General features: G+C 45.5%; 10 protein-coding genes, 4 long non-coding RNA genes and 1 other non-coding gene across 57 annotated transcripts; 7 read left to right on the forward strand and 8 right to left on the reverse strand.

The window, feature by feature from the left end:
* Positions 1–7,214: 7,214 nt before the first annotated feature.
* Positions 7,215–9,513, reverse strand: LOC113593048 (uncharacterized). Of its 2 annotated transcripts, none has more exons than XR_003413093.2 (2): positions 8,179–9,513; positions 7,215–7,426 (listed from the first exon to the last, which is right to left on the reverse strand). It is a non-coding gene; the product is annotated as an uncharacterized LOC113593048 (long non-coding RNA). The 2 variants fall into 2 exon arrangements; XR_008300237.1 differs by having other exon boundaries at positions 8,000–9,513.
* Positions 9,375–156,352, forward strand: SPATS2 (spermatogenesis associated serine rich 2). Of its 3 annotated transcripts, none has more exons than XM_027036046.2 (13): positions 9,375–9,520; positions 80,141–80,406; positions 113,547–113,626; positions 117,922–118,030; positions 119,171–119,220; positions 128,336–128,597; positions 130,293–130,472; positions 132,849–132,984; positions 145,977–146,035; positions 149,576–149,685; positions 152,612–152,714; positions 154,001–154,215; positions 155,279–156,352. In XM_027036046.2, exons 2-13 carry the CDS (start codon positions 80,382–80,384, stop codon positions 155,588–155,590), a joined length of 1,641 nt encoding a protein of 546 aa, XP_026891847.1. In that variant the 5' UTR covers positions 9,375–9,520; positions 80,141–80,381; the 3' UTR covers positions 155,591–156,352. The 3 variants fall into 3 exon arrangements, with proteins under 3 accessions (XP_026891847.1, XP_026891848.1, XP_026891849.1); XM_027036047.2 differs by lacking the exon at positions 9,375–9,520 and adding an exon at positions 10,279–10,358; XM_027036048.2 differs by lacking the exons at positions 9,375–9,520; positions 80,141–80,406 and adding an exon at positions 111,424–111,485.
* Positions 88,868–88,974, reverse strand: LOC113593117 (U6 spliceosomal RNA). Its single transcript, XR_003413176.1, has one exon. It is a non-coding gene; the product is annotated as a U6 spliceosomal RNA (small nuclear RNA).
* Positions 156,353–165,213: 8,861 nt separating the features above from the next.
* Positions 165,214–182,857, forward strand: KCNH3 (potassium voltage-gated channel subfamily H member 3). Of its 5 annotated transcripts, XR_003413094.2 has the most exons (16): positions 165,214–165,913; positions 167,390–167,623; positions 168,109–168,243; positions 169,016–169,149; positions 169,590–169,833; positions 170,223–170,380; positions 170,466–170,673; positions 174,571–174,852; positions 175,148–175,347; positions 175,797–176,046; positions 179,293–179,510; positions 180,274–180,605; positions 180,982–181,088; positions 181,325–181,458; positions 181,721–181,797; positions 181,919–181,971. XR_003413094.2 is itself a non-coding variant. In XM_027036049.2 (15 exons), the coding sequence occupies exons 1-15, from the start codon at positions 165,838–165,840 to the stop codon at positions 182,513–182,515; spliced, it is 3,252 nt and encodes a 1,083-aa protein (XP_026891850.1). In that variant the 5' UTR covers positions 165,221–165,837; the 3' UTR covers positions 182,516–182,857. The 5 variants fall into 5 exon arrangements, 3 of the variants coding, with proteins under 3 accessions (XP_026891850.1, XP_053082169.1, XP_053082170.1); XR_008300236.1 differs by having other exon boundaries at positions 181,325–181,797; positions 181,919–181,991; XM_027036049.2 differs by lacking the exon at positions 181,325–181,458 and having other exon boundaries at positions 165,221–165,913; positions 181,919–182,857.
* A 13-nt stretch (positions 182,858–182,870) lies between these two features.
* On the reverse strand, positions 182,871–192,155 carry MCRS1 (microspherule protein 1). Of its 6 annotated transcripts, none has more exons than XM_053226198.1 (16): positions 191,974–192,038; positions 191,074–191,288; positions 190,614–190,807; positions 190,029–190,167; positions 189,523–189,661; positions 188,754–188,912; positions 188,493–188,602; positions 187,545–187,653; positions 187,145–187,283; positions 184,884–184,959; positions 184,495–184,523; positions 184,286–184,378; positions 184,031–184,113; positions 183,786–183,873; positions 183,425–183,552; positions 182,871–183,307 (listed from the first exon to the last, which is right to left on the reverse strand). In XM_053226198.1, the coding sequence occupies exons 4-16, from the start codon at positions 190,136–190,138 to the stop codon at positions 183,221–183,223; spliced, it is 1,350 nt and encodes a 449-aa protein (XP_053082173.1). In that variant the 5' UTR covers positions 190,139–190,167; positions 190,614–190,807; positions 191,074–191,288; positions 191,974–192,038; the 3' UTR covers positions 182,871–183,220. The 6 variants fall into 6 exon arrangements, with proteins under 6 accessions (XP_053082173.1, XP_053082172.1, XP_026891853.1 ...); XM_053226197.1 differs by having other exon boundaries at positions 190,688–190,807; positions 191,974–191,993; XM_027036052.2 differs by lacking the exon at positions 191,074–191,288 and having other exon boundaries at positions 190,688–190,807; positions 191,974–192,129.
* An 11,886-nt stretch (positions 192,156–204,041) lies between these two features.
* FAM186B (family with sequence similarity 186 member B) lies at positions 204,042–233,739 on the reverse strand. Of its 5 annotated transcripts, XM_027036058.2 has the most exons (9): positions 233,497–233,739; positions 227,737–227,898; positions 224,491–224,716; positions 220,051–220,233; positions 215,960–217,634; positions 215,252–215,444; positions 213,428–213,606; positions 212,540–212,725; positions 208,266–209,825 (listed from the first exon to the last, which is right to left on the reverse strand). In XM_027036058.2, the coding sequence occupies exons 3-9, from the start codon at positions 224,606–224,608 to the stop codon at positions 209,657–209,659; spliced, it is 2,703 nt and encodes a 900-aa protein (XP_026891859.1). In that variant the 5' UTR covers positions 224,609–224,716; positions 227,737–227,898; positions 233,497–233,739; the 3' UTR covers positions 208,266–209,656. The 5 variants fall into 5 exon arrangements, with proteins under 5 accessions (XP_026891857.1, XP_053082181.1, XP_026891859.1 ...); XM_027036056.2 differs by lacking the exons at positions 208,266–209,825; positions 227,737–227,898; positions 233,497–233,739 and adding exons at positions 204,042–204,198; positions 225,550–225,814; XM_027036055.2 differs by lacking the exons at positions 227,737–227,898; positions 233,497–233,739 and adding an exon at positions 225,550–225,813 and having other exon boundaries at positions 208,267–209,825.
* Positions 233,740–233,849: 110 nt separating this feature from the next.
* PRPF40B (pre-mRNA processing factor 40 homolog B) lies at positions 233,850–454,976 on the forward strand. Of its 6 annotated transcripts, none has more exons than XM_053226207.1 (26): positions 233,850–234,030; positions 240,515–240,595; positions 241,384–241,527; positions 241,839–241,904; positions 242,584–242,611; positions 242,840–242,865; positions 243,002–243,112; positions 243,400–243,520; positions 243,602–243,626; positions 243,847–244,029; positions 244,265–244,394; positions 244,477–244,541; positions 245,057–245,221; positions 245,323–245,431; positions 245,809–245,959; positions 246,598–246,731; positions 247,402–247,516; positions 247,665–247,756; positions 252,168–252,284; positions 252,513–252,650; positions 252,859–252,954; positions 253,213–253,299; positions 253,515–253,692; positions 253,955–254,016; positions 254,130–254,273; positions 454,920–454,976. In XM_053226207.1, the coding sequence occupies exons 1-26, from the start codon at positions 234,028–234,030 to the stop codon at positions 454,959–454,961; spliced, it is 2,613 nt and encodes an 870-aa protein (XP_053082182.1). In that variant the 5' UTR covers positions 233,850–234,027; the 3' UTR covers positions 454,962–454,976. The 6 variants fall into 6 exon arrangements, with proteins under 6 accessions (XP_053082182.1, XP_026891869.1, XP_026891871.1 ...); XM_027036068.2 differs by lacking the exon at positions 454,920–454,976 and adding an exon at positions 254,374–254,926 and having other exon boundaries at positions 233,851–234,030; XM_027036070.2 differs by lacking the exon at positions 454,920–454,976 and adding an exon at positions 254,374–254,926 and having other exon boundaries at positions 233,851–234,030; positions 243,400–243,472.
* On the reverse strand, positions 255,205–309,296 carry FMNL3 (formin like 3). Of its 7 annotated transcripts, none has more exons than XM_053226203.1 (27): positions 308,848–309,295; positions 277,759–277,842; positions 275,689–275,769; positions 275,332–275,408; positions 272,087–272,170; positions 268,947–269,099; positions 267,619–267,727; positions 267,323–267,399; positions 266,883–266,976; positions 265,468–265,542; positions 264,576–264,686; positions 264,112–264,258; positions 263,608–263,709; positions 262,012–262,291; positions 261,479–261,547; positions 261,265–261,389; positions 260,863–261,065; positions 259,881–260,115; positions 259,649–259,717; positions 259,464–259,544; positions 259,245–259,374; positions 258,419–258,579; positions 257,966–258,067; positions 257,557–257,649; positions 257,147–257,270; positions 256,899–257,015; positions 255,205–256,193 (listed from the first exon to the last, which is right to left on the reverse strand). In XM_053226203.1, exons 1-26 carry the CDS (start codon positions 308,971–308,973, stop codon positions 256,924–256,926), a joined length of 3,084 nt encoding a protein of 1,027 aa, XP_053082178.1. In that variant the 5' UTR covers positions 308,974–309,295; the 3' UTR covers positions 255,205–256,193; positions 256,899–256,923. The 7 variants fall into 7 exon arrangements, with proteins under 7 accessions (XP_053082178.1, XP_026891865.1, XP_053082179.1 ...); XM_027036064.2 differs by having other exon boundaries at positions 264,112–264,261; XM_053226204.1 differs by lacking the exon at positions 308,848–309,295 and adding an exon at positions 285,038–286,648 and having other exon boundaries at positions 264,112–264,261.
* LOC128316396 (uncharacterized) lies at positions 317,717–320,706 on the forward strand. 2 transcript variants are annotated; one of them, XR_008300243.1, is made up of 3 exons: positions 317,717–317,925; positions 318,415–319,910; positions 320,354–320,706. It is a non-coding gene; the product is annotated as an uncharacterized LOC128316396 (long non-coding RNA). The 2 variants fall into 2 exon arrangements; XR_008300242.1 differs by lacking the exon at positions 320,354–320,706 and having other exon boundaries at positions 318,415–318,686; positions 319,598–320,291.
* Positions 324,712–344,804, forward strand: TMBIM6 (transmembrane BAX inhibitor motif containing 6). Of its 2 annotated transcripts, none has more exons than XM_027036077.2 (10): positions 324,712–324,859; positions 334,209–334,296; positions 335,175–335,283; positions 338,206–338,326; positions 339,721–339,769; positions 339,876–339,973; positions 340,178–340,257; positions 340,556–340,656; positions 341,492–341,567; positions 342,779–344,804. In XM_027036077.2, exons 2-10 carry the CDS (start codon positions 334,241–334,243, stop codon positions 342,800–342,802), a joined length of 714 nt encoding a protein of 237 aa, XP_026891878.1. In that variant the 5' UTR covers positions 324,712–324,859; positions 334,209–334,240; the 3' UTR covers positions 342,803–344,804. The 2 variants fall into 2 exon arrangements, with proteins under 2 accessions (XP_026891878.1, XP_026891879.1); XM_027036078.2 differs by lacking the exon at positions 324,712–324,859 and adding an exon at positions 325,470–325,610.
* Positions 362,297–394,579, reverse strand: NCKAP5L (NCK associated protein 5 like). Of its 10 annotated transcripts, none has more exons than XM_027036080.2 (14): positions 394,454–394,579; positions 378,343–378,465; positions 375,688–375,747; positions 374,445–374,605; positions 373,523–373,591; positions 373,360–373,398; positions 372,513–372,632; positions 369,730–369,843; positions 365,796–368,416; positions 364,731–364,893; positions 364,441–364,522; positions 363,787–364,095; positions 363,566–363,708; positions 362,297–363,198 (listed from the first exon to the last, which is right to left on the reverse strand). In XM_027036080.2, exons 2-14 carry the CDS (start codon positions 378,419–378,421, stop codon positions 362,986–362,988), a joined length of 4,173 nt encoding a protein of 1,390 aa, XP_026891881.2. In that variant the 5' UTR covers positions 378,422–378,465; positions 394,454–394,579; the 3' UTR covers positions 362,297–362,985. The 10 variants fall into 10 exon arrangements, with proteins under 10 accessions (XP_026891881.2, XP_026891886.2, XP_026891885.2 ...); XM_027036085.2 differs by lacking the exon at positions 394,454–394,579 and adding an exon at positions 377,668–378,080 and having other exon boundaries at positions 374,445–374,573; positions 378,343–379,750; XM_027036084.2 differs by lacking the exon at positions 394,454–394,579 and adding an exon at positions 377,668–378,080 and having other exon boundaries at positions 378,343–379,750.
* On the forward strand, positions 390,229–415,028 carry LOC113593049 (uncharacterized). Of its 2 annotated transcripts, none has more exons than XR_008300238.1 (4): positions 390,229–390,394; positions 411,876–412,094; positions 412,807–412,871; positions 413,288–415,028. It is a non-coding gene; the product is annotated as an uncharacterized LOC113593049 (long non-coding RNA). The 2 variants fall into 2 exon arrangements; XR_003413095.2 differs by lacking the exon at positions 390,229–390,394 and adding an exon at positions 394,657–394,797.
* BCDIN3D (BCDIN3 domain containing RNA methyltransferase) lies at positions 410,984–415,296 on the reverse strand. Its single transcript, XM_027036087.2, has 2 exons — positions 415,023–415,296; positions 410,984–412,469 (listed from the first exon to the last, which is right to left on the reverse strand). The coding sequence occupies exons 1-2, from the start codon at positions 415,254–415,256 to the stop codon at positions 411,825–411,827; spliced, it is 879 nt and encodes a 292-aa protein (XP_026891888.1). The 5' UTR covers positions 415,257–415,296; the 3' UTR covers positions 410,984–411,824.
* Positions 437,865–468,806, reverse strand: FAIM2 (Fas apoptotic inhibitory molecule 2). Of its 2 annotated transcripts, XM_027036088.2 has the most exons (12): positions 468,507–468,806; positions 464,725–464,920; positions 461,969–462,069; positions 461,454–461,518; positions 460,976–461,029; positions 455,207–455,257; positions 454,830–454,869; positions 454,267–454,304; positions 453,700–453,787; positions 453,328–453,423; positions 451,600–451,653; positions 437,865–438,044 (listed from the first exon to the last, which is right to left on the reverse strand). In XM_027036088.2, the coding sequence occupies exons 1-12, from the start codon at positions 468,519–468,521 to the stop codon at positions 437,895–437,897; spliced, it is 948 nt and encodes a 315-aa protein (XP_026891889.1). In that variant the 5' UTR covers positions 468,522–468,806; the 3' UTR covers positions 437,865–437,894. The 2 variants fall into 2 exon arrangements, with proteins under 2 accessions (XP_026891889.1, XP_026891890.1); XM_027036089.2 differs by lacking the exons at positions 464,725–464,920; positions 468,507–468,806 and adding an exon at positions 463,746–463,878.
* LOC113593050 (uncharacterized) lies at positions 458,267–473,741 on the forward strand. 3 transcript variants are annotated; one of them, XR_008300240.1, is made up of 3 exons: positions 463,932–464,093; positions 471,951–473,196; positions 473,494–473,741. It is a non-coding gene; the product is annotated as an uncharacterized LOC113593050 (long non-coding RNA). The 3 variants fall into 3 exon arrangements; XR_008300241.1 differs by lacking the exon at positions 463,932–464,093 and adding an exon at positions 458,267–458,420 and having other exon boundaries at positions 471,951–473,741; XR_008300239.1 differs by having other exon boundaries at positions 471,951–473,741.
* The last annotated feature ends 42,307 nt before the right edge of the window (positions 473,742–516,048 follow it).

Raw genomic sequence — 516,048 nt, forward strand, 5'->3', positions numbered from 1 at the left:
CAAAAAAATAAATTATCACCTACCTGTCTTTGTGAAATCTATTTTGTTGGTATCCTCGCTTGTAAGGAACCTTAACTCTTTGTTGTATGTGTTGTAGATATTTTCCCCCAGTCTATGGCTTGTCTTTCAACTTTAAGCATGAGTTTTAGAATCAGAAGGATTAGGATTAGGATTTTAACGTGGTTCCATGATTTTCTAGCTGTGTGATCCTAGGTTTCTTTAGTCTCTGAGAGCCTTAGTTTCCCCTAAAATTGAGATAATAGTATGTACTCTTAAAGGGTTTCTGGGATAAGGAAACTAGCATATGTAGAGTGAGCAAATATAACTTTAATATAACCCTTTCCCCCTTTCAGCCATGTAAGGAAACAAGGCTTGGGTGTCTAGGGGAGTTAATTGGTATGGAATGAAGGTTCTATGTGTAAGGCTGAATTTTCCTAGAGTGTATTAGTGTATTTTCTATTAAAAAAATTCCTTTTGGTTTCTTGCAAATCACCGTATGAATGCTTACAAATAAGGATTAGAAAGTAGTAAATAGAAATGATGGATTGTGTTGTGGTGGTAGAGTATAAATGGTCCCTCTTCCTCACCTCCTCTTTCCTAGACTCTCTCTCTCTCTTGTTTTATAATTAAGAAAAATTCCAGGGGTACCTGGTTGGCTCAGTCAGTTAACTGACTCTTGATTTTTGGCTCAGGTCATGATTGCATGGTTCATAGGATCAAGACCCATGTCAGGCTCTGCACGGACAGCAAGGAGTCTGCTTGGGATTCTCTCTCTCCCTCCCTCTCTCCCTGCCCTTCCTTGGTCACACTCTCAGTCTCTCTGTCTGTCTCTCCCTTTCTCAAAATAAATAAATCAACTTAAAAGGAAAAATTCCAGCCTTTTTTTAGCTGTTCATGGGAAACCAGGGAAGTGGTTTGTGTTTGGCTGTTCTTAGGCTGTAGTTTTAAAATGGGTCAGAGCTCATCTGGGCCAGTTGGGATAGCAGAAGTCCTCAGAATGAGACAACTCTGAGGGTAAGATGAATCTCATGGGAAGGAGCTCACTGCTTGTAAGATGGCCCTTTTCACTTGCAGATTGTCTTTGCAGAACTCTCTTGTCACACTTTGGCAGATTCATTTCAATTAGGGAGGCTATTCCCTGACATCTGGAGTCTCAGTCCTTCTTTGCAGGACAGAGAGGTATTTCTACTTTCTGAGATGCTATGGCATGGTGATCTGCCGTCCACCTCTTAGCCACATTAGTTACTTTAGTGTGGATTAGTTTAAAACTTTGCACAGGAGAAATTTTTGTAGGTATGGGCTGAGGCACATGGTAAGAAGTGAGAAAGATGTTATAGAATGTTACCTCTTAGTAGGAAAGACTCATTAAGACTCATATTTGGATTTCATCTTCCTTCTTGCCCTGGCCTGTGAATGGGTTCTGAAATTGAGTCCTTACCAGGATTAGACTACCTACACTCCTTCCCCACTCCTTCCAGGGACATCTGTTCGTATATCTCATAGTCAGTGGTATAGCCCAGCCATTTTTTGAAAGGAAAAAAATGGCACAAAATTATGGGAATTGAGAACTTCTGGAAGGGAATTCTGCTTTGCTAACAACCCTGGGACATTATTATCACGAAGAGACTTTTCTGGGGATGTGATTCCCAAAGCACCTGATATAGCGAAAATCAGCTATAAGTAGAAATTCACCATAAAATAATTCTATATTTATATAAACCAAGATATTAGCAAGTGTGAGGTCTTCCTTATTCTCCAACCAAGAAGATTTCATGAAATCCAATGATTTCATATTCTCCCACTCCCACAAATAAAAAATGTATAGGGCCTTTTAAAGAGTTGGAAGGGAAGTGAGAAGGCCTCTATGCCAAGTGCTCACTCAGTGCAGGACCTGAAGAATAGCTTTCCTCAAAGATTTCCATTTTGGCATTGGCTTCAGTTGGAAATCTGCTACCTGTTTCACCTTTTGGACACCCTTAATCGTTAAGTTCTTCTATCGGACTAAAATTTGCTTCCCTGTAATTTCTAGATATTCCATCTCTTGTTACAAAGAACAAAACCCAACAACAACAGCAACAAAAACCCTTCCTTGATAAGCAGCTGCCCTCATCTCATATCCTTCGAAATCTTCTCTTTTTTAGATTAAACATTGCCTTGTTTAAGGAAGCACTGTAGTTTGGTAGGAAGAGACGGATGGAGAAATGTGGACATAGGCTTCTACCTCCACCGCTTGGGGGACCAGCCTGCCGTTTTACCACTCTGGGCTGCAGTCTGTCCCTTGTAATACGAGGAAGTTGGACTTACATGCCCTTGGAGATTGCTTTCCACACTGAATGCTGGGTTCTTAACTTTTCAGCTGAGGCTTGTGCTAAATGATTCTGTTTGTCATCTTCTGTCTGCCCTCTGGTGGACACTGTCTTGGGAAGAAAAGAAAATATTAAATTGCTCGAAGAACAATATAATGGCTACCCACCCACCCCCCAAATAAAAAAAAAATCACCTACATTCACCTTGCTGTTTCCACCTATTCATTTTCCCTTTTAGTCCTCATCTGTAAACGTACATAATTAAATTTTACACGATTGTCTCATATCAAGGACACAATTTTGTACTGCTTTTTCCCCCCTCACTGAATCGTAAGCATTTTATATATTATTATGAAGATGTATATATATGTGTATATATTTCTATGAAGACATACATGTATTTAATTGATATGTAATTCACATGCCATAAAATTCATCCTTGTATACAGTTTAATGATTTTTAGTATATTCATAAGGTTGTGCAACTATCACCACTAGCTAATTTCAGACGTTTTTGCCTTCCCTAAAACAAACCCCATACCCATTAGCAATCACTCTCCGCTCTCCCCTCCCCCAGCCCTTGGCAACCACTAATCTACTTTCTGTCTCTATAGATTTTCCTATCCTGGACATGTTATATAAATGGAATCATACAATGTCTCCTTTTGTGTCTGGCTTTTTTCACTTAGCATAATGTTTTCAAGATTCATCCATGTTGTAGCATGCATTATCATTCTATGTTTTTTATTTTAACTTTTCAAATAGCATATCATTATATTTTAATGCTGCATAATATTCCCCTTTTGGGGAGACATTTAGGCTATTAATGTATATATTTTTTTGTTATAAAGAATGCTGCATCGATATCTTCATGTTTCTAATTCATCTATTCTCTTGAATTATTTCAGAATAAATTCCCATGGGTGGGATTACTGGGTCAAAGGGTATGAACATTTTTATGGCTCTTGTCAATATTGCTCTTAAATTGTGCCCAGAACTAAATGCAATTCTCAGATGTGTTCAGACAGAACGGGGTACTGTGGGGCTATTAAGTTCTCAAGGTCTGGACAATATATCATCCTTGAAATCAAGCAGTCTAAGAATTTATTAGCTTTTTTGGTTGCTCATTGAGCTTATAGCCAACGAAGGCCCTTAGATCTTTTCCTGGGTACTGTGTCTTAAAGCTATGCTTGCATCTACTCTAGGACCCAGGAGGTTTTTGAGGACTCCCTGACTTGAATTTAGTATTTCTTTGTTTTCTCTTTTCTTTACCAGTAGGTGGTCCTAACAAGCCAGCAGGAGCTTTGGGTTTATTGCAGTCTTAGCTAAGAACTGCAGATGGCGCCTTAAGGCTGTCGCAAGGGTCAAATATGTCCCTTCACATTTTTTTTTTGGATCTGGTAGTGATACCTCCTTAGTAGGTTTATTACTAGAGTTCAGTCCTCCTCTTTTATTGGGAAAGAGAGAGCAACTGTGAAGTTGGATCTGGGTGTTATTCAGGGCAATCTCTAAATGAAATGTGTTTCCTAGATGTCATTTGATCTCCTGGGGGACTCTGAGGCAGTCTGTCTCATGTGAGAGCTTTGCTTGAACACACGTTTCATGCCACTGCTTTGGCTTTTGATGTTCACACCCTGAGAAGCTGATTTTCTGGTTTCTCTTCATGTTCCTTGCCATCTTTCTCTTGGTCACCGTAAAAGATTGAAATATGTTCAACTACCTGGTTTTATTCATTTGTTTTGTTAAGGTGGGTTTTGAGCAACAAAAGAGAAAAATTTATGTAGCATTCTGCTGCATGAGATTTCATTTCAATAATTTGTTGCTCAAATTTTTTAATGTTTTATTTACTTTTGAGAGAGAGAATGGGTGCACCTGCGAGTGAGGGAGGGGCAGAGAGTGAGGGAGACAGGATCCAAAGCAGGTTCTGCTCTGATAGCAGTGAGCCTGATGCGGGGCTTGAACTCACAAACTGTGAGATCATGACCTGAGCTGAAGTCGGTCGTTCAACCGACTGAGCCACGCAGGTGCCCCAATTTGTTTCTTTATTCTCATTTTTCTTTTCTTCCCAATTATTTTCCTTCTCCCCACCTGTCATCCACCCTTTCCATTAGCCCATCTGCTTATTTGCAAACTATTATAACTTTAAGTATGACCTTCAATTTTCTTTGTTTAAACCTCACTGACAAGTCTCAACAGTTCCCGGTATGGGAAAGTTGGAATCGTTTTAAATCCATTCTGTGCCATACCTTAGTCCCATTTCTGGACTGGGAAATGTTGTGGGGAACATTGATCGTCTGCTGGGCAGTGACTGACTTAGCATGAGAGTCTGGCTTTGTGAGCACCACCTGAAGGGGCATTTTTCCTAGCATCAATAGGTCATTCACCTTTCAGATGAATTAGTATAAAGAAAGGAACAGGAAGGATATGGGGGAAATATACCCATAACCACCAGTTTGGACTTGGCTTCTGTTGATACTTTCTCCTTTTCACTCCTGGGGTCCATGGCAGAGAGTGTAAATTTACTGCTTTTGGATTGGAAAGCAAATAGCTGTTCCATATGGGCACATGGTGTCATATTATTTATATTCAGTGACTGGAAACCCATGGCCTCTCAGCAGTTGACTTTTCTTGCACAGCCAAAAGGCTGATCATTTTAGACCCATCTCCCTTCCAACTCTAATTCTTTTCCATCAGTGTGTTTCCTGTTCTCATGTTCATGCCTTTGCTGATGTCACTCTTCTTTCCTATAATTCTTTTTCCTCTCTGCTAATCCAAATCTCTACTCTTCTTTTACGATCCAGCTTAAGGTTTATCCCTAAATGATACCTTCACTGATTAATTCCATCTCCAGTAATCTTTCCCCCTTGAATTCCTTCAGTATTCTTGTGAAGTTTGGACTATTCTATCAAGTATTTTCCTGCATACTGCTACATAATCATTCTCTATCTCATGTTTGTAAGTCTTGTCTCTTTAACTATACCAAAGCCCCTTGAGGGCAGTGACTGGCTTCTCCCCATGCAAATAACAGGATATTTAACAATGCAAACAACAGACATGTTACTTAACAATTTAAAGCCTCAGTTTTCTCATTTGTTACATGGGAATAATGATGCCTGCATCACAGGGATGTTGAGACAATCAAATGAGACCATGTGTTGAGAGCGCTTTATAAACAATAAAACATTTTGCAGAGGTTAGTCATTATTAATTTTAAAAAATGGTGACAGACTGGGATACCTGGGTGGCTCAGTCAGTTAAGCATCTGACTTCAGCTCAGGTCATGATCTCACAGTCCGTGAATTTGAGCCCTACATTGGGTTCTGCACTGACAGTGTGGAGCCTTCTTGGGATTCCCTCTCCCTCTTCCTCTCCCTCTCTCTCAAAATAAATAAATAAACTTAAAAAAATGGCGACACGCTGTATAAATGAAAGAGCATGCTGAAATTCCATTAATAAACTTATAGTAAAGCAGTATTAGTTATTGGTTGGTCTTACGTATAGAAACAAAGTCACTAAAGGGCAAATTCACGGCACCTGGCTGGCTTAGTTCCTAATGGATGCCACTCTTTTTTTTTTTTTTTTTTAAATGTTTATTCATTTTTGAGACAAAGCATGAACGGGGGAGGGGCAGAGAGAGAGGGAGACACAGAATCGGAAGCAGGCTCCAGGCTCTGAGCCATCAGCCCAGAGCCTGATGCGGGGCTCGAACTCACGGACCGTGAGATCGTGACCTGGCTGAAGTCGGACGCTTAACCGACTGCGCCACCCAGGCGCCCCTGGTTTGTAATTTCAACTTTAGTTAGCAGAAACTTCTAAGAAAATCATGTTAATTACAGTCATTAATTATCAAGTCTCCAAGATAATGAGGAAAATTTTTGTTTCTCAGACTAAATTCAGCCTCTTTTTTTTCCTAATAAAAATATGGAATCTGACAATCAATCACTTCAGATACAAAATATCAACTCAAACAAACATAAGAAAAATTTTGATTTCCAGGATCTATTTGAAAACATGTCAAATTAGGTCTTTTTAACATCTGCAAAATATATCTGTCAAGATGAAGATTATGTCATGACTTATCCTTAGTTCTAATTTTGCCACTTGATCATTAGGTAACCTGGGATAAATTAATTCCCTTAAGGCTGAACTGAGACATATGGATGTTGTTTCAAAATGATCTTTTGCAATCCTTAGCAGTCACTTTAATCATTTCAGAAATTTGGTTGTTTTTGTGTTTTCTTCAGAGTATGTCACAAGTATTATATGTCGAATTTATTACAGCATTTCTTGTCCTCCAGTACCTCCAGTATAATTTACAGATGGACTTTAAACAATTTGCAATTCTTTCCTTTTTTAAAAAGTTTGTTTTTAGACAGAGGGAGAGAGTCCCAAGCAGGCTCTGCACTGACAGCATGGAGTTTTGCAATTATTTCAAAGCAGTCGATGATCATTTTGTTTTATTATGCACACACAATAGAAAACATATATGTAAAGAACCAAGATAAAATTAATCTTTATAATTCAGGTCCCAAAGATATTTTTGAAACATTTATTCAATGTCTTTTTGGAGAGATAGAATGTGGCATGGAGAAAGGGTGAAAGTGGGACATGAGTTACAGTACCCCTCTTGCAAACTCCACTTAGCAAGTTGTATGCTCTATGTGACCCACACTTTCAACCACACTTTAAACTACACTCAGAACTCTCAGAGATCTGTTAAATATGATATTCTTCACATTGTTAGGTTTCCAGTGATGCTTTGACAGCTCTCATAGATTGGGCCTATGCATGCTCCTTAACTCACCTCCCTTCTATATATCTACATATGGAATATCCGCATATAAAAACTGTCTCCCATTAGACCACTGGCTATCTTAGGAGAGGCATCAGATGTCTTTCCTAACACTGTGAGATTTCCAAAAGTAGACTTTATTTTCCTCCCAAAGAAACAATATTGGTTCTGCAGCAACAAGGGGCCCTATAATGAAGAGTTTTCTAGGCAACTTTTGGTAGGTGAAATCTGTCATTATGGAAGGGATCTTGGATTCTCTTGGTCAGGTACCATTCTTCAGCAGCATGAAGTTTCCCGTTAAGCAAGGTCATAGCATTCCATTTCTACTCTGTATGGGAAGGAAGGGACATTGTGGAAGAATTAGTCACTCATTCCTGTGTTCCTACACTTTGCACTTTTTGTTTCGACACTTTTCACATGCTATTACAGTTAATTATTTAATAGCTTTTATCCTCCTTTACAATAGGATACTCTCCTGGGGATAATCTTGCTTTTATTCTTCTTTGTAAGTGACCCAAAACCTAGAACAATGCTTACCACTCATTGGGTACTTATTTCAATTTAGTGAATGAAAAAAAAGCAGATATTTGGAAAGTTTGCTTGTATTTGAATATTTTGAGAAAAGATGCAATAGTAAGCAACCTATGTATAATGCCTTTGCTAGCTGGGTGACCTAGTCTTTTGCTTATTTAGATCTGTAAGTGATACGATTGGATTAGACCAGGCTTTATTAGCCAGGGGTCAGTGGGCTGCGGGGTATTTTTGATCCTCCAACCTCGCGCAAAGTTAAACACAAAGGACGAGATAACTTCTGGGTATCTGAGATCTGGCTGAGATCTATTACATACACTACTTCATTGCAGGTACTGCGACTGCAGTAACGAACATCTGGAAAACAAACCTGTGCCTGTGGTGTCTAGCTATACATACTCATATACAGTTCCAGGTTTGTCGCTGATGCCTGTCCAGAGTTCCTTAAGCTTTGGCCTCAAAAGCTAACAACATGGGGACAGATCCTGATTAATCTTTTCAATGCTGTCTAAATCCCCAGCCTCTGGCCGCTCCTAATCGACCACTGACCAGTTGACGGTGGGGTGAGTACTTCACACTTTCAGGACACTGGGTAGAAGGTTGCACAAATACTACAGACGATTCTGGCCCTGGGGAGGTTGGGAATCTGATCATGAAGTCAGAAGGATATTTAACAGAAAGATTCACTGGCGGCCTGACCACAGCCGCACGGAGGAATGTAGACGGCTGAGCAAACCAGAGATCCGACTCAGAAATGGGCTTGGGCAGCGTCTGGCATACGTGGTAGAGAACCTTCAAGTCCAGAGGTTATCCTGCCCTCCTGCCCTCGATCCCGCACCGGCCTCTACGGACTCCCAGGAAGCTGAGCGGCCACGAAGTCCGGACGTCCGGGAGTTGCCTGAGGTCAGGGACTCTGAAACGGCCTTTTGGAGTCAAACTTGAGTCGGGAAGCAGGCAAAGGAGAAGGCGCTGGAAGGCCATGGGGCGGAGTCGGGAGCAGCGAAAGGCAACGCGGCCTGAGAGCGCGCGTCCCCGCGGGAACCTAGATATTATAAAGCCCCTCGCACGGTTCCTCTCGATGCGCCCGCCTTCGGCAATCTCCGGGGGAGTTTCGGCTCTTTTCGGCAGTTCCAGCTCCGGTCCTTCACTCCCAGAGCGCGCTGTTACCCCCCTCCCCACGCCGCCCGGCTCTTTGTGGGCCTGGGCTGTTCTGCACGTGGGCACGTGCTCTAGTACTACCCGTCCCCACTTTCATCTAGTTTGTTGCCGACCCACTCCTCCAATCCCTACCCTTCCTCGTTATTCCCAGTTCCCGGCGACGCCCGAGCACCCTCAACTGAGGCGCGCGACCCGGCGGGCGGTGCGAGGCGCGAGGGGCTGGGTCTCGAGAGGGGCGGTAACCCGACGGACTGGAGCCCGCCTCCCGCCCGGCGCCTCTCCACTCGCAGATCCCTGGCGCGCGGGCCGCCTCCCGCCCGGCCTTCGCGCGCCGGGTGGCTGCAACGGCCTCGAGCTCGGCGCGTCGGGTTCGCGCCGGCGCGAGCACGCGCCTGTGCGCTGGCTGGCTGGCGCGCACGCGCCCGAGCGGGCTCCGGGGCGGGGCGAACAGCGCGAGCCCCGGCGAGGTCGGTGTGGATCCGCTGGCACTTCGGCCCCCAGCCGCGGCTGCGAACCCCAGCCCGCCGCCCGGCCGAAGCCGGGAAAGGGGCGGTGGGGGCGGGGCGGCGTCCGGCTCTGGGAGAGCTGGGGGAGGAGCGAGGCGGCGACGGCGGCCGCTCTAGAAGAGGAGGAGAAGGAGGCGGAGGAGCTCCTTTCCTCTTCTCAGACCTCGGAGCGCCCGGGACGCAGAGCCCGGAACTGGGGGGGGACGCGGCGTCTGCGGGGTCCCCGGGTAGGTGAGGCTGAGGGTGCTGGGTGGAGGGGTTGGTGGGGTGTAAAGGGGGGCACAGAAGTGCAGAGAGCGGGCTCGAGGGAGGGCACGGCGGAGGGGGTGGTTGTTGGGGGTTGGGGTATGGACAGGAGGGGGACGTGAGCCCTTTGGGACCCGGAGTGCCCAGACGGTGAAAGCCTTCTGGGGTCAGTGGGGCAGGCCGAAGCACACGGGTCCGAGTTGGGGGGTTTCCAGAGCACAGGCCAGGGAAACAATGGAGTAAGGGGGGACTCTGGTGTGAGCGTGTGTGGGGTATTGGATTTTAAGAAACAACGAGGGATCGAAAAGAATGAAAGAATGGGTCGTTTGGGTTGAGAAGTACAATGAATTGGGAATGCGGTGGGTATGCGTAAGGTCATCTGCGTGGGTGTCCGAGGTCCTCAGGATTTGGGGGCAAAGTGGGATTTGAAAAAAGATAGAAAGGAATGGGGGGGGCGGAATGGAAAATAAGGCAAAGGGTGGCAGAGAAATAAAATAGATGTGGTTTGGGCTTGATTTAAAGTGGAAGGGTAGATCTTGTTTGAGAGTACAGGGTAGGTGGACTAGAGTGGCATCTTTCTCCTAATTCATCCAGGATGATTGAGTTCTTTTGGAAGGTGGGTCTTTCTCAGGCATGTCCCTCTGCTGAGTACAAGCTATTCTTTTAATAATTTGGTTATTTATGGTCCATTTCATCGATGAACCATCCCTGTAATATTTATTTCTCTTATGTTCATCAGGTTACTGTGTGTAATTTACCTGTGGTTAATGAAGCAGAGGAGAACATATCACCAAAAATAAGCATCTTGCTTTGAATTAGGTCAGTGATAATGCAGAGTTCAGGGTGTTTGGGGGAAAGAGAACCAAGAGTTTGTTTTCATTTAGACCCAAAGGTGATGAATAGCATTCATAAAATCGAAGTTATCTATACTTTGTTAGAATTGCAGTTTCTCACTGAGAAATGTTCATATACCATCTGCTACTGGATTTATGCTCTTGGGAGAGTTTGGGTTCTGCCTCGAGAAATTCTTGATGCTGATTTCAAATTATCAGGCTGCCTTTTACCTTCCAGTTTGAATTAAGGTGATTTGAAAATACTGTGGGAAAGTATTTCTGGGTCATAATCTTGGCATTTCCTTAATACTTGGATTTCCAGACCAAATATTGAATGGTTCTAGATACAAGATTGCCGATTTTGAAATTGTATTACCATTATGTGTTCATAAATAGTTGATGTTAATCTTTTTATTTGTTGGGTATTAAGTTTTGCTGACTCACCTAAGATTTCTGGGAATTTATCCATTTATATTTCTCAGCTAGGTCTTGGATAGTAGCATTAGACTAGTTTATAAAGGTCCAAAATAATGACCTCAGTTGTCACTTTTCTTATATCTTACAAAAACTGAATAAAGCAAGGAGTGTCTTCATTAGTGATAATGTGGCTTTTTATTGACCTCTTACAGTAGATGAGGCAAGGTGCTAAGTTTGTTTTGCATGCATTATCTCATTTAATTGAATCCTCACAGTTATTTCCTGTGTTATAATTAAGAGGTTAAATAACTTGCTATGGTCACAGAGGTAGTAAATAAAGCTGCATTCACACTGGGCTCTGTTGGATGCCTTCTTTAAATCTTTGCTGTCTGGTTCTACTTGCCTGTCTTCCTCCTCCTAATCTTGGTTGTAGTACAAGCAGCATGAATTGGTTGAATCTTGGGTTTGATATGATAATGGTGATTTAGATGAAGATTGGGTTAGTGGGCTATATCTGTAGACTTTATAAGTGCTTATTGCTCTTGTGAATTAACAAGTCTTCTGGGGTCCTGTTAAAGCTAATCTTGCTAAGGGTTTGACCTGTGAACAGGCTTATTATTTTGTTTAGTCTAGTGTACTGCTGAAGTACTGTGCCTAGGTGGCGCTCTTCCTTGTAGAAGTCAACACAACCAGTTGTGGAGTCAGAACCAATTAACTTTGGAAAACAATTGAAAATTGTGGAGAGCTCAAGTGCCCTCCCAAGCACCTGTTGAGTCCACAGTTGGTACTGGCATTATCTCTAAATATAGACAGGATCCTCTTAGAAACCAGGAGTGAAACAAGTAGAACTGAGAGAAACAGCTGGGTCCTGAGGGAGGAGCCGTAGGTTGCTGGCCAAAAACATCAGCATAGCCCCTGGGGACTGATCCAGGAGTGGCAAAGGGCTACAGATACTAGTGAATGGCAGGAGGGGAGGGTTGAACATATATGTATTCTTGGCACTGAACTCAGTGTTTTATGTATATTACTTCATAAGATCTTCAAACAACCCTTATAAGGCAGATGTAAACATTATCCCTGTTTTTGAGATGAGGCTCAGAAGGGTTAGTGTACAAAGTCACTTAATAAAAGCAGTAAAGGAAGTTATTATCATTATCATCATCATCATCATCATTGCTGCTTGCTGTTTCCTATTGTAGTGGTTCCAAAATTAAACTTGGGAATTAAAGTCACTCTTTAGGATCTGCTGTGCTTCTTGTTAAGAGTGCAACTGATTATTTCAGTCTTGTTACTTCCACTGGAGACTAGAAGGAAGAGGTTGATTTTTTTCTGATTTAATTGTTGGGAAGGAGAGCCCACTCATTATTTAGTAAACGATCTCCTGTAGAATATAATTCAGCTTCCTCAGCTGCTTAGTGTAAATCTGTAGCAACATGAAAATGGTGTGTCCATCCCTCCTATTCCGAGGTTTTGACTTTCAGGTAAGTTATCTAGGCTGTGGAGGATGACAGGGAAGCATGCTTGTTACAGACTCTTACCACTTTTCTTGATGTTTTTGACACAAAACTGTGACCATCATTCTTAGTTACTTTAAAAAGTTGTGGTAAAATATGGATTATGTAAGATTTACACTTAAACCATTTAAAGTGTATGGGTCAGTGGCATAAAGTACACTTACATTGTTATGCAGCCGTCACAACCATCCATCTTCAGAACATTTTCATCTTCCCAAACTGAAACTTTGTACCTATCAAACAACTCCCATTCCTCTCTTCCCTCAGCCATTCCCCTTTCTGTCTCTATGAATAGGACTACTCTAGGGGTCTCATACAAGTGGAAGTAGTAGAATAATAGTGTTTGTCCATCTATGTCTGGCTTATTTCACTCAGCACGATGTCTTCAAGTTTCATCAACGTTTGAGCTTGTGTCAGAATTTCATGCCTTTTTAGGACTGAATAATATTCCATTGTATGTGTGTACCACATTTTGTTTATCCGTTTAGACACTTAGGTCATTTCCACCTTTTGGCTATTACAAAAAGTGCCGCTAGGAACATTAGTGTGCAAGTATCTGTTCTGGTCCTTGCTTTCAGTTCTTTTGGGTATATGCTAGAAGTGGGATTTCTGGGTCGTATGGTAATTCTGTTTCATTTTTTGAGGAAGTGTTATTACTTAAAAATTTTTTTTTTCAACATTTATTTTTGGGACAGAGAGAGACAGAGCATGAACGGGGGAGGGGCAGAGAGAGAGGGAGACACAGAATCGGAAACAGGCTCCAGTCTCTGAGCCATCAGCCCAGAGCCCCACGCGGGGCTCGAACTCACAGACCGCGAGATCGTGACCTGGCTGAAGTCGGACGCTTAACCGACTGCGCCACCCAGGCGCCCCCAGGAAGTGTTATTACTTTTAAGTGGTGATTTTATTTGTGTTCACCCGAAGGTAGCACTTGACCTTATGTTTGAAGGATGATGTTTTCTCTATTGACTTTTTCTATACTGTTTGTAGGACACTTGTACTGGAAATGATTCAAAAGGAAATGATTTACCTAGTTGTCACGGCTCTCTCTTAGCTTCTGCCTATTTATGTTTATGTATCATGACATCTGGCAAGCACATTCAAATACATTTCAACTTAGCAATAAAAGTACTTTTGAAAATCTTTCAGACAGTTCAGCTGATGAGGAAAATGGGAATATCTGTTGTAAAGTGTGAAATATATCCAATGTGGAAGGACCCATTTGTTATATATATATAGATCTTTCCAGTCATACCTGTAAATGTAGATAATCGCTTAAAAACATCATCTGTGGGGCGTGTGGGTGGCTCAGTCAGTTAAGCATCCTACTCTTGATTTCGGCTCAAGTCATCTCTCAATGAGATTGAGCCCCGTGCTGTTAGCATGGAGCCTGCCTGGGATTCTCACTCTTCCTCTCTCTCTGCCCTTCCCCCATATTCTCGCTCTCAAAATAAATAAATAAACTTTAAAAATGTTTAAAAAACCCATTATCTATACGTGTGTTTGAAAAATGGGTCAGTAGTATAGAGCATTTTCAGTTCTCTTCGCTGCCTTTGAAATCCAGGGTGCTTTTTTCATCTAAAGATGTTTTACATGCTGCTGGTTACTGTTTAACTTGTTCATCCCTTCATTCATTGAAAAAAGTTTGAGTGCCTGCTATATGCTTTAAATATTTCAAGAAGGTAGCTGTAATGTAGGAAGTAAAATTGGCTCAAGTCATTTTTTTTCTCCATCTCTCTCTCTCTCTCTCTCTTTGAGTTCTCACATAGTACCAAATATAGTTGAAATAGCTGCGGACTGATAGTGAACTCTCTCTTAGGGATGGGTCTAGCCTCCCATTTCATTTTTTCTAAATGTCACAAGGGGGTTAATTATCCCTGCGTCTTGCTTCTTGAGATTATTGTTTACAAAGGGACTTTAGGCTCCTATGCCATTTTCTGGGAGCTTCACAAAAGAGCCCACACTTACTTAGAAGTGGTCTGTTGTGGGGCACCCGGGTGGCTCAGTTGGTTAAGTGTCTGACTTCGGCCAGGTCATGATCTTGAGTTCGAGCCCTGCGACGGGCTCTGTGCTGACAGTTCAGAGCATGGAGCCTGCTTCAGATTCTGTGTCTCCCTCTCTCTCTGCCCCTCCCCCCCCCTCAAAAAAATGAATAAACATAAAAAAAAATTAAAAAAATAAAAAGAAGCGGTCTGTTGGTTCTGAAATACAGTTGACCCTTGAACAATGTAGGAGGAGTTAGGGGCACTGACCCCTGTGCAGTGGAAAATTTCTATATAACTTTGGACTTCCCAGACACTTAACTATGTATTATATATTGTATTCTTATGGTAAAGTAGCTAGAGAAAAGAAAATATTAAGACCATAAGGAAGAAAAAATATTCTTTCAGTACTGTACCGTATCAAAAAAAATCCATGTATAAGTGGACACATGTAGTTCAAACCTGTGTTGTTCAAGGGTCACCTGTATTTCTAAAAATTTAAAGTTGTTGGGGCGCCTGGGTGGCGCAGTCAGTTAAGGGTCCGACTTCAGCCAGGTCACGATCTCGCGGTCCGTGAGTTCGAGCCCCGCGTGGGGCTCTGGGCTGATGGCTCAGAGCCTGGAGCCTGTTTCCGATTCTGTGTCTCCCTCTCTCTCTGCTCCTCCCCTGTTCATGCTCTGTCTCTCTCTGTCCCCCCCCCAAAAAAAAATAAATAAATAAACGTTGAAAAAAAATAAAGTTGTAAACACCTTATCTTTAGGTTACTGGATATTAAGTTTTGGTTAGAAGCCAGCATTTTGTTCGCCATGTTCAAATCTACCGTGGTGGTACACAGATTCTGCAGGATTTGAGGATATAGCCATTAGCTTAAAGGCAACTTCTACAGTCATTGTCCTATGACTAATTTGTGGCTAGGGGTTACATTGTGATTCTTACTAGTTCAAACCCTACGTAACAACCTTGGATTGCTGATAAGAAGGAGGATTTTTTTTTATATGACTTAATTAGCAAAATAACAAACATGATTACTAGTGTGGAATGTGTGTGTGTTCTTTAAAATTGGCTAAAGGATATTGGGCCTGAGGAGAAGGAAATTTGTGATGAGGACATTTTATAATTTATTTGGGGAGTAAATAGAGAATCTCAATCAGGCTCTGCACTATCAGCGTGGAGCCCAGTGCAGGGCTCGAACCACAAACCGTGAGACTATGACCTGAACCAAAGTCAGGAGTCAGATGCCCAACTGACCAAGCCACCCAGGCACCCCCGTTATATGATTTAGAGGAGTCATGGTAGGTAAGTGAAGATGCTGCCCAATGATATTACTTCCCGTTGACCTGTAAAAGACTAGAAAGACCAATGTGTACAAGTTGCAGTCTTGAGGATCCTCTCTTGGGTACATGTGATATGTCCAGGAGTAAATTATTTGCTGTTGTTTCAAGGCTGCCATCAGTAGTAGAGCAATACTTGTCTTTAAATTACCCATTTTGTCTCTGATTACATGTCAGTGTGGTCAGCCCATTGCTGGCCCTTCCTGGTTATCTTCTGTTACGTTGATTTGAAATGTGCATTAATGTGTCGTGGTAGTGACTCTTCTGCTTATTTTGTTTGGTCATCCTCTTGGTCGTTAGAGTAAATTGCCTTCATTGCCTACCTGCATATCCTGCACACGCCTTCAGTATAAACATCTCATCATGAGAAGCTCCCTCACATTTGATGAAAACAGTCAAATACATCTATAAGTAAGATGAAATTGCAGGAAACTAAAGTATTGTACTTGAATGGCAGATGATACAGAACCACCACAGACTAAATTAGCCATAGCTTAGATGCAAGCTTGATGTTTTGTTGAATCTTACTGGTCAGTACACACTAGGTTTCTTGAGATGGTTATCTAATTCCTGGTTGACAGTGCTGTAAACAAGGCTTAGTTGGGTAATCTTTTTCATCTCTGTCACTACACAAATGTTGTATTTTATGTTGGTTTTTAAAAAGTTGATATTTGACGTTTGTCATTGTCTGCCTGCCCGTTATGTTATGATCCTGTAAGTTAGACTACGAGATATTATTGTGTGATGTTACTGTAATATGGGAGCATAGGAAACAGCGCAACATTAGTGGTTACTAAATCTGTTTAGGCATGTAACCTGAAGTGGTAGAAAAAGCTCCTAAAATGGAGTGTATTTGGTATCTTCATGGTGATTACTTGTTGCCTGAAATCTTAACATTTAAGTAAGATTAGAATTATGTTCAGTTTTTATGTGATTACATTTTTGATTTGGCAGTAAAGCTGAGAACACATGATCCTTTCACACTCTACTGGCTAATTATTTCTGTTATGAAATAGCCCCAAGCATATTATTTTAAAAAATATTTTTATTTATTTTTTGAGAGAGAGAGTAGAGTGTAAGTAGGGGAGGGGCAGAGAGAGAGGGACAGAGGATCTGAAGCAGGCTCTGTGCTGACAGGCTGACAGCAGAGAGCCTGATGTGGGGCTTGAACTCATGAACCGTGAGATCATGACCTAAGCCAAAGTCAGACACTCAGCCCACTGAGCCACCCAGGTGCCCCAGCCTCAAGTATATTATTAAACTTCTTGGCAACTTTAGTTTTTGATGCCTGAAATGTGGATCTACTGAGTGGTGTTAGTTATAATCTAATCAGGCTAATACTGATAATCATAATCAGTATTATAATCAGGCTAATACTGATAATATATTTATAATATTTCTGTGCTGTATTATTTTTCTTCTAATTTTTTAATTAAAATCGGGAAGCTGTTAGAGTACAAACCTCTTGTATCACATAGAAGTTGCTAATATATTGGATTATAGATAGCTGGGCATAAAATTATATTTTGGGGGAGAGGGGCTTCATTCTGTCAACATCAGAAAAAGAAATCACAAGTCTGGTGCGCAAATCCACTTTGAATCTCTGTTCCTGTACCTACTGCTTCTGTGGACTTGGTCATCTTTTAATTTCTCTGAGCCTGTGTTTCTGAATTTGCAAAATTGGTGAAGTAGTAATTCCTACCACAGAGTTGTCATGACTATTAAATTTTTTTTAGGTGAAATTCACATAACATAAAATTAACGCTGTAAAGTGTACAGCTCAATGGTATTTAGTAGATTCACAGTTTTGTACAACCATCACTCTATCTAGTTCCAGAACTTTTACATCACCCCCAAAGGAGATCTCATACCCATTAAGCAGTCACTCTTCATTCTCCCCTTGATATATCTATTGGTAACCACCAATTGGCTTTCTGTCTCTATGAATTTACCTATTCTGGGTATTTCAAATAAGTGGAATACTGTAATATATGACCTTTTGTGTTTGACTTCTTTACTTAGCATGATGTTTTTGAGTTTTATCCATGTTGTAGCATGTATCAGTACTTCGCTCCTTTTTATAGCTGAATACAGTTCCATTGTATGGATGTATCATGTTTTGTTTATCCTTTTTTTTTTTTAAATTTTTTTTTAACGTTTTATTTATTTTTGAGACAGAGAGAGACAGAGCATGAACGGGGGAGGGGCAGAGAGAGAGGGAGACACAGAATCGGAAGCAGGCTCCAGGCTCTGAGCCATCAGCCCAGAGCCTGATGCGGGGCTGGAACTCATGGACCGCGAGATCGTGACCTGAGCTGAAGTCAGACGCTTAACCGACTGAGCCACCCAGGCGCCCCTGTTTTGTTTATCCTTTTATCTGTTGATGGACAGTTGTGTCATTCTCACTTTTTGGCTGTTGTGAATAATGCTGTTATGAACATCCATACACCAGTGTTTGCATATCTGTCTTCAGTTGTTTTGGGTTTGTAGTGGAGAATGGAATTGCTGGGTCACAGAGAATTTTTATGATTAACTTTTTGAGGAACTGCCATACAGGCCCAACTTTTTGAGGTACAGCCCAGTGGCTGCACCATTTTACATTCCTAGCAGCAGTGTTTGAGGGATCCAGTTCTCTGCATCTTTGTCAACAGTTGCAATCTTCCTTTCTTTCTTTTTTTCTTTCTTTTCTTTTCTTTTCTTTTCTTTTTTTTTATCGTAGCCATCTTAGCTGTGAAAGGATACCTTATTATGAATTTTATTTGAATTTCCTTAGTGACTACTGATGTTGAACATCCTTTCATTTGCTTGTTGATCATTTGTGTATCTTTTGGAGAACTGTCTGTTAAGTCCTTTGCCCCGTTTTTCATTGGATTGTCTTTTTATTGAGTTCTGATCATTGAATTTTAATGGGCATGAAACAGTTCAGTGAGTGCACATAGTATTCACCTCAGTAAATATTTTTAGCTAATAATATAGTTACAAGTATTTTTGCTACTTGGGGCCTTAATTGGAAGGGGACTTTGCCTAGCTTTTGCAATAGGACTGCAGAGGCAACAAAACCTTTGTTGTCAATAAAGTTTTGACTATGTCAGTGTCGATACTTTTCTTTTAATTGATGTCCCCAAATTAAGATTAGAAACACTTATGTAAAAATCAGTTTGTCTTTGGCAAGAATCAGAGTATCATCAATGTTTAATTTATTCCTAAGAACTATAAAGTAGTAGTGCCATTTAGTTATATCTGGGATTTAGATCATCTTTCTTCATTCTTCCCTATTATGAGACATTTGTTGTAAATGCTGCAATCAAAACTTTTTGAAAACTGGGTCAGGGAAACCTTCTTTTTATATTTACTGGTATGGGTTTCCCCAGGTATCTGAAAGTAGAGCTATGAAACTTTTTGTAAGTCTAAATGGCATAAAGTGAAGAAATGTTTACCATTAATTTATATGGACAATTTTTTGAGCATTCCCAGACCCAAAAAATAACCTCTTAGGCTTTTCTGCTACCTTAGGACACGTCTTGCTATTGGATGCACAAAATAAATTGAGATAAAGCACAGATGCTCACAGACACAGTTCAAAGCTGTGGCAACTTTGATGTTGAGATGCTGAGCGTAGTTCCCAGGGAGGGAGCTTGGGGGCACCACTCAGTGTGTGGGGTGTACGTAGCTTCTATAAGAGCTTGCTGCAAAATAAATACTGAAAGCTATTTTCGCTTTTTGCCTTTTTTAGAAGTTTATTTATTTAAGTAATCTCTGCACCACCCAATGTGGGGCTCGAGCTCATGACCCCCGAGATCAAGAGTTGCATGCTCTTTTGACTGAGCCAGCCAGGTGCCCCTTGCCTTTTTTGTGAAAGTGAAAATCCTCTTTGGATTTCCTTCAGTTAGTGGAAACAGGTACTAATGTAGATCTTTTGTAAAAGTGAAGTGGTGTAAGGTGAACTTTTGGAAAGCAAGGGATACCTGTATGTGGTTGATTTATTATCATTATTTTTGTGTTTATTGTAACATGGCTTTATGGGCTGGTCAAAAGAAGATAGGTGAGAATAGGAGATCAAAGTAATTAGTTTAGAATTACCCTCCTGGCAGGATTGTACCATCTTGAACTGATGAATATACTCTGACAGGTTTGGAGTATTTCATTTCACTATGTCATGATTTGGAGAGGGGCAGTAGTTTTAAGCAGAATATACTGAAAGCTGTCTGCAAGTCTAAATTTGGTTATTTTCTTGGGAAAGGTAACAAAGGGAAGTGTAGGCTTTCAGGGACCGGTGATTATTCAGATCCCTCCTAAGTCACTCTCCCCCTGTACTCCCAAGCTTTATGTTCTATATGCTTCAGCTCTGAACCCTCCTGCCTTTTGTGATGTTTCTGTGCCTTTGCCCATTCCATAAACTCTGCCTGGAATGCCTTCTAAATCCATTGGTGACTCTCCTTCCTGCAGTCTCTCAGGCAGACTAAACACCCCTCCTTTTGAGCTTTGAAATCTGTTACATACTTTCATAATAGCACTTGTCATAGTGTACTTTAAAAAAATGCACATGAAAATTTTAAAGCTTTGTTAAATTTTAAACAAAATTAAACAGTACAGAAGTAAAACAAGCGTAGGGAAGGGGCAGACACACACACACACACACACACACACACACAGAGAGAGAGAGAGAGAGAGAGAGAGAGAGAGAGAGAGAGATTCCCAAGCAGGCTCTGCACTGTCAGCTTGGAGCCCCACATGGGTCTCAAACTCAGGAACCGCAAGATCATGCCCTAAGCTGAAATTAAGAGTCAGACGCTTAACTGACTGAGCCACCCAGGCACCCCTGTAACTTACTCTTCTTAATATATCTTGGAGATTTTTTTTCACATTGTTATGTGCAGATCCATTTTATTCTTCATGGTGTTTATTCCATAATATGCATATGCCATTTTATGTAATCATTTCTCAATTGATGGATATATATACGTGTTATGTGTGTGTATATGTATGTGTATCCCTTGCAATTTTCTAACAATGCTTCAGTGAACACTTTTTTATAAAATTCTTTCTGGACCTATGTGAGTGTTTCTCTGGATTGCTAGAAGTGAAATGCTGGGTAAAAGGGTATAAAAGGGTATATTCTTCTAAAAGTTCTGGTGAATTATGCCAACTGCTTTAAAAAAAAACCTTTTTAGTTTGAAATAATTTTAGGTTTGCAGAAGAGTAAAGATAGTACAGAGAGTTCTCATATACTCTTCCCCCAGCTTTCCCTAATGTTAACATCTTTCATAACCACAGTACATTTATCAACGCTAAGAAATTAACATTGGTACAATAGTATTAAATTATATAACTATTTGGATCTCCCCGGTTTTTCCACTAATGTCCTAAAAAGTTCCAGGATCCAACCCAAGATCCCGTGTTACAGTTAGCCAGCGTGTGTCTTTAGAGTCTTGCAATCTGTGACAGTTTCTGTTTTTTTCTTGTCTTTTTCACTGTCTTGACTCTTTGAAGAGTACTGGTCAGATATTTTTTAGAACATCCCTAAATATAGGTTTGTCTGATTTTTTTTTTAAGTTTACTTATTTATTTTGAGAGAGAGAGGGAGAGAGAGAGAATCCCAAGCAGGCTCTGCACCAGCAACACAGAGCCTGACAAGGGGCATGAACTGTAAGATCATGACCTGAGCAGAAATCAAGAGCTATATGCTTAACTGACTGAGCCACTCAGGCACCCCTAAGTTTATTTACTTATTTTTAAGAAGGGGGAGGGGCAGAGAGAGAGAATCCCAAGCAGGCTCTGTGGCTCGATCTCATGAACCACGAAATCATGACCTGAACCACAATCAAGAGTCAGACACTCAACAGAGTGGAGCCTGGAGCCTGCTTCAGATTCTGTGTCTTCTTCTCTCTCTGACTCTCCCCCATTCATGCTATGTCTCTCTCTGTCTCAAAAATAAATAAAACATTAAAAAAAAAATAAAAGTTCCACTTATTAATTTTAGCATTCCTATACCAGTTATTATTGTGGCATTCTAATGGTTATTTTCTATTTCTCTCATTATTCCTACATTTATTAATTAGAAATTTTCTGTAAGGAGACTTGTACTTTATTCCCCATTTATTTATTTAATTTATTTGCATCATTATGGACTCATGGAATTTATTCTTTGGATTATAGCATTTTTTACTTTTTCGCTCACTAAATTACTTTCAGTTTTTTTCATGTCTATTTATTTTTGAGAGAGAGAGAGAGAGAGAGACAATGCAAGTGGGGGAGTGGCAGAGAGAAAGGGAGACTATGGGCTCCACTCCAGACTCTGAGCTGTCAGCACAGAGCCTGATGTGGGGCTCCAACTCACAAACTGTGAGATCATGACCTGAGCTGAAGTCAGACGCTTAACTAACTGAGCCACCCAGGTGTCCCTGCTCACTAAATTACTTTAAAATAAGAGTTTCCAGTTTATATTCCCACCAAAAGTACATAATGAGCTTATGCACATACACCATTGGCTGTTACCTGATGAATTAAAGCATTTTTTCCCCTGATTAAACATAAGGCTGAATATGTTGTATATCTTCATTGACTATATTTCTTTTTTTTAAACAATTTTTAGAATGTTTATTTATTTTGAGAGAGAGAGAGACAGCGGGGGGAGGAACAGAAAGAGAGGGAGAGAGAGAGAATCCGAAGCAGGCTCTGCACTGTCAGTGCAGAGCCCAACGTGGGGCTTGAACCCACAAACTGTGAGATCATGACCAGAGCCAAAACCAAGAGTCTGACACTGAACTGACTGAGCCACTCGGGTGTCCCCATTGACTATATTTCTTTGTCAATTGCCTTTTTATATACTTTGTCCATTTTTAAATTGTTTTTCTTTTGTTTTATGGAAGTTTTTTACACTGGGTATTAATCCTCTGTAAAATATATATATTTTTTCCTTTTGGGAAGAAAATGTTTTCCTTCTCTTCTTCTTTAAATTACAAAAGTAATATGCCTGTTGTAAAACATGTAAAGTGAACAGCAAAAGTCTCTTCGCTGCCTCTTCAGTCTCATTCCCCATACATATTACCTTTTTTACTTCACAGGCTAACAGTTTGGTATTTTTCCTTCCAGAATTTTTTCTGTAGAGCAGAAACATATATGTATCTGCTGTGTGTATGTGCAAGTATGTATGTACATATAAAAGCATACACTTTTGATAAAAATGGAATCATAGAATATTCTTCAGTTTTGCTTTTATCACAGATTTAACAAATTATAGAATCTTAATGTGTTGAAATGTATGTCTCATTCTTTCTCTCACTAGATTGATTACAGGCTCCTTTGTACAGAGACTGTGATTCTTCCCACCCTAAAGGTATTCTTTTTCTGTGTAGATGACATCATCATTTATCCATTTGCTCATGCCAGAGACATTTCATTTCTTTAACAAAATTTTATTGAGTGTCTACTCTCTGATACACAAGAGTGAATTAAGCTTAAAAATCCTTGCCTGCGTGTAGCTTATATATTAGTAGGGGAAGGCAGATGTTAAGCAAAGAAGTAGAATGTTTAGTATTTCAGTTGTTGATGATTGGTATTAAAAAAAACCCACCCAAATAAAAAACAAGGAAGGAGATAGGGACACTTTATGAACATGTGACTGTGTGTGTTTGTGTGTGTGTGTGTGTGTGTGTGAGAGAGAGAGAGACAGACAGACAGACACTGAAGGGTGGTTAGGGAGGGCCTTGTTGAGAAAGTAATATTTGAGCAAAGACTTAGAAGTCATCTTTGATTTTCTCTTCCTTGTACCTCACATCAGATCTGTATCCAAATCTTATTGATTTCATCTTCAAAATATATCTCAGACCTGTCCATCAAGTAGGTGGATTGATTTGGTGGTAGATGTTTGTGGAAGTTTTCTTCTGATTGTTTTAATATTCTCAATGAATTGGGAATCAAGTACTCAGCTGAGAGGATATGGAGGAAATGATGGAGGTTTGTGGAGGGGGGAAGGTGTGAAATGTTCAGGCGAGTGGGAGAATGGCCGGCCACAGCAGGGAAATAGTGTAAGATTTTCAGGTGGCATTAAGGGCCCCTTGAGGTTTGTGGTCGTGAATTTAAAATGAGATTAGTCAGTATGTTTTTGTTCTTGCAGCCACATTGAGCTGCAGGGGTTTATGTTTGGAGTGAATTTAACCAGGGATGGGTTTTTATCAAGATAGTGGAATAAAACATGAGAGGCTCAAGGGAATAGAGCATAGGTGCAAGGGGGTGGTTATGATAATATACTGGTTTAAATTACAGAATTTAAACCAGGTGAGGAGGAAAGGAGGCCATGAAGTGGCTAAAAGATGGTGAAAAGATGATATAATCAATGAATTGAAGGTCTCGTTGAGATCAAAAGATGTTGGAATTTGGGTATGTGAGAGAGCTATAAAAATAGTAGGTCGTGGTCAGACAGTAGGATATAAAAATTGAGATCATGGGGGTGTTATCATGCCTGGGCTGCATGGGTGAAGGACAAAATCCTTGGAATCAAGGGATTCAGAGATGTGAAATAGGAATTCAGAGAGATGGAGTATTAGATCATCTGTGTGAAATCACTGAGACTTAAGATAGGATCTGTGTTGTGGAGAGTCACAGTGTTAGGGTTCTCCAGAGAAAAAGAACCTGTAGGATCTTTCTTTTTCTCATCTATATCTATATATCTACATTTGTATCTGTATATATCTAGAATCAGATTTATTATAAGGATTGGCTCACATAATTATGGGAGCTGAGAAGTCCCATGATCTGAGGTCTGTAAGCTGGAGACCCAGGAAAGTTGGTGGTGTAAATTCCAGTACAAGATTAAAGGCCTGAGAACCAGGAACACCTTGGTGTAAGTTCCAGTCCAAGGGCAGAAGACTGATAGATAGTTCAGCTCAGTAGTCCAACTCAGTAGTCAGGCAGAGACAGAGAATGAATTCTCTCTTCCTCTACCATTTTTATTCATACCCATCCACATTGGGGAGGGCCGTCTGCTTAACTCAGTCTGCCACTTCGTATGCTATTCTCATCCAAAACACCCTCACTGACACATCCAGGTATGGTCTTTACCCCAGATATCTGGGTACTTCATGATCCAGTTGAGTTGACACATAAAATTAACCATGACAGCCAGGTAATGAGTAATAGAGTTTTCACATGATATTCAAAGTGGAGGTAGGGAAGAGAGGAGACTGATTTGGAAGCATCAGTGAGGAGCAAGGAGGGCAATTTCCTTACTCCTAGGTCCAGTGGTATGAAAGGTGTGGGAAGGAGAACTTTCACCACTTAAGGGGTGCAAAGGGAGTATGGCCTCAGAGGAGAACTAGTTTTTAATTAGAATAAGAAGTTGAGGGAAATGTTGAGTAGAAGTTGAAAATATAGGGCACAGTGGAAGAGTTTCAGAATTTGTAGAGAGGTGTGTGGCACATGGGGACAGAGCAGGGGATGTGTACAACTGTGTGGGGATTAGAATATGGGAGGTGAGAGGTCTGAAAGTCTGGGGCTTCTTTTGATGGACAGCATAAACAGAGATAAAGTACCTGAACAGGTTAGGGCTGATAAACAGCAGGCAGATTCTGGAGGTGAGGGTGTGAGTGTTGGGAGGGAAGGAAGGGGAAGGAGTTCTGGATCCTAGGGAAGATCATGCTGATTTAAAATTTTTAATTCATTTTAAAAATAAAAATTGTGTACATTTAAGGTGTTCATCATGATTTTTTAAATTTCTACATTTCTTTTTTTTTTTTAATGTTTATTTTTGAGAGAGAAAGAGAGGCGGAAAGAGAGGGAACAGAGAATCCCAAGTAGGCTCTGCACTGTCAGCTCAGAGCCTGATGCAGGCCTTGAACCCACGAACTGTGAGATTGTGACCTGAGCTGTAATCCAGAGTTGGGCACTTAACTGACTGAGCCATCCAGGCGCCCCCATCATGATGTTTTGATATACATATAGACAGTGAAATGATTACCATAGTCACTAACATATTTTCTCACATAATTACCTTGTGTGTGTGTGTGTGTGTGTGTGCGTGTGTTGTGTGTGTGTGTGTGTGTGTGTGTTGTGTGTGTGTGTGTGTGTGTGTGTGTGTGTGTGTGTGTGTGTGATGTGAGTACCTGGAATCTCTCTTAGCAAATTTCTGGTATTCAGTATGGTGTTATTGACTCTAATCATCATGCTGTACATTAAATCTCTGAGCTTATTCATTCTGTATTACTGCAACTTTGTACCCTTTGACTAACATTTGTCCCATTTCCCCCACTTTTCTGCTTCTGGTAACCACCTTCTATTTTCTGGTTCTATGTATTTTTTTTAAGTTAATTTATTTATTTTGAGAGAAAGTACAAGTTAGAGGGACAGAGAAAGAGAGAGAGAGAGAGAGAGAGAGAGAGAGAGAGAGAGAGAGAGAGAGAGAATATTCCAAACAGGCTCCACACTGTCAGTGTGGAGCCCAATGTGGGGCTCAAACCCACAGCCTCTGAGATCATGACCTGAGCCAAAATTGGATGCTTAACTGACTGAGCCACCCAGGTGTCCCTGCTTCTATGTATTTGACTTCTTTAGATTCCATGTATAAGTAAGATCATGCAGGGTTTTGTTTGTTTCTGGCTTATTTCACTTAGCATAATGTCCTCTAAGTTCATCCATGTTGTGGGAAATGGCAGGATCTCAGGAAGGACATTTTTGTTCCAAATACTTGGACCCACTTTTTATTATTATTTTTGTTATTATTTTTTAAAGTTTGTTTATTTTTGAGAGCGTTTGAGGGGGGGCCAGAGAGAATGAGAGAGAGAATCCCAACAGGCTCCACACTGTCAGCACAGAGGGGGGGCCAGAGAGAATGAGAGAGAGAATCCCAACAGGCTCCATCCACACTGTCAGCACAGAGCCCAATGCAGGGCTCAAACTCATGAACCAAGATCATGACCTGAGCTGAAATTAAGAGTCAGATGCCCAACCGACTGAGCCACCCAGGCGCCCTGGACCCACTTTTAAAATATCTGTGCATGGCAGGGAGAGATTTCTTACTCCAGAAATAAGGGGTTTTCTTGTGATGAATCCTGTGGGCTCTCTCCTGAAGACTGTGGTTAATGAGTTTTGCTTCTTTAAATCTTATTGTGTCTGATATTAATATTAATAATATTGAGATTTCTTTAGATTAATATTTGTGTAGCATATATTTTAATTTTCCTTTTAATTTTCTGATTTTCTGGCTCACTTTAAGCATGTGTTGGTAACCTATACATAGTTGGATTTAAAAAGAAAACAATTTGATAGTCTATCTTTTGATAAGTTTCATCTTATTTAGTATGATTACTGATACTTTTAGACTTAGGTATGCCATTTTAGTTTATACTTTTTTTAAACTTTTCATCTTATTTGCCTTGTTACATATATATAGAGAGATCCTGTTTTTCTTTTATTTATTTTCAAGTTGAACATTGTATTTCTCTTTAGCAATTAATCCTTCAATTTTTAACATGTATACACAGTGATCTCTGCCTTCCTGTGCAATACAAGAACCTTAGAATGCTTTAAATCACATTCCTTCTCTCCACCCCACTCTGTTTTTATTGTTTGGTATTTTAGTTTTACTTTATATCTTGCTTCCTGTGAAGTATTTCAAATGCACAGATTAAAAATAGAGAATAATATAGAAACATCTGTGTGCTCACCTCAGTGCTTTGTCTCATCTTAATTATTGCAGTTTGCTTAATATCTTTTTTTCAAACTGACTTTTTTATTATGGAAATTTTCAACATTACACGTGTGGAAAGAATATAATGAACTCCCATGTATCCTCATCTAGCTTCAGCAATTAATATTTTTTCCATTCTTGCCAACATCTATCCTTCCTCTCCCTTTTGATCAGTGGCTTTGGGTTCTGTCAACATGATCCATCTTTTTCTAAAAGTTTTCCATGAGCCTTTTATCTAATGGTTTTTGCAGCCACTGATGATTTTTGCCTAGATCCATTCTTTGATTAAGGCTTGCAAAATAGTGATTTTCTGATGCTATTATTATTCTGTATTTGTGAGCTGGAATCCTTCTATAATGAAGAATTTTCCTTTGTTAACTCTTTGATTACTCTGAAATGTGGTTTATACAGAAAAGGTGAAATAAATGCTTTGGTTCTTTTTCTTCATCAGTATTTAGAGTAATGAAATATGAATTAGTGCCCTACTAATGTCCAAAAGTGACCAATGACTTTTTTGTTTTAGAGTATGATTATGAGTCAGTGGATTTTAATGTATTTAATGTGTTGCAGGCACTATAGACATTATTCTTACTGGTGTTCACATTGTCCTATTTTGGTGTACCGGGACCCATTTAAGTCGGCTCTGTGTTCTTTTAGTAAGTCTCCAATAGTTGTTTATAGGTTTCTTGCTTTTAGACACAAGAAAATATCCCAGGTTCATCTGTTTATTTCCTTCTATAAACCTACAATCAGCCATTTCTCTAAGGAGCCCTGATTTCTTTTATTGAGAAGTGGTATTTAAAGACCACAATTTAGACATCTGAGTTTTTATTTTTAAGAAAACATGGAAATTACGTTGCCCTCCTTCCTTCCCCAGCGGTAGCCACTGTAACATATTCAGTGACAATTAATCCCTTGCATGCTTTTAAAATTTTCACTATGGGGGCGCCTGGGTGGCTCAGTCGGTTAAGCGTCCGACTTCGGCTCAGGTCACGATCTCGCAGTATGTGAGTTCGAGCCCCGTGTCAGCCTCTGTGCTGACTGCTCAGAGCCTGGAGCCTGTTTCAGATTCTGTGTCTCCCTCTCTCTCTGACCCTCCCCCGTTCATGCTCTGTCTCTCTCTGTCTCAAAAATAAATAAATGTTAAAAAAATTTTTTTCACTATGTATATGTACACAAACTGTACAGAAGAGTATTTCATTGGTTCTAAGATGCATATTTCTCCAGCACCCCATTTAATCTTTGCATTTGTGATGTGTTTTTACAACCGATTATAGTTTAACTGGCAGAGCTTTTTCTTAGTGGTTTGTCAGATGACAATGTGTCTTATCTGTGGCTTCTTAGAAAACAGTATTAAATTATAAAACAGTATTTTATAAATAGAAAACAGTATTTTAATTTTTAAACTTTATAAATGCAGCATCATATTGTGCTTATCTTCGGGCAATTTGTTTTTCTTGCTCAGGATGGTTTTTGATTCTTGTTCCTTATTGTAGCCTTAATTTAAGTTTTCTGTGTTTGGTTATATGGCTGTACATTAAAAAAATTTTTTTACCTGTTAATAACATTTAGGTTGCCAATAATTTTTACCCTTTTTATCAATTTTTAACCATTACAAATAATGTAGTGTATACTTTCTATATGTTTTCTTATGCTAATGAGTGAGAGTAGAGTTTCTGGTCTTAAGGTTTTTGCAGGTTCAGCTTTCTAGGTATCATCAAAATGTTTTCCAAAGAAGTTGTTTCAGTTTATACACCCCTCAGTAGTATATAAGAATTCATTTTGCTCTATGCCAATCCTGGATTTTATTGAGTCTTTGTAACTTTTGCTGAACTTATGAGTGTCATACTGTTTTATGTTTTAATTTGCATTTCCTCCATTGTTATGAGTTTGAGCATATTTCAGTTTGTTTATTGTCTCATAAGTTTCCTCTCCTGTATTATTTGTTAATTGCTATGGCTTATTTTTCAATTGAGTTGTTTGTTTTTGCTTTTGTTTTTGTTTTAAACTGACTGATAGGTATTTTTAATACATTTGGATACTAATCCTTTGTGATTGTATACAGTGCCAACTGTTCTAATCTTTGGCTCTCTCTGCCTTGTTTTTTATAAATGAACTTTATAACAATAGGTGTTATGTTTGAAGTGTAATCAACATAGAATAAACTAATGCATTTACAGTAGTTTTGACACGTGCTGTGAAATTATCACCAGAGTCAAGATAATGAACATACCTATCACTCCACAAGTTTTCTTGTTTCCTTTGTCATGCTCTCTCCTCCACTTTCCTTTCCTCCAGACAATCACTAATTTCCTATCACTAGTTCAGTTTGTATTTTGTATTTTAAAGTTTTTAATCTTAATTTTTTTTTTTTGAGAGAGAGAGAGAATGTGAGCATGAGCAGGGGAGAGGCAGAGAGGGGGAGAGAGAATCCCAAGCAGGCTCTGCACTTTCAGTGCAGAAACTGACGCAAGGCTTGAACTTATGAACTGTGAGATCATGACCAAAGCCAAAATCAAGAGTCGGATGCTTAACTGACTGAGCCACCCAGGTGCCCCCTAAATTTTTTTTTTTTTAAGTTCCTTTCCTCCTTTATATCCTTTTCCTCAGAGGCACTTTTAGCTTTTTTAGTTAACACTTTTTTTGTATTTATGTACAGAGTATTACATATTCTGTAAATAATATGCTTGTATTGCTGTTTTGGTACTATCAGTTGTATGATGCACCACTATTTTATGTACTACTGAATAAAGGAAATAGGCCCAAGATGGGTAGTTTGTAAGAGACTCCACATAAAGCTGGGAAACTACATGAGAATGTAAATGAGAAATAAACCCACCACACAGCAAGTGACAGAAGGCATGTCTCAACCCTGGCATTGTATAGGAGGGGTAAAACCTTTCTTGGGGGTTTGAACCCCCCAGACTGGTTCTCAGTCTGAACTCCACTAGATACTCAAGTGGTACAAAAACTCAAGCAGTAGGGCACCTGTGTGGCTCAGTCGGTTAAGCATCTGACTCTTGATTTCTGCTCAGGTCATGATTTCAGGGATCATGATTTCATGGATCAGAGCCTGCATTGGGCTCTGCACTGACAGTGAAGAGCCTGCTTGGGATTCTCTCTCCTTCTCTCTCTCTTTCTCTCCTTCAAAATAAGTAAACATTAAAAAAAAAAAAACAAGCAGAGATTTTAACTAAAGAGTGTTTTGATTTGGTAGTGTCATAGGTACTTGGAAGAAACATAACAACTGAAAGATATCATTAGTTGTGTCTGGATTTCAGAGATGTTAAAATATGCGGGCAAAGGCATTTTTGAATCAGTGAAATATGGTACCATGTGCTAGACACTGTTCTTTCGTGGTGTTAGAGAGGTAACTGTGAACAAAACAAACGTCTCTATTCTCATTGAGCAGATGTTTTGGAGAGGGTAACGTTTAGACAAAATAAGACTATGTGTGATGTGCCCAATATTGCAGATATGTAAATAAGATGAAGACTAAACATTGACCATTGCGTTTAGAAATTTGCATGTTGTTGCTAATCTTGGCAGGAGAGGGTTTGGTGAAATAATCAGGGACCATAAGCCCATTGGCTTTCAGTTTGTTTATTGTCTCCCTCCCATGAAAAAGAGGAAAGGAATTTGGAGATAGTGAGCATAGACAGCTTCTTCTAGGAGTTTTGCTGTCATGGAGAGCAGAGAAATGGATACATAGCTGGAGGGGAAATTGGAGTTAAAGAGTTGTCTTTTAAAATGAGAGAAATAATTGCACACCTGAAAGAATATAATGTCATGTGTCAATTATGGTTCAATAAAAAAATAAAAATAAAATAGAAATAAGAGTGTATTTATATAATGTTGATGGAGAGGATCCATAGAGAAGGAAACAGTGCTGATGCAGAGGTGGGAATGGGGAATGGCTGGGCAATGGGGAATGGGCTTGGAATCTGGTATCCAAGTGGAGGCATTGGCCTTAGACAGGAGCAGTCAGCTCTGCCACAGTAAATGACAGGGAAGACAAGGCAAATGGGAACCGATGCGGGTAGCGCTAGTGAGTGCTTCCTATTTCACTGGGAAATTGAAGGAAGGGCAGCAGCCAGGAGTGAAGATGGAGAGGAGGTGTTGGTGACTTGAGAGAGGAAATAACATGAAATGGGCCTGTAGGGGAGTGGGAGAACGAATGGATAAGGCAAAAGTCATAGGATTGTCACGTTGAGCCAACAGACCATTTGAAGTTAGTGATTGTGAATGTTTAAGTGAGATTGTTTGGTATGGTTATGTGGGTGTGTGTTTTTGTTCTTTTCATTTCAAAGCCATGTTTAGCAGCATTAGTATAGACACAGATTAGTGAGACAGTTGTATTTTTGTTTTTAATATGTTATTAGGGAAAACTTTAAATACACAAAGTAGAGCTCTCATGTACTCAGATGTACATCTCATGTACACAGTTTCAACAGATATTAACTAGTAGCCAATCTTGTTTTATCTGTACACTTACCTACTTCCACTCTTCCATATTATTTTGAAGCAATCCCAGACATCATATTTTATGCATAAATATTTCATATTTTATGTCTAAGAGATATGGACACTTGCAAAAAATATTATTACCATGTAAAAAAAATTAATAATTCTTTAATATCCAGTTTCCTGGCAGTTTCCAAATTTCTAGTTGTCTTTTGAGTGTCCTAAAGTGTTTAGCTGTTTGATAAGGAGTTGTATTTAATAGGGGTGGGTGTTCTTGCCAGGGAAATATGAAGTGAGGGAGGGGTCAGGACTCTTGAGGTGCATGCAAGGAAATGGACCTCAATCTAAGCTATAATGGACTTTGAACTCTAAGCTAAGGTGGGAGATGAAGACATGAGAGGGGAGTGGGATCAATGACTTATAAGTCCTGGTGAGGTAAAGTATTGTTGGAGTTGGGGTGCTAGAGGGAGCAACCTGAAAAGATAGGAAATAGTGATTGGAGGGTGGGTGCAGATGAAGTAGAGATTATGGAGGGACTGTAGTTACTGTGTTGGCAAGTTCTAGGACAGGGTATTGACTGAGGGAGTGAGTGGCCATGGTAGGGTAAAGGGTGGGGTTGTTGCATGTGAGGAGATCAAGGAGATGAAAGGGCCAAATAACACAGCAGTCATCTAGGTGAGCATTTAAATCATTTGCAATTATGACAGTCCAGTGAGATAGGAACTAAAATTTCGGAGGCTTAAGAAGTGGCTCAGGCATATCCAGATGAATGCAGCGGTGGGGTGGGAGGTGGTGGCATGGTCTGACAGGAGGCTTTTTTTAGGAAGGAAGAAAGAGGAATAATCTGGATGCAGAAGTGAGGGACAAGGTGAATACCTAACTCTTCTGCTCAGGCCCCAGTAGTATAAGGAGTGTGGGAGAGGAGGAACCACGGATAAGACTGTAGAAAGAGCAATGGCCTCAGCAATTTGATTTCAGCTAGAGCAGGAATTGAGGAAGGATGGGAGAGAGGGGGAGCAGTTCACAAAAGGGGATGTACCTAGCCATATGGGGATGAGAGGTTAGGGGATTTGGCATGACATCAGAGTCCTCGAATTCTTGTGGTAAGTGGCATAAAGAGATTAGTAATGAGATTAGTCTTGATGTCTCAGGTAAACTGTAGGATAAGCACATGAGGGATAGGAGTATGGGAAGAAGCTCTAGAGTAAAGGGTCTCTTCATTTCTGCCTGTGCTGGTAGAGAGGCTGGGGAAGTGGCAGAAAGAGCTGCAGCTCTATTACTTGCTCTCCACTCCTGGGACCAAGGTGTTTTACAGTAAGAAGCTGTTAATGCAGTTAGTCAAAAGTTAGAATTTCCTGTTCTATTCTCTGTTGTTTACCTTCCCTGCCTCTATTTTCTCCCCTTTCTTACTGAGAACTTAGAGTGAAACATCAAAATGTTTTCAGTGCCCTATTAAATACCCTAGCTATTCTGGAAACTGGTAAATGATGTTGTTTCTAGCTTGCTGGAGGAACGTCAGCAAGATTACAAGAAGGAATTGGGGAGGCTCACCATTAGGGTTGGAAAGAGAAAAGAGGGAAGAGGTTTCAGGGAGAGTTAACTTGAGATTCCTTAAATCTGGCCAAGGAAACAGGAGTTTTAAGAGAGAAAGAGTTTGACCTATGTCCTGGTTGGGGAGAGTAAAGTACTGCCTGGAAGGAGTGAACCTGCCTTAGGATCTGTGTTTTCACAGGTTCCTGAAAAAGCTGTGGCTGGATGGGGAGACTCAGCTATTGTTTGATTTGTTCATTTCAGTGGATATTAACTAACACTTACTATGTGCCAGGCCCTGGTCTAGATGCTCAGGATATCACGTTGAGTATGTAGAAAGGTTCCCACTTACGTGGATTTACAATCTAGCAGGAAAGACTATTAAACAAGAAATTCCAATTTAATGTGAATGTTTTGTAGTAGGATTCTTTGGAATCCTGTAGTAAAAGCATCAGGGGGCACCTGGGTGGCTCAGTTGGTTAAGTGTCCAACTTCTGCTCAGGTCATGATCTCACGGTTCATGAGTTTGAGCCCCGCATCGGGCTCTCTGCTATCAGCACAGAACCTGCTTTGGATCCTCTTTCCCCTTCTCTCTCTGTTTCTGTCTCTCTCTCAAAAATGAATAAACATTAAAAAAAAAAAGGGTAAAGCATCAGATTAGTCTCAGGGATAGGAAGGGGGAAGAGTGCAGGTTCTGGAGTTAGTGATGTGGGAACAGAGACCTGAAAGATGAGCTGCAGTTAGCTAGGCAAAGAGAATAGAGAGGAGAGTTACATAGCTGGTTTATCTGTGTCTCTCCAACTTCCAAACCTTATCTTACCCAGGGAACAGAATCATATGTTCTGATCACCATATTCACCGCCAATATTCTTGTATGTGTGAGGTTGGCAGACTACTGCTCATAGGTCACCTGTGGCCTGCTACCCGTTTTTGAATGACTGTCAAGTTAAGAATGATAAGCATTTCAAACTGTGAACCAATAATGGTGGCAAAATTCAAACCCAGGTACCTTAATTCAGAGTCTGTTCATTCCACTGATCACATTGTGTTATAATTGTTTATATTTCCATCCCTCAGGAAGAGACTTGAACTTGAATGACAGTTTGCTTTTTCTTACATCCATCATTTCCAGCACAGGGTGAATCCAAAGTAAATGTTTATTAAATGACTTTTATGTATGTAATTTCATTTGATCCCTTGTAACAAATCCTGTGAGAATAACGCATACATGAAATTTTCAAATAATTAACACTTTTACATACCATTTCTTCATTTTTGAATTTTTTAAAAAGTTTATTTATTTATTTAAGTAATCTCCACACCCTGTGTGGGGCTTGAACTCCTGACCCTACCAAGATCAAGAGTGGCATGCTTTTCCAACTGAGCCAGTCAGGTGCCCCTTTTTTTTTCTTTTAAGATTTTATTTATTTATTTATTTATTTATTTATTTATTTATTTATTTACTTACTTACTTATTTACTTACTTTTTTTTTTAATGTTTTTATTTTATTTTTTGAGAGACAGAGTGCTAGTTGGGGAGGGGCAGAGAGAGAGGGAGACACAGAATCTGAAGCAGGCTCCAGGCGCTGAGCTGTCAGCACAGAGCCCGACGCGGGGCTCAAACCCACGAACTGTGAGATCATGACCTGAGCTGAAGTTGGACACCTAACCAATTGAGCCACCCAGGTGACCCAAGATTTTATTTTATTTTTTAGTAGTCTCTACACCCAATGTGGGGCTCGAACCCACAACCCTGAGATTGAGAGTCACATGCTCTACTGAGCCAGCTAGGTGCCCCACCATTTCTTCCATTTATAATAGTAATATTTTAAAAATGTATGATGTGATTGAAAAATTAATTTCACTAAATGTAACAAAAGATAATTAGAAATATTTTGTGCTGTAACAAAAGGCCTTCAGGGACTACTGACTTACTGACATTTATGTACAGCTGTTTGTTCCTATAGCAAATAATTTCAGAATGCTAGATATTTCTAGTTTTGTAATTTCTATTTCTTTGTCATCTCTGTTACAGCTGCTTCCCCCCTACTTTAAATTTGCTGCTTCTATCTTTTATGAATTCAGAACCTAGAAATTTAATCTTACTAGAACTGTGTGTAAACTAGGGGTAGATAGTCTTGAGGATAATACTTGTGAGTCAAGTGAAAGTGTGGTGTTTTTGTTCTTAAGGACTTTGTAACCACTTGGAGAGATCAAACATACTGGGAACAATCATAACACAAAAGTATGTTAACTTCAAACTTATATACCCTATTGCCTGCTTAACATCTCTACATGGATGTCTAACATGCATCTCAAACCTAATGTTTCCCCCAGGCTTCATCCCACAGTCATCCTCATATCAAGATATAGAGACTATCCTTCCAGTTACTCGAGCCTCAAACATGGGAATCATCCTTGATGCCTGTCTGTAACATCTCATATCTGATGGTGTTTTACCTTCAGAATACATACTGAATCTGATCACCATCTCTCCTGCTACCACCAAGAGTCAAACTGCCATTCTCTCTTTCTTGGATTATTACATTTAGCTTTTTGACTGATTCCGTGCTTCTGCCCTTGTCTATGTATAGTCTGTTCTCAACAGACCTCCAGAATGGTCCTCTAAAAAGTAAGTCAAGTTAGATTGTCACTCCTTTGCTCAAAACCTTCCAGTGACTTTCCATCTCAGAGTAAAAGACAAAGTTCTGACAGTGGCCTGAAAAACTGTAGAGTCTGTTCTCAGTTTACCTCTCTGGCCTAATTACCTATGACCTCTGCTCATGTCCTTTCAGCCTCAGTGACTGTTTTTCTAAGATGCCAAGTTGTTCCTTCTTTAAAGCCCTTATACTTGCTATTACCTCTCCTTGAAATGCTTTTCCTATGTTGGTAGCGTGGCTTTTCCTCTTTCTTTAGGTGTAAGGCTCGTATGTCACCATATCAGTGAGGCTCTGGCTCTCTTTATCTCCTTTACCCTGCTTTATTTTTCTCCATAGCATTTATCAGTATGTGATAGGCTGCATGCATTTGCGTGTGTAAATAATTAATTTTAATTTTAAAAAGTGTTTATTTTGAGAGAGAGAGTGTGTGTTCGTGTGCACATACAAGCCCGGGAGGGGCAGAGAGAGGCAGAGAGAGAATCCCAAGCAGGCTTCACACTCAGTGAGGAGCCTGATGTGGGCTCGATCTTACAACTGTGAAATCATGACCTAAGCCAAAATCAGAGGTGGTCACTCAACTGACTGAGCCGCCCAGGTGTCTCTTAACATTAATTTTTAAAATTTGTTTCACTACTGTCTCCCCATAGGTGTGGTATAGAGGTTGGTAAGCCAAAAACAGCCTGCTCCCTGTTTTTGTATGTGGACTTGAATTAGAACACAGTCATGCTCATATATTAGTGTGTCTTCTGTGGCTGCTTTCACGCTCCAGTAGCAGAGTTGAGTATTGTGATAGAGACCATATGGCCTGTAAAGCCTAAATATTTGCTGCCTGGCCCTTTATAGAAAAAATTTGCTGGCTGTTGGGCTAGAACAATATCTGGCACATAATAGTTGATTTAATGAACATAAAGTAAATGCTAATTGTCTGGGTACAAACTGTAAATTGCTAGTGAGGATATGGGTTAATATTTCAAAAGTTATTTTTTAGACTTTAATAATGAGGATAATTTGGGAATATGCCAACCATAATTATTTATTCAAGCTGAAGTTCTTGAATTTATTGCAGTCATTACTACCTGATAGCAGAGTTGAGCCAACTTTTTGAAGGATACACCTAAATTGGAGATGATAGTGTTCCAAAGGCGTAAGATCCTTTTAAATATTAGCTTTTAGGGGTGCCTGGGTGGCTCAGTTGGTTGAGCATCCATCTCCAGTTCAGGTCATGATCTCCTGGTTTATGAGTTCAAGCCCCACATGGGGCTTGCTGCTGTCAGCGCAGAGCCTGCTTTGGATCCTCTCTTCCCCTCTCTGTCTCTGCCCCTCCCCAGCTCATGCATGCGTGCTCACTTTCTCTCTCTCTCTCTCTCTCTCTCAAAAATCAATAAAATTAAAATTAAAAAATTTAAATATTAACTTTTATATAGTGCTACAGAAAGAACTCCAAATAATGAGTTGCTGATAGTTGGTTGCATTCTATGAAAAAGATGAACCTGACTAAATGTATATAGCTCTCAATTGCTTATGCTGAAGGATGGGCATATAGAATAATAATACATTTGTGTTTGTGGAATACATTTTTGGATTTAAAATGGATTAACCTTATTATTCCAGGTACTTCTAATAATGTTTTTAAGTAGCACAATTAGATTAAACTGCAAAAGCCAGCTCAGAAGAATCTGGAAAATTGCATTGCTTCTGGCATCCTGTCTTTATTCAAATCTTACTTTATTTACTTATTTATTATATATATATTTTTAAAATATTTATTTTTGACAGAGAGAGAGAGAGACAGAGACAGAGACAGAGCATGAGTGGGGGAGGGCAGAGAAAGAGGGAGACACAGAATGGGAAGCAGGCTCCAGGCTCCGAGCTGTCAGCACAGAGCCTGACGTGGGGCTCGAACTCACAGACTGCAAGATCATGACCTGAGCTGAAGTTGGACGCTCAACCGACTGAGCCACCCAGGTGCCCCTATTTATTATATTTTTTAATGTTTGTTTATTTTTGAGAGAGAGAGAGAGTGGGGGAGGGGCAGAGAGAGAGAGGGAGACACAGAATCTGAAGCAGGCTCCAGGCTCTGGGCTGTCAGCACAGAGTCTGATGCGGGGCTTGAACTCACAAACCACGAGATCATGACCTGAGCTGAAGTTGGATGCTTAACCAACTGAGCCACCCAGGTGCCTCCAGATCTTACTTTTTTAAAAGCTGCATCCAGGGGATAAATAATTTCAGTCAGGCAAAGCACCATGTGGCAAGGTGGAGAAGATTTTAGAAGTATTCTAGTTTTAAAAGGCCTTCACTGGTAATGAGTATAGAGAAGGAATCTTAAATCTGTTGGACTATATACTATATGCTTAGAAAACAAATCTAAGCAAATGAATAAAGAATTCTGGAATCAGAGCCAGAAGAAACTTCATTCAATATATATTTGAATGTACTATAGCCACTTTATTAGATACTGGGTTACAGAGGTGAATAAGACGGAGTTGTTGTCCTCCTGAGGCTTACTGTCTAATCCTCCTCAGTCTTCACCTCACCTCATTTTATGTTGTGCAGTATATTGGAATCTAAAGCTTGAGAGAGCAAATACTTTTCCAGGGTTGTGTAGCTTGTTACTGGTAGAGTGGAACTGAAATGCAAGTTTCTTATAAGGGAGATAAAAGCAAAATATTTATTCATTTATGTAAAGTGTTTAGTGCTCACTAATGTGTTTATTATCCCTGTAGTAGGTACTGGGAGATACAATGGTAAGTAGAAGGCCACCTTTTTTTGATGTAGAGCTTAAAAGGCATTTTTGGGGGGGGAATCCAGAATTTTTTCCACTATGTTGCATTGTACTGTTCATAATCTTTTATCTCATGGGAGGGTTAGGGGCTCTCAAATATTCATTCTTAAGTGTTCAATGAATTTAGTGTTTTTCAGTACCTTCTGACAGTGAAAGACAGTTTTACTGAAGAACGGGGACTTTTGCATGAGGTAGGAAGAATTAAGTAGTTATGGATTCTCTTTGGGAAGTGACCTTTATTTATTTCACAATTTGTATAGGGCCCAAGCTTTTGCCTATGAGTAAGAAAGAAACTTTTTCTTTCAAATGACTCTGCTATCAGGACCCAGAATCCAGGCTGATAATTAAAATCAGCCATGTTGTGTGGGTTAAATAGACTTTTGCATACTGACCTTCTCTTTCCTTTTAGTTAGTCAAACTTTGTGTGTATTCAATACTCAGTGGCCAAAGAATCACAAAAAATATGCAGGATGCTTATTTTTTTCAAATTTCTTCTCAAACTGATTGTGATTATATTTGACTTTTTCTTCTCAGTGCTTGCTTACTAAAAAAATCAAACATTTGACAGTCTAGGAAAGAGTGAGAAAAGGTTAATTAAACTGCTAAATAATTTAGGATGTTTTAGTTATTTGGTAGCTATAGACAATTAAGGCTTTTTTCCTTAAAATGTCTCTTTGGGAATGCTTATACAATGGAGAATTTTAAGAGTAAGTTATCTTCACCTCAGGCCTCCTTGCTCTTCCTGTTCCAGAGTAACTTCTTCCGTTCGCTAGAGCCAGTTAGTTCTTGGCTCAGTTGTTTTAGTTTCTCAGTGGAATATGAGCTTAACCATGTTTATAATCTGTGAACATCAAATTCCATTTTTTCTTCTAAGAGCTAGAACATTAAATTCCCTGCCAGTGATCTAAAACACATTGAATTGTACATATTCAAATGCAGATGATTTATTTTCTCTGAACTTACATCATAGCATTTAAAAATAAAGAGACCTTAGAAATAGTGGTTATTATATATTAGTGATAATTATTCTAGTTCTGTTGCAGGTATAACCACATCTTAAGACACTATAAATTAGTGTTAAGTTACGGAGGAGGTCGTATGACTACCATTACTTGATCATTTCAAAAGTATTTGTAAAATAACTAAAATAATATGCTAGTAAGAAGCATGGACTATGTGTGTAAATATAGGTGGTTTCAAGTAACACTTAAAGTTAGATTGGCATACAATTTGAAACATAATTATCACATTGTAATTGTGTGTATTAAGTCATAAAATATTTTTTTACCAGGGTCAAATCAAATATTTCAGTGGGTCTGGGGGAGGGGGAAGAAGGAGGAGGAGTTGGATGAGCTAAAGATGTTGTCTGAGGTCATTTGGTTGGTATATATAGAAAGGCAGGCTAAGTTTGACCTTCCAACATGCAGGCTAGGGTCTCCAGGCATGCTGTTGCAGTTATCTGTTGCTAAGGAACAAAATGACTACAAACATGGCATAAAAGTGTCAAGGTTCTGGGTGTTGACTAGGCTGATCTAAGTGATTCTTGCACAAGTTCTTTCATGTATTTGTAGTGTGATGGGTCTTGTGTTATCTCAGAGGCTTCCTTCTAGACTCACATGTCTGGCACTTGGGTGGGAAAGTCCAAATAGCTAGGAGCTGAAATAGCTCCTCAGACATCTCTGTCTCTATATTTCTGTGTAGTCTCAGCCTAGGGGCTTCATAGTAGCCAGACTTTTTACATAGAAGCATAAGCCTCCAAAAGCACTTGTTCTAAATAAGAGAGCCAGAAGGGAGCCGTATTGTTTTTTATGACCTAAATTCAGAATCAGTGTCCTTTCTACTGCATTTTATTTGTTAGAAGCGAGTCACTAAGGCCAACCCATATTCAGAGGGAAGGGAATTAGATCCCACCTCTTTCTGGGAAGAGTGTCAAGAAAATGCAGACATATTTCAAAGCACCTCAGTCCTTCTGGCCACAACTTACTTACATTCCTCCCAAGTGCAAAACACACTTACTGCTTCTCAAGGGGGTCTTATCTAGGACAGCATCAGGCTCTGGCTTGAGGTCTAGGATCCTGTCATCTAAATCAGATCCAGGTTCAGATAAGGCTGTTTGGATACAGCTCCTTGGGTATGGTTCCCTGAGTACCATTGCTTTCATTTTGAAGGCCTGCAAACTAAAGAGGTATGTTATCTCTCCCCATATCTAGCCCACCCAATAAGAAACAGTGGACGGCATAAGATAACCACTGTGGACGTTCCTTTTCAAAAATAAAGAAAAATGTAAGGAACACAGTAGTTACTAATCCACAGCAATTCTGAAATCCAGCCAGGCCAATATTATCATTTCTGTGATTAGGGCTCAGCTTTATTGTCTAGGAATCATCCTCTATACTCTTGGTTTTGCCCTCTGAATTCTCCTTCCTTTTTTATAAAATGTATCCTTTGTTTGCAGTTCAGTCATTTCCTAAACCATAGTGATTTGAGCATGAAGTGGGTGTGTGTCCCAAAAACCTCTTTTCATTTTGTACTGTCTTTTTTATTTTATTTTTAATGTTTGTTTATTTTTGAGAGAGAGAGAGCGAGCGAGCAGGGGAGGGACAGAGGGAGAGGGAGACACAGAATTTGAAACAGGCTCCAGGCTCCAAGCTGTCAGCACAGAGCCTGACGTGGGGTTCAAACTCATGGACCCTGAGATCATGACCTGAGCTGAAGTCAGACGCTTAACTGACTGAGCCACCCAGGCGCCCCTGTACTGTCTGTCTGTCTTTTTTAGTCCAAATGACATTGTTTCTGAATTTTAAATTCTCTAGGAATCTTTTTGAGGGGTTCACTCTGTTAGACAAAAGCCATAGTTACACACTGACATTAATCTTTCTCTACCTTAGGCTCTGTAGAAGAGGAAAAAGGTTTCCTTGACCCTTTTAAGAACCCTGGCTGGATCTGAAAATTAAACTGACAAAGACAGGGGCACCTGGGTGGCTCAGATTGGTTAAGCGTCCGACTTCGGCTCAGGTCATGATCTCACGGCTCCTGAGTTCGAGCTCCACGTCGGGCTCTGTGCTGACAGCTCAGCGCCTGGAGCCTGTTTCAGATTCTGTGTCTCCCTCTCTCTGACCCTCCCCCGTTCATGCTCTGTCTCTCTCTGTCTCAAAAGTAAATAAACGTTAAAAAAAAAAACAAAACTGACAAAGACAGATTAAAAGGAGAAAAGCATACACATTTACTTAATATAAGTTTTATGTGACCCGGAAGCCTTTATAACAAAATGAAGACCTGAAGAAATGTTTATTTTTTAAGTTTAAATTTAAATTCTAGTTAGTTTACACACAGTGTAATATTAGTTTCAGGTGTACCATTTAGTGATTGAACACTTCTATACAGCACCTGGTCCTCTTTGCAACAAATACCCTTCTTAATCCCCATCACCTTTTTAATCCATCCCTCCCACCCATCTCACCTCTGGTAACTATCAGTTTGTTCTCTATAGTTAAGAGTCTGTTTCTTGCTTTGCCTCCCTCTCCCCCCCCCCCCCCCACCCTGTGCTTATTTGTTTCGTTTCTTAAATTCTACATATGAGTGAAATCATATGGTATTTCTCTCCTCTCCTGACTTCTGACCTATTTTATTTAGCATAATACTCTCTAGCTCATTCACTTTGTTGCAAATGGCAAAATTTCATTCTTTTTTATGGCTGAGTGATATTCCCTTGTGTGTGTGTATGTATATATACATGTATGTATGTATATATGTGTGTATATATGTGTATATACATATGTATGTATATACATATGTATGTATACACACAAACTATATTTTCTGTCTTCTTTATTTGTTCATCAGTTGATGGACACAGGCTAGTTCCATAGTTTGGCTATTGTAGATAATGCTGCTATAAATAAACGTTGGGATGCATGTATCCCTTTGAATTAGTACATTTGTATTCTTTAGATAAGTACTTAGTATGTAATTGCTGGATTGTAGGGTAGTTCTATTTTTAACCTAAAGAAAGATTTAAACCTGAGTATTTTTATGCTAGGTTTGATGAAGATTGGGCAGTTGTGGAGAAATGTGATAGGACAAAGAGTATGAGGTAAGTGTAGTTAACTGGAGGAAATTTAGCAAGGCTTATTCGTTAGGATTCTTTTCTATGTCCCTTTGTCTTCAGAGATAGGAGTGCTCTCTTCTTCCAGGTATAGGGAGGCTACCTCTCATGAGCATTTTATGATCTATTCAAGGGGAGAATTGCAGAGGAAAGGTCAGGGTGACCTTCCTGTTTCTGCCATTTGCTCCAGCTTCTTCATCTTAAAATATTCAATATGCAGAGGTACCTTATTTTGGGGTAGCATGTCCTGAATCAGCTCCATTTAAGGTTTTTGTGGGACAGAACCTTTAAGATTCTTAGAAGGCCTTTTGTTTGAAAGGAATTGTAAGGCAACACCTTAAATCTCTTGGGAGTCCACACTAGGGTTGGTAAACTATTGCCAGTGAGCTAAGATTTGTTTTTACCTTTTTAAAGGTTGTGAAAAAAAAAAGAAGAATGTTCAACAGAGACTGTATATGGCCCTCAAAGCCTAAAATATTTATCTTTCCCTTTACAGAAAAAAAGTTTGCCAACCCTTGGTCCAAACAAAAGTTTAATCTTTAGTCTGTGTTTCCCTGACACTGCCTTGGATTTGATCTTTGTTCAGAGGGCATTTCTTAACTGGAGAAATGTTTGCTATATGGAAGTAAGAAACCGTTTTATTTTGTGGGTGCCTGGGTGGCTCAGTTGGTTAAGTGTCCACCTTTGGCCCAGGTCATGATTTCACAGTTCATGAGTTCAAGCCCACCATTGGGTTCTCTGCTGTTAGCACAAAGCCCACTTCAGATCCTCTGTCTCCCTCTCTCTCTGCCCCTCCCCTACTCACACTAGGTGGGCTCTCTTTCTCTCTCAAAAATAAATAAACACTCAAAAAGAAGAAACAGTTTTATTTTTGGACCTAGGAAGACCTGACTCCTTTATATTTCCTCTATATTCTTATTGAAAATTATATAATTCCTTCTTTTTCTCACTTTTCTCTACCTGTACTTTATGATACTTAGCTGAAAAAAACTAGTTGACAATTAATATTCTGCCTGGAAATCTCCTTATCCATACTTATCAATTCATTGGTTATATTTTCTATTTTCTATTTTTTTTTAATTTGCATCCAAGTTAGTTAGCATATAGTGCAATAATGATTCAGGAGTAGAATCCAGTGATTCATCCCCTACTTTTAACACCCAGTGCTCATCCCAGCAAGTGCTCTCCTTAATGGCCCTTGCTCATTTAATCCATCCCTCCACCCACAACCCTTCCAGCAACCCTCAATTTGTTCTCTATATTTAAGTCTCTTATGTTTTGTCCCCCTCCCTGTTTTTATATTATTTTTGCTTCCCTTCCCTTATGTTCATCTGTTTTGTATCTTAAATTCCACTTATGAGGGAAGTCATATGATATTTATCTTTCTTTGACTAATTTCACTTAGCATAGTACACTCCAGTTCCATCCATGTAGTTGCAAATGGCAAGATTTCATTCGTGAGTAATACTCCATTGTATGTATATATATGTATGTGTGTATGTATGTATGAAGAAATTCTTCAATTTCTTTCATAAGCTTTTTAGTTTTCAGTGTATAGATTTTTCACCTCTTTGGTTATGTTTATTCCTAGGTATTTTATGGTTTTTGGTGCACTTGTAATTGGGATCAATTCCTTGATTTCTCTTTCTGCTGCTTCATTATTGGTGTATAGAAATGAAATAAATTTACATACATTGATTAAAACAATTTTTTTTAAGTTTGTTTATTTTGAGAGAGACAGAGATAGTGCAAGTGAGGGAGGGACAGAGAGTGGGAGACAGAGAATCCCAAGCAGGCTCCGCACTGCCGGCCCAGAGCCCAATATAGGGCTCAAACCCATGAAACTGTGAGATCATGACCTGAGCTGAAACCAAGAGTTGGATGCTTAACCGACTGAGCCACCCAGGTGCCCTGTCTGTGCATTGATTTTACATCTTGGAACTTTGCTGAATCCATGGATCAGTTCTAGCTGTTTTTTGGTGGAATCTTTTCCACTATGGTGGGTTTTCCATATTTGTATATCATGTCGTCTGCAAAGAGTGAAAGTTTGACTTCCTCCAAGCTGATTTGGATGCCTTTTCTTTCTTTCTTTCTTTCTTTCTTTCTTTCTTTCTTTCTTTCTTTCTTTCTTTCTTTCTTCTTTCTTTCTTTCTTCTTTTTTTAATGTTTATTTATTTTTGAGAGAGAACAGAGACAGAGCGTGAGCAGGGGATGGGCAGAGACAGAGGGAGGCACAGGATCTGAAGCAGGCTCCAGGCTCTGAGCTGTCAGCACAGAGCCCGATGCGGGGCTCAAACCCACAAACCATGAGATCATGACCTGAGCTGAAGTCAGTCGCTTAACTGACTAAGCCTCCCAGGCGCCCTCCCCCGCCTTTACTTTTAGCGCTTGAAAAGTGGGTAGGTGATAGAAATAATTTTAAACTTGAGGACTCCAGAGCAGATGGTAAATCAGGTTATAAAAGACTTATTATTTTTTTAAATGTTTGTTTATTTTTGAGGGGGCATGGAAGGGACAGGGAGAGGGAGACACAGAATCTGAAACAGGCTCCAGGCTCTGAGCTGTCAGCACAGAGCCTGACACAAGGCTCAAACCCCCAGACTGTGAGATCATGACCTGAGCTGAAGCTGGATGTTTAACCAACTGAGCCACCCAGGCGCCCCTGTTATAAAAGACTTTGAATAGTATTAAGGAATGGTCTCTAGAACTGCTGTACTGCCTGACCCCATCTGAAAAGATTTTTCTCGCCTTGCATAGTGATCTTGCTATGGAGGTAAAATAGAAAAGTTGAGGTATTTTATGATATGTGTTATTGTCTTGTTTTTTTCCCTTTTTTCATTAGATGAAAGGAGCATAGCAGTGAATATGTTTTGCTGTATTTATGATTGAACAGGCAGTGTGAACATTACATTTTTGTATTTTTTCCATTCTGTTTTCTTTTTCTTCCCCTTTTACATCTTTCTTTACCTTTCTGTCTGGATTTGTACATTATGAGAGATTCACCCAAATTCTCTGATGATCTGAAAGAAGAAGATAGCTTAGTGAATAGGAAGTTATATAGAATTAGCTGCCTTCCCACTTCTGGAGAAGAAATGCCTGTACTTAATCATTTACCTGTTTTATATTTCTTGGTTTCCAGATTTATATGCATTGTTGAATTGGGGTAGAGGGGAAAAGCTTTTATTTTAAATGACTCAGTTATTTTTTTTACTTGGTATTTGAAAGATACTTTTACAAAGCTTTAATAGACTCCTATAAACACATGCTAATTGGTGGCAGTAGAAGAACCTTCAGAAGAGTCAGAACAAAAAGTTTTGGAATGAGTTACATCCCTAAGAAGGAGGACAATACATATCTATCTTTTTTTTAAGTTTATCTATTTATTTTGAGAGAGAGAGAGAGAGAGAGAGAGAGAGAGAGAGAATCCCAAGAGAGCCTGGACACATAGGGTCAATCCCATGAACAGTGAGATCATGACTTGAGCTGAAACCAAGGGTTGGACACTCAACCGCCTGAGCCACCCAGGCGCCCCAATACGTACCTATCTTGAACTCCTGAAAATGGTGAAGACTTCTTATAGCCCTTTAAGTTAGGTTGAAACTTGGAAAAGGCAACATCTCCTTTTGGGATTAGCCTTCTATAACTCTTTCACTTGTTTGCGTTCTCTTTTTTTCCCAGTTGACACACATTACTACCTGAAAGGTTCCTGTTGGTTTGGAAACAGAGGTGAGGAGAAGAAAAAGTTAACTTTTCATGCTTTTAAATCTGATAGTATTACCTAACTAATTTCAACTAGATGAAAACTTTTAAAATATTTAATGCATGATATGCTGTATGCATTATGCATTAATTTTAGGAATTATAATACAGTAGTGTGGATTTATGAATGACATGGACAGCAAATTATTTCCAACCTAAATTGCCCTGTTCGTTTTTGGATAAAATAATTACTTGCTAGAGCAATATTTTTCTGGCATGTTATAAGCCAAGAGACAAGTTTGGAAGGATCTGAATGAATGCTGAGTATAAAGATTTTGGTACAAGTTGATTTTATTCTTTCTTTCCTCAGAGTGTCAGCAATTAGTTTGATCCTGAGTGAGGAAAAAAGCTGCTTTGTGAAATCAGTAATTCCACTGAGGCTAGTAGTAGTAAAGATATTTTTAATTTGGGTCTTAGAAAGCCAGATCTGAGCATTGATAGACCTTTTCCTAATGTACAAGTTTAATGAGTTTAAAACATGTTGCAGATTTAATGTTTAGTTTGGATATTGATTTCTGGTTTTATCTTTTTAAGCTGTATATATGTGTGTGTGTGTGTGTGTGTGTGTGTGTGTGTGTGTGTGTGTGTGTGTATTCAAGTTAAATTAGTTTTTATTTAATCATTCTGTCTTTTAATGCTACACACACCAATAGAAGACAATTATTATTTTGAAAACAACACAGATGTAGTTAATATTCTTATGATTATACAGATGTTGACTGGCAGAAAATCTTTTGGATTAGAAAAAGCATTTGTCAAATGTAGATTTTTAGTTCAGTATGAAAATGCACCATCTATTTTATTGGTGACTATAATTAACAAAAGTAGTTCAGACAAAAGATTCTAAGCATTTCTGAAATAATGAAGTTTCTTTTCTTGAGACAGTGCTACATTGACACTGTGCATTAGGGGAAAAAGGCAGTTGAGAATATCATTCAAATAATTTTTTTGTCAGTTATGGGCTCTTTCAAGAATGGCCAACTTTAACAATGACTGGTTCCTAGAGTCTTAAAATTTCAGAACTGAAAAGAGACCAGGTATGTTTTATCTGGCCTTAAATATATATATACAGGAGTAGAAAAGGACGTTTCCCTTCCTTAAGCTTTTGCAGTAAAATTTCCATTTATCATTGTATCTACTGCATATTTTATGAAATTCCTTATTAAAGGATTAAAAATTAAGCAAATCATGATTTTCACATGAGTATAAAATGCACACATGTAAAAGTTTTCATTTAATTAAATTAATTGGAGAACCTGTAAGATGTTAAAAGTGGTTTAGAGGAGAATTCAGGTACTATACATACATATGTATGTATGTATATGATCAAGAATGCTGAAATGGGGGCACCTGGTGGCTCAATCTGTTAAGTGTCTGATTCTTGATTTTGGCTCTAGTCATGATCTCACAGTTCGTTGAGTTTGAGCCCCGCATTGGGGCTGCTTGGGATTCTCTCTCTCTCTGTTCCTCCCCCAACTGTGTGCACTCTCTCTCTCTCTCACTCAAAATAAAAAATGTAAAAACATTAAAAAAAATGCTGAAGTGAATTTACAAATTGATGTAAAACTGGCTTTTTTTTACAGGGACATAAGGGAAATCATTCCTCCTTCCACTGGACAGAATTTTTTTGCATGTATATGGACAAGAATCCTTTGCATTGCTATCAGTTATCTACAACTTACATTTATAAAATAACTCAAAGATCATGGAAGATGCAAATGCTATAGGCTCAGATATTTAGGAAAGGCGTACATTACACAATGCCTAGTTTTCCATTGAAGATCCCTGGTGATCTTTTTGATCCATTTTAGTCTTTTGCAGTTTGTCATAAAAAGACAAGAATAAGTGGGCCTATATTCTGGTTTTTGACAACAGTTTTATGTCTGTTAGTGTTAGGCCTTACTCTTATTCCTTGTAACTAAAATCAGTTTTCAAAATGAAAGGAAAGTTATTCTTAGGCTGGCATTTTCTGATATTTTGATCAACATGAGAACACTTCCTTAGGTTAGTGTTGAATTTTGGACTTTTTAAAAATTGAGAGATAATTGACATATTATATTAGTTTCAAGTGTACAACATAATGATTTGATATTGATATTTATATACACCACAAAATGTCACCACAATAAGTCTAGTTCCCCACTATTACCATACACAATAAAAAATGTTTTTCCTTTGAGGAGAACTTTTAAGATTTACTGTCTTCGCAAATGTCAAATATGTGCTACAATATTTTGACTATAATGATACTGGCAAATATCATTCATAAATTGTAGCTTCAAGTGGTTAGGTAGCAAGTCCTATAAGACTACCCAGTGCCTAATATTTTGTAGGTAATAAATAAAGAACAATAAGAATTTGAAGGAAACTAGAACTCGCCTGCCCTATTTTAGTTCTTAAAAGTACATATTAGGGAACCTGGCTGGTTCAGTCAGTAGAGCATGCAGCTCTTAATCTTGGGGTTGTAAGTTTGAGCCCTGCTCAAACCTGGGTATAGAGATTACTTAAAATAAAGGAAAAAAATCGTTGGGAAAAAAGCACATATTTATTACAACTTTAGCAACTTCCCATTCTAAATACTTTTTACTTGGGTAGTTGAACCCATGGAGGGAAGGGCATGGAATTGGCATTATTCATGCTAATTATAACTGGACCTTTGCAGCCTCATGATCCTTTTATTCCCTTGCACATTCCTGATTTTGAAGCAGCATTGTGGTGTAGTGGAAAGAAACAGCATTTGTAGTCTTGTAGACCTGGGTTTGAATCACCACCCTACCACTTGCCAGCTGTTAGATCTTGGGACACTCTCACAATCTCAAATTCTTCAATTAAATGAATACTAAATACTAAACAGGATTATATGGAATTTATATGTAAAGATGTAACAGTGCCTGACACATGGTAGGCAGTAAATGTTAGTGCTCTGGTCTATTCCCGTCAAGCCCTCCTTCTTTCTCTTCTCCTGTTTCCATTACTGAAATTATTAGAGTCATTTGGTATGACCTCTCTCATCTTCCTTCCATCTCTGTATTTCTTTTTGTCTTTTTTTGTTTGTTTCAGAAGTTTATCTATCTTACAAGGTTGTCGTGAGGATTAAAGAAGATAACGTGTATGAAATTGCTTAGTGTATTTCCTAGCACGTATTAGGCATTAAATAGATTAATTGCATCTGAACGTAAGGTTGATTTTACTTCTGATATTTTTTACTTGTACAAGTATTACCCTTCTCCCTAGTATGTGTGATCGTCTCGTCTTTCAGAAAGTATTCCCTATTTTGGGGGGGAAAACCTCTTTTGCCTGGCCTTGCTAGAACTCTGGCTAATACCTTATTTCTTTCATTCCTTTATTTTCAAACTTCACATTTGAATAGATACAGGATTTGGCCTCCACTTTTTTACCACCTGCTCTCACATTAAACCCCTGCATTCTGATATTCCATAATTTTCTCCTGCATCTGAAACAGCACCCTCCCACTCAAGCTCCCACAAGGCTTAAATGTAGGAGGCCTTCAATGAATATTTGTTGAATAATGAATGCAATGAGAAGCTTTAGAGTACTATCACTGAGAGCTCTCTAATAGTTTAAATCAATAGGTTTTTAAGGAAATCTGGTAAGAAACTATTGTACCTAAATTCATTCTAACTGGATGCCTGTGTATGATGTGCATTTTGTTGTTTTTCTGAGAAAAACCCATGGTTTGTATCAGATTTGGAAATAAATTTTAATTTTTTTTAATGTTTGTTTATTTTTGACAGAGGCAGAGCATGAGCGGGGGAGGGGCAGAGAGAGAGAGGGAGACACAGAATCCGAAGCAGGCTCCAGGCTCTGAGCTGTCAGCACAGAGCCTGATGCCACGCTCAAACTCACAGACCATGAGATCATGACCTGAGCCAAAGTTGGTCGCTCAACCGACTGAGCCACCCAGGCGCCCCTGGAAAGAAATTTTAAATACTGTGCTGTAGAGAAAGTTTAGGCCTGTCAAAAGTTCATAAAAAACTGTAAAATTGGTAATAATTAGTAAAAATTTACTGTGCACACTCCAAAAAAGACAGTTTGCAAACTCATACCGAAACATGGAATTGAAGCTCAGAGATCTATTATTACAAAGCAGCTCACATAGTATGAAGGCAATGAGTATTCTTTATTGTGATTGGTTACAGTATTAGAATTTTTTCAAATGAAAGGGAATTGGTTAGTGGTTACTTCATACTGATTTTGGGGAACTATTTAACTTTTGCTTTTGATTTGCAGAGGCACTACCAAGAAGGGGTCAAGTTAACTTTGCTTGTCTTTGCAAAATAAGCTAACTTAAGCTTCGCTTGTGTGACTGGCTGGTTTTGTCTGCTCAGGAAATCAAGTCTGGTCCCCATTTGTGTTTGATTTTGACAGTTCTACCCTCTTTGGTTACTCTCTCAGCAGGTTGAGAGCATGACCAGCCAGTAGTGTTACTGTCAGTTACCAGCGATGATGTAGTCAGGCCAGAGAGTCACATATTCACTGTTTCCATTAAATGAGTTGTCAGGCTGGAGGGCCATGTAGTCACCGTCTTCATCATTTATATTGTTCTTGTTTTCATCCAGTTGCTTGATCCTTTTGGATACTAATTTGGTGTACAAGTGGCTGCTGACAGGCATTTGAACTGGAGGCATTTGCAACACACTAGGGAGGTTAATATGATGACTGTAAGGAGGAAAATAGTCAAGGATTGAAAAATTTCCAGGATCCAAGGTTTTTTTTTGTTTTTGTTTTTGTTTTCCCCCAGAGAGAGAGAGGAGAGGGCTCATGTGCATGAGTCAGGGAGAGGGGAAGAGGGAGAGAGAGAGAATCTTAAGCAGGCTCCATGCTCAGCACAGAACCTGACATGGGGCTCTATCCTATGACCCTGGGATCATGATCTGAGCCAAAATCAGGAGTCGAACGCTCAACTGACTGGGCCACCCAGTGCCCCCTGGAGCCAAGGTTTAACAAAAGAACAGATCTGTGGAAGAGGTGTCACTTATTTGATGAAAAATTTTTATCAGGTATTTAAGATCCTTTAGATTTTGGATAATAATTCCTGATTGGTCAACATAGAAACAACATTTTTTTTTTTACCCAGTTGTAGCACAGGCAACTCCTTGTTGAGCAGTCAAGGCATCAAGGCCTATTCCATTTTGCAGTACCACTGGAGATAAACCATTTATTTAATAGTTTTTTATTTTTTAAATAGTTGGAGAAATACATGATTTTTCTAATTCATTAACTCATTTGAGGAAAAACCACTCTAACAAATATGAAAACCAGAGCTTTTTTTGTTTATTTGGGTTTTTTAATAATTATGTTAGAGAGTACAAGTGGGGGAGAGGCAGAGAGAAGGACAGAGGATCTGAAGCAGGCTCTGTGCTGTGAGCATAGAGACTGACGCAGGGCTCCATCTCACAAACTCTGAGATCATGACCCGAGCCAAAGTCGGAAGCCTAACCAACTGAGCCACCCAGGCACCCCAACCAGAGCTTTTTTTGAATAATAAAATGTGGAAGTTCATGGGAAGCTAACTTATGAGGAGTTACTTTATGTACAAACAATCCTAAGTTTATATAATTCAAAGAGTCCTTTTTAGTCATTTGGGGTATAAAATATGGTAAACCATACCATCCAGACCATTTGGGTGGGAAGCCTCTGTATACTGTGTTATTACCACAGAGGATGAATTACTCAGTATTATTAAGAGAGAGTTAGGGTGGATCCCATGACCCACCAGTCAGGGGTAACGTGGACATCATGGTTATTCTTTGCCATGTAGGCATCAGCACACTACCATCTTGAATGGCTGTAGCTTAAATTTAGATAGGAACAAAAAACATTCCTATGAATTTGGTTGGCTTAGCAGTCCATATGTCATGTTATTGTTGATAAACAATTGATTTCCTATCCAGTGGTGCCTTGAATATTTGTCTATCCAGTAAGTGAAACTGTTATTTACTTTATATAGTAGGGTTATGGAGGCATTCCATTTGCGTACCAATTTTTCACTGAACCAGGGTACAGCTTCATTAATTTCTTTGGTAATATAATTAAAGGTATCATCATTCTCTAATTTTAAATCTGGGTCATTATATTTAGGAGTCTAATCTCCTTCATCTGAGTCAAACCAGAGGGTTTGATTACAGAGTGAGTCTGGAACATGCCCCAAATCAAGTCCAGTATCAATAAGGTTCTCTATGCATAGGCACGGGTTACCAGCAATGAAGTTTACAGTGGTTATGGGCCATTCCTTGGCCTTTAAGGCTTCTTCCCAGTGTCAGATTAATGGCCATAAATATTAGTTGAATGGCCAAGGGAAGGATATCAGACCTTTTCATAAAGCCATTTCCTGAATTAATCATTCAAGCATTTATAGAAGCTGGTTCTAATATTAATTGGAGTCTTCCTGAGCATTTAAATGGTAACATAATCAGTGACCATTTTGAGTAGTAAAAGAAAGTATTTGTTGGATGGTGGACCTTAGTGGGTGTTACTGTGGGTGGAGGAAATTTCCAATGCAAAGAGAAACCTAAGTTTAAATATTTACAATTAATTTTCAAGATAGTAATACACAACAATTGTTATAAATCAAGTCCTAGAAGTGAATGAGGAATTCTGCTGAATGTTCTGTGATTTGGGGCAGAAACTATCTATACCATACTGTTGTTTGCTGCAGGGGAAGACTTTTTCTTGGAAATCTTTCATTTTTAGGCAGCTGTAGGTTTACAAGTTCCAGTGTCTGGGGGAACTCTATTTAGTTGAGAGTCATGGACCCATGTTCAATACCCTGTAATTTAACTGCTGTAGGAGAAGTTTCCATTGAGGTTCAGTTGCTATTTTTCATTGATATCTCTTCCAAAACACCCATTGTCCAAGTTCCAAAGTATGGAGTACAAAGTCCTCTCATGTGGAGGGTGTTTAAGAGCTTCCTTGACCTCTTGAAAGTAAGGTTTTTCTTTCTTTCTTTTGTGTGTATGTGTGTGTGTTTTAAAATGTTTATTTGGTTGTGAGAGACGCGAGTGGGGGAGGGGCAGAGAGGGAGGGAGACACAGAATCCGAAGCAGGCTGCAGGCTCTGTGCTGTCAGCACAGAGCCCCACATAAGGGCTTGAACTCATAAGCCGTGAAGTTTTACCTGGAATTCCCCATAATGGAAAACATTTTCTAATGATTTCTTTCCTCCTGTAGTGGCATGAGCTTTCCAACAATGGAAAGCTTTGACCCATCTAGAAAATAGACATGTCATGACAGGTACATATTGATAACCCATAGAAGGAGGCAATTGAATGAAGTCCAGTTGTAGATGTTCTGATGGTCTGGATGGTGGGAGAGCAATTCCCCAAAGCTACTTTAATAGTTTTAATAGGGTTATATGACTGACAGGTTAAACACAGATTATAAACCTGTTGTGCCGATTTAGAACAGTCACCTCACCAATAGTTTTCATAATTTGGGTCATTTTGTCAATTCCACGGTGGGTAGTCATGTGCAGTGCTCATAAGAGTGGCTGTTTGAGAGATTCAAGAAGCACTGGACAGCCGTTTGGGCCTTCCCAGGGTATTCTTTTTTCATGGAACTTGCATCCTTTGTGGTGCCACTTTTGTTTTCTATTATCTGACACAATTTTTTGTCTGTTACACAAATTGTCATGAATAATGTGATTTGGATCTTTTTAGAACATTTATTTAAATTATAGAGTTTTGGTACATTAGGTACATTTGAATTAACAGCTTTAGCATGAAAGTTAGCCATAACATTTCTCTGATATTCAGGGTCTGATTACTGGGTACGAGCCTCAGTTTTGATAATGCGATTTGTGAGGGTAATAACAGTGTCAAGAGAAAATCAGCAACCTGAGGTTCGTGTTTTTATAGGTGTGTCATTTGATGTTAAAAATCCTGTTTTCAGAGCATGCTAAATAAAATCTTGGGCTCCTCCAAAAGCGTATCTCCTATCATTGTAAATATTTGCAGTTTTTCTTTTTGCTAGTTTACATGCTCATTTGAGGACAAATAATTCTGCAGGTTGGGCTGAGTTAAATTGAGGAAAGACTCCTCTTTCTTTTTTTTTTAAGTATGCTTCACACCCAGTGTGGAGTGCAGTGCAGGGCTTAAATTCATGACCCTGAGATCAAGAGTTGGACACTTAATCCACTGAGCCACCCAGGCACCCCAAGGACTTCTCTTCCTAATAATTCATATTGAGCAGTTGCAGTATATCCAGCTTCATATTTCCCTTCAGAATTTTTGGCATAAGAGCCATCAATGTTAAGAGTACTAAATCTGGACTGGTTAATGGAGTTTCTTGTAAATTTAATCTAGGAGTCAGATTTTGAGAGACCAGTTTGGTGCAATTATGAGTTTTCTTCTTTTTTGGGTAAGGGTAGAAGGGTAGCAAGATTTAAGGAGTTGCAAGGAAGAATGCACAGATTTGAAGGAGACAGGAATAGAATCTCATGTTAGTCTACTAGCTAAGAAATGCTGGGTTCGCTCAGTTAAAATTTGTATATTAGGAGGAACTTGCGGATTTAAAATACTTCTTTGAACAAGTTCTGAAGAGGATTCTACAATTTTAGCAGCTGCAGCAACTGCCTGTGACCAATTTGAATGTGCCCTGGCTGCTGGGTCCAATTGTAAACTATAATTTGCAGGTCTATTTTTTTCTTCCATGTTCTTGTGTAAGGACTCCCAGTGTCAACGTTCATGAACAGCGTAAAATGTTTGGTATATAGTCAGGGAACCTAGTGCAGAAGGATTTTGTAAGGCTTGTTTGATTTTAGTAAAGGCTTCCTCATATTTTGTTTCCTAAGGAAGTGGTTCCTGAGAGTTCCTTTTAGTCAGTTCATAGAGTGGAGAGGCCAATAAGGAAAAACTAAAGGACCCAGGATTGACAGTATCCTGCAAGTCCAAGGAGGCCTCTAAGTTGTCTCTTTGTTATAGATCTGAAGAAATTTTGGATGGTACTTACTCTTTCTGTAAACAGAAAGATTCCTTTGCTGATAAGTCAGGACCAAGGTAATGTACTTTTTCTTATGAAAACTGAAGTTTATCTCAGGAGGCCTTATGGCCTTTTAAGCTAGCTGTTGCAGTAGATATTGAGTCAATTTCAGTTTTGTGTGGATGAAGAGCAAAGAAGTAAATCATCTACATATTGAATCAGGATAGAATTTTTTGGAAATGATAATGTACTTAAATCCTGATGTAGAACTTGTGGGAAATGTGAAGGGTCCTCAGTGGTTCCTGGAGGCATAACTATCTTAAGTATATTGTTGATTTTTCCAAACAAATACTGACTTTCCTTATCTACTGGGATGCTAAAGAAGGCAGATCTACAACCATAAACGATTCAAAATTGGTTGGAATGTCTGACAATAGAGCGTTTAGTTGGGTACTACAGGAAGCCTTGGAATGACAGTTTTATTTATAGCTCTAAGATCTTGTACAGATCTCCATCCTTGGCTGTGGGGCTTTTTTTGGGGGTAGGATAGGAGTGTTGGAAAGACTGGTACCAGGGAATAAGTAGTCCTTGATTTATTAAATCTTCTGTTATGGGGGTGAGCCCTTGTATGGCTTAGGGTTTTAAGGAATATTGGGGGCAATTTTGGAATTTTTCCCAGATCTGTGGAAGAAGAGGTCCATAGGATATTAAAAGCTTCAGAGAGGTCTACAGTATTTGCTTCATCATGGAGTTTGGCCTCTTCAGGACAATTATTTTGGGCTTATAGAACACATAATGTTTTGGAGTCTGTTGAGTCTGGAAATTCCAAGGTTATTTCTCCAGAGACAAAATATATTTGGTCTCCTAATTACTTCGAGGAAGTTCTTGATGTATCATGGTGGAGGTTTAAAGTGGAAGGAGTCTACTGGCACAGTACATTTTTCTCCATTTATTTCAGGTTTCATTTTACTCTAATGATTTATAGGAATTACTGGGAGTAGCTTACTGGGCAGTACCTTAAAACCTCATCAGTGTTGATTATTATCTGGAGATCTGAATGGAGGTTGAGAGTTCTCTCTTCTTAGATAATTGTCCTTTCTGTTTACAGTATTGACAGATATGCTTGTCAACAGGGGCAAAGTTAATTCTAAAGTTAGTTCTATAGTTGTTATAATCATGGGCCATGAGTTTATTTGCTTGATAACACTTTTTGTGTTCTAAAACTCTTTCAAAATGCTCAGCAGAATGTTGGGGCTCAGAAAGGAGAGGGATCTTCCCTTCTAATTTATGTTTCCTTAATAAATCATTAAGCTCAAGGGTGAAGCCCATTAATAAAATGAGCAGACAGGTGAAGTTAGCGTCAGGGTCTCTAAGACCAGGATGCTGTCTAAATATTTCTTCTAAAAGAATTCCAGTGTTTGCAAGTAATTTATTCCTTTTCTAGTGACAGGATTGTATTAAGGCTCAATCATTTCTCACAGGAAAAACCCGGGGTATAGCTTTAAGAAGCAGTTGACCTAATTTTCTCTCTCTTTTTTATTCCATCTTTTGAGGCATACATGGTGGGATCGTCTAAGTTTTTAGAAGGATCTTTCCAACCTATTGCATGGAGCCACCTTTGGGTGTCTCCTTAACTTAGCACCATGTGAATGAATTGGTACAAATCCATGAGCCCAGGTCATAAGCTCCAAGAATTATCTTAAAATTTCCTATAAATTTAGTTTGATTCTTCTTTGGGTCTGGAAAATGGTTTATAATGGCTTGCAGCTCAGCTTCAAACCAGGGTTTAAATTCTGCTTTGGATTGGACCACTGGTTCATGGTAAGATTTTACTCTCAAGACCATTAGGAGCCTAGGAGGTTTGAGGGAAAGGGTGAAAGATCAAATAGATTGTGAGAATCAAGATAGGCACAGAGGGGTTAATTGGAAGGTCATTCAAATCTTTAGACTCAGCGCTTTTGTCATAAGTTTTCATTGACTTGTTGTAATGAATCTTTTAGACTATTTTAGAGTCATTCTGTCTTCTGGAGCCCTCTGCAAACCAAGGAATGCATTTCCTTGTTTTTGAGAGATTTGAGATTCTCTTTTATTTATTTTTAAAGCTTACTTATTTTTGAGAGGGAGAGAGAGAGCAGGAGAGGGGTAGAGAAAGATAAAGAGAGAGAATCCCAAGCAGATCCCACAAACTGTGAGATCATGACTGGAGGTAAAATCAAGAGTCAGACATTTAACCAGCTGAGACACCCAGGTGTCCCTGGGATCCTCTCTTTTAAAGGGCACCCTTAAGAGGGATCATCTTTTTTAAAAATAGCTCCCCAAAGTGGCCATTGCAATTCGAAATTATCCTTTGTAAATAAAGTCCAACCATTTTTCCAGAAGGACACAAGATTCTGTTCTATAGTGGGTATACATGTAAGAGGGAGGGAGAAGAAAAAGAAGATTTAGACAAGTTGGAACCCTTTAGAATATCTGAAACAAATAACCTACGGGAGCCTGCTAGGTTTATCATTGTCTAAAACCCAAGGAATCATGCGTTTTTTTTTTCCCTTAAAGGGTATCTTACTAAGAAGCTTCAACAGAGACAGAAAGCAAGTGTGCACAGTAAACTTGGAGAGCTCAGAATGCAAAGAGTAGAGCTCAGATCGTAGAAAGACTTACCCAAGAGCTCTGTAGTCTGCAAAAAAGCAGTGAGTGCACAGTGCTCTGTGGGTACTGGCATGTGGTTTGCTCACCGGTTACAGGGAGTCATTGGCTAAAGATCCCACTGCTGACCCCATTAACTGTCAAAAGTTCATAAAAAACAAGTAAAAGCAACAAATCACGGAGTAGTAATTAGTAAAAGTTTATTGTGCACATACCAAAAAAACAACTTGTAAACTGGGAGCACTCAGATCAAAACATGGAATGAGGCTCAGAGGCATATTGTTTGTTACAAAGCAGCTTATATAGTGTGAAGGCAGTAAATGTTTATTATTTACAGTGATTGGTTGCAATATTAGAATTTTCTCCAAGGGAGTTGGTTAGTGGCTACATCATATCAATTTTGGGAAACAGTTTTAAGTTTTGCTTAAGATTTTCAGGGGCACAACCAAGAAGTGATCCAGGTTAAGTTAACCTTGCTTGTCTTACAAAAAAAAATTAAGATCTGCTTATATGACTGACTGGTTTTGTCTGCTCAGGGAATTTTCAAGTCTGATTTTTGTGTTTTATTTTAACAACTTTGAAGGCAAGTTTTAACAAAAGCATCTTACCTATTTCTCCTATCAAGAGAACTCAGAACATTGTTTTCCAGTTCAGTAATACTCAGACCTTGATTCTTGGGCCCCTGGTGGTCTTTTCAGCAGCCATTTTCTTCTAAGACTTCCATTATATTAACCATGCTGGCCTTTTGATTAATGATAATAGCTAATATAGCAGCAGAGGCATATTTTAAAAACAGTAGTCCCAGCTTTGGTCAATTAGATTTTTCTTTTTGCCATTTTATTTTTTCTTTTCAACGTTTATTTATTTTTGGGACAGAGAGAGACAGAGCATGAACGGGGGAGGGGCAGAGAGAGAGGGAGACACAGAATCGGAAACAGGCTCCAGGCTCTGAGCCATCAGCCCAGAGCCTGATGGCGGGGCTCGAACTCACGGACCGTGAGATCGTGACCTGGCTGAAGTCGGACGCTCAACCGACTGCACCACCCAGGCGCCCCTCTTTTTGCCATTTTAATAAGTAGACTTGTTGATAGTTAATATTTTTGCTTTATGTAATAATAGGTAGTAGTAGTAGTTTGCCCAAAGTTATCTGTGCACTTTTTTTTTTATTATAGAAGTCCTCTTATCCATCACTATCTGATCTTCTATAGTGTACTGTTATTTGAAAAAGTTGGTTAAAGCAGGAAATAAAAATGATACATACATATCCTAAGCATTTTATTTTAGCTTAAAACAAACAAATGTACACCAGTTTTTTGATGTGTTAAGTATCAGTCTGCTGATAAGAGTTCTTCATCCTTTTGACATTAATGACACCTTGTGATGCATTGCTTGCAGCTTCCAGTTACAGTTTTTCTATGTGAAGTGAGAATTCTTAAGAGATTTGAAGCAATGAGTATAGGCTTCTCCTAGATTTTTAATTTTTCTCCAAGCTTATTTATATGTCTCATCCACACTTAATTTGATAGTTTTTCTTTTTTTTTCTTTTTTTTTTAACGTTTTATTTATTTTTGAGACAGAGACAGAGCATGAACAGGGGAGGGTCAGCGAGAGGGAGACACAGAATCTGAAACAGGCTCCAGGCTCTGAGCTGTCAGCACAGGGCCCGACGCGGGGCTCGAACTCACGGACCACGAGATCATGACCTGAGCTGAAGTCGGCCGCTTAACCAACTGAGCCACCCAGGCGCCCCAATTTGATAGTTTTTCAAACGATTTATATCAGTCTTCCAGAACCTTCAATTTAGTTTTCACAGCAACTTTTTCAATATTCATAGTTTGTTAATGTATTTAATATTTCATTATAATTATGTAATTGTAGTTATGGCAAAACTGACATTAAGTAGGTTTGGAAACAAATAGATCAGATTTGGTGTGGTATAGTGGGAGCAGAGATGTACCAGTGTTCAACCAGGGGTATTAGTACATTGTAAAGGAGATGGGGAGTATCAGTTGCCTTGTCACGTTAAGAGGTAAAAGGATGCCTTTTTTTCTTTTCTTTTTGTTAAACTTCTATGTGTAATATAAAGCAAACTGCAAAGTCTTTAAGGGTATAACTTAAATTTTTACACAGTGAACACACCCATATAACCATTACTCAGATCATGATGATAAAACAGTACCAGTTTCTTTCCCACTACTATTTCTTTCCTATCACTCTTCTGACCTCTGTCACTATATTAGAAGTTTTGCTCATTTATGAACTTTATATAAATGGAATCCTAGAGCATGTACTCTTTTGTATCTGACTTTTTTTTGCTTAGCATGGCTTTGGAAATTGATCCATGTTATATCAGTAGCTTGTTCTTTTTCATTGTGGTATATAGTGTTCTACTTTGTGACTACATTACAGTTTATCCATTCTCTCATTGATGTGTGTCATTGATGTATGTTTAGGTTTGTTTCTGGTTTGGGTCTGTTACAAATAATGCTGCTTTAAACATTTTTGTACATGTCTTTGGTGCATTTATACATGCATTTTTTTGTTGAGCATACATTTATGAGTGGGACATCTAGTCATAGGGTATGCTCATGTTTAGCCTTGGTAGATTTTACAAAATGGATTTTTATACTTTAACAATATGTGAGAATCAGTGGCTTCATTTCCCCAGTGGCCTTTTAAATTAAGAAACTTTATTAGTATTTATTTGTATCATTTTGTTTATGTGTGTATTTGGTTATTGAAAATATTGTAGGGGCACCTGGGTGGCTTGGTCAGTTGAGCTCTAACTCTTGACTTTGGCTCAGGTCATGATCTCATGGTTCATGGGTTGGAGCCCCACTTCGGACTCCGTGCTGATAGTGTGGGCCTACTTGGGATCCTCTCTCTCTCTCTCCCTCCCTTTCTCTGCCTCTCCCCCATTCCCTCTCTCTCTCTAAGTAAATAAATAACTTAAAAAAAAAACCCCACCATTTAACCTAAGAAGTTTAACATTGAATGTTCATAATATTGTACATGTTCTTCTTTCTGATGTCCTCTTGCTTTTCAAGGTAAATACTGTTCTAATTTTTTTGTTTTTTTACTCTTTGTGCTATCTTTGCAGTCATTTTATCAGATATATGTGTGTCTTAATAATATATTGTCTCGTGTTGATTATATTTGAATTTTTAAAAAAAAGATCATGCTGTGTATAATCTGGGAATTGATTTTCTTTAAAAAAATTTTAATGTCCATATTGTTGCATAGTTTTAATTGACTTGCTTCATTTAGCGAATACATCAAAATTTATTCACTCTTCCATTGATGACATGTAGGCTGTTTCTATTTCTTACTGTTGTGAATTCCACATGTTTACTGGTGTATCATGAGCAAGAATTTCTCTTGGTACTTTGGAATGTAATTTCTGGATCATAGGGTTGATAAATGTTTTACTTTACAAAATAATGCCTGTATTTCAAAGAAGTTATACCAGTTTACACTCCTACCAGCAGTGGATGAGAGATGAGATTTTTTTCCGTATGAGAGTATTTTAAATTAGGATCTCAATACTTTGAGTTATAGGACTATTTAGATTTTCTGTTTTTTGCATGTATCTGTCTGGTTTTCAAGAAATTTGTTACCTGGGACGCCAGTCTGGCTCAGTCGGTAGAACATGCAGCTCTTGGTCCTTGGGGTCATGATTTCAAGCCCCATGTTGGGTGTAGAGATTACTCAAAAACCTTAAAAAAAATTTGTTACCTGAATTTTCAAATGTATTCACATGAGATTGTATGTATTTTTGCCTTACATTTTTAATGTTTGTGAGATCTATACTGATTCTTTTTTTAAATTCCTAATGGTATTTGTACTTTAGTTTTTTTTCCTTTACCAGTATTTCTAGAGATTATTGGCTGGGTCAAGAAACCAATTTTTTCTCTGATAATATTTTTTCTTATTGCACTAAAATTTTAAAAACTTATGGTAAAATACATATAACATAAAATTGGCCATATTAACCATTTTAAAATGTATATTTCAGTGACATTAAGGACATTCACATTGTTGTGCAACCCTCATCACCATCCATCTCCAGAACTTTATCATCTCCGACTGAAACTGTACCCATTAAGCACTAATTCCCCATTATACTCACCCCACAACTATCATTCTTCTTTCTGTGAATTTGACTGATCTAAGTATTTTATGTTATATAAGTAGAATCACACAATATTTGTTTCTTTGTGCTGACTTATTTCACTTACTGTAATGCAAGGCTTATGCATGTTGTAGCATGTGTCAAATTTCCTTCCTTTTTAAGGATGAATAATAGTCCATCTTTTTTTTTTTTAACATTTATTTTTGAGAGAGACAGAGCATGAGTGGGGGGGGGGGGCAGAGAGAGAGAAGGAGACACAAAATCTGAAGCAGGCTGCAGGCTCTGAGCAAGCTGTCAGCACAGAGCCCGATGCGGGCTCGAACCCACAAACTGAGATCATGACCTGAGCTGAAGTCGGATGCTCAACCGACTGAGCCACCCAGGCACCGCAGTCTGTCTTTTTTTGTTGTTTATGGTTTTTTTTTTTAATTTTTTTATGTTTGAGAGAGAGAGAAAGAGAGACAGAGCATGAGCAGGGGAGGGGCAGAGAGAGAGGGAGACACAGAATCTGAAGCAGGCTTCAGGCTCTGAGCTGTCAGCACAGAGCCTGATGTGGGCCTCAAACCCACAAACTGTGAGATCATAACCTGAGCTGAAGTCGGATGCTTAACTGACTGATCCACCCAGGTGCCCCAGTAGTCCATCTTTCATAATTTTTATCTCAAGTATGGGCACATAATAATTCACGTTAAATACTTATTAATTGATCAGTTAATATAGTTTTTAAGTTGGGGTATTAGAAATCCCTGTTTCTATACGCATGGAATCTCCTTTTAAGGATTAAAATCAGTGAATAAAGTTGCTCTTAATTGCCTTGTTTTGTTTTTGCCTAATAGTTGCCTCCATTCCCTTGAGCTGCTTGCACATCTGTGCTTTGGGGAGACGGAAGGAATGGAATTTCCGTGTGTAGGGGGGTGAGGATGAAGTGATCAGTATTGTTTAAAACTATTATTGAAGAATTTACACAGCTGAGGATAATTTGGCTTGATTGGGTTTGGGTTACAGCCATCTGCATGAGGAAAAGGGTACAGACAACTCTAACCACCTAGCCAGCAGTGAAATGGGAAGAGATAAACACATATGTATTCCTACTCTGCTCCTTTTGAGTTCCCTCTACTCCCACACTTACAGCTGCCACTGATGACTAATGTTAAGCAATTTGGAGGGTCCTGTGTCTTTTAATAGTAGTAAAGAAAAGTTGTGGTATCACATGGTTTCTGATTTTCCACTTAGAATGCATTTTATTTTATTTTAAATTTATTTTTAATGTTTATTTATTTTTGACAGAGAGAGACACACACAGAACACGAGCAGGGGAGGGGCAGAGAGAGAGGGAGACACAGAATCTGAATCAGGCTCCAGGCTCTGAGCTATCAGCACAGAGCCCTATGTGGGGCTCAAACTCACAAACTGTGAGATCATGACCTGAGCCGAAGTTGGATGCCTAACCGACTGAGCCACCCAGGCGCCCCTAGAATGCATTTTAAATTTCCAGAAATTTGGGGTGCCTGGCTGGCTCAGTTGGAAGAGCATGTGACTCTTGATCTCGGAGTTGTGAGTTCAAGCCCCACATTGGGTGTAGGGATTACTTAAATAAATAAACTTAAAATAAATTTCCAGAAATCCTGTTTTGTTCCAATATCCAATTCTGTGTTGTTCCAAATCGAGATATTTATTTGTTTGTTTGTTTATTTATTTATTTATTATTTTGGTGTTTGTTTATTTTTGAGACAGAGAGCATGAGCGGGGGAAGGGCAGAGAGAGAGAGAGAGAGAGGGAGAGGGAGACACAATCTGAAGCAGACAGAGCTGTCAGCACAGAGCCTGACGCAGGGCTCTAACTCAAAAACCATGAGATCATGACCTGAGCTGAAGTCAGACACTTAACCGACTGAGTCACCCAGACACCCCTATTTATTTATTTATTTTTAAGAATTTACTGATTTTGAGACGCCTGGGTGGCTCAGTCGGTTAAGCGTCTGACTTCAGCTCAGGTCATGACCTCACGGTTTCTGAGTCAAGCCCACTTCAGGCTCTGTACTGACAGCTGAGAGCCTGGGGCCTGCTTTGGATTCTGTGTCTCCCTCTCTGCCCCTCCTCCTCTCTCACTCCGTCTGTCTCTCTCTCTCAAAAATAAATAAACGTTAAAAAATTTTTAAAAAAGAATTTACTGTTTTTCTTGGGGCACCTTGGTGACTCAGTTTATTAAGCGTCTGACTTTGGCTCAGGTCATGATCTTACAGTTTGGGTTCAAGACCCTCCTTGGGCTCTGTGCTGACAGCTCAGAGCCTAGAGTCTGCTTCTGATTGTGTCTCCCTCTCTCTCTGCCCCCCCCCCCCCACTCTCTCTCTCTCTCTCTCTCTCTCTCAAAAATAAATAAACATTAAAAAAATTGCTTTTCATAATTTACTGGTTTTTGTAAATGAAAATTTCATTTTCCAAAAGAAAACTTATGGTGGTTAGGCCTTATAATAATGGGAAAGTTTTTAATTAGAGTGGCGTATTGATTAGAAAGTGCCAATGAGTAAAGACATTTATTAAGAAAACAGATTTGGGGGCACCTGGACAGTTCAGTCGGTTAAGTGTCTGACTTCAGCTCAGGTCACGATCTCGCGGTTTGTGGGTTCGAGCCCTGTGTAGGGCTCTGTGCTGACAGCTTAGAGCCTGGAGCCTGCTTCGGATTCTGTGTCTCCCTCTCTGTGCCCCTCCCCTGCTCATGCTCTGTCTCTCTCTCTCTCTCTCTCTCTCTCTCTCTCTCTCTCTCTCTCTCTCTCTCAAAAGTGAATAAACATTAAAAAAAATTTAAAAAAAAGACTTATACTCACCTTCACTTTTTAAAAATAATTTATTTTACCATTTTATTTATTTTTTAAATTTACATCCAAGTTAGTTAGCATATAGTGCAACAATGATTTCAGGAGTAGATTCCTTAATGCCCCTTACCCATTTAGCCCATCCCCCCTCCCATGACCCCTCCAGCAACCCTCTGTTTGTTCTCCATATTTAAGAGTCTCTTATGTTTTGTGCCTGTCCCTGTTTTTATATTATTTTTGCTTCCCTTCCCTTATGTTCATCTGTTTTGTATCTTTTAATTTTTTTTAATGTTTATTTATTTTTGACAGAGAGAGAGAGAGAGAGAGAGAGAGACAGAGCATGAGTGGGGGAAGGGCAGAGAGAGAGAGAGAGACAGAATCTGAAGCAGGCTCCAGGCTCTGAGCTGTCAGCACAGGGCCCGACGCGGGGCTCGAACTCACGGACCGCGAGATCACGACCTGAGCCGAAGTCAGACGCTCAACCGACTGAGCCACCCAGGCGCCCCCATCTGTTTTGTATCTTAAAGTCCACATATGAGTGAAATCATACGATACTTGTCTTCCTCTGATTTCACTTAGCACAATACCCTTTAGTTCCATCCACATAATTGCAAATGGCAAGATTTCATTCTTTTTGATTGCCGAGTAATACTCCTTTGTGTGTAGGTGTGTGTGTGTGTGTGTATACACACACACACACACACACACACACACCTACACACACAAACCACATCTTCTTTATCCATTCATCTGTCAGTGGACATTTGGGCTCTTTCAGTACTTTGGCTATTGTTGATAGTTCTGCTATAAACATTGGGGTGCATGTGCCCCTTCAAAACAGCATCCTTGTATCCCTCGGATAAATACCTAGTAGTGCAATTGCTGGATTGTAGGGTAGTTCTATTTTTAAGTTTTCGAGGAACCTCCATACTGTTTTCCAGAGTGGCTGCACTAGTTTGCATTCCCACCAGCAGTGCAACAGAGATCCTCTTTCTTTGCATCCTTGCCAACATCTGTTGTTGCCTGAGTAGTTAATGTTAGCCATTCTGACAGGTGTGAGGTGGTATCTCATTGTGTTGATTTGTATTTCCCTGATGATGAGTGATGTTGAGCATTTTTAATATGTCAGTTGGCCATCTGGATGTCTTCTTTGGAGAAGTGTCTATTCATGTCTTTTGCCCATTTCTTCACTGGATTATTTGTTTTTTGGGTGTTGAGTTTGATAAGTTCTTTATAGATTTTGGATATTAACCTTTTATCTGATATATCGTTTGCAGATACCTTCTCCCATTCCATTGGTTGCCTTTTAGTTTTGTTGATTGTTTCCTTCACTGTGCAGAAGGTTTTTATTTTGATGAGGACCCAGTAGTTCATTTTTGCTTTTGTTTCTCTTGCCTCCAGAGACATTTTGAGTAAGAAGTTGCTGTGGCCAAGGTCAAAGAGGTTTTTGCCTGCTTTCTCGTCAAGGATTTTGATGGCTTCCTGTCTTACATTTAGGTCTTTCATCCATTTTGAATTTATTTTTGTGTACAGTGTAAGAAAGTGGTCCAGGTTCATTTTTCTTCATGTTGCTGCCCAGTTTTCCCAGCACCATGTGCTGAAGAGACTGTCTTATTCCATTGGATAGTCTTTCCTGCTTTGTCAAAGTTGGCCATACGTTTGTGGGTTCATTTCTGGGTACTCTATTCTGTTCTGTTGATCTGAGTGTCTGTTTTTCTGCCATCACCTTCACTTTTTTGACATCATTAAGTATATCATCTTTGTTCCTAATTGTTTTTTAGAATATATCAGCGCATTAATATGCATCTCTCTCCTTTTTCATATTCATTTATAAACCTAATGAGAATGATATTTATTGGCAAACTGATGATATTGTGGAATAAAAACTCTTGGTTACTTTCTTGCAGTCCTTTAAAAATCAGGAAAAAAGTTTTTGTTTGGAACTTCCCATTTTCTTGTTTTTGGTTATTACTCTGCAGGTCTAGACAGTTAGTGTCTGTAGGTCCTTATTGATACATTTCTTGAACCTATTGATTGGGTTACTGAGTTGTAATAAATATTATTTAGATTCAATTGAGGGTTTTCGGCTTTGATTTAATTTACTGGAAAGGAGTCTTTTTTTTTTTTAATTTTTTTTTTTTTCAACGTTTATTTTTGGGACAGAGAGAGACAGAGCATGAACGGGGGAGGGGCAGAGAGAGAGGGAGACACAGAATCGGAAACAGGCTCCAGGCTCTGAGCCATCCGCCCAGAGCCCGACGCGGGGCTCGAACTCACGGACTGCGAGATCGTGACCTGGCTGAAGTCGGACGCTTAACCGACTGCGCCACCCAGGCGCCCCTGGAAAGGAGTCTTTTAAAAAAAGTATTGGGGCGCCTGCGTGGCTCAGTCCGTTGAGCGGCCGACTTCGGCTCAGGTCACGATCTCACGGTCTGTGAGTTCGAGCCCCGCGTCGGGCTCTGTGCTGACAGCTCGGAGCCTGGAGCCTGTTTCGGATTCTGTGTCTCCCTCTCTCTGACCCTCCCCCGTTCATGCTCTGTCTCAAAAATAAATAAACGTTAAAAAAAATAAATAAAAATAAATAAATAAATAAAAAATAAAAAAAGTATTGAAAATTTTCAAGCAGATGTTTATGTAGTTACATTGTCAAAATATTAAAAGGTAGATTGAAAAGTCTTTCTTATCCTAGTTTGCTTTCTTTTTCTTTTCTTTTTAGAGAGAGAGACTGAAGCACAAGAGCAGGGGAGAGGGGCAGAGGGAGAGAGAGGGAGAGAATCCCAAGCAGGCTCCATTCCCAGTGTGGAACCTGATTTGGGGCTTAATCCCACAACCCTGGGATTGTGACCTGAGCTGAAATGATGTGTTGGAAGCTCAACTGATTGAACTACCCACCCAGCATCCTCTGCTGTCTTTTTCAGTTTCCATTACTCAATGGATTTGTCACCATTGAAAGTTTCTTGTTTATCGATAACTTCCAGATATATAGTATTTATGTACAGTATAAATATAATCTTCTTCATCACATTCATTTAACAACTTATTTTACTATGTCAGTATGTTTTATTCATAAACATTTGCATAGTGTCTCATTGTATGGGTGAACCATAATTCATGAAACTAGTGTCCTATTTTTGGACAATTAGATTGTCTCCAATATCTTGCTATCATAAATAATATTGCATTGGATAACCTTGATTATCACATCAGTTCACACATTTGCAAATATGCTTGTAGGGTAAATTCCTAGAAATTGTCTTGCTGGGTCAAATTGTGTATGCATTTTTAATTTTGGTAATTACTGTCTTGTTTTCTGTAGGTATTGTGTAAATTTACCTTCTTAGACATGAAGGGGCCTGTTTTTTATGGCTTTACTACCAGTATATATAATCGTTTTGGGTATTTGCTGGTCTGAGGGTAAAAATTGGTGTTTCAGTAGTTTTAATTTGTGTAATATAGGTTATGGGAGAGAAAAAAACAGGTTAAAATATTTTTTAATCTAAATATATACACACATGATATTAAAAAGTCAAATAATATCACAAAGTTTATAATAATAATTAAAAAAAAAAAAACAGTCCCTACCTCTCCCTGCAGCCCATTTCCAATTCTGGCTTTCCATGGATAGTCATTAGCATTTCTTCTGGTATTAACTTCCATATTTCTGAATAATATGGTTATGCTAACTTTTCAGTCTTTTGGGGGCAATCCTATTATGGAAGATGAGGATTTAGTTTTTTTATATTTTCTTCCCTCCTTACCTGTCCTTCCCTTTCCCCCTGGTTTTGTTTGTGGATAGATTTTGTAACAATTTGTATTTTAAATTTAAACTAACTATATAAATACCTTCATGTATAGTCCAGTTAATCCTTTGTTAGTCCTTGTGATGCTTGCCAGTGTGAGAAGTTATGTACCCCAAGACTTGAAAATTATACCCACTCTATCTTTAGAATGCTTCAGATCATTCCAGTTTCCTAATTGCACATCATCCAAATTTAATGGAGTTACCATTCTGAGGCTCTGACTATACCTGTAATTATGACCTGGTGCTAGTAACCCATGATATTAGTAAAGTTCCCACTTGCTTGTTAAGTAACTTGTATAAGCCATGATTCGTGGAATCTTTTAGTTTTAGGGGACACATCTTTTGTTGCAGTGAATATCCGCCAATGTTTATTGAGTGGTTTTCAGTTAAGTATTAGGCATTGTTTTAGTGCTACATGTGTCTGAACTCATTTACACCATATAACAGCCCTGTGAGGAAGATGCTAGCATTATTTGCATCTTACAGATGAAGAAAGTGAGACATAAAGAAAGTAAGTAGCTTGCTTGAAGTCATTCAGCTAGGAAGTGGTGGAGCTAGGTTAGAAACCCAGGCAGTCTGGCTTTAGAGACTTCACTTACCCACTGCTACACTGCTGTGTTAATGATATACTCCATCTCATTAGTAGAGCATGTACTTTGGTTTGGTTTTCCACTAGTGGTGATCAATTATGCTAAGCCACATGTTTAACATTTCTCATCTGTCTTTTTCCAAATCACTATATTTCTGAAATTTTTGAAAAATTTTATTTTTAATTATAAAGAAATAATATAGAATTTACCATCTTTTCTTTAAGTTTATTTATTTGAGAGAGAGCGCACACACACACACACACACACACACACACACACACACACACAAAGTGGGGAGGGGCAGAAAGGGAGAGAATCCCAAGCAGGCTCTGTGCTGTCAGTGCTGAACCCAGCGTTGGGCTTGATCCCACCAACCATGAGATCATGACCTGAGCCAAGATCGAGAGTTGGAGGCCCAACCGACTGAGCCACCCAGGCACCCCTAAAATTTAACTATCTTAACCATTTTTAGTTACTATTATTTTTAATGTTTGTTTATTTTTGAGAGAGAGAGAGACAGAGTATGAGTGGGGGAGAGGCAGAGAGAGAGGGAGACACAGAATCTGAAGCAGGCTCCAGGCTCTGAGCCGTCAGCACAAAGCCCAATGTGAGGCTTGAACTCACGAACTGCAAGATCATGGCTTAAGCCACGGTTGGACGCTTAACCAACTGAGCCACCCAGGTGCCCCCATCTTAACCATTTTTACAACTTTATTTTTTTATTTCTAAATTTTTAAAAAATTAAAAAAAATTTTAACATTTATTTATTTTTGAGAGAGAGAGAGACAGAGCACAAGCAGGGGAGGGGCAGAGAGAGAAAGAGACAGACAGACAGACAGACACAGAATCTGAAGCAATCTCCAGGCTCTGAACTGTCAGCACAGAGCCTGATGCAGGACTCGAACCCACAAACCATGAGATCATGACCTGAGCCAGTCAGACACTAAACCAACTGAGCCACCCAGGCGCCCCTTCACCATTTTTAAATATACAGAATAGTACTGTTAAGTGTACTTTCATAGTTGTGCAACATATCTCCAGAAATTTTTCATCTTGCAAAACTGAAACTATACCTACTAAACAACAATATCTCATTTGCCTTTCTTTCTTTCCCTTGGCAACCACCATTCTGTTTTCTGTTTCTATGAATTTGACTACTTTAGATACCTTGTATAAGTGGAATCATACAATATTTGTCTTTTTTTGTGACTGACATTTAGCATAATGTCCTCAGTCATCCATGTTGTGGCATATGACAGGATTTCCTTCTCTTTAAAGGCTGAGTAATAATGCATTGTGTGCATATGCCCCATTTTGTTTATTCATTCATTGATGGACATCTGGATTGCTTCCACCTCTTGGCTATTCTGAATAGTGCTGTAATGAACATGGGTGTGCAAATATCTCTTTGATACCCTGCTTTCAGTCCTTTTGGATGTATACCCAGAGGTGGGATTGCTGGATGATAATGATAGTTGTTTTTATTTTTTTTTAATTAAAAAACTTTTTAAAAAATGTTTACTCATTTTTGAGAGAGAGAGAGAGAGAGAGAGATAGAGCATGAGCTGGGGAGGGGCAGAGAGAGAGGGATACACAGTATCTGAAGCAGTCTCCAGGCTCTGAGCCATCAGCACAGAGCCTGACGCGGGGGTCGAACCCACGAACTGTGAGATCATGACCTGACCCAAGGTTGGACACTTAATCAATTGAGCCACCCAGGCGTCTCTGTTTTTAACTTTTTGAGGAACCTCCATTCTGTTTCTATAGTGACTGCACCATTTTACATTCACACCAATAGTGAACAAGTGTTCCAGTTTCTCCACATCTTTGCCAACACTGATTTTCTCGTTTGTTTTATTTGTTTTGGTAGCAGCCATTCTACTGGTGTGAGATGATATTGTGGTTTTGATTTGTATTTCTCTAATGATGAGTGATGTTAAGTATCTTTTCATATCCTTGTTGGCCATTTGTTTATTCTTTGGAGAAATGTCTGTTCAAGTCCTTTGCCCATTTTTAAATTGGGTTACTTGTTTTTTGTTCTTGTTGTAGGAGTTTTTAAAATATATCCTGTGGGCACCTTAGTTGAACATTTGATTCTTGATTTCAGCTCAGGTCATGATCACACGGTCATGGGATCAAGCCCCACGTTGGGCTCTGTGCTGAGCATGGAGCCTGCTGTAGATTCTTTCTCTCCCTCTGCCCCTCGCTCCCATGGTGTGTGCATGTGCTTTTTCTCTAAAAATAAATCTTAAAAAAAATTCTGGAAATTAACTGCTTATCAAATATATGATTTGCAAATGTTTTCTCCCATTCCTTAGGTTGCCTTTTAACTCTGTTGATTATTTACTTTGACATACAGTTTTTAAGTTTGATGTAGTTCCATTTGTCTGTTTTTGCTTTTGTGTGTGTGTGTGTGTGTGCTTTGGATGTCATATACAGAAAATCATTGCCAAATCCAATATCATGAAGTTTTTCCTCTGTTTTTTAAAAAATTTTTTCTAATGTTTTTTTATTTTTGAGAGACAGAGTGCGAGCAGGGGAGGAGCAGAGAGAGAGAGAGAGAGAGAGAGAGAGAGAGAGAGAGAGAAAGAAAGAAAGAGAGAAAGAGAGAAAGAGAAAGAGAATCTGAAGCAGGCTCCAGGCTCTGAGCTGTCAGCACAGAGACCAACGTGAGGCTCAAACTCATGAGCTGTGAGAACATGACCTGAGCTGAAGTTGGATCCTCAACCGACTGAGCCACCCAGGTGCCCCTCCTCTGTGTTTTTTTTCTTCCAGGAGTTGAGGTCTTATGTTTAACTCTTTAATGCATCTGAGTTAATTTTGTTAATATGTTGTATAGTAAGGGCTCAATTTCACTCTTTTGTATGCAGATATCCAGTTTTCCCATCACTATTTGTTGAAGAGGGTGTCCTTTCCCCAGTGAATGATTTTAGTACCTTGTTACAAATCATTTGACCATATATAAGAGAGTTTATTTCTGGGCTTTCTATTCAGTTCCTTTGGTCTAAGTGTCTTTTTGCCAATGCTACTTTTTAAGAATGTTTTATTTATTTATTTTGAGAGAGGGAGGGAGAGAGAGAATCCTAAGCAAGTTCCACGCTGCCAGTGCAGAGCCTGACTTGGGCTGGAACTTACGAACCATGAGATCATGACCTGAGCCAAAATCAAAAGACGGATGCTTAACTGACTAAGCCACCCAGGAGCGCCCCCCCCCCCTTACTACTGTTTTGAATACCATAGCTTTGTAATATGTTTTGAAGTCAGGAAGTTATTGTTTTTCTTTTTCAAGATGTTTTGGCTGTTTAAAGTCTATTTCTAAAATTAGAAATATTTTAACCACTCATAAGTGTGCAAGTCAGTGGCATTAAATTCATTTACAGTGTTGTGTAACTATCACCACTATCCGCAAACCATTTCATCATCCCTTATAAAAACTTTGTACCCATTAAACAATAACTCTTCTTTTTCTTCTTCCCCTTAGTTTTTGGTAACCTCTATGGTACTTTCTTTTTCTTTTTCTTTTTCTTTTTCTCATCTCTTTTTTTAACCCATGTTCCCAGTCTGATAAATATGAAAACCTTATGCTCTGTTTTGTTGTGCTTTGAAATGAAAAATAAATATAACAGTTAACAATAAGTCAAAGTAATAGGTTCTAAAACTGTACATGTCCATTCTCGTCCTTTGTCTCCACCTTGAGAAGTCACTGAACTGTACAGAATGCCTACAAACCAGTAGTATATGCTTGTGTAGCTGGTACTAGGGGTGTGGTCTGTGACAACGTACTTCTTTAAGATCAAAGCTAACTGAATATGAAATCTGGTTCATTGCTTTTCTTAGCTTTAAGCTATAGCTCACAAAGATAACTAATCCAAGACTGACCATTTTGAATTTTTTTTTAATGTTTATTTTTGAGAGAGAGAGAGAGTGTGAGTTGGGGAGGAACAGAGAGAGAGGGAGACACAGAATCTGAAGCAGGCTCCAGGCTCTGAGCTGTTAGCACAGAGCCTGACACAGGGCTTGAACTCATGACCAGCGAGATTCATGACCTGAGCCAAAATCAGTCGCTTAACCGACTGAGCCACCCAAGCTCCCCAAGACTGACCATTTTGAATTTGCTTTACTATCTGATAAGAAGTAACAAATTAATATAAACATCCAGATTTAATATTTAAAAATTTTCTTTACTAGTTTCTCCACATTTCAAACTTTAATTAATATAATATGGTATTCCAGGGCGCCTGGGTGGCTCAGTCGGTTTTTTCTTTGGCTTTTTTCTTCTAGTTTTTATAGAAGAGAAATTTTAGATTCTTGAGTTTCATGTATGGTAAAATACACAAATCTTAAGAGTAAATAAAGCTCGATGAATTTTTACATATGTATGCACCCATGTGAAGACAACCTGGATCAAGATCTAGAACATTTGCCCTCTCAGAAAGTTCCCTCATGTTTGTTCTCAAAGGGACACCCTCCCTCCAGAAGTAACCATTATTCTGATTGCTATCACCAGATAGTTTTTGCCTGTTCTTGTGCTCATTTGCTTCACTTTTATTTTTTTATTTTTAAATTTTGAGAGAGAGGGAGAGGGTGTAAGCATGCACACAAGTTGGGGAGGGGCGGAGAGAGGCAGGTCCAGCCTCTGAGCTATCAGCTCAGAGCCCTACTCAGGGCTCGAACCCACAAACTGTGAGATCATGACCTGACCTGAAGTCAGACACTTAACACTTAACTGACTGAGCCACCCAAGGCACCCCTTCCCACCTTCACTTTATTTTATTTAATTTATTTATTTATTTATTTATTTATTTATTTATTTAAAATCCAAGTTAACATATAGTGTAATAATGATTTCAGGAATAGAATTTAGTGATTCATCACTTACATGTAACAACCAGTGCTCATCTCAACAAGTGTCATTCTTAATGCCCATCACCCATTTAGCCCATCCCCCCACCCAACACCTCGCCAGCAACCCTCAGTTTGTTCTTTGCATTTAGGAGTCTCTTATGGTTTGTCTCCTCTCTGTTTTTATCTAATTTTTGCTTCCCTTCCCCTATATTTATCTATTTTGTTTCTTAAATTCCCTATATGAGTGAAATCATATGATTTGTCTTTCTCTGACTTATTTTGCTTTAGCATAATAAATACACTCTAGTTCCATGCATGTTGTTGTAAATGGCAAGATTTCATTCTTCTTGATTGCCCACCTTTACTTTTAAAAGATGGTTTTGCTAGATATAGAATTATTGCTTGACAGTTTTTTCTTTCAGCATTTTGAATATGTCATTTCACTCACTGTCTTCTGACTTTCCTTGTTTCTGATGAGAAATCAGCAACTAGTTATATTGTTGTTTCCTGGTAAATGATGAGTTTGTTTTTTCTTGCTTCTTTCAAGATTTTCTGTTTTGGGCTTTCATCAGTTTTACTATATATCTAGGTATGGAACTCTGTGTTTATTGTAGTTGTAGTTCATTGAGCTTCTTAAGTCTGTAGATTAATTTTTAAAAATATATCAGTTTGCATTGTTTTTGGTCCTTATTTCTGTCCTTTCTCTCCAATTCTGGAACTCCTAAGTTGTGTATATTATACTCGATGTTGTTCCATAGGTCTCTGGGCTTTGATTTTCTTTATTCTTTTCTTTTCAGATTAGATATCAAGTTTTCTGATTTTTTTTTCCCCCCTTATACTCCAGTGTTCATCTCTAGAGTTTCTATTTGTCTCTTTTTTATGATTCAATCTTTTTATTGATATTTCCTGTTTGTTTGGGACATTGTCTTCATATTTTTCTTTAGTTCTTTAAAGTAGTTGGAAGATTTTGTTTAGTTTGCATTTGGTCCTACTTAGGGACATTTTCAGTTCCATGAGAGGTTTTATTTCCCTCTTCAGTTTGGGTCATACTTTCCTGCATCTTTACATGTCTCATAAATTTTTGTTGAAACTAGACATTTTACATAATATATTGTAGCAACTTTGGATTCTGGTTTGTTTTTTCCTTTGAGAGTTTTTTTTTTTTGTTTTATCGTCAGGACTAAATCTGTGGAATGTTTCTTCCCAGTGTGTGGCTGGTAATACCTGCTCGGGTTGTTTTTGTTTTGTTTTGTTTTTATTTTTTTTAAGAGTGTTTTCCTGGAATCACACCTATATCCATATGGCTTAGTGGTCAGTTAACCATTTGTCAAAGATTGTGCTAAACACATGTGAGCTAGTAGGGCTACCACTCTGTGCCAGTAGATCTTTGTGTGTGTTGGGGAGCTCCTTTTAAAATCTGCTCAGACTTTTACTTTCCACTGAGCCCTCTCCTGTTTCTTCTTCCTGTGTGTACAGGCTCCTAGTAGGTCCTCTCTTGTCTCTCTAGTGTGGCTATGTGAGCACTTATCCTTTATAGTCTTGTTTCCAGATTTCCCTTTTAAATTCTGTCTAGTCTGCTGGCCCATTGCTTGTACCAACCAAGACAGCATCCTTCGGCCCTTTGCCACCAAGAATACACATTGTTACTGACAATGCTGATGGGCGTGGAGTTCTGTGCTTTGACTCAAATCGAGTCAGCCCTCTCTGTGAGTGAAGCTGCTAGTTTTTATGGCTTTCCCCACCTTGGTAGAACTACTTTCCCACTGATGTGGGGGTAATGGGAACAGCCTTAGGCAGTAATGCCATGGACTCTCGCTTTTCTTACCCCAAGTTCAGTAGGTTTTCATGAATAACCACAGAGAAGGTAGCATTTGAGAAAAGACCTGAAGGAGGTGAGGAACTATTTCATGTAGATAGGTATCTAGGGATGAACATTCCTGACACAGGGAGAACCTCAAGGGCCTGAAGGTGAGAACATATCTAGGATATAAAAGGGGCAACAAAGAGGCCAGTATGGCTAGATGGAGTACTGGAGGGAGAGAATAGTAGGAAATTATGTCAGAGAGATAAAGAGAGGATTGGGACAGGGTACTAGAGCAGATAAGACCTTTTAGGCTACTCACTGTAAGGACTCTGATTTTTACTTTGAATGAAATGGGGAGCAGCTGGAGGGCTTTGAGCAGCAGATTTGAGACACAGTTTGTCTTAAATTTTAAAAGCAGCTAAAGTGAAATGGAAGCTGGAGAGTGGCATGATAGAAGACTCGGGATGCCAGTTAAGAGACTGTTACAGTCCTGATGATAGCAATGTAGGGGAGAAATGATTGTGGCTTAGATGAGGCTATAGCAGGAGAGGTAGTGAGAAATGGTTCAATTCTGGTGTATTTTATTTTTAAATTTAACTATTTGAGAGAGAGAGTGAGCCTGATCAGGGGAGGGGCAGAGAGAAAGGAAGAGAGAGAGAATCCCAAGCAGGCTCCATGCTATCAGCACAGAGCCCAACGTGGGGCTTGAACTCACAAACCATGAGGTCATGAGCCGAAATCAAGAGTCGGATGTTTAACTGACTGAGCACACAGGTGCTCCAATTGTGATGTATTTTAAAGGTAGAAAAGATGGGATTTCTTCTGGTAGATTGGAGGTGGAGAGTGAACAGATTCAGATCCCTTATTTCAATGGAATTTTCTTGCATATTATCTGTAAATGCTTTTTTGTTTCCTTTATTGAGTTCTTTATTTTCTGAGTCCCTGTATTGATCCTAATTATCCTTAGATTGGGTCATTTTAGTGCTCTAATATTCTTTTCTTTTTTTTTTTTTAATTTTTAAATATTTATTTATTTTTGAGAGAGAGAGAGAGAGAGACAGAGACAGAGCATGAGTGGAGGAGGGTCAGAGAGAGAGGAAGACACAAAATCTGAAGCAGGCTCCAGGCTCTGAACTGTCAGCAGAGAGCCCGACACAGGGCTCAAACTCGTGAACCATGAGATCATGACCTGCCTGAGCTGAAGTCGGATGCTTAACCAACTGAGCCACCCAGGAGCCCCTCTAACATTGTTTTCTAGTTGCAATCTCTTTTTTCTTCTTAAGGCTTTGCTCCATTCCATTTTTTCTATTTTCAACTGTACTTTTGGAAGTTTTATTTAAGGAATCCCTGTAGCCAACATGGGGCTCAAACTCATGACCCTGAGATCAGGAGTCACATGTTCTTGTGACTAAACCAGCCAGGCGCCCCGATTTTCATCTGTACTATTCTGTTTCTTGCTATTTCTGACTTCTTACTGGATCTATAATGGTGTTGTTTTGATTTTTAGTTTTTCTTTAGTTTTGCAATCTACTTTCTTTCATTCTTTTTTTTTTTTTAATTTGTTTTCAATGTTTATTTATTTTTGAGAGACAGAGCATGAGCAGGGGAGGGGCAGAGAGACAGCGAGACACAGAATCCAAAGCAGGCTCCAGACTGACCCGTCAGCACAGAGCCTGACGTGGGGCTCGAACCCGTGAACGGTGAAATCATGACCTGAGCCAAAGTCGGACACTTAACCGACTGAGCCATCCAGGCACCCCTCATTCTATTTTTATCATTTATTTTCTAGCTCTTATTTTATTGAATCCCATTTCTTGAAGTATTCAACTTAGTATTCAAGGGAGAATCCGCTTTTGGTTTTGGGGGGTTATATTGTTTCCCTGATTTGTTTCTTCCTCTGCTGCATGGTAATTTCCTCTCTCTTGTTATCTCTTTTGTTATAGATTTTATAGTTACTATGTTTGTTTTTTTTTATCTTCTTTATGTTTTATGTGGACAGCTGTGTTCACAATTTTCGTTTGTAATTACAGAGTACGGATGAAAATATCTTTGATATGTTTCCCACCTTATTTGGGACCTATCCCCACCAAACCCTGCTCATCAGCTACAGTTAGTTGTTGACTTTTGCTTTCATCCTCTTTTCTTTAGGCTGAGGACATGAGGGTAAAGAAGAGCTTGCCATTGAAGAGTTTAATCCTTTGCAGTAGATCTAAATTCTGTTCTTTCTTCTAAAATCTCATAAAATGTTTTCTCTCAGGCCCGCTCTATCCAGTGGTAAATTCCACATACTTTCACAGGCTTTGACTGATTCTCCCAATTTGACTCAATTCTCTGAAAGATAGTAAGCTCCTGAGGTTCACCCAGTCTTTCCTCAAGTCCTATAGTGGTTTGTAGAGAATCTTACTCTTGGGATGTAAGTGACATGACATACTAGTTGTAGGTGTACAGTCTAATAACGCAGTACTTATATATATTGCAAATTGATCACCACAATTAGTCCAGTTAATATCTGTCACTGTACGAAAATTTTCTTCTTGTGATAAGAACTTTCAAGATCCACTCTTCTAGCTACTTTCAAATATGGAATATGGTATGAACTAGTCATCTTGCTGTATGTTACTTCCCCGTGACTTATTCATCTTTTAACTAGAAATTTGTACCTTTTGACCCCCTTCACACATTTTCCCACCCCCTCTGCTGCAGGTAACCACTAATCTGTTCTCTGTGTCCACAGAGGCTCTTACTTTTGGTGGATTTTTTTAAACTTTACCACAGCTGTCTACTTATTCCTTCCTTCTCCTCCTTCCACATTGGAGAGTATTTCACAGAGGGTTGCTCTCATTTCCTTCTTGGGTTGCATTATGTAAAATGTTTTTCCTATCATGTGTCTAGGTGTAAGAGTTCTTTGATCCTCATCATGCTTTCTTTACCCCGAAATCTTAGGCATGTATTTTTTAAAGTTAAGTAATACAGAAGAAAATAGCATTTTGTATCTTTACAACTTATAGAAGTTTCTTGCACTATGGAATAATCCAAATTTTGATGTTTCAGTTTTTATTAAAATTGCTTTGTTCTTTCCCCATTCACCCACCCCCTTCCCCAGTTTTCTTGCAGCTGTATTTGAGCTGGGATGCCTGAAGAGAAGTTAGATAGAGGAAATCCTAGAGGCAGAAAAAGATCCTTGATTTGGGCAGGAAGAGCAGGTGATAAGAAAGGTCTTAGGGAGTGACAAGAGATAATATTTTAGTTTGTGAAGCAGAGATGAGGATAAGACTTTTGAGATAGATACAAAAGATAAGAGTAAGACAACTTTTTTTCCTGAACTAAGGAGATGTTCTGATTCTAAGATTAAAGTTTCTTTTTCTTTAATTCCAGTATAGTTAACATACAGTGTTGTATTAGTTTCAGGTGTACAATATAGTGATTCAACAATTCCATACATCATCCAGTGCTCATGACAAGCGCGCTCCTTAATCCCCACCCCCTATTTCACCTATCCATGCCCACCTCCCCTCTGGTAACCATCAGTTTGTTTTCTATAGTTAAGAGTCTGTTTTTTGGTTGTCTCTTTCTCCAAGATTAAAGTTTCTCACAGACTAAAATATTGCTTTTTATGGCTACATTCTTTCTAGAGTACTATTTTTTTTTTTTTAATGTTTATTTTTGAGAGAACGAGTAGAAAGTGAGCAGGGTTAAGGGCAAAGTGAGAGGGAGACAGAATCCCAAGCAGGCTCCACGATTTCAGCACAGAGCCTGATGCGGGGCTTGAACTCATGAACTGTGAGATCATGAACTGAGCTGAAACCAAGAGTCAGATGCTTTACCAACTGAGCCATCTAAGCGCTCCTAGAGTACTTTTAATAGCCAGTTTTCTTTAGAAAAAATACAAACTAAATTCTGTGGTATCGGTTAGAAATTTTGTACAGATGGCTGTTACTGTAACAGTGAATGTGTTTGTGTTTTCCCTCCAGAATCTCCCTGGAAAAAAAGACATGAATGTCTGCGATGATATTTCCTGACAAGTTGATAGAAGAGAAGGAAAGGAGATCAACAGCTAGTGAGCAGAATTTCAGATAACCAGGATTTAGTATTTATCATCTCCAACTACAGACTTCCATTGCCTACTTTTAAATCAGAGAGAACTACAGTCAGAACCCAGACAAGGCAAAAGGATATTTTTCATCTGTATTTTTTGAGATCAAAGAAATCACAATGTCTAGGAAACAAAACCAGAAGGGTAAGATTGCATGTGGGCATAAATTGTTAAAAGCATAGTTATGAAATAATGGTATATATATTTTTAAAAGGTTCTCTTAATGTGTTTTGAATGGTCATGTTTTCCCTCACTCAATGCAATACTACTGATAGGTATAACTTATCTCCTTGTCTTGACTGCCATTAATTTTAGAAGAGTATACAACATTCACAACTTAATCTGTTGTCTCTTTAAGTATTTGTAGATATTAGAGTATAGTTTTGTGTGTTACTAGTTTGGGAATTAACTCATATAACAATTGCTTTTCTACTTTTATATTAAATTGGGATACATTTGCCAGAAAGCCAACTGCGTCTAGGAAATGCACTCTCTGGAGTATGAACACATGTTAGGGGGCATGGTGGGAGATAACTTACTGCAGGATATTCTATATCTGATGAGTTGATTCTTTCATTGGAGACAGGAAATGAAGCAAGAGTAAGTGCTTCCAGGCACTTACTTTTAGATTCCTTCGTTAGCTTTCCTTCCAGGATTACTACTCTAGCTTCTTGTCTAAAGTAAAATATAAGATCCAGAGAATCAAGAAATACCAAGAATAGTTATGAGAAGGGGAAAGACAATAGAGACTCCATAAAATCACTTTTTCAACTTTTTTAGAAGAGCTGGAAAAATGCAAAGGAACAAATTTAACAATAGCACTAGAACTATTTATTATACATAACTGGAATATATTTGTTAAAAGAATGACCGTAGCTATCCTGGCTTTTTTCCGCCTCATTCAATTTAATTTTAAATTTATTTATTTATTAAAAAAAATTTTTTTTTTACTGTTTATTTTTTATTTTTGAGACAGAGACAGAGCATGAACAGGAGAGGGGCAGAGAGAGAGAGGGAGACACAGAATCTGAAACAGGCTCCAGGCTCCGAGCTGTCAGAACAGAGCCTGATGTGGGGCTCGAACCCACGAACTGTGAGATCATGACCTGAGCTGAAGTCGGATGCTTAACCAACTGGGCCATCCAAGCGCCCCAATTTTAAATTTAATGTTCTTTAATTCAAAACAAAGCTATAGATTCAAGTGTCATGTGTTGAATATGAAGGAAATGCTTTTATTTTTTAATTTTATTTATTTTAATGGGTTTATTTATTTTTGAGAGACAGAGCAGGGGAAGGGCAGAGAGAGAGGGAGACACAGAATCCGAAGTAGGTTCCAGCTCTGAGTTGTCAGCACAGAGCCTGACATGGGGCTTGAACCTACGAACTGTGAGATTGTGACTTAAGCCGAAGTCAGATGCTTAACCGACTGACTGAGCCACCCAGGCACCCCTATGAAGGAAATGCTTTTAAACTTAATTTTGACCTGGTAGTTCAAAAACCTAATTCTAAGAAAATAATGTACCAGAGTTGCTTGTGTTTGTGAAAGCTGTAGTTTCATTGTATAGTAAATCTATATAAAGGAAATTTGAGTTCTAAGGAATGGTTAGATTACTAAAGAAACTGAGCTGTTTTACGCAGTGAGATTATCCACTGAAAAGTTTTTATAATCAAAGTTTGTTTCTTCTTAATCATCATGATTCAGTTTGCTTTCTTCCTAGTTATGCTGGAAACATGGAGTATCTGTTTTCCTCCGACAAATGAGAAATACAATAGTAAAAATAGGACTCTAGACTTTAAAATAAAACAATTTCTTCTAAAAAGTTTAGCATTTAATTTTTCCTTAAAAAGTTAACTTCAGCAGATTGCTTTGACCTTGTTAAAACTAGAGTCTTTGTTTAATTCATGTCTGTGTTTTTCCAGAACTGGAAGAAAGATTCATTACTTTTTTGTAATTGCTATCTAATTACTATAAAATGAATTTAGATTTTTGACCATATCATAGGTATTAAGTGCTAACAAATTTTGATTGAACATAGCCTGAATTAAAACTTAGTTGGAAACAAAAGAAAGCTTATTTGTTGTTAGGACTTTCTCTGAAGTAAATCTGTATGTATAATCTATTTGAATAAAAAAAGTACAAAATATTTATATAATTTTATTTCATGTATTCATTTATATATTTAAAATTTGATTGTTGTGGGCTTTGTTAGTCCAAATAATTATACTGACTCTATAAACTTAGCTTTTAAAACATCAAAAAGAGAGCTAATATGGTAGTTTTTGTTTTCTAGTGATACTCATTTACAAAGAGTCATTTTATTTATTATTTTTTAAAGTGTATTTATTCTTGGTGGGGGGAGGGACAGAGGGGGCATAAGAGAGAGAATCCCAAGCAAGCTCTGCACTGTCAGTGCAGAGCTTGACACAGGGCTCAAATTCATGAACGGTAAGATCATGACCTGAGCTGAAATCAAGAGTCAGACACTTAACCGACTGAGCCACCCAGGTGCTCCACAAAGTGTCATTTTATAATGAGTTATGGAAACATGGTCTATTGTGGAATGAAAACATTTTCCTTTTGTCAGTGATACATGTAAATTTCTTATTTAATGAAATATTTAGTGGAGTTAAACTTGGAATGGCTTAAATTAAATTAAGGTCAATTTCACTTACAACTATTGATTGTTCCTTTTAGCCATCCTGGCAGAAATCAGTTAGATCAGTGCTTCTCAGAGTACGGACTGATATCTCTCTGTGCATTGGAGAAATATTTAGAAATGGAGAGTGTCTAGAAACTTACGATGATTTGACAGTCTGCAACATCCAAGCCCTTATCAAAACAGTTTTATTGAGGTATAATTTAAATACCATAAAAATCACCTTTTATAAATGTGCAATTTGATTATTTTTCAGTAAATTTATGCAGCTTTGCAGCTATCACTACAATCCTGTTGTAAAATATTTTTCTAACCCCAGAAAGTTCTTTATTACCTGCTTACAATCAGTTCTTGCTCCCAACCCCAGTTCCAGGCAAACACTGATCTTTGTCTCTTGAGTTTTACTTTTTCTATAGATTTCATATAAACAAATTAATACAATATAGTTTTGTGTCTGCCTTCTTTTACCTGGTGTAGTGTTTTTGAGTTTCATCAGTTGTTGCCTATATCAGTAGTTTGTTCCTTTTTACTACTAAGTAATATTAAAGTTATGAAAAGGAAAAACTTTTTTCTTTTACAGTCTGCTACTCATAACACTTTTGTAACCAGATGATGGGTGTTTTTCCCACACTGACCAATTCTCTGATACTAGCAGATGTCCTACAATTCGATTAAGTTCTGGTACCACCTACCAGGAGTTAGTGTTTGATCCCACAGGTTAAGGCCTCAGTCCCACAAGATTCCCTTACTTCAGATGCCAATGGCAAGAAGGTCCCCACGTGACTGACACTTTGGTCCAACCTGGCTGCAAATGAGCAGTTTTCACGACTCCTCAGGTTCAGTAGCTCACAGAATCCAGGAAACACTTATATTCACTGGTTTATTAGATGGCAGAGGATGTGATAAAAGATACAGATGAACAGCCAGATGAAAAGCCAGGTGAAGAGCTATGTAGGTGGGGTCTGGAAAGTTCCCAAACACAGGAGTTTTTCTGTCCCTGTGAAGTTGGGGTGTGCCCCTCTCCCGGCACATGGATGTGTTCCCCAACCCAGAAGCTCCTGAAATCACCATACTTTAGGGATTTTAATGGAGGCTTTATCACCTGTGCATGATTATTAACTCTAGCTCTAGCTCTGCTTCGCTCCTGGAGTAAAGTGTGTGAGGCTGAAAGTTCCAAGCTTCTAATCATGGTTTGATCTTTCTGGTGACCAGTCCCATACTGAAGCTATTCAGGAACCTACCAAAGTTGCTTCATTAAAGTAAAAGATGTCCCTGGGGCGCCTGGATGGCTCAGTCAGTTGAGCGTCCGACTCTTGGTTTTGGCTCAGGTTATGATCCCAGGGTCGTGGGATTGGGCCCTGCATTGGGCTCTGAGCCAGGTGTGGAGCCTGCTTGGGATTCTCTCTGTCTTTCATTCTCCCTCTGCTCCTCTGCCCTGCTCGCATGTGTGCTCTCCCCTTCTAAAAATAAAAAATTAAAAACAAAAACGTAAAAAACCCAGAACAATTCTCTTTAAAAAAAATATAATAAAAACAGAATAAAAGACGCTTCTATCACCCAGGAAATTCCAAGGGAATTAGGAGTTCTGTGTCAGGAGTTGAAGTCAAAGACCAAATATTAGAACAAAAGATGGTCCTAGCACCTTTATTGCCTAGGAAATTACAAAGGTTTTAGGAGCTCTAGCCACGAGCTGGGGATGAAGATAAAAATATTTATTTCCGATTATATTACAATATCACAGATTATATCACATTTTGTTTATCCATTCAGCCGTTGATTATTCATTTGGATTATTTCTGGTTTTAGCTATTATAAATAATTATAAATTTGAACATTTTGCTCACAAGTCTTTATATAGGCATATGTTTACATTTCTCATGGAGACGTACCTAAGAGTAAAAATGTGTAATTTTCAAAGATAAGTGCCCAAACTGTTTTCCGAAATGGCTCATACCATTTACGGTCCCACCAAAAATATATATGGATTTCAGATGTGCCATATCCTTGCCAACACTTGGTATGGTCAGTCTTTTTTATTATAGCTATTTTACTGGGTGTGGAATGGTATCTCGTTACGGTTTTGATTTGGGTTTCCTTAGTGATTAATGATGTTGACTATCATTTCATGTGATTATTAGCTATTGTGTTATCTTTCTGGTGAAATGTCTGTCCAAATTCATTACTCACTTTTTCGTTGAGTTGTTGGTCTTACTATTATTGTGTTGTAAGAGTTATATATTATGGATACAAGTTCTTTATCAGGTACGTGATTTTTGAATATATTCTCCCAGCCTGTGGTCTTGTCTTTCTGTTTTCCTAATAATCTCTTTTAAAGAGTAAAATTTTTTTTTTAATGTTTATTTCTGAGAGAGAGAGAGAGAGAGAGAGAGAGAGAGAAAGAGAGAATGTGGGAGAGGGGCAGAGAGAGAGGGGGACAGAGGGTCCGAAGTGGGCTCCGTGCTGACAGCAGAGCCTGATGTGGGGCTTGAACTCACGAACTGTGAGATCATGACCTGAGCCAAAGTTGGTCGCTTAACCAATGGAGTCCACCCAGGTGCCCCTCTTTTAGCCTTTTTTTTTTAATGTTTATTTACTTTTTTTTTTTTTGAGAGAGAGAGAGAGCTAGCCAGCGTGAGTGGGGGAGGGACAGAGAGAGAGGGAGACACAGAATGCAAAGCAGGCTCCGGGCTCTGAGGTGTCAGCGCAGAGTCCAATGCAAGGCTTGAACTCACAAACTGTGAGATCATGATCTGACCTGAAGCTGGACGCTCAACCAACTGAGCCACTCACATGCCCCTTAGCTTTTTTTTTTTTTTTTTTTTTTAAGTGGATAGTTAAGGTAATGTATTAACTCTGGATTCTTTATATTCTTGAGGGTATTTTAAAAATAATTAGCTTGGACATAAATTGAGGCATCTACCTCTCTGCCTGTCCCATGTGTACAGTCACAAATGTATCTGCACATTTTTTTTAATTCTAATTTTATTTTTTATATTTAAATAAATATATATAAATTTATATATTAAAATATATTTATATATTTATAAAATATATTTATATATTTTAATATATAAAATATATAAATATTTTATATATTTATATAGGGGTTGTCCCTGCATCTGCAGTGTTTATTGGTCAGCCAGTGATTTGGAATGAGGTTTTGCTAAACATCTCAAATGCATAAGCTCTGATCCTCTGCTGACTGAACCATATGGGTTGAGGAGGATGTTCAAAGTTCAGGCAGTTCTTAAGTTTGTTTTCACTTTTACTTTCCACTGGCCTCCTGGGTTTCCCTGTGCATGTGCGTAGTTTCTCATTTAGCTAGGAATGTGTAAAGAGCTAATCTAGCTTTTCTGTGTTTTTTTCCAGGATTTCCCTGTTAACTATCCTACTTATTTACCACTCACTCAACCAAGACTCCAGCTTTAGGCTAACAAAGCAATGAGTTATTTTTATTCATTTCCAGCTGAGTTCTCTACTTGAGCTTGACAGAGCTGTGGAGTTTTGCCTTCCTCTCTAGTTAGCCTTCTTTGGCAATAAAACTGCAGATTTTTATGGCCAGCCCTGCCCTGGTAAAGCCGTTGTTCTCCACAAAGCTGGAGATAGGTGAATGGGATCAGTCCTAGGCAAGAAGCATACAGACTTCATTGTTCTTACTTAAGGCTCTAGCAATTTCTCAATTTGTCGTGTGCCTTTGGTTGAATTCTAGGGCACTGAAATGGTTGTTGTTGACAGTCCTGTTCAGTTTAATACTTGTGTTTTCAGGAGAGGACTTGCCAATCTCTTCACACCACTCTCAAGCGCAGTTTTATTGTTTTATAAAAGCATTGGTCCTCAAAGATTAGAGATTAACAAAATAAAAACAACTAGTTCTTTATCCCTGATGGTTTGAATAGCTCTGAATTAAATAGTGGCAACAGTGGGCAGGTCTTTAGACCCTAAGTGGCCTACTAGTTCATGTGGCCTACTAGTTAATTAGGTAAAAAATGCTTCTGCCAAAAATCTCTTGTGGGCCTTACCCTTGGATTTCTTGAACTGTTTGTTGGGCAACCAAATGTTGAAAATCATGAGCTAAATAAAAGAACTTTTGGGTAGAACCCATAGCAAATATTTGAGAACCTGTTAGGTTCATAATATGAAGTTATAGTGAGATAAATAAGCATAGTTTTTACCTTTACATCTCACTGATGTCTGAATCCAGCACTAGATAAAAGAAAGCCAACTCTGGGGTAATCCAAGGTTGGGAGTAGGTTTAGTTCTGAATCCCACAGATTACTTACGATCCTAATTTTCTCTCTAAATAGCTTTCAGAGACTAAAGAAGGATAAGACAGAATGATTATAATAACTTGAGTGTATCTCAGAATCATTCTGGAAATTAAAAAAAATTTTTTTTGAATCACTATCTCTGGGGATGGTACATTAGACTCTTTTAAACAATCACATTTGCTAATATTTTTCTAGACCTAAAAATCATGTTTGCCTGTCCATGTGTGACTGTATTTATCAAGTTACAGTGATAAGAGCAGATTCACAAGTATTGTACTTTTTTTGACTTCATTTCACACTTAACTTTGCTTCTCTCTCTTCCTCTTTTCCCACTTGTAAAACTATTCAGCTACAAAACACCTTCACATTTGATAGTTAAACCTCTGAAACAGTAAAATAGCTGACTTGAATTTCATAGTTGATCATGCATGAACAATTAATTTCTCTATCCCAGTACTATAATATTGCTTAATTGCTTCACTACTTACAAAAAGTTTTTTTAAGGTTTGTTTATTTTTGAGAGAGAGAGAGAGCACGTACACACCCGTGAACAGGGGAGGGGCAGAGAGAGAGAGACAGAGGCACAGACTCCGAAGCAGGCTCCAGGCTCTAAGTGGTCAGGACAGAGCCTGATGCAGGGCTTGAACCCACAAATCATGAGATCATGACCTGGGCCGAAGTCAAACACTTAACCAACTGAGCCACCTAGGTGCCTCGCTTTACTACTTTTTGTTTTATACAGAACTGCCTAAATGTCTCTCTCTTTCCTCTTCCCTCCCCAACTGTTTTTCATTTCATAAAACTGAAACCCTGTATCCATTAAACAATAACTCCCTACTCTCCTTATCCTAGTCCCTGGAAACCACCATCCTACTTTCTGCTTTCTGTCTCTGTGAATTTGACTACTCTTGATAACTCATACAAATGGAATCACATAGTATTTGTCCTTTTATGACTGGCTTATTTCACTAAGGATAATGTCAGAGTTAATCCATGTTGTAACGTGTCAGAATTTCCTTCCTTTTTAAAGCTGAATAATATTCCATTGTATGTATGTATTATATTTTGTTTGCTTATCTGTAGATGGGCACTTGGGTTGTTTCCACTTTCTGACTATTGTAAATAATGCTGCTGTGAACTTGGGTGTACAGATATCTTTTGAAATCCCTGATCTCACTTCTTTTGGGTATATAGCCAGAAGGGAATTGCTGGATTTACAGTAATTCTGTGATTTGGGGAGGAACTGCCATTTTGTTTTCTGTAGCAGATGTACCAGTTTACATTCCCATCAGCGGTGCACAAGGGTTCTGGTTTACCTACATCTTCTCCAACACATGTTGTGTTCTGTTTGCTTTTTAAATAGCTTCCCTGATGGATGTGAGGACTTCGTTTTCAAGAGAAGATCTACAGGGGCACCTGCGTGGCTCAGTCATTTAAGCGACTGACTCTTGGTTTTAGCTCAGGTCATGATCTCACAGTTTTTGGGCTCAAGCCCCACATGGGGCTCTGTGCTGTCACAGTGTGGAGCCTGCTTGGGATTCTCTCCCTCTCTCTCTGCCCTCCTGTGTGCGCTTTCTCTCTCAAAATAAATAAACTCAAAAAAGAGAAAAAAAGAGAAGAGGTAAAAACTGCTTTTATTTTTTATCTTTAAATTTTTATTATATATTTTTAACATTTTTTTTTTTTATGGACCACTTCATGGATTTGCATGTCTTACTTGTGTGGAGGCCACACTAATCTTCTCTGTAACATTCCAGTCTTAGTATATGTGCTGTCAATGTGAGTACTACAAACTATAAAGTCATAGAATTTTTATTTTTATTTTTTTTTTAATTAAAACTATATTTCTGAGAGAGAGAGAGACAGGATTCTAAGTGGGCTCTGCACTGACAGCAGCTAATCCGATGAGGGGGTTGAACTCACGAACCATGAGATCAGGACCTGAGCCGAAGTCCGACGCTTAACCAACTGAGCCACCCAGGTACCCCTGAAGTCATAATAACTATTGGAACTGACTTCTTTATTCTTTCTGCCTCCCACTTCATCTGCTATACCTATAAACATTCACTGTATGCCTGTCTTCTGTTAGACTCTGAGCCTGTTGGGATAATAACTGGGTTTTATTCTTGTTTGTCTTTCCGACACCTGGCTCAGTACCTTGGTACACTGTCGACTATCTAGAAACAAATTTTGTTAAAATTTTAAAAATATTTCAGATTTTTTTCTTTTTTAAATAAATTATTTCTTAAAATTTTTAATTACGAATTTTTTATTGAATTATAGTTGACACTCATTATTATGTTGGTTTTAGGTGTATAACATGGTGATTTGAAATTATACAGCTCTGTGCTCACCACAGGTGTAACTACCATCTGTCACCCTGCAACACTGTTAACAATACTATTGTCTATATTCTCTGTGCTATATCTTTCATTCCCATGACGTATATATTTCATATCTGGAAGTAATTTATAATGTTAATTAACTACAGAGCTAGGAACCTATGGTAGGCTGAATAATTCTTCTTCCCCTGTTCCCAAGATACCCATATCCTAAATGCTGTGGGTGTTACCTGTATGGATGGCCAAGACTTGGCAGATGTGATTAAAGATCTTCAGATGGAGAGCTTATCCTGGATCATCCAAGCAAGGCCTAAATGCAATCACAAGTATCCTTATAAGAGGGAGACAGAAGGAGATTTCAGATAGAAGGGAAGGCATTATAACTATGAGGGTAGAGATTGGAGTGATAATGGCCATAAGCCAAGGAATGCCTATATACCCACCAGCAGTTGGAAAAGGCAAGGAACAGATTCTTCTCTAAAGCCTTCAGAGGAGTGTGCCCTTGCCGTTACTTTGATTTCAGTCCAGTGAAACTGATTTTGGGCTTGTGGGCTTCAGAACTATGAAAGAGTAAATTTCCATTGTTTGAGCCACCAAGTTTGTGGTAATTTGTTATAGCAGCCATGGGAAACTAATACAGAACCGAAGCACGTCTTTGGGTCTTTTAGTTCATTGGGTTCAACCACAGTTCTTTTTTTTTTTTTTTTTAATTTATTATTATTTTTTAAACTTTTTTTCTTTAATGTTTATTTTTGAGAGAGAGAGAGAGAGTACAAGCAGGGGAGGAGCAGAGAGAGAGAGGGAGAGACAGAATCTGAAGCAGGCTCCAGGCTTTCAGCACTGAGTCTGACTCAGGGCTCGAGCTCACGAACTGTGAGATCATGACCTGAGCCAAAGGTGAATGCCTAACTGACTGAGCCACCCAGGCGCCCCAACACAGTTCTTTTTGTTGAAAGTCATTTACTCACTCTTAATATACTTTTCTAATGTCATCTCTTTTTAGAAATTCAATAAAGAGGACATTTTATTTTAGGCTCTAGCTGACTGTTCTACAAAAGGTATCTGGAAATAATTGGCCATGTATTTCTTTTTCCCTTCCTTTTAGGAGTAAAATATCTAATATATCTAAAATATCTAATAATAACGTGGGAAAGAAGTAAGTAAATGTGGTTTGTCTTTCTACCCTCGGCAATTAAAAAAATAGGTTATTCTTAGAATCAATTTAAGTTTTTTCTTACACTTCTCAGTTATATGCTTCCTACAAAAAAAAAAATCTTCCCAAGTTTTTCTAATGTATCATTTTCAAAATTAGTCCAAGAGAGTTGGTTTGGTGCATGCAAGAATCCATTAGACTAAAGAAAGGGAAGATAAACATTTTGAAGGGAGAGTAACAGGCAATTACCTGGGTGATGCAAAGAGGATAGAGCAGTTGAGAAGCCAATGGTGACAAACTCCTGGAGCAAAGAGGACAGTGATTGATGTTAAGGGCCTTCTGGATTGTAAGCGGGGACTTGTGACCCCCCACCCTTTGCTCTGGCATAGGACCCCAAGAGACTGAGTCCTAGTAGTAAAAATGAGTGGAAATAGACTCACCTTTGTAGGAATTGCAACTTAGTTGCAAATTATTTCAGTACCTGAAATTGGTTTGAGGTAACTGGGTGCCTTGGTACAAAGCAAACAGATCCTCTCTCGAAATCCTCACAGATTATTTTCACTATCAGGTTTTTAAATAGATTATTTAGTACACACACAAAAAAAATAGTTAGAACATAAGAGGATGAAACAATAAATACGGAATAAGAAACATTAGACAATAGAACAAATTCACAGGAGATCCAAATATTGTAGTTACCAGATTTAAAATAACTATTCTTGGGGAGCCTGGGTGGCCCAGTTGGTTGAGCATCTGACCTTGATTTTGGCTCAAGTGATGATCCCAGGGTGGTGAGATAGAGCCCTGTGTTGGGCTACACACTAGTGTGGAGCCTGCTTAAGATATTCTCTCTCCCTCTCCCTCTCCCTCCCTCCTTCCCTTTCCCCCACTTGTGCTCACTCTCTCTTTCTAAAATAAACAAAATAACTGTTCTTAAAAAAAAATTCTTAAAATGTTCAAGGAAATAAAGACAACTTGGAGAAGTTCAGCAGCCAACTGGAAAACTATTTTGTAATGCATATTTTAGAGCTGGGAAATGTAGTAATTGAAACTAAGAACTCAATGTATGGTTTTAAAAACAGATTGATAGTATCTGAGAAGAGTCAGTGAATTAATTGCAGGATAAGTTAGAAGAAACTAAATGATATGGAAATTCAAAAGATTAGGAAATACAGAAGAGGAAGTAAAAAACATAGAGGCTACAGGGATAGGTATGCCATACGTGTAATGGGAACCCCAGAAGAAAGAGAATAATGTAGAGTATTTGAGGAGATACTGTTGATAACGTTCCAAAATTCATGAAAACCATCAAGTCACAGATTCAAGAAGTGCTAGAAATCACTAGCAGAATAAATATAATAAAGAAATCCACCTAGGAACATCATAATAAAATTTTGAGGGAGCAAAGACAGAGAATCTTAAAACCAGCTAGAGAAAAACTATGCAATTTTGAAATGATCACAGTCAGACCTAGAGCTAACTTCTCAACAGAAAGAAGTCAGGAGAGTGGGATGATATCTTTAAAGATCTGAATAAAAATAACTGCCAGTCTGCAACTCTACACACCTCATATACAGTGAAAATATCCTTCTAGAATAAAGTGGAAATACACAGTTTTAAAAAGCAACAAAACAAACAAAACCAAAAGTCCTCACCCCACTGAAAAAAATTTAAAGGTACTCTGAGATAGAAGACCAATTGGAAAGTTGGAGATGCAAGAAGGCATGAATAGCAATGCAGACCACAAATACATGGTCAAGTCTGAAGATTGATGTATAAAAGACTAAGAATGTTTTATTAGGATTTAAAAATACATAGAGAATTAGCATGCATAGTAGCCATGGCCTATAAATTGGGAGGTGCATAAGCTCCCTTGCTTTTTCAAAGAAGAGGGTAAAACTGCCAATTAGTGTTAGAATTTTGCAAGTCAAAAATTGATGTTATAATCTCCAGGGAAGCTATTAAATTAAAATAGTCACTACATACTGCAATGTGGATGAACATTAAAAACATGGAGTGTCTGGGTGGCTTAGTCAGTTAAGCAGCCAATTCCTGATTTTGACTCAGGTCATGATCTCATGGTTGGGAGATCGAGCCCTGAATCTGCCTCAGTGTTGAGAGCCTGCTTGGGATTCTCTTTCTCCCTCTCTGTCTCTCCCCCATTCACTCTCTCTCTCTTTTTCAAAATAAACTTTAAAATAAAAGGACATTATGCTAAGTGAAATAAGCTAGTCATAAAAATGTAAATATTACATGATTCCACTTATAGAAGGTATCATCAATAGTCAAAGTCACAGAAACAGTAGAATGGTAGTTATTAGGAGTTGGGCTTATGGGGAATTAAGGGACATGGGGAGTTGTTATTTAATAGATACAGAGTTTTAGTTTTGTAAGGTGAAAAAGTTCTAGAGATTAGTTGTACAATAATGTGAATATACTTAACACTACTGAACTGTATACACTAAGAAATGGTTAAGAAGAAATAGTTAAGAAAGAACATGTAAGTTTTATGCTATGCCTTTTTTTTTTACCAGAATAAAAAAAAAAAAGAATTAGAGACTAACAAAAGAAAACTGTTCTGAATGTTTATGTATTAATATTCAGCCAATGTAGACTTCAAAGCAAAAAAGCATGATTAGAGATAAAGGAGGGACACTTCATAATGATAAAGCATTTGATTTAACAGAAAAAATAATCTAATAGGTTTTAAAAAAATTGACAGAATTAAAAGGAGAAATACACAATTATAGTAGGATATTTTAACACAGATTTCTTAGTAAATGATAAAACAATCAGGTGAGGGATTAATAAGGATATAAAATATTTGATATAACTAGCACATGTGACATAATTATCATAATTAGAACAAACTGTATCCAACAGCTTAGTATATATATGTTTATTATTTTATAAGTGCATTTAGAACATTTTCAAAAATTCTACTGGCCATAAAGCAAATTGCCACAATTTTTAGAGAAAATCATACAGCTTGTTTTTTTACTACAGTGCATTTAAGCTAGTCATCCAAAAGTTAGAAAATCTTCAAATATTTGAGTATTAAGAAATATACTCCTAAATAACAGTTGGATCAAAACAGAAATCAAAATGAAATTAGAAAATGCTTTAAACAGAGCAATAATAGAAATTTGTATACAAAAACCTGTAACATGCAGCTAAAATCATGCTTAGAGGGAATTTTAATTTTTTTTAGCTTTAAATGTATATATTAGAAAGGAAGATAGGCTACAAATCAGTGAGCTAAGTTCTAAGGAAGTCAGGAAAAGAACAGAAAATTAAATCCCCTCCAAAATGTAGAAGAAACTAAATAAAATGATCCATGAATAATGGGATTCCAGTATTTATGATATTTGTCCCTTTTTCCTGCTTTGTTGTAGTTATTAGACCTCCAGTTGTCTAGAAGTAATGAAGCAGAAGAGTTAACTATGTGAGGTGATGAATGTGTTAATTGTTTTGATCTTGGTCACTATTCCAACAGTACACATGTATATCAGCTCATCACGTTGTATACTTTATATATAATCATATTTGTCAATTATTTCTCTGTGAGGTTGGAAGGAAAAAAAGTAACAAAGCAAGCATTTTTGTTTTGTTTTCTGGTCTCAAAGGAAAAGGTCTTAGTATTCACCATTATGTTGATGATTGCTCTATGTTTTTTGTAGATACCCTATGTAGAAAGCCCACAAGAGCTTAAACTACTAGAATTAGTGATTTGAACAGTGTTGCTGGGTATAAAATCATCCCACAAAAATCGATCACACCTGTTTATACCAGCAATAAATCATTAGAAAGTGAAATTTAAAAACAGATGCGATTACACTTGTATCAAAAGTATAACATGGAAATAAATTTAATAAAGGATGTATAAGAACACTATTAAAAAATGATAAAGCATTGGGGCACCTGGGTGGTTCAGTCAGTTAAGTGTCCGACTTTGGCTCAGGTCATGATCTCACGGTTTGTGGGTTTGAGCTCTGCGCCAGGTTCTGTGCTGACAGCTCAGAGCCTGGAGCCTGCTTTGGATTCTGTGTTTCCCTCTCCCTCTGTCCCTCCCCTGCTTGCATTCTGTTTCTCTGTCTCTCTAAAATAAACATTTTTAAAAAATGATAAAGCATCACTGGAAGAAATGAAAGAACACTTAAATAGAAGGGTATACCATATTTATGGATTGGAAGCCTCAATATTTTGAAGATAACTGTCCTTCAAAATGGATTCACAGATTTAATGCAATCCTTATAAAGGCCCCAACATTATTTTTATTGAGTTTACTTTTTTTCTTAATCTCTATATCCAGTGTGGAGCTTGAACTCACAACCCCAAGATCAAGAGTTGCATGCTCTTCCAACTGAACCAGCCAGATGCCCCTCCCCCAACATTATTTTTTATGCAGCTTGACAAAGTGATTCTGAAATTTATATGATAATACAAAGGGCCAAGAATAGCTGAAGAATTCTTAACAGCAAGATCAGAGAACTCACTGAATCCAATTAAGACTTACTGTAAAGCTACAGTAATTAAGACAGTATGGTTTTCAGAGTACAGATCTTTTACCTCTTTAGTTAGGTTTTTTCCTAGATATCTTTTTTTTTTTTTGTACAGTTGTAAATGGGATTAATTCCTTGATTTCTTTTTTCTGCTCCTTCATTATTGGTGTTTAGAAATGCAACAGATATCTGCATGTTGATTTTATATCCTGCAACTTTGCTGGGTTCATGTATTAGTTGTAACGATTTTTTGGTGGAGTCTTTTGGGTTTTCTACATAGAGTATCATGTCATCTGCAAATAGTGAAAGTTTGATTTCTTCCTTGCCAATTTGTATGCCCTTTATTTCTTTTTGTTGTCTGATTGTTGAGGCTAAGACTTCAGTACTGTTAAATAGTAATGGTGAGAGTGGGCATCCTTATCTTGTTCCTCACTGTAGGGAAAGGCCCTTAGTTTGTCTCCATTGAGGATGATATTAGCTGTGGGCCTTTCTTATATGGCCTTTATGATGTTGAGTTATGTCCCATATATCCCTACTTTGTTGAGAGTTTTTATCAAGAATGTATGCTGTATTTTGCCACATGTTTTTACTGCATCTTTTGACAGGATCATACGATTCTTACCCATTTTTTAAATTTATGTGGTGTATCATGTTGATTGATTTGTGGATATTGAACCAGCCCTGCAGCCCAGGAATAAATCCCACTTGATCATGGTGAATAATTCTTTTAATGTACTGTTGAATTTGATTTGTTAGTGTCTTGTTGAGAATTTTTACATACAGGTTTATCAGGGAATATTGGCCTGTAATTCTCCTTTTTAGTGGGGTCTTTGTCTGGTTTTGGAATCAAGGTAACACTGGCCTCATGGAATGCATTTGGAAGTTTTCCTTACGTTTCTAGTTTTTTGGAACAGTTTGAGAGGAATAGGTATTAACTCTTCTTTAAATGTCCGGTAGAATTCCCTTGGGAAGCCATCCGGCCCAGGATTCTTGTTTGTTGGGAGATTTTTCATTACTGATTCAATTTCTTTGCTGGTCTTAGGTCTGTTCAACTTTTCTCTTTCTTCTTGTTTCAGTTTTGGTAGTGTGTGAGTTTCTAGGAATTTGTCTATTTTTTAAAATGTTTGTTTATTTTTGAGAGAGAGAAAGAGACTGTGTGCAAGTAGGATGGGTCAGAGAGAGAGGGAGACACAGAATCCTAAGCGGGCTACAGGCTTTGAGCTGTCAGTATAGAGCCCAGCACAGGCTTGAACCTTAAGAACTGTGTGATCATGACCTCAGCTGAAGTCGGAAGGTTCCCCCAAGCACTGGGTATTGTATGTAAGTGATGAATCACTGAATTCTACTCCTGAAACCAATATTGCACTGTATGTTAACTAACTAAAATTTGAAATTAAAAAAAAAAAAAGACAATATGGTATTACCAGTAAGATGGAAATATGGACAAATGAAACAGAGAGCCCAGAAACAGAGCTATTCATATATGGAGATTTTATTTGAAAAGTAGTACTGTAGGCCTTGAGGAAAAGATGATCTTGTTTCAATTAGATCTGAGACATTTGGAAATCCATATGGAAAAAATACAACTCTGTTCCTTACTTACTTCATGCCTGTAAATCAATTCCAGGGTTTAGATTATAGATCTAAATGTGAAAGGTAAAACAATAAAGCTTATAAATGTAATTTAGAAGAGTATCTTCATGGGCTCAGAAAAGGAAGGACTCTTTCCTTTTTAAACTTTTTTCCTCAATAGTGTTTTTTAAATGTTTTAATAGATTATGTGTTTTAGAGAAGGTTTAGGTTTACAGCAAAGTTAGCAGAAGGTACAGATTTCCCCTATACCTCCTACCTCCACACATACCCTCCCCCATTATCCATATCCTCCACCACAGTGACACATATGTTACAGTTGGTAAACTTACATAGACACATCATTGTCACCTAAAGTCTGTAGTTTACATTAGGATTCTCTCTTGGTGTAGTATATTCTTTGGATTTGGACAAATGAATAATGACCTGTATCCACTATTACAGGGTCATATAGAGTAGTTTCACTGCTCTAAAAATCCTGTGTGCTCTGCTTTTTAATCTTTCATTCCACTTAACCCCTGACAACTACTGATCCTTTTACTGTCACTCTAGTTTTGCCTTTTCCAGAATGTCATATTGCTGTAATCATACAGGATGTAGCCTTTTCACATTGACTTATTTCATTTAGTAATATGCATTTAAGGTTGTTTCATGTCTTTTCATGACTTGTTAGGTAATTTCTTTTTAGCACTGAATAATATTCTTTTGTCTGAATCTATCATAGTTTATCCATTCACCATCATAGTTTATCCAAGGACCTCTTGGAATTTTGGGCAATTTTGAATAGAGTTGCTATAAACATCCATATACAGGTTTTTATGTGGGCATGTTTTCAGCTCCTTTGAGTAAATACCAAAAAGATTGATTGCTGGATTGCATGGTAAGTTTTTAAAGAAACTGCCAAACTGTTTTCCAAAGTGCCTGTACCATTTTGCATTTTTACCAGCAATGAATGGGAGTTCCTGTTGTTCCACATCCTTGCCAGCATTTGGTGTTGTCAGTGTTCTGGATTTGGACCATTCTAAGAGATTTGTAGTAGCATCTTGTTTTAATCTATATTTCCTTCATGACCTGTGATGAGGAGCATCTTTGCCATCTGGCTTGTTTGCCATCTGTATATCTTTTTTGGTGAGGTGTCTCTTAAGGCCTTGGCCCATGTTTAAATTGTATTGTTTCTTATTGTTGAGTTTTAAGAGTTCTTTGTATATTTTGAGTAACAGCACTTTATCAGATGTCTTCTGCAAATATTTTCTCCCAGTCTGTGGCTTGTCTTTTCATTCTCTTGACAATGTCTTCTGGAGATCAGAAAGTTTTAATTTTAATGAAGTCCAGCTTATCAACTATTCCTTTCATGGATTGTGCCTTTGGTGTTGCAACTAAAAAGTCACTGTAAAACCCAAGGTTATCTAGACTTTCTCTTATATTATCTTCTAGTTTTATAGTATTACAGTTAACACTTAGGTCTGTGATCCATTTGGTGTTAATATTTGTAAAGAATGTAAAGTGTGTCTAGATTTTTTTTTTTTTTTTTTTTTTGCATGTGGATGTCTGGTTGTTCTAGCACCATGTTGAAAAGACTTCCTTAAGGTCCAATGTATTGCCTTTGCTCCCTTGTCAAAAATCTATGTTGGTCTATTTCTGGCTCTCTATATTCTGTTCCATTGTTTGTTTGTTTGTCTGTTTTCTTTCACCAATACTATACTGCTTTGATTACTGTAGCTTTGTTTTTTTAATGTTTATTTTTGAGAGAGAGCATGAGTGGGGGAGGGGCAGAAAGAGAGAGGGACAGAGGATCCCAAGCAGCCTCTGTACTGACAGCAGGGAGCCCGATTTGGGGTTCGAACTCACAAACCATGAGATAATGACCTGAGCTGAAGTCAGACACTTAACTGACTGAGTCACCCAGGCTCCCTGATTATTGTAGCTTTATAATATGTTTTGAATTTATGTAGTGTCATATCTTCAGCATTATTCTCCTTCAATATTGTGTTGACTATTCTGTGTCTTTTGCCTCTCCATATAAACTTTAGAATCATTTTATCAATATCCACAAAATAAATTGCTGGCATTTTGATTGGGGTTGTATATAATCTATAGACCAAGTTGGAAGGAACTGACATCTTGTCAGTGTTGAGTCTTCCTATCTACAAAGATAGAATAGCTCTCCTTTTATTTAGTTCTTTCTTTTTTTTCCTCAGGATTTTATTGTTTTCCTCATATATGTCTTATGCATACTTTGTTAGTTTTATATGTAAGTATTTTACTTTGGGGGGTGGTAACATAAATGGTATTGTGTTTTTAATTTCACATTCAAAAAACTTGTTTATTGCTTTTATATGAGAAAGCAGTTGACTTTTGTATATTGACCTTGTATCCTGCAACCTTGCTATAATCACTTAAAAGTTTCAGGACTTTTTAATAACATTTATTTTCTTTTAATTTGTTTTTGAAATTTTTAAGCTTATAAAAGTAGACTAATACAGTGAACTCCCAAATACTCATGACTCAGGTACAGTAATTAACACATGGCCAATCTTTTTTGTCTGTACTTCCACCCACCCTCAGTGGATTTTTTTTTATGTTTATTTATTTTTGGGAGACAGAGTGCAAGCAGGGGAGGGGCAGATAGAGAGGGAGACACAGAATCCGAAGCAGGCTCCAGGCTCTGAGCTGTCAGCACAGAGCCTGAAGTGGGGCCCGAACCCACAAAGCGTGGGATCATGAGCTGGGTTGAAGTTGGACCCCCAACCGAGTGAGCCACCCAGATGCCCCCTCAGTGGATTATTTTGAAGCAAGTCTCAAACATTATCTCAGGGAAAGAGTTTTTAAATAGACCTGAAAAGCACTAATCATAACTGGCATAAAAACAGACACATAAATCAATGAAACAGAATAGAAAACCCAGAAATGGACCCACAAATGTATGGCCAACTAATCTTTGACAGAGCAGAAAAGAATATCCAATACTGGAAAAAAATAACAGTCTTATCAGCAAATGGTGTTGGGAAAACTGGATGGCAACATGCAGAAGAATGAACCTGGACCACTTTCTTACTCCATACACAAAAATAAACTCAAAATGGATGAAAGACCTAAAGGTAAGACAGGAAACTATCAAAATCCTACAGGAGAAAAGAGACAGCAACCTCTATGACCTCGGCTGCAGCAACTTCTTACCAGACATGTCTCCAGAGACAAGAGAAACAAAAGCAAAAATGAAGTATTAAGACCTCACCAAGGTAAAAAGCTTCTGCACAGCGAAGGAAAAAGTGAACCAAACTAAAAGGCAACTGATGGAATGAGAGAAGATATTTGCAAATGACATATCAAATAAAGGGTTAGTATACAAAATCTGTAAAGAACTTATCAAACTCAGCAGCCAAAAAACAATCCAATGAAGAAATGGGCAAAAAACATGAACAGACAGTTTTCCAAAGACGACATCCAGATGGCTAACATACATGAAAAACTGCTTAACATCACTCATCATCAGGGAGATACAAATCAAAACCACAGTGAATGAGATGCCACCTCACACGTGTCAGAGTTGCTAAAATGAACAACTCAGGAAACGACAGATGTTGACGAGGATGCAGAGAAAGGGGAGCCTTTTTGCCCTGTGGGTGGGAATGCAAACTGGTGCTGCCACTCTAGGAAACAGTATGGGGGTTCCTCAAAAAAATTAGAGCTACCCTGTGACCCAGCAATTGCACCACTAGGTATTTATCCAAAGGATACAAAAATACAGATTTGAAGGGGCACATGCACCCCATTCTTTATAGCAGCACTTTCAACAATGGCCAAATTATGGAAAGAGCCCCAGATGTACATCGACTGATGAATGGATAAAGATTTGGTATAAATATACAATGGAATATTACTCAGTGATCAAAGAGAAGGAAATCTTGCCATTTGCAACAATGTGGATAGAGCTAGAATGTATTATGCTAAGTTAAATAAATCAGTAAGAGAAAGATATCATATGATTTCAATCATATGTGGAATTTAAGAAACAAAACAGATGAGGGGCACCTGGGTAGCTCAGTCGGTTAAGCGTCCGACTTTGGCTCAGGTCATGATCTCATTGTTTATGAGTTCAAGCCCCACATAAGGCTCTGTTGGACAGCCTAGAGCCTGCTTCAGATTCCACGTCTCCCTTTCACTTTGCCCCTTCCCTGCTTGCATTCTGTGTGTATCCCTCCCTCTCTCAAAAATAAACATTAAAAAAGAAAAAAGAAACAAAATAGATGAACATAAGGGAAGGAAAGGAAGAATAAGATAAAAAGAGAGAAGGAGGCAAACCATAAGAGACTCTTACATACAGAGAATAAACTGAGGGTTGCTGGAAGGGTGTTGGTGGAGGAATGGGCTAACTGGGTACTAAGGAGGGCATTTGTTGGGATGAGCACTGGGTGTTATATATAAGGGATGAATCACTAAATTCTCCTGAAATCAGAAAAATAAAAATAAATAAATGAGTGGTGCCTGGGTGGCTCAGTCAGTTAAGCGTCCGACTTCGGCTCAGGTCATGATCTTGCGGTCCGTGGGTTCGAGCCCCGCGTCAGGCTCTGCGCTGACAGCTCAGAGCCTGGAGCCTGTTTCGGATTCTGTGTCTCCCTCTTTCTCTGACCCTCCCCTGTTCATGCTGTCTCTCTCTCTCTGTCTCAAAAATAAATGTTAAAAAAATTTTTTAAAATAAATAAATAAATCAATGAAACAATCATAAAGGGAAAGAATGTCAATGCATTATTACATTAAAATTAAGAACTATTCATTGAAAGGGGCATTTAGGAGAGCTAACAGGCAAGACACAGAATGGGAGAAGAAATTTGTATCATGTTTAAATCATTTAAACATGATACAGAGAAAAAGACCATTCTTCCTCCAAATACAGGGCATTAGTAGGCATTGTCAGGAGAGAGAATAACAAAATGGCTAATAACATATGTGAGGGCACTCATTCTTTTTAGAAATAAGTGAGGGGCACCTGGGTGGCTCAGTTGGTTAAGCATCTGACTTCAGCTCAGGTCATGATCTCATGGTTTGTGGGTTCAGGCACTGCATCAGGCTCTGTGCTGTCAGCACAGAGCCTGTCTTGGATCCCCTGTCCCCTCTCTTCCCCTCCCCTGCTCGCCCTATCTCCCTCCTTCCCTCCTTCCCCCCCCATCTCTTTCTCCTGTCAAAAATAAATAAACATTAAAAAATATTAAAAACAAAAAAAGATGGGGCGCCTGGGTGTCTCAGTCAGTTAAATGTCTGACTTCGGCTCAGGTCATGATCTCACAGTTTGTGAGTTCGAGCCCCACATCGGGCTCTGTGCTGACAGCATGGAGCCTGGAACCTGCCTCAGATTCTGTGTCTCCCTCTCTTTCTCTGCTCCTCCCCCACTCGTACTTTGTCTCTCTCTCAAAAATAAATAAACATAAAAGAAATAAAAATAAAGTAAAAAGAAATGAAATGAAAATTGAAACAAGATACTACTTCTCTTTGTACTGGAATGGCTACAATTAAAAAAAAGATTAACAATACCAAGAATGTGAGTCTGTGGAGTAATAGAAACTTTCAAAAACTGCTAGTGGAAGTTTAAATTGGTACAGCTACTTTGAGAAGCTGTTTGACATATATACTAGAATTGAAGATGTGCATACCTTATGACTTAGTTCTGTTTTTGAGTATTCAACAGCAATTCATTCCCAGGTCCCCAGGAGGTTTGTACAAGAATATTCAAAACAGCATTATTTGTATTGGCCAAAAACTAGCAGCAAGCCAATTGTCTATCATTTGTCTAGTAAACAGCTGAACTGTTCACCATTTTGTCCATCAGTTGTTTAGCGGAATAGATAAATCAACAATGGCATAATCATACAATGAAATAAATATTCAAGGAAAATGAACAAACTACATTTGTTTGCAAAAACATGCATGAATCTTACAAACACAGTGTTGAGCGAAACAACCCGCGGCACCAAAAATAAAATACACACAGAATTATTCCTTTTATAGATAAAACTATACAATAATACTTAGGTGTGTCTTCTTCAGTGATACCAACTATGAAGAAAAGTTTGGAGAATCATGCCTTTGGTGAATGGTGAGAGACCATAATGGAAGGATACATAAGGAAAACTTCTGGGGTACTGGCAGTTTTATTTCTCTAACCTGGGTAGTAGTATTTGAGTGTTTGTGATAAATTATCAAGCTGTGATACTTCATGTGTGTGTGTGTGCACTGTAAATGTGTTATATTTCGCAATAAAGTATTTTTTAAAGATGTTTTATTAGGACAGAATGGGCCTAAACAAGCGTGTTATGTAGGTAATGTGTGTCTTAAACCTTCACAAGTATAACACTTAAAAGCTAGTGTCTACCTTGTGGTAATTATAACAATTATGTGGATATAGAAATATTTATAATCAAAGTAGATAATTGATTCATAATTTTTGCGGTTTAGGAAAGAAGAAACATTTAATTCTTATTTGCATAAAGGTTAATGAGTAAAGAGTGACAGATTTGCAGTGCTGTGGTTTTAGGAGAAAGGATATTGTTTTGTTGGAGACAGAGCATGAAATTAGGGTTACTTGTTCATTTCTGTACCTTGAAGCACAGGGGATGGGCTGCGCTGGAAAGGGAAGATATTCATTGTTCTACAGTGCTAGAAGGAACATCCAAAGCAAAGTCTTTTACAGTGACAAAAGAATATCTCTCAGATCTAAACTGAAATTAGAGGGGCGCCAGGGTGGCTGAGTTGATTAAACATCTGACTTCGGCTTAGGTCACGATCTCATGGTTTGTGGGTTCAAACCCGGGTTGGGCTCTGTGCTGACAGCTCAGAGCCTGGAGTCTGTGTTGCCCCTCTCTCTCTGCCCCTCTGCCACTTGTGCGTGCGCTCTCTTTGTCGCTCTCAAGAATAAACATGAATTTAAAAAAAAATTTTTTTAGACTGAAATTAGGGGTGCCTGATTGGCTCACTTGGTTAAGTATCTGGCCCTTGATTTGGGCTCATGTCATGATCTCATGGTTTGTGACATCAAGCCCCACATCAGGCTCTGCCTCACAGCATGGAGCCTGCTTAGGATTCTCTCTTTCCCTCTTTCTCTGCCCCTCCCCAGCTTGTGCGTATGTGCATTCTCTCAAAATAAATAAAAAAAAAAATAAACTTTAGTTCTATATATGAAATGAAACACACAGTTTAAAAAAAATTTCCTTCTCACTCTCCTTCAGATTCAGCAATTCTACCAGCTAGTCTGTACTGAGCTTAGTAATTGAAGATTTCTTTGACTTTTAAATATCATAGTTCTTAAATGTTTTGATTTCATTGACTTACTGGAATTGAGTTTCTTTCCTGAGGTAGCTGGTAGAATTCTTGAGAATCTGAAGAACAGTGAGGAGTAGGAACTAATTTTTTTAAAAAAATAGTGCGTTCAGGGGCGCCTGGGTGGCTCAGTCAGTTAAGCATCCAACTCTTGATTTCAGCTCAGGTCATGATCTTGAGGTTGATAGGAACAGGCTGTGCATTGGGCTCTGCGTTGGCAGTGTGGAGCCTACTTAGGACTCTCTCTCTGTCTCTCTCTCTCTCTTTCTCTCTCTCTCTGTCCCTCTCACACTTAAAATAAGTAAATAAATAAACATTAAAAAAAATAGTGCACTGGGTGTCTCAGTCGACTAAGCATCTGACTCTTGATTTCAGCTCAGGTCATGATCTCGCAGTTTGTGAGTTTGAGCCCCGCATCCAGCTCTGTGCTAACAGTGCAAAGCCTGCTTGGGATTCCCTTTCTCTGCCCTACCCTCCCCTGCCCCCCCCCCCCAAATAAATAAAAAAAATAGTGCATTCAGTTCATCCAATCTACCTTAAACCCAGAACTATGGCATATATTGTATAACAACTAGGAGTTAATAATCTTATTAGAGAAATTTTATTGAAATCTACAAATGAGGGTTTGACTTGTAAGAGAGACTGAAAATACACCCTTAGTAGCTAAAACTATGTTTTTCTTCAGACTTAAGTGAACAACTCACACAGAGGCATTTTATACAACTTGATTCATTTGCAAACTGATTTTCTGGTTTTTAGATTATCCAGATTCCTTGATTTCTCTTTTTTCCCCTGTTTTTACTGGCTATCCATCTTTTAGCCACATCACAATTTATTTTTCCCTTTCCCCAAAGGCAAGGAGAGATTAGCCAATAGAAACATAAAACTCATGACAGTTTTTCTCACTACTTAGAAGTAAAGATTTAACTAAGTATTTAATTTTTATTCTATTTTAGTGTCCCATTCCATTGAAAAGCTTGAAAGTTGGCTGTAAGATGTCATAGTAGTCATCATGTGGCTTCATAATTTTCTAAGTAACTGAATTCATGTAAACCTTGGAACTACATACAAGATTTTGTGAATAAGACATTAGCTCAGAGATGATCTAGAATCAGCAAAGAATGTATAGTTGATCTTAGTAATCGAAGATTTGTGTCTTTTATTTTTAATTTTTTTTAAATATTTTTTTTTTTAGAGCGAGTGGAGGAGAGGGGCAGAAGGAGAGAGAGAGAATCCCAAGCAGGCTCCGTGCTCAGCACACTGCCTAATATGGGGCTTGGTGCCACAACCCTAGGATCATGACCTGAGCCAAAATCAAGAGTCAGACACTTAACCAACTGAGCCATTCAGGCGCCCCTGTTTGTGTTCTTTTAAAAAAAAAAATCACAGTTCTCAAATGCTTTATTCTTTTAATTTATGAAATTGAGGGTTTTTTCCTGGAAAAGCTGTAGAATTCCTCAGACTCTGTAGGGCGGTAATGAGTAGGAAAGAACTTTTTTTAAAGCTATGCATTTCATTTCATATGTGGGAGAACTAATTCCAAACTAATGAAAGGTGGCATTGAGACAGAAGAGGTGGGGCATTAAAATAAATATCATTGCCTCCTGGCTATTCTCTAGGGTATATTACTAAGAAGGTTTTGGAAAGGTGGACAGAATTTCCTATTCAATCACAATTCATAGAGAAATTGACAGAATTATTATTAGAACCAGTAAACCTCTTAAATAATGAGAACCTCAAGAATCCTTGTTAACTTAAAAAATAGAAGTTTATTCTAGGGGCGCCTGGGTAGCTTATTTGGTTAAGCATCCAATTCTTGACTTTGGCTCTGGTTATGATCTCATTGTGAGTTCGAGCCCTGTGTCGGGCTTTGTGCTGACAGCAGGGAGCCTGCTTGGTGTGTGCGCTCCCTCTCTCTAAAAATTTTTTTTTTTTACATTTATTTATTTTTGAGAGACAGAGAGAGACAGAGCACAAGCAGGGGAGGGGCAGAGAGGGAGGGAGACACAGAATCCAAAGCAGGCTCAGGCTCTGAGCTGTCTGCACAGAGCCCGACATGGGGCTCAAACCCACGAACCGTGAGTTCATGACCTGAGCTGAAGTGGGACGCTTAACGGATTAAGCCACCCAGGCGCCCCCGCTCCCTCTCTCTGAATGAATGAATGAATGAATGAATGAATGAATGAAGCTTGTTCTGTTGCACTTGATGGAAACCTAGGAAAATCTAGTGGTAAGAATAAGGTAGGATTTAATTGTTCATTTGTGTCGTTAATAAAAACTCTGATTTTCTAGCAAGCTTTACCTGGAAAAATCAAAACTAATTCTAGAAGTTTGTAAATTTCCCAGTGTAATTTCTTTGTCTTGTAAGAAGCAGCACAATATCCTTCAGAATGTAGTTGAAGAAGCACTCAAAGGAACAAAGTAAAAAAATTTAAACAGTCGTTAAGACTATATGATAAATGAAGGAGAAATAGGGAAATATAAGGCTGCTTTTTTCCATTGAAGACCCACTTAGCAGATTGACTGGTAGTTGAAGTGTGGATTTTTCAGAACCTGTAAACCATAGCAGTAGTCATCTGAGATGCCTGGAAAGGCCAGTTGATGAGACTGTAAGTCTATATCCTTGCAACCTACTGTGTTCAGGTTGCAAAGATTTTTGTATTTGGCCACTGACAACCGAGATGGAAGTTTCTTAAATAACTTTTAAAGAACTAAATATAAAAAAGTGTTAGCATTCCAGAAGGCTATAACAGTACTCCATAGTAGAATTACTTAAAGCAGACTAGACATCTTTAAAAATGGCATTTTGACATAGTTGTTTTTCTAAATTTCCCATTTAGGATTTGCTCCTCTTCCAAGCTTGATTTTTCATCACTTACACATTCTCTTTATCTTTTTTTTTTTTCTTAATGTTTATTTATTTTTGAGAGAGAGACAGAGTGCAAGCAGGGCAGGGCCAGAGAGAGAGAAAGAGAGAGCGAGAGAGAGAGAGTGAGAGACAGAGTCCAAAGCAGGCTCCAGGCTCTGAGCTGTCAACACAGAGCCTGATGTGGGGCTCAAACTCACAGACTGCGAGAACATGACCTGAGCCGAAGTCAGACGCTTAACTGACTGAGCCACCCAGGCGCCCCATCTTTATCTTTTATATATGCCTTTTTTCTTACCAAAACAGTCATAATTCTTCCAAGCTTAGGTGGTAAATTGGCAGAAGAGAAAATTCACCTAGGAAATTGAAGTTGGTGGCCTCTTCAGTTTTGAGGTTGTGAATATACCCTAGGCTTCATAGCTAGTCATGTCTGTGACAATTACTTTCTTTTATTTGCAGTCACATTTATATAATATAATTCCTGTTCCCATATTTGTAATTAGTGCACAAGAAGAAACTGAACTCTATCTGCCATTTTATTGGTGATTTATACGTGGACTATTTTCAAAATTGGCATGAGAAAAAAATTTCAAGACACTGGTTGTTTTCTTTTAGGTGATTGAATGTAGGCTGTGTTCAGGCTAAAGGAGAACTTTAGGTTATTTAACTGTTCGTGAGATACACTTCTGTAAGAATTCACACTTAAACTCTTGAGTCTACCTTTAAATTTTTTTAATTTTTGATTTTTTTTTTTTTTTTTTAGAGAGTATGTGTGTGATCATGCAAGCAGGAGAGGGGACAGTGGAGGGGAGAGAGAGAGAATCCCAAACAGGCTTCATGCTCAGTGTGGAGCCTGATGCAGGGCTTAATCCCATGACCCTGGGATCATGCATGACCTGAGCCGGAATCAAGAGTCAGACATTCAACCCAACCGAGTCACCTAGGCGCCCCTACTTTTCAATTTTTAAGAGGAAGCTGATTTAGTTCGAGAAAATATGACAAGTGATCATCACCCTTGTTAGGTAATCTGTGCATCCAGGCTTTCTTCCTGTGGGCTTATCTGCATTTAATCGGAAGATCTTACCTCTGTGGCCTCTCTTTGATTGTGGTGAAATATGAATAATTTTGTTATCCCCTTTGTTTTATGCATGTGTAAGGAATATCAGTGAGTAATAACAAGAATCTGAGATCCATAGAAGAAAGGTGATGTACTAAGGTACTGTTAAAATAATGGCAACTTGAGAACTAGTGTGTGGTGAGTTACAACACTAATGTATAGCATTAAGTTTGGAGTCTGTCCTTGATTCTGCTGTAGGTTTCTCATTGTGTGAGTTTGGGTGAGAAATGATACCATGACTGATTTTCTTATCATTGTAAAATTAAAGTATTCTGGGAGGTATTATAATTCCCTCCCAGATGTTTCTCTTCACTTGTCAGAAGGGATAATAGAGTAATTTACCATCATCTATATTCATGGAAAAACATAATCTAAAATCATAAGTTTTTGTTGAATTCAAAGATACAAATTCGGTAGTTTCTGTAAGAATCCTTAGACTTATTCCATACCTGGCTTTGAGCCCCGTCTATGCTTCTCTCTACACACACACACACACACACACACACACACACACACAGAGGAATATTATTCAGTATTAAAAACAAAGGAGGGCGCCTGGGTGGCTCAGTTGGTTAAACATCCGACTTCAGTTCATGTCATGATCTTGAGGTTCATGAGTTTGAGCCCTACATTGAACCCCACATCAAGCCCCACATCGGACTCCACGCTGACCGTGCAAAGCCTGCTTGGGATTCTTTCTGCTTCTCCCCCACTTGTGCTGTCTCTCTCTCAAAATAAATCCACTTCAAAAAAGGAAGGAAATTCTGACAGGGGAATATCATTTAGCCATAAAAAGAAGTAAATCTTGCCATTTGTGACAATGTGGATTGAGGGTATTATGCCAAGTGAATAAGTCAGAGAAAGAAAATATCGTATGATCTCACTTATATGTGATATCTTAAAAAGAAAAAAGAAAAAAAAAGAAACCAAGCTTGTAGATAAAGAGAACAGATTGATGGTTATGGGGAGGGGATTTGGGATGGGGAGTGAAATGGGTAAAGGGGGTCAAAAAGTACAGACATCCAATTATAAAAAAATCCTAGGGATATAATGTACAGCATGGTAACTCTAGTTAATAGTCTTGCATATTTGTAGGTTGCTAAGAGAGTTAATCATAAGAGTTCTTGTCACAAATATTTTGTAGGTATGGTGACAAATGTTAACTAGATTTATTGTGGTGATCATTTCAAAATATATATAAATAGCGACCCATTACATTGTACACCTGAAACTAATATAGTATTTTATATATATGTCAATTATACCTCAATTTAAGAAAACTTGTTCAAGTTTGGTATGATGCATGGTATAATCAGACTCAGATATTTCTGTGTAATCCTCAGTGCTTAAAATGACTTTTGCCTGATTTTTGAAGCCAGCAAAAACAATAATAGCAAAGCCTGCATTATTTACAAATATGTCAGTGACCCTGTAAATAACATACTTTATCCAAAATGTTCCTAAATATATGCTATTTGAAATAATTCCAAGAAACTTCAAAGGTGGTCCCTGATAGAGTGAAATAAATGGTAAGAAAGCTTAGTCTTAAGAATTCCATGTATCCTTTATGAGTCTTATGTGAGACTTACGAGTCTTGTGCATTTTCTTTAAAAATTTATTTCTTGCAGAGTATACATACACACTTTGCTATCAAAGAATAGATAGCAAAGGATGAGATCCTGCCTGATTTCCTACCGGTGGAATTAAGTAAATCTTAAGCTTTCTTTGCATGAAAAAATAAGAGAATTGTTAAATATTGTTGATGGGAACTAAAAATGACTTTATCTATAATGCTGAGGGGCACTTAAGCTCCAGTTCATGGAGGCAGGGTTTTGAGTGTACTTGAGTTGTTGGTTGTTAAAAGAGGCAATATTAGCTGATGAGTAGGCAAGTTAAGATGTTAAATTATTGCTTTTTAGTTTTGGTGAACTTATGATTTAGAATGTAAATATGAACTTGGCATTTATAACTTGGGAGACTGCCTGTATGGTGCACTACCGCAACAGCTCTCTTGCCCTCCGGCTTCTAGTTGGGTTAGATCAGTAGGCAACATACGCGGGCGATCAGAGGCAGGGAGATCAGTGAGGTAGTGGTATTTATTTCCCAATCTTTTCCTGAGGGGGTTACTATGGGCTTACCTTGTCTTTTGACCAAAGATCTTGGCTATAGTCCTCTGGCCCTCTCCATACCAGATGAAACAAAGATGAAAGAGCCTTGTGTCTCTGGCTTCCAGTAATTGCTTTCTCCTTACACCTCTTTATTTATTTATTTTTTAATGTTTATTTCTGAGACAGAGAGAGAGCATGAGTGGGAGAGGGGCATAGAGAGAGGGAGACACAGAATCCGAAGCAGGCTCCAGGCTCTGAGCTGTCAGCACAGAGCCTGATGCGGGGCTTGAACTCACAGACCTCGAGATCATGACCTGAGCCGAAGTCGGTCGCTCAACCGACTGAGCCACCCAGGCGCCCCTCCTTAAACCTCTTTAAAACCTCAGAGTAACAGTGTAGATTATTGTTATTAGCCAAGGGTACTGCACTGTATCTTTTGGTTTCCCCATTCCTTACTGGCACCTTTGAAAACAGTCCCTTTATTAAACTCTCCTCAGATTCCCCAATTTGAGTGTGCCATTTGTTTCCTCTTGGGATCCTGGCTGCTTTATGTATTTTTAATCATTATCCTAACTGGTATGTATGCCAGACAAACCCTAATAATACTTATGCTAATTGGTGGGGAGGGGCAATAGCTGAAGGTGTTTACAGAAATAATCTTTATTTGCCTGGTACTTTGTCTCATCTAATGTGTTGTTAAAGGAAAAAAATCCCTATTTTGCACCTGGGTGGCCCAGTCGGTTTGGTTAAGTGTCTGACTCTTGATATCAACTCAGATCCTGATCTTGATCAAGCCTGCATTGGGCTTCATTCTGAGCGTGGAGACTTCTTGGGATTTTCTCTCCCTCTCTCTCTCTGCCCCTCCCTCACACCCGAGAGCACATTCTCTTTCTCAGAATAAATAAGTAATCGTTAAAAAAAAAAGGAAAAAATGAAGTGTTAGATAATGTATAAGAAGCTAGTAATACTAATAGTTCATTTAAATATAGGCCCCAAAATGCTGTTTTTCATTCACTCTACCCTCATTTTCTTAAAAGAAGTTGATGGTGTGATTCTTTAATAAGAGTATCGATGTCCTTTGTATCATCTCATTGCTTATTAATATGTCTTTGGAGGAGAGTATTTATAACCTCCAAGTTAAATCATTTGACTAACCTATAGCAGTTGAGTAAGTTGCTGGGATAGTATTTTGACCGTATAGGATTTTCATCTTTATATACTGTGTTTCTTTTCAGTTAATAAAGATAATTGAGAATTAACCATATTATGTAGTCATCTAGAAAACTCAGGCTTACACACTGAGTTTGTGGTAAGTGCAACCTAATTTTTAACTTAAGTAATAGTTTCAAAACTGCCAGTATTACAGAAGTTAAATCTAAATTAATTCATGGTTTTATTGGTAATTGGCAAGCATAGTTTTTCTTGGAATGACATTGACTCTATTCATATCCTCTTTTCCACTTCTGGTACCAAAATGCTGTTATCATTCTACCTTATGAATTACCAGTCTTCCATAGGAATTAGGAAGTATTTGAAAACCAGGATTAAGCTGTAAAAGAGTTTATTCATTTTTTTATTTGAAGTATATCAGACACACAGTGTTTGTTACATTAGTTTCAGGTGTACAGCATAGCGATTTGACAAGTCTATATATGATGCTGTGCTCACCACAAGTGTGGCTGCCATCTGTCACCATGCAATGCTATTACAGTACCATTGACTATATGCTTTACCTTTTATCCCTGAAAAGAGGCTTTAATTAAAACACATCTATAATCATAGCAAAAGAATTTGGAAAGTGTACTAAAATATTACTGTATTTTTTATACTCCATCTTAATTCTGTTTGGGCTGCTGTGATAGACTGGGTAGCTTATAAACAACAGAAATTTACTTCTTACGGTTTGGGAAGCTGGAAGTGTGAGATTAGAGTGCCAGCATGGTTGAGTGAGGGCCCTCTTCTGGGTCATAGACTACTTCTCATTGTGTCCTCCTATGGTGGCAGGGGCTGGAAAGCTCTGTGGGGTCTCTTCTACAAGAGCACTAATCCCATCATGAGAGTCCACTCTCGTGACCTATTCATCTCTCAAAGGCCCCACCTGCTAACACCATAACACCATTATATAACACTAACACTTTAGGAATTCAACGTATGAATTTAGCGCTATGTGTTGGTGGGGCGGGGGGTGCGGTGAGTAGCAGCAGGAGAGATGCATACAAACATTTAGACCATAGCAGCCTCTTTTCTCAAAATTTCTCCTTTTACTTGCTTTGTTGAAATTCTAACTCCCAAGCTACTCCCAAGTATGGTGCATGGATCAGCAATGTTGATACTACCTTAGAGTATAAATCTCAGGTGACAAGCCAAACTAGTGAATCAGAACCTGCATTTTTAAAAATTTATTTACTTTGAGAGAGAGCACACACACTCGAGTGGGGGAGGGGCAGAGAAACAGGGAGAAAGAGAATGTCAAGCAGACTCCGTGCTGTCATCACAGAGCCAGTGTGGGGCTTGCAAACCGTGAGATTGTGACCTGAGTCGAAATCAAGAGTCGGATGCTTAACCAGCTGAGCCACCCAGGCACCCTAGAACCTGCATTTGAACCTAAGTTTCCCCAGATAAGTATCCACATCAGAATTTGGGAAGCATTCTAACCATATCCTGCCATTGCATCTCATTATAAAACCAGGTTGTCAAGTGTTAAGGCTGAGGTAATTCATTGATTACGTAGTCACTGGTAAAGAAACTGACTAAATTTGCAGATCACCTTTTCTTTATAAGCACAGGGAAGCCAAACTCTTTTCTGTAATCAATCAATTTGCACTGAATTTTCCCGTATTGTGCTGGTAGTGTAAACTCAGGTACGTTGCTTCATCAAGCACTGTGTTGGGGATACAAACATGAATGTACATTCAGGGATTTGTAGTCTAAGAACATGATATGTGTAGTGCAGTCTAGAAGATGGAAATTAGTTTCATGTATTGTTATTAATAGTGGTACAGAAGCTCTCAGGCTCACTCACAGTTTCAGATTCATTAGTGTCAAATTTTACCGTGGGGAACTATTTGCTTGCCACAGTTTAAAAGGGCCTTTTAAATTAAGATAGGATAGTTAAAGATATCAAGGATTACTGGACAGTCTAATATAGTTGATGTATTTAGTGTTTTTCTCAAGCTCTTGGCAGTTTCAGTTAAATCAGATTTTATAATTTTAACCCAAATGAAGTCATTTGCAAATAGAATTTGCAAAATAACAAAACTAAGTTGTTGTTAATTGTTTATGGGAGGAAATCAGCTGGTATGGTTTGGGGATGGATCACATATTAGTTTTGGATCATGTTGAATATATTTTTTCCTTCTTATTCTTTCAGATACATCAGGATTCATTTTTGATTTGCAGTCCAATACTGTACTGGCCCAAGGAGGAGCTTTTGAGAACATGAAAGAGAAGGTATGACTACTTACTGTGGATAGTAAGCTTGAATATCACAGTAAAATTTAGGTACTAATACAATCAGTGGCTACATAAACTCATTTAGAAAGTGAAATATGATTTTCTTTGCATAACTAATATCACAAATATTAGTTAATATTATAACAAATAATACTTATGGCTAAATGTGTATCTCATTTGGCAACATTCTTCAAGGAACAACTTGAATAGAATCTTTCATTTGGAGAGGATTTTTTTTAAAAATTTTTTTTTAACGTTTATTTGTGTGTGTGTGTGTGTGTGTGAGTGAGAGAGTGAATGAGCAGGGGAAGGGCAGAGAGGGAGGAAGACACAGAATCTGAAGCAGGCTCCAGATCTTCATGCTGTCAGTACACAGGTCTCAAGCTCACGAACTTTTGAGATCATGACCTGGGCCAAAGTCAGAAACTTAACCAACTGAGCCACCCAGGTGCCCCTGATCTGGAGAGGATTCTTAACTCCAGGAGAATTCAGTGCAAGAAGATAAATAGCTCTTCCAAGTAATATTCCTATGGAAGAAAACCAAGTGTTTTTAGTAATATAACCCTTAATGAGTTTTATTGAGAAAAACTTAAGATAAAAGCTTTATTGCTTTCTCTGTCTTATTAAGAAAAGTATATTGTTGATTATAGAGTCATAAATATACTGTATTGGTTGAATAATATAAACACTTTCATATTTTAGGTTATCAGAATCTTACCTTATCATTGTATCTAAGTTTTGCCTACAGTTCATTTTATAGTGATCAGTACTAAGTATTTTGCTCATCTCAAAAATGTATATTACAAATTAGCCCTCTTTGGATTACACATTATATACCTTCCCATTTCTATGGTTTTAAACCTTATCATTGTTCAGTAAGCCTGAAACAAACAAAAAAAAAAGGGTAGAATGATATGAAAACAAGTGTACTAAAAAGACTTAGGTTGTAATACAGACTCTGCTTATTAGACAAGACACTTTACTTCTCTTCATATATAAAAGTACTTCCTTTTCAAGCAATATGGTTGACTGAAGAACCTGAAAACATTCCTGTTATAAAATACCTAGAAATACAGAATGAAAAGTAACATACATGATTTAAAAATGCATAGCATAGGGGCACCTGGGTGGCTTAGTTGGTTAAGCATCCAACTTCAGCTCAGGTCATGATCTTGCGGTTCATGGTTTTGAGCCCCACATTGGGTTCTGTGCTGACAGCTCAGAGCCTGGAGCCTGCTTCAGATTCTATGACTCCCTCTCTCTCTGCCCCTACTCTGCTCATGCTCTGTCTTTCAAAAATAAATTAAAACATAAATACATACATACATACATACATACATACATACATAAACAAATACAAATTTAAAAAATGCATAGCCCAACACAAAAAAGTTAAGGAAATCCCTGGGGGCCAAAAATATAGAGGGCATTAAAAACCAGCGTGTTAAGCCTGAGCTAGGTAACTGTGAAACATTTTGCCAGTGTCAGTAACAAATGGGTTTTACCACTCAGGGCCCCAAGGCTTGTCCTAGGTTAGGAATTGGAGCTAAGATCTTACATGAAATTGAGATCCTAAAAATATTTCACCTTTAGGGAAAGGGTGAACTAGAACAAATCTTCCCACTGACTTCTGAACACAATATTCTTACTATGCATGTTTAAGAGGGATATTTCAAAAAACAAAGAGGGACGTCTGCGTGGCTAAGTGAGTTAAGCATCTGACTCGATTTTGGCTTAGGTCACGATATCACAGTTCACTAGTTTGAGCTTGGGGTTGGGCTGTGCACTGACAACACGTGCACAGAGCCTGCTTGGAATTCTGTCTCCTTTCTCTGCCCCTCCCCTGCTTGTGCTCTCTCTCAAAAATAAACAGACTTTTAAAAATATACAAAAGGATTGAAAACAAATCTTAAATTGTGTGTTTTATCATTATTAACATTATATTGTAGTTTATTAATATTATTTTTCAATATTATAGAATAAAGCAAATTAGTAAATAATTTAATGTTTTTAGGACCTGAAACAGCATACAGAGAAGAGAGATATGTTTAAAATTATATAAGAAAAAGCCTTTTAATGTTATGTTTGAATTGAAAGTATTATTTTGAATTCAAGTTGTAAAAAATGAAATCTCCTAACTCTATCCACTGAAAAAAATCTAGAAATAATGACTCCCCAGTAACAATAAACATACCTAGCTCTTAGATACTGGTTTCTAACTACTGCTGCCTACCAAAAAGAGCCAGGTCTTCTTGGAGAAATAGCCAATTTCACATTTTGCAGTGAGACAAGAAATGAAAATTAGAAGGATTGGAAAGAAAGAAAAAAATGGTTGTTATTTGTAGACCATACTATTATTTTCTATGTACATACACAAGCTAAGAAAGTTAGAAATTATAATAATTCATCAAATCCTTTTAATTCATTTAATTGCTGGGTATTAAATTGATATACCAAAAGGAAAACAGAATAGCAGTTGTAAATAGTATATTTTTTATCTCCAATCTCCCAGAGTGGAGGTGGGTGGGAGGAGAATGGATGAAATAGATAAAGGGGATTAAGAGTACGCTTATCTTGATAAGCATTAAGAAATGTATAGAATCATCGAATCATTATGTTCTATACCTGAAACTAATATAACACTGTATGTTAATTATACTTGAATTAAAAAAAAAATCCTTAGGAATAAGTCTGACAAAATTGGCATATCTATTTCTTTTTTAGTTTATTTGTTTATTTTGAGAGAGAGAGAGGAAGAGGGAGGGAGAGAGAGAGACAGAGAGGAGGGAGAGAGGGAGGGAGGGAATCCCAAGCAGGCTCCTTAGTGTCCACGCAGAGCCCAGTGTGGGGCTCAGACTCACAAACCATGAGATCGTGACCTGAGCTGAAACCAAGAGTTGGACGGTTAAGTGACTGAGTCACCCAGACACTCCGGCATATCTGTTTTAAAGAACATTTTGGCATTATGTCATGAATTTGTAGATGCTCTGATATTCAGGAATTCTAGTGGTTTTACACAATAGAGACCTTCTCTCATTGTTCCAAGAAGATATGATTTTTTTTCTTTTTTTTAATTGCTTACAATGTGATAAACATTGTTTTAGGCACTGAAGAATCAGCAGCAAATTAGCATAGGAATATTCATTCCAGCATTTTTCATAACAGCCAAATATTGGAAACAATGTAAGTGCCCATCAACAGAATGAATAAATTGGCTATATTCATACAATGGAAATGCTGTGTAACGGTTCAAATAAATAAAAGATGCATTTATCAACACACACAAAAATCTAAAAAAACAATGTTATATGAAAAAAGCGAATTGCATATACACATGTATTGTATGATAATATTTATGTAAGGCAAACAATAGTATATATTACCTATGATATATACATACATCATAAAAGTGCGAAAACATGTATCAGAATAAAACCAAATTCAAGGCAGAAAATCTCTGTGAAGAGGAGGGAGATGGGATTCATGAGGGACTTCATGGGGGCCTCAGTTGCCATCTATTTTATTTTATTAAGCTGATTATCATGTAGTGAATGTCCATTATGTTTTGTATGCCCGAAACAGTTTATAATAAATTATCCTTATAGTGTTATTATATAATTAAATGATATGAAGTAAAAATGTTTTTGAGGGGTGCCTGGGTGGCTTAGTTGGTTAAATGTCGACTTTGGCTCAGGTCATGATCTCGCAGTTTGTGAGTTCGAGCCCCGTGTCAGACTCTGTGCTGACAGCGCAGAGCCTGGAGCCTACTTTGGATTCTGTATCTGTCTGTCTGTCTGTCTCTCTCTCTGCCCCTCCCCCGCTTGCGCTTCTTCTCTGTCTCAAAAATAAATAAAGACATTAAAAAAATAAATTCTGAATTATTAAAAAAAAGTTTTTGAAAAATGCTACTGAAAAATCTAAGTTGTTACTGTTGGTGGCTCGTTAAACTATTTACCTTTCTCCACAGTATGCTGAGATGAGGAAATGTTGATGCTAAATTAATACCTGATACCTAATTAAACCACCCTTTCTTGAAATAAAATCTGGCACATACCTTCCATTTCTAGAAATGTTCTCCTTTTCTAAGTTTTGAAATTAATTTTCTGTGTGCTCTTATCGTTCATCTGTTAATCATTTTCAGTGAGATGGTTGTATGTACTCTCACTGTCACTAAAGAGTGATACATACTGTTAAACATGAAACATCACTTTTTCTGTTATTTTCTATAATAGGCATCAGTTGCCAATTGACGAACTGATGTTAGAATTAAATAACCCTGTCATCTTTTCCAGATAAATGCAGTGCGTGCAATAGTTCCCAATAAGAGCAACAATGAAATCATCCTGGTTTTGCAGCACTTTGATAATTGTGTGGACAAAACAGTACAAGCGTTCATGGAAGGTAATCCTAACTCCGTTTTTTAATAAGTTTGTATTTGTTCAAATAGACGTTGCTTCAAACTTCTGTTAACATTCTTTCAGCAATCTGATGTTTTATAGATGATATAGCGAACCCCAGGATAACATAATGTACCATGCCATTTTTTTTAAAGATATCTCTTAAAGATACCTCTTTCAGCCCTAGAAGTATCATTCATAAGCTATGTGATATCTTAGAATAAAAGACAAGCTGAGAAAATGCCATCATTTTACTCAAAATGTTCTCTGTTGGTTTTAAGAACAAATAGTATGGCTAGTGGTATAAGGTACTTGATTGGAATTGGGTTGAATAAGAATTTAAGAACCTCTTAGTGACAAAGCAGTGATCCAGCAGCCCAGCAACAGATGTCAAATTCAAGGACTCCACATTCTCTTCCAGGTTGCTATGCTATTTAGTGTGGTTCCTGCAAGTGATTCAAATGTAAGGGTTTGAGTTTCCTTGTCTGACATATGGAAGATTGGTGGGGTTAGCCAAGGCTTCAGTTTATAGAGTTGAGGAGTGTTTTATAAACTTCTTTCCACATAATTTGTTTTGAGAAAAACTTTGCTTGAAGCTGTTGCTTCGTTAAATATCAACGTCAGATTAGGTCTCCCTGTTTCTATTGTCCTGAATTTCTCAGTGTAGAATAAACAGACCCAAATACTGTAAGGTTTTTCTTTATCATCATCTGTTTTCTTTATAATGTTAGTATTTGGGTCTAGAATAGTGTATAGCTCTCTCTTAAGCAACATAGCCAAATGGTATTTGATCTTCTAGAGGGGAGAGGATAGCATATTTGGGCTAAAACCAGTTATCTTTGTATACTGTCTAAGCTTTATAAATAAAAGAATCTTCCAAATGGTCAGGCTGCGTTTCTCTCTTCTTAGAAGAACTTACAAAGGAAATTACATGGAGAAGGGGGGGGGGGGCTAAATGGACAGATATTCCAAAAGGTAAATATGATAGGATTATCTCATCATATTAGCACTTAGACTTGAACCTTAACCTTTCCTATTAGGAACTTTGGAAATTCTCCAGCAATTACAAAATGCAGGGACACTAATTACCTTGTTGACCATGGATGTGGTAGGAGAGAAAATCTGTAGTTGGTTTCTTTTACAGGTAGCGCCAGTGAAGTACTCAAAGAATGGACAGTAACAGGCAAGAAAAAGGTAAAAATGAATTAAATTTACAAGCATGGTATTGGCATTTTTATCATTAAAAAATTTAGGCCCTGGGGTGCCTGGGTGGCTCAGTCAGTTAAGCTTCCGACTTCAGCTCAGGTCACGATCTCATGGCTCGTGAGTTTGAGCCCCACGTCAGGCTCTGTGCTGACAACTCAGATTCTATGTCTCCCTCTCTCTCTGACCCTCCCCTGCCCGTGCGTGTGCGTTCTCTCTCTCTCTCTCTCTCTCTCTCTCTCTCTCAAAAATAAATATTAAAAAAATGTTTTTGTAAATTTTAGGCCCTGCAAACATAATTGAAAGAAAAGATTTACATAGAAAAGATTTACATATGCCACTTTACTTCATGTGGTTAAAAAAAGTCTTCTGTGACATTAAAACACAGCTGTGTACATAGAGTACCACACAGTCTCTTCCGTGTGATTTAAGGCAGGAAACAGAATGACTTTGCCAGGGTGTAGTTGCTGAGGTAATATTACGGATGAAATGAGAACATGTCGAGGATAGCAGAGCTCCTCTAAAGAAAGCGATCTAGTCCAGGGGTTTTCAGTATCATTCATATTGTACATCAGTTAAAATAGCTTAAGATTTTTAGGTCAGACAACTGTGTTATATATAGTCTCTGATATTAATGAGCTTTGACTTAAAGCCTTAAAAGGGGCTTTGTACTATTAGCTATGCAGAGGGGGCTTATGTTTCAGTTTAGGGAGGTAGAAGTCACTTGGGCTGTGGAGTTAATCAAAACTGGATTTATATCCTGTTCTACTACTTAACTGGCTTTGTAACATTGGAGTATTGTTAACTTTTGTATGCCTTAGTTTGTTCATCTCTAAAATAGGAAAATAATACTCAGCAAATATAAGTACCTGATACAATATCTAACATGCTCATTCCCTGCTCCTTATCCACTTAAAACTAGAATGCTTTTGGGGTGCCTGGGTGGCTCAGTCGATTAAAGTCTGACTTTGGCTCATATCGTGATCTCATGGCTCATGGATTCGAGCCCGCAGCAGGCTCTGTGCTGACAGCTCGGAGCCTGGAGCCTGTTTCGGATTCTGTGTCTCCCTCTCTCTCTGTCCCTACCTCACTCATGCTCTGTCTCTGTCTCTGTCTGTCTGTCTGTCTGTCTCTCTCTCTCTCAAAATAAATAAACATTGAAAACAAAATTAAAAAAAAACACTAGAATGCTTTCCCTAAAGGATGCTGGCTCATCTCAAAATGCTCCCCACAGCTCTTTACTGTAAATGTAGCTCCTTTAGGGGCACCTGGGTGGCTCATTCCATTAAGCGTCTGGCTTTCGGTTTTGACTCGGGTCAAGATATCACGGTTTATGAGATTGAGCCCCGCATCGGGCTCTGCACTGACAGCACGATACCTGCTTGGGATTCTCTCTCTCCCTCTCCCTCCTTCTCTCTTTCTCTCTCTCAAAATCCATAAATAAGTATTTAAAGATAAATAAATAAATCTAGCTCCTTTAGAAAATGTTTAAAGTACAGATTTTAATCAGGTATCTCTGGGAATAATAGTCTCTTTGGGATGCTCCTTTCCTGTATTCAGTTAGTGCTGCAGTTCTGGAATCCTTTCTTGATGACTCTAAATCACTTCATTAGGAGTTCTGTTAGGTCTTGACCAAACCAGGTTTGGCCCTAATGACTCTTGAAATGTTTTCCAAGTGGAACCTAGTACTTCTACTGATTCCCCTGAAGCTCTCTCCATACCTGTAATTTTGAGTATTTGCTTAACTTCTTCCCATTTTTTTCACCCAATATAAATAGCTATGTGTGCTATGAAGAACAGCAGTGTATTAATTTATTGCCCCAGGATAATAAGTTATTAGTGATATAAGATATACTTGAAGCTGGAAAAGCATATGTTGGAGACAAATAAATTTCTTAAAATTTAAAGAAAGAAAAATGGCTTCAGTTTGACCATCCCAAATGCCCAAATCCAGTCTGGTTAACTGTTGGGATTAATTCAATAGGATGTGACCATGAGCAGTTACTAAGATAGTTATCATATATGCGGAGCAGTGATGTGAAAACTTAGTTCACATGGAGGAAAGTAGTTAAGAGAAAGAAATGAAAGCTGTGGGGAGGAGACAATTATATCTAGAATACCTTCAGTGCTTCTGTTAGGGCCATCGAAAACGTTTGGGGGGATAAAAGGGATTGGGGAAAAATTGATTCAGTAATGTCAGTCTAGTTTTTTTTTTTTTTTTAATGTTTTTATTCACTTCTGAGACAGAGAGAGACAGAGCATGAGCAGGGGAGGGGCAGAGAGAGAGGGAGGCACAGGATCTGAAGCAGGCTCCACGCTCTAAGCTGTCAGCACAGAGACCAACATGGGGCTTGAACTCACAGGCTGTGAGACCATGACCCGAGCTGAAGTCGGACGCTCAACTGACTCAGCCACCCAGGGGCCCCTAGTCTTACAAGTAGAATTAAGATTGCTACTAGAGCTGTTGTTTGTCAAGGTAAAAGGCAAAGGAGTTTTTGTTTAATTTTTCTATTTTCATAGGTAATATATTCATGTGGCTCAAAATTCAAAGCTATAAAAGATAATACACTGAAACATCTTTATCCCTTCCCTATTCCCCAGCCATTTGGCTTCCCACCCCAGAGGTAAACAGTATTGCCAATTTCTTATGTATTATCTGGGATACTTTATGCATATATAAGCAAACATGAATATATATTCTTCTCTTTGCCTGCTCTTTTTTTCGTGTAATATATTTTAGAGTGTATTCCATGTCAACATATAAAGAATTGTCTTGTTCTTTTTAAGGATGTAAAGTCATTCTGCTGCTTGGATGCACCATAATTTATTTAACCAGTCCTTTATTGATCAACATTTGGGTCATTGCCAATGTTTTGTTACTATTAACAGTATTTCAGTGAATAACCTTATATATAATTTTGTACATGTGTCAGTATCGCCTAGGATAAATTCCTAGAAGTGGAATTGCTGGATCAAAGGATATGTGCATTTGTAATTTTGATAAATACTACCATACCAGATGACCATAGAGAGTACCACTTTGCATTCCCACAAAGTAGTATAGGAGAATGTTTGTTTCTCCATATTCTCAACCCTGTCAACTCTTTTTGACCTTTGCTAGTCCAAAATGAAAAATGATACTATAGTACATCAATTTTTGGAAATTTTTGAAAATTGTTATTAGTTCTTCTGTGTTTGGTGGAATTCACCAGTGAAGCCATTGCATCCAGGGCTTTTCTTTGTTGGGAGATTTTTTTTTTAAGTTTATTTATTTTGAGAGAGAGAAAGCATGAGTGGGGGAGGAGCAGAGAGAGAGAATCCCAAGCAGGCCTCACTCTGTCAGTGCAGAGCCCAGTGCGGGGCTCGAACTTGTGAACCATGAGATCATGACCTAAGCTGAAGTTGGATGCTTAACTGACTAAGCCACCAGGTGCTCCTGTTGGGAGATTTTCGATGACTGATTCAGTCTCTTTACTAGTTATAGGTCTGTTCATATTTCCTACATTTCTTCATGATTTAGTTTTGGTAGGTTTTGTGTTTCTTTGTTGGCATGCAGTTATTCAAAGTGTTCTCTTGTAATCCTTTTTATTTTTGTAGAATCTATAGTAATATCGCCACTTTCATTTTTGATTTTAGTAATTTGGGTCTTCTCTCTTTTTTTTTTCTTAGCCTTTCTAACTAAAGGTTTGTCAGTTGTGTTGATCTTTTCAGAGATTCAGCTTTTGGTTTCATTGATTTTTCTCTATTGCTTTTCTGTTCTTTATTTCATTTATCTCTGCTCTGATCTTTATTATTTCCTTCCTTCTACTAGCTTTGGGTTTTAGTTTGTTCTTTTCTAGTTCCTTAACTGCAAAGTTAAGTTGCTAATTTGAGATTATATGTAAGATATATATATATAATATATATAAATACTTTCTAATGTCAGCATTTACAGTTAGCAGTTTCCCCTTTAGCATCACTTTTGCTGTACTCTTTGAGTTTTGGTATGTGATATTTTCATTTTCATTCATCTCTAAGTATTTTCTAATTCCCCTTGTTATTTCTTCTTTGATCCATTTGTTCTTTAAAAATGTGCTAATTTCCAGGGGCGCCTGGGTGTCTCAGTCAGTGAAGCATCCGACTCTTGGTTTCAGCTCAGGTCATGATCTCATGGTTTGTGAGTTCAAGCCCCTCATCAGGCTCTGTGCTGACACTGTGGAGTCTGCTTGGAATTCTCTCTTTCCCTTTTCTCTGTCCCTCCTCCATTCACATTCTGTCTCTCCTTCTCTCCTTTCTCTCTCTCTCTCTCTCTCTCTCTCTCTCTCTCTCTTTCTCTAAAAATAAACATTTTTTAAAGAGACATAAATTTTAAAAATGTGCTAATTTCCATAATATGAATTTTCCAATTTTCCTTTTGTTGATGTCTCACTTTATCCCATTTTGGTCGGAGAAGACACTTTGTATGATACATATCTTTTTAAAATATCTGTTGAAACTTCATTTGTATCCTTATGTATGGTCTATCCTGAAAAATGTACCATGTACATTCAAGAAGAGCATACGTGCTGTGCTGCTCTTGTTGGGTAGAGTGTTCTGTTTATGTCTGTTAGATCTAGTTGGTCTGTCATGTTGTTGGTTTTTTTTTTAATTTTTTTTTTTAACATTTATTTATTTTTGAGACAGAGAGAGAGAGCATGAACAGGGGAGGGTCAGAGGAAGAGGGAGACATAGAATCTGAAACAGGCTCCAGGCTCTGAGCTGTCAGCACAGAGCCCGACGCGGGGCTCGAAGCCACAGACCGCGAGATCGTGACCTGAGCCGATGTCGGACGCTTAACCGACTGAAGCCACCCAGGCACCCCTGTCACGTTGTTTAAATCCTCTGTTTCTTTACTTATCTTCTGTCTGGTTGTTCTGTCCATTGTTGTGAGTAGGATATTGAAGTCTCCAAGTATTATTGTACAACCGTTTTTCCCTTTAATTCTGCTGGGTTTTGCTTCACGTATTTTGATAGTCTGTCATTAGGTGTACACATGTTTATAATTGTTATATCTTCTTGTTGTATTAAGCCTTTTATTAATACATAATGTGTTTCTTTGTCTCTTATAACCTTTTTTAATTTAAAGTCTATAGGCTTTATTTAAAGTCTAAAGGCTATATTAATAGCCCCAGCTCTCTTTTGGTTACTATTTGCATGGAATACATTTTTCCATCCTTCCACTTTCAGTCTATTTGTGTCTTTGAATCTAAAGTGAGTCTCTTGTAAACAGCATATAGTTGGATCATGTGTATTTATCCATTTTGTCAATCTCTGTCTTTTGATTGTAGAGTTTTATCAGTTTACCTTTAAAGTAATTACTGATAAGGAAGGACTTCTGTCATTGTGCTATTTGTTTTCCATTTGTTTTTAACTTTTTTTCTATCCCTCATTTTTTGCATTACTGTCTTCTTTTGAGTTTAATCTGTTATTTATACTGAAATGTTTGAGTTCTTTTCTCATTTCCTTTTGTATATTTTATAGCTATTTTCATTGTGGTTACTATGGAGATTACATTTAATATCCTAAAGTTTTAACACTAATTTGAAATTATACCAGTTTATATTCAATAACATACAAAAACTCTGTTCCTTTACAGCTCCATCCCCACTTCTTTTGGATGTTGATGTCACAGAATTATATCTTAATACATTGTGTTCCCCAAAGCATAAACTAATAATTCTTTTATTTTTATTTACTTATATTTTTTTATTATTTTTATTTTCTTAATGTTTATTTTTGAGAGACAGAGAGAGTAATAGTGTGGGAGGGGCAGAAAGAGAGGGAGACAGAGGATCCAAAGTGGGCTCTGCACTGACTGCTGTGAGCCGGATGCAGGGTTTGAACTCATGAACCTCAAAATCATGACCTGAGTTGAAGTCTGATGCTTAACCGAGTCTCCCAGGTGCCCCAAACTAATAATTCTTTTAAATGCATTAGTCTCATGGGGCGCCTGGGTGGCTCAGTCGGTTGAGCGTCCGACTTTGGCTCAGGTCATGATCTCACAGTTCCTGGGTTCGAGCCACGCCTTGGGCTCTGTACTGACAGCTCGGAGCCTAGAGCCTGCTTTGGATTCTGTGTCTCCCTCTCTCTCTGGCCCTTCCCCTCTCGAGTTCTGTCTCTCTCTCTCTCTCAAAAATAAAACATTAAAAAAATTTTAAATGCATTAGTCTCTTAAATTATGTACAAATAAGATCTGGAGTTACAAACCAAAGTAGATTTTAGATTAATAGTTTTTTTTTAACCTATTAGTCTCTTAAATTATGCAGAAAACCAAATATATAGTTACAAACCATTATAATAATGCTGGCCTTTATAATTGCTCATGTACTTACCTTTACTGAGATTTTTATTTTTTCATATGGCTTAAAATTACTGACTAGTGTCCTTTCATTTTATGTTGCAGGACTCCTTTGAACATTTCTTACAGGGCAGATCTGGTGGTCATGAACTTCCTCAGCTTTTATTTATCTAGGAATATCTTAATTTCTCCTTTACTTAAAAAAATTTTTTTTAAAAATTTTTTGAGAGGAAGTGAAAGTACATGAGCAGGGAGGATTAAAGGGAGAGGGACAGAGAATCTCAAGCAGGCTCCATGACCAGCACGAAGTCTGACATGCGGGGCTCAGTCTCATAGACTGTGAGATCATGACCAGAGCCAAAATCAAGAGTGAGACACTTAACCAACTGAGGCACGCAGGCACCCCTCTCCTTCACTTTTGAAGGATAGTCTTGCCAGTTATAGGATTCTTGGTTGACCATACTTTTCTATTTCAGCGCTTTGAGTATATCCACATACTGCCTTCTGACCTTCATGTTTCTGATGAGAAATCTGATGAAATCTGATGATTTTATTGAAGATTCCTTGTATGTGATGAGTGACTTCTCTCTTGCTGCTTTCGAGATTCTGTCTTTTGAAAGTTTGATTATAATGTGTCTCAGTGTGAGTCTCCTTGAGTTCATCTTACTTAGAGTTAATTAGGCTTCTTGGGTGTTTATATTCATGTTTTTCATTAAATTTGGGAAGTTTTCAGCCAGTATTTCTTTTTCAGATATCATCAGATATTATTTCTGTCCCTTTATCTTCTTTTCAGACTTTCATGATGTGTATATTGGTCTACTTTTTGGTGTCCCACAGGTCCCTTAGATTCTATTCACTTTTCTTCAATTTTTTTTTTTCTTTCCTCTTCCTCAGACTTTACAATTTGCATTCTCCAATCTTCAAGTTCACAGATTTTTTTTCTTCTGCTGCTGAAATCTGCCTTTGAATCTTTCTAGTGAATTTTAAAATTTCAGTTATTCTATTTTTTAACTCCAGTATTTCCTAATTAATTTCTTATTTTTTAATGTTTTTTTATAAGTGAAATCACTTGTTTGTTTTTGTTTTGAACGCTTATTTATTTTTGAGAGAAACAGAGACAGTGTGAGCAGGGGAAGGGCAGAAAGAGAGGGAGACACAGAATCTGAAGCAGGCTCCAGGCTCCAAGCTGTCAGCACAGAGCCCGATGTGGAGCTTGAACTCATGAACCACGAGATCATGACCTGAGCTGAAGTCGGATGCTCAACCTATGGAGCCACCCAGGCGCCCCTTATGGATTTTTTTAATGTATTTTTTGAGAGAGAGTGCAAACAGGGTGGTGGGGGGAGGGGCATTCAGAGAGAGAGGGTGACACAGAATCTAAAGCAGGCTGCAGGCTCTCAGCTCTAACTCACAAACCCTGAGGTTATAACCTGAGCCGAAGTCGGACACTTAACCAACTGAGCCACCTAGGCACCCCTCTTAACTAATTTCTTTTAGGTTTTCTATCTCTTTATTGACATTTACATTTTGTTCATACTTTGTTTTCTTGGCTTTGTCCAGATCTTCTTTTAATTTTTTGAGTATCTTTAAGACAGTTGTTTTGTTTTTTTTAAATTCCAGTTAACATACAGCATAATATTAGTTTCAGATGTACAATATAGTGATTCAACACTTCCGTATATCATCCAGTGCACTCTTTAATCTTCATCACCTACTTAACCCATCCCCCTATCTACCTCCCTTCTGGTTACCAAAGGCAGTTACTGTTGATTTTTTCCCTTTAAGTAAATCATACTTGTTTTTTGTAGTTGTGATTTTATGTTGAAAAACTGGACATTTGAATCTAATAATGTGATAACTTTGGAAATCAGATTCTGCCCCTTCCTCAGGATTTGCTGTTTTTTTATTATTGTTTGCTTTCTGGGGGCACTGCTCTTTTTATTTCCCTGGAAGTCACTCAGCCAAAGCTGGCAGGGCTTACAACAATGGGAGAAGGTGCAATAACAATGGATGCCTGACTCTTTGTCTACACTCCTGTGATCAAAAAAAACAGCAGGGACCAGAGTGCTGATCCCCAAAATTTGGAGGACAGGGTCCTTTTTGTCTGCCCTGGCTCCCACAATGTGTGCGAGCTGCTCCAAGAACAGGTGCACAGCTGCCTGCACCCTAAGGTAACTGCTTCTATGAGAGGAGCTGATACTGACTGAGATTAACCACGATTTACTGTCCAGGTCTTCACCTGCAAATTTTAAGTCTTCAGTAGACTCCAGAGTTCCAAAATAGTTACATTACACAGATTCTGCCAGTGTAATTATTGTCTAGTGAGGCAGATTACTAGTGCTTCCTCCTCTGTCATTGTCCCAGAATCCTCTGCAGTGCAGTTTTAATTTATGTCTCTTATTAGACTGAGGTTGCACTTCATTCCATGTGTTTGTATCCTACACCATTTTTTTCTATTGGGCTGTTGTTTTGTTTGTTTTTTGTTAGAGCTCTGTATAAATTTAACTTTTTGTATATAAGTTGGACGTATTTCACATTTTGTAATTTATCTTTTGATTTGGTGGGTTTTTCCATGCATACATTTTTTATATTTATGTGTTTGAGTTTATCCAAAGTATTTTACCTACTTATTTTAGTCAGTAGTTCAAAATATACAAGAATGTGTTCAATTTTGGGGAGGGCATACGAGAAATTAATAACATTGATTGCCTTTGGGTAGCTAGAGTTACTTCTCTGGGTTGTGGGGTCTTCTTTTTCTTTTCTTTTTTTCAAATCTTGAATAACCATTAGAACAAAAAGAAGAAAAGCAAACCAAAGCCTACAGCAGAAGCAAGTAACAGTATCCCAGATTCCAGTAAATCGGTTTCCATTCAAGAGGAACAGACTGTGCCTTCTTCAGAGAAAGGTGGTATTAATGGTTACCATGTCAACGGTGCCATCAATGATACTGAGTCTGTGGACTCACTCAGTGAGGGTATGGAGACACTTTCAATAGATGCCAGAGAATTGGAAGATCCTGAGTCTACTACACCAGATGTGCTGGATAGAACAGGTGAGTTTATTAACAGGTCTTTGAAAAGTTGTTTTCTGTTGAAAAATATAGGGGCTTCCTGGTTGAAAAAGCAATCAATAAATTGAATTTAGTTAGTCTTTTATTTTTTAGTTTTTGTTGCCTTTTATATGAAAGAGTCAAATTTTGTACAGTTGATTCTTGAACAACGCAGTGTGGACTATGCAGGTCCACTTATTTGTGGATTTTTTTCCCCGAAAAAATATAATACAGTACTGCAAATATATTTTCTCTTCCTAATGGTTTTTTTTCCCAATGGTTTTCTTAATAACATTTTCTTTTCTCTAGCTTACTTTATTGTAAGAATATTGGATATAATACATATAAAATACAAAACATGTTTATTGACTGTATGTTATTGGTAAAGCTTCTGATCAACAGTAGGCTTAAGTTTTGGAAGAGTCAAAGTTATATACAGATTTTCAACTGCAAGGGAGGGGGTCAGTGCCCTTAACCCCCACATTGTTCAAGGGTCAACTGTAGTTACCAAAGGCCTAGAAAATATAGTTGTTATTCCATTGTCTTATATTTTAATTTTAGTTTAAGTCAGTCTTGTGGAAATCTTTTAACATAATAATCCCTCAGTAGTTAGAGATTATAGAAGGTGACCTTAAGACTTTTTAAATTGCTTATTATTAAGGACAATGATGATGATGAATTGATGTTGATGTTACTATTTTAGGGTCCCACACAGTGAGGAATATATAATAGTAACTGTAATCCCATGGCTTTCATGAGAAGTAGACTGTTGGTTTTTATTGTCCCACATTTGTTTTCTAGTAAAGAATTAAGATTAATGTTGTCAATTCAAATATCTTGCACATTTTTTGTTTTATTAACCATTTTGATGAATGTTGGGAAGATACTGGGAATATATGTCTTTTAAAATTGGCTTTTTAATTACTTGGTTGTTAATCCATTTCCACTTGCTCTGTTGCTGCTAGAGTTATTATGTAATGACAATTTAAAAGTTCTGTACTTCTCAGATGTTCTTTTATTGATTAGCTTGCACACACAAAAAGACTTAGAGAAAAATATAGCACCTATGCTATAACCTCAAATAAACCAAAGACAGTCAGTGGCTTCCTTTTTTTTTTTTTTTTTTTTTTTTTTCCTGAGCTAGCTCTTCTTTGATATCCTAACTCTTTGTGCTTTCCCTAAAGCTTTTAAAACTCTTGGGGTACCTGGCTGGCTCCATTGGTGGAGCATGCAACTCCTGATTTGAATATTGTGAGTTCGATCCCCACGTTGGGTGTAGAGATAACTTTTTTAAAAAACTTAATAAATAAATAGATTAATAATAAAACTCTTCCTTCCCTGGAACAGTGTAAAACTCTTTTTTCCTCAATATAACTTACAGAAGCTATAAGAAATTAGTGCTTCCTTGTGCCCAGAGCTACCAAGGTACAGGGAACAAGCTAGCTTATCTTGAGATGGGTTAACACAGACTCATCCTTTTCATTCAGGATGAAGTTTAGGGCTGAGCCAGATGCTCCTGATAGTCTCGTCCAACTGATTCTGCTCTTTGTTCTATTTTGTCAGTTGTTTTTGTTCATAACCTTTCAGAGGCGTAGTTTTACCTGAAACATTTTTACCTTTTTTATTTGTTTATACTTAAGACTGCTTGATTGATTTCCTCCTAACTTTTACTCTAAAATACTGGCCTTTCTTTGACAGGGTCCATGCTGGAGAATGGCATCTCTGATTTTGAGCCTAAGTCTTTGACTATGCAGTCTACTCAGAATTCTCAACAAAATAGGAATGCTGCAAAATCTCTCTCAAGACCTACCACAGCACCTCAGTTTTCAAATCTGGGGATGGAAGATTTTCCACTCTCTTCCACCAACAAAAAGCTAGGTAAATCAGAAGGCTACCTTTGAGAGAAAACAAAAAAAAAATTGTGCTTTTGGCTAGAGAGGGCAAATTTTCTCCTTGTTCCTCAGATAAGATCTCAGAGGTTAGCAGGTAATACTTTTTCTGTTTTTGAGGCAGCAACTACCCTTCCCTAACTCCCTGTACACAGTTGGAGTCTGATAGTATTTTAGATGCTGTACAGTCTTGTTACAATGACAGGGATCCTTTTAGTGAATGAAAGTCAAACTCTACTGGCCAGAACGACTTTTCTACTAACAGTAACTTGTTTCTTTTATTTGCTTTACTACAACATTTTTGTACTGTTTCCTTCATTTTTATCTCCTGGTTGATTTAATAGTAAAAAGCTCTGCCAACTCTGACATGAGGTTTTAAAGAAATCTTTTCATTTCTCTTCACAACTTCATGCGCTTACTAATATCTGTCAGACTGTAGCTTTAAACAAGATCGTTTCCTCTTAAGTAAGTGTGCAGTATCGACTGGTGGTAGTTATTTGCTTTTTTTTTTTTTCACTATACTCATCATTTAAATAATCAGCCAGTAATTAAACAGGTAGAGATGATAGCCTCTCTGAGTGTCATACATCTAAAGCATCGTGGTCCACTCCACTAAATGTACGAAACAGAAATGTAAAAGACACTTGTAACCTGTAGCTCTTTATTGAATTATTTATTCCACATAAGCTAAATTTAATTAGTGAAGCTTTCCTTTTAAATCTAACATGACCCTCAGCTTGGTGCAGAAAGCACATCAAAAATACTCAGTCAAGCAAAAAGAAAAGCACAAGGCTTGAAAGCTTTTTAGATTTGGAAAGAAATCAAGTTACGATGAGGAAGAATTTAAATAAAAAATTGGAAATCTATATCTTGGCACATTAAACTTCTTAGATCTATGATTTCACCTATAAATTGTATATATAACTTTGACATTGGTGAATATAGAAAGGATGGTAGAACTTTTGGAAACTGATTAGAATATGTTAGGTGGTAAATATATTTCATCTTTACCTATAAAGTTGGCTTATCCACATACGATGTTTCGAACTACTACACAGAGAATTTTATTAATTTTGTAATGCCTGCATGGTGAATTATAGTCCAAACCCTGTCATTTAGAGAGTTTTGAAACACTGGTACCTATTCAAATACTTTACTTCATTTTGGATAGTTTCTGAAGTTGCTGTTGTCAAATTCATTAATCTTTTTTTTTAACAGTTTCTAATCTGCTGTTAATCCTATCCAGTGAAATTGTCATCTCAGACATTGTCTTTTTTCACCTCTAGAGGTTCAGCTGGGTTTTTTAAAGTATCGACCATGTCTCTCCTTAACATGTTTATGCTTTTCTCTGCCTTCTTGAACTTATGGTATCTGATTGTATCAGCTGTTTTGAGGTCTTTATTTACTTGACTCTACATCTATGACATTTCTGCATCTGTTTCTGTTAGTTGATTTTTCATTATGGATCGTGTTTGTCTGCCTCTTTGTATGCCTAGTAATTTTTTATTGGGTGCCAGACATTGTGAATTTTGCTTTGTCGATTGCTAGATAGTTTTTGTGTTTTATTTAAGTACTGTTATGATTTGTTCTGGGACTATTTGGTAACAGTTTGAGGCTTGTTTTTAAGCTTTGTTAGGTGGAACTAGAGTAGCCCTGAGAGCTAATTTTGCCTCATTACTGAGGGAGTACCCTTCCAAGTGTTCTACCTGGTGCCCTATTCTGGCTGGTGTGAACATGAACTATTTGTGGGCTGGGTGAGGTCTGAGGCTTGTTCTGCGTATTCCTTTCCAGTGGTTCTTTTTCCTGTCTCAGGTAGTTTCCTCACACCGATGCATTCAGAATCCCCTGCAGATCTCTGTACAATTTTCTCATCTTTGTGTAGCTCTTTCCTCTCTAGTATTCTGCCCTTAGAATTCTAACCACCTTGGCCTCCCCAAGTTCTTAGCTCTGTCCTCTCAATTCAGGATTAGGATTTCTCCTCCTTGCACTGCAGCCTGGAAACTCTTTCATGGCAGTAAGTTGAGGCAATTGTAGGCCTCACTTCGTTTGTGTCTTTTCTCAGGGAAAAAGTACTGTCTATCGTCTATTGTCTGAAAACCAGGTTTCATATGTTTTGTCTGTGTGTGTGTTTAGTTGTGTAAGACAGGAGGGTGAATCCAACTCCTAGTACTCCATCTTAGCCAGGATACTTAGTTAAAAACAAAAATCTATGAAAACATCAATTTTTTGGTGAGGAGGGTGGCCATTAAGGAAACATTTTTAGTCCACATGACATTTGTTACTTTACATGCTTAGGTGTTCATATCTAACTTTCAGGTTACTTGTGCTCCTTTTTTTATATTAATCCTTGGGTTTTCTTCCCAAGGTTCCAATATTGAAAAATCTGTGAAAGACCTCCAGCGCTGTACAGTGTCTCTCGCACGGTATCGAGTTGTAGTTAAAGAAGAGATGGATGCTTCCATTAAGAAAATGAAACAAGCTTTTGCTGAATTGCAGAGCTGGTAAGTTAAGTTGCATTTGATCACATGGCACAAAGATGATCATTTATAAACATGGTCTGCCATTCACCAGGTCCTTTAATTTCTGACTCTTAACTGCTCTATGTAGTGGGAAGAAACTTAAAAATCCTGAGGTATATTTAGCTTTCTGCTTCGTTCAACTCCTTTTGGTCACATGGCCATTTTGCAAATGGGTGGTACAGAGAGCTCTTTGTGTTCTAGGAATGGGCTTGAGTTTGATATTGTTCAGAAAAGGACAAATAATTATAGAATGGACCATACATCTTTACTTTAGGGTCTGTCTTTTAAACCAGGAACCTGCAACAAATGGCATGATGTTTTTGAACAAAATTATGAAGTAGAAAAGACCTGTCTTTGCTTTCCCACCTCCTGTCATCCTTCCTAATGCACTCTGCCCTAAACGTATCTTTGGTGCCTTATTATTAATCGATTTGTTTTAATTTTGTGTTTTTCAAACTGTGTTCTAAAAAAAATACTCTTAACTAGGGGCACCTGGATGGCTCAGTCTGTTAAGTGTCCAAATCTTGATTTCAGCTCAGGTTATGATCTCACAGTTTTGTGGGATTGAGCCCTGCATCAGGCTCTGGAGTGACAGTGCACAGTCTGCTTGGGATTCTCTCTCTCTCTCTCTCTCTCTCTCTCTCTCTTTCTCTGTCCCTTCCCCACTTGCATGCTCACTGTCTCTCTCTCTCTCTCTCTCTCTCTCTCTCTCAAAACTTTAAAAATAAAAACTTAAAATTTAAAAAATTTAAAAATAAAAATAAAACAATAAAAAATACTCACATCTTAAAATATATTAATATGTGTTCTGTAGGGGAAATAGGGTTTGGTAGTTAAAGACGTTTGAAAATACTTTTTTAAAAATTTTACCACTGGACTTAAGTGCTTTTTCAATGCTAATGTGCACTGTGAATCTACAAGAGGGAGCTATACTATGCTGTTTCTCAAGCATATTTGACTATAGAATCTTTTGCGGGGAGAAATATATTCTAATGTTTTTTAAAATTACTGAAGCTAGTTTTAATCATTATATATTGAGGTGGTAACTAATACTGAAGCCATAACTCCTTTCTGGGGAGGTATTTGCATTTTTATAAGGGACTTGTTTGCAATGGAAAAGCCCCGAGGACCAAATTCAGTAAAGTGATGGAAAGACCAGCAGCTAGGTTGATGTTTGGAGGTGTTAAGACTGTCTACTTTCCTTCCCTGTAAGACTTGCCTAGATCTGAAATATGAGAGGAAGCATTCATGAATAGAGGAAACCTACCCCACTCTTCCTCCCAACCATCCATTTTCTTGCCTATTTGTGGTCGTATTCAACCACGTCTCTGTTCATCAGCTTAGTATGGTTACTTCATGCCACAAGAAACAAGAGACAAGGGAGTGTAGGCAGCCTCCGTCCTGTGGAATTGAAGAGGGCATGAATTAATGAAGATGTAGAATAAAGCCTCCAAAAAGTTGCTGACACATACTTTTATCATTTGCAAAGTGTAGAATGGTCCACTAAATCATCATAACCAAAAGTACATATATGTTTGTGTATATAGTTTTAAGTTTATTTATTTACTTTGAGAAAGAGAGGGCAGGCACATGCATGGGGTAGGGGGCAGACAGAGAGAGAGAGAGTGAGGAAGAGAGAGAATCCTAAGCAGGCTCTTTGTCCTGAATCCTGAGTTTTCCCTTTCAGGTTTTATAGCTAGAAATTTAATGTCATATCTTCTGTCTTTCTTACATACATGTTTGCTTCAGCCAGAAGACTTAACATTCACATTTCCTCTTCTATATACTTGTTGATGCCACTTTTCTATCCTAATATGTTCTTCTATATCTTTATACTTCTCTAACTCCAAGCAGTCTTCCCAAACTCACCTTAAATTAAGCTCTAACTTACACGAATATTTCTAAGTAACTGGTTTCTACTCTTTATGAAACTTTTGGGAGAAAGTACCATGCCCTTCGCCCTGGATTACTATCATATCAGGTATTATTGACTCATTTGGAAAAGAATAAAGAGCTAAGAGTAGATCATCCCAACTTTGCTTTGATAAGCCTCTGGTTTCCATGACTGTTTAGCTTACTGATTACTTAGCCACAGGATCTGATTGTATTCAGAACCAGCCTAAACCAGGAAATGCAGTTCCGGGAGAGAGATTTGTGAGTTCCTGTTGACTTGGAACCCAGCCAAGGAGAGCCTCCTTCGATAAATGACAAATGAAATGGTTTCCTGCCTGGGAACTGTGTATTTAGGATTGATTAGCAGACGTGACAACCGGGTCAATTTAACTTGAGGAAAGAGATTTACCTGCCCTTTCCTGCTGGTGCCCTTCTCTCTGGCTGACTGGGTTTTTATACTACCTTATTTCAATGCCCCTTGTAGTTGCTACTTCAAGACATAATTGGCAGGTAAGCTGACTCCATTTGGCACTGAACCAGAGCTTAGAGTTAATGTCACTCAGGAAGCCATTTTTTGTGTTGGTTATAGTATAAAAGAAAAGAAAAGGGTTTAACAAATTTGCAACAGTAAGATTACATTGATGGGGCACTAGGGGAATTATACAGATAACTGCTTTCATTTTGGGGCCAAATGAAAGCAGACACATACCTGTGGGAAGGTAAAATCAGAGGCTTTTCCAGTATGTAAAACTCAAAATCTGTTGGTGATCCAGTAATAATCATCTCTAGACCCAAGTTTACTTTTCTTGTCCATTCATAAAATTTGTCTGACTTACATTGTTGGAGCTATTAGTTGACTTAAGTTTAAAGTTATTAAAGAGCAGGATATGGAATGGAACATGAAGCCAAAGTAGATAAATCATTTTGGACAGTTGTCATATAATATGTTGGTGAAAATGCCAACAGGAAATACACTCAACTTGCCTTTGTAAAGCAACTCAACTCCTTGTTAAAGGAGAAAATGGAGAGGCATCTCTTAAACACACTCAACTCTTTGTTAAAGGAGAAAATGGAGGGGTGTCTGGGTGGCTCAGTTGGTTAAGCATTTGACTTTGGCTCAGGTCATGATCTCATGGCTTGTGGGTTTGAGCCCTGCATCAGGTTCTGTGCTGACAGCTCAGAGCCTGGAACCTGCTTTGGATTCTGTCTCTCTCTCTCTCTCTCTCTCTCTCTCTCTCTCTCTCTCCTCCCCTGTCTCCCCTGTTCACGCTGTCTCTGTCTCTCTCTCTCTCTCTCTCAAAAATAAACGTTTTAAAATAATTTTTTAAGGATAAAATGGATAAGAAATTTGAAATTCTAAACATATAAAGTCAATGTAAGTCTTTGCTTATGACTGAAATTTTTCATAGCTGATTCCTCATTCACCTTAGAAAAGTTACTTCTTGACACAAAAGCAGACACTGAGATCAATGGAACAGAATAGAGAACCCAGAAATGGACCCACAAACGAATGGCCAGCTTATCTTTGACAAAGCAGGAAAGAATATCCAGTGGAAGACAGTCTCTTCAAGTGGTGCTGAGAAGACTGGATAGCGACATGCAGAAAAATGAACCTGGACCACTTTCTTACACGTACACAAAAATAAACTCAAAATGGATGAAAGACCTAAATGTAAGACAGGAAGCCATCAAAATCCTCAAGGAGAAGGCAGGCAAAAACCTCTTTGAACTTGGCACAGGCAACTTTTTACTCAATACGTCTCTGGAGGCAAGGGAAACAAAAGCAAAAATGAACTATTGGGACCTCTTCAAAATAAAAAGCTTCTGCACAGTGAAGGAAACAATCAACAAAATTAAAAAGGCAACCGATGGAATGGGAGTAGATATTTCCAAATGATATATCAGATAAACGGTTAGTATCCAAAATCTATAAAGAACTTATCAAACTCAACACCCAAAAAACAATCCAGTGAAGAAATGGGCAAAAGACATGAATAGACACTTCTCCAAAGAAGACATCCAGATGGCCAACCAACACACGAACAAATGCTCAACATTACTCATCATCAGGGAAATACAAATCAAAACCACAATGAGATACCACCTCACACCTGTCAGAATGGCTAACATTAACAACTCAGGCAACAACAGATGTTGGTGAGGATGCAGAGAAAGAGGATCTCTTTTGCACAGCCGGTGGGAATGCAAACTGGTGCAGCCACTCTGGAAAACAGTATGGAGGTTCCTTGAAAAATTAAAAATAGAACTACCTTATGACCCAGCAATTGCACTACTAGGTATTTATCCAAAGGATACAGGTATACTATTTCAGAGGGACATATGCACCCCAGTGTTTATAGCAGCACTATCAACATTAGCCAAAGTATTAAAAGAGCCCAAATGTCCATTGATGGATGAATGGATAAAGAAGATGTAGTATATACATATATACCTTCTTTTTGATTACTCAGCAATCAAAAAGAATGAAATCTTGCCATTTGCAACTACATGGATGGAACTGGAGGGTATTATGCTAAGTGAAATTGGTCAGAGAAAGACAAATGTCATATGACTTCACTCATATGAGGAGTTTAAGATAGGAAACAGATGAACATAAGGGAAGGGAAGCAAAATTAATATAAAAACAGGAAGGGAGACAAAACATAAGAGACTCTTAAATATGGAGAACAGAGGGTTGCTGGAGGGGTTGTGGGAGGAGGGGATGGGCTAGATGGGTAAGGGGCATTAAGGAATCTGCTCCTGAAATCGTTGCATTATATACCAACTAACTTGGATGTAAATTAAAAAAATAAATTAAACAGCAAAAAAAGTTACTTCCTTTTAGTTGAGTTTCTCTTTTAGAGAAGATGTTAAGCTACAGGTAGTCTAACCGAAGGCTTTTAGATCCTTAAAGTCCATATAAACTTTATATGGTGAAAACTTACATATCATTTTAAGAACCAAAGCACTTTCAAAAATGTCTATTTTAGAAATAAAGGAATGGGCTAATGTAATAATGTGTTATCAAAAATCTCCATAGCACTCTATACCTTTAAATTATTCTTCAGTTGTTGCATATTTAGTACATTGATACCTTATTTCTACTAGTAGTTGGCCTTCTTGGTTTTTGATATCCTTTAATTTAAATTTTTCACTTTTTTTTTTTTTTTTTTTTTTGAGAGAGAGAGAGTGTATGCATCCAAGCGGGGGAGAGGGAGAGAGAGAATCTTTAGCAGGCTCCATGCCCAACAAGGAGCCTGATACAGGGCTTGACCTCATGACTGAGATCATGACTTGAGCCAAAACCAAGAATCAGACACTTGACCAACTGAGCCAACCAGGCGCTCCTAAAATTTTAACTCTTTAACCATCTGTGAAAATATCTAGTAACATGATAATTATCAAACAGTTTACCAAACACTCAGTCATATTATCTGACTTATTTATCTGGATTTCTATCCTGCTAAGTAGGAATTTTAAATTCAACTTTACCGTTTAAAAGGGATTTGAGTCTTAAGCGATTTGCCTAACATAACATCATAAATTGCAGACTCAATATTTGAATCTCTGTATTCTGATTCCCGGTAACCTATGATTTTCATCCCATCTCTCACTGATGGCTCACTTCTCACTAAAGCTTAGGAAGAATGCTAGAGACTTGGTACTTGTCATATATATTATTTCCTTCTCAGTTTAAAGGCTATATAACAGAGGAAATTTAGGGACTAAGAAAGTTTGTCATTATGGAACAGAGTTAGATTGAGCAGGACCAAAATTTTGAGTGAGCCTATGAAAGCCTTTATAAGGATCCTTTTAAAATAAAACTTTAAGAAGGAATATTCCATCCAAATATTGCTTTGTAATTCAGAAGCCTTAAATCACACCTTAGAATGATTTGTGATTCACCTATCCTTCAAGTCAGATCCTAGTTGTGGAGAAAGTATGAAGATTAAGGGAAAGGTAACTAGGGAGTGGGGTCAATTAGAAAAGATTTCTTAAAATAAATGAATCATTATTAAGATTTGAAGGACAGGAATTTACATTGGCAGAAAGGATGGGGCTAGAATACTGCCATTAGGAGATCTGATCTAAGCAAAGGCATAGAAGGGACATGTAGGGGCTCCACCTGGTATAGCTATAGCTAAGGGGGCAGTAGTTGAAAGTAATATGGGAGGAAGTCAGAGACCAAGGTAAAATGAGCGCATAACAGCAGTTCTTTAAAGCAGAAGTAAAAGTCATGTAACTCTACCAACTTAACTTTCTGTGTCCTCTTGTGTCCCCCATCTGTATGCACATATAATCTTAATAGTTGTAATCATAGTGAGTGTACTTTTGTGGTATATTCTTTTCATTTAAAGTTTTCTTTGATTCACCTCTCTGTAACTGCTTACACTGTGCTAATATGTGTATGTGTTCATTTAAGAATTTCTAGACAATGGATCTGGTATATATAATGATTTACCAAAGTTAATATGAACATATTTTACTAAATGGATATTCTGCTGGAACTGAGAAGTCAAGATGAACACAGATATTTGAATAATAATTTCTGCTGCTATTTATTGAGCCATTATTGCATGTCAGAAGCTTTTATGCACATGTTTCTAATCTGTATAACTATTATACCCAATTTATAGATAAGAAAAGATGGGCACAGTAAAAACTAATTTGCCCAAACATACTTGATATTAAGTGACACTTTTCTACTATACCCTGCTTTCTTTTTCATTGTCTTATCAGGTATCTCTGTTTGCCTTTATTTTTTTAGTCTTTGCCTTTCTAGTCTATATATGTCGCCCTTTAGACATTACTGTCATAATTTGAGAGAGAGGATAAAAAAACACAGTTTTAAGTGAGGATGTAGCCAGCTACTCTCTAGATGGCTTAACACTAACAATTTTTCCTTACCAACTTGAAACTTGAACAATAAACTCCTTGGTAATCTAGATTGCTACTGGTTCTTTTTTTCCTAAACATATTGTAAAATATCATCGAGTCATATGGTCTATAATATTACTTCAGAACTGAGATGCTTTTGACCACTGGAAAAGAACAGTCCCAAAGGAACAGCTTATATTCACATCCTAATTTCTTAAAAGCTACTTCAGACTCTTAAAATATGAAATCGCATGTCTACATGCTTTGTGAGGACTCCTGATTTGATAAGATCCAAACATGATTTAATAAGCTAGTTCTTTCAGTTAACTTTACCACTGTTGTTCAACTCTGTGTGATGACCTGACTTACTGGTCTTTTTTGTTTCTGTTTTGAGCCTATGCACGTGTACCATACTCTAATAAGGCCAAGTGCTGGGAGTATGGAGTTCTACAAAGCATATGAAGCATTATTAATTTTCTGCTAATAAAAACTACTGACTGTTCCCTCTTTTGATTGTTTTTTTTTTATTTTTTTTAACGTTTATTTAATTTTGAGACAGAGAAAGACAGAATATGAGCAGGGGAGGGGCAGAGAGAGAGGGAGACACAGAATCTGAAGCAGGCTCCAGGCTCTGAGCTGTCAGCACAGAGCCCGATGTGGGGCTCGAACTCACGGACCGCGAAATCATGACCTGAGCTGAAGTCGGCCGCCCAACCGACTGAGCCACCCAGGCGCTCCTCTTTTGATTGTTTTTATGAGAAGAGGGAAATGTCTTCAGAGAAGTAAAGGTGTTTGCTTTGGCTTTGCTTGGATTTCTCCTTTGATTGGCTAGAGGTGTTAGAATGAATAAGTTTTAGGTTTTCAGCAAATATAATCAGGTACAAATATTTTCTAACATTAGTGAGTGGTTTAGAGTATTATCCCTTGAAATAGTTGGCTGTGGAATTGCCAGAGATGTGTTTCCATTATAACATTATTTTCTTTAAAAAAAATTTTTTTTTTTAATGTTTATTTGTTTATCTTGAGAGAGAGAGCTCACGAGCAGGGAAGGGGCAGAGAGAAAGGGAGAGAGAGAATTCCAAGCAGGCTCCCAGCGCAGAGCCCGATGTGGGGCTTGAACTCAAAAACCGTGAGATCATGACCAGAGCTGATGAAGTCAAGAATCGGATGCTTAACCGACTTGAGCCACCTACGCACCCCATAACATTGTCTTCTAATGCAGAAACCATAAACAAATGATAGTTAACATTTTTTTGGTACCAAGGAATACTGAAGGCAATAGCTAGAATCAATAATCTTCATGTTAAATGCGTTAATTAAAGGGCTTGCTTCAAATGATGGACATGTAAGATATCTTAGAGATATGAATAGTACTACAGGCAAAACTATTCTGAGCAACTAAATAAATTACATAGAAGCTTTAGAATAAATTAAACAAATGTGAAGATAGTAAAAAGTCCTAGTAAGGAAGGAAGGCAATACAGAACGTTCAGACATTTACCAGTCTTTTCCCTTAGTGGCAGTGACAAGTCATCTAAAACCATCTTTCATGACTGAAGAAATGATGTGGAAATTCTCTACACTGTTATAAGGCACAGGCTTAATAAGACCTAGTATCTAAGTCCCCACAATATTTAGCTGAATTTCATTAGCAGTTTCAGAATCCAGTGTATCAGATGCTGATTATGGTGTATTTCCATTCAGGAAAACCTTGAGACAACAACTGCAAGCTCAGTGTCCTTGTGTATTGGCACGAGCAAGGTAACAGAAAGTCTAACTGTCTGAATGAGCTTTTCATCACTCTCTGAGAGGACTCATTGCTTGCAGTTATGGCCTCTAAAAACTGTTACCTCAAACCACAGGTACTTTTGAATCTCTTGGCCACAGATCTATATGAAGACCATCGTTTAGCTGAGGAGCAGATGAAAAACTTGAGCTTAAGTTTCCGCATTGTTAGAAAGCATTATTACGATAAACTCTTGTTTTTAATCGTAAAAAGAAAAAGCCTCTGCTATTTATCTTTATGATTACCCTACTGTCCACTTTTGAACTCTTCCCACCTTTTCTATTTGTGATGCACTTATTTCAACTTTTTATTGTGAAAACTTTCAAAGAGACAAAAGACACGGAAGGATGGTACAGAGTGTGTGTGTGTGATGTGTTGTGGTGGAACCATTTGAAAGCTGCAGGCATTATGACATGCCACCTCTAAAATGCTTTAGCATTGATGACCTAAAGATATGGTCATTCTACACAGTTGCAGTACATTATGTGATGTATTTTTAGGAGGCAAGTTATTATTATATTGCTTTGGTCAGTCTCGGCCTATCTATGGCGATGCTCTCAGCTACAAACGCCTGGGGGGCATTCGCCTGGGCTGCATATTACTTGTAATGAGGCCATATTTGAGCTAGCATTGTGGCTGGATCAGCCCTGGTGGTTCTTAGGATTGTAAGACACCTCAACAACTGCCATCAGGGATCTTGGAAAAAAAACAAGCTTTTATTACTTACATGTCCTAGAGGGGACATGGCACGTCCAGTGCCATACAGCACAGGGTGCTTAAATAGAGCCCAGACTGGGGTTATGCCTTTATTGCAGGTGATGGTGGGTTCCCTAAGGTTTTGTGGGTTCATTATTTATTGGTGAATTTAAAACATAAGAGCAGGAATTAAAGCGTGGGAAGGGAAAGTAGGGTCACTCAAGTTATATGGGTCACTCAGGGCTTTCTAAAAGAGGAACTTCCTGTGTGGGGTAGCCTGACTTTTTATTGTGCAGCTGGCAGTCTGTTTATCTGAGTTGTCTTTGAAATGGAGGTCTGGACAATCAAAGCTTAGTGTCAGGCACTTACCATTACAATGACAAAAGCTAACTATCAGGCATTTATATTTTAGCATTTATTCGTTTTTGTGCTTTTCTTTAAACTTTTTACTTTTTTCTTTTTTAACATTTATTCATTTTTGAAAGAGAGGTGCAGAGAGACAGGAAGACCCAGAACTGGAAGCAGGCTCCAGGCTCTGAGCTGTCAGCACAGAGCCTGACGCGGGCTCGAACTCACTAGCTGTGAGATCAAGACCAGAGCTGAAGTCGGACGCTTAACCGACTGAGCCACCCAGGCGCCCCATATTCATTTTTGTGTTTTAAAGACTTGTGAAAATCTTCAGGAAAATTGCAAATGTTCATCAGGCTTTTCTCTGAGAAAATATCCCAACAGCCTCGGTTAACCAGTAGATTGCTCTATTTAATACTTGGCCGACGACATAAGACCTTTTGTAGGTGTTATCAATAGATGGCAAGACAACAAACAAGAAATAGAAGCACTTACTGCTTTTTATAGTGGGGTTTTTGGCACGAAAATATGCACTTTTTTTAATGGCATGGGCAGATGGTTGTCCATACACTGCCTCTGAATTTCTTACGATCACCAGTGAGTCAATCAAAAAACAAACTTTATTTAAATAGATTCCAGTCAGGGCGCCTGGGTGGCTCAGTCGGTTGAGCGGCCGGCTTCGGCTCAGGTCATGATCTCACGGTCCGTGAGTTTGAGCCCCGCGTCGGGCTCTGTGCTGATGGCTCAGAGCCTGGAGCCTGTTTCAGATTCTGTGTCTCCCTCTCTCTCTGACCCTCCCCCGTTCATGCTCTGTCTCTCTCTGTCTCAAAAAATAAATAAACGTTAAATAAATAAATAAATAAATAAATAAAAATAAATAGATTCCAGTCATCCCTACAGGGGGAAAAAAATCCAACACAGTGTACTTCGTAGCTCCTACTGCCACAGAAAAGTCTGACTGTGATGACGCAGAATTTTTTTTCTTGCTAACCGTGTCATGTGACATTCTACTTTTTCATAATAAAGATTGTAAGCTGCAAAAAGCTTACTTGTTTGCGGAAGTCTTAATAAATATTTTACAAGCTTTGCCAGAGACAAATTTGTCATCTGGTGGACACAGCGTCTGCATCTTAAGGTGATTCAGCAACAGAAAGGAGGTAGGGTCAAAATTGAGGCCTGGCAGCTCCTGTCTCAGTTGTGCTTTTGTTTTGCTTTTAGGTATTCCAAATGCTGCTAGAGTTCTCGGAGCAAAATATTGCCAAGGTTTGGAGAATGCTTTCTTAGCAGAGTATTGCTACCCTACAATAGTTGGATCTTCTCTCTTGTCTGGTGCTTCTGGATTAATATGCCATCCAAATTTGTTTCATTACAAGTCTGTTTATTAACATCATGCATAATGATGTTTTTTTGTTGTTGTTGTTTTTTAGAGAGCATGAGTGTGCACGTGCACGCAGGGGAGGGGCAGAGAGAGAGGGAGAGAGAGAGAGAGAGAGAGAAACACCAAGCGGGTTCTGCTCTGTTAGTATGGAGCCCAGGGTGGGGCTCAAACTCAGTGAACTGTGAAATCATGACCTGAACTGAAACCAAGAGTCAGATACTTAACTAACTGAGCCACCCAGGTGCCCCACATCATACATAATTCTTATCAAACCTGTGTTCTCTGGTACTTCATATAAAGGAATATGCTCCTTGAGAAAATGACCCTGCCTTATCTTTTTTTGTATACCTCACACTATAGTCCCTGTATTAACTACTTTCTGCTAACATCACTAAATATTGAGCTAAATTGAATCAGCATTCATATATATGTATACGTATATGTTTATGTGTGTGTGTATATATGATTAGTTTTACAATCAGAAACAAGAGTAGAACTTTTATTAACCTTGTAGATCTATTCCTTTGCAAAAGGGGAAATCAGAATGAATAGAAAATTCAAAGAGAGTTGGAACATTTCATGTCTGGGCAAGTATCAAAATTTTAGATTTTTATTTCACCACTGAGTAAAACTGATACGGTAAGGAAAATTACTTGTATCCAGAGGTTGCAGACTAGGGCAAACTACTGTCTTGCTATATGTTGAAGGTAGTGGGCTCTTTTACAAGAACATAGAAAGCTTTACGTGCCATTTACATTTGCAGTGGAGAAAATTCTCAGTACCCATTTGATGTTCATTTTCTGTAGAAAGCCTATCAGAAACCTTTGATTTCATTTTTTCTGGATTATTAAATGTTTACCTGAAACCAGCACAATGTATATATGTCTTTTAACTACTCTGCCTCCTTAAGACTAAAGTGCCACAAACAAAAACAAATGAGCAAAGGGAAAAAAGAGAGAGAGAGTGACAAACCAAGAAACGGACTCAACTACAGAGAACAAACTGATGGTTACCAGAGGGGAGGGATGGGCTGACCAGGTGATGGGGATTAAGGGGGACCCCTCTTGTGATGAGCACTGGGTGATGTACAGAATTGTTGAATCAAGGGGCGCCTGGGTGGCTCAGTCAGTTAAGTGTCCAACTTTGGCTCAGGTGATGATCTCCAGGTTGGGTACTTCGAGCCCTGTGTTGGGCTCTGTGCTGACAGCTCAGAGCCTGGAGCCTGCTTTGCAGTCTGTGTCTCCCTCTCTCTCTCTGCCCCTCCCCTGCTTGTGCTCTCTCGGAAAAATAAAAATAAATAAATAAACAAATAATAAATAAACATTAAAAAAATAAGAATTGTTGAATCAAAAAAGAAAAAAAAAGAATTGTTGAATCACTGTATTGTACTCCCAAAACTACTGTTACGCCGTATGTTAACTAACTGGAGTTTAAATAAAAACTTTGACAAAATAGACTAAAGTGCCAGTGGACTTGGTGCAACTGTGGTAAAGTGTTGAGAATATACAAAATCCTAATGGTGGATAAATTTACCATGCCCTAGTACGGATATTGCCTGGTAAAATGTATTAGAAGCAAAGCTGTCTGATTTTATAGACCAAAATATAAAATAAAAAATATGTGACTTTGTATGTGGAAGTACGCAACTTCCAGAACTTTTGCTTTAGCACAGTTTAGCTAGAAGTGTTCTGTAGCTCGCTACTGCCACCTACTGGTTCTCCATTCTTGGACTTCTAGCTACTGGTTTACTGTAATACACAGAAATAAAAGGGAATTAAAGAAAAAAAAGAAATAAAAGGGAATCAGGTCTATTTATTGGAATCATTAAAATATCCTTTGCTGAGGGTAAGACAATTTTTATGTGGTCCACACAGGGTTTACTTTGTAGTATACTTTCAGTGAACCAACTCATAAGTCTGTCTCCTCTGTTAACAATGTGCTATTTCTGTTTGAGTTTCTGATCAAACCTTTTTTCCCTTTGTCATCTTTTCCTAGTTTAATGGATCGAGAAGTGGCATTGCTTGCTGAAATGGACAAAGTGAAAGCTGAAGCAAGTAAGACTGATCTGTAGTTAAAGCTATTACCAATTAGTAGGTATCTGCCTTTCAACCCTCATAACAAAAGCTCAATATAAATGTCACTGTAGGAGTTTATATATTTATTTGAAGAATCTTGAGAAGCTGTACTGCCCTGGCATATGAATCCTGTCAGGTGAAACAACTTTACAAGAATCTGGTTTTTAATATTTTTGAATGTTAATATTTTGAATGTTCAATGCCTGAGGGACTGCATCATGGTATTTGCCACCACAACATCATCTTAGGAAAATAAAGTATCCTTGCCAGGTGCCTGGGTTTTGTCTTATTTTGGGTTTTACTTCCAGTGATTGAATAATTCCATTGGGTTTTTTTTTTCTACTTGGAAAAAAAAATGTTTGGCATAATCAGAGTTAACTTCACCAGCTTGCCCACAATTTAGTGTATGCATCACTGTCATTACCTATCTGAGAACTTTCTTGGTTTTCTCAGTTTGTAGAACAGTCTTCACTCAGTGTCTGTTATCATTAGATAGAGGAAGTCAATGAAATGAGGGTTTAGGATACCATGACCAGGATTCCTTGAAAGCTTACTAAAATAGATTCTGGAGGAATAGAGTCTAACTTGGGTAATTTGTGGGGTTTTGTAACCAAAGAACAAGATACCTGTTTTTTGTCATTCCTGTTGAGGGTTAGGTACAAGATACACAGCTGTATGGAAAGAAGGGAGTATCTGTTACAGCTTCTACAATGGCATTGATGTGGGCTTTTCAGCAGCAGGTTTGACCTTCATGCTTTGAATGCTAGATTTGTAATTTGGAGGGTTGTTTCTTTTAACCTGCTCTCAGACTGGTACGAATGGCAATAGGTCGAGGTGATGACTCACAATTAAACCATTTGTGTTTATGCTCATGGGCCAGAGGAGGCACTGAGCTGAGTTCTCTTTTGATCTGTTTTGACCTGAAATGTTGAACAGGTGCTGTCCACTGTTTTTCAGAGGTGAGATTCATTTAAATTGAGTGGTATATCCTGAAATTTCTAAATGTGACCATTTCGGTCCATTCGTGTACTGTGTGTTCTATTTTGAGCATAAAGTTTCAAATAAAGCTAGTAAGAAGACATAGTCCTCACTTTTGAGAAGAAGGTGCTTTTTAAAAATATATCTTTTATAGAAAATGCCAAACATTTCAAAATGGCTGATATAATTAACTGCTACCGTCCAGCTTCAACCAATTATCAATTCATGGCAAATCTTATTTTATCAAATTAAGAGCTACAGTTTTACTTAATTTTGTCAGTTGTATATCTGTATCTCCTTTCTCTCATGCTAAAATCCTGGATCTCAGTGTTAGTAAATGTAATTATTCATTTACCAATACTATCAAGAAGGTGCTTCTTTTTTTCTTACACGTTTAATAGTTTTATTAATTTATATGTTCATAGTACTTCACAGTTCAGAGTTTTTTAATTCATTTCTCTATGATCTTCATATTACCCTTATGAGGTAATTAGGTTTTCCTTTTTTTTTTTTTAAATAAATGAAGAAATGAGTCCTTTGGAGAAAATGTGGCTTGTCCAAAGTTATGTAATTGGGTCCACTGATTTGTGTGGAGGTCTTGACGTGACACATTTCCTCCATGATGGGATCTGTAGTTTTGTCTTAGAATCCTAGAATGCAGATTCCTGAGAGCAAATGGATTTGACACAAAATGGCAGACAGGTTTTATCTTGGGAGCCAGACCAGTAGATCATTTGTAACTATTGGGCCTTAGTGTCAAGAAACTTTTGTAGGCATATCCCTCACTTACTGGGAAAGTGTGTTCTTATTAATTAAGCTCATGTGGGGAGGGCAGCCCATGGGTGGCATATCCGTGACAATCAGGCTAATAAGTAAACTTTTTAAAGGCATTCAACTCTCTGGAATACCTGATGTAGCTCTTGGAAAATTCTAGTTGTTTTCTAACATAAATTTGGCTGATTTCTAAGTGGGTTACAGGATTCTATGTATAACAGTTAGGAATTGAGTTTGACTGCATGCAACAGAGTGGCCTAAATAAATGTGAGTTTATTTCTTTCTCTCATGAAATGAAAAATCCAGAGGTAAGTGATCAGGCTGGCAGGGCGTCTCCAAAATGACATGAGGGACCCGGGCTTCTCTGTCTTTGTACTCAGCCATCCTTAGAGTGTACCTATGGTCAAAAGATCCCTGCTAAGGCTCCAGTTGAGGAGAGGCAATATGTTACATGCTGGCTAGGACTCCTGTAAACCTCGCCCTGTGAGTTCTGCTTAGATCTCAGTGACTAAACCATATCACATGACTGTCTTATCTAGCAAAGCCAGGAAATGTAGATTTTTACCTAAGCAGATTGGTACCCAAAACACTGGACTTCCGATAGGAAAGAGAGGAGAATGGATATGCAGTTGCTAACAGTCTTTTTGCTACTGTCCACCCCTCAGCTACCCGATATCCTCTTTTTTAAAAAATGAGAACACACTCCCCTCCTCCTCAATGACAACACCTCCAAAGTCTCATCTAGTTAGTATATTTAGCTGAAAGTCCAGGGCTTCGGGGTCATTTCAGATCTTTCAATAGATCTGGATATGGCATGTTGTGGTCTGGGGTCCCATGAACTAAAGGAAAAGTTAAATGCCCCTTCCTCCAATATTATATAAAGAAGAGTATAATTAGAGTAAAAAATTCCCACCTGGAAAAGCAATGATCAAATTGTACTGGGCAGGAGTAGCAGAATCCCTGGCCTTGTGGCAGAGAAAACTCCTTCGTTCATATGGCAGCACCTAGTTCTGCTTCCTTGGAGGATTTCTTTGGCTCACATCCTCTGTAACCCCTGGTTCTCTGCTCTGAGAGATTTTTTTTTTTTCATATTGTCTGTTATCCTCTGTGGCCATATCTGAGTTATACATCTGGGAGCATGCCAAAGATTATACTTCTTAAAAGGCTGTCAACAACCTAAGTATCCACCGTTAGGGGACTTAGTAAATAATTGTAGTATACCTAAGTAGTAGAAAACCATGTGGCTGTTAAACAGTGAAGGAGAGCCAGCGTATTAATAGGCAATGAACTTCAAGTATGTCAAGTAAAAATAGCTTAGGTAAAGGAAAGGACCACGTATATGATATACTCCTATCTGTAAGGAGGGGAAAGAAGGGAGAGAGATATTTGCTGTCAGAAGTAGGGGAATGCTTTTACTTTTCATTTTATACCCATTTATTCTAGGTGAATTTTTTTTACCCTGGGTACCTATTTCTGTTTTCATTTATATATTTCTTGATTAAAAAAATTTTTTTTTGACTGGAAAGAGAAGAAAGAGAAATGACAAATGATTTATGAGTCTTTATGATTCATAAAAAGTGTTTACCATTTAACTGCCTTCAGAGTCCCTCAAGAAGCTGGAAACTGGACCTTTGGTATTTTCATTTTCTGGATGGGTGGGCAGCTAAGCCTTTGGCTGTTCAAATATGTACTGCAAGGCCCATATTTCCAATTCTCCTTTATCCTATTTAGCAGAAGATAAGAGTCCTACTCTCTTTTCCTCCACAGTGGAAATTTTGCTCAGCCGACAAAAGAAAGCCGAACTTCTAAAGAAGATGACTGATGTGGCTGTTCGAATGTCAGAGGAGCAATTGGTTGAGCTCAGAGCTGATATCAAGGTAAAACTTCTTTCTCTTTTCTGCCTTTCTTCTTACCCTCAGGGACTGAAGCAGCAAATCTCCATAATTCATCGCCATATCTAATATATTGAACTCATGATCTTCCCTTCTCAAAGCTAACCGTCTTCCATGTTCCCTTTCTCTGTAAATGGTACTGTCATCTATCCAGGTGTCCAACCTGGAAGCCTTAGGAATTTCTCCTTTCCCATATTAAATCTGTCAGCAGACCCTGTCTGTTTGACCTCCTCCCAAATCTCAGATCTGACCTTTTCTCTTCAATCTTCACCACCACCATCGTGATCCAGCTACTGTTGTCTCTTACTTGCTTCTGTAATGGCCTCTTAACTGATTCCACCCGTCTATTCTGCCACTGCCCTGCCCTCCGAGCTCTCCATATCTGTTCTCACACCACATTAAACTGCTTCAAACCTCCCACTGCTTTTAGGATAAAGACTGTAATCCTTAACACGGCCTCTAAGGGCTCTGCAGGGTCCAACTCTACCACCATCTCATTTCACACCATACTCCCCTTGTTCTCTGGCCATCTTTGCTTCTCCTTCCCACAAACATAGTCTCTTCCCTCCTGCTGGAGGGCTGTATGTATGCTTTTCGATCTGTACAAAACGCCCCACCCAACCAGTCCCAGCACACAGATAACTGACCTGCTCGTCCTTTTAACTTTCATGTCATGCCCCCTATCTTGTATGTTCATAGCATAGTTATCATTTTATATGCATTTGACTGATCTGTCTTCCCAACTAGATTGTGAACTTTACAGTGGCAGGAACCAGTGTGCCTCCAGTGTCTAGCATAGTGCCTTGGCATGTAGTAGGGATTCAGTAAATATTGAAATGGTTGGTTGGTTGATTCTGATTTTAGAAGAGAAAAATTAGCAACTTGAGATACTGATTGTATTGTATCTGTTTGTGAAGATTACTTAGGTTCGACATTCATGTATTTTAAATTGTTAAAAAAAATTTTTTTTTTAATGTTTATTTCTTTTTTGAGTGGGAGAGGGGGAGAGAGAGACAGACAGACAGAGCACAAGAGCAGAGAGAGAGAGGGAGACACAGAATCTGAAGCAGTCTCCAGGCTCCGAGCTGTCAGCACAGAGCCCAACAGCAGAGCTCAAACTCTCAAATCGTACCGTGAGATCATGATCTGAGCCAAAGTCAGACGCTTAACCAACTGAGCCACCTAGGCACCCCTCATACATTTAAAATTCTTATATAAAGAACAATGTTTCTGAGACTAAGCATGGAGACCTGAGAGACGTTGGGATATTTGTGGGTAGTTGTGGACACTGGAATTCTAAATAATTGTTTATAAACCGTTAGCTGTGTGAAGAAGAGTTGGCTGTTCCTACTCCTGAGCCCTAACCTCTGCTCTTTCTGAACACATGAGACTTCTTGCCATACTTAACAGGAACACTTGCTGCACAGGCTATATAACAGCCTTTGTAAAATAAAAACCTAGATGGGAAATCATCTAAGACCTTCCAGGTATCCTTATCATCCTGACCCAGTCTTTCACACTCAGTCTTTCACTTCTCCCCTTAGACGCTATTGGGGTGAAATAACAAAACGATGCCAGTATGAAATTACCATTTCTGGTTAACTAGAACTATAATACTAAAAATTATAGAAAGTCTTCTTCACTGACATGAAGATGCCAGTCAGTCTTGTTCAACTATCTGGGAGAAGCCGGAAACCCCTTTGGAATTAGATGAGAATCCTGGCTCTCACAGGCTTCATCTGTTCTCCTTCCCACGTGGTTGAAAAGCTGCTAGAAATATTTCTGCAGGCTGACTAAGGATCTGTTTCTCTCCACATATTCAGTGTACTGAAGTGGGTGCTGTGCAATTTAAATGTCTTATTTCCAGATCATGTTATTTCCGTCATTCTTGTTATGTCTCTGGCTCAACAAACCCTAGAATTTGTTTCAGAATTACTCTCAGACTGATATTACATGTCTGAAGCCTCTATGTTACAGAGGTTCATGTGCTTTCCTGAGCCACAGTGTACTCTCAGGACTTCAGGGTTCACAGGGAATTTTGATTTCTCCTTTACCATCTACTGCTTCTAGATCCATCCCAAGGATTCTGATGTTTTTGATTATACCCCTTGAAAATCCAAAGTGGAATTAGACCACCTGCTAGAAGACTGTTCTGAGGAGTTTGATTCTTGTAAATGATATGTAGGCCTTTAACTTTTCCTTTTTGCCTCCTTTTCATCTGGGGGTAAAAAAAAAAAAAAAGATTCCAGGCTACTTTGGAAATTGTTTATTGAAAGACACCCCCAGAAGCACTTTATTCCTGACATGATAGTTAGTTTTGACCCAAGGGGTTGGTTATGTCTCAGCTCAGTCTGCTTAAAAGGATTAAATTACTTGCAGCATAAACCCTTCTCATTTGCAAGGTTGGATTTTCACATGAATGATTTTCCATCTCAAGAAGTTGTCCCCACTTCAAGGACTAACAAATCCTACTTTATAAAGGGATGAAGTGGGTTACCTAAGGAGGTTCCTATTAAAGAACACCAAGCCCTCTATTTACATGGAATCATTGTTGTAACGTACGAGCATTTTTGCTGCCTCTGCTTCTGTATAAAATGGAACAATGTGGAGAGTAGCCAACAGTGGAAAGATGGCCCTCTACTGGAAACTTTTTCTTCTTTCTTTACAATTTCTCTTCATCATCTCTGATGGGCTTTGGCCATAAAGCTCCCCAACAGACTTACCTTTGAACCTTAGGAAAATGGCTGAATTCCATCAGTCACCTGGCATAGGCAATATGATGGCCATTTAGTAAAATTTGAAGCAACAAAAAGACAATGGAAAATAGTTTTTTTCACCTGTTTATAAGAAGCCATGGATTCCATGTATACCACCTGTCTCACCTGGAGGCTTTTCTTTGTCCTTTCTCCAGCACTTTGTTAGTGAGCGTAAATACGATGAGGACCTGGGACGAGTAGCTCGGTTCACCTGTGATGTAGAGACGCTGAAGAAGGACATTGAGTCATTTGGACAAGGTAGGATGGCGAGAGATTCTGGGCGCTGGAGATGGTGAGGAGGGGACTCCGTCTCCTGATCCGAGACTAAAGTTTTGGCTTGGCTTCTCCACTGATTCTGCTTTAATGCCTCTTGTGTTTTTGTTTGCTTTTGTGAAAAGCAGTTCTGAGATACTTAAGAAGTCACAGGATGCAGATTCTTTGAGCTTAGAAGATGGGCATTTTCTGGCTCCCTAAATTTGCAATGTTATTTTTTCATCCTTTTCTGCTGGGTTGAGTTGTGTGTGATACATAGTGTAAAGAGCGGGAGCTCTGAGTCAGACCGAGCTGGAATCCTTGCCTTTACATTAACCTCTCAGAACTTTATTTTATTCCTCTCCCAAATGGAGATAATAACACCTACCTTTCCTGGTGCATAATAGGTGCTTAAATAATAGCTTTAAGGCCGGGGGGGGGGGGGGGGGGGCGTGGTCCTTAAGGTGAGAGCTTATAGGGGCACACCAGTCAGACCCTGAGCTCAGCTCCTTTGTTCTTTCTTTGTCAGTATAAAAGTGAAAGGTCGGACCTAGAGCTGTGATTGTGAACTCAATATTAGACCAGACTTAAAACCAAAAAAAAAAAAAAAAAGTAAGGGGTAGTTTTAAGCCATTGAATTCTGACAAAATTTGAAGTGAATATATTACTATTTTTCAGATATTTTGAGTTGAGGATTATTTTTGCAGAAAGAACCTTGGGAAGATACATGTTTATTATAAAGACTAGTTCTGTTCATATTTAATCCTGATTATTTATACCTTGCATCATTCAAATTTTTAAAAAGGGATTTAGCTTTCTATTTACCTTTTTCTTTCTTTGTGAAGTCTGTACTTCAGAATGTTCCTTCATAGGAAACTGAACATATGGCCCATACTATTGTTCCTAGGCTTAGTCAGCTGCTGGAGCCGCAGCCAGGAGTTTAGTAGGAAATGCCGAGAAGTCATGAGTTGGTGGGGGAATGACTACTCCGATCTTACACTGTTCTCCTGTCTCTAAGAGTTCCTTTACAAAGCAGTGGGGGATTCACTAACTGGAATTTAAATACAAACTTGAAAGGAAAAAAAGAAAAAAGCAATAGGGATTTGGAAGGAGTGGAGGAAGAGGGCAGAAGGGAGATTTTGCTTCCTGTTGCTTTTTTATAAGCTTATCTTTACAACAACTCCAGTAGACAGTTCTTTGTCCCAAATTGCTTATCGTGAAGTGGAGAAATAGGGAAAACCTTATCGTGCTCTTCTGTCCTATGACAACCTATTTCTCCTATTTCCGTCCAGTGTCCCATCCAAAGAACAGCTACTCAACCAGATCCCGATGCAACACAGTTCCGTCTATGTCCTTGAGTAGTCCGTGTGATGCCTCTGCCGCTTCCTCTTCCACCTGTGCCTCTGCTCCCAGCCTTACAAGTGCTAACAAGAAAAACTCGGCACCAGGAGAGACTCCTGCACCCATAGCAAACTCCAGTGGCCGGCCCTACCAGCCTCATCGAGAGGTAACCTAGCTTCCACACCAAGCCACTTATAGAGAAAAGTTACCAGACTGTCACAGTTTAATTGCTGACAGCTCAGTACATTACCTTCCTCTCTTTATGGCCATTCCACACCTATTTTGAATCCCTCCAGCCCCAGTTAGTTCCAGAGAAAGCATTTGGTACTTCTGTTCCAAACCACCAGCTAGCTTAGACTTCCTGTTGCCAAGACTGCTGACTTTCTGATGTTGGCGGGAGTCCTAGCTATTGTAGGTAGTATCGCCTGGTAATTAGTCACTGTGGGAGTCATGCACCCATCTCGAGGTAGATGAGTACACAGTGGCAGGTTCACCAGAGTGCATCTGAAGCAGCAGCTCCCTAGGAGCACCGCGTCGAATATATCCGGGAGAGAGAGTGAACCTGGTGGGGTGGAGGGCAAACACCAGAGAGTTGAAGCATAATCCAGAGGTTCTTTTCTTGGTTTGAAGAAGATGCACAAGAGCAATCCAAGGCAGCGCTGTTAGCAATCCTGCAGAACTGGTATTACATTGGAAGTGGAGGACAAAAATAAAACCACATGCCATAAGCTTTCTGGGTTGTAATGTGAGAGATGTCCTAAATGTCACAGCAGCATGATTTAATCTGTGCTTCATAATGTATAGCCAAGCAGACTATAAAGACGTTTATTTTATTATTCCAGGTGTTCATTATCTTTACAAATGGCTTACAGTCCTCAGAGTTCAGGCATGTGATAAGATACTTGCCCAGTCAAGGGCTTGTAACAGCCCAAGAGTGTTCTTTCTTCCTCCTTAGCTTTCTTTTTGTGTCCAGGTAAAGAAAAGTGAAGTCCTCTTCAGTGGAGAGCCTAGGGATGAAAGCTGGGGTAAAATAGTGGAAGATACATTAATTCTGGTGTAGTGGCTAAGTTAGATTGGCTGACAGAATTCTGGGAGTCTCGAGAGAGAGCTGAGTCCCAACTATGGGATACCACAATTTAGGCTTTAAGAATACTCCTGTAAGCTGAACTGGAACAGACAGAGTGCCATAATGCCAGAGTTCTTTGAACCTTGTATTCTTTTATCCTCAGGTATTGCCGGGGAACAGACGAGGAGGACAGAGCTACAGGCCACAAGGCCAAAAGTCAAATGACCCCATGAACCAAGGGCGACATGACAGTGTGGGTCGTTACAGAAATAGCTCATGGTATTCATCTAGTTCCAGGTATCAGAATGCTCCATCCCAGGCATCAGGAAACATTAGTGAACGGGGCCAGGCCCACTCTGCAGGGACCAATGGAACTGGAGCCAGCATGGAGCCCATCCCCCCCAAGCCCTCATTCAAAAAGGGGCTCCCCCAGCGCAAACCTAGGACCTCTCAGCTTGAAGCTGTGAACTCTTGAAGGCAGCTCCAACTGGCCTCTCTCCTCTATCCCACACAATTCAACTTGGTAACTGGACTTTAGGAAACTTATAGTTAGATGTAATAACAAAAAGAAGTTTACACATACCACTTTTTATGCCATTCTGAATATTTTGGGATTCTTCTCTCCTCATTTCCTCTTTACCATTTTTGGAGGGGAAGCTGTTTTTTCCCTTGACCTTTCCCAATGGTACGGATTGAGTCTGATTGGTCACTTCCACCAGGAACCACAGGCAACCGATGCCAGGTTTCCCAAGGGTAAGCGATGTTCTTCCCAGTGCACCCGACCTTTCAGTTCCCGGAAGAGGCCTTCCTCAGCAACTCCCTACTGTTGAGGCTCTCAGGAGGAGATGGATCAGAACTAGTCCAGTTGCCTTTGCAGCCTAAGCAGAAGCGATACGTTCCTGGCAGGTTCCCTCTACACAACAGTATAACCGGGAAAGGCAGAGAGGGGATTGTGTACTACACTGAATTAGCCAGAGAAGCGGAAATTTAATTGGTAAAAAGGAAGGAACGCTGGGAAACATTTGAGAATCTGCCTCTGCTCCCAGAACATGCCTAAGATTGACACAGTCAGGTCAGGGTTTTAGTCTCCTGCTTGGCGCTATAGCTTAATCTGCAGTCTCTTCAGAATGCCCAAAGCCTCGTTTCCTATGGCCTTAGACTGCAAACCAGTCTAGGGAAGTCTGTGGGAAAGAAGCATTTAATTAAAGGAAAAAAAAGTGTTTCTTTGTTTCAAGAATGTTTGAAGATTTTTGTTGTTATTCTCCCTTGTTCCTGAATCCTATTCTTATCCTCAACCAAATTTATAGCAATATAATTGGTGTTAATCTAAGGTGTTACCCATCAACAAATTGCCAGTCTTTATAGTTGGAAAAATAAAAACAACTGCATAATGTTCCCACATTTGTTTCACGGCAGCAAATGACTTCATTTCATTCTCTGGTTTCCTTTGGGCTTCATGGGGTAGAAGTCACCCGGACAGCTTGTTCGGGGCTTAAATGAGGATGTCAGAGACCTAAGTCATTTGTCCACTGCTTAGCTTCGGAACCAGAGGAAAATGCGGAAGCCAGCATGAGCAAATGCAGCTGTTCCTTGTGGGAAAAGATTCCTAGTGTAGGGAACGGTGACTTTCCAAAGGAAGCTTGCCGGTTGAGAAAAACCACAGCTGCCAGCAGCTCTCCCGAGCAACCCCTCTCCTCCACTGCCTGTCCCTTGACAGGAGTAGTGAGTGTAACGGTATAATTGAGCTCCTGCATGTAGCAGGTGGCAGTGGGGCCAGACCCCCTCACCCAGCCCCCACCCCCAGCATCTATGATTTAGCAACAGCAGAGCTTTTTCTTTCTCCAGCATTTGTTCTCCCGAGTCTGAAGCCCAGACTGTAAGTGGCAGTGGTGCAGAACTTAGCTGCCTCAGGGCTTCCCTTGGCTCTTTGGCTGAAGCTGAGCTGCCAGGGTTCAGGTTGGTTGAACAGATTGAAAGAGGGAGAGAGAGAGAGAGTGAGTGTGTGTGTGTGTGTGTGTCTTTCAGTAAAGAAAACAGTAGTCCAGGAATACTAGGAAACCATTTTAAAGGGCTGATCCCCTCATTTTGGGGAATTTGTCCAACACCATCAACCTGCTGGGTATCCAGGAAAAGCCCTGCTTTTCTGATTAATTGCTTCCCTATACTTTATAGAAAGTCCAGAGATTGAAGTGATCTTGAAGGGTCATGTGGTCTATCCCTGTATCCAGGCAAACCAACCTTCTAAGATGGGAGGCTGCATGTTTGTCAAAACCACCTTGAAGTTGAGGAGCACCTTGCTGGCTCGGTCCATAGAGCATATGACTCTTGATCTCCAGGTCATTGAGTTCAAGCCCCATCCTAAGTGTAGAGATTACTAAAAAAAAAAATGAAACATTTTCATGTTAAAATTAAAACCTCATTATAGAAGAATATTTGAAGATGTTTTGGTATGATCATAAAAAGTTTAAAAATTACACTTTTTTTTTACATTTTGTTTTTAATGACAGAAGTAGTGTTTAAAATGTTTAAATGTTTAAAATGCGCTGACAGCTTAGAGCCTGGAGCCTGCTTTGGATTCTGTGTCTCCCTCTCTCACTGCCCCTCTCCCGTTCACACTCTCTTTCTTTCAAAAATAAATAAATGTTAAAGTTTTTTTTTAAGTCAAATAATAGCAATTATAAAAGAAAAAAATTAAAGTTTTCCACCCTCCCTTTCTATTCCTCAGGGGTAATTACTCAATAATTTGGGATATATCCTTATAGACCTTTTTCAGAACATATATATACGTATACACATGCATATATAGGCTTTTAACTTTTTGTTTTGTCTTTATAAAACAAGGATACTATATGCATTCAATAGTTCTTTTTGAAAATAATATGTCTAAGCCATAATTCATTTAGGATTTCATGTTTCAGATATTCTCCTAAATTTGTCAGTTGGACCTTCTTCCAGTGAAGAGAGGTTAGGCTTATCTTTTTTTTTTTTTTAAGACAATTTTTAAGCTTATTTATTTACTTTGAGCGAGACAGAATGGAGCAGGATGGGGCAGGGAGAGAGTGAGGGAGAATCTCAAGCAGGCTCTGCACTGTCAGTGTGGAGCCCGATGTGGGGCTCAAACTCACTAAACCGTGAGATCACTCAACTGTGAACTCACTAAACTGTGACCTGAGCCGAAATCAAGAGTCAGACGCTTAACTGACTGAGCCACCCAGGCACCCTGAGGTTAGGCTTATCTTAAGTTTGAATTGTACAGCCCATCTCTTGCTCCCTGTAGTAGCTCTGGGCTTCCCAAAAGAAGGGAGGCTCTGTGCCCACTGTGTTCAGAGGTGCCCTGCCTAATTGTCATTTCCCTTCCTTTCCCCTTCCTCTTAAAGATCAGTGTCTTGCCCTTTTCGCAGCCTAAACATAGGACTGAAACTTCAGGTGGTTTAGCACTGTCAGTTGTATACCACTTGAGAGAGAAAATTTAAATTAGCGTGGCTTCATTAGGAACACCAAATACTTCCTAGGCCCCTTATTTATGGCAATTTTTAAAATTCATTTTTTGAAAAAGTTGTATGGTTTTTTCTTTTTAACCTTTAAAAAGGATACATGATGGAAATTAAAAAATCCTCCCCTACCTGGTCTCACTCCTGAGAAGAAATCACTGATAAGTTTCTTATATATCTTTCCACAAATTTTCCAAATCCAAACATGCAAATATGTATTTTTCTTTCATTTACATAAATGGGAATCATATTATGCATACTCCTCTATAGCTTGCTTTTTTCACTTGTCCTCTTTTTATAGCTAGTATTTGTTTTAAGAAAATCAATATATGTAAATGGTAAAAAGGAAAAAAATCTATAAGCAGTTCAAAAGGTTATATGGTAAAAAATAAGCCTCCACCCCACTCTAGATTATTTGTCCCTTCCCCAGAGGCAGCCACTGTTAAGTTTCTTGTGGACCCTTCTGGAGATCTTCTATATTAGCACACATACCTCATAAGAATATACACCACTTAGATCTCTTTCCATGTCAGTACTCATAAAGATACCTTGTTCTTTCTGTGGTTGCACAGTATCCCATTGTATAAACTCATCATAATTAGTTTCACCAGTCTTTAATGATAGTTTTCAGTTTTTAAGTATTGCTGAAATGAGCATCTTATACATATATCATTTCTTACTTGTGAGAGTATTTCTATTGGGCAGATTCCTAGGATGGAATTGCTGGGCCATATGGTTATTGGTAAGTTCTCTTAAAGATGCTTGGATTTATACTCTCACCAACTGTGCTTTGTACAGTTGCTGAGCTGGAAGCTAAGGAGAGGTAAAGATAAGTAAAATACAGCCCTTCATGGGCTGATAAACTAGTTGGGGCAACTGACGCATTGAGTAAAACAATACTAGGTAGTGTTGCATGAAAGAGCCATCCTGTCTGGTATGAGTAAAACGGAAGAAGCGCTATGCTAAGGCCTGGGTCCTCGGCTTACAGTAGGACTATACCAAGGGGTGGTCAGGCCTTTTGTTCAGTGGTTTATAGGTAGGGTGACCTCATATTTCAGAATCCCAACCCAGGGTACAGTCATATGATGATGTATGTGTTGGGAAGAGCAAGATAAACTGTTTTAGGTTGGAGGTGACCTGGAAAACCCAGCATGCATGGTTAATCAGTCTGTGAACTGACCTATGCTTCTTGGTTATCAGTGAAATCATGACTTGTTACCCACGGGAAATTCTGCCATTTGACCTAACAAAATGAAGATTTGTCTTGCCTACTTTACAGGATTCATCCCACCTTCTTGTCCCACCTAGTAGGGGTTGTATCCATGAGGTAGCATACTTCATGGAAGAAAAAGTCGTTCAAATCAGCACATATTGTGAGGTCGCCAACCAAGGAGCCGTTTCATCACTGTTTCAGCCAATTCAGAGTACCAGACCATAATCCTGGTAGCCAGAAGAAGGGAACTTTTAAATCAATCAAGTTTGACTTCGGTTGCATGAGCCACCCGAGCACGTTGTTTCCTTCGAACATTGAGGCACCTACTGTGTGCTGGGAACTATGCTGAGTTCTGAGGCATAGACAAATGATTCCAGCTCTTTCTTCAGCCACTTGGCAGGTGAAGGAAACAGAGCTCTCAGCTCTTCCTTAAACTCTTGGAAGCCATGCATGGTGGCTACACAGTATGGTAAGGTGGAAAGACCCTGGACTTTTGAGACATACACTTGGATTTTTTTTTTCAACGTTTTTTATTTATTTTTGGGACAGAGAGAGACAGAGCATGAACGGGGGAGGGGCGGAGAGAGAGAGACACACACAATCGGAAACAGGCTCCAGGCTCCGAGCCATAAGCCCAGAGCCCGACGCGGGGCTCGAACTCACGGACCGCGAGATCGTGACCTGGTTGAAGTCGGACGCTTAACCGACTGCGCCACCCAGGCACCCCACATATACTTGGATTTTAATTCTGGCTTCAGTTAGGTAGCTCTGTATCCGACTGACCTTGGGCAAATAACATTTTTGAACCGCTTCCTGAACTGTAAAGTGGACACAGTGGCAACTACTCCATGGATGGGTGAGAGGAGGTATCTAGCCAGGTGCTGCACAACAGTACCCTGGTTGCCTAAGCTAACCTGTGACAAGTTGAACTTACCATAATTCTTGTGCTTTTCTGTCTCTCCTGCCCCGTTAAAAAGTGTATAAAAGACTTCCCCTATTTCCAGCCAGACAGACTTATTAACCAAAAAAATAATAATGGCTCAGTTATCCTATTCCTTCTGTAGGTTTTCTCCTGAGCGCGTATCCCTCCAGCATGGTGAGCTCTGTGCCCTCTTGTCTGTCTGCCATACATGTCGGAAAAGCACACCCTCATCCCCAGTTTCTGAGCTCCTGGGCGGGGTAGGCCAGAGGCTGATGGCGTTCACACAGGTAAACAGTCACCCTTGCAGCAGTGTGCAGGAGTGAGGCTGAAGCTGAGGTTTCCCAGGGGAGAGTCAGGGAGCATTATTTCCACCCAGGTGCTGAGGCAGCTTTGTCACCTACTTTGCTCCTTAACCAAGGGGGAAACATTATCTGAAGATCTTTCTGGGTGAGGAAACTCACCCACCGTCACTACCACCAGCGCAACTGTTCTCCAGCCCACCCGCCCCTTCACTGCCGTCAAAACAGCAGGAACAAATACCACCCACTCTGATTCCTCAGGGAAAAGTCAGGTCTCCTTTTTATGTCTCTCTTCAACTTAACCCAGTTAGGCTTTCCCTGTAACTGGATTTCAAACAAATCCGTTTTCTGGTGTTGCTAGAACACGCAGATTGAGATTGAGATTTCTCATACTCACTCCCCTGCCTGCCACAGGCAGGACTGCAGTGGGTTCCCCTCCCCGCAGGGCTGATGGGGCTCCCCGCGGTTCGTGGTTCCTGGTTCGAGGTCCGGGTTGCCAGGCACTGTGGGCACTCGCTACAGGTCACTATCTGACCTCCCGTCAAAATGACCATACCGTCCCCTTTGAAAAGGCTGTTTACCAAAGGACAGGACAAAGCACCCCAGCAAGATGGCACAGTGACAAACTCCTGTCGACCTAGTCAAATCATGATTCGCATCTGGTTCCTCCACTTCCTAGCCATATGATCGACAACAGTTTGCAGATCTGTAAGTAAAACCATGTATCTTCCAGGATTTCCTTGTTGGAAAATGTATTGTGGTTTACTCAACAACAGCTAGGATCCTCCACTGACAGAAAAGGAATGACCTAGAATGACACAGCCAAGGAGTGGCCAAGTAGTGGAGGCCTTGAAGTTTTCCAGAATGTTTGTTCTGAGATGGCGAACCTTCAGTGAGGCTTCATCCTGCGCTCATTTCTGCATTCCCAGGGCAAGCACTTAGGAGGACTTTGATAACAATCCCAACCACTTAGTTCATCTCACTCAACAATCCTTTAAGGAAAGATCATTTCACAAATGAAGGAACTGATGCTCTTGGAGATTAACACCCACCCCCACCCCACTCCTATTTCCACCCAAGGTCATCAGTGGAAGAGCTAGAATTCAAGTCCAGACTGGTCTGACTTGAAAGGCTAAGATTCCCATCGCTCACCACAGCCTTAGAAGCAGAACCTGCCCCATTGGCTGAGAGAGCAAGGCTGGAAACAGACCTGGGGACCTCCAGAAAGGAGGAAGAGAGTGGGAAGAGGGGAGGAGAAGGGAGAGGCCCCTGGGCTCTGTTCCTCGACAGCCACCTGCTCTCACCCCCTGCACACGGTGACTCTGCCTGCGCTCTGGGGGGTAGGGTGCTTTTTCCATCTTTTGTGTCTTGAGCGGTTTTTCCCTTGCTTCACTCTTCTCTCTCTCTTAGTTCCTTTTGTAGATAATACTCCCACAGGCCTCCCACGGCAGCTCCAAAATGCAGGCTCCCGAGTTTCTTCTTTTTGACAATGGCTTTGAGCTGTCTCTGAACAGGGCTCCCCCTCAACCTTCCCCTCCCTGTGACTTCCCACCGTGGCCCAATAATGGGTCAAGAGTTGGGGGAATGAGAGAGGAAAGGGGCTTACGGTGCTCCCTGACCTCCCAGTACCCTGTTCACTTCTCAGCTCCTCCCCAACCCCCATTCTCTGGTCTCCTAAATGTGAGTCCCTGCCCCTCAGATAATAAACATTTACATGATGCAAATGTCACACACTGTTCTGTATTGGGGCAGGGGGAGTGAGGGAGGTGTGGAAGGAGGAGGCATGGAATTTGTTAGTGTTAGCTGAGAGGAAGACCTGAGGGACAAGGTGAAGTGAAAGAGGGAAGAGAGCGGGAGGCTCTATGCCTGAAAATTTGCCTCTGGGCTGAAGGGGCATCTTAAACCCCGTCAGTTCAGAGGAAGGACTTGGGCAGTGGCTGCAACCACCACCCCATATTCACATTCCCACAAATTCTTTGAAGGGCAGTGGGGAAAGGAATTTAAAGACCAAAACATTATTGTTTCATTCTGGGATAAGAAGAGTGATCATAACATTCAATAAAGGTTAGTATATTTTCTAGTATTGGGGGGACTAGGGCGCCAAAATAGGCTGGAGTTGCAGGAGGAGGCGGTGCATCTTAGAAATGTAGCTCCTCTGCCTCCGCACGGTGCTTGGCACCCAATGCTCAATAAATGTAAACTACTAATTCTTTGGGGGCACCCCCACATGCCATCTACTGCCTGCTCACACTGACCCAAGGTGTCTGGTTTGGGTTTGTCTTAATGTCCAAACCACTGTCTTTAATAACCAAGACCAGCCCAGGCTGAAAAGCTGGAAGCCCGAAAGCCTAAACACCTGGCACTTACACCGGCGGACTGGAAGGCCACCTGGATCTGATTTACAACCCAGATAACCGGTCCCCAGCTAACCTTAAGCTCTTTCTGGGTCCTGGGGGGGGGGGGGGGGGACGGCTGTGCTGCAGTGAGGCAGACTCTGGACCTGGGTTTGGAAGATTGTCATGGTTGGAACCTTAGTTCTGCCAGTTACCAGCTCGGTTACTGTGAGCAAACCTCTCTCCCTCTCCCATTCTTTCTCTGTCTCTCTTCCTCTGTTTCATTTGTGAGTGGAGTGTAAGTAGCATCTACCTTACTTCATAGGGGTTCTATGAGATTCAAAATCAGATAATAAACATTTACATGATGCAAATGTCACACACTGTTCTAAGTCCTTTACTCATTTAATCTTCCTAACAACCCTCTGAAGTCGTTATTATTTATTATCTCCATTTCACAAAGGAGAAAATTGGGTCCCGAATGAAAATCACGCAGCAAGTGGCAGGACTATAGTCAAACCCAAGTTGTGTGCTTTCAACCACCTCCTGGTCTGGTCTCCAAGCGAGCAGACTCCTACCAAACAGCACCCTCTCCTAGCAGAATGCTTGAACTTGGCGTGGAGGGTGTGATGATGGGCTGGAGGAGGGCTGACTGCTTGTGGAGGTGGGCGTGGGGAACAGGTTGGTTCCTTGGGGTCTTTCTTCCTGGGAGCGGGATTCCAGGATTCAGAGGACCTGGGGAGGAGGACGCTTCCTCTCTTTCCTCCTAAAGCACCAGCTCATTTAACTACAGGTGCCTGGGGCTTTGGCCCGTGTCGCTGACGAGGGGTGGGTGGAGCGGGCGACACTCCTTTCTTTCCGAGGCTGGTGGCTGTGGATGTGTTTCTTTGAGGGGCGGGGGTGCTGGGCCTCCCGCTTCACCCGTTGGGGAACAAATTGCTGCTTTGGCCCCGGCGGCTCCTCTGGGCGCGGGCGGTAGCCGCGCTCGCTGGCAAATCGTGGGAGGGAGGAGGAGCGGCGCTGGCAGAGCGAGCCGGGGGGACCGACGCAGCGCGGAGACAAGCTACAGACTGCCGCCCCGGCCCCGCTCCGCTAGGCCCCGCCCGGCCCCTCCTCCCACCCTCTCTCGGGAGGGGGTCCCTGCAGCCACCGCTCCCCCCGCAGCGCAGAGCCCGCTACTCTGGGACTCGAGGAGTTGGGGCAGCGTTGGCCGGGTCCTTCTCACTCCCCGCTCGCTCGCTCGCCAGGGATCCGCACGCACGAGGCTAAGAAGTTCTCCCAGTGTCTGACGTCCTACCCGTCCGCTGTATTTGCAACCTGACCCTCGGGAGCTGCCTGAGAGGCAAAAGGTGACAAAGAGTAGAAATATCCCACACCCTTTCCGTACACACACCCACCACTACCACCGGCACTCACCGAGAGCGTCTCAACCTTACTTCCAGGGCTACCCACCCTCCGGTTTCCTGATAGCTCCTGTCTGCAGCTGCACCTTCCAGTGACGAGGGTCAAGTTGAGGCTGACAAAGGCTTGGATGCCCAGAAGCTGCGTTTAGACACCCTCCAGCCCATCTCCTTTTAGACTTTCCCGTACAGTTGGGGTCCCTCTGCCTGCCTTCCCCACCTCCCACCACCGCCCAGCCCCCTTTCCCTTTACATTTTTTCCTCGGGGAAAGCGTCTTCTAAAACACAGAGCCCCCCCCTCCCCGCGCACCCCCCCGCCGGAGTTCTCCTCTGGTCGCTCCGGGGGAGGAGAGTCTGCGAAGCTCTGTGCGAACCCCCATGCTGCAGAGAAAGACGCCTCGCCCCTGCGCTGAGTCAGCCCGAGCGGGACCAGGCGCTCGCCGGTCTTCTCCGAGGGGCGGGCGGGGCGGCTTGGGGCGGCTCGGGCAGCAGGCTCGGCGGGGGTAGGGGGGGCCGCCGCCTCCCCTGCCCCCACCGAGGTCCCAAGGGGAGGGGATCCCTAGGCGGGAGGCCTGTCCCTTTAAGGAGGCGGCCCTGCCTGGGTGTGCCCGTCTCCATGGTTACCCCGGTGCAGGCGGCGGGCGCCGGAGGAAGGGAGGGAGGCTGCCTCCTCTCCCCGACAGACCGAGGGAGCTGCGGGGACCCGGCGCCGAGCGGAGCCCGAGCGGGAGCCGACCCGCAGCCGAAACGGGAGCCGCTGCCGCTGCTGCCGCCGCCGCGAGCGGAAGGTGCGGAGAGCGCGGCGAGCGCGGAGTCTGGAGCCCGGCATTCGTGGGCGGCCAGGACGCGAGAGGCCGCGCGCCATGCTCCGGGCCCCGACGGCGGGGACGCCCCCTCGCGCACCGGCTGCTGGCCGGGCCTGCGAACCCGGGGTGGGTTTCAGCCTCCGACGGCTGCGCTAGGGGGCGCGGGGCCCGGTGGGGGGCGGCCGAGCTGGGCGCCCTCCCCCGGCGCTGAGCCCCCGCGCCCCGGAGGGATGGGGCAGGCGGCCACGGCCGCCTAAGATGCCGGCCATGCGGGGACTCCTGGCGCCGCAGAACACCTTCCTGGACACCATCGCCACGCGCTTCGACGGCACGCGTGAGTCTGACCTTCACTCCACTGGCTCCCAGAGAAGCCGTTCCCTGCCAGGGTTCCCGCAGGTCCCGCACCCCGACATCTCAGCCTGGCTCCTTCCTGTTCTCACCCTCTGTCCCCAACGCCCTGATTGTAGCCGGGACCACCATCTCCTTCCAGACGCCGTTTCCCAAAAGGTCCAGGGTCAACTTTACACGAGGCTGGGCAAGACGGCCAGAAGTCTCAGGGTTTGGGGCCCCGGATGCTATTTGTTTGCTAGAGATCGATCCCCTACCTAGTGAATCTAACCCACCCTGTTCCTGAGTCTGGCGCTGTCTCCCCCCCCCCCCCCCCCCCGACTAACATAGAAGTGGAGGGGCGGGGTGGGGGGCGAGGGAGAGGAGCGGTGCTCAGGGACAGCCCGAGGGTTCAAAAATCAGATTTAGGAAAAAGGTTTGCAAAGGAGATAGAGTAGGCGGGATTTAGGAGCACACTGTTTGTCCAAGCTCACCTCACCGCCTAAACTCACCAGCCTAAACCCACAGGACCCCTCTAGACCCCCAAAGATAGGTTCAGGTATTCCTACCAAGATTGGGGAAGTTTGGAGTAGGCGACCAGAGCTTCTGGATCCTGGGTTTCCAGGGCTCTGAGCACAGGGAAAGTCGTGAAAACCCCCTCCCTCCTTCTCCTGCTCCCTCACACTCACCCCCAGTGGGGCTTCCCAGCTCTCTGCTTGGCACACTTCATGGTCTTGCAGTTCCTGATAGGTGGTGGGAGCCCATCACTGAGCAGCCCCCCAATACACACACACACACACACACACACACACACACACACACACTGGCTTCTCCATCCTGCAGCCTGCTGATTCAGTGCCCCCCACTCCCCAATACATTGCTGGCTTCAGGCAGTGCTGTGCAGCTACCATGCTTACACCCCCATTTTTGATCACATTCACTAATTCCTGAGCCCCATCAGGCAGCTGGGGTTCAAAAAAGTGCAGCCTGAATGGTGGCCTGGACCGCCTCCCATCCAGGTGGGTTCCAGTGAGAGGAGCCAGACAGCCATGAATGGACCTGGCAGAGGTATGAGTGGGGCTGTGGCTGCCTAGAGCTGGTTGTACAGCCCTCTTTGGGCATCCCAGCCCTACCCTATACCCCAAGCTGCTCAGGACTCGGTCCAGAGGGCACAGTTCCCACACAGGGCCCCATTCACCAACCTCGGTGTTGATTCCTGAATATACACATACACACATGGCTAGGAGTGGACCCTTGCAGGGCACTGGTACACAGGTGACACACTGATTTCTGTTTATAGACTGCACCTGCCTGCCCTAACCCCCAGCCACACACACACACACACACACACACACACACACACACACACAGAATTCTTGGGTTTTGTGACACCCACCCTTTGGTTGCAGGCATTTAGGAAAGAGGGGTGGTAGACCCTGTGCCCCTCCACCCCATGCCCCCTCTGAGAGGTGCTCTCTTGCAGACAGTAACTTCGTGCTGGGCAATGCCCAGGTGGCGGGGCTCTTCCCCGTGGTCTACTGCTCTGATGGCTTCTGCGACCTCACGGGTTTCTCCCGGGCCGAGGTCATGCAGCGGGGCTGCGCCTGCTCCTTCCTCTATGGGCCAGACACCAGTGAGCTTGTCCGCCAACAGATCCGCAAGGCGCTGGATGAGCACAAGGAGTTCAAGGCTGAGCTGATCCTGTACCGGAAGAGCGGTGAGGGGCCACCTGGCCAGCCCACCTCACTTTTGAGGCCTCACCCAGCCTGGCACCCACTCCATCCACTGCCCCTGTGTTCCATCCCCATCTTCTCCATCTCCCCATCCCATCCTGTCTTCCCACATCCCCTTACTTTCCCCGCCCCATCCACTGTCCCTTGGCTTCTCTCTTCCATCCCCACCTCAGCCTCAGTCTCCACTCAATTTCCAATCTTGAGTTTCCCACCTCAGCGGAAAAATATCCCGGTCTCAGTAGGACAGGTCTATGAACACACATGTCTGATGGTCATTTCTGCTCTCCTTTGCCTTCCCTCACCCTCTCTGTTCCATCAAGCCCTGTCCTATATGGAGCCAGGCCGCCGCTCCACTCCCAGAAAAGCCCCCATCCTGCTTGTGTCTTGGGGGGGGGGGTGGCAGTGGAACCTCTGTCACCTCGGGCAAGGTGGAGAACAGGAGCTAGGCTAAGTCTGTCTTTGTGCCCAGGGCTCCCATTCTGGTGTCTCCTCGATGTGATACCCATAAAGAATGAGAAAGGGGAGGTGGCCCTCTTCCTGGTCTCTCACAAGGATATCAGTGACACCAAGAACCGAGGGGGCCCTGACAATTGGAAGGAAACAGGTGGGTGCCCGTGGGGCTGTTGATTTTAGCTGCTGTGGGTGGGGCCTTGGCACCCAGCTTGGGCTCACGGGTCCCCCCACCCTCTTGCACTCATTGAGTCCCACTTTGCTGGGTGAGAGGCCTGTGCTGCTCTCATCTCCACATGCCCAGATATGGAAAGCTTGTTTCCAAAGAGACCAGTTGAGACAAAGTTGGAGTTTTGAAGTCAACTTTACTAAGAAACAGAAAGCAAACAAACTCCGCTAGTGCCCGCGAAGTACCATTTTCGGACCAATTAGTGGGGCCCAGTGCAGACCCACTTGGTACCTTTCCCTCACACAGAGCTGACTGGGAGCCCCATCCAAAGCCCTCTTTTAGTCCCTGGGACCTTTCCCCTCTTGTATCCTCCAAGGACTGGGGAGGCCTTATGGCCAGCTCACAAGGCTGTCACTGGGGGCAGCTGGGGATGCTAGGGGTACTCTCCATCCCCCCTACCCACCCCCCAGCCCTGGGAACCACCTCCCCACTCCTGTCTCAGGCCTTTTCCTATGGAGATCCTCTCCTGCCTTTGCCTTAATCCAGACCTCCTTCTCCTGCAAGTTGGCATGGGGAAGAGTGTCTATAAGTGCCCCTGGAAGTGAGGATGCTGGAGCCCCCAACTCTAAACAGACTAACCAGTCAATGAGTCAGACTGGCCCAGGTCATGGGCCAGCAACTGGTGTCCTCCACACAAGACCCTAGCTAGGGGGTGTGGGCACTCCCCCCACCATCCTCACGGGCCGCTCTTTTGCAGGTGGTGGCCGGCGCCGATATGGCCGGGCAGGAGCCAAAGGCTTCAATGCCAACCGGCGGCGGAGCCGGGCTGTGCTCTACCACCTGTCTGGGCACCTGCAGAAGCAGCCCAAGGGCAAGCACAAGCTCAATAAGGTGGATTGCGCATAAGGGTGTGTGTTTGGGGGGCAGGGCACCGTAGGGGCAGGCTGAGGAGATGGAGGAGGGGAACTAAGCCCAGCACAGAGAGGATGTCCAGGGGACCACCCAGGCCCCACCAGCACTTTGGGGTTGTGACTGAGGGAGGGAATGTCAGATGCCTGATCCATCAAAGATAGAGTCTTGGCCCTGGAGTCAGATGGGACTTGGATCAATGTCGGCTCTTCCCCTAAATGGCTGTGTGCCCTCAGCTAAGTCAGTGGGCTCTCTGATCCTCAGTCTTTGATCTGTAACATGAGGGCTCTAATGCCCGTGTCAGAGGTTGCTTTGAGTATACAGGGAGAGAAAGGAGGTGGCTGCCTGTCCCAGACCCTATCCAACTCAGCTTCTATAAATTTCCTGTCCTCCCTGGCTGGACCTGCCCTGCCCCCCCTCAGGGGGTGTTTGGGGAGAAGCCAAACTTGCCTGAGTACAAAGTAGCAGCCATCCGAAAGTCACCCTTCATCCTGCTGCACTGTGGGGCACTGAGGGCCACTTGGGACGGCTTCATCCTGCTTGCCACCCTCTACGTGGCTGTCACCGTGCCCTACAGCGTGTGTGTGAGCACAGCCCGGGAGCCCAGCGCCGCCCGCAGTGCCCCCAGCGTCTGTGATCTGGCTGTGGAGGTCCTCTTCATTCTTGGTACGTGTGCCCTGTGCCTCCCACCCCACCCCATGCCGGGCACCCCTCGGGCTTTGATGGGGATAGTCTGCATGGCTTCCTGTGCCTGCTGACAAGTATCCCCCATGCCCTCCCCCTGTTTGTGACCTGTGGGCTTTGAAATCAAACCTAGGTTCCAAACATACCTCTACTGCTAACGGGTTATATGACCCTGAGCTGATGATAGCCTCTCCAAGTCTCAGTTTCTCCCTCCATCAAATGGGCATAACAGTATCCACCCTTTAGAGTTCTGTATGAACTACGATGGTAGGGGGCCCCAGGCCATGTCAGATACCCAGTAAAGTGTCAATGCCCAGTAAGGTGTGGCCCCTCCGCTACCCCATGCTGAGTCCCACCCCGACTTCTTGCAGACATCGTGCTGAATTTCCGCACCACGTTTGTGTCCAAGTCAGGCCAGGTGGTATTTGCCCCAAAGTCCATTTGCCTCCACTACGTCACCACTTGGTTCCTGCTGGATGTCATCGCGGCGCTGCCCTTTGACCTGCTACATGCCTTCAAGGTCAACGTGGTCAGTGTGGCTGGATTGGGTGGGCTTTGGGGCAGGGCTGGCGGGGCCGGCCCTGGGGTGACCTCCCTGTCTCCCCCCACCTCAGTACTTTGGGGCCCACCTGCTGAAGACGGTGCGGCTGCTGCGGCTGCTGCGGCTGCTCCCGCGGCTGGACCGCTACTCGCAGTACAGTGCTGTGGTGCTCACCCTGCTCATGGCTGTGTTCGCCCTGCTCGCCCACTGGGTGGCCTGCGTCTGGTTCTACATCGGCCAGCTGGAGATCGAGAGCAGTGCCTCGGAGCTGCCAGAGATCGGTACCAGAGGCTTCCGGCGAGGGGTGGCGGGGGAGGGGAGAGTGTGTGTGTACATATGTAACAGAGGAATATGTCTGCTCGAGTGTGTGTGTGTCAGGGAAATGTGAGTCCACGGGTGTGTTTGTGAGCTGATATGGGGGGGTCAGGGATGTGTGCAAGTCTGCATGTGTATCTGGGGCATACATGCAAGTAGGTGTGTGTTTGTGAGAAGAATGTGGGGGCTGGTGTGTGTGTGTGTGTGTGTGCGCGCGCGTGTGTGCATGTGTGCGCACGTGCACACAGGTGTGACTGTGACAGAGCCACTACCTTGAGGTAGGCCTGTTCTTCAGCAGCCAGGCATAGTGGAGAAAGCCTGGTGGGCCCGGGGGAGTCCTACTCACCCATCATGCCCTCCTTGTGGCCTTAGCCTTTGTCACATTCTTCAGGCCTCTGCCCAGCTGAGAATCAACCCTTCTCAGGAGAAGGCCGTGCAGGGAGCCACTGCCCTGGGTACTTCTGGTGCCTCGTGCTTTTGCACCACCCTCTCGGAATCCCGCCCCCCACACCTTGCCCTCTAAGGCCTTTCCCCACTCTTGTTATATGCAGGCCCATCCCTCTCAGCTGCTTCTCTGCCCTCCCCCAGGCCTAAAACGCAGCCTTTCTCTCTGCTCCGCTGGTGTACTCACTCTCCTTCACTTCACCTCTACTTCCACTCCTCCCTCTGCTCGCCTCCCACTCACATCTTAACTCCTGCCAGGAAGGCTCCCACCCCCACCTCTCCACCCAAAATGGTACCCAGCAGGTTGCAGTGACCTCCTAGGGCCAAACCCGCATCCCCTTGAAGTCCCTGTGGCACCTGACTCTGCTAACCACACCCCTTTGAACTGCTCTACCCCTCTGCCCTGAGCAATGAGGCCGTCCATCAGCCTCCTCCGCCCTGGCCCTGTCTCCTCCCCTCACCTTGTCCCCTGTCATTCCATGGTGCTACTACACCAGCTCAACCTCCATCCTTCCTCTAACTCTGAACCATTCTGTTCCAGCCAGTTCTAACTCTTCATACCCTGAGGCTCCAAAACCGAACACACCTTCTCCCTCCCTTGCCTTCCAGCCCTCTGGTGGCTTCCCAGGAACTGGCCTGTACGCTTGTTCCAGTCCATGGGCAGCAGGCCAGCTGCTCAGATGGCCTTGCATGACCATCTGCTCCTTGGTGGGGTCACCAGGAGTCCAGCTGGGCCTTAGAAACGTGCTCCGATCAGTTCCCAGGGCCAAGGAGGCTCTTGCAAATCCTCTCTCCCTTGCCAAGCCCGCGGAGACTGGTGTGTGGCCCAGAGGCCCACTTGGATATTCCCCAAAGCTCTAGTTGCCGAGCACACGGAATCGGGCTGCTGCAGGCAGTGTCAGCTCCTTGGCACCTGCCCTTCCCAGAGGGAGGCTGTGATGGAGGCGGACACGGCGACACGGTCAGTGGGCCGGGAGATAGATAATAGTGATGCAAAGCCCTGATCCCAAAGTGGGCTGAGACACCATATCCCCAGGTCAGTTTGTGCCCAAGTAGGGCCACTCTTGAGTCTCCGGTTCCTGTGGCTCCTTTGTTCTGACCACCTCACAGAGGCTGCTCAGCTGATGGGAAGAATATCTTTGGCTCTTGGAGGGGCTCTGAGTCCCGCCATGGAGAACATGGGCAAGTGGGGGGCTGGCTGTTTTGCAGATATTCATATTAATTCTTGCACCCTAAGTTCTGGAGTAATTTCATTCTGTTTTGGGCTGGTACTAGCTCACATTAGGGGAGTTTCCAAGTCCTTCTTCACATCATCTTCCCCTTCTTGTTTCTCCAGGGAAGCGACTCCCCAGCTGGGTCAGAGCCACACCCAGACCTCCCAGAGTCCAGCCCCAGAAGGGATTTCTGGAGGGGAAGTGGCGCCCCCTCCTGGTCTGGCTCTGGTCTGGCTCTGGGAGGTCCCTGCCCCCGGCTTCCCTGCCTGGGTTCTGCCTTGCTGTGGGTGGTGTCGACACAGAGTTCCTTCCCCCTATTCCCGTTAGCCCCATAGAGATGGGCTGCATTTTCAAAAGATTGTACTAAATGCTGAGGGAGATCATTCGGGGCATTTCTCAACGAAAGCCACTGGCCTCCGGAACAGCTTCCCCGCACCACCAGCTCCAGGAGCTGCCAATGCCCCATGGCCAAGACAGAGAGGACAGGCCCCTCTGGAACCTTCCCCTCATCTTCCTGCTTCTCACCCCTTGCTGCCCACTCTCCTTACCTGGAACTGGCTTCAACTCGGGCCCAGCTGAAGAGCAACTGACAAGCTTGGCACACTCCCGCGAATCCTTGCAGCACACGTCGAGTCACAGGAGAGCAAGTCCTCACCTTGGCTCAGGCCTTGACACATCTCCTCAAATTCCTTAGCAGGGAATTTGATGCCCCCAGTAGGAACCGTACACTCCAGCTAAGCTGAGCAACTGCTTGCACGTGTCACCATCCCTAGGGATGGCCCAATATGGTCCTTCCCTAAATCGGGAACAACCTTCTCTCAGTTTCTCTGAGTCAAAACTCTAGCCATCCTTGGAGACCAAACACCAATGTCCTCTCTTCTAGGGAGCCCTCTAGCCCTAACCCATAGCATGTCCGTTTGAGCCCCATCACATGGCCCTCGGGTGTTGTGCATGAGGCACATGGTTGTGAGATTGCTGAATAAACAGGTCTGGGGGTGAGGAGGGGCGTAGAGATGGCAGGGAGAGTGTGTATAAGGCGTTCGGGAGAGTGTGGAGCAGAGACGCTGGGTGTGTCAAGGTGGGAGGGGCAGAGCGCATGTGGAGAGGTGAGTTCCATTGCAGCCACAGACCCTGAGCCCCCTCTCTGCACCCGCCCTCTGTGTCTCCACCCTAGATCAGCCCTCTCTCCCTTGCTCCCCGTGACTCCCGGTTCTGCCAGGATCCCAGGGACCCCAGGAACCCCCATCCAACACCCTAGAGTTCCCACAAGCTTCCAGCTGGGCTCAGAATGACTGTGGGTAGCCAGAGCTCCTGAGAGAGCCCAGTACTCAGCTCCACCTCCTGCCAAGTCCAAGCCAGAGAGTGTGGGATTGATGGGGGGACTGGGGCACTCTCAGCTTCTGCCCAGTGTCCCAGGCTGACCCATGTCTGCATGTGTGCTCAGGAGCCTCTGTGTGTGCACAGGTGCCTGCCTGTTTGTGGCCTTTGAGTGTGCTTACCTGTGTGCTCGTGTTCGCCTCGCCTACCTGGGTGTCTGAGTGCAAGCACCTGTGTGCCCTTGTCTCTCTCCCAAGTGCGCTCAGGCTTTTCCTGTGTGAGTGGCTGTGGCTGTGCACCTGTGAATGTGCTCATACATGTGTGTCCTCATTCTCTCAACTGCAGAGCACGTCTGTGGCCTTGATGGTGCATATGCACGCATCCACGCTGTGCTTGAGAATGTGAACATGGGGTTGGGTGGTTTGTGTGGTTGTGGAAGGGGTGAGGGGGAAGCAGCCTTTGGGAGCAGGTGAGCCCAGAGAAAGAGCAAGAGGAGTCTGGGTGGACAGGGCAGAGGAGGTGGCCTCACCTCTCCGTCCCTGGGAACAAGACTGGCCGGTGCGGGTCCTGTGCCCCTCCAGCCGGGCCCGTTGGCTGGGATCAGCGGCAGCCACGGGAGAGAGGGTGCAATGCGCCTTGCTCCCTTCTCAGCACCAGCAGACGCCGGCTGGAGAGACGACAGCCTCGTCCTCACGTGCTTGTCTTGGTCAGGGTTGAGGGGGTGGACAGGGTGTGCTGGACCGGCAGAGGAGGCAAGTGGTGGGAAGACATGGTGGGGGGTGATCTGCATCCACATGGCCCCCGCCTCGGGGGAAACAGTGGGCACACGTGCGCCTGTGGTGTGGCAGTGCCGTCCGCTTGCTTAGGTGTGCCCTGTCCCCTCCCCAGGCTGGCTGCAGGAGCTGGCCCGCCGACTCGAGACCCCCTACTACCTGGTGGGCCGCAGCCCTGTGGCAGGGAACAGCTCCGGCCAGAACGACAACTGTAGCAGCGTCAGCGGGGAGGCCAACAGGACGGGGCTGGAGCTCCTGGGCGGCCCCTCGCTACGCAGCGCCTACATCACCTCCCTCTACTTCGCGCTCAGCAGCCTCACCAGCGTGGGCTTTGGCAACGTGTCCGCCAACACGGACACCGAGAAGATCTTCTCCATCTGCACCATGCTCATTGGCGGTGAGGCCTGCTGCTCTCCCTGTCCTGGGCCCACTCTCAGACTTGTGGCTCCAGGTGGCCCCAACACCCCGCCTCCCCCCAGGGCCCCAAGGTCCTTCTCAGAGGTTCTTCTGCTTTTGGGGACTGAAGGAACACAGAACCAGGGCCAGGGGAGTCCCATGTGGCTGCAGGACTCCCTGCCACACAGCGGCCCGTGTCTTGCCTAGGAGACTTGGATGGTGGGAGGGAGGACAGATGTGTCCAGCGTGGTGTCAGGCTGGGCCTGGAGGTGACCCCCTCTCGCCACCCTCCCCAGCCCTGATGCACGCGGTGGTGTTTGGGAACGTGACGGCCATCATCCAGCGCATGTACGCCCGCCGCTTTCTGTACCACAGTCGCACCCGTGACCTCCGAGACTACATCCGCATCCACCGCATCCCCAAGCCCCTCAAGCAGCGCATGCTCGAGTACTTCCAGGCGACGTGGGCTGTGAACAACGGTATCGACACCACTGAGGTGCGCAGGCCTCCAGGGCTGGCCCTTCCAGCCTTTGCTCCTTCCAGGAGTATGCGTTTGGCCTAAAATTCCCAGGAGTGGGCTGGGGGGCAAGGAACACAAAATCCTGGCTTCTGCTCCCCAGGAGTGGGCAGTAGCATGGGGCAGAGGGCAGTCAAAAAGCCTTGAAGGCCTTTCTCCACCCTTGTTAGGCCTGGAGGCTCTGCTCACCGACATCCGGCTCTGGGCCTGGAGGAGGAAAGCCAAGCAGCTCACGGTGGGCTAAAGTGATGGGAGGGGGGCAGAGGCAGCCTCCCGCACTGCCGGTACAGGCTACAGGCACGGAGCCTCAGGTGCCTCCCACACTTCCCCTTGCTCCTAAGGCCTGTGGGATGGATGTAAAGAGGGCTGGCTGGAGGCTGCCTTGCATTCTGCCACCACTAACCTCCCCACCTGCTTCCCCCCTGCAGCTGCTGCAGAGCCTCCCAGACGAGCTTCGAGCAGACATCGCCATGCACTTGCACAAGGAAGTTCTGCAGCTGCCTCTGTTTGAGGCCGCGAGCCGTGGCTGCCTGCGGGCACTGTCCCTGGCCCTGCGTCCCGCCTTCTGCACACCTGGCGAGTACCTCATCCACCAAGGGGACGCTCTCCAGGCCCTCTACTTTGTCTGCTCCGGCTCCATGGAGGTGCTCAAGGGCGGCACCGTACTTGCCATCCTAGGTTTGTGAGGGCAGGAGAGGAAGCGGGGGTTTTGGGGGAGGTGGGTGGAACCAGGGCCCCATCAGCAGAAACGTGGACAGGGGGCACAGGCAAGGCCACCCGCGGAGAAACAGCCAGGATGGAGTCAGGAGAAGCCATGGCGCAAAGCTCCAAGCAAAGCTCAAAGCGGACCCAGTGACCACCGGGTGGCAACACAAGGAGGTGTTCAAGGCTCCCTGAGTGAGTGGAGGACCACCAGCCTGCAGCCTATGAGGGGATGGGGGGCATCAGCAGTTCCTGCCAAGGAGAAAAATCAAATGCTAGGGATGGCAGTGTTGGAGAGAGTGCTTAGGCAGGGCTGCAAGAAGGGAATGAGAGCTGTTCTTGTGGGGCCCCTCCACCAGGTCAGGGGAGAGGGGGGTTGTGCTTTCCTAGGGCTGGTCACAGAGCAGGCCCAGGGCCCCAGCGGGCAACAGCAGGGCTCGGACTCTGCCTATATACTTCCCTTCTTGGCAAAAGAAAGAGGTGGAAATGGGTCGAGTCCCTGGACAAGGAAGAAGAGATTGCAGTTGTGGGATGGATGTCAGAATAATGCTGATCCCAAGGGTCTCACTGCAGGGCTGGCCCTTAGGTGTTTCAGCTCACACAAACCTCACAAAACCCCTGGCAGAGGCACTGGTGTCGTGCCTGTTCTGCACGGAAGGAGCAGGAGGCTTGGAGAGGTTCATGAATTGGCTGGTGGGGTTAGAACCTAGTCTGCCAACCCTAAGGCTTCAAACACTGTGCTTTCAGGAGCTCTGATCAAGGGAGCGCCGTGTCCCCAAGGAAGGGCACAATTTCAGGATGGCAGGCTGTACACACCGGGCTTTAGGAAGGCACACGCAAAGCACTCCTGGAAACACAGAGCTGAGGGTGTCCGTGGCTGTGGGAGGCTCCCAGCAGCGACCCCAGCAGGCAGGAACTCTGTGACCTGTTTGGGTAATGGAGGGCCTCACAACAGGGGATGGAAGGGAGGTGAAACCTCGGCCAAGTGCTTGTAGACTCACCGTGGGGGTGGCTGACGCCTGGAGGGGCTGAGGTTTGTCACCAACCTGGAGAATTAAGAAGACTAGATGCCCAGAAGCTACTGTGCGTCCCTCCCCGCTTCCCTGAGGAGGATGATCTACCAACAGGAAAAAGAAATACCATCAAGGGGGTCTTGGAGGTAAGAGACGGGAGAGGCTGCCACACCTTTCACCTTGAGTCTTCTGGGAGTTTGGCTTCCCGACCTACATGCCTTTTATGCCAGGACTCCCAGGAAACGGAATTATGGCCCCCCACATATAGCTGGCAGTCCTTGAGAAATGCTGGAGAACTGGAGAGATTCGGAAGGGCAAACAGACAGATTTTGACAATTGCAGACTGGTCAAGACTGACGAGCGGATTATTAAACAGATGGTTTTCATCTCGGAGCCAAGGAAGCAGTGTGGCTGGGAGCTGGCATTGGTCCTGTAAGAACATCTCCTCACTGCTGCCACGCACCAGGTTGCAGAATAATCCTGTTCACTATTAAGACGAGCCTCAAGAATGTCCACCACCTTCACCTCACTGCCTGCGTCCCCAGCACTGGAGCTTTTGCCACCTTTGATCCATCCTGTGCCTGCACACACGTTCAGGAGGAATTGTTTCCTCTGTTGACTTGATGGCTCCGGGTGCCCCGATGTATGCCCGGCTCCCCACAACCTGGTTTTCTGCTTTGCCTTCACTCCTGCCCCCACCTGCCTCCTTCGCTGGACATCCAGGGGCCTCCTGCCTGCTGCTGGCCGCTGAGGCTCACCGTGCAGCTCGTGGCGTCAATTCTGGCCCCTACCTCTGCATATGAGCTAACAGCTAAGCACACACAGTCGGTTGTGGGGGAAGGAGGCAAGAGAAGAGAAGTGGGCTGGGTGACAGTACCAGGAAGACCTGAGGGGGCTGGAACGCTGAGCTGGAGGTTCCGGCTGCAATGCCGGCCTGGAGGGCAGTCTCTGGTCTGAGACTGATGGCATGGAGGCTCTGTCATTGGTCTTGTCCTATTTCTCGATTCTATCTCACCTCTTGGATGAAGACAAAAAATACACACTTCTCTTACTTCCAGATGACACACAGGAGAGAGAGCTCATTCATCAGATGAGCACATTGAGATCCAAACAGCTCTCAGAAGGAACCAGAAGGATGGCCCGAAACCAAGAAAATACAATTTAACAGCAATGCTTTCTACACTTAAGTTTGAGCAAAAGTCCGTGAACATTTACAGGAGCTGCTAAGCTCAGTCCTGCTGGCAGCACGAGCCAGCCCACGGTGGAGGGTGGCAGCGATCCATCTTCTTCCTTGAGGGTAAGGAAACGCTTTCCAATCTTGCGAACTCCGGCAGTGGGCTGAGCTGCCTTGTGAAGGCGGCGAGTGCTCTGCCTATGGCAGGCCGTCTCTGTTGGGAACGATCTACAGGGGACTCTTGTCCAGAGGGAGAGAAAGGAAACGAACTTTGATCGTCTCTGTGTCAGTCACTTTACCTACACTAACTCGCTTACTCCTCACATGTCCGTGATTGGAGGCACCCTAGTTCATTGATTGTAAGATGCACATTTTCCCCCTATAATTTAACATCTCTGAGATTGGGATACGGACTCTAATTGATGCCATTTTACAATTGCTGTCAGCCAGGTGGCAGCCCCAGCTGGGTGGTGGGAAAATCCTACATTGACACCTTCTGGTAAGATCAAGAAAGCACCAGGACCCAGTTCAGTACAAAATCCGTCCCGCAAGAACCAGGGTTCAGGGAGATGAAGAAGCGTGGCTGCCTGACCTCTTCACTGTGCCGCGCTGGGCACTAACCTGCTGGCTCCTGGATGAGCCCCACCTGAATCACGTGTGAGGCTTGAAAGATACCGGATTGTGGGGTCTCCTGCAGACGTTATAGGTAGAGATGGGGCCCGGGTTCCCATCTACAGACAGCCTCGGAACCACCAGAATTGTTGACCGCTCAGTTAATCTCAGAGCTAAACTTCAGGAGTGTTTCAGGACAGTGGCTTCCATCCCGGAAGTGCTTGAGCTCCTGGGCCTCAGTGCTTTTCACTCCAAGTCTGTCTGAGGAGCCTGGGGTCGGCCGTAGCCTGGGCCCCTCTGCCCGTCTGGCTCTTGGCTCCGAAGGCCCCACTCACCTCACAAGGGAAGCTCAGCTGCCTCCGCTTGACCCTCTGTGCGTGGGCTGAGGGGCAGGGCTTGCTGACCTCTACTTCCGCTTCCCAGGGAAGGGTGATCTGATTGGCTGTGAGCTGCCCCGGCGGGAACAGGTGGTCAAGGCCAATGCTGATGTAAAGGGGCTGACCTACTGCGTCCTGCAGTGTCTCCAGCTGACTGGGCTGCACGAGAGCCTCGCACTGTACCCCGAGTTTGCCCCACGCTTCAGCCGGGGCCTCCGAGGGGAGCTCAGCTACAACCTGGGTGCCGGCGGAGGCCCCGCAGAGGTGAGGGCACCGGGAATGTGTGCGGAGGGGGCTGGGGGGGTGGCTGGTGAAGTGGGCAGAGGCTGGGGTTTGGGGAGGAGCCGTGTGAGCACCTGGCCTGGTGTTAACACCCCCACACGTTGTGGGGGATCTACACTCTCCCGTCTCCTGCCCCTTCATACCCACGCTGTCCTTTAGAGCCCAGCCCAGCCGTGCTCCGCCAGCCCTGCCGGCTCTCCCCGGCCCGCCCGAGACGGCCTGGCCTGGTCCACAGCGGAGTCTTAAGGGATGGAGGCTGAGGCCACACGTGAGGGATGGGGCCCCTGGGCAGGGCTGGGCACTAGTCCTCCAGGCTGCCTCCGAAGAGAGCCCTGCGGCTCTCCCTGCTTCCTCACCATGAGAGACAACTGCTCTGAAGGGCTTCGAATTTTCCTGGCTTCTACCACTAGTTCTAAACCAGTCTTTAGCACTGTGTTCCCCCGGACAGTTCGGTTAGCCTGAGGGACCAGGTAGAGGGGTGATGTATCCATATTTGCCTAGAATTTTGAAGGGCAGCAAATTCCTCCAGGGCTTGGTGGCTTTGTGGTGGCAGCAGAAGAGCAGTCCCCCACCCACCTCCTTTCACCGCCACGAGTAACAGCCTCTGCCTCCGAGGGTGGGAGATCTTGGGCATCCAGTTTAACAAAGATGGCTCCTTCTAGGGAGATGAGGTCACGGGGGGGGCAGGTGACTGGGACACGGTAGGGGCTATCCAGGCTGGTTCCCTGTGCCCCACTGTCCCCAGGCAGACACCAGCTCCTTGAGTGGTGACAACACCCTTATGTCCACACTGGAGGAGAAGGAGACGGATGGGGAGCAGGGCCCCGCGGCCTCACCGGCCCCAGCGGACGAGCCTTCCAGCCCCCTGCTGTCCCCCGGCTGCACATCCTCCTCTTCCGCTGCTAAGTTGCTATCCCCACGGCGAACCGCGCCCCGGCCCAGGCTAAGGAGCAGAGGACGGCCGGGCAGGGCAGGGGCTTCACAGGCTGAGGCCGGCCCCTCTGTTCACCCTCGAAGCCTAGAGGGTTTGCAGTTGCCCTCTGTACCGTGGAATGTACCCCCGGATCTGAGCCCCAGGTAAGCAGGCCCTGGGCCCCTGTGATCTGGCAAAGATGGTGGCGATAGCCCTGGGGTCCAGCCAGGCACATTCCTCCCCTGGGTGTCCATCCTTCCATCCTAACTGGTCCCAGCCTCCTCCACGAAGCCTTCCTGGACTCCACCTTCCTGCGGCCCCTCCCTAACCGTTTGGTCCATGGCCATTTACTGCTCAGAATTCCCGCTGTGTTCTGTTGCTCAAGCTTGGACCCCCCGGCAAAACTGCAAGCTCCTAGGAAAGGGACCACGTGTTACCTTTCCTGGGCCCCGAACTCCAGGGGGCTCCTGTGTGTGGACACTAGGGCACCACAGTGGTTGCCCGTGGATTGATTTGTTGTCCTGGCACCCGTGTCCATAGGGTAGTAGATGGCATTGAGGATGGCTGTGGCTCTGACCAGCCCAAGTTCTCTTTCCGTGTGGGGCAGCCTGGCCTGGAATGCAGCAGCAGCCCCTCCCCTGGACCAGGTACTGAGGCCTGCTCCGAGGTTGGGGGGTGGGGGGCGGCGGCAGGTGGGCAGGGCTGCCTCTCTGCCCTGTGCACCCCTGAGAAACCGGCGGGGTAAAGACTTCTTGCCTCTTGTCCTTCCCAGCCTGCATGGTTTGGGCATTTTGGTGGTTAAGACCAGCACTTTGGTGGTCGGGAAGGGGTTTGGATCCCTGCGGTCAGCTCTCCAGCAGCAAGATCTCGGTTCTCGCTCCAGCTTCTGGTCTGCAGTACGGTTGTCGTGCATGTTAAAGAAGATAATGTTGCTAAGACCCTGGGGAGGATAGAGGGCTAAGGGGGAAGCAGAATTGAAAGTGGTCCCCAGGCCACGCAGCCCCGAGAGCGGACCAGGTAATGAGCTCCTGGGAGCGGTCGTGTGTCTGGAGGACAGACGCAGAGGGCAGCGTCCTGAGGGGGAAAGTGTGGGGCAGCGTGCCCAAGGGCTCCTTGCGGTTTGGGCAGAATTCGGCAACTGGGGCAAGGCTGGAAGTGGCGGTGGCTGGCACCAGGCCCCGCCAGGCCAGTGTGGTCTGTGCTAACTGGGGCAGAGGCCTGGACCCCATGCCTGGCCTCTTCCTGGTGCTGGCTGGTAACCCTAGTCTACTCTTTGCAGAAAATGGCCTGCTCACTGTCCCCCTCGGGCCCAGTGAGGCAAGGAACACAGACACACTGGACAAGCTGCGGCAGGCGGTGGGTGAGGGGCAAAGTGGAGGTGGGGAGGGGAGCCGAGGGGAGGGGGGCGGGCGCTGCCGTTGTGTGAGGTCCAGACTCCTCTCTAACCTCGCCCTCTTTCCTGCCTCGCTCCCTAAAGGTGACAGAGCTGTCTGAGCAGGTGCTGCAGATGCGGGAGGGTCTGCAGTCACTTCGCCAGGCTGTGCAGCAAGTCCTGGCGCCCCACGGGGAGGGTCCTTGCCTTCGGGCATCGGGAGAGGGGCCGTGCCTAGCCGGCACCTCTGGGCTCCTGCAGCCTCTGTGTGTGGACACTGGGACATCCTCGTACTGCCTGCAGCCCCCAGCTGCCTCTGTCTTGAGTGGGACCTGGCCCCACCCTCGTCCAGGGCCCCCTCCCCTCGTAGCACCCTGGCCCTGGGGCCCCCCGGCCTCTCAGAGCTCCCCTTGGCCTCGAGCCACAGCTTTCTGGACCCCCACCTCTGACTCAGAGCCCCCGGCCTCAGCAGAGCTCTGCCCCGAGCCCAGTACCCCTGGCTCACCGGCCCCCGAGGAAGGGGCTAGGACTGGGCCCCCGGAACCCACTAACCAGGCCGAGGCTGCGAGTACTGGAGAGCCCCCGCCAGGGTCAGGGGGCCTGGCCTTGCCCTGGGAACCCCATAGCCTGGAGATGGTGCTTATCGGCTGCCACGGCTCTGGCACAGTCCAGTGGACCCAGGAAGAAGGCACGGGGGTCTGACTGCCAGCCCCAGAACCCAGTGTTGCCAGACACACTGCCGTCTGCTGCTCTACCCGAACTCGGGGCGGCAGAGAGAGTGGCAGCCGCTCCCCAGGACTCTGTGCTGGTCCCCGGCTCAGGGCAGGGAGCCTGAGACTTAAAGAGGGCCCGGCCCCTGACTCTCAGAGTGGGCTGGAGCTTCAGGGGCAGGCCCCAGGCTGGGAATCTTGGTGCCCCACCTCAGCCTGCTCTCTGACCTGTCTCTGCAGGATGGAGGACAGGCCTGAGGCCGAGGGATTCTGCCATCCCCTGCATGTGTCCCTGCCTCACCAGTCCCATTTTTTATATTAAAAAATATATATATAATAAAAAGAACTACTTTGGAACTCGGTGCTTTTTATTTACAAAAGAAAAATAATAAAGGAAAAGTCTGAAGCCAATCAGCTGGAGACAAAGGGAAAAGGTGGGAATCTGAGGGGCAGAGGAGGGTGGTCTGCAGAGAGAGAAGGGGAGGGGCTCTGGCTCTAAGGAAGCCGGAGGGTTCCAGCCTCGAGGAGCTTCCCAAGGACCAGCCCTGCCCTCCCACAGAGGCTCAGATCAATGGGCCAGTTGGGTCTCCTCCTGCCCACCATGGTTTTTCCAGGAGCCTGAGTTCCTAGCTCCTAGGGGCTGGAATGGCAGGGGAACCGGAGGCCAGAGAGAGCACACGGGTCCCGCCACCACTCCTCACTGTGGCGTTATCTTGGCGGCCTCGGCCCGAATAAGGGCAATGAGGTCTTGGTTGATGAGGAAGACGAATCTCAGGCTGGCGATCTGTGGGCAAGAGAGAAAAGCGGCTGAGGACAGAGGTGGGACTGGGGGCCAGGCCCACACACCGGCCTCCCACGCCCCGGGTCTCATCATGACCTCTTCACCTCCCTCCCAGCTCACCTCCACGACGGAGTTGTTGCTGAGGCGCCATTTGGAGCCACACAGCACAGGCCGTCCATCGATGTAAATGGGCCGCCGACCCTCATTGGCAATGAAGAAATCACCATTATTTTTCAGCTTGATGACACCTGTGGGGATGGAGAGGCGAAAGGGATGAGAAGACGGGAGGCCAGAAGAGGGCCTGCAGTCCCCACACACACTGCTTCCCGGGAACAGGCTAGAAGGCACCCATGACTCCCAAGTTAGAGCTCTTGAAATGCCAGCTGCTCAACCCTAGCGGGTTCCCATGGAGACCAAGCTGCAGGGCCGGAGGGCAGCGAGAGGCTGGGAGGGACACCCCCACACTGCCGCCTGCCGGTACCTTGCTTCCGGGAGATCTTCCAGGCCGGACCCTCCAGAGACAGGTCCACATCAATCTGGTTATCCTTGGTTGCTCTGCCCAGGGTGATCTGGGGAAACGGGGTAGGTGAGGGCTGGGACCTGAGGAATGGGTCTACACAGGTCACGGAAAGACGAGAGATCAGGGGCCAGACACAGAAGAGGTCAGCGAGGACAAGACTGGTGGAGGAGGGAAACCCGGAGAAGCAGGGGCCGGGCCCGCCTTACCTCTCGGGAGCGCATCAGGTACCGCACCATGCGGCCCCGCAGCACCGCCAGAGTCTGGTTGTCGAAGTCAGGAGAGCTCATGCCTGCGAGGGGGAGCAGCTGGTGTCACGCAGAGCCCGCCTGAGGGCCGCGGGGTGGAAGGCAGGGAGCCGGGGCGTGGGAAATGAGGGCACAGCCAGCCAGGCAAGCACAGGGGCTCTGGGTGGGGCAGAGGGAGCTGGAGCAGGCCCCCCCCCGGGTCCCCCGCCGCCTCACCTGTGATGCTGTCTACCAGCACCTGCCACTTATGCAGCTCCTGTTCCAGCTGTCGAATCTCTCGTTTCTGGCGCCGGTCGGCCACCGTCAGCTCTGGGGTGAGGCAGGGTGGTAAGCGGGGATGCTCTGAGGTCATCAGCACCTCGTACCGATGCTTTGTGCTGGCAGGGGCTTCCACCCCCTAACGGTCCCCACCAGGGTACACTTACCATGTTCTAGGACCTCATCCCGCATGTCCCTGTGGGAAGAAGGAGGAAGGAGGAGGAATCAGGATCACCTGCTATTACCATCAGGTGCTACTTGGCTCATTAGGGTGTTCCTCAGTCTCTCAGCTGAACAACCCAGGAGGCTGCTCCTCTGACCTTGGACTAGCCTCCTTCCCGGGGGTGGGGGGTGGGGTGCTGAAGGGATGGGGCTCAACAAAGAGACCAGGTGCCAAGAGCGGCAAGCGGTGCACAAGGCTGGGTGTGGGCTGGGCCCGATTCTCAGCAGCAGGAGGCCAGGTTGGGCAGTGCTGCCCAGGGAGCTCTGGCCCACCCCAAGGGGGTGGGGGGGGCACACTCCACTCTGTACCCTGTCTGTGGCCCCAGCCACTCACTTGAGCTTACTGTCATCAATCAGGTCTTCTGCGTCGGAGAAGTTCAGCACTTGGTCCCCCTTGGGCAGCGGCTGCACTGAACAAAGGACGGGGGGACGGTCAGCGCCGCCGCTCCTACTCCACCCTAAGCTGCCGAGCAGCAACTGAACTAAGGGGACAAACTGTGAAGACAACCTGTGGCAACAGTTTTGTGCTGCAATCAATAGGCAACAGAGCACAGACCAGATTAGACACCCTCTTTTGGCACAAAGAATTCCTGACATTAGCTAAGGGCAGAGGTGGTTCTAGAAGGAAAAGGGAATTAAGGCTGACTTTTTGTGTGTGCTTTTCAGTGTGCGAGGGTTCTCACACAGCCTTGAACTAAGGAGGGAAGGCATCGCTGTCAGCTCCCCTGTGCACACGAGGGGACAGACACAGGAAGCAGGGTTAAGCCATGTGACTCAGGGTTAGGACAGAGGCAGGACCCAAGCTCTATTTTTCTGACTCCAAATCCAAAATGCTCCTCTGACACATCATACGCTCCCAAATATTCTCTGCCACACTCAGCAGGGGGCAGAGAGAGGCACATGCCGGTCAAGTGCTCCTCAGGATGTGCCAGAAGTGAGCTGCCCCCACCGTAAGCCAGTATTTTTCAAACTGCGGGTCATGAGGTATTGACAGTCATGAAATTAGTTTCATTTCTTCCTCCGCCCCCCCCCCCCAAAAGAAAAAGAAACGGGATAGAATAATATCAGAGTCCATTAGATGTGTTGAGAATAAATAGTTTCGTGGAAGTTTTTCCATTTTTTTTCTCTGACCACATTGCAAAAGGGGATGGGGGCCCACAAACTCTGAGAACTTCTGCCTTAAGCCCAGCTGTTCCCAGGACTGCAGTGTCGCTCAGTAGTTAGTGGCTGTGAAACCGTCGGCTGGGGAGTTTGTCAACACCCGGGGTGTGGTCACTGTCTGGCTGGGGAAGTGAGGGGGGCTGCACAGGAGCCACAAGTTCTCCACACCCTCAACCCCCTTAGGTCAGATTGTGTGGGAAACAAGGGACTGGGACAGTCATCCCCCCCCCCCCCACTGCTCCCCCACTGCAGCTGCCTGAAATCCCACCAATTTAATACTCAACCAACTTGAGAGCCAAGCAGTGTATCTACCCAGTTCCTAGGACCTTCCAGCACTAGACAGCGAAGGAGAAATCAAATACCCACAGAAAAGACTCTTGGAGAGAAAAATTAAACCTCTGAGTTAACAGAGACGTTTACACAAGATAACTTTCAAAGAAGCCAGCTACAGCAGCATAAATCAACTTTATCTGGTGTCCACTCTCTGTGGGAATTCAGGGACGTCGGAGTCTGAGGCAGAAGCAGAGCTGTGGAAGCTGCAGGAATAAAGAGGGCTGCCCACTAACTGCAGAGACCCTCAGGAAGGAAAGACAGGGCATCCCTGACACGATCTCCTCAAATCCTCTTGCAGGAGTATCTTTTGATAACCAGGAGCAGTAAGACCCAGGGAGTAGGCGGAGCGCACAGGCAAAGCCTCATTTCCAGAACAGTGTGGACAACTATGGAGACGCTGATGGGCAATACCATCCAGGAAGGGAGGGCAGTGTGTGTCTACACTACACTGCACCACGAAAGCCTGATCCCAAATCCCAAGTCAAATTGAAGAGCCTCCCGCACTTTAGTCAGCTGACTTTCCCCGAATTTGTCATCAGGAGTGAGAACTTGCTGGTGAGGAAGAGGTGGGCAGAGAGTGTTCTGGCCCCTGGGAAAGGAGGAAGGCAGGGGGCCTGGGTGTGAAGGCCCAATGGGAATTTCCGCATGGCTCCAAGGCAGCGAGAAGGAAAGTGGAGAGAGGGAAGGGGCAGAAAGACAGAGACCCTACCACCTCTGGGGGGGAAATGGGGAAAGATAAAGCAGTGCAGGGGACTTTCACCTTTTATTCACTTTCAACGTTATTCACGAAGACTACGTTAGCGTATTGTTTACATAATAGCAAAATATGTTAAAAACGACAACAAAAACAGGAAGTGGGAGACAACACTGCCATTTAGACTTTTTGCTCAGGATTGCAGACGGTTTGGGCTACCCTTACCATGCTGCTGAGTGTCATTCCAGCCACTTTCCTTCCTCCTGGAAGGAAGTTTTGCTGCCAAGAGATGCAAGACACTGGGGGCCACTGAGGGATCCGTTACTGGGCACCTGAGGGCAACTGTGCCCAGACAGCTTCACACTTACACGCACACACCCACTCCGCCAGCTCCTGGAGCCAGTTACCTGTCTGGTCCTCCAGTAGGTAATACTGCTTCATGAGCTGCCAGTGGGCCTGCAGAGCCTTGGCAGTACGGGCCAGGTAGAAGGCATCAGGGTGTCTGTGCAGCAGGTCCTGGAAGGTCTCCAAGGTGGGCTGGCTGGTCTGGAGGGCAAGAAGCGTGTTCTCGGCATTTGGGTTTTCTCATTCCTGTCTCGACCTCGTCATCCCCACCCCGTCCCCACCAGGAGCTGGGAGAAGTGAGAGGGAGCCGGTCTTGGCTCTTCCTAAGGACCCCATCCACAAAGGCCCCTGCCAATATACAAGACCTGCCAGGCATGTTTCCGGGCAGTGGGGCCTCCCCACATCCGTAGTTTTCCCAGTGGTTAGGTCCCCACCCTGCCCTTCTCTGCTCCTCAGCCTTACCGATCCCACTTTGCTCAGCAGCTGCTCCTCAGCCTTGCTAAACAAGGCCTTGCTCTGGATGGCGGCAATGGCTTCTGGGTGCAATTGTCTCATGGCCTGGCAAGCCAGCCTGAGGGGGTAGAGGGAGAAAGAGGGCAGGGTTGAAGGGAGGGGGTCAAGCAATCCGGGGTTCCTATAGGCCTCTGAGATCCAGAACTAGAGGCCAGGCCCTCAGCAGGACCAGCCGAAGGCTTAGCACTGCACCTGTGGCCTCATGCGTTTGTTGAAAGCGTAACAGGCAACTCAACAAACCGAGTTTCCAGTGTTCACCTCCTCGAAGACACTCAAGGCACAGCCCCCAGAGACCAGTCCTGAGGGAGATCCCAAGACCACCCACTGCCCACCACATCCTCTCTCCAAAGCTGAGCCCTGCCCCCTTCCTGTCAGGGCCATGGCTACAGCTTAAATGGTGTTAGAGACCGTGGAACAGAAGACGGGTGGTAAGCATCCCGCCAGCAATGACAATGTTAAACGAAGTGGCTGAGGAGGAAGTGTGCACTGCATATGCACACAGGCTTACTTGAAACTTGGACTGTTAGGGGCCTTGGTGTTCTTTTGTTCCAACTCCTTTTTGTGGAGGTCAGTGGGGAAAGGATGGAAAGTGACCTGCCCAAGACCACCCGGGTGGAACCAGGGCTCCTGGCGCTCATTCGGATATTTTTTGCAGGCTGTTTCTGCAGCTTCCAGATCCCCTGCTTCTGGCATCAAGCCAGGACTAGCCGGGTTGGCAGCAGGAAGAAGCTTCCCTCCCAAGCCTGCCTGGTTTCAATATCATCCCAGAGGATGCAAGGCCCCATGAGTCCTGCCTCCCAGGCCCCTCCCTTGGGCCCTTGTATAGTTCTCTCTGTTCCAGGAGCCAAATTCTAGTGTTCCTCGTCCCTCCATGCTGCCAGAGCTGGTCCCACTCACTTGGAGATGACCGGATCGTAGAGCAGGGCGTACCAGCGCTCCTGGACTTCCCGAAGGGTGAAGCGGCAGCTGAACTTCACGCCCAGGTGGACAGATGTCAGGTCGTTGGTCTGCAAGGCCCCAGATGGGTTGGTCCCAGCCCTAGAGCTGGGAAGGACCCTTCCCCTGCCACCCCCAGGGTGTTGCTGGGCTAGTGCAGGGGCTGGGAACCGCAGGCTGGGGGTAGAGGGGGGACGTGAAGACTGCAGTGGGAAGCACTACCTGCAGCACAGCATTGATGAGCAGGAGGTCATCCGCTGGCTTCCAGCGGCCCAAATCCTTGGTCACCTGAAGTGGCTGTTTGCTCTTCTTCACGCGCTTGGTGAGTCCAGGGGTTGGGGCTGGGCTGGGCGGCACGGGAGTGCTAGGGGCCTTGGACACCTGAGCAGAGGACAGGAAGAGCTCAAAGCCGGCATCAGGGCAGATGGGGCTTTGGACCCTGAACTTCACACACTGTGTGGTGGCCCTGGTCCCACCCAACCATAAGCAACACAGGCAGGAGCTCGGCTTTCTAGTCCCCCCCCCCCCCCCCCCACCAAAGTACTTCTACATAATCCTTGAACATATGGGGTCTTCTCTTTGCTGGTGGCACCCTCAACCCCAGAGTGGAGGGTGGGTGGGGAGGATACCAGGAAACCACTCTTATTGGTACGGTGTCTAGGGCCAGAGCAATGCCACCTGGGGGTTATTTTTACACCCAGCAATGCTGGGAACAGGCTGTCTGCTCCCAGAATAGATGCACGCTCCATGCCTCCCACACAGAATGTGATACAGGACGCATTGACAGGGTGTGTGTGTGTGTGGGGGGGGGGGGTGCAGCAAGAAAGGGGGAGTAGGGAGCGATGGGCTCTCAGGAGGGAGGCATCTGAGGTTGGGGCTGAGGCCACCCGATTTTCTCACAAGTCTCCTTTGCCAGGGCCCCTATCAGCTGGCAAAGGTGGTGGGGAAAAACAAAATCTGGCCCTGGCCCCCACATCTCCCAATCCCTCACCTTCTTCTTCTCACTGGAGGAAGGTTCACTCCCCGAACAGCGCCCTGGTTCCACCCCACTGGCTCCCTTCGCCCGGGTAGAGGACTTAGCCAGGCTGCTCTCCACTAGCTCATCATCAAACTTCTTCCTCTTGATGAACCTGTGGAGAGTCCTACCCAGTGAGCATCCCTTGCCGCTTCCCTAGGACCCACCTGCACACACTCAGCCTCTGAAACAGAGCAGGTTCCCGGCTGGGCGCTAACTGCTCCGGCTCAGCGGATGGGGCATGGAACTGCTATGCTCCATCCCTCTGAGATGACAGGGTATTGCACCACAAAGATTCCATGTCAAAGACCTCAGATCACCCTCCCTTGGCCCATATCCCACAAGAGGGATTTGGTAGGAAAAGCACAAGGCTCTGCCAGTACTTAGGCTCCAGAGGGGCTCGGGTAGCCACTGCAACAGTGGTGAAGACATGTAGCACCTAATGCCCTTGCCCAGTTCCTGGCCCTTCAAACCCTTACTACCTGGAGGAGCTTCTCCGTTTAGGGATGGTGCCCAAGGCCTGGGAGGAAGCCCGCTTCTGCCCTGCCAGCGACTCCTCATCCTCTGAGCGGCTGGCAGTGCCTGATGCCATCAGAGATGAATCTAGCAGCCCCTGAGAATCTAGAAAAAGAAAAGCAGTGAACTCAAGTCTCCTAAGTGCCTAGTAGAGCCTTGAGCCTCTGAACATGGGACCCCTCCTCTGCTCCTCCTCCCCCTGCCAGCCCTCCTGGCCCTTCCCCTGCTTCCTTGACATTTGAGGTTTTAATGTGGGAGTTCCTTGGCCATCCAGATCCCATCTGGGCTCAGACCTGGCCCAGACCTTCCACGCTGGGCAGTTCTCCCGGTGCCACGTGTCATGTCGTGCAGCACATGGTGCTCAGGTCAGACTGGTGATGCCGACACACCGGGCTCTGGGCATAACTGCTCCCTCTGCCATCAAAATGCAGCCGTGCCAAAGAGCGGCAGCTCAACAGCAAGTCAGTCAATTGTGGCCTCTGCCGAGAGGTACGTGGGTGGTGCTGGCCCAGGGGGAGGTGGCAATGCCCAGTCAGGACGAAAAGACATACGTGCCAGGCACGGGGTGGAATCAGCAGATGCTTGGCGCCTGAGCGTTTGGGGAGCTGGCCTGGCCTCATACTACCTTTGTCCATCCTCTTACAGTCCCAAAGCCACTGGTTCCAAACCACAGGGCTAGGAGGAAGGGTCCCACAGGCTCATCCAAGGATTCTGACCAGGTGAGCTTAGAGGCTGAGAGGAGATTCTGCAAAGGAGAAATAAGGCTCCCTGAGGCACAGGTTTCCAATGGGCCAGCCCCACCTTCTACTGGAACAGCTCCCCCAGGATCCCATAAACTAGGGAAGACATAAGGAGAAGAAACACAAGGCTCTATTCTGCCATGACCCTGATAAACCAACAGCTTTCTAAAGGTCACCGACATCTTTTAGAATATAAAAGCTATGGACTCCAGGAAAATGTACAAACACATAGCATTTTAGGGGGTCCACAGACCTCTATGATTCTACTCACAGTCGCTAGGAAGGGCCTCGACTATAAACCAGCAGGAAACAAGGGATTAGTGGCTCACTTTTTCTTATCTTCGCTGCCCACTCAGTTCAGCAGCACCACCCTTGCCCTTCCAAGCCAAAGCAGGGAAATGGAGATCGAACTCTGATCCGTCCATCTAATTTTTATTTTCATTTTCAGCTTTGGCTGAAGATTTAGCGGGTGGGACTGCGTGGAACCTAAAAAAACGCGGTTTGGTAACTGAGCGAATTTCTACCGCCCTGGGGCGCCTGCTCCTAAACCCAGAGAACTCAGGTACTGGGGACTCTCTGGGCGTGCCGTTGCGGGCCCCGCCCCTTCAGACCAGGGCGGCTCTCCGCACAGTTTTCTGGCCCTGCCCCAGGTGCTCTAGTCGCTCGGCTCCGTAGGATACAGCTGGGAATCTTGACACTTGGGGGTCAGGTGAAGGGTAGCCTGAGGCTAAGTCTGGGCCCCCTTCCTTCCCTGGCCCTCGTTCTCCGAGTGCACACCCGCGGTGGGGGAATAGTGCCGGTCTGTTTCTGGAGCTCGGAATAAGAGTGGTGAAGTCAGCCCTGAAACTCAAAAGCAAAGCACCGAGTGCACCCAGATGTCCTCGCTGCCTTGGGTTAAGCCCCACGAACTGGTGGCGAGGGACAGGAGACTAACTCCCAGGTCAAGTCTCACCCCACCTTCGCCTTGCCCACCTTTGCGCATGCGTAACATCTCGGACCAGATTCTGGCCCGGTCCGGCCCACGCATGCGCAGATTTTCGGGGCGCTACCGGGGCGGGGCCCCAAACATTGTGGGGGGGGGGGGGAGGGTCTTCCCCAGAGGCACTCTGGAAAACTCCATTTCGCCCCAAACTCTGCTCAGAACCCTCAGAAGCGAACCGCGAGGTCTCACCATTCCTAGGCTGCCAGCTCCAACAATTTCTCCGCGGCGACGGCAGCAGCCGCAGGGCCAAACCCGGCTTCCGTGAGACACATCTACTTCCGGGTCTGCGAACTAGGGGAGGCGCGATCTCTTCCGGTTCGCCCCGGGAATGTGATGAAGGGGGCGTGGTTACGGCAGGGAATGGGCCGACTTTTTGCTAATAGTCGAAATAAAAGGTTTTCACAATTGGGACAACATAGGGGGAAACATGAGGGATTATAGTCCCCAGAAAGATTACTCGCTTGAAGAGAGTGATTAATGGAAAGGCGAGACTTGGCGTAAGATAGACTTGAGAGGCGGGCTGGAGGTAGGGTGGGCGGGGGACCCCAGTTCGGCTTTCGAATTCCCACGGGATATAGGAGCCTTTGATGGTCTCCCAGGGGCAACGATGTATTGTTTGATTCTCCCAGCGGTTTTAAAGAAACTGCTGTGTGTCGGGCCCTGTGCTAGGCACAACACGGGGAGATGATGTGGCGTTCGCTCCAGCTGGAGAGGTGTGGCGTACAGAAGGCGGGGAGGTTGATGTCTAAGGAACGGATGGAGGGTCGTGGGCCTGAGGTAGAGGTCCTGAGGAAAGAGCAATGCCCAGTGGCAGCCCGATCCCATCAGGACTGCTGGAAGCAGTTGTGGACCTCGGTAGGTAAGAGAGAAGTCCAGAGGAGAGTGCCCTGGAGGGAAGCTTGGGATGGGAGAACAAGGCACCGGGCAAGTTTGGCCCTGAGAATCCAAACTGACCACTAAAAGAGGGTTTCTGTTTGTTTTATGTTTCCTGAGAGGGGCACGAAAGAGTAGTAACTGCAGAGAATCATATCACAGCTCAGATTAAGGAAAGTCCCAATTCCAAAGCTGTCCAGCATTGGGTAATCCTTTCAATGGAGATGTCAACCACATGTCACCTGGACATTGTCAGGGGATGTCAGGTGGGAGGCTAGCCCTTCTGGCCCTGACAGTGTATGATAGCCCACTGCTTCAAAAGCCCTCAACTCATTTACTGTCCTGTGATCTTACTTAATAAGTATTAACCTATTTTTCTCCCCTGAAAGACTGTGAGTTTTCTGATACAAGGTGTGTGGATTTTATGAGGTCTAGTATAGTATCTATGCTAGGTGAGAGTTATCAGGGAGGTTTCTAAGGAGAGGACAGGTGAACTGAGATTTGACAGTTGATAGAAGCCAGTCATGAAAAGAGCTGGTGTATGATGACCTAGATAGAGGGGACAGCTCAGCTCCAAAGCAGAAATGAATTTGGTGAGTTTGGGGAACAGGAAGGAGCCCAGGAGAAGGATGATCAAGAAAAAGAGGGATGGAGATGTGGATAGAGGTCATCAGGGGCAGATCACATTAGCCTTTGCAGTTCTTGCTGGATTTGGGCCTTTATTCTTAATGCTTTGGAAAGCTCTTAAAGGATTACAAGTGAAGGCATCCTTGCTGTGATATGATTTAATTTTTAAGATGATGCCTCCAGCTGTTTGTGGGGAAGGATTGTAAAAGAGGAAACAGATCAGATTAAGAGGTTACCTTGCAGCAATCCAGGTGAGAGGTAAATTCGGGTGGTTTAGTTGGGTTGTGGGGCAGTGAAAACGGACAGAAACAGTGACTTTGATGTATATTTTGGAGCTAGAACTACAAGGATTTGCTGATGGATTGCATATGGGATATGAGGGAAAGGGAAGAATCAAAGATAAGACCTAGGTTTTTGGCTTGAGAAATTGGGTGGATGCTGGAGCACCCTTTAGAATATATCCAGAATCTGGCCCTATCCAAGTCACCTTGATGCAGGCCGGCTGGGCCTGAGGACCCAGAAGGGATCCTGCAAGACCAGCCAAGAAAATCCTTGGCTTTGTGCAGGGTAGAAATCAAACACAGCTAAGGGGCACCTCGGTAGCTCAGTCAGTTAAGCATTGTACTCTTTATTTTGGCTCAGGTCATGATTTCACAGTGTGTGAGATTGAGTCCCTCATCAGGCTCTGTGCTGAGCGTGGCACTGCTAGGGATTCTCTCTCCCTCTCTTTTTGCCCCTCCTGTGCTCATGCTTTCTTTCTCTCTCTCAAAAATAAATAAATAAACATTAAAAAAAAGAAACACAGCTGAGAGGAAGTGAGACCAGTTTGTTAAAGACATAAAAAGAGTGTAGATACTGGCATAGAGTCTGAGAGACTCAGAAAGGAAAAAAGAATGAATCTCGTCTTTGCTTGGGGCCTGGAGTTCCTGCATCCAGGAACAAACGCAAGTGTTTACGTGTCTTCCACAAGTTACTTATGCCCTGGAGCCAGAGGTCTTGATGAGTCAGTGGTCTTGGAAAATATTCATGGTGACCCTGCCCAGTCACTCTTTAGATGTTCACTATTGTGCTGAAAGACTGCAAAGAAATCTAAATTCTTGACCTTTACTAGGAGTGGTTTTTCTCCGATGATGGGGACCTCTGATGATGGGGGTCTCCTAATGTGGAAGAACCCAATCACAACCCAATCAGATGGACCTGGAAGCTGCGGGCAGGTGGGGAGGGGGACATGGAAGGATTCACTCCACACAGAACAAAAGAGGTAACAGTTTATTGAATACACTGTAAAGGAGTGGCAAGCAGGACAGCAAAGCAGAGATTGTCTGCAAGGAAGCAGTGGGTGGGGACTATTTAAAGGAGGCAGGTGAGCACTGTTGTTTAACATAGTGTTGGGAGCCCTAGCCTCAGCAGACAACAAATCTAAATAAAAGGCATCCAAATTGTCAAAGAAGAAGTCAAACTTTCACTCTTTGCAGATGACATGATACTCTACATACCCAAAAGACTCCACCAAAAAACTGCTAGAGCTGACACAGGAATTCAGCAAAGTTGCAGGATATAAAATCAATGTACAGAAATTGGTTGCATTTCTATATACCAATAATGAAGCAACAGAAAGAGATATCAGGGAATCATTTCCATTTACGATTGCATCAAAGCCACAAAATACCTAGCAATAAACCTAACCAAAGAGGTAAAAGGTCTGTATGCTAAAAACTACATAAAGCTTATGAAAGAAATTGAAGAAGACACAAAGAAATGAGGAACATTCCGTGCTCATGGATTGGAAGAACAAATATTGTTAAAATGTCGATATTACCCAAAGCAATATACATGTTAAATGTACTCTCAATCAAAACAACACCAGCATTCTTCACAGAGCTGAAACAACCCTAAAATTTGTATGCAACCCCAAAATACCCCAAGTAGCCAAAGTAATGTTGAAAAAGAAAACCAAAGCTGGAGGCATCACAATCCTGGACTTCAGGCTGTATTACAAAGCTGTCATCATCAAAACAGTATGATATTGGCACAAAAACAGACACATACATAGATCAATGGGATAGAATAGAGAACCCAGAAATGGACCCACAAAAGTATGGCCAACTAATCGACAATGCAGGAAAGAGTATCCAATGAAAAAAAGATAGTCTCATTAGCAAATGGTGCTGGAAGAACTGGACAGCAACATGCAGAAGAATGAACCTGGACCACTTTCTTATACCATACGCAAAAATAAATTCAAAATGGATGAAAGACCTAAATGTGAGACAGGAAGCCATCAAAATCCTACGGGAGAAAACAGGCAGCAACCTCTTTGACCTCGGCCACAGCAGCTTCTTACTTGACATGTCTCTGAAGGCAAAGGAAGTAAAACTTTTTTAATGTCTATTTTTGAGAGAGAGAGAGCCAGAGTGCGAGTGGGGGAGGAACAGAGAGAAAGGGAGACATAGGATCTGAAGCAGACTCCACGTTCCGAGTTGTCAGCACAGAGCCCGGAGTGGGGCTCTAACTCACAGATCGCGAGATCTGACCTGAGACGAAGTCAGACCCTTAACTGACTGAGCCACCCAGGCACCCCAAGGGAAATAAAAGCAAAAATGAACTATTGGGACCTCATCAAGATAAAAAGCTTCTGCACAGCGAAGGCAACGATCAACAAAACTAAAAGGCAACCAACAGTATGGGAGAAGATATTTGCAAATGATATATAAAGGGTTAGTATCAAAAATTTATAAAGAACTTATCAAAGTCAACACCCAAAAAACAAATAATCCAGTGAAGAAATGGGCAGAAGACGTGAATAGACACTTTTCCAAAGAAGACATCCAGATGGCAAACACATGAGAAGATGCTCAACGTTGCTCATCATCAGGGAAATACAGATCAAAACCACGTTGAGATACCACCTCACACCAGTCAGAATAGCTAAAATTAACAACTCAGGAAACAACAGATGTTGGTGAGGATGTGGAGAAAGGGGAACCCTCTTGCACTGTTGGTGGAAATGCAAACTGATGCAGCCAGTCTGGAAAACAGTGTGGAGGTTCCTCAAAAAAAATTGAAAATAGAATTACCCTATGACTCAGCAATTGCACTACTAGGAATTTATACAAAGGATTCAGGAGTGCTGATTCAAAGGGGCACATGCATCCCAATGTCTATAGCAGCGCTATCAACAATAGCCAAATTATGGAAAGAGCCCAAATGTTCATCAACTGATGAATGGATTAAGAAGGATGTGGTGTGTGTATGTATGTATGTATGTGTGTGTATAATACTCTGCTTTGAAAAAGGATGAAGTCTTGCCATTTGCAACAATGTGGATGGAACTGGAGGGTATAATGCTAAGCAAAACAAGTCAGTCAGAGAAAGGCAGATATCACATGATTTCACTCATGTGGAATTTGAGAAACTTCACCGATGATCATAGGGGAAGGGAAGGAAAAATAAGATAAAAACAGAAGGAGGGGCAAACTGTAAGAGAGTCTTAACTACAGAGAACAAACTGAGGGTTGATGGGAGTGGGGAAAATGGGTGGTGGGCATTAAGGAGGGCACTTGCTGGGATGAGCACTGGGTGTTATATGTAAGTGATGAATCCCTGGATTCTACTCCTGAAGCCAAGACTGTATGTTAGCTAACTTGAAAATAAATAAGATCAATAAATAAAATTTTAAAACTAAACTAAAATAATAAATAAATAAATAGGGCAGGTGAGTAGTAATGGGGACATATGGAATTTTCCCTTTTTTGGTAACTTGCCTGGTTGTAAGTAGCCCATTGGTTAGTTAAGGCCTGTGGATATTTTGAAGTGGGTCACCTGATATTCAGCCAAGGGGTTGCTGTGAGTGTTTTTACATTCCATTGCTCAAGCCCGTTGCCTAAAAGTGGCCTCTAAGAGGGCATACATTATCTGTTCTATATGCATGTGTAAGGGAGAGGTGCAGGTCCTAGCAAGAATAGAAGCAGGAAAAGGAGCGATAAAAGCAGTTTTTCATGGGCTCCCTTTAGTTTTCCTGTCTCACTCTAAGTCCATCATCTCTCATCTGGACTATTGCAAGAGCTGCCTCACTGGTCTCCCCACTTTCATCTTCCTGCCCCTCCCCTGATTTCTTCACAGAAGCTAGGGCATGCCCATTAAAATGGAAATCCACTCATGTCAAGCCTCTGTTCAAAATCCTCCATCTTCTTTGAGTACACCAAATGGTCCAGGCCTTGTTACCCTGACCTCATCTCCTGCTCCTCCCCCTTGCCCTTTCTAACATCTCCATCTCCATCCCTTGCACCCTCTGCCCTTTCCCTGCTTTGTTTTTCTTCTTAGCCCTTATCTTTTAATGCATGACATACTTTGCTTTTCCCCCTTTTATTTTATTTTTTAAAAACTTTTTTTAAATTTATTTATTCATTTTGAGAAAGAGAGACAGTGTAAGTGGGGGAAGAGAAGAGAAAAAGGGAAATAGAGAATCCCGAGCAGGCTCTGCATTGTCAGGGCAGAGCCCAATGCAGGGCTCAAACCCATGAACCAAACTGTGAGATCATGACCTGAGCTGAAACCAAGAGTCAGTCAACTGACTGACCCACCCAGGCAGCCCTCTCCCATTTATTGTATGTCCTCCCAACAGTAGAATGTAAACTCTATTAGGGCAGGGGCTTTGTCCATTTTGTTCACTGCTATAGTAGGTGCTTAACAAATATGTGTTAAGTGTGTTTTTTTTTTAAATTTAATGTTTATTTATTATTGAGAGACCGAGAAAGACAGAGCATGAGCATGGGAGGGGCAGAGAGAGGAGGAGACACAGAATCCGAAGCAGGCTCCAGGCTCTGAGCTGTCAGCACAGAGCCCAACATGGGGCTCGAACTCTAACCGTGAGATCATGACCTGAGCCGAAGTCGAACACTCCACCAACTGAGCCACCCAGGAGCCCCACGTTGAGCAAGTGTGTTAAATAAACTCACTGAAAAGGAGAATTCTGTGGGAGGAGGAGGAGGTTCGTGTAGGGGTAGACAAGAAGGGTTCTGTTCAGACATGTTAAGTTTGAGATGCCTGGGAGGTATTTGGGTGGAAGTGTTGAGAGGAGAGGTGGACACACTAGTCCAGTCAGGCAAGAAGTCCTACCCTGGAGCTACACACAAAGGAAACATTATCATGAAGATGTAGATGCCAGTGTCTAGGGAAGAGTATAGACAGAGAGTGAGGAAGGTCCAAAGCCAGTGCCTGGGGCACTCCAATGTTTAAGGTTAGGTAGAGGAGGAGCCAGAAAAGGGGACAAAAAGAAAGAAGAGTGTGGATAAAAGGAAAAGCTAGCAATGGCACCAATCATCCTGCTTCAGTTAACCATCCTGGCTCCAGAATAGTCTTTCACAGTGTGGCCCTCTTTCCCTGGGATGGGTGTGGTTTACAATGGAGACCATACTCATGATTTCTCCTAGATCTGTGTTCAGCTGCTCAGGGCTCCAGGCTGCTCCTCCTGGGAATTAGACTATGGTGGTTAAGAACATAGGCTCTGGAGCCGAACAGCCTGATTTTAAACCTTAGCTGTATCACCTACTGACCTGTAACCTTGAGCAAGTTACATTTCTTTGCCTCAGTTTCATCATCTTTTGAGAAATAATAGTACCCACTTTGTAGGATGGTTCTGAGGAGTAAATCACTCACTATTTAAACAAGTAGCAAGTGTTCAAAAATGTTAGCTGTTGGTACTGTTCTTAGGGCCTGGGTCTTAGTGTCACCTGCCAGGTTATCAGAGTGTAGGGCCCAAACTGATAGCATAGCCCATCCCCACCCTTGTCCACTAGAGAAGTTTCCCTCTCACCTAAGGCTGTTACCTCTGGGCGCTCAGCCAGAAGACGCAGGATCTATCTGCCATTGGCTCAACTATACCATCTTAGGAAGTCAAGTTTAATAAAGCTGTTGACCACTACAAAGTTATCTTTGGGTTCACAATGCATTTTAAGTTAACATATACTTGATATCTGTACATGTTTTTTTCTCCAAGGGAGGAGAAACTGTCTGCAGAGGAAGAGCCTTACACACAGCCTGGAGCCTCCCGAAACAGCAGTCTTCAGGATGGAGAACCACAGAAAAATGATGAAACACCCAACTTCACAAACGTGACAAAGTTTACACATTGCCATCCAAAAGCCAGAGTCACAATTAATCAGGAAACCTAAATTAGTCTCATTAAAGTTAGGTATTCCATAAGGATGGCCCCTGTGACTATTTTTCTTTTAGTATTGCTTTGGAAGTACTAGCCTACTTAATTGCAGAAGAGAAAGGAATAAGGTTGATCAACTGGAAAAGAGGTAAAATTATCATTATTTATTTATGAAATGATAGCCTGGGAAAATCAAGGACATCAACTGCAAAACTAATACAAATGAGACATTTTGGCAAAGTGGGCACAAGTTAATATACAAAAAGCCAGTGAACAACAGCCAGTTAGAAAATATAGGGGAATAAAATATATCATTTACAATAGCAACAACAAAGTAAACTAACCAAGAGTAATCTTAACGAATGTACTAGGTCCAGGCGCTCAATACTAAAATGCTATCAAATAACACAAAAGGAGGCTTGAAAAAATGAGAAGTCATATTCTATTTTTGGGTAGAAAGACTCACTATCATAAAGATGTCAGCTCTCCATAAATTAATCTATAAATTTCACACAACCTAATAAAAATACCAACAGACGACATAATCTGAATATAAAGTTCACATGGAAATTTCTGCATCAAGAATAGCCATGAACATTCTGAGAAAGAAGGTTAGTGAGAGAAATAGTTCTACCAGATATAAAACCATTAAATGCTACAATAATTAAAGTAATGAAACCCAGGGGACACTAGCACATACACAGGCAACTTGATCAAGAGAACCAAATAGCGAATCCAGAAATAGACTCAACATTTAAAATGTTAGTGTGCGATGAAGGTAGCATCATCTATCAGTAGGGAAAAATGGATTATACAATAAGTGGTATTAAGACAATTGTGTAACTGCCTGAAAAAAAATAATATGGTATCTCTGGCTTGTTCTTTACCCTAAAAATAAATCCATGTGAATCAATTGTGTTTAAATAAATGTAAAAGGATACAACCATAAATGTATAATGTCACAGTGGAGAAAGCATTTGTCAGAAGAGCACAAAATTTCCCAAAGCATAAAAAAAGGACAAGTTCAGTCAACAAGAAAATCTATAATTTCTACAGAGCAAAAACCCACCATGAACAAACACAAATGGTACCCAGAGGGAAATATTTGCAACTCATCTCACAGACAAAGGGACTAATGTGCTTAATATATACAAAATCCCCTCAAATCAATATAAAAAAATACAAAAATCCAATAAGAAAATGGGACGAGCAACATAAAAGGAAAGATAAATGGCTCTTGGACACATGAAAAAATACTCAAGCTTACTCACAAGAAAGTTGAAACTACACTTAGATATTATTTTTGGCAAACAATCCAAACATTTGACTGTATACCCTTGGCACGATTGTGGAAAAATAGGCCCTCTTATATGTTACTGGAGGAACTGTAAATTGTTGATATTTGTCAAAGTTAAAAATGCATATGATTTCAGATCCAACATACTTGCACACAGGCAAGATAAAGTGTATACAAAGTTATTAACTATAGCATTGTTTATAGTAGCAAAAATTTGCAAACAACTCAAACATCTGTCACTAGAAGACTAGTTAAAGAAGTTGTGGTCCATCCATACAATGGACTACCATACAGCTAGGCTGAAGAGCTGTCACAAAAATCTTTACAGGCCATGATTAAACTCATGAAGAGCCATTAAAGAGTTTTTATGCAGGGGGTATGGTATGAGATCTGGATTTGAGAAAGATCTCTCTGGCCTAGTATGGAACATAAATTGAAACAGTAAAACTACAGACAGGGAGGTCAGTCAATGGCTAAATTAGGGTGGTCATCTAAGACACACAAAATGTAGACTGGATACAGCTTGGGGATAAATTGGGTGTAGAGGTGCAAGAGATGAGGCGTGGATCCCTGGTCTCCAGCTTTGGCAGTAGAAGGAGAATGATGATTATACTTTGAGACAGGGAGTGCAAGTGGAGAAGTTGGTTTGAGTGAGAAGGAAAGATGAGTTTTATTTGGATGAATTGAGCTAGAGGTGCCAGTGGGCAACCAGTTGACACATTCAGATGGGTGTCTGGATATACAGCTCTATGACTCAGGAGAGAAGGGGATTAGGGATAAATTTGGGAGTCATTATCATATAGCTGATGTTCAAAGCCATAGGGGAGGATGAAGTCATTTGGGGACATCATACGGCACGAAGAGAGGAGAGAGTCCAGGCACTGGTGCAACCCACAGAATACACTGGCTGAAGATAATGAACTTCTTGAGGAGCCAAAAGAGTACAGGGAACATAGGAGGGAAACCAAATATCACATGACAGAAGTCAAGGAAAGAATGTAATAGCATTTTTTTTTAATTCCTGGGTTTTTAAAATTATTATTTTAAGAGAGTGTGTGTGCAAGTGGGGGAAGGGGGGAAGAGAGAGTGGGAGAGAGAAAATCCCAAGTGGGCTCTGTGCTGTTAGTGCAGAGCCCAATATGGGGCTCAATCCCATGAACTGTGAGATGATGACCTGAGCCAATATCAAGAGTTGGACACTTAATGGACGGAGCCACCCAGGTACCCCACTGCAGTAGACTTTTAGTGGCCTGTGTCTCTCACTTGATTATCATATCCTTGAGGAAATAAAACTGGGTTTTATTTTTCTTTCTTTCCTCCCTGTCTGCTCCATCCCTATCTTCAATCAATACAAGGTTTTGTACATAATTGTTTGTGAACAAACAAGGGCATGAATATATAAATTCAATCAAAGCTGGTTCCTTTTTTTTTTTTAATGTTTATTTTGAGAGAGAGAGAGTTCGAGCAAGGGAGAAGGGGCAGAGCAAGAGGGAGAGAGAGAATCCCAAGCAGGCTCTGTGCCTGACAGGGCTTGAACTCACAACGGTGAGATCATGACCTGAGCCAAAATCAAGAGTGCGATGTTTAACTGACTGAGCCACCCAGGTGCCCCAAAGCTGGTTCTTTATACTACTTTGGTTCAAGCCTTCATTGTTGCTCCTCGAATTGATTTCATTCTCTAATGTCTCTGCATTGCCACAACTGCCTCTCTAAAGCAAGATCTAGAACTACCACTCCTTTTCTTGAAAATCATCAGCTTGGCCTTCAAGCCCATCCAAACCCAATTCCAGTCCAGCTCAGCTCCTACAACACCTGGCTCTACCCAATGAACCACAACCACAGGGACCACTTTCTGGCCCATAAACAGGGTCTAAGCTCATAGTGTTGTATTCCTTTGGATTCCTCTGATTCCACTCCTTCCACCTATGATAGTTCTACCCATCCTTCAACATTCTATTGAAAACCCACTTAGCCCAGAAGGCCTTTCCAGACCCTCACTGCAAAGAACATCTCCTTCCCCTGTTCTCCATTTTACTTTGTACCTATACGACATCACTTACCCTGAACTGTGTTTGTTGCATATGCCAGCTCCCCACTATTTGCTGTTTCCACACCAGAGTGTGAGGAGGGATTGTGTCTCAATGCCATCATCACACATCCAGTGTAATGCACATTGCACTCAGTGCACTCAGTAAGTAACTGCTAAGTGAGTGATAGACGGATGAGTGGATGGGGAGTCCTTGGTGCAGTACAAGGACGTAGTTGTATTTATTTTAGCACTGTGCTTTGCATATGGCCTTTACTCTGTGTTTGCAGTAAGATCCTTGGAAGCTTGTTTTATTCACTTTTATACCCTCACTGCCTAGTGCAGAACACAGCCCCACAGTAGGTGTTCAATAAATGTTTAAGGACTCAATAAGTACTCATTTAATTTGCTCTCAAAAGCCTCCAGAGAAGCCAATGGCTTTGGCAAACAATATTTCGTATGTGCTTTCGGCCAGCTTTGAGAGCCTGCCTTTGCAGGGCAGTGACAAGGGTGGCGTGTAAACATGGCACGACTGAGGGACTGTGAAGGTGGCCGACAGACAGAATTAGGGCTGTTATAGTGGTAAAGTGTTTCATACAGAGAGATGTGGCTCTCCAGGCAGAAATACAGCCCAGAAGAAGCTTCTGAGGCAAGAGCAGGCAGCTCAACTAATGAGGGATGGGATAACTCCTTCCTTAGGGAAAGTCTGACTTGGTTTCTGTGTGTACAGCACTCTGTGCCGGGAGAAGCTACAGCTGTCAAAGCAACTGGACATCTGCTCCTAAAGAGTCTGAGGTCTAGGGGGGCTGAGGACAGGCCCAGCACTAATCCTAGAACAAAGGCAAGGTTGGCCAAGGCTGGGCGATGCATGAACAGAGGGTGGAGAAAGGTCCCAAGAGAAGGGGGGATCTTAGGGAAGATTGGGGGGGACTTCACTGGGGGAGGGCATTTGAGCTCCCTTACTAACCTTTCCTGAATGGGATGGAAATTGTTAATAGCTTCCAACTGGTCTCCCTGCCTCCCCCTCCCAGCCTTCAGTCTGTTCTCATCACTGCAGCCAGAGCGATGCTCTTTTCTTTTTTCCAGTTTTTTTTTAAGTTTATTTATTTTTGAGAGAGACAGAGTGCAAACAGGGTGGGGCAGAGAGAGAGGGGAACAGGGGATCCCAAGCTGGCTCCATGCTGACAGCAAAAAGCCCAATGCAGGGCTCAAACTCACGAACCTCAAGATCATGACCTGAGCTGAAGTCAGACGCTTAACCAACAGAGACACCCGGGTGCCCTTCCAGTTTGTTTTAATTGAAGTACAGTTGACACATAATATTACGTTTCAGGTGTCCCAGAGCAATGCTCTTGAGGTGTCCCTCAGATTATGTCCTTCATCTTCTCAAAATTCTGCAATGGTTTCCATTTTCATTCAAAGTAAACATGGCTCCTATTCAACCGGAGTAAAAGGGAAGTCCTTACTGTGGCCTGCAAGGCACTGATCTGTCCCCTGGTCACCTCTCCCTCATCATTCCTTCTCTTCTCCCACTTACTCACCTGGTGCCAGACACACTGGAGACTTGCTGCTTCTGGAGTTTGCCAGGCATGCTCCTACCTCAGCTGTTCCCTTGCCCGGTATGCTCTTACCCCATGGCTCACTTCTCACCTCCTCAAGACTACTCAAATGTCAACTCAGGGAGGCCTGATATGACATATTTTATTTTTTTAAGTTTATTTTTTGAGAGAGACAGAGATAGCATGAGTGGGGAAGGGGTAGAGAGAGAGAGGGAGAGAGAAATGGAGACAGAGAATCCCAAGCAGGCTCCGCACTGTCAGTGCGGAGCCCAACATAGGGCTCGAACTCATGAAACTCTGAGATCATGACCTGAGCCAAAATCAAGAGTTGGACACTCAACTGACTGAGCCACCCAGGCGCCCCGACGTGACCTATTTTAAATTGTAACCCCTGTATTCTGGTACCTTACCCTCTTCTGAAATTTGTGTCTCTCCATGGCATCTTTTACCATCTAACATTTGTTGTATTTTAGTTCTAATTTCTTATCTGGTTTCCTCCAAAAGAATGTAAGCTCCAGAAAGCACTTTAAAAAATCTATTTTCTTCAGTACTGTATCCCTAATGCCTAGAATCGTGCCCAGTATTAGGTGCCCAATAGATATTTGTTGAATGAATGAATGAATGAATGAGGACATAATGCATGTTTGAGGAAGTCTCAAGTAGGGCCTCCTGGCAGAGTTCCTAAAAACCAGTTGCCTGAAGAATCATTTGCAAAGACAGCACTCTGAACTGCAGAGCTGAGGCCCCTGCTGGGGTGGTCAAGGGAGGATGAAGTAGCCCTGACTGAGGGAGAGAGGACCCTGGCAACCAGGAATTGTCTGCAGGATCCAGATGTCCAAGGAGGAGTCAGGAATCTCTTGTCTCTTTCCCCTACCTTTGCCATACTTGCTTTCCACACTCAGCCGAGTACTGTCTCAGGGAAAGCCCACCAGTTTCAGCTGTGTCCATCTTTCATCAGTGCCCAGATTTTAAATTCAACCCCTCTGATTCTCCAGGCCAGCTGAGGCCCTGAAACAAGCTCTTTGCTGCCTCCTTGTGGCTCCTGCAGCAAAGGAACTCTTCTGGAAAGTGAGGCCACACAGAAGCCAACACAGGGACTCTCTGAACATGGGTCGTGGGGGAGGAAACCTGAATCTTCTTGACCACATGGCAACTCTGAATTATGGCAACTGGCTGCCTCTCACAGACTTTGCCACCAATGGCAATGACCATCCACTCAGCAAAGTCCTGACAGGTGTCCCAACTGGACTCAGGCTTTGATTGTTCCAGGCTGGTCACGCTTGGGGAAAGGCTTTGGAGCAACATTCGGATCCCAGAGCCTACCACGATGGGCGTCGAGGCCAGTCTACTAGTGTGTCTAGCCTCTACCTACTCTACCTCCTTCCAACTCACAGCCAATAAATAGTATTTGAGGGGTGATGTGGCCACAGCCAGTTCAGGGTGGGGTGTGTGTAGAGAAAGGGGCTGGGTGTGGCATGGGGTGGTGGTGGTGGGGCTACAGGTGGTGAACTGGAGAGCCAGTGCCCTGCAGGCTGCTGCTTAGCTGAGCCACTGCTCGGCTGCACCCCATTGTTGTTTTTGCAGGTAACAGAAATCTGCCCAAGCTCATATCAGCCCCCCAGATGGGAGAATATTCTGGAATGTTACTGGGTTTATCTTGTGGACCTATATGGCAGGGATAGAGCTGGGCCTCAGGAACCATCTGGTTGAGTTTATTTTTTCTTTCTTTTCTTTGTTAATTAATTTATTTTGAGAGAGAAAGAGAGTGTGGGAGGGGCAGAGAGAAAGAGAATCCTAAGCAGGCTCTGCACTGTCAGCGTAAAGCCCAACTCAGGGCTTGAACCCATGAACTGCGACACCATGACCTGAGCTAAAACCAAGAGTCAGACACCTGACTGAGCTACCCAGGCACCCTGCTGAGTTTCTAAGAAGACTGCTTCTTGCTTCTTTATGTAATTTTTTCTTCTTTCTGGCTACTTTCAGGATGTTCTTTTATCTTTGGTTTCAACAGTTGGGACTATGCTATGCTTAGGTGTGTTTTTCTTCCCATTTATCTTGTATGGGGTCCTCTGAGCTTCTTGGATCTGTGGTTTTTGTCTTTCGTGAATTTGGGAGATTCTGAGTGATTATCTCTTCAAATATTTCTTCTGCCCCATTCTGTCTCCCCTCTTCTTCTGAGACTTCCATTACATACGTGTTAGATCATTTGTCATTGTGCCATATGTCTCGGTGCTTAGTTTTGGGTTTGCTTAATTGTTTGCTTTTACTTTTGTGATACAGTTTGGTTCATTTTTACTGAGCTAGCTCCAAGTTCACAGGTTTGTTTTTTTTTTTTTTCTCTGCTTTTGTCCAGTTTATTGATAAACCTGTTGAAGGAATTCCTCATCTCTGATATTAAGATTTTCACTTCTAGCATTTCCATTTTTCCATTCATTTTTACAATTTCCTACTCTCTACTCAAATTCCCCAACTGTTACACATATTGTCCACCTTTTCCACTAGACTAGTTTCTTTATGGTAAATATAGCTATTTCAAAGTCCTCATTGATAGTTACATGTTAGCCATGCTCTACTGTATTTATTTTTACTTTTTTTTTTGAAGATGACTCCTCCAATCATGGAGTCAGTCATGCTCATCCTTTTTCTGGCTTACTAAGTTGGCCTCCCCTGTACATGGAAGACAAGACCCTGCATGGCTTTTCCCTCCCTAGCTCTTTGGCTGGGTTGTCTTCAAAAGGTTTTTGTCCTTTCCACTTTACCCACACCTCCTTGAAGGTCACACTTAAGGCTTAAAGTAAACCCTTTCCTCATGTCCCCTTCTCCACATTAGTGTTGGTTCATCATCTTTGAGGTCCCCAAGGCCATGACCATGCAAGCAGAGCTATGGCCAACCCTAAATCTGACTCGAAGAAATATGCCAAGAAGTATTCCTTCCCATGCCTTGGGTTCCTGGAGATTTTTTTGGGGTGGAGGCAATATCTTATTTGACTAAGTACATCAACTTTGCTCTGAAAAAAAAAAAAACGAGACTCATGTAATATCAAAAACCTCATCCCTGGAAAGCCACCATATATAGTGCTTTAAATAATTTGAAAGGATTTATATAACTCTGCCTTGAAAATAACTGGCCATGAGTTTTTTTTAACGTGTCTTTGACTATGACTTCTCAACAATCATCATGCATAGGGCATGCCTGGGTGGCTCAGTCAGTTAAGTGTCCAACTCTTGATTTCAGCTCAGGTCATGATTTCATGGTTTGTGATATCATATATCATAATAAAGAGACATAGATAGGAATATATCTCCTTGGTGTCCAAATCTCTTGGCTTCACAGATTGGGACAATCCAGGCCCTCTTTGTCCTCAAGGGGATGACACCATTGACAAAGCAGAAGAATCAGTCAGACACTTTGCTTGCTTGCCAGAGAGCTTGCTAGAGGATGTCCGGAAAGTCAAAGTCCTTCATCACTAGAGCAGGTATAGCCACTAGGCCCCTTAAGCACAATGCCAAGAGCCTATGAAAATGTACAAAACCTTTAAGATATCATTGCCATCCAAATACAAAAATGTAAAAAAATTAATATGTAGTTGTTTACAAAACGTAACATTGTCAGTTTCATTACACTGTCAAACTTAATATTAAAATATTTTCATTACATTTACAAAATTTGTTAGATTTCATCTCTATGCATGATGATGTTTTATAAATGTTTATTTATTTACTTGGAGAGAGAGAGAATCCCAAGCAGGCCCTGCTGTCAGCATTCAGCCCAACACAGGGCTCGATTTCACAAACCATGAGATCATGACCTGAGCTGAAATCAAGAGTCAGACACTTAACTGACTGAGCCACCCAGGCACCTCATATGCATGACGATCGTTGAGAAGTCATAGTCAAAGACGTGTTTTAAAAAAAACTCAAAAGATTAAAAAAAAATTTAAGAAAAAGGGGCGCCTGGGTGGCTCAGTTGGTTGTGTCCAACTTCGGCTCAGGTCATGATCTCATGGTTCATGGGTTCGAGCCCCTCGTCGGGCTCTGTGCTGACAGCTTGGAGCCTGAAGCCTGCTTCAGATTCTGTGTCTCCCTTTGTCTCTGTTCCTCCCCTGCTCTCATTCTGTCTCTCTCTCTCTCTCTCTCAAAAATAATAAAAGATTAAAAAAAAACCCTCATGGCCAGTTATTTCCAAGGTAGAGTTACATAAATCCTTTCAAATTATTTAAAGTGTTGTATTTAGTGTGAGGGCATTTTATTATGTAGGATACAATTTGGGTGAGGCCTCCAAAGAAAGAATAAGCTCGAGACCTGAAAGGCCAGGAGTGGCTGTTGGCTGTCACAGTTGTCCTGTGTTAAGACCTGCAGCAGGAATGTCTCTCCCCTTCCTCCCCAACCAGGCATCCTAGCCCTATGTTAAGCCGTGGCTCAGCAGTCATTTCTACTCTCCCATCATCTAAAGGCCAGCTTTTCACATCCCACATCTTCCTCTTCTTTTCCGAGTCTTCACCTTGGAGGGAAGCACACATGGGCACCAATCCTGATAAACAGAATCACTGGGTTGCGGGTTCTCTGAGGACAAGGTCACTTCCTAGACAATGTCCCCAGGCCAGGTGTGTCTGGGCCAGTGGAAGAAAGTGGGAGGCTGAAGGCCAAGTGGTAGATGAGGCAGATGGCTGTGTGCTAGAGGGGAGTAGGGTGGACAGCGGTGCTCATGAGCTGAATCAATTCACGAAAGCAGTGTTGTAACTGCTTGAAGAGTTGCCAGAGATGGCCTCCTTAGACCACACCATCTAGAGGTGGAACCTCTGTGTCTTCATTTCTTCCACCCTTGTCCTCACTCCTCAGAGACATATCTGCTTTTGCCTCCTACCCAGTGACACCTGGCTCTGACTGGTACTTGATACTTCCTTTTGGTCTTATCTTCTGAGCCTTCCTGCTAATCATCAGCACATCAGTTACTTATTTGTCCATGTCTCTGATGAATTGAAAAATTACTGGTGCCTACTGCGTGCCGGGCACTAATCGTGGCCGCCCTGGCTTGCTGGCTCCCAAAGGGCAGAGGTGACACTTGGGGAATCCTCCCTGATTGGCGTCCAGATCAGGGGCCAGATGGTCATAGATCTTGTTCCAAAACTGAGTTCAGTGTGGGTTTCAGCAACAACACAAAAAGTTTTAAAAAGAAACACACCTCTATTTTATTAAAAATGTACAGTTTGGGGACTGAAGGAGGGAAGTGGTGTTTCTCAAAGTTCTAGGACTATTTAGCAATGCCCAGGATGTTTGTTTAAAAACACCAGCTGGGAACCTGCATTTGAAACAAGTTCCCATGTGATTTTCACTCACCCTGAAGTTTGAGAATCACTGACTAATGGATGGAGTGGGGACTGAGACTGTCTTGATCCTTCTGGCTTTATGGTTCCAGGGAAAGACTCATTTGACTTTTTACAAACAAGCTCAGCTGACTCATCTGGGGCTTCCCGGGATTCGTTTCTTTTGGTCGCCAAGACACTGAAAGAGTTAATTCAGTTATGGGTTGGAGAGCAGCTGAGACAAGGCCCCAGGATGTGTGTGCCCACCTGGCCCACCCAAGAGCTTCCCTAGTCAGCTCTGGGAGACAGTCCAGAGCTGCGTCCGGACTTGACCTGGATGCGGAACTGCTTAACATAACCTCCCTGCCACATCCCAGGGGCTCTGCTTCTCTTCTTGTGACCTGCCTCTTGTCTCATATCACAGAAAATTTCCTCTTCCCTCCCTTCATTCTTCCCTGCTCCTTCCTCTCCATGTTCCTTCCTCTCCACTCCCGTCTAATCTCCTTCCCAGAAACCAAGTTTTAATAAGCCCTCTCCTCTGTCTGCAGCATGTTGGAGATCTGTGCGAGTCTGTGCTCACTGCATCTTGGCCATGCATGTGAACCACCATGTATGTTAGCTGTGCAGGAATAGGCCGTGAGCAACAGAGGGCAGGGCAGTTAGAGTCAGGATTAAGATCCTTCTCCAACTGCAGACAGTGTTTGGTATATGCAGGCACACAGCTGTCTTACCTGTCAGAGCCCAGAGGAGATGCTTGTAAGACAAAGCAGAGAAAGCTCTTGCAGAAGGGGGTCTGCTGGCTTTTGAGGGACATGGCCTTTCTAGTGTCCCAAACCATAGAGAGAAGATGAATAGCCCTTCCCCATATTCTGAGAGGCCACCCAGCGGCCTATAGATGAGACAGGCTGTCCATTCCAGGCAGGCAGCATGTAGTTGGTCCTAGTTAGGAAACCAGATGGTGGTGGGACCTGGGCCAGGGGAGCTGGTGAGGCTGGCAGGATCACAAAGAAGTGAGTGACCTGAGACCACACAGCAGGTGGATGTGAGCATCTGTGATGAGGCAGGGGCAGGCGGTCAAAGAGAAGGTACACTCTGGGAATGGAAACAGAGTGTGTCTCCAGAGGCCACATGCACGGAGCACTCACAAAGAGAGCAGGATGGCCACCATCCCTGAGGCAGCAGGAGCCTGGACAGCGGCAGAGAACTTTCATCAGAGAGTGGCAGATTCCCATGTTATGATAACAGGGTCCCAAGACAACATGGCGAGCTCCCACACGGAACCATCCAGGACCAGCCTGACACGCAGGTAGGCAGTGCCAACCTGGGATGCGGATCAAGAAGACAGATGAAGCAGGGCTTTGTCTCTACACCTGATAGTATGATAAACTGAATGAACTTGTATGGAGTTAAAAAAAAAAAAAGCGGGGGGCGGGGCGGGGGGGGAAGAAAATTGTATTCACCTAAATTCCTCTAGAAAGGGGAAGCTGTCTTTGTTGGGAACAATATTTTGATAAGTGCTTAAGCCTGAAGCTGAGATCCCAGTGGAGGCCTGGGTGTGGGTGGAACAGCTCTGCATGAGACAGGAAGGAGTTTTTGAGTTTTGCATGTTACACCAGAGAGAGAGGGGAAGAAAGACGCTGTTGTTTGGTGCTTTTCATTCTGAATCCCTTTCCCCAACATCCTCTTAAATTTTCAAAAAGATACTAATATCATGAAAGGCTTGGGGTTAAGTGGAGTGCGTATTCTCGATATTTATGTACGCATATTATGTGTGGGGAAGAACAAAAGGGTTGGGGCCTCAGATTCAAACAGATGCCAAGCAAAGCCCAGGCACTAGCTGGGATGCAGAGAGAGGAGGAGCTCGGGGACGAGAGATCTACTGTAGGGGACCTTGGGCAAGTTTAGCCAAATCTTAGTGGGGCGGGGCCCCAGTTGACCTCTGGTTACTGAGTTCTGCCGCAGTGTTGTTTTGGTTGCTCTCAATCAATTTTGTTTGCTTTATCCAGCTCAACACCACACACACATACACACACACAAATGCACACACACCTCTTAGCAATTCTCCAGGAACTGAAAACCAGGTACTATGTACCGGCTGGGACTCTCAGACCCACTTCAGAGCAGAAGCAGAGCCAAGGACCAGCCTTCTTTGATGCTACCATGCCACCCTGTCTCACCTAAGTCACTGTCTGGAGGACGGGGCAGCACCAGCATCTTACAGCCTTAATTCTGGTTAGATCTAGACTGGCAGCCATCAGTACCCTCTCCCTGTCAGAGATCTTTAATTGGGGCAGGGCCAGGGCCATAAGAGGCAGCAGGGATTGCTGCAAAAATCTAAAAACGCTCCTCGAAAGAGCCTTAAGTCTTCAACAGAACTTTCCTAACTGGAATAGCCTCTTGTTGGCCTACTGAGTCCTGCCTCTTCCTCTCAGCTGCTGTTCCTGCGAACTATTCTCCAAGGCAGTAAAGAAATGAGAATGCCAAACACAGGCCCAGGCCTGAGTCTCAGGTTCATCACGTGATTCTTGGTCTCCTTCATCTCTCCATTCCTCTACCTGGTTCTCCTTGAGAACAACCTTCAGGCCTAGGACAAGATTCACATCCTGAGCAACTCACATGCAGCTCAAAAAACAACAAACTCACATGCAGCTCAAAAAACTTGTGTAGCGATCTTCTGAGACACTACATAAAGTCCTCTGAGAAAATCAGAATGGTGGCATGGGGACCCAAGCTGATGGCCAATGAGGCAGGTAAGCATCTCTCTGTCTGATGTGGTACAATAAATGAGGTTGTTATGAATGTCTGGAAAGAGATCTCTTGGGTGGTTGGACAGAGTCAGTGTGTACTCTGGCCCCTGACCTTGGTGGGAAGGTTTCTCCAAATCCAGATTAACTATCCAACCTTGTACCTTACCGGGCCTTGAGGGACCTCAAGCTTTTGTGGTAGGAGGAATGCACATCCAAGGTCAATAGGCGGGGAATGTCTGGGCACCCCCCTAGCTGGTCCCAGGGCAGGCCGGGGGGAGTCTTCTTTTCTATTGGGTGACTGGAGGAGGCCACATCAGTCTTCCAGATGGCTTCTATCTGGTTATCCTGTTGTCTGGGGTGTGGAGGTTGAAAGTGTAGAAAGAGATAAAGGGTTAGACACACAGAGGGAGACTGAGAAACAACAAGCTCTCCAAAGCCATAAGGCCCAAAACGTCAGGACTTGTTTTCTTTCCCTCTCAAATAGTTGTTATCACCATCCTGTCACCTCTCCTCCCCTTAACTCTAAGCCTCACCTCCCTGGGGCTCCTTTGGCTGAGGAGCTGCTGAAGGGGTGCTGGGATAGCCTCTGTTCTTCTAGGCACATGCCTCGGGGCTGCTCTGCACTGGGCCATACTAGGTGAGGATGTGGGTCTTCTTGACTGCCCAGAGGCTCATGGTATCTCTTTCTGAGCCTGGGTGGTGGGGCCACACGGTGGGAAGGATCAGGCTTATTTATATGGACAGGCTAATGGCAGGTGCTGGACCAACAATGTTCAGGGCAGAAATGGTTGTAGGCTCTCAGATGTGGGTCCTCAGAGTCTTTCAGTTGCAATGTGAAACCTATCTGGATCGGGCTGGCTCCTGAGCCCACCCATCTGGGCCAATGGCTAGAACTGAGCAAGGCAGCTGAGAAGGCAGGCATCTTACAACTCACGAGGTGAACTCTGCCTGCCTATGCCTTCACCAAGCTCCCAGTCTCCCCAGTCTGGCCACCCCAGCTTGCTCCATCTCCCCACCCATCCAGCTGGCTGCCTACCCGCTTCCCTGCACCTACCGAGCCATGCACAGGGGCTCACATTCCCAGTGCTTGCATGGAAAGTGCCCAGGAGGCTGCCTGCAGGAGAGGCCACATGAGTGCGTGTGCCGGAGAGAGGATGTGGGTGGCTTGTTTTTCCTCGGCTTTGTGGAGGTGACCACAGGGATGTGCAGACGAACGTTCCACTCCAGCTGGAGCTAGGGACACCAGCAGAGAGGCATCAAGGAGACAGGAATTTATCCCCTCTCTAGAGCAGAAGGAGGCATAGCCTGACTCAGGGCTAAGAAGAGAAGGTAAGGCCCAGGGAATGCCTCCAATCAGAGAGCCCTAGAACCCCCAAGTATCAAATTCCCTAAAAATTCCTTGAATTATTATTTGCTAGGTTAGTTCCTGTTTTCTCCTTTGTTGTGGAGAATCTGGACAATGAGCAAAACAGCAAGAAAAAAACTAAGGAAGCCAGAGCAGCTGGAACTCGAGAGAGCACTCAGGATTCACAACATGAGGCCAAATTGTGCCTAGGATGCTCTGGGTATTTTTGTATCCAGCCTCTGCCCTGGCACTGGGTAAGGAGCTGGGGAAATCCTTCTAGCCACCCAAAGAATTGTCATATAGTCCGTTGTTAACAAGTCAAGACACCTACAACTTAACAAGTGAAGATACCTACAGGAGATGATTGGGACTAGTACAAAGTGATAGGAAACTGAGTTGGGAGATGGCCCCATGACCAAGGCTTCTCCAACTGCCTGACACAGGCACTTACACTAAGTCCCTCAGCACACGGCTTCCCCCAGACTTGGGGGGGATTCCCCATGGGTTCTGAGCCAATGCTATGATTTTCTAATTCCCTGGGAGGTCAGCTAGTCCTCTGTGGACCATGTCAGCACTTGCTACTTCTCTGACCCTGCTAGCAGGGGAAACTGCATCTAGCCCTCAGAGAGTAAAAACAGTGCAGACCCACAGATCAGGCCTCAGAGTGACTTTGTACTGTCAACAGCAACACCAAAACCCAGAAGGCAATGAGAAGTGCTGTCAAAAATGAGAGGGAAAATGCATTCTAACCTTGACTTCCATATCCAGTCCAACTGTCAATTAAGAAGGTACTAGGGGCACCTAGGTGGCTCAGTTGGTTAAGCATCTGACTTCAGCTCAGGTCATGATCTCGTGGTTCATGGGTTCGAGGCTCTGTGCTGACAGCCCAGAGTCTGGGGCCTGCTTCAGATTCTGTGTCTCCCTTTCTCTCTGACCCCTCTCCCACTCATGTGCATATGTTCTCTCTCCCTCTCTCGCTCTCAAAAATAAAAAAATAAACATAAAAGAAAGAAAGAGTGAAGGTACTACGTAAAGACGTTTTCAGACAACCAGGGTTTCACTGATTTTACCTGGCAGGAACCTTGGTCAGGAAGTGATCAGAGGAGACCTGGCATCTAGAAAGCAAAGGAACCATCCACAGGGAGAGGCAAAGTGAGATCCCAGCATGTGGGTAAAAAGGACAGCTGTGACTAAGTCAGTAGAGGAACCAGAACACACAGGAACAGGGCAGAGGGTCCCGTGGGGGAGGGAGAACTTGAGCATAAAGTTGGGACTACAGGATCCAGCTGCCTTCTCTCTCCAGAAGACTCTTTCTTCTACAGTTCTGTTTGAGGGCCCCTCTCTCTCCCACTCTCCCCATATAAAAAATCAGAAAGCTGCCCTTCCTTATGCTTGAGCCTCCAGCCTTTGCCTCTTCCTGGCTCAGAGTCTCTAACCTGCCCTCTTATTTCCTGTCCGCTACCCTGCCCCCAGTTACACCCCACCAGCTCACATCCCTTCCAGCTGTGCTGACCCCCAATGAGGGAGGCCCACCTTGGGGAACATGGTCACCATGCTGCTCAGGCACTCTTGGTGCTTCTCCTCCAGGTCCTTCTGCTTGTCTGTCCAGGCCTGCAGCCAGAGATTCTGCAGGCGGTCAATGTTTTCCAGGTAGATGTAGAGGTTCTGGGTCTTGTAGGTAGTCTCAGTTTCTTGCATAACTTGTATGTGGTTGGTCACTTCTTGTCTGGGAAATGGGGTAAGGGAGTTAGTGGGTGAAAGGGCCTGCTCCCCAAGTCTCGTAACCAATGTTGACTCTGCGTTTGTAATTCCTGACAGCAAGGAGGGAAACAGAGGTTGCTGAGAGTCAGGAAAGCAGGGAGCAGAGAGGTGGGAGGTGGTGGCAGGTGAGGAGCCTTGGGGCCAGGCTGGAAACAGAAAGAGAGAATAAGGCCAGCAGGGGAACATATCAGGTGCATTAGGGACAGTGCAATAGGAAGAGAGGAAGAAATAAGGAAGTGGCCTCAGAGGAAAAACCCACTAGGGAAAGAGCAATGTGTATGTGTAAATGCCCGACCTCCCACACCTCCAGGGTCACCCCAGGCCCAAGGTCAGACATCCTTTGCCAGCCCCCTCCCTCAGGGGACCTTGTCCAGGTCTGGGGTGACTCTCCATTCCCATTTGCTGCGTGCTCCTCCTCTCCCTTTGGGTTTTGTCTCTGCCCACACACTGCAGTTGGCGTGGGTGTCAGGGAGTACCTACCGGAGGCTCTGGAAGTATCTGTAGCGGATGTACTTATGGCACAGACACTGCAGCCGAAGCACGTTCAGCTCCATGGTGGTGGTGGTGAGATCCAGCGCCTTGGTGCGTAGGTAGTGGGGCAGCCCCAGGTCAGCCTCCTCGCTCAGGAGCTGCAGATTCTTCCTCTGTGCCTCCACATCCATGTGGTATACTTTCCCCTTGAGAGTTACTGAGGGGATATGCAAAGGAGGCCGGGACACCTTTTGGATGGATGTCCCCGTGACAGGAAAGGAGGCCGATTTCTTGGGCTTCGTGGGAACCTGGCAGGTCCACGGTTTCTGCGTAGACTTGGCTGAACTCGTGTTCCTCTGGTTTCTGGGGGCAGGCTGCCGGGTATTAGGGGACCTGGGAAAGTGCTTCCTGCCTTGGTGAGCAGACTGGGCCCGGCTTGAGGGAGGTGCCAGCGATGCCTTCTCCAAGTCCCTCCACTGCCTGGTGGTCATGAAGAGCACCCTGTCTGTGCCCTCCCCTGGAGGCTCTGGCTCCCTCCATGGGCCCCCTTGCTCCTTTTCTTGCTGGCCCGACCTCTGCCACTGCTCCCTCGCCGCCTCCTCCACCTTCCACTGTTGCAGCTTCTCCCGGTGTTCCTGCTCCAGCAGGGCCCACTTCTTCTGACGCTGCAGCCACATCTCCTCCTCCTCCAGCCACTGCTGCCTCTGCCTCTCCCAGCGGAGCTCTTCTTCCCAGTGCTCCGCCTTGCTCTCCAAGGCCACCTTCCTGGAACTCTCTGGGGACAGCTGCATCCTCAAGTGGGGCTTAATTTGGAGTCCTTCCTTCTCCTGGGATGCTTCCTGGACATCCTTTTGGTCTTTCACTTGGTGAAAGAAGTGGCCTGGGCTTTCTGCCACCAGTCTTTCCCATATCTTAGGAGACCTGTGATCCACCGAGGACAGCATCATGGGCTGAAGATGTTCGGTGTCCTTGGTGCTGTACACATCCGCAATCCTCGAATACATGGTCATGGTGGAGAGTGGCTGAGATGTTGAAGGCCTGGCACCGCTGTCCCAGGCTGTGGCCATGGGACCTGGGGAGAGTGGTGAAAACAACTGCTCCTTCTTGGGTTCCTGCTGAGTTTCCTTCATGACTGTTTCTTTCTCTGGGAGGGTCTCTTTCTCAGGGGGCCCCAGGGAGTCAACCAAGATCTTGGTTGGTTCTTCTGCTTGATCTCTAGCAGACTGAGCCTTCTCTAGCTGGAACTCTAAGGCATGCTTTATCAGGAGAAGGTCATGGTATTTCCCCCCTAGAATTTCCACTTGCTTTAGCAGGGCATCCCTCTTGCTCTGGAGAACTTGGAGGGAATTCTGGAAGTATAGCCTCTGGGTGCTAAGTTCTTTGGTCATCTCTATTTTCAGGTTCCTGTATTTGGTCTCCAGGCTTCTGTTCTCTTTGTGCTGGAGGGTCAAGGCCTTATTGAGGTTCTCTACCATGGCAGACATGTACCTGATGGCTCTGACCTCCCTCTGGTTGAACATGGTGGAGTCCAGGAGCTCCTGCAGCATGGACTTCACCTCAGAGACCTTCGTGCAGGTAGCATGACTGTCCTGGAGCATCTGTTCTGGGCTCAGTGGCTGAGGGTAGGATGCAGATTTTGGGGGTCTCTGTTCCCACCAGCCTTGCCAGAAGGTGTGTTTGGATACTAGGAGAGACAGAAAAAAGGCAACAAGCTCCTGTGAGCCCCAACAATTATACTGATTCTGCACACCCTGCCTGGCCAAATTCCCATCCAACTCTCTTACGCCTTTGGCAAGAATAAGGAGCTGAGGCAACAGGTGAGGCCAGGGGAGATGTTGTCAGGAGAGATCTCTGCCAGGCTCAGAGCTTGCTCAGAGCTTACCTGTCAGGGTGAGCCAGCTCCATAGCACCTGCAGGGCCCATGGGCCTGAAACTATTCAATTCAGTTCAGTTCAATTCAGTGTACCTCTTTTTTTTAAATATTAAAAAAAAATTATTGTTTATTTATTTTTGAGAGAGAGAGAGAAACAGAGTGCAAGCAAGGGAGAGACAGAGAGAGAGGGAGACACAGAATCTGAAGCAAACTCCAGGCTCCGAGCTGTCAGCACAGAGCCCAACGTAGGGCTCGAACTCACGGACTGCGAGATCATGACCTGAGCCGAAGTCGGACACTTGACCGACTGAGCCACCCAGGTGCCCCTAATTCAGTGTACTTCTGATCTCATGTATTTCCCTGGAGTAAAGTCACTTTTCTAATCATGCTACTTCCCAGACTCAATATCCATGTTTGGCTATCTATTGCCAACTATCCAAACTCTGGAAACCTACCTGGCACTTAGACTCCAGGTCACCTGAGAAGTTTTGTTTCCCTTTCCTGTTACCATTATACTGTGTAGAGAATTTATCACATGGTTCTGCAACTGTTCATATGTTGGGTTTTTAAATGACTAATGTCATTTCCCATTTTGGGGGTCATGAACTCCTTTGGTAATTCGATGAAAGCAGGGGACCTTCTCCCCAGAAAAATGCACATAAACACAGACTGTGCACTATGTTCAAACCCGTTCATAGACCTCAGCTCCTCAGGGCTGGATCACGATTACAGTTGTATCCCCTTGATCTACCATATGTAGAGCTGCTGGAGTGATTATCTTGGACCATCCATTCATCTGCCCATTCAGTGAACATCACTAACAGAAAAAACACTGGCTACCTTTGGGTGAGGAGCTAAAGGGATATGGAAATTAAATGGCATTGAAGTCAAACTAGCATTTAGCTAATATTGTCAGAGAGGTCATATGGTTCAGAGCTTGAATTCTGGAATCAGATAACTTAGACTTGAATCCCATCCTTACCACTTGCTTTAGGCAAGTTTCCTAACTTCTTAGTGCCTCTGTTTCTAAAAAATGGGGATAACCAACCAAAGCATCTACTTGTAAGATTTCACTAGATTATGCATGTTTAGCGGCAAGCACAGTCCCAGGTATCTAGTAAGTGCTCAATAACTAATCCCTAAAAAGAAGCTAATAAGACATAGTCTTTGCCATCCAGGAGTTTATAATATAGCTATGAAATATATACAAATTACTATACTTCAAGATATAACATGGTAAGGATTGTAGGAGAGATTATCTCCTTATCCACCTTTCCCTGCTTCATCCCTCCCCCAACTATCAATCTTGCTTGATTGATAAGGAGTCTGGCCATGAGAGTCAATGGTGAAACACAAAAGTGACATATTGTTTATTAAGCTCTGAGCATGTTCTAAGCATGGTGCCAGATGACTTACACCCAGTGGAACCCTGCAAGTGGGCGGGTGCTCCTCATTTTGTATATGAGGAAAGTGAGGTTCAGAAAGATCAAGTAACTTGTCCAAAGTCACACAGTCAGAAATTGGCACATGGGATTCAACCTCAGGTCCATCTGACTGTGAAGCCCATATTCTTCAGTAAGATTAAAAAGCCAGAAAACCTAAGCGTGGGGTCTGGTTTTGCCACAGATTTTTGCTTTGTTTTGTTTTGTTTTGTTTTGTTTTGTTTTGTAGTCCTTTCTCTTCTCTGAGATTTAATGTTCTCATCTACAAAGCGTAGGAGGAGTTAGATAATCTCAGGTTCCTTCTAGTGTTGACAGGAGTAAAATTTCAAGGTTGAACTATGTTGTTGACTGACCATTCCTGGAGCAGCCACAATTAAGAAGATCCTGGAAGGGCATCTGGCTGAGTCTCGCCAGACTTCTAGGCTCTCCAGCTGGATTTGGAGTAAGGAAAAGATGTTCTTTGGGCTGTAGCTACAAATTCCAGCCTTTTTGGCCTACTAGCCTTGATTCTCAGGACCTGCATGAGGCTACAGCTCCAGAGAGTACCAACAGGGACCTGTCTCCCCATTACCCCTCCCTCTAGCCCCAAGGGATTGCTTAGAACTGCTCAGTGCTCAGCTTGGGTTAAACACCCCAACCCCTCGCTATTGCCTCTCCATCTCAGATAAGGCTTTTGTTATGGAGGAGAGTCAGAAAGACCCCACAGGTGCTGGCATGTGACCTCTTTTCCTGAGATGGTATCCACCCCATTCAACCCCCCCCTCCCAGGTGTTCCTGGAACCTACTTTGTGTCCTTTGCTTTTGTCCTTCAATGAGAGTGGAACAAAGGGAAGTGAGAGATTCGATGCCTCCTTTGGTGGCAATGAGAGAGAGAGGTAATACCTTCTCCATCACCTCAATCCATTCATCCAGGGCTTCCTCTTCCTCCTTACACTTCCTGTTCCTGAGCTCATAGGTCAGACTGTCACCTAGAGAGGGAGTGGGAGATGCAGACTGAGTGCAATCTGTTCTCTAGGGAGCCCCAACTAGTCCTATAGCACAGGGGTTCCAGCAGGAGGCTTTGAGGTTGGATTAGTTTCACCTCTTAATAACTGTATGATGTTGGGTAAATCACTTACTTCTCTGAGCCTCAGCATCCATGCCTGTAAAAGGGTTGCGTAGGGATTAAATGAGATAATGCATGTGAAATGATTAACGTGAAGCCTGCTGTGTCGAAAACGTACAATAGACATTAAACAGTATTGTTGTTTAACTATAAGGCTAGGGATGTGTCTGCCTTGTTATTGCTCTATCCCCATTGCCTAGTTCGGTATCTGGACAATTAAATGAATTAACTGGAGTGAAAAGCCTACTTAGTTCTTGGGGGCAGCTGAAGGATCATAGAACTATGAGCTCCTTGGAGGCAGGGCAGGATGAAGGGGGTAGGGCACATCCTGTACCATCTCACTCCAACACTGCGGTGTCCACCCAACCCCATAGCAACCTAAGGTCTCATGATGGAGCAACAGTGATGTTAACAGGGACAGCACCTGGTCCAGGACTGGGTATAGTTGGTCCACACTCAAATGGCTATACCAGTTGTTTACAGCTGGCATCAGGGCTGTTTGGCCCATGCAGTAAGGGTCATTAAGTACTATGAATATCACCCATGGATTCTTCTATAAAACACCCGGTGTGGTCCATCAAAAAACTGTTAGAGCTAATAAACAAATTCAGTAAAGTTGCAGGATACAAAATCAACATACAAAAATCAGTTGCATTTCTATAAACTAACAATAAACTATCTGAAAAAGAAAGAAAACAGTCCCATTTACAACAGCATCAAAAACAATAACATACTTAGCAATAAATTTAACCAGGGAAGGATCTCTACACTGGAAGCTATAAGACATTGATGGAAGAAACTGAAGACACATATAAATGGAAAGATATTCCACCTTCATGGATTGGAAGAATCAATATTGTTTAAAATGTCCATACTACCATTTAGAGCCATGTACAGATTCAATGAAATCTCTATCAAAATCCCAATGGCATTTTTCACAGAAAAAAAAAAAAACAACAGAAAAAAAATCCTAAAATTCATATAGAACCACAAAAGGCCCCAAATAGCCAGAGCAATCTTGAGACAAAGAACAAAGCTGGAGGCCTCATACTACCCAATTTCAAACTATATTACATAGCTATAATAATCAAAACAATATGATATCGGCATAAAAACAGATACATAGACAAATGGAGCAGAATCGAGAACCCAGAAATAAACCTATGCATATATGGACAATTAGTATTTGACAAGGGAGCCAAGAATACACAGTGGGTAAAGGATGGCTCTTCACAGTGATGTTGGTCAACCTGGACATACACATGCAAAAGAATGAAATAGGACCCCTATCTCACACCACTCACAAAAATTAACTCAAAATGGATTAAAGACTTAAATGTAAGACCTGAAACCATAAAACTCCTAGGAGAAGACATAGGGAAAAAGCTTCTTGACATTGGTCTTGGCAATGATTTTTGGGTATGACACTAAAAGCAAAGGTAACAGAAGCACACATGAACCAGTGGGACTATATCAAACTAAATAGTTTCTGCACAGTAAAAGAAAGGATCAATAAAATGAAAAGGCAATCTACAGAATGGGAGAAAATATTTGCAAACTGTATACCTGATAAAGGGTTAATATCCAAAATAAGAAGTTCATACAACTCAATAGCAAATGAAACAAAACAAAACAAATAATCCAATTTAAAAAATGGGCAGGGGCACCTGGGTGGCTCAGTCGGTTAAGTGTCCGACTTCAGCTCAGGTCACGATTTCGCGGTCCGTGAGTTCGAGCCCCGCGTCGGGCTCTGGGCTGATGGCTCAGAGCCTGGAGCCTGCTTCCGATTCTGTGTCTCCCTCTCTCTCTGTCCCTCCCCCGTTCATGCTCTGTCTCTCTCTGTCTCAAAAATAAATAAACGTTAAAAAAAATTTTTTTTAAATGGGCAAAGGCCACACAAGATGTGATAAAGACAAAAGGAAGCTGGCCTGGTCTCAGAGATCTTTTCCTTCTTGATGCAAGTACACAGCTTCCAGAAAGTGGTCCCATGACAAGTGACAGCAATTTAACTGTCTAATTGTAGCTACTTTGTAGCTAGTTGTAACTGTGCAAGAGTCATATCCACATCCCTTTGATCAAATTTACTGTGCTAGCTATGACACATTTTGAACTGGTTTAAATGTACACGGCACAGAATCAGTTATCAGACAGCCTATCGGCCTGGGGAGAAACCTATGTATAGGTGCAAATCTCAGCATCGCCCTGGAGTTTAGGAAAGCAGGCAAATGTGTGTCCCCCACTGTGCTGATAAATGTGTCCATGGTCGCTGCACTTTTCCAAACACCTGTCAGTGTGGGCCTGGCTGGGGCAGGACCAACTCCCCAGTGATGAGGAAAGGACAGCCCAGAAAAATTAAATGATTTGCCTGAGTTTACGCATCTACTAAATGGTGGAGACAGACACCTCTCCTCCATAGCCAGTAATTTTAACCACAAGGGTGTGGTGTCTCCTGAAGTTGGAAAGGAAGTTCAGTCAATGTGACAACGGTCAGTGGCACTGAAGAGAGTGAGAGCAGGAGGCAGGGGCCGACAACACCAGACAAATACTAAAACAAATATCCTGAGATGTTTTGAGGGCACACTAACATTAGAGATGATGAATTTAAAATGACACCAATTTGGAAGCACTTATTTTGTTATTTTTAATTTTCTCATTTGTAATATTAAGGATGTTAAGCCAGATTATATTTACAATTCCTTTCAACACTGTGATTAAATACGTATGTGCAAAAAAAAAAAAAAAGACAAAGGATCTGTTTTTTAAAGAAGACGTACAAATAGCCAACAGGTAATGGAGATCAACATCACTAATTGTCAGGGAAACACAAATTAAAACCACAATGAGATATTACCTTATTCCTGATAGGATGGCTATTATGAAAAAGACAAGAGATAAAAAGTGTTGATGAGAACACGGAGTAAAGGGGACCCCTGTGCACTTCTGGTGGGAATATAAATTGGTACAACCATTTTGGAAAACAGTATGAAGGTTCTTCTAAAAATTAAAAATACAATTGTGATATGATACAGCAGTCCCACTTCTGGGTATATATCCAGAGGGAATGGAATCACTGTCTCCAAGAGATATCTACATGGCCATGTTCATTGGAGCATCATTCACAAAAGCCAAGATGTGGAAACACGCTAAGTGTCAGTGTGGAGGAATGGTTAAAGAAAATGTGGTATGTACAATGAAATATTAGTAAATCATAATAAAGAAGGAAATCCTGCCATTTGTGACCAAGAGGTTATACCTTGAGGGTATTATGCCAAGTGGAATAAGTCAGATGCAGAAAAACAAACACTGTATGATCTCACTTTTATGTGGAATCTAAAAAGCTGAACACACAGACACACAGACACACACACACACACACACACACACACACACACAAAGTTGAATTCACAGAAACAGAGAGTACAGTGGTTGCCAAGGGCTGGGGGGGGCAGTAAGGGAAATGGGGAGCTATTGGCCAAAGGGTACAAAGTTTCAGTTATAAAATTAAAATGTTCTGGGGATCTAATACACAATGTGGTGTCTATACTAACAATACTGTATTGTATACTTGGAATTTGCTAAGAGAGTAGATCTTAAATGTCTTCACCAGAAAAAAAAAGGGGGGGGGGTAACTTGTAAGGTGACAGATGTGTTAATTAACCTTATTGTGATAATCATTTCATAACATATACATGCATCAAATCATCACATTGTATACTCTAAAGTTACACAATGTTATTTGTCAATTACATCTCAATAAGTATGGAAAATTTAAAAATATAGCTAGCATGGATTTGAATTTAGTTTCCACCCTGCTGATAGATGAGATGTCAGAATGGACCTATGACAGGCTTCATCACACATGCAGCTAATGTCACAATCTACTAGGTTTTGGACTATTACATGTTTGCCCCTCTGGTGGGTGGAGATGATTGCCGTGACAGAAGCAAGGGAATATCTCACTGGAGTGTGTCTTTTGCTCCCTTGGCAACCCACCAACTGCCCTGCTTTTTCCTCCCAGTGAGAGTTGACCTGGGGTGGGGAAAGGAGGAGCCAAGAGCCAGTGTGGGACCAAGTCAGTGGGGAAGCGGCCCGCCCTCAGGCAGCCAGTCTGCAAACTCACCCCAGTCACCCAGCCAGCGGAGAATTTCATACAAGTGCTTCTCTTTAGTATTAGCATCTTCAGAGAAGGAGGCAATTTTCTCCAGTAAGATGAATCTGTTCTTGCCCTTTTGCTCCATCTGGTCAGGTTTTGCCTTTTCTTTTAAATCATATCCTAATTCTTCCTGGAAGCTGTTGATGACACAGTTGACGTTGTCCAAGATGTCTGAGAGCTGGGAAGAAATATCCTATATGGGAGGCAGCAGATTGTAGTGTTTAAGGGTGTGAACTCTAAAGCCAGATACCAGGCTCTGGTAGTGTGATCTCAGACAAGTCAGTTCACCTATTGGGGCTCTAGCGTTCTTACTTCTAAAGTGGGGATCATTATATATCAATGTCACAGAGTTTCTTCTAAAGATTAAATGAACTAATATTTGTAAAGCACTTAAGACAGTGCCTGGCACATAAAATAAGTGTTAGCTCTTATTAATGTCACTTTGATGATTAAGACCAAGTCAGGAAGGGAAAGAATACCAAATATCCAGGGCAAACAATTCCTTCAGAATTTCAAAATTTTCTAGGGACTTCTGGACATCTCACAAGGATCCAGAGGCAACAGACTGGAAAAATGAGGCCCTAAGAAACCTTTAGGATCAAAGGTACTAGAGGCTCATGGGCAGGGTGATTTCAGCCTCTGGCTATTTCTCTATAAGCTTCTAGGGCTTAGCTTGAAGGATTCTGACAGGTTGCCCTGAACAGACCTCAATCAAGAACTCTGGGCCCTTCCTCTTGCCCTGCTAAGACATACCACATAGTGGTAGGACCATCCTAGGGCTTCCTTATGGGCTGTTCCCTTCCTGTGCCCAGCCCTGCCTCAGAGGGCTGGTTCGATTCCAGCCGGCCCTGCAGAGGCCAAGTCAAAGAGTTGGAATTTTGAATTAATCTGTTTGCAAATCCAGCCTGTTGAAGATGCCAGGAACCCTGAGGGCCCAGAGCTGGAATCTTGTCCCAATCTGGGATCAGTTCTCAGTCTCCACATCAGATCCCAATAGAAGGGTGACCCCCTTATCTCAGGTGTTACCTCCTGAGCCCGTGTTAGCTGGGCAGCCTCAATCCTTGAGATGATGGCTTTGACTGACGCAGGGGTCACCAACTGTAGGGGCCTGTTTTTCTCCATTTTGGATCACCCTGTCAGTCACAAAGATGTCCTGTGTCTCTGGTACACAGACCTGGACACGTGATACTGGCTGCTTTGGGGTTAAGGGCTCCAGGGCAGTTCCTGAGTACCCTGCCTAGCCACAGCTCCCTGTAACTGCCAGACATCAGGTTCCAACTGACCTTATCTCCGGTGACATCATCAGTTAGATTAGAAGAATGGCTCCTTGTCATCTATCTGCTTGGCTATCTAGCTTTTTATCCATCGCTAATATACATTAAGTTGACCTGTTGCTTTAAGTAATTAAATGTTCTTCTACCAAACTAAATATTAATGGCTAAAAATAAGAAAAAGCAATTAGAAAATGTTCTTTTCCCAAAGAGAAGTTTTTAAAAATTAAAGCCAGTCAATAACTAACGATAATACGTTTGCATTTGCACCAGGGGTCAAGGGTCAATCTGCACTTTTACTTACCGAAGGTGACCATTATTGCAAGATGGCTTTTAAAAACAAACGTTTAAAATGGACATTGCTATATGCCCAGGACCTAGAACCAAGCCTGGCACACAGTAGGCACTTAATAAACACTTGCTGAATGAACGCATATGTAAGAACAGGTACGTATACTGCAAATTATTCTTCCATGCTATTTAAAAGTATTCCCATTTAGGGGCGCTTGGGTGGCTCAGTTGGTTGAGCATCCAACTTTGGCTCAGGTCATGATCTCATGGTTCATGAGTTCAAGCCCTGTGTCAAACTCTCTGCTGACAGCTCAGAGCCTGGAGCCTGCTTCAGATTCTGTGTCTCCCTTTCTCTCTGTCCCTCCCTTGCTCTCTCTCTCTCTCTCTCTCAAAAAATAACCATTAAAAAAAATTTTTTTTAATTATCCCCATTTAACAGATAAGGAATTAAATATTGTAAGTTCAGTTCTTAGCAGTGCCATGGCCACTTAATAACTTGTCACCTGACACCCATCTTTCATATACCATCATTCATTCATATATTTAAAGTTAATTCTTTTATTGCCTCTTTCACTCAACAAACACTTATTGGTAACATTCTACATGCCAAGCCTGGTCCTAGATACTAGAAATACATAAATGAATGAGATCTAGTTCTTTGAGGCACTCATACCCTGGTTTACGGATACCTTTCTATCTATACATCTTGAACTGGATAGCCCTTTAATCCTTTATGATTTCAGAGCATGTTGTAATTTATAAACAACTTATTCATGTATGAGCCAGCTAAGGCTCAGAGGACTTAAAAGATTTACCTAAAGTTACAGAGCTGAGAAGTAAGAGTCAGGACTTTACTCTGATTTCCTGATTCCCAATCTGAGGTCCTTTCTTTTTTTTCCCCTTTCTTCTTCTTTCTTTTAAACCCAATCATACTGATAATTTGATTACATATAAATGACCCAAACAAGCCAATTAAAAGATAGAGATTATAAGGTTCAATTAAGAAAACCCCAAGACTCAATTATGTGCTAACTATAGGAAACACACTTTAGGGGCACTGGGGTGGCTCAGTTGGTTAGGTGTTGGACCCTTGATTTGGGCTCAGGTCATGATCTCACCATTCATGAGTTCAGCCCTGCATCCGGCTCCTTGCTGGCAGTGCGGAGCCTGCTTGGGATTCTCTTGCTCTCCCTCTCTCTCTGCCCCTCCCCTGCTCATGCACACGTCCTCTCTCTCTCTCTCTCAAAATAAACTCAAAAAAAAAAAAGGAAGGAAACTGGGGCACCTGGGTGGCTCAGTAGGTTGAGTGTTCAACTTCGGCTCAGGTCATGATCTCACAGTTGGTGAGTTTGAGCCCCATGTTAGGCTCTGAGCTGTTGGCTCAGAGCCTGAAGCCTGCTTTGGATTCTGTGTCTCCCTCTCTCTCTCTCTCTCTCTCTCTCTCTCTCTCTGCCCCTCCCCTGCTCACATTCTGTCTCTCTCTCAAAAATAAATAAATGTTTAAAAAAAAAACATGCTTTAAATAAAAAAACACACATAGGTTAAAAGTAAAAGGATGGAAAGAGGTAAACCATGCTAATACTAATCAAAAAGAAAGTTGGAGTGGCTATATTAATATCAGAGTTTAGAATAAGAAATATTAGTGGGGCACCTGCGTGGCTCAGACGGTTAAGCATCCGACTTTGGCTCAGGTCATGATCTTGTGGTTCGTGAGTTCCAGCCCCACACTGGGCTCTCTGCTGTCAGCACAAAGCCTGCTTTAGATCCTCTGTCTCCCTCTCTCTCTACCTCTCCTTCACTCTGTTCATTCTCCCTCAAAAACAAACATAAAAAAAGAAATATTAGCAAAGATAAAAAGGGAGGGACATTCCATAGTGATAAAGGTGACAATTAATAAAGGGGGATATAATCCTAGATGTACATGCATCTAATGACAGAGTTTCAAAATATATGAAGCAAAAAAATAGAAGTGAAAGGAGAAATGGACAAATCTACAATTATAGTTAGAGATTTCAACATTTCTCTTGTAGGAACTGGTAGAAGTAGAAAACAATAAATAAAGATAGAGAGGTTTTGAAAAATGCTATCAACCAACTTGACTAAATTGACATTTATAGAACACACCATCCAACAACAGCAGGACACATGTTATTTCCAAATGCATATGAAACAATAACCTGGGCCTTAAAACAAGTATCAATAAATTTATAAAAATTAGAATCATACAAAATATATTTTCTGACCACAATGGAATTAAACTATAAATCAGTAATTGAGAAAATTCCCAAATGTTTGTAAATTAAACAACATGAGTAAAAAAGAAATCACAAGGAAAATTATGAAATATTGTGAACTGAGTGAAAATGACATGACGAAATTTGGTAAATCAAAATCAAAATCAAAATTTGTGAGATGCTGCTAAAGCAGTGCTTAGAGGGAGAAACTAGAAAAGGAAGAAAAGAGAAACCCAAAATAAGTGGAAGGAGATAATAAGGATAAGAGTAAAAATCAATAAAATGGAAAACAAACAAAAACGGAGAAAAATCAATGCAACCAAAACTTGGCTCTTTGAAATATTAATAAAACAGATAAAACGCTAACCAGATTGTACCAGGAAAAAGAAAAGGACACCAGTTACCAATAACAGGAATAAGAGAGGGGACATCACCACAGACTCTACGTGGGAATAATGAGTATTATGAAAGAACTTCATGGAAAGGAAGTTGGTAAGTTGAATGAAATGGACAAATCCTTGTAAGATGTAACCTATCAAAGTTCATAAAAGAATAAAAAACCTGAAAAACCCTGTATCTACCAAAGAAATTGGATTTGTAATTAAAGACCTTTCCCTTGCAGAAAAATCCAGCCCCGGATGGCTTAATTTTTGCCAAGGGGAAAAAAAATACAATTTTATAAAAATGCTTCCAGAAAACTGAACAGTAGGGAACACTTCTCAAATCATTTTTTTTTTTTTTTAGTTTATTTATTTATCAAGAGGGAGAGTGAGAGCATGCACACTCATTGGGGAGGGGCAGAGAGAAAGGGAAAGAGAGAAAATCCCAAGCAGGCTCCTTGCTGTCAGTGCAGAGACCGAGGCAGGGCTCGAACCCACGAACCGTGAGATCATGACCTGAGCTGAAATCTAGAGTTGAATATTTAACCCACTGAGCCACCCAGGAGCCCTTCAAATCATTTTTTTGAGGTTAGCATTATATTGCTACCAAAACCAGACAAAAATGTTACAAGAAAAATATCCAATATACACCACACACATGGACGTAAGAGAAAATAAAATGGAAGCCACTGACTAGAAAACAAATTATTTATGCAAAACATATATTTGATAAAAGACTTGTACCCAGGATATATAAAAAAATCACTACAACTCAATAATTACAAGAAGAAGAACATGCCAGTTTTTAAAACAGGTAGAAGATTTAAGTAGACATGTCACTAGCTAAGATGTACAATGGTGTTACAAATATGAGAAGATTCTCAATATCATCAGTTGTTAGGGAAATGCAAGTTAAAACCAGAACCAGATGTAAAATCTGAGAAGGATGAGCCAGATAATAAAAAGTATGACGATACCAGGTGTTGAGGAGGATGTTGAGAAAATGAAACCCTTGTATATTGCTGGTGAAAAATGAAAAATGGTACAGCCTCTTTGGAAAACAGTTTGGCAGTTATTTAAAAAGTTAAATACACATTACCATACAATCCACCAATCCCACTCCTAAGTATTTACCCAAGAGAAGTAAAAACATATGTCCACAAAGACCCATACACAAATATTCATAAGCAGCTCTATTTGTTAAAGCATAAACCTGCAAACAACCTAAATGGCTACCAACTTGTGAAAGGACAAATTGTAGTCTGCCTATGCAGTGAAATATACTAGTTCACATTGAAAAGGAATGAATTACTGATAGAGGCAGCCACATGGATGATCACAGAAGCACTGTATTAAGTGAAAAGAGGCAGACACAAACTACTACAAACTGTGATTGTATTTATATGAAATTCTAGAAAGACAAAACTATAGTGACAAATACCAGATCAGGAGAGGCCAGGAGCCAGACAAGGGGGAAGAGATTGACTGCAAAGGGGCACAAAGAAAGTTTCTGAGTGAAGGAAATGTTTTATGTTGGGATTATGGTGGTGGTTACATGACTGTGTACGTGTGTGAAAATTTACTGTATTGTACACTTCAAATTGGTGAGTTTTGTTATATGTAAATTATACCTCATAAAGCTGATTTTTTAAAATGTCATGTTTTCTAATGCCCAATATTGTGGAGGGACTGTAGGCAGACAGTAGTAAAAAGGGCTAGAAGTTAGTCAGGAGGGAACTGGAGGGTGTGAGGAAATAAATCTTCCTCTTCTCTCAGATGATGAGTCTTCCCTACTTTCATTCCCACTAGGATGCCCCCTCTTCCAAGTTCCTCTCCCGTGCAGCTCTGTAGCCAGCAGCAACACCTTCACCATAGTTTAAGAGCCACACTTAGGTGATCACTAGTCCAGGAAAGATGTTTGCAAACTTTTTTTATTTTAAAAAGCAGCCAACTGGGGCACCTGGGTGGCTCAGTCTGTTAAGCGTCTGACTCTTGATTTCAGCTCAGGTCATGATCTGGCAGCTCATGAGTTGGAGCCCTGCATCGGGCTCTGTGCTGACAGTGTGGAGCCTGCTTGAGATTCTCTCTCACCCCTCTCTCTTTGACCCTACCCCGCTTGCGCTCTCAAAATAAATAAACTTCAAAAAAAAATTTTTTTTTTAAATCAACGTCCTTTTCCAAACAAAGCCTTTTGTAGAACCTCACTGTCTAAAACAGATAAAAGCAAATCTTACTACAGTACATCTATAGATTCAATTTCATGATATCTCGGTGTTATAAAATCATTCAAGTTCAAGGCTGTTTTGATGAACTCCAAAATTTAACACGTAGGACATTTGAGTGTATATATTTTTAAACTGTTTTAAGAACAGATAAAATATATTTAAAGTTTAAAGACAAGGCCAAGAAGATGACAGAGGAGATGCCAGGTTGCCCACTGTGTAGCAAGGGTTGATGATAAACACTCAGATTGGAGTAGGTCAGAAGACTCTGCAGAGATATCTTCAAGAAGATGAAGCTGATAGAATTTCTGCTGTGTTTACATAGTCTGAGAAGAGATTTAGGCAACTAGGTGAGGATTTGGGGGCAGAGTTTGTGATAAATACATAGAAAACATAAATAAATGAGTGGTGCCTGGGTGGCCCAGGCAGTTGAGCAACTGACTCTTGATTTCAGCTCAGGTCATGATCTCATAGTTGTGGGATCAAGCCCCACATTGGTCTCCACCCTGAGTGTGGAGTCTGCTGGGGATTCTCCCTCTCTCTCTCTCTTTCTCTCTCCCCCTCTCCCCTGCTCACATGTTCTCTCTCTCTCTCTCTCTCTCAAAAAAAAAAAAAAAAGAAAAGAAAACATAAACAAATGAAAAAAACAAGATAATTATTAATCCCAGGAAAAATCAAAAGTTGTTCAATAGAGGAAGAGTAATCAAAGTGTTTTACATGGCTCAACTCTAAGTAGCATACGAAGTCAGTATGGTGAAAACTGAACTAACAAAAATTATTGAATTAAATTTGACAGATGGGAGAGGAGAATGAGGTGTCAGTGGGCAGGGGAGGAGATCTGAAGGGAAAAGAGTTAAATCCTCCAATCTGCCTCTATTATTTGCGGGAGCTGGGACAAGAGTACAAATGGGAAAATTACTCAAATATTTTAATGTTACATATTAAGCTAACAAACTGTTAAATAAAATACCTTCTAGGGGGCACCTGGGTGGCTCAGTCAGTTAAGTGTTCAACTTCGGATCAGGTCATGATCTCACGGTTTCTGGGTTCGAGCCCTGCATCAGGCTCTGTGCTGACAGCTCAGAGCCTAGAGCCTGCTTCAGATTCTGTGTCTCCCTCTCTCTGTGCCACCCCAACCTCCAGCTTGTGCTCACGCTCTCTCTCTCCCAAAAAGTAAATAAACATTAAAACAATTTTTTTTAAATGCCTAACTTTACCAATGTACTTTCATAAGGACCTGGAAAGACATGTTCTAAATTAGAATTTTTGGAATTCTCAGAGTTCCAGTCTAAAAAACAGCAGCCCCCAGCCCCTAGCTCTTGCCTCACTCTTTTCCTCTGCCCTTGCCTCTGTCCTACATTGAGAGAGCCTCACACAGGATCCCGTAGAGACCTCAGCTTGTGCTCATGCCTCTCTTGCTTCTTGCTCAAGTAACTGACCCTTGGCTACCCTTCAGGACTAAGGATGCCTACATCATCAGCAAGGAAGTAAGCTGGGCAGGGAAATCCAGGGTTCCAGATATTCAGAATATGGCCTATAAGGGGGTAAGTGGGCTTTGGATAGGCATGTCCCCTTGGACTCCTCACCCTGGGGGGGATGCAGCTGAAGGAGGGCCAGGGTAATGAAGGTAATGCCAAAAGAAACAGCTTAAAAGAGCTAAAAATGGCTGCCTCCGGGCAGAGAGAGATGATGGAGGCAGGGCTCTGCAGTTTTTATGAACAAATCTCATACAATTATTTGATCCTTTAAAATAGATGCCTACGTATTCTAAGAAATACCTAATTTAAAAAAAAGAAAAAAAATTAAAATAAAATGTGATTGATAAGTTTATGGAAACTCTGACCACTTCTGCCATGCACAGAGGTCTTAGTAATAAAGTTTGAAAACCACAGGACTAGGCCCCCAATGAAGTTCCTCTCTACAATGCCCCCCCCTCCCCCGCCATGAATCCTTCCTTTCCTCCTATTTGTCTCCTTTAATTTAGGAATTCTGCTTCCTGTTGGTAGTGTATTCTACCTCTCCCCGGTAGACTCTAAGCCCCTTGCAAGCAGGGACCCGGCTCAGAGTTTTGAATCACCAGCACCTAGCACAGCACCAAGTACAGAGCACAGGCTCAGCAAAGTGTTGACAAATAAAGGAAAATGGAAGCATCTCTATCTAGGCTTTGGAGAGAAGGTGCATCTCCCTTTCGGGCAGGAGCCCTGTCAGTAGCCCTGAGACCTTCTGCATATTCACTAAATAGCTTTGGGTTGTAACTCCCTTATCCGCGTGGGCAACACAGTATTTAGCTCACATCTGTAACGCCTATAAATGATTGCCCCCCTCTCCTTTCATCGCTCGGTGGGAACCAAATCTTTAAAAGTTCAGGCTCACGTGAGAAGCACGTACGAGGGCAGGAATTTCAGCGGATCTGTTTGCTTTTTTTTTTTTTAACTGCCATTTGCCCAGTGCCCAGAACAGTTCCTGGCACATAACAGATGCTCAACAAATACCCAACGAATGAATTTAAAAGTGCTAAACACAAGTACTCAACGAATAAAAAAAACTTTTTTGTGAGGTGCAAAGATACCCCTACAGTCAGAATGAATACGTCGGTCCAGCCCCCCGGTCCTGGGAGCGAGCGCACGGGATCCAGCCGCTCCGAGCGCCCGTGCGGGACGGACGCGCCAGCCGAACGGCTAACGCCGGGAAGCGACGCGCCCAGGTCTGGAGGCGGCCGGGCGGGAAGGGCAAGAAGGCAGGAGAGTTGCCGGCGCGCGCGGAGCTGGCCCGGGACGCGCGCTCTGGCCTCCGGAGCAGCCGAACTTGGGCAGCTGGAGCCGCCAGTCAGAGCCCGGAGCAGGCGCGCCCCGCGCCCCGCCCCCCGTGGGCGGCCCCCGGACCTGGCGGCGCGGGGGCGGGGCCAGGCTCTCCGCGCCGGGGGCGGGGCCGGGCCGGGCGCTCCGGGCCGGTGCAGGGCCGGCTGGTCCGCGGGCGCGACCGGAGCCCCGGCCACCAAGGGGTGCGACCCCCCATTGGCCCCGCCTTCCCGGCTGCGGCCCGACCAATCAGAGCGGCTTTTACTGGCGGGTGGGCCGAGCCGGCCCAGCTGCTCGGAGGCTCTGGCATGGTAACGTCCCCGCGCGGGGGTGGAGGGGGCCCGGGGCGGTCCCACAGCGCCCCCGGCGGCTCGGGCCAGGGCCGGGGGGGCGGGGAGGCCGCCGGGGGTACCCGGGACCCCGGGGGAGGGCGAGGGGCATGAGGGGTTAGGAAAGGGAGCCCGGGAGGGGGAGGGGAGTAGGGATTTGGGGGAGAAGGGGCGGGGAGGCCATGATGGAGGATGGCGGGGTGAGGGGAGAGGGGGGTTGAGTGAAACGTGAGTTGCGGTACTGGGTGAGGAGGGGGAAGGGAAGAAGTGAAGGGTGGGTTTCTGGAGAAAGGTCGGAGAGGGGGTGGGAATGTGGGAACCGAGGAATAAGGGGAAAGCTGGGGCCACACTTTCCCCTCCTGGGATATTTGGCGTGCCACACGCCCCTCCCCAGACCCAGTGCTTGTTTCCTCTGGAGGCCAGGATACCCCGTAAGACCACTTGGAGATCCCCCTCTCTTTCGTTTCCCCCTCATTGTCTCCTGAGGTGAGGAGGGGGCATTGTCTCCTGAGGAAAGAGAGGCTTCCGCCCCCATCCAGTGCTGGATAGTCCAAGAAACGAGAAAGCAGAGGACCCTTGGTCCCAACCCTGACTCTGCCATCAACAAACTGTGTAACAACTCTGTGTGACCTTGGGCAAGTCACTACCTTTCTTTGGGCCTCAGATTTCCCATCGGTTTTTAAAAAAGCAACAAGGAAGATGCATGAGAATGGTACCCCAGATCTTTTCCAGCTTCAAAATGGGGTGGTTCTTGAGGGAAGAGTTCAGGAGAACGAGTTCTAGGATGTGGGGAAGCAAGGGAAAGAAGGCTGAAGATGGAGGCGAGGCCTTCAGCTCGGGCTGCAGAAAATCCCCTGGGATGTGGGGGGATGGTAGGCACAAAGCGTGCAGGGCTGGAGCAGGCTAGGCAGCGCCTCTGGAATCCTATTGGAGAGACGGAAGAACTCTGGAAGTCACAGAGGAGGTTGGGACCTAACCCAAGAAAATGAAGACCAGAATGAGGTCTTCATCCTGAGGGGATGGCAGATCAGAGAGAAGCAGTGGAAGGTGTTTTCTAGTGAGACAGCCAGTCTCTTTGGGGAGTAGGAATGCTAAGGCTGGTATAGAGGAGTGGGGACTAGGATGGTCTTGAAAACAGGGAGGGGCCCGTGCTGTTTGGGGCAGCTGAGGCAGGTAGACTGCGGGGTAGTCAGCTGGTCTCAGCCTCCATGGCATTTTTCTTTTTGATGATAGCTACTCTTTCTGAGAGGTGTGCCTTCCAGCTTTCGTTTTCCAACACAAATCCCGTTAGGGAGTGAGTCAGACCAGGCCAACCTTCAGGATTGTGTGTGAACTGGGGTGAAAAGAAAACAGGAGAATCCGTTTGTAAGAAATAGCTGTGGCACCACCATCCTTGCTGGGAGGCAGCTCGGTGGAGTAGTTGAAAGCACAGGCTTTGGGGTCAGACTGCTTGGATTCCAAACCTGCCTCTGCCACTTAATCTCTTAGAACCTCGGTCAAGTTACTTAATCTCTCTGAACCTCAGTTTCTTTATTTATAAAATGGGGATAATAATAACCTCTTAGATGGTTGCAAGGATTAAATGAGTATTTGGCATGGTATCTGGCTCGTAATAAGCACTCAATAAATATTAGTTGTTAGATGATATTAATCCCTCTTTCCATGCTCTTCCTTCTGTCTCTCCATTCTTGCTCTTTTCTCTTTTTATTCTTTCTTCTGAATCTTTAGTTCTGAGATGCCCCTTAGATGTGAAGTCTGAGAATTGATTGCACCTTGAGGTGGGAGGGGGGGGTGGATTCCACTGGCCCAGGTGAACATATGATGATCAGATGATCAATTGTCTCTTCATCATATCTCTCCAGCCCACAAATCTGTTTTTGTTCCAGGAAGACACAGGATCTCGATCTCTTAGCCCCATTTCCTATATCCCTCTCTCACACGAGTTACTTCAGAGTCTCACCCCAAAGTGTAATAAGACCCAAAGTTGTACAGGCACTGAGTGAGATAGGGGCAGGGGTGTTTCAGGAAAGAAAGTGTACACATTGCACAGGGGAAGCTGAAGAAAGGGAGGGCTTTGGAATTTCCATGGTAATTTATGTTCATTCCATTGCTCTGTCCTCTGCGGGAACTGTCCAAAACAGTCCAGCATCTGGATCCCGGCCAGGGGTCTCCATTCCAAGTTAAAGATGGTCAGTGCTCGCTTCGGCAGCACATCTACCAAGTTAAAGATGGTCATATACAGTTCATTTTTCTATTATTTAGATTTTCCCATGCTAGTATTTGATTCCAGTTCCCTTTCCCCAGCCATATAGACAGCCTCTGCCAGCCTCTGTCCCTCTCATCACAGGCTGCCTTTACCCAGAGAATTTATACAAATGTACCTGAGCATATGCACACACATGCACACATTTGCCTGTTTAGGATGTTCCAGTATGCAAAAATCTAATAAGGTGAAGGATGAGCCTGCATTTGATCACAGTACTTTGTATGCAGGGCCCTGACTAGACACTCAAGAGGAGGCTTAAAAGGAGAAAACATAATCCCTGAATATAGAGAAATCTCCTGAATAGGGAGATGGGCAGTCCCGTAGGAAACACCCAGCAAACGTCCACAGAGTAGCAGGTCATTGGTGCCAAGTAGTGCAGCATTTATCCTGAGGGGACGCAAGTAGGTAGGAGTGTGTATATGTGTGGAGGATAATCATAAAGGTAATCTGAAGGGGGTGAGGATTGGATCATCTTGAATAGAGACCGTGGAATAAGAGGAACACATGGCGTAACCTAACAATTGCTGTGCAAAGAGGAGGGCAGCCATGGAGTCAGGCTGAACCAAGAAGAGTGGAAGAGCGTTGTTGAAAGGCTTTGAATGTTAGGTAGGATTCTGTGGGGTGAGCAATAGGGAGTCATCACTAGTCCTCAAGGGAACGTTGGATCCTTGCTGATTTAACCACAGGGGGAGTGGGGAATATGCTAGAGTGAAAAAAACAGACCTGTTTCCTGTGGCAAGGGCTGTGCCTGGAAGATAGGACTGGAGGGCAGGTTGGATCCAGTCCTGGCTCTGTCCCTGACAGGCGGGGTATGGGACTGATAATTCCCCCTTAGTTTTCTCATCTGAGAAAGGAGACTACCTTGGGTGGTTGCCAGAATACCCTCCAGATCTGCCATTCTGTGTTCCTGAGTAACTACCATGCCTTACCAGTGGCTGTGTTTTGTGGGACCTGCCAAGACCATTCAGTCATTAAGTCAACAAACATAAACACCTACTGTGTGCCAGTCAGGGACAGTGAGGAAAATACAGTGGGGATAGGATATCAGAGTGAGCAAAAACAGGCAAAGTCCCTGCCCCTTAAAGTTTAAGGTCTAGTGGAGGCAGCAGATAATTTCATTGATTCTGAGACTCACATTTTAACATTTCTTGTCAAAATACATCTTTTTTATTAATTTTTTTTTGAGAGACTACGTGTGTGCCTGCGTATGGGAGGGGCAGAGGGAGAGGGAGAGAGAGAGAGAGTCTTAACCTTAAGCGGGCTCCACACCCAGTGCCGAATCCAACATGGGGCTTGATCTCCTGCCATGTGATCATGACCTGAGCCAAAATCAAGAGTCGGACCCTTAACTGACTGAGGCACCCAGGCACCCCACAGATAACAATTTAAAATCGATGAAGTGTCATAATTTAAGTGTCAGCATTTGGATTTTATTAGTGCCACCTAAAATAATCCTACAATCAGCATTGTGCAAAAAACTGTAAAATTCCAGTGGGTAATTGCTAAAGGGGGAGGGTACATGGTACATGAACATGTAAAAGAGGGCTCTGACTAGCCTGGTCCACTGGGTTGGGAGGGAGCCTTTCCTGAGGAGGCGGTGATTGACGGATGTGAGACCTGTAGGCTAGGTGTATGGGGCTGGCAGGAAGTTGTGCCTGGCAAAGATGCATGCCTGACATGGGAGAACTGAGAGGAGGTGAGGGTGGCCAGATGGAGCACAAACCCAGGAGCTCAGCGTGGATGAGGCTGGCACAGCAAACCTCCCACAGCCTTCCAGGCCTTGGGTAGGGGTTTTGGTCTCCACCCTGAGAACAGTGAGAGCCGTCAAAGAATTTTAAGCAGGGAGTAACGTGGTCTGAGGTGCATTTTGATGAGCTTGTTATGGCTGCTGATTGGAGCGGATGTGAGGAGACTACTACAGGAGGTTGGATGAAAAAAAGGGGTGGTAGGGTGGAGGAGGAAATGGAGAGAAGTGGATGGATTCAAGAAATGTGTATGAGGCACAATTAGCAGGACTCCATGACATAGTGACAAGGAAGAGGGAGGTGTGGAGAATGACTCACTGGTTTCTATCTTAGACAACTGTATGGTTGGTGGTGCCAATCTCAGATGGGCAACTCGAGCCTAGGAGGGCCCAAAGATGGTTATGCAGCATCTGGGAGGTCAGACCTCCCAGGGCCAGTGTGGCACAGAGAAATGGATTTCCTCCCATATTGATTAGTTTCTGATTTTTCACGCTAAGGACAGTCGCGAGCAGGAGCAGGTCTGAATACAGGGCCAGAGTAGGTGAACACTGAAAGAGGTGATTCAGGTTGGAATAGTTTGGCTTATGCCCTTCTCTCCTTAGGACAAGATGAGCGGAAAAAGGAAGGACAGATATTGCTAGAGGTAGAGATTAAAAAACATCTTTAAATGCTGAGCCTTCTTGGCATAGGGGTCATTGGGTAAGTAGGGAAATTGGGCAGCAGTGAGGTGTCTCCTCTTCAGCCAGCTACCACCTTTCCATAGAACTCCTTCCTCCCTGACACCTTCTAACCTTCAAGCAAAAAGGAGGAAGGGCAGGGCTGTTGGCTGCATCTCGAAGCCTCAGTTCACTTGAAAAAAAAAAATATATATATATATATATTTGAATAGGGGGTATAATCACATGGTTACAAAGGGTGTACATACAGTGAGAAATTTCCCTTCCCACTTCTGTCCCCCTTCTACTGATTTCTTGTATGTCATCTTTTCTCTCCAGTTTTCATACAAATGATCCAACTTTGCTGTACTTTGCTTTTTTCCCCCACTTATTAACGTATTTAGAGATTGCTCGTATCAAGATAATGAGCATCTTCATGTTTTTATGACTATATAGTATTCCATTGTATGTTTGCATATAATTTCATAGTTATCTTGTGATGGATATTTGGGCTGATTCCAGTCTGTTTTTACGAATAATATGGAATGGAAACACATACGTAATTTTGGCCATGTGGGGCTATATTTATAGAATGAATTTTCAGAATTAGGGGTGTTTGTTCCTTCATTTGTTCTTTCTTACATTCATTCAATATTTATTGAGTACCCATTATGTGCCAGACACTATCAGGTACCAGGAGTACAGCTTTCAACAAGTCAGACATGATCCCTGTTCTCATGGAATGTTATTATACTTTAGTAAGGGGATAATAATAATTACAAAACTGTTATACGCACCAAGAAACTTAGAAGGGAATCAGAATAAATTGGAAGGGATCTGCTTTAAATAGTCAGGAAGTCTTTTTAGAGCAAGTGATATTTAAGCCAACCACTGAAGGATGGGATGTGGCAGCCGGTAGGTGTAGGACAGGGAGACCTAGGCTGTTCAGAGTATCAGCCACAGGAGATGGGTTTGGGATCTATAGGGGAAGGGGAGTAGAGCTAAAGAGGAGGGGGTGATTGGGAGTGGGAGGTCTCAGAGTGAGCGAGTGACTAAAGATGAGGCCAGTTGTAGGAGGCTGGCAGTGAAGAGAGGAGGCTAGTGCTTATGAAGGCATAGTGACTGTTCACAGGGCTTTGGGTTTGAATCTAACTGGGTGAATTCAGATAGGGGAATGGGAAAAGAGGTCACTTCCTCCCGGGATACTTTGGGAATGAGAGGCCTCTGCTGAAGGTTTGAGGGAGGCTCAGCCTTTGCCCACAGACGGGAGAATGGATGAAAAGCCTTGGGAAGAGCTAGTCTGTGCCTGCGGTACAGCTGCCTCCATCTTTTCTGTGGCTTTGGCAAAATAAAGATGACTTTTTGTAAAAGTTTTTTTTTTTTTAACATTTATTTATTTTTGAGAGACAGAGCATGAGCAGGGGAGGGGCAGAGAGAGAGGGAGACACAGAATCTGAAGCAGGCTCCAGGCTCTGAGCTGTCAGCACAGAGTCTGATGTGGGGCTTGAACTCACGAGCTGTGAGATCATGACCTGAGCTGAAGTTGGATGCTTAACTGACTGAGCCACCCAGGTGCCCCTAAAGATGACTATTGAAGGGGCATGGCCCGCTGGCTCTTGGCTGGTGGAAGAGAGTAGACCTAGCCAGGGCTCAGAGCTGGGCATGGGCAGGAAACTGGGCCAGGAGACCCTTTCTCTGAACTTTGTGCTCCTTTTTCATCCTCACCGCTCTGCTTCCCTTCTGCAAAAGCCCATCTCTTTGCCCATCCTGGGTCCTATGACTTTTCTCTCCCTCAACAGTCGGTTCCCGATTCTGGTCCCCGGCCCCCAGCAGCGCCTGCCCCCTTCCCACCGGGGCCCCCCATGATGCCACCACCCTTCGTAAGTTTCATGTCTTTCCCTGGGCTTGGCTTTTCCAGCCTGCAACCCCCAGCTCCCCAGTGCCTAGCGCTGCTGCCTCGCCAGCACGGTTTTGTGTAATGCCCCCTCTGCTGCCCTTGGTAAAGGGGTGGTGTTGCTTGGGCATTGGGGTGGGATGAGCTGCTGTTAAGCATCCAGTCCATAAAGCTGACAGCTCCCCCTTTGTCTTTTTGTCCTTGGGATGCAGTGGGGCTGGGGTAGGAGAAGTGGAAGGGAAAAGACCCTGTTAGTGTGAGGGCGTGGCAGGGCTGCCTTTCTCTTTCACTACTCCTTATCTCTGTTCTTTCAATACGCCACAGAAGGCAGACTGAAATAGCGGCTGGTGGACACAGAGTTGGAGAAAAAGGGATGGGAGGCAGGGGACTGGGGGATTTGGGTACCTGGAGTCCTGCCTTGTGGCCCTTACTCTGAGAGGCCTCTTTGGGGAGAATTGGCGAGGAGGTGGAGCCTTCCAGCCACGGTCTGGCGGCAGTTACACTTCCCTTTTCCCTCTCCCTTCCCTACCTCTGAAGAAGTTGTGTGCTTGCTTGTTAGACCCAGAAGACCCTCTCCCCCTCCCCCCCAGTTATCAGTCTTTCTCAGTGGTGAGGAGCAGGCAGTTTTATGCTTTGTGCTTCTCAAACTAAAGCCTTGAAATTACCTCAGAGCTGGGGTGGAGGGTCAAGAAGGGTGGGAGACAAGTCGATATTCCCTGATAGGTCAAGGCAGTGCCTTCTCTGCTCAGTATCCATTCCTTTCCTCATTTTCAGATGCCCCCTCCAGGAATCCCCCCACCCTTTCCTCCGATGGGACTACCTCCCATGAGTCAGAGACCGCCAGCCATCCCCCCAATGCCACCTGGCATCATGCCCCCAATGCTTCCACCAATGGGGGCGCCACCACCACTCACACAGGTAATCAATCCTCTCTCCTCACCAGTGCCTCAGAAAACCTGTGAGCCTAGCTGGGGGTAGGGGTTAGAGTGGGCATCTGGACTTCAGAAAGTAAGGGGAGAAGAGAGGGAGCTTTGGCTAGGCCCATGAGGATTTGTCTGCTGAATGACTGGAGAACACTCTTCGGCTAGGCCGAGAGCCCAGAAGCCGGGGATTGTCTGAGGGAGTGCCCATGTGAAGGTCATGGCCCCAAATGGGATCTCTCAGGAGCCTGCCTAGCCTGTGCCTGCCCTCACCTTGGTAGCTGGTTTTTGTCTTCTTTGTATCCCTAGATACCAGGAATGGTACCTCCCATGATGCCAGGAATGCTGATGCCAGCGGTGCCTGTCACCGCAGCGGTAAGCACTGGGGACCAGCAGGAAGCAGGCTCTGCGCTGCAGCCCTGTGGGTCTGATTTGAAGTACAGGGATATGGCCTCCATTCTTTCCCTCTTCTCATCGGATCCACCCTGGTCCTGGCAGCACTCCCCACACTCAAGTCCTCCTCTCCAGCCATGTACTCTGCTCTTCTAGTTTCTCGCTCATCCCCAGCGGCATGTACATTCTCTCTTGTTACTTCTCGCCATGCCCAGCTTCCTTAAGGAACACATTCATGGCTGACACTACTGTCGCAGAGCTAGCACTGTGGACACTCGAATACAGTCCCCTCTTCACATCTTCTTTGTCTCTGAAGGAAGAAACGGCACCTGGGGATCTCACCGTACCTTCTTATGCCATTGCTCAGTATAGTAGAGTCTGGGTAGGATGTGGCATTTGGCATCCACTATGGAAGAGGGGTCTCAGAGGTTGACTCAACAAAATACTGTCACCTGAGGAAGACAACAGAGCTGCTATGCAGTTCCCCTTAGGGTCCTAGAGCCACAGCCCCAGAGGGTGGGGGATGCCTATTAGGGAGCAGAGGTCCCTGGGAGCAGGACACATGGATCCTGGCCTGGCCTGCTTCTTCATCCCCCATGGCCTGGGTCCTGGGGGCCACTGGGCTTGGCCCCAACCCTTCCCCCTCCTCTTTCTTCGGCAGACGGCTCCGGGTGCGGACACAGCCAGCTGTGAGTCTTCTGGGGGTCTGCTCACCCCAGGCTCGGAGGTTGGGGGGTACAGGGGAGAGGGGAACATGGACTAGAGCCCACCCTGGATCATGCCTGTTGGGATGCCAGGGGGCCTGGGATGTTGATGGGACCAGGGGATATTTATTGGGGTTGGAGTAAGGGAGGAATAGGTGGGATAAGATGGGGATTGGAGCAAGGACTTAATGTTTCCTTTGGCTTCTTTTCTAGCTGCTGTGGCTGGGACAGGCCCTCCGGTGAGTTCTTCCAGCTCAGGGGTCTCTGGGTTGAGAGGCTGAAAGTTGGGGGGCTGATGGTTAAATCTTTGGGGTGAGGAGGAGAAGCTTTGGGAAAGGAGCCTTGACCACCATTCTGTGCCCCCCCCCTCCCCAGAGGGCCCTGTGGAGTGAGCATGTGGCCCCTGATGGGCGCATCTACTACTACAATGCTGACGACAAGCAGTCCGTGTGGGAGAAGCCCAGCGTGCTCAAGTCCAAGGCAGAGGTCCTGAGCGGGGCTTTCTGGCCCTTCCTTTCAGCTGCCCTGACCCCTCCAAGTTCTTGGCTTCCCCTGAGTTTTTAACCATACACATAGTTCCTCTGATCCCAAGATCCCTAACCACCCCCCAGCCTCCCTAGGATCTCAGGCAATCTGCCTTCCCCCATGTTGTGCCAGGCCAGGTGGTAACTAAAAACTCCTATGTCCTCTATTCACTGGATCCCCTTAGCTCCCCCAATTGTGGCTAGAAGGCATGCCCAGTCCACTGATGTCCTCTGCCCATCCTCTTGCAGTTGCTGCTGTCTCAGTGTCCCTGGAAAGAGTACAAGTCAGACACGGGCAAACCTTACTACTATAACAACCAGAGTAAGGAGTCTCGCTGGACCCGGCCCAAGGACCTGGATGACCTGGAGGGTGAGGAGGGGGTGGGCCTGGGCTGTGGTTCTGGGGGGTGGCCTTGCCACCCTGTGACCACGTTATCTTTTCCCATTGCAGCTCTAGTCAAACAAGAGGCTGCAGGGTGAGTGACTTGCCCACCTATCCGTCCAAATTTGGGGGCCACCCGAGGGGTGGGAGTGAACCCTCTCTCCATGGTCCCTGCTCCGTGGAAGAGCCAGCTGTCAGTCTCCTTGTGGAGTGGTCTGCTCTGGCCCCAGTCCTTCGCAGGATAGAGACCAGCTGGTCCGACTCTCCCTGTCTCTGCTCTACTTGTGGACACTGCCCTTCTGGCTCATCTGTAGGAAGCAGCAGCCGCAGCCACCTCAGCCCCAGCCTGAGCCCCCACCTGTGCCGCCCGGCCCCACCCCTATGCCTCTGGGCCTTCTAGAGCCTGAGCCAGGTGGCAGTGAAGATTGCGATATGTCAGAGGCTGCCCAGCCTGTGGAGCAAGGGTTTCTGCAGCAGCCGGAGGAGGGCCCCAGCAGGTGAGGGCTGCCCCCTGAGACATTCCAGATACTGGCCTCGAGCTCCCAACCTAGTTCAACCCTTGAATTCTGCCAGGCCTCTTGGGAAGGGTGTGAAGATCTGGGCTTGGCCTCTGAAGGGCAGAAAAGGGCTGCTCTGGGGAGCCAGGAGAGGGTGGTATGCTGCTGATCGCATAGGGCACTGAAATTGTGGGGACTGGGAGATGGCTGTGGCTGAGTCCCCTTTGCCCCCCAGTGCTGCTGGACAGCATCAGCCACCGCAGCAGGAGGAAGAGGAATCAAAGCCAGAACCAGAGAGGTCTGGCCTCAGTTGGAGCAACCGGGAGAAAGCAAAGCAGGCCTTCAAGGAGCTGCTGAGGGACAAGGTGCGGGGGTGGGGCTCCCAGGGTAGGCCTGGAGGGGGCTGGAGGTGGGCAGGCCCCGTGACCCCTGCCTGCTCCATTCTAGGCTGTCCCCTCCAACGCCTCGTGGGAACAGGCCATGAAGATGGTGGTCACCGACCCCCGTTACAGGTAGGCCTGGGCAGAGGGAGCCAGGCCCTCCAGACCATGTTTGTGAGAGCAGCTGGGCTAGGGCCTCCCTCAGAAGCCCAGCTCAATACTCAGGCCCCAAGGGGGCCTGAGTCAGGAGAGCGATAGAAGGGCAAGGGTGTAGGGAAAAGAAGCTGGAGGGCCTCCTGGAGGAGGAGGGGAAAGGTATCTGATATGAGATATTCAATAAATGCTTGTTGAATTGAATTGATTGGAACTGAATTAATTGGGGTGAGGGGGCTGGAAAGGGTGGAGGCCTGACTGCACCTTGAGCAAAAGGGCCCAGTGTTAGTGGTGTCTTGGAGCCCAGTCTTCCCCTGACTGCCTCCCACCCCTCCCCTCATCCCAGAGACCCATTTTGCCTCCTTGCAGCCTGCTGTGCCCATGCATGGACCCCTCACTCAGATCTGTCTGCCATGACCCTGCTTGGTGGCTGTGCAGGGTGGTTCAGACTGACTCCCCTATCCCCATACCGCTCCCACCCTCTTCCACCCCAGTGCCTTGCCCAAACTGAGTGAGAAAAAGCAGGCATTCAATGCCTACAAGGCGCAGCGGGAGAAGGAGGAGAAGGAAGAGGCCCGGCTAAGGGCCAAGGAGGCCAAGCAGACCTTGCAGCATTTCCTGGAGCAGCACGAACGCATGACCTCTACCACCCGCTACCGGTCAGGGGGCCTGGCTGGGGTGGGGCCTGGGAACCCTGAGAACATGCGGGCCCAGGGTCTCTGTTCCCTGCTTACCTACCCATGGGCCATATACTCCACAGGCGGGCAGAACAGACCTTTGGGGAGCTGGAGGTATGGGCTGTGGTCCCTGAGAGGGATCGAAAAGAGGTTTATGATGATGTCCTCTTCTTCCTGGCCAAGAAGGAGAAGGTAACAGTCACTGGCTGGATCCATTAGCCTGTCTCACTTTAGACTGTTCATGTCTTTGCATCCTTATGGACCCTGGCCATTCATTTCTCCACTGTCCCAGGGTCCCAGCTCCTTACTCAGAAGCTGGTATGGCACTTGCACATCTCCCTGTTTCTGGTCTGGGCCTATAGCCTGGGTACGGGAGGGCAAGAAAGCATCTATGAGGGGTTGGTCTGTAACCTGTGCCCCTTCCCCTTTCTGGGAGCATGAAAGTCTGGAGTCTGGCCCTCCTAGGTTCCCTAGCTACCTGCCTTCCCTGAATGCTCTTCTGTCCAGGCCCACTTGAGTAGCTCCGACCTATCCTACCTTACCCTGACCCTGACACTGTGGCTCCCCAGGAACAGGCCAAGCAGCTCCGGCGCCGCAACATCCAGGCCCTGAAGAGCATCCTGGATGGGATGAGTAGTGTCAACTTCCAAACCACATGGTCCCAGGCCCAGCAGTACCTCATGGATAACCCCAGCTTTGCTCAGGACCACCAGCTGCAGAGTAAGCCCGGGTCTCCGTTCCTGCCTGTCCCTTCCCCTTTCCTCACAGACCTGGGACCCCACTCTCCAGACTGGAGATGGAGAATGCTGGGTCACTCCCTCCTCCCCTCTGGTGTCCACTGTTGACCTAGACATTGTATGTCCTTGGAGGAAGAGCTCTAGGATAAGTGTCAGAAGACCAGGAGATGATTTTTATAACTCATGTGAATATGGTCTTAAATTGTCATGGCACTGTGGGCCTTAACTGGTCACGTGTGTTACAGTGAGCTGTTGTTGGCCTGTAATCACTGGTAATATCAGAAATTTATCTTCTGAACTTGCATCAGAGTCTGACTGATTCCCAGTTCTAGAAAACCTCAGATCCTGAGATTACTGGTTTCATATGATTACTTCCAGTAACTGAATTCACAAGAGCTGAATACATGCTAATTTTTTTCTTCTACATGAATGAACCCTCCCCCAGAACCACCATTCCAGCAGCTCTCCCACATAGACCTCTGGCCCTCTTGCCCACCACCCTGGGTGACCCTGGCATCTACCAAGGCAGCATCCTTGAACACTGGGGGGGCTGGGGTCTGTGAGGGTGTCCCACTAGTGCGGTACAGGCTGAGCCTCCCCCCCCCCCCCCCCCGCACTTAGACATGGACAAGGAAGATGCACTGATCTGCTTTGAGGAGCACATCCGAGCTTTGGAGAGGGAGGAGGAGGAGGAGCGGGAGCGGGCCCGCCTTCGGGAACGGCGTCAGCAACGCAAGAACCGGGAGGCCTTCCAGGTATCTTTGTTGCCCACTAGATTGGAACTCTGCTCTGCTCTGGACCATAACCTCTTTGCCCATGCCCTGCCTCCTCTCAGCTAGGCCCACTGTTTCATCTGTGTCTCGTCCTGTCCTACCTCCACGAGGCCTCTCTGTGCCTGCAGTTCTGCTCCTGCTGTGTCCCCTCAACTCTGGGCCTTGCCCCTCTAGGGAGACTAGATGTATGCACCACCCAGAAACTGCCAGCAGAGAGCACCCTAAAGGCATAGCTTGGCAGCTCAGCCAAGTTCATTTCCTTTTGGTAGGGAGCCAGATAGGCATAGCTAGCTTGTCCCCCAGCTTGGAGGTGGTGGTGGTGGTGGCGGTGGCGGGTTACTGAGATGTATCACTTTGGGAAGCTGAAAGCAAAAACTACAGGAAGAACATGCTCCAGACAAGTTTCTATTTCTCTGCCTTCTAGCCCAGCTTCTGCTCAAGTTTTAGTTCATTCCTGTCTGTATTTACATTCTCTCCATTTGCATTGCTGTCTGCCTCTCCATCTGTATCTCCTCATCTCTGCCTCCTTTGCCTGCATTTCCTCAATCTGGATTGTTCCTACCTCTCCCTACCATCTCCTCTCTTCCTCGTGTCTTTGGCTCTGCCTCTCTCCCTGTCTCACTCTCCCTGTAACTGGCCTCTCTCTGCTCAGACCTTCCTGGATGAGCTGCATGAGACAGGGCAGCTGCACTCCATGTCCACCTGGATGGAGCTGTACCCAGCGGTCAGCACTGATGTCCGCTTTGCCAACATGCTGGGCCAGCCGGGTAAGGCAGCCAGGCTCCCCCTTCTCTAGCCTGGCTTCCTGCCCTGCCAGCCTGTCTGCACCCCCACTCCCTCGTCCTGTCCTCGACCCCACCCCCAGGCCTTGGGAAGCTGCCGCCCGCCAGGCCCCCCTCCCTCCCTCCCCCGCAGGCTCCACCCCTCTGGACTTGTTCAAGTTCTATGTGGAGGAGTTGAAGGCACGATTCCATGATGAGAAGAAGATCATTAAGGACATTCTTAAGGTGAGGGAGGCCTGGGGTTGTGGGTGGATGCAAGCTGGGTGCAGGGCACACTCTCTGGACAGGACTTCCTGATAAGTCCTGTTTTGTAGGAGCATTGCAGCTCAGTTCAGCAGATATCTACTATGATCCCTTACTATGCATTGGGGACACAGAAATAAGTAAGGTACAATTTCTATCTAGAAGGAGCTCATGGCCTTCCTATCTCATAGAAGATAGACATGACACCTATTACACAGAGGGGCAAGCGCTATTACAGAGACAGGAACCCAAAGAATTGACATTTGAACTATACCTTCTAGAACAAGTAGGTGGAGAAGGATGGAGGTCCTGGGCATAGGATATTACAGGAGCAGAGGCAAGGGAGTGGAGAGGCCACGGCACGCCATGGCATAGCTGATCATAAACTGGTAGCTCACAGATGTGTTCCTTCTGGCCTGTACAGTATTTTAGAAAACTTTCAAATTTGTTGCTAATATTTTAAAACTGGGAGGTTGCACATAAAAATCTGAGTCTTCAGTTCTTTTAAAAATATGGATTATTGGGGCACCTGGGGGTCTCAGTTAAGCACCCGACTCTTGATTTCGGCCGAGGTCACGATCCTAGGGTTGTGGGATTGAGCCCTGCATCGGCTGTGCACTGAGTGTGGAGCCTGCTTAAGATTCTCTCTCCCTCTGCCCCTCGGCCCCCAGCTCACGCGCTCTCTCTCAAAAAAACAAAATGTGGATTATCTGGCAGCACTGGCTGGTTTTGCAAGGCATTCAGTGGACCCAGGCTGAGACGCCATGCATGTCATCCTTATCGTCGTCACTCCTTATCACCTCCCTGGCGTGGCAGCGAGTTCAGCTGCCATTTACTGCTGTGCATGCACATTGCATGTCTGACACTGGAGAGAGGGTTCTCAATGTCTGTGTCCATCAAAGGTAGAGAAGTGATAGAGATACTATAAGAAAGCCTTTTGTTTCAGGAGGAGAAAACCTAAGGAAAACATATTTCTTTGTGGAAGTCAAGAACATGCAAATGCACTGGGGAGGCAGTATGCCGGGCAGTTAGGAGCAGCACCGTGGAGGCAGACTACTTGGGGCACAAGTCTAGCTTAACTGACACTTGTTAGTTGTGTGACCTGCAGCAGGCTCTTTAACCTTCCTCAGCCTCAGTTTCCTCATCTAAAAAATGGGGGAGTTTTCCACCAACATACACCTAATTACTGAGGGGAATAACTTGGTACCTGGGGTGAAAAGGGTCTGAGACCAAAGCTAGGAATGTCCCACTGCACACACATTTCTTTGAAATCCGGTGTTTTGCTTTACAGATTCAGGTGTTGCATCTTAATGCCACGTTATTTGTCCCTTTAATATAAACTTAATGTTTTAAAGTTACTTACCATTAGGTAAGACATACCATATGGTCTTGTGGCTTCCTCTGTTTCTCTGGAACCACACACCCCAGTTTGGAAGTAGAGCCCTATGTATAAAATGCTTTGAATGCTAAAATAAGAAAGTTGGATTTTTATCTTATAAGTTACAAGGAGCCAGGGTCAGATGATGTCCCGGAAGAGCCACTGGGTGAGTGTAGAGTAGTACCTCTCAGACTCAGTGCTGTGTCCTTAGGGATTGATGGTGATAAGACAGTATTTGAAGCTTTGGGACACTGAAAGTCCTAGTGGCAAGTGGTTTAAACACATCTTGAGTTCGAGCCATCCTCTTCTGACTCACCCCAGCCTTCTCTCCCCTGCTGTTGGAGCCCTTTGGTAGAAAGGTTAGAGCAGCATGGGACTCTGGAGGCGGGGTTAGAGGTGCAGGAGGTGGCAGGGAGACCAGTCCGGAGGTAATCTAGGTAGGAGACAAGCTAGAGCTCCACAGGGAAAACAGATGAGGGAGAGCTGTAGTGCTCCAGCTGTGTTTCTGAGACCCCCTGAGCTTCCTTGGGGGCACCTTGGGACAGGGAAGGGGAGCTGAGTGCGGGGAGGGACTTTATACTCCTTCTACTGTTTCTAAGTACAGCAGCTTCTCTTTTATATATTGAGGTTCTACGTAAGATTTTTGTTGAAAAAAATGTTTCTGCTGTTGAAAAAAAAGGAAGTTTAAAATCAGTAGGTTAAAGTCACTCAGAAGTAGGATGGACAGAGAGAGGCTGGAGAAAATAGAAATTCCATTTGGGGAATTAGTCTCAAAAGTAACCTGGGGCAGGGAGGAATAAAGCAAATACCGTATTTTAAATAGGATTATCATGTAAAGTATAAATATTTAATCTCGGGAGAGCTAAATTTTATTGGATGCTTACATTTTAGCCACGGAGTGGCTGGTCTTTGCTGACAGGCCTGTAGGAATCCAGTCCTCGCTGAGTCCTGTCTGGCCACATCTCCTGAGAAAGAAGCTGCTTTAGATAGTTCCCCTTTCTGTTGCTCCTTTTTGAGCTCCTGCCTATGGAAGGCTGAGGAGCCCAGGAGTCTCTATGGCCATCCACCAGCCCTGCAGACTGGGAGGGCACCTCTCACCCAATAGGATAATGCAAAGAGCCTTGGACTTGGAACAGCTGGAAGCCAGAAGATCTGGGCCTGGGACATCCATGGGAGTAGGGGTGGGGAGGGGGGGTAGCTCACAGGAAATGAACCCTCTTGGGATCTGCTTAATTTGAAGTTTCTATAAAATATCCGGTCAATTATGGGTCTGAAATCAGGAGGGAGGTAGGGGTTGAGATTGCTAGAGACGGTGTAGATTGAAAAGACTAAATGCTATTCTCAGGGGAACACCACATGCAAGAGAGGCACTAAAAGAGGTCAGAGACAGGAGGACAGTGTTGAAGTGAGCAGCAGAGGTGCAAGGACTGATCAGTCAAATGAGGACTGAGAAGGGGCCCTTGGAGTTGGCTATGAGGAGGACATGAGCACATTTAGGAAAGTAGTGTCTGTGAAGAGGGTAGAGTAGTAGGTACGGCACAGACCTTAGGGTCAGGTGACTCCTGCCTGTTTACTGGTTGAGATCTCTGCAAGTTATAGAATGTCTGAGCCTCAGTTTCTTCATCAGCAAAATAGAGATAATTTCTGTGCACAGTTGTGAGAAGTGGTAGTATTTGTAAGTGTCTTGCTTATAGTAGGCCCAATAAATGTGTATTCATTTCCTTTCGTGCTGCGTTTAAAGATTTTGAGTCAAAGGGAAAGAAGCAGAGGTCGTTAGCTTGAGGAAGGGGAGAACAGGGTGGACAGGATGTTCCCGGTTAAGCGAGGTATGAGCTTGATGGAAGGAGCCAGTGGAGAGGTGAGATCGGAGCTTTCATTTCCCTGAGAGAGAGACTGGTGTGTTTAAGAAGGGCTGGAGCATGGGTTGAGGAAGTGCCCTCGGAATAAACAAGAGCATGCTCTCTATACTGTACACCTGAAAACGAATACAACACTGCATGTGAACTAACTGGAATTCAAATAAGAACTTAGAGAAAAGAAAAGCGTGCTGTGCATGGACACGAAAGCCAGAGCAAGTGAGTGCGGTGTGGAAGGAAGGGGAGGGAACTGGGCTGGTGCCCCAGCCGACTCCAACTCCAGTGGCTCCGCTTTTCACCAGGTTGACATGGGCCAAGTGAGATAACTTTCCTAAGCTTCTGCTTTATTAAGGTGTTGGGAGGCAGAGATGTGAAGCCCTGAGCCTGGCCCAGGGTGCTTCAAGAAGGGAAGGTATTTTTAGTATTCTGGAGATGCACACCCGATGGCCTCTCTTTCCCCCGTGGACTGAAGGGTCTGTGTGGGTGTGGTGCTTTAATCTGTGGGCTTTGGTGTCAGAAGGACTTGGGGTGGAGTTCTCTCTCAGCCATATACTAGCTGTGAGACCGTGGACAAGCGCTCTAGTTTCTCTAAACCTTGGTTTCTCCTTCCACATAAAATTAGGAGGCCAGGACCTATGCTTAAATTTCGATACTGAGGATTAAAAGCGATAACGTATGTGAAGTGAATGGTACCTGGCACATAGTAAGCACTCCAGAACTGAGCCAGAGGATGGGGCCAGCAGGTGTTGACTGAGAGTGCAAGGAAGTTACTGAGCGGCTGGAGGGCCCCCCCTGGGGTCTGGCCTTAGGCCCAAGGAACAAAGAATTAATTGTGAGAAACCCAGGCATCAGTCAGCAGACATGGCACACACACACACCCTGTTCCCCCTCCCCATGTGACCCAACGCCCCCCCCCACCCCCACCCCTGTCCAGCTCCCTGGGACATCCAAACCAAGGGTAGGCATGGGAGGCTTAATCATCAGATGGTGAGGACTTGGACAGCTTGGTTTCAGAAATGCACCTGAGTCCTGTGGGTCTCTTCTGGAGGCTGGGGGACTTCTAGAGCATTCTGTAGTCTGACCCTCTGCCAGCCCTGGAGGCCAGCTTCAGGCTTCAGGCCCGTGCTGGCCCCTGCTTCATGTGCCACTGTGCCCACAGGACCGGGGCTTCTGCGTGGAGGTGAACACAGCCTTTGAGGACTTCGCCCACGTCATAAGCTTTGACAAGAGGGCTGCTGCGCTGGACGCAGGCAACATCAAGCTGACCTTCAATAGTGTGAGGGGCCGGGCAGGGCGGGGCTGTAGCCAGGGCTCCATTCTCAAACTCATCCCTTTGTCTCGTTCCATTCCTTCTCATTCACTGCCCCCGTGTGACTGTACCCCCTGTTCAGGGGATGGCTACAGGAGCTCAGACCCCAGCTTCCCTCGACCTATGGTGTGCTTGAGTGGGGCCTGGGCACCCACCCTCCTGGGTGACCCAGTTCTACGTCCTTTCTGCCCTCAGCTGCTGGAGAAAGCAGAGGCACGGGAGAGAGAGCGGGAGAAGGAGGAGGCGCGAAGGATGCGGCGCAGGGAAGCTGCCTTCCGAAGCATGCTGAGGCAGGCCGTGCCTGCTCTGGAGCTGGGCACTGCCTGGGAAGAGGTCAGGGCCGTAGCCTGGCACCAAACACCACCCCCTCAGTCCTGAGGGCAGCGGTGCTTCTCCACCACTGGGGGCCCACCCCAGTCATAGCACAGCTTGCGGCCAGCTTCGGCTCCCTTCCTTCCTCTGCCCCAGCCCTGCCCTGTGCTCATGGCGGTGTCCGTGCCGTGCCGGGGCTGGTCTGATCAGCAGTGCTCTCCCGTTCAAGGTCCGTGAGCGCTTTGTGTGCGACTCAGCCTTTGAGCAGATCACCCTGGAGTCGGAGCGGATCCGGCTCTTCCGGGAGTTCCTGCAGGTACTGGAGGTGAGGCAGAGCTTCTGGCCCCCTGCCCCTGTCCAAGGCTTATTATGAACACCCAGTCCAGCTCAACAGAGACTCCAGTGGCCTCCTCCTTCCCCTGGGGCTTTCCTTTCCCTGAACAACCAGGGGAGGTCTGACAGTGTCCTGGAGAAGCCTGAGGCCCTAGCCTGAGAGGAGGAGGCAAAATCAGATTTTAGGGTGCAGGGTCCTTCCTGGGGCTAACCCTGGTGCCGCCTTCACCGCTCCTTCTGCCTCTACCAGACTGAATGCCAGCACCTCCACACCAAAGGCCGAAAACATGGCAGAAAGGGCAAGAAGCACCATCGAAAGCGTTCCCATTCGCCATCAGTGAGTTGGTGGGCCGAAGGGATGTGGAGGGAGGCTGGACTGTCTCAGGGAAATAAGAACCACGTTTCTTGTTTTTTCCCTACATCACCTCCCCCTCGAGTGAGATTTGAAAATTCCTTTGGCCCTGGATCCACCTGTGTCCCCAGTTCCTAGACTTGAGGGCTTCTGGAGGCCAGAGAACCTGTGCCCTGACATGTATCTGCTGATCTGCCCAGGGTTCTGAGTCGGAAGAGGAGGAGTTGCCCCCGCCGTCTCTCCGACCCCCCAAACGGAGAAGGCGGAACCCCTCGGAGTCAGGCTCTGAGCCCTCTTCCTCACTTGATTCGGTTGAAAGTGGGGGTGCTGCCCTTGGAGGACGGGGTTCCCCATCTTCTCGCCTTCTCCTTGGATCAGGTAAGCAGTTGAGAGCTGGAGAGTTGACTCAGATGAGAGAAGGCCCCTGGGGAGCCCAGCCAGTGCCCTGAGGTTGGAGGTGGAGTGGACCGAGTAGGAAGAATGTCCCATCCCTGCCCAGGCAGGAACTGGGAGAAGGAAGGAAAACTGGACTGAGAGACTTCCTCAGATAGCTCCCTGTCTAAAGAATGAGGTCTATGGCAGAGAAAGGGATGAGCCCTCCCTCCTCCTGTGAGACTTACTGGGCATTTTCTATCTCCAGATCATGGTCTTCGGAAAGCCAAGAAACCAAAAAAGAAAACTAAGAAGAGAAGACACAAGTCGGTGCGTAGAGAAGGGACTTCAACCCAGGGCCCTGCCATGTTGAGAGAGCTCTTCAGCCGCCTCCCGGGCTGTCCTTCACAGGAACTGAGCAGGTGGGCTCTGGGCTCTTACAGAACAGTCCTGAGAGCGAGACAGACCCTGAGGAGAAAGCTGGCAAGGAGAGTGATGAGAAAGAACCAGAACAGGACAAGGACAGGGAGCTCCGGCGGGCAGAACTCCCCAACCGCTCCCCAGGTTTTGGAATCAAGAAGGAGAAGGTGAGAGGCAGGCACCTGACCCCAACCCAGTCAGCACTCTCTCCAGACCTCCGTGGCCCTCGGGGGAGGCTGTGGGTGAGCTGTGCCTTTGCTCCACCAGACGGGTTGGGACACGTCGGAAAGTGAGCTGAGCGAGGGTGAGCTGGAAAGACGGCGGCGGACACTCCTGCAGCAGCTGGATGACCACCAGTGACCCGACGAGCTGCTCGGCCTCGGGTCTGTGTGAGGCTGTGGATCCTAGGTCACCCTCACCATTTGCACTAGACTCCTTTCTTAGTCTGGTGTGTCCACGCTTCCTCAAGTAACCCCACCCCCAACACACCATTGTTGGCACCTCCCGAGGTTGCTTGTGGTGTTTAAGGGTCCTCCACTTCCTGGGCAACTAGTGCAGTCCTTGCCCTCAGCCCCAGACCAGAGATTGGTATGCCGTGTGGGGTGGGTGGTGCCAGTAGAGAAATGTGAGAAGGGGCCTCTAGGGAAGAATGACAGGTTGGTGACAGGTGGGGTCCTTACCCTCTAGCACCAGTACCTGCTCCTGCCTGCCCGGGCCCTCGGGCTCTACCACTCCTTCCTTCAGCCCCGGGACCCAGTGTATGTGTGTTTTGTTTTGTTTTGTTTTGTTTTTGTTTTTTAAATAATATTTATAACATGGACAGTGGCTCTTTTATCTTTTCCATATATTGCTGGGTAGGCTGGGTACTGGGCAGGTGCACGTGTGGCCAGCAGAGAGCACTAGTGTCTCATGACAGGCCAGCCTCCCTTTGTGTGGTTGGAGCCCACCCAGCCCGGTTCCCCTTCCCCAAGCTTTTGCCCTTACCTCCCCCAAGCAGGGGGCATCTCCATGCAGCCTCCTTTCTGTCTCCACGGTTCAGGTCAGGCCAAATGGCCACCCTAGTCCCCCACACTCAGAAAAAGGAGACAGAGTCAGGCCTGGTGCTTCAAGCCTTTGTTGAGAAAGAAGGTCTGGGATTTATGTACACGGGAGAAGGGAGGTGGTACATGTACAAAAAGAAGTGGCTCCCTGTATTCCCCTCCAGGGGCTGAGAAGAAACTGGCAGGAGACTGAGAAAATAGCTAAGACCACCATGCCCCCTGTCCCCTGCCAAAAAAACAAAAAACAAAAAACAAAAAAAACCCCAAAAAACAAAAAAAAACCCTTGCTGTGGAAAGGAAGTGAGGATGCTGACATCACACCCTTTCTCTAGCTATCCTGGGGTTGAGGCTGGGAAAACCTCTACCCTTCTGCCCACCTTGACAAGAACAGAGTCAGCCTAGAGTGGAAAGGGCCAAGGGCAGTAAGCGTGGCATGGCATCTCTCCTCTACCCTTATCACCGGGGCACAGCTGGGTGGGGCCCAGGCTTAGGTGGGCCTTGCTCCTGGTAAAATATGATCTGTGACTGGAAGGGTACTGGAGCTCCCTAAGTCTGGATACTTCCAGACCACAGCTGACCACAGAGCTGCAAAATGGAAGGGGAAAAACAGAAGGAATAGTCGCTTTCTCCTTTTGTCCTTCTGGCCTAGTGACAGAGGGCCTAGGGGCCCCTGTATAGGCTAAGGCTGGAAATGATTTTTCCCAGCCCTGAGCTGACCATTGGTGACCTTTTAGGAAAAGAAGATCCTGGGGGCAAAGTGCAGTACTAGAGGCACCAGGGGAGTGTCAGGCCCAGTGCCCCTGACATCAGGCACGCGCAGCTCTGAGCACTGGGGTAGATGCTGGGTTGAAAGCAGCATAGCTCTCTGCTGCACCCTCAGCCAATTCCAGGGCTCCAGGTCCACGGGTTGGACTTGCAGGACTCTGGGAGTTGAAGTGCTTCTGCCACCAAGAGGGCCTTAGTGGGGGCCTGGAGCCCGAGGGGGGCCGTTGGGTGGTGCGGCACTCCTGGCTTGGTGGCGAACGACAATGGGCTGGTGGTGGAGGCCTGTGGGGAAAATGAAGGCCTGTGAACAGGCAGGGAGGCTGGGCCAGGCCCGCCGTCTGTAGGAACAGTCCCTTCAGGAGCAGCCCCACAGGCAGGGCCAAAGAAGAGCCAGCCATGAGGCCGATGAGGGAGAAGCTTAAAGGAAGGTAGAGAGGATGGTCAGAGACACTGCTGGGGCTCTGCATTTTCAGAGGACCAGGTGGGGGTGACTAGAGGCCACTGGGCAGTGGTAGAAACAAAGTAGACTCAACAATAGCCAGAAGCTGGGGAGAGACCCCAGGTAGACCAAATATCAGGGAACAGATCAAGGGACATCTGATATGCCCTGGGCAGAAGCTACTGCCAGAGCTTTTATGATGGGGATGGAGAGGCACAGGTCACAAAGGATACCAGGGCCCAGGAATGGAGCCTCAGCAATGAGAGGTGGTAGCCTGGTCCTGCCTGCTCTGGAAACTCCCTGCCCCTTGGGTCTTAGTAGAAGCCAGGACAGCATTAGTCGGGGAGAGAATACTTCCCTGAGGGCACATGCAAGGGATAAGCCATGGTTCTCAGAGCATGGGGCATGCAAGTAGAGAAGTATGTGCCCCCATCACCACGAGGCTGCCAGAGGATGGTTCCAAGTCATGCAGGGGAGGAGGTGCCTGTGGGCCCAGCAGGAGTCCTGGGAGGTGGGCATGCAGAGGGGACAGCTGCGGTGCCCAGTACCTGTCAAGGGCCCCAGCCTTGGGGGTTAACAGTTTGACTCATCATGGTGGGCTGCATCGCAGAAGAAGCGTGAGCCCCGCTTGGCAGTACGGGCCGTGAAAGGGACACTCTTCAGCACTGCGGCCCAGGAAAGAGACACAGTGGTCAGGCCTCATGGGGATGGGATGGGAGGAGGGCTCAAAAGGGTAGGGTTGGAGCCTGGGAGCTGGGCCTAGTGGCCAGACCCAAGGGAAGGACAAGGGCCCCACCTGTAATGATGTCTTCAATGGTACCGTCCTTCCCTTCGTAAACAGGCCGATGCTCCTTGGCCTGGCGCCTCCTCAACTCTGCAATTAGCTCCTGCTGTTGCCACTTGTTCCGCTGGGAGGGGGTCTAGGGCCAAGCATTTGAAGGGGAAGGGAGTCATCACTAACCTACCATGGGGCTGGTTCCTGCCCCTAGATGCAGCCTGAAGATGCCCTTAATTTGTGTACAGCAGCCTACTCCTCATCATTGCCTAGGAATCCCTCCCAAAGCCCCTCTCCCCATCCCTTCGGACTCCAGCCTCACACCCTCTGGGTGGTCTCTGGGCTCCAGTTTTCCACCTCTCAAGCTCTCTCCCCACCCCGTCCTAATCCTTTGCTCTGCTCTCCAGGCCCCAGCTCTTGGTCCCACCCACCTTGGCATCCAGTTTCTTGGCTTCCTGAGCCAGCTGCTTCTCCCGCATTACCTCCTCCTGCTTCTTTCTAGCTTCGTTCTCTTGTTCTGCTTCCTAAGAACCATGGGGGGTTGGGGGGTGGTGAGGCTCACACAGGCTGTGAGGGGAGGGGCTGACACTGAGGGTGGAGAATGGGTGGCAGTGGGGCCAGCAACCCCAGGTGGCCACCCTCTGGAGGGGCACTTCCTGCCCTGAACAATGACAGGAAGGGCCTGGGACCCCACCCTGCCCACCCGTTCACAGCTGAGAGGCCTGTGGCCAGCTTCCATCGCTCCCTCCCAGGACTCCGAGGACTTGGATCCCAGCCTTCCCTCCCCCTACCAGTTTTCTTGCAGCCAAACTCCTTTTTAAAAGCCTTTCTTCCGCTCACCTTGTAAGAACGAATGAATCGGACAAATACCGGGAAGAATACAGAAGGGGGTGTGGTCTTGGGACTCTCACCGAAGTAGCGCACAACTGCATTGTAGGCCTCCTGGGGAAGGGGTGGACAGAAGGGATCAGCCTGGCAGAGGAGAAGCCTGGCTCCCCGCTGGGGACAGGAGGCTCACAGAAAGCAGTGCTCAGGGCCAAAGGAGGAAAACCAGCATCCCCCAGCCCTGTGGGATGGAAGAGAACTCAGGGCTCCCAAAGCTCCTTAGAATATGTCCCTGGGGGCAGCTGTCTGCCCCCGCACCCCAGCCTCTGCCATGCCTCTTCTCCACCACATACAGACACCCAACTGTGTGGTAAAAGTTCTTTGGTTCAAGAACCAGAACAAAGTTCACCTGGAGGGACACAGTGCCTCGGCCCTGGCCGCTCCCACTCGCCTCCACCTTTTGCCCACCTCAGCCGTCTTGGCATCACGCTGGAGCTTGTCCAGTTTGCCTTCGTTGGTGCTGAGGAAGTTCCTAAGGACACTGTTGTCATGTATGCTGCACTCCCGCCGAATCAGCTCCATGCCACGGCCCAGCTCCTTCACATCTAGCAGCACGTTCTCCAGGGACACTGTGGTCACCAGAGCCTGGGCTGAGGCCTACCCAGGGGCCAACATGCCCATCTCCCAGCCCAGGGCTACACAGAACTCTGTCCACGCAACCCCCCCGACCCCCACCCTACCCCCTGCAGCAAGCAGGTTCTCCTGCCTCTGCTTCCAGGTTAGAAGGGCACACTCAGCTACCAGGGCTCTCACAGGCAAGGAAAAGGAATGGGGCTATGAGCTCATGACCCCAAAGAGCAAGGCAGCACAGGAAAGCAAGCCAGAGAGACTGCTGGTCTCCAAGATGGAGCTGCCTCAAGCCCACTTCAGTTTTCATGAGTGGAGCAGAAATGACAGCTGCCTTATGTCTGTGGGGCTTTATAGTTTTTCTATAAATGGAGAAAATGCAGTCTCCAGGGCCAGCACGAGAGAGCTGGGAATGAAGAGCCACCTCTGCCTTCCTCTGCCTACTCCCATGGCACCCAAATGGGAAAGGCTGGGCTAGGCGGGTGCCTGCAGGAAGGCTCCCTCGGGGGTGGCCCCTACCCATGGCCCCAGCGGAAAGCTTTGAAGTGGCCAGAAGGGAGATAACAAAGGCTAGAAACAAAGGACCCAAGCGTTCCCTCTCCTAAGCTTCCTGGGATTGTCCTGGCCTAGACACGAGAGCAGGCTCACTGAGCCAAGCTCCCCTTACCTGCTGCAGCCTTCTCCACAAAGTGTAGCTCATGCCAGAAGTTGGCCAGGTCTGGGTACTTCTCCTTCACGGTCAATGCGATGAAATGCAGCAGTGTCATCTTCCTGTCAGTGGACTTGGTATCCAGTAGCTGAGAGAGGGGGGCAGGGGGTGGTGAGAGAGGGCTGAGCACCATGGCTCCTCAGGCTTCCTGGCCCTGGGTTGTCCCCACCATCTTACCAGATCCAGGCTCTGGAGCTTGAAGCCGTACACAGCTCCTCGCTTGCTGCTGTTCATGTAGTTCCCTAGTGCAAGTATGATCTATCCAAAAGATGCATGAGAGGAAGTCAGGCCATGGCCTGCGGGCTCCTTCCTCCACCCAGGCCCCAGGCCCACCAGTGCCTGCATCCACAACATCTCCTCACCTCCAACATCTGCTTCAGCTTCTGTGAGGACTTGACAGAGGCAGAGGCTGCAATGATGGCATTGAGTTGCTGGAAGGAAGATGAAGAGCTGCATGAGCCTAGGCCGGGGGGTGGGGGGGGGGGGTAGGCAAAGTCTGAGAGGGGCTGGCGGGGACGGACTGACAGGGCAGGGGAGGGGACTGGCAGGTGGAGGGGTAGCCGCAGATGACCCCGACTGGGCCAGAGGATATACCGGCGTGAGCATCTGCAGGTTGTCTTGGAAGTTGCCCAGGAAGGCCATGCCAGCCATCCTCTGGGTTAGCCGCTCCACCTTGCTGAAGAGCAGCATGAAGCGGTCCTCGGCCGCCAGCTCCTCCAGGGGCTGCCGCTCCCGCTCGTATTGCCTCAGAAGCTTCACCTCAGCCTCTGTGGGCAGGAAGCGCATCAGGCACTCCACGAAGTCCACTGGTAGGGTCTGTAGGTCAAACCTGTGCAGGAGGAAGGAGTTTAGTTCAGGTCTTGCATTTGCCCATTACCCATCATCCCTTTTTTCTCCAGCTCCTAGAGGGACTGCCGGTGGGGTCGGTGAGCAGGATGCAGCCAGAGGCCTAGAGGGCCTATTGCCTCATCTGTCAGAGCGTGAGTAACATCCTAGGTGAACAGTCCATGGCCTGGTTTAAAACCCCTCAGCGCCCTCCCTCTACCCTTAGGGAGAAATCTTAATACCTGAGTGTGGCTTATGAGACTCAGCCTGCAAGACTTCTGCCCACCTGTCTCTACCCTGTCTCTTCAACTCCCCTCCTATGCTGAAGTCATGGTCAATTTTCAGTACGTAGGGCACCAAGCTTCTCCCTCCAGGCACTGAAATGGACTTCATATACTTCCTCACCTCCTCTGGGAAGCCTTCCTGAATCACCAAGCTCAGCTACCTGGCCTGCCCTGTTCCCCTAAAGCTGCCTGTACCTCTGCCACCTAGGTGGTTATCACCCACGCTACTGAACTGTTCTGCCTAGACTGGCAGCAACTTGAGTGAAGGTTTGTGCTGAATGCCCAGCACCTCACATGGTGCCTGGCACACAGCACAAATATACTAAGTTCTGGCCAAGCCAGTGAATGACTGAAGGATGGGAGACACATCTGTCGACGCCCTAGAATCCAGGGAAAGCCAGGATAGTAGGTGGAGAACTGGATTGTCAACTGGCTGGGGACCAGGACGAGGTCAGTGGGAGCCTCACGTGTGGATGGCCCTGCAGATCTCCTCGGCCGAGCGGCCAGCCTTGCGTAGGGTGATGGCTAGGTTCTTGGCACGATTGGCTTCCAACAGGGTCACCTTGCTGGCGGCCTTTTGCGCTGTCTTGTTCTTAGAGCAGATGAGATCAAGGGCAGGGCCCTGGGCTTTTGTCTTGAACAGTTCTTCAAATTTGTCCAGGTCCAGATCCTGGCAGGAGTGGACAAGAAGGGACAATGCGGTCACCTCATTCTACTAAAGGGCCCCTGGCAGTACGCCCAGTGTCCATTCAGCTCTGGTTCACGGAGGCCTGATTCTAAGGGGGTTTCCAAGGCCAGGAGATCTGGCTAACAGCATGATCTAGTCCCCAGCCCTCAACCCCACCCCTGAGGGCTCCAGGCCCTGCTACCTCCAAGATCTTCTCATCATCAAGTTCACTGAAGACAGTGCCGCTGATCTGGTTGGGTTTCAGTGCTGTCCAGTTGAAGACAGGCAGCCGGAACTTGGTCTTGATAGGTTTCTTGATACGAATGGCTAATTTGGAAGGAGGTTCAGTGAGGCTGGGGCCAAGGACACTCTCTCTCCATCCCACTAGCCCTGCCCAGGGTCCTGGGGACACTCACCTGACAGGCCTACTGTCAACACCACAGAGGGAGCAGCGCCAGGGAGAGGTGGGGCCGGGGGACACTTGTCTGGGGGAAAACAAATGCCACAGTGACCCACGGTCCAAAAGCCTCTTTAGAGACGCCCTCCCCAGTGCTGCCCAACCTGTCTTCAAAGCCTCTTGGGGAAAGAGGATGTGTGAACTCCCTGCCCCTCCGGCTCCCAGGGGTCCTAACTCTGGTAGGGCAGGTCTCACTAGCCTCTGGCTCCCTGTCTTCTGCTCTGGTCTAAGCCCTCTCTTCGGCTTTCCACAGAGGAATCAGGAGCAGCACCTTCATAATCCTTAAAACAGACCCACGTCCACCCTTGGACACCCCCTGCCCAGTAACTTGAGCCTCCCTCAGATTCTTGCCCTCCCTCAACCCTCCCCCACCTGACTTCACATCCTTCTACCCACATCCCCGGCTTCTCCCTAAGGGAGGCACTGTGGGCCCAGGTTTTGGTCTGGCCCCAAGATGAGGCTGCCCTTCAGGACTCCTAGGGTTCTCCTCACCTGGTAATGGGGGTGGTGGAGGGGGCAGGGGAGGAGCTGGCGGTGGAGGCAGAGGCAGGGACTCCTCGGGTGGTGGGGCTGGAGCCAGGAGGTCCAGGTCGGAGGGCAGCATGCCCTCACTCAGCTCTGCAGGGCCTACCCGGGCCAGGGCCTCACTGCCCACTGACTCCAGGCCCCGGGCCCCGGGCTCTAAGTGGCATCTGCGCTGGAAGGCCTCCTCCTTCTCTTTAATGAGCCGCCTCAGGGTGTGTACCTGGTGGCTCGTGTTCTCGTAAGTCTCCTGTCGGGAGACAGCACCATTAAGGAAAGAGTAAGTGGAAGGCACACGCAGCAGTCATTGCCCCTACCCAGGTCTCTCAGCTAGGGTCTCTGGGAGGGTGCCCAGAGGCAGAGAGCAGCGGAAACCCAGGTGGGGGCTGGGGAGGCTGTTCCACAGAACAAGAGATGAGCAGAAGAGCCGTTGGCCCAGCTGGCACCTTCCAGTGCTCTTCCTCCCGGACCCAGCCTTAGTCTTGCTGGTTCCTCAAGGCCTTGGTCAGAAGCTGCTCCTATGTAAACCTCCCAGGCCCACCTCTAGCCTCCTGCCACACTGCCCTCAGTGCTCTGTTCCTCGATACTGCTCTCATTGTACTTGGCCTTGTAGAACCACTCAGGTGGCAGCCCCCTGTGGACAAGAGCTTGCCCTAGCCATCTCTGTATCCTCTGCATTCCCCAGGACAGCACTTTGGACTCTTAGCAGGGGTCTGGCAGATGTCGACCAAGCTCAGTAGAACCAATATATTTGTATCCCTCTGGAAGAAAAGGTAGGTTGGGGCATGACTTTATAACAACAGGTGAAGTGAGGGGAGAGAAGCGCTTAAATATGCGAAGCCTCTGGTCTCCTGACTTAGGATACCTGGTGGATAACACATGGGCTACTCGGCCCTCTCATCACGCAGGGCCCCACCTGCTCCCACCCTCCTCTGTGTGTGTCCTGCCCCCTTTGGATTCAGTTTCCCTCTCCACCTAAAAATTAGGGTGAAATCATCAGCCCACCCTCATGTGAATGCCTCAAGTGTGAATCAAGATCTGGATTTTCAAAGACATGAAAAGCTCAAGAAAGAAAAGCCAAATAAAAAAACCCACAATTTTCAGGGGTGCCTGGGTGGCTCAGTCAGTTGAGCGTCCGACTTCGGCTCAAGTCATGATCTCACAGTTTGTGAGTTCAAGCCCCGCATCAGGTTCTGTGCTGACAGCTCAGAGCCTGGAGCCTCCTTCAGATTCTGTGTCTCCCTCTCTCTCTGCCCCACCCTGCTGGCACTCTGTCTTTCGATCTCAAAAATAAATAAACATAAAAAAAATAATTTAAAAAAATTACAATTGTCAGATGCACTTCATATAATAGGATGCAGCTAGCTATATGAAAGAGCAAAGAGATAAAAAATAAATTGATAGGAAAAATATCAAAAAGAAAGAAAAAAGAAAGGAAGGAAGGAAGGAAGGAAGGAAGGCAGGAAGGAAGGAAGGAAGGGAGAAGGAGAGAGAAAGAAAAGCCAGATCCCCAGGCCCTGGCACCCAGTACCCGTCAGAGACTCCCTTCTCCAGATTACTTGGTACCTTGATGCTCTCTAGTTCCTTTTCCCGCTGCAGCAGCTGCTTCTCTAGCTCTGCCACACGCATCATGTTCTCGTTCTCTAGGTCCAGAAGCTTCTCTGTGAGCTACAGGATGGGAAGGGTAGATTTGGCGCTGACCCTAAAGCCTGGGTACTTTTTTATCTCAGTCAGGACCTGGGCCCGACCCCTGTACCCCTCTACTCCTAAGGCAGCATGGTGCAGTGGCTTCCCTACATCACTCCCATGGGCCCAGGGTCTGAGACCACCTGAAATAGACCACATCTGACTCTCTCAAGCCTGAGGCCACCCCACGCCCAGTCCTGGAGGTCAGTGTGTGTTCGAATCTGTGGATGATCCAGGGCCTGAGTCAGAGCATGCTGGGTTCCAAGGCTTCCCTGGGACTCAATCTGGAGGCAAGTGGGTCAGGTCAAGATTCCTGGAACTGAGATGTCCCCTTCCTCTCCCCTCCCTCAACAATGGTCCTGGCAGCAAAAAAAGACTACTTACATGGGAAACATGTTCTTCCAGCTCCTCCACCTTCTCCAGGGCCACGTTCTTGGTCTCAGCATCCTCCAACAAACCTCCCACATCAAACACATTGTCCAGGTATGCCTGGATCTGCACCTGCAGCTTCTCACTCTCTGTGTGCCTTGACTTCTGGAAAAAGCAGAGAGAGTAGTAGTTGGGGGAGCCTCCTGAGAGAGACTCAGTCCTTACCACCCTCTATGACCACTTTCTAGGCATAAGACCCAAGGAGTTCCTCTGCACCCATGTCACATTCTCACCCAGTGGAGCTGCCTAATTGGAGAGCCCTTTGCAGGAGGGCCTAAGACCCAGGCCTCAGAAGACAGGCAGGGTTCCAGGAGCATCCGTGACTAGGCTCTTGTAAAAGAAAAAACCCTTTGTGATGTGACTAAGCTGGTCCTCTGCTCCCCCAGCTCCTCACCTGTGAGGACTCCGGCCCAGCTCACCTGCAGGAACTCCTCCAGCCCCAGCTTGGTAAACTCATACTGCAGGTGGACCCGGAAGTTCATATCCTCTACTGAGTGCACCACGATGTTGATAAACTGCATGCATGCCACCTGGAAAAGCAGCCCAGAGGGTCAGAGGCAGGAAGGGAAAGGAGAGACGAAAGAGCCAGGGTGTTAGAATCAGTATCATCTGGTGGATAATCAAAAGGAGTGAATAGGGGCACCTGCGTGGCTCAGTCAGTTAAGCTCCCAACTCTTGGTTTTGGCTCAGGTCGTGATCTCACAGTTCGTGAGATTGAGCCCCACGTTGGGATTCTCTCTCTCCCTCTCTTTCTGCCCCTCCCCCACTCATGCACACTCTCTCTCTCGTAAAATAAGTAAACGAACTTAAAAAAAAAGGAATGAATAAAAAAAATTGAGTCTTTCTGGGAATAATGAGTATTTTAACTTAAAAATATCAAACTTTATATTCAGTTTATGAAGACAAGTAAATTACACAAGAAATAGATGGAAATGAAGATGCAACTTATTTCCTTTGTACATCAGCAGGTATTTCTTGAGACAACACTACTTAACTAAAGACCCCAGGCTGAAGGGAAGAAAAGCCAAAGGAAAAGCTCTGGTAAAGCGAAGCTGCTCTGAATGGATCCAAATTAGAGACGGTAAAGCCACAAAAGGGGGCAAAGGAGGTAGACCCAAGACACAAAAATGACATTGCCCTGACGTTTCTAAAAGCTCTCTAGGGTAGGTGAGTAGACAAGGAGCATTTACTGAGTAGAGAGAATCCTTCTAGGTTCAACACAGAATATCAAGATATGCTGTTGGCCTGGCCTCGTTCTCCAGGAGCATGGGACCTGCTGGGCATGTGCCTGACCCAGGCCCAGTTCCTCACCATGAAGTCGATGTTGCTATCCTCATTCCGGAAATACTCCATCAGCTTCTCAAAGCGGTGCAGCTCCTTGCATACCTGAACAAACAAACTTTCTCAGTGAAAAGATCTATCCCACGCAGAACTTAAGCCCTTGAGCCCTGGCTCCCAAGAACATCATGGCAGAGGGACTGACTGGTTAGTCAGTCAGACTAAGCTGAACTACAACTCTTTCTATGCAAGGGGCCATTGGGACACTTAGAAGAAAGCCCGTAAGTTTAACAAACTCGTCAGGCAGAAGAAAGCCCGGGACCTGGCATCTGCCCGGGGTCCCTGATCCCCACATCAACTTGCTGAGGGAACCCAGTAAAGCCTGTGCCATTAATCAGGACTTTAGGTGCCTCTGGGGTAGGCCAAGAAGAAACACTGTTGGCCAGTTATTGAAGGAAGGAGGGAGGCAGGAGGAAGGTTGGAGGCCATGGCTGAGGCAGGAGGCTGAAGTCTGAGTAGGGACACAGGAGAGAGGCAGGGTGCAGGAAAGCCCTGTGCTAAGAGGGGTCCAGAGACTCCTCTGAGCCTCTGGCTTCTAGGAGGAAGAGCTATTTCCTGGCTTGAACAATGGATGCTAGGGAAAAGGTCCAGAGAGGAGGAAGGGGTGGGGCCAGCAGCTGCAACTGGATGTCGAGGAATCCTACGTTCAAGCAGATGAGAGTTTCACAGCCAGGGCCAGAGGCTGGGGAAATTCCAAGTAGGAGCTTCCTCTCCCCTCACCAATAACAGCCAATAACTCAGGAAGATCCTTGCTTGTCTTCTCCTCCCACCACAAACACATCTACCTTGGGTTCTACCGGTGGGTTCACCACCTCAAAGCCACCTGGGAAGCCTGTTAAAGCACAGGTACTCAGGCCTCCCAGGGGTCTGTAAGTTTAACAAGCTCTTCAGGTATCCTGATGCATGGCCAGGTTAGGGCCGCTGGACTACAGCCCTCAAATGAGGGCATCTTTAGCTGGCCATTCAGGAGCTGTCCTGCCATAAGATCTGCTAAGACTGAAGTTCTGTTTTTGGTAAAAAGAAAAGAAAAGAAGGAAAGACAAGGAAAAGAAAAGAAACAAAAAGAAAAGAAAAAAGAACAGGAAAAGAAAAGAGAAGGAATCAAAAATAGAAAAGAAAAGAAAAGAGAAAAGGAAAGAAAAGGAAAAGAAAAGAAAAGAAAGAAGCAGTGGGACTGGCTACTTAGCTAAGCACAAGATGTTAGAATCACCGGGATGTGTGAGATCACAGGAAAGGGTGCTTACCTACCTGGCTCCCCACCTCCTCACCAAACACACACACACACACACACACACACACACAAACACACAGACATACACACACATGTGCACGCATGCGTGCGCGCGCACACACACACACACACACACACACAGATGCAGGAGACTGACCTCTTTGAAATTGTCAAAGGCAGCAAGAATGATTTCGTGACCTCCCCGCACCAAACATACGGCTGCCAAGAGCTCCAAGACAAGGGCTTTGGTCCTAAGGGATGAAGAAAAACAATTAACACCCTAGCTCCCCACCCTAGCCACCATACAGTTCACTTCTACAACTAGGTGAGTCCCTTCAGAGAGTGGAGACAGCCTCAGAAGTGAGGGGAGTGGGTTTTGGAAAGGAAGCAGAGGAAGGAAGTTTGCCCCTCACTAAGCTGTGCAGACCAGAGGGAAGCCAGGGACACTTCTCCTTAACCTGAAGTGAGGGAGCCGAACCAAGGCACTGACCAGGGCCACAGGACTCCAAAGCCAGGCAGGACTTATAAGGGATAAGTGGAGCCCAAATCTCCAGAGCCCTGGGCACAGTGGGAGGAAAGGGGAGTGAAGGAACTTACCTTGGATTCTTGTTGTTGAGACTGAGTGCAATCTCATTGACAGCATGGGGGTGGGACATGACCAGGTTGAATCCGTACTATAACAAGGGGAAAGGACAGAGGAAGGAAAACCTTGATGCTGAGGAAGGTATATCCCGGCTGGATCTCCTGGACTATAGGCCTGCCAGCAAATGTGTCTTTTTTTTTCTTTCTTTTTTTCAAAATCATCTTTTATAAGCTGGTGCCCTCCTAGCTCTTCTAGTTTGGCAGATGAGACAGAACAGGCGGGGCATCCAAGGCTAGTGCTGCCCCTTTACCTGATAGTTCATGATGGCTCTGAGACAGAGGATACAGACGTGGACGTCATCCTTCTGGCTCACCAGGCGCGAGTTCTTCAGGGCCCTGCGCCCAGGGAGAGTGCTATACCTGGGGAAGAGGGGGCTGCTGATGAAGGGTCTAGGAGCGCTCACCATCACCCCGACAGCAGCAGCACAAAAGGGGGACAGGAGACCTTGACCCAACAGCCTAGAGAGTGGGGGACGGAGGAAGGGGACAGGGTGTTCAGCTGTTTTCATCTCTCTGCAATAGGCCTTTGTGAGTAAATATCCAGGATCCCAGCTTTATAATCAGTGTCCAAACCATCCTGAGCCCAGGGGCCCTCCAAAGTACAACAGTAGATGTGCAGGCTTTCCTAGTCCTCCAGATGGATCCAGGGAGACGTTTATCCCTGCCTTCCCTCCTCCTCCTTCCAGTCGCTGCATCTTCCACAAATTCCCTGGGGCAGGAGCATCTTGGCTCCCATCCCACTTCTACGTCCCAGAAAGGGCAGAGCAGACCCCAAAGGCAATAGGAGGGCTGGGGGCTACATCTGGCTTTGCCCCCGATGACGTTTCATGAAAGAAAGAGGAAGCACAAATGGTGGCTGCTCACACAGGACTAGAATGATGAGCAGAGTCAGAAGGACAAAACCCAAAGGAGACCAGGAGAAAAGCATGGCCATGAGAGGGACAGAGACCACAGAAAGGGCCACAGGGCCCAAAGGAAAGCCTCCCTGTGTAGGAGGGGCTCTGAAAAGTCATCCGGTCTATCCACCTGCCTCTGGGCAGGAAGTCTGTTAAAATACTGCAAAAAAAATGAACACAAGGCAGCCTTGGAGAGAAAAGTCCTAAAGGAAGAAGTGAAGGGAAGGTGAGCAGCAGGTAGGTTGGTTGGGAGCTGGTCTCGGAGCAGCTGATGGGGCAGAAAGCAGAGCCAGAGGGAAACAGACATGAGGGCAGGAATTGATCACCCAGTGAAGACCAGGGAGCTGGGTGAGGGACAGTCTTGCCCAAGAGGCTGGGAGGAAGGGCAGAGTGAAAAAGAGGAATGGAGGGGGCCCCTAGGAGGGGAGTGCGGAGAGGGGAGAGCTGGAACCCCAGATGGGGTGGGCACAGCCGAGGGTGATGTACTTACCCAGGACAGATTGCTGGGCAGAATCAAGGAGACAGAGAGGACAGACCAGAGACAGACTGGCAGGCAGAGGGCAAGAGAGCTGAGCCTGGAAGCAAGAGTGGAGGGAGGAGCAATGAGCACTCACCGCTGTCACCCACGACCTGGACTGGGGGCTAGGATGGGAGGCAGGCGGGCAGAGCGAGAGCACACATACCGGAGCACAGACTGGCGCGCAGAGCGAGCGAGGCTGTTGGTGAAGGGGGCTGACAGGGCGCTGGGTGGCTGCAGGTCCTCGATAGACCTGCTCCAGGACCGGAGCTTGTCAAATGCGCCATCGTCACCACTCTCCAGACCCTCAAAGTCAAACCTGGAGCAGGAAAGGACACACAAGCGCACGTACAGGAGAAATTCAGTGCTAAGCCCCCTGGCAAGCCCACCTCCCCCCCTTTAGACCTCTAGGGCAATGAAAAGCAAAGAGGGCAAGAAGAGCAAGCAGAGTTGGGCAGCAGAGACCCAACTCTGGTCAGGAGAGCCACCAACACAGGACAAGGGCAGTGCAGGCACAGGCAGCAACCAGGAGGAGGGCCGGAGGACATGGGAAGGCTGACGCAGGTGAGCTGCTGCTCCCCACTGGCCGGGCAACTCCAGGAGTGACCTCTTCCTGGGCCCAAAGGGACCCAGGGAGCTGGCAGTCTTTCTGCACTCCTGGCCTTAGACAGGGCATCCCAGAGAAGCTGTGGCTCCCCATGGAGAAGCTGCCCTGTGGAAGGGTGGTGGGGAACAGGTCAACTGCAGGTCTTGCTGGCTGGCAAGCGGCAGAGGCCAAAGGGGTGCCCTGCAGTGGCCCAGTTGGTTCTGAATTGGGTTCACGAGGGCAGGTCTGAATGGAAGGGAATGGGGGTCCCAGCCAACCTAGAGTGGGACAGTCCTCTATGTTCAAGAGTACCATGGTCCCATCCCAGCACTGGTTTTTAGTGACTGGGTTTTCTGTGGTTCTACTTGAGACTTCTAGGTTTTCTGGTATAGAGGCTCCTTGGGCTTCAGCTTCCCTGGGGGAAGAAATCACAGGTCGAGGGTGTGGACTGGGGTCCTTAGTGCCTACAGGAGTTGGGACAGTTTCTCTGTCACTTTCTACTTCTGTGATCACCATCAGCAGTTTGGGAGTGTGACCAGGGCAAGGAGGGCAGGTTGAGGTCACAAACCCATGGGGCACTGTCTTTTACAAATCCCCACGTCTGAAAAACAAGCCCCACTCTTCTTTCCTGTCCTCCTCCCCCAAGTAGGTCATTAAGGACTGAACAAGCATCTCCTACAGGCTCTTCCCCCAAGGAACCTTCTGCTCAGACATGCATAGCCCCAGGGTCAAAGGCACAGAGGCCAAGGCTTTCTGAAATGAGAAATGATATCTGCAGATATCTGAATATTCCAAAGGGGCCAGAGCAGGCTGCAGAGTCTTGACGATCAGATGTTCGATGGGCTCTCAAGTAAACATCAGAGGAGTCTCCCTGACAGGGAAATTTGCCAGTGGCTTGGCAGTGGCTTCCCTCAATCAATAATAGTATTCCCTAGCACTGGTACATGCAGTTTACAAATAAATGCCTTCACCCAAACTCTATCCGGCTTCACCCTTTTCCTTTCAACCCTTCTCAAAACATACTTTCTTTCCCCTCTACCCCCTTCCCTCTGCCCTGAATCTTTCTTTCAAAAACAGAGTCAAAGGCACTGCTGTGGACACTACTATACTGAGGATCCAGTGTATTTTGGTTTTGAGCAGCTGGGATTTGATTGCTTTTCAAATGAGATAGGCTTATTTGGAAAAATGATCTACATCTTTTTACTATAAAAGCTCTGAATTTAAAAAAAAATCACTTCAGCAAATGTTTTTCATTTCTTTCTATAAAAAGAGTGGTTTTTAAAGGGATAGGAGGATCATGAGGCATGAGTTCTGCAGGAATGGGAATGAGGACTAGGCCACTCTTGATTTTAACGGGGTGACCTGGAAAAAGTGACAGGCCAAACCTAGGAGAGGCATTAGTTCAAACCCCTAAAGAGAGAAGACTGAAGATCTGCTAGACAAAGGAGAATGGCCATGGGCAAGGTCAGTAACAACAAAAGTGAAAGTCTAGGCTAGGACCGAGTCTCAGAACTGAGGAGTTTCCCAGGACTCGGGACTTTTGGTGCTAACACTGGGAAAAGCCCCGGGCAAACTGCGATGATTAGTCAGCCAAGGGCTGACTTAAGTCTTGGGTAGAAGTCTGAAGTATTTATTGGTCATCACATGAATGATCACTATAATCCCTCTTTCCATATATTCAGGTAATTATGGTAGGTTACACCGCCTTAAATAATCATAATTAAGGGGCGCCTGGGTGGCGCAGTCGGTTAAGCGTCCGACTTCAGCTCAGGTCATGATCTCGCGGTCCGTGGGTTCGAGCCCCGCATCGGGCTCTGGGCTGATGGCTCAGAGCCTGGAGCCTGTTTCCGATTCTGTGTCTCCCTCTCTCTCTCTGCCCCTCCCCTGTTCATGCTCTGTCTCTCTCTGTCCCAAAAATAAATAAACGTTGAAAAAAAAAATTTTTAAAAAATAATCATAATTAACACTAAAGTGGCCAGGGCAATATGGACTTACTACGTTCCAAACACCACTAACTGCTTTACACACATTATCGTCTAAACCTTACAACAACCCTGGAACATGGATCTCCTTTTATAGAAGAGGACGTAAATATGCTTGAGGTCACATGGATAGTAAAGGACATAACCGAGACCCACAACCAGCTTTGTGGTTGTCATACTTGAAAGCCCTCGTTTTCTTCACCACCTCATGCTGCCTTCTCATCTGTACCAATTCTCTTAGGGCTACCTTCAACCCCCAACCTGCTTGAAAAAGCCTCCTGAATACTTCATTTTTAGTTTGGGTCAAAGGTCATGTCCACTGCTCCTAGGGCCCTTCAGCAATGACCTGGAGTAACCCTCTCGCATCTCACATTTGGAGACCCAAAGGAGAATCTTAAAGACAATTTTCCAAAGGAATGAATCCCACCAGGCATCTCTCCCAGAATCCAGGACGTTTCCTTTGACTGCTCTCAGCCTGGAGTCTGGATCCTTTGAGTTCTGATCCCGAGTGCCCTTTCCGTATCGCTCTCCTTCTGTTCCCCACCTGGCATTCTTTGCAGATCCCAGACATCCCCTTGGCTGCCTGTCCATTCCCACACCATTGCCTGGGCTCTTCGTCTTGGCCTGGGATCTCCATTCCCATCTTCACTACTGCAACCTCACCCCTCCTAAGCAAATCAGAATGGTACTGTGTCCTCCCTTGTTGGTCCTGAGCTCTGGCCCCAGGGTGGTACTCACATGACAGAACATTGGGCAAAGGACAGGTAATCCACCAGCACATCCAGGCCTTTGTTCTCATCATTCAGAAACTCTCGCACCCACCTGCAGATAAAGGAAACATAGTGGAGGGGTCTGCTAAAGTGAGTCGAGGGTGAGGAGGGGCCTCTGACCCAACACCCACTCCTGAATCCTCTGGAACTTAGCACCAGGCTGGGAAAATGCTGAAGTTCAAAACCCATGGCAGACTCATCTATGGTCACATCACTGGCCTAGACCTCTGCTAGGTTGGGGAGCCAGGAATGGGGAAAGGTACAAGGCCTTCCAATACCATGTCAGCCAAACAAGCTTTCAGGAATCCTCTCCTAAATGGCCAGGGACCTGGCTCAATCATTTTCTGTGTCCTTGAGGTCTAGCACAACACTGGGTGCACTGTCCCTGCTTGATGTTTATTGGCAGAATTATGGGGAGGTGGGGAGGTTTATCAAGAGCATTTACCACAGGCCGCTGTGCAGAGCTATGCCTAATAACATCTCGCAGGACCCCAGTTTGACTGAAGTCTCAGTCAAAAGACAGGCGGGAGGGGTCAAAGAGAAATCTGGAACAGAGACATGGTGGGCCAAAGGGGCCTTCCACCAAGTTCAAGGAAAGATATTTGGGACCATAGTGAGCAAAGAGAGATATGCGGGGATTCTGTGTTTAGTTAGGGTGAGTTTGGCAGAATAGGAAAAGGATGGGGGAATAGTCAGGGACGCAAGTAACTCTAGAATGGCTATGACCACTCAGAGCCAGACTGAGGACTCGGGCCCCTTCAGCCAGAGAGGCAGGAATGAGGACAACAAAGATCCTAAAGACAATGGACCAGGCATTTCCATCTTTCTGCCTTCAGGCCTCTTGGCCTAAGATACCCCTGGAAGGAAATTCAAGAGCCGATCCCAGGAACACTGTTACAGGACAGGTTCATTCCACAGCACAGAGAGATATAAAACTCTCAGGACAAAACCCTGACTCTCCTGAGCGTTCTGTTCCCTTGGATGTCTGGGGCTCTTTACTGGCCAGCTGTACCCCACAGCCCTGCAAGGCCTTGTCTCCCCCACAGCTGGAACACCAGCGCCATGTTTGCTGGCCACACCCTGGGTTACAGTGAGAGGCTGGGCCAGAGCACCAGGCTCAGCTGAGGCTGACTGACACCGGAGCTGCCTGAAGTTAGCTTCCTCTCTGGGGGCCGACAGGCCTCCCGTTTCCTGTCTGTCTGCTCTCCAGCTCCCCACCCCCTTCTCATTTCCTGTCTGAGTCTACACTGCTATTTTCGGGATCTTGACACTTTGAGGAGAGGTTAAAGGGCACTTCGGCAAGGGAGAGAAACCAATACAAACCAGAGAGAGGAGGAGCTGGTGAGGCTCTGGAATCCCACTTCCCAGCCTGCCCCGCTCCAGGGCCTGAGTTCCCTTTGGGCTGCCCCTGCACACCCAGCTTCAGCAGGCCCTCGGGCTGATCAGGCTATGACAGAAGCAGGATCCTCCTCTCCCCACCTTGCCCTGGGCTCCCACTGCCCTGGAGCACTCACACCCCAGTCTGACAGCCTGACAAACTCTTCCTGCCCAGAAATCCAGGAAGGAGCCTGGCCCTCCCCACATGATTACCACAGCCTGGCCCGTCCCCACAGACAACAGGAGCTCCTAAAATGCCAGACACTACGCTCTTCCCTGGGAACCAAGGGCCAGGTCCAGACCTCTGACTTGTGTGCCAACTGCCAAGAGGCCCCAGGCCTGGGAACCGTGCTGCTCTGGCCCCGGCCCCTGGCCAGTGGCCAGAGAGGCAGGCACCAGGTAGAAGGGGTGAGCAGAAGGGAGTGTCGCACACTGCTCTGTGGCCCTGTCCCGAGAAGAACAGGCCCCCATCCTCATTCAGCTAGACTTACTATGAAAGAAAGGAGGGCCTGAGGGGAGAGGAGGAGAAGGCCCTGTGGTAGGGTGCCGGGCAGTAGGTGGGATTGGGAGCTGCCATCTCACTCTTGCCTTCACACACAGGGTAGCTGACGAGGCCCCGTCACTCTTTCCCTGTGCGAGGATTTACCAAATAAAGCCGGAGGTTTAGTTTCCTAGCATGTCAGCTTTCATTCTGGTTGGTGGATGAGGTGTAGGAGCCAATTCTGGCCACCAGGCACAGCTCTGAGGCCAGGAACTACCCCTTTCCTGTTCTCTCCTGTGCCATTTCCCCTGTGATGGCTGCAGCAGCTGGCTACAAACAGGTAGCCTCTATAAGAGCCCCAGGCAGACTCAGCCTGGGGTGAACAAGTGGGCGGCTGTTGCGGACAGAGGGGGAAATGCAGATGATGTCATCTGGCTCATTCTACCTCTGCTCTCAGGAAGCCCAGGACCCTGGAGATGGCACCTGCCCAGCCACCCCACCCCCACCCCAGGCTCAACTTCTCACTCATGCAAGCTCTCAACATTTGTGCCAGGCCCTTCGATCAGGATCGTAGCCCTGCCTGCAGTCCAACATCAGGTATCCCTCACTATCCTTTGTGTACACACACACACACACACACACACACACACACACACCTTTCTCTCACTCACTCTCTCTCTCTCTCTCACTTTCACTACATATACTCTGATTGGTTATGGTTTTATAAAACTGAGACCACTGCCACCTTTCATTGTCCCTCAGGCATTAGCCTTCTGCCCGGTTAGCAAGTTCTGGTTCCCCACTCAGAAACTAGAAAACAAGACTCACGCAGTTCCCAGGGGCCCCATCAATAGGTTGGCAGTACCAGGGTCTGTAGATACAGAAGACGTTCAACTCCTCACCCCCACTGCCTTAGATCTTCTTCCTTGGTGCACTAGGAAGCTTCTTCTGCTTATGAACTAAGATTGTCTCGTAATCAAGAAAATAATCTTCTGGGCACCAAACAGTCCAGGAACGAGGTCTCAGCTACCCGATGTAATATGCTCCCCCATTCTTAGCATTCTCTGGGCCTCCCTTGGCCCAGCCCCAGGCCACAGGCAGACTCTAGTCTCAGCTGCTATGGGAATGTCTTCTACTCAAAGCCACAGGCTGAAGACCCCAGGAGAGGCCCCAAGCTTGCCAGCAGCATCAGTCAGCAGCTGGCAGAGCTGAAAAGGAGAAAAGCCAGAAAAAGAACAGTCTGAAGCTCTGGGGAACCAAAGCCATTCAAGGGGCAACTGTGCCTGATGGCAGGGAAGTAAACAGGCAAACCATCCTCAGAAGACACCAGATCCTGATGGCCGATTCAGACTCACCCAATGTGGTTGGTACGAAGTGAGATCTCCAGCTCCCTCAGTACTTTGGTTGACTCCTGAACTCTCCTCCTGAACTTCTGTAAACATGGAATTTCCTGTCACTATTGGAGGCCCCCAATCCAACTTTGCAGTACAAACAAAAGGGGTAGAAAAGGAAAAGGAAGGGATACAAGAGAGCGGTAATAAGCCTTCCCTCTGTTATTAGCCAGCCACTCCGGACCCATGGCCTCCAAACCCAGCAACCAAAGTCCCATTGCTCAGAAGCAAATGTCCCACCCTGAATCAAAATGTTTGCGCCCAAAACCCCATAGGACTGTAAGGGACAGCAAGGGGGGGCCTCCCTGCCTCACACTTCACCTTCCGAGTTACGCTGGGGTCCAAGAAGCTCTGGAGTTTCTGGATGTAAGTGTGGGGAGGATTCTTCACCTGGAACCGTTCCTGTGAGGGAAACACACGTGTGCGCACAGACACCCAGAGCTCTGAGGAGAGCGCTGCGGAAGTCGAACACTCATGGTGTCCAGTGTGAGGGGACCAGCCTCCTAAAGTCGTCACCTGGCCCTTAATATCACCTAAACCATAGGTTCTCTTCCTTATTTTCAGGTGCTTCCCATCTATTGCCATCTTCCCCTTCTCCAATTAGTGATCTCTGAGCCTAAAATATTTTTCTATGCTGAAAATTATTTTAAGAGCCTACTGCTCGATAAGATGTGGGGATTACAGAGCTGAGAATAGCACCCAAAATAAAAATACAATTGAGAAACAGTGCCCACTGCCTAGCTAACTGATGGGCTGGGATTAGGAGGGCCATGGAGAGAAGAGCTAGGCCTTGTAGAATGCAGCTTCCTCAGCCCTGAAACCCAGACTTGGGACCAGACTGGCGTCACAGTACTAACACATTCAGGGCTGCAAACACACTTTCTGCTCCTTGCCCAGGCCCCGGGCCCTGACAATTCAGGCAACCTCAAACGCTGAAGCCTGCTTTTGGTGAGGTCATCCCCCGATCCCCTTCCACACAGGGCACAGGACCATACCCTCCCCATTTTGGCCCAACCCCCGCATCTGACCCAAGAGAAAACTCAGGGAAAACTCTTAAGCATTCTGGTCCTGTTAGAGCCTTCACAACTGAGATATCTGAAGAGTTGGTGGGGGGCGGGAGGGGGGAGGAGCTGCAGAGGGTCCAGGAGAACAACATAGTGTTAGGAAATAGAAACTAAACACAAAATGAAAGAAACAAGAAAGGTTTGAGAAATGCTGAAATTATGTGACCTAAAAAAGACTGGAGACATTATCAATTAAAGAAACTCAGTACCAACCGGCTACTGTTCTGCAACCCCCAAGCTGACCATGCTCACCAGCTCCGCTTAATGCAGAACACATGGAAATGGGCCTTCCCTGGAGAGGAGGGGACTTGGGCTAGGCTCTCTGAAGCATAATTCTACCAGAGGTCAATGATTTGGGAGACAGTGGAGCATAATAATAGCACAGATGGAGTTGGCTCCAAGTGACAGGCAAGGTACTGAGCCTTGGGGTTCTTCATCCGTAAAACATAACAGTGCCTTCCTTGAGGGTTTTTGTGAGGACTAAACAAGATACTTCAGTATATGTAAAGTCCTCGGTCCACAAGAAGTACTTAATAAATGTTAGCTATTATGACTCTGCTCAGTGCTTGAAAAGAAATAATAAATTTGTGACAAAGCTGAAGACAAAGTGCTGGGTAAGCACGTGGCCTACATCCTGCACCAGGTGCTTTCATACCCCAGGAGGTAAGGAAGTAAAAGCGGACTCTCCTGGCTGTGCAGACAGGCCCATCTGAGTTCAGAACCTCATGGCCTGTGGTCTCCAAATGTGTGCAAGGGAAAGAACCAGGCCATGGGTGTTGGTTCTTGGTTCTGATAATCTCTATGTTCTCTTCCAGCTTGAAACACCATTCATGTTGAGGAGCTTTCCATCCTCACGTTCTGAGATTTGGGAACAGAAGACTAGGGGGCTGAGTCTTCTCATTCCTAGAGGCCTGTAAATAATGAGAAAAGGCAGGTCTAGGGCAGAGTGGGATAGAAACGGTCCTTCGGTCTACCCTGCCAGGCAGAGCCCTCATCCTGAGGAGAGGCAGAAACAGGGTCTGTGGGGAAAACTACTCCACTCCTCTGCAGACAGACAGCCAGCCAGACTTACACAAACTTCCTCAGGCTCCTGCCCATCAGGAAGAAATCAAGACAGCTCTTTGTAGGAGTTAGAGAGGAACTTGGCCTACCAGCCCGGTCTCTGTTGGGAGCATCCTCTTGGAACAGAAAGCGAGCATGAACCGAGGTGAAGCCCAGGCCAGAGTTTCTCGAGGGACCCCAGGGCTATGGTCAGTGCCTTTGGCCCTGCTGCCTTGTCCAGCCCAAGACACAACCCCTGCTTCTGGACCTGCCCCAAACCTCGTACCTGGTCACAGATCAGATCCCACTTCTTCTCATTGTCATACTGCCGCAGGAGCCGGGCCTTGTCAGGAGGCAGGTTCATGGAGCTCTGAGGAGAGAACCTGAGTCAATGGGCTGAAAGCTCCTTGCACCCAGAGAAGAGAAAGGCTGAGCATGCATACCTTTTCCCTCCTGGACCCCCCAGCTTCACCCTCACACTCTGTGGCTGATAAGGAAGGCTCAGAGAGGCAGGGCAGTCCATCTGCCTCCCCTTCATATTTAATTCAGTTTGGTTGAGCAATGTTTTCCAATTTAGTGAGCCGAGATTAACTTTATTTTAAAATGAAAACAGATTAAAATAGAATAGGCTAGAAGATACCAGAATTAACTGCAATGTTTCAGGAAACTTTTGTTTCTTTTATGTCTTAAGTAATTTCATATACATATGCACACACAGAAGTCAGGCCATAACATGTGTTTCTTAACATGGGACAAGGCAAAAAAGTTTGAAAGCCACCTGTCTAAAGCAACACATTTCTTTTTTTTTTTTTTATGTTTATGTATTTATTTTGAGAGAGAGAACACAAGTGGTGGAAGCACAGAAAGAGAGGGAGAGAGAGAATCCCAAGTAGGCTCCACACTGTGAGCACAGAGCACAGCATGGGGCTCAAACTCACGAACTGTGAAATCATGACCGGAGCCAAAATCAAGAGTCAGATGCTCAACTGACTGAGCCACTCAGGCGCCCCTAAGGCAGCAACTTTCAATCTGCTTTTCCCCCTCAGCCTGAGGGATGGGTGGCCTTCCTGCATGGTGCATAACCGAGGGTGAATCCTGGACCAGCCACAGCCTGTGTAGATGCTACGAGTCTACCCCTTTTCCCCATACTGGGATACAAATGCATGAGGAGGACCCTAGCATGAAGATAACTGCTCATTTTTCTAAGGAAATAATTTACAAAATTTCAGTACTTTAATCATTAATAGCAAATTACTTGTGACATACCTTCCAATTAATTAAGACACAATAAAATGTCCCACCTCCTTACTGAAAGACACTCTAACCTAGACTATGGAAGGGACCAGGAGTCATTTTCTTTTGCTCACTACTGTTTGCTAAATGAATAAAGAAAGAATAAAGAGTGACAGAAGCCCAAGGCACCCATGATCTATCCCCACACAGGCTGACAGTCCTACCTTCCCCTCCTTTACCCCCATCCAGTCAAGCTTCTCTTCTAACCAGCGTGGCTGCCTTTGTTGCAGGTCATAGCCCTTGCCTCTAAAGGCAGATCATTGCACCTGCCCCCCACCCCATATTCCTGAATCAAATATGATCTCTTACCTGAAGTACCACAGCTGTTTGATAACCCACAGGACTTCCCACAAATCTGACTTCTTCCCCCAGCACGCTGCAGGCCACCTGAAAGGCCTTCCTCTCATCTTTCTCTCCCTTACTTACTGCTCCAAGTTCAGCTCTAACTCCCTGGTCACCCAAGCGTGACCACTGGGTTACATCTGCCCACTCCTTGACATCCTCATCCCCAGGGACACAAAATGTGTGCACCCACAATCCTCGGGAGTCACACAGGCCCTGCATTATTCCAGAAGAGTGGGAGTATCCTGGGAGTCGGCCCTCCATATTCTAAGAAACTGAAAGAAAAACCTTAAATATCATTTATTTCTGTTAGATTTATCTATTATGTATTTATCTACACACATACTATTAAACTAGTTATACACTCTCTTAACCCCTAAAGGACTGTGTCTATTCATATGGTCTCCAACCCCTGATAATGTCTAATATCATGATAGGCACCTAGTGGAGAGTAAGTGGATGGTAAACCTAAGGTTAAGACATCCTGGTTCTGAGTAATGGGCCCAGCTCCACTACACTTCAAAAAAGGAGTACGGTTGGGATTTTTGCTCAGTGTTTAGGAATATCAAAATGGGGCAGGGGAGAGAAGAAAGAAGGGGAAGAGGATCACCCATCATACCCCTCCTCATGGTTTCTGCTGCCCTGCTAGTCTGCCTGAACTCTTGCAGGAAAGAGGGGCTAATCAAATCCCCCTACTGCTGATGCAGTAGGGATGGCTGGCTGGGCAAATACAATCCCAAATGTTCTCTCTGCAACTCCTAGGCTAAGGGCCAATATCAGCATGTCTGTGTGGAGAAGAGGACAGGGGCAAGAGGCCACAACAGAACAGAGACCCAAAGGTTGAAGGTGAGCTCAGACCAATGTCTCCCTCTTAACCACAGCCAGGCTGCTGCTAGCTAAGCCTAAGTGAGACCAGAGCAGAAACAGACTTCAGGCCTGGTTCTGGTTCTGTGCACATCTTGAGCACTTCATTGTCTTCTGCCTGTTTCTCCTAAGTCTATGCCATGGAAATAGAAAATAGTTGTCTCCCCTGGAAGAAAGTGACTGGTGGAGAAGGCGGTGCGGGGTGGGGTTGCCGCTACTGTGGCAGACATCACATCCTGTCTACACCAACTTCCTCAGCCACCCACTATCAGCTGCTGCGGCCTCGTGCATCCCCACCTCCCCAGGTGAACTGGGGAGGAAATGTCTGGTGCCCCCAGGGCTTCGGAGACGGAACAAAGTCACCCCCTTTGGGAACCCTAGCCTAAGAGCCTGGAAGAGGCACCTCAGGGACCTGGTAAAACTTTAGATGCCCAGGAGAGATGGCCTTCCGGAGTACGGACACTGGTGGCAAAAGCATGAATCAGCTGTGACCACAGGCCCACAGCCTCCAGTCTAGAGCTTTGTGTGGCACTTTCTAGACAGTGATGCTGTCTCTGCTTCTCTGCTTCTGTGGGGCCCAAGTGTGATGGGGAAGGAAGTGGGTGGGGGAATTCCCTCAGCCTCCAGCACTCCCACAAGAAATCGGTCCCCGGCTGCGGGGTGGGAGCCACCCACCATGGGTTTCTCTCCTTGCCAGACAAAGGCATTAGGGCTTCTGACTCTAATCGATAACGTGTGTGAGTCCAGCAGGCTTCTGACGTCTTGAGGAAGGACAACTTCCTGAGTTCCGGGGATAGCCAGGGAACAAACCTGACATGTTCTGGTCTCAAAGGTGTGTTTCCTTGACATTTTTGTTCAGTGGTTCCACAGAGACTGTGGGCTCTCTTAAGGCAGGAGCTAGGCTAAATTCTTGCTAACTCCTCACTGAAACCCTTGCTGAACAGAAAGGGGGTGCAGCTGTCTTGGAACAGAGGCACCAATTGTGGAGTCAGAGAGCCCAAGATCAACTTTGGGCTCTTCAAAGCTCATCCATAAAACAGAGATAATCTCACTACTTCACAGGATTTTCTGAGGATTAAATGATAAATATTTTATGTCCATATGTGTCTGGAACACTGTGGGTGTTCAACAGTTTTGTTCCCCTTCCTCTTGAGAATCCGGTGTAATGTTCTAACATCCCAAGGACCCCTCTTGGCTTCTCGGTTGTCTCTATCTCTGCCTCTGTCCCTCCTTCAGCACTGCTTCTCAACGCTTGGGACAGAGTAATCCTTTATACCTACCCCCACCCTCTCAGCCCTCCCATCCCTAAGACTAGGAGACAATTATATACCAACATCCTTGAGGAGGGAGGGGGAGACCCCAGAGAGATGGAAGGAGAAGGGGAAGATGAACTCACACCGAAAGCAACTCTGAGACTAATTCCTAAATCAGAGCAACCAGCCAGAAATCTAATAATAAAAACCTATAACGGGAAGCAGCAGAAAGGGGTGGGTCTGATGCTTCTCCGGCAGGGCTGGTCTGGTTGACTGCCAGTTTGAGGTCAGGCACAGAGCCCTGATCAGTGCCTAACCCCCTCCTGGGTTCTGTGAGAGCAAGGGCTCAGTCCCTCCAGCAAGGCTTCCTGACTCCCCACCCACCCCCTGTCAGCCCCAGTGAAGCCAAGGAGGAATGAGGGGGCTCTGGTCACAGAGGTTCTCTTCCCTTTCCTGCTCTGTACCCCTAGCCAGTTAGCCCCTCCTCATTTCCTTCCCATAGCTGGGGAAGGGAAATGCCGGTGGGGTTGGAGTTTCCTTTGAAGGTGTGGGTCTTGCTCTGGGACTCACCCCTGACTCTGTCAGTCTCCTTGGGCCGGGTCTGGGGAAAACCCAACAAACAGAAATAGGAAGGACCAAAAACTCCTGTTTCTGTTGGTCCCAGTCAATCACGATAAATCTTAGGAACAGAGACGAATGCTGGCCCAGCTCCTCTGAGAGGCATGAAGAGGGATGTCTGAAATTTTCCTGTGAAGGGGATTCTGGAGTCTTTAGGGAAGGCAGGTAGGGACTGTTTATTCTGAGCAAATATAGAATGTGGGCTGGTTTTCTCAGTGTTTTCCCTCTCAGAACCACCTCCCACCAAGTGCCTTATGGCTGACACTTCTCCCAAGTATGGTAGCCCCAGTCCCCGTGCTCAGCCCATGGAGGGTGGGGAGTCTGAGAAGCTGAATCTAGAACTTCCCCAGAGATTAAGTGAAGCACTATCCTGGGCACCACATGCTGCCGAGCCCCTGGCCACAGCTGCCAACAAGTCCTCTTAGGCACCCACAGATCAGCCCATTGTACAGATGGGCAGAGATAGAATATGGTGAGGAGGCACAAGGTTTGGGAGCCCAGGAGACTGCTGTAGGAGGAGCTGGAGCACTGCGTTCCCGCCCTGTGTTCCCGCCCTGCATTCTCTCACAAACCAACAACTCTGCCCAAGCCAACAGCAAAGCAAGCAACACCAGGCACAAAGGCCCAACCCCAGCTGCCAAAAGGACAGAACACTAGGAGTGGCCCAGCCTGCCCTCCACGTATCTCTACTGGTGGGCAGCAGCCACAGCTGTGGCCAGCTGGGCATCGATCCCAAAGGGCAAGAGCCCAAGGAGGTGGGAGGTACCAGCTCTGCCGCCTCAGCCTCCTTGGCGGCCACAGCCAGCCCTGCCGCAGTAGCAGCTCCCAGACAATGAGAGTTATTTTCAGCCAGCGCTTTAACACAAGCCAGCTGGCCAGTGTGCAGGGCGGGAGCCCTCCACCCAGCCCGCCCAGACGGCAGGCAGGCAGGCAGGCAGGCCGGTGGCCCAGCCCACTGCCTACGCTGCTGCTGCTGCTGCCGCCTCTGCGTCACTGTTTATCTTCTTTCAGGACAGCTCCTCCTAAACTCCCCACCCCCAAACTACAGTCCTGTCAAAAAGAAATAAAAAGTCAAACTAAAACTCAGAGTTTGATCAAAGATCCAAGAGCTAAAGGGAAGAAGGTCCGGAGCAGCCCCTCTACATCCCCCCACTTTTCCCCAGTCCCGTAACTGGTGGGAGTAGTGCAGGGGAGGAAACAAACGGATAGGAGGCCAGGTCTCACTGCAGCCCTTACGGACCAAACCAACTTGAGCCTGGTTTTGCTGTCAAGTGGGAGACTGCTCTCCTTGCCTCCCTCCCATCCTCTTTCCAGAACTCAGGTATGGAGATAACACTTGAGACAGCCTGGAATGAAATGGAGTCAACTGTAAAAGGTTCTGGGAGAAGAACCGTGTCCTGTGGCAGAAAAGCAATCACAAGATGGATTCAGGACACTTGGCTGCAGGGAGAGGTGGGGGTGAATGCTTCACTCGGCCCCCTGCACATGGGAGAATTCGAGGATAAGAAGAGGTGCATTCTAGGCCTCCAACCCTGGTGCTGCCTCAGGAGTGCAGTTCGCCTCTGTTCCTCGTTGCCCTCGGGCTGCAAGCTCCTGCAGGGAGCTCAGGCTGCAGACATGCAACACATCTCTAGCCACACACGGCTTCCTCTAGGCCCCAGCTGCCCTATCACACTTAGGGGAAATTTGCTGGGGCACCTCACGACAGAGGACATCAGAAAAGTAGGTGCTCCTCGACTAAATGTTTGTACTGGGTAGGTGTAGCTTTCTGGTTTTGTTTCCTTGGAGCTATCGCTCTGGGGATGAGCTGCCAGGGGAAGGCCAGCTTTCACAGGCTTGGAGCCCTGACTGGAGAACGTGCTTCTGTGGTCACTGATGACTCTATAACCAGAAATGACTTGCTGAGCAGTTATGGGCCAAGTCCCTGGGCAGCCTGGAGGAAAAAGAGATGGGTTCACCAGATGTCTCAGGCTGAGCTCTGCAACTCACACCAGGGAAGTCAGAGGAAGGAGAGGCCCTAAAAGGCCAGCATCAATCAAAGAGGTAGCTTTTTCCAAATATAACCGTACCCCCAAGGCCTCTTCCTAACCCTGGAGGACCTTTAGATTCGACCCTGGAAGGCAAAGGAAGTTGGCCACATCCCGAATGCCAGCAAATCCCCAATTCCACCTCTGCCACACTGTTGGCCTCACACCTGATGTCAGGTAACCTGGCCTCCAGACACCAGCTGAGGACATCCCTTATGGCCTATTCGGTCAAGGAGCACACAAGCTCACGTAGGGGAACTCATGTTAGCTCTTCCCAACAGAGCCCCCAGGCCCTAGCTAAAAAGCTACTGCCACAGCAACTTGATCTGTCTGCTGGCTCCTCAGCCCCTCCTCGCGGTTAGCCAGACCCACACACTCCCCAGTTACGCAGAATGGAAACTATTCTGCTGGGGGCAGCTAGATTTCCAAAGCTAAGGAGGCTTGAGACAGAGAGCCTCACATTCTCCCTGTGGACAGCCAAGGTGCCCGCTTCTCCTCATGATATTCTGCCCTCCTGCCTGGGGAGCCCTGATAGGCAGCGCTACCTCTCAGAGGACACAATACTTATATCCCACAAAGGGCATTTTCCTCTCTCTCCCCAGACCACAGCCTGTCACTTACCGAGACTCAACGCACATCCCTCCCAGGGCCTCTCATCCATACCTTCCCTTCCATTCCCACTATCACCATCAGATAGGCCCTTATTGTTTACTCCTGACCCTCTGGGATAACCTTCCAGCTAGCATCCCTACTTTCAGCCCTCCTTCTCCTCCAACCTGCACATGGATGAAATTTCTCAATTTCTCAGCAACATAAGATAAACCATGTCTCTTCTCAAACAAGATATCTTCTCTCACTTCTTATCATTCACAGAAGAAAACCTGAACTTTGGCATACTGCTCTTAACATCTTAAAATAAGAAAGAGATTCAGAGGTGGGATTCTGCCTGGGTTGGCTCTGGCATCTCTGACCAGCCTTGTCCTCTTCTGGAACAGCCACTCTTGCTTGTAGTTGGAGTTGCTTGTAACTGATGTTTCCCCAATCTCCTGAATCCCTACCTCTTACTGACTCAAAATCCATCAGCTCCGTGACCACCCAGCCTAAAATAATCAGCCCCTCTTCTGAGCTCCAAAGCATAATCATATGTGAAAAATGACATGGCAGAGACCTGCTTGCTATGCCCCAACTTCTTCTCCTCATGTTCCTTAGTAATGAATCTCCAAATTTCAGTTGAGCAGTTGGCAGCCCAGCATTGATATATTTCTCATCTTCCTTTGCATTTAGGTATAGCTATGTGACCTGTGGGACATAAACAGAAGTAGTGTGTATGATTCCTGAGAGCTGTCATTAAAAGGAGGGAGCATACTCTTCTTTTCTCCTTTCTGCTTCCAGCTGGTTGAAATGCAGAGGTAATGGTTAGAACTTCAACAACTACTCTGGACCATGACGTGACCTTGGAAATGAAGTCCAGATGGGTGAAGCAACAAGAAAGAAAATACCTGGTCACTGATATGGACCTCAGCACAAATTAAATGTGTTCCATATAGTGTCTTTCATGTGTGTGTTTCCTCTACTCACAACTAGAACATGAATTTCTTGAGGGTAGGCATTATGCCTTTTCCTTTTTTGTTTTTTTTTTAAATGTTTATTTATTTATTTTGAGAGAGAGAGAGCGTGAGCAAGGGAGAGCCAGAGAGAGAATTCCAAGCAGGTTCCACACTCAGTGCAAAGCCCAGTGCAGCGCCCCATCCCATGACCATGAGATCACGACCTGAGCCGACATCAAGAGTCCAATGCTTAACCAACTGAGCCACCCAGGCACCCTGCCTTTTCCTTTTTTGAATCATGTGCAGGTGCTTAATAAGTAACTGATCCTGCTACTACCTCTCTACCACCAACTTCTTTTTTGGCCCTTGGTAATTTTTGGAGGGGATTATCCAACTTCTCACTACTGCCCTTTCTACTTCCGGGTTCTCTCTCCTATAATCTGCCTCATCTACTGTAACACAAATCACTTTCTTTAGATGCTGCAGCTCTCTCAGCAAGCTCCCACTCCTCATGCTGAGTTTAAACTCTGTCTTTCAGTTCATGTCATAAATCTGAGTCATTTCCCTGCCTTTCTCTATAATTAGACTCATCTTCTTACAGCCTGCTAGACCACAGGCTCCTGAGCACAGGGATCACCACCAGAGGGATCACTACCAGGTTGTTTACCACTGTAGTAGGTGCTCTATAAAGACTGGGCAACTTCAATTTCCCCATACATATACTCCTCTTCTTCCTAGATTTAAGTGTTCTGCTCCATGACACCCTAGAGAGATCATTCCAAACTGTCAGCCAAGCCTCTTCTTCTATTAAGAACAGGCGAAATCCCACCTTTTCTAGCAAATCTTTCATAAGTGAAAGTGGGAAGTTTACCCACCACCACCCCAACAGTGTCTCCACACATTTACTAATGCCTTTAAAAATGTATTCATAGAGCTGTGATTTATGGCTAATGTCTCCTCACCCTTTCTTGGACATCCAATAAATATCCTATCACAACCTCAGAGCATGGTTAAAGCAGTGAATGATGAGCCACACTGTCCTGGCATGAATCCTGGTTCTACCACTTACCAGTTATGTGGCCTTGAGAGAATTATTTAATCTCTATGAGATGCAGATTCCTCATCTATAAAATGGAGGTAAAAATAGTATCTACTTCATAGGGTTGCTATGATGATTAAATAAGTTAACATATGTAAAGCATTTAAATCAGAACCTAGATAGTAAATGTTACATATAATGCTAGTTACGTTTTTTGTTTGTTGGCTGGTTTGTTTGTTTGGGTTTTTTATTCAACATTTAGCTGGAAAACAACTATAGGCCAAGCACTAAGCTAGGAGCTGGGAATATAAAAATAAATAGGGCAGGATCCCTATATTCAGGAAGTTTACATCCAAAGGGCAAGGTAGATAAGCAAACGAGGGTGAGTGTAGGCAGCACTACTGTGAAAAGCTGCACATGGGCTGTAGGAGCCCAGGGAGGCAACATCTAACTGGAGAGAGTGACCAAGGAAGGTTTCCTGGAAGAAATCCTATAGGATTTAGTCTTAAACATCAAGCAGGAAGGACTCAGGAAAAGGCAATGAAAGAGGGGAAGATGGTGACATTCTAGGCAAGGAAACAGCATCTCCATGACCTGGAAGCACAAAACATCATAAAAAGTCCAGAAGTCCCTAAGTGATTTGCCATAATGAAATGAGGGTGTATAGGAGGAAATTATAGTAGGCAGGGAACAGCCAGAACATAAAGGGTCTTAGGAGCTAAGGTAAGTAGGTGGCTATGAATAGGATAATAATGATACTACTATTAAAATGAAAACAGTAATAATGACAAAAGCCAGAACTGTGGCTCAGTTCACAGAACTGTGGTAAGAACTATATATGAATTATCTCACTTAAGTCTCACAACAACTCTATGAAGTTGGAACTAGCATTTTTCCCATTAAAAAAAAAAATATTTTGAGAGGAGAGTGAGCAGGGGAGGGGCAGAGAGCAAGTGAGCAGGGGGGGGGGGGGTGGGGAATCCCAAGCAGGCTCCACACTGTCAGCATGGAGCCCGATGCAGGCTCACGAAACATGAAATCATGACCTGAGCCAAAACCAAGAGTCAACCCTCAACCAAATGAGCCACCCAGGCACCCTGCATTATTCCCATTTTATAGGCGAGTTAGCAAAGGCTTGGAAGGGCTGTGGAACTTGCCCCAGTTCACAGAGCAAGTATGTGGTGGGGCTGGGATCTGGACCCAGGTCTGACTCCAAAGCCTGAGTTTGTAACTTCACACAATGAGACAATGAGTTACATTAGCCCTTCTCTGTGCCTTTTCAAATTGTACGCATCCTTCAGGATCAATACAATCAACCTTCCTCATGGAACCTCCCCCAAACCACCCAGATTTCACACTCCTTCGTCTGAACTTCCTTGAGGTTTTTTGCCCTTCACCTCCTATTGACAATCATATTCAGTCACACCTTCAACAACTCTAGTGCCCCCTATGTTATCACACACTGTGCCAACTGGAAGACATGTGTTCCTTTGTGATAACTCCTACATATTTACAAAGAAAGGGAAAATTGCAATTGATAAACATCTACCCTAGGCCAGGTACTGTACTAGATCCTTCAACTACAAGATGTCATGGAAAAACTACTTCTCTCTCATATTGTTATTCACCTTTCACATTTTGTGTTATTTCCCAAACTACATTGTAAGCTCCATGAGGGCATGGACTTTGCTTTGAACACGCTTTTCCTAAACAAAAATGTGTGGCACCCAGAACAAGTTTAATAGGTACGGTGGGCCACCCACGTGGACAGCGGAGGCCAGCTGGGGGCAGCACTCCATCTCACCCAGTACACTGGCGACGGACCCGGCTCCGGCTTTCCAGGAGTCTCATTATAAATCCAGGAGCTTATTACCAAACCATAAAACTTAATGAATCCCTTCCTACTTCCAGACTGTATGTGGGAGGGGCATGACTCCTGCTTTATGGAAGGATAAACTGAGGCCCAACAAGGGCACACATCTGTCACAAGTCCTATGAGCTGGGGAGAGGCACTACAAGTCTTCTGTCTCTCCTTGCTTTCTCAATTGCTCTCAAATGGGGGTCTGTCCTCAGTGCTTCGGGGAAGAGGAACAATAACGACTCCGGTATGTTCTTGATCGAAGCTGTCTTCCCAACATTGTCCCCCTAATGCCTTTAAGGCCAGAGCTTGACAGAGGTGCCGTAGATGCCCACACCCCAATTGTACCTTTGAGTGCCCCAGATTTTTTACATATCATTTGACTGTCCAGCTAGGAAAACACACACACACACACACACACACACACACAAACAAAACACAGCATCTCTCAGAAGCTTTCTGAGAGTTCCCACCCCATGACCCAAAGAGATCCTGAATCTTCTCTGCTTCTTGAGATGTCTGGCATCCTAACTGCCATATTCACTCAGGGCCACAGATGGGGAGGAGAATGTTACTGAGCACCTCTTGCATGCCAGGCACTTTTCTCACATAATCTCCCTTACCGCCTTCAATAACCACTGGAGGTAAATGTGATGCCTGTTTAATTGGTGAGAGAATTAAGAAGCTGAAACCAACTGGCTGAAGATCACACAGAACATGGCAAAACTCAGATTCCAATCCAGATATGTGGCCTCCAACATAACTTTTGCCAGGATGGCTTTTTCTACCATGTCTTGCCATCTCTTTACCAAAAAAATGAATAAATATAAATCTCCATTCTAACTTGGGAAGGTCCACTTGGATTTGTCTGACTGGCTTTGGTTGATTATTAAACACTGCTTCCCTGGCCAGCGTGACTGGGCTAAAACCAGCTAAACAAGGTATGTGTGCCAGACGCCTAAAGTTCAAGACTTCTGTCTCAGAGTAAGAAGGAGACCACACAGCGCAAAGAGACAAAGGAACTGCGTTCTTGGATACCACGTGGTGACAGTTCCCTCATATATGAATGGCATTTAAAACATTCAGAGTGCTATTGGAGCACCTGGGTGGCTCGGTCAGTTAAGCATCCGACTCTTGATTCCAGCTCAGGTCACGACCTCACGGTTCGTGGGATCAAGCTCCGCATCGGGCTCTATCTACCCTGGCAGCACAGAGCCTGCTTGGGATCTCTCTCCCTCTCTGTCTCTGCCCCTTTCCCCCTCTCTAAATATATACATGAACATTTAAAATATAAATAAACACTCAGAGTGCTACAGATAACAGCGTGGACTTTGAAATCGGGGACGACCTAGATGGAATCCTGGTACTTTTTATGAGACAGTGGAAAAGTTATTAAATTTCTTTGAACCTAAGTTTCTTCACCTATAAATAATGTAGATTATAGTATCTACTTCTTATAAGAATTAAATGAAGGGATGAATGAATAAATGAAAAGGATTTTGCATGGTGCCTGGCACGGGAGAAGAGCTCTGTAAACAGTAATTGGGATGAGCAGCTCCAGGAGTTAACTTCTAAGCACCCATTCAAAATACAATTTCATAGCTTTATAATACATAAAAGTGGGGGGCACCAGGGTGCTCAGTCAGTTGAGTATCCAATTTCGGCTCAGGTCATGATCTCATGGCTTGTGGGTTCGAGACCCGCATCGGGCTCTGTGCTGACAGGCTTGGAGCCTGGAGCCTGCTTCAGATTCTGTGTCTCCCTCTCTCTCTCTGCCCCTCCCCTGCTTGTGTTCTGTCCATCTCTCTATCTCTCAAAAACTAATAAACATTAAAAAATAAATTTAAAACAAATTTTTTAAATACATAAAAGTGAGACTATATAGAGTGGAACAGTATAGGTTAATATATCTATTTATACGTTTCTTAATTCTCTAGGTTAAAGCAGTTGCACACACTCCCCTTTGAAAGATAAGACCGAGACACCATCGGTCACCCAGGGGATTCACAGGAAAGCTGGGACCAGAATTCAGGGAGACACAAATGCGTCACTGACTAAGGCACCCTGCTGAGTGATCTGGAACAATTCCTCTAACTTTCTGGAGATTTTGCTAAGCTGACTTTAGTGTTCCACCTTATCTCAAATCACTTCCCCATTGTCTCCTGACTTCCTCAGGTTAAACCAGTAGTGTGCAAACCTGAGGTCTGATTTCTACCACAAATCTCTATTTTTGGCCCCTTCAACTAACCACTCTTCCTAGCGAGTCTGTCCTCTCCTTGTGATAGTGAATATGTCCTAGTTGTTGTCCCTCCCAGTCACTTAAAGGGCTGTGCTGTCTGTGGGGATACAGAGAAAGGCATGAAAATGTTTCAGGCCCAATTTTACTTGACCAGTAGACACAGATGACTGTCAAATACTTATTTCCATCCTAGACTTCTCCTTTGAGTTTCAGCTTTAAATATCCAACAGTCCATTAGACATTCCACCTGGACTTCCACAGGCTCTTCAACTTCATGTGTCTCACACTGGCCTTATCACTTTTCCTTCTATGTTATGTTCTCTCCTATGTTCTTAACCAGTGGAACCTCCATCTAGCTAACCTAGCAAGCTAGAAACCCGGTGCCATCCTGAATTCCTCCCTTGTTCCTCATCTCCATCTTCCTAATGTCAAATCTAATCAATTGTCAAGTCCACTCAATTTGTGGGGAGGTGGGTAGGGAGAGAGGGAGGGAGAGAATCTCAAGCAGGCACCATGCCCAGCACAGAGCCTGACCTGGGGCTTGATCCCACAACCCTAAGATCACGACCTGGGCCAAAATCAAGAGTCAGACACTCAACCAACTGAGCCACCCAGGCACCCCAAGTCCCCCAAATTTAATTTTGGTAACTATCTATCGAGTCTGTCCCACGGTCTCCATCACACATACCAGCCGTGGTTCAGACCCACTGCCATCACTCCACTACCAAGGCCTCCCACTCGGCGGCCCACCTCCAATTCTGATTCCCACCCATGGCTGCCAGACTGACCTACCCACAACTCAAAATCTGACCATGCCACTCTGTACAAAAAGTAGGAAGTATAGTCCCTTCCGCACGGCATTCAAAACCTCCTTACGACTCTTGTCTTCTTTCCCACCACTCTGCCTGACACCTTACAATTCAATGACTTCAAGTGGCTGCATGAGGATTCTCAACCTATCTGCTCTGCCTCACTATGCTGCCTCTGTTCATGCTGTCTCCTCTACCTAGAATGCTTTCTCTCCTACACTTCTCTCCAACTCCTAATTATCCCTTTAGCCAGCATAGATTTCCTCCCACAGGCAGCATTCCCTGAGCCCCACCTCTCCTCTGTGCTCCCCAGATGCTCCTGCATTATCTATACCATTGCACTTCCCAAGCCGTATACTGCAATTATATGTTTAGTGTGTTTGTCTCCCCCTCTAGACTGAACTCCTGGGGGCAGACATGGTCTTAGTCATCTTTACTTTTCTTAACACTTAACATAATTTTAAGTGCTCAATAAATGCTTACTGAGTGAATGAAGGCTAGGCTGCACTCAGCAAATCTCTGAGGGCTAGCATTGTGTCCTTCTCCCCTCTCTGGGCAGGGAAGATGACACCTTAACCATTCTCAGTTCACAGCCTCAGAGGCCCTCCAGAGCACTGACGGGAATCTTTGCCTGCCTTGCCACAGAATAAGGATGGACTAAGCTGCCTGCCCTCTTGCTTCCAAGACAATCGGAAGCAGCTGGTAGTATTTTTATAATGTTATGACACCATCTTGATATTTTCCTGGGCATCTGCAGCAACAGGTCCTAGATGATTTCTTTACAATTCTTGGAAAGAATCAATGGAGAAGCCAAATGCCACTAGACACTGTCTAGCTGGCTACCCCTCACACCTCCTGAGCTTATGCTCAAAACTTTTAACAAGAATATTCTGGGGAAATGACAAGTAAATGCCTTGGGAGCTCACCAGGACCAGTTGTCCCATAAAAGCACAGATTCTTACTTCCTTAGTCACCCATGATGCCAGCAGTAATTAGCCAACCCAAAGGGAGCGAGTAATAGCTGCTATTGGACCATCATTCTGGAACTCATGCCAGATGCATTGGAAAATAATCTGCAGACGTGAGCACTTTACAAGGGATTCACCAAGTGCCCTGACTGCCAGGGCCTGAGGATAATGAGTGCTTGTGTGATGCTCATTCCGCTGAGCAGTGAGTAAAAACAAAATAACCACAACCACAAACGAGAAGCCTGTCCAAAGTAAGGGGCTCAAGCATATTCTGGACACAGAAGGTTTAAACAAAGACACTCTTCCCCAGTTAGCTCTCATCCATCCATTCTAGAACATTGTATGGGCCTCACTCTAAGGCTGCCACTGAGGGGAGGGGAGTATGTGATCTCCAATCTACAAATGAACCCACATAAGAGTGGCCCCTACCACCCCAGGGTTCAGTACTGTCCCAGGAGCACACGTCTGGACCTGGGCAGGCTTATGCTAACTGTTCTGGCCTTGCTAAATGCCCCAGTCCAGAAGGCTCTTAAAGTCTGATCCTTCCATGGCTGTATAAGAAATTAAATGTGCTAAAGGGCAGGTCAAGGGCTATGCCAGTTCCTGGAGATCCTAAGGCCTTTGGATAGGTCACGACAAGGCCAACGTCATCAAGTGGTAAAGCAAGGTGGCTACCGTGTGGTGGGCAGTTCAGTGATTTTACCACTTGAGGTACATAAAACCAATCCCTACCCATCAACAATAATTCATACTTCTTGAATATTCTTATTGGGCTCCTTAATACTAAATCCCTTACTTTATGAGGTTAGTGGTCTTAGAATATTTCTACTTAAAATTTATTAAGCACCCAGTATCCCAGACACTGCCCTGGATCCTTTACATATGTTATTTAATCCTCACAAAATCCCTAGAAGTTAAGTATTATTATCCTGATTATATAAAGAAACTAAGGCTCAAGGAAGTTAAGGCCCTGGCCCAAGGTCACAGAGATAATAACTGGCAGAACCAGGGTTCAAATCCAGATTCATTGAGCCCAAAAGCTCTTGCAAAAGGCCTGGCTGAGCAGGCAAAAGGAATCCCTGAACTCCCTGCAGTTTCCTAGGTCAGATTTCTTATTCTTCCATTGGCTAAGAACACACAGAATGACTTGAGGAAATCTTGAGAATCAGGCCTGAGGAGCTCTTGAAAGACAAGTAACTATTTATAATCAGTGAAGACCCTGCCCAGCCCTGCGAACCGCTCTGACAAGTGGATTGGGGAAAGAGACGACCACAGGCTCTGACAGGGACCCACTGGGGCTAGGAACCAGCTGTGCCTCCAGATGAATGCTAATCTGACCCTTGTCCAGACTCGCTGTGCTGCCAGAGGGAGCCCCCTTCTTGAGACACACTCCCTCAGGAGCTGGGATCCAGAGCCTACAGAAAGTAGTCCTTCACTTTCTCTTATACCTCATCCCCCAAAAGTGCCTTGCCACCTTATCTAAAATATTGCCCCTATAACTCTTCTTACCTTCTTTTTCTCCATGGCACTTACTGCTACCTAACATTACACTGCATACCTATACATTTGTTTATTGTTCACCCCAACAGCATGAACTCTGCCAGGCAAGTTTGTCTCTCTCATTTACTATGGTATCCCTAGTGTCTAAGATACAGAGCACTCAATAAACTTTGTTGAATGACTGACTGACTGACTGAATGAATGAATAAACAAATAAATCGCTTAAAAACTCTACTTCTATCCCAGTGGGCTACATAAGAAGACTGAATAATATTGACTTTGCAGGAAGCCCCATCAAACCTGTTGTTGGACACTTACATCCCTTCCAAATATCCCCCTAAAGTTTTGCACAGCTCACCCCCCAGACCCCCAAACCCCAACCCTCCCCAGAGCAGGTACTAAAGGGAGAAAATGGAGCAGCTCCTAGGGAGGAGACACATTTCTCCTCCACTTAAATACAGCCCAGGACCTCTGCAAATTAAAAGCTCCCTCTTTACTGAATCCACTCAGCTTTAGTTATAGGTCGCACTTTTTATTTTTGTAACCAGCCAACCCGCCAAATTATAGGCTCAGGCCACTGGCAGGCACGCCAAACACTGAGGCCAGCTTAGCACAGGCACTGCCCTTTCTTGCCTGAGGGCGGGTATAGGAGTGAGGACTGGGCACCAGTCAAACCTGAAAGGACAGAGGGCATGATCACTCTGCTGGGCAAAGTCGAGTGAGGAGCCTGGTATCACTCAGGCCACCACGCTGCCCAGAGGGGAGCCAGATTCTCTCCACACAACAGCCATAGTGAACTCTTAACATTATAAAGCAGATCAGGTCACTCCCTCTACAATTGATATCCAGACTCCTTACCAAGGCTGACAAGGTCCCCCGTGACCTAGGCCCTGCTCACCTCTCTCCAGCATTCTTGTAAACCAATCTGATGTTCCTGCAGGTCCTCAACTGTGCAGAACTGTTTCCCACTCTCTGGTTTTGCACAGATTGTTCTCTCTTCCTAGAAAACCCTTCCCCGAGGTCTTTACATATGGCTATGTGAGGGGTCAGGGCAGGTAGGTCTGCAAGACTGGGGTTGAGAGACCACTAAGGAATCTGTTACAACAGACCAGGTAACTGATGAGGACCAACTATGGCCTGGCAGTACATATGGAGAGAAAGTGAGAGGAACAGTAGCCTAGAGTGACTCCCAGGCATCCGGCCTGGATGACTAGCTGGAAGAGGGTATGGTACCATCCTTCTACCTTCCACCCCAATAGTGTGCAAGAAAACACTAGGAGGTAGAAAGCGGCTCACAAACACTAGATACTGTTACTATACAATGAGCTACATTTATTGAGCACTTACTGTGAACAAGACATTGTTAATAATATAAATTATTTAGTGCAAGATAAGATTTCATACTAAAAGAAGGTAAGAGAGATTTGGCAAAGGAAAGAATGCCCAAAACCTGGTGACTAGAAATGGAATCTTCTAAATTTTTGGACTTCTGCAGTTCAGGGGTAACATATGGATCATCCTCTATCCAGTGATACTTACATGAAATTATTCTGATTTTGTAACCTATAAGGACTGAGTCACCATCCATTTCTCCTATATTTCAATCGTTCAGTTTAAAGAGCAAACCCATGAATGGCTATGAACCACTTACCAACTAATCTCTATTCCCCACTGAAAGCCTAGGCAAGAAGGCCTCCACAGCCTTTTCCACCAATCAGGGACTCTTCCGACAAAACTCTGTGAACTGCCCATCATCCATCCTGATCCAAGCTCAGCCTCTGTCTGTAACTAGGCTCCTCTGTCCCAGCAGCAGAGCTCCTGGCTGCCCCTCACATGGCTAGCTCGTTCTTCCTCTTTAATCTCTTTAATCTCCTCCCATCTGCTCTGGCCTAGAACAGCCTCCTAACTCCTGATCCACACCTGTCACCTTTTGACCTGACTGGAAGTCCCTGTCCTTCTTAGAGTACTGCCTGGTTAGCAATCCTCTGCCACACCGATCCTTCCCTAACTCTCCAATCCTTCTGTACTTGTAACTGTGTGACCCCATCACCTCACGATCTCATTTGGCCTTCACAAATGCATGTGACCAGATGCACATGTTATGGATAAGACAACTGAGGTACACAAAGAGTCTTGTAGACAATCTGATGACACACACTTATTCAAAGTACAGTTCTAAGTATATATTTTGTCTCTCCAACTTGGATAGTGATCATTGTCTTCTATTTCTTTGGAATTCTCTGAAGTACTCAGGAAAGTGCTATGTTTATAGCAGGCACCCAAGACACATTTTCTTAATAAGTCAAGAAAGGCAGAAAAATGAAATGAAAGCAGAAAATCTCTCTTCAACTTCCAACGTCATTTTTGGCCTTCATTTAGGGGGAGTCTTTGTTATGCACTCTCCTAACGACTTGTTCTTTGCCTCTAAGCACATTATCATAATTTGCAATTAAGTATTTATTTGCTTAATATCTGTCTTTCCCTCTAAATTCCACGAAGGCAGAGGTGATACTTGTTTTTTCACCACCAGCGTATACCCAATGATATCGCTGGCACATAGTGAGTAAAAAACAAAGCAAAAATCCCCCCAAAAACGAAAACCAAAACCAAACACTTGAATAGCCCATGTCCTGGTGGGATAAGTCTAGCTGATTCCCAAGTCCAAATCTTCCCACCACACCTCTTAGCAGAGGAAAACTTGTTCTGGAATTTCCCTTATATTCTGCCTTAATCTACACAATCCCCTCCAAAGCAGCACTGAGGACAAGGGGCTGACTCTGGAAAGAGAAGAAAACCATAGTTTAGAACATGGGCTTGGAGTCAGGCTGCTTGGATTCAAATCCTGACTTTATCACTTACTAACTGTGTGATCCTAAGTGAGCCTCCCTGGTCCTCAGCTTCCTCATCTATAAAATGGAGATAATAATAACTATTTCATACAATTGTGATGACTAAATGAGATGATGTGTGGAGAGCTTTGCACCGTGCCTGGCACCCCATCAGCACTCAGGAAATGTTAGCTATGAACATGATTAGCAATCTGTATTCCTGGGAGACAAGAATCTAGAGAATGTGGCTTCCCTGGGGGTCAGGGCTGCTAAACTGACTTGACTTTGAGAAACTTAGCTGCAGTGAAGTCCAGGGCTCACATTTATTCTCTTTGCTGATTTCACCTGCTACAGCTCTGCTAAGGCTGGAGCTGCAGCTTTCACTGTCCTAGAAATAAAAGAGGCTAAAAATACACAAGCTGGCTACATCTAGAGACCAAGATCATGATGGCATTAAAGAATTTAAAATACAGCCTCAGGGCAGAAGAGCATCTCCTGGATTCTTTCTACTCTAAAAACTAGTGCCAGCTCAGCACAGGGCAGGGAATGGGGTGCGGCCGGTTGCTGACCCCACGGGTGTCCTTTCTCTTACGCTCTTCTTTTGCTTAGTGCAGAGAATAAGAAGGAGGAGCTTTCTACTTTGCAATAAAAGTTGAGTACTCCTCCCCTATTTTTCCCCCTTTTGCCTCAGAGGAGGAATAAATGCACAAGTACATATTATAAAAAAAAATTTTTTTTCAATCAAATCAAAAGCTTACAGAACAAAAAATAAGTCACTGTTCAGCCTCCAACTCTATCCATTCCCCTCCAAGGGTCACCACAATTGACAGTTTGGTGTTGACTCTTCCAGGCCTTTTTTCTATATGTTTACATATAAACATATGCAACTTATAAAGCATTATACACAGTCTTCTTTAATTGCTCTTTTAGATGATTATATTTACACACAAACACACACAGCTTGGAGATTCCCATCAGCCACAGCCATTTACTGAGTGCCTACCCAGGGCCAGTTATTTGGCTGTACAGTGATAAGCATACATAGTCTCCACCCTCATGGAGTCAACAGGCTCAGGAGACAGATAATAAAAAGTAATCAACAAATAATTTAAAAATAAAAAAACAATACAAAAAATTAGTAAGATGCTAAGATAGAGAATAATAAGTGAAGGAAGCCTCTCTGAGAGGTGTTTTTTTTTTTTTTATAATAGGCGGTATTTTTGTTTTTTAACTGAGACCTGAAGTATACGCTGGATCAAGTCATTTGGAGATCCAGAGGCAGTCCAGAAGAGGAAACAGCTTGTGCAAAGGCCCTGAGACAGAAAGGCGCTTGTACTGAAATGAAAGAAGGCTAACATGGAGCTTGGTAAACAGGAGGGTGAGCGAGGTCAAAGAGGTCAGCAGGACCAAACAATGTACAAATCTTAAGGGCCAATGCCAGAAGTTTGCTTTTTTTCTATTGTACAAAAGGAAGCCATTAAAGGTTTTAAGCAGGGGAAAGATGCTATGTGATTTAGACTTTAAATTTGGCTGCTTTATGAAGAATGAATAGGGGGATGGAGAAAGGGGCAATAGGGGAAGTTGGGAGGCCAGTTGGTTGGATATGATACAAGTAAGAGCTGATATTGCTTGGACTGAGGCAGTGGCAGTAGAGATAGAATGGGTAGATCTGAGCCATATTTTTAGAAATGGAATCAGCAGGGCTTGCTGATAGGGTATGGGAAAGGGAGAAGGAAAAAATTAAGGATGACTCCCAGCATTTGCCTTAAGTAACTAGGTGAATGGAAGAGAAACAGATTTGACCACAAAATAGACCATTGGGTTGTTCCCAGTTTTTTACTGTTAAACAATGCAGCCCTGAGGATTCTTTACATGTACCTTCATGTACATGTGTAAACAGTTCTGTAGGATGGTTTCCTAGAAGATGGCCTGGTTAAAGGGTATGCACATTTGAAATTGATAGACACTATAAAATGCCCTCTAAAATGCCTCTACTAAGTTACCCTACCATTAATAGTGTATTATTGTACTATTAAAGACAACCACAGACATTATCAATCTCTAAAATTTCGCTAGATGATTAGTATAAAAAGTGTATATTTTAAATGTTCATTTTCTTGACTTCTAGTGAGATTAAGAATTTTTTTCCTTTCCTTGAACTTTTAATTACATAAGTAACACATAAGTACATTCTCCTTGTAAAAAATGTAAACACTGTAGATAAAGGTAAATTAAATTCCCTTTGACTTTCCTGTTCCTTCCAATATGGTTCCCCCTTCCATCCCAGAGATAACCACTCTTCTTAGCTCTATTTGTATCCTTCCAGACATGTTTCTATGCATTAAACAAATCTATGTATACAATCAAAAATTAAGCATTTTTTAAAAGTTGTATTTCTAGCAGTCCTTCAACATGAACAACAACAAAAAAAAACTAACTAAAAATTTTTGCTGAAGGCCTCTCTAAGTAAATGACATTTAAGTAGAGACCTTCTCCAGGTTAGTTAACTGCTCTGAGCCTTGGTTTCATCACCTGTAAAATAGAAGTGAAATAAATGCCCCACAGAGTTGTTGACAAGTTAACTGACATAACGCATGTAAAACATGTGGCATATACCCAACAAATGTTAATTCTCTTTCCTTAACCTATGCAAGTTAAATTGAGGCATTTGGTGGAAACCAGAAACTGATCTATTCCTATAAGGATGAGATGGGAGACTCTACCCAGAAAATGTTTTTAATGCTGTCTTAAAAAAAAACTTTTTTTCATAATAAGGCCCCTAAAAGATCTGAATTTTTCTTCAGAGATTTTACTATGAAATATTCCAAGCAGCCAAAAAACATACAGGTCATTTAAAAGTCTTTTAGTAGTAGCAGTAGCAATAGCTGTTGTAAGGTAGAAAGCAAGAGGATTTAACTGCTAGAGACTGGTTGTTCACAGTTCCCTCTCAGGCACACCCTGGGAAGCCGACTGCCTGGGTATTCCCAGAGAATTTAGGCCTATATGGCACTACCTCCAAACACAGGATATGAGCTAACCTTTGGGTCTCCCTGCAAGGATGCCACTGGTTCCCCTGGTTTATCAAAGTACATCCTGTCATCCCTACCTAGATGTTCCTGGAGGTTGAGGGTATAGCTCAAAAGGGCCAGACCCCACCACACAGTGTCCTTAATCAAAATTAAGTCAAAATGTCCAGGGGCCAGAATATCTCCCTCTGAATGGGAGTCAGCCAAGTTTGATCAAGCTCTCTTGTTTGGAACCACCACCAAGAGACGTCATTTCATCTGACCTGATAACCAGGGCTTCTCCTTACAAAACATCAAGAGTACTTGTATCTTGTACTCACTCAGCTCTACCTTCCCATTACTCTAGGCTCAAAGCCAGAGATTCCTAAGCAGATCCAAGAATAAGCTTTAACCCCCCAAAATATTGTGTGTGCACATATGCATTAGGGCAGGGAGAACCAGGGGTCACACGTCTAATCAGATTCGAAACAGGGCCTGTTACCCAAAAGATTCAGAAGCATTGCTGAAAGATCTCTCATACATATTCCCAACCTAAAAGAATTTTTACCCTGGCTTAAGGAGCTATCTGGGGTGGGTAAAGGTCAGCAGTGGAGTATGCATACCCCACACTGCTCCTTGGTAAGTTTTAGGGTAGGGCCCAAAGCACAGAGGGCATCAGGGAATCAGACCTTAAACCTAAAGACAGAAGTCACAAAAGAAGTCCACTTCTTGCCTGAGGGCATAACAGGGAAAATCAAGAAAGTACCAAAAACTATGGTTGTGCCTTCACTTTCGCTGCACCTGAAGCTTCATCCCCAAGTGAGACACAAGGCAATGGAGGTACAGATTAGTAGATGAGGATTCTCAGTGGGGGTGCTATCAACATGTGGACAGGATCATTCTTTACTGTGCTTGACTGACCCAAACACTGTAGGATAGTTACCATCCCTGACCCTCAGGCACTAAGTGCCAATAGCACCACCCAGTTAGTGTGATAACCAAAATATCCCCACTTGTTTCCAAAAACTCCCTTCTGGGATCACACCTCCCACACTTGACAACCACTTTTATTTATTGGGAACAGAAGTTGGTGTAGTGGGCAATGTATATGACACAAACATTTCCTGGTAGAACCGTTATAGGTTACAAAGTATTTTTACTATGTTTTCTACTGTAAATAGCCATCAAACCCTGTAAGGTAGGTATTATCATTACCCATTTCATAAAGAATGAAATTTGCTCAGAAATGTTACAGGCTTTCAGCTTCAGGTCATTCAGCTGAGGGAAAAAAGCTATAAAGTAGGATCAGAGGGGTGCCTGGGTGACTCAGTTGGTTAAGCGTCCAACTCTTGATCTTGGCTCAGGTCATGATCTCACAGTTCATGGGATCAAGCCCAGAGTCAGGCTCTGTGCTGACAGTGCTGACTGCTTGGGATTCTCTCTGTCTCTCTCTCTCTCTGCTCTCCCCCACTCTGCATGCATGCAAGTGCACTCCCTCTCTCTCAAAATAAATAAACATTTAAAAAATAAATAAAGTGGGATCAGAACCTATGTCTTCTGACTCCACACCGTATGTTAAGTGACTGGAATTTAAATAAAAACTTGAAAAACAAAAAGTTTTCTGATTCCAAAACTGATGCTCTTCCTTTCCAATAATCAGCAAGAGCCAGCAAAAGTCTCAAACCAGCTACTTCCACCCAGAATAGATGCTTTTTAAAAAGTTTCATGAGAAACACTTGGGAAGATCTAGGGATTGGCTTCCCAGCTCCCTGCTAGGAAGCCTGTAAAAACTGAGCAGAAACTAACTCTACTCTAAGCTTCAGGTAAGCAGTTCTTAAAACAAGATAACCATCTCCTGAAGTACCAAACACAAGGCTCATCCCTAGCTCCTACTTCAAGAAGCACTGGGCGACTGGAGGAGGGTATGGCATTCTCTAGTCTAGACTTGGGTCAATGAGCAAGTAGGGAAAAAAGAGTATGCCAGCTCTGTTAATGCTTCTAGGGAACCAGAGGCAAGGCTACCAGCCCAACTCTGGATGGGGTTGGGAAGGTGGTAAGAGATGAGGAGGGGATAGGAGGAAGAGATAAGGACAAGAACTGAGCCATCACATTGTAAACAGCCTAAACCCTTCCTCTACTGGCAAAATTCATCATGTAAATAATTCTGCCAGCCCTTTGTGGTGCTGAACATTATTTGCAACACATTAAGGATCTCAGAGTACTTCATAAACTGAGAGAAATATGCAAATTAGTAAATCTGGGGGTGAGGGGAAAGGTACTTCCAAAAACCCCTATCCAGTTCCTCTCCTACCCCACACAGAAACTCCCAACCCACAACTTTGTTGCGAGGGGATGAAAGACAGAAAAGGTGAGAGAATCTGGAAAGAGGAGGATTCTGAAAGATAAAAAGAGTAGAGAGCAGGGTGGGAGGGAAAGAAAACCAGAGCATCTCAAGGACAGAGAGGCAGCTTGACAGCTCCACATCTTTCTTGGGTGATTCATTCTCCCTTGTGGAAGGAAAACAACATACAAAGATGTGGCTTTGCTGAGGGAGGCAAAAGAGAGACTGGAACTGGGAACCCAGGAATTCTAGCTGTTCATCTCATCTCTATTCTGCAACACACTTCTTCAGGGATGACAGAAACCCCTTAAATTCCCAACTGGTGCTATCCAAAGGGGGAGCCCTAAAGTACCCAGCAAAGAGCTGGGGGTGAGAGGGCTGTGTGGAGACAGCACCCTCTCTTATCTTCAAAGGAAAAGGTCCTTCCTCTTCTCTGAAGTGCATTTCCGAACTGGAATGAACCCCCGGCCTTTCCCTGGCACTGCTTCAGCTCAGCTCAGACTTGGGAAAAATGCTTCCCCAGAAAGGAGGTGACCAGCCTGGCCGACCAGTTAACACACCAACTTCAGGCAGCCAGTGCTGCTGTCCCCGGGGCCCGCCGCAGTCAGTTCTGGGGCGGAACTCCGGTCTTGACCACAGAACCAGGGCCCTGGCTCCAACCAGCCTTCCCAGGCGACCTCAGGGGCAGGGGAGGATCTGTGGTCTCATTTCCTTTCCACCTTGGCTTCTTTTTTCACTTCACTGAAGATTAGCTATTTCCACCATGACCAGTTCCTGTTCTCACCAGCTGTAGCAGTTGTTTCCCCACAGACAGAGCTCTGAAACACTGGTGTGCCTGCCACCTGGACCGTCCCAGCTGCAGACTTGTACCAGACCCAACAAGTCCCGAGCTAAGGGTTTCTTCGTCCCAGATAAAATAGCAGGGAGAAGAAATTAAGGGACAGGAAGCAATTCCAAGAACTCCACAGTAGATACACCAGTGTCCATTTTTTTTTATTATTTTAATCTTACATAATATGCTCTTTCATATGTGAAAAAGTTAGATAATAAAAATGTGGAAATGTATACATTTATTACATAGAAATATGTATATGTAATAAATCCCCAACAGAGAGCAAAGGTCACAAAAAGATGGCCAAAACACTTATGACGAAATGTTGAAAGAAAAATGCAAAGTAAAACAAGACACCATTTCTCATGAATGAAATTGGCAAAGTTTTAAAAATATTAAACATCCAGTAATGTTTAGCTTACAAAGAAAGGGAGAGATGCACGCTATCAGTGAAAAAGCTAACTAGTACAACTTTTTTAGAAGCATATTTCTCAAAGGACCTTAAAAAGCATATTCCCTTTGACCCAATAATTACACTTCTAGCAATTTATCCTAAATAATCAGAGATGCACACAAATATTTATGCACAGGATAGTCCTCACAGTGTTATTTATAGTAGCAAAAAAGCAAAATATAAGATAAAGCAGTAAGAAAGTACTGTACTATGGAACACTATCCAGCCATGAAATTATTAATACTAAAGAATGTTTAAACAAAGGAGAAAATGCCTAAGATAGTAAAATAAAAATCAGTTTACAAAACAATTTTCATAGTATAATCCCAATTGTTAAAATATATATAAGTACATCACAATGTTAATAGTAGACGGTGAGATTACAGGTGATTTTAATTTTTTTTATTAAAAAAAATTTTTTTTAACATTTATTCATTTTTGAGAGACAGAGACAGAGTGTGAGTGGGGGAGGGGCAGAGAGAGAGGGAGACACAGAATCTGAAGCAGGCTCCAGGCTCTGAGCTGTCAGCACAGAGCCCGTCGCAGGGCCCGAACTCACAGACTGTGAGATTATGACCTGAGCCGAAGTTGGACGCTTAACCCACTGAGCCACTCAGGTGCCCCTTAATTCTTTTCTTTATTCTTTTCTACACAGTTTATACTTGTTATGTTTTAACTTCTAAATTTGCTTATCAAACATGTCTTATTGTCTATCAAACATGTCTTATTGTCATAATCAGGAGAAAAGAAGCTTTTCTCAATCCTCCTCCCTCCCTTTGAGGATACTCACATGCATTACTCCCTTTCTAAAAAACATTTGGCAATGTGTATTTAGGACCTGAAAAATTTTATATCCTACCACCTAGCGAGTTCAATTTTGGATTTCTATCCTAAGGAAAACTCTAAATATTGAAAAGGTTTTGTACACCAAGATGTTCATCACAGCATTGTTTATGATGGCAAACAGAAGCAAACAACTTAAATGTCCAACAATAGAACAGTTAAGTACACAATGGTACATTCACTTGAGGCACCACTGTACAAGCATTTAAAAATGTTTACAATGACTAGCTTGGGAAAACTAGTGAAATAACAAAGCCAACCCCCCCCCCAAAACAAACAAACAAAACACCACCCCAGACTGGATTAAAAATACATAGCAATATTACAACACTGTACAAAACCTTATGCAGAGAAAAATATGAAAAGTTTTAAAACGCATTGGCTCCATTTGGTAAAGGAACTAGAGAAAATGTGGATGTTTTTCTTCAATATAAATCTCTAATCTTTTCTCCTTTCTAAATCACCCATACTTTTCTCAGGGAATGAGTACTACTTTAAGACAAAAAAGAAAAAAAGCTGAAACTCCCTCTGAGCAAAGAAAACATTCCCAAATGACAAGAAGTCCACTCCGTCAGTCCTATGCCTCCACCCCACACACTTCTCCCAGTCTAAGGCAGGGTCATATGGGAAGGTCAAGGGAATGAGGCTCCTAAGGTCTTCTCAGTGGGGTCTCTGAGCAAGGGGTTCCTCTGACCAGCTGCTGTCAAGGGTCCTTTCCCTCCCCCATGTCCTATTCCAGCCCGAACTAATTCACCACAATCCCCAGGGCTGGGAAAAAAATTTCCACCATGGCCATTTGGAACTTGATATTTAGTCCAAGTTTTTCCCAGCCCCTTTCTGTGTCAAAGGAGGCCCTCAAAGCCTCTTAGACCACTAGCACCCAGCTTAGCTTAGCTCCCACATCAATGCTACACTTACAGCAAAACCCCAAGCCATCAGTCATCACCAGGGAAATGTGAGAGGAGGACCCATGGTAGGGACAGGCTCTGTCATACAACCCCACCCTTAGGCCCTGAGAGCCTCCTCCTAAGGGATATCCAGGGTTTTTTCTGGCATCAGAACCTTTGGACTCTGTTTCAAGTTTGTAATAAGTCAGCAAAGAGAAAAATGAGGGTACAAACACAAGGGCAGACGGCTATCCTTCCAAAGCTCTTAAAGCCCTCTGCCTCCCGTCTCTATCTAAGCAAAGGCCAGTACTGGCCAGAATACTAATTTGTGCGAAACTGAGCTTGGGTAGTAATCTAGTTGGGACCAAAACACAGACTATGGCTTTATCAGACCAGAGATAGGTTCTCATTCTGGTATTAATAGAGAAGCTCCAATAGCTGCAGCATCCCTAAACTTGTCAGTACTCAATAGGAGCTGCTGCTCAGACAGGGTGGGTAAGGAAGGAACCCAAAGAAACAGCATAACACAGACTCACAACCATTTTTCATATTAGGGCACACCTAGAAAATAATACTATTTGTACAGCACATGGGATAAATGGTAGAACTAATCCCAATCAGAGGTGACCAATCAGGGACCTCAGCTGCCCCCAGGGATAAGGGAATTAGTATCCCAGCATAGCAGTAGGGAAGCCTTGCATTAGGGCACTGGGCTGGGTTAGGACTCTTGCCATCAATGTCCTGAACAAATCACCTCATGGCCTCAGACCTTGAGCTCTCCAACCTCGGCTGACAGGCTGTGGGTCAGATCATGTGTCTACACCAGAAAGCTGGGAGCCTGTGGTCTTGACTCACAATGATACAACTTTCCCAGCCAGTGTTCTTTTCAGGGGGGAGTTTCCACAGATATGTTTCCACAGATACAGTGGAATTGGGGGAAGCCCTCCATCTGACAGCAGAAGGCATATCCTGAGTCTAGCTACACAGAACAGGGTAATTGGTTTCATCAGATTTCTAAACTTAAAATCCTTTTTGGGAATACCAGTGATCTCAGATCTGAGTCACTGCTGGGAGCTACAAATTTAAAAGCTACCACTTACTGAGCATATAGGAGATGCCAGACTCTGCTATCTAAGTACTTGACTTCCCGTTTCATTATATGCACAAAGCAATTTCATGTGGCAATTACTCTTATTATCTCCATTTATAAGAAACTGGGACTCAAAGATATTAAGCAACTTGCTTAAGTCCAAACACTTTTCTAACTAGAGACTGTGGAGAGGCCAGTATTTCAGCCTACTTTGATTTGAAAATCCATCCATACGCTTAACCAAGACACTTCAACAAACTCCCAAATAGCTTTTTCATAAACCAAATCAATCATAGTGATGCTAACACTCTGGGAAAGAAAAAAGTAAGAAAGCAGCAACTTGTCTGACTCACAATCAAGAAAAAAAAGCTAATCTATACTGAGTACCTACTGGGTACCAAGGGCCTTATATACATGGTTCATCTAATTCTCATAAACCTACCAGGACAGAGATTATTACCCCATTTTCTAGATAAGGAAATCTATAAAATTTACAAATGAGGCTCAGAGAGGTGAAGACAGTTACTAAGACAGCCCTTGCTTTTTCTACTACAATATGCTTCTCCTGACTATTCAAGAAATACACCTGAGCTTGCTCTAGGTTCCAGTACCCAACAGCCAGTACTGTTCCCAAACAGTAGGATAGTAGAAAGAAGGATAGTAAAAAAGAGCATGTTTCAGAAGCAGAGGAAAGAGAGTTCTCTAAGTGCCCCCAGAGAAGAACTCAAATTCCCAAGAAAGCATGATTTTCCTGTGTTGGAAAAGTGAGGTAAAATCCCCTCCTCCCATAAGACAGCTAACTAGCCCTGGCCTGCCCTGTCCCAACCCCCCAACAGCAGCAGCTCAGGCACACAGAAACAAGACCAAAACAAAAGCCAAGACGAAACAAATCAAAACTTTATACAGATAGTATAACTTGCAAGTGGGTGGTCCTGTCTCTGGCTTGACCTGTGCTCTTTGGGTGCTCTGGTTAGTAATCAAGACACCATGTGCATTTTGTAGATATTAAGCCATCAATTTGCCAACTAACTAAACAAACTTGTCAACCAAGCTCCAGTGAGGACATGACTGACTCTGGTTCTGAGCTCTTACAACCTGGCAGGTAGCCTGGCAGCCCCTATCTAAGGCAGCTCCCCACCCAGTCTACCTCAAACCATCCCTTTCTCTCCAATTTCTGTAACTACCTCCTGTCAGCTCACTGGGGGGGTTTCACACCCCCACTGGAGTACAGATTCCCTCCCACTCGTTCTCCCAACAGTTGAGCTCTTGTTCTCAAGGGCACCAAATCTCAATCTCTCCTCCTCAGCCTCTGAGTTGGCCACAGCATATTAGTAATCACTGACTCACCCAACCCCTTGAGGAGGCTGGGGGAAATGCAGAGGGCCACAGGATGTGTGGCCCAGATCCCTCTGGCCCTCTGCAGACCTGATGGGCCGAGAGGTGCCAGTAACACCACTTCCCCTTGGAATGCCTCTAAGCTGGCTGTGGTGCCAGTGGGCTAATGTCAGGCTCTCCACCATCGGAGAGGCCAGGATCTCTAGACAGTCCCACTGATGCCAACAGATCTAATCTCCCTATTCCAAGGCAGATGTAATCCAATAAGGCTGCTAAGTCCACAACTATTCCCTCCGCATCGGCAAAGGCAAAGTCGGCCCTTCAGGCCATACCAAAAATAACAGCAGCATTAACCCCTTTAGAGAGTTCTTTGAGGAACTGGGAACTATTTCCCCAAGTTTCTCAAAGGTTTACCTCTCCTAGCAAATGTTCTGTCACCTAGTTCACTTTCTTTCTCCAAAACTTCATTTTTACCTCCAACATATTTTCTGGCTCCATCTCAGTGATACCAGCTCAGATCCTCTCTATCCACAGAGCCATTGACATCAATGTCCAATTCCCACACCAAAGGAGATTCCCAAAGTCAGTTTAAAATTCATCTACACAGGTCTTTGGGGAAACTACATAAAGCCTAAAAAGAAGCACAGGCAAAGAACACAAACCAGCCACCAGGGCTTAACATAAAAAGGAGAAAAAAAGGGAGGCGGAATAGTTTGTGTATTGTTTCAATTGGAAAAATACACTGGTGAAATGGCTTATCCACATGTTCAGCCTTTTAGGCAAATCCACTATAACTTTGCAGGATGCCTGCAGGCCATTCTGAAAATAAGTAGAATGGCATCACTCTTTATTCCACCCCCTTCAAGAGCTCCCAACCCCCTCTCCGTCCCCCCCACCGCTCTCCCCAAACATCTGGTCTAGGCTAGAAGTGGGACCCACTCCCTGGGAAGCCTCCATGTTAACGAGAGGCAGTCTCCCCAGTCCGAGAACCCTGACTTAAGCTGTGGAAGGGGCCGGCCCCAAGTTTCTGAATTCCCCCGCACCAGCCAGAGACTTAGAAGTGAGAATTCCAGGGACCCGGGAAGGCTGTTGGGGAAGTGGGGAGAAGTGAGAGGGTTGCAGAGAAGGGGACTGGGAGGAGGGAGAAGCGTGGATCCTGGGGAGGTCCCAGGCTGAGGACCCCTCCTCCGAAGTGTCCAGCGGTTGAGGCCGCGGTGGAGAGGTCCCCGACGGGGCTGTCGGGTGGCCAGCGGCTGCTCAGAGGTTGCCAAGAAGGCACTGAGTCTGTCGGAAGCGCCCCCCTTAAGGGGTGGGCCGGATGGGGGAACCCGGGCAAAGTCCTACCCTGGGCGCTGGGACCTCGGAGACGGTAAGAGGGGGAAGGGACTGGGCTCAGCTCTCACCAGCACCAGGGCGAACCTCTCTTCGAGTTCACAGGGCTCAGGCATCGGCATCTTGCCGGGCGGCGGCAGCAGCGAGACTGAAGGCGGCTCGCCCGGGCCCCCCTCGGCGCTCTCCAGGTTGCCCATAGCGGCGGGGCCCCCTCGGGGGCCTCAGCCCCCCACCTCCACGCCCGGGGGCCTTGGGCTCGGCAGCTCCGACCCGGCTCCTCCCTCTGCGCCGGCTCCCCTAGTCTCGACTCCTCTGCCCCGTGAGGGGCGCTGGGAGCTCCACAGGGTCCCGCAGGCGGTGGCGCGCGGCGAGGGCGGAGGCAGCGCAGCGGACAGCGGCACCGAAGCGACCCGTACGCCGGCCACCGCTCTCGCTCACACCCGCCGCCTCGCAGCTCTCGGCGCGCCGCTCCTGCCGCTGCCCCTCCCCGCCCCCTCGCGCTCTTTCCCTTCCCTGCACCCCCCCTCGCTTCCTCCCACCCACTCCCGGCTGAGACTCCGGCTTCCCCCCCGTGCGCTGACTGCAGCCCGCGCGCCGCGCGCCCCATTCATGCAGGGCCCGCCTCCCGCCCACAGGCCTCCCGGGCGTCCCGCCCCGCCCCCCCCCGCGCCTGATTGACGGCCGTACCTGCCAATCGCAGCGCCTCCCGCCCCCCGGCGGCCTCGCGCCTGGCGCCTAGCGCGCCCTGGCGGCCCCGGTACGAATCGAATCACCGTGGTTGCTGAAGGTGTGAGGCGCCTGCTTGGACATCCGGGAAATGCACCCGGCCCTTTCCCGCAAGGAGCTCGTAAAGTATACAAATAAGTAAAATACAGGGCATAGTGTGTAAAGCTAACTACAAGAGAAGTAGGATGCTAAAACAATTAGAATGCTCAGGACACAGAGAGACCACATCTGTTAAGAGTTATCTCCAGGGACTCTTATTTGAACTGGGCACTGAGGGATGAGGAAGACCTTAACTGACAGAGACAGGTGAAAAGGCATTTAGGAGGAGAGAGTCTTACAAAAGTTCAGAGGTTGATCTGACTGGACATGAAAAGGGAGGTGCAGAAGAATGCTATTCTGGGCCAGGTCTGCTGATGGGTCATCACTGATGATGTGATGGACATTTGTTGTTTCTGCTAGCCTAGCTTCCATCCCTCCTCTTCAAGTAATAAGCACCCCCTTTATTCTTAGGGAACCCCCAGTCCCCCGTTCTCAGTCCAAATAGAGCTGAACTTCACCCCCTTTCCAAGGGGCCCTATGACCCAGGCCTTACCACAGTATTTTCTTGCCCTATCGTCAGAGACTGTTTTAGACTTGACCCAAACCCAGAATATAAGGCTCATTTCCAAGGCTTTCACTGGAACAGTCAGGAAAAAGATACTCTCCATTAGGGCTACTGGATTGTTAGAATGTAAATCTGGAGCTGCGGGTGGCCATCATGCCATCACCCATCACACCTCACGCCTGCTGGGGAAAGCAAAGCTAAGAGACAGAGACATAGTTCTAGTAACATGCTGAAAACCTGAATCCAACCATGCCTGGAGTTATCCCCTTGACTTTTCATTTATTTATTCAACAAATTTTGATTGAAAGGCTTATTATATGTTAGATACTGTTTTATACATTGAAGATACATCTGTGAACAAAAAGAACATATATCTGGCCCTTTTGAAATTTACAACTAAAGAAGTAAAATGTACAGGTGTTAGGGATCAGTGTTAATAAAAATAAAACTAAAAAGGGATAGAGGTGGAAGAAAGGTTAAAATTTTAAATAGGATGGTCAGAGAAGGCCTCATTAATAAGATGACATTTGGATTTGGAGAAATATCTGAAGAAAGTAAGGGAGTAAGCCATGTAGATATCTGGGAGAAGAATGATCCAGACAGAGAGGATGGTAAATGCCTACTATGCCTCATGTGTTAGAAGAACAGCAAGGAGTCCAGTGTGGCTGGAGTGCAATGAGCAGAAGAAAGAGGAGTAAAAGATGAGGTCAGAAAGTAACCAGAAATCATACTGTGCAGGCCATTGTAGACTACCATAATGACTTTGTTTTTTCTCAAAGTAGGATAGATAGCTATTGGAGGACTTTGAGCAAAGGAATAATATTATCTAACTTGTGTGGGTTTTTTAAATATTTATTTATTTTGAAAGAGAGAGAGTGTGTGTGTGCATGAGCAGGGGAGGGGCAGAGAGAGAGGGAGAGAGAGAATCCCAAGCAGGATCCACACTTGTCAGCTCAGAGACTCACACAGGGCTGGATCTCATAAACTGTGAGATCATGACCTTAGCCAAGATCAAGAGTTGGACACTTAACTGACTGAGCCACCCAGACACCCCCTAGCTTATGTTTTAACAGGATTATAATAGCTGTTGCATTGAAAAAAAAACCGAATGGGGTGCCTGGGTGGCTCAGTCAGTTGAGTGTCTGACTTCGGCTCGGGTCATGATCTCGTGATTTGTGGGTTCAAGCCCCACATCAGGCTCACTGTTGTCAACATAGACCCTGCTTCAGGTCCTCTGTCCTCCCTCTCTCTGCCCCTCTCCTGTTCACTCTCTCTCTCTCAAAAATAAGTAAACATTAAAAAAAAAGAAAATAAACTGAATAGAGGCATGGACAGGGAGACCAGTTAAGAGGCTAATACAATAGTACAGGTGAGAGATGTTAGTGGTTTGAACCAGGGTAGCTGTGCAGATGGAGAGGAATGATCAGATTCTTTAAAAAAAAAAACTTTTTTTTTCTTGCCACATTTTGTCTATAGATACAAGCTAGTTATCTCTAACTTTATTTATTTATTTATTTATTTATTTATTTATTTATTTATTTATTACATTAAGCTCCGTGCCCAACATGAGACTTGAACTCACAACCCTGAAATCAAGAGTCGCATGCCCTACTGACTGAGCCAGCCAGGTGCCCCAGAAATAGTCAGATTCTTGATGGATTTGAAAGTAGAGCCAATAGAATTGCTTGGCAGTTTGACTGTGGAGAGTGAATAAAAGAATTCACCCAAATTCACCAAAAATTCCAAAGTATTTGACCTGAGCAACTGGGATGGTGGAGTCTTCATTAACTGAAATGGAGAAAGGAGTAGATTTGTTGAGGGAGAACCAGAAAGGGAAGGTTAGGAACAAGGCATTGGCCATGATGAGTTTGATTTGCTGACTGGACATCCAAGTAGAGGTAGCCACTTGGCAATTGGATATAAATGAGTCTGGAGATCCAGGTTGGCAGCATCATTTTGGAAGTCATCAGCATATAGATGCTATTTAAAGATGGTAAATTATCTTTTGCAAATTAGTCTGCATTAAGTTTATTTTTTTTAAGATTTTATTTTTAAGTAATTCCTACACTCAACTTGGGGCTTGACTTCGCAACCCTGAGATCAAGAGTTTCATGTTCTACCAACTGAGCCAGCCAGGTGCCCCTACATTAAGTTTCTGTCAGTAACAACCAAAAAGTGGAGGAATCCCTGTCTTTTCAGACCACTGAAACTCTCCTGTGAAGCCCAACCTCTTCCAAACGGTTGGACAAATCAATCAACTCATATCTCATCCTCTCTTTTCCTCCCCCTCCACCCCAAACACATAATTCCCCAACTGCTGTAGCAGACTCTTCTAGAACAGAAGAGTTATAATATGACTGAAGACTTCTAGTAGATAAAAAACTAAGAATTCAAAAGGGGAAATAATTCATCAATCATTTTTAACAGTGATCCAAGCAATATCCAGCAGAAAGAAGAGACTTGATAAGATGGGAAACAGCAGTGTATTTACCCTGGTGTGGTCTTTTGGTCCCCAGTCTTGTAGTTTTAGTTTTGCTTGACCACCAGATTTACATACTCTAGGGACTTCTGGAGTCTGCTATATTACTGCTTTCATTGTTAACTCTCTGCTCACCCCCTTCAAAGCTTTCTAACTTTATATAAGATGAAGCCAAAACTTAATCTGGTATTCAGATCTATAGGTCTATATCATCTCTAAAACCCAATGTCCCTTCAATCTACTTTTCCTATCTTACCTGGCTCTAATATTTTATGAACCCTTTGTTTCAGCTGGAAAGGTCCATCTCTAGACATTAGTTGTACATTTGTATATCTTCAGCTTTGCTCTTTGTGCTAAGCATAATAATGGCTCCCCCACATGCCCATGTCCTGATCTCTAGAACATGTGAATATGTTGTTTTACACGGCAAAAGGGACTTTGCAGATGTGATCAAGTTACAGGTCTTGGGAAAATTATTGTGGGTTATCAGAGTAGCTCAATGCAATCACAAGGGTTCTTCTAAGAGGGAGGCAGAAGGGTCAGAATAACAGGAGGAGACATGACAACAGAAGCAGAAGTCGGAGTGATGCAGGGCCACAAGCCAAGGAGTTCAGCAGCCTTTAGAAACTGGAAAGGGCAAGGAAATAGATTTCTCCCTAAAGCCTCTGGAAGGAACACAGCCCTATTAACACTTTAATTTTAGCCCTATAAAACCTGTTTTCAGACTTCTAACCTCTAGAACTGTAAGATGATAAATCTGTGTTGTTTCAAGCCACTAAATTTGCAGTAAATTGTTACAGGAGTAACAGAGAATTAACACACTCCTGCTGTGTCCCTGATTTAGATTTCTGCTTTCTTCTATGCAGCCTATTCAAATCCCACCCAGAGTCAGCACAATCTTTTGTTTTTAACCAAATGCAACAAATACCTATTGGATGCCTATCATGTGCAAAGCATCTGGCTAGATACCAGTACACAAAGAAAGAATGCAAGACACAAAGATGAATAAGAGCTCACAGGCAGGAGAGGCAAGGTAGAGAGAAGGAATATGGACTGAGTTTGAAGGCATCAGATGGAGTCGTTGGTGTTACATTGGTGGATACCAGGTTTTAAGTCCCATCCTGGAGTTCTCCCAGATTTAAGTGATCATAACTCTTATTATCTCTACTTTTCACTTAGAACTTAATTCAACAACATTTACCGAGAGTCTGCTACATGCAAGACACTGTGCTAGGGGCCATGCAGGATACTCGGATTCATAACTCGTGGTTCCTCTACTGCTTTCTATTGTTTAATTTGTGTCTGTGTCTTGTCTGGACCGTGGGATTTTTTGTTTACTTAAAACATGTGTATCCAGTACCTCCTTTGTTTCATAAGCGTGAAGGAAGATTCAATGATGACTAGGTCTCTTTCTTTCAGGTGCTCACAATCTAGTAGAAAAGAGTCTCAAAATATTTACAAAACAGTGTGATCCGTGTTGAAACAGATGGGTGTACAAAATGTTCCCAAGAGAACTGAGGATGGAGCTGTAAAGGGGGGGCTTCAGGGAGAAGGTGACACTTGAGCCAGGGCTGAAAGATGAATAGATGTGCCAGATGGAAAGGTAAGACAGTGGGATGAAAAGGTGATCAGGAGGGAAAGAGGCGGTTCAGGAAGGAGAAAAGTACAGGCCAAAAGGGGCACGGATGTCTAAGCAATGATAAGAATTTCAGTGAGGCTGAAGCATAGGACGTGTGTGTAGCAGGAGGACAGGAGACAACACTAGACATGCACGTGAAATCAAGTTCAAGAGGAGCCTTGTGCTCAGCTCAGAAGTTTGTCCTATGCTGTAGATGGTTCTGTATCCTAGACAGTTTTTAAGTATGATCTTTGAAAAGATTCCTTTATCAGTATTTGAGAATATAGAAAGGTCTGCAGAGCTGATGTGGAAAACAGAAGGGCCTGGACCAAATCAGGGCAGGGGTAATGAAGAGAAATAAAGTTGCAGGGAAAGATTACATTAGCCTGCTTGTGTTGCCATAACGAAATACTACAGATTGGGTGCCATAAACAACAGAAATTTATTTTCTCACAGTCTTGAAAGCTAGAAGTCCAAGATCAAAGTACCATCAGGGTTGGTTTCTGGTGAGACTTCCCTTCCTGACTTGCCGATGGCCACCTTCTCACTATGTGCTCATATGGTCTCCCCTCTCTTCACACGGAGAAAGAGGGTTGTAGTTTTTCTTCCTTTTCTTAGTAGGACACCAGTCCTATTGGATTAGGCCCCACCCTAATGACCTCCTTTAACCTTGACTGCCTCCTTAAAGGCCCTATCACCAAATACAGTCACGTTGGGGGTTAGGCTTCAACATATGAATTTGGAGAGGACAAAATTCATTCTATAACAGAGATATACTTGAGACAGAATCAAGAAGACTTAGTTATACCTATTAGATAATAGTGTCTAATATTTTTACAGTGCTTTATAATTTACAATACTTTTTTCACATCCATTATCTGATTTTATCTTTACAACACTGTAGGAGGGGGATATTATCATTATCCTCATTACATAGATGAATAAACAGACTAAATGAAGTTAAATAATATGTTCAAAGCTATGTGCTAGTAAGTGGTGACCCTGGCACTGAACCTGGCCTTGGCTTTGAAATCCCATGCCGTTCTGATTCTCTTATGAGAGGTAAGGGAGTAAAGAAGATTGGAAAGTTGAGGCCAGCTTGAGGATGCCTTACCCTTAATCTCTAGGGAAGCCCAGAATCTCTCTTAGGTCAACCGCTTCTACCTCCTTAGTCAAAATGTTTTCAAACTCATGCCTCCACCTGTGCCCTTTCCACTGAAGAAGTTCCCACATTACCCCTAGCCTCCTCCTCTAAAGTCTTGAGAAATACACATTTCCTTTCTTCCCTTTCCTGGGAAGGGGTGGGGTGTGAACACAGATATTTAAAAGTATTTCTTAATAATTTACCCTTTTACAGACAGAATGCTCTTTCCCTCCCTCTTTGCTTGCTAATTCCTACTCATCCATTAAAACAAAGCTTACAGGTCACCTCTTTTATGATTTCCACATTTAATTGAGAACATGTCTGTAAGCACATAGTGTCTCAACATATCTCCATCATCATATCATGAAATCATCAAATTGTGTAAGCTCCTTCAGGGCAGGTAGATATTCCTAGTACCTAGCAATACCACCCACTTCATGTCTGTTACATGCTCACTGAACAAATGAATGACTTCATATATTGTCACAATCTTCCCACACAATGGCAGTCCCTTTATTCTTTATCACTCCTCCCAGATACAATCTGTCTGCTTGTATCACTCAGGGTTCAACGAAGAGAACAAAAATCCCTCCAAGTATTGTAAGGATACTAGGAGATAGGTGCTTACAAAATCAACCGGAAAGTCTAGAGGAGCCCAGTCTTGGAGGCTGAAACTCTGCCAAGAAAGCTGCTATCTCTGCCCCAGTCAGGAGAGTGGTGTATCTGGAGGTCTCCACTGATGACTAGGTTTAAGAACACCTACACGTGTGATCCAGGGATCTGGAAGCTATGATCGGGACATTGCTGCTGCTACACTCTGATGCAACCACCTCTCAATATTTACAAAGCTAGAGACGTCACTGAATCACTGCTATACAAATATATCACATCTCCATGACCGGGAGAAATAGTCAAAGCAGCAGTACAATGGCCTTTGTCTCACTTCTGACTTCTAAACCTCATCCAAATACATCTGACTGGCTAGGACGCATTCTGACAAACATAATCCTTAGCTTTTCAGCTTTTGCATATCAGAAGGAGATAGGAATATATGCTGAATGCTAACTAATCATACCCACCACTCTGCTAGCCTGAAATCCACCCAAAGTCTTATCATCTGCAACTGGGCCTTTTCCTCCTTCCCCACTCACTGTTCCCAATGCCTGCCCCAGTGGCTGGTTTAGTCTTTGGTCTTGGTGCTGTTAGTATGCTCCTTCAGGCTATTGTTTGCCCTTTTCTGTGACCTGGGTGAGGCAAAATTTATTAGCTATGATTCCAAAAACACGATCTGTAAAAGAATGAATTGACATATTTGGCTTCATCAAAGTTAAGAACTAATGCTCTTTGAAAGGCATTGTTTGTTTATTTGTTTGCTTGTTTTTAAGATTTTGTTATTTTTAAGTAATCTCTGCACCCAACATGAGGCTCAAACTCACAACCCCAAGACCAAGAGCTGCATACTCCACTGACTGAGCCAGACTGGTGCCCCAAAAGGCATTGTTAGGAGAAGTAAAAACAAGCCACAAACCAGGAGAAAATATTGCAAATCACATATCTGACAAAGGACTTATATCCAGAAAATATAAATAATGCTAAAAAATCAATAATTAGAAAACAAACAGCCCATTTTTTTAAAAAATGGGCAAAAAATTTGAACAGATCACTCACTAAACAAGATATATGGATGATAGGGGCGCCTCGGTGGCTCAGTCAGTTAAGCGTCCGACTTTGGCTGAGGTCATGATCTCACAGTCCATGAGTTCAAGCCCTGTGTCAGGCTCTGTGCTGACAGCTGGGAGCCTGAAGCCTGCTTCAGATTCTGTGTCTCCCCCTCTCTCTGTCCCTCCCCTGCTCATGCTCTGTCTCTCTCTGTCTCAAAAATAAAAACATTTTTAAAATTTTTTTAAAATATATGGATGATAAATAAACACCATGAAAAGATATTCAGTATTATTAATATCATTAATTTGCATTAATTAATTAATCATTAATTCAGTATCATTAATTTGCATTAATTAATGCAAATTAAGACCACAATGAGATACCACTACACACCTAAAATTAAAAACTCTGATCTGAGCGTTGGTGATGATGTATAGAAACTGGACCTCTCAGGGGCACCTGGGTGCCTCAGTTGGTTGAGCGTCCGACTTTAGCTCAGGTCATGATCTCACGGTTTGTGAGTTCGAGCCCCCTGTCGGGCTCTGTGCTGACAGCTCAGAGCCTGGAGCCTGCTTCAGATTCTGTGCCTCCCCCTCTCTCTGCCCCTCCCCTGCTCATGCTCTGTCTCTCTCTCTGTCAAAAATAAATAAACATTAAAAAAAAAAAAAAGAAAGAAAGAAACTGGACCTCTCATATATTGCTGTTGGGAGTGTAAAATGGCACACCCACTTTGGAAAACAGCTTAGCAGTTTCTTGAAAAGTTAAACATACACCTACCATGTGATGCAGTCATTCTAATTCTAGATCTTTACTCCAAAGAAAAGGAAACACATGAGCACACAAAGACTGGCACACAAATGTTCTTAGCACTTTGGAATAGCAAAAGACTGGAAGAGATCTCAATACCCATCACCAGGTAAGTGGATAAATAAATTATGGTAATCCATACAATGGGATAATAAAAAGAACAGAAAGAACTATGATACTATAATGATGGGTAAATCTCAAATAATTATGCTGATTAAAAGAGACCAAACAATATGGCCATACAGTATGAATACACTTATATAAAAGTCTAGAAATTTCAAACTAATTACAATGATAGAAAGCAGATCAGTGGTTGCCTAGGGATAAGGAAGAGTAAAGGCAGGAAAGATTATGAAGGAGCATGAGGAAGTTTAGAGGGAGGATAATAGATAGGTCCATTATCCTGATTATGATGATGATTTTATGTCCAAACTCATGAAATTGTAAACTTTAAATACATGTAGTTTATTATACGTCAGTTATACCTAAATAAAGCTATTAAAAAATTAAAGTAGAGACAGTTGGACTGGAAAGAAACCCCTATACTCCCTGTGTATATTCACTTATGTGATTGTTTGATGTCTGTCTTTCCCACTAGAGTGACAACTCCATAGAGACTGGGGCGATACCGATTTGCACAAGCACATCTCTAATGTTTAACATAGAATCTGGTGCCTACTAAGGACTTGACACATAGTTGTTGAAGAAAGAAGAGAGAGAGAAGGGTTGAGAGTAACTCCAAGTTTTAACCTGAGTGAAAGAGAGGATGCGTTACTGCTGATAGCTATGGAGGAATCAAGAAGAAAGGCGGAAATGGAACAGTGAAGGAGAAGGTGAAGGACAGCCAAGTAGTGCTGGAGCGTAGCCAAAGTAAGTAGTAGTTTCAAGGAGAAAGATTAGAAGAAGGCCATTTGATTTTTAGATTTAGCAGTTATAAGGCATTGGTGCCCTGAAGAAAGTGATTTCAGACAGAAGCCAGATTGTTTTCCCCGCCCCAGTCCTCTACATACACAAAATGCAAACTTCTTCATTCGGTGAAAGTATCCATGTGCTTCACTCCATCTTCACAAGTTGCCACTCCCGTCCAAGCCCTTTGTTCTGTTCTGATAGCCTGACTCCCTTCTTGGATGTCATTCTTGTTCCCTTACAATCCATTTGCCACTAATCAGCTAGAATGAGTGTTTTAAAACACTAATAGTGTCATGTGCCTAGTCCTTCCATGGGATCTCCTCACTGTTTAGCTCCCTCTTTACACTAAGGGTTAATGCCCTCATGTGCCCAAGCTGTGAAACCCTCAAATTTTGTCACATTGTCAGCTGCAATCAGGAAAGGATTGAGTAAGAGTATTAGTTATATATTTCTGCCTAACAAATTACCCAAAACTCTGAGGCTTGAAACAAACAAACAAACAAAAACTTTATTATCTTACAGTTTCTAAGAATCAGGAATCTGGGACAGGCTTAGCTGGGTTCTTCTGGCTTAGGGTCTCTCAAGAGGTTGCAGTAAATCTACTGCCTGGGGCTCCAGTCACCAGAAATCTTGACTGCTTTTAAGAAGCCTCACTTAGATGGCTATTGGCAGGATGCCTCAATTCCTTGCTAGTTGTTGGCAAAAGGCCTTAGTTCCTCACCACCTGGGCCTTTCCACAGAGCTGCTTGAGTGTCCTCCTGACATGACAGCTGGTCATGAGTGATCTGAGAGAGAGCAGAGAGGATGCTACAGTGCTTTTTATGATAAAGTCTCCCTGGTTTTCATCATTTCCACTTTACTGTATTTATTAGGAGCAAGTCATTAAGTCCAGCCCACACTGAAGGGGAGGAGAATTAGACTCCACCTCTTGAAGGGAGAAGTCTCAAAGAATGTGTTGACCTATTTGAAAACCATCACCATAAGGCAAGGAAAAAAGGTATATCAATGCCTTAAGGATGAAGAAAAGGTTTGGATCATCAGTTGTGAACAGCCATACAGGAGTCAATGTAGTAAATAAGCAACTGTTATACAAGTGTGATACCTTTTCTACCTATGCTACAGGACAGAAGCAGGACCAGGGAGAGTAGATGAAGAGGCCGGCCAAGTGTTTGGGACTTGGAAATGGTAAGAGAATAGAAGAATGTGGACATTAGAATGCTGGGAAATACTGAAGTAATTGATCTGAAACTCAGACTGAAGGTCCACAGTGATATGGAAAGAGCTAATTACTTCCAAGAATGAAGCATCTATGATAGTTCTTTGAGGAAACTAAGTTAATCTGGGTTTCAGTTTTCTTATCTGTAAAATGAGACTGATAAGGTCTGCATTACCATCTTACTGAGTTATTATGCAAAGTGAAATTTAATTTGAAAAGAATAAGGGTTCTAATACTCTTGTTATTGTTATCAATGCTTTCCAAAGTTAGAAGGGGCTGAATTGATATTAAAAAATACTGCAAGCTGTATTTTTTAGTTTTTTTTTTTTCTCTTGCCAGTTGACGGTAATAATAGCCCATAATACTGAGATTGGAAAAAGAAAACTCAATTTTCTTTATTCCTGTCCTTCAGGTGTCAATGGATATGCAAATGAGATCTGGGAAGTGAAAAGGCTCCTCTTGAATCTTAAATGGGGTATTAAATACACACACTTCTAAGTGATGGTATGGATTTTAATGTGTTTCATTCCTGTGACCTGCATGTTCTCATAACCACTGGGCCAAACAAGGTCAGTGCATTTGAGACCAGAATGAGGTATTGAGGTTGTAAAAGTAGACAAGGAAAGGTGTGAGATACAGAAAAAATGACTTCAGGAAAGCCATGTTTATCTCTGTTTGTTAGGAAAACAGTGACTCTCCTAAGGTTGAATTTAGACCAAGGGCCCCAGGTCATTCCCAGTTTGCTCTCTCCTTTGTTTTCTTCTCCCTTGCCCTCGGCTGAGGAATTCAGCCTGCTTTCTATCTCCTCTTTAACTCTGCCACATCCTACTTCCCAATTTCTGGAATGCATAATCTATTGCTATCTACTCACCTTCTTCCCCACCATTTTACACGTCCCTAGCGCTTAAAGTCAGGTACAACTGTCCTTTTCTTTCAAAGATTTTATTAAATTCACACACACACACACACACACACACACACACACACACACTTTTACAAAATTACATTAACAATATATGTCAATTTTACAATGAGAGGCAGTACAGCTTAATGAATAGGATTATGGGCTTGTACATCTTAATCCCTTTCACCTATTTCCTGCTTCCCCCTCCATGTTTTCTTCATGTTCTTTATTGTCAAGTATGGCTTTCCTGGCTAATTTCATATCTCCTACCAGGAGAAAACATAGTAACACTATTAACACAATACCATGGCTCCTTGGAAACTTTTTATATTGAAACAATAAATATGTAGTTCTTCTATACTATTTATTTTACTCCTGGTTATATCATTACTCATGACACCTTATCATTCGTCATGTTGCCCATGACTCTCAAAGATTATTACTGTACTCTCTTGATAATGACCAGAAATGGAAGTCTTACCCACAGTATGCAGGAAATTTTGAACAATAGTTTTTTGTATGGTCATGTTAAATTTTCGTCCAGAATTTTATACCGTAAACATGGAACAATACCTCTTCCAACCATGTCTTCTCTTGTATTCTGTAAACTATAATCACAGCATTCCCAGACTGTGATCTCTTTCAATGTTGACCTCATTGCTGTCTTCCACGTACCACCAACAGGGAATATATGTTAGGGATCCATGGGTGCAGCAAGAGGAATGATGCCATTTGTGCGTATTTCATATGGCATGACTTAAGACTGACACGGGGAGGGCATTTTATCACGACATCATTCAGAAGCAAAAGAAGACATCAGTTGGGAAGGGCCTGTTGGTACTTTGAAGTGACAGTCTCAAAAGCACCTCGAAATGATATTGGAGGAGAAGGGTGGGGCTACTTTCAGATGACTGCCTGATTTATGTCCTAGGGTCCTTGGAGGGAATGGAGTTCCTTCCCTGGGTGCCAGTGTTGGGGGGGTAGGCAGTGGGACTGGTGGTATATGGTGATGTACAGGAGAAAAGTAGCTTGCTGCCACTCTACCATCCTCTGGTGGACCATAGGTAATTCCACAGTCAGACACTGAGAGGCAAGGATCAACACAGGGACCCACACACATGACTCAAGTCCAAGAGCTGGTGAAGTTCTGTTTGTAGTCCAGAGGCCTGAACTTATCTTCTATGCGACCACAAATAGGCTTGTCAGTGCCAACCTGGAGACTCAATCTCACTTGATTCCCCAAAAGGAATACTGTACTGGCCAGTAAGAGTAGTTGGCTCATCAAGATGCTCTCTTAAAATTGAGACCTGGTCTCAGGGCCTTGGGATAACCCTATAGACATGAGTTCCAGAGTTCCTCAGGCAACCTGGGATTGGGGAATTCCATGAAGGAGAGAAACTGGGACAAGAGCTCATTCAGGGCCTGGTTTGGGCTCAGCTTTGATAGCACTGCTGGCCCTGGCTGGTTCCAGGCACATAAGGGATACCTAGAAAATTTTCAGGAAGGCCCTCCAAAGTATGAGGCCCTCTGAGGCACACAACCCAAAGCAGGAGCCTTGGAATAGGCTGTCATTAAAGGAAGTGATTGCTATGTGACTTAGGGGGATAAGTTGTAAAGAGAGTTTCCATCTAGCTCTCCTTGTCACTGTGATTTCTCACTCTGAAAGAGAAAAAGAAGAAAAGAAGCCAGCTCTCATACTGTGAGGACATTCAAGCAGCCTTAAGGAGGACCCCACATGCAGAGGAACTCAGGCCTCCAAGCTAACAGCTAGCACCTAATTGTCAGCTTTATGAGTGAGCCACCTTGGAATTCCTCCAGCGCCAGTCAAGTCTTTGGATGACTGCAACTCCTGCTGACATTTGACTGCAACCTTATGAGAGACTCTGAGCCAGAAAGGGAATAAATAACCTATGTTCGTCAATACCATGCAGACCAAATCCTTAGCAACTTATTCTTCTAGGCAGAGAGTTCAGCATTAGCCTGACAAAAGTTTTCTTGTGCCTTAACTATGGCATGAAATATAGAGCTGCTGCACTAGTACAAAGGTAAAAACCTCTGCAGCAACCTGTGTGGGTTGATGACCAGGAACCAGATAGGCCCTGTTCCCAAGCACTTTACCCAAGAAATGCAGCAGAAATTAGGGTCGGGTAGGGAGAGAAACCCCAAGGAAGTCTAATAGTACATTTTCACCCACTCTGATGGAATGAGGTTCAGGATAAATATTGGGTTGTACTGTAGGAAGTAAAATTATATTTATTGCATACCTGAGTTGGGTACTGAGAATCATACCCTGCACATTTGTATTCTTTACAAAAAAAGATAACTGTTTTATCCTTCTAGAAAGTTATTTCCTAAATCCTGAATTCTGATCTCATCTCTACTGATCCAATGCTTAATCTAAATTTCTTGCCTTATTTTGCCAGAACCTTTTCTGTCCAGGGACATGTTTCCTCATCTATAAAATGAGAGGCAGGGGGTGCTTAGGTGGCTCAGTTGGTTAAGTATCATTGACTCTTGATTTTGATGCAGGTCATGACCTCAGGGTTGGTGAGTTTGTGCCCCAAAGAGAGGAGGGTGCTCTGCACTGACAGCAAGGAACCTGCTTGGGATTCTCTCTCCCTCTCTCTCTGCTCCTCCACAGGCATGCTCCCCCAACCTCCTCAAAAGAAAGAAAGAAAGAAAGAAAGAAAGAAAGAAAGAAAGAAAGAAAGAAAGAAAGAAATAAGCAAGCCTTAAAAAATACACTAAAAAAAATAAAATGAGAGGCAGTGGTGAATCTATATTCTGTGCAGCCTAAAACATATGCAATTCTGGGGCTGTATTTAAGAAATAGAATACAAAATTATATAATAAGTCAATATTTATTTAGAATAAGAAAAAAATCATTGCCTATTTTAAAATGCTGACAAAACAACATCACACAATCCAGGAAAAAAAAAAAAGAACATTTTAAACTACCTGGCAACCACTATAAGCTCTCTTTTTCTACATTTTTGGCTGCATACTTTTGCCTCTTCATATATCAATTTTGTACTATTTTTATAGAGATATTAGATAAACTAGTAAAAAACGAGTTTAAAAAGTTGATAGTGTTGAAACTTTTTTTTTTTTTAAACCAGCTTCACAACCCTTTACTATAAGTTCTTGCACAAGTGATGCTTCTGGCCCGGGACACGCTCTTGGGGAGCTCCAGCCCTTTGATCTCTCTTGGTTTAGCTTCTCCCAGTTGCCTGGGCAGCTTTGCCAGATCGCCGCCCTAGTTCCCTCTCCCATCCACCCTACTCCACAGGCCGAAGTGATTGTGAAGTTGTCGCCCACTTCCCCCAAGCAGGCAAGGTGATCCTGGAAGCCCTTCAGCCCCGCCCGCGGCCCCAGGACCACCACCCGGGCTAGAGGGTGTCGGTGCTTCCGATGCAGGACGGGGGCTGCTATATTTTCCTCGCATTCCTGGACAATTCGCTGAGCCTACAAGAGTGCTCTAAAGCCTAAGCTCGGCAAGGTTAAAGGTAGACTGGCTCCTGTGAGACCGCTTTTTTACGTGTTATCTGAATTTTTTTTCCCGTTTTAACATTCCATGAGAAGCTTAAAACCAGAATCCCGGGACTTTGCCGCGCTATACCATCTAGCGTTGTGGGGGCTCCGTGACTAGTCAGGTACCTTGGGTGCGGCCTGCCCCTCTTCACTTCCTCCACTAGGGGCGGCTTTAGACCGCGGTCTTTCCCAACTATGGGGAAGAGGAGGAGACCTTTTCCTACGACATCGGTTGGCGGCCAGAGTCTTGATTGACAAGGGCACTAGCGAATGGCTCTGAAGTAAGCAGCCGTTGTTTACGCACGTACAGCCAATGGGAAGGTAGAGGTGCGGCCAGCGGCCAATGAAGACTGGCTTTAAGCGGAACGCAGGGGCGGAGCTTCCTTCGACTGGCGAACGCTGAGTGAAGAGTCTGGAGCGGACTCTGGGAGTGTCAGAAGCACATCCGGTGTTAGAAGAGCTGTGTGGGCTTCTAAGAGGCCGGTAAGAACAAACGTCTAAAACTGGGACTGCGCAAGCCGGGAGTGAGAAATGGAAAGGGGATTAGCAGTATCGACTGAGCAAGAGTGGGAATAGTCTCGGTTTTCGGACAGACTGCACCTTTGGGGAATGGGGCCCTGCTCCGCGACGGAACTCTGGAAAGCTGGGCGGGGAGGGGAGAAGATCGGAACTAGTACTGCGCATGCGCAACCGTACCGGAGCGGGGGAGGGGCGGGGGCGAGTCCGGCAGGTTTTGGGGGCCCTCGAGGCTCCGGTTCTGCCCGCGAGTGCTAGCGAAGGGTCCTTGTTAGTCCCTTTTCCTTCCTTCCTCCCTCCCACTCTGCGGTTTTTCTCTTTTTTCCCCCCGCCAAGAGTAGGCGCAGGGGCCCTTTTGGCCCAGCCTCCACTACTTGAATTCAGGTCACGTCCCCCGCCCCTTTCTTCCGAGGCTAATGAAAGCGAAACTTCATGGGTTTGTGGTCACCCTTGCTCCACCCGACTGATCGCTGCTCTGCTGCTGGCCCTCTGGCCGACCCCCCTCTGGCTGAGCGGCGAAGGCCAGGACTCGAGGAAGGGCCTGGTCAGGCAGCCTGCCCTGTCACGCCAGTCAGGTGATGTCACGCTCCTCTGTGACACGCGAGGCTCCTTAGTTACTTGGAAGCCGAAGGCAGAGGCAGGAGGTGGGAAGACCCTTCCTGGCTTCCCAGCCCCACAGAACAGCCCCATTCTGGTCTGATTGATTACCTTTGGACAGGTGAGGTGGCCTTGGCTTTGCTTGGTCCTGAGCCTTGTGGGCGTCTTTCTCAAAGTCCGGTTTAGGAAAGGCGTCGTTGGGCGGTTGTTTTTTTTTTTCTTGGACCTATTTGCTGGATCTGTGGTAGTAAGTAGGCTTTGGTAATTTTGTATATTTAAGTGTGAAATTGTTACCGAGTGCCAGCCCAGAAATGCATTGCCTACCCCATCCGCCTTTCTTTGACCAAACAATAACAAAAACCTCTCTGAACTTGACTGTTTTAGCAATAGTTAACTTGTGAATGTGTAACCCTGCGGAAGAGCTGACTGTGCCTGAAACAAAGATTTTAAGGTTAAAAGTTAATTGCGAATAGGCTTTTCTAGTTATTTATTGATACTCAGTTTTAGTTTATCTTTGGGGTAAGAATTCAGTTGAAGGAAGATTATTCAAGTTGCATAACTAAATTCTTATGGTTTCTACAAATACACCTATTTCTGTAATTATTAGGTTTACTCTCTTTGGCAGTTTATCTTTGTCTAATGTTTTTTTTTGTTCTGACTTCAAGAATATGCTGGTGCTTAGATTCTCTGCCATTTTCCTCCCAGTAGAGACAGAATGGTTGAATCCTTGAGAAACACCCTGTAATTTGAATTCCGTTTCCTTCTTCCATTATTTAACTGTGGAAACATGGCTTAGTGAACCCCCTTTCTTGTCTCTCCCTTCCCTGCTATTGATGCGACTGAAGTCTTACTGTCCTAAGAATAGGAAAGGTAAAATTAATCCAAATATTTAGTCAGCATTTCTGTTTTTTTCCCCCTCGTTATGCATATAGCTCATGTTTATTGCAAAGTGCTGAAAAATCTAGAAGAGTGTGACAGGAATCAGCGTGTGTTAATATTTTTAAGATTTCTCTTTGCCAATGGCTGGAACTGCCTTAACGAAAACCTGCTTTTCTGCTGTAGATAGAGTGTAATAGTAGAGAGAGCACCAGACATTAGAGATCAGAAGGCCCCTAATCTGGTTTGGGTTCTATTACTTAACTTTGTGGTGTTGGTCAATACTAATGTCCGTTTGTCCCTTTTGTACTTTACAATGATTTCACACAGATTTTCTTTTCTTCTTTTTTTTTTTTTTTTGGCGGTATAGTTGACACCGCCTTACACCACTTTTCTGGTGTACCCGCATAGTGATTCAACAAGTCTATACATAATGCTGTGCTCCTTATGCTGTGCTCCCTGCAAGTGTAGCTACCATCTCACCATACAAACACTATTACAGTCTCACCGACTTTGTTCCCCTGTGCTGTACTTTTTATTTACGTCACACGGATTTTCTTACCAGCATTCAGTAAGCTTGGTAGAGCAGGGATAATCATCCTTATCTTACAGATAAGGAAGCCTAGATGATCTTAGGTAAAATGATTTCCCCAAAATTATGAGGTAGAAAATGGCAGGATTTCTGACTCCAAAGCCAGTGCTCGTGTCATTATTATACTGCCTTTTTGAACTTTCTTTTTAAAGGGAGACTAATCATTTTTGGTGTGAACATCAAAGGAGATAACGTATATAAAAGCACTTTAAAAGTTGTGACATTTTATATAAATATAGTTAGTGATATTATAAAAGATACGACTACTGGCCTGAAGTTTCACTTTATTTCATAAACTACCCGTGGGTATTAGTCTCCTCTGGGAAAATACTGAATATTCTCTTGATGTTCTATCTGCTAAATTTTCCTTTGCTATTTTGGCTTGGCCATAGAATCTGTTAGAAGTGTCTTCCACTTCACCCTGTTTTGTTCCCCCAGAGGTGTTGTTTTTTTTTTTTTTTTATGGAGATGTAATTGTTTTCTTAAAAAAATTTTTTTTGATGTTTATTTACTTTTGAGAGAGAGAGAGAGAGACCAAGTGTAAGCCAGGGAGGGGCAGAGAGAGAGGGAGACACAGATTCCAAAGCAGGCTCCAGGCTCCGAGTTGTCAGCAGATTCCGACATGGGGCTCGAACACACGAGTTGTGAGATCATGACCTGAGCTGAAGTTGGAAGCTTAACCGACTGAGCCGCGCAGGCGCTCCAGTTCCCCACCCCCCACCCCCGAGTTTCTAACCAAATTACACAGAGTAGCTTTTTTAACAAACCCGTTTTTGTTTTCCAAAGACTGTAGACATTGGCTTTTAGGGCCATCACGTTACCCCTCATGGTAGGTTCCCTTTTGAGCCAGTTGGGGAATGTCAGCTCTTGATTAGATACAGCACTCTTGATTAGATAATGGGGGGGGGGGGGTGTCTTCGTTTGCTCTGGGGACTCCTGGTTGTGCTTAATCACACAAGCTTTGTTAGAATCAGATGCAAGAGAGCTGAATTAGATGCAAGCTCTGGTCTCAGGGTGCTTACATCCAAATATGTGAGAGAGGTTCGGGCACAATTAACTAGAGTCCAAAACACTTAAAAAGAGCTTCAAGGATACGAATTGAATGGGTGTGCTGTTTTTCCTAATCTATGCCTGCTCATTTGGGCTAAATATGTTGTTATTGGAGAAGGCTTATTTACTGGTTTACACTGGGAGATGACGTCGTATTTAGGACATTGGTGCCTCCTTATGATTCAGTCTGTCAGACGTGGTTATGGAGAAAGGGATTCAGTAATGTCAAAGTTCGATGCAAAAAATAATTTATTGAAGGCAGGAGGCATTCCATGTCTAGTTAACTGGCTTGGTTCTGAGGCACCACCCTAGTGAGACAGGATTCAGTGTTAGCTAGCTAATCTAGCTAGTCAGGAATCTTAGTCCAAGTTAAGGGAAGGTCTGGGACATCTAGGGTTCAAATCTAGGACCATCAGAGCCCAGCCATGTCGAAACAGTTCTTCGGATTTCCTGAAACCAAACAGACCTACCTCTTAGGGACGCCAAGGAAAACATCAAGATAATGACCATTTACTTCATCAAGTTCTCAACCACTTCGGATTATCACTTAGTGGTTATTAGGCTGTCTCAAAACACCTTGTGGCCCTGTGGGGCAGGAGGTACCGTGTAAATATGCCCGAGGAGAGGCATGCCATTTAAACAAAAGTAATGTTATCCAATAATAAAATTTATCAAATTCCTTTAAATTACAGTTTATAATTTTCTTAGATTTCTCCCCATCTTCCCCATTTAATTTTACTCTTTTGAGTAAAATCATTAAGTCTTCAGGATATAATTAGCTGTGAGTTAATGGTTGAATAATATTTTTAAAAGGCATGTGTAAATTAGATTTACAATTAATGTTTTCTTTTCTTTATTTATTTTTTTAAAATTTACATCCAAGTTAGTTAGCATATAGTGCAATAATTATTTCAGGAGTAGAATCCAGTGATTCATTCCTACTTATAACACCCAGTGCTCATCCCAACAGCTGTCTTCCTTAATGCCCCTTGCCCATTTAGCCCATTCCCCCATACACACAATCCCTCCATCTACCCTCAGATAGTTCTCTATATTTTTAAAGAGTTTCTCGTGTTTTGCCCCCCTACAGTTAATGTTTTCTAAAACTAGGGGAAATTAATGCACTGAGGACATGAGAGTAATGAGTATTTACACTAATAAAACAATGGTTAACTTATGGAGCCAGTCTTATTCATGAAGCACTATTCTAAGCACTTTATTTGTATTATCTCATATAATCCTCAACCCTATGAAGTGGAGAATATTATATATTACTATACACAAATTAGGAAACTAAAGCACAGTGAGGTTCAAGTGCCAGAAACTTGCCTCATGTCACACAGCTAAGGAAATATCAACTAGGGTTCAAATGCGTATAGCCATGCTCTTAACCACTATTCTGGGTACGTAGTTATGCAGAGACTGAAAGCTATTCAATAGGAAGAACTGAAAAAAAAGGCAATTCTGCCCCCTCCCTGCCCTGCCTTTTTTTTTTATTATTATTATTTAAAAAAATTTTTTTTAATGTTTATTTTTGAGAGAGAGAGACAGAGTGCGAACAGGGGAGGGGCAGAGAGAGAGGGAGACAGAATCTGAAGCAGGCTCCAGGCTCTGAGCTGTCAGCACAGAGCCAATGCAGGGCTCAAACTCATAGACTTCTCGAGATTATGACCTGAGCCAAAGTTGGATGCTTAGCCCACTGAGCCACCCAGGCCCTGCCCCCCCTACCTTTTTAATCACATGGGATTTTTCTTCTCTCTTAAGTATCAGTTGGTCCCTTCTAGATGTGTAGGAAGAGGACTCAAAATGGTGGAATTACAACAGAAATGAAGAACCATACAATTCACAAACTAAATGGTTTTTTAAATGTTTATTTTTGAGAGAGAGAGAGAGCACAAGCAGGGAGGGGCAGAGAGAAAGACACACAGAATATGAGGCAGGCTCTAGGCTCTGAGCTGTCAGCTCAGATCCCAACGTGGGGCTGGAACTCAGAAACCATTAGATCATGGCCTGAGTCGAAGTCAGAAGCTCAGCAGACTGAGCCATCTAGGCACTCCACAAACTAATTTTTTTTTTTTTTTTAATGAGACAATGTGAGAGACAGAGTGCAAGCAGTGGAGGGGCAGACGGAGGGAGACAGAATCTGAAGCAGGCTCCAGGCTCCGAGCTGTCAGCCCAGAGCCCAACTCAGGGCTCGAACTCACAAACCGTGAGATCATGACCTGAGCTGAAGTCTGACGCTTAACCGACTGAGCCACTCAGGCGCCCCTCCACAAACTAAATTTTAATTAAATGTATGAACAATGTTTCTGTGACTTGCTGGTTTAATGTTGTTAAATTGTGTACATCAAGACAGCCTTCTGCCCAGCAGTCAGCAGGCTCTTCTCTTTAAAAGGCAAGGATTTTTTTTTTTTAAATTCATGATTGTTCCTGTTTGCATAGCTTTTGGCCAGTTGGCCATGTTTCATGTGGTCTGTACTTAATAGATATTGAAATAAGATTGTAGAGAATTTTGTTTTGTTTTTAAGGCTTGGCCCTTGATAATTTTTCATTTTAGGACAAGGGTAAGGAAGATACCTAGAACAAAACAAGAGATTTAGTGGGACATAAGACATGGATGTTAGTTGATGAGAGTGTCTGTCTTCTGCCTGCCCCTCCCTCCTTCCAGACCTCAGGAATACTAACTCAAAACAATGTATTAATTTTTTCTTTCTTGCTAAAGCTGTGCAGTAAGTTTTGTTGTTTTTGGGTGCCTCTGGCAGAGGAGGCTGGCCAGAGGAACCACAGAATGGTGACGCTTCTAACAAAGCTTTAGCAGTATATGCACGACAGATGTTGGCAAATTCTGAGAAATTAGATATTCCTGCTCTCCTAAGGTTGACAGAATTAAATGAAGCTTTGAACCAAGTTAAAGGTGTTTGATTATAATTAACATCTGAACATTTACTTCTCAAATGCAATACAGACAAATTTCTCATGAGTCTATGAGGCACTGTATACATTGTAAATAAATAAATAATAAATAATAAATAAATAATCCCACCTCTTTGTTTAAATTTGAGTGTAGAACTGGGGAACGGGAGAGCGCATACAATTTTTAAATTTTCGTATGAGTTGGCATCCAGAGTAAGACCAGTGCTGGTATGGGTTTCGTAATGGGCTGATATGTATTAGGGGAACTATTGTATTGAATAATTTTTGAGCACCTTGTAATACACTTTTTTCCTTTATTGTAAAATATACACGCAAAGCGTATGATACATTTTAACATCCTTTTTTTTAAAAACAAAGATTTTCATTTAATTGTGGGGCCCCTTTGAAATGTTAGCTGAGTTACTTGGTTAATGGTTTTGAATACCTGAAGCCCTCTTAGGTGCTGACTGTTTCCTGGGACTGAAAATACTTTTGGTATGGGAGCTGCTATTTTTGAGTTATGAGTGCAGTTGAATCTTGTTCAGCTGAGTTTGCATATTGACCATTGCAATGTAGATATGTTTTCTCTGCAACTTTTGAACACAGTAGTTGAGGCTAAGATAGAGACTTGGTTAGTGTAATCCATCTTGCAAAACTTCTAAGAACTGTTTTTGACTTTTTACTTATCTGTACATTAGTTCTTGTCTATTTGAAACAGACCTAGAGCAAACTGTCATATTTCCTTGATTCTAAGACCTAACTTCCCCCCTCTCATGTTTTAACAGTTCTGAAATAAATTATGTCATATATACATCATGTCATTTATTAAATGTATACCTTACTGTGTTTTTCCCTGTAACCCTATTGTTACAATTGCTATGTGCCTTTGCATCTAGAAAAGTTGGTAATTACATATTTCACTTAATTTTAGAATCAGTGGTGATGCTGGGAAACTGGTTTTGTTTCATTGATTTTTTAATGATTTTAAACCACGAGGCACTACTAAATCATGGAGAAATTCCTATTTGATACTCCCTGTCCTCATAACCTTTTGATAGTTTGGTTTTTCCATTAGCAGTTGTAAGAGGCAGTCAGTACCCCCTGGGAAATATCAAAGAGCAAACTGGGAAAGAGGAGTTTCTGTCATTATCCCCTCCCACTGTTTCCACTCAGTGGGGTCTGATTACAGGGTGTTGCCCCTTTCTAACAGTCCTCTGAGTATTTGAGGATTTACACTGCAGGGCCCATTCACCACCTTTTTTTAACTCTTGAAATTGGAAGCAAGAGGTACTTGAGTGTTGTTGTGAATCCTGAGAAACTTGGCTCTGAAGGTTGTTTCAGAACTGTTGCAAGTTCTGTCTAGGGATGTCATTAGGGATGTTAATGGAAGCCTTAAACAAAGACACTTTCCAGGTGCTGGATTCTGCCAGCCTGTAAGTATGCTCTCTGGAGGATGTGTTCATCATGATTCTGGAAGGCTGTGGTTGGCCGTGCAACAGCCTGCAATACTTGCACCATCTAGATCAAGAGGGCCCAGAGCCCTGTGACTTCGATTTGCGAGCAGCAGCTTTAGTGGGCTCTGCAGCTTCTTACTGTATCCATCCTTAAGAACAGAACTAACAAAAAAATTGAGGTGAGTAGGCATGTTGGTGAGAAAGGAAAGAGTAAATCAAGAGAAAGCCAGCTAGCCATTGTAATTGTTTCATGTGTGCGAGAGCGAGCCTCAGTAAACAAATGGTAGTGATCCGTGAGAACTAGAAGAATGGAATCTTTCCACTGGCGCAGGATTTCTCAGAAGTCAGTTTGGGATTGTAACTTTTCTTGCTCAGGTTAATTTTGCTGAGTATTGGGCTAGGTGCTGATTGGAATATGTGGGAGTAGTTGGCCTATCTTGCCTATCTTTCGAATTACTTACCTTTTGTGTTTTAGTAACCCCCCCCCCACACACACACACCCCGTTTTTGGTCAATTTGAAATGAATAGACATTATGGGTCTATTAAGAATCTGGATGATTGTGGATGATGGATAGTTAGGGAAGATGAAAATTCTTGATTAGATTTTTAGCTCTGTAGATTGAATATATTTATTTAGAATTGCATGTGAGATAGAGGAGGGAGCAAAATTTAAGAGCCTAACTTTATGGTGTTGATGGAATGTAACCTGGGTACGGTTCAGTTAAAAATGTCCTTTCTGTGACATATTGGGACAATTGACAAAATCTGATTAAGGTCTCTAGATCAGATAGTAGAATTGTGTCAGTGTTAATTTCCTGGTTTTGGTCAGTTTTCAGGATGTACACGCTGAAGTGTTTAGGGGTAAATGGACATTGTGTTATATATAGAGGGCAGGGCATACAGCAAATATGGCGAAATATTAACATTTAGGAAATTTGGGTGTAGGGTATATAGGAATTCTTTGTACTGTTCCAACTCTTCTATAGGAAACATTCTGAAATTGTGTTTTAAAAAATCCTTTCTGCACTTTTCTCTTTTTAAAATTGTAAATCCCATGGGGTGCCTGGGTGGCTCAGTCGGTTAAGTGGCCGACTTCGGCTCAGGTCATGATCTCGTGGTCCATGAGTTCAAGCCCTGCGTCAGGCTCTGTGCTGACAGCTCAGAACCTGGAGCCTGTTTCAGATTCTGTGTCTCCCTCTCTCTGACCCTCCCCTGTTCATGCTCTGTCTCTCCCTGTCTCAAAAATAAATAAAACGTTAAAAAAAATTAAAAAAAATAAAATTGTAAATCCCTTTCAGTTCAGTTCTAACATGCACTAGATGGAAAGTTTCTACATGTATATATTTAAAGTTCAAGACTTATTGCCTGGCCTAGCTCCCTTCCTCCCTCCCTTCCTTACTCCCTTCATCTTTGAGGTTCTGTGCACCTTTGCTGAGAGAATTCTCTAGCATCTTGAAACAGTGACGTAAGATTGCTTTATGTTCCAGTGACTGGGTCCCTTTAACTAGATTGCTACTGGTAATTTCTCAAAGAAAGAAACTATTAAAGGGACAAATTACCTTCTGTAAGAATAGAAAGCAAATGCTAGTAACAAAATAGTTTGGGGAGGAGATGGCTTTATTTCCTCTGTCCCCTTTAAAATGGTTGAGTAGGATTGCAAACGTATCGTGGAAGCAAATACATAAAAATGAAAATGGCTGTGTTAAGACAGTGGGGTTTTAGATACTTTCATTTTCTGAAACTTGTACTATTTTTCCATGAGAAAGTTGTTTATGTTACTTTGTACATCTTGTATCTTTAAAATAACCTTTCTTCTTATCCTTGATTCTACAGAGTGGAGGCTGTGTCCCACAGACTCTGGCATCATGAACATATTTGATCGGAAGATCAACTTTGATGCGCTCTTAAAATTTTCCCACATGTAAGTGTTTTGATCTTGACTAGTTTATTATTGCATCTCCTTTCATATCTTGTTTCTTTTCCTACTTTATTAACTTTTGTATGTATAAACTAACATATTAGCTTTGCTAGAATCCAGACACTGATAAAAGCACCCCAATTCTTTTTTTTTTGTTTGTTTCCACAAATAAAGTTTTTTTTTAAATTTTTTTCTTTTTTTATTGATTTTTTTTTAAATATATGAAATTTATTGTCACATTAGTTTCCATACAACACCCAGTGCTCATCCCAAAAGGTGCCCTCTTCAGTGCCCATCACCTACCCCCCTCCCTCCCACCCCCCCCCCCCCACCCCCCCATCAACCCTCAGTTTTTAAGAGTGTCTTATGCTTTGGCTCTTTCTCCCACTCTAACCTCTTTTTTTTTTTTCTTCCCCTCCCCCATGGGTTTCTGTTAAGTTTCTCGGGATCCGCATAAGAGTGAAAACATATGGTATATGTCTTTCTCTGTATGGCTTGTTTCACTTAGCATAACACTCTCCAGTTCCATCCACGTTGCTACAAAGGGCCATATTTCATTCTTTCTCATTGCCACGTAGTATTCCGTTGTGTATATAAACCACAATTTCTTTATCCATTCATCAGTAAAAGCACCCCAATTCTAAGGGCTGTTGTGTGGTCATTGAAAAACCATTTAGTTATTCTAGTTTGGATACTGATTGTTCATAATTTGGGGCCTTTGGCTCCTCCCCAGCATTTAAGATTCTCAGTTAACCTATTTTCAAATCATTCTTTCTTTATTATAACTTATACATATGCCCTGGGAAGAAGAGAGAGAAATGATTATTAGCTTAGAAATGAGATTGGTCCTAGAATGATGGCTGTTTAACATTCTTTCCTAGAACCCCCTCGACACAGCAGCACCTGAAGAAGGTCTATGCCAGTTTTGCCCTCTGTATGTTTGTGGCGGCTGCGGGGGCCTATGTCCATGTGGTCACTCATTTCCTTCAGGTAAGAGCAGTGTCTCTCCCAGTTGCTGTGGCACAAATTGCATTAGGTTGAAACCAGCTCAGCAGGATGGTGCAAGCCTGTATCCCTCCTTAATCCTTTTCTGTAGTTTGTTATCTGAATCAGCCAGAGCTAGCTGGTAAATAAGGACGTGCAGAGCCATTTAAATTTTTTGGCAGCTGTGCCCTCTCTAGAAACTGAAAACAGGATGTCATAACCTGGACACGGAATGATGGGCAGCTGACGTGTAAGACCCTGACACTATAACTAGTGACATGACGTGACTGCTGGGGTTTGCATGGTAGCCTTTTTATCTTTTCCTTCGTTCTTCCTCTTTTTTGCCTGTAACTGGAGTTCTTACATGCAACACACTGATTATATGCTTATCAGGAGAGGCAGGGTTGAGACCTTGGAGGATTTGACCTATTTTATTCTCTGATGCTCTTATGTCTGCATGGTTGAGTAAAAACCTGCAACAACTCACTTTCCTGTGTTGAAAGAGACCTGGGGTTTGGCCAGTTAGAATAAAAGGGACAGTTGAGGAATAACCAAAAAGTTTGAAGTTCTCACTAACCAAGACTTGTCCTTTCCAAGTGTCCTTTTTAGTGTAAGTACAGGGGGTGTGTCTGTGTTGGCATTTGCCACTACTGAGAACTGTCCCTATGCTCAGGCATCTCCTGGCAGAGGTTGTGTGAAAAATTACTCTAGATACTCAAAGGATAAGACTTTGGTCCCTGGAGTTTAGACTAAAACATACTCCACCTTCTAGGCAAGAGTAGCCATTTTGGCTTCTGGTTGTGTGTTGGGTTTTTTGGTTTGTTTTTTTAAGTAATGTAGTAAAATGCAGTTATCCTTATTCATGTATTCCGTATTTATGAATTTATCTACTTGCTAAAATGTGTTTGTAAGCCTAAAATTAGTACTCACAGTGCTTTTACAGACATTTGCAGTCATAAGCAGAACCACAAACAATTTGAGTTGCGTATCTCACGTGTTCCAGCTGAGGTTGAATGAAGCAACACACTGCCCTGTTTCAAGCTCTTGTACTATAAACAAGGATCCTTTTTGTTGGTCTGTATAGTGCCACGTTTTTTGCATTTTTGTAATTTTGATGGTGATGTCAGTGTTTAAAGTGGACCCCAAGCATAGTGCTAGAGTGCTGTCTAGTGTTCCTAAGTGCAAAAGATGTTCCTAACTGCAAAAAAAAGTTCACTAAGACTGTGATGTGTCTTATGGAGAAAATATGTGTGTTAAATAAGCTTGTTCAGGCACGAGTTGTAGTGCTGTTGGCCATGAATTCAAGGTTAATGAATCAACAGTATATATCAAATAAAGTGTCCTTAAACATAAACACACGTAAAACATGTATTGTTCAGTTGAAGAAAACATAACCAGAGGTACGTGAGAATCTAACCCTTTATTTTCCTCAGGAACATTTGTTCAGTATTCATTAATTCATTGTTCACAGTAACTTTATAGAGCATAACTATGAGAAAAACGAGGATCAGCTATACCTTTAAAGGAAGAAAGGAACTTTAGTCTGCACATACCTCCTTAATTATTTTCCTCTTTTTCTAGTGCCTGGCTTTTCCCACTTGGATTTTTTAAAGAATTTTTTATCTTCTTACAAAATTAATGCATGTTCATTGTAGAGAATTTGGAAAACAGACTAGTGATGAGAAAGAAAGAAAAACTCCTTAATCCTATCACCCAGAAATAACTGTTGACATTTTAGTTCTTAACCTCGGTCTCACTCCATTCAGACTGCTCTAACAGAATACCATAGACTGAGTAGCTTAAACAGCAAACATTTTTCACAGTTTGGGAGGCTGGAAGTCCAAGATTATGGCACCAGCAGATATGTTATGTGGTGAGGACCTGCTTCCTGTGTAAATAACCGTCTTCTTGCTGTGTCTCCACACAGTGGAAGAGGCAAGGAGCTCTCTGGGATCTCTTTTATAAGGGCACTAATGAAGTCTCCACCCTCATGACCTAATTACCTTCCAAAGACCCCCACCTCTCAAATACCAGCACATTGGGGGTTAAAAGTTAAACATGAATTTTGGGGAGACATAAAAATCCAGTTTGTAGCACCCTCTCAGTCTTTTTTCTCTGTATAGGTATATATGTTTGTGTGTATGTGTTTTAAAGTTTATTTATTCATATTGAGAGAGAGAAAGAGAAAGAACAAGCTGGGGAGGAGCAGAGAGAGGGAGAGACAGAGAATCCAAAGTGGGCTCTGTGCTGAGAGCAGACAGTTTCATGTGGGGCTTGAACTCAGGAACTGAGAGATCATGACATGAGCCAAAGTCAGATGCTTAACCAGCTGAGCCACCCAGGCACCCCTGTGTGTGTGTGTGTGTGTGTTGTTGTTGTTGTTGTTTTAATTTTTTAATGTTTATTTCTGAGACAGAGTATGAGCGGGGGAGGGGTAGGAAGAGAGGGAGACACAGAAGCAGGCTCTGAAGCTGACGGCACAGAGCCTGATGTGGGGCTCGAACCCACAAGCTGTGAGATCATGACCTGAACTGAAGTCAGATGCTCAACTGACTGAGCCACCCAGGTGCCCCTGTGTGTGTGTTTTAAAGTGATCAAAAAGAGGTCATTTCTACTTGTCCTACAGATTTGAATGTGCTTCAAGCACTTGCCACATGATCTTTTTCTTGGGCAAGAATCACAGTTTGCCTCAGGTAGTTGTGGCTGATAGACTACCCAGGTCAGAAGAGCCTCTAACACCCACCATAACACACCTAATCCCGTCTTGTAAGCCTTCTGGTTTCTCCTTACCCCTCTCTGCCTTTTCCACTTCCTCCAGGTTAGAAGCCAGTATTAGGAAGTTCAGATGAATATTTGATCCCAATAAGGTCTCCTCCAGAATACATTTGATATTTTCAAGTATTTAATTATTGACTCTGGATCTGACAGGCTGGCCTGCTCTCTGCCTTGGGCTCTCTGGGGTTGATGATTTGGCTGATGGCAACACCTCATAGCCGTGAAACTGAGCAAAAAAGACTGGGACTTCTTGCTGGATTTGCTTTCCTTACAGGTATGGTAAGGACTGGGCTAATTTGGGGTGGGAGTGGGTACTGTATCTAGTATCTCTTTAGACTAAGGCCCAAGATTTGTGTGTATTCTCGTTGACCTCAACTGGCACTCTGTACTACTCAGTCTTGTATTTGAGTGTATTTTGTCTTGTATTGCTTTCTTAATTCAAAGAGGTACATCTTGCTTTCCCATCCAGAGGATAAGCTCTTTGTGACTACTGACTGTGACTTACACACACTTTTGTATCCCAAAATAAGCATTTATGTGTGTGAATGAATGAGATTCAAGAGCTTAGGTAGCATAACTAAGCCTGACAGTGGACTCAACACTGGCAACTCGTCCCTCCTGTGACCATCAATTCTGAACTTTGCTGACAGTTAATTAAAGCCGTACATTGAGAGCCATCCTACAGAGCACATTGCTAATTCTCAAGAAAACAGTTAAAAGCACAGCTCTTCTGCAATTATTATTAAAGGAAACAGGACTCAAGCTACATAGTAAAAATATTTGCGAAGCAGCATTTGACTCAGTACAACTCATTTTGAGCGTGTCTGTATAGTGTTGAAATAGAAGGGAAGGGATTTAGGGATTAGGATTTTTTTAAATAGGGAAAGCTAGTTTGTGAAGGCATTAAGGGGTGGAATTATCAGAAGGAGAGAGTGTAGCAAGAGTAGAGGAAACGTTGGGGCTGGAACAGGTTGCCACTGCACCCTCCTCTTGGCCAGTGTCCACCCGCAGAACCGGTCTGGCCTTTTCTATAAAAGGAGTCAGCCCTGAAAGACTACAGGTTGCTGGCCACAAGGCACTGGTTTGCTCTTGATCCTTCTCTTCTGATTCCTGATCTGGCCTACATTCTAGTCTCACATCACTCCTCTTCAGAGTATTGCAGGCTTACAGTTTAACTCAAAAAAAAAAAAAAAAAAAAATTTTAATTTTAACTTATTTTTTGTTTAATGTTTATTCATTTATTTTGAGAGAGGGAGGGGGACTGAGAATCAGCCCAGAGCCTGATGGGGGGCTCGAACCCACAAACTGAGATCATGACCTCAGCCGAAATCAAGAGTCAGTTGCTCAGCTGACTCAGCCACCCAGGTGCCCCTAGCTCAAAAATGTTTGATATGCCTGCTTCATTTTTCCTAATCCGTATTCATCCTGGGTCATCCAAGATTTTCAGCTAAGAGGACAGTTTTGTAGCTGTGTCTATAAATAACTCAGTCAAGTATATGCTCTCTGGAAAACAAGGAAGATGGAGAAGAGAGAGATTTAATTACTTTAGTACACATGTTTGTTTTTTAAGAGTAGGGCATGTCTGCACTTTTGATGGTCAACTTTTGTACAAGGGTCCTCTTCAAGAGTTGATGGTAATACTGTGTTCTGGGGCTTTTTGTTTTCTAGGAGTTGGCCTGGGCCCTGCTCTGGAGTTGTGCATTGCCATCAATCCCAGGTAACTATTTTAGTAGCATCTTCTGTCTTTTTATCATTGCAGATACGCTTTCTAAATAGGTTTGCAGACCTGTAGCCCTCAGTCTAATGGTCTTTTCCTCTAACAGCATTCTTCCCACCGCCTTCATGGGCACAGCAATGATCTTCACCTGCTTCACCCTGAGTGCACTCTATGCCAGGCGCCGCAGCTATCTCTTTCTGGGAGGTAAGTGCAGACTGAAAAACAGAGAGAGGGTCTCCGCTTTAGCCGGAATTCTCACTGGACTCTTTGCCTACCCTCCAACTTCTTGTGACTGTTGGGTTGAAATTGAAAGTCTTAATTTGGGGGGAAACGTAAGGAATAGCTTTAATGAGGTTGCCTTACTTTGCTTTGGCTTTTCCCAGGACGGCATTTTGTCCTCTCTTGTAGGTGTCTTGATGTCAGCCATGAGCCTGATGCTCTTGTCTTCCCTGGGGAATCTTTTCTTTGGATCCATTTGGCTTTTCCAGGTGAGACTTTACATATAACTTCCAGCAGCCATTTGCCTTGCGCTTTTTCTTGCTTCACCCTAAAGCAAGGTGGACTTAGAATCTTCCAGAAAGCTCACTTTCATTGGGCAGTGAAGAATTGTGCCTAGGGAAGCCATGTGGTTTCCACCATAGACTTCTGTTCCCATGAATGTTAATGTCATTCATTAGGCTTAGCATTTGTTGTACTTTCAAATTGCCAAGAGCTAGAAAGAGGTACAGCTGGTTTTTTCCTCTGTGGCATCTACCACAGTCACCCATCTCATTCTTCTTGTGTTAGGCAAACCTGTATGTGGGGCTGGTGGTCATGTGTGGCTTCGTCCTTTTTGATACTCAACTCATTATTGAAAAAGCTGAAAATGGAGATAAGGATTATATCTGGTGAGTGAAAACTGGTCTTTAACGCCTCCCTTTCTGTCCCCGTGAGTAGGGTTAAAAGTGGACTAGGTGGCCCTATCCGAACTTAAGTGGCCAGCCTCCGGGAGTGTATATGGGAGGATACCCATGCTTTTGGAACTGTATACCAAATAGCATAGTCTCCCTCAATTCCTGAAAGACCTCAGATCTTTTAAAAATTGAATTAATAATACGCATTTAATTATCCTTTTAAGGCATAGGACAGGGAAAGGGATCTTTCTTTACCTTTTGCTCTATATTTTTGTATTTTTTTTTTAACGTTTGTTTATTTTTGAGAGAGCGAGAGCAAGCAGGGGAGGGGCAGAGAGAGAGGAGACACAAAATCTGAAACAGGCTCCAGGCTCAGAACTGTCAACACAGAGTCCCAATGCAGGGCTTGAACCCACGAACTGGGAGATATGACCTGAGCCAAAGTCGGACGCTTAACCGACTGAGCCACCCAGGCACCCCTATTTTTGTATTTTTTAAACCTTTAACCATGAGAAGAAGAAACACATTCTTTTTAATATATACATTTTTTTTAACGTAGTAATCCTCTCAGAGTTTCTTAACTAGTTAATGGTAGTTCAGGGTTCAGATATAGGCCCCTGCAGAGTCTAAAGCTGAGTTTTTCTTTTCCCTGTGCTGCATGGCTTTGTTGGGTTGTAAAGGATCTCAGACACTAGAGTTTTACTTAGTTGGTGGTTCGGTGAAGCTCACTTGTGGGGTAGACACAGGGTTTTTATGTCCTGCACCTCTGTGGACTGTGGATAAAGGAAGGTGGGAAATGCCAACTTATAATCTGGTTCTTCTGTTTCAGGCACTGCGTTGACCTCTTCTTAGATTTCATTACTCTCTTCAGAAAACTTATGATGATCCTGGCTATGAATGAGAAGGTTAGTCAGCCTACCACCTGAAGATGAGAGAATGGCTCCTGAACTCAACATCTATGTATACTTCAAATTTGAAAACTTAACGAAGTGTGTAGGTCCAGGTTAACTGTAAGGCCACCAGAAGTCTTTAGCCAAAGGAGAAAAAGGAACAAGTAAAACAACTCCCTTAAAAAAGGGGAGGGTGGGGGTGGAGGATCCCTAGTGTGGGACTCTTGACCTCAGGGTTGTAAATTTGAGCCTCACATTGGGTGTAGTGATTACTTAAAAGTAACAAAACTTAAACAAAAAACCAGATCTCTGAGATTAGTATCAAATGAGAAAAGGGCTTCAGTGGCACCAAGAAACAGTCTACTATATAAAGAATTTAAAGGCTGTGAAGATGGTTATGACTCAGGAAAAGATATTCTAGGGAATTTGTTTAATCTTGGCAATCAGCTTTTATCAATGTGTGTCAGAAGTAGACCAGTTTTATCCGGTTGTTAGTCTTGTTTCCAGAGAAGCATTCTGTATATGGTTAGTGAGTGCCATACATAGTCTCCTCCGGCAGTAGGGGAACAAATGAAATCATGAGGTGTTTTTTTTTTTTTTACAGATCTTACTAGGAAACAGGAGACAGTGTGATGCTGGTGGAAACAGATGAGTAGGTGGGATTGGTGGCTCTGTCTTATTTGTGTGGCGACTAGACTGAGCTCCAAGCAGGTTTTAGGCAAAGCAACTCAACTTTCATTTGTTTAATACACTGGGCTTCCACCGAGGATTGAATGACGTGTTCACTGGACTAGATCATTTCTGGGCGTTGGTTTGTGCCCAGGATTTATGCTTCTCTGGCTTAATGGAAAGTTGGTCTTGGCCTCTTGTTGGAGTTATTTTGGGGTAGACTGCCAGTCTGCAGCTTTCACTGGATGAGATCCGAGCTGTGGTAGTTATGAGTAAGCCAGGAGTGGTCAGGTGGCCCAGCTGGGTGCTCTTGGAGTGGAAGCGGGGACAGCTGCTTAACTTTTACTCCTGTCAGGTCTGTCAGCAACTTGAGGGACCACCAGTGGAAGATGGTTAAGATCCAGTTCCTCCCTCACGGAGGAAGCATTTCTCCTCTTTTTATGGTCTTGTTCCCTTCCAGTCTCTAACGGAAGGTAGCCAGGTATTGGCTCCCTCAAGAGTTTTAGCTTGAATGCCAGATGCCGAAAATTAATTGGGCAATTTTTCTCCATTTGTAGGACAAGAAGAAAGAGAAGAAGTGAAATGACCTTCCAGCCTTGTCCAGTTTGACCTCCTGTCCCTCCACCCCTCATTTCCTCTTCGCACACATTACAGGTGGTGTGTTCTGTGATAATGAAAAGCATCAGAAAAGCTTTTGTACTTTGTGGTTTTCTCTACTTTGAATTTTTTGATCAAAAAACTGATTAGCAGAATATAGTTTGGAGTTTGGCTTCGTATTCCTGGGGTTCTTCCCCACTCCCTTTTCTGCCCAGCCCAGTCCTAGCCTCTTCCTCTGCTCAGGCAGCCGGTCACCATGACGAGGAGTGGGATCCACAGCAGAGCAAACTCCAGGAGTCCACTTTCCAGCCGAACTTCGCCAGGTGCACCTGAACTGGTAGAGCCGCCTCAGCCCTTTGCTCAGCATCGTTTGGTTTGTGCACAGTTCCTGTAGGACTAGGCAGTGTGTTTCCCATTGGAAAGGAGTTTGGTGGTCCCGTTTTTTTTACCCAGGCTCACTGTATCTGAGCTTCTGTCAACATCTACAAAGAAAATGAAGAGCCTCTCCTGGTGGATGCTTTGCTTCCTCTGAGCTGCCCAAGCTGTTGCTGGTCTGACAAACACATCTCTCTGCCTTGCTATCCTAAAAGGAGTGTGGATTTATGTGTTCCTATTCCCCATCTCTTGTCTGACCGTTGGGGAATCTGCCTGTTTCTATCCGTGAGGAGGGAGGATTTCAATACAAAGGAAAGACTGATTCTTGTCAGACATTTATGAAAAGGCTGGTTATGTATGGCAAGATAGAGCATAGAATTCCCTAACTTCCCATCTTTATTTTGGTCATCACCTTAGTTGTTGAGTGGCTTCCACCACAGTGACTTTGATTGAAGATCCCAGGAGAGGAAGGATAGGGAAGGAGCATGGTTGAGCCTGGGGGTAATTGTAAACTAATTCTGCCAGGCAGACCTAGATAAGGACCTGTTTGGGGCAGTGAGGGAGAAAACCGCTGCTAACTGAATGGTTCTTTGTTCAGATCAGCAGAACTGGGTGGTGATGACTTAGGCAGCATTCATGACAGTCCAGTGCATTTCTGTTTTCCGCCTGGACGCCAATAATGTCAGGCCAGAGATTCGGGGCAGTAGATAAACATTCATTTTACAGATGCACTTTAGTTTTTGGGCTGTTCACCTGTTCCCAGAAATCTGTAGCCTTCCGGGTGGGGACTAGGTGATCAAACCTGTAACACCTCTAATTCCCTTCAGCTTTGTGGTTGTGAGTGAGGGAGGGCGATACCAATGGGGATCACCAGCTCTTTCCCAGGGAGCTGCCACAATCAGTGGGCACAGAAGGGCAGGCAGCCTCGAGAGCAGGTGTGACCCTGGCTACTCACAGGGCCTCAGTGTAAGGGGGACTGAGCCATCAGGAGTCCACTGCCAGGATGATACCACTTTTGGCTCTCCCTGTTCACAACCAGCACGCAGTTTGACCCGGTGGCTGCTGGTTCGCAGGGCACCGCATCCCCGGGCCACCCCGTGAAAAGATTTGTTCCCGGGATGTTGGTATTCCTAGAGTGCCATGCTGCCCAGAATGGCTTGCTTCTGCAGAGGATGCTGCCCTCTGATTTAGCTGCCACCTCCAGCCTCTGGCTTGAGAACTTACTAAAGGGACTTCCTTCCCATTACCCCCCCGCCCCAGTAGCACTCTCCATAAATTTGTTGATTCTCTGCTAGGCCTGAGAATCTGAGTTACATCTCTTGAAGCCAAACTCCACCTCTTATGCTTTTTTGCTTGGGATAAAGGAGTTTTTCTTTAGAAACAGTGCCAAGAATGACAAGATACAAAAAACTACTTTTAAAGAAAATGTCTAACAGGTTTTTAATACAGTAATCACTGTAATTATCACTTTCTTTTCTAGTTCCTTGGTTTTCAGCTCAGGCTGCATTCTCTAACTCATACTGTGAAGACAAAGGTGTTTTTGATTCAGAAATATATGAAATCAACATAGTCTTAATTTGTAAAAAAAATAAAGAAAATTCCTTAACCTTTCCTGGTGTAACTGTGTGTTACGTTCAAGGCCACAGCTGAACATGGGCTTGGGTACTGTCTGACTTGCTGAGTGGGGCCTGGGAGTGGAACAGATTTCAAGTTTCTGCTCTAGACTTAGCAGACTGGTAAATAGAAACAGGGACCCCCGTTAGGCCTCCCATTCTGTAGCTCCAGCTTGCTACAAATGTTGGGAATTTCCTGTCCAATGTATAGCCCGGGACCTTTTCCAGTCCTCCCCCTCCCCAGCCTTTAGGTGCTTTGTGGTAGCAGCTACATGGCTCTAGTGAATGCCAACCTTTGGAATTTGGTGATGCATAAATGGGAAAGGCATCATGATCTCATTCTGCACGTCTTTGGTCACCTGCTATGGCCAGGCTCTATTGTAGGTGCTAGGAAAATTTTCATCAGTGAAAAATATAAAAATCCTTGTCCTCAGAGTTTATGAGATTATAAACCTGTTTGCATTACAATCAGGTTATGCCATTTTGGCATGCTTGCTCTCTGGTTACTGTGTACTTTGTAGACACAGAAGCTTCCTCTTAGGATCTGTTAACCCTGACTGGTTCAAGTTATGCGCAGTTGACCTCTTGGATTCCCCATACCCCCATCCCAGCCAAGGTTAGCCACTTTCCCTGACTTGGAAAGTATGCCTTAAGTTCTCAACCGTTTCTGTCTTGCAGACTCTGAAAAACTCCAGTGTCAAATACTTTTTAAAGCATTACTATTTGGGGGGTGTTGCCTTTATCTACAAGGCACAGCGTAGTGCTTAACGATAAATCAAGCACTGCAAAATGCTTTGCGTGTTTTGTTCACTACTCCCAATAGCCTAAGAAGGTGGTATATTTACCACATATGATCAATAACTTCCAAGGTCATGACAGCAGGCTGTCTCCAGAGCCCCTGGCTCTTCATTGGTGCTCTGTATAGGCAACACTACACTGTGTTAGTGCCTCCTGGCTGATGTTATCTTTCCCATCCTGACCTTCATCCTGGCTAGGGCTCCAGCTGTTTGGGGTGGAGAAGGGGATCCCCATCCCCAATCGTTGTCACCAGAGTAGGAGCATGAGCTCCCTTTTAGTCTCCCCCCCCCCCCCCCCAGCAAGCCCGCCAAATAACAGATCAGACAGGAGAGATGAATGCATAGCTCAGTCCATGCCTAGTGGAACTGCAGGCCTGACCTACAGTGAAGAAGGCACTGGTGGAGGGCAGAAGTGGAAGGATGTGTGCCCTGGCAAGAGAACATCTGCCCTGCCTGCAGGTGATTGGATGAGGGCACCCGCTAGGCAGCAGGCCATGTTACTGGTCCCCCTTGACCAGAGGTAAAGATGGATAGGGCAGTAACTACTTTTTAGTCCTTCATGGCCGAGCAGCGCAGGAGAGTTACACGGAGACGTAGGTTATGTGCTTACATGGGTGTAAGCACAGTGACCATGAGACAATAGTGGGAGACCTCCCTGCCTGGCTGTTCAGGTAAGTGTTTTGGAGATGACACCTGAGCTAAAGCCGAAGCTCCAAGATTGATTTAATATGAGACAGTTGGTGAGGTTAAGACAGGCAAAGGAGGACTGGATGTTTCCAAGTGGAAGGGTTAGTATGAGAACAGGCCCAGGAGTGTGACTCAGCCTGGGGAGGTGCTGGACCAGCAACGTGTTCGGTTCTGCTGTGTTTTGGTTAATTTTTGTTTGAGAGAGGAGAGAGAGCGTGAGCACGAGCAGGGTAAGGGGCGGGTGGGGGGTGGGGACAGATGATCCCAAATTGGCTGTGCTGACAGCTGAGAGCCCAATAGCAGGCTTGAACTATGAACCAGGAGATCATGATCTAGGCCAAAGTCTAAGGCTTAAGTGACTGAGCCACCCAGGCACCCCTCTGCTGGGTTTTGAAGTTTAAAGAGACTGCTAGGAAGTGGGAGGGAGGGGCAAACAGGGAAACAGTGACTGAGGACCTGATGTGCTTAGAACTGGCTTGGTCCTGAGGGCAACAGGAAGGACTTTGAGCAAGGGAGTGGTCAGATTTGCATTTTTACAACTCTGGTGGTTGGAGGACGGGGTTGGGTGCAGCTGAACGGCAAAGACACTCTAACACCCAGGTTGTGGTCTTTCTCATTTCCCACTAAAAAGAACCAGAGCTCCTGGGGCAAGTGGTGCTGAGACGTCTGTAGATGTGCAAGATGCACCTGGAACATAATGCTATGGCAGGAAGTAAAGAAGCTATAAAAGATGGCTGGTATAATTGACAAGGATGCAGGGGCTAACCCGAAGAGGTTCCTCCTGGCTAACGATAGGATCATCTGAGCATCAGTGCAAGTGCAATGTATTGAATTACAAGTGCAATGGATTGAAATCAATTTTTTTAAATCTCTAAGTTCATGATGATATTTTTAAAATAGTGGGAAAAAATTTTTAAAAATAAAATATTGGTCACCTTTGAAGGATGTTAGAAATAAGTGACTTCTGAATACTTGTTAATAAAGGGAAAGAAGCATTTATCTTTTCTGTATTAACTGTACTTCAGGGTAATCAAAAAGTGAAAATTTCTCTCTATAGAGATATTCCAGCTAATAGATAATGGAATTATAGAGTTAATTTATCACTATTTTGTAAACCTCTAATGAAATAAGCTAGGCAATAATAATCGACAGCTTCAACATCATATGAAGAGAGACAACCAGGGGCACCTGGGTGGCTCTGTTGGTTAAGCGTCCAACTTCGGCTCGTGATCTCACGGTTCATGGGTTCGAACCCCATGTCAGGTTCTGTGCTGACAGCTTGGAGTCTGGAGCCTGCTTTGGATTCTGTGTCTCCCTCTCTCTCTGCCTCTCCCACATGTGTGCTCTTTCTCTCTCAAAAATAAACATTAAAAAAAAACAACCTGACATTATATGCCTCCTGCTGGAAGTCAACAGCACTACCGCTGAAGCTTTCTTGCAAAAGCAAAAAAAAAAAAAAAAAAAAAAAAATCCAAATCATATTGTTCTGGATCTAAGTACAAGTTTACAGGAAAAACATGAATCAGAGGACTATGTTAAATGACATCATGGGGATGCAAGCAGGAAAAATCCAGTAAATGTAAAACTCTAAGGACAAACAACATGGCTTCTTTAAAAAAAAAAAAGGGCGGAGCACCTGGGTGGCTTAGTCGGTTAAGCGGCAGACTCTTGATTTTGGCTTAGGTCACTCATGGTCTGTGAGTTCCAGCCCCTCCGACTCTGCGCTGACAGCATGGGTCCTGCTTGAGATTCTCTCTCCCTTTCTCTCTGCCCCTCCCCCACTTGTGCTCTCTCTCAAAATAAATAAACTTAAAAAGGCAAAGAAACAAGAACAGAATGAAAAAACAAGAGGAAAAGGAACCCAGAGATTAAGACTTATGAGCCATATCGACAAAATGCAAGGATGGATCCTGACTTAAACCAGTTGTAAATGAGAGAGAGACAGGCAAGTGGGGCACTTTGAACTTGTGGTTACCGTTCTCCAGGATGGTCCCCTAAGATCCTGGCCTCCTGGTATTCACACCCTCTCACAACGAAGCAGGTTGGCCCATGTGACCAACAGAATAGTGTAGACGGGTGTGTGACTTACAAAGCTGGGTCAGGAAAGGTTTTGTAGCTTCCTCCTTGGATCCTTGCTCTGGGGGAAACCGGACAAGGTTCTGAGGCCATTCAAGCTGCCCGTAGAGAGCCCTTGTGGTGAGGACCTGTGCCCCTGCCAAAAGCCAGCACTGACCTGCCAGCCTGTGTAGATGAGCCACATGGAAAGCAGATTCTCCAGTACCTGTCAGACTTCCAGGTGACTGCCATCTCATGAGACGCTGATCCAGAACCACTTCGTTCATCTGCTCCCGGATTTCCAACAAACTGAGCAATAATAAATGTTTATTATTGTTTTAAACCTCTAAGTTACACAGCAACAGATAACTAATATAAATACTGATTAGATAATGATACAAAGAAATATGAATGCGTAATGCGAAGAATGTTATTTGAAAGTTGTTTTAGAGATGCATACTGAAATATTTATAGATGCATTAACATGCCGCCTGAGATTTGCTTCCAAATAATGCAGTTAAGCGGTAGCAGAGAGTGGATGTATAGATAAAGCAAATGGTCATGAGTTTATATTGGTTGTGGCAATGAACATATTCACTTTACTATTCTCTAGATTTTCATATTGCTGAAATTTTCTATAATAAAAGTTTATTTTATTTTATTTTATTTGAGAGAGAGAGGGTGCGAGTGAGGGGCAGAGAGAGAAGGAGAGAGAGAAAAGCGAGGAGCACCTGAAATGGGGTTTGTGTTCATGAATCACGAGATCATAACCAGAGCTGAAGTCCAATGCTTAACCGACTGAGCTGCCCAGGTGCCCCATAAAAAGTTATGTTTTTTAAAAAGTACTTACGGGGTACCTGGCTGGCTCAGTGTGGGGAGCATGTGACTCTTGATCTTGGAGTTGTGAGTTTGAGCCCTACGTTGGGTGTAGAGATTACCTTAAAAAAAAAAAAGGTACTTTCAATGGTCCAGGCAAGAGAAAAGATGGCTGCAACAGAGCAGTAGTTATAAGGGTTATAAGAAAGGCAATGGAAGTAAAATATTCAGAAGGTAAAAATATACAGGTCTCAGTGATTGAACAGACATGGGGAGGTGAGAAAGAAGAATCAAGAGCGACTCTGGGAGCTGGATGGACATACTGGCCACTTGCCAGCTGTGCAAGCTTGGGTGAGTTACTCAGCCTTTCTGTGCCTCGTTTCCCATGTGTGAAGATGAAGGTAAAAACAGTACTACCAAAAGGGTAATTGTATTAAGTTAGTTAAAACATGTAAAGCACTCAGAACAGTACTTAGCACATAGTAAACCCTCTAAGTGTTAGCTCTTCCACTGGGGAGGCCCAGGACTCCTGCGGGATGGCAGTTTTGGCTTTCCGCGTGAGATTGTGGCGGTGGGGCACTTCCATGAAGATGGCAGGAGACATTTGCATCTCAATCTGAAGTTCAGGAGAGAAGGTAGAGATAGAGATGTGGATGACTCGGCACATTTTAAAATAAAAGTGAACCAGCTCTTTGAACAGACGCTTCACCAAAGATACACAAATAGCAAATAAGCACGTGAAAAGATGTTAAATATAACTAGATATTAAGCAAATGCAAACTAAAGCAAAAAGGAAACACCTCTGTACCCATGCCAGAAAGACAAAAATTAAAAAAAAAAAAAACATATACAGTGATAATACCAAGTACTGGGAAGAATGTGGGGCAGCGGGAGCCATCATACATTGCCAGAGGTCAAGTTAAAATGGTATGTTTATGGGACGCCTGGGGTGGCTCAGTCGGTTGGGCATCCGACTTCAGCTCAGGTCATGATCTCACAGCTCATGAGTTCGAGCCCCGCGTCGGGTTCTGTGCTGACAGCTCAGAGCCTGGAGCCTGCTTCACATTCTGTGTTTCCCTCTCTCTCTCTACCCCTCTGCCGCCCATGCTCTGTCTCTCTCTGCCTCAAAAATAAACATTAAAAAAATTAAAAAAATAAAATGGTACGTTGACTTCTGGAACTTCTGGAAAACAGCTTGGCAGTTTCTCATAAAATTAAACACATACTAATCATACAACCCAGCAATTAATTGCACTACTGGGTGTTTATCCTAGAAAAATAAAAATTTGCATTCACACAAAAACCTGTATGTGAATGTTCAGAGAAGCTTTATTTGTAGTAAGCCAAACCTGGGAACAATCCAAATATCCTTCAACAGGTGAATGGATAAACTGTGGTATATCCATACAATGGAATACTCCTCTGCAATAAAAAGGAATAGGCCATAGATATATACAACAACCTGGAGGGATCTCAAAAGCAATATTTCATGAAGAATGAGCAAGCCCAATGGAACCCCAGGAACCTCATATGTAAGGAGCATATGGAAACCTTTTCAATCTGTCCACGGCTTTTCAATAAAACAAATGCTGCCTAGGTTCAGGCCCTAGGTTCTTGCCTGGGTTACTGTTCCAGCCTCCTCACTGGCCCCAGCCCCCAGCCCCCAGCCTGGGGTCTCTCCAGTCCACTCCACACACTATTTCTAGACGGATCTCTCTGAGGGTAAACCCCGGACTTTTCAATGGTACATCTTGGCTGTCAAGATAAAGTCCAAACTTCTCAATGTATACTCAAATCTCCTGCTTACCTATGTCCTCTCAACTTTCAGATGCCATCTTACGCCCCAGTGGCCCTCTGCCCAGACTCTTCCGTGCCTCCTCACTCTCCTGCAGGCAACAGTCTCTGTAGGTTCCAGCCATAATACATTCATCTTTATGCTGGAATGTTCCATCTGATCGCTCGCTGCTAGGCTTTGGCATTTAAATTTTTCTGCCTAGAACTCTCACCGCCACCTTCCGTGGCTCAGTTAATCCCACCCTGCAGGTGTTGGTCCTGTTACCGCCTCATCTAGAAAGACTGGGTTAGAGCCCCTTCTGGAGCCTCCATAGCACCTGGGTGCGCTCTGTTGCAGCACTGCCCACGTTGTCCTGTGATCACCCAGTGACCGTTTGGCATCACCCACTAGAATTGTGAGTCCCGAGGGCTGGGACATGTCACATTCCCCTCTGGGTCCCTGGTATCTAGCTCAGTGCTTCACACCCACTAGGAGCCCAACAAGCGTTTGTTGTATAAAAAGCAGTGTGGGTGGATGAGGAAATGAAGGCATGAGAGGGGAGGTCCAAGTCCACATACTCATACTCTCTGTACTTTGCGCAACTCGTGAGGGCGTGGGAAGATGGCAGCTGATTTGGTGTGTCGGTCGCAAATAAAGCCTCCCTGCATTTCCTCTTCTCACCACCGGGTGGCAATTCAGGCCTACGAAGCTCTCAGAGGGGCGCCGCTGCCATTGCACCACCTGGTGGCAATATATTTTCCAACTGTTCTGCGGGAAGTGATTTTTTGGAGTACAAAGAATCGCCAAGAAAATAAGCGGCAAACTTAATTTTGTAATTTTAAAATAACTCCTTGGAGTGCTCCTGCCTTAGAGAAGACCCCGGGTGCTACCCTGTTGCCTTCCACACGAGGCAGTGACAAGCCCGATTTCCTGATGGCTTCTGCCACCTGAGGCCCCAGTGGCCCTCTGCCCAGGCTCTTCCCTGCCTACCCACTCTGCTGCAGGAAGCAGTCTCCGTATTTATCAGAGTCCTGTCTCCAGGTGTCCTCTCCCTCCATGTCCGTGTCACTTTGGGACACTTCAGTGTCCCGTGGATGACCCTCCACCTGGACCACCCTGCTCCCCGGTTCCCCAAATCTCCCAGTTCTGCAGGGACTTTCACCTCTACCTCACCTCAGCCAGCTGCACCGGATTGTAAAAGTCTACCCTTCCGCTCTCAGACCACAACCACACATGGGTCCCGCTCTCACTTCCTCTGCCTCTCCCCTGCGCTGTGGTTGCACCCAAACCCCAGCCCTGCCCCTTCACCCTTCCGCGGTTTTTCTGCTCCTTTCAGCTCCTCCCTTTGTCGCCTTGCTCGGGCTGAACTGCCTCGTTGGAATCACAGCTCTTCCACAGACAGGCTTTGAACTTGGACGGCTTACTTGAGCTCTCTGAGCCTCACACTCTCATTCATATTAAAGTGGGGATAACAGTAATGCCTGCGAGAGTAACTGAATTGATACGGATAGCACTTAGAACAGTCCCTGGCACGCTGTGAATGATGCTTGCTCTGATATATTATTATTATTGCTTAAGCTGGAGCCTGTGTGGATGACCTCACCAGCCACCTCAACGCCCTCATCAGCAAAACCCACCCTTGCAGAAATCCCACAATCTTCCTTCACTAGGCTTAGAACCAGGCCTCTGCACCCCAGCAAGAAACGAAATAGAAGCCACAAAAATTCCACGATCCTGTAGGTTGGTGCCACTAGACATTCCTGCCCTTCAGCCTCCACTGGACTCCAGCCTCGCTTGAAAATCCTTGACCTGTCCTTAGCCCGACCCCTCTTCTCTATCTGCAGTGACCATTCCACATTCTTTACCACATTCCCCGTGCACATGCTGTGAAGTTCAAAAGGTACAAAAGGTGCACATTGGATTGTGGTAAGCTGATAAACGTGGTCACGATATTTTGTAACTGTTCCCCCTGGCGTGTGATGATCCCTCATCTCCCACGCTCTGATTCTCCTAACCCTGCACACGCCCTGCTCTGTTCCCATCTCCTAAAACCCTTCCCCTGGTCCCTCTAGAGCTCACTGCTCCCCATCAGCAAGCTCCCTCTGGACATAGCCCCTGTGAAGGGTCCCTCTGCCCTGCCACCTCTCCCTGAGGACACTGCTCTCTCTCCTTCAGCTCATGTGTCACCAGGCCAAAGGGTGGGCAGGTGTCTTCCTTGCTCTTCAGTGCTGCTTTCATACCCTAAAGTCCCTCAGCTTTGAATCTCCTCTCGACAGACTATACCACCTGCTATGCCTCCCTTTTCTACTCATCTACACTCCCTGGGTTATTTCCTCTCATTTCTTGAAGGCTTTGGCTCCTGCCTCACGGTCATCCCCTCTGATCCTAATTCTGTCCTAATGCTTAGAGATTTCAGTGTCCACATAGAGAGTTCCATGATCTCTTCTCCTCCAATGACCTGGCCCGACCCTATCTGAATTACCCACTCCGTGGTCATTTTCTGGTCTTCGTCATTACTGGTGACTGCTACCCCTCTGTATTAGTGTCCCAGGGCTGCTATAACAAAGTACCACCGACTGGGTGGCTTGAACAGCAGAAGTGTATTGCCTCACAGTTCTGGAGGCTGGAAGTCTGAGATCAAGGTGCCCTCAGGCTTGGTTTCTTCTTCTTCTTTTTTTTTTTTTAAAGCTTAAACTTTTTTTCTTATGTTTATTTATTTTTGACAGATAGAGAGACAGAGCATGAGCGGGGGAGGGGCAGAGAGAGAGGGAGACACAGAATCTGAAACAGGCTCCAGGCTCTGAGCTGTCAGCACAGAGCCCGACGCGGGGCTCGAACTCACAGACCGCGAGATCATGACCTGAGCTGAAGTCGGACGCTCAACCGACTGAGCCACCCAGGCACCCTTTGGTTTCTCCTTGAGGACTGTGAGGGAGCATCTGTTCCCTTCAGACCCCTCTCCTAACTTCTGGTGGTTTGCTGCCCGTCGCTGGCCTTCCTTGGCCTGTGGGTGCACCAGCATGACCTCTGCCTGCATCTTCACATGGCCTCTCCCCGTGTGCTACCTGTCCTTGTGTCTGACTTTCCACTTTTTATAAGGACACCAGTCATATTGGATTATGGGTCACCCAAATGACTTCAATTTAACTTGATTATCTCTGTAAAGTCTCTATCTCCAAGTAAGGTCACATTCTGAGGTACCAGGGGTTAGGACGTCAACATTTTTTGAGGGGGTCACAATTCAACCCATAACACCTCCTATCGTCTCAATCTCATGCTTTCCACCCTCTGATCATCACCTCATTTCTTCCCAACTCATTCCTCTAGTGCCCTATCTCCAAAATTCCCATGGTCTCGGCAAGACCAGCAATCTACTGATCACATCTCCACCATGCCTCTCTCCTTTATCATTCCCTCTTCCCTCTTTCACCCATGTAAAGCCCACAACCAACTAGTAGAATCACTCCCTTGCATACACCTTCAGTCCCCTGGCTTCTCTCTTTCCTATTTTGTACTCATTTGGTGAATTGGCCGCCCTGGCTGATCCTGCCTATTCTGCACTTGATCTTAGCCAAAAGGACGAGAAATGATAATCCTGCCTATTCTGTACCTAACATGGCAGGAGAAAGACCCCCACACGTTTGTGTTAATAAGTCTCACTTTACATTCCTAGTCACCTCAAGTGGACCCTTCATGCTGCTTGATACCCCTACTGTGTTCCCTAGAGTATTCACTCTTGACCTTCCACGTGGCTACTCATACTATATCTTCTCTTCTCAAATCTCCAGCACTTCTTTTCCCATCCTTCCTCTTAACTGATGACCTTGATTATTTTCTTGAGAAAATAAAAGCCATTAGAAGACTTTTTTTTTTTTTTTACATTTTTAAATGTTTATTTAATTTTGAGAGAGAGAAAAAGAGACAGCATGAGTGGAGGAGGGGCAGAGAGAGAGAGGGAGACACAGAATCAGGAGCAGTCTCCAGGCTCTGAGCTGTCAACACAGAGCCCGAGGCAGGGCTCAAACTCTTGAACAGCGAGATTGTAACCTGAGCTGAAGTTGAACTCTTAGCTAACGGAGCCACCCAAGCACCCCAGAAGAGTACTTCTATAAAATAGACCCTCATACACCCAACTGCTTCTGTGCCTTCCTCCCTCCTGTACCTGTGGATGCTGCTTAGGGCCACTCATGCTCTAGAGCCCAACAATTCCCTTTTCTCTCTTGCGGGATCATCAAATTTTCTCTGTTTTATCTTTCCCATAAGTATAAGAAAATGCTTTAATTTCTTCTATCTTTAAGAATTCCTCTCTTAGAGGTGCCTGGCTGGCTCAGTCAGAAGAGCATGGGACATGAGTTCAAGCCCCACATTGGATGTAGCAATTACTTAAAATAAATAACCCCACTAAAAAGAAAGAAAGGGGGGCACCTGGGTGGCTTAGTCGGTAGCGTCCGACTTCGACCCAGGTCATGATCTCATGGTTCGTGGGTTCAAGCCCCGCATCAGGCTCTGTGCTTACAGCTCAGAGCCTGGAGCCTGTTTCAGATTCTGTGTCTCCCTCTGTCTGCCCCTCCCCCACTCGCACTCTGTCTCCCCCTGTCTCAAAAATAAATAAACGTTAAAAAAAAATTAAAAAAAAAAAAACAAAGAAAAGAAAAGAAAAAAAAGAAATCCTTTCTTAGGGCTTAGGAGCTGCAACTCCCCAGTAGCAATGAGCATACCCAGCCTCCAGGTCTTGGTTTGTTTGTTTGTTCGTTTGTTTGAAGTTTATTTATTTTGGGGGGAAAGAGGGAGAGGGAGAGAGAGAATCCCAAGCAGACTCTATGCTGACAGTGCAGAGCCCAATGTGGGGCTCGTACTCACAAACCGTGAGGTCATGCCCTGAGCTGAAATAAGAATCGGACGCTTAACAAACTGAGCCACCCAGGCGCCCCTCCAGATCTTGGTTTCTAAATATCATTCCCCACCAAAAGAAACCAGGGTCCTTTGGAAAAATGGCTGGTTCCAAGGCTGGGTTGGGGAAAGTCCAAGATGAATCTCGAGCACATTGTGCCAGAAAGTACATCCTCAAAGAATGACGGGCGTTTGTCAAAGAGAAGGAAGCCAGCCTAAAGGGGCTCCTACTGGCCAAATCATGGACACTTTGAGCACCAGAGTAAATGATGACAGTAATGGCTTACAAACCATTGAATAAAATAGGAAGTCATGAGTCCATACAGATATAAACAAATGAATAAAGAGACAGTTTGACGAAAATGAACGATTTACACAGTTTCAAAGTACCTCCCTGCTAGATTCTTATTAAGTATATAGGGAAAAATTGTAAATGTACAGTGAAGAAGTTGGGCAAATACCAACTTAAGTAATGACCGTGAACATCCTTAGTAATGAGGTAAATGAAAATAATGGCCTGTAAAGTTTAAAAAAAAAAAGTCAGGTCCCAAGGTTAAGGACAGACTGAAGTTTGTTCCAGTTTGAAGGACACTAAAGAAATATGACTGGGGTGCCTGGGTGACTCAGTTAACATCAGACTCTTGATTTCAGCTCAGGTCATGATCTCACAGTTTGTGAGATAGAGGCCTGTGTCCAGCTCTATGCTGACAGTGCAGAGCCTGCTTGGGATTCTCTCTTCTCTCTCTGCTTGTTCCCCACTCATTCTCTCTCTCTCTCTCTCATTCAAAATAAACATTAAAAAAAAAAAGAATATGATTAAAAGCCATATGTGACTGTTGAACTGGGTATAAAAGACATTGGGACAACTGGTGAAACTCGGATGTGGTCTGGGGATTAGATTATCATATCTTCATTCCTGATTTTGATGATGGTATGAGGGTATATAAGAGAATGCCCTTGTTTGTAGGAAATCTATAGTCAAGTATTGGGTGATGAAGCATCAAATTGGTAACTTTCAAATAGTTTGGGAGAAGAGAGTTTTTTGTACTGTACTGGAAACATTTGCGTAAGTTTGAAATAGTTTCAAAAATAAGACTTAAAAAATTGCACTCTTGACTCCACTCTCCTCTCCCGTTCTCTTCACTACTTCTTACAAGAGTTGTCTATACTCCAATCCTTCCTTTCCCGTTTTTTCTTGAACTGCTCCAAGCAGCTTTCATTTCCACTAATGCTCTCGCTAAGATCACCAGTGACTTCCATATTGCTAAATTGAAAAAAACAATTTTCTTTTTCTTTTTTTTAAGTTTATTTATTTTGCGACAGTGTGCAGGATGGGGAGAGAGAGAGAGAGAGAGAGAGAGAGAGAGAGAGAGAGAATCCCAGGCAGGCTCTGCACCATCAGCGTGGAGCCCAATGCAGGGCTCCAACTCACAAACCATGAGATCATGACCTGAGTCAGAACCAAGAGTTGGACGCTTAACTGACTGAGCCACCAGGCACCCCGAAAAAACAATTTTCAATCCTCATCTTGGTGTGTCAGCAGAATTTGACACTGATTAATCTTTCTTGAAACATTTTCTTTTCTTTTTTTTTTTTTAATTTTCTTTAATGTTTATTTCTGAGAGAAAGAGACAGAGCATGAGGGGGAAGGAGCAGAGAGAAAGGGAGACAGAATCTGAAGCAGGATCCAGGCTCTGAGCTATCAGCACATAGCCCGATGTGGGCTCGAACTCATGAACCATGAGATCATGACCTGAGCTGAAGTCGGACGCTTAACTAACTGAGCCACCCAGGTGCCCCTTGAAACATTTGCTTCACTGGTATTCCAGAACCCCACATTTTCTTGGTACTACTGTCTTTACTGCCTCTTGTGTGATCTCTCCTCATTCCCATTGACCTCTAAAGAAATGAAATATCCCAGGATTTAGGACTCAGACCTTTCCTCTTCCTACTCCCTTGTTGATCTCATCCAGTCCCCTGGCTTTAAATAACATCCATATGTTTATGACTTACTAATTTATATCTCTAGCCCAGGCTTCTTTTCTAAACTCTGGACTTGTATACCCAATTGCTTACTCCACATTTTCCATTGGATGTTGTCCAATAGACATCTCAAATTTAACATGGCCAACACTTAACTCCTGATCTTCCCTCCCTGAAGTCTGCTCTATTTACCCTCCCCCTTATCAGTTAGTGACAATTTCTTCCTACCAATTGCTCCAAAAACCTTGGAGTTACCCTTGGCTCTTCTCCTTTCTTCACATCAATTACATTAGCAGGTTTTATTATCTACAGTGCCGCCACCCTGGAACAGGTCACCACCATCTATCATTGGAGTTACCCAAGAGGCCCCTTACTGGTCTGCTTCCATACTTGCCCTCTATAGTTTATTCTTTATCACCCTCTAATGGCTCCCCATTTCACCCTGAGTAGAAGTCAAAGTCCCTAACATTGGGCTACAAGACTGTCTACATGATCGCTTACTCTGACCAGATTGGCTAAGAATAAAAAGTGTGCTAATACTGAATCATGTAGAAGATAGTCCCACTTATACATTGTTAGAGAAATGCAATTTGTTAATATCTATGAAAAATTTAAATTAAGCCTATGCTATGACCTAGCAATTCCGTTTGTGAGAATTTATCTTATGAAAACACACAGATGGCCAAAGACACAGATGCAATATTCACTGCAGCACTGCTTGTCATGGGAACACAAATTAACAAGGCACTTCCATACAATGGAAGGCCATGTATGGTAATGGAGATTCATGGGCTTTGGAAAGATCTCCAAGGCATATTACTAAATGCTAAAAGAAGCAGATCAGTCACAATACAATAATCTCATTGTCTAATAAAAGGTCAGCATAAACACACTCTATATATGAAAGTGTGTGCACACATCTAAAATATGATTTGCGGAGTGCCTGGGTGGTTCAGTTGGTTAAGTGTCCAACTTCAGTTCAGGTCATGATTTCACGGTTTGTGAGTTCAAGCCCCACAAGGGCTTGTCTGCGTACTGCGTACAATGTCTGCGTACTGACAGTATGGAGCCTGCTTGGGATTCTCTCTCTCTCCCTCTCTCTCTGCCCCTCCCCAGCTTGTACTCGTGCTCTCTCTCTCTCAAAATAAATAAATAAACATTTTAAAAAAACACACAAAAATTATTTTAAAAGATTACCAATCAACCTGGGTTCTGTCTGGGGAGTGAGGTTGGGATTGGAGTATGAAAGAGACATTTCTTCCTTGTATATAACATTCTATTCAACTTCAATTCCTTTATAAAAAAAAAGAAAAAAGTGTGAACATGCACTTTTATAATTTATATGTCTTTAATAATTATAAAAAAAGATTTAAACAATTTTTTTAATGTTTATTTATTTTTGAGAGAGAGACAGCGTGAGCAGGGGAGGGGCAGAGAGAGAGGGAGACACAGAATCTGAAGCAGGCTCCAGGCTCTGAGCTGTTAGCACAGAACCGAATGCAGGGCTTGAACTCATAAACCGTGAGATCATGACCTGAGCCAAAGTCAAACACTCTCTATAGTTTATTCTTTATCACTCTCTGAGTGATAAATCCAGGTGCCCCTATAAATAAGATTTTTAAAAGTTCTTCCCCACCCCAAGGTCATAGAAATGCTCACCTATATTTACTTCAAATTCACTTGTCTTAAAAAAAAATTCTATATTTGATTTAACTCACACAGGATTACAGAATGGGTGTGTATATCTAGAGTTTGCTGCGGAGCGTGACTGTTTCTTTTTTAAAACTTTTTTTTTTTGATGAAGAAAACAAAACACACCATTTGTAGAAAAGCTAGCAATAGAAACTCTTGGCAACCCAGAGAAAACCTGTTAACATTTTAGGACATTTCCTGTAAAAGGCAGGGTGCCCAGAGAGGTGGAACCTGAAACCTTATCAGTCTTTTGCTGATGCTCTGGTGCCGTTTGGGGGGATAAGGGGGGGCTTGGCAGTTTTGGTTTCCTCTGTTTGGGAAATTCAGCAGAGAGGGTCACACACAATGGTAAGACAAACATTCACCCATTGTTCACGGAGAAAATAGTGAGGTCACCTTAATCCTGCAAGCAGATGTTGCAAATCGAGATATGAAGTATTCCCCCATAGTGAAGATCGAGTCGTCTTTTAGCCAAACCCTTTTCTTGAAGTACAAGGAGAAACTGATTCCCCAGGACTGTCTTTAACTCACTTGCATGTCTCCTTCCACAGAATTACTTGAGATGGACTATTTTGGTCTCTCTGGAGGGCACACATAGTTATGTGGGCTATGAGATGGCTCATAGGGGCCTAGCACTCCTTAGCAGCACCCTGGAGCGGGGGGGGGGGGGGGGGGAGCGGACTTAGAAATGAGAGCTGCTCACCTTGGAACAGTCAGTAGGGCTGGGCTGGTTCCAAAGAACCAGGTGTGGCTGATGTTGCTTGGCCCACGCTGCCCCAGGGGCCACGGTGACACCTTGCATTTGCAAACACTGTGGAACAGAGCCTGGCTGCCCACTGACCAGACCCTGGTGACAGAAACATGGATGGACCCTTTGGTATCAGCTTGAGAGAGGTGGAGCCCAGAGTCAAACCCACCGCGCCAAACTCTTTCCCGGAAAGGAAATAGGATAAATATCCCGCAGGCAAACAATTCTGTTCTAACAAGGAAATGAGGTCATACATCAGGTTCAAACAGAGAAAGGGGCTTGAAAACCCCACAAATAAAAAGTTAGAAGGATGTAGAACTTTTATAAGCCCTCCCGGCAAGAGGCAGATTAGCAGCATGGCAATATCATACTTAAGCCCATAGAAGTAGAAGGGACAGTGGGATAGGACTTGTAAGTAGAAGGTGGAAGTAAGAAAACCCAAGATCTCTGATTGACCCTTCTAGAAATCTTGTTAATTTCTTCGACAACATCAACCAAGGGAAACAAGAGGGAGAGAGGCCAGACTGAGGGAGGCGTAGGAAGTCTAGAGAGCTAAGGTCGGAGGTGGTCTGACCCAATCTCCTAATCTTCCATAGGGAAGGAAAACCAAAGCCCAGAGAAAGGATGCAACTTTCCCACAAAACCAGACTCCATGGCTAAGACTCTTGACTTCCAGTCTAGTGCTCTCAAGCCCTGTCCATTAGGACTGATCCATCGGCCAAAAAGGGAGGAGGGGATTAAAGTCCTGCCAGAAGAAAGGAAAGCTTCATACTCAGAAGCGAACCACTCCCATCAGGCTCCATCACTTCTCAGCCTTGGAAAAACCATTGAACATCTCAGAGCCTTGGCATCTTCATCTCTGAAATGAGGCTTGGTGGGGGGAGGTGGTTAGGGACCAGGAGGCTGGTGGCATGGTAGGTGTTTATTTTAATGGAGGGAGTTCTACCACTCTCTGGAGCATTCAGGGGCTGGAGACACTGGTGGAAGGAGCTAGTATAAAGGGAGGCCCTGACATCCTCCCCACCCTAAACTTCCTTGGGCTGGCCAGAGCACGGGAAGGAACCAGTGGTTTAACCAACTTGTGAATGGGCCCAGCTCTACTCCCTGCCAGACACCCCTGTGACCTTGGCTCTGCAAGCCTGTGGTGCAGACCATGTGTTCACCACAGGGCCCCCACCCCCAAGATGAACTGTTCAGAATCCCAGTCACAAGGCCCGGGGTGCTGACGGTGCGTGCTGCCAGGTGGTCTTCAGACTGTATTTCGTGGGGAGAGGGGAAGTGTAAGCTAGGTCAGGTGGGCACTCTAGACAAGTCACCCCACGTCTTACAAGCTAGGCAAGAAGGAGGCCTTCCTGGGCCCAACTTGGCTGGCCAATGTGATGGTCTGGCTGCCACCTGCCTCACCCTCAGGTAACGCCCAGCTCCATGTCCAACAGGAAATCTAAAGGCTAGGGGGCCACAGCTGCCCCATGGCCTTTTCATGCCATGTGGAGAGTACAAAATAACTCCCAGAAGCCTAGGCCCTTCCACACAGCCTCATTCCCGGCCTTCCCTTCCCATATGGAGAATTTCAGAGTGAGGGGAACCTGAGGTGGAAATCTGAGGTAGAAATAGGGGCAAGAAGATTGGCGGGGGGGTGGGGGCGGGGGTTAAAGCCCAACGTCTGAGGAGAGATAAGGTGGCAACAGTTGGAGAACCAGCTGTGCTTCACTTCCTGGCAACAGGAGGCTATAAACACTTAACCCCGTCGACACTTCGGCCCCTGAAGCTCAGTTTGTACGTCCTATCCCACCCAGTATGTACAGTTTGAGTGCATGCCCACAGCCTCCCTCGCCGCAAGCTGCTCAGCCTTCTGCTCAACCCAAGGAATCCCCCCGACCCCAGGGACCACTCTAGGCCTGTGGGTGGTGGGGGGTGGGGGGTGGGCTGCCTCACAGGAGCACCTGAGGGAAAGTCTACGTCCCTGGGGTCCCTCATTCTGCTGCCCATGCAGCCTCCACCCACCTGTCCATCCCCGAGTCCTCCCACAGAAAAAGCAGAGTCCAGGGCAGGGAGGGGCCTCCACATTTTATTAGGAATAGGGCAGAAGCAGAGGCTGGAAGCAGAGCAGCCGAGTTCTTAACGACAGATAAATTAACCGCAGTGCGGGGATGGGGGATGGGGACCGGGCCAGGCGCTTTAATATAAAAAAACAACAAAAAGACAGACAGACGGACCCCAGAGACATGGGGCGGGGGAGGGCAGCACCATCCAGACAGCAGGGAGGACCAGGGCAGACAGAGAGAGAAGGCAACTTGACCCTTCGCCCCCAAACTCCACCAGCACGGGGACTCTGGGCTGGCCCCGCGGGGCTCCAGGGCAGGGAGCAGCCAGGTTGGGCAGAGACGGCACAGCTGGCGGGCAGGAAGCCCAGCACCACAAGATGGCTCAGCCTGAAGGGGGAGCTGGGGGCTGGGACACAGCCACCTTGAACCCCTGGTCCCTCAGAGAAGAGCCTTACTCCAGGTGAGAGAAGGGACCAAGGGTGGGGTCTCTCCCTGAGCTGAGAGCGGTCATCCCCTCCACAGCAGCAGTGGGCAGTGGGGTGTGTCAGGGACCCCCTTCATCTTCTTTTCCATCTGCCTCCTTGGTCCCTGCAGGGAGGGGCCCCACTGGCCCCGAGGGATGGGGCGCCAGGAGAGCTGGTCCAGTCGGTGGTCTCCAACTCCAGAGAGGGACCGTAGTGCGGTGCAGCCCCTCAGCCCTGACTCCCACAGGAGGAGAGCGAGTCGTAGAGGGAGTCACTGAGAGACTCTGAGGTCTCCAGACCTGGGGGGCCCCCACTGGCCACTCTCCCTTCCTCGCCCATGTCTGATGTGCTGGGCGTGCGGCTACCTCCAAACGTCGGGCCCTGGGGTGCAGGGGCTGGACGGCTGGGCTCCAGGTTCTGCTTCCGGTCCATGGGCAGGGCCTGGGAAAGGAAGGGAAGCTCAGGAGCAAGTCCCTCCGCCTCCTGGTCCAGTCCAAGGGGTGCTGGGCTCTGCCTACTGATGGGGTGCTGCAGGTGGGGCTCACCGTGGTGGGGCACATTTCAGAGGAAGCGGGCTAGAGGCACCACTGAGCGTGGTCTGCCAAGGTTCTGGGGAGGAAAATAAACCCTTTCTCCAAGAAGGGTGTGAGAAGGGGCAGGTGGGTGGGCTGCCCAGAGGGGCATCCAATGCGGCTGACCCTTCATCCGCTTCCAAGACAGGGCTGTACCTCATTGCAGGGACTGGTCTCCCCACATCATCCCTCCTGCCCTCCAGGCCCGTCCCCCTTTTCCTTTTGGCCATGCTTACCATGGGGGTCCTGGGCAGCCCCTCCAATTGTCGGGATGGGCACAGGAAAGGGTCAGTGGAGCTGCCGGCTGCCCTCGCATTGGGGAAGGTCCAGTTCTTAGCCAGCTGGACAGGAGGGGGAGGGCCTGGGTCCTCACACGGATCTGCATGGGAACAAAGGGAAGGTGGATGGTGGCGCGTAAAGCTCCAGGGATGGCCCACCCTTCTACCCAGACACTCACCGTCAGGACAGGCCTGATGGCCCCGGTGGCCCGGAGCAGCAGTGAGCAGAGCGGGGAAGGCTGGCATGCTAGGGTGCCGCCCGCTCACCAGCAGTTCCTCTATGCCCGGCACCTCACGCTCCAGCGTGTGGGCGCGGCGGGGGACTTTGGTAAGGGGCGGGGGCCGAGCTGGGGGGACTCCAGGTGGGGGATCCAGCCGTGGTGGCTTTGTCTTGGGAAGATTCTTGCTGGGGGTCCCATTGCTGCCATGGTCTGGGGGTGGAAAGGTCCCAATGCCACTGTCCAGGGTTCGAGTCAAGGAGCCACAGGCTGGGGAGGGGAGGGTAAGTCAAGGACGTGAGGCTGTGGGCTCAGCCCCTCTGCCTTCTTCTGGCGTCCTGCCCCAGCCCAGGTTCCCCACCTGGGCAGGGCCCCTCCTGGCCCAACATGCCAGCCCTCCCCCCACCTCCCCTGTGCTTGGAGAAACACGTGTGGACGGCAGGCCAGGTACCCCAAGGGCAGGGAGGGGTTTAGTTCTGCGCAGCCCCGGTGCCTATCTGGTGCTTGGCACCACGACGGCACTCCGGGCCTGGCACCTGCTACAGTGACAGGACAGGAGTAAAGTGGGCAGGGGGCGAGGAAGAGGTCCCATCCTTGGCCCCTGACCCTGCTGACCTGTGAAGTGTGAGGTGGGCACTGGCTCAGCCAGGCTGTCCTCGGAGGGCATCTCTTCCCGCCTTCCCGGCTCGCTGCTTGGCTGTGTGCGGTACAGGAGACCTCAGAACCCAGTCCTCCCACCCTCACCCACAGCCCTCCCCAAGTTCTGCCGTTGGGACCCCTGAACTGTGGGTCCTAGTGTGCAGTCCACCAGCATGCAGCGACCATGAGTACATCCAGCAGCTTCCAGGCCCCAGGGACGGGGAACCCTCTAGGCCCAATACCTAGCCCCTCTCCCAAGAACCTACCTTTCCAGGAGGTTTTCCGCAGCCCTGAAGAGGCCCCACCAGGCCATTTCGGGGCCCACAGGCTGGCCAGGGGTTCTTGGGGTCAGAGGACACTGGCTGGAAATCGCCATACTCTGGTTTGGGCTCCCGCCAGTTCTTGGGGGGCAGCTCCTTGCCATCCACCCTACAGGCAGCAGTGCAGACGGAGATAAAGGGAAGCTTGGGTCTACCCAGACATGCTGACCTCACTCCCTCCAATGGTGCCGGGCCTAGTGGAATACCCACTGACCCCTGCCCCTGGGATTGGGGACATATCCCTGGTGGTTGCCTCCATCAACTCCTCCTGATGCTGGGCACAGGCGGAGACCCTGGGGAAAACCTCAGAGAAACAGCAGGGGCAGGCGACACTTGACGACTTCCCCAAAGTTACACAAGGCCGAGCCTAGAGACCTCTGGACACTGCTAATAGATGGCAGACTGGTCACTTCCTGGTCCACACAGGACACATCTTGCCAGCCCCAGCTGAACTTGAGCACACTTGCTGTCCAAACTGCACCCCACCTGGCACCCAACCCCTATGGACATTCTGCCTCATCTGGCCCAGATGGAGCAATCCCAAGCTGGGGTGGCCCCTTCTCTGAACCACAGCTCCTGCTGCTGACTCTGTGGCAGGTGCCAATGGGCAAGATGGGAAGGGGACCCTCCTTGTTCTATAGGATAGAAAATCCCAGAGTAAGACCTTTATCAGCCCACGGTTAGGAACTAGCAGCCCCTTTAACTACCACACGCAGGCAGCATTGGAGACAAATCTAGGGAAATGTGGACTGTGAACCCCTCTTAAAAGGGCCCAGCGTGTCCCACATCAGACAGCCAGAGAGAAGGGGAGTGGGGGCACAAACCCCAGGCTTCTGATTCAAGACCCCATCTTTCCTCTGGGCCAGACCATGAACTCCCAGACACTTCAGCGGCATTTTACTTGACCTCCTACCCTTTTTGCTCTCAGGAAAAGCAGTCGCAACCCCAGGTGTGCCCATGGAAAAGCGCCCCCAGCCACTGAGCACCTGCTGACTGGTCCCAGGCCCTCACCTGTTGAGCAGCTGCTGCATGAAGGTGTCTGCGCCCTGGTACATGCCAGCCAGCTGGCCCTGCACCTGCCCCAGCCCCGTACTTGGTCCTGGCGCTGGCCCTCCGGCCCGGGGCCGGGCCCTGCTGCTCAGGTAGGCCTTCTCCTCCTCCAGTGCCCGGCGTAGGTCTTCCGCCTTAGCCATCAACTTGGAGATATTGAGACTCTCTGCCTCCAGCTTCCGGGCTTCCATCTTGACTTCCTTCCGGAGTGGGGAGCCCCCACTGGCCCCCTCCTTGCTCTTGGCGGTCTCTGTGCGGCGGTTCAGCGCTGGCAGCTTGCTCTTCTTAAGGCCAAACCAGCTGGCGATGCTGCTGGTGTTGCGGTGCTTGGCCTCAGCGCCTGGCGCCCGCTCCTGGCCCTGGAGCCGCAGCACATTCTCCTCGATGCCCTTCATTACCTTCTCCTCGATGGCGGAGTGTGGGGCCCGCCCCTCAGGGCCTTGGCTTGGGTCAGCAGGGCTGGGCGCGGGGGACGTAGGCTGGGCGGTAGTGCTGCCACACTCTGCCCAAGGTGGGCCCTTGCTCTTGTCAGGCTTGGGGGGCTCCTTGGTAGTTGGTGGGGCCAGAGGTCGGGGTACCACCTTGGTGGGTGACTTGGAAGGCAGCTTTGTAGGGCTGCCATGGGGGCTCTTATTGGGCTTGCCAAGGCTGGGGGCTGAGGCTGGCACTTTGGCAGGGGCACGGGGTACCTGGGGGCACAGGGCCCCTGCCAGCCGGCTCTTGGCCAACTCCACTTTGGTGAGGCAGCTCCTTGGTGAGACAGGCTCCAGGTCCACCCGGGCCCCCATGGAGTGGGAGGAGTAGACTCGGGCCCCGGGGTCCCCCAGGAGCCCAGGTTCTTGCTGCTTCAGGCTGTTTGTGCCTAAGGCCAGTGCCCCCCGCAAGGCCCCCTTGGCGTCTGGCCCCTCGGGAGGCCTGGGGGCGGGGGGTGCCATGTCTCCAGCACTCTCCCCTGACCTCCCTGCTCCCCGGGACTTCTCAGTGCCAGGCCTGGCTGGCACCCCGTTTTTCTCTGGCCCCTCAGGGCCAGTCTTCAGTTTCCCTAGGGCTGCCAGTCTGTCCCGCAGAGGTGTGTAGCCAGGATCCCCAGGTCGCCGCCCTGCCCCCTGGCTGGGCTTCTTGGATGAGCTGCCTGGGGTCCTGCGGCCAGGATGGGGAGACTCTGAGCCTGCTTTGTCCAAACTCTTCTCCTGGGCACTCCCATAGGAGCAGGATTCTGGGAGGCAAGGGCTGGGAGGAGCTCCAGGACTTCTGAGGACCTCAGGGGCCCGTGGCACCTCTAGAGTTAATTGTGGGTAGGTGGGTACCTGCAGTGGGGAAGGAGGTGGCTCTGGGGAAGGTCCCCTAAAGGTGCTCCGGGAAAGGTCTAGGATGTTCTCATAGCAGGGAGATACCACAGGTCCCGGGGACAGCGTGGTGGACAAGGCTGGCTGGGGAGGTCTCAACTGTGCAGAGTCCAGGGCCGCGGAGCAGGGTGAAGGACTGGTAGGCAGGGCCTGTGCCCCCTCCGGGGACAGCTCTCCTCCACCCAGACCCCTGCGGGCCAGCAATGGGGAGGGGCTGCCGTCTGAGCCGCTGTTTCGACAGGGAATTCGGGAGTTCCGGGGAAGCTGGGGGCTGAGCTGGGGGCCTCCTGGGCTGGGCACCTTCTCCGAGGCTGGAGGCAACTTTAGAAACTTGAGACCTCTGGCTGGAGAGGGCAGAAGGGGTCCCTGGGCTTCCCCAGGAGAAGGGGGGCCAATTTGGAGCTTGCTTTTCACCTGAGATGAGGAGTAGGGGTGGCCAGGCCGAGAGCCCAGGGGCGCATCACCTGCACCCATGAACATGCTGAGGAAGGGGAGGGGCCCCTGGCCCTCTGAGGTAGCACCAAAGCCTGGCCTGTGGGCCTCTGGGGTACCCCCACCCCAAGCTGACTTGGGGAGGCCTTTGGACTTGGACAGCTGTGGGGGCCCCTGGTCTGGGGAAGATGGCTGCCCAGGACCTGGTTGGTCCCCACTGAGTGGGCCTGCAGCCCCGGCCAAGAAGGCCTGTAGGTAAGACTCTGTGTCCTCAAGGAGCTGGCCCAAGTTCAGCTGTTTGCGGGCTAGGGCTCCAAGCAGGGTGTCAGGGCTGGGTGCCTCGTTGGGGTCACCTGCCTCATCAGAGGAGGAAGAGGAACTGCTGCCTGGGGCACAGGGAGGCCCAGAGCCAGTGCCTTGGGCCTGGGAGGAGACTCTACTAGGACCCCAGGGCCGCCCAGCACCCTCTTCCTCCCCTGGGCCCCCCAAGAGGCGCTCCCAGTGTAGCAGGCCTCCCAGGCTACCAGGGCCTAGTAGCAAGTAGGGGGCCCAGGATGAGGGTTCAGGCTGGGGTGGGCCACACAGCTCGCCGTTGATGGGCTCTGGGGAGCCAGGACCCTCGCTTGGAGGCCGCCAGGGAGTGGCAGGTGAGCAAAGAAGCAAGGGGTCCGTCTCTTCCAGGGCTCTCAGCACCTCCAGGATCTGGGCTTTCTTTCGAAGGAAAGGGGACAGGGCATCCAGCGCTGGGGGCAGGGCGGCTGGGGGTCCTGGGCCTCCTGGCCGCAGCTGCTGCTCCCAACACACCTTCGGGGAGAAACGGCATGATGAGGAGGCCATGTGCAGGCCCAGGACCTGAGCTGGGAGTAACTGACTATGTCAGGGACAGAGCCGGCCTGGTTTTGTCTGAGTCGCAAAAGGAATTACTAGCTTCTCGGATGGGACAGCTCGGCTTCCTCCAGAGTCACTGAGCCCCGGTTACCCCAACTCTTCTTCCTGGTGTCCTTGGGGTTGGGTGGGTACCCCACCTCCCTTCCTGGTGATCCCAGCACCCCCCTCCTCCACCACTTCCCACCGCTGTTGGGGTCAGCAGGGCTGACACCCCTACAACCCTGATTATCTAGGTTTGCCCCAGGGGAGGGAGGCCTGTTTTGCAGGCTCCAGAAAGAACACAGAAACTATAGAAGGGGATGTGTTGGGGCCGAGTCCTCAGTCAGTAACTGCAGGCAAGCCCAGGCCTTCTCAGGTCAGACAGCTGACCTGATCCGTGTGGAGAAGGCAACTGGGATAACTCTACTGCAAGCCCTTCCCTGTTTCTGCCCGGCTCCTTCTTGGACCTTGTCCACCTGGTGTCATGGTTAACTAGATAAGGCTCTGGAGCCAGACTGTGTAGGTTCAGGTCCCAGGTCTGCTGCTTCACTAGTCCTAAGAACTTCAGCAAGTTTCTTAACTTCTAAGCTTCACTGCATCACCTATGAAAGGGGATGGTCCCTATGATTAACCTTATAAAATAAATGAGACCAGGGATGCAAAAGAATAAGTCCATAATAGTTCTAGACTTCAATAAATAAGTATGTATACAATTATAAATGTATGCCAAGGGGCACCTAGGTGACTCAGCTGGTTCAGCATCTGACTTCAGCTCAGGTTATGACCTTGTGGTTCACAAGTTCGAGCCCTGCGTCAGGTTCTGTGCTGACAGCTCAGAGCCCGGAACCTGCTTCAGATTCTGTGTCTCCCTTGCTCTCTGCCCCTCCCCCACTCACGTTCTGTTTCTATCTCAAAAACGAATAAACATTAAAAAAATTATAAACGTATGCCAAAAATTATTAAAAAAAAAAAGATAAATGACATCCAGGTGTTCAGCACAGTGCCTGGCATAGGGTAAAAGCTCGGGAAATGTTAACTACAAGTCTTACTAACACCTAACTAACTTTGTTTGCAAGGCTAGCAACTGGCAGTGGGATTTTGTTCTTAGTATAAGGCTGACTGCCGAGGGCTCATATCTGTGCCCCAGGAAGCAGCCCTTCCCCTGGAACTCCTTAGGAAACAGCAATGGAGTACCCACTGAAGAGTCTGCAGCCAGCGAAGCCCTCGACCACTGTGCCCGGATCTCCTACCTCTCTCTGTCCAGTACAGTGCCCCAGAGGCAGCGAGGTGGTGGGTCCCTCGACAGAGCTCAAGGAGGGAGAGGCTGGTGGCTCTGATGGAGGCTGGAGTGGGGTAAGTGGGATCTGCAGGGAGAGGCAGAGTTAGCATAGGGCCTTGTCTGTCCCAGGTCCTTGCCCCCTCACGAAGTTAGGACTTCCCATCCAGGGTAGGAGAACATTTTTCCAAGTCTGCTCCTTCAGGGATGTCTCTTGACCTACAGTGTGGCTTTCACCACTGTCCCTATCACTTGGTCAGAGGAGCCTTGGGAGACAATGCACAGATAGAATGAAGAAGTGTGAGGCCCGGTGGCAGGGAGACGGGACTACTCTGGCTGTGGAGAAACCACAGGCAGTGGCAATGGCAATGGCAATGGCAATGGCAATGGCAGGCCTAACCTCTGTGCCCATGGCGGCCCCAGGACCACTCTGCTTTTCTGCAGGACCTCCTCCCTGATTACAGAGAGGGCCAGCCTCGAAGCCCCTTTCCTGTTCTGACTGCCTGTGACCCTAGCATCACAGGGATGGCTAAGACTAATGGAAAAGCATTTGTCACTGGGTCCTAGAAAAGAGATGGCAGGAGTTATCATCTCTGTCCCCACCGACTGGTCTCTGAGGAAGACAAAGGTACTACTTAATCACAGGTTACTTCTCTCTCAGTCCCTGAAAATGTCATTTCCATCCCCTAGGCATCTCCACTAGACATGAGGCAGCTTAAAACTCCCGCTTCTGTGGCGTCTCTGCTTCCCCTCTGGCCGGCCGGCTCCGGCCCAGATCCTTACTGCTGTGGCCTGGATGCTGCTTAGCATTTGTCTCCCTGACCCGGTTTGGTACCTTTACAAATCTCTGACACACGAGGTAGCCTACAGTATTTTCTTCTTTTTCATCCAAAGCATCTTTGCTCAAAGCCTCCGATTCCTGCCCACTGCCTAAGAAGACGAGTCTGGACTCCTCTGCCGGCATCCTGGGCCCGGCCTGCAGGACCTTCCCCAATGCCACCTCTGGTTCTCACTCGCTGCTCCTTCGTACAGCCTTTGTTCCGGCCCAGCTGAACAGCTGCTGCTGCCTAGGCTTCCCTGTGCTTCCTTCCACAGGGTATCCCTTCTCTCAACCCCAACTGTGCTTTTTTTTAAATCTCCTGTCCAGCAAGGCCTGGGTCCCATGTTACCTCCTTGAGGTCCCTTCTCTGCTGGCCTCTCTCCCCTCTGGGCTCCTGGACAGTACTGTCACACTCTGCTCTGTACTAAGGCTGTCTGTAAGCAGTCCCAGCCTTCAGGGTTTATGTGCTCTGCACAGGCCACACCCCTGTCCAGTTCCATACATGTGTCGGCAAAGGAGCTGCTCACAGCAAGAGCTTAATTAACATCTGCTCAGTGGAGCTTTCATGCTAGCAAAGCACAACTTCAGAGTGACACTGATAATGAAAAAGAGCTGCTGATTATTGACTACCACTATGGGCCAAACGCTATATATTATCTTATTTCATCCTTATGACGACGTGCAGTGTGGGTATCTCGAACCTCATTTATAAGACAAAAACTGGGGTTCGGAGTGTTAAGTAATTTGCCCAGGGTCACATAACTAAGAATTAGCTAAGTCAGGGACCCAATCCAAGTGTTTCTGAGGCCAAGGTTCATGCTCTTTCCATTATGTCATGTTACCGCTGGGGGAGATAGATCTATTGCCCCAAACCCCAAGAGGTCCCAGATTTCATTTAAGGAATCAGTGACTCAAGGATGACCTACACCTCTGTTATCACTGGTCACCGAGAAAGGTGTGGACAGGGTGAGCTTGGCCAGTGTGGTTTGGGTTCTAGGATCCCAGGGTGGACTCTAGAGCAGGGACAGAGGCTCCTAAAAGACCATGGTGATGAAAAGCCTCTGCCAGGGACCAGGCTTCTCAAGGAGCCGTGGGGCATCGTGCTCAGGGTGTGGGGGGGCAAGGGCTGCCCGGTGTGCATCAGACAGATACACACAGAAGGTGCTTCTCTCCTTGTCAAGGTTGGGGGTAGGCTACTGGTGTGCTGGCTGACCTCACACCTGATGCTCACCTCGGGTCCCTGGAGCTGCTCCTGATCTTCCCAGTCCCACGTCTCACCCCGGCCTTGGGGCTACTGACAGACCGACCCCGAGGGACATCTTAACTGAGTTCAGGATTCACCCCTAGTAGCCTTCTGCTTTTCCCGGGTAAGCCAGGTGCCAGGGCTAGAATCAGGGACTAGCAGTTGAGGACATGCTTGTGTGTCAGCGGGCGAGCACTCACAACTAGGCATGCGCACAGAATGACCCGGCTGAAGTGCCTTTCCTGACCTCTCTGTGACACTAAGCACGGGGCGCCTTACACCCAGCCCCACCCCTGCCCCTGGCCAAGAAGCAGCAAAGCAGTGGCCAAAGGGGCCCCCTGGGAGCTTGAAATCATTGCATTTTCAGCCTCCACCCATCTCCCCACATAGGGCAGGAACAAGCAAGAACCTTGTCTGTCAATAAGAAAGGATGCCATCCAATTGGGCGAGGAGCACCCGGGAGGCTGGGGAAAGCCAAGCATGAAGGGACTCAGGGAGTCTCCCCATGTCCCCATCTAAGGCTCAGATCTATCAGGCCAGATGGGCCTTTCCCAGACGGCCACAGCCCCCAGAATGGAGGGGAATGGCTGTGGCCTGCTTCTTCAGGTGCTGGGAGAAAAGAAGGCGATGATGGTAGGGCTGGGAGAGGCAGGAGCTGAGGTAGGAGGAGGGAAGGAGAATTGCTTGTGCCCACCTGGGGGAGGGAGCCTGTCGTCAGCTGGAGCTTCTGCTGGAACAGGGCGCTGAGCATCTGGTTCTGCCGTTCCAGGTCAAACACCCTCTTCTTCAGCTTGATGCACTCCTCCCGCAGGTCCTGCCACCGCCCAAGGAGGCCAGGGGAGGGTGGCGGGGAGAGGGCGAGTGGTATGAGCTCAGTCTCCTTCATCAGAGTGGCAGCACTCCTGCTGGGCATGCTCTGCCCCCACGGCCCCCTTCTATGGAGATCTGAGACTGCCTGCCTATGTGTATGGCTGTCACATTGTCTGGGGATGGTAAGCTCCCTAAAGTTTACCACCCTTGGTGGGAGGTAAATCCTATTCCCTTTGGCATCCTTCCCATCCCTGGAGCCAACCCCCTGCCTCTTAGAAACCACACATCAAAGAAAGGCCCATATAAGGCAGAGGAAGACCTGGGGGTCAGAGTGGCTCATAAGTCAAGAAGTTCCCACAGTACTTGAGTAAATATTTAGGTGACACCTTGTGCTCACAATATTAACACTGCTGTCAGGGCCATCACAATCTGGAGAAAACAGCCGGGCCAGGATAAGGGAAAGAGTCAAGCCCAAATCAAAGTTACCATAGCTCAGAGACCTGGCCTTACCTAGCCCTCCTCTGCCTCCAGGTAGAACAGTATGGACCTGTCTGAGGTGGGGAGAGGGGGCTTTGTTGGAGGGTCAATAGGCCATTTCCACCAAGCTCCCTCCTCTAGCCCCTATCTGAGTAGGCTCAGGGGTCCCCAGGAAGGACTTCCCCTGCTGGACCCAGGGTCTCTCCCCAGGGCATCTGGGCTTAGGGGTAAGAATGTCTCCCATGGCTGCTTACCTTTTGGTTTAGCAGCGCCTGTACCACGTGGTTGGCAACCTGGGGACAGAAAGCCCAATGCAGAGCCATCAGCCCATGAACCTCTGCCTGGAGCATTGACAACCTGTGCTCCCCCCGCCTCCCGATATCCCCCAGCATCAGTCCCAATGGAGACACGACAGACCTCATCTAGACAGCGCTCATAGGTCTCCCGCTGGTTTTCATTGGCCTGGGCAAGTGCCGAGTTCTCTGCCTACGGGAGGAAGAGGGCAAAAAAGGGCTATGGGATCATTTGTCTGCCAGGGAAAATTCCTTTTGGAGGAAAGAGAGACACGGAGACTACTAGCTACACCCCTGCCCCAGTTCTTGGCTCTGACTGGATTCTACCATGGGGAGGCCTACAGAGACAGACCATAGGCATCAGGAAGGCAGAGCTAAGATGGCTGGGTTTCTGTAAACCCCAACCTCAGTCAGTGAGGTTGGAGGGGCCAGGGAGATACAGTGGCCAGGAGGACTTAAGCTGGGAGGTGTCAAAAGTAATATTTGGGGTGCCTGGGTGGCTCAGTCAGTTGAGCGTCTGACTTCGGTTTGTGAGCTGGAGTCCTGCATCAGGCTTGCTGCTGTCAGCAAGAAGCCCATTTCCCATCTTCTGTTCCCCTCTCTCTCTGCCCCTCCTCTGCTCACGCTCTCTCTCTCAAAAATAAATAAACATTAAATAAAAAAAAGAAAAAAGAATTGGCAAAAAGCCTAGTTTAGGGATCCGTGTCCTTGTCGTTCAACTCCTGAGCCCTAGGTCATCTAAATCCTTCTTCCTGTGGGCTCTGTGACCATGCCTTTCCGAGATCAGCACAGGCATAAAAGTGGGGAAGAAAGGGGTAAAGACGAGAGACGTGTGGGGGTTGGGACAGGCCCACCCCTGTGCATGCCTCCTGTTCCAAGCTGGCCCCAGGTTGGAGAGTTCAGAGCAAAGAAAGGGCTTCTCAGAGGAGCTCTGCTCCAGCCTGGCGAGGCAGGCTAAGAGGAAGGGCCACCACATCCACAAAGCCCACCCAAGCTCCCCAGGGTCCTGGCCAGCACCGCCGCCCCCATGCCGCCTGGTGCCCCACCTCCAGCTCCCGCAGCCGGTGCAGGAGCTCCTGGCAGGTGCCCGTCTCTGTGCCGCCGTCACCACCCTCTCCCGGCCTTGGCTTTCCAGGACTCGTGGCTGGCTGCTCCATGGCCTCCGACATCGGGCCCTGGGAACAAGTGAAGGAAGCCCTGGCGGCTCCTCCAGGGCACAGGGAGGAGGTGAGTGGAGGAGGAGGACAAAGACAAAACTTGTCAGTATTCTTGGAGTTTAGTGTGACCGATGTGCCATGGATACTGTAACAACTCAGGGTCTGACTCAGGCTCTTCTGGTAACGGGACAGACGGACGCACAGACACACTCTTCCCATTTTAAGAACGGGGACCACTGTTTTATAGCCCCTGCAACTGCGCTCAGCTCGGCCTACCACAGGTCACACAGATGTTGGCCAACTGCCAAGAGACCGGGATTCTCGGCTGAGATGGGCCTCGAACTGTATCTTCCTGGGCACGGTGGTGGGAGGTGGCCTGCAAGCCTCACAAGCTCCCTGCTCCCCGCGAGGCCCCACTGCGCATGCCCTTCCCTCTGCAGGGTCTCCTGACCCCTCCCTGCTTTCCATTTGGCCAGCTCCTTTCTACTCATACTTCAGGGCCCCCACTCCAAGGCCGGGCTGGGCACCCTTCCTACACAGTTCTGTAACCGCCTCCCCGAGACTGTCAACCCCGTGATGGCAGGGGCTCTACATTCACTTTACTGCCCAGGCCCCCACTTGTTGGTGTGAAAGCTGGCATGTAAGAGACAGAATGATGACTACACAGATGAGTTTGTCACTGCCTGAACACAATACAGCCAGGGTTCTGTCCCGTGTCGTGTTATGTGCCTCACCCACTCCCAGCTACTGCCATGGTTACTGGCTTTAGCTGATGAGTCTTCATCTGCCCTTTGAGTTTCAATTTCTCTGCTAGAGGAAAGTACTCGTTTCTTTCTTTTGCACCCATATTGTAGAAATTTCCAGTAGATGGGAAACCCTTCCTAAAAGTGTGGGGGCCCCCAGTCCACCACTGACTACTGGCCTCTTTGACCCCCCTGCAGAGGTGAGTTTAGCACTTTCAGCCCAAGGAAGAGAGGAAGGAGTCCTCTAACAGCTCACCAACCCCACATCTGATTGGTCTCCCCCCCCCCCACCCCCGTCCTCTGCTGTAGGGCACTGGGGATGCCTCTCCCGCCCCCCATCTTCCTCCTCCAGTCCCCCCAGCAGCATGCACAGGCTCAAAGCCCCTCACCTGTCTCTGCCTCCTCACCCAGGCTGGCACACACTCTAGAAGCCAGAATGGTCACCTCGGCTGTTGAGAAAGAGGGAGACGATGTTAACCATGCAAGCCACAAGCATTTATTCGGCTCCTGCTGTGTACCAGGCACTGGGCCATAGGGGTGAACAAGCCAGAGAGAGCTCTGCCTTTATGAAGCTTCCATTCCACTGGGAGAGGCACATAATATACAGATAAACCAATGAATGCACATTGGGTCCCAACAAGGCACTGACAGGTGACACCGAAGCAGAGACCTCAGTGGAGTCCAGAGGAAACCCTGGAATGGGAAGAGCATTCCAGACACAGAAAAGAGTCAGCGCGAAGGTCCCCGGCTTTCAGCCAGAAATCACTCAGATGAGAAATAGGAGTGAACAGCAACACATGACGCTTTGGGGCCCTTCCACAACACACATCGTCTTCTTTAATCCCCACAGCCACAAAAGGAATTGAATGTTACTGTCAACACCTGTATTCGAGCTAAGGAAACCAAAGGGCAGGAGTTACGCTCACATACACCGCGTGTACCCTGCGTGCTGAGCAGTGTGTTGGCACCTTCTCATGCACTCCTACATCTGATTCTCCTAACAACTTTATGGGGAGCGGGGCTACCGGCCTGGGTTGAGGAAGCAGTTACTGGAGGCAAAGGATGCTTCCCAAGACATACACGCCGGTTCACAATGCACACTGGACAGGCCTCCTTTTCCTCCTTCCCATGAGGCCTCTCTGTACACACACAAGTTGTACCGTAAGCTCCTTGTATTCTGTAAGCTCCATACAGTCCCAGGGCTCCTGGAGCTTTGCACGTGGACGGATCCGGGTTAGAATCCTGACTCTACAAACTCTGTTTCCTCACCTATAAAATGGGCGTAAGAATACTTAGCCCACGTGGTTGTTGGAGGATGAAATGAGATCATGTATAAAGAGTATCTTGCATGAACTCGGTAAATGGAGGATTTTCATGATCACATCCTGACAGAGACACGATGCAAAGTCCTGCCTCATAGCCTGCTGCTACTGTCTGTTCACCTGTAAGGGACTCTGAGTCCCAGGCTCCTCCCTGTGGGGTCGGGGCAGTAGGGGCATCCACAGATCTGAGAGTGCAGCCCCAGCCTGGCTGCACTCAGGGCCCTCTTCCTCCCCAACCCCTCCCCACCCTAGAGGGAGAAAGGGGCAACTGCAAAAGGAGAGAACCATTTCTTTGCAAGTAAGAGACAGTGGGTGCCCGTGTTTATGTGACACTGGGAAAGGGGGCTTCTGGAAAGTGCAGGAAAAGGAAAAACTTGTAACACTTATTTTTAAACATTCCACAACAATCTAAAGTCCTTTGTTATTTTAACATCATAAAAAATGTATCAAGTAGAACTTCATATGCCTCATGATATTATCGTGTTTGATATTTTTAGAAATGGACAGGCTTGGAAAAAAATGAAAAAAATTCAGGAAATATCCTCCCCTTCCCACATACATAAATAGGGGTTAAAACCAAAAAAGGCCTCAGGTTACCTCCGCCATTCGAGTTCCACCCTTCCCCCAGCACGGCTCCGATCCTTTGAGTCAGAGGCTCCCACTGTCCCCACGGTTTCCTCGCCTTCCCTCAATCCCCTCACCATTTCTTCCCTGCAGACGCTCCCCGGGAATAGTGGGGTTGGGGTTGCAGAAGGAGTGCTGGGGGATGGGAGAGACAAAGTTGGGAGGGCGAAGGAAAGGAGTGGGGTGAACAGGTCGGTCTCCAGGGGCCAGAAAGGGAGAGAGCTAAAGCTGAGAAGAGCCGGAGTCTTTGTGCTCCCAACACAACAGCAAAAACCAAACTCAGGGTGAAGACGGTTTAGGAGAATCTCTCTTCCTAAAACAACAAAAGTAAAAACACATCCATGAGGCCCAGATCGTGGGGACTGGCAGTGGATTATGTATGTGGTTTTATGTGTGTTGAGGAGGGTGGGGACCCAAACACACCACAGAGCTGACCGCTGCCACTCTCTCAAGCTGAGCCTCTGTGGATCCCAGGGCAGGGAGGCCTGAGTCCCACCGTGACCTCAAGGAGACCCTCCAAGTGATGAGCCACCCAAAAGCAACAGCTCTGTCACGCGCGTCTGTCTCTGGATCCCCAGCTGGGCTTAGGAGAGGCTCCAGAAATGAAGGCAGACCGTGACTCAACCTCGCTTTGGGGAGAAGTTTTCTGCCCTCAGTCGAGGTGGTCTGGCCAACTCAGGCCCAGAGGCCTTCTCTTCATCTGCAGGGCCACAAGCAGAGGGCAGGAAGCTATCAGCTCGGATCGCTATCGAGTCACAGGGAAGAGGTCGACACTTAAACTTGGTGCCAGGAGCAGAGTGTGCTGTAAGCAGGACCCCAGTTTAAGTTCAAGATTCCTATGGTGAAAAGAAAACTTCCTGCAGCCTCACTCTCCTCTAGGGAATCGAGAGAGTACCCCCTCCAGCTCCCAATCTGAGCCTAATTAGGAATCTGGCCCTTCAGAGTCTGGGTTTTCAGCCTCAATCTCATGGGAAGAAAACCAACCCAGACTGGCTCCCCAGCAGCTCCCCCTGCTGGGTGTCAGTGGGGGCCCCTCTCCCAGGGGCTGCACCCCCACCCCCTCCCCATCCTCCCTCAGGCCCCACAACTCCTACTCACAGCTTCTGTGCTCAGCTCTACCCCCCGGCCTGGAAAACCCCCAATCTGGGTGCTTCAGGGTGGCCCTGGTTTCAAACATTCCTCCGGTGGTCCCACGACACGCCTGGATGTTGGATGTTGGGTCTGGAACACATGAGGCCGGCCATGCTGGGTAGAGATGGAGCTGCAGGAGGTGGGAGCTCCAACTCGAACTGGAGGCTTCTCCCGCCAGAACTGCCAACGGGTGGCCCCGCCCCCCACAAAGGCCTGATTCAGAGGGAGGTGACCTCAGTGCCGCTGAGGGGAGGGAGGAAGGGGAAGGGAGGAAGACCAGAGCTGGGGCAGTAAGCAGCAGCCAGGGACAGGGAGGGGGAGCAGCTGCTCAAGGGGGTCTGGGTAACCTGGGGACACAGCTGGTTCAGCCCAATCACTGAGCAAATCTGGGTGACACGATCTCTTTGGCCTAGTCACAGGGCCCAGAAGAGAGCTGACTGTCCCGGCCTTTCAATCAGACAGATCAAAGGAGTAAGGATTGCAGTGCCCACCCTCTCCCCAGCCGGGGCACAGACCCCTCCCTGCCCTCCAAGGCCAGGCCTGGGAGGAAGAGACTAGAGAGGTGGCAGCAAGCCTGACTTCCATGCTCCCTCACCCTGGCCCTTAGCCAAGGGCTTTGGGCCCCAGTGAGCCCCTCACTCACCAGCTGTTCCCCCCAGAGTCCTTTAGGGAGAGAAGCCAGGGACCAGGGGGTGGGGGAGAGGGGGCAGCTGTGGGAAGGCAGAGATGGAGAAGCTCACTTTAATAACAGAATCATCCGTAACAACAACCGTTTCCCCCCTGCTCCCCCCCATCCCCCAGCTGCTTTCTGGAATCCCCGTCACACCCAAGAGTCCACTTGTAAACAGCAACTTCTGCACCCACAGCAAACACTCCTTTCCAGACAGTATCAGCCCTGGGTCGGGGAGGGATAGAGGGACTGAGGCCCCAGGGCATTCCTGGCCTGAAAGCAGCCACCTTAATCCCTGCCCAAAGCATCTTTCAGCCCTAAGAATTCCAACTGGTCTCCTCCCCCCTCATGGAAAGAGGACAGACAAGAATTTCCTTCCCTCCTCCCGACAACTGGCCCCAAGACACAATAGCCCTACTGAGAGGCTTGTGTCCATGGGGAAGGGGCCCCCAGCATCTCCTTCCAACTTCCTCTTCACAAGAGGACTTTGGATGCAAGAGCTTCCATCCCATGGTGTGGGTTCTTTCTTCCTTCCCTTCTTTCTTTCTTAAGTTCATTTATTTATTTTGAGAGAGAGAGAAAGCACGAGCAGAGGAGGGGCAGAGAGAGGAGACAGCAAGAATCCCAAGCAGGCTCCGCACTGCCAGCGCAGATTCTGACACAGGGCTCGAACTCACGACCCTAAAGATCATGACCTGAGCTGAAGTCAGACGCTTAACCAACCGAGCCACCCAGGCGCCCATGGGTTCTTTCTAACCTCAGTCCTCTGCCCTCCAGGCAGGCAGGAGGAAGGGCAGTTGAGCCCCAAAGTCTTAGACATCAAAACCCCTTACCTCTCTTCTCCTAGTTCCTTCATGCTCCCTGCCCACAGCATAACCCAACAACAACAAAAAGCAGCTGCTGGGGGTAGGCAGAGGAAAGGGGCTCAGACACAGACACAAAGTGTTTATTTATAGGGCCACATGGCCAGGGGCTCTGTGGCCCAGAAGCCTAGTCCCCACTCCCGAAAGCCCAGCTGGACCCATCTTAGCCAAAAGGCAGAAGATTTAGAGTCTAGTCCCAGCACTGCAATTTACTTGCTGTGTGACTTTAGGCAAATCACTTTAGTCTCTCACAAGTTCCTTTACGCCAAGTGGAAGCTGTTCTAGAACCATGTTCTCAAAATGCGGTCCAGGGGCCCTGACGTTCTTCCAAGGAATCCACGGAATCAAAACTATTTTCATAATACTACTAAGACACTATTCTACATTACTCTCATGTAGATATTATACTAATGTACATTAATGTAGATACTACACTAACTCTCATTCTCTGAGTATACAGTGGCATTTTCCAGAGACTATGTGTTATGTGATATCACAGCAGACTGAATACAGAAGCAGATATGAGAATCCAGCTGCCTTTTATTGTCAGACGTGACAGATATGCCAGAATGAAGAACAATGCCATTCTTTTCACTATTTTTTTGCTTTGGAAAATATACAGTTACTTAAAATATGTCAACATGTAATGGGTTTATTATTATTTTAACTTAATTAGATGTTGAAAACTCTCAGTTCTAATTTACATGACAGTAAATATCAATAGGTATCACCTATATAAACCAAAGCTCTTTGGGGGTCCTCACATTTTTAGAGGTTGGAGGGGTCCTCAGGTCAAAACAGCCTGAGAGTCACTTTTCTTTTGTTTAAAAAATTTTTTTTAATGTTTATTTTTGAGAGAGACGGAGCATGAGCGGGGGAGGGGCAGAGAGAGAGGGAGACACGGAATCCGAAGCAAGTTTCAGGCTCTGGGCTGTTAGCACAGAGCCTGACACGGGGCTCAAACTCACGAACCGTGAGATCATGACCTGAGCCGAAGTCGGACGCTTAACTGACTGAGCCACCCAGGTGACCCAAGAATCACTTTTCTGGAAGTGTTTTCCGATAGGACTTTCTGTGATGATGAAATGTTTACTCTGTACTGTCCAATATGGTAGCCACTGGCTATATGTAGCTATTGGGCACCGGACATGTAGCTAGTTCAATTGAGTAACTGCATTTTACATTTGAATTACCACATGCAGCTACTTTACGGGATGGTAGAGTTCTAGATCGCCAGGATTCCCTGACTTGAGCCTTCTGGGCCAATGCTTTCTTTCCACACAGAGTCTAGAGGATGGGGTAGGACAGGACTGGACCCTCACTCCTGTCCCCAGGCTTTTGCTTACGTTATTTCTTATTCTCTCCTCACCAAAGGAAAGCCGTCCCAGCCAGATCACCGCCAGTCCTGCCCGGCACTCCTACCCCAGTTCCCTGTTAGATCTGCAGTATATAGGGCTTCACGCCTACTCCACTCCCTCAGTCGCCTGCCCTATCACCTGCCCTGGTTTCCCCAGAGGGTCAAAATCAGCAGAGGGAAAACCCCTCAGATCTCTTCCCACCTCCTCATCTCCTCCCGTTGACAGCAGAGGGGATGTCATCTTCCCAGGGAAGGTCAGGCCTTCCTGCCCCGGGGCCCATCCCCATTTAGGTCTTCAGTATTTACCTCCTGAAGAGACCTTTCCCCGCCCGCCTTTAAAACTTCTGAGGCTGTCTTTCATCTGAAAAATAATCTTTCCCCCGACATTTCTACAGACGCTGCCCTCTTCTGCCTTCCACAACCAAACTTCTCAAAACAAAAACAAAAACAAAAACAAAAAAACCAAAAAAACCCCTCCTCACGTCTTACTCCTTCCTCAGCCTTGTCCAATGTCAGCAGTAACTGCCACACTGCTAAATCCATACAATATTTTCCCATCCCTGTTGCCTTCTCAGGCACAAGTGCCTCTAGTGGCCACTTCCTCATAGACTTTTTTTTTAAGGTTAAAAAAAATGTTTATTTTGAGAGAGAGACAGAGAGAGACAGTATGTGCAAGTGGGGGAGGGGCAGAGGGAGAGAGAGAATCCCAAGCAGGCTCCATGCTGTCAGCACAGAGACTAACCCAGGGCTTGATCTCATGAACTGTGAGATCATGACCTGAGCCGATATCAGGAGTTGGATGCTTAACTGACCAAGTCACCCAGGCGCCCTTTTTTTAAACAAATTTTTTTTAATGTTTATTTCTGAGACAGAGCACGAGTGGGGGAGGGGCAGAGAGCGAGGGAGACACAGAATCTGAAGCAGGCTCCAGGCTCCGAGCTGTCAGCACAGAGCCCGACGCGGGGCTTGAACTCACAGACCGCGAGATCGTGACCTGAGCCGAAGTCGGACGCTCAACCGACTGAGCCACCCAGGCGCCCCACCAGGTGCCCCTTTTTAAGTTGTGAGACATAGTTCACATCCCATATGACTCACCTATTTAAAGTGTGCAATCAGGGGCGCCTGGGTGGCTCACTCGGTTGAGCGTCGGACTTCGGCTCAGGTCACGATCTCGCGGTCTGTGAGTTCAAGCCCCGCGTCGGGCTCTGTGCTGACAGCTCGGAGCCTGGATCCTGCTTCAGATTCTGTGTCTCCCTCTCTCTCTGACCCTCCCCCGTTCATGCTTTGTCTCTCTCTGTCTCAAAAATAAATAATAAAACATTAAAAAATTTTTTTAAAAATTAAAAAAAAAAAGTGTGCAATTAATGGTTCGTAGTGTAATCACAGATATATGCAACTGTGACAACTTCAGAATGTTTTCATTACCCTTTAATTAGCATCCCCTCACCCTCAACCCTAGGCAACCAGTAATCTATTTTCTGTCTCTATAGATCACCCTATTCTGGACATTTCATATGAATGGAATCGTAGTAGAGGTCGTCTTTGTTAACGGCTTCTTTCACTTAGCACGTTTTCAAGGTTCATCCACGTCGAAGCACATATCGGTACTACACTCCTTTTTCATGGCCAAATAATATTCCATTGTATGGCTACGCTATCAGTTGTTCATCCATTCATCTGTTGATGGACGTTTGGGCTGTTTCCACTTTTTGGCTGTCCCGAATAATGCTGCTATGAGCATCTATGTGCAAGTTTTCATGTGGATTTATGTTTTCATTTCCCTTGGGTATATACCTAGGAGTGGACCTGCTGGATCCTATGGTAACTTTAGGTTTACCTTTTGGAGGAACTACCAAGCTGTTTTCCAAACTGAATGCACCATTTTACAGTCCGGCCAACAGTGTACAAGTGTTTCTCTGTTGCTCCATGTCCTCACCGCTTGTTATTGTCTGATTTCCTGGTTTTGGTCACCCTAGCAAGTGTGATACGACATCTCATTCTGGTTTTGATTTTTACTTCCCCAGTTAGTGATGTTGAGCATCTTTTCATGTGCTTATTGGCCATCTGTGTATCTTCCCTGGAAGAATGTCCATTCAGATCCTTGTTCATTCTTAATTAGATTATATGGGGTTTTAAAATTTATTATTATTATTATCATTTTAAATGTTTACTTATTTTGAGAGAGAGAAAGAGAGCTGGGGAGGGGCAGAGAGAGAGAACCCCAAGCAGGCTCTGCACTGTCAGCGCAGAGCCTGATGCAGGGCTCGAATTTATGTACCCGTGAGATGGTGACCTGAGCCAAAATCAAGAGTTGGACACTTAACCGACTGAGCCACCCAGGTGCCCCAATTATGTTTTTTTTTTAATTGAGTTGTATTCAAAATATATATAAAAAATCCTCACAAGTCTCTTATTTATTATTTGCAAGTATTTTCTCCCATTCTATAGCTTGTCTTTGATGGTGACCACTTTCTCCTGGATGACTTTTCCCTTTTTTACGATGCTCCTGCCTGCCCTTGCCCCAGCCATCTTGCACTTCTACTTCTGTGTGTATTTTAAAACTTAGCATGGTTTTGTAGGGTTGTGTACACACACACACACACACTTAAAAAAAAAATAGACATAGCACCATGTTCTTCTCACTGTTCTATACCTTTCTTTAGAAAAACAATTAAACAAACAAACACCCAAACCAGACTTTATTTGGCTTTTACCAGTTTTTCCACTGATGTCCACTCCACTGATGTTTTCTAATCCAACATCTAATCTAGGATCCCACACTGTATTTAATCACCAAATCTCCTTATTCTCCTATGATTCATGACAGTTCCTCAGTTCTTTGTCTTTCATGACCTTGACATTTTGGAAGGGAAGGGAATGGATCAGGTCAGTATTTTACAGAACGTTCCCTTATTGGGGTTTGTTTGATGTTTTCTCCAGTTAGACTCAGGTTCTGAATTTTTAGAAGGAATACCATAGAGGGTGCCCTTCTCAGTGCATTATATCAGGGGTATAATGTTGTGACGTCTTATGACTGGTGAGGTTAACCTTGACCACCTGGTTAGACGGTATCTGCTAGTGGGTTTATCCACTGTAAAGTTACTATTTTTCCTTTTGTAATTAGTAACCAGTTTGGGGGGCAATACTTATTGACCATGCAAACACCCTGTTTCTTCTTAAATTCTCACCCACTAATTTTAGGATTCATCAGTGGATCTTGCTCGCAGCAATTGCTGTAGCATTCTACTGATAATTTTTGATTGACTTCATTCCTTACACATTTATTAATGAGAAGTTTTCTATAAGGAAAAGCCGTCCCTTCACTGCCACTGATTTACCTAATTACATATTTATATTAGCACAAACTCATGGATATTTTATTCTTTGGATTATAATCCAATAGTATCATCACTGACTTCATTGCTTAAATTCCAGCCTTGATCATGGAGAACTCTTTCAGGCTGGCTCCTGTATCCTTTCAACATGCCCCCATACAAAGAAAATGTATTTACTTAAAAAGAAATTTTTTTTTTAACATTTATTCATTTTTGAGAGAAAGAAAGAGAGAGAGAGCGTGAGTGAGGGAAGGGCAGAAAGAGAGGGAGACAGACAGAATCCGAAGCAGGCTCCAGGCTCTGAGCTGTCAGCATAGAGCCCGATGTGGAGCTCGAACACATGAACTGTGGGATCACGGCCTGAGCCGAAGTCGGACGCTCAACTGACTGAGCCATCCAGGCGCCCCGAAAATGTATTTACTTTTTAACATCTGCTTACTTTCTGGCACCATAAAATGTTCCAGACTTATCTTATATTTTCCCTGCCACAATCACTTTTCCAAGAAGCTCCACCAGAGCAATCATCTTTCTAAAACTGTAAGTCTAATTGTGTCCCTCCTGCCTCAAATCTTCCCATGACCTCTGAGTGCCTCGGGGACAGACCAAAGCCCTCAGCACAGTCCTGGAAGCCCTTCCCTGGCCCCAGAGCAATTCTCCTGAAAAGCTGTCCTGAACTGATGCTGCCCACATTGATCTGTCTTCTTCAAGTGCCTCCTGCAGGACCAAATGTACTGTGTCCTGTTCTCTAGTCCTCCCCTATGAGGAAGACGGGACTTCCTGGGCTATCAGAAGGGGAGCTCCCCGAGGAGGAGCCCTGCCTACATAATTGTACCCCCACTTGCTGCCAGTGCACTGCTTCTGTCCACGAGGCCCTGAACCTGGTGATCTCCTTTCATTCCAGACAGAATAAGACCAGAAAGAAGAGATGGTGGGCTCATCAGGGTCTCTTCAAGACCCCCAACTGCGCCCCCCCCCCCCAAATGGCTCTGAGGGCCCATATGACAAACCATGCTGAGGTGAGGAAGGGATGGTTTCAGATTTGTCCCTATCCAAGCCCTCAACCCACACCCAAGCCTCAGTGGTTCCCTCTGGCAAATGGGACTAATCTATTTATTTGAGGATATTTCCAAACAGATCACTCAGTGGGAGTCACAACACTGGGTACTGGGAGGCCACTCAGAGACGGATCAGTTCTTCTCACCTCTTGGGGCTTGCAGTCTGTTGGGGGACATAAGACATGTAGGTGATAGCTGTACTGTGAAGGAAGTCCCACGAGAGAATTTTTTTTTTTTTGAGAACTTTAAAAATCAGGAGAGAAATAGTAAGCTGCAGTTGAAACAGTTTTTTCAGAACTCAAGGCATCAAGTGAAGTGGGACTTTATAGACCCGTAGGGTTTAGGGACACGGGAACGGCAAGGGGGTCATTCTAGGCAAAAGGCAGGCATAAACAGAAGGCAGAAATCTGTGGGTGTGTACGGAAACAGAATGACTCAGTGCAGCTGGACTGAAGGGCATTTGAAGGTGAGTGTTTCCTGGTCCCCTGGCCCATGCCAGTTACTAACTCCTCTCCTATCTCCTGACCCAACAGCAGAGTCAGCATATTTTCAACACCCTGGGTGTAACCAGAGACACGTGCTGGGTCCCACAGGAAGAGCTGAGGCAGAGGGGCTCCTGGAGGCAGCAGTAGAGGCGACTGCTGAGTTGACTACTGGTACATCAGCGATCCGCTCTCAGGTCCAAGAGGAAAAGGGCCTGGGAGGCTGCATAGCCTGATGGCTCTCAGGCTGCACCTGCAGGCCCTACCCTCCCAGCCCCCAGGGCTGACTCCCCCAGCTTCCTTTCTTGGCCTCCTTCTTCAAAGGGAACAGGCTTTGGCCAGCCAAATGCCTTCCACGTCCAGGCGGCTTCAGTGTTGACTTCATGGTTGCCATTTGGCCAGAGCGCAGAGGTGACCTCCTAAGCTACCAGCTCTGGCAAGAAGAAAGCAGCCTTCCCTGGGAACAAAAGTAGCTCTGGCACACTCACAAACCCTCACTCTCTGCTCTTATTTGTGCCCACAAATGGGAGTGAGACTTCCTGGATTCCGGTTCTGGCTCAGCCACACTGAATGACCCTGGGTGAAGCCTAGAACCTTTCTGGGACTCAGTTTTCCTATCTGTAAAATGGGATGAATTCTCTGACTTCTCTCCTCCTGCAGGACATAGAAGGATGAGATCATGTCTGGAAAGGGATTGCAGCTGAGAAGACAGGTCCCCTCATGTGGGGTAAGGGGGTTGAAGGTGAGGAGCTTGGCAGGGCTTTTAGGAGAAGCCCTTGGCTTTGATTCTGCCTTCCTCCCACAGGGCCCACAGGCTTCTCAGGAAAGCAGGGGGTGGGGGGCGGGGAGTGGGGAGAGGAAGGGACAGCAAAGCCAAGAGCTTTAGCCTTCTTCCAGTCCCAGGGACAGGAAGTGAGGTGCCGTCTAGAGAGGAAGTGAGAAGCAAACCCCCCCCCAACTTCCCCTCAGCCTGCAGTGGAAAGGAAGGTTCCAGCTTCAGCAGCCTGCAGGCCCAGAGCTGGGGATAGAAGGCGGTGGGGTGGGGGTGGGGAGGAGGCCTTATCCATACCACCTGACAGAGAAAGGGGTTTCTTGTTTTGGACATAATAAAAGTCAAGGGGCCCAGGACATCCTGCAGACTGGGAAAGAGGTCAAGCTGAAAAACCCAGCCTTCCAGGTCACGTGGCACCACATCGCAGTCCTGGGCCCAGACCCTTGCTCCCAGCTTCATACTGTGCCATACCATGTGCCCCGCCCCCCTCGGCAACACATGCACACTCCCACACACACCAAGGTGGACCAGGTCCTCTGATTACTGGTTCTTCCAATATATGCCCTTTCCTTAGCACAACACTAGCACATAGTAACTGCTGGACAGAGCTTGAGAATTCCTCAGAGGTTGGTTTTGGCCTAAACCTTGGCGTCTGAATGACGTTTAGTATACGAAGCTGAACAAACCCTGCTTATGGCCTGGGGCCAACTGGGGGGCCCTGGGTGGGTGGTAAAGATTGGAAACCAGAGACCTGACAGAGATGGAAGGAAAAAAATCCATGCACACCCAGATATTGCCAACAGGTACCAGATGAAGACAATATATGCTATCTGCTATCATTTGGGTAAGGGAAGAAACCTAAGAATACGCATTACATTCGTTTTGTGTATTCTTTTTTTTTTTTAAGTTTAATTTTTACTTATTTTGAGAGAGAGAGAGAGAGAGAGAGAGAATGAGCAAGGGAGAGAATGAGCGGGGGAGGGAGAGAACAAGAGAGAGGGAGAGAGAGAGAATTCCAAAAAAGCTCTATGCTGAGCATGACATGGGGCTCAATCCCACAACCATGAGATCATGACCTGAGCTGAAAGTTAAGAGTCAGTGGCTTAACCAAATGAGCCACCCAGGTGTCCCTGCGTAAAGACATTCTTGAGGGCTATGTAAAAAATAAGTGATTATCTGTAGAGGAAAAAAGGGTGGAGGTGGGAGCACAATTTCTCAACGTATACCTTTTTGTACCATTTTGATTTTTGGACTATGTTAAAAAAATGTCTAATGAAAAACTGCAATACGAAACTTAAAAAAAAAAAAAAGAAGGTATAACCACTTTCCCAAGTGATTTCTTTTTTTTTTTTTTTTAATTTTTTTAATGTTTATTTTTGAGAGAAAGAGAGAGTGTGAGCAGGGGAGGGGCAGAGAAAGAGGGGGATACAGAATCGGAAACAGGCGCCAGGCTCTGAGCTGTCAGCACAGAGCCCGACACGGGGCTGGAACTCATGAACCGTGAGATCACGATCTGAGCCGAAGTTGGATGCTTAATCAACTGAGCTACCTACATGCCCCTCCCAGGTGATTTCTAAAGCTCATCCCAGCTGGGGATATTAGAATGGGGAATATGGGGATATTCCCATATTAGAAGTAGGGACCAGGTCCCTGGGACAAGGGAGTGGTGAGGAGATCTGGCTAGATGAGGCCAAAGGACACCAGTCTTCACTCCCTTTCTTCCCGTAATGCTCTCACTGAGCTAGGAGACAGGCCCTTTCACACCCAGGCTGTGGTGCAGCATGGTAGCACCAAACTATTCAGAAGGTGGTCAGGGCCACTTCCTCCTGGGTTCATTCTAGATCGCACAGGGCAGAGGCAAAGGTGGGAGGTTGGGCAAGGGGAGAGTTTGGGGCAGATGGGAGTACGTTGGGGTAAATGACACCCGGGAGTACCTATGGCTGCTGCGGACAGGTTCTGGGGGTGTCTCAACAGGTCTTAATATCTATCTAAAAGGACCATAAAAGGACCACCTGCAGCCCCCACATCAAGCCAGCTAGGGGTAAAATGAATCAGGCCACAGAAGTGTGACTGCTGAGAATCCTAGGGCCACACCCCAGGAGTTCTGGGGCCCCTCACAGTCTCATCTAGGAACAACCTCATCATTCTACCCAGGGAGGGACAATTTCAAGCCCTTCATGACAGTGAGAACTGTAGACGAGTGCCCCAAGCAGCACCCACCACCACTCAAGCCTTGCAGGCATCAGCATGAGAAACAGAATGGGGTCCTCTCTCTTTTTAAAATATCTATCTATAGGGACCCCTGGGTGGCTCAGGAGGTTAAGCATCCATCCAATTCTTGATTTTAGCTCAGGTCATGATCTCACAATTCAGGAGTTCAAGCCCCACATCAGGCTCCATGCTGATAGTGCGGAGCCTGCTTGAGATGCTCTCTCTGCTGCTCTTTCTTGCTCAAACATAAATAAACTTAAAAAAATTTTTTTAAATAAAAGAAAAAATAGGGGCGCCTGGGTGGCTTGATCGGTTAAGCGTCTGACTTCGGCTCAGGTCATCATCTCACGGTCCATGAGTTCGAGCCCCGCGTCGGGCTCTGTGCTGACCGCTCAGAGCCTGGAGCCTGTTTCCGATTCTGTGTCTCCCTCTCTATCTGCCCCTCCCCTGTTCATGCTCTGTCTCTCTCTGTCTCAAAGATAAATAAACCTTAAAAAAATAAATAAAAAATAAATAAAGAAAAATACCTACCTATATGCATATAGATATTTTTAAAATTTTTTTTACATTTTATTTATTTTTGATAGAGAGAGACAGAGCACAAGTGGGGGAGGGGCAGAGAGAGACAGAGACACAGAATCCGAAGGAGGCTCCAGGCTCCGAGCTGTCAGCACAGAGCCCAACGTGGGGCTCGAACTCACAAACCACGAGATCATGACCTGAGCCGAAGTCGGACGCTTAACCGACTGAGCCACCCAGGCGCCCGTAGATAGATATTTTTTAAAAGCTTGGTGAATACTGGAGAAATCCCAGAGCCCAAGGACAGCTATAAGGCCCAGGTAGTGTGCCTGGCTGTGCTCTTCTCAGCGGCTGCTGGATTTGTAGAAATCAGTAATAATAGCAATGATAATTCACCTTAATAACAGCCTGGCCTCCTCAGGCTTCTTTCATCTGTGTTAACTCCCAGAGCTGGGAAAATGGTAATTATTGAGCAAGTGCCACACCCCAGCTATGATGTGTTATTAATCCATCAGCACAGGCTGGGAAACTGAGGCCCAGGGAGGCTTTCCCCTCACACAGAACTAAGAATACAGGAGCTGAGGGCCACTGGGTAGTGAGGAACTGAAGGTGCTGGTTCCGTTCCTGCTGCGTTTTGGGCCAGGGCCTCTGATCTTGAATGTGTGTGGACACTCACTCTGCCAAAGTACTGCAAAGCAGATCAACAGCTGCTTTGAGCACCTCTGGATCTCCGCAACGCACACAGGCACTGCAGGGTAAGTGAGCGCTCAGCCCTCCCAACAGCCCCACACCGCGGGCGCCATCTGCAAAGTGGGAACAAGGGGCATCTTGCAGCTGGGAGGGTGGATCAGATCAGAAATATGTCTAGAAGTGGGGAGACTACTTCTCAGGGAGTCAAGCCCATCTCTGCAACCCCCTTCCAACTTTGGCACTGATTTCAAAATAATGAGACCCTTCTTATAGCAAGGTGGCGTGGTCTGTCACTGTTGTAGAAACCTGCAGAGGAGGTCCAGCTGGCCTGTGCCCTCCAGAAGGGCAGGGGAAGGTAGGCAAAGAGTCACAGACGACTAAAGATCTTTTCCCATCATGGCCATGGAGGGAAGCAGCAGAGGCTCAAATGAGGATGGGAGGGTCAACACAGAGGCACTGCCTGTGCGGAGCCATTCACAGCCTATGTGCCTGGTACTGTGAGAGATGCTGGGAACAGACACAATCTCAGCTCTGGGGAAACTGCAAGGGCCAAGCCAGGAGCAACCAATGACCTTGTCCTCCAACCTTCCAGGGCAGGGCCTGGGGAAAAACATTAAGGGTGGTGCTCTAGGGCATTGGAAGTTATTTTTCTTCAGCATGTTAGAGCTGACCAGAGCCCCTGAGATAACACTCTGACCCTCCAAAAGTCCAGCTCTCCACAATCTCAGGTTCAAGAAATGCCCTCTCTGCTTTAAGTTTGGCCAGGCCCCTCATGCATGAGAAATTAAGGCAGGCTGGAACCATGTAAAACACTAGACCAGAGTCAGGAGCCCTGCCTCTGACACTCATCATTGCATGAATCACTTCCCCCTCTGGACTTCACAGTTTCCCCATTTTTAACACGAGGGCGTTGGACTAGATGTCTCTAGGATTCCTTCCAGCCTATGACTATGTTGTTTTGATGTGGTGGCAGATCCCAGGTTGATTTACATAAATTTGCATGTTCAATCAGAAATCCCAAACTCCAAGTATAGAAAATCCAATCAGTCCATTAGTGCAGCCAGACTAGGGCTGGAGGAGCCTGCCAGGTTCGGGTGAGGATTGTCAAAGCAGACTGTGGTAGTGGTGGTGAATTGGGGGAGGAGCCGGGGGAAGCAGGGCGAGAAGTGGCATTTGTTCTAAGGGATGCAGTTCTGGTGAGCCAGAGCTGACGGGGCCAGGGTCCCCTCTTCAGCTATCAGGCAAGGGTCCTTTCTCCTCCTGCTTCTAACGGGGCCTCTGGCTGGCCAGCTTCGGAGCCACACCCCAAGAGGAAACAGCAGCCTCTGCCTAGCAACAGCCGCATCCTTCACTCTGACAGGGACTCCACCATTAACCACTTTCTGGGAAACTGACCTCCCTGGGAGCTTCCATTCTCCAATCCAGGGACTCCTCACAGTGAGGAAGGTTTCCTTGGGGTCTAACCTAAATACCTCCTGTTGTAGCTTCAATCCATGGGCAGCAGGGCCCAGGGAAGAGGGCTCCCCAGGCCCAGGAGAGCTGGCAATGCAGGAGAATGCGTCCCATGTCTAACCAATCCCACAGCCTCTCTAACTACCACCTCCTCTAACATCCCCCTTGGCACCTGGGAGATCAAGGATGAAAACAAACAAGGAAAACGTGAAGGCTTTGGCTCTTGGGCTAGAGAGCAAGTCCCAACCTGGAGAACCTGACTCCTGAGAAACTGTACCCCCAGGAGGGAAGGAGGCTGGGAAAGGTGGGGCTGGGGCAGTTTCTCCCTGCTGCTTGGCTGCCATGGAAGGGCTTGGGAGGCTGGCTGGACTGGGTAAAGGCAGCAGGGAGGACTCCTTAAGCCCACTGCCTGGGGACTGGGTAGGGAAGAGGGGTGGGGGGGGCACAGGTGAGGTGAGTAGGGCCAGGGAGTGAGATGGGCAACAGCAGCAGGGCTCTCGTCCTCTTCCCATAAGAGGGTGGATGAGTGTGCTGTGCTCCCTGGCTCAGATCCTAAAACAAGTCCCAACAGCTGAGATGCAAACTGTCTCCTGGGAATCTGCTTACCCTACTGGCCCTTGGCTGCTGCCCCTTCTCTCAACTCCTCCCCAAAGGCCCAACTCAAAGACTGGCCTGCCAGGATGTCTCAGCAGAGGCCTTGATGGGTGGGCCAAACCCCAGCCAGCAAGAGTTCATACCCCAATCCACCAAGAGTAAGCAAGACAATGGCAGAAGAAGCGATTCTTCTTAGGCAGAATAAGGGAGTCTGCTCCTCTCCACCCAAGGTTCCAGTCCTAAGCAACTGTGACTTAGAACTGTATCACCGAACATCTACCCCTTCCAACTTCAAAGGCACCCTGCCAGAGGACCTTTCTACCTTTCAGATTCACTTATCAGTGGAACCACACAATGTCAAAAAGCGAAAGGGAATGTTAGAGCTCTCTAGTGCAATTGCTGAATTTTACAGATAGGAGAAAAAGAGCCCCAGAGAGGCAAGCTCTCTTGGCCAAAGTCACACAGCAAGCTGGGAAGAGAAGACACCAGTGCTTCTGACTCCCAGTCCACAGAGATAGCAGCCTGGTCCTCATATACATTGGTTTCTGCCTACTGTGGAACAGCCTTCTCTGCAGCCCAGGCCATCTGCCTCTCTAGGTTCCCACTCTGTTCCAAAGACCTAAACTGGAGAAAGATGCTGGAGTGCCTGAGCCACCTCATGCCGAGACCACAGACTTAGAAAACAAAGTTGAATTATGTGGGAATAGATCCCCAGACAGCAATACACGTTTCTCTGAAGTAGGAAACCCACTAACCCTAGGTTGTTCACAGAAAGTCAGGGAACCAATACGAGAAGTGAATTTTGTGTCTCCCTTCTTGAAAGACCAGGGGTCTTGGAGTCAGCTGGCATAATGTCTTCCAAGAGAGGGTCTGCAACAAGACAACTAGGCTGGGTTCATTTTTTCCAAAAGTACTGTCCATAGAATGGTTAGACACTGACTCCCTCTCTCCTGTCCCCCAGGACCACCCCTGTCCCAGGCATCTTCCTCCAGCCACTACCTCTGGCAGACAGTTGTGCTTAGCCAAGAGGACCCGTGGAGAGGGCGAGGGTGGTTGGGAGGGAATAAGAGGGGTTTGCCTTCACAGCCAGGAACCCATCAGTGTAAGACCCCCCTGGTTCCTCAGAAAGGCGAGCATTTGCGAAGTAGCAGGCTGGCAGGCTGGATGGATAGAGCTGAGAACCTGGAAAACCAGGCCTGCGGGAGGTGAGGGACCTTCGTGCCCTTGGGGCAGTGCCAGGACTGGAGACATGGGGCCTTGGGCCCAGAATAAGGAGAAGGGGGCTGGGGTTCGGTGAGCCGCTTTTCTAGTCGGCCTAGGCCAGGGGAGTGTCGGGCACAGATAAATTCTCTGCATTCTTCTGGCACCGCAGCCAGGACCCAGAGAGCCTTTTCTGCAGGCGCTGCCCTGGCCCCACACCCTGCCCAGCCCTTCTCCCTCCCTCAGTCTCTCTTTAGTGTTCAGCCTCCCGGCCCCCGCCTCCTTCCTTCCCGCAGCCCTTCAAAGCCACGGAAGGATTGTTCCTAGAGACCCTGATCTCTCCGCCTCTCCCCATCTTCCCCACGCCCTACCGCCCCAGGCCACGGGGACTGCAAGGAGGGCGAAGAGGAGCCCGGGGCTCGTCTCCGCGCCTGCGCTTTGGGGAGAGCCTCCCTCCCCCCTGCGCAACAACCCCGCACCGCTAAGCGGCACCCGGACAGTGGGATGCGGGTGGGGTGGGGTGCGCAGCTGGGGCAAGGTCAGTGCTTTCAAAGAGGGAGGGAGACCGGCCCCCGGAACATCCCCCTGTCCCGAAAGTTTCCCTTCCGGGGCCATGGAGTGTGCGCGAGGATGGCGCGGGGGGCGGTAGGGGGTGGGGTAGGGGTGGACAGAGTCGCAGCCGGACCCCCCCACCCCCACCCCGGGACAGTGCGGCGGGAGGGAGGGGCAGGCAGCTAGGTCCGGGCAGGAAGGCGCGCCGCCCCCTCCGACCCAAGGCTGCCACGAGAGCCTTACCCTTCAAACCGCCCACCCCCAGCCCAGAGCTTACAGACCCTCCACTCGCCGCCTTTTAAATCCCACGTAGGCCTGGAACTCACCGAAATGAGGTGCTGAACTGGGCCAGGGCAGGCCGGATCCGCCGGGTCCATGGCCGCGGCTCGGGGGCGGGGGGCAGAAGAAGGGGGGTGCTGGGGCCGCCTCTTGATGTCAAGGCTTTAAAGGGGCCAGTGAGCCCCGCCCCTCGCCGAGACCCCGCCTCCCTCCTTCCGCACAGCCAATCCACGTTCGCTCTGGATGCGCGCCCCTCCCAGCCCCCTCCAGATGTTCCCAGGACGAGAGCTAAGTCCGCCCGTTCGGAGAGCGCCGCTTCCGCCCCGGTGGGAAGGACCTCCCCTCCCCCTATAGAGAAACACTCTCCTCTGGCCCGGTGGGGTCCGGTTTGGTAAACCTTCCCGGTGCAGGGGGTAGAAGAAGCCGCGCTGGGCTGGGCGGGGGTGGAATGGGGGGCACCTATAGCACAGAAAACTAAGTAGGTACGCGCGGAGCCACGGGCATGCGCATCCGCTTCTGTGGGGCTGGGCGTGCACGTGTATGTGTGGTTGTGAGCCTTGGTGTTTGTAATTTGCCTTCCTGCTTACGTGTGGGGTGTAAATCTATGGGAAGACGCTCGAGTGCCTCCTTGGCCTTAAATGCTCCCTCCTCACTTTTCCTCCTCCGGATCGGTATCGGGTCCTCCCAGTAATATGGAAAACTGGGCGTTGGGAACGGGCTCCACTCTTTAGAGTAGCGCTGATTTCCTCACTGGAAGAGGTTAAGGCTGAGCAGAAAAAGGATATAACCTTGTTCTCAGCCACTTGCTATCTCGGTGGAGACAAGTAGAACTACCCTCAGGCTTAAAAGAAGAAAGCAAACACCCACCTAGGCCCCTGCAGGGTCTCAGAGCTCCCTTCAGTATCTTTCTCATTGGTGCTGGATTAAACATCTATTTGCCCTTGTCTGGATACCGTATAATCTTCACAAACTGCATCATAGTGACTGGCCTGTTAATGCAAGTTCTGAATGGGGTTCTGCAGAGAAATTCAAAGGGCTCCCTAGCCCATTTTATTAAAATTGCTTCTGTTGTGGGTATACACGGAAAGTAGTAATGCATTATATTAGCCCAATAAAGGAACATAAAAGCTGAGGGATCTTGGGGTGCTCACATTGTCTAGGATTAATTAAGAGTTCCTCTCTGAAGGAGAGAGGACTTGGGAATGGGATTTGAAGGGCAGAGAGAACTTGAGCAAATTCAGACAGGGTAAGGACACAAAGCGACCTAGGTAGGAAAGAGCAGATTAGTTGCATGGGACAGTGAGATCACTTGGTAGGGTGGGAAGTAGAAGTTAGCGGAGGAGGTTTTTGTACTGAGATCAGAATGAGGATATGGATTTGACAGGACAAGTGATAAAGAAGTGATTTTGGGTTCTTGAGCATAGAAATGAGTGCCTGAGGTCAATTATTGGAGCCTAAAAGATGTCATAATGGTTCTTCCCACCAACTCTCTCACCTTTGGTTTAAAACAAACTTTATTGATTGATTTATCCTTAACATACAATAATATGCACAGATCTTAGGTGTTTTGTTTGGTGAATTTCAACAATAACATACACCAATGGAACACCCCGAACAAGAAACTGAACCATCACCCCAGAAAATTCCCTCATGCCCCTTTATATTTACAGTGAACTACCCTGCACCTACCACCACCCACCCCCTGCAACCTCCTGAATTCTATCACCATAGTTTTGTCTGTTCTTGGATTTCACATAAGTGCAATCAAATAGTATGCACTTTCTTGTGTCTATATTCTTTTTTTTTTTTTTTACGTTTATTTATTTTTGACAGAGAGAAAGAGCATGAGTGGGGAAGGGGCAGAGAGAGGGAGACACAGAATCTGAAGCAGGCTCCAGACTCTGAGCTGTCAGCACAGAGCCCAATCCGGGGCTCGAACTCACCGACTGCGAGATCATGATCTGAGCCAAAGTTGGACGCTCAACCGACTGAGCCACCCAGGCGCCCCTGTGTCTATACTCTTTAGCTTAGTAATGTTTTTGACTAAAGTGAGTCTGTTCTTTTTATTGGAGAGCAATATTCCATTGTACAAATATATCACAATTTGTTTATCCATTCTCCAGTTGATGTATATTTGGGTGTTTCCAGTTTGGGGGCTATTATGAGTAAGGCTACTATAAACTTGTGCAAATCTTTTTATGAATATGTTTTCATTTCTAAGAAAGCTCACTTTATTTTTTGAAGTATTATTAAAATACAATCATATTAATTTCAGGTGTACAACATAGTGATTCAACATTTATATACATTGCAAAATGATCACCATAAGTCTAGTTACCATCTGTCCCTAAAGTTCATACAATTTTTTTGAGTTTATTTATTTTGAGAGGGAAAGAGAGAGAGCACAGCAGGGGAGGAACAAAGAGAGAGGGAGAGAAAGAGAATCCAAAGCAGGCCCCGAGCTGTCAGCGTGGAGACCCTTGTGGGACTCGAACTCACAAACCAGGTGAAATCACGACCCGAGCCGAAATCAAGAGTTGGATGCTTGATCGACTGAGCCACCCAGGCGTCCCAGTTCATACAATATTTTTGACTGTATTTCCCATGTCATACAATACATTCTCATGACTTATTTGCTCTATAACTGGCAATTTAAGCCTCTTGATCCCCTTCACTCATATTGCCCACCCCCCCTACCCTCTTTTTTTTCTGGCAACTATCAGTCTGTTGTCTGCATCTATGTCTGGTTTTGTTTGTTTTGTTTTTCAGATTCTACATGTATGTGAAATCATGGGGGTATTTGTCTTTTTCTGACTTATTTCCCTTAGCATAATACCCTCAAGGTCCATGTATATTGTCCCACGTGGCAAGATTTCATTCATTTTATGGCTAATATTCCATTGTATGTACATGGGTATATGTATTGTATATATATGTACGTACACGTACACACACACACACACACACACCCCAAATCTTGTTTATCCACTCATTTATCGATGGACACTTAGGTCGCTCCATATCTTGGCTATTGTAAATAGTGCTGCAGTGGACACAGTGGTGCATAGATCTCTTCAAGTTAGTGTTTTTGTTTTCTTGGATAAAAACTCCAGAGTGGAATTGCTGGATCATATGTTAGTTCTATTTTTAATTTTTTGCGTAACCTTCATACTGTTTTCCATAATAGCTGCACCAATTTACATTCTCACCAACGGTGTACAGGTGTTTGCTTTTTTCCACATCCTCATCAACACTTGTTATTTCTTGGTTTTTTGATAATAACCATTCTAACAGGTGTGAGGTAATATCTCATTGTGGTTTCCGTGTGCATTTCCCTGATGATGAGTGATGTGGAGCATCTTTTCATGTGCTTGTTGGTCATCTGTAGGTCTTCGGAAAAATGTCCACTCAGACTGCCTGCCCACTTTATCTTAATTTTTTTTTGCCCTGTTCCCCCTCTTCTGCCTATTTTATTTTATTTTATTTTTTTCAACGTTTATCTATCTTTGGGACAGAGAGAGACAGAGCATGAACGGGGGAGGGGCAGAGAGAGAGGGAGACACAGAATCAGAAACAGGCTCCAGGCTCTGAGCCATCAGCCCAGAGCCTGATGCGGGGCTCGAACTCACTGACTGCGAGATCGTGACCTGGCTGAAGTCGGACGCTTAACCGACTGCGCCACCCAGGCGCCCCATCTTCTGCCTATTTTAAATCAGATTTTTTTGGTTTTTGTTTGCTGTTGAACCGTATGAGTTCTTTATATATTTTAGACACTAGCCCCTTATCACACATAGGATTTGCAAACATTTTCTTCCATTCAGTAAAGTTGCCTTTTCATTTTCTTCATAGTTTGCTTCACTGTGCAAAAGGTTTTTAGTTTGATGTAGTCCCGTTTGTTTATTTTTGCTTTTGTTGCCCTTGCCTGTGGAGTCAGGTCCAAAGAAATATAGCTAAGACTAATGTCAAGGGACTTATTATGCTTTCTTTGAGGATTTTTATGGTTTCAGGACTTACATTTAAGTCTTTAATCCATTTTGAGTTGATTTTTGTGTATAGTGTTAAGATAGTGGTTCAGTTTAAAAAAATTTTTTTTTCAACGTTTATTTATTTTTGGGACAGAGAGAGACAGAGCATGAATGGAGGAGGGGCAGAGTGAGAGGGAGACACAGAATCGGAAACAGGCTCCAGGCTCTGAGCCATCAGCCCAGAGCCTGACGCAGGGCTCGAACTCACAGACCGCGAGATCGTGACCTGGCTGAAGTCGGATGCTTAACCGACTGCGCCACCCAGGTGCCCCATATAGTGGTTCCGTTTTAATCTTTTGCATGGATTGCACAATTTTCCCAACACCATTCTTTGAAGAGATGGCCTTTTCCCTGTTGTATATTCTTGCCTCCTTTGTCGTAGCCTAATTGATCATATATGTGTGGATTTATTTCTCAGTTCTCAATTCTGTTCTATTGATCTTTGTGTCTGTTTTGTGCTAGTACCATTCGGTTTGGTTACTATAGCTTTGTAGTATAGTTTGAAGTCTGGGAACAGGGTCCACCTTTGTTCTTCTTTTTCAAGGCTGCTTTGGCTATTTGGGGTCTTTTGTAGTTCCATACAAATTTTAGCATTATTTGTTCTATTTCTGTGAAAAATGTCATTGGTATTTTTATAGTTATTGCATTGAATCTGTAGATTGCTTTGGGTAGTCTGGACATTTTAACAATATTAATTCTTCCAATCCATGAGTGTGGTGTATCTTTCCTTTTATTTGTGTCTTCTTCAATTTCTCTCATCAGTCTCTTATAGTTTTCAGAGTACAGGTCTTTTACTTCCTCAAATTTATTTCTAGGTATTTTATTCTTTTTGATGTAATATGAATGGGATTGTTTTCTCAATTTCTCTTTCTCATAGTTTGTTATTAGGGTTATAGAAACACAACAGATTTCTGTATATTAATTGTGCATCCTGCAACTTCACTGAATTCATTTATTACTCATTTATTCTAATAGCTTTTTTAGTGGAGTCTTTAGGAAGCTCATCTTGTTGATATTTTTGGAATCTTTTGGCATTGATTCTTATTCATTCAATCATCCAATATTTCTTGAAAAGGAATCAGTGGGCTAGTCCTGGGTTTACAATAAAAATTAGACATGAGCCTTTCCTCACAGGGCTTAAAAATCCAGGAAAACTCCACGTATCTATTACATTCCACAACCACAGGGTGGAAAAACCTTAATAGTATGCCAAGCATTTCTAACCATTTGGGGATGTTTCCAAATAACTAAATTTTTAGAAATAAACAAACCATCTGAATTTTTTCCTTTTCATTCAGATGCTCACCCTCAAAAAAAAAAAAATGAACATCTACACTTGTCACAGCACGTATCTTCTCTCCTTACTTAAAAGCTCTTGCACACTTGAAAGTTTAGGCATTCAGATTTTGGCATATTCTCTACGCTTCATAAACCTTCATCTTCACTGACAGGAGGTTAAATAAGTATAATTATTATTACCCCATGATCGCTTTCTGTCTTTGATAGTGCTTAAGACACTTTGATTTCTCAGTGGTATTATTCAATCAAATTATTACAAAATATACAGAAGTCCCATGGTTTGTTTTCCCACCCTTGTTATATACCACTCATCACATTGTTCTCTGAGTTGTCTGTGTCATAAAACAAGCTAGTCTCTTGGCCTCTTTTTGCTACAAGCTGCTAGTAATAAACCAGTATGGTGGCATGGTCTAACTGTGCATATAGCGCTAATGACTGACCAGTAGATCACTGCTCACATCAGTACTGTGAATGGTTTTAAGCAGGGGATTGGCATAATCAGAATTGCATTTTAGAAAGAATTCTGTGGTTGCAATGTGGGGAACAGATTAGAGAGAGCAAGAGTGAAGTCAAGGAGAACAGAGAGAAAGTATTTGTTGTAATTGAGGGGAAAGGTGAGAAAAGATGTGCTCTGGACTAGGAAAGTGATAGGGGTGATGGAGAGGAGATCACTTCAAGAAATAAAGTGTAGCAGAGTCAGCAGGTCTTGAGATTGGAAGGGGAGGAAAGCAGAGAACTAAGCCAAGACTTCCGGACTGAGTAACTTGCAGATGGCAGGACCACTCACTGAAATAGAAAACACTGGAGGAAGAGCAGTTTTGGGACATTATATGCTCACTTCCAAACATGTTAACCTTGAAATGCCTGGGGGATGTCCGAGTGGAAATGTCTATCCAAGAGGTAGGACCTTCCCAGCTGTTATGCCTCATGAAGAGGTTACAGGTGTGCTGCGTATTGATTTTCTCAACCCTCAAGGTAGCATGAACTCCCTCTGAAAGACAGCAGTCTTGGTAAGGTATGTTGCTATGAAAACACCATCATTCTCTATGTGTGCCATGATCTGGAAAAGGCCGGAAAGTATTAATGTGTAATGCTATTGGGTAAGTAACTCTGAAGCTCAGGAGAGAGATCTAGATTAGAGATAAGGGATTTATAGGCATGAGAACATCAGAACATAGGTGGTAACTGAAGCCATGAAGTGAAGATCATGTGAGGAGAAGAGGGACTGGCACAGAACCCTAAGGAATGGCAACATTAGAGAGGGGTCTCCAGAGAAGGAGGAAGACAGCTGGCTGAATGCTGTTACCAGATCCCCAAGGGTTTCCAAAAAAAAAAAGTTCCTGATAATTCTAATGTCAGGTTGGATCAGGACTGACACATATCTGCTGACTTTAGTCACATCATTGGGGACTTTGGCAAACCCAAATTTTGAAGGATTGAGAAAGATGTACTAAGTAAGGAATGGAGACAAGAAGTATTTAAAACTTTTTCAAGACTCTTAACTATACTGTGAGGGAAAAGTTAGACAGGTAGGCGGGGCAACGGGATGAGAATTATTTTAGAAAGCTATTTTTAGAAAGCTACTGCTTAATTTTATTTTAAAACGTATTTAAAATTCATTATTTTTAAAAAGTATTATGTGCATATGGTTAACAAATCAACACAGAAGCAATTATGTGCTCATTTCCCACCCCCAACAATGAGCCATTTTAACTTTCTGGCTGATTCTTCATTATGACTAAATATGCTTATATGGCTATTCTTTGATTTTTCACTTTTACATGTTTTATTACCTTCTGTGTATATATTCTTTTTTAAAGGTACAAAAGTGGAACCTTACCATTCATACTGTTCTGCACTTTACTTCTTGCTCTTAAAATATCTCAGAGACCTTTCTATTTTAACATAGATAGAGCTACCTTGTTCTTTTTAAGAACTGCATAGTAATCTATTTATGGCTCTACCATATTATTTGTTTTCTACTGATGAGCATTTAAGAGGTTTCCAGCTTTTCATTTTTATCAGACAACTGTAATGGCTAATACTGTACATATATCTTTGCGTATTTTTTAAAAGTTTATTTATTTTTGAGAGTGACAGAGAGAGGGAGGAAAGGCAGAGAGAGAGAGTGAGAGAAAATCCCAAGGAGGCTCCACGTGGGGCTCGATGCAGGGCTTTGAAGCCACGAACCATGAGATCATGACCTGAGCTGAAATCAAGAGTCAGCCACCTAACTGACTGAGCCATCCAGGCACCTCTATCCTTGCATATTTATGTGAGCATATCCACAGGACAGATTCCTAGCAGTGGAATTCATGGGTATGTGTAGTTTATGTTTTGATAAATATTGACAAATTGCCTTCCATATGGTCATGTTGATTTACCACTCCCACTAACAGGGTGGAAGAATACCTGTCTTCCCAGATTCTCACCATCACTGTTTAAAGTTTATTTATTTATTTTGAGGGGGGAGGGGCGGAGAGAGAGGGAGAGAATCCCAAGTAGGCTCCACAGTGTCAGTGCAGAGCCCAATGTGGGACTCGATCTCACAAACTGGGAGATCATGACCTAAGCCGAAATCAAGAGTTGGATGCCCAACTGACTGAGCCACCCAGGGCCCCCCACACACACTTCTTAGTTTATTTATTCACCATCACTGTTTAAAAATTTTGTGAATATTGTTGTGACAAAATATTCTGTCATTGTTTTTATTTGCATGAATTAATAAGATTAAACAAGTTTTCAGGTGTTTATCTGCCATTATCATTTTCTGTGAATGTCTTTTCTGATAGATGTATAAGAGTTGTTTGGATTATAATGAAATTCACCTTTTATCTGTCACTTGTATTGCATAATGTTTTCCTGATTGGTAGTTTCTCTTGTGACCTTTTGGATTTTTTTCTTTGCCTTAGGTAGTCAAATTGGTCTTTTTCTTGATGGCTGTTAGGCTTTTTATATTTAGAAAGTACTTTTTAAAAATCTTTTTTCTCGGGGCACCTGGGTGGCTCCCAGTCAGTTGAGCAACCGACTTCAGACCAGGTCATGATCTCATGGTTTGTGAGTTCGAGCCCCGCATCGGGCTCTGTGCTGACAGCTCAGAGCCTGGAGCCTGTTTCCCATTCTGTGTCTCCCTCTCTCTCTGCCCCTCCCCCACTCATGCTCTGTCTCTCTCTGTCTCAGAAATAAACATTTAAAAAATCTTTAAAAAAATCTTTTCTCTAGTACATTTATGGGTTTTCTTTTTACTTTAAATATTTCATCCAGAATCTACTTAAATGGCAAAGACCACTGTTATTTCTCAGTACTGCTCAGAATGACATCTCCATTATAGACCATTTAGTCCTATCTGTTCTCAACATACACAGCACCTGTTCCTTTGTACCTTTGCTGAAAGGTTCCTTTCTCCTGGCTCACAGGTCATGCTCCTTTCTCTCTTGTCCAACACTGCAAAAGCTATATTCCTTTCAAGAACAGTTCAAATCTCATATCCTCTAGAAAGTCTTCCATGCCCACTGTAGCCTGCAAAGGCTTTCCCTTTGCTGAAGCTCAAATGATCACATGCTTCCTTGTTTGAGCCTCTTCTTTTCTCAACATTAACATAGTCGCTAAGCAAATCAAATTTAATCTTTGTTTAATCTACTTTTTCCTACTACCCAAAGCAGCTAAAAGCACGCTGAGTATATGGAATTTGATAAAACACTTCCTGATTTGCCACAAAAGTATATGCATTAGCCACATGTATGTAGCTAATGAGCATCTGAAATATGACTGATCCAAATTGAGATGAGCTGCAAGTTAAAATACACATTGGAGGGGTGGCTCAGTTGGTTGAGTATCCGACTTCGGTTCAGGTCATGATCTCACGGTTTGTGGGTTTGAGCCCCACATTGGGCTCTGTACTGACAGCCCAGAGCCTGGAGCCCACTTTAGATTCTTCCTCTCTCTGCCTCTCCCCTGCTTGTGCTGTCTCTCTCTCAAACATAAACAATAAAAAAATGTTTAAATACTCATTGGATTTTGAAGATGGTATAAAAAATAATGTAACATGTCTCATTAATAATAATATTGACTGCATGTTGAAATGGTAATTTTTGGAAATACTGATTATATATCTATGTCTATATCTATATCATCTATATCTGTATCTATATCTATTTGTTTTTGTTTTTAAGTTAAAGTATACCCAGGACCATTCTCTATTCTTGTCCCTCAAGGAGGCTCATCATGCTTGGTGTTGGCTCCTAAATGAGGCTGGTTTGAGGATAAATAAGATCTTTTCTAGGAGCCAAAGGCTCTCATAGGCCAGTATGCAATCATTATCTTCATAGTATCAGGGCCTAATCTTTATGAACACTACACATCTTCTTTGAAATTAACTGCTACAGACTTGAAATACAACACTTCCTTTCAACAGGTAGGGTTAAGTGCTCAGCCAATAGAAACGTTAGTAGGGAAAAGGTCAGGTTCAGATGCTGAAGCATCTCCCAAAGGTTTTAATGACTGAAGATTCCTCAATGAACCGAACCAAGTAGATGGAGCCCCTGACTATCCCTTTGGTCACTGGGGCCATTTTCTGCTGTCAAGGAGTTATTTGGCACAGGTGCCACTTGGCTCATAGCCTAGTCTCATTGTAGTCAGGATCCCTGTGTTAGTTTCCTGTTCCTGTTGTAACAAATCATCACAAATTTATTGCTTTTAAACAACACATATTTGGAGCACTTGGGTGGCTCACTTGGTTGAACATCTGACTTCGGCTCTGGTCATGGTCTTTTGGTCCGTGAGTTCCAGCCCCGCATCGGGCTCTGTGCTAACAGCTCAGAGCCTGGAACCTGCTTCAGATTCTGTGTCTCCTCTCTCTCTGCCCCTCCCCTGCTCATGTTCGGTCTCTCTCTCTCCTTCTCAAAAGTAAATAAACACTAAAAAAAAAATAAAACCAAAATAAAACGACACAAATGTATTCTCTTATAGTGCTGGGGGCCAGAGTCTAAAATCAAGGGAGATTGGCAGAGCTGCATTCCTTCTGGAGGCTTCAGGGGAGAATCATTTTCTTGCCTTTTAGTTATTTATTTATTATCATTATTGTTTAAATGTTTTATTTTTGAGAGAAAATGTGCATGCAGGCAGGGGAGGGGCAGATAGAGTCGGGTGGGCTCTGCACTGACTGCAGAGAGCCCGACTCAGGACTCCAACTCATGAACTGCGAGATCATGACCTGAGCTAAAGCTGGATGCTTAACCGACTGGGCCACCCAGGCGCTCAATTATTATTATTTTTTTAATGTTTTTATTTATTTTTGAGAGAGAGAGAGAGAGAGCAGGCATGTGTGAGCAAGTGGGAGGGGGCAGAAAGAGAGGGAGACAGGATCTGAAGCAGGCTCTGTGCTGACAGCAGAGAGCCCAATGGGGGGGGGCTCGAACTCAGGAACCATGAGGTCATGACCTGAGTTGAAATCAGATGCTTAACCGACTGAGCCATCCAGGTGCCCTCCTTGCCTTTTCTAACTGCATTTCTTGGCTCACAACCCTTCCTTACACCACTCCAACCTCTTGCTTCTATCCTTCTATTTCTTGCTGTGGTCAAATCTCCCTTTGCCTCCCTCTTATAAGGACACTTGTGATTACATTTAGGGTCCATCCTGATATTCCATATTAATCTTTCAATTTCAAAATCTTTAATCCTTAACCAAGATTTTTAATCTATACATCTACACATTTGTACACATCTACAAAATCCCCTTTGCTATCTAAGGTAGCAAGTTCCAGGGATTAGGATGTGAACATCTTGGGGGAACCATTATTTAGCCTGCCACAGCCTTACATTCATTTCTCTGCATTACTTTGGTGGAGGGAGAGAGCACCAGTGAAGTCACGAGATTTCAAAGTATTCTGGAGATTTACAGAGAAGTAGGTAAATTCATATCTGTAACCACTGTGATCCACCAAGACTATCCTAAACTAGCCTCGTTTCCATTAGCAATGATCACTCCCTCCCAGCATTGCTTCTTTTAAAATGCTCTGTAGTGCTGAAGCTGAACTCATTACTTCCTTGTTCTAAAAAACAAATTATCAGAGATAGTAAGACGTATGTTTTCTAGAGATGAGATGTTTTTTCATAAGCGTTTAATTTAACAAGCATAGTTGTGGTCTGTGGAATGCTTAGAGTGTAACAGCACCTTGTTTTTAATATTCTATATTCTGCAAAATACCTTTACATCCTGTAGTTCATTAGGGCATAGTTACTTTAGTTGTACCAATGAATGAGGTTCAGAGAGGTTGACTTGAACAGGGTGGTCATGCAATGAGTTACTGACAGATCTCGATTCCAAACCTGATGTTCTTTCCACTGCACTGTTCCTGGGCCAAACTTGATCTCATGGGGCTGAGAAGGATCTGAGCTCAGGATCTTGATACATCCTGGAATTGGCCTCAGAATCCCTACCTCCTAAGCATGAAACAGAATGAAACCCACTTTTGGGAGGTCTTACTTAGGGGTCAAAGTTAGGGATAGATTGGAATTTCAGGAATTCAGGGGAAGGTTAAGGTAGCTGGCAAGTCAGAGATACAGTGAGAAGGTAAATAGGACTGAGGGAGACTTAAGAGTGTCTATGTCTGCTCTACGTACCTGCCAACTGCTTCTAAAACACTCAGGAGAGGGGCTCCTGGGTGGCTCAGTCAGTTAAGCATCCGACTTCGGCTCAGGTCATGGTCTCACACAGCTCGTGAGTTCAAGCCCTGAGTCCGGTTCTGTGCTGACAGCTCAGAGCCTGGAGCCTGCTTTGGATTCTGTGTCTCCCTCTCTCTCTGCCCCTCCCCCACTCGTACTCTGCCTTTCTCTCCCTCAAAAGTAAATAAACATTAAAAAAAAAAAAGTAGCCATTCTGAAATGGGCCAGGGCTACTGGTTTAAAAAAATAAAAACATAAAAAAAAAAAAAAAACCCACTCAGAAGGGCCAAGCCTGTTTAACTGGTAGGCAGCGGCAGGAGTGCTCCTCGGATACTCAACCTAGAATTAGGTCTGACTTCTGTGAGGGGATTTTTGTGAGAATCTGGAAGAGCCAAGAGTGGCCTGGCTGGGTCTCTCATTCTCCAGTGTGAACACATAATTTGAGGAAGCACAGCAACTCTAAAGCCCATGCTCTTTTGCACTGGCTTTCTGGAGTCTTTTCCCAGCCTTAGATTTCTCTGACGTCTCAAGGAATGGTAGCCAAGGCTGACTCTGCCACCTCACCGCCTAGGTTCAAGTCCTAGCTCTGCTTTGGCTTTGTTATGTTGTCTGGCACATGGTGCTATATGTCTCCCCCCCCACCCCCTTCCTCTTTCTTTCTTTCTTTTTTTTAATGTTTATTTCTATTTGAGAGAGAGAGAGAGACAGTGTGTGAGTGGGGGGAGGGGCAGAGAGAAGACAGAATCCGAAGCAGGCTCCAGGCCCTGAGCTGTCAACAACAGAGCCCGGCTCAGGGCTTGAACTCACAAGCTGTGAGATCATGACCTGAGCCGAAGTTGGATGCTTAACTGACTGATCCACCTCGGCGCACCACCCCGCCCCCACCTTTTTCCTATTTCTCACCAGACCTCTTTTGGTTCCTCTTTCCCCCCTTACTCAATAACTATTGGCAGCCCTCAGACCTAGGACCTCTCATCATATCCATGTTTTTGGAATTTACTACTCATTAAATCTCGATTACTCTATATGAATGACTTCCAGATTTCATATCTAGTCTTGATCTGCTGTCCTCTCCCAAACCATCAATAGCCATGGACTTGGAATGGGCATCTTATTGCAAAGGTATGTTTGAGAAAACATACCTCAAACTTCCATGCCAAAGACTAGGCTTATCCCTCTCCCAACTTTTTTTTCTTTTTTAAGTAGACTCCACAGCTGGCGTGGAGCCCAATGCAGAGCCTTGAAATAATGACCCTGAGATCAAGACCTGAGCGGAGATCAAGAGTCGCACTCTTAATTGACTGAGCCACTGAGGTGCCCCACTTTCTTAACTTTTTAATTTCTTCCCATTTTCAGTTTCCTGGGCAGTCTTCTGCCCAATTATAGATGCCCTTTTCTTCTCAATACTTGAATTCAGATACATTTCTTTTGTTCATTCATATATTAATTCAACAAGTTCATCATTGTTCATTAATTCATCAGCTGCCCACCATGTGTCAGTAATTGTGCTAGGCCTCAAAGTACAAAGATAAGTTGGGCTTGAGGAGATCAGTCTTATGGTGGTGGCACACAGGCATAGAAAGATTATAATATGATAGGGTAAATACTGTAATAGAAGCTTCCACGCAAAGACCCCACTAGAATACAGTAACAAATGCAAAGTGCTATAGGAGTTGGGGGAAGATTTCTGACAACATGTAACATCTTAACTGTCTTTTAGGACAAACAGTTCAGCCAGGTTGCAAGGTGGGAGAGCTGAGGGAGAGAGAATGAAAATAGAGGGAGTTTGTGCTAAGTCTCAGAGGTATGAAAGGACACGGCAAGTAGGATATGGTGGTAGGTGGAGTTCAAGTGTGACTGGGGTGTGGAGGAAAAGCATGAAGGCCAGCGCTCTCCAACACAACTTCCTGCAGTGATGGAAATGGTCTAAATCTGTGCTGTCCAATAAAGTAGCCACTAATCACATACGGCTATTGAACACCTGTAACGTGGCTAGTAAGACTGAGGAGCTGAATTTAAATTTTATTTCATTTTATTTAATTTACATTTAAATAGCAAGCAGCTACCTTACTGAACAACATTGGTTTTGGCACTGGATAAAGGACAGGACTTTAGCTCTAGGAAACACTGAAGGTTTAAAAAAAAATTTTTTTTAATGTTTATTTTCGAGAGAGAGACACACAGAGTGCGAGTGGGGAAGGGTCAGAGAGAGAGGGAGACACAAAATCTGAAGCGAGCTCCAGGCTCTGAGCTGTCAGCACAGAGCCTGATGCAGGTCTCGAACTCACAAACGGTGAGATCGGAACTGAGCTAAAGTCGGACGCTTAACCAAGCCACCCAGGTGCCCCAAAACACTGAAGGTTTTTAAGCATAATACTAGCATAACTAGGAATCTGAGGAAGGGAACACTGGCAGCAGGGATTAGATAAGGATAGATGGCTTAACACAGAAATGCCTGGTAGGGACCAGCCACATGGATAGAATAAATGGGACTTACGTGTTATTGGACATGCAAGAATTTACTGGACTTTGTGACTATTTCAGTGTGGGGAGACTCACGTAAGCAAGGAGACTCACCTGAAGTTTGTAGCTTGAGCAATGGGTGGATGGCAACAACTGAGATAGGATCAGGTTTAGAATGAGGGTAATGAGTTTGCTTCTGGAATATGTTGAATCTGAGGTGTCTAAGAACTATCTAAGAGGATATGATTACAAAACAGGAAAAATGCTAATCTGCAACTGTGGAAGTGAGGCCACCAACATATTTGGGGGTTATTAGCATATAGGTAGTTGCTAAACGCATGGGAGTGAAGGAACTCACTCCATGAAAAATATGTAGAAGAGGACTGGATGGACCCTAAGGGGTCCTAAGCAATCAAAATGTGGTCTATTTTGCATCAGAGTCACCTGGGGTGCTTGTTAAAAACAGGTTCCTCCTTGTGATTTAACGCCATGGAATTATACACTTTAAAATAGTTAAAATGGTAAATTTTGTTACATACATTTTACCATGATAAAAAAATGCAACAAACAAATAAACAAACCCAAACAAACAACAAACCCTCCCACAAATCTAATCAAACCAAACCAACCCAACCCTCAAGCCCCATTCTTAACCTGAATCACTGTTTCTGGAGATGAATCCAGGACTCTCCAGGTAACGTGTTCAATTAAAATTTGAACTAACTGCTTAAAGAGTACATAAAAACTAAGAGATAGGAAGAGAATAAAGGGAGAAGGGTATGGTGAAGAAACCAAGGGAGAGCAGTTTAAAGATGGGATCAACAGTGCTGAATAGTGCCATGACCCAGGAGGAAGACTGAACAAGAGGCCTCAGAATTTGGCATTCAGGAGGTCATTGATGAATGGGAAATAGACTGTGGAGTCAATCCTTTCAAGGGCTTTGCTCACATTTGGTGGTGAAGAGATGGAGAGACTGAATAAACTTGAAGAGAGATTGGAAACAGGAAAACTTGGTGGTTTTAGAGAGAGAATTGAGCATGTTGGCAGGTGGACAGGAAGGAGTTAATGAAGCCAAGGCGACATCAAAGGGATCCTCAATAAAGCAGTCTGGGAGAAGTAGTAGAGGTTGGGATCAGGAACTCAGGCAGAGGTTATCTGGGTAAAAGTTCATTGGGTAAGTTCAGAAGTGAAAAGGTGGAAAGATGAAGGGATTTAAGACGGAAGGCAACTGTCCCTGGATGGCTCAGTTAAGAGTCTTACGCTCAGATCACGATCTCACTGTTTGTGAGTTCAACCCCACATCAGGATCTCTGCTGTCAGCTTGGAGCCTGCTTGGATCCTCTGTCTCCCTCTCTGCCCCTCCCAAGTTCACGCTGTCAAAAAAAACATTAATAATAAAAAAAAAAAAAAAAAAAAAAGACTGAGAGCAAGAAAAGACTTCCTGATACAGCAAACAAGAATGGTGCTGGTTGGTCGTTAGGTCATCTGCTTAGACTAGTGGTACAGGGATATAGAGTCAAGAACCTGCAGAAGGGTAAAAGTCCACAAGAGTCACTAGGATGAAAGTGATCAGGAGCAGGAATATAAAAAGATTGAAAAGTAGTACTGGAGTCTGAGATTGGAAATGACACCAACCACATAATTATCCTGCACAAAATAGAAAAACCGGTTTTCCTAAATGAAGGTTTTGGTTCCACTCTCCTATCGTTTGGGGAATGTACTAGCTTTTGCTCTCTATGCATAGAGTTCAAATTCCCTAGCAGGAACTTTTATCTTCTCCACCAATAGGTCCAAAGTTTAATTGGTGGTTCAGACACTCTTATCCCCCAGCCTTCCTTCTATAACTTCAGAAAATAATAGGATCTTAAGGATTTTGAAGCTCATCAATCCAGTCGCCCTTCTTAGCTAGGTATATTTTGTTTTCCTATCTTCTCTCCACCAAATCCTTGTCCATCTCCCACTTTCCCTTGGACTCAACTCATGGGTGTCAAAACCTGACAGATATCAGTGATGCCTATCCCACAGCATTTATGCTATAGTCATTCAATTGTAGACTGCATTTTATGCCTGTTTCCCTGCACATATTCCCACTGCCATACTGATGTGTACCCCCCACCCCCATGTTGGTGTGCTTTGGCAGAGGACGCTGACAAAAAAAAGTCCTAAATTAACTTACTCTCTGGTATGTTTTCAGTTCTGAGCTTGGGTGAGGTTCTTTTTCTTGAGCTGAAAACTCTCTGGATAGAGTGGTTAAAAGCAGAGGTTTCCTACCTACCCCAGAGTCACAGGGCATTCTCAATCATACTCAAGTCACTTTTATTATATATAATTATACAGTCCCACTTCATTCACTGTATTTGTACCAGCTGGATATTGGGTCATAATTTAAATCTTTTAAACATCTTATAAATGCTAGCCAGCGCATTTTGGCTAGTATCTGTTACATGCTGTGCTGAGCCTGGGCATGTTGGATACATGACCTGCTCTGGAAAGATAAGATGATTTTCATACTAATTCTCTCCTTTAGCCAAGGCAGTGACTCTTCATTCCAGATTGTATTGTGAGGTGCTGCCTGAAGGCAGGATAAGGAAGTCCAGCAAAATCCTGAAGAAGCCAGATCAGATTCAAGTTGCCCATGGAACAGATACATTCTGAGGCTAGCCTGGGCTAAGTCTCTAACCACTAGAAGCAGCCCCCTCCATATCCTAGAACCAAGATCACTTTTTCTATGCCATCTCAATCCGGAGAGCCCAGCTCATTGCTCCACAGATACAGTCTCTTCTTCCAGAATCAACTCAAACAGTGGGGAATAGATACTGATTCTTTCAATTGCATGTCTTGGACATTTTGCCAAAAGTTTCTGCCAGGTTTTGAGGCTGCCTTACAATCACCAATTAAGGACAGTGAACTTAATTCTTTGTATAACACTCTTTCAATATCTCTTTCCTGGCCTTCCCACCCTCCCATTTCACTGTCTCCAGGATCTTAATCTGTTCTTTTCTTTCCCTTCGTCTACCAGTGATTCAGGAATTGGATGAGTCTCTGTGGCTTGTTTTGCCCTGAAGAGCAGAAGGCTTCGGTCCCAGCTGGTGTTGCCAAAGCAGCATACTAATTCCATGCCATGGTCCTGGGTCAAGATCTGCACAATCTGATTGGCCATATCACCTCGGATGGCAAGGGAACGGAAGTGGTCAAAGTCATGGAGGCCCAGCTTCCGGAGACGCCTTGCAGCTGCCCGGTAACACTTCCAGGGCTGAGGCTCCACAAGGAGGTAGCGGCAGAGGGAGGAAAGGTGGGCTAGGAACTCCCACAGACCACGGTCCCCATGGTTCAGATGAATCCACATGGTTACTGACATGCAGAAGCCAATGTCAAAAACTGACCGTCCAAACTGGTTTAAGAAAGAGCTCAAGAGAACTTTCCGTGTTCTTTGATTCATAAAGTCCAGGGTGATAAAGGTCAGGGCATCAGGAAAAGGACATTCTTTTTCAGCTCGTTCCACCAGGACTGGATCTATGTCGCAGCAGAGTAGATGGAGTTCTCCTGAGGCATCTGAGCAGGTCTCCCCATCACGTAAGGAAAGGAAGTGTTTGTATAGAGCCACACTCAGATCCTAGAGAAATCCAAAAGAGCTTTGTCATTGCAGCTCTCAACCAGTGAATGGAAGAAAGACCTCTATCTCTTATCATCTCATTGGACTGCCACTTAGTCTTTGCTTTATAAGATATGAAGCTCCAAGACTAAGAAGGTTGCCCAAAAAGTTTTCCACAGAGCAGGTTCTCAGTGCCCTCCACGGGTCTCAGGCAATAATGTGTCATCTCTATACTTCCCTGACATTGATGGTAGGTTGGGCTGTATGGTTGAAAGTTACAGCCAAATGGATGCAGCAAAGGAGCTGAGAGCAGTCTTGTCCAGCTTGAGTAATATGCTGGTAAACTCACTTTTTTCAGGTATCTCAGACCTCAGGGAGGAAGAAAGGATTCCAAGGGCATAGCCAGCATTCCTTACCAGGAAGGTGAGGAACCAGAACAAGCACCATCTTATAAACATCTGCTTCTCAGACTTGTGATTGGGAAAAGTCTGGATTCCAAAAGTCCTCGCTTAGCCTTCATTCTACAGCCTCAATTTTACTGTCTGCCTTATGCTTCACCACCCCCTTTTGAGATTTATTCTACTTCTGCATCTATCACTTCCCAAAGTCACTGCTGACTTCCTTCTAGCCAAGTCTAATGATCTGTGATTTTCACCACCTCAGCACTTTGACTCCTAAACAAGTCACTATCTCCTTTGTCTAACATTGACTTCTATAACCATTACAACTAGTTCAAATTTGTGTTGCTCTAATCCATTTTTCAAGGCATTTTTCTATGCACCACCTGTTTTGCTCTGTGCAACAATCCTGTAAGGAAAATACTTATGCTTTTTGTACAGGTGAAGAAAGTGTGGCTGGAAACAACCCAGATGTCCAACAATAGTAGCATGGATGAAGAAATATGGTATATTCATTAAGATGGAATACTAAATAGCAGTTAAAAATGAAGGAATTCAGCTCAGTGCATCAACATGGATGACTCTTACAAATATACAATGTTCAGCAAAAAAGCAAGACACACGCAAAAAATACATGGCAAGCTTCCATTTATATGAATTTCAAAAATGGATAAGATTAAATTACATTGTTTAGGGATACAAAAATAGTGAGCTATAAAGAAAATCAAGGAAATAAGCATAAGTCAGGCTAGTTGTTCCCTCTGGGTGGAGGGGGGCGGTTTAGGAACAGAGAAAGTTAAGGGACTTTTGGGGTTCTGACAATGTTTTATTCTTGATCTGGACAATGGCCATAAAGGTGTCTGCTTTATAATAGTTCATAAAGTGTAAATTTATGTCTTATGCACTTTTCTGTATGTGTGGCATAGTTCACAAAAAATTCTTTTAAAAAGTCATGCTGTTGTTGTAGATTAAGGACCATATTTAGAGTAGGAAGGTCCTATACTACGCTGCTTAATTTTCTCCCCATTTCTATACTTATTTCTTTGCTGACTCCCTCTTCCTGTCTGATCTTGGGTGTGCCAGTTTCACTAGTCATTTGTCACTTCATCCTTCCTCTACCACATCTCTTCACCTTCTCCAACCTCAACTCCCCAAACCCAGAATACCCTGGAAGCTTGAAAAATAAAATATAGACTCAAGGGCTCAATCACTCAAGATCCTGATTCAGTAGGGCTACAGTGGGGCCTGGGAGTTTTAAAAATGTAAATAAAGCACCCTATAAATTATGGTACATGCATACAATTTTGAAGCTGCTAAAAAGAATGTCGTGACATGAGTGATCTCCAAATTATTAAGTGAAAAGCAAGGTGCCAAATAGTGTGCTATTATTTGTAAAGGTAAAAGAGGTAATATTTATACATACATAAATGCCTACATACACACAGGATACATACCCAAGAAATTATAAATAGCGGTTGCCAATGTGTAGGGGGGAAGGAGAATTTAGGGTCAGGAATAGAGACTTACTTTTTGTTACATGCCTGTGATTTGCAATCATAGGGTCAGAATATCTGCTCCTGTAGGATATGGTAGTAGTTACAGATAGGTGTCAAGGGTGGCATGTCGATATTTTGAATGTAATTTCACTACAATCACTCTACGCCTAAGAATACTTTGAGGTAAGAAGACGTGGCAATGCCTTCCTCCGCCAAGGAGCTGTATCCTCCCTCTCAACCCTCTCCACTGTACTCAGTCAACTCACTGCTTTTAAATAAATATCTACTTGGCTCCAGGATGCATCCTACACCGTATGGCACACGAATCTTAATTCCAGGCGTGATTCCGTCACCCCTGGCTCTTCTCTCCCAGTAACCCAATCCCAACCCTACGCTCCCAAAGGCGGGTGTCCGGACGCCCCCTCTCTGCAGCCAGGTCGCCAGCCACGCTATACAGGAGGCAAGCGCCGGAAGCCCCAAAACGGTGGCCCTTCCCATCCGAGGTTTGGCCGTGAGGCGGCGAACGCACAAGCGGGGACGCAGGAATTCGGAACGGAGTTTAAACTCATTTGGGGAAAGTGGTGATGGGTGTGATGCCACGCCCAAACCACAGCCCCAGCGAACGCAGAGGAAGCCAACCGCTCGGCTCCCCGACCTCCGACCCCGCCCCCGTCACTCACCCCAGAGTTACACCCTACGTCGAGCCCCAGGATCGGCCTCGATTCGGGACTCTGAGGGAAAAGCCGGCGAAGCAGCTCCGGGGGCAAGAGGCGGAGCCGCTGTTCTGGAGGATGGAAGCGGGAATACTGAGGGAAATTTCCAAACGGGGCGGCCCCGGGTTCCAGAATTCGCGGTTCTTCTTCCGCCGCGGCCTCTTCAACGCCCCCGGTGGCCTGTTTCGTGGACGCCGCCATTTGTCAGCCTGGCTTCTGGGTCCCGGCGGAACCGGAAGTCGGATCCCGGCGCGGGTAGGGGACGGGACGCCAGCGCGCGTGCGTTAAATGGCAAAGAAGGGTGGGTCTGAAGGCTGACGTCCCCTCTGGGAGCGCGGACAGCCGGGGCTTGTGTTACTTTGTTGCACCCTCACCACCACCTGGGGGGTGGTCAGTTCCATTATCCGGTTTTGTAGGCGAGGAAACAAACGCAGAGAGGTTCCGTGCCTTGCCCAAGCCGATACAGTTTCAACTTGAGCTATACCCAGAACAAGGAGTTTGTGGGGATGTTGGAAATCAATTTTGGTCCAGCTTCCTTTCTTTCCATATGCATTGAGACTCAGGAAGTGGAAATTACCCAGAGTCACACAAGGAATCTGTGATACAGGAACTTGTACCCGGTTCATCCCATGGCTCCAGGAAAGGGTAGCCAGGAGCTGTGGGGCACTTGAAGTGTCAGAAGACCCAGGTAGTCCCGACTGCCAGGTGGGACAGGTGGATAGGGGCAACTGTGATTTGTGAGCTCTTTGAGAGGCAAGGACCATGGCTTATGAGCCTGCACTGAAGAGTGCTTATCGGGTGCCAGACCCTCTCTAAGACCTCTGCATATATTAATTCTATATTAATTCTTTTTTTTTTTCAACGTTTATTTATTTTTGGGACAGAGAGACAGAGCATGAACGGGGGAGGGGCAGAGAGAGAGGGAGACACAGAATAGGAAACAGGCTCCAGGCTCTGAGCCATCAGCCCAGAGCCCGATGCGGGGCTCGAACTCACGGACCGCGAGATCGTGACCTGGCTGAAGTCGGACGCTTAACCGACTGCGCCACCCAGGCGCCCCTCTATATTAATTCTTTAAAAAAAAATTTAATGCTTATTTATTTTTGAGAGAAAGAGTGCAAGCAGGGGAGGGGCAGAGAGAGAGAGAGGGAGACACAGAATCTGAAGCAGGCTTCAGGCCCTGAGCGGTCAGCACAGAGCCCAACGTGGGGCTCAAACTCGTGAACTGCGAAATCATGACCTGAGGCAAAGTCGGACATTCAACCGACTGAGCCACCCAGACACCCCTCTATATTAATCCTTTTAATCCTCACATCAATCCTGTGAGGCAAAGACCATAATTATCCGTTTTTTATATATGAGGACATTGGGGTACAACGAATTTGTAATTTGCCCAAGGTCATGTAGTTAGAAATGATGGTACCAGGATTTGAACCCAGGCAGTTGGGCTCCAGAGGATGTGCTTGCAGCCTTGAATCCCCTTTTGCCTACCGTAATACCAGGCCCAAAGATGCTCAGTAAATATTTGTTGAATGAAAACTCAATATCAACAAATCGTGCTGGGAAAACTGGATATTCGTATGCAAAATAATGAAAGCGGGCCATTATCTTACGCAAAAATCAGCTCAAAATGGATTCAGAACTTACGTGTAAGACCTAAAACTGCGTGACAGCTAGAAAAAAAAATAGAGGAAACACTGATCTTGGCAATGATGTCATAGCTATGACACCAAAAGCACAGACAACAAAAGAAAAAAATAGACAAGTGGGACTACATCAAACTAAGAAATTTATCTACAGTAATGAAAACCATTGATAGACTAAAAAGGCAACTTACAGAATGGGAGAAAATATTTGCAAACCATATATAGTATCTGATAAGGATTAATTTCCAAAATATGTAAGGAACTTCTATAACTTAATAGCAAAAGAACTAGTAACATAACTAAAAAATGGGCAATGGACTTAAATAGACATTTCTCCAAAGGAAGGCATATAAACGGCCAAAAGGTATATAAACAGATGCTCAATGTAACTAATCATGCAAATGAAAACCACAATATCACCTCATACATGTTAGGATGGCTATTATGGAAGAACACAAACAAAAGACAACAAGTGTTGGCAAGGATGTGGAGAAAGTGGAACGCTCGTACGCTGTTGGTGAGAATGTTAAATGGTGCAGCCTCCATGGAAATTCTACAAAAAATTAAAACTAGAACTACTATATGACCCAGCAATCCTATATGTCGGTATTTATCCAAAATCAAGATCTTGAAGACAGAGTAGCGCTCCCATGTTCGTTGTGATACTATTCGCAAGAGTCAAGATGTGGCAGCAACTTAAATTTGTTTAATGTTTTTTTATTTTTGAGAGAGAGAGGGAGACAGGATCCGAAGTGGACTCTGTGCTGACAGCAGAAAGCCCGATGTAGGGCACAAACTCACAAACTGTGAGATCATGACCTGAGCCGAAGTTGGACAATTAACCGACTGAGCCACCCAGGCGCCCCAAGATGCGGAAACAACTTAGATGTCCACTGAACAGATGAATAGATAAAAATAAATGTGATATTACATACAGGGGAATACTACTCATCTTAAGAAAGAAGGAAATCCTGCCATATGTGACCACGTGGACAAATCTTGCAGACATTTTGCTAAGTGAAATAAGCCAGTCATGGAAAGACAAATACTGCATGATTCCACTTATGTAAGATATCTGAAGTATTCAAATTCATAGAAGCAAAGAATATAATGGTAGTTGCTAGGGACTGGGGGGAAAGGGATAGGAAGAGCTGTTAATCAATGGCTATAAAGTTTTAGTTATGCAAGATGAATAAGGTCTACAGATCTGTTGTGCAACATCGTGCCGGTAGATAACAATCCTGTGTTGTACACTTAAAAATCTGTTAAGGGGCACCTGAGTAGCTCAGTCCATCAAGTGTCTGACTCTTGATCTCAGCTCAGGTCTTGATCTCAGGGTCGTGAGTTCAAGCCCCACATTGGGCTCTGCACTGGACGTGACGTCTACTTAAGAGGGTTAAGAGGGTAGATCTCATATTAAGTGTACTTACCACATGAAATAAAATTTAGGAAAACAAAAACAAACTCAATAGAGGCTGCAAGTCGATGACTAAAGCCAAGTTTGCTTTGGGAAAGTTAGAATGGAAGAAAGAAAGGAACTGAACTGAAACAAAGTGGAATGGAGGTAGACAAAATATGGGCTGAGCCAGAAATGGGAAAAAAAAAAAAAACAAAAAAAAAAACAGCTGGTAAGGAGAGAAACTGAGGGGTCAGCCCAGATAGCAGTTTCCAGTTAGAAGCCAGGATGGCCCAGAATACCCAACAGGTTCAGCCAGGGGTCAGCAGAGTTGTATTGACCTCTCCCCATTTTAAAGGGCCTCTTACTACATGAGGCCTGCGGTTTGCAGATAATGCTATCAGAGGTTAAAATGAGCCTTGTCTCTTTCCCTCCCAGTTTTTACTTCATACTTTCATCTCTGCCTGATCTGATCTATTTCGGGACATAAGTTAATGACCAAAAGTCACAGTGGAACTGAGTAAACCACAGTACTCTGAACAGCTTCCAGAAAAGGGTGGGGGTGGAACAGCAGCACTGGTACCGTTTCTCTCCGCAGTATTTGACAGATTTTGGTGAGCCAGACTTACCTCTTTTTGTCACTAGATGGTGCTAGCACAAACACTTGACACCCTTCATTTTCAAGCAGCTGGAAATCACCTTGCTTTTGTAAACACCTTTTTGTTTGCATATTTAAACACAGCATAGGGGCGCCTGGGTGGCTCACGTGGTTGAGCATCTGACTCTTGATTTCGCCTCAGGTCATGATCCCAGGGGTCGCTGGACTGAGCCCCGTGTTGGGCTGCAAGCTGGGTGTGGAGCCTGCTTGGGATTCTCTGTCTCTCCCCCTCTACCCCCTCCCCTATTCGTGCTATCAATCAATCAATCAATCAATCAGTCTTAAAAAGACACACACAGTATGTATTTTTGCCAGTATTTAAGTGTTTAATTTCATTAAGGACATTGGTATGTTTTTGAGTTTTTGAAACACTCTTCGCCAGAAAAAAAAATAGGGGCCAGGACTAGATGGTGAATGGCATGCCCCTCCTAATTCTGGGATCCTTGAGAAGCAAGATAGGGGTAGGTCTGGTAATGTTACTGGGGACCTAAAATATCTCAGAGATGAGCCCGTAAAGAGGCATTTTAGTTTGACTCACTGGTGACTTTTTGACCCTGTGCCCATTTGTCATATTTGAATGACCCAGATGACCCGACAATACTCAGCTCCTGGGTTTGGGGCCTTTTCACCAGCCTGAACACCTCAAATAGCTATAGCGATACCTAAGAGCATGTGCTACACTGAAGTTGGCCGGGTTTTGTGGATCCCAATGCATACACAATTGTGGGAGTGGGGATGCTTTAAAGAAAAAAAATTATAAATATAAAGACAGATGTAAAAGTGAATATTTATTTACAATGAGAAATCACACCAAATTACACATTTTTTAAAAGCTCTGGAATTTTAGTTCCTACATGAAAGAAACTTGTTTAAGGTTTCCCCCCAGTTTGATAACAAACATTTACATGACATTGCCAATAACAAATTGTGAATCGGAAAGAAATGTTTTTTTAATTTTTAAGTGTTTATTTATATTTGAGAGAGACAGACAGACAGAGACAGAGACAGAGACAGACTGCAAGAGGGAGAGGGGCAGAGAGAGAGGGAGACAGAATCTGAAGCAGGCTCCAGACTCCGAGCTGTCAGCACAGAGCCCCACGTGGAGCTCGAACGGTGAGATTATGACCTGAGCCAAAGTCAGAAGTTTACCTGATTGAGCCACCCAGGCGCCCCTGAAACAGACTTTTCTAAACGATCAAATAATAAGGCAAATTTGATCTGCGATGCTAAAAAAAAAGACTGAATTATGTTTCTTGTCCTCTCTAAAAAATGGTATTATTAAATCCTTGCCATATGAAGAAGCAACCAAAACGTATGCACCCAAAAATGTAAGAAAAAAGTAATATTCAAGCGTGGCTGGCATTTAATTCATCAAATTATTATGGGAGTTTTTTTTATGATATTTGTAGTGTTTGTCAGCTTTAAAAATTTTTCCTGTACAGGGATTAATGTTAGATATACTCTTCAAATTTACTACATTTACTAGCTGATTTGCCTTTGAAAACCTCATTATAATTGGTGTATTATGAGTTTTTCCTTTTTTGCATTGATATTAGTCATTTGTGTCATCAAAAATATGTAAAGCTAGGAATTCTGAGAAATTGTATTTTGAACAGTTCCCATCAAAAAAGAAAAGAATGTATGGTACACTTAATGATATACTGTGTTATTGAGGATATTGCCAACAGGACAAAACTTGTTTTGACTGGATGTCAATATGGACAGAATCCTCTGCTTATATTTTTGCACAGCTGACAATCGGAAGAATTTTCTTCAGACTAGCTTCTGGCTTCATACATCTTCTAAGCTTTATTTTCCTCTACTCCTGCACACTTCTGGTGCCGGGTGCTAAATGTAGGACACGTTTAGATATTGATTTGAACTCCGGCCTTGCATCCACAGGTCATAACATCATGTGAGTCAGCACATGGGTGGATAAGAGACTTCTGGAACTCTTCCTTCATCTGGGCAGCAGGTAAAAATTCAACAACAAGTGACCTTGTAAACATATTTCTAGGGCCTTAGCTATGTTCTACATGTGGAGGAGGACCCTAAAACCTGAGCTTCATTAGCTCCGTGGAAAATAAATCTCTGCTCTGCATGGAACATGTACCCAAGAATATCTAAAACGAAGAGGTATATATACAGAATTGGGAATATCCCAGGAAGGGACAGTTGACATGTATAATGATTTCTACAGCTTCCTAAGGAACCTTGTGCCGCTGATATCTTGGCCCATGGTCTAGCCCATCCTACCCTCCCATTCTTTCCCTCTCAAATCATGCCCTAGAGGCTCTGCTCAGTCCGTGCTGTTCCACCTCACTCACTGCCTCCATTTGGGGGTCATAGGGCCTCAGAGCTGAGAGTTAAGTAGGAATCTGTGTATATTTTTAAATATTGAATCTATTTCCTTACAGAAACAATACCCAGCAAGGGACTCTTGCCTGGACTTTTGGAACACACTGCATCTGTAAATGGAGAACTTATCCTTTTTTTTTTTTTTTTTAATGTTTATTTATTTTTTTGAGAGAGAGAGTAGGGGAGGGGTAGAGAAAGAGGGAGACAGGGGATTCGAAGTGGGCTCCACGCTGACAGCAGAGGGCACGGTGTGGGGCTCGAACTCACGCACTGTGAGATCATGACCTGAGCTGAGTTGGACACTCAGCCGACTGAGTCACCCAGGCATCCCTGGAGAACTTACTCTTTATTATAGTTGAGAAATTCTATAATTAGTCCTTGCAGAATTTTAAATCACTTGAAAATTATAACCATGCAATTTATAAATGGAATGTTATAGCTGAAAGGCAACAAAGAGAACTCCTATTCTGAACCCTTCATTTTCAGATAAGGAAACAGAGATCCAGGTGGTAAAGGCAGTTTCTCCAAAGGTGGAGCCAAATTAGTCAGGGCATGCTAAATACAATAATAAAAAGCCCCCAAATCTCAGTGCCGTACCATAATAAAAGTTTATTTCTTCCTCGTTGTCACAGTCCATTGTGGGTCAGTGGGCAATGAGGGAAGGGCTCTCTGCTTCTCAGAGACTTCATGGACCCATCTAGAAGGTCCACCTTTCCCTGGGGCTTCAGAGTCCTCCAGTGAGTCCTCCATATCTGGCAGCTGAGGACAGACCCTGGACAATCTCAAGGGATAATTTAGGAGCCAGATCCAGAAGAGGTATTCTTTACTCCCACGTACATTCTATTGGCCAGAACTCAGGTCCATGGCCCACATGGATGCAAGAGAGATGCAGAATATAGCAATGTGCCCAAGAAAAAGAAAAGAAAACGTGAATTTGGGATAAAACTAACTGATCTCTGTCCAGGAAGAATGAGTGAGGAGGAAGGGAGTGAATATTTGTGGAATACTGACCAGAAGGTTGCTGCTGGGTTTTTGTACATTAGTTGACTCATTGGTTTATTTATTTATTTATTTCTATCGAAAAAAATTTTGTTTGTTAATGTTTGTTTATTTTTGAGAGAGAGACCGAGCATGAGTGGGGGAGGGGCAGAGAGAGAGGGAGACAAAGAACCCGAAGCAGGCTCCAGGCTCTGAGCTGTCAGCAACGCACAAACAATGAGATCATGACCTGAGCCAAAGTTGGACGTTTAACTGACTGAGCCACCCAGGTGCCCCTAAAACCTCATTAAAATGATAGTAAATTCACAAACCTTCAAGGACAAAGAAAATTGGAGAAAGCACAATAGTAACAAAATGTGGGACACTGGAAAGTGGATCGCAAATGTAACCGATTGAGCTAACCGGGAGAGCTCACTCCTAAGGCGTTAGGAAAAGAAAGTCAGGAAGAACCACAATTAATGCTATGGAGTCCCCTAAAATTTCAGGAATTGATGGCAAAAACACTTCTGATACATGGCGAGTAGATGTGTCTCAAAAACAGAAGAATTATTCCTTTCAATAAATGATGCTCGAACAATTAGGTATCAATAGGCAAAAAACAAAAGAAAAAAAGAATTCCAACCTAAACACCGTATACAAAAATTAATAAGGATAATAGACTTAAATGTAATGTGTAGAACTATACAATTTTCTGAAGAAAATATAGGAGAGTGTCTTTAGGACCAAGGGCTTGATGAAGAATTCTTATATATGACACCAAATGCATGAGCTATAAAAGAAGAAAATCAATGAATTGGACTTAATCAAAGCTAATTGGACTTAATCACTTTTACTTTGTGAAAAAGCTGGTTAAGAGGGTAAAAAGACGAGCTACAAATAGAGAAAAGACACTAGTAAACTACACATCTAACAAAAGATTTGTATCGGAAATATGTAAACAACTCTGTGGGTCCCTGTGTGGCTCAATCCGTTAAGCATCCAATCGGCTAAGGTCATGATCTCATAGTTGGTGGATTTGAGCCCCTCATCAGGCTCTGCACTGACAGCGAGGAGCCTGCTTCAGATCCTCCGTCTCCTTCTCTCTCTACTCGTCCCCTGCCCATGCTCTCTCTCTCAAATATAAATAAACATTAAAAAAAATAAAATATGTAAAGAACTCTTAGAATCCTATGGTAAAAAAACCCCAAACAATCTAACTAGAAAATATGTAAAAGATCTGGAAACATTTCACTGAAGAGGATATACCAGTGGCAGATAAACACATGAAAAGATGTTAAACATTACTAGCCACTAGGGAAATGTAAACTAAGACCACGATGAGATATTCATATACACGTATTAGAACAATGAGAATTAAAAAACATACTGACATCTTCAAATGCTTGAATGCAGAGAAATTTTGGATTCTCATATATTGTTGTTGAGAATGACAAATGGCATAGCCAAAATAGTTTGGCAGATTCCTTTTAAAAAACAACAAACAAAAGTACCTGACTGGCTCAGTAGGTAGAACATGCAACTCTTGATCTTGGGGTTGTCAGTTTGAGCCCCAAGTTTGGTGTAGAGATTACTTAAAAATAAAAAAAAAAACATATCTTTAAAAATAAAATAAATAAAGATAAAAAACAACAAACAAAACAAACAAACAACAAAAACTCCTAAGCATACACCAACTAGAATGTTTAAAATGAAAAAGACAGGGGTGCCTGGGTGGCTCAGTCAGTTAAGCAACTGACTTCAGCTCAGGTCATGATCTCGTAATCTGTGAGTTTGAACCCCGTGTAGGGCTCTGTGCTGACAGCTTAGAGCCTGGAGCCTGCTTTGGATTCCGTCTGTCTCTCTCTCTCTCTGTTCTTCCCCCGCTCTCTTGTTTTCTCTCTCTCTCTCGAAAATAAATAAACATTAAAAAATTTAAAAAAATTAAATGAAAAAGACAGATAATGATGAGAATGTGGAGAAATTAGAACCTTCAGACATTGCTGGTGAGAATCTAAAATGGTATATTGTATATGGAGAATAGTTGGCTGTTCCTCAAAAAGTTAGATGTAGAGTGTGCTATGACCCAGAAATTACACTCCTAGTGTATATCCAAGGTAAATGAAAACACGTGTCTACACCAAAGTTTATACACAAATGTTCAGCTGCATTATTAATAGTAGCCCAAAAGTAGAACCAAACCCTATGTCCTTCAACTGATGAATGGCTAAATACAATATGTTATAATGTGGTATATTTATATTATTTGGCAATAAAAAAGATGAAGTACTAATAAAATATGGATGACCTTCAAAAATATGCTAAGTGAAAGAAGCCAGTTGCAAAAGACCACATATTATATGATACCATATATAAAATGTCCAGAATAGGCAAAATTCTAGAATCAGAAAATAGTTAATGGTTACTTAGGAATGGGGCAGTGATGTGTGGAAAGGAAGAGTAAGGACTGACTGTTAATGGATACAGGGTTTCTTTTAAGGGAAATATGGGACCTCACTGAACCATCTTGGGACTTTCCATGCACATATAATCATTTCAAAATAAAAAGTTTTTTTTTTAAATAAGAGGAATTACTAGAGAATCGATGTAAGAAGCAGTTATACCCCCACTCTCATAACCACCCAATGCAGCCATCTGACTGCTTCTCACGAATCCCAGAAGAAAGCGGAAAAGGTAAAATAGAAGATCTCTGGTCTAGGGAACACCAGCCCACTGGTGGCAAGGATAACCCCATGGCAAGCTTAAGTAAACATGTATACATTGAATGTTGAAAACCTCAGATTTCCTGACCTATCACTTTCTAGATAACTAACATCCAGGATTGTACCCTTTGACTGGGAGGGTTGAAGAGGCTTCTTGGAGGAGTTCTCTAGGGAAATGGCCCAGGCAGAACACCAGCCAGTGAAGCCCATAGAGACAAGCCCCTCCACCAGCTCAGAGTTTATGATCAGCTTCCTAGTGCCCCACTCATTTTCTTTAATGGAAAATTTCATACATATGTGGAAGTAGAGAGAATGGTATAATAATCTCCATGCACCTGCTACCCAGCTCCAACAATTACTAACAGAGAGCCAATCTTCTTTCTTGCGTACCTCTACCCACTGTGCCTCCACTCTAAGTCTTGAAGCAAATCCTAGATGTCATATTTTACCTGTAAATACACAGATCTTTCTAAAGGTAAGGACTTTTTTTTTTAATACAGCCACATATTACCTACAACAATTTAATAATAATTTCTTGGGGCGTCTGGGGGGCTCAGTCGGTTAAGTGTCTGACTTTGGCTCCGGTCATGATCTCACGGTTCATGGGTTCAAGCCCCGCATCGGGCTCTGTACTGACAGCTCAGAGCCTGGCGCCTGCTTTCGATTCTGTATCTCCATCTCTTTCTGCCCCTCCGCTGCTTGACTCTATCTCTCTCTCAAAAATAAATAAACATTAAAAAAAATTTTTAAAAGGAAAAGGTAATAATTTCTTAATATCAAATGTATTTAGTAAGTGATTAAGATTTTCCTGATGGTTTCATAAATATATCTATTTTTACACTTGGTCCACACCTGGCATTTGATTGATATGTCTTTCAATCTGTAGTGACTCCCTCTTTTGTGTGCATGTTTTTGGTTTTGTTTCTTTAGCCTAACAGCTTATTTGTTGAAAAAATTAGATATATTCTCCTATAGAGTTTCCGATATTCTGAATTGTAGAAATCATTTAGTAAGTTTCTTGAACTTTGTATTCTATATGAATTGTTGGTTAGCTCTAGAGTCTTAATCAGATTCAGATTTGGTTTTGAGCAGGAAAACTACCTAGATGAGGATGTACTCTTCCTACTACATCCCATCGGGGGGACTATTCTTAAAATAGGATGGGTGACCCTGGCTCATCAGACATTCGAAGCAAGTCTCTAATATGAAAGAGTCCAAACAGCCTAGAAACAGAGGAGCAAAGACTATGCAGGGAGAAGAAAGCATAAAAAATAATGAAATATTCATATTAAATATTAACATCCTCTAAGAAATAAGAGAGATAGTGCATCCATGAAACAAGCTATAAAAAGAATCTAGGTGGTGGTTAAATGGATATTTACCATAAAATTCTTCCAACTTTTCTATATATTTGGAAACTTTCATGATAAAATATTGGGTGAAAAGAACATTTAAAGAACAAAAAGAAGTCTTGGGAATTAAAAATATAATAGCAGAAATGAAACACTCTATAGAACAGAAGATGACATTGAGACAGTCTTCCACAGAGTAGAGCAAAGAAGGCAGGAATAGAAAATAGAAGACAAAAAATAGAGTCCAGCCCCAAAGGTCTGATATCCGAATAATAGGAGTTCCAGAAAGACAAAGCAGAGGGAACGGAACCATCAATCTATTAAAGAACTATCAAAGAACTAATTCAAGAAAATTTCCCAGAGCTGAAGGGCTGATCAGGTGTGAAGTATAATGGATAAAGACAGTTCCCCATCATGATACAACATGGTAAATTTTGAGAACATTGAGGAAAAAGAGGAAACCCTACATATTCTTAGGAAGATTTCATGGAAGGGTTCAAGAATCATAATAGTGGATTTCTCAACAGCAACACTGGCAGCTAGAAGGCAATGAAACAATGTTTTGAAAATTCTGAAGGAAATTTATTTCCAATCTTTCATTTGATACACAGCCAAATGATTAATTAAGTGTGAACACAAAATGAAGACACTTCCAGACATGCGAGAAGCCAAAAACATGTTTTCCCATCAACTCTTCCTGAGGAAGCTGTTGGGAAAGGTTTTCCACCAAAATGAGGTAAGAACCAAGAAATCCATGGAGTCTAGAATGCATGTTTCTAATAGAGGAGAGTGGTGAAGGGTATTCCCCGGAATGGGGAGGCCCGAGGATTCCTGTATAACAGCTGAACAACAGATATTCGGAGCAACTAGTGCAGGTTAGAGAAGTCAGAAGATTTGGAAAGATAATAAGGTGTCAACAAGATAAAACGGATAGAACATCTAATATATTTGGACATATTGAGACGATATTTACCCACGTAAGTAGTAAAGTAAGTTATTAATAAGGACATAGGAAATTAAGCAAATGGACAATTAACCACAATAACCGATTAACCTCCAGAAAAGCAAAACATTGTGCAAGAAAGGAAACCATATACTACATAGTTCAGCGTCGACAGGGTTTGTAGTCTTAATAAGGTAAACGTTGAATACTGATTAATTCACAATTATTGACAACCAGATCAAAAGGAGCCAGGGAGTGGGTGGAAGAGAAGTGTGTGTGTGTGTGTGTGTGTGTGTGTGTGTGTGTGTGTGTGTCTGCACACACATTCATGCCCTTGATTTCCATCTCTCTCCCAGTTTGTTTTTCCCTCTGACTGCCATTTTATTTTCTTCTTCAAACTAATGTATTTCCCATGCTTTCAATAATGCACACATATTAATTTTATAGTCAGAAAAGAAAAACCCCCCAACACAGCTTATTACGAAGAAAAGGTTAGGAATGATGTCTCCAAGCATCCTCAGTTCCCCTTCTGAATTCACTACGGACTTAGCGTCTGTAAATTTTTCTAAATGTTATTTGAACCTACTTACATTTTCAGCATGTACCACTGCCTGAGCATAATGAGTTTCATAAGGTCACCTTACTATGCAAAGTATCCTTCCATAGAATCATAGAATCTTACCCTTTCCATTTACATCTTTCAAACCCAAGGGATTCCCTACATTCAAGAATTTTGTAAGGCGTGTTGAGGATAATGTGGCTGAGGCAAGGTCTGTGAAGGGAACAGTGGGGTGGAGGCCTGGAATGTTCTGGGGTTAGCGGAGGCAGAGGAGCTGGTGAAGAAACCTAGAAGAGAAGATGAAGAACCCCACCCTTTCCCTTACTAAGGACATGAAGGGAAGACAGATCTGTCAGGCTCCCTGGTATCTACAGGATGAAGTCCAAAGGGCTTCTGAAACATGAATATGCACATGACTCACCTGAACCTCTTGTTAAAATGCAGATCCTGATTCAGGAGGTCTGGGGTCTGGACTTCTGACAGGCTCCCAAGTAATGCCAAGGCTGCTGGCCCATGGAGCGGCCTTGAGTGGCAAAGATGATCCACAAGGTCCTCTAAACACTGGCCTGTTTCTCCAGCTTCATCTCCTCCGCCCACTCCCCTCCCCATTCTAACATCTCTATTCCAGTCACGCTGAACCACTGATAGTCCCTGAATAGGCTGGGTGGGAGCTCCATGTCCTTGCACATGCTGTTCCCTATGCCTGGCATCTACCCCCCTGTACCCCGGCAATTCCTACTTTTCTGAGACCCAGCTCATGTGTGTCCTCTTTTGTGGGACAGCACCACACGCTCTTCTTCAGAAAGAGTATTTCCCTCCCTCTACCTACATGAGTCTGTTACTGCCTTTATCATACAACATTGCAATTTTTTTCAGTTACTCGGAACTTACTGAAGGAAGTGACCATATCCTGTCTTTGCGTCCCCAACTGCATGGTGCTGGCAGCTAAATAAATGCCACCTAACTGAATGAATGCTTGGTTTATAAAGAAGGAATAGGTTCTCAACAATGTACAGTTGTACCAAGAGGACGAACAAAGTAAGACTCGGGAAAGGATACTTCATGCACCAAGTAGGTGATACTTTGTCACTGTCACACTGCCAATTTCCTTTCCATCTGCCTTCCCTTCCTCCTTTCCTTCTTTCCTATCATTCTTCCCTCTTTGTTGTCTATTTATTCTTTGAATTTTTCTTTATAGTATAAATGTATTCTTTTTGAGAGAGAGGGTGCAAGTGAATGAGGGACAGAGAGAGAGGGAGAGAGAGAGAGAATCCCACAAAGGGGAAAGAGGGAGAGAGAGAGGGGGAGAGAGAGCAATTGGGCTCGTGCTTACTCAAAGCAGGGCTTGAACTCACAAACTGTGAGATCATGACTTGAGCCGAAGTCCGACACATAACCGACTTAGCCACCTAGGCACCCCTATAGTATATTTTATTATCTGAGTTATGTAATTTTTCAATACAGAAAAATTGGTAAATCTAGATAAGCCACCAGAAAAGACCCAAAGTCTTATTCATCACCTGGAGATGACCACAATGAACATTTTAACGTATATCCACCTAGATTTTTTTCTTCTTCGTAAGCATACATAAAATATATGTGTGTATCTGTATATTTGATCAATATTAAGCAAATTAATGTTTTATGTATTACCCACTGAGCTTCAATGGAGCTATAGTCTCTTTTGGAGATAACACCGAAAGCCTACATTTCAGAACATTTTAAAAAATTTTAGATCTCTTTTGTATTAAATTAAACATTTTAATTCCAGTATAGTTAACAGTGTTATACCAGTACCAGGTATATGGTATAGTGATTCAGCAATTCTATATATTACTCAGGGCTCATCATGTTAAGTGTGCTCTTTATCACTTGTTCATTGCAGAACATTTGTAAGGAATACAAGCTAGTTAGTTTGTGGAATATCCCTTGATTGGTTTTGTCTAGTGTTTCCTCGTGTATCAGATTCAGGCTTTGAGTTTTTTGGTAGAAATTACATAAGTAGAATGCGTCCTTGATAATACATCATGCTAGAAGAGGCACACAATGTCAGTTATTGGGCCCTTCAAACACACACACACACACACACACACACACACACACACACCAGGCCCTTGTTCAAGCTGTATCCTTTGTCTGAAAGGCCCTCTTTTCTCTTGCCTGCTTGAATAAAATGGACTCATCCTTTAAGATCCAGCTCAAAGTTTTCCAAGAAGACTTTTCTAACTCTTCATCTAACTATGCTAGCGTGGCACCTACCACATTACAGTCACTTTCCTGTCACCTCCATACCACTATGCTGAGTTCCCTGAGGACAGACTCTCTGTCTTAAGGTGGTAGACATGTGCTGTTTTTGGCCGATTGGCATTCAGCATTCTCTGGGAGCCACACTCTGATTATCCTTTGGGGAAATATCCCTCATATTCCCTATCCCCATCAGTGAGTGCAGCTCAGGGATGAATATATGATCCGGGTCCGGTCACTCAGCACATTCCATCCCAGTGCCATAGGGACTGGTCCAGTGAAGAGCTTCTGAACCAAGGAGGTCCCATCGGGCTCAACCAGGACTTCTGCCACAGCTGCTGGCCAGGAAACTCATGGAACTCACACAAGAGCACTTCCATCACATTCCATTGGTCAAAGAACTGTGGGCATTGTTTTAAATTGCTCCGTTCTATCCTCTGGCCTCATGCCCCTCCCAAGGCCACCAAAAGTTTCTTCCCACTACAACATCAGGCTTAGGTTTGAGGTCCAGAATCACATCTAAATCAAGTCTATGTGCATGTGAAGCTCCTCACATTTGGTTCCTTAGGTAAGGCTGTTCTTAATCTGAACTAAAGACAAGTTATTTACCCCCACCCACCTACACACACACACACAACGTACAGGAGCTGGACAGGCGTAGGACAACTACAATAGAGGCTCTGGCTCAAAAGGGAGAAGGGTGAGGTCCACCGCAGACATTGGTTATAGCAATTCTGAACTCCAGCTGGCTACCTGTTACCAGTTCCTTGACTAGGGCCCAGTATTGCTCCCTGGCAATGATCACCTGTGGCTCTTAACTCTACCCTCTGGCCTCCTGGTTTTGCCTTTGGAGTCACTTTCTTTTCTATAGGAAATAGCCCATATTACAGCTGAGTAGTTTTCTCAGCCTGCTTCCTGCCCTTAGAAGTCCAAGAGTCCAAAGGCCACTTTTCACTTTGTATTATTTCTCTCCTTTGCAGGCTGAGCTGGTGGTGCTTCAACCAATACAAGTCTTATATATTCTGTCTTTTTGCTATGAATCTCACTGGAGTTCACTTCATCAGACAACTCGCACTCATAAGTCTCTCTGAGACAAGGCCCCCCCTGTCTTGGGCCCCCAGTGAGGCTGCCGAGGGAGTCTCTTCAAGATCTTTAGAAGCAAAGCGGCTGTGCGACGAATGCCTTGAAGATTCTAGGAGTACTTCTGTCTGTTTGAAAGATTCCATGGAGGCACCATTTTAGATCTTTCTGAGGGCTTTTTAAAAAAATTAAATGTATTTACTTCAAGAGAGGGAGTGTATATGTGAGCAGGGGGTGGGGGCAGAGAGATAGGGAGAGAGGATCTCAAGCAGGCTCCATGCCCAGTGCAGAGCCCAAGGCGGGGCTCAATCCCTTGGCCGTGAAACGGTGACCTGAGCTGAAATCAAGACTCAAATGCTTGACCCACGGAGCCACCGAGGCACCCCTCTGAGGGTTTAAGAGGACCTTACAATCATACTTCCAGCCTCGTCTTCTCCAGGAGACTGTGTTTTCCTGACAGTGTCCTGGGTTTGATCTTTGCCATGGGGCCCTTTATTATTTTGAGAATTCTTAGCTAGCTCGAAAGACTGGCATGGCCTTTTTATACCTCCTCCAAATTCTGCTCAAAAACAGAACAATTTCTTCTTTAGCTTTCCTCTCACTTTCTGTTTCTTATGATACGAAGCCAAAATAAGACAGTTGACGCTTTCAACGTTCCTCCTGGAAATCTTTCTAGCTAGCGACATCAGTTCGTCAGGTATTTTTCTATTTTTCAAGTTAGTGCAGCTAAAAGTCTTGCAGAAGTTTCTACCATGACACAAGGGTCTTTGTTCCTCCAGCTTCCAAGTACATTTTTCTCAACTTTCCCTTGAACTTTCACCTGCAGTCTCCTTCTCCTTGAAGCCCGTCTAGCCTTCCCTAACAGACTCATTGAGGTCTGGCCGGTGTCTCCTATTACCTGGAATGCCCAAGAAATGGCAGATGTGTTAAGTTTTCCTATGGCAGCGTCTCCCTTCCAGCAACCAAACTGTGTTGCTGCAGAGCAAACTACTTTGAACTTAGTGGCATTAACTATTATGCTCGTGGTTTATGTGGATTAGGTATTGGGATGAGGCATACAGGGGATGGTTTGTCTATGCTCCGTGATGTCTTGGGCCTCAGCTTGGAAAACTCAAATGGCTAGGGGCTGAAATAGCCAAAGTTAGGGGATCTACTTCCAAAATGGCTTCTTCCCTCACATGGCTGCCACTTGATGGGCATGGCTGGAAGACTGGACCAGCTGGGTCTCTTGGCTAGAGCATCTAGCCTCCTTAGCATGGAGAAAAAGGAGCTAATAAAGAGGCGTAGAGCTCTGGAGGGACAGGATAAGGCTCACTTCTTTTGGCAAAGTTTTCCCAGAAAAGAAACCAGAGATCTTGGAGAAGGTTTGGGGTTAGTAGGCTGGGCAGAAAAGATCTTTGTGTGTATGAGTGTCTGTGTGTAGGTGTGTGTGTGTGTGTGTGTGTGTGCGCGCGCGCGTATGTAATCAGCAAGAGGGCAAACATAAGTTTGCTGGGAGTAGCCAGGCTTGAGTGAGAGCAGATGACATATGTGAAGCGGACCAGGTCAGCTCAGCTCTGTCATTTCTCCAGCCTAACTTAGGAGCCTGGGAATGTGAATGAAGAGCCTTGGTGCAAGGACCATCCCCAGGGGGTGTGGGTGATGGATGTGCTTGAAGGCCACCTCTTGAGACAGTAGCTGCCAGAAGGGAGCAGATGGTATAGTGGATTGTATAGTGATATCCAAGCAGAGATGTCCAAGTTCTAACACGCCGGTATCTGGGAAAGCGACCTTTTTCGGAAATAAGGTCTTTGTAGCCGTAATTCAAGACCTTGAGAAGAAATCATCATCCTGAACGTAGGGTGGGCCCTAAATCCAGGACAGGTAGCTTTATAAGAGAAAGGAGAGGGAGATTCAAGACGCAGACACACAGGAGCAAAGGTCATGTGAAGACAAAGGTGGAGATGGGAGGGCAGCCACAAGCCAAGGAAATGATTGCTAGGAGTCGCCCGAAGCTAGAAGAGAGGCATGCAATGTGTTCTCCCCCAGAGCCTCCAAAAGGAACCAACCCTACTGATCCCTTGATTTCAGGCTTTTAGCCTCCACAACTGTGTGAGGATAACTCACTTCTGTTGTTTTCAGCGACCAGTTTGTGGTCATCTGTTACTGCAGCCCTAGGAAACGAAGGAAGAAGAATGAGTGGGCTGAAGACAGACCCAGTGGGGCTGAAGGGCTGGCTGGAAGCTGGAAGAGCTGAGGGAGCCCGTGTTGCCGACCTCGCCTATGTAGCCAGCCCTCCCTCCCTTTCTACCAGTCTGCAAGGCTCAGCCTTTCATACGCTCTAGACCCTGACTCAGAACCCCACTCCCCTCACTGTTCCACATCTCAGCACCTGCTTCCCTGCCAGGGATGCTGTAAAGAGCGTTTATTTGGGACCATCAGCTGAAGTAGTCAGGAGCTGTCGTCTACGTCTTCTGTTCTGCAACACTGTTTTCTCCCTCTCCTATCTTTGTTGTCTATGGAAGTGCTTAGTACACAGCGAGTGCTTAATACGTGTTGTTCATTCTCTCTTCAGGGTCCCCTCAATGTTGCCCTGCTCGTTTCCCTGCTAGAGCTGAATTTATACCAAAACCTTGTCACAGAGGAGGAGACTGTCTCCCACTGCTTCAGTGTGGTGTGTCCCCCTCCCACACGGCACCCTCGGCCCCAAGTTCCCTGAAGGAACTCGGCAGTGTAATCTCCACCCCACGTGCCTTCTGGTCCCACTTGCAGTCACTAACTCGTGTATAAACTTGGACAAATCACTGCACCTTCTGCTCCTTAGTTTCCTCCTCAGTAAAACCAACGGGTTGGCGCAGATTCATTCATCCCTCCGTTCATCCAAAAGGCATTATTGAGACTATTGGCCGTAAGTCCTGTGGATTCAAGGGTGAACAAGACACAGTTCATGCCTTCAAGGAGCTCAAGTGTCATAGAAGGAGATAGAAAGAGCGATTAAAATGTAACCAGGGTGGTACAGGGCAGGGGGGCTCCTAGGAGGGGTGAGTGAGGGTACCTGGGGGAAGGACTGAGAAAGGCTCCACAGGAGGGGTGACTCTTAAAGCTACTGCTCCTGGGGATCCTTCCAGCTACAACATAGGCCCTCCTTCTAGAGGAACAGATTTTGGGTCAAAATAAGGAAGCATCTTCTAACAGAACGATGCACAAAGGCTTCCCTGGAAGGTTCCCTATCTGGAGGCACCTCTGGTAGGGCTGTGACAGGTCCAGGGATCCCAAGAGCCTCTGCAAAGGGTATATACGGACAGGAAGATCAGTGTTTCTTTTTCCACATCAAGATAAATGTGGAGATTTAATTCACACTTAGCTATGCTGGGAGAAACAGCTCTGGTGTGAACTTTTCACATTGAATCTGAGTTAAACCTCACACACAGACTCCCCGGCCATCTGAGGCGACAAGCAAAAGGCAGGCCGAGGAAATGGTTCAGGTGTCATAATTTTATTCTTATCTCCTGTCAGTCACGGACCAGGAAGGTGAGGCCAGGGAAGGGAACAGGCGCGGACCCTGGGAAACTTGGAGGAGCTGAGGCCAAAAGGACTGTGTCTGGTGGTATGTCTGCCCTCAGTCACTTGGGAGAAAGCTCTGGCTGCCGGGTGGTGCAGGGTGGTGTCCAGCAGACGGGTGAACAGTGTCCCAGAGATGTGACGATGCTTGGACTAAAGGGGTCAGTCGGAGGCCGAAGAGGAGAGAGGTCTGAGAAGAGCCGAGAGTGAAAACCAAATCCTGCCTGAAACAGGCCACACACAGCCCTTATGCTTCTTCCCTGCAGAACCAGACCCTGCTTTTCCTCAGGCGGCCACCGAGGGGCAGCAAAGGGCTTGTGTGAAATCCAGGCCCGCCCCCCCCCCACCCCCCCCCCCCCCCAACGGGCGAGCTGATAGCTCCTGGACTTGTCCCCAGGAGGCTGAGGGAGCAAGAGGCAGAGCCTTTTAACATACGGGTATCTGTTGGATCTTGACTCCCCTGAGATTCCTGGGCTTCCACGGGCAACACAGGAGCCACACATGCACCTGGGAATTGGGGCAGGAGTCCGGGGAATTCCCTGTGCCTCCCAGGCGCCCAGCTACAATCCCAGGAGAGGATCTCTTGATCTGTCTTCCTCCGACTTCATCACAGATGGTCAGATTCCTGGCTGCCTCCAGCTCTGTAAAATCCAACTACCCCTTCCTGGGCCCAGCCCCACCCCTGCCAAAAATGTATGGGGCCAGCGGTCTCTCCTCTCTGCAGCTTGTGGCACCTGGTCAGCTCAGGTTTCTCCTAATCCCACATTCCTGTAACACCTTCCCCCACCCCCTTCCTCCTTCCAAGCCCATCCAGGTGTTCTTGGGGCTTCTTCTGGCCTTGATGCAGCGGGGACGAGGGCACCGAGCCCTGACTCTGCTGCCAGCTCACTGTGTCCCGGATCCCTCCCAGGACCCAGAGCGGGAAACTGGACAGCACACGCTGCTTTGAGAATGCCAAGTTGCCCAGTCATGTTGTTTGTTGCTGAGGGCTTACCTCCTCCCCCAAGCTTTTGGAGCCCAGCCTTGGCTAAGCTTCTCAATCCTATTTCTGCAAAAACTGTCCCAGGAAGAGGAGGACTTGGACAGGAGGATTCTGGGAAACATGACCAAGGCCCAGGCTGAGAATAGCAGCCAAGGAGTGGGGGAGTGGCGCCTCTGGAGCTAGGACCAGAGCTCAGGAGAGGAAGTGAAGAAAGGTAGCAACTGCATAAAGAAGTCAGTGCAAGTAAGTGTTCTGGCACCTCTCTGGCCATGGTCTTCCATCTTGCTGATACAAAACTAATCACAGCTTAATACCATGAGCCCATCGGCAGTGAGGCCGCGAATCAGAAACCAGATTCCGGTTTCCCATCTTGTGCCCAGAAGGTGGCAACTACAAAGTACAAAATTTGGTGGTGGTAGTGGGGGGAGGGGGAGGCCAGGGGTGGCACTGAGGCCAACAAATCTCCAGAGCTGTCAGGGCCTGACTGCCCAGTCTCATTCCAGCCCCAACCTTGTCTGTCAGCTGTATGACCTTGGACTCGTTACCAGTCCCCGCAATCGCCTCAGCTTTTCCCTCTGCAGTCGGTATATGCAGGCTACTCCCTTTATAGGATTGTTTTCACGGACTGACTTAGACCAGCACAGAGTAGGCATCCCAGCCATGCTCCCAGTTGCCTTTGTCTCATCCAACACCACCATCTGTTCTTGGTTCCCTCTGTCCTCAAATACCCAAGGTGGAACAAAATTTCAAATGCTTCTGCAGTGTGTTTTGGAAGCTGGCAACAGGAAGGGCGGAGAGGGAAGAGTCAAAACAGACAGGTAACATACCTAGTCACTCCCTCCAAGAGCAAACAGAGCCCCCAGCACAGGGGAGAGAGGCGAGCCCTGGAGGGAGAGGCCAAGGGAAGGTGCAGGTATCTGAGCCTCCCTGACTCCACCCAGTAACTTTCCACTGGCCCAGAGTCGGCTGCTGGCTACACACTTCCCCCAGGTGTGGCCCCCTGGTCCCCTCCCCAGCAGGGCCTGCAGGGGGCCGGGTGGCTGACGCACACCCTGCCGGAGATCGCAGCCGCCTGGAGGCTGATAAGGAGACCCGACTTCATCACATGGGACCAGCTGGAGGGACTGGCCCTGGCTGTTAGCATCAGCTGAACAGCTTCCAGATTGGAGAGATAAGGAGATAAGGAATGGAGGGGGCTTAGGACTCCGGGCTGAATGGCCGGAGAAGCCAGGGGGAGGGACATGGGGGCACTGCCAGCTGAGGCCTCAGGAGGCCTGGCAGCAGATGGGGGAGAGTTTAGGAAATAAGAAGGGCACAAAGGCCGTGGGGCAGGGCAGGATTCCCTCCCACGGGGGCTTGTTCAGCAGCTAGAATAACCCTCCCTCTCCAGGAACATCCAATCCTCTAGGGCCCAAGCACTCCACTCAGCCTCAGGCGTGGGGTCGGGGGCAGCCCAGGGGATCAAGAGAAGAGGATGTGGGAATATGGGTCTCAGTCCTGCCAACCTCAAACACCCCCAGGGAGATGAAGGTCTGGGTGAATGGGTGCTACTACAGAGCCCACGCCTCTCGGCAGGCTGCCGACTCCCACCTCCCTTACAGCCCCAGGACAGGTAGGTCCCCACTTAGGAGCAGAGCCCCCTGTCCCCACCTCCTGCCCCAACAGTGCTCCATCATGGCCCAGGAAGCTAAACCAAGGCAAGTGCAGATGGCGCTGGTATCCTGTCCCTCTCCCATTGCCCTTGGCCCCAGGGCTCAAGTGCCGAGAACAAGCTGCTAGTCCCAAAGCTCAGAGAGGACTGGCAGTCTGGGACAACCATTTGGTCCCCCCACATCCCCCCACCCTGCACAGCAGCCTCGCCTCATTGCCCAGCTGTCCTCCCACCCCCTTCCTTACAAGGGTCAGTGCCTGATCTGGAAGGAAAGAAGGGAGGAGTGGATTGGACACAGGACAGTGTGCCCCAAGGTCACACAGCTGTGGCAGTCTTAGGAGGAACTCTGGTGGGGTGCAGGCCTCAGTCAGGCTTCCTGGGGTCCCTTTCCCACATCTGGAATCCTGTCGGGCTCCTCCCACTCGTTCTGTGGGTCCTCAAACCCAGGGGAGCCTCCAGCCTTGACTGTCCACTTTGGGAGATATAACTGGGGGAAGGGGCAGCACAGGGGATGGTGTGACCTCAGTTCCACAGGGCCCCTGGTGGTTGGGTACAAGCTGCAGAGGGTGAGGGTGTGAGTGTCGGGCTGAGGGGAGGCCACAGGATGGGCTGGCAGCTAGTTTTATATCTGGGCTTGCAGGAGCACAGGGAGGGTCAGAGGACCAGCAAGGGGACATTCTTTGAAGGAAGGAAGGAAGGAAGGAAGGAAGGAAGGAAGGAAGGAAGGGCTCCTCATTCCCGGTTGGTGCCAAAAAGCTGCAGGAAGAAGGTGAAGATGTAGATGATGTCTAGGTAAATGTTGAGGGCTCCAAAAATATACTCCTCAGGGCTCAGTGAGTGGCGTCGGTTACCCATCAGCAACTGGGTGTCAAATGCCAGGAACTGAGGGAAGGGGGAAAAGAGAGAAGTCAGAAAGTCCATCACTCTGACACTGACCAAGGGGGCCCAGTGTCCCCACCCAGGCCCTCTCCGATTTTGTTACCATCATATACGGTTTGGCCACTCAGTGACCCTCCTGAAACAGCCCGAATCTGGAACTTTCCCAACACCTTCCATCTCTAATTAACCCCTGTTTCCCAAGCACCTACTATGTGCCAAGCACAGGGAAATAGTAAAGAACAAGACAGACAAGATCCCCGACCTCATAGAGCTTAGAGTCTGGAGGGGAACTAGTTATTAGTATGAGTGTAACCAAAGAGAAATGCGAAGTGCCACAGGGGGGTGGCCGGTAAAGAGGAACCCGACCCATGTGAGTTTGACAGTGAGCTTGGGAAGGCTTCCTGGAGGAGGGGACCTTCAAGCTGAGGCCTAGTCTTCTCACCATTGCTTCAGAGCCCTGCCCTTAGAAGATGAGTGAATGCTTCATGTAACAGTGAGGAGAAAACAGGTACTTCTTCTGTGTTTTGCAGAAATTAGCCCACTTAGTCCTAATAACGTTCCTTGAGTAGGGATTATTCCCAGAGGAAATCGAGGCCCAAAGATATTAAGTTCTCGCCTGAGGTTACACAGCTGGGAAGTAGCAAAGCGAGGATTTGAACCTGAGCAGGCCGGCACCAGGGCCCCCACGCTTAGCCATTCTGTTCCACTGTTCATGGGCAGCACCAGGGGTTAATGTGTCTCCTGCCAGGAAACACTTTCTCCCCAGGGCACCTTCTTGGCCTCATGGACCAGGAACAGTTATTCCCTTAGAGGCAGCTCCTCTCTGCCACCCTGCTGCCCCCTTACCAGACCTTCCTACTGTCGACACTGATTCTTACTCCTCCCACTTAGCTATTCTCTGGGGTCCAAGAATAGGAAGCAGAACAGCCGCTAGAAATGGCATATGACACTTCCCAGGCATGGTGTGGTTTTCTGGGAGAATGAAGCCAAAAAGTTCCACTAGCAACCCAAAGGTTATGAGCCACTGGTCGACCTGGGATTGGGATTCTTAAAATGCATTCACATTCTTGTTAACCGGGCTGTGCCCGGCTCTTCTGTAACTTGTGTGTGGAAGACCTGTGTTCCTTGGGTCCTCTGGAACGTTCATTAGGCAATAAATACGTGTAGGGCAAGAGTTGGTGCAAGCGATTTGCTGGCAGAGACAACACCATGTCTGCCTTCCGGGCTCACCGCTTAGTGGGGAACACTTCCAGATGATTGCAGTAAAACTCAGAGGGCACCTGGGGTGGCTCAGTCAGTTGAGCGTCAGACTCTTGATTTCAGCACAGGTCATAATCTCACGGCTTGTGGGATCAAGCCCCGCATCCGTCTCTGTGCTGTCAGTACAGAGATGCTCTCTCTCTCTCTCTCTCTCTGCTCCCCCCCCTTACTCTCTCTCTCTCAAACTAAATTCATAAACATTAAAAAAAAAAGAAACCTTGGTAAATTCCATTATTAGGGCTGCTGGAGCAGGAGGAAGGTAGCCCAGGAGAAGTGACATTTTGCCTGGGCCTCGAAGGATGAGTAGGAGTTTGCTACACAGAGAAGGCATGGGGAGGCGCGGGCCATGGTATGAAAAGTGAGGAATTCGGTGTGGCAGAAGCAGTGGGGCAAAGGGACAGAGAGAAAGGGACTAGAGCTCAAGGGCCAGAGGCTCTAATACGGAACAGCTCCAGCATGGGGGGACATCAAGGCATGACCCCCTCAAAGGTGGGGGGGGGGTGATTATGAGCACGGCCTTGGAAGTCTGCCCGACCTGGACTGCAGCCTCAACTCTGCTCCTCACTAGCTCTGGGACCCTGGGCAAGGCAGCCTCCCTGAGCCCGGGTCTGTTAAAGGGAGATGAGTGTGCTTGCCTCCTGAGGCCGTGAGAATAAGATAATGCACACCAAGTGGCTGGCACGGTGCCTGACACGTGGTACGAACTTAATGGACATGAGCTATTAATGTGGCTTTATAGTTGTTACATGGAGAAGGAGGGGTGCCCCCTTGAGAACACGTGTATGCTGCTGCTGAGAGCCAGGTGTCTCCAACAGCTCATCCAGGAGGCGGAAATGTTACTAGGGGACGCTACGCAGCCTTAACGGAAGGAACGCGGAGAGCCACAGCCAGGGCTGAGGGGGGGTTGTGCCAGGCACGTCAGGCTCCCTGAGCTCAGCAGCGTTGAGGGAACGGTGCATGAGACCGCAGGACTGGAGTCGGACGGCTCGGGTTTGAGTGCCGGTTCCACCCCTCAGTAACCATCACCCACTTGACCTCAGTGTCCTCCTCTACCAAGTGGGACAGTAATAATGACCACACTATGGCATGGTTTTGAGGGTAAGTAGATGTATGCGGCCTCAACGCTTATTGTTCTTTCGTATCCTGTCACTTCGTTCTACTCGGCTCCTTCTGAATAGGATTCGGATTCTCACATAAATTTGCCCTCTAAAGAGAGAACACGCAAGGAGAGGGACCGACTTGAATGCTACAGGCTGCTTAGCAGTCATGCTGCCAGCATAAGTTAATAAATTGCTGATCTGGCTTATCAATCAGTGGCTTGCTTGGTTGATTTCTCAGAGCCTGGTCACCCCTGGGTGAGCTAATGAAATTGACTCTCTCAACCTAGAAGGCTCGGACCCAACCAGGTCTGGGGGTGGCTCCTCCAAGGAGCACCCACCCAGGAGGCCTCCTACAGCAGCCAGCAGGCTTTGCTCTTGGAAGGAAGAGGAATGAAGTGATTTCCGCCCCTGCCCTTGGCCTATAGTCACAGATGCTTATCTATGTGGTGCTCTCTGGGATAGCCTGCCCCAGATTCCAATACCATTGCACCTGTCGCTGCAACCTCATGCCTGCGAGTCAGCTCATTTAGTCCCACCAATATTTATTGAGCACCTACTATGTTCCAAGGAGCTTGTCTTCAGAGAATTGACAGTCTAATGAAAGCAAATTATCAGAGATTACATTATGAGCATGCATTCATTACAGGGGCAAGTAGCCCGATAATCTTGGGTGTTGGTAAGCATCGTTAACTAACGTTTTGGTTGGGAGTGGATATCTTGGTTATAGTTAACATCTGGCAGCTAAGATCTCAGCTGGTTTGACCGCTGACATCTGAAAGGACACAGGTACTTCCTAGAGTTGGTGGCCAGCTGAACACAAGAGGAGGAGCACGTGGGAGGAGGAGCATGGGTTAGGGGCAAGAGGCAGGAGTGGGACTAGGAGGCTATTAATTTACATCTGAGTTGCCCTTTCACACACTAATCCTTTATCTCATTTCTGTCGCCCAATATGCCCTGGGAGGTGGGAATTACTATCACTATTTTACATACAAGGAAAGGAGTCTCAGAGCCAGTGAGTGGCTTGCTGATGGTCATTTTTCTTCCGTGCCGGGGGACATCAAGGCATGACCCCCTCAAAGGTGGAGAGATGGGGGTGATTATGAGCACGGGCTTGGAAGTCCGCCTGACCTGGATTGCAGCCTCAACTCCGCTCCTCACTAGCTCTGGGACGCTGGGCAAGGTAGTGACCATCTGTCTCCTACTCTGATAGGGAAGCAGGCAGAGTGGGCTTGCCGGGGGAGGGGGCATGCACAGAGGGCAGAGGAGCCAAAGGCAAACTTTCCTGGCTCACCCTGTTGGCTGGGCCCCCTGGCCACACACTTGGCCTGACCCTGCTGTGTCCAGGACCTGGGCTTATGTCTCTTGTCCTCTCCTCCCAGAGGTGAGGCTGGGGGAGCCACGCCATGGAGAGGCCAGCTCAGAGCCAGCAACAAACAGGCACCGGATGCAAAACGCTGGCCTTACAATGTGTTGAGTCAGCATAAAAAAAATAGCTCGTGGACCATGTCCATCCGACAGAAATGCCAGCGTGAGTGTGCAAAACAGCACGCCCAAGGCCATTTGCAGCAGCGCTGGTTCTAACAGTGAAATACTGGAAACCCTAAACTCTCAACTAGGGAATGGTTAAATAAACTACGGGCAGCAGCACCAAGGCAGAAACATCTCTGATATACGCTATTATTAGAAAAGAACAAGCTGCACAAAAATGTGCCTCATACGATCCCCTTTCTGTAATAACAACAACCCAAAAACTCACAAAACTATATGTCATACAAGTCTATATAGCAAATACCTATAAAATGCATGTAGAAAGGTCCAGAAGGAGACAACTGATCGCAGCACTTACCACTGGGCAAGGCAGCGAAGGACATGCAAATAGCATTTGCTTTATCTACATACTGTAAGATTTTAAAAACTGAAATATGTGAACAAATGTCTTCATATTTTATTTAATTAAAAAGTTTTATTTTTATTTCATTTTCTATTTTTAGGGAAAGAGAAAGCATGAGCAGGAGAAGAGGGGCAGAAGGAGAGAGAGAGTTTCAAGCAGGCTCCCTGCTCAGCATGGGAGCCCGACACAGGGCTCGATCCCACAATCCTGGGATCATGACCTGAGCTGAAATCAGGAGTCGGACGCTCAAACTACTGAGCCACCCAGGCGCCCCTAATAAGAAATTTTTAAAAGAGAGATTAAAGTAACATACAAAAAAGTTGCTGAACCTTCTGAGGAATCTGGGGCACAAAGAGTGTGAGGGACTTGCCCACCTCACACAGCCAAGAGGACAGCTCAGATCTTCTGACCTCAAATCCCGTTCTCCTTCCAGCAGTGACATTGCTCTGGGATCCGGGGTGTGTGTGTGTGTGTGTGTGTGTGTGTGTGTGTGTGTAGAAGGCTGGAAGAGGTGGAAAGAGAAGCACAGAGCTCAAGGCTAGCTGAGGCTTCCTGGGGGGCTACAGGGAGCACTGGGCCCATCTGGCCCTGCCACCACTTTCTGGGCTAAAGGGTGAGCCTGGGCTTCGAGGATTCTGTAGGAAGAGGCTGCCAGCCTCAAGCCCTGTGCCTTTAAAGGCTGGGATGCAGGACAGGGTGAGGGAGTAGGGGAGCGGAGGAGAGGCACTGAGTGGAGACCTGGGTCCATTTGTGGCCTGGTACCAACAGAAGTTATTTCTCTTGTCTTCACTGACCTGAGTGTCAAAAGTTTAAATGGTGCAGACAACGTCTGCACGAAGCTTACATCTTTGGGAGCACCTCTAGGCAGCCACTGAAGGAACAGGGTCTGGCAGGTGTGTGCGCCAGAAGGCCTGCCCCAGGATAAAAGGGGAGCAGCGTATGGAAGTATGTGGAAGAGCCCATGTGTGGTCCTCTGAGGTAGGGCATGAGTGTAATACGGTGCTTAAGAACATGGACTGGGGAGGGGCACGTGGGTGGCTCAGTCGGTTAAGCATCCAACTTCAGCTCAGGTCATGGTTCGTGGGTTCGAGCCCCGCATCGGGCTCTGTGCTGACAGTTCAGAGCCTGGAGCCTGCTTCAGATTCTGTGTGTCCCTCTCTTTCTGCCCCTCCCCTGCTCACGCTCTGTCTCTCTCTGTCTCAAAAATAAAGAAACATTAAAAAAAATTAAAAACAAAAAAAAAGAACATGGACTGGGGAGGTATGCCTGGGTGGCTTGGTTGGTTAAGCATCCGACTTCAGCTCAGGTCATGATCTCATAGTCTGGGGGTTCAAGCCCCTTGTCGGGCTCCGTTCTGACAACTCAGAGCCCGGAGCCTGCGTCGGATTCTGTGTCTCCCTCTTTCTCTGCCCCTCCCCCACTCCTTCTCCCTCTCTCTCTCTTAAAAATAAATAAACATTAAAAAAAAAAGAACATAGATAGTCACACAGACCTGGGTTCAAATCTTGCAACTGACTACCACTAACAGGCAATATCATCGATTACTAATGATGCACCAGTCACTTTGTTAAGTGCTTTGCATATGTTAATTCACTTTCAAGTTACAACAACCTACATGGTGGGTACTATCATTACCTGCATTTTAGAGATAAGGAAACGGAAGCACAGGGAGGTTATATGATTTTATCAGTTCACACAGCTAGAATACGGCAGAGCATGGATTTGAACCTAAGTACTCTGCTCCAAAATTTGGTGCTCTGAGTTACAAGGTTAACATTTACGATAAGGGTAAAAGTTACCATGGTAGTGGAGAAACTATCAAGTTCCAAGTGCCAGGCTGTTTTCTTTTTTCCTTTCAGGTATTATCTTATTTAATTACGACCACGACTTTGTGGAATAGTTCATATTAGGCCCATTTTATTTATTTATTTATTTATTTATTTAAAAAAAATTTTTTTTTCAACGTTTATTTATTTTTGGGACAGAGAGAGACAGAGCATGAACGGGGGAGGGGCAGAGAGAGAGGGAGACACAGAATCGGAAACAGGCTCCAGGCTCTGAGCCATCAGCCCAGAGCCTGACGCGGGGCTCGAACTCACAGACCGCGAGATCGTGACCTGGCTGAAGTCAGACGCTCAACCAACTGCGCCACCCAGGTGCCCCTATATTAGGCCCATTTTAAAGACGAAGCAGGTGAGGCACAGAGGAGTCAAGTAACCTGCCCAAGGTCACAGTGGTAAGAGGATGAGCTAGATCTTGAAAGTCATTTGGGTGGGGGTGCATGTGGCCACCTGGAGGACTCCCCTAGCCCTTCTCATAGCACCTCTTCCTGGTTCTGCTCTGCATCTGAGAGCAGTGACTCCTGCCCTCCCTGCCCCAGCATGCCAGTTAGACACTCCTCTGCCCAGCTCCTTACAGGGACTCTGAACCGTCCCTCCCTCAGTCCCCCACCCCTGGTGGTGGAGGGGGTGGAGCTGGGAGGAGGACTCCTTTCACTGTCTCCAGGTCAAGGTATTGGTTTGAAGGGCTTGGTTTGGGCAGGGCATGGGTTCCTGAGGAGGACTGCCTCAGGAAGTGAAACTGAGGTGGGTCCTGGGAGGGGGACACCTAGTGCACTTTCCCCCTGAAGGAGCAATTACCCGTCAATCCAAGCTCCCCGCTGCTGCCCTCAGAGGAGAGCGCTCAACTTCGGAGGGTTCAGATGAGGCCGCAGGTGAGGTGTCAGGGCTGTTTTAGTGGTGGAGGGTGGGTAGCAGAACAGAGAAGGTTCTCACTAGATCTTTCAGGCTCACGTAAAAAACTGAGGCGAAAGAGCCTCTGAGCTCTGAATGAAATAAAGGCAAGTCTAAAATAAAATGATACACCTGCCTTGGGTTTGGGTAGCCATTTTTGCTTTTCAAAGTGTTTCTCTAATTGTGAAGAAGGTAGGGCATATGTCACAGCCCTGAGTAAAAAAGCAGGGGCGGGGGCAAACAGGAGTCTCTTTCCAGAATCCTCCAGATGCTGTGGGGCTGGCCTAGGCCAGTCAGGGGAACATCAGGGACACAGATTCTCTGCTGGGGTTGGATGGAAGTAACTGCTGAAAGCCTGATCTCAAAGGTTGAGAAAGCCTCCCTGGGTTCTTCTGCTGTGCAGGAAGTCAAGCAGCAGGAACTCTCTGGCCTTTATTTTCCCACCTGTGAAATGGGACAGGGAGATAGAGTCGAAAGAATAGCTGGACTGAGAGTCAGGAAAATGGGGCTTTCATCCAGCTTGGCAGCTAACACTGTGTGTGTGTGTGTGTGTGTGTGTGTGTGTGTGTGTGTGGTTTATGAGGGTGCGTGTGGGGTGGGGAGCATGCTGTCTCAGGGCCTCAGCGCATATAGGTCCCTGCCAGCACTAAGAACTCACCTCAACCCTCCTTTCTTGCAGGGACTGAGGACAGAGGGCTGTATGTATCTTCCCCATGGGCAGGGCCAACACCTACAAAGCATCTTCCTACCTCAGCTTCACTCATCCAAACACCATCAGGCGCTGAAGCATCCAGTACTGACCAACATACCTGTTCTTCCTGCCACCCTGTCCCCAACTCTGGCGCTCTGCCTGCAGTGGTCTTTTAACTGGTCTCTCAGGCTCTGGCCTACCCACACAGCTTCTGGTTAATCTTCCTTAAAACACAGAGACCGTGAGGGGCGCCTGGGTGGCTCAGTCGGTTAAGCGTCTGACTTCGCCTCAGGCCATGATCTCACAGTTCGTGAGTTCGAGCCCCGCGTTGGACCCTGTGCTGACAGCTCGGAGCCTGCAGCCTGCTTCGGATTCTGTGTCTCCCTCTCTCTCTGCCCCTCCCCCGCTCATGCTCAGTCTCTCAAAAACAAATAAACATTAAAACACACACACACACACACACAGACTGTGATGTTTTCTCAGGTTTCCAATCCATCCAGGCCAGGCAGGGGACAGTTCTGTTCGTATTGGGCTTGTCGCCTAATTTCCAAAGTCCCATGCTTAGTTTCTTTCCTAAGTCTCCTGGCTTGGCTTCCCGGTTTAGGTGGCTGGGAGATCCTAGCTTCCCCAAAGAAGGACTAGCTCTGAGGTAGAGCCACACAAGTACGGAGGCTCAGCCACAGCAGGAAACCTGCTGGCCAAGCCCTTGGCCCAACCCGCTCTCTCTCCCTGCCCCAACCCTCCTGCTCTGTCCCAGCCCCTCCACTTTGCCCCATCATCTCACCCAGCCAAGCCCTCATACTCCCCCGCCTGACTTTCCATGAGCCACTATAAAAAAAAGCACCGAAGGAGAGGGCACTAGTGGGGTCAGGAGGATAAGCCCTGAGGTACCTGCGGGCTGACTCACCCACTTCTACTGGCATTTGGGTCTGGTGCCCAGTGAGGGGTATGAGATAGGGGTGAGGCAGAAAACCCAAAGCCTCTTGAGAATGCACCAAGGCTGGATGGGTGAGGCCTAGGAGGGGCCTCTTCCTCAAGGCTGGACCTCGGCCCTAAGAAGCCTGGGCTCCCCACCCCTGATCTCGGCCTAGTCCAGCTCAGTGGCCCTGCCCTCACAGATGGTAGAGACTGTCAGAGAGGGGCTAAGGTATCTAGGAGAGAAAAACCATTTGAATTCTAACAGCCCTTCCAAGGCCCAGGCTGGGAGCATTGGGTGGGTCCTTGCTGGAGGTCTGGGGTCTCCTCTGAGGCTTCTCCCCTTTCTCACCCACCCTCCTTGTAGCAGCTGGGCAGGGATGCTCTGAGTGCGTCGCTGGGAGGGCCCCTCGTGGTGCTGAGAATTCTCCACAGGCTAGGGTGGGAGATGCCGGGATGGGCAGATGAAGAGACTAGGCGTGCTGGGTGCTGGGGATGGGTTGGAGCTAGGGGACCACACAGCTTCCACAGGACAGAACTGATGCAGGAAGCAGGGTCAGATTGAGGTCAATGGCCTTCTGAGTTGGGGTTCATGGAAACACCCGGAGATTGTTCTTGTGGGGCTGGGCCTCTGATGGCCTCTGTCCACCTAAAACTCAGAGGAGGGAGGGCAGTGAATCCAGGGCCCTCCTCGGCTCTCCCCTACCCTAGGGGCCCCAGGGAACCTGTGCATGTCTTCCCTCCTTTGGTCCAGGTGAACAAGGTCAGGAGGTGGAGCTGGGGGATTCAGACCACTCCTGGCCATTGTTTACATAATCTGGAGGAGGAGCCCTAATGAGACATTAACAGCTAATTAGGCACTGTGGTTCCTCCTCCCCTGTGACTCACCGAGCAACTGAGGCTTTCTTTCCCTGCTCTGACCAGCATCTCGGCCAGTCCTGGCCCCTCGACACGCCTCTCAGGCACCTATTCGTTCCATAAACATCAAAGGGGTGCCAGGCACTGGGGATGCAGTAAAGTAACAAGCTAGACAAAAACCCCTGCCCTCAAGGAACTTACATTCTGCTGGAGGGAGACCATCAACAAACAAGTCAGAAAAAAAGGATGAACAGTGCTGTGGCGAGAAATAAAGCAGGGAGGAGGAGTAGGCAGTGTGTGCGTGCGTGTGTGCTCAGTCACACAGGATTGTAAATCAAGCGAACACTTGAAGGAGGGGACACAGGGAGCTGTGAGTGGATCTGAGAAGACAGATGGAGGCATCTGCAGGTGGAGAGGCCCCGGGCTAGGAGTGAGCCTGCCGTGCTCAGGGGCAGCAAGGAGGTGCACATGGCTGCACCAGAGCGGGCGGTGGGGGCATGGGAGGAGGTGAGGTCAGGGAGGACCTGCAGGCCCAGGAAGTCATCCCTGGAGGCCCAGCAGAGGAACCATGTGACCTCATTCATACTTAACAGGATCAACCCGAGCTGCTGCACTGAGCACACACTGTGGGGGCCACGCCAGTGGGAGGCCACGGCGGCAATTCAAGAGGGGGACCAGGGAGTAGCCATGAAGGTGGAGACAAGTGGTCAAATTCTGCCTAGAAGGTGGGGCCAATAGAATTTGCTATAGGGCCAGAAGTGGGGTGTGAGGAGAGCGGAGGAGTGGAGGATGTCAGCAGGGCGTTTGACTTGAATGACTGGAAGGACAGAGTTGCCATTTACAGAGATGGAGAAAAGGCTGTGGGAGAAGCAGGGGTTCAGCGAGAGCAGGTGCTCAGTTTCAGACATATTAGGTTTGGGGTGCCTATTAGGTTTCCAAATGCAGATACTGAGTGGACAATAGGAAATTCGAATCTGGAATTCTGGGCTGGAGATCAACCGTAGGGCCATCAGCATAAACGATGGTATTCAAAGCCTTGAGAGGATCCTGACTTGAAAGATCCTGTAGAGAGTGAGCGTAGAAAGAGAGGAGTTGATGGCCCTATGGCCCTCGGTGTGAGCAGGGGGACAGGAGAAAGACAGGACAGCTGGTGGCCAAGATGCCCAGGGAAGAAGATGCTTCTGGGTGGAGGAATGAGCAACTGTATCAAACAGGCTGAGGGTCTGGCAAGATGAGGACTGAGAAATGACCACTGCTGACCCTGCTGAGAGCATTAACAGGGTTGAGAGAATTCGAGAAGGATTGGGAGGAGAGAAAGGAGGAGACAAATTGGAAATACAGGTATCCCTTGCTTTCTGAAAGTTTGAGTTACATTGTTTCATTTTTACCAAAGACCTGTAGTACCTGATTTCGCTAGCCAAAAGAAATCCAAAGAGGATTTTCACTTTTACAAAAAAAATGGCGGGGGGGGGGGTGGATAGCATTCAGTATTTGCTTTGCAGGGAGCTGATATATAGAGGCGGCACACCCAATGATAGAGGCAGCATGCACCCCAGACAACGAGTGGCACCACCGAGCTCCTTCCCTGGGAACTACACCCAGCATCTGGGCATCAAGCCGCCACAGTTTCGAGCAGTGTCTGTGAGCATCTGTGTTTTATCTCTATTTATTTTGTGCATCATATCAGCAAGATATGTCCTAAGGTAGCAGAAAAACCTAAGAGAGGTTATTTTGGAGGGGGGCTGGGATACTGAAAAATTTTTCCATAGACATTAGTTGGTTCTTCGCTTATACCATTTCAGCTTACAAAGGTTTCATAAGAATGCATTACTTTTGGGGGAAGCTTATCATCAGTGTAGATTCCCTTATAAGGATTTTTGCTCTAAATGGGGGTGCTGCAAAGGGATGTGGGTCAAGAGTGGTGTGTGTGTGTGTGTGTGTGTGTGTGTGTGTGTGTGTGTTTCCAGTTAGAAGAAATTATAGCCTGTTTCCATGCTAATGGGAATAGTCCAGTAGAAAGGCCAATACTGATGGGGGCGGGGCGGGGGTGGAACAGGGGGTTTGCTGGAAAGAACTTCCAGCCTCTTCCCAAATCCAAGCTAATAGGAGTTGTCTTCTTTGAGGGGGACCACAGGGGTGCTGGAAGTGGCACCAGGCTGGGCACAGGACACCTGGGTCCTATCCCACATCTGCCAACTCTTAACACCCAGGGCTTCGGATGGGGAAAGCAGGTCTTACAACATCAGTGCTGCCGTCTTCCCTGGGTTGTGGTGGAGATCCAATGAGGTAATAGGTGTGAAAGTGTTTTCTAAAATGTAAAGGGTGGAACAGATGGCTGGGATTATTTTTACTATTCTAACAACACAAGGGATTATTAAACAAATTTAAGGGATTACTATTCATCCAGCCTTCCTTGTATGTACAGCCTTCCTGTTTAGCTGACATACTGGCTGTGATCTGATCCACAGGAAGCCAAGTAAACTCCCCTACTCTCCACTGATGCTCACCGTGCTCCCCCTCTGCCCTGCACACTGACCCCTCTTCTTCCATTTGTCCCTGGCAAACACTGTCCTCTGAAGCCTCCCGGGTTCACTTCCCCCCATGTGACCCTGCATTTTTCTTTCCTCTTGGTCTTATTCCCCACCCCTTCCTTTTCATTGAAAGAACTTTTTAATGTTTATTTATTTTGAGAGAGAGAGAGAGAGAGCGAGCAGGGGGAGGGGCAGAGGGAGAGAGAGAGAATACCAAGCAGACTCTGCACTGTCAGCATGGAGCCCGACGCGGGGCTCAAACCCACAAACCGCGAGATCATGGCCTAAACCAAAACCAAGAGTCCATGGCGCAACTGACTGAACCACCCAGGTGCCCCTCATTGGAACTTATTTTAAGTAGGTCCTGCCTGGAGGAAAGAGAGTGTTGGTGCAGGAGCCAAGAGAAGTTAGTGCTGCATGGTGACCTTTCTGGTTTGCCCGAGATGTAGGGGTTCCCTCAAGCAGTGGGACTTTCAGTGCTCAAACTGGCAAAGTTCTGGGTAAACTGGGAGAAACTGGTCAGCCTAGCCTTGACCAAGGCCACACTTAGTTGATATGCCATCATCTTGCCAGGAAACGGGACAAACCATTTAACTTCTTTGTGGTCCAGTTTTCTCATCTATGAGAGGAAGGGCTTGGAGTTTCACTAGATCCCTTTTTAGTGCCTTCAGCACTAAAACATTCCAACGAGGGACAGGAGGGTCTGGTCACTCCTCCTGCTGGTGTTGGTGTTTACCTTGTGTGCCCCCTGAAAAGAGGTCACCGAGATGAGCTTGCCACCTGGGCGGGTCCCGGAGCACCATCACATTCAGGTGCCCACCTGAGCAAAGGGCCTGTATTGGGCTCTTCCAGGCAGATGTCTGTCCCTGGCTACCTCCTGTCTCCTGGGCATCTCCCTGGGGCCGTCCCGAGCTCCTCCCCACATAGCCCCATACCCAGAATGGGGCTCTGCAGCCAGACCATCCAGGTTGTCACTCTGGTCCCCTGCTTCCTAGGATGCTGTGTGAACTCAGGCAAGTCGTTTAGGCTCTGAGCTTCGGGTTCCTCATCTTAACCTGATCACAGCAGAAACTATTTCACAGAGTCATGGTGAGGGTTAAATGCACATGGAGAGCTTGTTGGTGGGGGGAGGTGTTCAATAAATACCGTCATCATCATCACCATCAACACTCTCAGTTTGGTGACAACAACCACGACCACTGGGGATCTCCCTTGCTCCAAGAAGCCTTCCCAGATTTTCCCTAGGAGAGCAATGACTAGCTTAGTCCCCGTGGCCAGGGCACCCTCATTCTCTCACCCCTGCAAGCAGCACTGGCCCTCCCCAGGACCTAGGGGTGTCTCTTCCCAGCTCTGTCTAACGCTCCAATCCTGTTACCACCTTCTTCCTCCCCTGCCCAGATAAGCTGGTGTATCTCAGAAACCAGAGAGCATTCCCTGAAAGCAGCGCTGAGCCTTGACCTGCCCACAGGAGCTTTACAAGGTGTCAGGGAGGAGGTCCATGAGGAAGACGGGGGTAGTGGAGGGGCTTGGGGAGGTGATCAGAGGCTGAGAAGGCGGGGCCCCCAGGGAGCCACACTCACCAACGTAAACACGCCTGCTCCCAGAGCGGCATACACAGCGTGGAGCCAGGGCACCTGTGGAGCAGACACAAAATGGGTATAGGGTGACAGGCGGCAAAGGAGGGCTCAGTCCAGAGACCGGGGGATATAGCACAGACCTCCCTGGTGGGTTCCCTCTCTCACAGCAACCCCCAACCCTCCCCAGCAGTCCTGAAGACGCCCCAGGACAGAGAGGGGTCCTTGATTCTCTGTGTGCTCAGGGTGCGTCTGGGGAGCCCCAGGATAACAGTGATCAGGGAGGGACTGGCAGGGGATCCCAGCTGACATGTACTTGGTGTTCCCTCCATACACAGCCCTGGACTCAGGCTGGTTGAGGGAGACTCAACCTGTTGAACCCCTGCCGTCCTCCCTGCCTGAGTCTGGCCTCAGGCCGCTACCTCCCCCGCAGACACACTCATCCCTGTCCTGCGTGGGGTCTGTCTGTTCCTCTGTAGGGGAATTCCCTAGCTTTGCCTGGAGGTGTAAGGGGCTCAGAGGTCTGTGTGTGTGTGGTGGGGGGATGGGGGGATCCTATGGAATCCCTGCCAGCCGTTCATGATGCGATTGCTTGCAGCGCCCCTTCCCAACCTTGGCCACCCCTAGGTCTCAGGGGCACCCAGCTGGGTGTGGAAACCCTGAAGGTTTCAGCCATGCCTCCCTCCACGGGGCCTTCCCCAGAAGATTCTTGGAAACAAAGGCATCCCAGTAGCCTGACCTGGATCAATAAACGGTTCTTTGAAGTTTGGAAGCCACTTCCTATAACTGCCTCTCCCCCATCCTAGATACACAGAGGGCCCCCAGACCAGCTCCGGCCCCTCCCTTCGTCAACAGGATCCTGGGAATTGCCAAGGAAATGCCAGAACCAATCCTGATGTCCTGGACTTGGAGCCAATACCCTGCGGACTGGGGCTGGGCAGGATGGGGTGGGGGGAAGGGGGAGTGGGGAATGCCGCTTCTAGCCTGGCAGAAAAGGGGCAGTGGGGGGACCATGCACCAGAGGTGGTTAAGAGGAGTCTTGGGTGGGGGTACAAGCACTGAGCCCTTAGCAGGAGTCTAATAGCTTCATCCTCTGGGTTCCCAGGATTAAACCTCAAGCCCCTCCTGTGATGCCCTCGGTCTGCCCCTTCTCCACCCTGACTGCCTCAGTCACCCCTGAGCCCTGTGCTGTCCGAGCTGCATTTCCCAGGGCAGGCTGGACAGCTGAGATTTGGCTGGCCCCATGGACACCGTAATGGGGTGGGGGTATGCTCAGACCCCCACTGCCCCACCTCCTGCCTGCCTGGCCAGCCAGATTCTGGCCCTCTGGACTTGGCTGATCCCTCAGGGGCCCCAGGAGGTCCTTCTTCAGGGCCCTTCTGGGCTTGGTGGCGCTATGGAGCTCCTGCGCTCCGGTCCCTGCCCAGGGTTTAAATGTGCTGTGGCTTCTCCCTCGGCCTCACCTTCCCCTTAGAGGGGAGGATGAGAAAGGTGAAGCCGGATGTGGCTCATGGTGTGAGCAGATGCCCACGCCTGCCAAGAAAAGCCTCCTTGTTTGTTTGCTTACACTGCCAACCAGCTCAGGGCAGGTGCCAGGAGGGCTGGACAGGATGACAGGCTGTGGGCCTTTGGCTCTGGGCCTTCCCTGGAAGGTGGGGAGGAAACGGCACCCTTGGGAGAGGTGGGGCTCTCCCTCCCTCCCCAGGGGCCCCACTGGGAGACCCGGGGACTCACGTATTGGAAGGGCAGGAGGATAGCCAGGATGAGTCCACTGAAGAAAAGAGTCATGAGCAGCACGAAGATCACACCCTGGCAGGAGGTGAAGTCAAACTGCAGGGATGGGGCAGGTGTGAGCCATTGGGCCAGCACAGAGTGGCTTGGCACTCCTGGGGACCCCTGCTGGGCGGTGTGCTGGCCAGAAGGCTGAGCCCTAAACAGCAGGCTGCTGTCTTATGCTCCCTACCTAGAACCTGGCGACCCCCTCCTCCCCTCCTTCAAGTGGCCTCCCAGACTCTACACACCCCTTTCCCCCTCCCTAGCTAGGGACCCAAGCTTGGAGCCCCCCATCCCATAGGCCTTGTCCCGCCCATAAGCCCCAGAGCTGACCTTAGTCTGGAAGCTAAAGACGGTGACTGAGAGGCAGACGAGAGCCGTGATGCCCAGACACAGCAGCACAGATGTCGTGTTGTAGTAGCTGCGGGACACAGGGCCGGGGGGCTCAGCTTCAGGCAGGGGTCCTGGTTTCCCCCGGCCCCCTTCCCAGGCCCACCGCCTTCTGCGGGGACCTGATCCCTCAGCCTCTGGCCCCCAGCCTCTCTCCTGGGTTCTGCCCTCCCCAGCATGCTTAGATTCAAACTCCTCTTTGCAGAGGATGGAGAGGGGTTTGTGCTGGTACCAGGGAGGCTTACAGGGAGTGGTGTGACCACCCAGGCTGGGGTCTCTCAAGCTGCAGTTTGAGAGAGGTCATCTTGCTCTCCTCCATTCCCCACCTCCACCCCCCAACATGGCCAGGTCCTGCCGTCACTGTTCAACGGAGTGTGCGAGAAGAGGGCTCCAGGCCAGTGTTTCCTGCCTGCCTGGACCTCCACCCTCCCTGAACGCTCTCTGAAGGGGTATGTTCAGGGGCAGCTCCCCTCAGAGAGTGGCCCATTCCCTTCCACCTGTCCCCTTTACCTGGACAGCATCCCAGTGAGGTAGGCCATGGACAGGGTCTGGAAGGAGAAGCAGGATGAGGGAATGCTCCAGAATCCAGCCTTTGGGGGCCCAGTCTGGGCCTCCACTCCTTGGGCACACCCCTCAACTCTGCATCGGCCTCGCCCCCACACATTCACTTCTACAACTCAGGCCTGGTGAGGAGCGTCCTGACAGGCCTGCACTAGCTGTGTTCCCTTCTTCCTTTTGCAGCCCTGCTCTTCCCTCCTCTCTATGACCTACTCTTCTTTATCCATTGCTCTAGGATGCCACATTCAAACCTCTTAAAAACAACATAACAAAGAAAAGAGACAATGGCTGGAGGAGTCAAGGGTGGGGGAGACTAAGCCTATTTGGAAAGAGAGGGTGGGATGTCTTTGTTGTAGAAGGGGGGTGAAAATACCCCGGCCTCCACCAGTCACCTCCCATTGGACATCTGCAGCCCAGACTTCCTGGCCCTGGAAGCATCCCCCCCCCCAACCCCCGCTTCCTCCTCCCACTATGTGCACTCAGCATCTGTCCCCAGCCACCCCCAGGTCACTTACGAAGATGGTCAGGAGAATCAGGTTCCAGGGGAAATGCCTCCTGTAAGGCAAACCACCGAGTTCAGAGGAGATTGGGGGGTACCGGCAGCCACGGGCTGGGTCACTGCAGCTGGGAGGGGGGCCTCTGCCTAACCCCATCCCCACTCCTTGGAGCCTCCTCCTTCAGCCACACCCCCAGGTGCCCCCATCTGTCGGTCCACACCACCCTGTTGCCACCTGAGAGGCGCCAAGGGAAGGAGGGAGGGGCAGGCTTGATGGAGCCCAGAGGGTAGAGCCCCCTCAGAAGTTCACAGCACACTGGCAGCAGGCAGGACTGGGGCCAGGGCCTTCGGACCCTTTTCATGTTCCCACAAGTTTTTCCTCAAGCCATCACATACCTAGGTCCAGAACAGCAGGCCAGGGTCAGATAGGTGGCGAAGAATACAGCACTGTGAGAAACAGATGGGCAGTCAGCCCGTGCCCCCTGAGGCCCCTCCACCCAGTCCCCTGCTCATTCCACTCTCTACCCCCCCCCCCCCCTCCGCCGTCCACAGGCACCAGGTAGTATGATTGGGTCGGGAGAACGGTGTTTAAGACCTTGGTCGTCCTAGAACCTGGCAACGGGCAGGATGGTGGTACAATTCCAAAAGCCAGGAATGGGAATTGGGTGAGCCTGCTTCTGGAAACATGGAGTCTTGGGTGTCACGGACAGCTGACCACCCAATCCAAAGTGGCCTTCCCAGACACTCCCAATACTTCATACAGAAAGCTCGTATACGGTGTTTTCTAGGTGCCAGGCAGAGTGCCAGGTGCTTTATGAAGACTAATATAATCCTCACACCTTCTTGCTCCAGAGTCCTAATTTATCACCACTGCCCCACGCTGCCTCCTTCAGTCCCCTCCCACCTTTCTCATTACATGTAATAACCTTGTTACTTTATTGGTGGTCTACCCTACTAGGCTGCAAGTGAATCAGGTGAAGGGCCCTCATCTGTCCTGCCAGCGCCTGGCACAGGCAGGAGGTACCTGTGGTATGAATTTCGGGATCAGATGGCCATGTCCAGTGGAAGACTGGAAGGGAACTCAGGCACAACCCCAGAGACAGGGATTGAAGATTGAGGATTTTCTAGAGAGCAGGGGAAGTGATGGCCAGTCTGGGAGGTAGAAGATGAAGGGCTGAGGACCCAAGGGGCACGCTCACACCTACCTACATGGATGCCACCACCAATGCATGGTCTCCAGCCCCCGGTGGACCCTGAACATGGCACCTGCCATCCTCGCCCATCTCCCTTCTCACTTTGTCACCTATCCCCCAGAGCAGCAATTCCAACCATCCTCCCTCATTTGCAAACCTCCCGGGCTGCCTCGCTCCTGCAAGGTCTGGCCTGGTGTGTTCCAGAAAGATTTGAGATGGCGTGGAGCTCCCTTGGCCCCCTGCCTGCCACTGGCAAACATAGTATCCCTTTCTTCTGTCCTTCTATCCCAGGCCAATCGCCCCAGCCTGGACTCTGGGCCCCACACCCTCAACCCCCCCTCCATGTCTATCTCTATAGCATCACCTTTAGCATTTACCTGCACCTCTCCTCCTACACGAACCTCCTTAACCGCTCTCCATCTTCAACCCAATGTCTTCCCCAGTTCCAGCTACTTCCACTTTATCCACCCTCACAGACAAGCTGCTTGAAAAAGTCGTCCTCACTCACTGTCTCCTTCTTCATCTCCTCATTGCTCCCCAACCCCACAAACTCAGCCCCAGCCCCACTTAATGACAGCTGGCTTTGCCACATCCCCGTGGCCTTGTTGAGTCCAAGCAATACTTGTCAGTCCCTGTCTTGCCTAACTTTTCAACATCGGATCCCTCCCATTATTCCCCCGGTTCCAAGATGACACTCTCGGGTCCCCTCCTACCTCCTTGGCCACTCCTTCCCAATCTCCTTCAGAGTATCTAAATTTGCCCAGTCCCTTTGACACAGAGTCCCATCAGGCTGTCTCCCTTCAGGCTCTCGCTGGGGGCTCGCTCATCCACGGGACTCCCTCTAGTAGGCAAATGCTCATGGCTCCCACACCCTCGTTTCTGATCTACGTGTTCCTTCTCAACCCCAGACCTGAATATGCAACTGCCTACTGAGCAGACATGGCCATTCAGAAACGCTCCAAACCCAACAGGTTAGGAGTGAACTTGCCCTCCTCCCTGCCCCTGCTCCCGTGTCTCCTATTGCAGAGGACATCATGCACGTCCAAGTCGCCCAAACAGAGAGCTCAGCATCCTTGACTCTCACCCAGCCTCGCCCGATTAATCACCTGGACCTGCCAATCCTCCTACCCGGGCAGCTCTCAGCTCTGTCACCTTCTCTCCATGCCCAATACCACCCTTTTAGGTGGGGCCACCTCTGGTCCTGCTGCCACCCCTGCCTTCCACCCTCCAAGCTACAGGCAGATCCAACCATGAGACTCCCTTGTTTAAAATTACCAAAGACCTGGCAAGGCCCTGCTTCATGTGCCTCCCTGAACCTACCTCCCTGGCCCACCCTTCCCTGCACTCCGCTCCTCCTCCTCTCTGCACCCTCACAACGTGCCTGCCACACTCTGCTCCTGCTGGAAAGGACTGACTGGCAGGGAAGCCTGACGCCTGGGTTAGAGGGGCTCCCTCCACGCACCACGAACATTCCTCAACCAAGGCCTCCAGGCCTGTTCATCTGAACCCCCACCCGGATATGGCATCTGGAGCGACCTACTCATTTTGCATTCCTACCACTAAGCGGGAGCCTGGCAATGGCTAGGTGGCCTTTAAATACTTCTGGATGAAATGCAAAAGAATAAGGGATGGAGGGGTGGAGATAAGCCTACTGGATTTGGCAAATAGGACGCCTCCATTTTCACCTTCTCCTATTCTTCAGTGGCTCTCGAGTGATGTGGAACAGTTGTCACAGTGATTGAGGGGTTCTTAGTATCGGGGGCCAGTGAAGGACAGTGGAAACATCCTGCCCCAGTTGAGAAACACTCCAGCATGTGCTCTCTTCTGATCTCACTTGAGTCACTGGTCAGTCACTTGGGCAATAATAATAACGATAATAGCCTTGTCTATGTGTGTCCTGGGTGTGGGTCCTGTCTCCCCGCCAGACTGGGAGCTGCCAAAGGGCAAGGGCCCCGTCTCCTTTCCTCTCTGGTCCACAGTTCCTCAACCCTCAAGACCAGAGGTCACAGGAAGGGCAGAGGGACATGACCTGGGGGTTACAGGGCAGCTTTGGAGCCTGACATTCGCATTCATAGCCCAGCTCTGCACTCCTATTGTGTGAGCTTAAATAAGTTACTTAATTGCAGAGCTCCGTTTCCCTCCTTTGTGAAACAGGAGCACTGGTACCGGGTCACAGGGGCTGTAGCAGGATTTTGAGGGCGCACAGGTCAAGCGTGGACAGGCCCTGGTACAGGGTAAGGACTTGAGAATGGGAGTTGTTAGTATAATGGGACTGGCAGCCTCCTGGAGAGGCTCTGACCCACCTCTCCCAGCTCTGGGCCTCACAGTTTCCTCCTCCTCCTGCTTCCCCACCCCCGCCCCACAGCCCTGACTCCTTCCCCGCTGCCAGGGCTCCAAGGGAGCAATCAGACAATAAGGTAAGAGCCCACCGAGGGAGATGACGGGGGCCTTGAGACAGCGGTGAGTGGAAGGCGGGGGCTGGCAGGCTGCCATCCCAGGGGGCAGAGAATGAATCACAGACGTGAAGGAGAGACTCACTGGCATGTCAGAGCCTGGGCCCCAGGCCTGGGCTGGAGCCCTGGTCTGTTTACAGAGTGTCAGAACAGGGGAGGGAGGCTCAGGTGGAAGCCGGTCTAAACCCAGTGTCCTCCCCCAACATATCCCACTCTAGGGCCGATCCTGGACCAGCAGGGGAAGCAGCAGAACATGTAGGGGAAGTGCACAAGACTGTGCTGCTTAGCAAGTGATGACTTCTCTCTGAGCCTCATTTCCTCATCCGTAAAATGGGGATAATCATAGTGTCTGCCTGGTAGGGTTGTTTATAAGGATCAAATGACAAATACCTGTAAAGCACTCAGCACCGTGTCTCACACATAGAAAAAGAGTGGTTTCGTTCTTATTGCTGTTAAGGGCTTGGTACGTTGAAGGAGGTGAGACCCACTCGGTCTCAGACCCAGAAGCAAATTCAGGGGGCAAAGTGGATAGAGTTGAGGGATGGGGAGGGGACCGGGCAGGACAGAGCCACAGGGTGGCTTTCTGGAGAAAAAAGCAGCATCTTGGTGCTGGGATTCCCAAGCACCTCTAAGGTTCTGTGATGCCCCTTAAAAGCACAGGGTCCAGGCCCACTCCTGATTTCTCTCCTCCCCCCCACCCCCACCCATGAGCCAGGGAGAGCATTTCTGCTTTCTGTCTGGAGATGTTGAGGAGGAGCGTTGTTAAACCTCACCATTCACGGGCGAGAGTCTCACGCCTGCCCTCAGTGGGGTGCACTCTGCCCCACTTCTGAGCCTGCTCATTCCCGGACTGTCTCCCTGTCGCCATCTGCTCAGGACCTGGAGTCTTGCAGACCCTCCCACAGAAGTCCTGGTGAGGGGCCTGGGGACTCCATTCCAGAGTCCTCAGGGCATCTGAGTCTGCCAGGGGGTGCTGACGTACTGGGAGCCATGCCAACCTGCCATGTGTGTTGGCCGGGGTGGCCGTCCCTGGGGCCTCATTAGCTTTATCATACAGTGCCCCCAGTTCCCCAAGATGCATGCCTCCTTACCTGGTCTGCAGACGGGTCCTCTGTTCTATGCCCTAAGAAAGGCTCTAGGCGTGAATGTCTCCTCCCCTGGGACTCCCAACTTGACTGAGCCTCCCCTCCACTCCTCTGCTCCTCCAAGGAGCCACCAAGGCCAGGATGGGCCTCCTTCCTGTCAGCCTATGGTTGGCTTGTATTAATTCAAGGCCCACTCGGACTGTTCTGGGCTCGGGATGGTTCAGGAGGCTTTGGGCTGAGCCCGCATCTCCACCATACCTCTACCCAGGAGCGGGCCTGGGACAGCTGGAGTGCGCAAGCTCCTTGCCGGGCATTCAGAGCTCCCACCCCGGAAGACCCCCTGCTCTCTGAGATGTGTCAGATTCCCTTACGTGGAGCCTTCCAGCCCCCTGCCGGTCTTGTCTCATATTTACCACATGTACCACGTGCAGCCCCACTCCCACGCTTTTGCTTGAGCCACTTCAGTCTGCATCTGTTGAGGTGCACCCTCTCAAGTGGACTGAGGTCTTGGATGTCTCAGGCTCAGCCCTCCCGCCTCCCCTCCTCTGAATGCTGCTCACTCCCGTGCTGCTTTGTGCCACTCACTACTTTTCCCTACAGAGGTCTCCTCCCCAGTAGCCCCAGTGCCCAGTATAGCGCTGGGCTCACAGTAGGCGCTGAAGGAGACTTCAGTGAGAGTGGTATTGCTCTGAGCCCAGGGTAGTTCTGGCCTGGAATTACCCCCAAATGACCCCTAATTACTCGGACAGGAGGGTCAAGGATCACCTAAGCCACCCAACTTCTCTTAAGTTACCTGCCATGTTCTTTAAAGAATAGAGGGCAAACAGGAGCCAAGTGCCTTGAGAAGAAGAGAGCCTGCCAAGTGGAGTGATTAAGAGCACAAGCCTCAACCTGAATCCTGGATTTGAATCCCAGCTCCTCCACAGACTAGCTGTGTGACCTTGGGCAAATTACTCAACCTCTCTGAGCCTTAGTTTTCTGAGATAATCATACCCAGTAGACTCGAGGATCGAATGCAATACTGTATATCCAGCGCACAGAACAAGGCCCAGCCCTTATTAGGCATTCTGTAAGTGGTAGTTACTATGATTAATAATTCATAGGCATTAATAACAACAATGTTAATAAGAGTAGCAACATTATCATTAGTGTGGGCCAAGGTGTTCCAGCCCCCTCCCCGCCTCAGGGCCAAGGTCTGGGTCTCTCCAGCCAGGGCCCCAGCCCACCTCCCCTCTTTGTGCAAGCACCAGAACCTATGTCTGTCTTCTTCCCTCCCCCTCAGATCCAAAGGGCCCGTTTGGTCATGCTCTTGTGAGGACAGTCTTCCTTTGGGGTGGAGAGAGCCATGGGCTTGGATTCTGTCTGTGGAGACTTCCCACCCTGTGCCACTGAGGGTTCTCTGCGAAGGGGCCTGGAGGCCTGGGGTATACTCACTAGGATGCCCAGTACCATCCTGGGTTGGCCTGGACATAGTCCTTAACGGGGTCACTGCAGAGAAAGGAGGGGGAGAGAATCAGAATCTCCCCTGTCTCCATTTCCACATCTGCACCTGCCCCACCATGGTTCCCAGGACTTGCGAAGAAGAAAGGAAGAAGGGATCCTGGTGGCATAGGGAGCCCCAGCCACAGTCCCTGGCTGGGACATGGAGGTACCTGGCTGTGGGGCTGGAAGATCTGAGAGGAATGACCACTTCCCAGGCACCAACAGGCCCAGAAGGTACCGGGTCCACCCCTGCTGGATAGAGGACTCCTCTGTGGGCACTCCCTAACATTCCTCCCCAGTGTGAGGGCTTCCACTGCCCCACACAAATCTTTTCAGGCAAACATTCCAAAAGTAGTCTGATTCAGGGACCCCCGCCCCAGGCCTTGCCATGGCTGCCCCTAGAAGGTGCTGGTTCACACAACCAACTCACCAGAAGGTAAAGAGAGCCACGACACCCAACGTCACCAGCAGCTGGATCAGTAGGATTGTATAGACCTAGGTTTGGGAGGGAGTTCCGGTCAGCTTGGGGAGCCCCCACTGGAGGCTAGGGAGGCTCAGGCCCCCAGTGAGGCTCAGCGAGTACCCCAGCTTCCCAGTGACTCAATCTACTCTCCAGACCTACATCCTATACCCTCCCCTTTCTTTCCTAGGGGTCACTAGAATGGACCCAGGACAAGGTGAAAGACAAGCAACTTTGCTCCAGAGCCCACCCCCACAGGACAAGGGGCCCCATGTATCTGGAGACAGGTTGAGACAATGAGTTTGGGTATAGCAGGGGGCAGTGGGGTGAAGCACTTCCCAGCAGGTGCTATCAGCTGGGGTCACTAGAGAAGGGGGCACAGGGATGGCCTCTGTAGACAGAGGGCTGGGCCAGGGCCTTCTCAAGGGACACCCTGTCCTCCCCCCCAGTCCCCCAGTCCTGGAGAGTTGGGAGGAGGTGGTTACCTTTCTGATGAAGACTCGGCGAACTTTCTGGTCGTCCCAACTGAAGGTGGTGAAGAGCTCATGGTCTCCGGCGGGGAATCCGTTCTCATAGCTAGAGCTGCCTGTATGGACATGGGGAGGGCCATGAGGGCTCCCATGTATATAAATGCTGCCCCCAATGGCCACCTGTTCAGAGCTGACTTTTGTCAAACTGGCTCTCTGGACTGGGGAAGCTTTTTTCTCTAGTTCCGTTCTCAAACCTCCCACCCCACCCCATCCCACCCTCAGATCTTTTTCCCCAGCTGCTTCAGTCCTGAGAATACACTGTCATCTCCCTACCCCTTCCTTGCATGCTGACTGGGGCTCCCTGGGGGCCAATCCCTGCCATACAAATGTGGCCCTTTTCTCTTGTGTCCCCCACTCTCCTCCCTAAACACACTGGCTCCCTTTAGTGGCTAAGAATCAGAGAGAGACAGCCACTCTCCCAAGGCCACCTAGCACATCTCAGGGTCTAAGGTCCTACCCCTGCCTGCTCTGAGGCCCTTGGGGTGAGAACCAGGGACTAGTTGGATGGGAGAACTTTCTGGTGCCCCAGCTGGGAAGCAGGGCAGGGGGAAGACTGGAGGGGGAAGTAAAGCCGGGACAAGGGCAAGGAGTGAGGTATGGCTGGGGATGAAGTTTGGGGGCCTGGTCCCAGAACTGAGAACCCAGATATCAGGTCTGTGAAAGAGCATAGGATCCACAGTCAAACAGACCCACATGTGGCTCCCTCTTCTCAGACTGACTATCAGCCATCTTGGAGTGTCTTCTGCGATATGGGTCTGTGACACTCACCTCCTGGGGACAAAACTAGATGAAAGCGAAAGCCGATGGCTCTGTGCCTGGTGGGGACTATGCTGCCCTCTCCTTTGCACCCCTCATCTGGGCCATTCCTGAGGCCTCTGCTCTGTTCTCTTCCACTGTCCTTTTAATTCTTGCCATTTCTCCACGATCTTACCCTCCCTCCACGGCAAAAGCGTCAGTCTTGGTCTTTCAAAGCTGACCCTGCATCAAGCTCTTTGATGGCTCCCCACTGCCTTTTACTCAAGTTCAAGTTCTTTAACAAAGCTTCCACAGCCTCCCCCGAGCTCTCAGCCCCAATGCACACTGTTCCCTCCTACTTTTCTCCAGCCTGACTATATTTTTTCGGCCATGTGCTTTCTTGCCTCTGCACATTATATTCTTTCAGCCTGAACACTCATTTCCCCGCCTCTTCACCAGGCTAACTCATTGAGTCTTCAGGACTCAATGTGGATACCCCTTTGTCCAGGAAGTCTTCCCTGACTGCCACACGGATGAGGTAAGCTGCCTAGGCCTCTATCACTGCATCTCTTTCATTGTGTGGTAGTTGTCTGTTTACTTGTCTATACAGTCAGGCCCGTGGGGGCAACAAGTCTTGCAAATCCATGCATCGCTAAGAAATTTAGCACCACTGGTCACAGTGCTTGACACACACTTAGAAATGTTTGTCGCATGTTGACTAAAATGAGCGTCCTTCCTGCCCTGACAGTTCCCTGGAAAACACTATTTAAGGCAGCTAGCCCTGGCAACCTGGATATGGAAAATGAAGAAGGGGGAGAGAGGGGAACCCACTGCAAACCTGGGGCCTGGAGGCCCTCACCCTTTTGTCTTCCACTTTCATGTGTGGTCTACATCTCCTGCCAAAGCCCAAATGGCCAGACCACTGAGCAGGCGATGAGGACAGAGAAAGTTCTGTGGGTGTCTGGGGCAGTGAGAAGGACTCACACAAACACCAGACCTTCATTGGCTCTCCAGTAGGTCACGGTGTGGTAGGTCTGCTTGGCTCTGGGCCGAGAGGGTTTGTGGTAAGGGGTGTGAACCATGGTGGCCACTCCCGGTGAGTAGAGGTTCTGTCTGAGGCATTGTTCCTGGGATTCCTTCTAGAATTCTGCTGGGGGAGGGGGGTTGAGGGGCCGCTTAGGGAGGCTGCCGGGGCTGAGGAAGATTTGAGAAGGGGCCCTTCCTTAGCACGTGGGGAGCTGTATGTTCCCAGCCCCAAGGCAAAGCTCCCACAAGCTGCTCAATCTAACAGAGGGGCTCCCACGGGCTGTGATTTTTGGTCTACAGGGAGCTGGCATTCACCTGGGTAAGTGTGCCTATGAATTATGCCTGGCCATGAGGGGCACTAAGGCTGGCATCCATATACCTTCCCCATGTCCTGTCCTCCTGTCCCCAACAAAGGCCTGGAGAAGGGAAGAGAGGTAAGGAAAGTGAGGGTGAAGTGATCCTCAGACCCCTGGCCCCCAACATCCCTGGGGCCTTCAGGGGGAAGTTTTGGATCAGCCCACATGTAAACACGACACCTCCACTCACAGGGAGCCAGCCAACAGCTTAATGCTGCCCTTTCCTGTGTCTACTCTGACCTCTCTCCACCCTTTTAATGTACCCCTTTGAGGAAAGCCTTTCTAGACTAGCCCCTGATCCACCCCCTCCCCCTATTTACTCCCTCTATTTGCCCTAGCTTGGTGACTTGAAAAGAATCCCCTCTTCCCCATCCAAGAGTAGTATGACAGAAAATATTGTGTCTCTCCCTTTTCATGGAGTCGTCCTTGACCTACTCTTGGAATAGCCCTCCAAATCCCAAGCCTTTGACAACAGAGCCTCATATAACAACCATACAATGCATCTCTTTATGGGCAACTTCCTCCTACCCAAGTTTTTCCTCTGTGCCTACCACTCCCCATGATGTTCCAGCCTCCAGGAGCTGAGAGACTTACTAGGATCCACATAGGCCCAGCTGGGATGGAGAGGCACAGCCGACGGGGCTGGGGGGAAGGCCCCTGCCTTCAACCCCTCTCCAGAGGTGGCCTCCTCATAGGAGGGCGGGGCCGACGGCACTGCTGGAGTCTCCTTCTTCTCACCATTGGCCTGCTGCTGCCCCTCTGTCCCGGGGGCTTTGTTAGCCACGGAGATCTGTGGAATAGAGGCGAAGAGAGACAGTCACCAGGGAAAGGGTGCCTTCCAAGTCCTCCCCACCAGCCCCCAATATCTGGAACTTCCATGGGTACTTTCTCACCTGCACTAGGAAGGGTGGGGGTGCAGACAATAATTTCCCTATTTTACACGGGATATGGAATATTATTCAGCCTTAAGAAAGAAGGAGATCCTTCCATTTGCAACAAGGCTCAGTGAAATAAGCCAGACACAGAAAGACAAAAACTGCGTGATACCAGTTATATTGGGAATCGAAAATAGCCAAACTCATAGAAGCACAGAGTAGAAGGGTGGTTGCCAGGGGTTGGGGGGTGGGGGAAATGGGAAGGTGTTGGTCAAAGGGCACAAAGTTTCCATTGTGCTAGATGAATAAGTTCTGGAGATCTAATGCACAGCATGGTGATTATAGTTAACAATACTTTATTGTATACTCGAAATCTGCTGAGAGGGTGGATCTTAAGTGTTCTCATCACACACAAAGAAAGGTAACTATGTGAAGTGATGTTAACTGACTTGATTGTGATCATTTCACAATATACATGTATATCAAAACATTCAGGTCGTGTACCTTAAATATATACAATTACCATTTGTCAATTATACCCCAATAAAGATGGTGGCGGAGGAAGACTCTCCCCCCTCCCTTTTTTTTTTTTTTTTTTTTATAGATGGGAAAACTGAGCTCCAGGAGGGTCAGGGCTGGCCAGAGGCACACACTGAAGCTGGAATAAAAACTGAGGAAGGAGAGGGGAAAAAAAAACTGAGTGACTCGGTCGGTTAAGCGTCCGGCTCATGATTTTGGCTCACGTCATGATCTCACAAATCATGACATTAAGCTCTGTGTTGGGCTCAGGTGCCGAGCCTGCTTGGGATTCTCCCTCTCCCTCCCTCTCTCTCTCTCTCTCTCTCTCTCTCTGCCTTCCTGCATGCACATGCATGCCCTCTCTCTCTCTCAAAATAAATAAACTTTAAAAAAAAGTTTAAAAAATAACTGAGGAAGGAGAAATTCTTAGGAGAGGCCACCATGGGGCTGTCCCTGGGGCAGAGAAGGGGTGTGTATGGTTCCACTGTCTCCCTGGGGTTCAGGGAAGGGCCTGGCACAGAGTAGGCCCTCAAGAATATTATTGAATGAAAGATTCTTTCATTTAATCTCTCTGCTACCTTGGTGGTTATATTTTGACCCCTGGTTTTTTTTTTTTTTTAATGTTTATTTATTTTTGAAAGAGAGAGAGAGAAAGAGAGAGCAGGGGAGGAGCAGAGAGAGAGAGGGGAGGAGAGAGGATCTGAAGTGGGCTCTGTGCTGACAGCAGAGAACCCAATGAGGGGCTTGAACTCACAAACCATGAAATCATGACCTAAGTTGAAGTTGGATGCCCAACCGACCGAGCCACCCAGGCACCCCTGATCCCTGTTTTAAAATGAGGGAACTGAGGCTCAGAGAGGAAGGATGACTTGTCCAAGGTCACAGAGCCACACATAGCCCATTGGGCTGCAGAGCCCAGGCCTCATCCACTGGGACTGGCCTCCTTCTGTTGGGCTGGAGATGACACTAGGAAGGTGGGGATGGGCGAGCAGGGAAACAGAGAGGGGTGAGGGGAGATATGAGGAAGAAAGGGGACCATAGAGTGGGGAAAGGGCAAGAGGTCCCTGGTGAAGGGTCCTGTTTTGGCCTCATCCTGTTGTGAACCTCAGCCTGTCTCCCAAACCAGAAGAGAATCACAGACCTTCACTGTTGGAAGGGATCTCAGAAGGTATCTAGATCAACCCTTTCCTTCATTTGACAGATGAGGAAACTGAGGCCCAGAGGGAATTGTGCCATGGCAGGTTGAAAACTCAAGCCCATTTACACTCAGCTCTGCCCCAGGCCCCAGAGGGTCCACTTAAGCTTTGGGGAGAGGATGTGAGCTGGAAGGGCCTGAGTGCTGCCGCCAGGGAAGGGAAGACTGCGGGGGAGGGGGTGTATGAAAACTGACCGGCAACAAAAAGACTAAGCCTCAGAAAATGAATGGGATTTAGTTCTGGCTTCAGAAAGAATGTGTTAAACCCGAAGGGCTGCAGAGGAAGGCCGCTGAGTTCATTCTTTGCAGGTTGCGTCCAGCTGAGGCAGCCCAGAGGGAAGCGAGCACCAGAACATCTCTGTCTCCACTCAGCCCTAAGGATCACTGAACTGGAAAGTTCTTTTCCATCCTCAGAAAGCCTGTGAGCCAGCTGGGGGTCAGAGGCAGAGGAGGCGGGGCAATGTGCTACATTCATTGAGGACAGGAGGCGATGTCAGCAAAGTGACTGGGGTGGGGGGGTGGAATCAGCAGTAGGTGTGGGGAGGGGGCTTTTCATTTTCACCCCGGTGAACACCCCCCAGGCCTCCTTAGGGAAGGGCCTTGAGGAGCCTAGGCCTGTGAGAATGGGGCCCTGGTTCACCTGCTGCCCTCCCACTCCCCAACCTCCTTCCTCATCCAGACCAGAAGGCTCACATCCAGGAAAACCCATTTCAGCCCACCAGAACCAAGGTCCTCTGGAAACCAGACCCAGGAAAAGAATTATCACCTCTGACTTCAGCCCTGTCACGAATGGGCCCTCCTCCCAACCCCCACCCTGCCGATCAGCCCCAGAGCCTCCTGGGCCCTGCCCCCCATACACACACACACACACACACACACACACACACCCTCATTCCCAAGTGAGGTCTGCCCAATGGCAGGAGGTGGTATCACCAGTGACATCATTTTGAGGTCTCAGGAGCTTAAAAACAGAGAGGAGGGTCTGAGAGCCCAGGGAAGGATGCCATTGGCTCTGAGGCTCATCTTGGAGAAAGGAAGGGGGAGTGTAGGGGAGGCTCCTCTTCTGTTTTCTCTGCCCAATCCTTGGCACCCCCAAAACAGAGGGCCAGAGGACCCTCCCCCTTTGCCCCAGGCCCTGATTGTTGTATAATTCCACAGGCTGTTGATGTTATGTAACCACACTAAGCCAGCCAAGTCTCTGCCCCAGCCCTTCCCCTCCATTTCAGGCCTAAAACTAGAAAAAAAGAGACGACGTTTTATCTGGTTCCATCTAGTCCCATGTCGAGCCAAAACAAAAACAAAAATTAAAGCATCCTGATGCAGGGTTGCCATAGTAATCCCCCCCCCCCCCAAAGCATGTGTCCAGATGTGGAATGAGTTGGCTGGGGGGTGGGGGTGGGGGTTTCTGTGGAGGTGGGAAAGATGAGCATAATGTGGTTGGGGCAGGATAGGCACCACTCCTTGGGGCTCACCCAGGTGCCCCCCTCTAGTCCCCCCACCACACCCTGGACACCCAGGTTGATTCCTTAAGGGAAACTGGGTACCTGTGAAGGGTCTTGAGATGCCAGAGCCCCTGGGGTGAGAGGGCCTGTTGGGCAGGAAGAGGCCCTGACCTATCACTTGAAATGCGCCTTTTGGTCCTCTGACTGCAACAAGGACCACAGAGGACCTTCGCACAAGCGCTGGGGAAGGATGCTTATAGTGGTCCAGAGAGTTTGCTCTGGATGACGGGGAGCGGGGAGCCAAAGGATGAAGGATGATGGTGCAGGTGGGGGAGATGCCGGTACCTTTCCTTGTGTCATGGTGCCGTCTCTCCGGGAAGGGGTCCCTGAGGCAGGGGCGGCCGCTTGGGTCACCGCAGCCTGCCTGCGTCTCTTCCTTCCTCCGCGTGGGTTCTAGCAACATCCACTGCAGCCGGGCCAGGCGGACCGGAATGTACCATTCAGGCGCAGGAGGAGGAGGGGGCCCGGGGGCGGGCTGGGAGGCTGCTGCGGAGGCCGCTGCGGATTTACAAGCCCGTGGGGAGGAGGAGGCGCGCCGCCCCCTCCCCCGTCCCCTCCACCCTGAACCCTCATCCCGGGACTAGGGAGCGCGTGCTGCAGAGCCACCCAAGTGGATGGGTCCGCAGGGCGGGAGGAGGCGCGGGGACTCCGTGACACCCGACCAGCTGATGCTGCCTGCCTGTAACTGGAGCTGGGTGTCAGGGCCTTATCGCTCCACCATCTCTGCCGCTGACAGGTTCTTTCTGTTCAAGCCTCAGCCTCCCCCTTCCCTGCCTCTGGATGCGTCCCAGATTTCTGTCTCCATTTCCACCTCCCCTCTCATCTGTTTCATCATCCACGGCAGAGTGGGGAAAGTCTCCCACGGCTGGCTCATCTACCCTCCCTGGCTTCTAATAGGGCCCCTGGGCCCTCAGTTCCTATGGGCCTTTGGCAAGCCATATACGCACCTCTCCTTTGCCTCCATTTTCCCACCTGTGAAATGGGAGCAATGGGCCCCTCCCTACCTTGTCGCAGAGGCCTGGTGTGGGAGGATGCAGGTGCTGGTTTTTTGGGTTTTGTTTTTGTTTTTTTTCAGCCCTGCTGGACCATCTTTCTGGAGAGGCTTCTAGCTCTGTCTCAAAGCGTCTCCAACTCCCATCCCCATTCCCAAGATGCTGCTTCCTTTCTGCCTCCACTCCTGCCTCCATCACCCCTGCCCCCTTCCAGAGCCTGTTCCCTCCCCTCTCCCAGGCTTGTCCTTGGGAATTGGCCATCGCCGGGCCCAGTTTTCCAAAGCTGCTGCAGTGTTGCTACGGAGTTTGCAATCTCACGAGCTGGGCTGGATTCCCAACTTGATCACCCTCTGGCCTTGTGACTTTGGCAAGGCCTTGATCTCTGTGAGCTGCAGCGTCTCCTATGGAAAGAAAGAGCTCTGTCCATCCTAGATTGACTGTGAGGCACACAGGTTATGGCAGTGGAAGCGCACTGAAGACCACAAAGTGCAGCCAGCATGTGAGTCATTATTAGCTGAGGAATTAGTGTCTTGGGCCGCTCCAGGGTGAGGACTCTGAGATCTGCCTAAAAGGATCTGAACTTCCTAGGATAAGATGAGAAACCAAGTCCCAATGCAGGGATGGCCCCTTGCCGTCTGCTTCTCTGTCGTCTCTCAGCTAGACCCACCTAATGACGGTGAGAGAGCAGGGCGCTTGGTGTGCAGCTAGATTATTGAGTTGTGACTCCAACTCTGTTCGCCCTTTGTGTCCCGCCCCCTAGCTACCAACTGCCTACATGCTTGCTTAAGCCAGGGTGTCCCTGTCTAGAGGCTCTCTCAGCCCTCCCTGTCCTTCCCAGCCCTTCTCCTGCCCCCTTCCTCCTGCAAACTGTTGGCATAGTTCCCCCCACCCCCACTGCTGCCCAAGGTCTGCCTGGCCTGCACGCCACCACTGTCCCCTCCCCCCCCCCCCCCCCCCCGAATCTGTGTTCTGGAGCAGTTTTCTCCTCCTGCGTGACAGCTCTAGTGGCCACCTCCTCCAGGAAGCCTCCCTGGCCCCTGGTCTGGGATTGATGCTTTTTTCTGTAGTTTCCTAGCACCCGTCACATGACACTGTGGAGTTTCTTTGTCTCCCTGGTAGATTCTGAGAGAACCTGTCTAGCAGTTTCCACGTTGGCAGGGCTGAGAACTGTGGCAGGCATGTGGAATGTACTCGATAAATCCTAGCTGTGACTATTACCCAGACATATGGTGTTACACAGAGCCTGAATTTATGTAGGCCTCAGCATTTTCATGTATTTGCGAATCTCAGTTGCTCCTTCTCTCCCTGTTTACTCCACTCCTTCCACACAGGCCTCTTGGCTGTTCCTTGACAGGCTAAGTATACTGTTAGCTCAGGGCCCTTGCACTTGCTACATCCTTTGCCTGGAATGTCTACAGATTGCTGTCTGGGTCACTCCCTCACTCATTTCATGGCTCTGCTCACACATCACCTTCTTGGGAAGGTCTTCCTGATCCTGTATAAGTAGGAATGCCACCAATGTACCACCACCCAGTTCATCGGGCAGTCTCTTTCCTGCCCCGGCTTTATTTTATTTCCTTGGCAATTGTGACCTCTGACACATATCTTGTGTTTAGACTTTTGGTCCCTCTTTCTCTTCTAAGCTCTCAGCGTCAGCTGTTAGTATTAGCCTCAAGGATTCCATAGATGTTGTTTAATGAAATAATTTCCACCCTCATAAGGCAGCTCAGTTCCGCTGTTATTCCTTCATCACGTGTGTCGTGCCTAGCTCTATGTGACACACTGTGGTAGAAGCTTTGGTGGTTCAAAGGGGACTCAGACATGCAGCCTTTCTTCGGCGGGAAAAGGTCCATTCAGAGCTCACCCCTGCGCACTGCCAGGGCGGGAAGCAGGCTCGGGCAGGATCGCTAAAGAAAGGGGTGCCTGAGGGGAGCCAGGCACAGTGAGAGGTTCCCCAGGGAGCCGGGAGCTTGTTGGGGTCACATCTCTGACTCTCTAGCCCAGAGAATGGGCTTTATTCTGTTAGCATCAGAAGTGGGGGTGGGGGGAAGTTCCAAGGGTTTTCAAGCAGGGGAATAGGTTCGAAATCATGCTTCAGAAAGACCAAACTGCTGTAGTGATATTTGTCGTTAAAGCATTCTCTTGAACAAGAAGGGAAGAAGGGTCAGCCTGTGAGGAACTGTGGGGAGGGCCTGAAGGAGGGCAACGCTGATAAGAATGCAGACTCTGTGAGTTCTTGTGGCGGCCTGGAGCCCAGACTGCAGAGCAGTCTGCCTGGGCTCAAATCCCGGCCCTGGGCAAGATGCTTTGCTTCTCTGTGCCTCTGTTTCCTCACTGAGTTAGTATTAGTAAAGCACTCAGAGCAGAGCCAGGCATATACCAAGTGCCCCATGCATATTTGCTAATTTAAAAATAAGACAAATGATCCAGGGGCAGAAAAGATGGAGAGAGGCAGACAGCTTGGGGCAAGATTGACAGGACTTGGGAAGAGGCTGAAGACAGAGGGATTTGTAGGCTGAGACCCTGGGAGAATGGTGCCATTAGTAAGAGGGAGGATGGGGCTGATGTGTTTGGTGGGGGGGGGGGGGAGGGGGTCAGGTTGAGTTTGTGGTGCTCCTGGGATATCTAGGTAGAGATGTCTCCTAGGCAGTTAGCTAGAGGCTCCTGGTGCCCAGAAGAGATGTCTAGGCAGTGCCTTCCTTACATAGCTCAGGGGGCACCTTGCATTGTATTTTAGGGGAATGTCATGCCCTTTCCCACCCTGGAGCCCAGCTCTGGGGCCTCATCAAGTCGAGCAGTGCGGCAGCTGGGACTGGGCTGGATTCGGAGGTTTGGGGCTCCTTGGTCGTTAGCATGTGGACAGTGGCTGAATCATGGAATACATGACGACATCCTGCAGAGTGAGGCCAAGGAGGGAAGAGGCCCAGAGCAGCACCTGGAGGGGGGTGGAGAGTCAGAAGAAAGTTCTTCCCTCTCTCCCAGAACCCCCTCACCGTCTTCAATGACCAGGCTGAGGTAAGAGGGACAGACTCAGAGACCACCAGTCCGTGTGGCCGGAGCCGCTCCTCAGAGCAGGGGAGGGTGTGGGCCCCCACGTTTCCTTTCCCCTCCTTTCAGGCCAGCGCAAGCAAGGCAGCCCATCCCCATCCTTGTTCTGCTCCGCTTCTCAGCCAGCTCTGTTTGCAGCAAGCGCCTGGGAGGTGGGACGGGGGGCGGGGGGGCGGAGGTGTGGACAGAGGCGAGGTTTCTCTTTCTACAGCCATAGAAGCAAGAGGCCAAAGAGGGTGAGTGACAAACCCAAAGTTACATGACATGTTGGGGGTCAAGCTGAGATGAGAAGAGTGGATGTGACCCCATCTCCGGGACCAACAGGCCAAGAGTGTTTCAGTGACAGCACTTGGTCGGGATGTGGTGGAGGGAGCTGGGGGTTTTCCGGCTCCCTAGATGGGCAAAAGCAGAGCTTTCCGGGTACCTCTTCCCAGATCCTTACCCATAACTGCCCCCCCCAACCCGCAACAGCCCCTGTCCCCCAGGGATGAAGAGAGAACCTGAACATTTGAAGTCAGTAAGAGGGAAGGGCTGAGGCAGTGGCTAGAGCTCCGGTCCTCACAGCAAGCAGGTTTCTCAGGGTGGGCTATGAGAGGTGGAGGTCCAGGTGAGCTCAGGCATACCAATGTGCCCTCCTGGCTTTACCTGGGCTTCAGCAGTGGCTGCCTCCCTACAAATTGTCCTCCTGGTCCCTGGCCCCCTGCCCCTCTCACTGCTGTCCTTACAGACCCTTCCTACCTCCCCCTCCAGCAGCCCTGCCACAAAGAACCTGACCTCCCGGACTGGCCAGCCACAGCCTGGTGACACAACTTCTCTATACTAGGGTTTCCATTCCTACCTCCTCACCCCCTCCCCCGTGACAAGAGGCCTCCCCAGATGTGTCTCCACAGCACAGGGACATGAAGCCTCTTCCCAGCTGCAGGGACTGCTTACAGGTATGAAACCACATTCCAGTCCCCCTCTCTCCTCCCCACCCCCCAACTTCTGGGCATTTGCTGGGAGCTGGGGCAGGGGGAGCCAAGTGCAGGAGCTGCGGTTTCCAGGCTCTTCACACCCAGCCCCATCTGCTCTGTTGCTCTTAGCAGTGTCCAGACCCTTGATAAGTCATTTCTGTCCCCTGGGTCTTGCTGTTGGGGCTGGCCCTCCCTGATTCCTAGCATGGCCACGGGTTCTGTTGAGACCACACGTTGTGCTATGGGATTTTTATATGCGCACGTCTGCTTCTCTACCAGATGGGAAGATCCTTAAAGATTGGACTCGATCGGGACGCCTGGGTGGCTCAGTCGGTTAAGCATCCAACTTCAGCTCAGGTCACGATCTCACAGTCCGTGAGTTTGAGCCCCTCATCGGGCTCTATGCTGACAGCTCAGAGCCTAGAGCCTGCTTCAGATTCTGTCTCCCTCTCTCTCCTCCCTCCCTTGTTCACGCTCCATCTCCCTCTCTCTCTCAAAAAATAAATAAACATTAAAAAAAAAAAAAAGTAAGACTATCCTTCCAGCCCCCACTCCTCTTCCACTGGGTAGAGCTCACTGATAAAGAAGAATACAGGTAGGTTTTGCATTAGGTCTATCTGGGTGCAAATTTTGATCTTACCACTTAGGCAAGTCATTAAACCTCTCCAAGCTTAGTTTTTTCATCTGTAAAATGGATATTCATTCATTAATTCACTCATTCAACCAATATTCACCGAGGGCCTGCTACATCTCAGGCAATCACGCAGATACAGCATCTAACACAAAAGACACAAATCCCTGCCCTGTGGGCCTTGCTTTTTAGTGGGGAACCTTAGTGCCTGTCTCAAAGAATGATTGGGAGGACTCGATGAGCTAATTAGGAACAAGCTTCGCACAGGGCCTGATGTGATAGGCCTGACAGGTTAGAGCTATTGTGAACATCCATTCAGGGCCACTTATCAAGAGCTTACTGTGTGCCAGCTCCATGCTAGATGCTGAGGAGACAAAGATGTGGAACAGCCATCCACACCCTCGGGAACTCAGTTTAATGCCCCTAATGTGTGTTGAATGGGCACTACCCTCGTCATTGTTCAGAAACTTATAACAAGCACCAGTCTGTAGCGTGTGCTACAAAGAGCCATAAAATTCTAGTCAGGTGTGACATGACAGGTGTTTATCCCCTGGTACCCTACAGACTAAGTCACACATGATTGATGTGCTTTCAGGAGGTTCTGAAGAAGGAGCGGTTATATTTGGTTGGGGGACAGAAAGGATCTGGAGGAGGTGGCTTTTGAACAGCATCTGAAAGAAAAGAGTAGGATTCCACAGACAGAGAGTGGTGGCAAAGATAGGAAGGGCGGCCCTTCAAGGGACCAGAAGGGCACAAAAATAAGTGCTTGGAGGAAGGAAAACAAGAGGCGCCAATTGTGTGCCTAATCCCAAGATGACCTAGCCCAGGGTGAGGGTGGAGGTTGGTCTAGGCAAGGCAGCTGAATTCACAAGCACAGGAGACAACTCTCCAAGAGGTGGGTTGGAGAGACCCCTTTCCTAGCCCTCTACCCTCGAGCAAGACTACAGCAGGCTCAGAATGCCACCATTAGAAGTTCATTTCCTTGAGCAAGCGTCAGCTTCCAGGAGGTCCCTCACAGAAACAAACCACGAAAGTGAAACTCCCTGAGTGGTGCGACACGTTGTAGATACTTCGCACGCACCAGGTCCCTTCCCTTTCTCCTAAGCGGAAAGCTCCGTTTCATGAGCCAGGAACCTTGTAAATATTTCAGTGGCGTCTGTGTGGTTGAGGCTGTGAAGACTGTTCTCTGCAGCACTCGTGACAGTGAGGTCTGGGAGATGTCTCAGGCCCGTTACAAGTGTTTGATCAGCCTTATGTTAAAAAAAAAAAAAAAAAAATTTCCCCAGAACTGTTGACAGTCACTGGTGTGAGACAGATTTGCACTTTTTCTGGAAAGAGGCCAGAACATGAACCAGCAGAGAGTTGCATCTCACAAAAGAGGCCATGGCCAAGGCCTGACAACCAGGCATGAGCTCCTCCACCCCCAACACAGCCCCAAGCCATCAACTGGGCCGGGCAAGGGCTCTGTCACACTAGGGGTCCCGGAAGGAAGCCCAGGAAAGAAAACAAGAGAAAGTGGCTGTGCCTCTACGCCAGGGCTGGAGCTAGAATTGAGGACAAGTTGACCGGGCCTGTTGCCTTTGAATTCTTCTTCTTCTTCCTCCTTTTTTTTTTTTTTTAAAGAAACATTTTGTTGTGATAAGAAGATTTACCATGAGATATACCCTTTTATATTTTTAAGTGTGCAATCCAATATTGTTAACTACAAGCACGATGCCGTACAGCAGATCTCTAGGACTTATTCATCCTGCATAGCTGAAACTTTATACTAATTAAACAACAACTCTCCATTTCCTCCTCCTCCCCCTGCCCCTGGAAACCACCATTCAACTCTCTGCTTCTATGAGTTTGTCTCCTTGAGATACCTCATGAAAGTGGAATCATACAGCGTTTCTCTCCTTTCGTGACTGGCTTATTTTACTTATAATGTCCTCAAGTTTCACCCATGTTATCCCAAAGGCAGGGTTTCCCTCTTTTTTAAGGTTGAATAATATTCCATTGTGTGTACACTATACTTCTTTATCTGTCCCTCCAACTGGTTTGTATGTTGGTTTTGTATCCCATAACTTTACTGAATTCATTTATTCTGATGGGGTTTTCTGGAATCTTTGGGGGGTTTTCTACCTATGAGGTCATATCATCTGCAAGCTGATATTTTTACTTCTTCCTTTCCAATGTGGATGCGTTTTATTCTTTTTTCTTGCTAATTGTTCTGGCTGGAACTTCCAGTACCGTGTTGAATAGAAGTGGCAAGAGAGAAAGTAGCTTTAGAGGAAAAGCTCTCGGTTTTTCAACATTCAGTATGATATTAGTGACAAGATTTTCACATATTGCCTTTATTATGTTGAGGTAATTTCCTTCTATCCCTGGTTTGTTGAGTTTTATCATGAAAAGATGCTGAATTTTGTCAAATGCATCTACTGAGATGCTAATGTGATTTTTAAAAAATCTTTCATTCTGTTCATGGATGTATTTCTTTAATTGATTTCTGTTTGTTGAACTGTCTTTTCATCCAGGGATAAATCCTCCTTGGACATGGTGTGTGATTCTTTACATGTGTTGAATTCGGTTTGCTAGTATTTTGTTAAGGACTTTGGCATCTATGTTCATCAGTATATAAACACCTAGTAGTTTTCTTTTCTTGTGATAGCATCGTCTGGCTTTGATATCAGAATACTGCAGGTGTGATAAAATGAATTTGGAAGTGTTCCCTTCTTTCAATTTTTGGGAAGATTTTGACAAGGATTGGAGTGAATTCTTGAAAAGCTTGGTAGAATTCACCAGTGAAGCCATATAGTCCTGGGCTTTTCTTCGATGGGTGGTTTTTGATTACTGATTCATTCTCCTTACTAGTTACAGTCTCTTCAGATTTTCTATTTCTTCATGATTCAGTCTTGGAAAGTTGTGTGTTTCTAGGAATTTATCCATTCCTTCTAGGCTATCCAATTTCTTTTGGCACTAGGGGACTTTAAATTCTGACATGTTCACAACCAGGTTGGGCTCAAGTGGATAAAGCACATAACCTATCAAGAAACAGGGAGAGGAGAGGAAGGAAGAGTATGACCCGGACTGGACAGTGTGAACTCTCAAGGTGTGTCCCCTGCCACCTGTGGACTTTGTGATTTTATACATTGGGAAATGGAAGTCAGGGAGCAGAGCAGCTTGGCTAGAAGAAGAAGGAATAGCAGGACTCTGTTGAACCATAAGGCATCCAGCCCAATTGGAGCCTTGCAGGCTCCAGCTTGCCTCAGTCATCCATTCCACAACATGTAGAGAGCCCCTACTGGCTAGAAGACACGGAGGCAGGCCTTATGGTGATGGCAAGATGCAGAAGCCACCCTCAAGATGCTGGAGAGGAGAGAAGACAAGCCCATGGTTAAACTCGGGACCCTCAGGGCTGTATAGTAAGAACCATAACAGAGGAAAGTGACACAGAAGGAGGCCTGGGAATCCTTCAAGGGAGTTGGCATTTAAACCGGTCTTTGAACACCAAGCACGATTTTCAAAATCTATACAGATTTCCTTTTCCGGTTACATAATTAAAGTGTGTTCATAATTTAATAAATTTTAAGCAAATGTGGTAAAATGGGAAGAAAAAAATAGTTATCTACTTCCATAACCTGGAGAAAAATCATGGTTAAAATATTGGTGTGTTTTCTTCTGGTCTGCCTTCTTTTTTCCCTTGATTTCGTCCCTACATCTTGAAGGTAGCATTTTGGCAGACGCAGCTGGAGGAAGGAATGGAAAGTCATGTGACAAGGAGGAGACCACAGAATAAGGGCACGGTGTCTCTGAGCTCTCTCTGTGCCCACATTGGGGTTGTCAGAGCCCCGATGAAGGGGGCTCCCTTCCCCCCACCCCTTAGCCCTTAGCTCTCTGATTGGCTAATGGGCCACACCCAGGGCGCAGCCTCAGCCCATTTTCCTGCCTGGCCCCCCAGGGTCTGTGTTCTGGGCAGGAACATGAGGCTGCGGTTACCCTTCTTCCTGGCATAGTAGACACAGCCTGTTTCTTGGGTGATGGAGTTGAGTTTCCAGCTCCAAAATTGGCCAGGGCCGACCAAATCCCAAACTGATCATCTGGATGTGTGCTGTCCAATGGAGTAGCCACTAGCCGCAGGTAGCTGCCAAACAATATGTGAAGAGTCAAAACTGAGATATACTGTAAGTGTAAAACACACACTGCCTTTCCAAGCATGAAAATCTAATGTAATATATCTTATTCACATTTTTTATATTGACTCCAGGTTGAAGTGATAATATTTGGGGTATGTTGGGTTACATAAGATATATTATTAAAATTGGTTCTCCTTGTGGGGCGCCTGGGTGGCTCAGTCTGTTGAGCATCCGACGTTGCCTCAGGTCACGATGACTTTGCCTCAGGTCATGATCTCACGGCTTGTGGGTTCGAGCCCCGTGTCAGGATCTGTGCTGACCGCTTGCTCAGAGCCAGGAGCCTGCTTCAGATGCTATGTCTCCTCTCTTTGCCCCTCCCCCACTCACACTCTGTCTCACTCTGTCTCTCAAAAAGAAATAAATGCAAACAAAATTTTTTTTAAATTAGTTCTACTTGTTCTTTTCGCTTTTTTTCACGTGGATATGAAAACAAGTTAAATTACTTATGTGACACACACTTGTGTCTCACATATTTCTTTCTGTTCAACTATGCTGGTCTAGACTGAACCGTTCTATCTTCCCCACTCTTTTAAAGGAAAGCCCACAAGAAGGTATAGGGAAGGGAGACTCACAGAGGGATTGTGACCCACCCAGACTAGGCCAGAGATAGGGAGCTAAGCCCCACAGGCCTCTCCTGGGGAGAGGGAGTGAGGAGCAGGTATTTTCTCTTTCACCCTCGAATTTCTCTGTTCCTGTGTCTGCCTCCCTAGCATACTGTGAGCTTCCTGAGATAAATAAAACCTTGTTTTATCCACCCTTATATCCTCAGTGCCAGGCACAGTGCCTGCCATGAAGTAAGTGCCGAATCAATGAATGAGGTGAGGGAGGGGTGTCTCAGTGGGTTGAGCATCCGGCTCAGGTCATGATCTCACAGTTCACGAGTTTGAGCCCTGCCATAGGGCCCTGCTGACAGCTCAGAGCCTGGAGCCTGCTTCGAATTCTGTGTCTCCCTGTCTCTCTGCCCCTCCCCGACTCACACACTGTCTCTCTGTCTCTTTCTCTCAAAAATAAACATTAACAATTTTTTAAAAAATGAATGAGGTGAGGGAGAGGATGGGGAGACGATTCAAATAGCAGAAAACTATGCCGACAGGGTGCCGGCCTGCCGGGGTAGCTACAAGCACTCAGAATATTTGGAGATTTTAATCCTCAAATCCTTTAGATTGTAATCTCCAGAGAGCCAGGAGGCCAAACTCATATCGCTTCTCAGTAGCTGGAAGACAATTGGGAACAGGCCATGAGGACACCTCGATGTCATTGTGTGCGGCCTCCTGCCTCTTTCCCCCTCTCAGAGAAGATTCTTCCCATTCCTGCAGTCAGCCTGCTGGCTCGGCCGGTCCTCCCCGTGGGCACACACACCTGGGTGAGGGCCCATCAGGCCTTGCCACACTCAGTGCAAGACAGGAAGGGCTGCGAGTACAAGGAGGAAATGTTCAGCTGCTCCTGCCTGGCACAGCTCTGCCCCCACCTCAAGCCAGGGCTCCGCCCTTGCCCAAAATTCATGGGTCAGAGACTCTCAGGAGTGCTCTTCTCACGCACCTCAACTCTCGAGGTGGGGTCCCACTGGCAGGTTCCCACAGCCCCCGCACTCTTCTGCCTGGCAGTGGGCAAGGTAGGGATGCAGGAGGGTCAGGGAGCTCCTGTGAATGCAGAAAGGACCCCAGAGGGGCTCAGGTGGATGGATGATTAGCACTGCATGTTGGGCCTATAGTAGAACTTAATTAAGCACCCGGGCTCTGGAGCTGGAATGTCTGAGCTCAGATCTCAGATTCTCCACTTGGTGTTTGTGACCTGGAACAAGTTAACTAACCTCTTTAAACCTTCGCATCCTTACCTCTAAAATGGGCACAATACAGGTTCCCTGCCCTTATGGTGGCTCAGAGATTCAATGACTGAGAACAAATCAAGGACCTAAAACCGTGCCTGGCACATGGCAGACATTCAGCGTTAGAAATAGTCTAGGGGCGCCTGGGTGCCTCAGTTAAGTGTCCGACTCTTGGTTTCTGCTCAGGTCATGGTTTCACGGTTCGTGAGATGGAACCCCACATCGGGCTCTAAGCTGACAGTGCGAAGCCTGCTTGGGATTTTCTCTTTCTCCTTCTTTCTCTGGTCCTCCCCTCATTTGTTTTTTTCTTGTAGTTTTTATTATGGAAGATTTCAAACATACAAAAGTGGAAAGAATAATATAGCAAACTCCTATGTACTCGTTATCCCACTTCAATGATTATCAACTCATGGCCCACTGAGTTTCATCTGCAGGCCTACCCTACCCCGGGGTTCTTTTGAAGCAAATCTCAGATATTACATCATTTCATCTGTAAATATTTCAGTACACATCTCTAAGAGATAAGGACTTAAAAAATAGTCCTATAGAATTAACAGCAATGTGTTAATATCAAATATCTGATTGTTCGAATTCTCCAATGGTCTCATTTCTAAAGTAATTTGTTTAAATTGGGATCCAGATACAGTCTCTATAATGCACATGATTGGTGTTGCTTAAGCGTTTTTTAAACTACCATTACCTCCTTTTCTCTTTCCCCCCACCTAGCAATTTATTTGTTGAAGAAACAAGGTCATTTGTCTTGTAGAGTTTCCCACAGCCTGGAGTTTGGTTGCATCTTTATATGTAGAAGCTTGATGTGATTCAGGTTCAACATCTGGGAAGATTACTCCCCGGGTGTGTTCTTCTATCAAGAGAGATACATCGTAAGTAGCTGTGGATAATCAATGCTTGGATCCATTATTTCATTAGGGGTTGCAAAATAGTGATATTCTGTCATTCTTCCTGCATCTGACAGCTGAAACACCTTTACTAACAGAAACCTCCCTCTCTTCACTACATGGTTAACCTGAGTGAACTTTTACGAGCCACACAGGAAAAACATATCAGTGCTTGATTCCTTTCCCTTTATTTACAGTTTTCACAATAATGAGTTACTTTCTTAGCATCTCCAAAGGTGATTAATTTTTTTTAATCATAAACTCATGGATTTAAGTATATTTGGAGGGTTTCAACCCATTGTCATTATAGCTAGTATATATTTTTAAATTGTTTTCTGGCTTAAGTGTATTTAATGAGGGTAATAAAAATATGGGACAACGTAGAAGAGCCAAGGGAACTCTGACTTTGGAGTCAAACAGCTCAGGGTGGAATCTTGGCTTCACCGTTGACAATCTTGGTGACCTCGGTCAAGTTACTTTATTTCTCTTTCCTTCTGTTTCGTCATGCCCCAAATTGAGAAGTGGTTCACAGTAACTAACATTTATCAAGTGCTTCCCATCTTGCAAGCATTGTGCTAAGTGCTTCAAAGACACGATACCATTTCATCTGCAAATGAGCTCAGTGAGGTAGGCGCTATTTTTGTCATCCCCATCTCAGAGATGAGGAAGAAACTGAAGCAGAGTGGTTGAGCAGTTTATCAGGCTTTACACACCTAGAAAGTGGTGGAGCAGGGACTGAACCCCGGGGCAGTCTGGCTCCAAAGCTCACTGTCATCTAGTGGTTATTGTGAAGATGTGAGATGATGATGGTGATCATTTATTATATGCCAGATACTTGGCCTGCCTCCAAAGCCCACGCTCTTAGTTGGTACCCTATTTTCACAGTGCTGGCCTGTATTTGCATAATTAGCGAGAATTATCGGTGGTTGTGGAAGTAGCCACCATTAGAATGAGGGATGGGGCGAGGAGCTGACCAGAAAGAAAGGCAGGCCCTGGCAAGTGGAAGAGCCTGGGCAGGGCTCAGAGTTCAAGCAGAGCTGTCCGGCCCTTGGCCCTTCCCCTCCAAAATGGAGGATGGTCACATGGCTAATCTCCTATTGCAGCTGTGGTCTCTCCCTCCCTGGGCTCCCCTCCCCAGCTGAGATGCAGCTCTCTTCTCTAAGAACGCAGATCTTCTTGGCGAGTTCTATTTCTACTGTCATTTGGCTCTCATCCTAATTGCCTTGTTAATCAGTAAGGGCAGGAAAGTTCCCTCACTTTCCCAAAGACTTCCCTTGGGTATTCTTTGAGGACAGGCCAGGACCTCCCAGGGTGGTGGGGAGTGCAGAGATCCTGGGTCAGCTGGGACAGGGGAGCTATTGATAATCACACTAAGAGTAGTGATGTTAGCTATCATTTCCTGAGCACCTGGCATGTGCCAGGCCGGGGTCAGGCGCTGTGTTATCTCCATGCATCCTCACAGTGCCCCAAAGAGGTGGGTCTTGTTATTGTCTCTATTTTGCAGATGAGCAAACCGACGCGGGAGAGGTTAAGGAACTTTGCCCGAGGTCACTCAGCCGGTAGGTGGCAGAGCCAACAATCTAACCCAGACTGCCTGACTCCACATCAGGCATAGGGAGACAGGGAAGCAGGTGAGGCTGGAATTCTCCCAGTAGCAAAGGAGGGGGGCATTCCTGGCAGGAAGAACGGTTTGTGCAAAGGTGTGTAGGCGTGGAAGGGTGGTGACTAACTCTGGCCAGGGTGAAGGGTGTGTAAGGAGGAGTGGCAACACACGGAGCTGGGGTTTGGGGGGTGCTGGGTAGAAGAACCTCAGCTTTCTGGACAAGGCCCCGGAACTTTGCTCTCGGAAGGTTGGGGGGCCAGGGGAGGCATGGAGCAAGAGGGCTGATGCCTAATAATTTGGTTCATGTGATGATCTGTGGTTTACAAGGAGCTTCCAGAGGTACATTATCAGATGGAAGTTTCATGTCAATCCTGGAAGTTAGCCCATTTTACAGATTAACAAACAGACTCAGAATGGTTATGGTATGTGCTCAGGCCACAAGGCAATTAGCAGCTGGCCCCAAGCCCAGTGCTCTAGCCACCATAAGACATTGCTCCTAAACTCAGTGCATAATGAAAGAAAGAGGCAGAGGCATCCTTCAGCTCCTGAGTCCTCCAGCCCTGCTCCTGCTCAGCCTCGTTGGGGAGTGTAAAATGAAGATCGACTGGGTTGATGCCTAGGTCCCAGGCATTGCTGCTTACTAAGACTACGGCAGTAAGTAATAAGAACCAATTCACTGAGTTCCAACTATGTGCTAGGTTAGCTAGGTTAGGAGAAATCTAGACAGAGATCAATACCCCCAGGGACTCTGATAACTAATATTCTGACCTGAGGGTCCCCACAAAGGAGTAGGAGGTGCCCCAGATCTACCTGAAGAGTTAGAGAGGGCCCCAGTGGGAGAGAATTACTGGGTTGCTGGCTGAGGCCCTAACTACGCTTTGACCTTGAGCGAGGCAGGCCCTGCTGAGTGAGGGGACTGCACCAGAGAAGGAGCTTTTACATCAGAAGTCTTGGGGAACATCTCAAGCTGACTCAGAAGGTTCAGGGAAGGGACTCTGGTTGGGGTATTTTAATGAGCTCCATGAGAAACTCTGAAATAGAAATAACTAGATTATCAAGGTCCCTTCCAAATCCAGTTCAGCAAGTTCAGTACCCCACACATTTATTGAGCACCCATGATGCCAGGCGATATTCCGCAGGTTTGGGGTACATTAGCGAACAAAACCGGGTAAGGGTGATGAGGGGTGCCAGTCTGAGGAGAAGTTACACCATTTGGAAGCACGAGCAAGGGCCAGCGGCACAGATAAGGTGGCTTGAAGGCGGCAAGGTGTAGCTGGGTGGACATCTGGGGGAAGGGCATTCTGAAGACTCAACAGCTAGAGCAAAGGCCTTGCCACGGAAGCATGCACGAACGGTAGCCAGTATGTCTGGCCCAGGGGGTGGGGGCAAGAGTTGGGGCTGCGTCGGGGAAGAGGGCAGCCATGGTTTGTTGCTCTGACATGCTAAAACATATTCAGCACTGCCTGAGTATATTAATCCTGATCTTGACCCTGAACCTATCCCTGCCCTGACCTCTCCCCCACTGAACTTTAAGGGACCTACCCATCCCATAAATGCCACAACTGCTAAATCAGAAACAATGTCATGTACCTAGGTATGCGTTTGGTATTTTACCTCCTCAGAACCCTGAGTGTCTTCAACCTCGCCTAGTCTTCTGTCCCACCCGGGTACCTGCCCTTCCTTTCCTGACTCCTTCTTTGTGGCCTGGAGATAGGGGAGCAGAGTAGCTGGAGAGTTGTGGCCAGTGTCATCCTCATTGTCCCAAGGAAGCAGTGGCTTCAGAGATAGCATCCAGGACAGAAAGGACCCCTGTGAGTAACCTTTCCTGGGAATACACATTTACTGAGCACCAACTCCTAGCTCCAAACTGAGAATCTCCAGGTGAATAAGACTGTCCGGGCCCTCTGGGGGCCCAGCCTGGGGTGGGTAGGAGGGGTGACACTGGGTAGGGGAGACAAACACACAGAAAACTCCAATTCACGTACAGCGGAATCCAGTGGCTGAGAGGGAGGAAAGATGGGCGACCCCCAAGGTTACAGAGTTCAGTTAGCCGTTATCTACCAACCAGGGGACCCTGTGCAAATCTGTTAACTTCTCCTCCCAGGGCTTGGAAAGCACGGAGCTCTATCCAAATTTTTATATCATTTATTTAGTTTTTAAATACTTACTCGTTTTTGAGAGAGAGAGAGAGAGCGTAAGCAGGGGTGGGGCAGAGAGAGAGGGAGACGGAGGATCCAAAGTGGACTCTGCGCTGACTGGCGGTCAGTGCAGAGTCCGCCGCGGGGCTCAAACTCACAGACCATGAGATCATGACATGAGCCGAAGTCAGACACTTAACTGACTGAGCCACCCAAGCATCCTGAGCTCTATCCATATCCATATTTTTAAATGCTTTCACTTCAGTTTCCTTGCATGTAAATGGAAGTTATAATAATATTGTTGAATGAGGGCACCCAGAGCCAGCCTCCACCCACTTCCAAGTTCACTCTCCTGTCCTTAGCCTCTGGCCCTCCCCTCAGCAGCACCTGCACGTCCCCCTACTGTGGTGTCCAGTGCGCCACCAGGTGATATCTGATGAAAGGAAGATCATACCAGCTATTGGATATGACTTTGACTGCAAAGGGCAGCACACAGCTGATGCAATGGTCACTAAAATGTTCTACAAATATTAAGTTGTGATGGCCACAATGGACTTCATTGTGATGGCCGATCAATGGCTAGGGTAGCCAACTTTAGCAAATAAAAATCCAGGTCACCCAGTTAAATGTGAATATCGGATAAACAACTTTTTTTCTTTAGTCTATGCATGTCCCACACAATATTTGGGACTGCAGGGGAGGCAGAATTTTACCTCTTGCCTCGTAGGGTTGTTTGGCTGGGCCTGAGAATGAAACTGACATAAGACAGATGAGCAGGAGAAAAGCACACACATTTATGTTAAGTTTTACAAGACACAGGAACCCTCATAAGGGAATGAAGACCTGAAGAAATGGTGAAACCACATGCTCTCGTACTGGGTTGAACAAAGAGAAGCAAATGTGGAAAAGTGACCAAACCAAAATATCGGAAGCTAAGGACTAAGCTAAGTTGACTAACTTATTTTAGCGAGGTCTGTTTGCACAGAAGTCTCTTGGCTTTGGCTCACGTTTAGAGAATGTTTCTTTTTTTCCCTGGTACAGGGAGGGCATCTGTCACACAGGAGTTATTGCCTCTTGTTTCCAGGAAGAAAAGGCAGATGAGGCTGCTCTTCTTACATCTGCTGTTTTTCAAGTGCCTTTAGCTCAAAATAATCTTCATGTCAAAGTGGCATCTTTGGGAGTGGCATATTCTGCCATGCTTCAGGACGTATTTATACAAAAATATTATTTGTAGGGGCGCCTGGGTGGCTCAGTCGGTTGAGCAACTAACTTCAGCTCAGGTCATGATCTCACAGTCCATGAGTTCGAGCCCTGCGTCGGGCTCTGTGCTGACAGCTCGGAGCCTGGAGCCTGCTTCAGATTCTGTGTCTCTCTCTCTCTCTCTCTGCCCCTCCCCTGCTCATGCTCTGTCTCTCTCTGTCTCAAAAATAAATAAAAACATTAAAAAAAATTTTTTTTAAATATATTTAAAAAAATATTACTTGTTTATGTGAAATTCGAATGTAACCGTGCATCCTGGATTTTATCTGGAAACCTTATTGATGACAGTTTATTGGCTGGCAGGGGATGACCAGGATGTGGGGCTAGGAATCAGCTCTGCAGAGGCTGTCTAGAACTGAATCAAATGTGAGGATGTGTGTCAAGACTCCCACTGGGGATGGTTGCTGCATGATGGCCTTATGCCATTATCTGTCAGTGAATCCCTCAGACTCAGGCCTGCTTGGGGTTCCCAGTCAGTCTCTCTTCCCCCCAGGTCTGGGTGTCCCGTCCTTCTGTCGCCTACCTGGATGCTGCCCTGGTTGAGCTCCCTGGCTCACCGAGGATGTAATGAATGGTAACATTAATACACTTATTGTGTGCTCACTGAGGGCCAGGTGTCATGCTGGGTGCTCTAGGGATGTGAGCTCACAAAGCCCAGCTCTCTCTTCATTGCACCATGCTATGGCCTGTTCAAAAGACTTGAGCATCCAGGATGGTGAGGGAAGGAGCAGGAGTATCCCGAAGTGGCCTCCCACTGTGTCCCAGGCACTGTGTTAGAATTCATTGAGTTGTCACAAAAATCTTGTGAAATTCTGTGGCTCAATCGGTTGTGTCCCACTTCGGCTCAGATCATGATCTCACAGTTTGTGAGTTCGAGCCCCACATCAGGCTGTCTGCTGTCAGCACAGAGCCCACTTCAGATCCTCTGTCTCTTTCTCTCTCTGCCCTTCCCCAGCTTGCGCTCTGTCTCTCAAAAATAAATAAACACGGAAAAATAAATCTTGTGAAGTTCATACTCTAGGACACCCTAAAAGCTAAGTACCTTGCCCAAGTTCACAGGGTTTAAGTAGTGGAGCAGGGATTTGAACCCAGGTCTGCCTCACCTCAAAGGCTAAATAATTTTGCCCTCCTTTGTGCACGTGCATTGTGGAATGACGTGTGTGCATGCTCGTGCATGGTCACTTCTAACCTTCAGAGGAGGGTGTTCCAGTTCTCTACAGGCCTTCCTCTCTTGGGATGGATTCAGAGCCTTAGAGATGGGCACACTCCAGTGGTGCTCACCCACGGCTGGCCTTCTCAGGGGCTGGTGCCATCTGCCCACTGACCCCCAATCGGCAGCTTCTCTTGGGCCTTGCCTTCCATGCTAGTATCTCTAGCAATGGCAGACAGTTGGTTCCCAGGCTTTTGGGCCTTGGGCAGAGGAAATGGGGGCATGGATGGTGAGAGGGGGCAGGGTTGGCACTGAAGAGGCTGACTCACACCACGGATACCTCCATCTCCAGCTCTCCCTCACTCTCTCATGCACGCACTTTCTCTGTAATCCCTGGAACCAAACAGTATTGTAGCTGGGAGACTTTAGGAACCATCTAGTCTTACCTCCTCATTCTCTAGTGAGAGGAACGGAAGCCCAGAAGGCAGAAATGAATTGTTAGGATTCCTCATCAAGCTAACGGTACGGAGACTGAGAACCCAAGTTGTCTACCTCCTGGTCCAGTGCTCTCCGCTGCTCGTATCCACGCCTGTCTCTTCCAGTGGCATCCATCCTGCCATAGTAGGACCAAAAGGAACTTTAGGTTAGGGAAAGGGCTGGGAATGCTACTGAAAGGTGTAAGCATTTCCACTGAAATCAATGGGGAGAAGAGAATGTTCAAGAAACGGTGTTGGGATACCTGGATTATTGTTGGGGGTGGGGGCTGGATAATAAAGATGGAGCCCACACAAGTTCTACATGGATCAAAGATTTAAGTGCAATAAATAAAACCATAGATGTTCCACAAGATTTAAGTGCAATAAATAAAACCATAGATGTTCCACAAGAAAGTGTGGGTGGATCGATTTATAATTTGGGAGTGGGAAGGCTTTTCTAATCAAGATGGAATACCCAGGAGTCATAAAGGAAAATTTGATATATTTGACCACATAATAATTAAAAAAAAACACAACTTCTATATTAGAGGGGCACCTGGGTGGCTCAGTTAGTTGAGTGTCCAACTCTTGATTTCAGCTCAGGTCATGATCCCAGGGTCGTGGGATTGGGCTCCATGTCAGTCTCTGCACTGAGCATGGAGCCTGCTTAAGATTCTCTCTCTCTCTCTCTCTCTCTCTCTCTGCCCCTCCCCTACTTATGAGTGCTCTCTCTCATAAATAAATAAATACATAAATAAACCTTCTAGGCGCGCCTGGGTGGCTCAGTCGGTTAAGCGTCCGATTCTTGGTTTCAGCTCAGGTCATGATCTCAAAGTTCGTGGGTTCTAGCCCCACATCAGGCTCTCCACTGACAGAGTGGAGCCTGCTTGGGATTCTCTCTCTGCCTCTCTCTCTGCCCCTCCCCTGCTCATGCTGTTTCTGTCTCAAAATAAATAAATACACTTAAAAATAAATAAATAAATAAATAAATAAATAAATCTTTTATTTGGAAATCCACCATAAAAAAATACTTTTCCAATAACCGAGAAAACATATGACAAAGGGATATTTCCTTCATTTACAAGGAAACTCTGACGAATGAACAAAAAGAAGTCTAATCATCATCATCATAGCTAATACCCGATCATTTACTATCATTTAAGTACATAGATTATTTCATTTAAATCTCTCAAAGGGAGTAGCTCTATGAGATAGGTGCTATTATTATCTCCACTTTATAGATGAGATCCCGAAAGCAGTTTAAAAAGATAGTCAAACATCTCCAAGGGCAAAGGAATTAAAAGCAAAAATGAACTATTAGGACCTCATCAAGATAAAAAACTTCTGCCCTGCAAAGGAAACAATCAACAAAACTAAAAGGCAACCGACGGAATGGGAAAAGATATTTGCAAGTGACATATCAGATGGAGGGTTAGTATCCAAAATCTATAAAGAACTTACCAAACTCAACACCCAAAAAACAAAATAATTCAGTGAAGAAATGGGCAGACGACTTTGGAAAAGTGAATAGACACTTTTCTAAAGAAGACATCCAGATGGCCAACAGACACATGAAAAGATACTCAACATCACTCATCATCATTAGGGAAGTACAAATCAAAGCCACACTGAGATACCACATCAAACCCGTCAGAGTGGCTGAAATGAACAAATCAGGAGACTGTAGACGCTGGCGAGGATGTGGAGAAACTGGAACCCTCTTGCACTGTTGGTGGAAATGCAAACTGGTGCAGCTCCTCTGGAAAACAGTGTGGAGGTTCCTCAAAAAATTAAAAATAGATCTACCCTATGACCCAGCAATAGCACTGCTAGGAATTTACCCAAGGGATACAGGAGTGCTGATGCATAGGGGCACTTGTACCCCAATGTTTATAGCAGCGCTTTCAACAATAGCCAAATTACTGGGCGTTGTATGGAAACCAATTTGACAATAAATTATATTTAAAATAAATAAATTAAATAATTAATTAATTAAAATGATAGTCAAATTATGGAAAAAACCTAAATGTCCATCAATTGATGAATGGACAAAGAAGATGTGGTTTGTATATACCATGGAGTACTGCTTGGCAAGCAGAAAGAATGAAATCATGCCATTTGCAGCAACGTGGATGGAACTAGAAGGTATTATGCTGAGTGAAATAAGTCAGTCAGAGAAGGACAGATATCATATGTTTTCACTCATATGTGGATCTTGAGAAACTTAACAGAAGACCATGGAGGAAGGGAAGGGGGAAAAATAGTTACAAACAGAGAGGAAGGGAGGCAAACCACAAGAGACTCTTAAATACAGAGAACACACTGAAGGTGGATGGGGGAGGGCGTGGAGGAGAGGGAAAATGGGTGATGAGCATTGAGGAGGGCACTTGTTGGGATGAGCATTGGGTGTTGTATCTAAGCCAATGTGACAGTAAATTATATTAAAATAAATAAAAAGATACATAGATAGATGATAGATAGACAGTCAAAGCAAATTTCCCTACTACAGGTTCCTAGAAGCCAATGAAAAATAAACACAGCCATTGCATAATGCACAACATCCATAATATTTTCTCAAATTACATAGAGAGAAAGATGAGCCTGAGTATTTTCTTCTATGTGGGGCTTGGGAAGTGATCTTTTATTTGCCTTGAGTTTACCCATCATGTGAGAAATGGTTTGGAAGAAGATTATACATGATCAGATATGTTTGTTGAATGAATTCACAAGTATACATACTCACATTAAGTTTTATGTTTTTACTAATTCTTTTGTTGCTCTTTTTTTAAGTGGGCCTAACCAGCTCAACTTTCCTAAAAGTATAAAGAATATGGACTCTATATTTGGTTCATCATTAAATGCTTTCTTCAGGAAAAAACAAAAAGAGAGTCAAACAATATAGACAAGCAGTTTACAGAAAAAGGTGTATCAAAATCAGTAAGAATATAGGTATACTTACTTAATATAAATAAAGCCAATAAACATTTTGAAGGATGCTTGGTGTCACTCATAAGTGAAGAAATACAAAGTCAAGCGAGAATTTAGATGCCACTTTTGCTCTGGTTGGCAACATTTGTCAGGACTCAAGCTCTGATGGGGTGGGGAAGGGTCCTAGTCCATAACCGTTCCTCTACATAGTCTGAGCTCTATCTTTGTATCAGTTCATGGCAGCAGAAAACTGTACAATTGAGCCATGTTAGCATAGCTGACCATATGCAAAAATGCCTTCGGCCCAGTTCCAGTTTAATGTTACACTCTTGACATCGTTGATGTTTGGCAGAAGAAAGGACCATATAAAAATCACTACATTGTTTTGTCCTGGAAAAACTACCCCTGAAGGCATTATCTACTCTGGTCATCTATACTACTGATGGAAGGAAGGACCCACACAGCAAATTATGTTTATTATTTACTACCTGGAAAAAAAATGATCTCTCCTGGAAACCTGATATGTTTTATTTTACGAGATAATGGTAAATTTATGAGCCTTTCTGTTTCTCTCTTTGCCTTGGCTACTGGGAAGCTCAGCGCCATATTTTATGGCCCATTACAGCAACAACATAACTAGGGTGGTTGACATCTGACTTCTTAACCCCAGCAGGCTCCAGCCTCCGAGCGGTCAGCACAGAGCCAGACGCAGGGCTCGAACTCACAAACTTCGAGATCATGACCTGAGCCGAAGTCAGACGCTTAACCAACTGAGCCATCCAGGCACCCCTGTGCCTAGGTGATTCTGACACTCTATTGTAAGCTCTTTAGAACTGTATTTATCTTTGAGACCCTGATGGCCCACTCTGAGCCAGGTATATGGTAGGTGCTCGATAAATGTATTTCTTAATTGAAAGGAACATGAGGGCTGTGAGGAAAGAGACCACTTTTGCATGGAACAAAGTCTGGCAGGTAGCAGATGCCCATGAGGGCTGAATTAGCAATGGGCATGGCCTCAGCCTCTGACCTCTCCCTGCCACACCCTAGGGCCTCCATCACTCAGGCCTCTCCAGGCTGGGACCCAGAACAGTCAGTCTGCCTCACAACCCAACTCTGCCTTTATCTCCACCCTTCTGCCTCAGCCCTTCTGCTTGGGCCAATCAGCTTCCAAATCTTTTCGAGTTTCACCCTGGGTGGAGGCTGGCATGTCTGACCTCCTAGTCTCCTGGCTCTGAGATGCCTCAGGGATAGGAAATGGCATCACCTTTTGAACCTTGTGTAGCACCCAGTAGTGGTAACTGGTGATGAGGAGGAGGAGGTGAAGGAAGAGGAGGACCCAAGGTCATGGCTTTCTCTGTCCTTGTGACACTCAACTGATATGTTGAGCAGAGGGGACAGCAGAGGTTGACAGAGTCACTTTTCTGCCACTTCCTATCCTTCCCTCTGGGCTGGGAGGCAAAAATGTGAGACATCTCAAGGAGGTCAAGCTGGACCATGCAGATGAGGTGAAGGGGACAGGGCTTCCTCTGTCATGCCATTTCCTACAATGCCAGATGTTGAGCTGGTTTCCCATTGGGTGCCCCGCCCCCCTGACCAACACCCTCTCCCCCTGGCTCCCCACCTGACTCTTTCCCTGAGCAACCTCGTGGAGATGTGTAAAAAGACAGCTAGGGCCTGGGCAAGGCCTTCTGACCCAGATTTCCTGGACTGACGGGCAACCCATGTTGAGAAACCGCGTCCGGGCAGGCTTGGGTAGCCACACCTGGCAAGCCACAGGGAACCTTGGGCCTGGAGCTCCCCTAGGCAGTCACAGCCTGAGACCTAGCCCCACGTAAGGATGATCCTGCTCAAGGGAGATGTTTGCCCTTCATCCTCACTCTGGACTTCATCCTCACAGCCCATGTGAGAGTGCTGGGGGACAGGAGGAGGGTCCCAGGTGCTCTCCCTGTCCTGGTCTTTGCATATATGAAGCATTTGCCTTATACCACATGCTCCAAGAGGCTCCCTGCGTATGGATGGTGACTTGTCACATTGCTCTGGCAATTCCGGGGCCATGGAAAACGTAGTGAGCACCATGAAGCAAGACGAGGTGTGGATTCCACACCTTCGTCTCTTCTTTGTTACCAGAACTACCAGCTTTAGTGAAAAGTGGCCGATGTGGGGGATCTGAACATTCTGGAAACTCTTGCCAACTTCTGTGAGAAATGATGACCCAGTGTGTAGTACGAGGCTCGCTTTTAACTTTTGCAGAACCCAGGCCAGGTCTCCGGCCATGTGTCTGAATATTGAAAAGTTAACCAATCCAGCATTAAAGTGTTAAATAAAACATGTTCTATCAGCCTACCTTGATGCTATACTTTCATGACGACACAATTTTTAAATGTATAAAGCTATGGTTATTATACAGCTGAAAATTGACAGAACATTGAAAAACTAAATTTAGTTATTATTGTGCTCGTCTGGGAGTGCTGTTGGTGGACTGGCAGTGTTTGGGTGAGTAATAAATTGCATACATAATTATGCAGAATTCATAAGTAATGACATGTTCGTTCAATAAAATTTATTTTTCTTGCCTTTGTCATAGGAAAATCACCAATTATATGGCTATACTCAAGATTTTCACAGAATTTGTGTTCTACTGGAAGTCAGGCCAAATTAGCCTTCACTGAGTCATTATAGCTCTTAGTTTTTTATTGAGTTCAATTTGGAGACACTTCACTCTGCTGAGGCTGGAAATGACCAGTATAATTCTCAAAGCAATATCTGGATTCAGAACTAAACCACAGATTAGATGTATCATGTACAAAATAATGGGATGTCGTATGCCACGTTATCACTGTCATAAAAAATTACAAAATGTTTTTATTTCATTACATTCACTGCTATGTCTTCTATGGTAAATATTTCCAAAAGTAATATCTGGATCTATAGGATAGCAGTTCATAAGCATTTTCATGTCAGAACTTTTTTATACTCTTAAAGAATTACTGAGGACTCCAAAAACTTTTGTTTGTGTAAATTATAACTATCAGTATTTATCACTATACATTAAAACTGGTAACTTAAACAAATTTTGTTTTTAATTTTTGTTTAGATTTGAGAGAGGGAGACAGAGAGTATGAGTGGGGGAGGGGCAGAGAGAGAGGGAGACACAGAATCCGAGCCTGACACGGGGCTCAAACTCACGAGCCGTGAGATCATGACCTGAGCCAAAGTCGGACGCTCAACCGACGGAGTCACCCAGGTGCCCCTTAAAACTGATAACTTTTAAAACACAACACACAAACGCACATTCCATCAGCCATCAGAGCAGGATGACATACCATACCAGGCAGCCTCTGGGAAACACAGTACACACGAGAGAATTCACAAAAAAGGGCAAATAATATCTTAGTATTATTGCAAAAATGGTTTTGATCTCACAGACCCTCTGGAAGGGCTCAGGAATCCCTAGAAATCCTTGGACCACAATCTGAACAATGTAAAGAATCGGTATCATGCTCCCCCATGTGCTAGGCCTAGACCTGTAAATATACAAATGTAAGAGTTTTAAGAATTAGTCTTACAGGGGCACCTGGGTGGCTCAGTCAGTTGAGCGTCTGACTCTTGGTTTGGGCTGGGGTCATGATTTTATGGTTCATGAGTTCAAGCCCTGCATTGGGACTCTCTCTCCTCCCCTCTCTCTGTCTACCCCTCCCCCATTTGCTCTCTCTCTCTCCCTCTCTCAAAATAAATAAATAAAATAAACTTAAAAAAAAAAAAAGAATTAGTCTTACAAAACATTCCCCAACTGCTACAGGCAAGTTTCGTGGATATTGCACTGATTCATGAATACACACAAAGTGAGAAACAGAAACCTGAGGAGAAGCAAGAAAATGGATGTGTTTTATGTGCTTTGTCTTGTGTAACATTCAGAAATGCCTCTCAACCTCTCAGAGTTTCCGTTTTCTACTTTTGCAGAAGGAGGATAATACCCATCCGTGCTTCCCACCTAGTTCTGTGCATTGCTTGAGGGCAGGTCATGCCTTAGTCCCTCCTGTGTCCCCAGGACCCAGGCAGTGCCTGGCCCAGAGCGGGAACTCAGGAAACATTGTCAAAGTGGGCACATGTCTTGTGGCTGGTGACAAAGGCTACCTTGATGTGTATTTTGGAGTGAGGCAGGTTAGTAGGTGGAAGGCCCACCGTCTCCAAACCTAGAAACCTGGGTAAGCTGCTAACTTCTCAAGACCTCCGTTTTGTCGTCTATAAAAGGGAGTAATAATACTAGCAATTACCTTGTATGGCTGTGGAGAGGGGCAGATGGGTTCACTACATAAAGCACTTGGCACATGACACATAGAAATCGCTCTATCTACTCTACTAGGTAGGCAATTTCAATATGGGGCAGACAGATTTATTATAAATCAATTCCTAGCTTGGCAAAGGCAGGCACAGTTTCTCAAGTACAAAAGCGAACTCTAGAACTGAGCTCCGTGCCTGACACATAGCAGGTGCTCACCAAACAGGTGAATGAATGAATGAATGAATGAATGAATGAATAAAGGAATAGATGAATGTTCTTTCTTTTTAAAAAAACAAATTAAGTTTATTTATTTATTTTGAGAGAGAGAGAGGCAGAGAGAAAGGGAGAGAGAGAATCCCAAGCAGGCCCCAGGCCCCACCCTGTCAGGGTGGAGCCTGATGTGGGGCACGAACTCATGAACTGTGAGATCATGACCTGAGCCAAAATCAAGAGTTGGAGGCTTAACCGACTGAGCCACCCAGATGCCCCATTTTCTCTCTTAGCTAAAAGTGTTATGTCTTTTGCCCACTGGCAGTATGGACCTGCCTAGTTTCTTTGGCTCCCAAATATTGAGAATCACGTTCTTGGCCTTGGTCCTTTGAACCCCTGGCTCTGCCCTGTGGCAGAAAGTAAAAAGCAAATTGCTTTCAAATTGTTAGCTGACCTGTGATATCTGGTTTCACTGGATTCTCCCATGAATAACCAGAAAATTGGCAAAATAGGATTTTTTTCTCTACTATTAAATCTAAATTAATGTTTATCTTTAGTATTTTAATTAATACATGTTCATCACAGAAAAACATTTTTTTTAACACAAAACACAAGACAAAGAAAGTCAAACTAACTCCACAAAGCAGAAAACTATCAGTTACATTTTAGCCTGTCTCCACTCACATACAAAGATGGGGGTTATAAATCACCTTTTTTTTTTTTTTTTTTTTCCAAAATCAGGTCCTTATTGTGACTACTTTTTTCACTTAGTGTATCTTGAATATCTTTCCATGTGACATTCTCTCCTACAACTGCAGAGATCCTATTGTTGGACACTGGCATGGTTTCCGTTTTCTCTCTATTGTAAATAATACTGCCATCTCCATTCATAGTTTACTGTGCATACACATTGTGAACATTTGCTGACTTACGGTGAGAACATATTTTCAGTATTCAATGGGATGCTGACCATTATTAGAGTCTACTTCTTGCCCAGATTCTTGCATGACCTCCTAGCCAGGGCCAGCCTATGTGGTAATTCTATAGTCTGGAGAGAACTCTTCCTGGCTCCTCCTTGTCCTGCGTGTGGCCTAAGCTGGCATTCAAGCCCTCCAAAGGTCTGTGCCAATCGCTCCTGACCCTGGCTGCGCTCACCCCATCCTTTCCCGATTTCTTTGCTGGTATGGTCCTCCGGCCCGTGACATCCTCCAGGTGAGAATGTGGGAAGGGCTTTTTCTTCTTTTGAAAAATATTTGTTTCCAAATTTGCTATGATAAGCATGTTGGGAAAGGTCATCAAAAAGATGTGACCACCGACTGACCCATGAACCGGACCCAGGCAATCAGAGGCTCCTTACCCCTTCCCCTGTGCTGGGAATGTGGGTTGTACTTGCCTTTCCCACTCCCAGCAGCCACTCCAAGGACATAGCCTTGAGATGGTGATGTGGTATTGAAAACACCTGCGTGGTACACATGAATGAACCCAGTTAGGGCCTCTTTATAAACTTTTAAGGTTTGGTGGACGGTGCGAGGATCCATTTCTCTTGCTGCCACCCAAGACAAGCCTTTTATGTAAGCTCCCTTTACTTATTAAAACCACTACCTCCTGAGCGCCTTGTGGCTCATTCGTTAAACATCTGACTTCAGCTCAGGTCATGATCTCATGGTTCGTAAGTTCGAGTCCCACATCTGGTGAGCTCCAGCCCTGCTTTGGGTGAACACTTGCCCCCTTTGGATAAAACACGAGCCCCACTTCTAGTGAGCCCTGCTACTCTCTCTCTCCCCCTCTCTCCCTCTGCCCCTCTTGGGATTCTCTCTCTCTCTGCCCCTCACTCACGCTCTCTCTCAAAAAAATAAGAAAAAAAATAAAGCTGCCACCTCCTGAGGCACCTGGGTGGCTCAGTCCGTTAAGTGTCCCACTCTGAATTTCTGTTTGGGTCATGATCTCGCAGCTGAGCCCCATGTTGGGGTCTGAGCTGACAGCATGGAGATTCAATCTCCCTCTCTGTCTGCCCCTCCCCTGCTGTCTCTCTCTCTCAAAACAAATAAATGAACATTAAAAAAAAAAAATAAATCCTGCCACCTCCCAGCCTGGAGTGGGCTGCTTCCAGGTATGGGGGCCAATTTCAGGTTTCACCCGGGAAGCTTCAGGAGGGTTGTGAACTGCCACTGCCTTTTTCTATTGACGTACAATTCACGTAACATAAAATTCGCCCTTTTAAAGTATACAGTTGGGGGCACCTGGGTCGCTCAATCAGTTAAGCGTCCGACTTCAGCTCAGGTCATGATCTCGCGGTTTGTGATTTCGAGTCCCGGGTCAGGCTCTGTGCTGACAGCTCAGAGCCTGGAGACTGCTTCGGATTCTGTGTCTCCCTCTCTCTGCCCCTCCCCTGCTCATGCTCTATCTCTCTCTGTCTCTCAATAATAAATAAACGTTAAAAAAAATTAAACTGTACCGTCGAGCGGTTTTTAGTATACTCACAAGATTGTGCCACCATCACCACCATCTAATTCCAGAACACTTTCATCACCGCAGAAAGAATCCCTGTACCCTTTAGCAGTCCCCCCTCTTCTCCCTCTCCCTGGTCCCCGCCGACCACTAACCTACTTACTACCTCTGTGGATTTGCCTCCTCGGGATATTTCATATAAATGGAATCATGACATAGGTGGCCTTTTGTGGCTGGCTTATTTCACTTTGCATAATAGCGCGAAGGTTCATCCATGCGGGTTGCATGTGTCAGAATTTCCTTCCTTTTTAAGGCTGACTAATATTTCATTGTATGGTTATATGACTGTGTTTATTCATGCAGCTGTTGATGGACATTGGATTGTTTCCACCTTTGGCTATTGTGTATCATGCTGCTATGAATACTGGCATACAATGATCTGTTGAAGTCCCCGTGTTCCATTCTTTTGGGTACACAGTGGAATAGGAGTGGAATTGCTGGACCATATGGTAATTCTATATTTCACTTTTTAAGGAAGCACCACACTGTCTTCTACAGTGGCTGCACCATTTTAAATTTCCACAAGCAATTTATGGAGGTTCTAATTTCTTCACGCATTGCTAACACTTGTCTGTTTTTATTACTATTATTATTATTATAGCCATCCTAGTGGGTGTGAAGTGGTATCCCATTGTAGTTTCTATTTGCATTTTCCCAATGACTAATGATGTTGAGCATCTTTTCAAGTGCTTACCAGCCCTTTTCTATGTATTTATAGAGAAATACCTATTTTTCTTCTCTCTCTATATAGACATGTTTAGAGAAATATTTATTCAAATCCTTTGCTCATTTTTTCCTTTTTTAAATTTAAATTTTAGTTGTAACATACAGTGCAATACTGGTTTCGGGAGTAGAATTCAGTGATTCATCACATCCGTACAAACACCCAGTGCTCATCACAACAAGTGCCCTCCTTAGTGCCCATCCCCCGTCTAGCCCATCCCCCACCCACTCCCCTCCATCAACCCCTAGTTTGTTCTCTATCATTAAGAGTCTCTTGTGGTTTGCTTCCCTCTCTTCTCTCCCCGCTCTTCCTATATGTTCACCCATTTTGTTTCTTAAATTCCACATACGGTGGAATCATATGGTATTTGTCTTTCTCTGACTGGCTTCTTTCACTGAGCATAATACACTCTAGCTCCATCCGTGTCATTGCAAATGGCTGCTCATTTTTAAATTGGGTTATTTGTCTTTCCATTTTTGAGTTGTAAATGTCCTTTACATATTTTGAATCCTGGATTCCTAATCGGGTATGATTTCAAATACCGTCTTCCATTCCATCAGTTATTTTTTTCATTTTCTTGATGGTATTCTTTGAAGTACAAAAGTTTTAAATTTTGATGACATCCGATTTTTTTTTTTAATTTATTGCTTGTGCTTTAGGCGTCATATCTAAGAAACTACCCACTCCAAGTTCAAAGAGGTTAACTCACATGTTTTCTTCTGACAGTTTTATAGTCTCTTACATTAGGTTTTTGATCATTTTGATTTAATTTTAGTCCAGGGGTCCAAATTCGTTCTTTTGTGTGTTAGATAACCAGTTGTCCTGACGTCATTTGTTGAAAAGATTATGATTTCCTCACTGAACTGTCCTCACATCTTTGCTGAAAATCACTTACCCGCAAGTAAATGGGTTTATTTCTGGACTGTCAAGTCTATTCTGTTGATCTGTTGCATCTATCTACACACTCTTGATACTTGATATGGAGTACTGCAGCTTTGTAGTAAGTTTAAGTCAGGAAGTGTGACTCCTCCCACTTTGTTCTTCCTTTTCAGGATTGTTTTGGCCATTGTGAAGCATGAATTACTTCTATAGAAAGAAAAAAAATTACTATTAAAAAAATCCTTAAAACATATTTAAGTCATTCCAACCCAAAAACTTTTCCCAGACTCTCCTTTCAGGATCTGCCTTCTTCTGGACATTTCATTAGTGGAGTGCTTCTCTCATAGCATCTTGTACTCTCCTGAGCTTGTTGGGATCACCAATCTCACTGAAAGACAAGCTCATTGAGGGTAAGGATGGTGTCTTATTTACTTGAGAATATGTCCCATGGCCCCTGGCTTGGAGCCTAGGACTATGGTGGGGTTGAGTATATGCTGTGTGCATAAATGAATGAGTGAATAAATAAATGAATGCTGTTGAGTCATATATACAGTTCATACTCTGATCAGAACCTGGGCAAACATCCTTTATGAAGAAGGACTTAGGAAATGTATTCATTAAATTCACGGTTACACCTCTATTGACGAGTGTAGTCATGTCACATGAGGTTTCCATAGTTTATTACAGTCATTATAATGCTTGTCAATAAGAGAAAAATGTGCCCAAATTACCCGAGGAATTATGTGCAAATTGCATACTCAGGCATTCCACAGACAGGGCCTGGCTTCAATCAATACTGTAACAATGACAGGTCTTATCAAAGCATCAGAACTTGCTTAAAGTAAAAGATTATTAGCCTTTGTATTAGCCCTCCAAACAGGGTTCTTAATTAATCCGCTAATGATTTTCTTTGTTTAGAGGGATTAGCCCGGATCAATCCTAATATGTGCTCCCAGAGCTATATGCATATGCTTGTCCCTCAAATGGTTCTTTGGAGAGCTGAGGTTTGAGTCCCTGCCCTTGGGGAGCACACAGTTCAGGAGTGGAGGAGGCACACACACTACTCATCTGAGTCAGGGGGCTGAGTGCTGGCTCACGAGTGGGCCCAGAGCAGGAGGGCAGGAGTAATTCTGGCTGGGAGGCAGGGAGGTGTCAGACCACATCAGACCTTTGAACTGAGCCTGGAAGCCTGCCTAGGATGTTGTCAGGTAGAGACAAAGACTGGAGGGTTTCGGGCAGAGGAGGCAAGGTGTTCCAGGCAGATGGAACAGCTAGAGCAAAGGCATGTTGGCAGGCACACACAGGCGCCCATACACACTCTTGCGCTCAAATGCATCCTTCTCCCAAGAACTGGGCAAGTCAGAAATTGTCTGAAAGATGTTATTATGTCCACCTGAGTCAGCACACAGCTCAAATTCCTACCAGGCTCTGGATTCCAGCTGTCCTTTCCTCAAGAGGGCTTTCAATGTCTGCCATCCCCTGCCTTCCTTCCCATCAAGGCAGGCCCTCTCTCTGTCACCAGAGAGAGGACATTCTTCTTAGGGTCCTTACTCACTGCAGATTTTGGCACTAATCCCAGGAGGCCTGGCATGAACTGGGCCAGAGGAAACCGGTCCTGATGAAGCTTGGGTGTTGCAAGATGCGGACTTTTCCATCTGCCCCTGCTGGGGCCATTGGCTGACTGGCTAAGCTGTGGGGGCAGGGAGAGCCTCCATAGCACCGTGGACAGCTGATGGGGGTGGGGGGGGGGGTGGCTTTGTCCAATTTTTCAAGCATTGGTTAGAAACAGTCCCAATGTGCTTTCTTCCATCCAATCAATGACAGGTATTTATTGATCACACTCCTTTTAAAGTTTTTAATTGGCATATTACAAACATATAGTAAGATGCACAGGTCATTAGTATACGGCCTGATGCATTTTCACCAACTGAACACACCTGTGTAACCGGAACCAGGATCAAGACGCTGAACGTGACCAGCACCACAGAACTCCTCTTATTCCCTCCCTGGCACCGCCTACCCCAAGGATAACCACTGTCTGGCTTAGATCAATTTTGTCTGATTTTGTACTTTATATAGATGGAGTCACATAGTATAAACTCTCTTGGCACTTACTCTTTTTTTTAATTGAGATAATTGACATATAACATTATATTAGTCCCAGGTGTACAACATAATGACTTGAGATATATAGATATATAGATATACATATACGTACATACATATATATATATACTGAAATGATCACCAATCTAGTTACCTTCTATCACCATACCAACTGACAGGTGTTTTTGTCTCGTAATGAGAACTTTTAAGATTTACTCTCTTAGCAACTTTCAAGTACATAATACAATAGTATTGACTGTAGTCACCATGCTGTGCATGATGCCCCATGACTTACCTATTTTATAACTGGAAGTTGGTACCTCTTGACCCCCTTTACCCACTTCACCCAACCCCCAACCCCCTCCCCACAGCAGCCCATCTATTTCCTGCGTCTATGAATTTTGTTTTGTTTCTTAGATTGCACAGATAAGTGAAATCATACAGTATTTGTCTTTTTCTGACTTATTTTTACTAAGCATATTATCCTCAAGGTCCATCCATAGTATGGATTTTCTTGGCACTCTTTTTTTTTTTATTGAGGTATAATTGCGATCCAACATTATATTAGTTTTAGGCGTACGACATAATGCTTCAAGAGTCGTATACACTGAAATGATCGCAGTAAGTCTAGTTACTATCCATCACCATACGAACTTACCAATTTGTTTCTTGTGGTGAGAACTTTAAAGATTTACTGCTTTAGCCACTTCTACATATGCGACACAATAGAGCTGACTATGGGCACCATGCTTAAACAAATAGATTAGTCAAAGACTCTGAAGAAGGTGTTAGAAAGACTGACTCTCATAAGGAATAGGGGCCCACAAATGTAAAATGGAGTAAATCATGTGTATTGGGGGGGGGGGGTAGTCTCTGTGGTCTCTGGGAGGATGGAGAGGGCAGGTGGTCTGGTGCAAAGTGCTCTGGTCTAGGACTCAGAAACTTGCATTCAAATTTGATAATTACCTGCTGTGCAACCTTGGAAAATCTCTTTCCCTCTCTGGACTTCAGCTGCATCCTCTGCAGGGCTGGAGTGAATAATAATATGTATCTTTTCACCACCAAAGACACCCTCTGTTATTTATTCCTACCCCGACTGGTGCCATGGACTTCACCTTTTGAAAAATGTTGCTGACTGAGCACACCACATGTGAGTAATGATTAATTTGTTTCCTTGTTTTCTGTTAATGGGCAATGTATGGAGCCAACTCAGATCTGTACCAGATAGCAAGCGGTGCCACCCCAGGTCGACAGAATTCCAGGAAAAAGCAGAGGCTCTTTAAGGCTGAGTTACTTGACTGCAGCTTCCTTCACGTCAGGGAAATCTTCAAAGCCTGGTGCACCTGATGAATTGTAGTGAGTAGCCTGAGAACCCCCATCCCAGCCTTCGTGCCGCCCCGAGCCCGGGAACTATCGACGAGACAAACGACCACTAACTTTCCTTCCAGCTCTCATGAGCCAAAGGACTGGGGGTTGCCCAGCTCCCACTGGAATTGACTGCAGAGTTGTGAAGTGAGGACCTCCTCCTCAGGGTGGCCTCAACCCCCACCCCCACTCGGTGCCCACAGCGGGTCCTCAGGGGCCCAGGGCTCATGTTGCTCCAGAGGACTAGTTGGAAGGGGCTGATAGAACTCGAATCCCTGGAGCACTGTGATAATCGCCTTCTGTGGCCCCAGGCCGTCTCCGCCAGCCTGGGGAGAGAATTCCAGTGTTCTTTTCAGGAACAGGACTTGCCACCTCCTTCAGCGACTGCCTCCTCCTCCGGTCCCAGCTTCCCAGAGCTCAGGCTCTGGGGCCCCACTCCACTTTGTACACCCCCAAGAGCTCTCTGCTTTCCAGCCCTGTCCCCATTTCTGTCCATGACTCAAGGATGGGATGAAGCCTGCCTGATGACAGGGACTGTGCTCGCTGGTGGGGTGTAGAGCCACACTCACAATAAACCAGAATCTGTCCAGAGCTGGGGGCAGAGAGAGAGAGAGAGAGAGTTGGGAGGAGTATGATGCGGTCAAAGAGAGCTTCTTGGCAAAGATACTGATGTACAAGAAGGAGGGGCAGAGCTCTATGGAACGAGGTGTTGTGGGGTGTCATTGTGACTTGGACGGCCTCCACGCAGTATTCTGGGCAGTATGAAGGGATTTAGGAACGCTAGGAGTCACCCCTAGAGGAATGAAGTAACCAGAAATCCTCAGGGGTCAGTGGCAGCGGTGGTTGTGGCCAGGGCATCGGTTTCAGAATTCAGCACATCTTGGTTTGAGCCCCAGGGATGGTTGTTATCACCTTGAAGATGGCCTAGAACTGAGCCATGAATAGCAGTTTCTGGGGGAGGGGAGGGCTGGGAGGTGTGAAAGGTCAGCATCACCTAGGGAGCTTTCTCAACGGGTAGGTGTCACCCCTCCCCGTTCTCACCCCTACATAATTCAGACCATATGACCTCCAGCCTCCGGAGAGGTTGACATTTGTAGTGTTAAAGCCCTCCCGGCAATTCCGATCCATCCCTGACACTTTGTCTTTCTCCCCCAGAACAACTGTCCAGGAAGGTCATCGGAAAAAGAACGAGATACTCGTCCTCTGAACTAATTAGACCGCCAGCAGCCCAGCCCGGTCCAATTCAACCAACTCGCCCATTGATTCAAAACATTTCTTATTGAGCTTCTACACTGGGCACGGCCATAGGCCCAGTGTCAGAGACCCAAGACCCCGCTCTTGCACCATCCATAGCGGGGAAGGCAGGCCAGCTCAGAGACATCACAGTGTCGTGACAGCTCTGTGATAAGGAAAGCCCAGAATACTCTAGGAACACCTAGAAGGGACAGTCTTGGATGATTAGGAAAAGCTCCTTGGAGGAAGAAAAGGCCGGGAGCCAGCCAGGAGGGTGGGGAAGGCCTTTCAGGAGGGAGCTACCATGCACAGCCTGGAGGCGAGAACAGAGACTGTTCAGGGAAGTGCAGGTCGTCCCAGGCTCAGCCTGGGTGGTGTCAGACGATTCTGGGGGAGACCCGGGGGGTGGAGTTTATCCTGTAGAGGGAGGGGAGTGCAGGCTGGGAAGGGTTCTGAGGGAGCCGATGTTGTGGGGGAATAGATGGGGTCAATGCTGTGCTGGGGAATAGATGGGCCTGGAAAGAGAGGTCTCTGGGGTCAGGGGCTGGATCCATTGACTGTTCAGGGGATCAGAGCAAAAGATGCCGAAGGCCTGAACGAAGAGAGCATCCATGGGGCCAGAGAAGGGGGGCTGGGTTCCTCAGAAACACAACCCCAGCTGTGGCTGACCCCTCCTGAGAGGCCTGCTTCTCCCCTGCAGAGGGGCTTGTTCTGGAAGCCTCGTATCCAGCTTTCGCCATCTGAGCTGAGTCTGTGTGGCCATCCAGCTTTTCCCTGCTCTTGTCCCTCTCTCTGCTTCTCTTCTCTCTCTCCCACCCAGTCTTCCAGAATCCTTTGATAAGCCTTCCTATTTCCTCAGCTTTGTCCTTAAACCTCCCATCCACCTGCCGGAAGCCCAGCTCTCCTCCTGTGTGAGGAAAGTCCTCGTCTGTTCTGCCCAAAGGCCTCCCCACCTCCACCTGAGTCAGTCCCTCCCATAGCCACAGCCTGGAGTTTGTCGTTCCTAAAATGCCTGCACTTCTCAAAGCTTAGATTAAACACTTGGTTCATTGGCCACATCCCTCTGTGCTTCTGACTCCTCATTCCTGCCTCCTGTCCCGGAGTCCTGCTCACCTAGACCTACATCTTGCCTGTACCTTCTCCCTTCGACCCGAGACCCTCTGGCCTCACAATGTCCCCACCCCCTGAGCCGCTGCCCAGGGGACCCACCTGGCTGCCTTCCTGGCCTCCAGCCTTTGGGCTGCCTCGCCCACCTGGAGAGCAGCAAGCCACCATGGCGATGCGGCCTTACTTCAGACGGGCCCTTTCCAGGGCTCCCCACGGGTCCTCTCTCTGCCTTCTCTCGCTGCAGCTCTTTCTGGGCCTCTCCAGTGCCCTCTGGCCCCCACCTTTCTCAGCTCCTCTGAGCAGCTGACCTTCCTCTTCATTCCCGAAGAAAGCAGAAGCGCTAAGATGGGAATTCCCTCAAGTTCTTGCCACGCACCTTCATGTTGCAACATCACCCATACCCTGCCTTTCTTCCTTCTGAAACACACATTTCCCTCCTCCTGACAAGAACCAGCCTGGGGGCTGGACCCCAGCTCCTCCCTCCTGCTGGGGCAGGGAGCACCATTCGTCATCCCCTCCCTCATCCCTCTCTCCAACTGCACATTCTTCCCAGCTCCTCTGTGAGCATTGAAACTCCCCCTGTCCTCCCCTCCGTCTCCCCTCCCATTCACTCCTACTCATCGCCTCCGGCTTCTGCAACTCCCCAGAACCTTCTCCTACCCTTCCCAGAAGTACCCCAACACCAGAACATCAGAACACATCCCATCATTTATCCCCCAGCCTGCTCCTCTTCCAGTGCTCCCCATTGGTAAAAGGCAGCAGGGGTCAACTACACATCTGGAGTTACTCTGAACTCACCCGTTCCTCCACCCCATATCCCACCACCCACCAAGGCCCCTGGAGGCTCCTCTCTAACGTGTCCAGAACCCATCATTATGCCGTTATGTGTCCAGGACTTACCTGCAATCTCTTGGTGTGTGATCCCTTCAGCTATGTGTTCAACAAGCCCATCCTGGGCAGCACTGATGGCCTCACGTTCGCACATCCAACTCCGACAGATGCCCCGCTTTGCCACCTGACTCCTTTCATCCCAATACCAATGACTGACCTGAACTTCACCCTTATTGACCAACCCTGTCTTACCTCCTAAGCCGCCTGGGAGTTTGGCCGCTCTGCCTCCCTTGCCGTGTCTGGTTTCTGCTGGTCTCATCCTGACTATCAGTGTCACCTGGATGAGGTGTGGTGGCTCTGAAGGCTCAATGGCCTCAGTGGCAGTACGGGGAGACCATCTGAGGTGGGGCTGCGGGGGGTAGTGGTTCTATTAGAATTCCCTTAGGGACACGTACGAATTTATTCATTCAGTAAACATTTATTGACCACTTCCAACGTGCCAGGCACTGAGCTAAGCCCCAGGGATACCTCAGGGAGCAAAAAATACACAGGTCCTCCTTTCTCTCCAGAAGCTGACAGTTTAGTGGAAGAGACATTCATCCTCTAAACCTCATTATTACGACCAAGACGAGCGTCCACCAGGACAGCACGTGGTGGTCAAGCACGTAATGGGGGCTTGATTCTCTCTGAGGAAGTCATGGTTCCCCTGAGACCTGAAGGATGAACTAAAAGAAGACAGGAGCGGGGGCGCCTGGGTGGCTCAGTCGGTTAAGCGGCCGACTTCGGCTCAGGTCATGATCTCGTGGTCCGTGAGTTCGAGCCCCGTGTCGGGCTCTGGGCTGACGGCTCAGAGCCTGGAGCCTGTTTCAGATTCTGTGTCTCCCCCCTCTCTGACCCTCCCCCGTTCATGCTCTGTCTCTCTCTGTCTCAAAAATAAATAAACGTTGAAAAAAAAATTTAAAAGAAGACAGGAGCAGGGCACCTGGTGTCTCAGTCCGTTAAGCATCTGACTCTTGATTTGGGCTCAGGCCACCATGTCACAATTCGTGAGTTCTAGCCCAGCGTCAGGTTCCGGGCTGACTGTGCAGTGTCTGCTTGGGATTCTCTCACCCTCTCTGCCTCTCCCCAGCTTGGGCTCTCTCCCTTTCTTTCACTCTCAAAATAAATAAACTGAAAAAAAAAATAGAGGCACCCAGGTGGCTCAGTCGGTTAAGCAGCCGACTTTGGCTCAGGTCACGATCTCGCGGTCCGTGAGTCCGAGCCCCGCGACGGGCTCTGTGCTGACGGCTCAGAGCCTGGAACCTGCTTCAGATTCTGCGTCTCCCTCTCTCTCTCTGCACCTCTCCCACTCTCTCTCTCTCTCTCTCTCTCAAAACTAAATAAACATTAAAAAAGTTTTTAATAAATAAAAATAAAAGGAGACAGGAGGGATGTGCATCCCAGGTAGCAGGACCAGCGTGTGCAAAGGCCCCGGGGGAAAGGAGAGGCAATACAGGGGCCCAGAAGTCCTGCATAGCATACGCTTTTGTTTTTTTGCTTGTGAAATAACATAACACAAAATTCACTACTTCATCCGTCTCCAAGTGTGCAACTCAGTATTGTTGGTAAGTTCACAATGTTGTGCAACCACCACTGCTATCTAGTTTCAGCATATTTCATCACTTCAAAAGGAAACCCTGCACTCATTAAGCAGTCACTCCCCCTGCCCCTCTTCCCCTGGCCCCTGGCAACCACTCATCTACTTTATGCCTCTACGGATTTGCCTATTCTGGACATTTCGTATCAGCGGACTCACCACTGTGAGTTTGTGGCTTTTCGTGTTTGGCTTTTCTCACTCAGCCATAATTGAAAAGGTTCATTCACATTGTAGCAGGTACCAGCACCTCATTCCTTGTTACAACTGAATCATATTCCATTGTATACATAGACTGCATTTTGTTTCTCCATTCGTTTGTGGAGGGATATTTGGGCTGTTTCCACCTTTCAGCTATCGTGAATAGAGTTGCTATGAACATGTGTGTACAAGTTTTCGTTTGAATGTCTGATTTCAACTCTTTGGGATATATACCTAGCGGTGGAATTGCAGGGTCATGAGTGACTCTGTGTTTAACTTCGTAAGGAACAGTACACCCTTAGCCTCGCACTCGTGTGACCTCACTTAAAATCCAGTTGTGCGGCATGACAGGGGCAAAGGTGACATCTGAAAGTAAACCCTGTTCTTTTCCAATATTTTCAGTTTCTTTTCATCTCCTCTCATTCAGGTCGTTCAAAGTGGAGGAGAGCAGGCTGGGAAAGTCCATCGAGTAAAGTGCCCCTTAGACTGAGAAACTGCCCCATGTAGGCGGCCCGGCCAGCCCAGGGATCTTTGTCAGTTTTGTTGCCTGATGTAGCTCAAGCCTAAAACAGTGGTTGGCACATGGCTGGGGCTCAATAACTACTTGTTGCATGAATAAATAAATACAATGAACTGCTTCAAGTGCCCTAAAATCCCAAGGAAACAGACATTCATCAGCTAGAACCAGAGAGAATGGACCAACATTGCAGCCAGAAGGTAGGTGGTTAGATAAGGAAAGGATTTCCCAGAACCATGGGCCCCTGAGTCCTTGGGGGAAGCCTCCACTCCTGTTTTTGAACACTCACCATGTGCGGGCACTTTTACATTTGTTCACCTGGAAGCTAGGAGAGCCTGTGTGGCTTTGAATCCCATAGCCAGGCAGCCTCAGAGGTAGAATCGGGATCCAGGCCACTGGACATCCAGGCCTTGCCTTGCTCCCTTGGTGGGGACAGAGGTCCCTCCAACCTGAGGCCAGAGCTCAGCTCGGAGCATGCCCGGGGGTGCGGTCAGCCCGAGGGACTCCCAAGGGGCCCTGAGAGGTGCTATAGGGAATCCTCAGCCCTCCCTTCCACCAGCAGAGGCTGGAGGGAGGAGGGAAGGATGGCAGCCGAGCGTGAAAATTGGAGGCTAATATTGAATTGCAGCAAAATGAGCAGAGCATTACCTGCCCCACCTGGACCCACCCCCAGAGAATACCAAGGCCTGGGCTCGTGCTCATGAGAAGCTGGCAGGCCCAGTACCAGGCGGAACTGTGGTTGGATGAACAGGGGTCATGAGGTGGTGACTGAGGCCACAGGTGGAAGACATAGTTAGTTTGGCTGAGTTAGAGGCTCTCCTGGGCCCTCCACCCAGGCCTGGGTGTCCTACATTCACAGCGTTCCTTTTAGGTTCTGGGGGCAAAGCTGGGGGCATCAGAGCCAGGCTGAGATGCTGTCCCAGGACCCTGCCTTCAGGGAGCGTAGGGGAGAGGGGAGATAGGAACATACCAAACACCCAGGGTTCTGGGGCGTGGGGAGAGGGAGGCGGCCTTGATTAAGTCAAGGAAGGCTTCTTGGAGGAAGGTGAAGGGTGTGGGGCTGGGTTGGGATCCAGGAAGATCTGACTTAGCTACTTCCTAGCTGTTTTGACCTTGGGTAAACAGAACATTCTACAAACATTCTTTGGAGTGTCTACTACATGCCAATCACCTGCTAAGCATTGGGACTACAAAGGTCACTTTGATCCGGTTCCTGCCCTCAGAGCTTAGCCACTCAGCCCGGACAGCATGGTCTGTGCCGTCATAGAGGTGAGGCAGGGGGCTATGGAGTAGGGACAGAGGAGGTGGTAGCCAGCTGAATGTTCTTGAATTTCCCTTCCCCTCATCCTTAAAATGGGACGGGTACCCACTTCACCACATAGTTGAGATGACAGGTGGAGAGGAGTGTGAGCCTAGCACCTCGCACAGTGGACGAGCAGGGCAGGTCTCCAGGAGAGTGTGACGCTGGCAGAGGCCGAGGGAAGGACAAGAAGGGGTGTAGTGCCAGGGTGGGAGGAAGGTAGGCGTGACGCCACGTGGGGAGGAGAGGGCCCCTGCACAGAATCTCAACAGGGTCCCACAAGTCACCTGATCGCAGGAGCCCACGGATGCTGGAGGCAGGCACCCGGGAGCCAGGGTGGTTTAGCTGCAGCTGTTCTGAGTGGGGAGTCAAACAGGTTTGGGTGACCTTTACGAACAAGGTCGTGGGGCGCTGCCCGCCACCCTTCCCGCTCGTTGCCACCCCCTTCTCTGGTAATGACCTGGGCACGACCTGGCATCTGCAGCCCCTCGCTCGCCCTGTAGGGCAAAGATACCAGCTCTCCTGGCCAGCTGGCAGATACTGTCCCACTCTGCCCTCGAGCCCTGTGGGAGGGGCTTCCTGGGGTGGATGAAACCCAGGGAGCTGTGGGGCCACCGAGGCACCCTTTGAGCCCTCCAGCCTCCAGCCTCCCCCTCCCAGGTGGTTTCCCCTCTGCTAGCACCCACAGTGGCTCCCAGCTGCTCCGCCTGTAAAGGAGGCTGCCCTGGGCTTCTCCAGGTGGTGGAGCTGTATGGAACCCCATCAGTCAGCTTCTCCAACCCTCCCCTTCATTCAGAAACTCCTGCCTCAGCTTCCCCGGTGTTTGCTCGGTCTTTGTTGGACCCCAAGCAACTGGGAACTCACTACTTCACAAGGCAGGGTTATTAGGGAGGCCCCCATGCCCCCAGCCCCTTACGCACACCTGATCCTTTTCAAATGAAGACAAACTTGTTCCTGACCTTTCCTCACCCCACCGGACACAAATGCACACACTCACTCTCTCTACCCAAGCTCTGAGCTCTCTCCTGAATCAGGTCCCTGAAGAACGCCATGCGGCTGCAACAGAGAAGGTGCAGGACAGGCTTCGAGGGGGCTTGGAGGGACAAGAACTGATGGTTTTGCTCATTTATTCACTGGATGAGCATTAATTGAACACCTACAACGTGCCAGACCTTGCCCTAGCCGCTGAGGGCACAACAGCGAGCAAACCCAGATATGGTCTGGGAACTCACAGTCTAGAGGAGGAGGCAGACACTGAGCAGATCATTATGAGCCTCTGATTGATACAAAAGGGCAGGGCACACCACTGGGTGGGTGGTCCTAGGAGTGTGTGCTCCTGGGACTATAGGAAGCCTCCCCAACGAGAAAGTGATTTTTGAGTCAGGATCAAAAGCAGTATTTTTCAAACTATGGGGGGCAACCCATGAGTGGGTCATGAAATCAATTTAGTAGTTGTGACCTAAATTGGCTTTTTAGTGAAATAGAAGAGAGGAGTTTAGAACCTCACAGTTAGGGGACGCCTGGGTGGCTCAGTCAGTTGAGCGTCCAATTCTTGGTTTCGGCTCAGGTCACGATCTCATGGTTAGTGAGACTGGGCCCCACGTCAGGCTCTGCCCTGACAGGGTGGAGCCTTCTTGGGATTCTCTCTCCACCTCTCTCTCTGCCCCTCCCCTGCTCGCTTTCTCCCTCGAAATAAATAAACTAAAAAAAAAAAAAATGTTCCTAACCTCACAGTTAGGAAATGCTGTTTAGGAAATGCTAGTTTTACTTATCTATAACCATATCTACATCTACATATCCATCGACCTATTGAGCTAATGTCTATGGGTTAGGATATTGAGTGTCTTCCCGCAGGCCTCAGTCAAAAAGGCTGGCAAATCCCCGGCCTGGAGTTTGAGGAAGAGTTAGCAGTGAGAAAACAGCGGTGGCACTTGTTCCGGGCTGAGGGAACAACACTCATCAGGGCCCAAAAGGAAGGAGTGTGGAAGGAGGACGTGTCAAGCCCAAGGTCCTGCCTTGTTCTGTGGGCAGTGGGGGGCTCTGGGAGGCTAGGTGAGATCCCATCTTCCTTATCCCCATGCCCCAACCCATGGAAGGAGACAGACGACAGGAGGAAGCTGTCTTTTCGTCTCCCCAGGAGCCGGGACCTGCGATCTTCCCTGCCCACCCCCCTTCCCCCGGGGGCCTTGGCAATCAGGACTGCCTGGCCTTTGAGGTGGGGTTTGGAGGACAGAGTCAGCCGATCAATGGGATAAAAACCTGAATTTCTGAATCTGACAGATCTGTATCCATAGCTCATTTCCTCTACTTACCAGCCTTATGAGCTCAGGCAACTTTTACAACCTCTCTGGGACTCAGTGTCTTACTGTATAAAAATGGGGCTAGTATGACTCCTCCCCACAATTCCTTGTAAAGACTTAGTCTGAAACCCAGCTGTCCTTGGGCCTTCAGTCCTCTGGGTTCCCCCTTTGCTTTCAAATAGAATAGGGTTGGGGCACCTGGGTGGCTCAGTCGGTTAAGCGTCAGACTTTGGCTCAGGTCATGATCTCATGGCTCGTGAGTTTGAGCCCTGCATCGGGCTCTCTGCTGTCAGTGCAGAGCTCGCTTCCGATCCTCTGTCCCCTCTCTCTCTACCCCTCCCCCGCTCACTGTCTCCCTCTCTCTCTTACAAATAAATAAATAAACATTTTTAAAAAAATCAACTAGACTAGGGTTGCAGGGACACCTGGGTGGCTCAGTAGGTTAAGCATCTGACTTTTGATTTCAGCTCAGGTCATGATCTCATGGTTCGTGCGTTCAAGCACAGGCTCTGGGCTGACAGTGCAGAGCCTGCTTGGGATTCTCTCTGTCCCTCCCCTTCTCTCTCTCAACTCTCTCTCAAAATACATAAATAAACTTAAAAAAAAAAAAGAATAGGGTTGCCAGATTTAGCAAATAAAAATACAGGACACCCAGTTAAATTTCAATTATAAATTAACGAATAACTTTTGAGTATGAGTATGTCCTAAATATTGCCTGGGAATATACTTATGCTAAAAATGTATTTGTTACTTACCTGAAATTCACCATACTCAGGCATTGTGTATTTTATCCGCAGCCCTACATGGAAATCCAATGGCTCACCCTCTGTCCCAGAACTGCACAGACCTGATGCCCCACAATACTCCCCAGGCCTCCTGAGGGGTTGAGCCCCAGTCTCCCACCTCTCCTGCCACTGCCCCTGGGGCTGCTCTCTTCACTCTGCCCCACTCCAGCTGACCATGGACCTGCCCTGTCCCTCCTCCCTCATTCCCTGAAGGTCTAGCCTCACAGGTTCGGAAGTGTGACCCACTTTTACAGACCTTGCGGGGGGAATGGAAGGCACAGAGCAGGAAACACACCTTATGTCAGCTGTCAGACAGCACCAGTCCTGAATTCTGTCCCTGTGCTCCACATGGCGCCTCCTCACAGGCCCTGCTCCCCACAGGCTCCCTCTCCCCACCTCCGCCTTCCCAGGCTCTCAGCCCCTCCTTCAAACCACCAGCAGATGATACACAAATCCTTGTTTCTTTATCACCCAGAGTCCTTAGACTTCTTTTTCACCTCCTTCCCATCTTGATGGGTTCAGAAGGTGAGGTAGGGGTTCACTTTCACAATCAAAAAAGTCCTTTTGAAGCCAGACCCCTGGGGTTCTAACTCTGAGTTCACCCTTACTAGCTGTGTGACCTCAGGAAAATCATTTAACCTCTCTGCCTCATTGCCCTCATCTCTAAAAACTGGGATGATCATATTTAGCTCCTAGGATTGCTGTCAGGGTTAAGAGAGTTAACACTTATAGGAATGTTTAGAGCAGCGCACAACAGAATGAGCACTAATATTTAATATTACAACTGCTGCATTTCGTCACTTCTAAGGTGTAACTTTTATCCTCATTTTAACGCCTCTTACAGTTGTGGTGTCTTACAGCAGCTGGGAATGGCTGGCACTGCCTATGCATATTTAAATTCCTCAGGTGATCAGCCCAGGTCATGATCTCATGGTTAGAGTTTTAGCCCTGCATTGGGCTTTGTGCTGACAGCTCAGAGCCTGGAGGTGCTTTGGATTCTGTGTCTTCCTCTCTCTCTGCCCTTCCCCACCCTGTATCAAAAATAAGTAAACATTAAAAAATAAAAATAATTAAATTGCTCAGGTGAGTCTCGTGCCTTCTCATTCCTAAAAACTTAAAATGTCTTTAAAAGGTTACGTTCTACAGCCGCTATGGAAAATAGTTTGAAGGATCTTCAAAACATTAAAAGTAAAACTACCATATGATCCAGCAGTTCTACTTCTGAGAATATATCCAAAGGAAACAAAACCCCTAACTCATAAAGATATGTACCCCCATGTTCACTGCAACATGATTCACAATAGCCAAGACATGGAAACAACCTAAGTGTCCATCAATGGATGAATGGATAAACAAGGCTGATATATAGATACACACACACACACACACACGCACGCACGCACACACGCACATACATACATACCTATATATACACATACAAATACACACACTCATATATATACACATACACACAACGGAATATTATTCAGTCGTAAAAATGAGGAAATCCTGCCATTCGCGACAACATGGATCTCAGTTGAAGACATTATGTTAAGTGAAATAAGTCAGAGAAAGGCAAATATTGTATGATCTCACTTATATGCGGAATCTAAAACAAAAACACAAAACTCATAGAAAAAGAGATCAGAGTTGTGGTTCCCAGTGGTGGAGGAGCAGGGGGGAGGAGGAGCCGGAGGGAGGTGGTCAAAGGCACAAACTCCCAGTTATAAGATAAGTAAGGGCTAGGGACGGAAGGCACAACGTGATGACTACGGCCGGCACTGCCGCACGGTACATAGGAGAGTTGTTGAGTGTAAATCCTGGGAGTTCTTGTTACAAGGAAATACTTTTCCTCCTTCTGTTTCTTTTTACTGTACCTATATGAGAAGGTGGATATTGGCTGAACCTATTGTGGTAATCATTTCACAATATGCATCAATCAAACCATCAAGCTGTGCACTTTAAACTTCTACAGTGATGTGGGTCAATTAATTCTCAGTAAAACTGGGGAAAGCAAGGTTACACTGTGGTTTAGCAGTTAAACAGTTATTGTGTATACAGTCAGACATGGAAACAGAAGAGCACAGCAAGAATTCCACATTAGTGAGGCAAGTGGTTATTACTCAAAGATGACCACCATTCCATATTTTCTTGCAAAACAACAGCCAGGTGTCTTAGGGGGCTCGGGAAAGGAAGAGTCCCAGGGGTAGATGTAACTGTGTTATGTTTGATCACTGAGACGAGGGCCAAGTGATTGCCAGTCACCTGTGAAGCAAGAAAAGGCCTGGACAAAGCTGCCGGAAGGAGTGTCTGAAGCTTGGGAAGAAATTCTGGACAGAGTAGTGGACAGTCTTGTAAGAAATGGTACATCACTGGCCTCCTGATAGCACAGAGGGTGTTGTGTAGGAAAACGTCAAGGACTCTGAATCAAAAAAGTAATTTAGGGGAGCACCTGGATGGCTCAGGAGGTTAAGTGTCCGACTCTTGATCTCAGTTCAGGTCTTAATTTTTTTAATAAAATTTTTTTACTGTTTATCTTATTTATTTTTGACACACACACACGCACACACACAGAGTGTGAGTGGGGGAGGGGCAAAAAGAGGGAGACACAGAAGCAGACTCCAGGCTCTGAGCTGTCAGCACAGAGCTGGACACGAGGCTTGAACTCATAAACTGCAAGAGCATGACCTGAGCCAAAGTCGGATGCCTAACCAACTAAGCCACCCAGGCACCCCTCAGCTCAGGTCTTGATCTCAGGGTCATGAGTTCAAGCCCCACATTGGGCTCCGTGCTGGGCATGAAGCCTACTTCAAAAAAAATCAAAAAGAAATTTAGGAAAGTTGGACTCTGAATGTGAAGACATTTGGGGACTGTTTTAGCCAACTTGTTTCACCTCTCATTTCCTTTTTGATACATGCATAAGAGTGATTTTGACTTAAAAAAAAAACACCTGATATCTAAATAAATCTGAAAGACTTCATTATATACAAAACAAAAATTGGTAAGAAAGCATTTGGGGGGGGGCAGTTTCCCTCACTGCTTTTTTTGAAAAATATTTTTTAAAGTTTATTTATCTTTTTTATAGACAGCGCAAGCAGGGGAGGGGCGGGGGGGGGGGGCGGACAGAGGATATGAAGTGAGCTCTGAGATGACAGCAGCGAGCCCAACAAGCTCGAACTCACAAACTGCAAGATCATGATCTGAGCCAAAGTCAGATGCTCAATCGACTGAGCCAGCCCGGGACCCCTTCCTTCACTGCTTTTGAAAATTATTTTTAACTGTGGCAAAATACACAGAACATAAACCTTCCCATTCCAACCATCTATAAGTGCCAGATAAGTGGTGTTAATACAGACACATTATTGGGCAAAGCATCACCACAATTCATTTCCAAGAGAGCATTTCTCTAATACTCATTAGTGGTGCATCAGACAGCTGATGGCACCTTGGAGCTCATAAGACACGGAGTGGTGGTCACTGTAGGCAAAATGCAGCCCTCCCCTGGGGGAGGTCTGCTGCCCACCAGGAACCACAGCTTGAACCACCCCCTCCCCCACCGGCTTTGACAGGAACACCATCCCCCTCCCCAGCTCACAAGGAATGCACTGCACAAGTAGCCCAGTCGTGGTTGGCGCCCAGTCTTGGGACCAGACCAGAATGGGAGCAAGTCTCAGTCTTTCTGGACTTCAGGTTCTAATGTGTAAAGTGAGATCCATAGGCTAGATGACTTCTACGATCCCACTGGGTTCCAACTTTATGACTGTGACT

Source organism: Acinonyx jubatus, chromosome B4, assembly GCF_027475565.1.
Source record: "Acinonyx jubatus isolate Ajub_Pintada_27869175 chromosome B4, VMU_Ajub_asm_v1.0, whole genome shotgun sequence".
In the NCBI taxonomy this organism is placed as follows: Eukaryota; Metazoa; Chordata; class Mammalia; order Carnivora; family Felidae; genus Acinonyx; species Acinonyx jubatus.

Bases quoted from the DNA above. Each gene is read 5' to 3' on its own strand.
- SPATS2 (XM_027036046.2), top strand. From the start codon at position 80,382: ATGTCTAGGAAACAAAACCAGAAGG. The intron at 113,627-117,921 runs GTATGACTACTT...CATCTTTTCCAG, and splicing joins TTGAGAACATGAAAGAGAAG to ATAAATGCAGTGCGTGCAAT. The intron at 128,598-130,292 runs GTGAGTTTATTA...TTTCTTTGACAG, and splicing joins AGATGTGCTGGATAGAACAG to GGTCCATGCTGGAGAATGGC.
- KCNH3 (XM_027036049.2), top strand. From the start codon at position 165,838: ATGCCGGCCATGCGGGGACTCCTGGCGCCGCAGAACACCTTCCTGGAC. The intron at 170,381-170,465 runs GTCAGTGTGGCT...CCCCCACCTCAG, and splicing joins ATGCCTTCAAGGTCAACGTG to TACTTTGGGGCCCACCTGCT. The intron at 180,606-180,981 runs GTAAGCAGGCCC...CCGTGTCCATAG, and splicing joins CCCCCGGATCTGAGCCCCAG to GGTAGTAGATGGCATTGAGG.
- MCRS1 (XM_053226196.1), bottom strand. From the start codon at position 190,404: ATGACACGTGGCACCGGGAGAACTGCCCAGCGTGGAAGGTCTGGGCCA. The intron at 190,168-190,355 runs GTCTGAGCCCAG...TTCTTTTTCTAG, and splicing joins GCGTGGAAGGTCTGGGCCAG to ATTCTCAGGGGCTGCTAGAT. The intron at 183,553-183,785 runs GTACCGGCAGGC...CCATCCCCACAG, and splicing joins GAAGATCTCCCGGAAGCAAG to GTGTCATCAAGCTGAAAAAT.
- FAM186B (XM_027036055.2), bottom strand. From the start codon at position 225,645: ATGGAGAAAAACAGGCCCCTACAGTTGGTGACCCCTGCGTCAGTCAAA. The intron at 224,717-225,549 runs GTAACACCTGAG...CCTCCCATATAG, and splicing joins AGCTAACACGGGCTCAGGAG to GATATTTCTTCCCAGCTCTC. The intron at 215,445-215,959 runs GTAGGTACTCCC...CCCATTTCCCAG, and splicing joins AGATACTTCCAGAGCCTCCG to ACAAGAAGTGACCAACCACA.
- PRPF40B (XM_027036068.2), top strand. The intron at 241,905-242,583 runs GTAAGCACTGGG...TTTCTTCGGCAG, and splicing joins CGGTGCCTGTCACCGCAGCG to ACGGCTCCGGGTGCGGACAC. The intron at 242,866-243,001 runs GTGAGTTCTTCC...CCCCCTCCCCAG, and splicing joins TGGCTGGGACAGGCCCTCCG to AGGGCCCTGTGGAGTGAGCA.
- FMNL3 (XM_027036064.2), bottom strand. From the start codon at position 308,973: ATGGGCAACCTGGAGAGCGCCGAGGGGGGCCCGGGCGAGCCGCCTTCA. The intron at 277,843-308,847 runs GTGAGAGCTGAG...TTCTCTCCTCAG, and splicing joins AGAGGTTCGCCCTGGTGCTG to AGCTCCATGAACCTGCCTCC. The intron at 257,650-257,965 runs GTGAGCGGAAGA...CATGGTTCTTAG, and splicing joins GATTCATTCGTTCTTACAAG to GAAGCAGAACAAGAGAACGA.
- TMBIM6 (XM_027036077.2), top strand. From the start codon at position 334,241: ATGAACATATTTGATCGGAAGATCAACTTTGATGCGCTCTTAAAATTT. The intron at 338,327-339,720 runs GTATGGTAAGGA...TTTGTTTTCTAG, and splicing joins TGGATTTGCTTTCCTTACAG to GAGTTGGCCTGGGCCCTGCT. The intron at 340,657-341,491 runs GTGAGTGAAAAC...CTTCTGTTTCAG, and splicing joins GGAGATAAGGATTATATCTG to GCACTGCGTTGACCTCTTCT.
- NCKAP5L (XM_027036079.2), bottom strand. From the start codon at position 374,774: ATGGGAAGAGTGTGTCTGTGCGTCCGTCTGTCCCGTTACCAGAAGAGC. The intron at 369,844-372,512 runs GTGGGCACAAGC...CTCTCCCTGCAG, and splicing joins CGACAGGCTCCCTCCCCCAG to ATCCCACTTACCCCACTCCA. The intron at 363,709-363,786 runs GTGAGTGTCTGG...GTTCCCATGCAG, and splicing joins CCATCAGGCCTGTCCTGACG to ATCCGTGTGAGGACCCAGGC.
- BCDIN3D (XM_027036087.2), bottom strand. From the start codon at position 415,256: ATGGCGGCGTCCACGAAACAGGCCACCGGGGGCGTTGAAGAGGCCGCG. The intron at 412,470-415,022 runs GTGAGTGACGGG...GGATTTCTCTAG, and splicing joins ACGTAGGGTGTAACTCTGGG to GATCTGAGTGTGGCTCTATA.
- FAIM2 (XM_027036088.2), bottom strand. The intron at 454,870-455,206 runs GTATGTGATGGC...TTTGCCTTACAG, and splicing joins GCCTGCTGTTCTGGACCTAG to GAGGCATTTCCCCTGGAACC. The intron at 453,424-453,699 runs GTCAGCTCTGGG...CCATCCCTGCAG, and splicing joins TCTTTAGCTTCCAGACTAAG to TTTGACTTCACCTCCTGCCA.